Genomic DNA, 576716 nt, shown 5'->3' on the forward strand with positions numbered 1-576716 from the left:
TAAGTAGAGGTTAAGAAAGGTATATTCTGTTCACAGAGCAATTATGCTTCAGAACTTTACAATAATCTGTTAATAGTACAGCAACATTAGAATAACAGATATGAGGTATGGACAAAATAAAATAAAAAATGTGGAAATATGTGGTACCATTACTTGAATATTATTCTTTAAAAGTGTTTAGAAATGAGATAGTTTTTATTAAAATCCTGAGTTTAGTTCCTAAGCTCAACTGTTTTTTGAAATCAAGTTGCTTTCTAATACTTTTATGTCTTTTCTATTGTTACCAAAATAATCTAAATGCTGTATGGAGTTATCTACTTTCACATCTAAATGAGAAGCAATAGTAAGATTGCAGTAAAGCTGGATAATTTTGGTTTTGTCTTTAGCCTGTTCCTCGGTTTGTACAGAAATGTACAAAGCACAACCTGACAACCTGTTTTTTTTTTTTTTTTTTTTTTGTTTTTTTTGTTTTTTTTGTTTTTTCATGAAGTTTTTGGTATTTGGATGATTGCCTTTTCTGCAGAAAAAGCCCCTGGGGTCTAGTTTATTAGGTACCTGCAACATAGTATTTCATTGTGTTGGAAAGTTAGGTGCTTTGGAAGGGGATTACTCCAGATAACAAACAATGACATTAATCATTTCACTAAGATTGTAAAACCACAGAATTTAGCACTGCTCTAAAAGCAGGAGGGTTTTATATCAGATACTGAATGGAACCAGTAACAGCAACAGCTGCTACCTGTTACTAATAGGTCCACTATGTCAAGTGATTTGCGGTAGGCTCAAGTAAGGTTCATAAATTCTGGGAACAAATAGTCTCTGTCTTACTCAGGAAAAAAAAAAATAAATCATCTTTGTTTCTCCTTTGTATTGTGTTCTGATGGGACTGTCCTAGATGATCCAGTCACAACCACGTCTGATTTAGAAAGAACTAGGATCAGGTGGGAGTGCATGGTGTGGGGGCAAGAGGCAATATTTGCTTGCCTGTACAGGAGAGTGTTTGCTAGCCTTGTCTTTTCCTTTTAATTAATAGAATGTCAGCTCCTGATTTTTGCATTATTTTTGTATGTGTTTTTGTATGTGTTTTGATGTTGCTCTAATGTTGATAAACATTACTTTCTTGGTAGTTCTGGACTTAAAGTTCTTGAAAGCTAGCCCACCTTGCTATAGCTGCATTGATTTCCATGGGAAATGTCAGTTTTTGTGTAACAGTGCATTTGAAGGTCTAGAATGTATTTATTTTTTAAAATCCAAAATTTCAACCATTTTTCAAGGGTTTTCAATTGCCTATTGCAAAACTAACTTTTTTTTTTCTTTCTTTAAGATAAAAAAAGGAACAACACTGACATTAGATGCTGTATAGCTTCTGTGGAAAGCACAATGAGCAATAAGCTTCTGTGAAGGACATTGTAACTTCTAGAAGATTTTTCTTTAATATTTAAACATAACTTTTTCTTTCTGACATTTTTGTCAGTCAGTGGTCTTCCATTTTCCCTGAACTTTGCAAAATTCTTGGCCTTCGAAGAGTTTTGCTATCTAAACTTGCAGAAAAAGATTTTTTGTTTAGCAATTTTGAATGCTTTATTGGGAACTGTGTCATCTATTGTTTTTATCATGTAGAATGAGATAAAAACATGGAATCACATGGAATGAGATAAAACTCATAAGATAAACTCATGAGATAAACTCATCACATGGAGTGAGATAAAAACAGATGTCTTTCATTTAATAGAGCATATTAATAGAAAGCTTCTGGAAAGGCTCTAAAGATTAAAATTCCAGACTTTAGATTTCAGTAAGAACTATAACAGAAGTGGCAAGAGAAAAAAGTTGCTGTTATGGCCTGTCAGGTGCAGGAAGCTGAAAAGACTTGTATTACTAGGATTCTGCATTTTACTATTCCTTCCTGGGAAATTTCTAAGAATTAACATTGTAGAGCCTTATTCATTTAATAGCATGTGGTTTTGCTACTTTTGGTTTTCTTTTTAAATATATATTTATATGTACACCTGTATATAATATATGTGTATTTATGTGTATAAATATTATGTAACTTCCAGACTGATCCTGACTTACTTTGCTGTCATTATGTATTTATGTGTAGATATATATAAAACTTCAGGAAAGTTTACATAGATATCTATATATATATATATATGAATATGAGAATGTGTGTGCCTGTATGTGTATCTCCAAAGTTATGAGCACTAATTCTTTTTAATAACAATTCTGAGAGATGTTTTGGAGGTGTCTTACTATAAGAAGAATCTAAGTTAGAGTTTTGAAATTATAAAATAATTGTGCAGTGCATCTCTGCTTATTTGATTTCTCCTTTTTATGAAAAACAAAACAAAAAGAAGAAAATGAAACAAATACCTTTGCTAACTTTTTTTTTCTGTATTAAACTGAATATCAAATGTATGTTTTCAGTAGCCTATACAAACTCTAGCTAATTGCCCTGATAACTGTACTGAATTTTACATAAGTGCAAGTGAGTGTATGTGCTCAGAGAAGTATTTAATGAGTGCTTGACCCAGTTTGTGTACAGTTTATTCTTCTTCACTAGTGTAGTGATGTCTTTTAGTATACATATCATAATGATTTTTTTCCCCAAGCGAACTTGCTGCTCACATTGCTAGTAAGGGAGTGGTGTTGATATTGTTGCTGACATCCCATTAATTTTATTTACAAGAACCTGTGCCTAGTGACCAACGACTAAACCTACTGGAAATATGAAAGTAATGTTCCGTTTAATCTCTTATGCCTTTGCAGACTTTTCTCTGTCAACCATCACTTGTATTCTGCTGCTTGAAGAATCATTTGAGAGCCTTTGTTTTTTGCTAGGCTTGCTATAGGACTATCTTCTGGAACTTAACTCCTCTGTTTTTGTCTTTTTTTTTTTTTTTTTTTTTTTTTTTTTGCATTTTCTTTCTTGTCACATAATTTGAATTCTGTGGTGAGCAATTAGGAAGTTTCTTATAAGTACCTGGGATTCCAAGAGCATACATCTTCCTTCTTAGCACTGAAATTTTTCATATAGCTTGTTGGCATGTCCATTTTAGAATCACAAAAAGTACAAGAGGTGTCCTCCCTCCCTCCCTCTTTCCCTCTGGTATCATGGACTTTTGTAGTTTAGCAGGATTGTTTTGCCACTGCATCAGGAGCCATGTACTGCTTTTTAGATATCAGAGGCTTTTTTTTTTTTAACACATTTCTTGCTAATTGAAGTAACTTTGGATGTTGACAATATCCCTGGGCTTTCCTGTGGTCTTTTATTCTTATTATACTTGAGACTTTTGGCACTTTATTTGATCTGAAGATATTCTCATGTGTGCAGAAGTCAGGTAGGTGGAGCAGATGTAAAATAGGTATTTCACAGAGATTCCATAACTAACACTCAGTTGGATAGTTGCCTTTGACTGCCATGTTGTTATTGTTGTTTATTTTTCATCCCTCTATTCCTAAATAACTGAGGCATCTCTCAGACATAAACCAATGTTCAAAACACTGAAGTCATTTTCTGAGAGATGGGTCATATCAGAAACTCTGCTATTAGTGTGCCCACACATGGCTTATGGAGTTGATGAGGTAGGGTTGTGACCAAGGTGTGTGATACATCCCTAGTGGAAAGCTAGATCTGTGGTACTTCTACAACAGAAATCCTGTTTTGTCCCAGTGTAGAGCAGTAAGATCATTTTGCAAAATGGTTCCCTTTAGTTGCTCATTGAAAATAACTATAATACTGACAATGGAGGTTGTGGTTGGATTGCAACTTTTAATAGGGTTATAGCAACCTTCTCTCTCTTTTTTAAAATTAGTAATAAATTGATATTACTAGTAGAGGCTTATTTCTTATGTCAGCCAGTATAGCAGCTTAATATTTATCATTGCCATTTCTCATGAGTAAGAAAATCTCCAGTTATTAAATAGCATTGGGTAAGTGTGCATGTTCTGTTTAGCTGAATTAATGCTAATTTTGGGAAACATTGCTTATTGTAAAATTGTTCTGATTTTAGAAGCTGACTGTTGTATATCAGACAAGATACCTTAAAATTAAGTCTCCATTTCCAGAAGTAGTACATTCACCTACAAGATGTTTACTCACTAAATACTAGGATCTTGCACAATAACTTTCACATAATTACTTTAGATTGCCAGTCATTCCTTCAGCAATTTTATAAATGAGACCATTCATGGAAAGGAATCTGAATTTAATTAACCCAAATTATTTAAATTCTAAAATATTTAAATCCTCTAGCATAGGCTAAATTCTCAGTGACTTGTACAGACAGTGCAAGTGATTACAACTGTGCTGGAATCAAGTAAGCAATCATTTAGTAGTAAGAGAGAATTTGGTCTCCCTCTCTCTAATAATGTGCCAGGTTGAACATTAAAATGTTCATATCTGTCGTGGTTCCGCTCGAGTGGGCAGCCGAGCTCCACCACAGCCGCTCTCTCACTCCCCCTCCTCAAAGAGGAATGGGGAGAAAATATGTGAAAAGGGCTCAAGGATTGAGATAAGGACAAGAAAATCACGCAGTAATTATTGTAACGGGCAAAACAGACTCGGCATAAGGAGATAGTAAGATTTATTGCCTACAACTAACAAGCTAGAGAAGTGAGAAAACAAAGGAAAAAAAACCAAAAGCACCTTCCCCCCCCATCCACCCTCTTCCACCTCCTCCCCCCGAGCGGCGCAGGGGAACGGGGGAATGGGGGTTATGGTCAGTCTACAGCACTTCTCTGCCGCTCCTTCTCGGTCACTCTCGTCCCCTGTGCTGTGGGGTCCCACCCACGGGATGCAGTCCTTGATGAACTGATCCGGCGTGGGCTTCCCACAGGCAGCAGCTCTTCCAGAACTGCTCCAGATATGGGTCCGTACCACGGGGTCCATCCCTCAGGAGAAAACTGCTCCAACCTGGCTCCCCTACGGGCAGCAGCTCCTGCCAGGTCACCTGCTCCTGCGTGGGCTCCTCTCCACGGGCTACAGGTCCGGCCCAGAATCTGCTCCAGCAGGGGTCTTCCACAGGCGGCAGCCTCCATCGGTGCAGGGCCACCTGCTCCACTGTGGTCTCCTCCACGGGCTGCAGCATGGAATCCTGCTCCACCGTGGTACTCCATGGGCTGCAGGGGGATATCCTGCTTCACCATGGTCCTCACCACAGGCCGCAGGGGACTTCTGCTCCGGCGCCTGGAGCACCTCACCCCCTCCCTCATACACTGACCTTGGCACGTGCAAGGCTGTTCTCTCACTCCTGGCTGCTGTCTGGCGCAGCGTTTTTTTTCGCTGTCTTAAATATGCTCTCACAGAGGCGCAAACAACATCGCTTATTGGCTCAGATCTGGAAAACAATGGGGCCCTTCCCAAACATGGGGCACCTTCTAGATCTTTCTCACAGAAACCACCCCTATAGCCCCCTGCTACCAAAACCTTGCCACGTAAACCCACTACAATATCAAATATTAAATTGCCTTGAAATTACTACAAACATCTCAACTGTTATGCAATAACACATAAATTCTAGCAACATTTTATCAAGAGGTAGCTGTCACATTTTATTGAACCCCTAAAATTTTATTGAAAGAATATTCTTCAAAACCTTTTAGAAGTACACTTTAGTATTAGATTTTATTACCAACCTGATATTTAAGTGTCTAAGGCTTACTATAACTTACCTTTGCATAATAATGTATTTAATGGTCTCACTCTTTCAGTATGTATTTTTAAGATGTAGCAGTGGTAAAAGGCAGTTTGATGCAAGTTACTTTTGCCAGTAGAACAAATTACATAGATACTTATTACCTCATACATCACCTCTATGCACTCAAGCCATCATCCACCAGTGCTTTGTCATCATCTAACAACAATGGACACAGAAGGACTGCAAGTGCTGAGACAGGGGAAAGTTAGACATACAGAATCTATGAAACCTGCAGTTCCTTCCAAATCATTCCTGAGAGAATATGTATTTTTTCTTTGTTGAAATTTATCACAAGAGTTGAGAAATCTACTGTATGCTCGGTGGTGAGAAATTCTTACGTTGAATTTTCACTGAATCCAATGTACTTCTACTATCTAAGACAGTACTGTGTCTTCATCAATCCACTTACTATACATTGGAGATTTTTCACCCGTCAGTAGGTGGCTGCTGAAGTTCATACTTTCAATTAAGTAACCTTAGAACCAAGCTATCTGGATAAAAAATAACAAACAAGAAAAAAAAAAAAAAAAAAGATTTAGCAGGTGTTTTTGTGTTGACTTACAAACTATCAACTTTCTATAGAAAGCAAAAGAAGTCTTTGAGAATAAGACCTCCTGCTTGAAGCAGGGTCAGCTGTGAGAGCAAAGCAGGATACCCAGGACTTCATCCATTTTTTTCTTGAAAAGCTCCGAAGATAGACACTACACAGCCTCTCTAGGCAACCTCTTTCGCTACTTAATTGCCTTCAGAATAAAAAAGTGCTTCCTAATGCTCAGTCTAAACCTCTCATTTCAGCATAAGCTACCTGTACTTCCAACAGGCACCTGCATAAAGAGCCTGGATCTGTCTTCTTAATGATATCCTTGCAGGTGCAAACAGTCTGCTGTTAGGTCTCCTGTCCTTTTCCAGGAATAACAAACACTGGTCCTTCAGCTTTTCCTCACAGAACAAGTGTTCTGCCAGGCTGGGGGCCTTCTACTGTTCTTAATTCTTTCTTTTATTGCAGGACCCAAAATTTGATGCAGTATCTAGATGGGGTCTTAGAAATGCTGAATAGAAGTGAATGATCCTTTTATCCTTTAAACTACTGTCAATGCTTGTGTTGAAACACCACAAGGTGCTATTGGCATTCCTTGCTGCCAGGGCACTACTGGCTTACATTTAGCTGGTGTCTGCCACAGTCTGCAGGGTCCATAATGCAGAGCTGCTCCCAGCCAGGCAGGCCCTAGGCTCTACTTACACCAGTGCTTCCTGCCCAGCAGCAGCATTTGGCATTTGTCCTTGCTGAATTTCGGGAATTTCCTGTTTGCCCATTCTTTCAGCTTGACAAGGCCAAAGTGAAAGGTAGCCCTTCACTGAAGCATACTGTCTGGGTCCCCAGACTTGGTGTCATCTGTAAACTTGAAGAGAGTGAACTCTGTCACTTCCTCTACACCATTCATAAAGATGTTAAATTGGAGAGGTCCCTTATAAATGAAGATAAGCTGGGAAAATATACTCTGAGAACTGTGCATGTGAGGTCTCAATTCTAGCAAATCTGTAATGGTCAGCTCACAGTGGTAGTGTCACAATCTTAGACGGTTGCACCAACAGACTTTAATTGCCCTGACCAGCCTCACCTGGAGCCTGTGCTCAGATGCATTGTGTGTGTGTTTTGAGGGACTCTGGGTATCAAGACCTGACCTGAGCTGTGCTGTGGATGTCTCTGTGCCCAGTGTTTACTCCTGCTGTTCCTGAGTGAAATTCCTGGATTGGCCCCAGCCCTGACTCATCACAGCACTTTGCTTGGGACTGTTGATGGATTGCCATCCCCAGTCCAGCCATCTTGGGTCTTGCAGGTTGCTCCCCTGACAGGGTACAGTAAGATAAAGCTAGATGGAAAATTCAGTCATTAGGTCACAAACTGACTTGCTCTTGGGTAGACTATACATCTTTTATATAGTTATTGTAATTTTCTATTTCTTTTAGTGGCCTTACTGCTTCTTGTGGCACCTACTGATGAAAGTACAATTATTTTTCAGTTTGATAGAATATTCAAAAATGCAGAAATGTAGTTTAAAATTTTCATTGTATGCCTTTAGGTCTGTTTCATGTTCTTTCCTCCTTTGATCAACTCTGTACTGAGAAAAAGAAAACAAACAAACTTGGTTTTGCCCAGCTTTCTCTGTTCTGTCAACAACATAAATACTGAAAAAATGCAGACATGGAAATATTAAAAATACATGTTGTGAATGGGGTCAATGTATTCACTTTTTCACTTTTCCTTATAAATGTTTATTTACCATTTAATGTGACTGCAAGGTAGGAAGACACACTGTTAAAGCTCAAATCACACTAAATGAACCATGCCAAAGGGACCTAGGAGATCACTTTCTATTTTCAATAAACTAAATGTAAAAGGTACATGAGGGTCACAAATACTGGGTCTTTTTTATTGTCACTGACAGACATAGCTCAGCTTAGTAAACAAAGCACTTCCCTTCCAAAATTTTTCAGTGTGATTAAACCAATTTTCTTTCTTCTATTGGACAGAAATGATTATATTGGATGGTTTTGCTTCCTGCAGCAATGTAATTTTCTGCATGACCAGCAGTAACATAATGTGGGAGATTTTAATAAGGGACAATTATTTTTAAAATTAAACTTTAAACAGAATGCAGATTGTAATAATACAACAGAGAAGTGCACAAGATTATTGAGCTCCTTTAAAAACTGTTAACATTGCAATGCACTCTTCAGTGATTCAGAGTAGCACAGGACTGTCAGAACAACAAAGATTTTTTTTCACTTTTTCTTTACTCCTTATTCTACTCTTCATCCAAACCTTTCTGAAACTTGAATACAGAAGGAGTATATTCCCATATTCATTAAGAGAAATCTGAACAGTGTTGGAAGGTTTTGCAAAAGTATATAGTGTTAGAATACTATAAATGCTAAAAACAAAATAGATCAAGGTCTAGCCAAACTTTCTAATTTAAGTACATTGATGGCAATCTTTAAGTATATTATCAGAGCCTAGTTTTGCACCCAGAAGCCAGAAGCTATAAAGAACGCCTACAAGTACACTTTAGAAATCTCAGTCTGGCCATACACAGCTTCTCAATGGATGGAGCAAGTATTTAATGTTCTTGTTTGTTTGTTTTTACTATGGGGGAGTGGTTCAAATGCAGTATGATTAACATTAGGACTACAGGTTGATCTTTATAACATCTGAGACTTTAACCCACGCTGTCAAATTTTCTGTTAAATTTTTCAGTCAAATTTTCTGTTTCTGTAATTCTTTTTTCTGTCATTAATTTCTGAAATGTGTTTAAAATATGCCCAATTACGTTTAACTGGAAGTAGGAAAAGATAGGGATATCCTATCCCTGATGGGAAAAATGTCATCTTTTCCTATTCTGTGAGCTTGTTCCAAAGCATGAGTCTAATGCAGTGTAACCTTCAGTCTTTTGGTTATTTTTGCTTTTTTACCATGTAAAAGGGACACCACAAGCAGGATATATACAACTGAAGAATACAAACAATTATTATTGTACAAGCTAATACCCACAGAATAGATAGAACTAATAAGTTGTTGGACTTTAGCCTAGTTAACATGCTGCATAATATACTCAGTGGAATAACAACTCTTTGCTGGCCAGTCAGTCTTAGATTAGGAGTCACTGGCCTCCATCGAATGGGCCAATGCTCAAAGTTGTTCACTTTTTCTGTCAGTTTTGCTTTTTTTTTTTTTTCTATTCTTACCATTGCCTGCTCTCTCATAGCTGTAGTTTTCCTCTTGAATCCTTGAACTGTTACTATCCCAACTATCTCACATCTGTCTTCATTTTTGTTACCATGTGTGACTCTAGCTTATGTACTTTCTTTTCCCTTATTTTTTCAAAATGTAGCAGTTATATTGGAAAACCCAATCCAAGGTCATGTAGCTGTAATGTATCACATGTAGGTGTTGGATCACAAACAACTGAACTGGTGGGCTAATGGGTAGAGAGGGATTTAGAAATAAATTTATAGAAGTATGTAATATGTGCAACTAATTTATTTCTCTTGATTCTATTTTCAAAAAAAAAAAAAAAAAAAAAAAAAAAAAAGGAAAGCTAAAGTACAACAATTGCAAAACTTCAGCTTAATGCAAAAATTTGATAAAGAACAATAAGGATTAAATTCTAGAAACCTAATGTCTAATTACATCTCTTATCAGGCAGTCCTAATCAGTGGTGGTAGAATTCATTAAGACCTCCTTTATGGATTGTCTCTTGGCACGTTTTCATTTGATTCAGAACTGTGTGACAGCTGCTAGATGGGTCAGTACAGTACTAGTTTGGCTGTGAGTATTTACACACATGAGCTCCTACTGGTGTAGCTGAAGATTCAAGCTTCTGGGGCCAACAACTAGACCATTTCCTATGCAGATTTCATACTGGAAAGATAACACTAAAACCCACTCATATGGACACCCTATATTATCTTGAGCTTGTGAAGGTGGAATGGCTACTACTTCTGCTAATAGCTCTTATTGCTCATGATAACATGCAGATTAACTGAAAAAAATGAAGCATAATTTTGGATCCTTGAGCAGTTAATTTGGATGGAAAAGCATTTTAAAGGGCAGAGAGAATCCAAATCCTGAAAGATTCCCTTATAGTTCAAATCTAGTGTCATGAGGAGCTTCAGTTTAAATTTCAGGAGTTATACATTTAAAATAAAAGTTAACTAATCAGATTTGACAATAGGAAAGTCATGTTTCTCCAATTAACGCTCTATTAGATTCCTTCAATTCAATAGGATGGTTTTAATCTATTTCTGTTATTCTCTCTTGTTTTCCATGTGTGAATAAATGTTGGAGGTCAATAGATTATCAGAGCCATATTTCAAATTCTAAATCTCACTTGACAAAAAATATACTCAACTGGAATTTGTTGGAGAAACAGCCAAACAAAACGTCACAGTGACTTCATTGAGATTGATGTAATTTTGAGAAGAGAAACTATTCAGTGAGTAAGTTTTTATATACAGGAATCTCTGCAGAAGTGAGCAGATTGAGAGAACTGAGGTAATGTGCAGCATGCAGTTAGCCAACAGGGGGATGAGAATGCCTCTACCTTAAGACTGATGCAGTCTGACTCCATCAATCTTGTATGTGCTGCGTTGATTGACAGAGCAAAGCTTAGTCTGGAAAACTGGGTTTAATATTCAGAGCACTGTAACATTTGATATGCTTTGAGATCTTGATACTTCGGTTATCCCAATTGGGGACCCAACATTAGTCCACTCATGAGTCCCTCTCAGTCTTTCACCGCTCTTGCTTGCAGTGGCAGTGGTGGAGGCAGCAGTCCCTGTGTGCTAAGCAGAGTGCGTGGCTTGTGAGGTTCTGGGAGTGTCTGAGGGGGCTTCTGGGTCCCAACAGTCTTGTGCTGTTGTGCATGGAGGTGCCAGCCAGTGGGTGAGCAGTGTCATGAAGGCCCCACTGCAAGCTGGGCGCAGCCAGCTGTGCACGTGGCCTGTTCCCCCCACAGTCAGGGAGCTGCATGGTGCCCAGCCAGCCCCAGGGCCTTCAGCACAGGCAGGGTGAGCTCTGTCCCACTGCCAGCGGGCAGCCTGCTCTGCTGATCTGCTCGGCTCCCCATTGGGTGCGGGCTGCAGCCACCCACCTGTCTCCATGGAGGAAATATTTCTTGGCTCATAACCTGATGAGACTGATTGAGAGGGCTTTAAGAGAGGAATCAAGAATATCAGTCGGGGAGGAGGGTACCATTAGGAACACCAAGGTTATGCCAAGGGATGGTGCAGCTCCATCTGAAGGTGGCAAGACTATGGGAGCCTCTGTGCCCTTCCAGGGAATGCTGCATCTTGAGCACATCTGTAATGCCTGTATACTAACGCATGCTCTATGAGGAACTAATGGGATGAACTGATCCTCTTCTGGGAAGCTTTAGTCCCTTCCCAGAGCCATGACATCATCGGTACTAGTGAGACTTGGTGGGATAAGTCCCACAGCTGGCGTGCTGGGATGGAGGGCTGTCAGCTGTTCAGGAGGGACAGGCAGGGCAGGAAAGGTGGAGATTTTGTGCTGTATGTAAGGGAGAGATAAGACTGCATGGCCCTTGCTGTTAGGATGACATGATAGAGGGTCTCCGGGTGAGGATTAAGGGTGTGGGTAACAAAAACTTTGTCATATGTGTCTGTTCTCAATTGCCCACACAGCATGATGGCACGGGTGAGCTATTCTATAGGCAAGTGGGAGAATTCTCAGGATCATCTGTCCTTATCCTTATGGGGGACTTCAACTTCCCAGGCACAAACTGGGAATATCACACCGATGCAACAAGTAAGGCTGGGAAATACCTAAAGCATGCTGAAGATAACTTCCTGTCAAAAGTGCTGAGTGAGCTAACTAGGAGAGGATTCCTCCCAGACCTGTTGTTTGAGAATAAGGGAGGCCTTGGGGGAGAGGTGATGGTAGGAGGCTGTCTTGGTCACAGTGATCATGGATTAGTTGAGTTCCAAATTCTCGGAGTAAGGAGAAAAAGATGTGAGCAGAGTTGCCACCCTGGACTTTAAGAGAGCAGAGCTAGTTAGCAGTGTCACCTGGGAACTGGCAACATAGGGCTTCAGTGTCTGTGAGAGCTGGTCACTTTTCAAGAGTCACTTTTTAAAAGCCCAGAAGCAGGCAATATCACTGTGCTGCATATAAAGCAAGACTGGCCTGAATTCACAGGGAATGCCTCTTGGAACTATGGCAGAAAAAATAAAATACATGACCTTTGGAAGCAAGGTCTGGCTTCACAGAAAGAGAACAGAGCTGCAGTTAGCATCTGCAGATGGACTAGATGATCTTTGGAGATCAATTACAACCAAACTATTTTGTTCTGTTCTATTTGGGTCACATGTTCAGATTTATTCTCCAGAGAACTTTGTCTAGGGTCTGCGAGATGGAGATAACTAGCCAGGTCTCAGCCTCATACTAGGTTATGATGTGTCCAGGAATCCATCTGTATCAAATAGTTGGGGAATACTCTCTAGTTTCATGACCAAATAGCCTAAATGTAGTGCCACATCAATCAAGCTAGCAATTTTCAAAGAGAAATGGACACCTAACTCTTACTTGCATTTTCTATTTTCTTCATGTTTCTCATCTAGATTGGCATTCTTATGAGAAGATCAGTTTATATGCAGGCATAATGAATATTTAGAATGTCTAAAATGCAATTAATCCAGCAGATGAAGCTTTTAAAGGCTATGTATCGAGGTGCTGGCTATAGGTTTATCACTCTGTTTCAACGTAGCTCTTTAGCACATGTAATATTGGAATATGATTATTTCTTGTCAAAGAGTTGATGACTTATGCTTATTACTACAGATACCGTTCCTTCAGCATATTATAAAATTAATTGTTATGACTGGAGTCAGTTTTCAAGCAAGAGTACTTGCAAGTATTCACTTGCATTCTAAACCTTTTGAATCTAGAATCCATGTCATTTGTTCAACTATGGAACAAAATGAAAGCCTTCTATAAAAACTTTACTGTGGCGCTAATACTGGGTATAGTTCAGGTATAAGATTGGAGATCACTTGATTCTACTGTTAAGTGCGTGTTGAATTGATAGCAGTGTTATCTATTCTAGTGTTATCTAGAAGTGCATTGGAAATCTTAAAACACTACTTGCCACTATTGGACACCTTAATATTTTCACCTTGTACGAAGAAATAATAGTTCCAATTATTAGCTCAGATATCAGTGCGGAATTACAAGAGACTGTATATTTTATTAAGTGGGATTATAAGGAGGCAAGTAAAAATAGTTTAAACTTCAAGAACTATTTTAAAGATCTGTGGCTGTGGAATGACAGTAAGCAAATTTAATTGTGAATTACTCAGTAATCTGCATGCGAAAAAAAAAGTTCATTTACAAATCTCCTGGTAAAGTTCCTTGTTTTGACCAAACCAGAAATATCTGAAAAGAACATTACTTATAAGATTGATTATTATTTTTTTCCACACCAAATTAGTCAATTTGGTTGTTGTTATTAATATTTAATTATTTTGATTGGCAAATCAATTATTTTTTAATACTCACTTCTCTGAAAATATCTGAAGGAAATTTGAAATGAAATAAAATAGGTTTGGATAGATAGATAGATAAAATTTGAGGAAAAAAGTATCTGATCAGCTCTGTTTTAACAATTCTGGCCAGCTGTAAAAATGTAAAGTTATTTCAGTGCATGATGACATAGAAAAATAAATTTCATTATGGCCAGATGGTCTTATTCTTTCATTAACTTTCTGCATGATAAGTAATTTTAAAGTATTTTTTAATTCCATAAAAAGTGTTTGTGTTCTTTCAGCCTTTTTAAAAAGCCATGCAAAAGGTATTTTTTCTTGATCTTGCCTATTGAAGAGGTGAAATTCTGGGAAGTCTGAAGAGATAAATTTAAAAAAAAAAAGGATCATCCTTGCTTTTCCTCTTTTGTTGTTGTTTTTATTGTTTGTTTTGTGTTTTGTTTGTTTTGCTTGTCTTTTCTTTTTGAGGAAATAGTATTTCAGGAGAAATAAAAATATTGGGCATATAATTTATTGGTTTAAATATATTTATTTTGTTAATGGTGAGAAATAATAACAAACTTAGTTGGTGTGTACCTAAAGCAGGTAGTAAAGAAAACTAGCAAATGGCAGAACTGTGAATAAAGAAAGGTTATGCCTTTAAGTCTTAGGTGTAATTTTATGCAAACAGAGTTATTATAACTTTGTTTAAAAATACAAAAATAAAAAAAAAGAAGGAACTCATTTTTCTAATAAATGAAAATAAACTTTAGTCATAAACATTATAATGTAACTAGTATAGTACAGACAGCTAACATCAGATATAGTCTGTAAATATAGGAACTTTTATTGTCTAATAGTTTTGTAATATTAATTACAGAATCATTTGAAAGACTTAAATGCATTTGTAAAAGTTCTAGAAATTCTTAATTTGAACGGTATCATACTGTTTTCTTCAACCACAGATACTTCACAGAAGACTTTACAGAAGACAGGTTTTCCCATGCCAGGCCTCGTTTTTCATGAAAACAAGGAAAAAGAGTTTTTCAGAATTTTCCATTTGTCTTTATTATATGTTATTTGCATCTCTTTGTTGTTGTTTTGCAGTCATTCTTCTAGATACAGGTGACAGAAGCCAATGACCTGTTTGTTTTTGATGGGAGTGTTTTGATCAGGCTTAGGTAAAATGTCAGCATTTCACAATTATAAATAAATGTTATATTACTAATGAAATTTCCTGTCGTCTGTTATGCAACCTTTCTCTGATAAGTACAGACTTTTCTTGCTCTGCACATAGCTTCTCAGTCGTGATGACAATGTTTGGTGTGCTTTTATTTGCAAATTTCTCCCAGGAGTTTGAGTTCATACCGTGCTTTTATGTGGTTTTGTTTGTTTGTTTGTTTTTAATAGTGTTAGCAGGAGACTTTCATGCTGTGTTTTGATTTCCAGCTTCCAGTTATACAGGGAAAATAGATTATTATTATTATTAGATTATTATTATTGAATTTCTCACAGAGAATCAAAGGTATGCAGTGGAAATGTGAGAACTTTATGCCAGATTCTGTACTGCAATGAATACAAATTTGTGAATGCTTTGAGGCCTGGCAAATTGAAGTACAATAGTGGAAGCTTTTAGTAAAATATACTAAAAGAGCTTTTAATGGAAGCACTACAAAGAAGCCACTACAAAAAATGTTTGTGATATTTTACTGATGACTAATAAATAGCATCAGAATAATGGGTAGCATAACAGTCTATTACAGGATTATCTGTTCTCAACCTTTGTAGTGCAACAGAATAAGATGTTATCCCATCACTATAAAATATTCCAACAAACATTTCTCCAACCTATCTTTCAAAACTTTGTAGTGGAGGAACATTATACATTCCCTTATCAGGCTGCTGCAGAACTTCATGCCTTTAGTGGTCTCTTCATGTGAGCATAAGTCACTGCCAGACCCGTTTGTAGCTAGTCTGTGTCCTGTATCAGACACTGGCCAGCACCAGTTCAAAATAAACTGTGAATACTGCACAGCAGACAGGTGTGCAATAATAGCTTCCCGGGCACAGGACACGTTATTTTAGTATTTGCTAATCTGAGATGAAATGCAGTGCAAAGTCTAACAACCTTTCTAGCACTTTTGATACCAAGATCTCTTATAATTCTTGATATTATCCAGATAAATGTCTGTAAATACATACTTTTTTACTGTTTGCAGCAGTCCAATAAGCACGTTACTAAGGAGAACACAAGTGTGATGAAGTTCCTTCTTCCAAAATGTACAATACCAGTACAAAACAGGAGACAGCACTTAGATGCAACCAAACTGAACAAAGTAACAGATGATTTGCTTCACTTTTACAAGTTCTATAGGAGATAAAGTCTCTTTGAAAGTTTAATGGAAGTGTTAGTGCCTAAGTGATAACTTGCAGCAGAAGTACATAGAAGGAAAATGTGAAAATCACTTAGTGTCAAAATTGTAATTTGTTCCTTTCTCTTAATACATTGCACATGGGTTATCTACTACACTGCTCTTGTGTAGGATAGAGAACAACATTTCATAGCATAATAGATTAATGAGACATTTGTAGCAATATAAATGAGGAGGTTAGGAGATTTACATTACTGTATGCTACAAGATGGATTAATGTAATTTTGGTTTGTAGCCTCAGATTTAATTCATCAGCGTTTCCAGCAGAAAATGTATTATTGAGAATATGCTTCAAGAGAATTTTGGATTATGATTACATTAGGAGTGTATAACTAGAGACATTTATTATAAATACAGGGTTTGATTCCATATAACGTTGAACAGTTTTGTAACAGAATATAGCTTTTCTTTTATAACAAGTAATGTCAGTTATGTGTCTAGGTCTTGGAATATAGGTGAAACAAAAGTATGAAACTAACTGGTAAAAAATTGCAGAGCTCTGACACTACATTTTATTTCCTCCATCATACTTCTGTCGCTTCCTTGATGGCTATTCCAAAACTTTTGTCTGTTTTGTTTATTAATATTCTCAAATATTTAAATTAAAGTGAATTAACCCTCCCCCAAATGAAAGTACATTATTCATTATGAGATTCAATAAAATAGTCATTAAAAACACTGATGATGTTTTGGAAATGAACATAAATAGATACAGCAAAGAGTGTGGTACTTTCACATCTTCCTCTGACAGAGCCTTACAAAAAGTGAAAGAAAGGAATGGAAGGTAAGTGTGTGTGTGTTTGGGGGGGGGGGAGGGGCAGGAACAGCAGACATTTTGTGCCATTCTTGAATCGCACACAAGGCATGGATAGCTGAGCATCCTGGGACTGAAGTTTCAACACTGAAAAGGGAAAACAATGTGACTTTATTGCAAATAAAACTGATTTGCGTCACTGCTCTATTTTGCACATCAGTGTTCTAGTGCAGTCTGTTAAGTGAGGTGTGTGTGTTGGGGGGGTAATGTAGGCCAATCCTTCATTTTAATACCCAATTTTGAACAAACAGGAAGCGATGGAGCGATGATTCTGGCATAACTGGTGCACTCATTCTATAGGTGCGTTCCAGTGCAGAGAGACTTAGACCAATCATTCAACACATTTAAACCTATAAGGAAAAACTTAGCATAGTCAGCTTTAAAATCTGTCATCTGATTATAATTATCTGCATCTTAAAGATATGAATTCTAAAATGAGTTAGATTATTTGTCCTCTTTCCTAAGTCTCACCATGATCCTTCTTGGTCCTTAGCGAAGTTTTAACAAAAACAAACAAACAAACAAACAAACAAAAACAACACCAAGACTTTTAAATACTTCCAGATAAGTACATGAGTTTTTACTGGTTTCCTGTAAAGAGGTAACTTACATAGTTTTTTTTGTTGTTTTTGTTTGTTTTTGTTTGTTTGTTTGTTTGTTTGTTTGTTTGTTTTTTAATGTCCTCCATATCCTCTTTACTATTTCACTGCAGTGTTTCCATTCCAAACTTAAAAGATATGGGGCCAGCAGCCATGAAAGTAATTATACTCCTCCTTAAAACTCTGTTTACCATTCTTTGCCCTATAATTTCTGTTGATCTGCTCAAGAAATGGTGTCGAGACATTTACTTCCCCCCCGCCCCTAATTTCCAAGCTAATTTGTTGTCACATGGTATTAGTAACCCTTGTTTAGCACATCAGCATTACACGGGACAACAAAGTTTTTGTCAGCTGTTTTTGACCTTTATTCTTAAAGAAGAAATTATATTAATCTGTCTCTTTGTAGCATTATCCAGTTTTTTACTTTCTCCTAAGGTGCGTTTCTAGAATCTTTAAATGTTCTACAGAATAAAATTGTTCCTAATTAAGATTTTAATAATCTCATATAAGATTATTTAAACTCACTGACTTTAATAACTCCATAAAACTAAGGGGATCTGAGAGAGAAGTACAGCTAGTAGAAGGTTAGTTTCCCATTTTTAGTTATAAATTCCCAGCTTCCAGCAGTCACTGGTTGATGAGCTTTGTCTCATCAACCTGTGCTGCATTTTTGTATTAATTGCCAAATTTCTATGATAATAATTTTGTCATAACACCAGAAGTTGGCCATATTCAAGGCACCATTTAAAAAAAAGTTATTTCAGTGAGTGTGGTGCTTGTGTGGTACTTTTTCTTAACTTAGGGTAGGTCATGGAACATACAACTTCCCAACATGAGGTGGTATCACCAGGCTAACAAAGATTTTGGGATCAGTGGCCAGATGTCCCTCCAGTCATCTCTTTTCTTTATGCACAAGTATTCTACAAACAAAACAACCCTTCTTCTATCTTCTTTTGAGAGTTGCAGTATTCAAAATACAGGCACATCATAGATATGTATCTATGCATTTTCTAGTTTTGCTTTATTTTCATTTTCTAGTAATTCCTAATTGCTTTTCTTGACTACAGCTAAACTGTATTTGATGAATTTAATTCCTAATATATAAGAATACTGAAATACTGTCTCTAGAACTGGTTGTTTCTTGTCTTAGGTGTGTGAGAGAGAAAAGATTCAAGAAATTTTAGATGAATCCCTTTCTTTCTCCCCCTACCACTCTTCTCAGTCTTTAGTATCATCCTCTGGTGTTTTGGTCACCAACTGTCTGATGATCTTTTGATGTTACTTGCAGTGATTTACATCTCCACCTCTTCAGCAATGATAACTAGCAGAACTTAAACAAAATACAGATAGCTGTGTCCTGGAATGGTTGGTGGAAATAATCAAAATAAAATAGTGTCATTATATGTACTTGTGGGAGGAAGGAAAGAAGACTAAGAAGACCTTAATTTTAAGGGTCAATTTTAAATGTGTAAGGTGCATAACCTTATACATAATACAAGGTGAATAACAGTTTGTTTAAAATGCTCTGAAGATGCTAGATCTTGGTACAGAAACTTCCATTGCAGAGATTTTGTAAGAAGGAGTTACCCATTGGATTGATTGCAGTGTTGCTTATCTAAGTGCTTGCTGATTTCTCCAAATAATATTGGTAGATATCTCAGACAGACCATCTATTTCTAAAGGTTCCTCTGATTATTCTCCCTTATATTCCCATTATGCTTTATCTTCTTGCAACTTATTAGAAATGTAACTCATACTGCATAGAAATTCAGTCCTCTTTTTCTTTTGCTATTTGCATAACTGAACTGACTTATTTTTCTTCATGGATAACTAATGTTATAGGCTTGTCTACACAAGGAAAATAGGTCATATTTTGAAAATGTTAAATTATTAATGATTCAAATAGCATGAAAAGCAGAAGTAAAAATGGTAATGAAATCTTGATATGTTACTATACCAGAAGAAACTGAAGTGAACTCAGCTAAAAGGCATAATATTTTTGGACCTGAAATCATTAAAAAAACATGAGTAGAAATGAAAAAAAAATAATAATAATTTGAAAGGTCAAAAGATGAAGAAAAAATATTTCAATTGAAAGAACATTCTGTGAAGTAATAATGCAGAAAAAAATGCTAGTAATTTGAGCATTTGTGTTTGCATGATTTGTGCACCTCTCTCTTAAATATCACAGAATCACAGAATCACAGAATTTTCTAGGTTGGAAGAGACCTCAAGGTCATCGAGTCCAACCTCCAACCTAACGCTAACAGCCCTCCACTAAACCATATCCCTAAGCTCTACATCTAAACGTCTTTTGAAGACTTCCAAGGATGGTGACTCCACCACTTCCCTGGGCAGCCTGTTCCAATGCCTCACAACCCTTTCAGTGAAGAAGTTCTTCCTAACATCTAGCCTAAAACTCCCCTGGCTCAACTTAAACCCATTCCCCCTCGTCCTGTCACCAGGCACGTGGGAGAACAGGCCAACCCCCACCTCGCTACAGCCTCCCTTGAGGTACCTAAAAAGAGCGATAAGGTCGCCCCTGAGCCTCCTCTTCTCCAGGCTGAACAAGCCCAGCTCCCTCAGCCGCTCCTCGTAGGACTTGTTCTCCAGGCCCCTCACCAGCTTCGTCGCCCTTCTCTGCACCCGCTCAAGCACCTCGATGTCCTTCTTGTAGCGAGGGGCCCAAAACTGAACACAGTACTCGAGGTGCGGCCTCACCAGAGCTGAGTACAGGGGGACGATCACCTCCCTAGCCCTGCTGGTCACGCTGTTCCTAATACAAGCCAGGATGCCGTTGGCCTTCTTGGCCACCTGAGCACACTGCTGGCTCATATTCAGCCGACTGTCCACCATCACTCCCAGGTCCTTCTCTGCCTGGCAGCTCTCCAACCATTCCTCTCCCAGCCTGTAGCTCTGCTTGGGGTTATTGCGCCCCAGGTGCAGGACCCGGCACTTGGCCTTGTTAAACTTCATGCAGTTGACCTCAGCCCATCGGTGCAGCCTATCCAGATCCTCCTGCAGAGCTTTCCTACCCTCGAGCAGATCGACACACGCACCTAACTTGGTGTCATCTGCAAACTTACTGAGGGTGCACTCGATGCCCTCGTCCAGATCATCGATGAAGATATTAAAGAGGACCGGCCCCAGCACCGAGCCCTGGGGGACGCCACTAGTGACTGGCCTCCAACTGGACTTGGCTCCATTCACCACGACTCTTTGGGCCCGGCTATCCAGCCAGTTTCTAACCCAACGAAGCGTGCGCCAGTCCAAGCCAAGAGCAGCCAGTTTCTTGAGGAGAATGCTGTGGGAGACGGTGTCAAAAGCCTTGCTGAAGTCAAGGTAGACCACATCCACAGCCTTTCCCTCATCCACCCAGCGCGTCACTCTGTCATAGAAGGAGATCAGGTTCGTCAGGCATGACCTGCCTTTCATAAAGCCATGCTGACTGGGCCTGATCGCCTGCTTCCCCTTCAAGTGCTGCATGATGACTCTCAGGAGGATCTGCTCCATGAGCTTTCCTGGCACTGAGGTCAAACTGACAGGCCTGTAGTTTCCTGGGTCAGCCCTCCGGCCCTTCTTGTAGATGGGCGTCACGTTTGCTAGCCGCCAGTCGATTGGGACCTCCCCCGATAGCCAGGACTGTTGATAAATGATGGACAGTGGCTTGGCCAGCTCCTCTGCCAGTTCCCTCAGTACCCTTGGGTGGATCCCATCTGGCCCCATCGACTTGTGCACATCTAAGTGCCGTAGCAGGTCACCAACCAGTTCTTCATGGATAATGAGGGCCACATCCTGCTCCCCATCCCCTTCCACCAGCTCAGGGTACTGGGTATCCAGAGAACATCCGGTATTGCCGCTAAAGACTGAGGCAAAGAAGGCATTGAGCACCTCCGCCTTTTCCTCATCTCTTGTAACTAAGTTTCCCCCCGCATCCAGTAAAGGATGGAGATTCTCCTTAGTCCTCCTTTTTGTGTTGATGTATTTATAGAAACGTTTTTTGTTATCTTTAACGGCAGTAGCCAGATTGAGCTCCAGATGAGCTTTGGCCTTCCTAATTTTGTCCCTGCACAGCCTCGCTACTTCTTTAAAGTCCTCCTTAGTGGCCTGCCCACTTTTCCAAAGCTTATAAACCCTCTTTTTCCTCCTAAGATCAAGCCACAATTCTCTGTTGAGCCAGGCCGGTCTTCTTCCCCGCCAGCTCGTCTTTGGGCACGTGGGGACAGACCGTTCCTGCGCCATTAAGACTTCCCTCTTGAAGAGCGCCCAGCCTTCCTGGACCCCTCTGCCCTTCAGAACCGCCTCCCAAGGGACTCCACCAACCAGTGTCCTGAGCAGCTCAAAGTCAGCCCTCCGAAAGTCCAATACAGCGGTTTTACTGGTCCCCTTCCTGGCCTCGCCAAGAATAGTGAACTCCACCATTGCGTGGTCACTCTGCCCTAGACAGCTCCCGACGATCACGTCCTCCACCAGTCCTTCTCTGTTTGTGAAGAGAAGGTCTAGCGGGGCACCTCCCCTGTTATAGTTGCAGAGTAGCAAAAATCCCCAGATTTGTGGCTTCTCCTGAAGAAGGTATTATGTTACAGACTAATAGAAAAAGTACATCAAAATAAGCGGTAAAGATTTGACTAAGTTCATTGGTCTGTAGAGCGAACTCTGTAGTCATGTGTGTAGAATGCTTGGAAATGCTTGCCAAACTGTCGGGTGCATCTAACTGTTTGGTCATGAGCAGCCATTGCTTCATGGAACACCCAGTTAGGGAAAGCACAAGTATTTTTTAAAAAAGACAGGAACAAAGCAGTTAAACCGTGGTCTCTGGTACATGTAACCTCTCCCTTGAAAACAGTTCATTTCCAGAAGACTGGAATTTAGAAAAAGCAATGCCAGTTTTCACAGAGTTTAGTGAAACAGATAAATGCACTGAGGAAATTAACAGGAAAAGCTACCTTGTTAAGAACAAAGATACTAAGCAACCATGAAGCGTCTTTGAGTTTTGGGTGCTGATATGTAATTTCACTAAATGTGATGGCTTGACAACTTTATAATAGCCATTAATACATCAGAAGACTTTCTTTTCATACTTTGTCTCAATATGAATTCATATTAGCCTTTAAATGCTATTCTTCTGTGTTTGAGGGAGAGAGATAAAGTCACTAGATCTTTCATTCCATACTGTGGCTAAAACACATGGACACTCATATGTATTCAAGTCTTAAATAAAACAATAACTTGAGGTGTGTACTTTAGCAAGTACTAGGTCTATTCTATGCACATTTCTTAGCCTTACATTTACTATGTCTTTCTAATCTTCACTATTGCAATGCAGAAAACCTAATACTTCTGAAACATCACTCAGAACAAAAGAAAAAACTCCTAATGATCTTATTAGGAACTGTGATCACTCTTTAGCAGTATTCCACTGACCACGTACAGATACTTTGACAGATTTCAGGTCATCAGCACAGAGCATCCTGTGTCTTACCAAAACACTTTCCAGTCAGAGTGAATTGTTGCATTGACATATTTACATATAGGTACCAGTACACTGCCTTCTTTCTAATAGAGACAGCAAGTCAAAGATAAATATCTTGCATCTGCAACAACAGCTGGGTAGTTCTTTGTACATGGAAAAAAAATGAGTTCCATAAACTTAAATTCTCCCCATCCTTGGAAGTTATTTATCTATTTATTTATAATGCAGTGTTATAGCCCCTTCTAGCCTAGGAATTACTGTTGCCATTGCTTGTAATAGCCCACAGGCTCTGTGCTAGCAGTGCTAACCACACAGGCCTTGGGACCTATCATGCCTGCTTCCAAATACATTTCAGCTTGTTTAGCTGTAACAGCAATTGTTGGCCAGGTAATTATTAAGTACATTGTTTTAGTTTTTGTTTAGCTTCATCCAGTTGTGTGGAATAGCTGAATTTATTATTAAATACTTGTAACCAATAGACAATAACAAGTGGTGATTCTGTGTAAAATGAGCTTCATTGATAATAGCCTTAGCATAGGATGCAGAGCACAGGAAAACTGTTAAGCAATAGGATGACAGCAGACGCTGATAGGAGGTACAATCATGTACAGGTAAGGCTGACAGCCCCAGGGCTGTAAATACTTTATAATAGCCAAATATTGTTCAGAAGGGGAATGTAGCCTTGCAGGCTTGCCAAATCCAATTTTGGGGATAACGGAATGAAGAGCAGGCATCCAGCCTAAATGATACACACTTCAGTAGATTTGGATGCAACTTGGAGTTGTGGATTAATGAAAGGGGGGGAACACCAAGGTGGAGCACATTGGTGAACATTTAAAAGTGACCCCAAACCCACAAATAGATGCTAGGGTGTAGGGGATCCATCAGCATTACAGTCCTTCTTTATGGGGACTTGAGATGCAGAAGACTGTGCCACCTCTGTCTTTCCCCATATGAAACCTTCTGCCTTGAGATCCAGGCAGATAATGTTAGGATGAGCATACCATCACAGAGAAGATGATGAGAGGAGAGAAGAGTGGATGATGGGAGGCTGTGTGTATGCTGTTTTTACTATACATATATATGAATTGAAGACACTACTACTGTAGATGAACTGAAATTTCTTCTTTTGTTATACTCAATAATTTAATTAGATTAGCAATAAATTCTTGGCTTTGCATGTTAGATGGTAGTAACAAAGTTGTTCTATTTTTATTTTTATTTTTATATTGTTGTTTTGTTTAGTAGAGTTTTTGGGTATGAGTATAAATGTGGACTATTTGGAGGAAATAAATACAATGAGCCTGGAGAGGATAGGCGAAGCAATACAATGAGCCTTTTTGGATAATTCATTGCAAAAGCTGTTTCAATAGTGCTGTGAGCTCATGCATTATGTCCTAAGATGCTTGTGATTGCAGCAGAGATTAAATCCCATATGTGAAAATGATCAGTGAAGGAAGAAGAACGGCTTTGGTTTTCTGAAAGAAAGTTAAGGTACTGAACATAACATTTCAAGGGTATCCATTTCAGCTTCAGTTTATAAATTCTAGCTCTGTTGTGAACTTACTGTTGGATGTACCATTGAATACCCTATCCTCCTTCCTTCTCTCCACAGTACCTGATTAAATAAATAAATAAATAATAAAGAAAGTCACTTTTACTGAAAGGTGTCTTTTTGGGGTGTAAAAGTCACTGGCTCAGTGACCTAGTGGTTTCTCAAGGATTTGGGGAAGTTTGTCCCCTAATTTGTACCATGTAGGAACTAGAGGTTTGAGCATCCTTATAAGGACATATATCAAGTATTGCCTACTTAGTTGTGGAGCTAACTGATGCAGGAGACTGGATCCATCGCACAATTTGAATCTCAATACTGGTTGGAGAACTGCAGGACTAGTTGTATGAGTTCATTATTGGGAGGTCACAATGGCAATTGCTTTGTTAATCCAGTTTACTGCATCACAACCTGCTTTACCATCGCTGTATTGGAGAGGGACTGGAGAAGCATCAGGTTGGGAGTTCTTTTTCTGTCTGAGGAACACTGGATGTGTTAACAGGCTGTTCACTTGAGTGAGGTGGGAAATTGGAGGCCAGGAATCCATGCCCCTACTCTAAGGAAGTTTGAAAATTTAAAATAAAAAATTATTTAGAGTGAAATTTTGTTAGTGAAGGATCAAGAGTGAGCAGACACGGAGTCATCAACGACTAGGAGAGGTAAAGCTCTTCACAAGGGGTCCCACTGCATAGATTTCTAGGACTTCCTTGTGCTTATGTGTATATGTTAAGCTTTCTGGACTTTTCAAGGTGTTGTCTCTCTTCTTCCAGTATTATGACAACTGTAACTATTGAAAGCAGCATTAATGTTAGTTTCTTCTGAGGAACCATACTCAGCTTTCATGGCTTGGGCTATATGAACTCTGATGTTCCCATGAGTTCTGCTTTGCATTACTTAGACTGAAGCACTTTTATTCTCCTTTGAAGAGGCTGGGTATTTTCAGTGGGTCTGACCCTTTTTTATATATAATAAGAAGTAACAAGGAGCATCTTTATGAGCATCTTTAAAATTGCCTTGTTCCCATGTTACATCATTGTATTCGTGTATGTGGCTGCCTTGTGGCTGAGTTCCAGCTTGTGTGACAGAGGTATCCCTGTACAATGGGTCCCTATTTGATTTTTTCCCCATAATGCTTAGAAAAGTAGGATAACTATAATTATTACCTATAGTGATTACAGTCTTACTTTAAAAGTTGCTTTAAGTCTCATATTAGTTTTCCAGCTGACATTTTAAGAATCCTGTCTTATAATGTAGTATGTCCCAAAAAGGATTCAAGTTTGTTCCTTTCTTCTCCCTTTCAGAATATTCATCTGACACTTTTAGTGTCTTTCCACTGATCTATGTGACTGTAGAAATAAGTTCAATATTCTGAAAACATTCCAATTTGAAATAGTTCTGAGTTAGTTCATTATCTGTAATTACTATGATTCATGAGTCCTATCATTTTTCGCTCTGTCCTCCACATTTGTATTCACTAACAATGGTATTTCTGTAAAAGCAGAACAATAATTAAGAGCTAGTATGTAACTTTTTCCCCACATAGTTCTGTACTAATTTTACATTATTGATTTAGAATATCTTTGAGCATTTGCAGTCATAACACAAAACTGTTGTCCTTGTTCTACTGCTGCTTTATGTTTCAAGGAGTACTAATTTTATATTTTCCTTATGAAATTTCCCTACTCACAAAGGAAAAGACAAGCTTTTACTTGTTTATATATCTTCATCATTTTTTTTTTTTATTTCTTGTCACTTATCTTCTGTCTTAATAGACTTAAATTTAACACTAAAACTTTTTCAATTAAATTTATATCAAACTATGTATGTAACTAATTGTTCTTGTTATGTAATAGGCCAATTTTTCTTCACCAATTATGGAGTTTATGTTTTCCATTTACCTTTTTTTTATTTCCTGCTGCATATGATGTAGGCATAGCTGTGTTCATCATGACTGGATTTTTATCTCCATTCCTTTCATTGTATGTTCAGACATTATGCTAAGTTGTGCTTCAAAAGAAATAAGATGTTCTTTTACATTTATAAATTTATAATAGTGTTATAGTTAAAATGGTCCTCTGTAAAGCTGTAATACATATACTATTTTTCATATGGACCATTCTATTCTATTTCCTCACTGATACCTTTAGATCTTCAGGCTGTCTGAAGTTGTATTTCTTCCAAAAAAAAAAAAAAAAAGTTTTTGGTCAAAAAGTTAAGCATTGCACAGCTCTGGTTCATTGAAATTCATTCTGATTGCATTCTACAGGCGTTTCTTGGTTTCAAATTTTGTCTCGCCTCTTTGTTTCTGTGATTTTGTGAGTAGTCAGCTGATAAGTTGTCTTTCCTCTCCTTTTGTGTCATAAGTACTCATTGCAGTACCATGGATGGATATTTTTCCATGCCATGTGCAAATGGCATGGATGGAAGCAATGAGGATTCTTTATAAGGGACACTTAATGAAATGCTACCCATGTCTATTCCTGATGAGTGAAAACAATCTTCAAAACATACTTAAATCTGATTGGGCAAGATTGGAAAATATCTGGGAATAATTCTAGTTGTATGTGGTTCCTGCCTTCAATACTGCATTAAAGTAAACAACAATGGGTTGAATTAAATTAAAGGGTACTGGAAAGCTTAAGAAGAGCTTCAGGTAGAAATAGATAGGCCAGGAATTGGTTGGAGGAGTTACCTTTCTGTCTGGTTGCCAAAAAAAATTTAATGGGTCAGAAGTAAAAAAAGGGGGATGATATTTGGCTGAGTAAGGGAATGCTTCCACTTGGGGAGGGGGAGGGGGAAGAGGGGGGAACACTGACAGATTATGTAGATATATTTCAGAGGAATATATTACAAGTAGTACTTTCTTCCCCATCTCAGAAGCAGATAGGAAATATACATAGAAAACCCTAATCCTACTCTTGTAAATTCTATGTATCTTCTGGAGGTATAGTCTATATTTTGTCATGTGTTTTTTTGGAGGGAAACAAACCAACAAGAAAAACAAACAAACAAACAAAACATATCAGTAGTTCTTAAAGGTCTCATAACCTGTTCTCCACTTAGGTTGGTTTTGGACCTTCTCAGTTAGCTTGGACTGATATGCCGAAGGTCCTATCCTGATCCTTGGCTGAGACTAGGGGAAGTGTAGAATTTGTCTCCATAAGAAAGCAAAGCCTGAATACGATTTCTCCTGGAAAGAGTCCAGCAGAGGGACACAAAGATGATATGGGGCCTAGAGTATCTTCCCTATGAAGAAAGGCTGAGAGACCTGCGTCTGTTCAGCCTGGAGAAAAGAAGACTGGGAGGGGATCTCATAAATGTGTATAAGTACTTGAGGTGTGGGAGACAGAGGGATTTGGCCAAACTCTTTTCAGTGGTTTGCGGGGACAGGACAAGGGGTAATGGCCACAAAATGGAGCACAGGAAATTTTGCACCAACATGCAAAAGAACTTCACAGTGAGGGTGACAGAGCACAGGAACAGGCTGCCCAGGGAGGTTGTGGAATCTCCTTCTCTGGAGATATTCAAGGCCCATCTGGATGCCTACCTGGGCAGCCTGCTCTAAGGAACCTGCTTTGGCAGAGGGGTTGGACCCAAAGATTTCTTGAGATCCCTTCCAACCTCTACAATTCTGTGATTCTGTGATACAACAGTAATGGGTGTTCAGACACCTTGAAGAAGAACAGTGCTGTAAGTAGCCCAGTAGCTGTGGTTCTTTTATCCTATCATGGAGTTTTTGGTGGGTATTTTTAGTTTTTGTTGTTTAATAAGCTACGAAGGTTCTGTTTTGTGTAAATATATGTACCATTTCTGGCAAAGACTTTACATTTGAAAAAGCATTGTAACCTGCATGGATGAATCATTAATTGTGTTTTAAAATATTTCTGAATGGAAGTGTTAGAAAAAGAGCAAATTCACCCTGCTTACTTTGTTCCATTCAGTTCATTTTTACTGGCATAATGAATTTTAAGATCTGGCAAACTCTGCATAATATGACTTACCTTTGAATTAAATTGTAAATCATGCTTAGAGTTACCCCCAAGAGTGACAGAAGCAGCTTACAGCGTAATGACTGATAGCTTGTCTTTAGCATGTATCTTCAGTACTTTTTGTTCATGTTTTAACGACCTTACCAGATCTCTATTCACCACAAACCAATCCAGCCGTTTTTATTTCAGTGGAAACTACTCATACAGCAGCTTTGATCTGCCATTCTGTCACCCTGTGACATCCTGATGCTCAGGTATATCGTTGACTGTAGGCTGAATGCTTGGCAAGTGTGTGGCCTCCAAGAATAAATGACACTTAAAGGAGAGTTCAAGAAGGTAGAAGTTCAGTAGCAGATGTGTAACACAGTTTTGCAATAGGAAGTATTCTGCATTTTCTGACTCTGTATTTTTGCTTAAAACCATGAACCAGATAATCCTGAACTGCAGTATCAGGACAAGTTTATATAATCCTACAAAATATCAACATATGAAGCATTTGATTTCAGCCTCCCTCATAGTGTATCTTAGGGAAAAAAAAAAAAAAAAAAAAAAAAACAGTTGGTATTGCTAGAGAGCTAGGTGTCTACTGCACAGCACAGCATCGGTTTTATACATAGCAGCTGTATGTAGGTATTTAGGGTCCTCTTTGGCTGCCTTTGGATCAACAAGGAGGGCAGCCAAGAGCAGACCTGGTGCTGAGGGCTGGGTGTAATCATTGTGTATGTTTTGGAGCTTTGACTATCACACACAAGGACTGAACACCCCTTAACAGCAACAATGTGTCTTGTGTTTCAGTGTATTCTGGGAGTAGCCCAGCTTGTGCACTCTGAAGTTGGCTCTGTAATGCAGAGCAATGCAGGGGAAGTGATGATGATCTGAGGTTTGCATAAGAACACCCTGTATTTGAATAAAAATGCTAATGCAGGTGAGGCTGTCAGGGAAATGATTATAACACCTGAAATGCCATCCTTCTTATGGGCCATGGGTGCCTGCTCCTGACCACAGAGGAAGGCCCCTGCCCAGGCCTCTCCCACCTCCCTCAGGCCCAGTGCCTTCCAGTAGCTTCAGTGTGGGTCCGGCCACTGTACCTGGCTGGGCTGGGGCACAGGCCCCACACGTGGCCAATGACAGTTGTGGCCCACCCTTACAGTGGAAAGCATATTAAATGTCTGTTCTTCATCCTCTACATTTTTTGGTATGTTCAGTGCTATTAATAGCTCTCCAAAGAAAATGTTGTAGAAATCAGGAACCTCGTTTTCAGAGACTATTCAGGTCACCGAAAAGATGTTCGCTAACCTCAGTAGACATTAGGATGTGCCCGGCAGTTAGTTGCTTATGCCTTGTTTCTTATGCCTTTAATAATGCCAGATCTTTGCAAAGAAATAATTTGCCATTGAAGTTTTCAAAGTCTGCTAGTTTTTACTGTTGATGGTGTATTTGGGAGACAACAAATATGGTATCTGTGAAATGCCTGTAGTCTGGTAACAACATTCTCAGTATCAACTGGAGGCAGAAAAAGTTTTCACTTCAGAAATGTTTAAGATCAACAGAAAGCCTGGGTTATACAATGGCAGGTCAAAGGTAATGATGGCTTTTGTGTATCACACAAACAGCAAATAAAATACATCAAGGAACACTCCTCGACTAAGTTTGTTGCAGTGTTTCAATTACAGTGAACTAATAATGCAATATATTAGGAAATACAATTGTATGTGTTGCAGTGAATATGTTTTATTATTCCTCTTATGATATGCCCTTGGGCTTTTATATTCAGAAGTTAAAAACATTACTTAAATTTCAAGTCTTAAGCTATATCACTTACCTTTTGTCCAATAAATCTGAATTAATTGTGGGGTAAACTCTGCATCTCTCACCTGAATTACCAGTAATAACACTTCCTTAAAATGATGCTGGAGTGATTAAAAGTCTATGATGATTGTTTGAATTATTCGTCACATCAGCTGCTGGAAGAATGAAAGTTTCTGTTTTTCAAGCATTTACATTCTCAGATAATGAGATGGCTTCTTGAAGCCAGGGATTGCAAGGCACAGATGTGCCAGCAATCACTACCTGGAAGTAGGTTTATATTCTCCAACTAAAGAAGATCAAAACAGGCAACATCTCTCTTATTCGTCATTAAATTGACCTCTGGAGGTATATGGCATGGGTGGATCTTTTTGAAGTGTTCTTACAATACAACAAACTTGTTCTTCTGTATGTATTATTGGTATATGTCTCTGTCTCCTACGGTTTACGTTCCTATCCCTTTGATAGGAGAATATTTGCTGCAATGTAAATTGTAGTGGAGAGGAGACAAAGAAAAAAAGTTTGTTGAATAGAGTTCTGAACAAAATTAAGTCATTATCTTTACAAGTAATCCAGGTACAAGAAAATAACCAGAAAATAATTTAAATTATGATTTTTTTGAGGGGGGACCATTTTAAATACATTTCTGTTTGTATTAATCTTATCTTAATCTGTATTAATCATAGATGTAAGGACAGGCAGTAAGCTAATTCTGGAGAGAAGATAAAGCAAGAAGGAAATGAAATAGGTATATTTGAATGCCATAACTGAGAACTCAGTCCTCTTATTTCTTTCACTGGTTTAGGTACTTTTTTAGGGTAGGGAGTTCTAGTTAGGCACCCTAGTGAGATGGTGTTATCCATATTCACTTGCTAAATCTGTCCTCCTTATCTCATATTCTAACAGTGAAGGTGGCTGAATGCTGGCATAAGTTACCCAGAATTGTGGAATCTTCATCCTTGAAGGCATCAAAACCTGACTGGACATGGTGCTGTGCAACCTCCTCTAGCTGACCATGCTTGAACAAGACAGTTGGGCTAAGTGAGCTCAAGAGGTCCCTTCCAATCTCAACTATTCTGTAATTCTGTGACTTCAATAGCAGCAACAGCAGTCTATATAAAAGTGGTTAGGGGTTTCTGTTGCATGTGGGATGGGTTGCATGAAATTAAACAAATGTTAAATGAGCATTCTGGCTGATCTTATGTCTTTTTATGTTCCCCCCCCCCCCCCTCCCCCCCCAGCTATGAATGTGTTGGCTTGTTTTGTTTTGTTTTGTTTTTAAACTCTTATTTGGGAAAAGGCAGAAGTTTTCTTGTTTTCTGCAGTGTCCAACATACGTAGAACCCTTTGGAGAAAAGGGGAGATCTTGGGAGGCTCATTCAGTGCAAGGATCTTTCCATTAGCTTCCAGCACTGTCTTGGAAGGAAACAATAGGCAGGATGTGTTTCTACATCCTTTATTTGTAACCTGTCCCAATAGATTGGAGTTTTTCCTCTGAGAAAGTAATATTGTTCTAACATCATTTTAAGGCTGTGCTGCTCTAGCAGCTGGAAACCCTTCTGGTATGCCTACTTCAAGGAAAAGTTGTGGACAATTTCACCTTCAAAGTCTCATTGATGTAGGTGTCCTTCACAAACAGAGTGAGTACGGATGCCAAAAGAGATCCCAGACCACAAAATAAAGATAATATATTTTCCTTTGGTAGGTTACACTGGTGAGAGAAACTATGTTTTACTTCTCTGTGAAATATTTCACCACATGAACAGGAACAATATGCTGTTGTTCTCAACTAAGCTGGCCTTGTTAGGATTTTAATGAACAAAATCTGCTAGTGTTAAGCCCATAAGATTAATTTAGACTAAATCATAATGCTCAAGGAACTTTGATTCACTAAGTGATGCATAATTGACTTTTATGATGATTAGTTTTAAATGGATGCATTTATGCCAATTTTCTGTCTAACTTGGAGGTTGACTGAGTCATTGCAACATCTGGATTCTGTGATCAATGGAGGAAATTTTTGTTTGTTCTGATTATGTCCCATTATGTCAGGGAGCTCCCACATGGCATCTTTTGGGTGTGTTTTTCTTATATGTCTTTATTGCCATCCATATGTGATTTTCTCCCATCTTTCATGTACCTCTGACTAGCTTATCTTTGTCAAACATAAGTCTCAAGCTTTGTCTGTGTGTTCGTTAAAAACTGAGTCAAAGAGGTTTGAGGTTGGAATGGTCTTCTAGAGGTCATTGAGTCCTTCCCCACTGCTCAAGAAGGATCACCAGAGCCAGTTGCCCAGGACCATGGTAATGGTCTTCTAGAGGTCATTGAGTCCTTCCCCACTGCTCAAGAAGGATCACCAGAGCCAGTTGCCCAGGACCATGCCCAGGTAGTTTTTGAATATTGCCAACAATTGGAGAGTCTACAACCACTGTGGGAAACCTGTCCCAGTGCTCACAGTAAAAAAATGTTTCCTGATGTTCAGGTAGAACCTCCTGTGTTTCAGTTTGTGCCTGTTGCTTTGTGTCTTGTCACTAAGTGCTACTCAGAAGAGGTGGGCTCCATTATCTTTATTTCATCCTATTAGATATTTACACACATTGATAAACTCCACTCAAACTTTCTGTTCTCTAGACTAAACAATCCAGTCTGTCTCAGTCTTTTTTTATTAGGAAACATGCTCCAAAACTGCACACGAAGTTCCAGGTGTGGCCACAGCAGTGCTGAGCAGAGAGGATCACCTCTCTTGACCTGTAAGCAATGTTATTCCTAAGGAAGTGGAATTTGGGCCTTTTTTGCCATGGGAGTGCATTGCTGGTTTATGTTTGACTTGGTATCCACCAGGTCCTTTTTCTCAAAGCTGCTTTCCAATCAGTCAGATCCCAGCATGTACTGGTGCATGAGATTATTCATTCCCAGGTGCAGGACTTTCCACTTGATCTTGCTGAATTTCAAGAGGTTTCTGTCAGCCCATTCCTCCAGACTGCTGATGTCCCTCTAGATGGCAGGACAACTCTCTGGCATATCAGCCACTCCTCTCAGTTTTGCATCACCTGCAAACTTGCTGAGGGTACCCTGCCCCATCATCCATACCATTAATGATGTTGAACAGAACTGGATCGAGTATTGACTCCTAGTGTACACTTCTAGTTACTGGGAATTTAGAAATTAGTGATTCTTGCTGTCTATTGTACAAATGTAATACTATTTCAGGTCTATGCAGCCTGTTTGTGTGTGAATGAAAATTAACTATTGGGCATGTCCGTGTTCAGATGGACAAATTCTACCTAGATCCCCTGTGCCAAGTTTGCATGTCCCAAGATGTCCCAAGAACTATGTCTACTGCCACTTTGGTGCTAACAGAAGCTGGCTGGATTATGTGATACTACCTCAGATTAAATCTTGTAGTTTAATGAAAAGATTCCTTTTATTGTGTGTGGTTTTCATGTTGGTCACAACATGTTAAAGACTGTTGCAGCACACAAATTACACGTGCTGTGGAAACATTTCACTAAGTGTGTGTTTTCTGAAGATTACTCAACATACTAATAATTCAGAAAACATATTCAGTTACTTTTTTACACATCTCTAAATGATCTCTCTGTCTATATTCTGGCAACCCTTGGAAAGAAATTCTCCAAGAAGATCATCACCTGCATGTGGTATACTCCATCTGAGCTCCAGTTCTTTAATCTCTAAACTTGGTGTTAAGATGTCTGTCTGTTTGGATAAACACTGAAGTACACACACATGCAGTTAGAATATATACACTTCCTGCATAACTAGGTAAACTTAAATTGATTCAATTAGCAGACTTTCTTTCTTAAATGTCAACATTTGCTTACTCTGCTTATGTTACAGATTTGGTGAAAACTGTGCTGTAAAAGTGCCATTCTGACAAAAAGTCCTGTTCCCACTGAAGTGAAAACACTTGGAAAACATGTCAGTTTTGATTACATACTGTAATCAAATCATGTATTGCTAATTCTAAAGTACACTTTCAAAATGGAATGATTATTTTATTTTTAATGTGAATATAGTAACATTCAAAATTTATGAATGAATTTATTTAATCAGAGGGACTTTAAAAAATACATTTTTTAATTATATGTTAGAATAGTGTAGAACCTATGAAAACTCTTAAGCTGTTAGATATTCTTCACATCTACAATTGTATACCTCTAGTACTTTTTAAAAATTTGGAATTCTTTGTGCACACTAACATTGCCTTGTGATTAGGTTTATTGTCTTAGGGAAAATGTTTGAGTACTAGGTTCAGTAACTGAAATCAAATGTGTTCTCTGTGTTTATTTTTTTCATGTGATAATGTTGCTTAGTGTATGGGCCTAGAGAGAATAATTTCAGTCAGTATGCATTGTAACATTTCCTTCTTTTTCATTCCAACTCTCTTAAAAACTGCTGAGAAGTACTGCAACAGGAATTTCAAGTGCCAAAACAAGCAAACAAATAAACAAAAAACATTCTTTCCATAGAGACACTAGACTAGTAGCATGCTTATCAAACTGCAGGACATTGCTATTTATGCAAATGACATTGTACTAAATGGTAAGCTAAGAAAATACCATTTTTCCATGGCTTTTCTATAAAGAAAATCTATACTCCCCTACTTACCTTTCCCAAATTAGTGTGCAACTATTAACTCTTATAAAATACTGTGCCTTGTCTTAATCTAAGAGTAGAGTAAATAATGTAAATCTTAATGCAGAAGTGCCTGGCACTCTGCAGTAGATTTTGTCAAATTATATATGCTCTTGAGTAAAATCACAGTGATCACTCCAATAAAGATACGCTATGGTGTGTGTTTGTTTTATCAACCACATGTGAGGATGGAGTATAACCTTCCAAGTTGCTATGGAATTTGTTCAATAAACTATATTTCATGTAAGGAGGAACCCAATGAATCTATTGGATTATGCAGTTGTAAGGGATTTTCTTTTTAATCTAGATTAGTGCTAAAGTAGACTGCTTCAAAAATGTGGAGTACCTCCAAATTCAGGGTGTTTGGAAACACAACAGAAAAAAAAAAACTTGAAGAGGTACTTGGTGCTGTTGGGCTGCTTAAATTTATAATAATGGCCCAGGCTGCTGGAAGTGTACAAACTATGCATGTTTTATGCAGAAACAATTAGTGTTTATTTTTATTTTTATTGTGTGTGTGTGTGAATGAAAACAGCCCATTTACCTGATTTTACTTCTGCATTAACTGCTTTTGTATTACAATTTTCTTATTAATTCTAAGTTATTTCTGTTCATTCTGACTGTAAGAATTTGTAGCCTTAACCACTGAAGTTCTGGTCACAAAAAGAAAAGGAAGGTAATCTGCTGTTTATCTGGTCCTTACAGTCTCCACAGTCTCCAAAGGATTACAAATAGAAAAAACGTGACAGGGCAACTTAACTTACATGACTATATTAAAAGTATTAAAAGGAAAGGCAGTTCTGTATTGAACATGTTTCATTCACTAAGTTCAGTACACGTCTGTGCTCTTGGTCATGTCCTGCATTTTCTACTTCTCAATTTAAAGAATGGGAGGTTAATTAATTCAGGAAATCTCTTAGGTCCAACCAAATGCACTTGTTGTTAAGTACTTGCCTTTTCTGTAAAGTTAACAATATGTTCTCTTAAATTCTATTACAAGTCCCAGAACAAGCCCCTCTCTTTAAGTGCAAAAGCAATTGCTTTCTTTTTGTGAAGGGAGGAGTTCTCTTCAGTCTATACATTTCATAGGCATGAAAAGGAGACAAGTAAAGCAGAGACTGTTGGCTTTATGAATGCTTTTTTTCAGAAGTGATTCTACCAGATTGTTAGTAGAGTAGGGCATGATATTTTTCTCTGCAGCTCTTAAATTAATTTCCTAAATCCTAGATAAAATACAAGGAGCTTTTCTAATCTTCAGTATGAGATTCTTTGAGGTATAGTAATAGCTTAGTCACTTGAACATTCACAGCAGATATGAAAGGCCAACGTCATGTCCTTGGTTTTCTTAAATTGCATCAAAGTTTAGCTTAGTCTCCTTATACTCTTGGTGGTTAAATATGCGTTCTGTGTATTAGTTCTCCTGTACTCTGTTGTGCTTGGAGACCTTGATGGGTGTTTCTGAAGCTTATGCTGATGCATTTGTATGTATCCAGCTACATTAGAGTCCTTCCTCCATTTCTGTGTTTGTTACACTTATTAGTTGGTAAATAAATTCTGGCATACTTTTCCGCTGACCTTGAATAAAGGTGTTTCTTAGTCTGGTTGTATCTAATTTAAGTACGTGGCCTCCTAAATTGTGAATGTATATATCATGTCAGCATGGTAGAAGTGTTCCCTGCTATAGTTTCCTGTGCTATGTAATATGAATTGACAGATCTTTACCCTCATCATTCTCATGTGCTAAGCATCATGTAGAAGAAATAATGGATGTCATTTAGTTTTTTCAAAATTGCACATTTTTACTTATTCTGTGCTTTCTCTGATCTTAGAACAGCAGCTTAACAAACTGATTTATGTTTGTAGCTTAATGAAAATCTTTATTTAGGTGAGTTACTTCAAAAGACCTGGCAGAAGTCAGGAAGTCTAAGTCATTGATCATTATAAATATATAAATAATTAAATTTCATTTTATCCAGTAGAATTGCAGATTTGCATGTACAGAAGATCTTTGCTCGCATTATGTTTAATAATGTTCTTCTGTACACTTTCCTTCTCCTGCAGATTTTTTATTTAGACAACCATAAATCCTTAAAAGAAAATAAAAAAATTACATTTGCTATAGATGAGTCACTGGAAGATCAAAGAATTTAAATAATTTGCTCATAAATACAAAGTGTAATGAAGATCTATTTTTGAGTACTTCCTTGATTTATTCTCATTCTCTAATCACTGTGAATGCTTCCAGTGAAAATTAAAAGGCTTGGCTTTCATGTGGATTTTAAGAATTATTACAAGTGATGTCAGCAGAGGTTACTGACAGAATAGGTAACAGAAGAGGTTACAGACAGAATAAAAGAATAAACAGGACAAGGTAGTTTGGGGATATAGATCTTTACATAATTTAGAAGTATGCCAGAGCATAACATCTTTTAACAAAGTTAATCTTGATTCTATATTTCCATATAACTGTTCAACCTATGCCAAGTATTTTAATATTATTTTATAAGAAAAAAAAAAAAAGATGACTAGAAGGTTGGCTATGTAGTATGGGAGTCTATAATTCTTCAGGTGTTAATGACGATAGAAAGGAGTACCATGTAGAGAGTAAAAAGTACTTAACATTTCAATCACAGCACTTAGTCAGGATCACTTTGCCAGTCTTAGAGGGAATATATGAGCTATTAATTAACGTTGATGCATTCCAGTAAATAATAAGAAAAATAGATGTACATACTATAGAAATCACAGACTTTTCTCCATGGTTAATACTGATATACACTTAATTAAAACTTACAATCAGAAATAAAGGTGGAAGAAGGGCTGGATGAAGAAGATGGAGTACTGAAACTGAAAGCTAGAATTGAAGGAGAAATGCAATTTAGTGACAAAGTTGAGGTCAGAGTGCAGGTAAGGCAGAAGTATTTTAACATGTTACGAAGTATAGCATGCAAAGTGAAGTGACAGAGTCAAATGGTTTAGAGTACCTTAGATGTATCTGGAAGAAAATGGCTCTAAAAGAAGTAAGAAGGTTGCAGTTACACGACTACATGTAAATTCTTACATAAAAGGAAAGAACTTGGGTAGGCTATGCTGAGTACCTGAAATTTTGTGATGTGGCTACTGTATAAGACAGGTATGAAAGTGTAATGCGGTGTAAAATTTGAGAATTTTAGAAATACGGAGTTTCTGTCTTCAGTTTTCTCATTGAAGTGATACTGAAGTGATCCTTTGAGGTTCACTTTTTATAAATGTGGTGTAGCTGTTCTGTAGTCATGAAGCTGTGAGTAGTTGCATCAGCTGAGGATACAAAGAAAGAGACTGAGTTTTCAGAATTGGCTAATGTTAAGGTTCATTTCTGAAACATGTCAGAATGGACTCAGATGTTATTGTTCAACATCCTAAAAATGAATAAAGAGTGTAAAATTACAAGATACTATGAAAAAGATGCCTGCAGCTAGGTGAAAATATTACTGTTTAAAGACAAAAGGAAATACAAGTAAATAGCTGATAAAGCCAAGATATTTTCTAAAGTCTGCATTAAATGAATAGAAATTACCTCAGAGACGCAACAAAAACACCTAAGTAAATACAAGCGGAAATAATAAAAATAAATAAATAAGAAGATAGCTTGTCTGAAAGTTTCTAAGGTCAGGAGCTAATATTGTGGCTGTATGTGCCCAACTTTGCATACGAGTCTAATTAACACAAATAAACAAAAATATAGCACACGGAAAAAGTGCAACTTCTGTGGGCTTGAGTCTACTAGCTTGTGTGATGGTTGCTGTACCATCTAAGTGCAAATTACAAATAGTCAATGAAAGTTGAGGTTTCAGATTTTTCTTCTTTAGGCTTTTCTGTATGAGATATCATATCCTGATGCTTATGAGACAAGGAAAAAAAAAAAAAGTTCAGTAATAAAAAGTACATCTTTGTGTACTGATGCTGGAAGAGGCCAGTTGAGAATAATTAATGAATATATAAATACATTATTTCACAAAGAAAAGGTATGTTTACATTTGTGGATTTCCATGGAAAATGCCTTGGAAAATCATTTTTACTGTATTCAGAATCAGAATCTGAGCATTTAAAAACAAAACAAACACAGCACAACAACAACAAACAGAGGTTTTCAGAGTTATTAATGTAGTCCTGACCTTTCTATGTCAGGTTGATAACACCTCAATAGATTCAGTTCTGTGTGTTTAAGTCTGATGTTGGAATGCCTTTTGAGCATTGAAATGTCTTTGTGACATGCAGAATGCATCCAGCTGTGAGACAAGTGCCATAATATAGTGTCATTCAATGGACATAAACTCTTACCTCTATGTCGGGAGACCAAATTGCCATTGACAAAAGATAAAAAGATGCTAGTAAGCAGTTGTGGGTTTTGTTTGTTTTATTTTTTATTGTTAGTTTTTTATTTTCTTGCTTAGTAATAGTTTAGATATAGCGTTGCCCAGGGAATACAAAAAGAAATCGTTTCATCTTTCTAAAATCTATTCTATACAGGCTATAATGTAATACAGCTCAGTTACATTTCCCTGAATGATAAACTAAAAGCTCAGTGGAGTTCTAAGCATGCTGAATGCGCCCCCTGCTGTTGAAGAGTCATTAAGAGATGAGTCATCCCTTTGGATTTTGTATTTCAAAGAAAAGCCAAGATCAAGTGTAGTAAACGAACTAATTGTCAAAAAACACGTTTATTTCACAGATGCTACTTTCAGCTGATGAAAGAAAGAAGCTGATATGTTTGCATTAGGGTTAAATTGCCATAGGAATAATGACATAAGAGAAAATCCCTGGTAAGAAACTAGATAGTTCAGTTAAGCTAAATGAGGAAAAAAGCTAAGCATGAAATCATTCTTTAAGCTGCACCACTATTTTGCACAAGGAGAAATATCAAAAGCATTTAGCTGAGTCTTATATGATTAAAGTTATAGATTTACTCTGGTTGAAGTGAATTATCACCTTCTAAATGTTATCCTGTTGAGATTTTGGAGTAGTTTATTGTAGCAATGTTGTATTCTGCAAGTGCAATGAAGTGAGATGACGTACTTGAAATGATACTTGAACATAGCCTAAATGAAGGTAACTGTCTGTCTGTCTTGATTACCGTACTGAAGAAAAACATCTCTATACAAAATAGATATCTTTATACCATTCCACCTATGAAAAATGTGCTCCTGATATCCAGAGAGAGTATGAGTCACTTGATTGGAGTGATACATGCAACTAAATAACATACTTTATGGAATAGATATAGGGAGAATATCAACAAATATACTATGCAAAGGGCATACTATAGATCAGATTGTAAGTTACACTACTGCAGTAGGACATGAGTCAATGAAGTTACACAAAGAAGAACGAAAGGAAAGCATCTGAATAGCATCCATAAAGAAAAAGAATGTGGATCTTTAATTATGTTATTTTATTTTTCATTTTCTGTACAGGACCTCTGCTATTTTTTGACACATGGAGCAGCAGCATGGTTTTAAATTTTCCTGTTTTATTCTCTGTGGAGTGCTGGTCACCCATTACACTCTCTTGTTATATAGCAGTTAAGCATTTAACAATATTCAGGACTATTTTATTCTCAAATTTCATAATCTACAGGCATCTGTGTTTGTTGGGTTGATCTCAGCCAGCTGCCAGATCCATGGCAGGTTGCCTGAGGCCCACGCAGCTTCTCACTTGCTGCCCCTCTTCAACAAGATGGGGAAGAAAACAGGATGGAGAAGCTCATGGGTCAAGATAAAAAACAGGGAGATCATATACCATTTACCATCATGAGCTAAACAGGCTCAACCTGAGGAAAATTAATTTCACTTACTGACAATTAAATAGTTTCAGATAGCAAGAAACAACGTCAAAAGTAAAACAGCTTCCCTGCCACCCTGCCTTCTTCCCAAGCCCAACCTCACCCCTTCATTTCCCACCCCTCCACCCAATGCTGCTGAGCTGCACAGGGGGCTGGGGTCAGTCCCTCAGAGACCCTCTCTGCGACTCCTTCCTCCTCACACTGTGCCCTGAGCCAGCGTGTGGCCTCTCTGTGCCTTCCCCTATAGCTGCTGGGTTCAACTATGCCCTGCTGGGACTACTGGAGCAGTCTGGGAACTTCTGTGTCTGGCACAGGGCAGAGGACATCATATGGCACGGAAGATGCCTTTTGTCAGTTTGGATCAGCCATCCAGGTGATGTCCCCTCCTAGCTTCTTGTGCATCCCCAGCCTACTTGATTTGATTGTGTGGGGATGAAAGACAGCCTTGGTGCTGTATAAGCATTGCTCAGGAATACCCAAAACACCGGTGTTACTCTTGTAATTGGTTCCTGTTACAAGCTGAAGGGGCTGTTGGGTGCTTGCCTCCCCTAGTCTGGATTCTGAAAGTTCAGCATATCAGAGGTGGTGCTCAGTGTATTTTACAGAATTGAATAATAGTCTTACAGCATCTTACAAGTGTAAAAAATGTATAACTTTTAATTATAGCTTATGAGTCCTCATTCAGCACATTGCATTTGATTTAAATATCTTATTTAGTGACAGCTGCCACTTCAATACATCGATTTAAATTATGCAGAGTAAAATGTCTTACTAAAATTTTGCTGCTTTTCCAAAAGTATTCTCCATTGTTTTGAGAAGGTAAAATACTTTTTAAATGAGTCACCTTAGATATCAGCACTCATGTATTTTGCATGCAAGAAAATTTAATTGAGAACAGTTGACTTAGCTAATAAAACTGTTTTATTTCTTTGCTTGTCCAACAGTCTAAGCAAAATTCAGTGATTCAGTAGTCCAGTCCTTTGTCTTTCTGAGGCACAATCCTTTCTTGAGATTCTTTTGGTATGGTGGTTTTCTAGATTTCCTTTGTAGTCTGAAGTTAGAGCGAAAAATTATACAGAATTTCAAATTACTGTTTTTCCTTTGCTTTTTAAGGTCTCTGCCTAAGCTTCTTAACTGTATTTTGTGGTTTGTGTAGTACAGCAGGCCTAGACTAAGGGATTTTATTGCTGTGTGTGGTGGTTTTACCGTGCTGGGCAGCTAAACCCCACAACCGCTCTCTCACTCCCCCTCCTTTAGATGAGGAGGGGGAGAAGTAAAGCAAAGAACAACTCACGGGTTGAGATAAGGATAATTTAATTAAAGGGAAATAATTATAATAATTAAATAAAGACTACCATGAACTAAACAATTTAACTAAGGGGAAATAAAAGGGAAAGGGGAAAAAGGGAGGAAAACAAACAAACAAAATAAATGAAAGCTATACGGAAGTGCAGAGGAAAGAAATTACTCTCTACTTCCCACAAATGAGCGATGATTGACCACGTCCTTGAAGCAAGGCCTCAATGCACGCAGCCGGTGTTCGAGAGGAGGACCGACGTCTTCTCAACGAGAGCCCACCCCTCCCCTCTTCTTCCTGTTTCCACCTTTTATTGCTGAGTGTGACACCACATGGTATGGAATATCCCTTTGATTGGTTTAGGTCAGCTGCCCTAGTGATGTTTCTCTCCTCACTTTTTGCCCACCCCCTAGGAGGGTTAGAGAAAGGCCCAATGCTGTGCCACTGCTGCTCAGCAGTAGACACAACACTGGTGTGATAACACTGCTGTTCCAGCTACAAGTACAGAGTACGGCACTGTATGGGCTGCTGCCGGGAAAGTTAACATTCCAGCCAGACCCAGTACACTGTGGTATGTATAACAGCAGTGGCTGAAAGGTCTCGTCTACATGAGGATTCATGAAAATATGAATGGCTTGTACTCGCACATATGCATTATCCCAAATACAGGCTGTACAATCCATCCCCGTTACTTATGTATTAAAACTACCTTCGTCATCACTGCATCTGACCACTTCATGCTTATCATATGATTTTATGCTAACAAAAAAGTACAAAGAGGAAAGCCTATTACCATGAAATTACTACGGGGAGAAATGGAGTCAGGTTTCAGGGAGAAGTTTTCAAAGGAATGATTGAAAATACAGCATTTCACACAATGAATGGAGACAAGCACCTCATTATCATTTCAGAAGGTCAAGAGCAGATAACTTTTGTATTTAGCTCTGCTTCTAGAATAACAGGGGGTAGTGAGCTGTCCTTGCCTCTTTCTGTCTGAACAATTCCTATTTTCTTCAAGCAAAAATCAGCTGAAAACACTTAAAAAAAAATAATAAAAATAAAAAAATCTGAGTTACACCTGAAGGCTTTTACCTGGAGTAAGTTAGGAAGATTTCTTAAAAGCTAACTCTGTAATGGACCTGTGGATCAAGAGAGAGTCAAGTGATTTAACAAGAAAACTGTAATTTAGCCAATACTCAGACCTTCAGTCTGTGAGCTCAATATAAGGAAAGGTGAGGAAAGGTTACTACAGTTAAAATTCTAATTATGCAGATATACAACTGTTAGTTATTTTTATTTTTAAATGATTGCCATTAAAATATAAGCCCTATACAATTCTCATAGGAAAGGTTATAATATCTTCTTTTCAATAGAAGGACTTCTATGAGAGCTTAGCTGAACATAAAAATCTGTTCTGTATAGAGGAGAAGTGGAAATTATTTAAAGAACTTTATTTTTTATTAAAGAAATAGATGGAAAGAAGAATTAAACACTCCAGCTTCCATCTTAAACCAAGAGCAAGCGCAGCCCTTTTGCTCTTTGCAGAGCTTCCTTTTAGTTCCTCAGTCCTAATCTACAAAGATTAGAGGGAAGAGCGTGGCCACACATTTCAAAGGAGTATGCATATTCTTTAGCATCTGAATAAAAGATTCAGTATACATTTTTTGCCTTGCACAGTAACCTTTTGCACCTGAGTGACATAGAGTTGAATAACCCCCTTTATGTGACCAAGGCTGAAAAACATCTAGAAACACAGGTAAACTGTTTTAAATCAGTATTATGTGGAAATGGAATATATTGTGTAAAAAATTAGATCTCTTGGCATACCAGAGGCAAAATCAGAAAAAGAGGGATAAAAATTAGACATTATAAAGCCAAATAAAGCCACATTCAATGGCAAAGACATGACATGACAAATACTTTACAGAAAAGATATTTAAATATACTATTTAGAATTGCATGCATAGTAAGCCTGTCTTTGACTTGTTGATCAAAAGGGTGACATAAAACAAATCAATCCTATTACCATTAGTTTCAGAACTAGTTAGTACTTTACAGTCTTAAAGGTAAACAGGTTAAATACTAATTAGTAGACTTCTAATATACATCATTGAATGCATGTGGAGTTCACAAAATATATGAGGAAGTGACAAGCAAATGATGCAAATGTCTAAGATACAACTGATAAATATCAGCATTAGGTCTAACTGACCATATGAAATTATCTCAAGTTTCATTGTTTTAGAGGATGAGGACCTATTAGTGTGAGAACATAGTCACTGTCTAATCAGGGTTGCTCAGTGTAATTTCTGATCATCTAGTCTTTTTTTTTTTTTTTTAATGTCCCTCTTTCTTGGTTTGTATAGTTTAATATGTTTTAGACTTTGAGGGAAGGGCTGGGTTTGTAGTTCTGCATAGAAATGGAACATACACTGTGCAACGACACTGTTAGAGATGCAGCTTGGTCTGAAGTTGATAAGATAATGCAATGCTTGAGAACCTGTCTGCCACTGAGTTACTTTTGTTGATTTCTTTTTTTTTTTTTTTTTTCCAGAATGTATGGATAATGTCACCATGTCACTGTCTAATTGATACTGCATTAGAAAAGTAGCTGTTTCTTTTATTTTTTTGAATGTTAAACTGCTATGTACCATTTTGACACATAATGAGAAGCAGTGTGGTCCTACTGATAATGTGTTAGGTCAGGATTCAGGAGGCATAGGTTTTATTGCTGACTGTTGATGCTTCTACTGAATATTATTCAATATTCTGTTTTCTGGGGTGCTAAGAAACATTATAAATAATAAAAGAAAATATTACTATTATTTTGTTTCCATGAATTAAAACTGAGTTGTTTGTTCTGTCATTACTTTTCATATTCCACTTTGTCATGCTTATTGTGTGCCTGTGCAAGTCTTTGTACTAATTCCTAAAAGTATCCTTAAGTGGTACTAGAAACTCTACATAGTGTAGTATGTCACTGGAAAAACAAAATTTAACTGTTTTTCAGTGATTCTAGTGACCCTCATATTTTAGGATGTTTTATCCAGTCTTTTGTTGGATATAGTGGAGGATGGAGATAAACAAGCCAAGCACTCCTAGCTTGCAGATTTATTAGCTAGTGTCTAGATATGGACAGAAGAGTAGTGGGCTATGGCAGAAGTGATTATTAGAAATGATAGTGTTAATAAAAACAATAATTTCTCAGAGGAAAAGGTATAATTAACAACTGTATTTGTTAAATTTTTGTTTATTACTGATCCACTGAGTGTGGATCATTGATATAATACTTATACAGAAATTTTTACTATAATTCACTGATATGGAACTGGAGTACTTCCCAAAACACTAGGTGAGCTCCACATGAACTCAATGCATGCAAACATTTTTTTTGCTATCAAAAGTTTTTTATTCCTTTTTTTTTTTTCTCCTCTTCTGTTCCCTGTGGTATCATCCATCTCACATATATCGTTTAAGGTAGCATACTCTCCTCTAAGTAATATGATGGGTAATATCTATGCTTATTGAAGATTTTTAATATTCAGTATTAGGATTCTCCCACAGTCTACACACCTAGGTGAGTAAACTTAGCAGAAATTGTTTGTACCACTAATGAAGATTTAAAGAGAAAGTATTTTGTTATTATTCCTTCTTCACAAACCAAAGCTGCTCTTCCTAATCAGTCTTATTTAGGCTTTGGAAAGTGGAATTTTCTAGCTGTGAGTGAGTGTTTTACATTTCCTTTCCTACCCAAGGTCTTTGGATTACCATATTTATAGTATACATTAATTAACACATTCCTGTCTTCAAAATACTCAAAACAATTAGAGCTATCTGAAAATAAACTTGGAAATAAATACTCAATGCTGTCTCTTTTTCCTGTCTTAATAATTGGTCTTTTTTACATAAGGACTGCATGGATGGTGACTCTGGGAATAGATGCTTCATTTGAGCTGCAACATGGAGACCTTGAGGTTTTAAATACTTCCACTCTCCCAAATTTTTCTCAAGATCTACTATAGACATTTGTTTTCATCATCTTACCAGTGCAATCCTAGTGCAACAGAGATGTTTTGCTGAAAGAGCTATCTGATTATATGAGGTCTGTACTTTCAATTCTTATGAAATTATGTAGACAGTTTTTTATGCCAAATTTATATCAAAATATTGAGTAAAATCAACTTTCTAAAATTTTTCATCCAAATTGAAAACGCCTTTTTCTACTTTTATTTTTCAGTATTTTAAACATATTTTCTTCAGTGTGAAGTTCTGGCAAGAATCAAGTTGCTGTTTGCTCAGTCAGCACTTGGGAAACTTTCTTCTAAAACTGAGACATTCTCCACTGAGATTCCCATCTGCTAAAATTCTATGGAGAAACACATAACTGGGCAGCTCGAGAATTTCATCTGCACCGTGTGGAATTTGTTAATCTATTCCAGTGTAAGTTTGAGGCTGTGAAATATGTTGGCAATAGGATGTGATGGCTCTTTAAACTGAATGTTTTCATTTGATATAATAGTTTCTTCAGATAAACATGTTCTGTTCAGCTAACTGCATGATCTAATAGTAGTGATCATATACTTGGAGGTAGGGATGGGGAGCACATACACATTGGTAGAATGTGTGCAGGAAAAAAAAAAGCGGTCACTCAATCCCTGGAATTAAATGCAGCAGGTCATATTTTAGCAATAGTCAAGGATAGCTATTTTAATCACCGAAGTGTTTAGAACCTGAATCCTCTTATTCTTTTATTTACTTTCCTAGTCAGTGATCCTTGTTGTTCTTTAGGTTCTTCTCAGTTAGGTACTTTTTATTGCAGCCATATTTCAAAAGCATTCTTGGCTTTTAGCAAGCACTTTAGAAGAAGAAGAAGAAAAGAAGTTACTTTATTTGATAAAATACCTGTGGCAACTGGGAAAAAATACCTCATCACAACTGTAGCTGTGGAACTGCTGCACTTCTATAATACAGTACCTAATCTATTTTGTACATGGAGCTTTCAGGATAGTGTTTATGAGTTCTTGCACTAGTCACCTGAAACTTCATCAGCTGTGTCTTACAGGCAAAGGCTGTGCTGGAATATTTTTCTAAGTGTGCTAGCAGTAGCATTATGTTGTGTAGTACAGTAGCAACATTTTGCCTACAAATGTTGACATTATGCTTTCTGGCTTGTATGAGATTTTTAAATGTAACAGAGGGATTGTTGATGAGAACAAAATATGAACTTGTATATTTATTCTAGGAAAAGTTGAATATTTCTTAATGAAGTCACAAATAGTTGCTGGTACTTACATGATCTGAATTTGATTCTGCATGATATAAACGAATTTGTCTCTGCGACAGAATCTGTTTGATAGAAATTTGTAGCTAGAAATTCTGTAAACTAGGTCACTGTAATGAAAAGTCTTCTGTTCCAAAATACAGGATTTTAATTTTTGAACATGCCAGCAGCTCTGACTAAGCACAACCAAAATTAAAATATGCACAGCTTAGCTCATTGTTAAATTTTTAAATCCAATTCCTTTCCTCATAGCTTACCTGTTTACCTCTGATGCAATTTGTACATGTATAGATTTTTTTTTGTTACTGATTCCCATAACACTTTGCACAGTGTTGCAATACAAAGCTTCAGATTCAGTGATGAATTGAAAGAATATGATGTCAATAGCACAACAGAGAGAGAGAAAAAAAATCTGTAAGACATAAACAGCTAACTTGGTTTTGTGTAGTATAGTGAATACAGTATGTAGAATCAGATTGAAATGTCTGCTTGTCAATAGCAGTTGGGTCAGTGTGAATAAGGTATATAGCCACTGATAAATTTTGAAAAAAATGTATAAAAGTTTTCTTATACATGTAAGTTTAGCACCAAAATGCAATTTCCTGTATTACATTTTATTTGAATGTATTTTCTATGTATTTTTTTTCTATCTATCAGCTTGCAGGAAGCTTAGGGAGATTTAAATGCTGAATCTGGCTCAACTGTATTGTACTCAAAGACTCAGCCGTGCTTCTCAGAAGTGATCTCACTGAAAGGAAATCTGGGGGGCGAGCAAAACTGAATTTATGTTTCATCACTCAATTAAATGCAGCAAAATTAAAAAAGCTACCTTGAGCTTCATGTACAACTGGAAAAAGAGGAATAGATTCTTGAAAATATAATGACTTGAAAAATACATACTAACATTTGTAGGAAAAGTCTGTTGAAAATAAAAATTTTAAATGTTTATCTGAATTGTTTCCAAATGTTTTTCATATATAGAAGGGAAAGTAGATGCTGAACAGTTTACAGTGTCTAGATTGTAAACTGCTGTGCAGAGCAGTCCTACAGTTTCTATATATGTGATCCCACATTTGGGGGAAAAAAAAAAAAAAAAAAAAGCAAAGGGAGTATTTGTAACAGTAAACTCCTAAAATCACTCTTTTTATTAGTTAGCTGACATTGACACTGCATTGTGCATAAGTAAGTTCTGTACAAGAAAGAACCTTCTTGTAATCCACACAAAACCACACAAAACTGATAACATTAAATCTATGCAGAAACTTGTGTTGTCATTTTGATGAGCAGTTGGTGGCTTAACTGAAGACAAATATACTATGCATTTAGTTATATTTATTTCATAGCTGAGGCCATAAAGAAAAGAAAGCATTTTCTCCCCTTTTAAAGATAAATTGGGATACAAAGGTTGAATATTTCTGCATATTTAAATATAGACTGTTCTTTCTATTGTAATTATTCTATATTTTATACTTTATGATTGAATAGATGTATTTCTTATGGAATACAGAATCCCATTTATTTTCTATTAGTAGAATGAATTTCATAATAGGCAAGATACCAAATAAGCATTAAGACAATCAACAGAATCTGGACTTATGTATGCTTTTGTGAGATTTCTGTGTTGTTTTTCAAAAAATATATAACGATCCAATGACTGGTCTATATTCCATGCCAAAGTTTAAAAAAATAAAAAATAGTTCTAACTGTCATGAGCACTTACATAAAGAACTGCTATGCCAATGATTACTATTTTTTATTTTATTGTTTTACTTTAAGAAATCCTAAAGTTTTATGTGTATTTCTACTCTGTCTTTCTCTGCAGGCCTTCTTATTCATCTATGTGATTTGCAGGTGTGTTGTAAAACAGATTCTGTAGAACAATGTTAACCTTAATAATCTTGAGTTCTAGGAAAGGAAAATATTAAACATGATTTGAACCATCAATTTTATAAAAATAACAATAAATTGAAAGCTGCATTAATTTATACTCAAAAGATAATGAAAGCTGTAGATAAATAATTAACATTTATGTAGTTGGTAAAAATGTAGATAGTGATTACATTAACCTCTATAGCACTTAACATTCTTTGGAAATAATTTGAATGACCATTTTCTATATCAAAACATGAGGCAACATATGAATTTCTCAGTCTGAAGACCATTTCCTTGCAATAGCAGCTAAAACATATTACGTTAACTGTCTTTAATGATGGGGAACCTACAAATATTTCTGAGAAGTCACATGCTTTCAGATATGCAATATGATTCCGGGGAGAGACCCACTAAAAAGGGGAAGGATGTTTGACAGAATTATTTCTTCTCTTATTTTCCTAGGGATAATTTGTTATTGGGAATATTTGGTCTTTTTCATTTCTGCTTCTTCTTTCTTTTTTTTTTAGTTTCTTACAGAAATTGAAATTCAAGACATTAAACTAGAGGAGTTTTGCCAAAACAGCATTGGACCTCAAACATCTGTGACATAAATACTGATTTATACTTTAGCTGGAACAATCACAAGACATTGCAGACTTCTAAAGCTTCTGTAGATCAATGAAAAAGAAACAAACAAACAAAAAAAAAAAATAAAGCACAACAACATAAGTCTCTTACAGGAAATTTTAAAGTCTAATGTATCTTTGCAAATTTCAGCATTCTTTAGAAGTATTTTATCATTAGGCCAACAGGAAATACAGCTTATGGCTGTGCATAACGATGAGTTGAACATGAAATGCCATACTTCCTAAAGTCTTTGTGCTGTAAAAACTCAAAACATTATAATGGCTAAGTGAGCCAACATACATACCCTAAAGTCTTTATTGTGTTGAAATGAGATATTATTTTGTTGGTAAAGTTCTCATTGATACTTATTTCCAGTCCCAACGTGTTGTAGTGGGTTTACGTGGCAAGGTTTTGGTCGCAGGGGGCCATAGGGGTGGTTTCCGTGAGAAGGATCTAGAAGCTGCCCCATGTTAGGTAAGGGCCCCACTGCTGACCAGAGCCGAGCCAATAAGCAATGTTGTTTTGCGCCTCTGTGAGAGCATATTTAAGACAGGGAAAAAAAAAGCTGCGCCACACAGCAGCTGGGAGAGTGAGAGGACTGAGGAACAGCCTTGCAGGCACCAAGGTCAGTGAAGAAGGAGGGGGTGAGGTGCTCCAGGCGCCGGAGCAGAAGTCCCCTGCAGCCTGTGGTGAGGACCATGGTGAAGCAGGATGTCCCCCTGCAGCCCATGGAGTACCACGGTGGAGCAGGGTTCCACGCTGCATCCCGTGGAGGAGACCACAGTGGAGCAGGTGGCCCTGCACCGATGGAGGCTGCCGCCTGTGGAAGACTCCTGCAGGGGCAGATTCCGGGCCAGACCTGTAGCCCGTGGAGAGGAGCCCACGCAGGAGCAGGTGACCTGGCAGGAGCTGCTGCCCGTGGGGGAGCCAGGTTGGAGCAGTTTTCTCCTGAGGGATGGACCCCGTGGTACGGACCCATATCTGGAGCAGTTCTGGAAGAGCTGCTGCCTGTGGGAAGCCCATGCCAGATCAGTTCATCAAGGACTGCATCCCGTGGGTGGGACCCCACAGCACAGGGTATGAGAGTGACCGAGAAGGAGCGGCAGAGAAGAAGCGCTGTAGACTGACCATAACCCCCATTCCGCCGGGGGGAGGAGGTAGAAGAGGGTGGATGGGGGGGGGAGGTGCTTTTGGTTTCTTTCCTTTGTTTCTCACTTCTCTAGCTTGTTAGTAGTAAGCAATAAATCTTACTATCTCCCTATGCCAAGTCTGTTTTGCCCGTTACAATAATTACTGCATGATTTTCTCATCCTTATCTCAACCTTTGAGCCCTTTTCACATATTTTCTCCCCATTCCTCTTTGAGGAGGGGGAGTGAGAGAGCGGCTGTGGTGGAGCTCGGCTGCCCACTCGAGCAGAACCACGACACGTGTTCATCTTAAGAAGTTGCAAATGTAAATTCTGAGCTGAAAACTATTTAAATATTCATAAGTTTTGAAAACAATTGTCGTTTTACACTGAAGCTGTACATAGGATTTATATTTTTATTCAATAATTTTACTGAAAATATTTGTAAGTTTTGTTTCATGGATCTTTCACAACTACTTTTTCTTCTGTGTTTCACTTGGCACCTCATGTTATTTTTCTCTATGATCTGAGAAACTTCACTTGTGCTGGACCTCCTATATCACATTTATAGTATGGCAGTTAGTATATAGCTCCTATAGTTATAGTTATATATAATATATATATATATATTATATTTTATATATTATAGTATATATATTATATTATATATATATTATATAATATATATTATATATATTATAGTTAGTTATAGCTCCTGCATTACATCCTTTTGAAAGTGTGAAATTAAACTGCTTTGACTTTGATCACCCAAAAAAACATCCTCTTAATTTTAAGTATAGAAATGTTATCATGAAACCTCTTCAGGCATAAAGCGAACCCAGTGTTCTAATATATTCTGAGTCAAGATTCAGGAGATTACTTTGTGGGATTCAACTGGTGCTCTCTCGATATTTTAATTAAAAGGAAGGAAAGAAACAAAAATCAAGTCCTTGTTATTTTTAACTGTGCTGTGAACTCCATTCTTGAGTAAAGTTAGAAAACAAATGCAGTCAATTTAGTAAAGGCAGGTTTTTCACATGGTAGTACTGCTTTGAACAAAATGTAACCTGAAAAAGACTTCTGAAGATGATTAGAAAGAATTTGATCAGAACCACAAAAGACAAAAATCCCTTTTGTAGAATAGTCAGGGCATACCAAAGTCCTTAAGTTTTTACTTAAGGTACTTTACATTTGCATACTTTACAAGGACATATCCTTGTTCTCATATTCTATCATTACTATTATTTTCTACAGCCATCTCTGTCATCTCTGTTGGATTCAGTGAATAATTTTAGTATCAGGTGGAAACGTATTTGGGAAAGTCATTTAGAAATTCCAGTTGGACACTGAAGAAGGCAGAAGAGTTTATGATTTACATGTAAACCCTGGCTTTCTGTGCAACAGGTACGTAAGTTCAGAGACTCTTAGATGAACATTCTTAAAATTCAAATTTTGGAGGATGAGAAAGTATATAAATGGTAAATGATTTTTTTTTCCTCTTCTAGAAGTTGTAAAACCTTTGTCCAAGTGTACTTTTATAGGAGGTACAAGCTTTTTTTTTTTTTTTTTTTTTTTTTAATGGAACCTTAAAACATAAGTAAGAAAATCCTGGGAGGAGAAAACCCCTGAAATGCCAAAAAGTTCTAACCAATTTTGAGAGTGTAATTTTCTGCAAAGCTTCAGTTCTGCAGTTGGATCATCCTGAATGTTGATAAGATTCAACTATTTGTTTTTTTCACTCCTTTCAGGGCTTCCTCACAGCCTTTGACTTTTGTCATTGTCTTTCACATCTTTGACCAGTTCTTCCCTTTCGCGGAATAGTTGGTCCACAAGTCATATGGTCATATATGTCAAGAAAGTGTCTTCAGGACACTTCACATATCTCCTAGGTGTACGTGTCCAACCCTATTGTCCTTTCAGCCAATATCAGGAAGGTTGAAGCCTTGTCTGAACATTTCAGCTCTGGCTCAAGAATGACACAATCAGCTTCAAAAGGCTTTTAAAGAATCATTTAAGTTTCCCAAAATTATCTCCTTGCAGCTATTACATGTCTATTAGGCTATCAAAGCACATTTTTTCTGTTCTGTTTAATCTATACATAATCTAGTAGCTACACTCTAAATGATCTTCAACCAAAATTAATATTTTATGTAAAGGAAATAATGATAGCTGTTTAATTATTCATTCATTTCAGTTTATTATGAATCATTCTAAAGTCGTAGCAGGACATTAAAGATTTCAGCTGAATAAATGCTTACTTACTATAACTGTCATACCAGTGAGTTTAAACTATGAACATTGTAGAAGATAAATAGTATTTATTTGATATTTTTGATATAAGCTATTTTGATCCTGAGCAACTGAGTCCTTTTTCAGTATGTTTCCTTCTGCAAAATAAAATATATATATATAATTTTAAAAAGTGGTTCAAGTAACAAAGAAAAGTAAGATTATCTTTGATTTATGTCAGGTTATTTGATTGTTTGGGTTGTGTTGCCTATGACATTTCATTGCATAGTTTCTAAGATCAGAAGAAACAATATGTCTGTCTAATTTGGTAGTCCATAAGAGATAGCCACTATTAAAATATATTTGCATCACATCCATAACTTCTGAAAAGCATTGATTCACTTTGGCAATAATTTAAATTGATACAGAGACTATCAAAATATGTCAGTAATGGGGTGTTCTTGCCACAATTTCTAGATTGGAAAGTAGATACTTTACAGTTTTGTAGTGGGTTTTGTATTTAGCCTGTTTGTCTTTAAAATACTTATTATCTTTCTGAAGAGTCATCCTTGGCTAGGTATTTGCTCATTACTTAACTTTCACAAGGCTGAACTAAACTGATTGAGTTGTTCAGATTTTTGTCTGCAGTGTTGGTTAACCTGGTTGCAAATCACTATTGCGCCTGTTCTGTAACGAGATCGATATAGCAATATATCTCTACTTTATAAGTTCTATTCAAGTTTTTTATGTCATATTTTTAAAAGTCCTGAAAAGTCTGTTATCATCAATTATAGAAAGAATGAACAGTGTAAGTTATCAATATTCTGTAAAGTGTGTTCCATACTATAAGAGGTTATACCTACATGAATGTCAGCTGTTTGGGTGTCAATGACCTCTGTCATTCTTTTGCTGATAATCTGATTTATGTAGAAGATGAAGGCCTAGATAAAAATTAAGAAAATGAACCAACTCAAGACTTTTTCTCTTCTGCTTCCATAACATTATATATTAAAGTTCTGATGTATTTTTGTATTTACTGTCAGCTTTTCATATTTCACACTATATGCTCAACATACCCCAGTGCTTTCTGGAAAGAGTTAGGAGACAAGGTCTATTGTGAACGAAGACTCAGCATCTACCTTAAGGTTGCTTGTGATATTCCAATAACTCATAAGCAGTAGTAACATTTACTAATTTATGGCATCATGTGCAATCTGTTAAAAGCTCTTAAGATGAAATTACTTTCTATGCTCATACAACAGGTTTGATTTCGGGCTAATCATTTGTCATACAAGCACACCTGTTTGCCTGCCTTCTGCTTTGAGTGATGAAGATGCATGAGAAGATTCGGAGGAGAGAATTCATGCACTTAAGAACTAGGAAAAGGATAAGTTTTCCTTGTGTACATGTACACATACTTACACACACATATATACGTGTGTGTTTGTTATCCAGTAAATTTGATCAAATTTCTGACTGAAGTGATAAAAGTATTTTTGGTGTATTAAAAGTGAGTGGTAGCTGGGAATTTTCTCCTCTGATAGTTTTAAAATTTAGCTCTTAGCCATACCAGTTAAATAAACATACTGAAGTTGACTCCAAGTTACTCAGGGTATGCAGTGCAACAAGGGTAGTGGCTGCTTTATACCATAATACTAATTTGTGCTAAAGAATCTCTCAGAGGTTACAGGAGGTCTGTTTTAGCTTGTCACCATTGTAGTTTGGAAAACATAACAAACCAGATATTTATTTTCATCATGCTTTATTAATTTTTGAAAAGTTTACATAAGTTATATGGTAACTCCTTAAAAATAGCATTATATCTGTGTTGGTTGACAAATCTAAAGTCAAAATATTCCTAATATTTTTCAGTGTCTTGATAATTTTAATTTATTGATTGTGTTTTCTAAGTTAAAAGCTCTGTTTTCTGTTCTTCCAGCCAGTCTTTACATCATATTCACATTCATAATTACAGCCACTGTATAGGGGCAGTATAAGGGATAATTGAACCATAATATGATTTGAAGGGTGGTTAAAAAAAAAAAAAAGTGTCTCACCATTTTTGATCATCAAAAAAATTAATTATAGTTTTATTTTTGGTCCATTCTTCAGTAGATTAAAGGAGGAAGCATTCACACACAGGAAACTGTATTATTAAAACATGGCACGCGGCAAATCCTTGTCATATATTTATGACTTTTTTTTCAAAAAATTACAGTAAATATAATGTTACATACTGGTGTATTGAAATATTTTTGTTGTTCCTAGAACAAATCACAGAGTGACAGGGCGGGGGGGGGGAGAAATGCATTCTGATAGATGCTTATTTTGAAAGAGAATGCTTTGGCCTGTTGCCTGCCTTGAAATTCTAGAAACCAATATGTTATTTAACATGAGTAATGCTTAGTACTTTTCATGCAAATATAAGAGAGACATTGACATAACCATGTTAATTCTCATATACTGCACTTTATCAGGGAGCCAGTGAAAGTACATAATTTGCTGAGAATCATATGAGCAAGCCCATGGCAGATCTGGAAATTAAACTTAAATCTCTGTTTGCTGTACATGTACATTTCTATAAATCCACAGAAATTCTGCTATTGATTTCTGTAATTCCACAGTCAGAAGTCTTACCTCTAAAATCCCAGGCCTATATTTAGTAATAAGCAATGTACAAACATTTTATTTATATCAGAAACATATTTAAGAATTGAAGAGTAATTAGCATGCAGAAATCTTTCTATAATCCCCTACAGCAGACTGATGACTCTCAGAAAGATATGAAGACAGCACCAGTGCAGCAAGATGTGTGGCATACTGTTCTTCACATCTGTGCTTTCACTGTTTTTTTCCTGCATTATACTCTTCTGTGTCATCTGAGAAAATGCGCAAAGGTCTTTCCATAATTCTTGTGCTTCAATTTGGCCTCATATAGTAGTTCAAAATGGATGCTAGTTCAATATATTATGTATGTAAAACAGCCTTTCAATAAGTTGTTATTCTGAATAATAGTAGAATCTGATTCCATGAGCAATAGAAAGCACTCCAAAAGTAGTAATACTCAAAAAGGTCTTTTGCACCAATTCCGTTATTTTTCTGGCATATAAAGGCTTAGCCTTTGGCTCTCTCATGTGATGCAACGCAGAGAAGTTTATATGGGTTATCTGCTATATTAAAATACATTGTTTTTTATTGCTTTTTATAATAGGACTACAAATCCTTACAGTCAGTATTAACAAATCATTGACAATTTATTGAAATGCATTAGTAACCTAGTGCAGTCTGAACAGCAGATTTACTGTGTAATCACAGTCATGTAAAAACAGAGCTAAATCCAAATTAAAATGCATGCTATATTATAACAACACAAGAACTACCAGCCCTTAGAGGAAGTATATGCAAAGTGCTGGTATAACAGGAGTTTTATCTAGGTTGATGCTATAAGGCACGACTCTTAGAAATATATATATATATATAAATAAAATATATGTTATATAATATATAACATATATATTATATATCTTACATCATATTATATATATAATATACATATATATCTTATGTGTATTATATTATATTATATTATATTATATTATATTATATTATATTATATTATATTATATTATATTATATTATATTATATTATATTATATTATATTATATTATATTATATTATATTATATTATATTATATATTTTTTTCCAGACAACAAGATTGCTGCATCTACTTGTGTATTATTTGGGCCTAGAATTCTTGCTGGTCTTGTACTGTTATCTAAGGGCAGAAATAATTTCTTGCTTCAATTTATGCTACATTTGGAAGGGGAAAGGTTCCTTGGGTTAATTTCTCCCTCTTCTAGGCTATTAGGAGGAAGATGAATTGAACTACAGTCTTCCAGCAAGTAACATGTGGCCCACTGCAGTCAATAAAATAGAACATAATAGAAATTGCATTCTCCTCTTTGAAACAGATATGACTGAGGCGTGAAACTCGTTTCCTGCAATCCAGTAAAAAGAACATAATACTGTGAATTCATAAAAGGATGTTATCTTTTCATAGTGATGATAATGTAACGTTTTCATATTTCCTTTGTTTGGCAAAAGTAAAATTACTTTCTCTGTAACTGGTTCAAAGTGCTTTTACAGAGAGTTTTATCTGTATGTTGGCTGTTACCTATAAAAAGATGAGGGCAGGTTGTTTTTTCTGCCATCTTTTGTAGTGGAAGACATTAATGGAAGTTTACATCCATTGACTTTTCCTCACAACACAGAAGTGTGTGAGCTGAGAGGTCTTTCTGTGGCATATAAGTTTAACAATGAGTTTAACCCTGGAAAGGGTGCTGTTATATAGGTGTTACATAGGAGATTTCTTCCACCTCTGGGCTATAAAATGCAGACTGCTGCTCTTGTAGAAAGCAGTTATACGCCAGTTCACAAGTTTATCAAACTCCATCTTAAAATTCTCCTCCCAGTCTTCATCCCATATTCCATGAGGAGATTCTTCTGGAACCTCTCACTTTGGGTTTCTGACCTAAATACATTAACTGAGATTGTGTATCTTGTTGTGCCTGTGCCACTCCTACGTCCCTTTGTCTTCATTGTCTTTTCCCCTTGTTTATGTATTACCAAGAGATGTACAAAACTTCCAGATAGAAGGAATGCCTTTTACTAAACTAGTTGAGGAATTGAAACAAAACATAGGAAAAGTCTGTGTACACATTCATTCTTCAGGTTTTCAGAGGATTATTTTACTCTGTAGATAAGTACATGTCAGTTCTGTATATTTAGTCATCCATAGCCATGGCTCAAATATATTGTAGCACTCTTCTGACCATGTGCTTTCTTTCTTCCTCAAAAATCAGAGCAAAAAGAGACAGAGTGGTATGTGCCAAGGTATGATTTGCAGGTTGTGGCAGGTTGGAAGGATGAAGCAGGGAGGTTGTTGTTGTTCTGTAGGCAGTCATGCACCACACACCCACTTGCCCACTGTCCCTTCTTTCCCCACTGGGACAGTGGAGCAAAAGAAGAGCAAAAGCAAGAAAACTAGTGGGTGAAGATAACAATGGTTTAGTAAGTGAAGGAGAGGAACTAGAAAGAAACACATACATGCACACACACACAAACACACAAAATCCACCACCAACAGAAAGAGTGATGCACTACCTCCCACAAGTAGACCAATACCCAATCAGTCTCTGGGAAATGGTGACATTCCACAAAACCTCCTTCTTTCCATTTTTATTGCTGAGCACACCATTGTACAGCATGGAAAGTATCTTTGATCACTTTGGATCAGCTGCCAGGTTGCATTACCTCTGTTACTTGTACACCCCCAACCTAATCACTGGAGAGAAGAAGGTAAGATCTTGATGTTGTACAGGCACTGCTCAGCAGTCCTCAAACACTGGGTACTGTTTTAACAACACCGTTTTAGCAACAAATCCAAAAAACAGCACCACACAAACTGCAGTAAAGAAAATTAAGTCCATCCCAGCCAGGCCCAGTACAGAGTTATAGTGGACATAAAAACTGGTAACAGTCTAGGGCCTTTCAGTATTTCTTTCATCTGTAGTGAAGATTCATATCCCAAATGGCCTTCATTTTGCTTTTGTGCTGTTGTGTCAGTCAGGGCTCTGCACTTGGATTGTCTAAATGGCTCTTCACTCCACTCTTCCAGTTCAGATTATTTTATTCTGACCATGAGTGTCCAAGAATTTCAGATGAAGTCTTACTTATGCCTTTTAAAGGTAGTACTATCACCTATCTGTCTGTACTGTATTAGTATTGATTTACACATTTGAGGGATCTAGTTGTCTTTTTTTTTTTTTTTACCCCACAGGTCCACTTCACTGGCAATTATCTAACACCCAGTGTGCTTTCCCTCAGTATTTCTGACTACTCAAGATCCCAGTGAAAAGTCAGGATTCCCATTAGTTCTTAATGTACTTCTCTTAAACAAATCATTTCTGAGATATCCTACTCTACCAGTGGTTTTCAGTGTTCCATTCATTTTCTGCACTCGTGATGCTTCACAACTTTATGCAGTCTTATTCAGGCATCAGGATGTTTGGGCTTTTATTTTACTGGCAAAGTAAAGTAAGGCATTCTTTCATGTAAACCCTGTCTGCTAACAGATCATACCAGCTGTTGGTGTATGAACAGTTGTCTTTGGTCCTTCTGGTATCACAGTTACTTTCTCTGTGCTGAAAATAGAAAATCTAGTGTTTACACAGCATTACAAAAATACCGTGTCTCCACTGTGCTGAGTAAATTAATCTTGAGAGACAGACTTACTAGCAAAGGCTCTGCGCCAGGCTAGGCTGTTTTTTCTCAGTTTGGGGCTTGAAGTAGTGTCGTGCTCTTTTGTGTTATGGGAATATACTGAGCCTACTTGGAGGTAACTTAGGACTTCTTGCAGTATGCTTCAGTGATTATATAGACACAGGTCCATAGTCAGTCTTGAGGAGATGTGATTTGGAAATAAATAAGGAAATAATTGTGGTTATTAAACACTCTTCAAATATGTATTCTCTCTTACTTATTGTAAGAGAAGTGAAGCCATGTTCTCATATTTCTAGGAATGGTACATTTGTGAGTACTCTAAGATTTCCCCTGCCTCAGCTAAAATAAAAAAAAAAAAAAATTAGGCTGGACGTCAGGAGGGGGTTCTTCACAGAGAGGGTGGTTGCACACTGGAACAGGCTCCCCAGGGAAGTGGTCACTGCACCGAGCCTGTCTGAATTTAAGAAGAGATTGGACTGTGAACTTAGGCACATGGTCTGAACTTTTGGGTAGACCCGTGCGGTGTCGAGAGTTGGACTTGATGATCCTTAAGGGTCCCTTCCAACTCAGGATATTCTATGATTCTATGATTCTATGATTAAATTCAAGTAAAACAAAATAATGTGGTAAAATCAATGTTTTTGAGAGGTTTTCAGATTATTTTCCTCTCATGAAATATGCATCAATTTATGTTAGATCATGCTCCTTTATTGTCAGTTTTACAGGATAAATGTCGTGTCATTGATATCAGGTTGTCTGTATTTTATTTTTTTTCTGTAAAAAACGCATTTTGCTCAAGAGCCAAACCATATCAGAAAAGACAGAGAATAAACTATCAGTGGCAAAAAAAAAAATCACATTAAAAACACATATTTATTTATATTTTTGGTTTTCATTACCTAATCCTGTTCAAGCTCATGTTTTGATGGAGATTTTTTTTTTTCTTTTTGTATTCAACTGTTTTTTTTGAATTCCAAAATTATATATCAGGCAGATCTGTGGGGTAAGTTCATTGGCTTCTAGACTTATTCCACAGAGCAGTATTGGTAAGAAAATTTAGGTGGTTATTTCTAAGTAATTGCTTGTGCAGTAAATTGGAAAGTGGATTAATTACACTTTTCATCTTGGTAAATTTGTTTTTAATAGGTACATTTTATTATTGTTATTATTATTATTTCCTTGCAGACACACTCACACCACCCTGAAAGGAAAAATAAACAAACAAACAAAAAAAAAAACAAACAGATTTGGCAGATCTTGCATGTTTATTCTCTGAGCAGAGACAGCCTTAAGCAGCACAGCAATAGAAAATGTTCCTTGTTAATTTTTTCCTCATAAACCAAACATAATGAAAAAAAAAATGTTATCTTGGATTTATTCTGAAACACCAGAAATAAAATTTAAGTAAAGCTGATACTCTAGAAATGAAGTGGAATGTCAATCCATCCTATATTAGATAACCAGACAGATAATCAGTTCATCAGACATATGTCTTCTAATCAGTAAAGTACAATGTTCTAGTAAGTCTATAGCAGTCTAAATAGAATTTGTTGAATTATTTGAATAACTCTCCTAGCCTTGAATAACTGCTAAATTATTTACCTTATATTATCAGGAAAACAATGGAAACCAATCTAATTGTTTTCTTTATCATGGAGCAAATGAGAGCTCTAATACTGAGAGCTTTTTTTTTTTTTTCCTTTAAAAGATGCAATACTATTTAGTCTATTATCATGATTAGACTTCAATTTTTTCTTCTTTTTAGCATTAGAGAAGTTTTTGTGCAGGGTAGAAAAATAGGAGCACAGGGAAATTATAGTTTCATTACTTTCTCTTGAAAATATGGGGAGATTAGTGTGAAGAGAACAGCAAAAAGTGAAAATCCACAAGTTGATTTTGAAATGGCTCAGAACAGGAGATCAAAAAGATGACACTGAATTCTTATAACAGATTTTTTTTCCCCCATTTTTCTGCCAGCTTTCCTGGGTATAATCAATTTATTGTAATAAACACTGTTTTAATTCTGTTTTAGTGCTGTACATGCAAACTCAGAGGGAAAGATTAGGGACTTTTCTTAACTTTCTTGTTTAGTGAACACAAGTGATAGGATTAAGCCCCTTTCAGACTTTATGCAAGGATTTAAGGACAGAATTATTAGGAAGTTAGATCTTTTGTTTACCTTACTCTAAACTTTACTTTACCTTACAATAGAGAGTCTGAACAATTACTCTCTATTTGCATTACTTTGTCCTTCTGCATTGTAGTAGGAATCAATTCCTACTGTAGATGCATTGTAAAGAGAAAAGACTATAAAATGTGAGAAAAGTGAAATGCCAAAGATCTTAAAAGTAGGAAATGAACTTTGCAGAAATTAAAAACTTGATCTAAAAACTGTGAGCATAATTCTTCCTCTACGAAAGTCATATGACCATATGACCAATCTGTCATTAACTCATGGTCACAAAAGGAATTTGTTCCAGTACAAGGAACTAAGAGTTGATCTTTCATCCCTATCTAACAGTTACAATAACTAACTAACTAACTAAATAAATAAATAAATAAAAATAAAATCATCCTGGAGCCTAAATGAAGGCAATTACCAGATGCCAATGTATTCGTTACTTCAATAATGCTTATGGGAGACACAATGTTATGGTCATTTTCCTCAATTTTCCTCAATTTTCCTCCTTTTTCTGCAATTTATCAACTCTCCACTGCTTTTCAAAGCCATACTGAGCATTCCTCTCTTATTCCTCTTTCCATTATCCTATATTTTAAAAAGGAAGTTTCCACATTAAATTGAGATACTGGTGTAGTTAAGACAGAAATTACATTTAAGAGCTCTGATATGCTGGGTAGGATTGGGATTAGCGTAATTCTTTTTCTTCCAAGGTATTAGCTGTTGGCCTTTGCCAGCAATCCATTGCCCTAGACCTTTTTCCTGGCAGTTGTACTGTGTGGATGTTATTTGAAGAGACAGAAACAAATATATATATTATATATTTTAGCATCCAGCTATTATATATATATTAGCATCCATATTATATATATATTAGCATCCATATATTATATATATATTATATATATATACTATATATTTTAGCATCCAGCTATTACCAGGAGGCCCTTGTATAATACTTTGTAGTCTGTTTTTGTATCATAGAATCTAAGTTTATAAGTGTTACACAAGCTGAGCACTACTCAAAGAGGTAACAGTGCATAGGTGTTTGCCTGTTTTTGCATATGCAAGTTATCCATGCAAAGCAAAGTCTTTTACAGTTCATCACACCAAAGTATTCAAAAAATATATGTACAAACCAAAACACCCCACTGCCCGTTCAGTAGTTTTAAGTATGCTTTTCCATACATTTCAATCAAAAAGTCAAGAAGTCAAAAAAAAAAAAAAAGTGTCAAAGGGGAATGTCTTTTTCTTTAAATTGAAAAATTTTTTACATTGCTAAAAGCAAATCAGACGATAAGGATATATGGATAAATGCATTATTCTTAAAAAGAAAATATTGAGTCTAATAACCGGCTAAGACTTTGTTCTGTGTAAAACATTGTTAAGAGGTGCTGGAAAGGAAATAAAATATGGGCAAGGTCTAATGTCTGCTTTGATAAAGGTAGTTAAAAATAAGAAAATATTTCTATGGCATTGAAATGTCATATATTATATATATATAAATGTCAACTATTGCTAAAGCATAGGCATTTACAATAAAGTGATTCTTAAGGAGCACCCTCTCCCTCTTCTGAGTGATAATTTGGGATACAACAATAAAAACATTTTAGTTTCTCTAATACCTCTATTCCTTTAATTTGATTTGAAACTATTCAACTTTCTCTTTGAGTGTCATGGTTGCAGGATCATATTGTTGATTTCACTTCAACGGGCAAATAACTATAACCTGATGAAGTGTGAAGATTTCCAAGGGACTGAGAAGTAACTATTTAACTATTTAGCAATTCATTGCATCTCCTTACGGAGATGACATGCCTATAGCAATGTTGCTTTGTTGCTTTTTTTTTTTTTTAATGTTAAGGTTAAGATTTTCAGAATGAGATTAACCTTGCTCAGAGAAAAGAAGTTTCCAAAGGGATAATCAGTTCAGTCCTGTATAGCAGTTTTTCATTTTTTTTCTCTAAGTATGTTTTGTTTTGTTTTTTTCTGATTTTAATTACAATGATTTTGTTATTAAGGTCATTGCCCTAGAGATTACTCTAGCATGCTATTTAAATTATTAACAGTTAGATAATGCAGTCATGGGAAAGCTACAGTCTGACAGAATAAAAATCCCCAAGATTTGAAGACTTGGTGGGAAAAGGTTCACGGAGTAGTGGACAAAATAACTGAAAACACTTAAAGTCCAAAAGGAAAAATCCATGCTTCATTTTCTATGAATCTGAATTACTTGATTAACAGGTTTTATTTTGCGTTTTCTATTTTATGCTTTAAATTGGTGTGTATAGATTACCATGGCAATGCTATCTTCCATGACTTACAGATTTTCTGTATAAATTGCATCATTCTTTTCATTATCACTGCATGCACATTAACAGATTAATGCTGACAAGTAGCAGAAGTCTCTGATAGAATAGTCAAAATCAGTGTAGTTAGGGACATAAGATTTAAATGCTTTCTCAAATCCTTGGTGACGATTCATAGCTTGTTGAAAGATACATATCCAAATTCTTACCTATTTGTGTTATGTTAATGGACCAGGCACAGCCCTGACTAACTGATAGAAATTTGCAACTTCCTGTACTCAGCTCTGGTGAGGCTGTGCCTGGAGTACTGTGTTCAGTTTTGTGTCCAATCTGTGCTGTCATACAATTTGCAGCTTTGTGACAGGTCCAGTGAACTCAAGAGGTACTATTACATCTTTAGTCTACTGGGATTCTGGTGCCCAAAGTAACAGGTCTGCAAATAATTGTACTGCACTGCCTAGTGCACACGTAACAGTTTGTCTGATGCTAGGTTGTCTCTGGATGCACAGTACCTAGGCCTCAATTTCTGTACCAAGGATATCAGTTTATCAATTCTCTAGGATACACTTACCTAGATGCCAAAGGTATTCAAGCTCCTTATATAAAACCAAGTAGGTATCCCATAAAGGTATATATTTGAGCTGTGTTCAATTAGCTGCTTTTTTTTTTCTTTTTTTTTTTTTTAATCTTCATAACTTAGCCACAGTCATGACAAAAGTAATGTGAGCTCCTAATGGAATCAATTTAGACACATGTATTTCCTGAGCATTGCTGGCTCTGCAATAAAGAGTTATTAATTTGGAGGTCTGAATTTATCTCGGGACTTACTGGTTTCTAGACACTAATAATGCAGGACTGTAATTGACTTTTCTCTGCCACACAAAGCTGTAGGACCACTTCAAAGTACTTCAGCCAGATGATAAAGCTCCAGAATGAGCAAGCTGTGCCCATCAAATAACTTCTCAAAGGCTCATAAGGTTTATCTAAAGGTTACTAGAAAATACAGGTTCAATTTATGTGGAAAAAAAAATTCACTTGCATTTCCCAAGGTCAGTAAAACTCTCTCTTCAGAATGTGATTGCAGAGAATAAATGCAATACTTTGAGCAACTTTCCATTATGCTCATTTGTATTTCAAAATTTGCATTCCACATTCCCAGCAAAAGAAGTGACAGGAAATATCAGAGGTTAAGGGTGAAGTTAACTTCAAAATGGCAATTATGGTTATGAAAAGGAAGGTGTGAATCTGATTTGTAAGGGTCAAGTCATGATTTGTGTGGACATTTCAAGTGACAGCTAAGGCTCTACACTGCTCCCATTGGAACACACCATGTCACCTCATATTTAGGGCTTCTGGTAAGTCTGCAACCTAATATGAATTTCTTTCCTACATTTAAAGCTGCTGTCTCCAATTTAATTTTAAAGAATATTAATATTTACAAACTGATTTCAAAAATCTACAGAGGATGAAAATGTCAGCATTAATGAGCTTTCTTCAAACACCGAGTGGAACAACTCATTTAAAAATTCTAAGGATCACAAACTTTGATGAGAAAGCAAGTTTATTTTCCAAGTTATCACCTTATTAGCAGTTCATCGATACACAAGTTTGGCTTTTATTGTTTAATTCAAATAAGTTGTAATAAAGTTTATACATGGTTCAATAGCAGAACATGTTAAGCCCCAAACCAGCCTCAGCAAATTCCTCCCACCAGAGGCAAGAAAATTCACAAAATCACAGAATCATCAAGGCTGGAAGAGACCTCCAAGATCACCTGGTCCAACCTCTGACCAGTCCTCCACTAAACCATATCACTAAGCTCTACATCTAAATGTCTTTTAAAGACCTCCAGGGATGGTGACTCAACCGCTTCCCTGGAAAGCCTATTCCAATACCTAACAACCCTCTCAGTAAAGAAGTTCTTCCTAATATCCAACCTAAACCTCCCCTGGCGCAACTCTAGCCCATCCCCCCTCATCCTGTCACCAGGCACGTGGGAGAATAGACTGACCCCCACCTCGCTACAGCCAACTTCAAGGTACCTATAGAGTGTAATAAGGTCGCCCCTGAGCCTCCTTTTCTCCAGGCTGAACAACCCCAGCTCCCTCAGTCGCTCTTTGTAAGACTTGTTTTCTCCAGACCCCTCACCAGCTTTGTTGCCCTTGTCTGGACTCGCTCGAGTACCTCAATGTCCTTCTTGTAGCGAGGGGCCCAAAACTGAACACAGTACTCGAGGCACAGCCTCACCAGAGCCCAGTACAGGGGGACAATCAATTCCCTAGCCCTATTAGCCGCGCTGTTTCTTATACAAGCCAGGATGCTGTTGGCCTTCTTGGCCACCTGAGCACGCTGTTGGCTCTTATTCAGCCGACTATCCACCAGGTCCTATCTCTTATTCAGCCACTATCTCCCAGGTCCTCCTCTGCCAGGCAGCTTTCTAGCTTTCTACCCACTCATCTCCCAGCCTGTAGTTCTGCTTGGGGATGTTGTGCCCCAGGTGCAGGGCCCGGCATTTGGCCTTGTTGAACATCATACGGTTGGCCTCAGCCCATCAGTCCAGCCTATCCAGATCCTCCTGCAGAGCCTTCCTACCCTTGAGCAGATCAAGACACGCACCTAATTTGGTGTTTTCTGCAAGCTTACTGAGGGTGCACTTGATCCCCTCTTCCAGATCATCGATAAAGATATTAAAGAGAACTGGCCCCATTACTGAGCCCTGGGGGACTCCACTTGTGACCAGTCTCCAACTGGATTTAACTCTGTTCACCATGACTGTTGTTAACTACAAGCTAGATTGTTTTTATTTCTGTAATGGGGTACACAGTTGTGAGTTAGGCCCAGCTTTATTTTGCACTATCATGTGACCAGGAGCAACCCCTTAGTGGAGGGTGCTTCAACTTCCTTAGTCTTACTGTAAATTGACATAATCCGGTTAATGCATCTTTACTGGTTTGGAGGATTTAGGATCCCTGCTCTTTGTAAGAAGTTTTTTTTCTTAGCACGTTCTATCTTAGTGCTCTTGCTACTAAGAGAAAATTAATCATCTTGTGATCAATCATTATAACAAATGTTTCTTCTGAAAGTCACTCATGAGCCACATATTTAGCCAGAGTGAATTACGAAGACTTTATTCAAAGGAACTGCATCTCTACAAATTAAAATAGAGTAATACAGAAATAAGTGCTCAGGAAAGTACCAAATTACAGAATTTTATGATGTAGTTGCATTTGTATAAAGCTGTTCCACTTTCCTGAAAGCTTAAGCAATTTGAAATCGTTTGTGTGAAATTTTGTTTTGTAGTGGTATCTTGTAAATTAGGAATCATTCCATATATTTCTGTGAATTTCTCAAGGTTATAACTGGATCAAATAGGAAAAAAATATTGACCTTGATATTTTAAGCTGGACTCAAGAGTGCTGTATGCCTTCAAGTAATTTGTTCTTAATTTTAAAAGTACATGCTACGTATTTCTGTAAACTTAAAAAAAAAAAAATTACAGGGTACTTGAAAACTAGCTCCTGTTAGATATCCACAGGGAAAAAGATGGGCTCTGTTATGTGTTTCATCTGAGATTTATCCAGAATTTCTTTTTACAAGAAGGGAATTTCATTTTCAGAGATATACCTGTATCAAATAATGTGTTATCTCAATTCTTTGCTCACTTTCCTACAGATTTTATCCTTACAGTTCTTCCCATAAATGTAAAAGTTTTTAATCCTTAAATGGCAGTATGCATTTTGTGATAATATGGTGATGCCATTTCAAATGCTTTTTTTTTTTTTTTTTTTTTCATGAAATGCTTGAGCACATCCTCTCATGTGCTGGAGTATTTCACATGAACTATACACACAGTGAACTATACCGTCATCCATTTGTGGCACTAAGGGATGTGGTTTAGTGATGGGACTCAGTATGTCAGGTTGATGGTTGAACTTGATAATTTTGAAGGTCTTTTCCTGTCTAGATGATTCTATGATTATTATGATGCATTAATATTTAGAGAAATATTATTTTTGGCTGAATTAAAGACTGTTTTGTTGTTGTTTTTTTTTTAAGGTCTTTTGGATAGATGATATGAAGGGAGGCATGAGGGACTTCTGGCCCTTAAAAATACCATCCCACCTCCTTTTCCTCATTTATCCAGGGAGGTGCACAATGTTTTTCTCTTACAAAATTAATTCCTAAACACTTTCTTTTTTTTTTTTCTTTTTTTTTTTAATTAAAAAAAGAAACAAACAAACAAACAAACAAAAAAAAAAAAACAATAAAAAACCACCACACATCCCTGTAACGAGTCTGCAAGGCCTCTGTGTCCCTTTGCTTAACTGCACATATAGACCATATGCTTCTGCTTAACCAGTCAGCTATAATGCCACCTATTCTAGTTGACAGGCACAGTGTAAGTAAGCCTTTAAGGGCTCAAGTTCTCTTTCCAATGCTACCCTCAAAACCACTGGTGTCCTTGCCCCCAGTGTTTTTGTTCATGGGACATGACAGAAGAAAATTCAGAGATTCTATTCAGAGAAAAGTGGAAAACTGAAGGTTGGATTTTTTTTTTTTCCATTTCCCAACACAATAAAAAGTAGTTTTGGAAGACACTGAAGGATTATCAAGAGAATCTTTTTTTTCAGATGCTATGAAAACATGGAGAAAAAAAAAATCAAGTACATTGTATGAACAGAACAGTGTTTACTGGAGGGAAGCATATGTGTTTATGTGTATGTGTGTGTGTGTGTGTGTAGGAAGAATACTTTCCTTTTCATGCTGCATTTCTGTCTAGCAACATTTTACCTGTGTTTGCAGATGTGATTATACTTTGCGTCTGTCAGGAGTGGAAGCTTTGCAGTACACACATCTACCACATACAAGATAGTTCTTGCTTTTAGTCTTGGTGTCTTGGTGCTTCTGACACAAGAGGAAATGTGTTAATATTGTAGCTGTACAATAAAATCCTATTTGTTACAAATGCTGATATTCAAAAAACAAATAAACAAAAAAAAATACAATAGTTTTGTAAAGTCCACAGAAAGGTTTTCTAGCAGAACCTTCTCTGAGCTGTGGCCAGACTTTAAAATGTGGTTTTGCAAAACAATATCAATTTAAGACTGAATTTTAAAATTATAGTCTTCTGTAAATACCAAAAACCTGCTGTATTGACAATACCATGCTGCTTTCATCTGGAAACTCTCCTTTTTATCATTTAAAGGGTGAAGACAAATCCACCCTTTTGTTTTTGAAGGGTGCTCTTTTGTTTTTGAAGGCTCAAGGTACTAATTAGCGGTGCTCTGTGTGCTTTCATGTACAATAACTGAGACAAGCAATGACCTCCTCAGCCACAAGAGTATCTCTATTTTATATTCCTTCTTCATAGCACCTCTTTACACTTTATTTCATATTATTGAGCATGAAAGATTAATTACATTTTTTGAAATTTTCAAAGCAGTACCTTCCATTAGGATTTATTATCTTCCCAAGCAAATCAACATCAACAATAATTTCTATGTGCAGTCAGAAAGGGCAGCTTTGTGATAGTTAGGCAAATATTCTGCTTAACTTTGAGAAGTCAAGGCCAGTTCTAATTTAAATGCAGGATGAATGATATGAGTTAGCTCTTCACAGGTAGAAAAGTACAATGAGGTTTAACACAAGGAGAACCCAACTTTAGGGTTTATTACAGTACCAGATTCTTCTGGAATGAGAAGGTGTAAATATAGAACTCCAGCTAATTAAATAGGTAAATTCTGGATTTACTCTGCCAGTGCTGTCAGCTGGATCTGACTCTGGGTTCCTTTATTATTATGTGTCCTTGGTGATGTGATTTTCTAAAACACTTCTGATAAGAGCCTTTGGCTCAGCATGCTCTGTGCATATTTAAGGAACCTACAATTATATTTCTATAAATGGAATCCTCACAATTCAGTACTGTGAAGTTTGTTTCTTCAGTGAATTTCACCTGGTAGCTTTCTGGCAGAAATGAAAAAGAGAAAATAACAGCTGAGATATGACTGGAGATAACTGAATTCGGTATTGGATTAACATACATACTATACATAAATGTAGACTGTTTTAAAAATGATCAACATTGTCATAATCCTGGTGCTTAAATAGTTCAGTGAGAATTAACTAGTTCAAATCCTTTCTGCTCATGGTCTATCACAATTTCCAAGTGATATCCAGCTTGGATATCCAACTTGTCCTCACACTTCCTAGAATCCCCCTGAATCCCCTTGAAAATATACATATCTCATCCATCATAACCTCAGAATTTTTGCACTTTTTTTTTTTTTTTAAATATATTAACAATAGTAGCAACCTGCTAGTAAAATCTTAAAAATCTGTCTCTCTTTCCCTTTTCGACTCACACAACTATACTCATACAAAAATCTCAGCTAGAATCAGAGGCTTCAGACAAAAAAATAGTCAAAAGTCATCAGGGACACAGCATTCTTCTCACCAGTCTTCTTTCTAGACTTAGAAGAGAGAAAGCGTAAACCCAGAAACAAATTAAGGTGTATGGATGAGAGGACAAGTATGAGTTTAGTGCCATAGTTAAAAGCATTCAAGTGTTCTTGCTGTATTAGATATGACAAAATTGTGTGAAAAAATGGCTGGATATAAGAAAGCTTAGCTGTTAGAGTAAGGTTCTGCAACACTAGTACTTTTTTCTAAGTATCTCATCAAAAATTATATCCGTTACAGCAGTTTAAACCTTTGTTTCAAACTCTCAAATTACACAAGATAAGCATATTCTCTTGTGTTGAAAAAGACTATCTATATGAAAAAGAACATCACTGCAAGACATCCCTCTAATTATAAATTACTGAAAAATTTGCTTGCACCCCTTCCTCCTCCTGTGACATATAAAAGATGTATAAATATACTTTACAGTTTTTATAGTAAAATATATATGTAAAGGATATATAAATACCCTTTATAATATTTTTTATATATAAATATAAAATTCTTAATGACTTTTCTTTATACTGGAAGCATTGCCTCTTAATCTTGCTTTTGCTTTCTTCAGAAAGCAGAAAAGAATCATGAAACCTAGGTTGCATGTCAGCATATTGTCCAATTCCCTGTTTCTTTTCCTTTTTTCTTTCTTCCTTATGGAAGGTCGGCAAAGCTGTGTGATATTGTTTCCATTTACTCTTGTATTTTCAGTAGGCAAGAATTCTAATTTAAACAAAAGGAAGCACAGAGAGAATGAAAAATCACATATAGTACCTTGCTGAGAAACCACTGAGTGTCTTTATATCATGCTGATGGAACAGCAGCCATAATTTTCAGAATGAGTAGCTTAGACATCCGAAGCTTTTACAGTTGTTTAAAGATAACAATTACATATCCGTCTGTGCTACAGAATGCAACTTGTGTGTCAGCCTCTTTTGATTTCATTTTTCACTTCTGCCAGAGAATCTCCAGCAGTAATAAAAATGAATAATAATAAATCATAAGAAGTAAAAAAAAAAAAAAAAAAAAGTTCTCTTTAATGGGAGAAACAAAGAGTTGGAAGAGAATAAATACATTTTACAGAGAATTAAATAGAGAGGGAATTTGCCACTCAGGGATAGCTTTCACAAGCTTCATGCCTTCAGGAGTTCCTTCTCCTCAGGAAGTAAGTATGTGAGGAATTTCAGTGATAGACATAACTTCTTCTGACATACAAAAAAAAAAAAAAAGAAAAAAAAAAAAGAAAAAATAAATAAAGAAAAAAGGCATGAGTTATTTTTCCCATTATGTTACAATGATGCAGTAAGAAATACTTTAAAAATGCATTCATATAATTCAGCCTTTCTCTTTATGGTGTGGACAGATTCTTTCAAAGTGTAAGATTTTTTTTTAGCATATATTTTTATAGCATATATCAAACAATGTAGACTGCAATCCTGGCAATGATATTCATTAGTAATACAGGCATGATATTGCTAGTGGAACAAAGTTCAGTAAAGGTTGTTAGTTATGTTGAGTCTTGAAAGGCAAGAATGAAACCAGTTGTAAGTAGCTGGATATCAAAAATAAGTCAAAAAAAAATTAGAAAATTATTCCCAAACAGGAATAATTGAAAGATATTAGATCATTTGCCATAGGTGCCTGCAGCAAAAGTATTCAAAAAAAAAAAAAAAAAAGAAAAACAACAAAAAGCAAACATATATATCTTTTCCAGCTCTGTCTAGCAGTGTTTCACTACATTTTTATTATTAGAAATCTGTAACCATATAATCTTTCGTTGTCATTTGCTCAGCCTACTTCTGCGGAGCAAGGCCTTTCTGTGGTGCTACCAACCACTTTTGGCCACAGTCATTCATGATCTATAAGGCTGTGTTATTTTCCATCAGCAGTTCAGCTTCTACATTTTTTTCTGCAGCATTCTGTGCTCTGGTGTTACACAGTTTAGTTAACATTGACCTTTTTTCTCTTGATAGTCACTTGCTTACATCTTCATTGGATAGATGGACATGTTGCTAATGTCTACAAAAATGAAAAGTCAATTCACTACCACAATACCCGTAGTTTTCATTCAAAAACCTTGCTTTTTGTGACATTCTTGAGGACCCAATACATATTACTTAGTAAGAACCATTGTTGACAGTTATACCCTTGGAATGGAACGCTTTTTTTTTTTTTTTTTTTTTTTTTTTTTGTTCCCAGTACTTGTTCTACTACTAGAACAAATAAAGGGAAATGGGTACTGGGTACTCGGGAAAAATGAAGCCATAGATATTACTCAACACATTCTAACTCCACTACCAGAGAAAATAAGCTGAACCACAAACACAGTGTACATTGCTGAACAAGAACATATATCTTTTATACTGTAGCTTTATCATATTATACTTTGGAAACAGGAACCACTTTTTTCATTTTAAAAATGCATCATTATTAAGATAAATCTTTTAAAAGTCTCTGTTTGCACCAGCAAGCAGAACAATGCTGAGACATATCCTTTATATAGTTTGTATTTTCTTCCAGGCGAATACAAATACTAAATTTCTGGCAAAGAATAAATTCCAGGTGTAGTTGTATAAAGTTAATTTAAGGAAACTTCATTCTAGAACAAATTTTGGAGGCGTGGGTTGGGTACTCATAAGGTTATACTAATGTGATGACTGACAAGAGAAAGATGGGAATTGTATGTCTGTCAAGAAGGAAATGCAGGTTGCAAATGTTTAATAGGGCATCGTTTTCAATGATCATAGTGAAGAGGATGCATAGAAGTGAATTCTTGCCTATACAAATCCCGTATGGCACCAGGCAAAACAATGGTCCTCTTGGAAAGACTAAACTACAAGATTTATTACCATTATAATCAATAACTGCATATTATTTGAGGGGGAGCAGGGGGGGAAGAAAAGAAAAGGTAAAGATTGGAAGGGAAGTGTTGTTTGTAAACACAAATGCTAGTAAATGTAATCCTTTGCAAATAAGGAATGTATGGTTATTGTAAATAGAATTATATTTTTATTGTGATGGAATAATGTGGCTTTGCGGAGGAAAAGGAGGTAAGTATTTCACAGCCCCACTCCCCGGTCCCCCTTCACCACCACCCTCCCCCCCCGGCCAACAGTCCCCATCCATTCCTTTATTTGTATTTCTATTGGAGAGAGCTGTTTTTATAGGGAGTGAAATGATTATTGTCATGAAACAACATTGTACTTTTAATAACTGTCATTTAGACAGAGTCATACTTCTTGCTGTGCATAAATGGCTCAGCAGTGTCATTTCAGGACAGTGTGTACTAAGGGCTGTGTGGATTCACAACAACCCTTATGGAGCAGGAAAGATTTGATGGCTGCAAACATCTACTATACTGTAGAGATTCGCTCAGTGTCTAGCCAGTGTCATTAGTCAGTTCAGAGAGAAGATAGAGCCTGGGCCCAGTATCCTCCTGGTTACTAATTTTGAAGTTACTGAGCAACCTAAGAAAAAGATTATTTGTGCAATGGTGTCATCTGTTGAAAATAAGGCTGTGAGAGGTTATTTTCCAGCCTATTTTGGGGTTAAGCAAAATTTAGCCTACAGAAGGATTTTTTGATGACCTGAAGAAGGAAAAAATTACTCTGAACAGAAAAATGGTCCAGGTGATCAGGTCAATATTAAAGTGTGCTCTCAGAGTCTAACTAGCCATGCATTTCAGCCATCTCATTCTTGGAAGGGCTAAGCTAAGGACCCTGCCTATCCATTGAAATATGAGGATCAGATTAGATTGATTTGATCAAATTGGTTGTTTCAAATCCTGACACAATGGGAGGGGATGAAATTAGATTTCTCAATTATCAGTTGCAAAGAGAAAATGTCAGATGTCTTTAAAATATTTGCACGAGGAATGAGTATATTATTTGGCTAATGTGAGCTGTGGGTTTTGTTTTACTTTGTTTCTGTTTTGTTTTCCCCTGTGGTTCAGATGTTTTACAAAGGGGCATTGAATGAATAGCAGAAGTATTCACCTAAAATTCTTTGTGAAACTCACTATGTCCATTCTCTAAATCAGAAAGTACCATTGTTTTTCAAAACAGCTTGTGTAGAAAACATGGACGTTTTTAAAATTTTGGATCTGGGGGGCCTTTTTGGACTGCTTTCATGCTATGATAGGGAGAAAATACATGTGTAGATCCTCTAGTTCTGAAAAAAAAGGCTGACTGTAATTTTCACCTGATATATCAAACAGAGTACTGTGTTATGTGACAATGCTAAAACACCTTTACTTGGAGATACAGGGCAGTAAGCATAAGTAACATTAGATGATAGTATCGGCTATCGAGTAAGTTAGTAACAATTTTGAACATAAACAAAATGTATATCAGACAAAAGTCAACTATGTGGACTTTCTACTTTTGTCATTCTCAGAATTCCTTCACTTCTCTCTGGAAGAGATTATAATGAGTTAACATGTAAATTCATTTTAATGTCTTTATTTATTCATTTTTCTTCCTGAAGTAATTTGATCCTTTTATCAGATGCACTTTGTGAAAAGCTAATGAGGTAGGAAAGTTCATAGCAAAGCAAAATACGTTATTTTGGTTTTGCTCAAAATTTAGAAATTTAACTTGCAAAGAACCTATAAATGTCCTCAAAAATGTGAAATTCTCTTTTCAGTGATTTATGGAAAAGATTTGCAAAGCAATAACGTCTCACTGCAATTTTCAGTAGTGAGAAAAAGGAAAGATGACTGAAGACTTATTTGGTAACCTAAATGGAGAAAATAAATACGATGTGTGCACAGAAGTCACACAACAATAGAGAACACTGGAAAGGAAAGGGAAGAGAAGGAAAAAGGAAAGGGAAGGAAAAAGAAAAGTGAAGGAAAAGACCATAACCTTTAAGGATTCAAAGCTTTAATGGCACAGCTATAAAACATTAGGGTAACAACAAATGGACATATTGGGGAAGAAAAGTCTCTTTTGTTTTTCCCTTTGTATTGTTTGACCTTGATTTGCTTCACTTACCTTTGCAGCTTGAGAATTTGGTCTGGAACAAAGTGCACACATGCACAAAGTGAATTCTGGCCAGCTCCATTGAACAGTGTGTGATGAGGAGTTGGGGAGGAAGACATAGATCAGGAGGTGCATGTGTTGGGGGAAAAACCTGGAGTGTTTCATTTTGATGTTTCAACTTGCTGTTTCGAAGCAAACCCTCCCACCCAAACAAAAACCTTCAATTCATTTGCTCTGGTACAGAATGCTTACTCTGACTGATAATTATGTTTTAATGGAATAGGGAGAATGTCTTTTTTTGTAAGGTAACAGATTTTTTTTAATATAATTTTTGTATTTGCCCTATATGCTCTTTATGCTGTTTTTTGTTTGTTTGTTTGTTTGTTTGTTTTTTCAGTGTTTCTTAGTGCAGCAGCCAGCTCAATACAACCAGTTACTTGCACAGTTTTGCCTTCAGGAGTGATTTTACAGGCAGAACTATGCAAATCCTAATGCTAAATGAAATGTGTCTTCCTTATCTAAATGGCAGTTTAGTTATTCTTAGTAAATTGTACCATTTACTTTAGATGCAAATTAATGTAAATACATCACTAAATGTTGCAGAAGTTTACTGCAACTAAAGGTGTCATCTGGTGTACTGTGGCCTTCAGACGAGGTGCAAAATGTGAGGTATAAAAGTAGCATTTTATTACATTATCCTTACTTCTACTGAAAAATACAAAGCTGGCCTGGGCAGCAATGTTAAAAATAAAAGGTGGCACCTGGCACTTAGCTTGATCAAGGCCTTTATATGAATAAGGATATGGAGTATCCTTTTGCTCAGTTATAAAGTACAGCACAAAGCTAGCTAGCTAGATAGATTCATCATTATTCTGGCAAAAAAATAAAAATAAAAATAAAAATAAAAATAAAAATAAAAATAAAAATAAAAATAAAAATAAAAATAAAAATAAAAATAAAAATAAAAATAAATAAAAATAATGAATGTGTGCCATAAACTCTTTCCTGCGAAATTATCTATAAAACAATATTAAATGTGATTTTGTTTGTGGCACCAGAACAGTAGTTTTCAGAGCAAGTTATGTCTGCATGAATGAAATATTCAGCCTGAAGTTTGAGGCATGAGGGAAAGCCTTACTTGGCTTCAGGCTGTCATCTCTGTAATTGTTGAAACTACAGATTTCTATAAAACATCATAAATTCATACAGACAAAAACCTTAGGAATTTTAAGCTGGCAGTTTTGTGCACCAGAGAGAGGTTATTGAAGATTGGTGCTCTAAGAAAACTTCCACATAGAGTCACCTCAGCATGCTAACTCTGATTTAGTATGATTTAGGATGGGGATAAAAAAAAAAAATCAAAACAGAGTGAAACAAGAAGATGATTTATACTGTTGGTAGTCAGCGTGACTTCACAGTCAATCGGCTGGACCATTGCTAGGAGTCCAGCCTAGTCCTGAACTCAAAGCAGTGAGGAATCACTGGTTCTGTTTTTCCCCATCTGGCTGACTCTGGATGTATCCGTCTACCAAGAGGCAACCTGCCAGCTTCTACCTCCACTTTCATGTTGTCTATTACAGTGCCCTTTACAGTGATGCCCCAGCACTGCTGGCTAGTAGATGGAAGAAAAAGGAGTGAAGCAGTGACGCAGCCCTTCCTTTTATCCTGTAGTTGTGTCCTGAGAGAATAGGGAAGAACCAGGTTTCTTTCTTGCACTTTTCTCATTCTAAATACATCTTTCTAGGCAACATCTGTTTTCACATCAAAAAGATGATTGAAGTCCAGAGATAACACATGCTACACTGAAGTATTCTCAAAATTGAGATTTTCTTCGGTGTTTTTAATGTTATTAAAATAGGTATTGTGATTAGTTGTCTCTAGGTGCCTCATGAATATTGTTGTAAAGGACAAAATTTCCTCTAAAAGAAAATAGAAAATAGAATAGTTTTAGGATTTATACTTCATACATTTTTCATATGAACTTCTTTTTAGTGCTTTTAGCAATTTAAAAATAAATAAATAATAATAATAATTCTATGGTTCTTTGCCTTGCTCTATGAATCACAGTAAAAGAATATGATTGCAATTTTCCTGTTTGGTTTACACCTCCCATAGAAGTCAAAATGCCTTCCTGGGCCTGAACTAATTCTATAGTCAGAATGTAGGCCTAAGTAAATAATTTAAATATTTTATGAGAAAAAAAAAAAAATCAAAACCCACAAACATTTCCCATTTTACTCGAGTAAGAAGTGGAATTTAATTTTATTAACAAATTTCTAATAGCCTGTATACTTCAAGTGATATTCTTAATCATAAATGATAAATAAATAAATATATAAATTTGAACACAAATTAACACAAAGTCCATGTTGCATATTATCTAAATTCAATGTAAAAAAATGGAGATCAAAGATGGGGAGAAAATCAAGCCACATATTATATGAATTGATATAAATTAAACTAATAAAAATGCCATATCACAGACTCACAGAATCACAGAACAGTTAAGGCTGGAAGTTAAAGCTTACCGTTAAAGCTGACCTCTGGAGGTCATCTATTCCAATCCCCCCACTCAAGCAGGGATGCCTACAGCAGGCTGCAAAGGACCATGGCCTTTGAAGAACTCCACTGAGAATTCCACAACCTCTCAGGGCAACCTGTGCCAGTGCTCCGTTACCTTCACAGTAAAAAGTATTTCCTGATGTTCAGAGGGAACTGCCTGTGTTCCAGTTTGCACCCAGTGCCTCTTGTCCTGGCACCAGGCACCACTGAAAAGAGCCCAGCTCCATCTTCTTTGCACCCTTCCTTCAGGGGTTTACACTCATTGATGAGATTGCCCCTGAGCCTCCTCTTCTCCACACTGAACAGTCCCAGGTCTCTCAGTCTTTCTTCATAGGAGAGATGCTCTAATCTCTTGATGTTAGCCCTTTTTTGGACTCATTCCAGTATGTTCATGGGGGACCCAGACCTGGACGCTGTACTCCACCACTCCACCAATGTACTCCACTGCAGCTTCACCAATGCCGCTTCATATCTCATGAAAACAAAGTATGTCTGTTATGTGAATTTAAGATAATAAATAAATCAGTCAACCTGCTGAAAGATTTGATTTGACAAAGGCTGTAAAGTGGGGATAAGTCTGAAAATAACATTGGAAATGCACCAGATCAAGGCCTGTGAAATTTTACTAACTTGCTCGTGCTAGAAAGTCAAATCTTTGTTGTTATAAGAAAAAAAGATGAGTACGTATACCACTCTGTTCATAACATACAATATTTTAGCATGCTTAAAATCACCACCATTTTAATCCCAACTTTCTTTGAGAAGTGGATCTTCAAATGAACAGCAAAGATTACGATATGGTTAATAATAAACAGCCTCCCTTTTGTCCCACCCAAATTCAGAAGACTATTTCTATGCAACATGAAATTTGCTTTTCTCCTGAAAAGTAGGCCAGTTGCATTAAGATGATTCCTCGTTTCACATGTGGTGATGTATGCAATGTTTCGTCCTACTCGATGATTGCAGTCTTTTTTGTTTCCCTGGTTTACAAAAGGACATGGCTGCAGGGAGTCATTTCCCAGGGCAGCTGGTGTGAGTCTCAGTGCTCAGCATGGGTCTGCTGCCAGTATACTTTGTCTCATGCATGACTCCCACAATGTCTTGAGGAAATTTAGCTGTGCAGCGAAATTCCTGTTCCACAGCTGTTTAGATAGTTTTGGCACATTTATCTGTTTACTAACTCCCAGCGGGATCAATCTGAGATATTGTGGGAGTGTGTCCCTCCCTCATCCACCCACAGCATGTCAGTTACCTGTTTTTACTTTATTTGGAAATATACTTGCTGCATCCAAAATGTTGTGGAAGACTGCCAATTCCATTTTTATTGGAAACCAATGTTCTCATATGGTCATAAATGTTGCCTTTTGACGCTATAAATTTACATATTTTTGCAAAACAAGTTCATGTTTATAAAATGCAATTTATCTATAATAACTTGCTAAATCTCCAGAGCCAGTATCTAAAGAAGGCATAGGAAAATTTTCAGGTTTTATTTATTGAATTAATTAACGTTGATGTCAAGAAGTACTCCTACCAATTTAAGATGAGAATGATTTTTCAGAACTGTGACAGTATGGGGAAGTTTTCTTTCCTCTTTTCTTTTTATACTCAGTTCAAAATCAATGCCAAGCTCTATCTTTGGAATAAATCACATGAGTTGATGAAAAATAGAACAAGCAGTAAATGTTAACATTACTACATTGTAACACAAATTCTTCCATTTTTAAATTCATGTCTTAATGCACCAGTAAAAGTGTTAATTTTTTGTTTAGATAAGCATTCTGTAAATGTGAAAGTCATGTAGATTTTACTTTTTTTCATTTCCCAGTTTTGCTGAATGCCTTGCTGTGCTTTTATTCATTATTCAGCGTCATTTCAAGTGGAGTTGACCAGGTTATTGCTGGGACAAGGCTGATTAATCCTTGAAGCAACAGTGCATCTCAGCAGTCAAATCAATAACAACAGACTGAAGAATAGCTGTTAAATGGAATTAGGCCTTCTGTTATGGGGCTGTAGATCTACACACCTCTAAGATTCTCAGTATCTAAGTGTCCTCAGTATCTTTCACTTAGAAACCTTATTTGTTCTAGCAGAGGTGAATGAATCCTTTGTCTTCCATCAAGAATAGATGAGTGCTACATTCTTCACCTTAAGTGAAGACCCTGGGAATATTAGTTAAGCAAACAGTCAATTATCATAATCTAACGTGTTAATAATAAAATGAATAATGATTTTCTTAAATGTTGAACAGAACAGACTGCCAAACCAGGATGAGATGGATGAGGAATTCTACAGGCAGCTGGAAAAAGTTGCAAAATCAGCAGCTCTTGTCCTCTTGGGGGACTTCAACTTCCCAGACATATCCTGGAAATGCAATACAACTCAGAGGAAGCAGTCTAGGACATTTCTGGAGAACATGGCAGACGTTCACCAGCTGGTTAGCGAGCCAGCAGTGTGCTCAGGTGGCCAAGAAGGCCAACAGCATCCTGGCTTGTATAAGAAACAATGTGGCCAGCAGGGCTAGGGAAGTAATTGTCCCCCTGTACTCGGCTCTGGTGAGGCTGTGCCTCGAGTACTGTGTTCAGTTTTGGGCCCCTCACTACAAGAAGGATATCAAGGTGCTCGAGGGAGTCCAGAGAAGGGCAACGAAGCTAGTGAGGGGTTTGGAGAACAAGTCTTAGGAGGAGCTGCTAAGGGTTTGTTAAGCCTGGGGAAGAGGAGGCTCAGGGGCGACCTTATTACACTCTATAGGTACCTTGAAGGAGGCTGTAGCGAGATGGGGGTCAGTCTATTCTCCCACGTGCCTGGTGACAGGATGAGGGGGAATGGGCTAGAGTTGCGCCAGGGGAGGTTTAGGTTGGATATTAGGAAGAACTTCTTTACTGAGAGGGTTGTTAGGCATTGGAATGGGCTGTACAGGGAAGTGGTTCAGTCTACACATCTTCCATCTACACAGGGCGAATAACAGAATTTTCATCCAGTACTTTTTTATATAACTACAGTTCTTGCTTAAATGTCAAATTTTTGAAATAATGAAAGTTTACTTGGAACTATCACCTCTCATAGGTCTTTATTAAAATATAGTATAATACATTCTCTTGGGACCTTATACCCTTGTATGATATTATGATGCCCTTAATGCTATGTTTGAGGAACACTAATAGAAATGTGGGGTCAAAGGAGGGGAAAAAAAATAAAAAATAAAAAAAAATAAAATAATTCTTCAGGCTCTCCTTTAAGTGGCAAATTCCTATTTTAAGTTAGAAGAAACCCAAAGGTAAGCTTTATCAGCTGCAAGACATCTCCAAAAGCTATTCAAACAGATTGCTGAAATATGGGAGAGAATTACTAGATAGAATCTATTTATACTGTGGGTAAGAAGATTTTACTCTCAGAAGACTGCTACTACATCTGCAATGTGCATATAACAATAAATCTAAACGTGAAAGAAGGGGCCTAATAAATGTATGCATGACTTTACAAACTGGTAGGTACATTGATGGAATTTCCTGAATGAAATTAGTATTTACAGTTCTGCCTTATGATAATGCAGTGTTAAAAAGCTACAGCACATGATGCTTTATTTAAGACCTGCTGTCACTAAAATCAGAAAGTGAAATTCAGGATGGGATTTAGAAGCAGCCTATAGGAGGTTAGGGACCTGAAATGGCAATATTTTCTGAAAGCACAGTTCTCAAGGCCTACCTGTTGAGGCACACATGAATTGCGATGTTTGGAAGTAGTATTGCATTTTTGACAGGATTACTACAGTTCATAAGAATTGATTTAATTAACAGCACCCAGAATAGAACCATTCTTTTTCAGTTAGCAAAATAGGAAAGGAAATGAACCTCTGAAACCAATGAAAAGTCATAACTCCTTAAAAATTGATGTTCTAATGTTCTGAATGTTAATGCAGGTATGGAGTTAAGATAAAATAAATCCTGTCAAACTATTCTTTAAATGAACGTAATTCGTATGCATGTGCAAGAACAGAACACAACCCACAATTCTAAATGTGATAGCTTCCTCTAATTAAAAAAAAAAAAAAAAAAAAAAAAGAGTCATTGTTGTAATAGATATTTCTACACCTCTACACCTCTGGACATTTTTATAAATCCTTTTGCCTGAATATTCCTTTCGTGTCTGAAAGAACTCACTATGGTGATTGAGCTCCAATTCCACAGAACATGGCACCTTCTGAAGATTGTTGGAGTTAGTTTTGCTAAAAGTTTTTAAAAAGCAAAAAGTTGTTGATATTTACTAAACTGTCTGTCTAGTTTTATAAAAGTTTAATTGTGGAATTTCTTCTTAATATTCATAGTGACGATCAGGTCCATCTAAAGTTTTGCCAACATTCATACTCACTTTGTCTGCAAATAATAATAATTAAAACCACTATAAATATATTTGTCCATAAATACTATATGTCATGTCAGGAAGTTTTCAAGTACAAGGCTGGATGATGAAAATTGAGACAATACCTCTTGGAAAGTGTATGGCGGTTTCTTAGTAAAATTCTATTGGTATTGAACATAAACCAAAAAAGGACTATGGGACTATGTCTTTTGGCAGCATAGAACAGTAGCATGACAGTCAAAGAAAGAGAGTACAGGTGTGAGATTAAGGAAGAGGAAATAGTTGGTGTATAGGATCTGAATATTGTGGGAGTTAGCACAGAAACTAGACCAAGTCACCTAAAGAAGAGGTATAGAAGAAATGAGGTACTGTATCACTTTTATCACCTTTATCACTTTTATAGATAAGAGTATAATGTTAAGATAATATATTACATAGTATATAGCAATAATATACTACAATAAAATAATGAGAATGGAGAAGGAAGACTGGAACAAATATGAAGATAAAGAAAGATGTGAAAAGAGTACCATGAAAGCTTTGAGATACCAAAGATAACTGACCAATTTTGTCAGAGTTTGATTATTTTCCAGTGAATGAATCCTATCAACAAAGGAAAACTTTGTGATAAGAACGGGAAAATATTAAATATCCATCTCCCTTTTTTCTCATACTCACAGAGTTATTGTAGTTTATTTTGAGTGTCCCATCCTTTCTCCTTCTCCCCCCCAGTATAACCAAATAAATGGCTTTATATATAAAATACATGGAAAAAAATCCATATTTAACAAATAATCATTCAGCTCACTTGAAAGGACTGTTTACCTTGCACATAGGCATTATTTTTTTTCCTTTCAAACACTGTGGGACCTGCTTCCAAGATAAGGACCTACTGCTGAATGGTTTTTGAAATTTGAGACATTTTCACTTTATATTCTATGACTCCATTGGCCTTCACATCTAAATTCATAAACAATATTAAAAGCATGTTGAAGGTGATGACACTAATGCAGAGGCATGATTTTGCTATTTGTTTGTCTGTTGCTAATGTTTCTCTATTAAAGATTTAAACATTTAAGTGAGACAAACATGGCTCAGATAACACTTAGAGAAGACAAGATTGTCTAATTAAAGAGCTTAGAGAATTGAAATGCAAACCGTAAGCAGGGTCATACCCTCTTTTTCATTCTTGTAGAAGTAATAAAAGCTGAAGTGCTCCTTCTCAGAGTAACTGCAGTGTAAGAAGAACATTTTGTAGTTGTGGCCTTGAAATCTGAGACTGTGAAATTTGTTTTAGAACAATGTATTTTGGTATAGCTATATCACAGAATCACAGAATTTCTAGGTTGGAAGAGACCTCAAGATCATCGAGTCCAACCTCTGACCTAACGCTAACAGTCCCCACTAAACCATATCCCTAAGCTCTACATCTAAACGTCTTTTAAAGACTTCCAGGGATGGTGACTCCACCACTTCCCTGGGCAGCCTGTTCCAATGTCTAACAACCCTTTCGGTAAAGAAATTCTTCCTAACATCCAACCTAAAACTCCCCTGGTGCAACTTAAGCCCATTCCCCCTCATCTCGTCACCAGGCACGTGGGAGAACAGACCAACCCCCACCTCGCTACAGCCTCCTTTAAGGTATCTGTAAAGAGCAATAAGGACACCCCTGAGCCTCCTTTTCTCCAGGCTGAACAAGCCCAGCTCCCTCAGCCGCTCCTCGTAGGACTTGTTCTCCAGGCCCCTCACCAGCTTTGTCACCCTTCTCTGGACCCACTCAACCACCTCGATGTCCTTCTTGTAGCGAGGGGCCCAAAACTGAACACAGTACTCGTGGTGCGGCCTCACCAGAGCTGAGTACAGGGGGACAATCACTCCCCTAGCCCTGCTGGCCACACTGCTTCTTATGCAAGCCAGGATGCTGTTGGCCTTCTTGGCCACCTGAGCACACTGCTGACTCATATTCAGCCGACTATCAACCATCACTCCCAGGTCCTTCTCTGCCTGGCAGCTCTCCAACCACTCATCTCCCATCTGTAGCTCTGCTTGGGGTTATTGCGCCCCAGCTGCAGGACCCGGCACTTGGCCTTGTTGAACTTCATGCAATTGACCTCAGCCCATCGGTGCAGCCTATACAGATCCTCCTGAAGAACCTTCCTACCCTCAAGTAGATCGACACGCACATAGCTTGGTGTCATCTGCAAACTTACTGAGGGTGCACTCAATGCCCTCGTCCAGATCGTCAATGAAGATATTAAAGAGGACCGGCCCCAGCACCGAGCCCTAGGGAATGCCACTAGTGACCAGCCTCCAGCTGGACTTGGCTCCATTCACCACGACTCTTTGGGCCCGGCTATCCAGCCAGTTTCTAACCCAACGAAGTGTACGCCAGTCCAAGTCAAGAGCAGCCAGTTTCTTGAGGAGAATGCTGTGGGAGATGGTGTCAAAAGCCTTGCTGAAGTCAAGGTAGACCACATCCACAGCCTTTCCCTCATCCACCCAGTGCGTCACTTTGTCATAGAAGGAGATCAGGTTTGTCAAGCAGGACCTGCCTTTCATAAGCCTATGCTGACAGGGCCTGATCGCCTGCTTGCCCTGCAAGTGCTGCGTGATGACTCTCAAGAGGATCTGCTCCATGAGCTTCCCTGGTACTGAGGTCAAACTGACAGGCCTGTAGTTTCCCGGGTCTGCCCTCCAGCCCTTCTTGTAGATGGGCGTCACGTTTGCTAGCCGCCAGTCAACTGGGACCTCCTCCGATAGCCAGGACTGCTGATAAATGATGGATAGTGGTTTGGCCAGCTCCTCTGCCAGTTCTCTCAGTACCCTTGGGTGGATCCCATCCGTCCCCATCGACTTGTGCACATCCAAGTGCCATACCAGGTCACCAAACAGTTCTTCGTGGATAGTGAGGGTCGCATTCTGCTCCCCATGCCCTTCCGCCAGCTCAGGGTACTGGGTATCCAGAGAACAACCGGTATTGCCGCTAAAGACTGAGGCAAAGAAGGCATTGAGCACCTCCACCTTTTCCTCATCTCTTGTAACTAAGTTTCCCCCCGCATCCAGTAAAGGATGGAGATTCTCCTTAGTCCTCCTTTTTGTGTTGATGTATTTATAAAAATGTTTTTTGTTCTCTTTAACGGCAGTAGCCAGATTGAGCTCCAGATGAGCTTTGGCCTTTCTAATTTTGTCCCTGCACAGCCTCGCAACATCCTTATAGTCCTCCCTAGTGGCCTGCCCACTTTTCCAAAGGTTGTAAACCCTCTTTTTTCTCCTAAGCTCAAGCCACAATTCTCTGTTGAGCCAGGCTGGTCTTCTTCCCCGCCAGCTCGTCTTTGGGCACGTGGGGACAGACCGTTCCTGCGCCATTAAGATTTCCCTCTTCAAGAGCACCCAGCCTTCCTGGACCCCTCTGCCCTTCAGAACTGCCTCCCAAGGGACTCCACCAACCAGTGTCCTGAGCAGCTCAAAGTCAGCCCTCTGGAAGTCCAATACAGCGGTTTTACTGTTCCACTTCCTGGCCTCGCCAAGAATAGAGAACTCCAACATTTCGTGGTCACTCTGCCCAAGACAGCTCCCAACAATCACATCCTTCACCAGTCCTTCTCTGTTTGTGAAGAGAAGGTCTAGCGGGGCACCACCCCTGGTAGGTTCACTAACCAGCTGCGTCAGGAAGCTATCTTCCACGCTCTCCAGAAACCTCCTAGACTGCTTTCTCAGGGCTGTGTTGTGCTTCCAGGATATGTCAGGGAAGTTGAAGTCCCCCACGAGTACAAGAGCTGACGATTTTGCAACTTCTGTCAGCTGCCTGTAGAACTCCTCATCTGTCTCCTCATCCTGGTTCGGCGGTCTATAGCAGACCCCGACAAGGACACTAGCCTTGTTGTCCCTGCCGATCCTAACCCACAGGGACTCGACCTTGTCATTCCCAGCCTCGAGTTCTACAACATCGAAAGACTCTCTAATATAGATAGCCACACCACCACCCCTTCTGTGCTGCCTGTCCCTTCTGAAGAGCTTATAGCCAGGCATTGCAGCACTCCAGTCACGAGACTGGTCCCACCATGTCTCTGTGATGGCAACCAAGTCGTAGCCTGCCTGCTGCATGATGGCTTCCAGCTCCTCCTGTTTGTTACCCATGCTGTGTGCATTGGTGTAGATGCACTTCAGCTGGGCCATTGCCTTATCCCTCGGCCTTGCTATTGTTCCCCCTGGCACAGCTCCAACAATCCTTGCTTCAGCCCCATCCCCCTTCTTACCTAGTTTAAAGCCCTCTCAATGAGACCTGCCAGCTCCTGGCCCAGGATCCTTTTTCCCCTAAAAGATAGGGACCTGTCTGTGGCCATCAGGCTCGGTGCTGAGTAAAGTGCCCCATGGTAGAAAAACCCAAGATTTCTGTGCTGGCACAGAGCCACATGTTTAACAGGTGGGCTTTCCGTGTCCTCTCTGTACCCATCCCTGCCACCGTAGGGATGGATGAAAACACCACCTGTACTTCCGCCCCATCCACTAACCATCCCAGCCCCCTAAAGTCTCTTTTGATAGCCTTCAGGCTTCTCTCTTCAATGTTGTCACTGCCCACCTGGACTATCAAAAGAGGATAATAATCAGAGGGGCGTACCAGGTCGGGAAGCTTCCTGGCAACGTCCCTGACCCTGGCCCCAGGGAGGCAGCAGACTTCCCTACAGGTAGGGTCAGGCCAACAAATAGGGCCCTCTGTTCCCCTAAGAAGAGAGTCTCCCACAACAATAACTCTTCTGTCTTTCTTGGTGGAGGCAGTCCTGAGGCGTGGAGTCGACCTCCTCGCCCTAGGAATCCTCCCGGGAACACTTGCTACCTCATCCTCACCCACCAAGCTCCAGGGCCTCAAACCTGTTGCGTAAGGGCACCTGGGAAGGTGGGGCCGGAAGGGGAGGGCATCGTCTGCGATGTCGAGCAGGGACCTGTCTCCATTCCTCCTCAACTCCCAGATCCCCTCCCTCTGCCCGACGGCGACAGGGCAGGGGATCGACCCCCATTTGGGGTGTCTCACCTCGATACCTCTCCTTGAGGCCCTGCAGGGAGTTACTCCACAAGTCTATCTCCCGCTCACACTCCCTGATATCCCTCAGGGAGTCCATAAGATTTGTGTAATACTCTTTTCTTGATTCATCAAATCAAGTAGTGTGTGTCTTTTGTGTGTGTACATACATATGTGCATTCTCAGAGATGTATAGTCTGTGTATGTTGTAGGAAATGTACTTTTAAAAATAGCAGCATTACTGTGGCTTTAAAAGGAATTTATTTATTTATTTATTTATTTTTGTCTAAAAAAAATTGTCTGGAAGTTCTTTAGAAAAGCAGAGCTTGTTTATATGAATTATAGGAACAGGTGGTAAAAGCAGAGAAAAAGTAAATTTTTAATTAAACAATTCCTAACAAATAATTCAAACAGCCACAACATTCTTCTGAAACTGGGCAAGGCGTGTTCTCAGTTCAATTTAATTCTGTATTTGCAGAATTGAATCTACAGTTCACAGTGAAATATAGGGATTGGTGGTTCAGAAAAAATAAAGGAAAAATGTTTTAAAAGTATACTAGCACCGAGGAGTAGCACAGTTATCCCTGTGTTCATGTTCTTTTATATTCTCACTCACATCAAAAGTTTTGTTACCTAAAAATTGATACATTTTTCTTCTTCCTCTTAGGTAGGGAGGTATTATTTTCTCAGCTTGAAATGGGAAGCAGTCTCAGAGAGATCTGTGATATTGAACAACTATCAGAAAAATGCTTTTCATGGATACTGCTGTAGAACCAAGTCTGGCAGATCAGCACTTATGGTAGCGGGCAGTATGGACTCATAATAGGAAATAAAAAATAATTCAAACAGAATTGAGAAGCAAAATAATGGATTTATTTCTGTTATACTGGTGGGGGAACTAGACGGAGACTTTTAAGAGATGAAGGCACTTGGGCATTTCTTTTGGGTGGTGCATTTTTGTACTGGGTCTGGCTGGAATGTTAACTTTCCCGGCAGCAGCCCATTCAGTGCCGTACTCTGTACTTGTAGCTGGAACAGCAGTGTTATCACACCAGTGTTGTGTCTACTGCTGAGCAGCAGTGGCACAGCATTGGGCCTTTCTCTAACCCTCCTAGGGGGTGGGCAAAAAAGTGAGGAGAGAAACATCACTATGGCAGCTGACCTAAACCAATCAAAGGGATATTCCATACCATGTGGTGTCACACTCAGCAATAAAAGGTGGAAACAGGAAGAAGAGGGGAGGGGTGGGCTCTCGTTGAGAAGACGTCGGTCCTCCTCTCGAACACTGGCTGCGTGCGTTGAGGCCTTGCTTCAAGGACGTGGTCAATCATCGCTCATTTGTGGGAAGTAGAGAGTAATTTCTTTCCTCTGCACTTCCATATAGCTTTCATTTATTTTGTTTGTTTGTTTTCCTCCCTTTTTCCCCTTTCCCTTTTATTTCCCCTTAGTTAAATTGTTTAGTTCATGGTAGTCTTTATTTAATTATTATAATTATTTCCCTTTAATTAAATTATCCTTATCTCAACCCGTGAGTTGTTCTTTGCTTTACTTCTCCCCCTCCTTATCTAAAGGAGGGGGAGTGAGAGAGCGGTTGTGGGGTTTAGCTGCCCAGCACGGTAAAACCACCACAATTTTATCTCCTAACTGAAACTTCAAAGATAGCCCCAGAAACCTAGACTTATTCTGCTTAACTTTAAATGCTGAACTGTGATAACTAAGCCAGTTGCCAACTCACTCCAGATTCCATTGAGAGTTAATGAAGACAGCTGACCTGAGATGAGGCTGCATCTTGTTTCAGAGACACTGCCTTGTTTCAGAGAGTAGAGGAGACTAAGTCATCCTGAGAACACAGAGTCAAAAAGGAAGGTGATACATGTAATTAGGTGATGATTTTGTCTGTTGTTTTGTTTTTTATTTTATAAACTGGCTTCTCTTGTATGCTTTTAAGGTCTCCAAGTCCTTATTCTTTTAGAAACTCATTCTGGCATATGCTTGTTTTTCACTGAGAAACAGCTTTCTCAGGGATTCATTAATTTCTGAGGTAGGGAATAAAACTGTTCTTGTTAAAGAAGAGAGGAAAAAACAGAAATATGTACATGAATATAGTGTTATAACATATCCATAACAGTTCTATTATCACTTTTAAGTCTCTGCCATGTCACAGCAGATAAAATATTCTTTGTTCTTCATACACACTCATTTCTGATGTAGAAGATTTAGATTCATTTATAATTTAACTGCATGAAGTTTAACAAGGCCAAGTGCTGGGTCCTGCACCTGGGGCGCAATAACCCCAAGCAGAGCTACAGGCTGGGAGAGGAATGGTTGGAGAGCTGCCAGGCAGAGAAGGACCTGGGAGTGATGGTGGATAGTCGGCTGAATATGAGCCAGCAGTGTGCTCAGGTGGCCAAGAAGGCCAACGGCATCCTGGCTTGTATCAGAAACAGTGTGACCAGCAGGGCTAGGGAGGTGATCGTCCCCCTGTACTCGGCTCTGGTGAGGCTGCACCTCGAGTACTGTGTACAGTTTTGGGCCCCTCGCTACAAGAAGGACATCGAGGTGCTTGATCGGGTGAAGAGAAGGGTGACAAAGCTGGTGAGGGGCCTGGAGAACAAGTCCTACGAGGAGCGGCTGAGGGAGCTGGGCTTGTTCAGCCTGGAGAAGAGGAGGCTCAGGGGCGACCTTATCGCTCTTTATAGGTACCTCAAGGGAGGCTGTAGCGAGGTGGGGGTTGGCCTGTTCTCCCATGTGCCTGGTGACAGGACGAGGGGGAATGGGCTTAAGTTGAGCCAGGGGAGTTTTAGGTTAGATGTTAGGAAGAACTTCTTCACTGAAAGGGTTGTGAGGCATTGGAACAGGCTGCCCAGGGAAGTGGTGGAGTCACCATCCCTGGAAGTCTTCAAAAGACGTTTAGATGTAGAGCTTAGGGAAATGGTTTAGTGGGGACTGCTAGCGTTAGGTCAGAGGTTGGACTCGATGATCTTGAGGTCTCTTCCAACCTAGAAATTCTGTGATTCTGTGATTCTGTGATAATTGCATGTACACTGCTGATAGCTCCAGCTGGTTTACGTAACTTTCTGCCTTGAGAGCTCAAAAAAAAATATAAAAAATAAAAATAGAATCATAGAATCATAGAATATCCTGAGTTAGAAGGGACCCTTAAGGATCATCAAGTCCAACTCTTGACACCGCACAGGTCTACCTAAAAGTTCAGACCATGTGACTAAGTGCACAGTCCAATCTCTTCTTAAATTCAGACAGGCTCGGTGCAGTGACCACTTCCCTGGGGAGCCTGTTCCAGTGTGCAACCACCCTCTCTGTGAAGAACCCCCTCCTGATGTCAAGCCTAAATTTCACCTGCCTCAGCTTAACCCCGTTCCCGCGGGTCCTGTCACTGGTGTTAATGGAGGAAAGGTCTCCTGCCTCTCGACACCCCCTTATGAGGAAGTTGTAGACTGCGATGAGGTCTCCCCTCAGCCTCCTCTTCTCCAGGCTGAACAGGCCCAGTGACCTCAGCCGTTCTTCGTACGTCTTCCCCTCCAGGCCTTTCACCATCTTCGTAGCCCTCCTCTGGACACTTTCCAGCAGTTTCATGTCCTTTTTATACTGTGGTACCCAGAACTGCACACAGTACTCGAGGTGAGGCCGCACCAGCGCAGAGTAGAGCGGGACAATCACCTCCCTTGACCTACTAGTGATGCCGTGCTTGATGCACCCCAGGACACGGTTGGCCCTCCTGGCTGCCAGGGCACACTGCTGGCTCATATTCAACTTGCTGTCTACCACGACCCCCAGATCCCTCTCTTCTAGGCTGCTCTCCAGCGTCTCATCGCCCAGTCTGTACGTGCAGCCAGGGTTTCCCCGTCCCAGGTGCAGGACCCGGCACTTGCTCTTATTGAACTTCATGCGGTTGGTGATCACCCAGCTCTCCAACCTATCCAGATCCCTCTGCAAAGCCTTTTGACCCTCATTCGAGTCCACAACTCCTCCGAGTTTGGTGTCATCAGCAAACTTGCTCAAAATACCTTCTATTCCTATATCCAGATCGTTTATAAAAATATTGAAAAGTACCGGCCCTAAAATAAAATCTCTGTATTCAAATTCAGGCTGTTAATCTTTATAGTTCCCTGTCCTTCATGATGAAGCAGGCAGCAGAAGATATTCTCTAACGTGATAAAATGTGTCAAAAGCTGTCTTCCCTGTACATAACCAGTCAACGTCAGTTCATCGTATGTAGTCTTACAGCAGCCAGTGAGACTTCTAAAATGCAGTAGCACATGTTGCTTCATGGCCCAACATATTATCATAGGGGAAATGGAAAGCAGTTAAGTTTGGTGAGTGTGAGAAGGCTCATTTTGGTCTGGTGTTGGTCATCCATTCATAACAGGATGCAGTTCAGTATGGATGAATTCCTGCCTTTAACAACATGATTTTGGCTCAGAGAGTTGAACTGATTATTGATTTGCCCCAAATTCATATGTGAAAACACTTTATGAAATGAAGTAAAAATGAAAGTTTGGCAAAAGCTTTTTCTTCTTCATTGTTCTTACAAGTCATTATTTACAGATACTATTACCATACTGGGGACCAGGAACAGCCATCCCTGCCTTTGTCACTGCAGGCTATTGATACATACTATGAAAAACTACATAAGACAACCCAGCTGGAAATCAGAGCTGAAGAATAATAAACCAGCTTGGTAAGTTGAGTTCCTTTTAGAAAGCACATAAAACTTGTGCACTGTTACTTGTATTGATTTTCCATTGGTTTCCAGTTAAATTTTTAGACAGCATTTTTAAGCTTAAATCCATAAATGAGTCAAAACAAGTTCACATACATTTACAAAATCCCATATAGACAGCTGATGCTATCTCAGTGTGATTTGTTTACAACAACCATTTAATAACAATTGTGGATTTTTAGATGATTTTAAAATGCATAGAAACTTAGTTAGTCTAGATCCTTCTAAAATGCATAGAAACTTAATCTAGATCCTTCTTTCTTTCACAGCAGTAAAAACCCTAGGGCAAGTTACAGGAGTTATCACTTCAGTTTTCATAATCTACATATTTTACAGTTACTTTTGCCAAGTGAGGGATCCAGGCAATAAATTTTGTTTAAGTATCTAGTATAGAAATTGTGTAACACAGTAAGTAACCTTTAGGACTGTGTGATTGAACTCCACAAATGTGGAACAAGTGTGTTTGCACCTGGTAAGGTTTTTCAGGAACTTTTATGGAAATAGCTTATGTCTCATAGTGTGGTGTTTGTGTTCTATTGAGATGTTTTTGCAATTGTTTATTTACCTGTGTTCCTGGTGGATAGCACAGAACTGAAAAAGGAACACCCTAAAGAGACAGGAATGAACTAGTTAAGCCTTTTGCTTACTTGACAATTATATGATTTGAACGAGAATTAAGTAAATTAAGAAAACCACCCAAATAAGTAATTGAGATCAATGAAATACTGGACAAAAATGTATTATTAGTTATTAAATGTATTATTAGTTATTAAAATCAAGCAAACAAACAAGCAGTTATTTCTGAGTTAAAGATAATGAAGACAAAGTATAGTGCTAAGGATCTTTGGAAGACCATAGGTAAAATTTAAATTGAATCCCTAACATAATCATTGATGAAACTTTGTCACAAAATTTCTTTAGAAACTGATGGGTCTACAAAATCATCCTTTAAAGGCAAAAAATACATTTGCTCTGCTTTGACAGCACCTGTCATTGCTCATCAATATGAGAAAGGATTTATATTTTATTCCATAATTAATTGAACATTCACCTGCTAGCTGTGGTAAATCATCTCAAAATCCTGATTTTTGTAACTCCTCAGATAGGAACACAAAACATATATCTAAACATCCTCCTGACACTGGGATGCAAATACTGTGTACATTTTTCTGATTCATAAGATTCCAAGTAAAACCTCTGTATGCACCAAAACTACAGAAAGCCTCAGTCCCTCTCATTTCACCCATGCGTTTGTGGAAAAGATAAGTGAAATAGTTTCACTGTCTTTGTCATTAATCTAGAAAATTGTTGTCAGCATTATTAAAAGCAACTTCTTGCTTTTATTCAATATCACAGGACATATTTTCTTTGTTGCTTGTAAAGCAACAGTGATAAACTATTCTGCAGGGGCACATTGCTGTTTGAGATTAGTTTTTATAAAATACAAAGTTTAAGGTGCAAGCTAAATGATATAAATTTGCTTTTTATTAAAATATTATATATTAGCAATATTAATAATGGAAATATTCTGATTATTTCTCTTGTAATTTGTTAATTCCCACAGAAGAAATATGAGTATAACAATGGAATTCAGTTTCCATGCATAAGCATACTAAAAAACAAACAGATTTTCAAGAGTCTATATCCATTTTATAGCACTCAATAATGTAATTATTTCAGTATGTCAAAATAACGATGAAAGACATTTAAAATGTTTTCACATGTTGGTTTACTTAATTTTATAAAATATACTTGACAAATATGTGGCAAAAAAAAAAAAAAAAAAAATTTGGGTAGTTGGGTGCTGCCTTGGATTTGCAGATCTGCTATATAGAGGATCTCTCCTAGAAGTACTCTCTTTCTTCCTCTTTTTTTTTTTTTTTTTTTTTTTTTCTTTCCTATATAAGAAAATACTTTGCTCTTTTCCAAATGAGTAAAATTTTTCTCTTAGGACTCCTAACATGACTCTGGAAACCTAATTCTACTCAGATTGAAATATTACAGAGGAAATTCATCCATCACATTATGGTATATAACTGAAAGTCTGTGTTCTCTATGTCTGAAAAGAAAATCTGTTCTAACTCAAAGTGCTCTTGACATTAAAACTCTGTGTTTGATGAAAGGAAAGGAAAGGAAAGGAAAGGAAAGGAAAGGAAAGGAAAGGAAAGGAAAGGAAAGGAAAAAGAAATCAGATACATGAATCAAAATACAACATAAACAGTTGTATTTTCCATCATTAGGTAACAATAAATCATGTTTTGTGAAAACTTTATGAAACTAAAAATATGTCTGTGCATTGTTATTAGATTAAACTGATGTCAGAGGTGGTTCACTCAACATTTTGAAAAGCAGGTCTGGCATACAGAAGTGCTAGCTAAAGCTTAAAATTTCTGTTCTGTGACAAATATTTGAATGTGTAATTTCATTTTATGAAGAAAAAAAAAGGGGGGGGGGGGGGGGGGGAAGCAACTATTCTGAAACCCTTATAGTGTACAGTATTTCCAAAAATGAATATGTACCTAGCGATACCAGAAACTTCTGGATCCCTCGAGCTGCCTAATTCCTGCCCTATTGAGATCCAAGTACAGCAGGACTACTGTTGAAAGTTGATGTGCTTCTTGTCTGCTTCATTTTTGTGTGCAACTGCATAGGACTCTTAGAAGACTGATCCCACTGTAAGCAATAAGCTTTACCCTAACAAGAAATCAGAGCTACAGACAAGTTATGAAACCCCACAGTTCTGTATGTGTAACTCTGTTCTGTGATGTACAGCAGTCTTGCAGTACTCCCACTATGTTTCTGCAGTGGTAAAGGGAATTCTTTTGCTGTCATGAAGAAATTTCTTCCTTGTCAAGACCTCCCTGACAATCATACATTTAAATTCAGCTCATAAATAAGCAGTCATAACTCTTAACTGACTTGGAGCGATCAGCACTTTTGTCATAGTTGAATTCAGTCAATTGCTTTTAATATAGTCGTGAGCACTTAGCAAGAGAAGCATTATACTAAATACAGGAACTGTGGAGAGCCATTGTGAGGTACTTGCTAGTAATTTATGTTCGAGAAGCGCACAGAGCCCTCCACGGTGTTAATATGCATCATACGGTACTGCTTTGGTGGGATTCAAGTCTCACTTCACATTCTCTGATAATTCTGAAAAGGTTCAGAGCCTGTTGATTTCTCATTAGCTGGTATTTGATTGCCAGGCCATTATATTCTTGTTTCTGTTGAGTTTTGAGCAGGCTGAAGTGACTTCATTATAAAAAGCACCAGTATCTCTGATGCTAGTATATGACTATTGATTATACAACTAGAATAAACCCCAAAAAGCTTTTTAAAATATATGCATATTTTTTGAATAATTATCCTTTTTCATAACAGTATTTTAAAAGCTCAAGACAAGTAATTACATGACTGCCTACAGCAAGAACAAATGCTGGCAAACCTTTGATTTGTTGAGAGAAATGGAGGCAAGAGCTGGTGTGAGTCAGTGGATTGTTGTTGCAGATTATATAGCAAGTAATTAATGGGAAATATGAGTGGGTTGCAGAGTGAACAGTTTTAGAAATTATTCTTATATGGAGTTTAGCACTGGTTGTATTTCTGTCTTTTTTTTTTTTTTTTTTAATTTCAGTCTGAATTAAAATGACATCTTGACCCTTCTGGAGTTCATGGGAATTTCACTGTTGAAAGTAAGGTAACATGGATTTCAGCCTTTGTGTCTTCAATCTATTAAAAGATTTTTTAAAATATTTGCAGTTAAATTGCCATTTTTGGATCTATTTCTTAATATACGTAAGGAAATCTGCTAGTAGAAATTAAACTGCTACTTTAGGATTAACTGGCAACATCCAAGATTATCTTTTTGATGAAAATGCATGAAAAAATGAGCAGGCACGCATACTATGTCAGGTAAATATTCACCTTAGAAAATACAATGAACTAGTACGTCAAATAGCAATCCCTAATATTACCTGCTATTGTCTGCTCATTAAGGAGTACCTGTTGAAACTGAACCCCACGAGATACTGCAAATGTGAATGTACTGTCGCAAAAGTGTACTGGTTCGTTGCTTGAACAAACCAAGACCCTCTGCTCGAGAGGAATCCTGAATCTACCAGCCACGTGAGGGCAGCAAAGACCCAAGCTCTAAGAGGGCTGCATGAGCCATTGCAACAACTAAACAGGTCAGTGGTGGTTTGCTTTGTTTTGTTTTAATTGTTATTATTATTATAGTTATTCCACTTTGTTTCTTCCTTTCGCAGCTATGTTTTAGGAATGCCATGTCAGTATGGTGGAAGTCCTGCCACTGCAGTCTTTTAGAAATGACCAGACAAAGCAATGACAGTACATACTTGATTGCACTCTCACAATGAGGAAGGTTAATTGGCTTTCAACAGGTATTTCCAGCATTATCTTCTGATCCCCAAACAGACCGGTAGATCCTTTAGATCCGTACTTTCTTCACACTGTGGCTGAGAGGAATTGAATCATGGCATAAGAAAAAAAAAAAAAAAAAACAAAAAAAAAACAACCACAAACCAAACCAAAACAAACAAAAAAAACTTTTATCCTTTGGTCCTAAGGTGCAAAGCATGGAGAACTGCACTGCTGCTTAGTAGCATTTCTTCTTTTGAGTAGTATGCTATGCTGTTTACATTCTCACGTTTTTTCTGTTACAATGATTACAAAGCATCCAGACACTGCAGTCATCATTATTACGTTTCAATTCTCTGTACATTCTACAAATGGGATTTTTATGCAAAGTGACACCAGAGAACCCCCCACCCCCCAGCTGTACAATGCCTTTTCAGTACAAATTTGTCTTAAATGAAAAGAATATACATTTCAGGTTTCTATATACACAATAAATGTTTGTTCATTGTCTTTTGTATTATAAAAACAAGGAGTTCCGTTTGAGGAGCGGGAGTTGCGAAAGCTCCCTGCTGAAGTAAGGAGCTGTATAATACTTGGCTAGACACTATGAAAATTCTTTTGCTTAATGTAACAAAAAAAAAGAGAACCCCCTCCCCTTCTCTCCTTCTGCATCTCAGTTGCCTCTTTTGTTCAAAGACACTGCTGCAAAGTTCATGTAACCATCTCCTGATAAGTTGCTAAAGTAGTGTATCAACATCCTGCCTTCCTGTCTCATGCTGGGCCAACATGACCAAATAAAAAAAGAAGTTGAACCACAACGCCGAGGAAGACTACGGCCTTCATTTTCACGACCACCAAAGGGACAGAGACGTCCCCCTAGCAACAGTGTGCACAGTCGCAGAATATACCAGGATGTGCTGTGTAATCCCGGAATTACCAAGATATAAAAAGGGAGCCTGGCGGGGGTGAGGTGCACACCGTTGGCGGAGCTGAGACTCCCCGGCCGCCCAGCGCTGTTTTGCTTGCTGTTGCTTACTCAATAAATTCCTTTCTATTATTAATGCAATGCTCTGTGAAAATTAATTAAGGGGGCAACTTATAACAATCATTATTACGTTTCAATTCTCTGTACATTCTTGTGGTGGTTTTACTCAGGTGGGCAGCCGAGCTCCACCACATCTGCTCTCTCACTCCTCCTCTCCTCAAAGAGGAAGGGGGAGAAAATACAACACAAAGAACTCGAGGTTTGAGATGAGAAAGGTTTAATTAAAGGGAAAGGGAATGGGGAGGAAAAACAGAAACAAAAGAAACAATCAGTCCGTGCAGAAGCACAGAGAGAGAAAAAATTATTCTCTACTTCCCATCAGCGAGCGGTGTTCGGCCACGTCCTGGGAAGCAGGGCCTCAAACGCGTAGTGGTTGTTCAGGAGGAACAGTCCCCTCCCCCACGAGACCCCCCCCCCTTTTATTGCTGAGTGTGATGGTGTTATGGAATATCCCTTTGGTTGGTTTAGGTCAGCTGCCCCGGCAATGTCCCCTCCCCATCACTTGCTCACCCCCAGCCTGCTGGCTCTTGGGGGCTTGGAAGGAGTCCTGATGCTGTGCCAGCACTACGCAGCAATAGACACAACACTGGAGTGATATCAGTGCTGTTCCAGCTACGAGTGCAGAGTACAGCACTGTGCGGGCTGCTGCAGGGAAAAGGTGACTCCAGCTCAGACAGACACAACACAATTCTACAAATGGGATTTTTATGCAAAGTGACACCAGAGAACCCCCCACCCCCCAGCTGTACAATTTGTAATGTCTTTTCATTACAAATTTGTCTTAAATTAAAAGAATATACATTTCAGGTTTCTATATAATTACTTTGTAGTATTCACACTTGTCAGGGGATAAACTTAAAAAGAAATTTAAATTAATAAATTTAGAGAAAGAGATATGAATGACCAGCAGACCTCTTGTCTTTTACTATACTGGAAAATTTCACAACAAAACACAGTGAAGTGAGCCAAAAATTGCATCAAAGTTAAAGTTAAGTTCCTCTGAAACCTAAAGGTTTTGTTGTTTAAAAAAAATATATTTTTTTTGTTGTTTAAAATACTGGAATTTGGAAGCTGTATAGATTGATATGTCAATTGACATGCATTATGCAGTCATTCTGAGAAAGCTGATGAAATTCCCATGCTTCTTCGCTTGCATACTTCTTCACTTGGTAGTCATCAACCAGTATAATGCCATTTTCTGAAGCCAGATTGCTGACAAATATGAATATTGCCTGAGCCATGCAATATTTGTATCAGCAGAATGTGAGCTTTTCCAGGAATGTAATTTGGCCATACATGTATACCTCTTAAAGCAAGAAGCTGATCATGGTGGGCATCTTCTTAGTCTTATGTTGTTATCCTGGTAGAGATGAGAAGTTGTGCATCATTCCTTAGTATTAATTAGTATTCCTTAATTAGTATTCCTTAATTAGTATTATTAATTAGTATTCCTTAATTAGCATTAATAATTCTTATTAATACTAATATAAACTTTTTACCAAGTGACTGTAACACTGATGCTCAAATAGAATATGTAGACACAAATGGTAGACATCTCTCTTCCATAGTCTACTTGCCCTACCCATTAGCTCCCAACCCACATTAATCAGAATAATAATCAGAATTCTCAGTCTTTCAAGCAGTTATCAGTGGGTTTTTTTTTGTTTTTTTTTTTTGTCCTGTACTAGTTGGTGCTGTGCCAGCACTGCTGTTCTAGCTACCAGTGCAGAGCACAGCACTATACAGGCTGCAGTGAGGAAAGTTAACTCCATCCTAGCCAGACCCAGCACAATCATCAATTCAGTATCCTCTGCTACATAATATCTTGTACATTTCATCTTTAAAATGGATGTGACCTCTGTCAAAGACAAAAGATAGATTGCTGATCAGTAGATAGTGTTTTTGAGATGCATAGTCTGTGTGTATTTGTGTTCTGCTTGCCTTTCTTCCCTCTAACAAAGCCATCTTCATTTATTTCTCAGAACAAATGAAATAGCTGCAAATATTCTTCCCCTCATGTTGAGCCTCATTCAAGCAAGAGGGGAAGGTAAGGACTAGAGCATGCCTGATACATGTACAGCAAAAGAAAATCTCAGTGGCTGTGGGTGCTACCATGTGCATCCTACACTACAAAACTGTTATTATATATAATCATAAACCACGCATATTGAATGTGCATCAAGATTTGTAATGATTGCAGGTCTATTCTGGGTAATTTAACAGACTGTTGCAAAAATGTGAGTTAGAGGACAGACAAGAAATTAGTTGTTGTAGAGTCTATATCCAAGACAGATCCCTTAAGAGATCAAGAGTACCAGCACATGAGTAATCTCGTGCATGCTTCAGAACGGAATAATATAATAGCAATTCGGTATATTAGTGGACATTTCCTTTAGGAATGATGACATATCACTTCCCAAAAATTGAAAGAAACTTTGGTACCTAAGTTATCCAGTGGCAGTTTTTCTGTAAAAGTTCAAATTATTTTAGACCAGAGGTCCTGAGAGTGAAACTAGCTATAGTCTGACATTTGTGTTTATTTTCCAACCCATTCGCATGGCATTATTTCTCAGCTGTATGACCATTTTTCAGTCAGTTATGTTGGCTTAGCCAGCTGCATGTTGTAGGCCGTAAGAGGTGTTGTGCCTGGCCTGTGTGAAAATAAATGGTGATAGGTTTCTTTGTGGTGCTAACAGGGGCTTTAAACCAGCAAGGGCTTTGGAGCCTTGACAAATTCCTTCTTATTCCTTCTTTCACCACGTTTTCACAGAGCAGCATAGCTACACTTTGGACGTAGTCCGTCTCCACCACTGAATGGTTGATTTTGCACCCTCTTAGCAAACAAAGCAATCTCATTCCAAGTCTTTATACTGGAATGATTAATCCTAAGCAAAATAGTAGAGTAATGATGAAATAGTTTCCTTACATTCCTTGAGATGTTTAGAAATCAGTGTATTGAAAGATATTGCTCAGTAAAAAATAAAAAATCATTAAAAAAAATAAATACTTCAGCCAGTTTTCAGTATTAGCCCAAAATGCTCAACATTTGATTTTAAAACTTAACTTAGAATTAAAATGTTACAGAATTTGATTGAATACATTGTTGTTTTTTTTTTTTTTTTTTTTTTTTTTTAATAACTTTATGATGACTGTCTGGGGGAAAAATCAACAAAATAATATAAATACAAAAATTGTAAGGGAAATAAGACACCATCAGATCTAGATGAGTAAATTTATTTCCTAAATTTCCTATTCCTAAATGTACCAGTCTGACTGCAAAAAGAAGAAAAGCTAGGTTTTATTAAAGGAAACTGGCATTAGAAAAAGAGAATGTATTGTCTAGTTAGGCAGTATCTTAAAAAATTTCTTATCTTTTTCTGTTTATCATGGAATTTAACTTGAAATATGTTGACTGATTTAAAAAAAAAAAAAAGGTTTCATATGCTGTACTGCTGTGATTTCAGTGGCTTCTCTTCACTTTTGTTTGTCATGTGCATCATACTAAAACTTACTGAAATGCTTTAAAGCCATGTTTGAGTAGATTCATGTATTGTTGTTTTTTTTAAACATATTTCCTGTTGAAAGTGTATTTCCTGTTCCTGTGCACTTTATCATGTGGTAAAAGAGAGTTTTATCATGTGATAAAATGATATAATTGGAAAAAAAAATATTATGCTCTATTGTTCAAAAATATTTGTATCTTTGTAATATTAAGTAGTAAGCTAGCACATCCATATGTCCTGTCACATTTGCAGAATGTGTTCTGATACCTAAATCAAAAAAAGGCTCACTCTTTTGCCATGGATTTGTCTTAAAGTTTTTTGTTTGTTTGTTTGCTTTTCTGAAATTTCCTTCTCCATCTCTTAGTGTCTGATCATTGCAGGAGGGAACTGCTTACTTTGCGTATTTTTAAAAATGATTGTTCTTTTATACTTTTTTTTTTTTTTGGTATAACTTCAGCAGGTGGTGTGAAGAACACTTAAGTGGTCTTAATATCATCTTGGGAGAGACAAGGTCTTATTTGCTTTGCTTTAACTTTTGGAGGATAGCAAAGTGGGGCTCTTAAAATTTTTGTGCATGCTTTAACTGCTCTGCTATTGCATAGGAGTAAGAGAGTTTCCTGTCATTTAGTAAGGTTATTTTTTTCATTTGTTTTGGTTGATTCCAGCAAGTGACTTTAGCAGCCTGTGTGATACTGTAGGCCTATTAAACATGAGATTGCCATTGGCAATTTAGGAAAGGGATGATTTCTGTCTAACTTGTAGCAGGATGTGTGTTACTGAGCACTGCCCAGGCTGAGAAAGTTAGGCAAAGGTAAACTGGAAGAGGCATGGAGTGAATTTTCAGCATTACACTAAATCCTGCTTTGTTCTGCTGCTGCCTTTCTATTTTATCAGAAAATTTTACATAGAAAAAATCTCTTGGTTAAGTAAAGAAAACCTATGGACAATGTAGAGACCAAGAATCTGTCACACTGTCTTGGGAAGAAGAGTACTTCTCCGAGTGCAGCCTGAACTGTGCATAAATCAGCTGTAGCAACCTGTAGGTATCAGTGGGAAGGTTTGAGATTACTTCTTCGTTGCACCCTGGGGAGGGTATGTCGTGTCTGGCTGTGATGGTGCTGTGTTTTGGATCTGTGACCAAATCAGTGTTTATTATACAACAGTGTTCTGCATAATGCTAAACAGGGCTTGCACTGCATCAAAACTTTCTGTTTCCTGCTCTGCCCTTCCAGTGAGTAGTCTGGGAATGCCACCCAGCTGCCTCCAGATGACCAAAGAGATATTCCATACCGTATGACATTGTGCTCAGAAATAAAACTGGGTGGGGTGGGGGGGTGGGATGGTGGGGAAGGCTTTTTTGGGTAGCTAGCCATTACTTGGAGACTGGCTGGGCATTGGTCTACTTGTAGGAGGTGACGAATATATCATTTGGTGGTGGTGGTGTTTCTTTTTCTTATATATACTTTTATATATATATATTTTTTTATTTTCTTCCTTTTTCCTTCACTTATTAAACTGTCTTATCTTGACCCAGGACTTTTTTTGACTTTTGTTCTTCCTATTCTGTCCTCCATTACCATGTAGCTGGAGACTGAGTGAGTGGCTGTGTGATGCTTACCACTCACTGGGGACAACCCACCATGGAGGCTCTGTCATATGCAGAAAAGAAGGCAGATTTCTGAATTCCTGAATCCAAGGAAAGTAGTAAACATGGTAGAGACTGATTCAGCTCAGAAACTTTTAACAACACAGAGAAACAAGTCAGGGCTCCCAACTTATTTTTTTTCTTCTTTTTTTTTTTTTTTCCTATTTTTTTTTTTTTAGCTATGTGTTTCAATGTTATTCTGTTAAGGACTAGTGCAAATGCATGAACAGTCTCTGCATTACAGATCAGAAGTGGTGTGCTATTTCTAGTGAGACTATTCTGCACTACATTCATTTATAGACCATTTCAATGGGAAGAGCAGTCCCATTTAGCTTTTCGTGGATACTTAAGTTTCCTCTACTGTGTAGATTTCAAAATGGGGCTTTAATTCTGCTTATGACAATAGTTTTCTAAAGCAATTTCCTCAAGGAGATGTCAAATTAATGTGCTACTTCATCAAATCTGAACCTTGCCAGGACTTTCCTTTCTCCATAACCAGAGCTGTCTGAATACTCAGACAGCTCTGTCAGCTTGGGCTGCAAAGTGCTGTCTTCCAGGATAGGCAACAATTCAGACAAATCCCTGTCCTCAATATCTGTCATTGAAAACCCCTGGTCAGAAGATAGTTCCATTAAATCACTTTTTGTATTTACTTACCATGCTCTCTGGACTGCATAAGACGTTAGTTGCTTTCAGTCACATCATCTAGGCCAAGCATGACAACTAAAGTATGTGATCTGGAATAACTTAATTCAAGTAATTGTAATTACAATAATAAAAATCAGTCCTAGAAAGTAAAATAAAGCATTTACCAATTGTGGCACAGGATTACTAAGGATTACTAAGATCATTCATTGCTAAGGTGAATTCATTGAACTTGAAAAAAGACTAACTGAATTTCCATCCTCAAATTTCTACTTTTAAGAACTGAGACATGATATCTTGCTGTACTCCATCTGAAGTATTTCTATTTATTCCATTTGCCATTGCCAAATCTCCCCTATTTTCATGGAATATATTTGTCATATTTTAAGACTAAAAAATAAAATTAAGCTACAAAATATTACATTTTCTTTTGTTTGTTTGTTTGTTTGTTTTAATGTATGTGCAAAGGAATACACAAATAGGAAAATACAAATAGAAAAAAGAAAAAAAAAGAAAAAATAAAGAGGAGATAACAGCTCCATGGTCTCTCTCTCTCTCTGCATCTGCTTCCCTTAGCAGAAAGATGGTGTGTGTTACATACTGTAGAATTGTAGAAAATATGCTAAAGGTTTTAATATTTTGATTAGTACTTATAACTTAAATATGGAATTCACAGTATGATTTCTGCTGATATCAGTTTGCTGAACATTAAGCTGATGTTCATTCATTCTGAAAAATCTCTTATCAACCCAACCTAGAATTCTGTGCCTGTACAGTTGAGTCTTGTATTTCTTGGTCTGATGTTTCTACCATGAAAGTTCAGCTGTATTCAGATCAGATACGCAGCTAGACCAGAACTAGAAGAGTAATAAACACATGGGGGGATAAAGATCAAACTTCAAAGTAACCTGAAGCAGCTAAAGCAGCAGGTATTGAAGCCGGCAGGAGTATTGTGAATAATATTGAGTGTATTGCCCTGAGTTCATTAACTACTGAGAAAAAATAAGCTCCAAATACAAATAAAAACTTAATTATTTACTGCAGAAATGTTGCCAAATAATATAAGATATTCTGTTAAGGCATATTTATTTTTGTTCTCACCTACTATGATGCTATTTCCTCCCCACATCCTGATAGCTTCAAAGAAAGAAAGGGCTTAGTTTATGCTTCTTGAGCTATCCTTTCTGACAGAGGCATATAATAGAAAAGCATGCTTTTGACTGGTAAATGCACAGTATTCAACATATGAGAACAATAAATCATGTCTAAAAGCACAACACATGTCAGGAGAGTAGTAAATTGCACACCTGAATACTGGACTAACACAGTCACTCATCTAGCCAGGTAGTCATTACATTCCCCTTCTCCTTCATGTGTTTGCAGGACATAGGAAAGTAACCAGGACAGCTAAGGAAGTGAAAGGCATGCCAAATATGACATGTACTGTAGAGGGAATTTTACCCAGTAATAAAGTAATTTATGTATTTTTAATACAGACCAAGCCAAACTGAGTCATTGTCACTGTTAGTAATCAGTATAGTGTCCATGTTAAAGACAAAAGTGCATCACCACAATATAAAAGTAGACAGAACTGAAGTAAATAAAGCAATTACAACAGGTAAAATCTAATGGAAATCATAAAATTTGCATGTATAATATGTAATGAAAAAGGAACTGGCTTTGACCTCAGCCCATCTGCACCGAAGGGCTGAGGTCAACTGCATGAAGTTTAACAAGGTCAAGTGCCGGGTCCTGCACCTGGGGCGCAATAACCCCAAGCAGAGCTACAGGCTGGGAGAGGAATGGTTGGAGAGCTGCCAGGCAGAGAAGGACCTGGGAGTGATGGTGGATAGTCGGCTGAATATGAGCCAGCAGTGTGCTCAGGTGGCCAAGAAGGCCAACGGCATCCTGGCTTGTATCAGAAACAGTGTGACCAACAGGGCTAGGGAGGTGATCGTCCCCCTGTACTCAGCTCTGGTGAGGCCGCACCTCGAGTACTGTGTACAGTTTTGGGCCCCTCGCTACAAGAAGGACATCAAGGTGCTTGAGCGGGTGCAGAGAAGGCTGACGAAGCTGGTGAGGGGCCTGGAGAACAAGTCCTACGAGGAGCGGCTGAGGGAGCTGGGCTTGTTCAGCCTGGAGAAGAGGAGGCTCAGGGGCGACCTTATCGCTCTCTATAGGTACCTCAAGGGAGGCTGTAGCGAGGTGGGGGTTGGCCTGTTCTCCCACGTGCCTGGTGACAGGACGAGGGGGAATGGGCTTAAGTTGAGCCAGGGGAGTTTTAGGTTAGATGTTAGGAAGAACTTCTTCACTGAAAGGGTTGTGAGGCATTGGAACAGGCTGCCCAGGGAAGTGGTGGAGTCACCATCCCTGGAAGTCTTCAAAAGACGTTTAGATGTAGAGCTTAGGGATATGGTTTAGTGGGGACTGCTAGTGTTAGGTCAGAGGTTGGACTCGATGATCTTGAGGTCTCTTCCAACCTAGAAATTCTGTGATTCTGTGATTCTGTGATTATCTATGCAATTTAGTAAATTAGAACTGATGGAATGGTGATTTAAGGATCAACTAAATTTACAGTATTTTTTTGTAGTAGTAAGAAAGTAATATTGATCAAACTGGGTTAGTATCTTTAGCTAGCAGTGGCCATAAGCTGATATCCTAGCAAAATAAAAGTGTGTAGAAACAGACCAGGTTATATGACTCCCCCAAATGTTAATCAGGAATTTCCTGAGCTAAATGTGATTGCTCTGTATTAAGCAACATACAAATGATTTGTTTTTCGGGAATTTGTCCAGTCTCTTTTTCAACCTATGTAAATTCTGAGCATCCATGACTACCTTTCCTACTCATTGTGTAAAGAATCACCACAGTTTATTTTCATACTGACTTCTAGTTTCATGTGATGCCCCTTAGTTCTTCTACTGGAAAGGACAGTAAACAATTCATCCCTTTCCAGTCTGTCCAAATTTCAAGCAATTTAAAAAATTGCTACAGTATTCCCCTAATCCTATTTCAACGGTCTCTAAAACAAATCATAGTTACTATGCATACATAGTTAGGATCCCATTGACCTGACTGGAGGTTTAGAACCTACGTACGCAGGAGAGTTTTTAGCACAAGTCACAGAATCACGGAAAAGCTGAGGCTAGAACCTCTGGAAATTAACTAGTCCAACCTCCCTGCTTGGAGCAGGGCCATGTAAAGAAAGACTGTATTCAGCTGGGTTTTGAATATCTCCAAAGATGGACGCAACAGAACTTCTATGGGAAACACGATCCAGTGCTTGGCCATTGTGACCGTAAAAAAAAGACTTCTTTTACTTATGTTTTAATGGAATTTCCTGTATTTCAAGTTATACCGCATTGCCTCTTGTCCTGTCACTGGGCTACTGAGAAGACTCAGGCTCCCTCTTCTGTACTTCCATCCATCAGGTATTTATGTACATTGGTATAAGATCCCCTTGAGCCTTCTCTCACCAGGCTCTACAGTTGCAGCTCACAGTACCTCCTTGTATGTCAGTCAGATGCTTCAATCCCTTAGTCGTCTTTGTGGCCCTTTGCTGGATTTGCTCCAGAAAGTCCATGTCTGCTTTGTATGGAGAAACCCAGCACTCCAGATGTGGCCTCACCAGGGCTGCACAGACAGCAAGGATCACCTCCCTTGGCCTGCTGGCAACACTTCCTACTACAGCCCAGGCTGCTGCTAGCCTTCATTGCCACAGGGGCACATTTTTGACTCATAGTCAAAGTGCTGCCCACCGGAATTCCTGGGCACTAGTGTCATACAAAATGCCAGTAACCCAGAGTTTTAATATATTTTCTTTTTGTATTCACTTAATAAAGGTCTTTCATAGCAATGCAGTTTTACAAACTTTAATTTTCAGTACTCTGAAAGATCATCAGTTGTGTTTATCAGTATACGAACATATTGCAAAACATTTGCAACGTGGTGTCTAGAATAACATTTTCAGTAATCCGTTGAGTTGTTTATTGCCCTTTGCTCCATAATGAACTCTGCTTTCATAAGTCAATCTTCAGTAACTATGATTTTATTTCTGAACAGCAAAATTTAGAGCAAATTTATAAAATAAAAGTTAAAATCAGATAATTATAAATTATTCAAACAGATCTTTGTGCCACGCTGCTTTCCAAGTCTTTGCTATCTGATTCACTGACAATATTGCAAATCTGTGTTTCAAGAATAACAGCATCTTCAGATTTGAGATGTAGCACTCTTAAATCCAATTTTTGGAATTCTTTTATGTTCTGATCACACAGTGAAATTTTCTGAATTTTTCTAAGTAGCAGCATTTTCAGGTGTCTCTTGGGAGGGCACAGAAGGCATTTGCTTTCTTCCCTGAAATTCCTTTCAGAGGTTCAGTTATAAATTTGTCTTCAGTTCTGTGTGTCTGCACTGTAAGCTTATCAGCCAGATTTCTCTAATACTTTTATTCTTAGCTGAATGCTTTCCAATTAGATGTGTATTTCAGCAGTGCTAATCATACCATAATGGTTTAACTTAAATCATGGATTTGTCTCTGCCAGTGCAGCGTCTCAAAGCCTTCACAGGCTGAAGGCATTTTACAGAATGTTTTGTGTTTTGGTGGGGCACTGTTAAGACATTTAAGATGATGTCAGATGTTTGTGCACCATTATCTTAACTTTGGAAATTTAAATGAAAAGTACTTCTCTTGATTCTACCACTTTAGTGCCTTTTAAGCAGTATCATATGTAGCTTCCTGTCACTCATACAATGTGGAGGTTTATGGCTTTTTTCCACAGTCCAGACAGACAGACATCCACTGTAAGATCTAGATTGTGCAGATCTTTGTGGGGATTTTTCAAAAATATGTAGCTTATAAGCACAAGTACTTATTTGATAGAATTTACAAATGTACTGGGGTTCCTTAATCCCATTGACTTTGTGTCATCTCAGATGCCTTGATGTATTTTAAATCTTGTAAACTTCATATTTGTGCAATTCCTGTTTAAAAAAAAAAAAAAAAAAAAAAAAAAAAAAAAAAAGTTCTTAAAACCTGACAGGCATCTTTAGAAAGACAGTGACAGAAAGTGGAATTAAACACAAATTACTTGGATCCCAGATTATGTATAAATGTAAAGCACTCACTTTCCTTAGTTCTACAGAGCTGTTTACAAAAAATACCCCCATTAACTCAAAATTGTTTGATTACTCCTTAAAGAGAGGTCTTAGATTTTAATTAAGATTTTATAGGATAATTGTATTACATACTTATTTTTTTTAATCTTCCTGGAGGTTTATTAATTATGTGATAGGAACATCTCAATTACAAAGCTCATAAATGTCAAAAAAATATGCATTTAATATTCAAGTAATTATTTATTTAGCATATAACAACTCACTGTTGTATCTGAATCGTGTGTGATAGCACAATTAAGATCACGTTTTCTGTGTACTCATATTGTGTGTCAGGTTTCCATACAGACTGTCCTGCTCAGAGCAAATGCCAGCCTGTTTGAGAGTCTTAATATTCACCCAGTAGCTGCTAGAATTGCAACTTTCTCAGGAGCAAGCCTGCTATGTGATGTCAGAAAGCCAAACTCTGTTCTTGCTTATGTTGACTTTACTAGTGTAAATAATTGTTAAGGACCAATACAGATACAAAGAGCAGATGTTGACCCCAGGATTGCATGTCCGTAAATGAGCGGTGTCAGATCCTTGTTTTAGCTGTGGCAGCAGGGGAGGACATATTATAATGCATATGCCACATGAGGAAGCATTGCAAAGTACCTCCAAAAGAGTTAAGTTTTCATGAATCAAACCTGTGTTGTAACTAGTAGCAAATATATGTATATATATATATATATATATATATATATATATATATAATTTATTTATTTTTCTCAGAGCTCTACTCTACAGTATCAAGTTGCCCTTTCCATACCGTAAGAAGCACAACATTTAAAAACACCACCTTCAATGTCAAAATTGTTACGCAATGGCCCTTTCTAATCCATTTTCTTCCCTGTCATGTGAGAGAGAGCTTTTGTTGCCTTAATTTGTCTTTCAAGAAACATAAATACCTTTGCAAATAACGAAAACAAAACGAACAAACAAACAAACAAACAAACAAAAAGAAACACCAACAAAAAACATTTCTCATTACCACATACAGTGTGTCTTCCTCAGCACTCTGCTGGTATGAGCTATGTCAACTGATTTTAGTGGAGCCTTGTCCAATTGCACCAAATGATCCTAATCTTATTTAAGCTATATGTCTTTTAAATCTTATTGGGAGTGTCATTTACACACATTCAAAATACCCTTACATTTCCATGAGAGTAAAGGGAACTTTGGGTGTGTTAATCAGGCTTGTGAGCAAATGATATCTGGTAGCTATTAATGGTACAAAATGGTACAAAATTAATGGTACAGTGGTACAAAAAATAAGTTGCAGACCTGAGGTGAATGGAAGATGTCTTATTCATGAAAGACTTAGGTTGACCTTGCCAGTGCTGTTAATCAGAAATAGAGCTCAACAGATTGTATAGCACTGTGTAGATTTTAGAAGGAGAATTAAGTATATTCACAAGTCAGGGCCCATAAACCTTACAAAATGTGTATGCCTTAGATCATCAGAAAAGGCCACATGAAATAGTTTTATAATAGCTCTTCCATGGCATAGTGCCTTAATACAATGCCAAAATACGATGATATGGTGAACTGTAGCAAATGGTGAGTTACAAAATAACTACTTCTATAATATGTATAGAATATGTATGCCTACAGTACATACAGAACAATGTAATTGCAAAGAAAAGTGATGTGGAGTTCTTTACAAATGCTTCTTTAGTGATAATTACAAGGAAAAAAATGTCTTGGTACTAAAAATACAACAATACTCTTAAAGAAATAAAACTCCCCATTTTCTGTTCTAATAATAGTCTCATTTTAAAAGAAGAGGGAAAGCCAAGGGAAATTTCCTTCGCATAAAGGAGTAGCTGCTTTCATCTTTTATTATTCTGAAAAAAAAATGTAATATTTTCATGAACATTTAAATATTCATTGATGTATGCTAAGATCTTTTCCTTTTTAATTTTGGCTTTACAACTTCGGAGTGAGCACTAGCATTTTAAATTTAAATTCTCTGTGAAGTTTTGGAAGAAGAAATATGGTGCCTCAATGTTCTGTTTTCTTCAAAACAAAACAAAACAAAACCTATGAACCCCAAACACAATGAACACCCACCTTTCCCCCTCCCATCCCCACTCCTTAGTTTTAGTCTTTAGATATACTCTAGGAAGTTTTGTCCATTTTTGTTCTAAAAGAAGTCAGCGTGTTGCTATTGCTTCTTGTCTTAAAGTTCATGTCCAATTTACCATTCAGTTTTGTAACACCATAACATCAGACTCTTTACCACTTAAATGATAAAAGTTTCAATAGGCACTTTAGTGGAATTACGAAAAAGCTACCACTCTTCCACCATGATGCCAGAAAGCTATCTTCTTTCTACGTCAATCGGTAAACTGTACCTTGTAGGCCTGAGCTTGTCTCAGTGTAATTCCAGAGTAACAAAATAACAACAACAAAAAACTGTATATTACAGGATTTATCTCTCCATTGTAGATCAAACAAAAACTGACTGTATGATAAATGTAGTAAGTTGCTGGAAATATTTGCTGTCTTTTATAATCAAAGGAATTCTGTCCTATTATAAAGCTTAGGTTTATCTTTTTATTTTGTTGTTGGTTTACTTTTCTTTTTATTTCACCATTGTACTTGCTCTTAAGTGACTTTGTCGGGGTTATAACTTTCTTCTTCTCCAAACATGTCTGCCAAGATCTTAAAGCGAGGTCCCCAGTCACTCAGATAGTCATAATCCTGGTCTGCCTCTGTAGTAAGGGACTCTATGGAGCTGAGAGACTCTGCAACAGATCCATTTCCTTCATAAGCATAGGTTGCCAAGGAGTCATAAGGGGGTGCAGTTGGATCCACATCATTTTCCTGCAGCCTTTGATTAATGAAATCTCTTATGTCTGTGTTATCTTCCACTGGTGGTCTCTGACGTGGAAAACACAAGGTGTCTGGTTTTATGTCTCTGCGCATTTTATTATCTTCAATCACTTTGGGATTCCTCAGGGCACCAATGTCGAAAGCCTGGGTGTCCTCTTCTCCACCTCCTTCATCATCATAATGGATAACATTATCTCTGATGTCTTCTTTAGAGGTCATCAGGGTGTCCTTTTTCTTCTGCCTCCGTAGTGCTACATATAATACCACAATGACTGTAACGAGAAAAAACTGAAGTTAAGACATGCACAGAAATAATTTGGTACTCTGATGATATATCATTGTATCTTCCCTTGAAAGCTATGAGAAACCAAAAGGATTTTTTTTTTCCCTTAGAAATTAGGCTCCTATTATACTTATAAAAATAGCAGTGCTCTAGCCAATAAAAAGTGATTTGCAGTTTGATATATGAATCTAACTTTCCTTAGTGCTTGCTGTGCTGCTGAAGGAGGTAACAAATAATCTTCCTGCTGACTTGCTTTATGTAAAAAATAGGGTTGGACAGGACTTGTAGTTCAGAGAGACAGAGGATTTTTTTTTAAACGTCTTCCATAACATAATAGAGAAAAATCCCCAAATTTCCATGCTTCAAAGAGAGAACAGAAATGAAATAAAATAAATAAATAAATAAAAAGAACAACAACAAAACAGTATTAAAGGAAAACAAAAAATAAAGGAAAAGAAAAAATAAAGGAATCTTTCAAATGAAGAAAAAAAAAAAGTCCTACTTCAGCTTTTTGTTTGTTTATTTATTTTTAGGGCATTTTGGCCTCTGTGAGGATCTGCTTTGAAGAATCACGTGTGATATGGTTCTGGAGAGATAAGGGGTTCCAGAGAGCTGGTTGATTTTCCAGTATCACCTCTTTCAAGCTCAACAGCAATCCATCCCAATGAGCAGGACATCAAGCAAGGGCAGCAGGAGGCCTTCATGGATCATTAAGTACCTCCTGACTAAACTCAGAGACAAAAAGGAATCATATAAGAGGTGGAAGCGAAGACTGGTAAGCCAGGATAAATATACAGTAGCAGAAAATGTAGGAGTGGGATTAGGCAAGCCAAAGCCCATCTGGTGTTGAATCTCAAGGGGGACACAAAGGGCTTGTGCAAGTACTTGAGCAGCATGAGGAAGACCAAGGAAAATGTGGGCCCACTGATGAATGCAGCAGGTGCCAAAGGACTCAGAAAAGGCTACACTTATTTGCCTCTGTCCTTATTGGTGAGGTTGTTGTTCAGGAATCCCAGGTCCCTGAGACCAAAGAGAAACTTTGGAGCAGTGAAGTCTTATCCTTGGTCAAAGAAGATCATGTTAGGGAAAACTTAAACAAACTGGACATAGACAAGGACAGTGAACCTGATAGGATGTATGCTGTGGTAAGAGAAATGACTGATATAATTGCAAGGCCACTGTAGATAATCTTTGAGATGTCTTGGTGACAGAGAGAAATTTGAGCACTGGAGCAATTGTTACTACTATTTCAAAGAATACAAATGATTCAGGGAACTACAGGCCAGTCAGCCTTACCTCAGACCCTGATGAAAGTAATGGAGAAAATAATTCTGGAAACCCTCCTTTTAACAAACCTATTAAGAACAGGAAAGGTGATCAGAAGTAAACATGGCTTTCTGAAGGGAAAACTCACCTGATATCAACTCATCTGATAGCTTTCAACAGTGAGGTGTCTGGTGGATGAAAGGAGAGTAGTGGATGTATTTTATCCTATCTTTAGCAAAGTGTTTGATGCTATCTCTATAATAACCTTCACAGAAAAAACTGAGAAAGTGTTGACTAGATACTGGATGGTGAGGTGGATGGCAAAACTGGCCAAATGGCTAGGCTTTAAATGTTGTGATTGATAGCTAGATATTTGAGGCCACTCCCTAATGATAAACCACGGGTCAATACTGGGACCAGTTTTGTTTAACATATTCATTAATGACCTGGATAGAGTACACCATCTGCAAGTTTGCAGAGGATAGAAAACTTGGGTCTGTGACACCATTCAGAGGTAACTCAACAGGCTGGAGAAATGGGCCAATAGGAAACTCATGAAGTTCAACAAAGGGAAATGCCAAATCCAACAGGAGGAATGGAATAATCTCATGCACCAGTAGATGCTGTAGGCTAACTGGATGGAAAGCAGCTTGGTAGAGAAGGACCTAGAAATACCGGTGGGCAGCAAGTTGACCATGAGCCAAAAATGTGCCCCTGTGGCAATGAAGGCTAGCAGCAGCCTGGGCTGTAGTAGGAAGTGTTGCCAGCAGGCCAAGGGAGGTGATCCTTGCTGTCTGTGCAGCCCTGGTGAGGCCACATCTGGAGTGCTGGGTTTCTCCATACAAAGCAGACATGGACTTTCTGGAGCAAATCCAGCAAAGGGCCACAAAGACGACTAAGGGATTGAAGCATCTGACTGACATACAAGGAGGTACTGTGAGCTGCAACTGTAGAGCCTGGTGAGAGAAGGCTCAAGGGGATCTTATACCAATGTACATAAATACCTGATGGATGGAAGTACAGAAGAGGGAGCCTGAGTCTTCTCAGTAGCCCAGTGACAGGACAAGAGGCAATGCGGTATAACTTGAAATACAGGAAATTCCATTAAAACATAAGTAAAAGAAGTCTTTTTTTTACGGTCACAATGGCCAAGCACTGGATCGTGTTTCCCATAGAAGTTCTGTTGCGTCCATCTTTGGAGATATTCAAAACCCAGCTGAATACAGTCTTTCTTTACATGGCCCTGCTCCAAGCAGGGAGGTTGGACTAGTTAATTTCCATAATCGCCTTCCAACTGTGATTTTTTACTCAATAGAAGTTGGGTTATGGGTTGGGTTTTTTTGTTTTGGTTTGTTTGCTTTTTTGTTTGTTTGTTTTGTGTGTATGTTTTTTTTTCTTTTCTCTTTTTGTTTCTTTTTTTTTTTTTTTTTTTTCAGTAGTTCAGAGATACAGTTTATCAAATGCAAAATCTGCTAATAGTAAACTGGCATTTTCTTATATTTAATTCCTTAACTGTCTTTAGTAGAAATGAGAGTATCCTAACTGCTCTTAGTGAAGTAACACAATAATGAATACAGAGTTGCAATAATTACAAATTCATGGTCAGGTTTGTGTGGCATAAAATAACTCCCAGTACTAATATATTGACTGTATTTTATACAGAAATAAGTTCAATGAGAATGACTTCAAGTACAATTTTAGTGACTGTGGGAGGACAGGTTCACAGCAAGTAATGAAATTCCTGAAGGATTTTTTTTTTTTTTAATTTATCAGCGGAATAGTAAAGATAAAGTCTGGATATAAGATAAATGTCATTCTCCTATGATATACATGTCATTAGAGATCTCATAATTTATACATTATCTTTTCTAGGTAATATACCAGGCTGATTGTAATGAAGGGAGCTATTAAAAGATTAAAACCTCTTCTCCAAACACAATTTCAGTAATTTGGTCTGGAGTTCTGTGCAAACCATGCATTCAAATATTTTCATTAGTGTTATATATGCCAAAAGCATTCATCATCAGCAGAGTTGGGGAGTTCTTTGACATAACTATTTTTGGTTGAATATGCAGATTTTTAAAAATAAATACTTTATTTGTTTCATCAAACCATTGAGGAAACATAAACACAATTCTCTTGAAGAGAAAATCTTAGCAAATCTGGGAGAAATTTAGACTTTGAGTATTCCTGTTTGCCCAGAAACTAAAAAGCTAAAAACCTGGACTAAAAGTGCTAGGCTCTCTGATGTATAGTTCACACAGTCCAGATTACTGGACATAAGAATGGCAAAATAAAATGCTTTGCTACACCTGTGTTTAGGTCTTCTAGACACTTGAGTCTGTAACAGAGAGTTTAGATATCCTGAGAATCCTGCCTTAAGATAGAGTTATAACTGACTGAACTCTTCACTTTGAAATAAGCCAAAACTTCATAATGGCTTTTTTATTATTATTATGAAGCTCAATCTTAGCTGTTTTTATCCAGCAACCCCCTAGAAATAAAATTAAATTAATTTAAAAATTAAAAAAAAAAAAAAGTAATCCCAAGGACTTGTGGTAGACAAGATAGTTTCCTTTCTTCAGAAAAACTGACCTAAGGGCTTTTATCTTTTTTTTTTTTTTTTTTTTAATTCATCAGGATGGGTGTACTTGTTATTAATTTTCATTCCATAAAGTATGAACATTTGTCAATCTCATTCTGATTTCAAACAACATTTTTCTCACAATATAAATTTTTTACAGAACATAAATTCTGAATTTTACCCACTGTTACTTAGAAGCTGCTAATGTAACCTCCATCCTGTAGTACTTAAGTGGTAAATTACTATATCCAAATGGAAAGATGTATCCCTGCAGTGGGTTTACGTGGCAAGGTTTTGGTAGCAGGGGGCCATAGGGGTGGTTTCTGTGAGAAGGATCGAGAAGCTGCCCCATGTTTGGTAAGGGCCCCGTTGTTGACCCGAGCTGAGCCAATAAGCTATGTTGTTTTGCGCCTCTGTGAGAGCATATTTAAGACAGGGAAAAAAACGCTGCGCCACACAGCAGCTGGGAGAGTGAGAGGACTGAGGAACAGCCTTGCAGGCACCAAGATCAGTGAAGAAGGAGGGGGAGAGGTGCTCCAGGCGCCGGAGCAGAAGTCCCCTGCAGCCTGTGGTGAGGACCATGGTGAAGCAGGATGTCCCCCTGCAGCCCATGGAGTACCACGGTGGAGCAGGGTTCCATGCTGCAGCCCGTGAAGGAGACCACGGTGGAGCAGGTGGACCTGCACCAACGGAGGCTGCCGCCTATGGAAGACCCCTGCTGGAGCAGATTCCGGGCTGGACCTGAAGCCCGTGGAGAGGAGCCCACGCAGGAGCAGGTGACCCGGCAGGAGCTGCTGCCCGTGGGGGAGTCAGGTTGGAGCAGTTTTCTCCTGAGGGATGGACCCCATGGTACGGACCCATATCTGGAGCAGTTCTGGAAGAGCTGCTGCCTGTGGGAAGCCCACGCCTGTGGGTGGGACCCCACAGCACAGGGGACGAGAGTGACCGAGAAGGAGCGGCAGAGAAGAAGCACTGTAGACTGACCATAACCGCCATTCCCCCGTTCCCCTGCGCCGCTTGGGGGAGGAGGTGGAAGAGGGTAGATGGGGGGGGAAGGTGCTTTTGGTTTCTTTCCTTTGTTTCTCACTTCTCTTGCTTGTTAGTAATAAGCAATAAATCTTACTATCTCCCTATGCTAACTCTGTTTTGCCCGTTACAATAATTACTGTGTGATTTTCTCATCCTTATCACAACCTTTGAGCCCTTTTCACATATTTTCTCCCTATTTCTCTTTGAGGAGGGGGAGTGAGAGAGCGGCTGTGGTGGAGCTCGGCTACCCACTCGAGCAGAACCACAACAATCCCTACATTATATTCAGTGTCTGTGCTCTTTTTGCTTATCCAATAAACCTACACAAGGATTAGCATGAGATCTAGGAAGTCCATTAGTATCAAGAAGAGGACTCTGTAAGAATCAGTCTGCATTACGTAGCCCACAGTGAGCCTGTGTATATTACAAAGGTGTCTTGAATTTATTACCGGGTCATTAAAGCTATACTCTAGGTAGGATGCACACTAGTATGGATTGCCTTGGGCATACTGTAAATAAGATGAGATTTAAATATTATGTAGATCTAGATGATGATGCCATGTTATGGAAGGCAAGCTGAAATTAAAATGTTTGTGTCAAGTTTTACAGAGACCTAGCCAGTCACAGTCTTCATTACAATTCTTTTATTTTCTTTCATTTCATCACTTTTCTTTTTCTCAAGTTGGTATTAAGAATTAAATAAAGGACTTTACTAAGTCCTTTACTGCTGTTACTGTCAGTAAGACATTTCTACCTTTGTAATTTAAAAAATGTCAGCTTTTCAAGAAAAGTATTAAGTGAAACTGTTTCAGAGAAAAATTACAGTTCAGGTTCCACTGAAAGTTGGTTCATTTCATGTGATATGAAACATGTAGGGGTTAGCAGATTCACATTCATTGACAGTGTTTTGGGATGCTTTCCTAGAAAGGTAGAAGCACACAAGTTCTCCTAAACATCCATGCAATTTTCAGTGGCTTTTTTAAACACCAGATTACGTTAGTGACAACACTAGTGATTCACTAGTAATTCACAGGTGAGTCATAATAACACACCTCAAATTGTGTCATGAGAACTAACCTAGAAGTATAACAATACACAGCAGGATGGCAATCAGTGCTCCAGTGCTGAGGCCTACTGGCAAGAAGATTGCTTCCACATTGCAGGACAGGATGGTACCATCAGAATCACATCTGCAAACTCGGATAGTCATTGTGTTTGTGCTGCTCTGGACAGGGTAACTGCTATCTTCTATTACCACTGGAAGAAAGTACAGCTCTTGCTGCCTCCTGCTGTAGCCATTTTTCCTGGTTTCAATCCCAGCTGTGTTGTCTGTAAAACACGAGACAGACATTACAGGATTTTTATTGTGCACTGAATTCACCCTTGTAGTTTGTATCACCTTTAGTCAAAGGAAGCTGTTTTATTTCTGAAACTCAGTGAAAGACAAGATATTATGTAATTACCTGATTTTATCATTACAGATGGTACTGTATGCTGATCGGTGCAGAGCATCAACTAATATTTCATTTCTTGTAAACTTGTTAGCTTGACAGCTAACATTTGAAAGAAGACAAATAAATAAATAAAAAAACTACAGGTGTAGGAAGGCTTTTCAGTTTTTCTTTTCTCCTTATCTCCTTAAAGATCAGGACTGTGCTCAAAAGGACTCGGTTGCAAGTGTATTTAGATCCACTTGCTCTCTATTAAGCAATTCATTTCCCTTTAAAAATGAAAATAAGATACTTGAACAAAATACAAAACCCTTTCAACATTCTTGCCTCATTAAAAATAAGTACAGAAATGATCTGAGTAATTTATAATCAGCACATTTTCCATCACTTAGTCACAAATATGTTCAGAGCTCCTAGAAGTTAGGTTTTGTCATTTCTTCTCAGTAGCTATTCAGTTATCACTGCTTTTCTTGAATCAAACAGAGCAGCATGAAAATGATGTGCAGATCAAAATAATTATATTCAAAACAAAAAGAAAAGAAAATTAGCAAGGAATCAATAATCTGTCAGATCTGAATGAAGGTAGCCTGCAGCAGTAACTATTTTATCATCCGACCCCTGTGTTTTACTGTATCTTCAGAAAAGGTTATTTCTTGTCTATGCTATGACTCTCAGTCCTGCTTGTGGTTTTGTCACTAGAAAAATTAAGGCCGGTGAATTCATCAGGACAATAAGAAGGAATCCTAAATATCCAAGATCAGATGCATTATGATCAGACACCATTCAGAAAGCACTTGACTGACAGAATGATTATTTCAGAAGTCACCATTTTGTGAAACAAACATGGCACATGGACATGACATTTAATTTTGAAAGATAAAAATGTTTCAAAGTTGTTTGAAACAAACCAACTTCCATCTTCAGCTTGTTCTTTCTCTTTTTAATCATCTACACTATATAAAAACTACAAATACATGACACCAGGTGCACTACAAACACATTACACCGACTCTGATTTCATATCACCAATGATTGTAACACTATCAAATAGCACTGGATATTGAGCATCTTGATGTGTTTAAAAATGTTAAGACATCTTTACTTGTAAAAGTATTAACTATAATGCAACAAGCAAGATTGTTTCCCCAACTAAACCTCAAGTTCCTCTTACAAAGTACCTGCCTTGTTAGTACAAGGCATACAAGGTACACAAATACACAATCTCTAACTTAAAAATTATTGTATTTATTAAGAGGTGTCATACCTGTAGCAAAAATGAGGTTTTGTTATTACACTTCTAAACTGTGTACAGAGCAGACTTTCCACCTTTTTGGTAAAAAAAAAATGCCAAAAGTTACTGCATCATGTTGAGTTTTCCAAGAAAACACTATGGACAGCAAATCAGAGAATGGAAAACAACAGAAACTGCAGTATAGCATTAAGAGGAAGCAAACTTCCTCTTGACAAAGTGATGTGCTTGGTGGATGAGGGAAAGGCTGTGGGTGTGGTCTACCTTGACTTCAGTAAGGCCTTTGACACTGTTTCCCACAACATTCTCCTCAAGAAACTGGCTGCTCATGGCTTGGACTGGCATAAGCTCCATTGGGTTAAAAACTAGTTGGATAGCCGGGCCCAAAGAGTCGTGGTGATTGGAGTCAAGTCCAGTTGGAGGCTGGTCACTAGTGGCATTCCCCAGGGCTCGGTACTGGGACCAGTCCTCTTTAATATCTTTATCGATGATCTGGATGAGGGGATCGAGTGCACCCTCAGTAAGTTTGCAGATGACACCAAGTTAGGTGCGTGTGTTGATCTGCTTGAGGGTAGGAAGGCTCTACAGGAGGATCTGGATAGGCTGCACCGATGGGCTGAGTCTAACTGCATGAAGTTCAACAAGGCCAAGTGCTGGGCCCTGCAACTGGAGCGCAATAGCCCCAAGCAGAACTACAGGCTGGGAGATGAGTGGTTGGAAAACTGCCTGGCAGAGAAGGACCTGGGAGTATTGGTTGATAGTCAGCAGAATAGGAGCCAGCAGTGTGTTCAGGTGGCCAAGAAGGCCAACAGCATCCTGGCTTGCATAAGAAGCAGTGTGGCCAGCAGGGCTAGGGAACTGATTGTCCCCCTGTACTCAGCTCTGGTGAGGCCACACCACGAGTACTGTGTTCAGTTTTGGGCCCCTCGCTACAAGAAGGACATCAAGGTGCTCGAGTGAGTCCAGAGAAGGGTGACGAAGCTAGTGAGGGGTTTGGAGAACAAGTCTTAGGAGGAGCGGCTGAGGGAACTGAGCTTGTTCAGCCTGGAGAAAAGGAGGCTCTTAATCTTATCGCTCTTAATAAGTACCTTAAAGGAAGCTGTAGAGAGGTGGAGATTGGTCTATTATCCCATGAGCCTGGTGAGAGGATGAGGGGGGAAAAAAAGTTGCACCATGGGTGTTTTAGGTTGGATATTAGGAAGAACTTCTTTACTGAGAGGGTTGTTAGGCATTGGAATGGGCTGCCCAGGGAAGTGGTGGAGTCACCATCCCTGGAGGTGTTTAAAAGATGTTTAGATGTAGAGCTTCGTGATATGTTTTATTGGAGGACTTGTTAGTGTTAGGACAGAGGTTGGAGTAGGTGATCTCAAGGTCTCTTCCAACCTAGACAATTCTGTGATTCACCATTATCAAACAGGTAAGTCCAGTGCGACTCAATGATGAACAATATTTTAATCTTGCTTGGACTAAATAACATTAGATGTTGCAATACCACAGCATCTTGAGAAAGTAGTAGATGTTAAAACCAAACTCATTAGACTGAGCACTTCAGGAGAAGAATAATGACCTAATCTTACAAGGAAAAAAAAAAAAAAAAAAAAGTAAGAGGACTTAATTCCATTACAAGGCTTTATATCCATTGAACTGTCTCAAGAAAACGAGTTGATTGGTCTCTGAAAAAATGCTGATCTACATGTTTCTGGTTTGATAAGTTAATACTATTCATATCTCTGATGTTGTGTAGAGTTTGGCTTCATTACACACTGTATTTACAAATCATTAAGTGAAATTCTTTGATCATTAATAAACTATAAACATAGCTATCTGTGATACCCTTAGACTGTAGTCACTACTAAGATTGGAAAGAAAACAGTTTTGCCTTGTCATCCACACAGAGAAGCTATGGGGAAAAAAAAAAAAAAAAAGCAGAGTTATTTTTTTCTGCTGTTTTAAATTTATCTTTTTCCAGAACTTTCTTAATCATTAAGGTATTCATAATTAATATCTGTGCTTATTTTGTTGGCTTTCGTTTGATACTTCCTAACCTTGGTAAAAGTTAACATCTTCAGAGTCATATATTAAATGTAAGAAAAAAATGACTTAATAAGTAGCCTATGCATTTTTTTTTTTCATTTCTAGCTCTTCTTAGATGAGATAACAGTTCTCAAGAAAGGAATACTCGACAGCATACTTACCATCTTCTGAAATTAAAATTAAATAATAAGAATCAAATACTTTTTCTTAAAATAATAATTAGAACATATAGCTAAGCAAATAAGTAAAGGAACGTTACTGAATTTTATTTGAGGCCTTATGTATTCTTTCTTTGCAAAGTAAGGTAAAACTTTTTTAATGAAAAGCTTATATCACAGTTCTTCAAAAATCACTTAATTACTGATAGACTCAGTGTTAAAATTTCTTTCCAAATTTGTTTAAGTTAATTGGTAATGAAAATTTGCTGCTGTTTATTATGCTGTATTATAGATATTTATCTTCTCTGTAACAATAATAACATAAGCATTAAGAACACTACCAGTGTATAAAGTACTTACATGCTGAAAAAGGACTTAAGAGAATTAGCCACCTGTGCACCCTTTATGTAAATAAGTAAACACATAAATAAATTAATCTAGTTCAGCATCTGGTCAGACTTTGAATTTCTTAAACACTATAGCATCCTACATTCCTACCCTGAGCTTGAGCAGACCTGCCCCAATGCAGGCATAACCACAGTTTCCTACACCCCCTCCACCTGTGAAGTAAAACAAGGCACTTTATCACTTAAAGGACATTATTAGTCATTATGCTTTCATTGTAATTTTGACAGCTGTTACCATCAGTTGTTATATGATAAAGTACCACTTAGTCAAGAGACACAGTACAGCATGATTAATATGGCAATGTTGATGCTGGGTATTGGATTCTGTATAAAAAATATAGACTATCAATTGGAAAAAAAAAAAAAAAAAAAAAAAAAAAAAGATTTTTTTATACTAAAAGGAAAAACAGGAAAAAGTAAGTAATAGAGATATTCTGTGATTTTCTTTTGCTGTTTCTGTTCAGAAGAGTACATGCTTAAAGAATTCTATGGCAGTAAAGAAAGTAATCTTTGCCATTTATGGGAAGCATTCAATTGAAAAATAAAGAACAGATCATCAGTAATAAAAAAAACTGGGAGAAAAATCAGGTCAGTTAATCATATAAATCTATCAATTTTTGAGAGTGTTGTAGGATGTTATACTGCAGCAGCAGTGTCCATATTCAGAACTAATTCTCCTATAGGACTACATGTATGTGTTCTTCAGAAAGCATAATAGCTGCATCCTTTGAAATCAGTTAGAAAAGCAGTACTATTTAAACAATGCAGCATTAATGCCTTATTTAATGGTAGACCTGCACTGGCAGAAAGAGTAATGAAACATGTAGTAGTGTTTTTGCAGGCCTATAAGGAAATTCCAGACTTTGATGTTCAGACAATTTCTGGCTCCTACAGATGAGAAAAAAAATGTAAGACTTAAATTTATATCTCTGTATGTCCTAAATAGTTTAACAACTAGAAACATGTCATGTAAAAAAGTTAGTCTGTAGGCATGACTGTAATACAAAGTAATCATAATGGTCATTATAATCACAGCCTGCTGCTCTGAAAGAGAGAGATACAAGTAAGCAACTTACTTCTGTAGTCATGGACTGTGAAATTTGGTTTGTTGGAAGCTTCAGGTGACAGTCTGAAGGAAAACCTTTGCCCAGCTGGTGACAAATCTTTGTCTGCTGCAGTGACAGTCTGTATTACCTGAAACCAAATTAAGGTTAATTCTGAAGTCAGTTCACTCTTCTAAAAGAAACAGTTTTGTAGAAGTGGAAAGTGAACAGGTGAAACAATGAAAGGGAAATCCTTCTGGATTACTCTCATTCCTCTACTGGAAGTGAGGTGAGGAGTCTGAATGCTCTAACCTCTGGAAGTCTGGTGATGTCACAGAAGGTCTCCCTTTGGCATATATGAAGGAAATCAGAAGCATTTTCCCTATTATGATAGGGGAAGTATTTAATATTCATTCTTTGTATCAAAATATGACTGATTGTTTGCAGGTGAGTGATATATTAATTAAAGACAGCTCACTTTTTTACTACTACTACCATTATTAGTAACACCACATGGTGTAGTACTTCACAAAGCTGCACTTTTTTTTTTTTTTTTTTTTTTTTCAGCTTGGGAGGAAGTGGAGAGGGTTGAAAGATCTGTACTATCCAGGCATGAATGGAGTATTATGACAGGAACTTTTGAGTCTCAAGAGTAGATGAGGACCTATTAGATTTTAGTTGAGGACAGCACAGTTAGAATGTTTCATGGTAGGATTGCCACTGATCTAGATTTTTGTGACAAAAAGTTTTGGCAATTATTTATGTAACAAAATATTTATAATTTTTGTCAGTTCATTGTTTATTGCAGCCTTTCCTGTAAAAGACTGCCCTTCCCATTATCAGTGCCTGAATAAAAAACTAAAGGTTTTGATCTGATGAACTAGAATCTAATTTAAGTTTTCTGGGAGGTAGTTGTGAAGCATATAAAATAAAAAATCAAAAAAAAAAAAAAAAAAAAAAAGAAGATGAGAGGAATACTATATGATTACTATTATATCTGTAATAAAATCAATAAAAATCATGTGGGCTGAATAAATATTACATGCATATAAAGAGAAGTCACTGATGACACAGCAGGCTGTATATGTTCCTTCCACTGCTGGTAGTAACACCCATAGTTGAACAGTTAGAGGTCTTGGAAACCATCCTAGCTGTTAGTATGTGTGATGGTAACCTTCATGCCTTGCAGCAAGGTGCAAAGCCTTGGCATTTTGCAGCAAAACGTTGTTTAGTTGTGCAAATTTTGTGCAGGAAGTGCACTTGCCAACAACTGCTGTGCCAGCTCTATTGATGTAGGCACTGTTCATGGTATAAGGTGCTATTCTGAATCTGAAAAAGGGTTTGCATTCTATATATATGTTTGAAACTGCTTGTAAAAACAAGCTTTCAGAAGGGCTGTCTTTGGTATTGTGGGTTTCTTTCCTGAGGATAGGAAACAGAGATGTATGTAATCCATCCTGCTCTGTTTACTCACTTGACTGCAGTTAAAGACTGCAGTCTTTAAATATCTTACATGAAGGGCTTCTTTCTCCTGCCACCCCTTCACAGCAGAGGGTGGCTGTAGCCTGTATAACCAGGGTTCACAAAAGTAACTAGACCATAAAGGTCAACAAACAGAATTCCAAAAAGTGGATATTTACATCACAGGCATTTAATTTGTAAAAGAATCATGTAAACACAATGCTGTTTTTCAAACTGAGAATTTTGCATTGCTATAAATAATAAGAAAATATAAAGAAAAGTAGCAAGCATTACAAATTTGAAATACCTGTCCTGGTTTGGCATTTTCACATACAGATGTCTCATATGGAACTGAAATTTCAGGAGGAAACTCGTTGACATCCAGGACGTTTATTATAACGTCGACTTTGCTGGTTAATAATGGGTTACCTATAAATAATTTTTAGGAGAAAAGCATTAAGGAATGCTATTTATGTTTGTTGTCATCACCAGTGCCCATGAGCTGTCATAATATGTTTTGATCACAGTATGATGACTTCTAAAAATCCTTGACTTCCATTTATTTCTGATTTGTACTAAGCAGAAATCAGAAGCAAGCTTCTTATCATTTTTTACCAGACTCTGATCCATTAATGTTCATGAAGTAAGGAATCAATCAACATGATTATGTTTATCAGAGCATGATTTACAGAATTTGAAACTTCACGTGTAATTATAGGTGCAAACTTTTCTCAGATCACTTTTCATGGAGTCTTTGGAAAATACTTCCAATGATTAAAACTGAATTCTGTTTTCCACAATGGAATGCAGAAAATCAATATTATCTAGCCACTGTTTGCATCTCCAATATATTAAGGAGGTAAATGGAGCATACTCATTTATTAGATGGAGAAAAGTGAGAGAGAAAGATTACAAAGAAAAAGAAAAGGAAAAAAAAAAATCGCTGAAAACCAGTGGTAAATTTAGCAGTGAAACATATAGAACTAAGATTCAACTCAGATTATCAAGCTATGTCAAAACATATTTGTTTAGCTGCATAAATATTTGCAAGGACCAAATAGTCTTGTGCAAAATAAATGCTAAAAAATAGTATATATTCTGCTTCTGTTCATTGTCTTACTAACACAGGTAAGTATAATTTATTAAGCTGATATAATTTAGTCACTAAATGCATTTTATAAAAAAGATTACCTGCAAATTCAATGTCCAATGGAAAGGAGATACAAATTCAATACCAAGCAGATAAAATTCTCTTTTATTCTTGTTATGCCGAGATGCCTTGGATGATAGCAGATACATAGAAAAGGATAATATAATTATCCTTCTGAATTTAAAGGGTGGCAGTGACTACACAGACACAGTTAGTTATTCAAGAAATCTATGCCATGAAGCTAGGTGGTGTAGAAATGACAGCATGGGGTCATGGTTAAGAACAAGAACAGTTTTCTTGAATCTTCAGACATAACTGAACTATTTAAATTGCAGCAGCTGCTAACTTTGTAATTTGTATAAACCTGTGCAAATCTATTGTTTATTACTAACAAGGCAGGGGGCAAAGTCTCTTCTCAAGCCAACAATACCTTACAACTCAGCATGCAGAAATTCATTGTAGCACTTGTCAAAATCGTACGTGATTTCTTTCCTGTTCTTAGGAACTACTAAAGGAAATATTTTCAAGAGGCTTCTGCCAAAGCAAAAAGGCTTTTCAAAGTGATTTCCCAGTTAAGTAGCACTGGTTGCAAGTAAAAGCATGCTTTACTTGTTTACAAGTAGTGGACAAACTGACCATCTTACATATTCACTTGGAATCTTAAAAATACCACTACCAAAATCCTACAGTATTTGTAGTTTCTTCCTGTGATCCTGTCTAATTAGTATAGAAATCTGACCATTGTTTTCTGTGCTCTTTGAGCCCACAGTCATTTCCAAGTTACCACCACTCCTACATTCAGAAGGTCTCTGGAAAAAGGCTTTGTGCAGTATGACTGTGGACAGGACTTGTTCTGGGAACAGGGCAGGGATTGTTTAGGTGCCAGAAGAAATCTAGATCACTTGCCACAGTTGAACTGGTTCCTTTGAACTGACAGGAAACAAAAAAGTACTAAGACGCTATTTTTTGTCAGTAGAGGGCAGGACTCCAACTCTGAATATAAGTTGGAGTCCTGAGCAGGTCAAGTTCAAAAAGATATTGGCAGAAACCGAACCTAAAATCTTGAAACTTCCCTGCTTGCAGTGCCCCCTGCAGAACCCAGCAACTCCCACAGAGTAACGTGGGCTTTCCTTCAGGTTTTCCACATTCATTCTAAGGTATAAAGCTGAGCAGCCAGAGTTCAGTATATATCCTGAAGACACATGAGAGGTTAATGCATTGCTGTGAAAGTACAGGTGTAGATAGTTTTGTTTTTTTGTTTTGTTTTGTTTTGTTTTTCATTTCTTTATAGGAATACATTAAAAATGTCCTTCCAGTAGAAGCATGAATGTATTCAAAATTCATACGTGTACAAAATATACAAAGAATTATGATTTTGCCTTCTCTCATAATCACTGCAGCAAGCTTTGCAAATATACATGAATATCTGTATACATTTTGCATCTGTTTCACAGAAAATAAATTAGACCATCAGTGAGATTCTTTGAAAAGTTTATATATCTTTCTGCTAACTATTTTTACAAGATAGATGTTTTTCTTGCAAAAATCAAACATGGAAATAAACAGAGTTACTACAGCATAAGATGGAGCTAATTCTGGGTTTCACATTATGGTTTGCTTCATTTTCTTTCTGGTTTGCAGTGATATTAGTGTAACTAGTCATGTATACAAAGGAAGACTGCCAGAAGATTGTATACAGCTTTGAATTCACATATGATTACAAAGACTTGTAATACTTGATGTGAACAAGGACAGAGAATTACATTTCAAATACCACTTCACAGAGTTGACCTCATTTTTCTCTGTTTTTATTTTATTTGCTGTTTTATTCCAAAAATCAAATAATTCTGAGCCCAGTGAGCACAGTAGTGATATGCATGCTGGTGTCAGTGAGTGAGTCACTGAAAACATCTGCTTATGCCTTTTAAACCCATATTACACAGAAGAGAAGGCAAGTGGTTAAATCATTAGCATAGTAATTAAAAGGCAGATTTCAGGTTTCAATCCTGCTTATATGATACAGGCAAATTAATTAGCTTCTCTCTTCCTCATTTTTTCTATCTGTCCTATCCACTGACAACCTTGCTTCCTTCTTTTGCTTGACTACCCTAACATCTTTATAGCAATAGAAAATACTTTTACAAATAAGCTTGTTCAAATCTAAGATATCTGAGAAAACAGATGCTGATCATTGAGGAGAACTGGTGATTCCTTAGTCCCACCTATAGTATGAAGGAGAGGATAAACTCCATCTTGAGATTTAAGCTTATGTTTCTTAAGCACTCACAAAACTTGAACCTAGAGTTACAGGAGTTGGGAAGATGATTTGGACAGAAAGGATTATGCATACTTTATATTTATTTTCAACCCTAACCATAGCCTTGAGGATGGGAAAACAGAAGTAAGATCTTATGCAGCTAACCTCTTTTACCTCTTTTTTATCTCTTTTGTAAGATGCAAAAACTATTTCCTTCTTTGGTAATTAAGCAGGACACCACGGAACTTACTGAGCACTGGACTGTGATTATTTCTACTGGTAAGTTCTTACAGCAGCCCTTGGCACATTTTTGTCCTGGGGCAACTAGTGGTCTTGCAAGTGATTCACATTCACATACTGAGAGTTAGTTTGGGTGAGAGACTCACCCAAAGTGAGTCTCTCAGAGAATTGATTTAAGTGTGGACACCCTGTTTGGAAGGTAAGAGTATTTAATAGCATAGAAATAGGCTGCTCAGTGCCAGCTGGCCTTAGTGTGTGGAATAAATGTGAGGCACGTTTAATTCATTAGTTTGGACAGAGTTTATGGGATCAAAAATGTTCAGAAACAAGAAGCATGAAAGCTACTAGGGTATTGATTTACTCTAAGAAGAAAACAAAACCACAATGAAATACACTTTGGGAGAGAAAAGAATTTCAAGTATGGGAAATGAAATGGGGAAAAATAGGAGTCTGAAACATCCCTTTCCTTTTTAAGCACTTTTTTTTTTTTATATGAAGGCTGTTTGTTGTTGTTGTTCTTTTAATTTTTATTTCTATACATGGGTAAGGGACCTTCTGCTTTCAGCTGCCTTCACATCTGTGTCATCATCCATATGTTAGCAGAACAGTCATACACCTCCCAAGAAAGAAGATTTCCACTTTGGGATAAGCTTCTTAAAGAAGGGCAAGAATAAAGTTAAAGTGTTTTGTGTTGTACAGTAGGCATCCATCACTCTGTGCTGGAACCTCTGAGATGTTCTCAACAGTCCGTTGTGCTGCTATTTGGAGGCAGATTCACAGATCATGTTTAGATCAGGTGTTTCGTATCTTATCAGGGTTAGAAATAAAAATAGCAGTATAATGATACATGGTTGGAGCTGGTCATTGCATAACATGGCTAGAATAACTTTTCTTATCTGAGTTCCCCACATGGAACAAGCTGCTACTGTCCATAAACAAGATATATGGTGTCACGTCTGGGTAATCAGAACTTGCTTTGTCTCTGAGCATACAAGTTGACACAAGCAAGCCTAGAACAAGCAGATTTAATAATGAACTTGTTGCCTAAGTTTTGCCTCTGTTCAATCTACCAATCTACACCACATCTGGTGTACATATAACGAAGTGTCAAGACCTGGAGTTTAGAAAAGAGTACTTTCAGTATATCTTTGTCAAATAAAAATGCAGAATGAGGACAATGGACGTAAAACCATTTACAAATTCCCAAAGAACAATGATTTAAATATATATATATATATAAAAATAAATATATATTATTTTCTCCTAATAGGCAAGGTCATCAAAGGATACTCTAATATACATAAAGCAATTCTCCTCTGCCTCATTTTTGAGATAGTTTCCTTTTAAAAATACAGCGTCTGGTGCTTTTCTGCTAATAAAAGTCAGACTTATCAGCTTATAAGAGAAGTCCAAATGGTACATCCAATTCTACATTTATATTTACATGTTGTCTGCTGTTATGTTTAGTTATATGAACTGCATGTCATTTGTGCCATTGTTTGAAAGGTAATTTGATTGTTCAGAAATTGTAATATTACTTTGAGACTCTACTTGCTGTGAGAAGAAAAAAAAAATGTAACAAGCACCATCTGTAATTCTTAGAGGGTCTCATTCTGAAGCTACAGAAGCACATTGGGAACAATCACTAGAAAGCTCTGGTGCTAAGAGACAGACTGTGAGTCTACACAAGCCCACTCATGACCTTGGCATCATTTTCCATATACAGGGGAATGATGGCAAAGCCAATCTAATTTATTTTTTTCTCTAACTTGATGGAGACAAAGCTGGTGGGCTTTGTTTATAGTTGGCTTGGTCAAATATATATATATATATATATATATATAACAGTATACTGTTACTGTTATAAGAGATGGTAATTTCAGTGTTTCTGCATCAGCACTGAATAGGTAGCATCACCTTGCATCACCTTTTGTAGCAGAACAAATTCCATAATAATGTATTTTTTTCTTCTTTTAATTCAGGTGTTCCCTTTTCTTTTCTTATGCCTTCTCGGCTGTGTGCAGTGTGCCATTTCTCAACCACCCATGGTTATTTCTGTGCTAGTTCTAGTCAGACAACTGCATATAAAGTTTTGAGAGTTTATATACCTCAAATAATTTTCCAATATTTGTATTGGAAACAGGTACAGCAATTGTTTTTATTGCTATGTATAATGGTTGATGTATACATATTGGTGTACTGTGAAATGAGTCACAATTATGTCTCAATGTAGAGTTTTAACCAGGTAATTGTTAAAATTGGAAATTCTGCAGTACAGGCTACCTGCTTCAGCATTACATAAACATTTTATTACTGTATATGTGTTGAGAATGTGCTCATAGAGGTTTTAGTTGACTTTAATTACTTTAGATAATTAAATAAACTGATTCACACTAAGCTTATTAAATCTGCTGCCTTATTGCAGAAGAATTTTACACTTCTCAGATGTTCCTTATCCACCAATAAATAGTTAAGCTCTAATGAAATGCAGACCATTAAAAGACCTCCTTACTGTATCTACCTGCCTTTCAGTTTCTCTGGAAAGGAAGTGCAGTTCTGCTGGCCTTCCTGTCAGTATACACATGCACACATACCTCCATATACTCAATCACTTATGATAGTTTCCTCTGTCAGTGTATTCCTACTTCAAGCTAATAGAATTCAGGTGTTCATCTGACTGGTGTCCTTGTTATATTTTCAGACTCCAGGGAATGAACATGTAGTTCTCTGGGATACAATTACAACTGAGAATTTCTTTATTTTAAATAATATATGCCTTTTCTATTTCCAAAATCTCCCTCTTCCAGTTAGCAGAATGTATTACTTAAATCTCAGTGCCAAGCAATACATTGAGGAAAACATGTTCTTTGCTATAGAAACTTGCATTTCTGGACACACAAACAATACAGAATGAATAAGAAACACATCAGGGATCTTCTTCTACATCCTGTTGATGTCCAAAGAGATACTTTTGTGGCCTTTACGCAGCTTCTGGATGATCAAAAAACTTGTATTCAAAAGATGATATAAGCCTACAACTCTTTCAGTTTGACAGGATCATGAGGGAGGAATGCTACGCACAAGGATAGCAATGAAGAAAGGTGAAGTTACTCAATACAACAAAGGAAGGGAGTTCTTATCCAAAAATAAAAGCTTTGTGAGAGAAGACACAAAACAAACTAAACCACCACAGATCATACAGGAAAAGAAAACAAGTGGTTAAGCAGAAAGAGTCTTGGACAAAGAGAAAAATCAAAAGCAGAGAGCAAGCAGTCTGATTCATTTAGTGCCTTAATTTATTGGCATGCTATCTTGACTTAATTTTCTCTCACTACTTGTCTGAGAATTGAATGAGTGTTTACATTTTTACATCCTCAGAAAGCATATAGAGTGCCTGTTACTTGACTGACCATATTTCACATTATAAAAGCAGAAATGAGAACAGGAAGGTCCTTGTACAGTCTCCTCTGGTCTTGAACTCTTCATGCTGACAAAACTTTTTTCAGCTTCTGAAGAAACTGTCCCTGAATGAGGACTACTAGAAAACTCTAACTGTACAGACCTGCTTGAACATCACACAGCCTTACAGTGAGTCTGGGAAAATGGTATTTGTTGGGCCTTTCTAAATAATTTCTTCGTAATACATGCACTCTTCACAGCATATTTCTGTTTGAGCACTACATTCTGAAAAAAATGCCACATTAGGATATTAATTCAATTAGTGTCATACTTACTAACTTTACTTGCAATTATAGAGAAATTGTATTGTGCTGTGCTTTCTCTGTCCAGTAATTCATTAGTAGCAATGGTTCCTTCAGTAGCATCTATTGTAAAGTAGCTGTCCACATCATTCTTCCAATCGATGAAGTATCTGTATATGAAAAATGTTAAACAAAGTAGATGCAAATGTGCAATGATTACACTTTTATCATAACAGCAGTCTAGCTAGCTGAAGTTTTGTTATTTTTCTCTTCCCAGCTATTACCATTCTTGCAGGAAGAAGACAGTAAACAATTATTTGTTTATTTTATTATTTTTTTTTGCAGAGTTAGAATGCTCAAGGGAAAAATGGGATATAATAAAAGATTTAGTACTTCTTATGTTCAGATTATTTGAAAACAGACTCCTGAGAAGTTGACTTCATCACTTATGTCTGTCACTTTGGAAAATACTAGAGAGGTTTACAGGGAAAAAAAAAAGATGTAAAACAGTGCATGCTTAGTGATGAATAGTGAGTCAGATCTGATCTCTTTACATCCATTTGTTGCTGTGATAGCCTCGATGGGCTTGCAGAGAGGTGTCCTAGTGGATGTGTGCAGGCTGTTAGTACAGTCTACTCAGAGGTCCCTCACCTAAGGGATGTTGGAAGAATTACAGTATGGAAGGTAGAGAACACTATGCTTATTCCCCCCCACATATAAAGGTGCAAAGGCTCTTTGCCTTTTGGAAGAATAAACAGATCTTTCATTGGGGCTGTGAGGAACAGGGCAGTATTATTGCTTCCTTATTCTCCTTAGGACTTTTTGTCAAGTAAGTACAAACATAGAACAGGTTCAAAACTCAAAATTTACACAGATTTGTTATTTTTCCCTGGCAAGGACTTAATAGAAAGAAGAGATGTGCTTGTAAATGTAGCCACTTAAAAGCAATCTGATAATTATTCCAAAACCATTTCCATTAAATGCTAATTAATTTGAAAGTCTATTTTCACATTTGATGCCACTGTTTGTAGTCATAACAGAATAATTTTTCTGATGCAGTGCCGCCAGCAACTAATTTCCTTTTCATTGCTAGTCTCTTCATACCTAGATGATGTTTCATAAAAACTAGGCAGGATGAAAGAGACAAACACATTTTTGAGCAGTAGGCAACAAGAAAAAAATGACACTCAACAGTAGCTACATTTAGAAGATCATAAAGGCCAGAGGACCATGTCTATGACACCTTGTTGCATGTAGACCCATGAGAACAAGGGTAAAATACAGTATTTCCTTCTCTGATTAGTATGATTTACAGAAAGAATGTATAGGGAATGTAATGATAAATACAATGTTCACTGCTGTAGAAGGAAGCAACATTAGAAAGGTATATATGGCATATTCCCTTAGATTAGGACTCATAAATGCTAACAGTTCAAGAAGACTTAAATAGTAGAAAAAAATCGTAAAAAAAAAATTAAAAAATCACAAGTAAGGTACTATGGTCCTTTTGAGACATTTTGTTTAAAGAAAATCACAAGATGCTATCTATAGATAAAATAGTTTACTTCAGTTGACAGTCGTCATTACCAGTTCATTGCTTTATCCGAAAAAACTCAGAAATGTATCCTTTCACATAACTGAGAAGGCACATTTTCTTGAACATGATAATATTGCCTACCCATCTTTGTAATTTCAATTTCATTGTTCAATATTTAGTTGACATAAAAATTATTAAAATTAAATAAGCCATTTATTAGAATCATCATTAGACTGAGATACTTTTTCAGGAACAGTAAAATCACTATTTCATGCTTTTCATGTTTAATAGATTATAATTTCTTTTGAAATTAAATATGTAACCATGCACAAATAAGTGGGATCAAAGTATGAGAAAGTAACTTGGCTTATCTTCCCCCCATGGAACATGAGCTTTATCTAAATACTCTACACACAACAGTACGAGTTGAGTTCAAGCACAAAGATTTGTAGAATCGGAATCTCATAACCTACCTGCAAGCATTCACACAGGTGGTTAACTTCATGAATAAGTCTAACCTCCCAACACGCCTACTTCTAAATGCAGTATCAATGGGATCAAAGTCCAAAATAAGCATTGCAAGACTAGCACTACTCTAATGGTAGTGTACCTCTTGGCTTCAATTGAAGTGGGATTAGTGGGAATGGAACAGTGTAATAGAAAGACTTTTTGGGCTTTTCTTCTAAATTCATGTCTTCATGTGCATTCATACTGTGGATATTATTGTGCCAGAATTTTTTTTTTTTTCTTCTCTCCACTTTGGTGATATGTTTAAAGACATACCTACCTTCTTTCTTTTTATGGTAAAGAAGGCACATATTGTAAAAATAGGGGTGGAACAGCCAGCCATTTCAGACTCTCTAATCATAAGAAGATATATATATAAAATCAGACTAGGGAGGGAAGGAAGGAGATAGGAGGAAGTACTGGAGATATATTGCCTAAAATACATATTCTTTGAAGAAAAACTGAAAAAAAAAAAAAAAATCCCTTCTTCTTTTATTTATTGTTCATGTGAAGTACCCGTGAAAAAAAATCAGAGAAGATCCTCTCATAAACAGCTCTAACAGCTCTTCTGGACATAGAATTGCTCCCAAATACTTTAGTAAATCTGTAAGGCTTAACAAGAGTGAATGGAGCTTGACAGACTGCTTTTCAAATGGGAATTTGGGGATCCCAAAGGGAGGTCATTCTGAGGGAAAGCCTTAAAAGAAATGTAGTTTCCTTTTACAGCCCAAAAGCATTCTTTCATACAGTCTGACACTCAGTGTGAGATTTTTCTGTAAGGAACACAGCAACACTTCTTTTTCTTCCTCAGGAAGACAGAGTTTGGGCCTCCAAAAGAGACAAAGAAAACAAATCAAAACAAAAAAAAAAAAAAAAAAAAAAAAAAAAAAGAGAGAGAGAGAAAAGAGTCTCCAGTCAGAAAAATCTGTAACTTTCCAGAGACAGACACAGGTATCTGGGACATTAGGACATAAAGTCTGACATTTCTTGTTAGACTGACACAAAGAGTACCACTGTTGAAACACTGCTATTAGGACAGCTGTCTAGATCTTCTAGTCATAGTCTAGCAGTTTGAAGGAACTGAGGCTGGTTTGTTTGACTGCTCAGAGTCCTTGTGAGACAGGTCATGGTTACTGCACTAATCCCAAGAGGCAGCTCCCTCCTTGAAAAGTTAGGGAGATAATGGCACAGCCTCACATGTTGACATAGGACACAGCAGTAGTATCTTTCAGAAGCACCTGAATTGGCCTGCCTGGCAGATTTGAGTATGAGACATTGAAAGATAAGTTCAATTCATTGTAAGAGCAGAAACTTTGAACTTCACATCCCCCAGAATATACTTCTCAGCAGAGGACTGTGTTCAAGATTATATTATTGAATAGTGATTAATTGTGGAAGGACATGTCTTGGCTAACATTGTTTCAGCCTTCCCAACAATAGCTATATTTGTACATCAAATAGGAGAGATGAGACCGAATAGAAATATCTGCTTTATAAAGCAATAGGAGAAAAGTTTGGAGGACTCTCACCCAGAGTATTCACATAGACACACACTGCCCTCTGAGGAGGTCCAATAACAACTTGCATTCATCCTGGTTAAATGGTGAGGTGGTGTGTGCTTCGCAGGGTCTAAAGGAACACTCTCCAAAAAGAGGGCTTACCTCCTTTTAAAGGGGGGAGGACAATGGAGAAGGCTGTGTCTAAGCTAGCTGCAGCACATCAGAGTGCTTGATGAAAGTCTGTTGAACACAAGTGACAGCAGCTCACTCCTGTGAGGATAATAGGAACTCTGAGCCACCAAGCAGACAACCTCAGTTGCTTCAGACTGTTATACCATGAATAAAAGATCTGGACAGCTGTCCTGCTGCTGCTACAGAAATGCGCGACAACAGGTCACACCCAGGAGGGATGGGACGTGGCAGTATGCTAAGGAGTCTGTGGGGACCAGGACCTGGGGCATGTTCTCTGGTCCTAAAAATGAAGAAGGGAAGACTTTCCTGCTCAGCAGAGATGGCCTTGAGAACCATGGGGTCCAATTTCACCAGAATAGTGAATGTGAGAAGAGCTCTTGCAAAGATGCAGTCTACACCTTTTGTCACTGATTATATAGTAAGCAGGGAAGGGAAGCATGGGACATCTCAAGCATGACCTTTGAGGTGTCATTAAACTAAAGGCACTCAGACCAAACTTGCTTTTGCTGTGTATCACACATACAGAAAACATCTGAAGGAGTATTCAACTGGAACTGGCATGAAAAAGGAAAGGAATCATCCAACTCAGTGAACAATGACGCATTTAACATTTAATTATTGGTTTTTCCTTTTAGTTTACTGTTCAACAAATAAGGAACTGCAATTTCAACCAGCTTTCTAAAAGAAGAAAAGAAAAAAAAGAAAACAAAAAAAGGAGGGAGACATTCCAATAACTTTTATTTTTGTCTCTTGGTTATCCTATGTCATCCATGGTGTTCATCAGTATGAATTGTCTTGTCTGTATTTCCATTCCTGTTGTGAAACTGTAGCTTAAGCATACCCAAGATAGTGAATCTAAGAAAACCCAAACCATGAATTTTCTATGTATGAAAACATACATAGAAAACTCTGGGTGAGAGTTTTCAAACTCCGAATGGTTTGGATGCTAACTCCAGTTTCAAAAGCATCTTATTACTACAGCTACAGCATGCCAAACCCAGGCATTGGAATGAAGCATTTTAGATGTTAGAAAATTCCTGTGAAATGTGAAGTGTCATTTCTGTGTCATTTCTAAGAGAAATTATGTGTTCAACTATGCTTTTTCCAAACCATATTTTTTTTCCAACTTAAGTATGCACTTAATGCCTTTCCTTGTAACTGAATCATACTGGAAGGAGCAAAGATCTTTTCTTTCACTTTCTGACTGGTTGGGCTCTTTTTAATAATAATTTCCATGAGGTTGCTCTTCTCTTGGGTCACCAGTCCTTTCTGTTTCTCCTCCAGCTACTGCATCATTGCCCAGCCATGCTGGAAAGACCTTATTGCCAGTGGAAGAAAGAGGTGTTTGCAGATCTCAGATGGGCAACTCTGAGATTTCCTGTGGCTCCTTGCAGGCACCTGAGGCAGCAGGTCTTGATTTAGGGAAAACATCCAGGTAAGGGAAAGATGACTTTCTCATTAGCCTTAAACTGGTTTGTGTAGTATTGCCCACCTGAGAGGTTTTTGTTTTGACCACTTTGAGAAAATTGCTGTTGAAAGTTCTGTTGCTGTGGAGCAAATCAGCAATATGTATGAAATGTTAATATGAACAAATAAGCTACTCTGGACTTATTAAGGAATAAAGGACTGAAAGAATTTACAGAAACATGGGCCTTTTTTGTTTAGTGGAGAAAGATCATGGGAATAAACTGGAACAATCACAACAAAAAGACAAAGTTAATGCTGATTTTCAAAGGAGAGAAGGATAACTGTCCTGGTAATTTCTCTCCGGTAAATGAAGGCTACATTTTGTGTCATATACAATAACAGATCTGTAGGCCTAGATCCTCAGATGTAACTAATAATGTAGCTTCATACATAATGGGTATTTCCTGTAAAATTCCTGATTTATTTTGTTACAGACAAATAACCTAGGTGATAGAGATGCTTTATAACAATATCTTAACTTGTAACAGAGTTCATCTCACATTTTGCTGGTGTAAAGCACATTCCTTACTCTGATACCTAAAGAGTTAGAATACTGATTTTTGGGAGAGTAATGTTGCAAAGAAAGGTAAGGGATGACAATCTGCCGTAATGTGATAGGTCTCTATTTGTGCATGTGACCTTAGATTGTTTAAACAGAGCTATCTGTAATGTTAATTAAAATATTTAACTGTGGATAAATGAAATTCAGATTTCATGCCAACTTGGGACACTTAAATAACACCTATCATATTAGAAATACTATATGGGAACCTAAAAACATTAGAAAACTAAACAGAAGCTAGTAAGAATTGAGAGCAGTTAGGATTGATTATTTATTTATTTATTTATTTATTTATTTATTTATTTATTTATTTATTTTAAATCTTCAATTAAATAGATGAAAGGAGCATGTAAAAAAAAAAAAAAAGGCAAAAAGGAGTGAGGAACCAGAAGAATGCAAATGAGACTTGAGGTGTGATTTGATTACCTGAAAGTCCAAAGGAATTTTCATCCTTAGTAGATTCATGTACTGTGGCTGAAAATTAATAGATCTCTGCATATAACTAGCTGTCAGGGAAATGGCAGCTCTACAACAGATTTTGGGCATCACATCGCCAGATAGATAACAACAAATCAGAGGGAGCTTATAGAAGATGAAGAGAAACTGTCTTGGGTCTAGGCAACCTGAATTATAAGGAAAGATTAAAAGAACTAAAATATGTTTAGCTTGGATAAGAGATGACAAAAGGAAGAAATGATAATGGTCTACAGATAGCTGAAGGGCTTAAACACCAAGAAAGGAAAGGTATTATCCTGTTCAGCACAGAGGAGTGGAAGGTTGAAATTAAGAAAGGAAAAATGTATGTTATGCAGCAAAATCTTTCTGGCAGTGATGTATATTATGCTGTATGAAAGAGATATGGTATGCGTTCTGTCACTTGGCACCACAAAGCTAAGCTGGGTAAAGTAATGGAGACTGTATATTAAGGGAAATTTCTAGAAAGTTGTACTGTATAATCCCATTAGTCCCTGTAATAATGAAGTCTGTGACACATAACAAGGAAAACTATCTTCATGCTAAAAATACTCAGTTACAAATCCGCTCTAAGGTGCAGTTCCAAATATTTCAAATATAAACATAAAAGTTTTTTAAGATTGCAGCTATTAGAAAGTATAGAAACAGAAAATCACTACAACAGTGAGAAACAAGACATTCAGAGCTCAAGTCAAGCCTGAAAAAAATTAAAATGTTAAAGCATGTAATAAGTTGAAGTATACAAACAAGTTTGTGTCCTCCAAACTCCTGTCCTGTCACTGAAACTTCCTTGATGCAACTCCTAAATGAGTTATCATTGTATAAATATAAAAACATCACATCACCATATGTCCATACACATTTGAAACACTAAGTCAGTTCTTTATTGTCCTGCTGACCTTTGCTCTTCTCAAATGTAAATGCTGACCTCTTCAGCTCCTGACAGCTGATCACTGGAAGCATCTGTCTTTACAGTCATAACTGAGGAGTGATTGCTATAATTTTGCTAAAGGTACAATCCAGCATTTTTAAAGCTCTATACTATGCATACTTAGAGAAGCCATAAAGTTAAAAAATATTTAAAGGTAACAAAATATTTAATTCTCTTGTGCTAAATGATAGTCATCTGAGTTATCTGTTTTTAGGGCTGAATAGGAGAGTTAGATTTTCCAAGTGTTCAGGGCAGCAGCACTGAATCAATCAATACTAAGTTACTTTATATTCTTTTCATGCTGTCATTTGATTTAAAGCTTACCCTTGATTCTGAGCCTTGTGGTTTTCTATTAACTTAAAAATGCTGTCTCACGAAGTTTTACAAGTGCCGTAATGGTAAATATCCTCTTTTTCTCTTCTCTGCAACGTGAGAATATAAAATAAGATGTAATGCCACTACTTTCCTAACAGTAGTGGACAACAGTCTTTGCATATCATTCATGTTGTCCTGTGTTAATACAACCATAAGGTTGTTCTCATATATTTTCAAGTGTCCTTTACAAGGTACAATCCATCAACTGTGGTGCTTTATCCATACAAAGTACTATATATATATAAATTAGATATATTTAATAAAATAAAAATACATGTTATTAGCTTAAACTCTGTTAATATTAACAAGATTTAAAAAAAAAAAATTGCTTAATATAATGAAAATATATAGGACCTCTGGTGAAGAAACTGCAGTCTTAATAGTCTGGTTTTAATTTTGTTATTTTGTTTAGAGGAAGTAAATCCAGTCAAATTTATTACTGTGACAAAAACAAAACAAAACAAAACAAAACAAACAAACAAACAAACAAAAACTATCATCTAATATATTCATAGTCAGTAAGAGTTATTAGAAAAGCCTAATGTTAATAACAACAAAATAAATCTGAAATCCTGCTGTAAACTTTTCCTGTCATTAACCAAAAAAATGTAAAGGACATGATAATGTTCCAAAGTGGTAGATGCTGTTCTGCAAGGTTGCCTTTTTTGTTTATTTGTTTAAATAATTTATTAAGCCATCTCCATTAATGGGAGCAGAAGCTCTCTCTACCTCTGCTGAACAACGCTTCAGGCATTAGCATTCTTCAGAATTCTGCTAAGGCATTAGAGGTCAATCCAAAGGAAGCACTGACTGCTGTACTATCAGGTCTTACCCTTTGGGCAGTCTCCCAGGTACTGGCCAGATCCCAGAAGAAAGAACCACAGACATGCATAGATACCCCACATCAGACCATCAGGAATTTGTACAGCCTGGGAGAAGGAGCAAATCCTTCTTGTCAGATCGTCCCATTCCCATCATCTTTATGTCTTTTAATTTGCAGGAGATCTTCCACACAAAAAATAACAGTTTGAGTCTTCTGCATACTGCATGGTTGGGTTCACAGTCCTTCATATGTAGATGTATATATCTCTGTGTTTTTAAATCAGGATGAAGGATTAGTGATTTTAGCAGTCACGTTTTACCTTGTATGGAATGAGTAATACCTGTGCAAACAAAATTATATTTTGCTCCTTTGGAGAAAATGGACCATTGTGCAGAATTAATTGACAGGGAAGCAGTGGCTGCAGACACACATACTCTAATGATGGGCCAGAATCTAGCAAGAGAACCTCTTAAACTTTTCATGAGTCTTATAAATCTTGCATAAGGATTTTCGTAAAACACGCTAGACAATATAGGAAATAAAATGTGCTGCAGCAGAATTATCAGCCCTTCCAAACTGTCAGTTCTGCCTGTTGACAAATTCCAGGGCTTTCTCCCCCTTGTCTATTTAAAGATTTTGTTCACATGCTTATCAGACCGTGCAGTCAGCTCCATCTTCTGCTTTGCATTTCTCATTATGAGCTGAGTATCTTATCAAAAGCCATTGTCAGTTCAGGAAATGCATTGTTTTTATTCAGTTTTAACATCAATTTTGCTGCCTCATTGAGCAGGCAGAACTGCAGGATAGCCCAGCAGAGGGGGAGCTTTGTCCTGCAATTTACTTAAGCCTCAGCTGTTTGGAGGAGGAGGGACATGGCAGGAACATGGAGCAGCAGGAGGCACATTGGGTTTAACCTCTTCACTCCAGGCTGAATGGTTAATACTGCTGAAGTGGGAAAGCAGGACAGCACTTTCGCTACTGGCACCACAAATTATAGGTTCTGAGCACCATTTCACCCTGACTTTGAGAGGTGCAGGTTTGTTCCATGTGGTGCTGCCCCCCATCTGTGCTCTGCTGCTCTGCCACCCAGGGGCTGGAAGGGGCTTCTCACACCTGGTGCTGTGTGTGGTGGGGAAAGGGCATGCTGGGGCAGGCATCTGGATGCATCTCTGAACCTCTATCGACGGGCAGAGGGAATATAGAAAGATGGGGAGCAAACAAGGCTAAAAGGTCCCCCTTGCCCCAAAACCCTAAAAAAGCTTTTTTAGTTTTACTGCCTAAATTGATGCATTATAATAAATCTTTAGATTTAATATTTCCATAAATGATGACAGCATTTCTTTTCTGTTTGCCCATATTGAACTTCTGTATTGTATTTAAACTATATTTGCTCTTTTCACTTCCAGCTATCTGAAATGATCCTATGCCATTATTTGCCACACTGTCTTTTCCAGCTTAGAAAAGATGGAAGCATTTGAGATCTGTCTGCATCTACAGTCAGGATGTGACTGACTGAACACACATAGATCCCAAAATGTGCATCTCAGAAAGAAAACTGTGGTTTAAACTTAATGAGCCTGAAAGGAAATAAATGACCAAACACATAAGAAACTCATGCTCAAACGCAATACGTATTTAATCATAACAATAATCTTGAGCATTATAGGATGGGAAAATAGAGCTAATATTTACAAACAGAGCTAAAGGAGAAATTCAGATTGACAGGACTTGAACCTGCCTACATTTCAGTAGTTAAAATAGCTATTGTTTTGGAAAGAGGTGTCAGATCAGTAATTACAAATGCTGGCAATCTTCATTTTGTATTAGGAATAAGGTTTAAGGTTTGACTTTGTGTAAAACTGTTCAGGATAACCAGCCAACACTCTTCCCTGGAGCGTTTAAGTTTTTCTTAGGTCTTGGTGTGAGGCCTGACTCTTCATAATTTTGTCAGTGTCAAGCCATGAGAAGTTCATAGCTTCAGGTGACATGGCTGCAACCATTAAACCTCTGTTTTAATTTGACAATTGCTTTTTAGAATGCTTGATAAATCTATTGCTGGGGAAATTTGGAGTAAGAGCTGTGGATCAAAATTAGGAAGACTGTTATTTGAGCTGAAGTAGCTGGACAGTGTGTACTGCTGGGATGTGAACTAGCTTTGTAAAATCACATCACCAGGTGGTACAAGTGAAGAAAATCTGTGAAGAAAATCAGAGTTATTATGGTCATATTGTTCCTTTTCTCTCCCTCTGGCTTATTAGCTATTTTCAATTTAATAAAAAAGTTTTCCTGCCAAGTTACTTTTTTTCCTGCCTTGGAGATGAATGCACTTTTTTTTATTTTTGGCATTCAATTCCTTCTTAAACTGTTTAATCACTGAAAGCAGTAGTGGTTAAACATCTTGGAGCTACACATACTTTTAGTTCCAAACTCCTGACTGACATTCAGTAACTTAATGTAATTGCAACTGAAGATCACTTACTGTTCTTTGCAGGCATCAGTAAATTAGGAAATTACTAACTGGAGTTAGGAAATTACTAAAGGTTACTGGCCTTTCCCAGTTTTAAACCTTGTTTTCAGTTGCTTTTGACTTGCTGGACCTCAGAAATAAAATTTCAAGCTGCAACTACTTCCAGAAGTAGATCTAGGAAAAAATGTTTGTACATTATGATAAAGAGTTTAAGATTCAGGAAGAAACCTATTAATGTCTTTACTTGACAAAGTATTGTACTGGGAAATCAGACTCTAACCATAAAAATTTCTGGACCACAGTGACCTAGTTCAGAAAATAAATAAGGTTTTTCCTTTGGAAGCTCATGCTGGGAATATAGTCTTGTCCCCTTGATAAGATTGACCTGTGGCTAGTACACTATTTATTTATTTTTTAATATCACAGCTTCATGACTCTAGACTTGGACAGGATAATGCACAGTCCCCACAGCTTTTCTGCTTTCAGTGGTTCTTGTTGTTTATAAGGCAAAGCTCCTGAGTCAAGCAGAGATCTGAAGGGCAGTGTTGTGGCACAGAATGTGAAACTCACTGTAATTGGAGTCATATCTGGGGCTCACATAAGGGGCAAAAATGCTTTCATGCTTTATGCCAGAGGATCAGCTCCTAGGAAACCTGACAACTTCAAAGGTGTTGGTGCGAAGTTGCTGAACTTCACACACAATGTTAGACAAAGTTCACTATTCTAGACAACAGTGCATATAACTCCATTTTTGTCATCCATTTGTACTTGTTATTTAGATTGCTGTCTCTAACATTAGTAAAGTATAGGTGCATGTACAAGTGTTTTTTAGAAAGCCTTAAAATCCTTTGCACCAGAAGTAATGAATTTTAAAACATTTGTATATAAATATATATAATAAATGTATATAAATAACGTACATTGCCATGAGTACTTCAGCACTTCTTTCTTTCTTTCTTTCTTTCTTTCTTTCTTTCTTTCTTTCTTTCTTTCTTTCTTTCTTTCTTTCTCTCTCTCTCTCTCTCTCTCTCTCTCTCTCTTTCTCTCTTTCTTTCTCTTTCTCTCTTTCTCTCTTTCTCTTTCTCTCTTTCTCTCTTTCTTTCTCTTCCTCTCTTTCTCTCTTTCTTTCTCTTCCTCTCTTTCTTTTTCTTTCTTTCTTTCTTTCTTTCTTTCTTTCTTTCTTTCTTTCTTTCTTTCTTTCTTTCTTTCTTTCTTTCTTTCTTTCTTTCTTTCTTTCTTTCTCTCTTTCTTTCTCTCTTTCTTTCTCTCTTTCTTTCTCTCTTTCTCTCTTTCTTTCTCTCTTTCTCTCTTTCTCTCTTTCTCTCTTTCTCTCTTTCTTTCTTTCTCTCTTTCTCTCTTTCTCTCTTTCTTTCTCTCTCTCTCTCTTTCTCTCTCTCCCTCTCTCTCTCTCTTTCTTTCTTTCTTTCTTTTTTACTTCTAGACAGCTTGTAACCATCATAAACAAGAGGAGTCTGAGAGGAACATGAGATCGTTGTTCCTTTCAGAAGTATGTTGGGATTGTTGATGGCTACAAAGTGCATGGGAGTTCATCTTAACATTTGTGCAGAGCATTTCTTGCGGCACTATGGAAAAAATAGGAATGGACAACATATCTCTCCTGAGATACATAAACTCCAAATTTAACACCATTTGAAAATCACGTGCAGTGGGGTAATGTTCTGAAAGAGCTTCAAACCGTTACAAACAAGTGTTGAATACCTGCAGCCCCTTTTCTCCTCGTTTAATTTCCTGTTTTTTAATTACTGTACACTCTGTGCCCTTTCATTTCAACATCTCTAATAAATACCATTCCATGAAACAAATTTTAAATATTCCTGACCTCTCCTTATAGCTGTATTCCACTTACAGGAGGAAAGAGAAAAGGAATATAAACCTCAATGTTTTTAATGGCTTCCAGCTAAATACTTTCCTTTTACTAACAGCTGAATCCAGCCTTCACTCTTAGCTATTACCTCCCTCTTCCTCATATGTCTAAACCATATGTCCAAACAATTCTATAATTCTATATCTAGCATAACAGAGCTAAAGTTTTTGTCTGGTGACATGGATTAAGTTGCTGTGACTAATGCTTTCACCTGAGCTGTTCTAGCCTGCTTTGTTGCCCAGAATTTTGCCTTCTATTGCATACAGTGCAGATTGGTCTTTTATCCCAGTCCCTATTGTTTGGCAGGTTGTTGGTTTTGTTGTCCTTATTTTAATGGGCATTTTAATGGCAAAACTGCTGTGGGAAAACATTTCAGAGGAAATGAATTAATTAGTAGAGAAATTGTTCCACACAGAAAATGTGTGAGCTGTTGCCTCAGAGAACATTACTTGCTTTTTCATGTCTGCTGAGAGGGCATATTTACTTAGAAGATGTTCATACTCCTACTTTAAAACATGATAAAAATGATGGAGCCATTCTTTACATCTGTGAGGCAATCTACTTTTTAAACAGCTGAAAGCATAATTGCTCAAGATACATTTAAAAGTTGTAATCACATGCAAGGCTTTTGAACAAATTTATGCTTTTCTAACTTCTGGTCACTGACTTCAGTTAGAGGATATAAAGCTCGTGGAATATTGATCGCTAACACATCAGTAACTAATAATTGCATATAATTACTTTTATTTATTTTTTTTATTCAGCATTTAAATACAGGTAGGTTTTCAAAGGGCATAAGAGCATGATTTAATGTGTTAAATTAGCAAAAGGATTATCACTGAATTCAAACATCAGGAGATCAGGCTGACTATGGAGAATCAAATCTATGCTCAGATAAATGAGAGCTAAGGAAGAGATTTCATGAGTGAACTATGAAAATTTACAGAAATAAGTGATTTTACAAAGCTGCACTAGAGAGCTGCATTGAGAGGTTTGCAGATTAATCTTAGCAGCATGTCAGCTGGCTTACTGGAACAAATCCCTGTCCTTAAAGCATAGCACCTTCCTTCAAAGTCCATTGAATTCAATGTATGGCTAACATTTGGGTAGGAATAGGTACCTCTAAGAAGTCTGTAATATCTAACACAGTTAATGGTTTTCACTCATGAACCAGAAGAATCAATTCTTAAAAAGTAACCCTGGGAGCACTTCTGTAGTTTGTCAGTGCTCATGGTCATCAAGTAGAGCATTGAGCCTGAAATGCATGAGTGTTTTATAGTATTCCTGGTCTTATGATGAGAATTTGAATGATTTTAGGGTTAAAAAAGGTAGTCATGGACACCTCCAAATGGCTTAGGATTTGGTATTAATGAGATCTATGTATGGAGAAACCACCTTGTAGTTGCAGATGTATACTCAGTAGACAAAGTGCTCCTAGCAGGACTTGTAAGATAAAAAACTTCCACTGAGGAGTGGTTAAATTATTCTGCTGTTATATGAAAAAAATACAATATGATTAAAGGGCTTGCTATTTGATTGCAAAAGACAATATAGTTTTCATCAGAATAATGTCTTCAGGGGAGCTATTTTCATAGTTTAACACCAGGGAAAAAGGCTCCCACTGAAGTCTTTGTTGGTGAATGTTTTAATCCTTTGTCAAGGCAGGAATGTGTCACAGCTCCATGACCAAATACTCTTCTGTATTAGAAAATTATGAAGGATGTATTTTTTAAAAAAAGTGAAGCAAACAACATTAGTAAGATTTAGGCAACAATTAACTAGGAGCTAGACACTCACTCTCACTTGTTAAATTTTTGCACGACACAACATGTCAGTTAACATACTTATTGTACATTTTGAGAATGTAAATACTGAGTCAACATATGCATCGTTAATAAACATGGATTATGTTAAAAAGTCAAAATTACGTTTGTAATCAATTTATTTGGAATACATACTTTGAATGCTTATATGTATGAATGTACATGCGCTTGGTAGACATGAGTGACATTTCATTGTTTTATCATAGTCCCATTTGATAAACATTAACATTTAAAGATCGATTACTTCTATTATGTCTGTAATATTGCTCTTTTCAGTCTGGGACTAAAAATATTTCCTGAAGTCAGGTAAATTCAGCATGGATTGGTACTGGAAATATGTGTAATGACTTCCTACATAGTACACCATATTTGCACAGGAGCTTCTTTATTGGTACATAACTCCGGTTCACTTTACAGTTTCTAATGTGGCTGGAAATATGTCAGCAAAGTCAATATGTTACATATTCATAACAGCCTCTACCTTTTATTTCAGGAAAATAAGCTATATCAGTAAATGGGGACGGCAGGAGTTTACTTGTGCTGAAGTCTGCTGAACACAGCCATGTTCACCAGTAATCACCTCCTCAGCACCTTAGCCAAGAAAGATATAGTACTTATTTATTAAAACATTTGTTCTTTGCCAGAAGTGAAAACTGAGTGGTTCTTGTGAAAGGGGAAGCACTCACTGTCACCTGTCAAGGCAACATAGACATAGTACAGACAACCTCCTTTTTCACTACTGTATGTCAGAGCTGCTTTTTTGGAAGTCCCAGACATCAGACAAAATAATCTTTTACTTCCTTAGTCACAGGACACAATCTCTGAAGCCATGTTGCTGCATGGTAATGTGTATGATCTTCTGTATGATGACAAGCTGCCAGCATATAATGCATTTTTCCAGATAAACCACCTAAACTAGCATTTCTTTTCAATATTTTTCAGCAGCAGTTACCTCTTACAGCAACAGACTTGGAACAATTTGCATCTTCTTACTAAGCTCTTTGCCACATAGTCCATGTCAGCAGCAGTTTGGATTGCCTGAAAGTTATTGAAGGAGAAAAAGCTTTCTTACCTAACCGAACTGCTGCCAGCATCGAGGTCTTGTGCTGTCACTGCTCCGATAATGGTCCCCACAGGAGTATCCTCATAAACCTCCATCGTGTACATAGGCTTGCTGAAAACTGGAGGTTCATCCATGTCCAACACATTTATCTTCACAGTAGCGGTGTCTTTGAATGGACCCACTGAGTGAAATCGATGGTCAAGATGGAGATTGGAGGCCTCAACTTTGAAGGTGTATGCTTTTTTTGTTTCAAAGTCTAATGGCTGTGGAAAGAACAAAAGCTAAATATAAGATTCGACTAAAAATTAAACATTGCAAAATCACTTTGGTAGAATTAATCTGACATAGTTTAAGATGTCTTCAATTAAACTTCCGCTCCTGAGCTAATCATCTAACATGGTTTTGCAGTCACTGGAGAGGAATGGACAATTTTAATAAACCTCAAGCTAAGGTGGTTTCTGAAATAGGCCAGGTGAATCATGTCCAGGAAATAACTGTTTCTCTGCATTAAAAAATTCAGGATGATTGACATGGATGTGAACAGTTACACTGTAGATGTCTGAAACTGACTACCGTTCATCTCTTGCAAATTAGCTCTGTCACAACTCCCATGCACAGCCAATCAGCCATCTCCGGCTGGTCTAGGTCATTAAACAGAAGGTTTGCACTGCTTTTAGCAAGGTAAGCTTTCAGAGAAATATGACAATGATAGAAAGAAGCCCAAATGAAAACTCTGATATATACTGATGGGTCAAACGAAATTTAGGTATGGCTTGCAATGTGAATTCAAACCTGATCTGGTTTTCCTAATAAATAGTTATCTTGAGTGAACTGCTATCCACTAGATATATTTGAGCAGTACATATGTAGAAAACGCCGACTTTGACTTAGCCTTCTGATCCTAGGTGTAATTTGTAACATTTTGAAAGTATCATAACAGCATTTGTACCTTTCTGATTTCTGATGGAAATTTCTGCAATCAGATAATTTTCACGTGGGTTTGTGTCAATGTACATCAATTTAGTAACTTTGGTTTTAGAAAAGTAATAATCTCGAAACCATAATGAAGTCATATTTAGTTGAAAAGACACAGAAGCTTTATTTTCTGTCTAAAAAAAAGATTTTGCTGCGTTGTGGTTTTCACGGTTTTAATTTTAGTGAGGGATCCTTTCGTGATGTCTGGGCAATACTGCCACCTAGCGGCTCCTCTCTATAATTGTCGAGTTAGAAATTTTCAGGCGGGAAGGATATGCTATCTGGAAAAGAGAGCAGGATCACCAGTGTAGGAACAAGAATATGTTAATGTCTGTCATTTTTTTCTCCCCCAGCCATCATTACCACAGTGTTTCCAGTCATTTGTCACAGCTAGTACAGATTTAAGCTATGCTATTTTCTGTCCTTATCACAGCAGGACATAATTGGCCAGATGCCTGGCTAGTGTGAGTTGAAGCAGTTCCATTAAAATCAATGGAATTACCTTGATTTACATTAGCTGAGCAGCTAGCATAATGGTTTAAAATCCTTATGAAAAACATAATAATTTTAATAGACTACATGGCCAGTCTTTTCTGAGCTGGGGATTTAAAATTAGACAGCCAAGTCTATATGCCCTATAAATAAACAAGCTTGAAAGCCAAGTGCTACTAACCAATCCACTACCAAATAGAGCCATCCTTCTACAGACTAAATTCCCAGTAAAAGTCAGTATGAGTTGCAGCTTCATGACCAGACTGACAACAAGAAGATGCAGCTAAGGCTGAGAAGATACAGACAAAATAAAATGTGGAAGATCTTGTGCCCCAGTGATGAAACTAAGTCATTGCCTTTGCTACAAAAGGGCATGCTGTTTCACTATCCAAATTGTTGTCATACTGTCCTTTGAGTTTCTATACTACTCATGTTCATTGTTATGCTTTGCCAAAAAAATTCCCCTAGAGTGAGCAACCAAACCAAGCCAAACCCTTCTCCATCAGATTATATAAAGTGCTAACAACTTTTCAAGAAATACTTAAGGAAGGGGGAGAAATCCTGGAGCTTCAGTTTGGAGTGGAAAAAGTTTAAGTAATTATGAGGGCTAAGCTACAGATAAAGATTAACACAAAAAAAAAGCAAGAAATCTAAGCTCCCAATTAAGTATTAATTCTACCTGATGCCTTGTATGCTTTGTCCATATACTCCCAAATTGCATTAAGAAAATTACTTTTCTGATCTATGAGTGTATTTGCAGATAGATGTGCAAGCAGCAAGAGCCATAATACATGCAGTCCTTGCAGGCAGTTACTCTTAGAGGCAGAAATACTAGATCATGGTCCTTGCAAGTACCCAATACACAACTTCCATGATGTAAGGGGAACAGGGTCCTTGTCTGGGTACGGACAGAAAGGAGTAAGATTTCAGGCAAGTCTGGGCATCGGTGTGCTCAAGCTGGCATATTTTACAGCACAGAAACCCAGAAAACTGATGAAGTGTCTACGTTACTTCTCTCTCTCCAGCACTACGGGGCACTGCTATAGTATATTTTGGAAAAGCCAGATTGACCCTAAGAAGGGAAAATGTTTTCCACTGTAGCCTCAGAGCAACTAATTCTCTCTTCCTGTCCTTCTATGGACAGATAAATATAGCTAGAGCTTAAACAGTAAGCAAAGCACAGATGGCACTCAGAATAAGAAGAGACAGGATGAAAGTGCTGAGCTATCATCAGAGCAAGGAATCAGTGACACACTCACACAAAATAGCAGGATGTAGCCTTTTAACATACATTAGGCTAAACTGCAGCTCAAGTGTCTGTGGAAAGGTGGGAAGATTACAAACAGTAAACCTAGGATGTAATTTCAAAATGAAAATGTTTGTACAACGTATGTCATGCAGTAAAGCAGTATGGTTTACAAGGGTTGCATCTGTGGGGAGACCATATCCTGATCAGTTCTGTTCCCAGTTTTGCATTGTCAGCTACTGACAGTCTCAAATTTTGGCATTTGTATGATATGCTTGGAGTTTGCCTGAAAACAAAAAAATGGAAAGTCTGTCTAGCTCTCAGAAAACAGAACAAAACAAAATAAACAAACAATAAAACCCCACATTTATTTTTATTTTTTTATTTTTTTCTTTAGTTTTAAAGATGCTAGAATACCATTAATTTTATTTTTTTTATTTTTTTTTTATTTTTTTTTTTTTAATAGATACCACTGAGATCTGTGAAGGAAATGAGTGGTTGACACGACCTTTTATCTGATAGTGCCCAGTCGTATTTTAATTTAAAATCTGGAATGCTGTTAAGGGTACAAACCCAGCATAATGTTAGTAAGAATGTCCCATTCTTAAAAAAAAAAAATAAAATAATAATAACAGTAATAAAAAAAAAGTCTCCAAGGTTACTGAAACTTCTTTCAACCAATCAGATTTCAATGGAATAACCTCATATAAATATTTTGTTTGCTTGTTTTTAAATAAAAATTTAACACAAAACCCACAAAACAATAGAAATACTCATTTCTTCTATAAAAATGATTATATTCAGAAACTAAAATTTGATAAGGCTTTTATTTTAGAAAATGTATTATTTTTTCTGCAGTAAACAGCAGTATGGTTAAAAGTAAGGGAGCTTTTTATTAGCTATATACCATTCAACAATTATATGCGTCCTTCTAATTGATATTCTAAGTGCCAGTGTCAGAATAGATGTCATTGGCCCCTCTACTAGCTCTCATCTTCCTTTTCTATGCTGAGTTTATTAGCTACCCTATACAGTTGTACCGTAAAGTGCTATCAGTTTATACATAGCTGTGTGCAGCAAAGGAAATCCACAAATCCCCAAATCAAATAATACATAAAGACAAATCACTTTCTCCTGCAACTTAGGAAGTACCATGAACACGTGTATTTAGTATGAATAGGAAATCACATAGAGCTCTGGTTTAGAAATAAATTTATTTTGAAACATTACTGTTGTCCATACTCAAGACAAAAGTGAAGAAATGCTGATACATAGAAGTGTAACTGTATTTATTATTTGATTTGTGGGTTTTATATATTTTTTGTATTTTATATCCGTAGATTAGATTAGATTAGATAAAGAGAGATAGAGATAGAGATAGAGATAGAGATAGAGATAGAGATAGAGATAGAGATAGAGGATATAGATTTAATTAAAGAACTGAAACAGAAAAATGGGCTGAAAGATAAAGTAAATTCTGTTGGGAAGCACATTTAGGGCAAGAAAAGAACTATTCTGACAGTTTAGTCACAAAAAAACAAACAAACAACAACAACAACAAAAAAACATAAAAAGGCAGGAGTGGAAACTCCACAAATTTCTGTTTTTTTTTTTGTTGTTGTTGTTTGTTTGTTTGTTTGCTGTTGTTGTTGTTTTGTTTGTTTGTTTGTTTGTTTGTTTATCCACACATAAGAGACAACAATGCTGTTTGCGATACATACATTCATGACCCATACCTACACCAATGGAAAAGCCATAATTTGGGGTAAGACTGTAAGCCCCAGGACCTATGGATAGTTACGGGCAGCAGGACAGTGTTCTGTGCTGAGAGAAAATACATGTTGGCTTAGGTCTTCATACCAGCAACAACTCTGTCTCATGTTTGTCAAAAAATCTGGCAATGCTTTCCCCTTGAAGATGGGCTGAGCTCCTACATATTTGTGAAATGCAGGCAACCAGATTGCTCACTGTGCATTGATGCATTTCAGTAATTGTATTTCTGTAATGAGTTTTAGTATTAGCATTAAATAGTACATAGTTGGCACTATAGAGCATAGTCAACTAAAGGAGGCTCCAGATAAAACAGAAACATTCATTAATTTCAGAGTTGAGAATACAGAATGAAAAAATAAGTTCTGTAGACCAAATCTGATGTGCAGCAAGTGCTGCAGCTTTGATCAAGTCTGAAGTGAGTGCTTCAAGATTGGATGGGAAGTGGGGAAAATATATGTATATTATTTAACTGGAGATAGGAAGAAGTCGACCAATGTCAGGGTCTCTCCTGTTTTCTGCTTGAGGAGGATTTGAAGTGACATATTTAGAGTATAGCACATAGGCAAAAAAAATGCTTCCTGTTATTCATGACAATCTGGCAAACAATTTTTGCTGAAAATGAGTAGCATGGAGAGGGACAAAGGTGTTTTCATTGAGTAAGAATCTATAATGAATGTTCTCATTACATGTTTTTAAATTTGTGAGTAAAAGAAGCAAATTGTGAGTAGGAGGTACTTCTTATCATCAAGGTGAGAGGTGTGCACAGTTTGCCTTGGATATCTGTAGCTCAGACAATGACAGTGGAAAATAATTTTGATATTATGAATTGTTTCATTTGATATTTTTTTTTTCTTTACTGGAGAGATCTGAGGAAATATCTGTATTTCCAGATAAGAAAACACAGAGCCAAGGTCCTGTGTCTCTTTTTCAAGAGAGGGATCAGTTTGTTTTTCAAGTATGGAAGAGGATGGAGGAAGAGGAAGGTATGATAAAGCAAGAACATGATAATGTAAACTGTATACATTTTATAGTAGACAGTACGAAATTTACTGCAAAACTTGTAAATAGATTTTGTTGGAGAGCAGGGACAGCTTTTGAATCACAACAAGCAGATCATGGCCTACTGCACACAGCAGGCTGGGTCATGCTCTCCCTGCTTTCAGCATCAGTCTAGAAGCATTAAAGGGAGGGGAGGTCTGATTAATCTCTCAGTCTAGCTAATCCATCCATCCATGGATAATCAAGAGTCGACTGCAAGGTTAAAGAAAGAAAATAACACGTGGAGTACTTGAAGTGAACAAGTGGATACAAGTATCTGTCCAAAAGGTAAATTTCCCCATACATCACCATATCTTACCCATTTCTGTAGCTGCCTTTCACTTTCAAAGCCAAACCCATTCATTCTATCCGAAAACTACACAGGCTGAAGGGAAGGTACTCCCTTCTGTACTGGTTTTGTCATTCTTTTCTGTGGCTATTATGATCTTTATGACTGCGTCTGTACCCAATTAATGCCTTTCTACTTGTGCTGAGGAACATAGCCTGCTTTTCCTCCTCAAAATGTAAAACTATCTGCTACGTTCTTCATTCACACAAAGCTGTGAGTTATGATGATAGACAGACAGTTGCACAGAACTACAGGAGGTGTTCCATGTTTTCGGAGAATTAAGGGGTGGGTGAGCAAAGCAAGCAGCAGCAGCAATGACATTCTGGCACGTCAGGAGCCTGTCCTGTGCTCACCACTGCGCTGTGTAGGTGCTGTCAGACTGCCGTTATGTGATATTTCAGTACCACGTACATTTGCTGTCCCATGGGCAAGAAGACTCAGCTTACTCAGCAAACTTCTACTTGCTTTAAAATCTTTTTAAAAGTGAAAGAAGCCACTGAGAATATGAAAAAGTATATAGTCCAAATACCTCCATGCAGCTACTGGGTTAGTTTGTCAGCTCCCCCAATTTCTCTTATTTTCTCATCACTCAAGCTACTTTTCCTCATCATGAAGTACTTATGCCCTTCTTGACATACTGTGATTTCAGGGATACAGCTTTGTCACCTGGCCAGATAGCAGTGTTACACGGCTTACAAAAATGGGTCCAGAAGAGCATCCACTGACCCATACCAGGAACCCACCCAGCATGGTGCAGCGCTACAGGCTACACCAGATGAAGCCCCAAAACAGCTTTCTCCTAACTTTTTGAGACACTCTGCACAAGTTAGTGAAGTAATGTCTGAGCCATGCTCGGTGTTTGAACCCTACTCAATTTCTGGATTACCACATGCTGAGCCAAACAAGAGGCTTCTGCACACAGTGGGCTAATCCTGTAAACTCATCCTTGGTTTAATAAACCTAGTGCCAACTCTTTAGTGAAACTCGGATCCTGCTGTTTATTTATTTATTTATTTATTTTCCTGTTGGACGCAGTCATCAAAGATTTCTTATCAGTTTGGATAAAACCAGAAGCTTGTCTGGGACTGATGAGTTTTCCTCCCATACCTGGGAGTGCTACCCTGTGCCCACCACCCATCAGTCCAGAGGAAATGGTCTCTTCTGGCACCCCACTTCTTGCAGCTTACACTTGCTGTTGTTTTCTGGAGTACCCAGGTAGGATAACAGATAAGGATGACTATATAAGCATAAAATGTGACTAACATGGTATTGGACAGATCTGCACAAGGGAAGAGGCTGGTCATTCTATGCCTACTATTTCTTACTCTCACAGAGAACCATGTGCAGCCCTATATCAAAGCCAGACATTTCCCCTTCGTTCTGCTCAAAATATTTTCCCTTTTTATTGTGAGACGGAGAGAAAGCTATTACAGTACTAACCACACAGTGGTGCTAAATAGCATTTTGGATCATTTGTTCAGCAGAATATAATGAAATCTATTCCAATTTGAAAATATGTAAATAGCACAAGAGTAGTAGTAATCAGGCTTATATTGGATCATAGCATGAAAATAAATTAGCAACCCAAATGAATTACTTAAGATGTGTACCTTATATAGCATTGGCTGGTTGTGCCTGTTTAATGTCTGAGATACAGTAAACAAGCTTTTGCAACCCACAGTTCACTTAGAGTGTTGAAAAGAACAGTTTGTCTTTTGCAATTTTTGTCAGAAAATATTCCTTCTACCAAATCTAAACATAGTCCAAGGAGGATTCAGTTTTCTCAATTTTGATACAGAAACATCTCCATGTTTTCTTGCATAACAACAGAATAAAAAAACATCTATACAGTGACTGACAGTTTCTGGCTGCAAGAAAATTTTCAGGAGAAATAAAAGCAAACTTTATAAAGGACAAAGATGCACTTAAAATGGCTCAATGCTAAATAACTGTACTACGTACAATGTCAGAGTATGTGTGATACAGAAAGAAGCACAAATTTGCTTTTAAAGCATGTGGCACTTTTTATTAATGGTTTTGACTGAATATTACATACAATTTATAATTCATAGTGTTGGTCCTATTCATTCACTGACTCTGATTTAAAGAAGTACTTAAGTACATACCTAATGTAAATATTTACATAATCCCACAAAGTCAAATCAATGTTTTGAACACCTTGTAATGTGAAATCATTTCTGTGCAGGCAGATGAATAACTCTGTTGCAGGCTTGTACAGTATAGGTCACATGCACTTTAATAGGTTTCTACAGACTTGTGAATGTCCAGCACTTCTGAAAATCTGAGAACTGGAGAACAAGTCCTATGAGGAGCAGCTGAGGGAGCTGGGCTTGTTCAGCCTGGAGAAAAGGAGGCTCAGGGGCGACCTTATCACTCTTTATAGGTACCTCAAAGGAGGCTGTAGCGAGGTGGGGGTTGGTCTATTCTCCCACGTGCCTGGTGACAGGACGAGGGGGAATGGGCTTAAGTTGCGCCAGGGGAGTTTTAGGTTGGATCTTAGGAAGAACTTCTTTACCGAAAGGGTTATTAGACATTGGAACAGGCTGCCCAGGGAAGTGGTGGAGTCACCATCCCTGGAAGTCTTTAAAAGACGTTTAGATGTAGAGCTTAGGGATATGGTTTAGTAGGGCCTGCTAGTGTTAGGTCAGAGGTTGGACTCGATGATCTTGAGGTCTCTTCCAACCTAAAAATTCTGTGATTCTGTGATTCTGTAACTGCAACCCATAAAAATACATCTGTGCTATTATTACAAGTGTAGAGAATTATAAACTGAGTTAACAGTAGCTTTAAGAATCTGCACTGGTTTTGATTAATTTGCGATCTAGCATGGAACTCAGGTGGATGGATTTTGGATAATTCCAAAATTTCTTAAAACACTTAACCATTTAAAGATTAGTGAATGGGACTTTTTCCTTGGAAAAAAAAAAAAAAAAGGGGCAATATGCAGGGGCTGTATAAAGGTATTCTTTGCTGGAGGATCCATGTAATGGGTTTATCTTCTTTCCATGCTCCTGCATAGAACACAGCTGGAGTTCCCTGACCTGCACAGCCTGTCACTGGTCTCCAGGCTCATTGTGATGAAGAAGATTAAGGAGGGATTAGGATTTGATTTTTTTTTTTTTTTTTTTAATTTTTCCTCCTATTCAGTGACAAAGTTCTAGCATTTACATATGACAACATCAACTGACATTAATTACAGGATCCTTCTGCTATTGTAGAAGCACCCTAAGGTTTCCAAAATGTTGTATATTATTACTGAAGAGACTGAAAAAATTTAGCAAAATACAAGTAAAGTATCTGCATATAGCATTTGTCGTGTCATTTATCCCTTCCCCCTGCTCAAATTCTAGGTCAATTAGATTTATAGTTCCCCATTAAGCAGCCTCAAAAGTGACCAAACATTTTGCCTGTGCTGGCCCTTAGATAACTGTATGAGGGTAATTCATATGTGGATGCTCTTCACTGGTAACACATATTATATGCATGCTGTTTGAGTATGCATTGCTAATTTGAATATTTTTGCCTATACAGTCTGATATGTATATACATTAATCATAAGTATTGAAAACCTCCATTGCAGTGGATAAAAACAAAGAGCACAGCTGAGGCTTAGGACCAACCCAGGCAGAACTAAATCCTATCAAAAATCTACACTCGATGCTCAAATATTTCTCAATGGCTCCCACTAATTGCCATTTCCACCTGGCAGTGCATCCTGGGGGGCACGCAGCTGCTAAGCCTTACTGCTCCAAATGGAGCTATTTTTGAATCATCTTCGCAGAGGGGAAAAGGCTATTAGAATTATTTTTAAAAACAAAAGGGATTTTGCAATTTCAAAAAAGAAGAAGAAGAAGCAGTACATTTAAGCTTTTGGTCAAAATGGAAAGGTGGGAGGGGATGGGATGAAGAACATGTCTCATTGGTGAATAACTTCACATGGGTATCCCAGTTTCCATCTTGTGTTACTAAAAATAGCAAAACAGTAAGTGATATGACATCATCTGCTCTTTTAATGCACCCATGGATAATTTACTATTTCCCAGGTCAAGAGGCTGGGGCCAGGATTTCCACCATTAGAAAGAATATAAGGCAAATACAGCTCCATGCCCAGAGTTGGGGGAAATTTCAGCACCTAAATTCTAACTTTTCATTGCAACTAAAGCTTCTTATTTTCTAAACCTTATCTTAATATGAACATCCAGAGTCCTTACTCCCTTGTAAGTGTTGTTTCCCAGATGTGCTTATTTTACAAAAATCACACCCACAAACATGAGCTGTCTATAATGCATAGCCTGGCCTCTCAAAGTGAGCTGTTGGTTCAGTCTTGTTGATCATTGGTGTAGATGTGCATGCATGGGCTCAGAAGCTAGCCGTTGGTTAAAATGGGACTGCCCCTACTTTGGACCTCTCTTGCTGAGTACTTTAATCACCCCCTTCCAAATAATGTCTATTCTTTCCATCTTTAAAGTCAATAAACTCAGTAATCTTGATTTTTTTTTTAATTATTGTTATTTTTTTAGTACGCTAAAGCAGCTGAAATGCAGTGTGCATCTGAAAAGCATCCATATCAGACACTGGAAGTAGGATGTGAGTTTGCGATCATTTGGGACTCACCCACCCCAAGGAAGATCTCCATTCACTCAAATACTGAACAGCAATTTTATTATAAAATAATGACAACATTAAAACATTCAAAATAAAATGTTTAAAAATTAAAATGGAATATATGATCCCAAACATAAAATATTGTTCTTTGATAGCATGCACTGAGCTGGACAATTTCTCTCATGGTTTTAGGAGGAAAATTTCCCATAAAAGACAAATTATACTTTCTAGACAGAGATAAGAATTACTCTTCCACCATTAATACAGATATTATTTGTGAACAGTCATACTTGACTGCATATGAAATGAAGCACTAAATTCCAATTTCTTTTAAGACTAAGATCATAAACAAGGATTCCAATAAAGTTAAAAATTACTGTGTGTTACTCACTATGTACAATTGCACAATATTTAATTATCTTACCCAGTTTCTCGCTTAAGCCATATGTACATGCACCCCATCTGTGCCACATACCTTTTTCAGTTTGATGACTCCTTCCTGGGTGTTCTCATCTGTTGTGATGTCAAACAAGTTTCCTCCATCTCCTGGAACTATGTTGTACTCAATCTCTGCATTTTTCCCAAAATCAGGATCCACAGCTCTGATCCTTCCAATAGCAGAACCAACGTGAGAGGATTCGGGCACTTTCAAATGGAAGATACCTGTGAGGAAGAGGTAAATGTAATTCTTGAGATTTTTTGATAAGTAATGTAGCATGTCTGATTAAAAACATGGAGCCTGTGAAAAATGAACAGACTTAAATAATCCAATTAAATGATGAGATCAAAACAACAACAGATTAGAAGATATGCATGCTTTACCCACCTAACGTGTTAATTTCTTCTACATGCTAGATCCTGACCAATACAGCTGTAAGGGTCTTAGCAATTCTCTCTCTTGATATCTGTCTGTCTTTCTATATATTACGCATATGGTTGACTAGTTTAATTTAAATTCTACCTGTAGATAGAAAGTTTATATGCATTTTCTTTCTTCTATGTTTAACACAATTTAAGTATCTGAATTTTTATTTTGTTTGAGAAAACATGTCTATGCATCTCAAAGTAGTTGAAAGGAAAAAAAAAAAAAAAAAAAAAAAAGTAAAAAGAGTTTCCACCCATTACTGTAATACTCAGTATTGTAATTACATGTACAATTCCTTGTGGGGGGAGACATAAAGAGCGTTGTTTAGACATCAGCCACCAGAGGGTGCTCGTATTAAAATTTCATAGGCAAACAAATTTCCAGCTCTGCACACTTTTATTTTCAGCTTATTTACTAATAGTAGTGATAAAACTTAAAAACAGTCTGAAAAGCACACACTTTATTAAGAAGCATCACCACTAATGTGTGAGGCAAAGTGGTTTCATTCAGGAAAACTGCAACGTTGCAAAAGTGCTGGACATACTAATTGAAACATCTAGACGAAAAGGCCTTGAGTACTTTGAGCCAGCCTTGAGTTCAGTGCCATCCCTGAGTGTATTACATCCTGCCCTTCCTTGCCCCGCCAGCTGCATGTTTCCTTGTCCCGGGCTTCCTCCAGCTCTGTCTTGTCAGCAAAGTATCAGCAAAGGCTTTCTGTGCTCCCTACCATGAGTAGTCAGGAGGATATTGTCTCCTCTTTTTCAGTAGCCCAGCACCTGTGACTAGTGGGGACATGCTAGGGGGACGTCTCAGAGATTTCCCCTGGTAGCAATTCAGTCCTAGGTTCCAGGACACGGCTCTGAGAAGAGGTGTATCTCCTAACAGAGGATCAGATGACTGTCACGTCCCGCTGCTGAATTAAACAGCAGACACTGCTCCCTGTTGTTTCCTCCTTAAAATGCAAGCTGCATCAGCATTTTCAGCTTCCCAGTACTTCCGTGATGGAAAAAAATGACATCTGCTGGATTATGAGCAAACCGCTTTTTGTGAGCTGGTAGTTTGGACTGTGTTACCTGTTACCTGTTTCATTACCCTGAAAAAAAATGAACTTTATTTGCTTCCTCTCCATGCCCATCAGTGTGCAAAGCATATCTGAAGGCAAAACTTGCTTTATTTGTGTAAGAAGATCCCTGCAAGTAAAGTCTGCTTATGTCAGATCCTCATTTGGACATTATCATGTATGGCTTTGTAGCATTTATTGATTGAGTGACTAAAGATTGTGTAATTATCATTTTGCCATTTTATTCCAACATAATATAATACATGACCTTTTGCATCTTCTTCTTGTTTTAACCACTGGAAAGGAGCACCACAATGTACAATATTATCAAGACTGAGTATGCTCAGCTATTTCTTAGTAGTGCTTCAATGACTGAGGAAATAATATAATTTTAACAAGGTATGCAGGACACAATCACAAATACTTCTGATATATAACATCATTTGCAAATATGCTTATTACTGGATCTCTGCTATGTAGGTTTTTCCGAAGAGATGGAAGAAAAGGGATCCATGAGGGCTTTGCCTACACTTGAATCTCTTTACATTTCCACAACAGTTCCAGCCCTGGTGCCCATGTCTTCTACAGACACTTACGCAGGATCACAGAAATCATTGCTGCAGTGTTTACTCTTTACAGCTACAATTTTGGTGAACATAAAACGTAAGAGCATAAGATTTTTTTCTTCTTTGCCCAGCTGATATATTCCTAGTGATCTGAAGAGCACCCAGGCTCATTAAAACAAACATTTCTCTATAAACTATTGCACCTGGCTGTACAGCATATGGGACTTAGATGAAGTCAAAGAAACACTACATTACTTATTTCAGGTTGTTTAGGCCTGTATCAGTTATTTTCAATGGCTTGGTATTTCATCACTTCCAGAAATTCAACAGCAATAAAGATGGGGTCATTCAGATCAATTTGAAACTCTGAAGTAATCTTCAACTCTGCCAGAATCAGATCTCTGAAGATGTAGTATGTAATTACAGTGCCAGCCTCCTCCTGTAATAGCACCTTCACAGCATACGGGAACTGCTAATGGTGCTACTTTAACAACATACTTTTGGAATAAAATAAATGAGAACAAACAATGCATATTGTTGCCAGATCAGGGAAAAACTTCAATGGGATATAATGTATAGCATGAAAACTTTTTTCTTTTTTTTTCTTTTTTTTTTTTCTTTTTTTTCTTTTTTTTTTTTTTTTCAGAAAATAGTCTTTGTAAAGAAAAGAGGCTGTTGGAAGTGTTCAATACATGCTGTATATGAAACATACCAGAGAGACAGTTTTGTAGATATTTATTTTTCTGTCTTCAGAAGATGGTACTTATTGCTGTGCTAGTTTAACATTATTCAATTTTTAATGCCCATTTTGCCTATATAGACTACTAGGTCATTTTGCTTTTGAGGTGCATTGAAACAAACCTGAGTAACAGTCTTTTGTTCACAAAGGTCCTGAAAAACTTGTTATCTTCTAGGAATGATGGGACAAGAAGCGTGGACAAATGTGTGCAGCAACTGCTCAAACATTTCTGTCAAATTTTGCAGATTCTTCCACGTGATTTCTCTACTTACAAGATCTTTTCTTCTAGTTCCATAAATCTCTTTTTTATGTGTTTGTTAAGTTTGGTGCTGGCTTTCTAAAGGATGATTTATATGGGATGTACCAAAGGAGCAAGCCCTTACTTCGCTCAGACTGCACTAAGAAACCGGACTCTGCAAGTAGTTACACTTTCACAATTTCATCAAATTTCATTGCATGCATGTCTAAATATTTTTACATATAGGCAAAAAACTGGCAATGTGTATTACCTGGTCAAGATTTTTCACTTTGCTATCAAAGGAATCTTAAGAAAAAATAACAAATTTTAAATACTATTTTTAGGACCAAAGCTCACATGCCTGTTGACATGCTTAATTTAATAAGAAACATTTAAATTTCACCAATACACTACCAAGAATCCAAAACTAGAGAAACACAGTGATTACATAGCTTAAGACCAGCATTTAGACATTCCCTTACAAATCCCATGTAGTGCCCTACGTGACTCAAGCTGTGAGACTTGCATGGAGTTTTAGGTTGAGCAGTATCAATGAGGATGATAAAAATAAATGAGTGATGATGCTGTTGAAGCTTTTAGGCTGAAATGACTGATTGGGATTATTACTGAGCCCCAAAAGCATTCAGGAAGCTGAAGTGGAGGTGAACTAACAACTAATATACGCCACTGCACAGTTTCTAAAATTCAGACAGTTCCAAAGAGCTTAGTGGGAAGAAATCAAAGGTAAGTGACAGGTAATCAGTCATACTGACTGAAATTCAGCACACATTTACAGTTCTTTTGACATGACTAGATTAGTTCTAGTTCTTAAGGCTCAAAAGCTGTTCTGGGGCTTGATTTTCACTTACAAAGGTGTTTGTTTTTTTTTGTTTCTCCACACCTGCATTTTATGGGTATACCATCACTTACCAGAAAGGTTTTCAATTCTGATGAGAATAAGAAATAAAAACCATCATTACATCTCATCAGTAGAAGAACCATTAGGAAGTAACCCAGGTTATCATCTAAGGATGTCAGCTAAATGCATAATGGCCTTCAAGCAAACAGCTGTAAATCTTATCTGAGCTTTTTTCTAATCTGTCACTATATACATACTGAGTGCACATAAGATTATTCTCCCATTTCTTTGTCCATATTTTTTTAGTTCTTCTTTAAAATACTGCATTGCAATTAATCATGATAACACTTTATAGTTATAGCCTACAGCACTGAAATCCAATCATTTATTTCTCTTTGATCAAAACCCTTAATGTTTTCTCAGGAAAAAGAAAATCAATAATGTATATTATAACATTAAAAACTTTGCTAAGCTTAAGATCAAAATTAAGCCAAATAGGAAGAAAATTTTTCCTTTAGCAAGAAAACTCACATGAATACTAGAGCAATTGTTAGCTTAAATTACCAAGGCATTTCAGTTTTTATTCTGTGTAGGTCATAAAGGCACTGATTTCTGTCTGTTTTAGGAATAATCCCAAACCAGTAGTTCATGTTTACCTGCTGGTGTTTCAGCAGTAGTATAATAGCCAAAACAAAGGATACTCTACCTGCAGACAGTATACAGGCATACTCAGTATACTTAACCTGTTATACCAGCTACTGCTAATGTTGTGGCATCTGATGTGCATGCTCCTAACACAGGGAAGATGTGATAGTACAACAGTGAGATGTACCAGTGCCTTTCCTCACATGCCCTGCAGAAGGCTGGGGAGAGAAAGGACACCTTGTGCTCTGGTGCATGTCATACATGACCTGGCATAGGCAGATAGAGTATTGGTTAGGGCAAGGCTTCTCCCATTGCCGAAAATAGTGCTCTGAACTAGGCTTATGACTTCATTAGATATAGCATAGCCAGTCTTAAAAATACCTTGTTCTCTGCTCATAACTAGCATGATCTACATCTCTCTAGACTGTACACTTTTAAAACCTGCTGAGGTCCTGGATGTTTAAGGCTCCCCAGTACTTCAAGTTAAAATGAGTAGAAAAAACAGCCCTTTGGAGTCTGATCCTGCCCAAGATGTGGGTGATCTACATGATGGAGCTTCCCCACAGCTGGCAGCTCTTGAGCGAGGACCCTGCAAGCCCCTCAGGTGAGCTAGCAGATTGACTTCCTGAGGCTGTCCTCTTCCCTCCCTAAAGGAAAAGAAAAATCCACTGTACCTGGTATTGTTGTTTTGTGTACTGAAAAAAAAAAAAAAACAAAACAAAACAAAAACCAAAACAACAACAACAACAACAACAAACAGTTTAATCATTTGCTTTTTTTTTTTTTTTTTTTTTTTTTTTCCCCCACTGAAAATCTGTGGACAGAAAGGAATCTAAAAACAAACCTACACGCTTCATTATTCCACAGGGAATACATAATATCCGCCAACATGGAGCTAGCATTCAGGAAATAGGAAATGCCAGTTATTTTCTCAGCTGAGGATCTTCAGATCCACAGATTCTTCTTCAAAATAGTGCTGGATGCAGCAAAGACAAAAGAATACTCTGTTTAAAAGAAAAAGTTGGAAATAATTCTTGAAAAAGTTTTTCTGGAGCCAAAGAGCCTGTGGTATGACTGCCCTAACACCCAGGCATTAATAATACTTAGTTTTGTTTCACAAATCTTAAATTATCTTCTGCACGATGGCACAGTTTTAATGGGAGAAAAAGAAAATGTTCATTTCTAGAACTTCCTTATGGTTGTAATTAAGGGTTTCTCCTGAATAACATGGAAGTGAACTCTGACACACTGAAGAGACCAAATGAAGATCCTATTTTAATCATTTTGTAGTAACTATTTTAATCATTATGGAAGAAAGATACCACCATTATTACTACCCCTTCCCCTTTTGCTCTAAACAAGAGCAACAGCTTAATGTTTATTTGTGCAGGTCTGACTTTCTCAGTGCATTTATATGCTGGAAGATGTACTACCGGGATCTCATAGGGCATATGAGTAAAAGTACTTTTGGATGACCTGTTTCATTGTATATCACCACCAACAAAGAAATGTTCTGCTAATATGCAGTCTACTGTGATTGAGAAATTATTACCAAACAAGAAAAATCAGTAAAAAAGGTCAAAATAGAAGGAGAACTATCATTTATTTTTTCAGTATATTCTAGAGGCTTGAATCAAATGTTTTTTTAAGTTATACGGTGGTTATAAAGAACTACCAAGGTGTAGAATGATTTACAGATAGAAGAAGTTTTCAGGAGGAAATATTTTCCCTTTTCCAGAACCCCAGCCAGCATGTAATTGGCATTTATCATTTATGTCTATTGATAATATTCCAGTGATCACACTGTCACCACGAAATAAATCAATACACTTATTTCCCCTATAAAAATTTAAATTGCATGATATATGTGAAATGTTAACATGAGAAAAAGTATATTGCTGAAGATGGGACACAGAGTTTGTAATGCTCTGCTTAACATCTCTGCTTCTTTAACATCTTGCAGGAGCTTTTTGATACTACTCTGGCACAAAATATAATAACACAATTTTACTATAATTCATTCACTCTTAAGAATGTGGTCCAACCATTTACTTTAAAATCTAAGCCAAGTGCTCTAAATCATTGGTACTGGAAGAATCATTTTTCTCTCCATCAAGTAAGGAAATTAGGCCCCTATTTTTTGTCCTCTGAGTCACGCCTAAGTTACATGAATAAATTCATCTAAACAAAATATGTTCCACATCTGTATTACTCAGAAGACTGTTTGTGAAGCTTTTATTTGCACAAAATCATTGGGTGCATCTTCTTCAAATAGTTTTCCCTAAAAAATACATTATTTTTCTTCACCAAGTTGGCAGAGGCTAAAGCAGAAAATGTTTATTTTTAAAGATAAAAATGAGAAATCTTCACATACAAGTACAAAATAGATTGTTGTTCTTTGTTTTAGGTTTTGGTTTACTGTGTGCAGTTTCCTTGAAATATCTGTGATTTAATGTGTGACCAAAAGTAATAATACAATGGGATGGTAATTGGTATCATGCTTGATGTCTCTTATTCTTTATAATCACAGAATCACAGAATAGTTTGGATTGGAAGGGACCTTAAGGATCATCCAGTTCCAACCCCCTGCCATGGGCAGGGACACCTCCCACTAGTCCAGGTTGCCCAAAGCCCCATCCAGCCTGGCCTTGAACACCTCCAGGGATGGGGCACCCACAGCTTCTCTGGGCAGCCTGTGCCAGCGCCTTACCACCTTCAGAGTAAATAATTTCTTTCTTGTATCTAGTTTAAATCTACCCTCTTTGATTTTAAAACCATTCCCCCTTGTCCTCTCCCTACCCTCCCTGACAAACAGTCCCTCCCCAGCTTTCCTGTAGACCCACTTTAGGTACTGGAAAGCTGCTGTAAGGTCTCCCTGGAGCCTTCTCTTCTCCAGGCTGAAAAACCCCAACTCCCTCAGCCTGGAGGTGCTCCAGCCTTCTCACAATCCTTTTGGCCCTCCTGTGGACCTATTCCATGAAGTCCATGTCTTTCCTACAGCACATATGCTCAATTTAGTAAAATTGATATTTAAAGCTTTCAATTTAAGTGCCTGAAGGTGTGACCTCTGCATAAATACTGTTGCATTTACAAGGAACTCTGTGGATGATCAGTGTTAATTTACAGATAACACTCTTGGGAGTTTTCGAAATTATGTTCATAACATCAACAAATTTGCTGTGGAAACTACTGAGAAAAAATAATGGTCTTGAGTTTGAATGAAAACTTTTAGAAGGGTTTCTCTAGAGTATTTCTGTTATTTTGTTTTTATTTTTATAGATTTAGTTATGCAAAAATTAAACTAAATATGTATTTTGGTCTCATCGGCTTTCATTTTTATATAGAAAAGAGAGTTTCAAAACAGCTTGTTATCTACAGCTCCTGCTGCTGTCAATAGGAACCTCTGAACTGTTGCAAGCACTTTAGGGGCATCTCATTTCATGCTTTTACAAGGAGTAAACAGTCCTGAAAATCTGACGACAACTATGTTTGTTAGGTATTCCTGAAAATCATGAGCCTAAGCTACTGTGATGATAATTAGATAATTACATGTTTCACTTCACGTTGCACTGTAGCCTTTAAATTTTCAGGAAAAAAAAAAAAAAAAAAAAAAAAGCTCACCATAGTTAGAAGCAGAAAGGCGGTGTTGATTTCTTACTTGGACATTAGGCCTCAGGGAAACAGACAGATGCTGCTAGAAATGATAGTGACAGAGTAAGTGACACTGTCATCTGCAAGTCACTTTGCAACCAATTCTTCATGTATTGCAAGGTGACCCCACACTGTTATATCTGTAGCCCTGGCTACTCTTCAGTATCAAAGAGCAAGTGGAAATGCATAATGCTTTTGGGCAGTCCCAAGGTTACCTTAGATAATTTCATTCGTTGGATCTAAATACTCTCTGTGTTTTGAATGAATAATTTCTTCCCTACTCCCCACAGAAAACACACAGGGGTGCAACGAATATTGTGATTCCTGCCAAATGTTGTTGAATTTCTATGAACCTTATTTGTTTACACCTTCTATACAGAAAGCAGCAGATGTAAAATACAATTATTAATGATAATAATCTACTATGATCATAATGATGTGTTTAAAAATAATTGACCCATAAATCTTGCTGTTAATGATCAATTACCACTTAATCCTAATGATAAGGGGAAAATAAATTGAATAAGTGCAGACTAACAGGAGAATTTTATAAGCAGTATATTATATTTAACTTCTATCCACTGTTGTGCTCATCTGTTTTTCTTGGACTATTTCTTACTGTGCCATCAGAGCATTACATTTTACCCATTGATGAATTATATATATATATATATATATATATATACTTAATTGGTTATGGAATAGTACCAAGACATAGCTATATTTGTTTGCTTGCTCTGCTTTGCAGCTGAGGGTTCAATCATTCTCATTTAGAGCTTTGAAGAGGTTTTATTTAATTCAGTCAGTACTCCAAATAGTCCACTAGCCTTTACATTCTTCAGAAAGTTAAAAAAATCAGTGACAGTATAAGTGTAGCAGATATAATTGAGAATTTAATGTTTTGAGATTCTATGGTAACTCAATATTTAATTCTCAGTTTTGTGTTTTTTTTTTTTTGTTTTGTTTTGTTTTGTTTTTTTTTTTTTTTTTTAATATTATGCCTAAGTTGTTTTGTTTTGTTTGGATTTTTGTTTGGTTTGTTCGTTTTCTGTCATCATTCAGTCTCAAACAAATGCTTCTCTCATGAAGATGCTTTATGATCAAGATCATGCAACAGTGACAGCTACCAAAACAAAAGAGCTTTCTAGGGAGCTTTTACTAAGAGTGCATCCACTTTCTGGGGCAAATCTGCTCAGTGAAAGTGCTTGAAGAATTCTGATGTGGAAATGAATAAGAAAGAAAAATAAGAGAAAGCTGGCAAAAATATAAACAGAAATTAAACTTTGCGTTAACTCATTCTTTATGTTGCACACACACAAATAGCATCAGATGCCTGCAAACTGTCAGGTGCTATGTCTAAAGGGAAGCTGCATGGACTTGATTGCAAATCACAAGCTCAAAAAAGCTACAACTGCACAAAGAAATTTTATTTACCCAGCTATATTCTGCAGCCCAGAAGCTAGCTGGCTGTTTCCATGCTATTAAATTCTCTTACCCACACCAAAATAGGTCAGTTTTGTGGAAAGGGATTGCAGAGGAGAGTTCCTGATCTATGCTAATGCCTCCAAAAGCCCTGCAAAAGCTTTTCTGAGAAAGCTTTATGTGATGTTGGCCAAAACCGTGCCAGGGACTGTCCTAATGTTATCAGTATCAATGATTTACATGTTCAGGAGCCCTCCCTGACACCCTCACATCTCTTTAAGTATTCAGTGTGAAACAAAATGATCTGTTGTGTACCTTTTTCTCTTAGTCTAAGTAAAAATGTCTATTCGTACTGATTATGTGGTAGTGTAGTCATTTGTATGATTAGCAGGCAAGCATGGTTAACACAGGTGGGTCAAATAGAAAGAGGATGAAAGCATCACTGTGATAACAGTGCAGTGGACATACCAAGCACAATGGAGATATAAAGAGGGATGGTTATAACCCATGATCTCAGTACAGCAAAATGCAGAGAGACTCAAAGCTGGAAGTGGTAGCTTCTAGGATAAAAGAATTTATTCTTTAACAAAGGATAGTTATGTTAGCTGCATTATTAGGGAGTTAAAACAAAAACAAAAAGCACTTGGGGAGGAGAAGGAGATGGCCATGCTGTAGTTGTAAGATGAAAATGTGATGAAGTCTTAATTTGTGCCTGAGGATAAGGCAGACAAGAGTGCATGCTGAATATTAGGATAGATAAGGCAAGGAGGAAAGAGAAAGCCAGGGGAGGGGGAGATGGAGAAGCCAATAGTGCAGAGGTATGTGATGTGGAAGGAAGCTGGATCAAAGAGGAATTACCCTAAGTCCTCCTCTGATTCGTCTAAGAGCACTGTGCAAATACTGGTCTGCTGGCATTTATTCACGCACTCAATCATGCTATTTGACTATTGCTTTGCTGGTGTTAGGGCTGCAGTCAAGTGACTCGCTGGTATTACAATCCAAAATCACAATGACCACCGCATGCCTGCTGTTTTCATGATCAGTTTATGATTGCATAGGCCTGTTTCTGGACCCTTTGCATTGCTGCATTGCTGTCTTCCATCACACCTTGAAATGGTTGAGTAAAAGGTATGTTCATGCAGTTTTAGTTCATTCACAGGTAAATGCGAATCAGACTTGTTTAATATTTTCTGACCAGTAGACCAGGATTCAATTTTCACTCCCTTTCTGAGTCAAAATAAGGTCTCACTTGGTCTACTACCTAATCATTGCCTAGAGGCTAGTCTGCAATGAGTCTACCTGTAATGTGTAAATAGTTACCATTTGATATAAAATAAGTCATCAGTTGCCAGAACTGAATTAGAGCATGTTGTCTGCTTTGCAAATTCCTTAATCAATGTAAGATAGACTCATTTTAATTTTTAGAGCCAATGAAGGTACCAGTGTTGTATACCAAGCTCAGCTTTTAACAGGACTGTCAGAGAAAGCCATATTTACCTATCTAAAATGTCTATTTTATTACTGGGAGTGACCTGCATTGTATTGTTTTGAAATCTTTAAAAACATATCATCTGAACAACTTCCCTCTTGTACGCCACTCATCCAAAACAGTGGGTTATAAGATTTTTATTTTTTTTTTCTTCCTGTGACCTTTTACTTGCAGTCTGCATCTGAACCTGATTTTATAGCAAAATCTTAGGCAAGGCTGGTACAAAGCGACATGAATGCAATCAGCCACATTGAGTTTACTGAGAGAAAAAAAAATGACTTGCTTTTATATAGTAAAACCAGTGCTAAGTACTGTGTGTGCAATTTCTGAGGTGCACTAAGTTTCCTAGAGATAATTGAATATATATATATATAAATAACTGTAATAAAAGTTTTCAATCTATAGTGCATGCTTAGCAATGCATAGGCCTGGCTATTCCAAATTCAGCACTTGGATTTCTTCCCTTCCAGAATATCTCTATAGTGTTTAATACTTGGAAGTAAATGTATTAAAATATTCAACTTAAAAAAAAAAAAAAAAGAGAGAGAGAGAGAGAAAATAGAACAAGATAACATTTCATCTAGATTATAGAACATTCAAGTAGCACACAAAGGTTATATAACTAAGCAAAAAAAAAAAAAAAAAAAAAAAAAAGTTCATTTTTATAAAGATGTTTTTTCTTGCAGTGAAATTCCTGAAATTGTATCAATATAGTTTTTGTTTTTGTTTTTGTTTTTTCTTTCCTGATCCTGTCCTTTTTGCTGACTTTTGTATTTAAGATTTCTTTCCTTTGATGTCTCCATTCGATAATTTAATCAATTCTGTGAAATGCATTGTACTGGCCACTCTTGAAATCCAAATCCAACCTTGCCTTATGTAAGATGTCCTTATCAGAAAGATGAATAGCTGCATTTCTATTTTCAAGCATGTTAGCATTTCTGGAAATCAGCCATACTCTTTTATGCAAACTAGATGGATTTCTTCAGGATGCTTTTGGAAAGACCAAAGATAGCAACGAATGGCCCTTGTGATGCCTAGTCATTGCTCTGCAGCTTTTGAAACATTTTGAATAGGGTTTCCAAACAGCCCTGAGAAGTTGTCTTTTGAGAATCAGAGAGGTGCTTTTCTCGTTATCCTTCCCTTCCCTTCCCTTCCCTTCCCTTCCCTTCCCTTCCCTTCCCTTCCCTTCCCTTCCCTTCCCTTCCCTTCCCTTCCCTTCCCTTCCCTTTCCCTTTTCCCCTTTTCCCCTTTTCCCCTTTTCCCCTTTTCCTCTTCCCCTTTCAAAAAAATCCAAGACGTGCACAGGCAGACAAAATTCAAGCATCATGTCCAAACCTTAATTAATTTAACTTCCATTAAAAATACTTTTCAATCATTCCCCAACAGTACTGACTCCTACTGTGAGTGGGAAATGGTATGATAAAATATATCTTTAGCTAAACAGTTCTTCTAAACAACAACAAAAAAGTAAATTAAGGAAGTATCAACACCTTAAAAATAAAACCAACTTACCACTGACGTCATAAGACACTTGAGAATGATATTTTATTTGCCAATATCAGAATAAAAACTGTACACATTCTAAAACTTATTTGTATTTCTTTTATATGAGGGCCTTATCCTCTATAAGGATATTTATGCCATATTAAAATTTAAAACATACTATTCCTTTGACTAAGACCATTCCCATGTGTTTTTATTGCCTAGCATACAGAGGTTTATTTCTCTAAATTGCTTTCACAGTCACTCTGTCATCAGTAGTAAACAAAAGAGAGACAGGAAAACTGAAGCACAATAACCTTACAAAATATGAATCCACCACTTCACCTAATTGCTTTGATTCCGTAAAGTATAATTTTACCAACTAATTATACAGCTTTTGTACTTAAATGTTGAAGTAACTAAAAGCCATCCATCCTTTCTTGAAGCTTATTTTAAGAATTGGAAACATGCCACAACTGTCCTTTTGGCTAGCTCAAAATGGTCTAATACTTGATGCATTAAGGCTTAGCCCATCAAGGATGAATGTACAGAGTTGTCTTTTTACTTATCAAGTGTAGAGAAAGGCCGCCAGTTGCCTTCTGAACTACCAGTTCCGTTCTGAATCCAGATGCATGCCTACAGATAAGCAGCTTTTATCCACTCTTCTCTGTTCAAAGGCAATGTTTTGTTGTATCAAATTTTTATTTAATTACTTAAATATTGTTACTATGATACAAAAAGTACATTCTGCTTCATTCTTTGACTTATTTTTTCTGGCTTTGGCATGAATCAAGTTTTGCAATTAAACAGGTATTTCAATATGTACAAACAAGTTCTGTTAGTTCATCAGTACACCAGTACATCTGGGTGATGAACAGATTGAGAGCATCCCTGCAGAGGAGAACTTGGGGGTGTTGGTGGATGAAAAGCTCAACATGAGCCAACAATTGGCTCTTGCCAATTTGGCCAGAAAGCAAGCTATATCCTGGGCTGCATAGAAACACATGTAACTAGCATGTCAAGGAAGGATTTTCCCCCTCTACTCTGCCCAGGTGAGACCCCAGCACAAGAGAGAGACATGGACCTGTTGCAGCAGGTCCAGAGTGGGACCACAAAGATCATTAGAGTCCTGGAGCACCTCTTCTATGAAGAGTCATTGAGAGAGTTGGGATTGTTTAGCTGAGATAAGAGAAGGCTCTGGGAAGACCTTAATGCATCCTTCCAATACATAAAGGAGGCCTACAGGAAAGATGGGGAGAGACTCTTTAGCAGGGAGTGTCGTGACGGTTTTAAACTGAAAGAGGATAGGTTCAGATTTGATATAAGGTCAAAATTCTTCATTTTGAGGGTGGTGAGGAACTGGAACAAGTTGCCCAGAGAGACTGTGGATGTTCCATCCCTGGAAGTGTTCAAGGCCAGGTTGGGTAAGACCTTGAACTAGTGCCACAGGGGCTGGAACTAGTTGATCTTTAAGGCCCTTTCCAACTCAAACCATTCTGTGATTCTATGACTCTGTACTTCTATAACATGATTTTACCGTCAGCAATGAAACATGCACAGCAATGCAGAAAAGTCAGCATGCCTAATGAGGAGTCAGGCAAAACATATATAAAATAGTTTTTGAAACAAATTTATATGAATAAAATCATTGAAATACATTTTTTTTCTTCTAGTTACCAAGAAAATATCAATTTTTGAAGTCTCTCAGTTTTCTGAAATGTGGGCCAATAGATACCTGCAGGTCAAACAACTCTGACAGAAATATATAGTATGTAGAGGTTTCCCCTTTGTTACACAGGCATCTCATTACTGTGAGACATGCAAGGTGGGGGTTCCCCACTGAATATGTTCAAAAGCACAGGTTCAAAATAAAAAATTCCATGTTCAGCAGGATAGTTACTGAGAGGTGTTTTTCATCTCTGGAAACTGATATCCTATCCAAGCCTGCCTGTCTTCGTAAAGGACCCTCAATGAGATAAAGGTGTTCCATGATGTTTTTGTTTTTGTTTTTTTTTTCCAAGCTTGTAATATATTATTTATCAGTGCAGCTACTTCAAAGTATTAATAATATATGCTCTCCCACTTCTGCTGTGAAATCTTTTCAGCTTACCTGAGTTCAGAAAATAAATGCAAACTTCATTCTGTGACAATGAATGTCTTCTTATTCAATAAGGTATTCTATAGCATTACCTGTTTGGTATAAGCACTTTGTGAAACTGCAGTCCTGATGAGATGCAAAAAGATTTAGCCAGTAGCAATCAGTGTTAATAGACCTTCTGCCCCCTTTCTAAGCCTGCAATTGGACTTTCTGGCTTTGTTGACCAATGATGAAAAGCGTGATACTGGAGGTCTCAATTCCCATTGTGAACAGTGAGATCTATAGGTCTTGTTAGGCCTGAACTGTAAAGTCATATTTTTCACATAAATTAAAATTCTGCATCAGTATCCTTTTAGCTCAAGCAAATAACAAACTAAATTTCCTGGAAGGTAGTTACTTTGAATCACTGCAATGTTTTCAAAAAGCAAAACTAAAAATCACATTCACTATATTAGAAATAAAATTTATAGACAGCTTTTTTTTTTTTTCTTTTAATTATTTTTGTCTAGCTGTAATTAGCCATGAGTCTTTGCAAATTCCAGGCACACTATACACCATCTCATGTACCAAGTGAGATGGGCTAAGTAAATCACCGTTGATCAGGATTTTCGCTTTCACTGCTCTGATTAAGAAGCAGTCCTTAGTTTATGAGAATATAAATGTCAGTAACACGTCTGAAAAAAAAGGAAATGTTTCATGTAACTGTCTGCCTTAATCAAAGTTGTTCCAGTACAATGGAGTCCCCACGCTGACGTTTCAGCCTGTAAGCCATGCTAAACATTTATTACCTTTAATATCAACACGAACCTCCAATATTCTCTTCTGTTTTGTTGAGAGTCCCTGCTATAATTCAGCTTCTGTGATACTTGATATAATAGAAAGAAAAGATTTTAAACCTTATTAGTGTGCAAAGCAGAGGACAAGCTTGGTCTCCTGTGGTTTTTTTGCTCCTTCATAGCAACAATTGGACAAAGACATCACAGCTACAGTGCACGCATGAAATGAGATCTCAAGCCTACCTTCTTCAAAGAGGAAGATGTATTCCACAATTCCTGTTTCATGAAAACTGACATATGTGAGACTTGTGTGGTTCTTTGAAACATGGTACTAGATGAAGACACAATGAAACAGAAAATGACTAAAGCCCCTGACTGCAAAGGAAGTCAAATGTACAACTGAAAATCAGACACAGGAAAGAACATTGGGCCCAAGGAACTTGCCAATGTGCTGTTTTTTTTTTTTTTTTTTTTTCCATTTCCAGGAAGATGTATTATTTCCTCTTGTGCCTGTGACACCATTCCAACAGCAGGGGATTGAGCTGAAAGGAGGCAACAGATTGCAACAGTAGGTGGTCTACCAAACACTGAGGATGAGGACAGTGGGAACATTATTTCAGAGAAACCCTCTGATGGTGTATGCTTGTGGACCAGAGCTGGAGCACCTCACAAGTGTTATGACAGGATGTGAAAATACACAAGGAGTCAACAGTGGCTGTAGTCCATGTGAGTTATGGCAAAATAAGGTAAGTCTGGACAGAGGTTTGGGGGTGAAATTTAGCCTGGGAGGCAAAAAGCTAAAGTTAAGGGTATCCAGAGTAACATAGTGTGAAATTGTCTCATTATATACAGTCAGGGAAAGAAAGGTGGAAAGGCAAAGCTTTAATGCCTAGCTGAGACAAAGGTGTAAGGTGCAAGGATTCATATTATCAGAAAGTAAAGACACTTGCTAAAGAATGGATGTCTGTAAAGGTTGTAAGATCATTTCATCCACAGGAAAAACAGGCTTCATAAAGTTTAAAAACTTTCCTATGGTCATTGTGATTCTAGCTTAAGCATTTAAGAAATTTACAGGTGCAGAAAAACACACGGTTGAAGGAAAAAAAAAAAAAAAGCTAAAGCACGTTGTTCAGATAAAGTGTAAAGTCACCTGAATTCTGCATTCTGTACTAAAGAATGCTACAGAAGATGATAGTAGTCAAGCAGAAAATGCAGAAACAGTAAATCAAACAAAATCCAATTTAGGGTACAGTAAAGAGGAGAAAAAAACTACAATAAAGACATAGGCTTAGAATGGGAACTAGTATGTGTAGCTTTAATGCCTAATGCTAAACAAAAGTATCAGCATAATATGCGTGCTAGAAATCTGAAGGAAAGAGGGAGATCAGTCAGGCAGCGTAGTAGCAAGGAGCAAACTATGCATGAAAGGCAAAATAGACCTTATCAATGGAGGAAAGGTAGCTGTTAAAGGAAGTTCTACGTCAAATAAGACTTAAAGAAGTTAACATTATTACCACCAGCTAGTCAGGAGAATTTCTGTAGTTCATCTAAATTTTGCAGCAAACATAATGAGTTTAAATTTAATATCTGTGCAGGAACAATAAGAGAAAAAATTACATGACAGTTGTCCCCAGTTAAATAAAATAAAGGGGGATGATAAATAAAACTGAGGGATATTGCTGCAAAAAATCTGAATGGGAGAACCGAGAGAGTTAAATCACTGCAGGTGGTGTGGATGCTATTTAGGGACAACATTTTGAAGACCTACAGCAAATGCGCAACACCCATTAAAACACAAGTCAGTAAGGATAAATAACATAGCTAATAAAATGAAGAACACATCTTTCAAAGAAATGAAGTTGTGGCTCAGGAAGGACAATAGGAAGAGCCATAAAATCTTCTTTATCTATAAAAACAGAACAAAGAAGACCATAAACGAGTTTGAATAAATCTCTAGGAAACAAGCTAATAATTGTCTTTTAAAGACAACTGAAAGCAAAAGCCTGAGAGGAATTGCGTAAAGCCAGCCTAAAATCAAGATTCAGAAGAAGCACTCAGAGAAGAGAAGATCATGAGTGTAAAGCTTAATACACTTTGTGTGTGTGTGTGTGTGTGTGTGTGTTGTGTGTGTGTGTGTGTGTTCAGTGTAGAAAAGCTGGGGAATTTTTCTATCCTGGAAATCTTTAGGGGAGACTCATGAGAGAAGGTTAGATTAGCTACACAAGCATACAACAGACAAATCATTGGGATTCGCTGCTATATGCCCAAGAGCCTGAAGGATGGAATAAGTGAACTATTATGATGGGTAATATCTTACTTCAAACCACTGTGACACATGAAGACTTGGAGATGCTAACATAACACTGACTTTTCAGTGTTCAGAAGTCTTTTTTTTTTCAAAGATTTTCAGGGAGTGCTAAAGAATGAAAGACGGATATGCCTGACACGCGCAGGACAACACAGTAAGACCAGAATTAATGGACTCACAAATAATAACCCCTATTGAAGAAAACTCAACACAGCTATTCTAAATAAAGGTCATGTTTTGCAACATTTTCTGAATTATTTGAAGAGGTCAATATGCAGGTAGATGCAGGTGGGGATGCAGGTGGGGAAATTCAAAGGAAATTCAAAGGAAATGAGAGAAAGCTGGTTTTTGTGGAATATATGTTTAATCTGTGGAACTCACTAGCATAGAATGTTGTGGACTCTGAAATTTTACATGAGTTACAAAGCAACTGGGCAACTTAATGTAAAAAAAAATCCATTGAGGGTTGTTAAATATAGTAAATACCTTGAGCACTGTGTGCAGTTTGGGGCACCAAAAAGGACATAAAACTATTAGAGAGTGTCCACATGAGGACCACAAAGATGTTGAAGGGTCTGGAGGGAAAGACGTACGAAGAGCTGCAGAAATCCCTTAGTTTGTTCAGCCCAGAGTAGAGAAGGCTGACGGGAGGCCTCATGGCGGCCTGCAGCTTCCTCACAAGGGGAGCAGAGGGGCAGGCGCTGAGCTCTGCTCTCTGGGGACAGTGACAGCACCCGAGGAAATGGCATGGAGCTGGGACAGGGGAGGGTCAGGCTGGGGGTTAGGAAAAGGTTCTGCACCCAGAGGGTGGCTGGGCACTGGGACAGGCTCCCCAGGGCAGTGGTCACAGCACTGAGCCTGACAGAGTTCAAGAAGTGTTTGGACAATACTCTCAGACACAGGGTCTGATTTTTGGGTGGTCCTGCCTGAAGCCAGGGGTAAGACTCAATGATTTGTGTGGTCCCTTCCAACTTGCAACATTCTATGGTTTTGTGATTATAAGACATCATCTAAACTAAACCTGTTAGAAACTGAGGAAATTTTCTGGATTATTATTATGTGTTTGGTCTGTTCTTACATGTATCCTCCAGATATCATTGTAACAGACTGAAGACAGGGACACATGGACCTTAGTCTTTGCATGGTCATTCTCCCATTCCTGCAGAAATGCAGTATATTTTCATAATGAGGGTAGGAAGGATAAGAACTTTCTTTTATATGAAAGAAAACTGAAATTTTGGATATGGTCTGGTATCTAGGAAGCATCTGTAATACATGAAGTGGAAAAACAATTCACGTGCAAGAAAAGAGCTACAAATTAAAAAGCAGCCTTGATCTTACTGTAAATTCATGCTAATGTTCTAACATTATTGCAACAACTTTTTGCAGCTAATTGTTTTGGTATAGTTATCATAGTTTATGCTTGATTAGTGTCTGCATTTCAAAGATACAGAACATACAAAACTTCAGTGAATTGAAGGAGAACAGTAAGTGACAATCCTTTTGCTAATTACACACAGACTACGAAACTCTTTAAATTAGCATATTTCTGAAAAGCCTCATTTAAAGTAATTGATATGGAACGCTATAAATTGCCATGGAAGATTGCTATTTTGAGGGTGTAAGTATTTTCAAGGACAGACATAATCTTCTGGGCCAAGACATATGAAAAATCTGTGCTTGTTTATCTTAATGCTTGGCATGAGACAGTTCTCCTCTGTTTTTTGCACCTGGAGGTATCAGGTTATAACCTTTTGTCATTTGAAAAGGATCATCCAGTTTCCCTTTACAAAATATTACTTCCCAAATCTCTTTCAAAGTATAAAGGAAATGAACCCTCAGACTGAGTCTGATCCTACGGAATGATGATATATTTCCTTTTAAACGTTAAAAACTGATACTCTCAAGTGTAACTTTGTATTATTAAAAAAAAAAAAACAACAAACAAACAACAAAAAACAACAGTATATTCTGTTTTTTTTTCACCACATACTTTTCTTCTTCCTGGATCTCAGGTCCTTATCTAAAGGATTTTTGACATTAATACTTTCACTCATGCTTATTTTGAAAATTAATGCATTTGGAATACAACATACTCTTAGGAAATCGGGGTGGGTTGTCATTGACATCCGTGAGAGTTATGTTTACAGTGGTGGTTCCTGCTAGTCCTCCCAGCTGTCCTCCCATATCCTTGGCTTGGATGAGAACTTGATATTGTTCTTTCACTTCTCTGTCCATATTTGGCAAAGCTGTTCTTATTACACCTAAGAGACGGGAAAGAGAAAGAACAAGTAAACAAATGACTGTGATTGTAACCTATTACATTTTAATATCGGATCTGTTAGACCAGGAACGTCTCTTTTCATAAAGGGTTGATAGAAGAACAGTTCACAATGGAACACACAAATCACTTGGGCATTTCAAAGGTGTACTCCTAACCTATTCAAACCATTCAAAATGACTGGTATGCCATTTTGAGCAGGACATAAATGGCTGACAGAGCATAGTGCATTTTTGCTAGGGATGTGAATGGTGTGAGTTTAGGTTCACCACAACAGGACCAAAGAATGCTGTATCGTGCAGGGTAGTGTAGGAAGAGATGCCAACGCATTTCAGAGTCTGAATCTTCCATCGTTTCAAACCAGTCACCTGCCATCACAGTCAAGCTACTCTAGGCCAAGAAAATATTCCTTCTGTACAAAAAGACATCTTAATTAGAAGATTCTCCTTTTTCTTGAGAAGGTCTTCTTGATACAGCACATAGATGCAGTGAAAACTTTCAGATTTTCTTTAAAGAAATTTAATCAAAATATCACAGGAACGAACTACTTAGATGACTCTCAATCTTTCATGACTTTGGACATCTGGTGGCTCAATACATATGCCATAGTATCCCTCCTGATATGTTAAGAAGGTATAAAAGAAAAGGAAGAATTATAGAGAGAAAAAGGTAGTACTGATCATATGATTCGCTTATGAGATTGTGAAAAGTTTGAGGCACTTGTGTCTTTCTCTTAAAACCAAATGTGTAGCAGTATTTTATATTTTTTGTCAAAAATTTTTAAGTGCATATTACATTGCAAAATGCAGATTACATATTTTATTGTACATACTACATTGCAAAATTTAGCAATAGTCTTCAGAAAACCTCTAGGTTCAGATTGGTGCAGGTAGCATGTGCAATTAAAAACATATTAATTGGAAGCATTCTCCTCCTCTGAATTACTATTATTTTAGAAAACACTATTTTCTAGTATTATCCTGTTTCATTTTAAAAGCATTTCCTCTCCCATGGTGTTATAATGGATCTTGAATGCTAAGAAACAAACTTGACACCTCATTCTTATTTTTCTGTCAACTGACTGCTGCTATGTTAACAAGTAAGAATAGGAATTGCCAGCTTATAGTATTTGTTCAGAGCCTAAGAATAACTTTGACCCAAATTTGCTCTTTATGGAACTTGTTACAATCTCCTATTAAATTGAATTGTATAATGACAATTACAGGTTTGAGGCCCTAGAGATTGAGAGGCCGGTGTGTGAGGAAGAGGTAGCAAATGTTCCCAGGAGGATGCCTGGAGCGAGGAGGTCGACTCCGCGCCTCAGGACTGCCTCCACCAAAAAAGACAGGAGGGTTATTGTTGTTGGTGACTCGATTCTTAGGGGAACAGAGGGCCCTATTTGTCGGCCGGACCCTACCCGTAGGGAAGTCTGCTGTCTCCCTGGGGCCAGGGTCAGGGACGTTGCCAGGAAGCTTCCTAACCTGGTACGCCCCTCTGACTATTACCCCCTTTTGATAGTCCAGGCGGGCAGTGATAACATCGAAGAGAGAAGCCTCAAGGCTATCAAAAGGGACTTTAGGGGGCTGGGTCGGTTAGTGGATGGAGCGGGAGTGCAGGTGGTGTTTTCGTCCATCCCTATGGTGGCAGGGAGGAGTTCAGAGAGGACACGGAAAGCCCACCTGTTAAACACGTGGCTCCGGGGCTGGTGCCAACGCAGAAATCTTGGGTTTTTTGATCATGGGGCACTTTACTCAGCACCTGGCCTGATGGCCGCAGACGGGTCCCTATCTTTTAGGGGAAAAAGGATCCTGGGCCAGGAACTGGCAGGGCTCATTGAGAGGGCTTTAAACTAGGTAGGAAGGGGGATGGGGCTGAGGCTAGGATTGCTGGGGCTGTGCCAGGGGGAACAATGGCAAGGCCGGAGGATAAGGCAATGGCCCAGCTGAAGTGCATCTACACCAATGCACGCAGCATGGGTAACAAACAGGAGGAGCTGGAAGCCATCGTGCGGCAGGCAGGCTACGACTTGGTTGCCATCACGGAGACGTGGTGGGACCAGTCTCATGACTGGAGTGCTGCAATGCCTGGCTATAAGCTCTATAGAAGGGACAGGCAGCATAGAAGGGGTGGTGGTGTGGCTCTCTATATTAGAGAGTCTTTCGAGGTTGTAGAACTCGAGGTTGGGAATGACAAGGTCGAGTCCCTTTGGGTTAGGATCGGCAGGGACAACAAGGCTAGTGTCCTGGTCGGGGTCTGCTATAGACCGCCGAACCAGGATGAGGAGACGGATGAGGAATTCTACAGGCAGCTGACAGAGGTTGCAAAATCATCAGCTCTTGTACTCGTGGGGGACTTCAACTTCCCTGACATATCCTGGAAGCACAACACAGCCCTGAGAAAGCAGTCTAGGAGGTTTCTGGAGAGCGTGGAAGATAGCTTCCTGACGCAGCTGGTTAGTGAGCCTACAAGGGGAGGTGCCCCGCTAGACCTTCTCTTCACAAACAGAGAAGGACTGGTGGAGGACGTGATCGTCGGGAGCTGTCTAGGGCAGAGTGACCACGCAATGGTGGAGTTCACTATTCTTGGTGAGGCCAGGAAGGGGACCAGTAAAACCGCTGTATTGGACTTTCGGAGGGCTGACTTTGAGCTGCTCAGGACACTGGTTGGTGGAGTCCCTTGGGAGGCGGTTCTGAAGGGCAGAGGGGTCCAGGAAGGCTGGGCGCTCTTCAAGAGGGAAGTCTTAATGGCGCAGGAACGGTCTGTTCCCACGTGCCCAAAGACGAGCTGGCGGGGAAGAAGACCGGCCTGGCTCAACAGAGAATTGTGGCTTGATCTTAGGAGGAAAAAGAGGGTTTATAAGCTTTGGAAAAGTGGGCAGGCCACTAAGGAGGACTTTAAAGAAGTAGCGAGGCTGTGCAGGGACAAAATTAGGAAGGCCAAAGCTCATCTGGAGCTCAATCTGGCTACTGCCGTTAAAGATAACAAAAAACGTTTCTATAAATACATCAACACAAAAAGGAGGACTAAGGAGAATCTCCATCCTTTACTGGATGCGGGGGGAAACTTAGTTACAAGAGATGAGGAAAAGGCGGAGGTGCTCAATGCCTTCTTTGCCTCAGTCTTTATCATAGAATCATAGAATCATAGAATATCCTGAGTTGGAAGGGACCCTTAAGGATCATCAAGTCCAACTCTCGACACCGCACGGGTCTACCCAAAAGTTCAGACCATGTGCCTAAGTTCACAGTCCAATCTCTTCTTAAATTCAGACAGGCTCGGTGCAGTGACCACTTCCCTGGGGAGCCTGTTCCAGTGTGCAATACTGGATGTTCTCTGGATACCCAGTACCCTGAGCTGGTGGAAGGGGATGGGGAGCAGGATGTGGCCCTCATTATCCATGAAGAACTGGTTGGTGACCTACTACGGCACTTAGATGTGCACAAGTCGATGGGGCCAGATGGGATCCACCCAAGGGTACTGAGGGAACTGGCAGAGGAGCTGGCCAAGCCACTGTCCATCATTTATCAACAGTCCTGGCTATCGGGGGAGGTCCCAATCGACTGGCGGCTAGCAAACGTGACGCCCATCTACAAGAAGGGCCGGAGGGCTGACCCAGGAAACTACAGGCCTGTCAGTTTGACCTCAGTGCCAGGAAAGCTCATGGAGCAGATCCTCCTGAGAGTCATCATGCAGCACTTGCAGGGGAAGCAGGCGATCAGGCCCAGTCAGCATGGGCTTATGAAAGGCAGGTCATGCCTGACGAACCTGATCTCCTTCTATGACAGAGTGACGCGCTGGGTGGATGAGGGAAAGGCTGTGGATGTGGTCTACCTTGACTTCAGCAAGGCTTTTGACACCGTCTCCCACAGCATTCTCCTCAAGAAACTGGCTGCTCTTGGCTTGGACTGGCGCACGCTTCGTTGGGTTAGAAACTGGCTGGATAGCCGGGCCCAAAGAGTCGTGGTGAATGGAGCCAAGTCCAGTTGGAGGCCAGTCACTAGTGGCGTCCCCCAGGGCTCGGTGCTGGGGCCGGTCCTCTTTAATATCTTCATCGATGATCTGGACGAGGGCATCGAGTGCACCCTCAGTAAGTTCGCAGATGACACCAAGTTAGGTGCGTGTGTCGATCTGCTTGAGGGTAGGAAAGCTCTGCAGGAGGATCTGGATAGGCTGCACCGATGGGCTGAGGTCAACTGCATGAAGTTTAACAAGGCCAAGTGCTGGGTCCTGCACCTGGGGCGCAATAACCCCAAGCAGAGCTACAGGCTGGGAGAGGAATGGTTGGAAAGCTGCCAGGCAGAGAAGGACCTGGGAGTGATGGTGGACAGTCGGCTGAATATGAGCCAGCAGTGTGCTCAGGTGGCCAAGAAGGCCAGCGGCATCCTGGCTTGTATTAGGAACAGCGTGACCAGCAGGGCTAGGGAGGTGATCGTCCCCCTGTACTCAGCTCTGGTGAGGCCGCACCTTGAGTACTGTGTTCAGTTTTGGGCCCCTCGCTACAAGAAGGACATCGAGGTGCTTGAGCGGGTGCAGAGAAGGGCGACGAAGCTGGTGAGGGGCCTGGAGAACAAGTCCTACGAGGAGCGGCTGAGGGAGCTGGGCTTGTTCAGCCTGGAGAAGAGGAGGCTCAGGGGCGACCTTATCGCTCTTTTTAGGTACCTCAAGGGAGGCTGTAGCGAGGTGGGGGTTGGCCTGTTCTCCCACGTGCCTGGTGACAGGACGAGGGGGAATGGGTTTAAGTTGAGCCAGGGGAGTTTTAGGCTAGATGTTAGGAAGAACTTCTTCACTGAAAGGGTTGTGAGGCATTGGAACAGGCTGCCCAGGGAAGTGGTGGAGTCACCATCCTTGGAAGTCTTCAAAAGACGTTTAGATGTAGAGCTTAGGGATATGGTTTAGTGGAGGGCTGTTAGCGTTAGGTTGGAGGTTGGACTCGATGACCTTGAGGTCCCTTCCAACCTAGAAAATTCTGTGATTCTGTGATTCTGTGATATGATTTCCATTCTCTCCACTTTTAACTCTTATAACAACAGTTAATAATAACTACTATTTTCCACCTCAGCATGGCATTTATTGTACTGCATATATCTAGAATATGACTAGCAAATACTTAATAATTAGATAGAGTAACTCTATTCTTTTGAGAAAACAATCAGTAGTTTTCATTGTGTTGTTTGAGAAAGAAATCTTGAATTGTAAACTCCAAACTGTAAAAACTTGTTCATATACATATTTGTAAAATTTGAGTAGCATACTGAAAAACTTAGTGGTATCATAATAAGCATCATGAATATAGCAGAACCATTAAGAATTCATGTGGAAAGTGATATTAATAAAAAAACTTTTTGTAGATAAGATGAACATTACTATGTCTCTTCTTGAATCTCTTAATTAATATTTTTTGTATTGTGGAGAGTGTACATTCCACAGTATTTTACAACATCCCTGGTATGCTCTGCTAAGGAGCCTAGAACTGTGAGAATTAAAGATTTTCCTTGTTATACTAGCAAAACAGAATAACAGCAAATGAAAAACATTGAAAATGGGCAGATAGTGTGTTGTGAGCAGGTGATGAAGGTCGCCTGATTTTATACAAGTTTTAGATGCAGATGAGTGGCTTTCTCAGTTTGAAATATTCCTGATGATTTTCAGAAAATGAAGAATTGACTATCATTCTTGCAGTAAAGTTCCCAGTCACTCACTATTTATTCCTGTCTGGCAGTATAAAGGTATTCAATATTTTTTCTATAAGAAGTCTTTGTCTCCAGAAAAAAACAAGAAGAATAATTGCCATGTCTAACAGTTCATAGGCAATTTTCCCTTCTGTACCTACTCTATTAGGAAAGCATAGTTAAAAAAAAAAAAAAAGAAAGAAAGAAAGAAAAAAAAAAGTGAAAAAAGCTATTTCTACCAAAATCATCAGTTAATATCGATTGGATAAAGATGATTTAAAGTTATGTAACCACAACAAAAGAGAAGAATAAAATGGAGATGAAATCCATAAGAAAGAAAAGACTACAGATTTTGGTATTCCAACTTCAGCTTCACAAAGAATAACTAAACTTTAAACTAAAGGGTTATTCTAATATAGAACTGACACGTGAAGAACACATGACAGTGTTTTAAATGTTTTTAAATCCTTCCATCTTAAGATCTTGCAGTAAAGACCGTTCAGCTACAGAACTGACTTTTACTTTCTCTCTTTGAAAAATCATTATCAAATCCACAGAAAAACTGCTTCTCAATGTAGCAGCTGAACACTGAAAATAATAAACATGTTACCTCAGCCAGAAGATACACTCTGCAAAGTTACTGAGCCATAATTCAACAACAGATGATTCACTTATGTGGAAAAGAAAAAACAGGTTTTGTGAATAACCTCTTGAATAACTATTAATGATAATAGTCCTACTGAAACCAGTTTGGATTTCAGGAATGTAACTGAGGTCAGAATATGGACCAGGATGAACAAGCCTAAGACAGAACTTCAGACATCCATAAGAATACATGTATTGACCTTATAAACACATTGAAAAATTGCGTGGAAAGAAGGTTGGGAAAAAGATGTTTGAGTAACAGAACAGAAAGTACAGAAGAAAGATTGCCTGAAGAGAAGTGTTTCATGTTAAAGAAACCTCACAGTTTCTTTAAATATCAGGTGAGCAATCTCATAGCATAGGAAAGTAACCCCCACATATGAGATTTGAGGCCTCAAAATATGCCACTCCAACAGCTCCTCTCCAGCCGGGACTGTAATGCATTTAACCTTCCTGCAAGAGCAATAAAAACTAGCTCTCCTGCTTTCACATAGTTGTGCTTACCTTCAGCAGAGCACTGCAGAAAATGAGGTCAATAAAACAAATGAGTAAAAAGGCAGCTGTGACATTCAGTCACAGTTTAGAGACTATTTCTAGATTAATATCAGAATAAATTATCTATCAAGAATGACTTGAGACAGGACCACATGTAAAGTCATGTGCATGCCAAACACAATCATTAATTTCACATATAAAAACTCGGTCAGCATTTTGACCATTACCACTGCAATGAGATCTTGAAATAGTACAAATTTCTACAAATTTATCAGTTTTTGTGTGGTAGTAGCTAAAAAGTAAACAATGTTTGAAACTGTTTGGAAAGGAATAAAGAACAAAAGAGAAATCATTAAACCATTTTAGACATCGATATGAGCTGCCTTTTTGAACACTGTGTACACATTCTCGTCCTTTGATTTTGAAAAGGATAGAGAAGAACTGGGGAAAGCCCAGAGGAAGCAGAGAATCAATGTTATGGAATGGATTCTGTTTAAAGAATTCTTCATTCTGGAAAAGAGACATCTAGGGGAGAATACAGTATGGGTTATAGAGTCATGGGGAACTTCAAAATAATAAATAAGAATTAACCGTTCACTGTCTCTTGCAATGTAAGAAGTGCATTACAATATAAGGAGAATGTATGAAAACAGTTAAGAGGTGTCTGGTTTCAAAGAAGCATGAGGAGCTGTTTTTTTCATTCAAGAAAACGTTTTCTGTGGATTTTCTAGATGCTGGATGTGCAGATATGATGCACTTGGACAAGTGCAAGAAAGACCTGGCGGATGTCATCGCGGAACCTCTCTCAATTATTTTTCAACGATCCTGGGAATTTGGAGAGGTCCCGGTAGACTGGAAGCTGGCAAATGTTGTGCCGATTTTCAAGAAGGGTCAGAAAGAAGACCCTAGCAATTACAGGCCTGTCAGTCTCACGTCAGTGCCTGGTAAAATCATGGAGAAGTTGGTTCTCGAACTTATTGAGGCGCACCTGGGGGACAAAGCAGTCATTGGTCCCAGCCAGCATGGGTTTGTGAAGGGTAGGTCCTGCCTAACTAACCTGATTTCCTTTTATAAGATCACCTGTATGGTGGACCAAGGGAAACCAGCTGATGTGATTTTTTTGGACTTCAGCAAGGCTTTTGACACGGTTTCCCATAGGATCCTACTGGACAAAATGTCCACCATACAGCTAAATAAAAACATCATACGATGGGTGAGCAATTGGCTAACGGGCAGGGCCCAAAGGGTTATGGTAAATGGGGCTGCGTCAGGCTGGCGGGCGGTCACCAGTGGGGTCCCTCAAGGCTCCATTTTAGGGCCGGTACTTTTCAATATTTTTATAAACGATCTGGATGTAGGAATAGAAGGTATTTTGAGCAAGTTTGCTGATGACACCAAACTTGGAGGAGTTGTGGACTCGAATGAGGGTCGAAAGGCCTTGCAGAGGGATCTGGATAGGTTGGAGAGCTGGGCGATCACCAACCGCATGAAGTTCAATAAGAGCAAGTGCCGGGTCCTGCACCTGGGACGGGGAAACCCTGGCTGCACGTACAGACTGGGCGATGAGAAGCTGGAGAGCAGACTAGAAGAGAGGGATCTGGGGGTCGTGGTAGACAGCAAGTTGAATATGAGCCAGCAGTGTGCCCTGGCAGCCAGGAGGGCCAACCGTGTCCTGGGGCGCATCAAGCACGGCATCGCTAGTAGGTCAAGGGAGGTGATTGTCCCGCTCTACTCTGCGCTGGTGCGGCCTCGAGTACTGTGTGCAGTTCTGGGCACCACAGTACAAGAAGGACATGAAACTGTTGGAGAGTGTCCAGAGGAGGGCTACGAAGATGGTGAAAGGCCTGGAGGGGAAGACGTACGAAGAACGGCTGAGGTCACTGGGCCTGTTCAGCCTGGAGAAGAGGAGGCTGAGGGGAGACCTCATCACAGTCTACAACTTCCTCATAAGGGGGTGTTGAGAGGCAGGAGACCTTTTCTCCATTAACACCAGTGACAGGACCCGCGGGAACGGGGTTAAGCTGAGGCAGGGGAAATTTAGGCTTGACATCAGGAGGGGGTTCTTCACAGAGAGGGTGGTTGCACACTGGAACAGGCTCCCCAGGGAAGTGGGCACTGCACTGAGCCTGTCTGAATTTAAGAAGAGATTGGACTGTGCACTTAGTCTGAACTTTTGGGTAGACCTGTGCGGTGTCAAGAGTTGGACTTGATGATCCTTAAGGGTCCCTTCCAACTCAGGATATTCTATGATTCTATGATTCTATGAAGTTAACTCTACTGGAAAGTAAACAAGTTATGGAGGAAGATTTCTTTCAGAATTTTCAGTTACATGGACACTGCTAATCGCCCAGGATTTCTTGAAGGAGAAATTGATGGAGACTACAAATGTAGTCTCCATCTCAGTCTCTCAGTCTCAGTCATCTCAGTCTCTCAGTCCAGAGACTACAAGAGTAGTCAGAGGATACTCGTGTAGCAGTCAAAGGTAAATACTTTTCCCTCCCCCAAGACACTTGAACAAGTCACATTTCAGTTTTAAAAGTAAAGTTGCTGTCTGCAAATTGCAATACGATCTCCTGCTAAATGGAGCATGTGACAAAGGAGAGGCATGTGCCTGTTGAGATAGTGCACTAATGGCCTGATGTAGCTCTCACCTCCAAGCTATTGACTGATCAGGGAGGAAGGCTCTTTAACACACAATCTGACATTTGAGTACAACAGGAAGGAAAAACTGTATTTGCTGAAAGCGGCATATGGACAGCTACCCCTGTAACACATTCCGGATGACACAGGTGCAGCATTCACCATGTACGTTATTGGTTCCTTAATTGCTAAATGTAGAAACAAGAATGGAATTTAAAAATATAGGACAAGATATCTAATTAACAGGTCTACCAGCCTCTCAAATACTTTGGTCTATTAAAATGTATTATCCTTTTCTGCTCACACATCCAGTAACCCCAAACAAACATACTATGCCCCAGGAAAAAAGGCGAGCAGGAGATGATTTAGCTGTTCCACAACCTCAAATTAGCTCTATACAGTAAAACAATCATTTCTAGAGAATTCCTGGCTGTAACTTTAGCAAGTAAAAATGGTGATAAAAAAGAGGAATGAAGACCTGAGATATAAAAGTGAATCATCAGGAAAAAATAAATAAATTAGAACACATGCAGTAGATAAAGCTTTAGCTATAAAGAAATGTTAAAGGATCAGAAAAAAAAAAAAAAAAAAAAAAAAAAAAGAAGTTTGATGTATGCATATTTTAGATATTCCAGAATTAGTTGGAGGAGGGAGTTTCTTTTGATTCTACAACAGATTGCAGTCCATTCAAAAACAGTCAATAGCGAAAATGAAATTATGTGCAAAGTTACTCCACTGGCTTTTGGCCGTATCGGCAGTGAACATTTTATTCACTAATACTGCCCACATGAATTGAAATCCAAAGTTTAAATCTTCCATTGTTGCTGATAAGCTGCTTACCTGTCTTCGGATCAATGGAGAAGTAGGGTTGCCCCTGAAGAATGCTGTAGACCACTCTAGCACTGTTTCCATAGGTGGGATCATCAGCATCTGTAGCCTTGACTTGAAGCACATATGCACCTAAAAAGAAATATAGGTAATCAAGCTTTCAGTATAGTGCAGTGGGAGGGGATATTTCTGACACATTAGCCCTGTTGCTAACAGATTGTGTTCTAATTATTGCTCCACAGGAAACAAAGTAAGAATAAAACAGGAAGTTGTGTTTGGTTCCATGCTCATATCCGTCTAGTTAAAAAATGAGGCAAAATTGAAAGGAGAAGAAGACCAGTATCAGAAGATATTTATAATCAATTTCTGATGCATATATTATTCATAAAACATTTTTACCTAACACATGCAAGATGAGACCTGGGAAAACAGAATACAGGATTTTGAAAAGCAGTATGCCCCACAGTTTTTTGAAATGACAGACATACCTTCAGATGTCTGCACAGTCAGCTGTGCACATAAAATATGTCATTTGTCTTTGGCACAAATGTTTGTTCAAATGAATTTGCCAGTGAACCAATCTCTAAGTGCCTTAAAATAAATAAATAAATAAATGAAAAACCTGTGATGCAGTCTCCTAAAGGTTAACTCTGCAGTGGTAGAATGCACAGTCACATTGCAGAATGTAAACAGGTATTTGGTTCAGTCAGTTGTCTTTGAAATCTGGAGTTCAGTTTTCTTCTCTTTCCAATACAACTCAGTAAGAAGCAAAAGCACCACAAAGACAGAATCTCCCCTGCATTGCATTGATACATTATGTTCAGTCTCGGTTATAGACCATGCCTAGTGGAATAATTTGCTTTATACTCTGACTTAGAGGGGACTCATGCCATAGAGAAAAAGAATTGCACATGAAGACAGAAAACTCACTTCAAGTGGCAATTGTTGTACAGAAATGGACAATATCTGGAATATCTTGTTTGAATATCAGATATTACAATATCTGGAATATCTTGTCCCTCCTGCTGGTTGCTAAGCAATTTCCCTGGGTTTCCCCACTGCCCAATAATGAAAATAGTGTTCCAACTATATTCTTCAGCAAAATAAACAGCTATATATGTACGTATATATATGCTTTCCATTCTGCTTTGAAGAATGTTTTCCTGTGAACATCTGTGCAAATGAAAGTTGGAATTTTTTTGTGAGTGGGAGGTAGAATGGCCTACGTAAGAAACAAACCAGGGAGGAAGGTTCTCCATACTTTTGTGTTAAGAAAAATTCTACCTTTGGAGACCATCTGACATCATTTCAAGGATAACCATGGAATACTATATGGAATGCTGTTACTTCTCTCTAATGAAACTTGCATGTTTCAAAGGATGTTCATAATCTACAATTAATTCTAATGGACTTTTCCAGGTTTATTTCAGGGAGTGCTTTATTGAAAGATGCTCCATATGAAAGGTCCTATGACTTGGACAGAAAGGTAACTCCTAGCAAACGTAAATGTCTGGAGGATTTTTCTTTCTTTTTTCCCCCACATCTCTCCATATGAGGATCAACACTGGTGCTGAAGGGTTTGCAACCAACATTGCCATAAATACTTGCTGCATGATGGCTAGTCATACAAGAAAGCTCTTGTTATTTATTTATTTTTTAATTAAATAACAAAGAAACAAAAAGTATTCTGATAGGTACGCTTTCTATCTCCCAAGAAGACATAGAAATGTAAGTGTTCTTTGACTAACAATCATTTTCAAAGCCAACAGATTGACTGTGTTTTTAAGCTGAAGGCAAGATTCATTAAAGTCAAATTATAAAAGAGAGAAAGATTGACAATGAATAAATGAATGAAAAATGCCACTGAAATCAGTTGGATTCAGTTAACCAAGTACTGGAGGTTACTCTCTTGATTTTCTGGATCTGAAAGCTGAGGAATGATACAGGTTGGAGAAGACTGCAGTCTGGGTACCACATAACAGCTCTCGAAGCAGTGTCTACTCAAAACTCTTGTACCTAAATTTCTTTAGGTACATGACCATAATTGACTATGCACTAAATAGTTCCCAATGCACAAGCCCAGCCAGAGGCAGACTACATTCTTCCTACTGGGATGACAGGTAGCAGCTATTTAATATCTATTAGCATTCAGAATTAGAGTATCATAAAATGTCCTGAACTGGAAGGGACCCACAGGGATCGAGTCCAACTCCTTTTGATCTGATGGCTTCCAGCTGTTCTGTCCAGAAGGAGGACTCTATGTAATAGGATCCTCCTCTCTCAGCTCTGTCTTCTGACTCAGAAATCTGGGGAGTCACAGCAATAACTGACTTCTACTACAAAAAAACAAGGTGGACAAGGAAACGGTAGCTTTCATTTTTTTCCCCTTTTCCCCTCAAAAAACAGCAGTGTGTTGTATGTACCACCTGTGAAACCTACCTGTTGTAAAGGAAAAGCAAGGCCTGTGCCTTTTGGAGAGATTACACTGACCAAACATGTCCTGCAGAGTTCTCTCACTGCACATGATGACATCTCACCTGGGTACACATATAGTTGTCTTTCTTCATTGCTACAATATCTCACTACCTCTCCAACCTAAAAACCTCAGTCTAATTTTTCCTCCAAAAAGAAATGCTACTGTTTAACGTACCAGAAACCTTCTCCATTCCTAACAAATTGTTCATCCATTGACTGCATTCACACCTTAGGCTGGTGAGTTTTCCTCCCCTCGCAGGTGGTGGAGGAAGGTATCATATTCCCAGGTGCTGAGGTCTGAACTAGAGCTGGGTGATCAAGTGCCCTAGCTGGCAAGTGTGTTGCTTCGGGACAACAGCCTTCACTTTTGCCAAAAAAGGTGGCACTGTCACATATTCCTAAGTCTAGCCTTTGGCCAGAACTTGTGTTTCTGATGCCACATTGGTTGCTGCTTCAGGGAGCTGCTGATTTTGTCTTCTGAATGCAAATTGACAAAATTTTATCATAATGTAACTAAGATCTTTGCTTTGCACCTTAAAGAAGGCACCATTCTGCATAAGAGAACAAGACAGACAGACAACGAATAACAAAAGCAAGAGCAGAAAGTTAAGATTTGTTGTAAGTGCACTTATTTTCCAAAGTGCTGAGCATGGAGAAACCTACCAAATTCAGTCAGGATTTAAAAACCTAATGTTTCTGGAAGACTAGCCACAACTCCTTCCCTCTTGCAGGTTATCAACAGAGAACTCACTGTAACGAAGCTCTCTCAAACACTTGAAACTCTGATAGAAATAGCAGACCTGTAACACAGACTGCTGGCCACCACCTCATGCGGGCTAATCACTTGTTTTACCACAGACTGTTCATGTCGACTTGCTCTTGACAACTAATGTAGGCAGTTAAAAGGCTCCTAAAGTCAGGCAGTTAGGAAAATCTCATCTTAGATAACCAATACTTTTGCACTTTAGGATATGTCACCTTTATGAATTTTGCTTTATAACAGCTCACTTGCATATTGAAAACAACATCGAATATTAATCTATATGGAGATTTTTTTCTTTTTTAAAGAAGAATTTTTAAACCTAATATTGTACAGATTTTAAGATTGGAAAATAGTATTATCTGATATATCAAAGCTGCAGTGAGGCAGAGTTTATCGTAAATGTGATACTATTTTAAAGAAATTAAGAAGAAAGCACTGCCTCATAAGTACTTAAGCTTTTAGTTAAATAGTAATGCTTAATTTCTATTAATTTCAGTTACAAAAATTCACCTGTATTTATCAGTATAAGAACTCTGCTTTTAATCCTTATAAATTCAGTTCACGGAAGATAATTACAGTGTACTTTGAAGAGGACTGTCAGATATGTTAGTCTGCTAAGCTAGGTCATATTCAGAATGCAGATTTAGCTCTGGCAAAATTTGTGTGAAAATCGCTGCAGCCTATTTCTTATACAGAACTTATAAGAACTTTCTGCTTTCATATGAGCTGTGTGATTTATTGATTTATTTTCAGAATTAGAGAGAAAATACCGACTCATTTATTTACTATTTTTCTCCATTAAATCAATATTTAGAATAAATCTGATTTTGACTATATAGTTAAATTTCATTTCATTATTTTCATTATGACAGAAACCAAGGTTTTCCAACCAAGATCTCTATTTAACAGATATATATATATATATATAATCTTATTATGCCTATCTTATCAGGCACATGGTAGAGTATTTAAGTTCTATTCAGCTCTGTAATAAAAGATAACCCTCAACAAAATGTCATGTGTGATAAGATACATCGGTTTGACACTAGCTGCTAGCATAAATTGAATTCATAAATGTATTTCCTCCAGGTGAAATAAAAAAAAAACCTGTAACTGATTTAAGACTGAATGCATGTATCAAGAACACTTCAAAATAAGAAAAACTATTACAAAGTATACTAAATAAAAACACAACAAGAATGCCTCACTCAATAGGTTCATCTGTATGTCTTACATTCAAACTGTTTTAGGTAAGAAATGCTAAATAACATATTCAAGCAACATTTATTTTTCTTGTTATGATGGAAGAATTCACATATTAGTAAAGATTTTCACATATGAGGTCTTGAATGTGTTAGTGGGGAGATTTCTGATAGGCAAAGTTTGTAATTTTTCATAAATTTAATCCATATGGTGTCTGGAGACTGAAACAACAGATACAGCAGAAAACAAGCGTATCTGTTTTTGCCCATTCAAATCAAAGCCACAGTGGCTGGGAATGGATTTTGGAGCTCATCCTCTGTCCCAACATTTGTTTCTTAAGCCCTAGCAACAGCACCTGTTGATTGTATAATCAATAGTGTTTTTACAGAGCAGTGACCAGCTTCTCCTCTTTACAAAACCACCATGACAAACAAGTGACTTCATACTTCTGCAAAAAGATAAAAAATGATTGAAAGAATGTGAAAGCCAGAAGGAGCCAGGAGGTAAAAGCCACGGATGGTGGAGTTCATGCTCCCTATCACTTGACTTGTACAATGTAGGCAGTGACTTTCATTCCAGGCACCTTTGCAGCCAGGGGCTGGGCACATGGAGCCTGGTAGCGCAGGCCTGAATTTGGAGTAATGCAAAGGTAGGCATGTGAAACACCACAGCTGAATCTATATCTATTTTTATACAAAAAAAATTGTTGCAAGGTTAAGGAACTCAACAGCAGCCATCAGCCTGCCTGAAAATTCGGCAGGTGACTGATGGTCCCTGCAGAGACCAGTTTGTAGCTGTCTAAAAAATATTAGTTTAGATATTTTCACATATATGTTCCAGGTAACTCTACCTTACTATATAAAAGAAAGAAATGGAAATTTATAAACTAAGTTTTATTAAGGCAAACATTCCAAGTCATATTTCAGCTTGATACATATTTTAGCTTGATTCAGTATGCACTGAATATAAAAAATAAACTGTTTCACAGTGATACTTTCAACTGGATTTATTCCTCTATCAGATCTTCTACAACAAACAGATAACGTGTAAAGCTTATAGTTTTATGAGAGGTCAAGTATTTTTATTTATTTAAATCTGCTGACAGTCATTTACTAACTTAAATACATATCTAATTTTCTGAACAGGTTTTCTGAAATTGGTTTTTCATCCTTTCTGTATTATCAAGTGTTGCCCATTGTATCTAACAAGCCTTCTATTTTATTGCAAAGCATAAAACCAATATATTTTTAAAATTAGACTCTAAAATCTAATTAGTTTTCCCAGGCAATAATATAGGACACTACAGCTGTAAATCTTTAATGCACAAACATAGTGACAGAGGATTGCATTTATTATAGCTCATGACATTTTAATTAAAATATGTACCTATATTACTATATGGAGCAATCATATGAACAAAAAATATAGTATTTTATTGTTTTGAAATACCTTAGATGATAAAAATACTTATATTTCTAATATCTGATATGCAATCAACAAATACTTGATGTAATGGATTATAAAATGTAGAAGAATGGAACGATGTGCTTAAGCAATAATTTATTTATGTTTTAGAAAGAAAAGAAGAATAATGCTAAAGTGTTCACATGGCTCAAGGAAATGGTATGGAATGGTAATGAAGATTTTATTTTCTTTAAAATGATGTAGACAATATACAAGATTAAACCATATTTTTTGCAACAAGGACTTGACTTCTAAAACTGCTACTGAATTTTCTAATAGTCTTTTGTTACTAAAAATGCTACTTTGCCAAAATCAAAAGGATCTTTGAAAGAAAAACAGTATTGATTAAATCTCCTCCCATCAAAAAGCATTAAAAAATTTTAAAAAATCACAATTTCACATTTTCAAATTGCTTATGAATGACCAGTCAAAAATCACTTAAAACAAGTGCTCTATTCAGAAGATCAAACCATCTCCATTTTCAAAACAGAACATATAATTTATTGATGTTTTCCCAATTTCTTTTTTTTTTATAAAATAATAAAATATTGACCTTCTGTTCTCTTTCAGAAAGGAAAAATATTTTGCCATTACAAAAATGTAGTGGAACAGCTTGTTGGCTGTAGAGTTATTGTTGGCTTCCAAAAAAAAATAAAAAATAAATAATCCAAACACATCAGAAACATGAATTCTCCTATATTTAGTTTGTTGAGCATGACCAAGAATTCACAAAATTCAATTGGGAATAGATAAACTGGTCATTATATTTAGTGTTGGTGTGGCCTTATGTTGAATATTGCATGCAGACCTCCACAATACAAAAAGGATGTTACTTAAAAGCATCCAGAGGAGGGCAAGAAAGCTGATGAAAGGGCTGGAAGGCATTTCCTGTGAGGAGAGACTTGGGTTGTCTCCTCTGGAGAAGAGGAGGTTGAAAGGGCTCTCTGCAACTCCCTGAGGAGGGGAAGCACAGAGGAAGGTGCCAGTCTCTGCTCCTGGTCACTGATGGCAGGACAGCCAGGATCAGCACAAAGTTGTTCCAGGGTCAGACTGGACATGAGGAAAATGTCTTTACCATAAGGGTGGTCAAACACTAGAACAGGCAAGGTGGTTGATGCCCTGTGTCTGTCAGTGTTCAATAGGAGTTTGAATAATGCCCTCAGTAATATATGCTTTAACTTTTGTCTAGCACTGAAGAGTTCAGGCAGTTAGAGTAGGTGATCTTTGAAGGTCCCTTCCAACTGTCCTGTCCTATCCTGTTCTATCCACTGCAGGGAAGTGAGAGGATTCAATGTTAGAAGAAGCCAACAGACTGCTATTTAGACAGGATTCTTGCAAATATATGTATATATATACACATATATACTATAAAGGCGATAGAATTGCAAAGACAAAGAAAAAAAGAGCTGGTGATATGTGTCGTGGTTCTGCTCGAGTGGGCAGCCGAGCTCCACCACAGCCGCTCTCTCACTCCCCCTCCTCAAAGAGGAATGGGGAGAAAATATGTGAAAAGGGCTCAAGGGTTGAAATAAGGACGAGAAAATCATGCAATAATTATTGTAACGGGCAAAACAGACTCAGCATAAGAAGATAGTAAGATTTATTGCTCATTACTAACAAGCAAGAGAAGTGAGAAACAAAGGAAAAAAAAAATCAAAAGCACCTTCCCCCCCATCCACCCTCTTCCACCTCCTCCCCCCGAGCGGCGCAGGGGAACGGGGGAATGGGGGTTATGGTCAGTCTACAGCGCTTCTTCTCTGACGCTCCTTCTTGGTCACTCTCATCCCCTGTGCTGTGGGGTCCCACCCATGGGATGCAGTCCTTGATGAACTGATCCGGCGTGGGCTTCCCACAGGCAGCAGCTCTTCCAGAGCTGCTCCAGATATGGGTCCGTACCACGGGGTCCATCCCTCAGGAGCAAACTGCTCCAACCTGGCTCCCCCACGGGAAGCAGCTCCTGCCAGGTCACCTGCTCCTGCGTGGGCTCCTCTCCACGGGCTACAGGTCTGGCCCGGAACCTGCTCGGGCAGGGGTCTTCCACAGGCGGCAGCCTCCATTGGTGCAGGTCCACCTGCTCCACCATGGTCTCCTCCACGGGCTGTAGCGTGGAACCCTGCTCCACCGTGGTACTCCATGGGCTGCAGGGGGACATCCTGCTTCACCATGGTCCTCACCACAGACCGCAGGGGACTTCTGCTCCGGCGCCTGGAGCACCTCTCCCCCTCCTTCTTCACTGACCTTGGCACCTGCAAGGCTGTTTCTCACTCCCTTGACTCTCCCGGCTGCTGTGTGGCGCAGTGTTTTTTTTCCCTGTCTTAAATATGCTCTCACAGAGGCGCAAAACAGCATCGCTTATTGGCTCTGCTCTGGAAAGCAATGGGGCCCTTTCCAAACATGGGGCAGCTTCTAGATCTTTCTCACAGAAACCACCCCTATGGCCCCCTGCTACCAAAAGCTTGCCACGTAAACCCACTACAATATGCCAAGTCTTTTCTCATTATAATCAACTGTAACTGGGCCTGCAAATTCCATAAATGTTGGTAATAAATGCTAAAAATTAATTATGAGTAGCAGTGAATTAGTTTCAACATAAAGTGAAGGGAGGATGTGTTGAGGCTTTGAAAAGGCGAGGGGTCTGGATATGAGCAGTAAAGTTTAGGAGTAACTGAGAGGGTAAGGAATAGTGCAAACTAGAGTAGGACTTAGATCAGCTCCACTTTACCCATCCTGGCATGAAGGTGGAAAGGGACCCCTGCAGGTCACCCAGAATAAACTCCTGCCTAGAGTAGGTGAAGTCAGAGCCAGATGCTCAGGGTCTTGTCAAGACAAATTTTGAATGTCTCCAACAACAGAGGTCCCACAACTTTGTTGGGTGCTCCTGTGGGATCATGTCAAGCAGATTCCTGAATGAGATAGTCTTCTTTTTGAAGTACGGGTTTCACTATTCAATTTTCACAATTTGTCTCAATCACTGTTTTTACTGTTAGGAAGAAGCGAGTATGAGACTTCTTAAGTGAAAAGACTCAATTTCATACAATTTACTTGTTCTAATGAACATTTCTTATTACAAGTGATGGTTTCAATTTTCTTGGATCTAGCTCCTTTTCAATCTCATTTTCTTGTAGAGTTAGAAGACCCATCATAATATTGCTATACAGTCTCTTCCCTAACACATGTATGATTCTGTGGTTTTGTCACTCTGATGGGAGCTGTTGGTGTTTAGTACTTTTGAACAAAATCAGAAGATTGTGCAAATATTTTATATATGGGCAGGAAGAATGAGGAGCATTCCTGACAGCATAGGAACTCGCTACTTTGCACAATATTCTTCCTAAACAATTCCCTGAATAGCACCTTGGTAACCTGAACAATTCCCATGCACTTTTGACAATTCAAGTAAAAACCTAAGCAGCATCTATCTTATGTTTCCTTCTTACCAGTAAAACAAAACAAAACAAAAAACTTAAAAGTGAATTTATAACTCACTACTGCAATTCAGATCAGCAGATCTCCCATCTCAATAAATGTTTCGCTGACCTGCCATTGTCAATGTTAACAAAGCTCCAGCACAGGGAGAACATGTAAAGAGAGATGCTGACATTGTCATTTTGGGGCTTATCTTTTATAGAAAAAAATTACCAATAATATGTTTTGAAGATAAACTCCTGAAGCTGACATCCACAAAAGTAACGTGAGGGAGACTTATTTTACTTGGAAAGGCCACTTCCTAGTTTATGTATTCATGGCTGTGCAACCCCAATAATAACATAAGCTTGCTGGCACCATCAATATCATGAATACCAGACACAATCAGGAAAGCACACTTTTCTCCTGTTTTGTACTCCAAACACCACTATGAACAAGTGTATTTTTTCTCTCAGCTGCCTGAAGTAGCCATGTCCACAAAAGTAATACTATCATTCCCTGTTGTAACTGATGAATAGAAGAAGCTTTTTGCTAATACATTTGCTGTGCTGACAGCCAGAAGCTGTTGCAAGTCAGCATAATCAAACCTATTTCTAGTATCTCTAGAATACCATTATTTTATTCACAGTGCCAACAGTCCAGGTAGTATGGAAGATGGTTTTCAGGATAGTCTTTGTTAGGCTTACATACATACTCTGATTTCATCTGGAAAAGTGTTTTAAGTGTCGAGTTGTTTTTGTTTGTTTCTGGCAAATTGGAAGACATGGTCTTGTGAAGCAAGATTTTTTGTTTCTTCTTCCTTATGCAATAAATGCTTTAAAAAGTAAAAATAAGGATTTAGAAAGAGATGTCACATTTTATTTCTCACAATTGTTTTGTCTCTCAAGTCTTTATTGCAAATTAATTAAAAGGTCCCTTTCTCCAGGCCAACCCTGTCTCCCTCATGGATGATGGAGGGAAACTTACAGCTGTTTGTTGTTGTTGTTGTTTTGTTGTTTTCCCTCCAGATAATTATTTAATAATTATTTGGCTTGGAAATCAGCAAAGCAATTATTTTCTTTTCCCCTTCTTTTCCTAACCTCATCTGTTGGGGTCAGCTAGAGTAAGCCACGAAGGGCAGACAATCTGGCTAAGCTAAAAATGGCGCTGTTATCATTGCATATTTATTTAATTAATTTCTTTTTATTAATTTAGGCTATTTATTTATTTATAAAGACATCCAGCTGCTTACAGAGTCCCAGGGCTGTGATAATGTTTACAGAGGTTGCACTGCTGAAGCAAATGAGGAGCTTGAAATAGCAGCTAATAGGCTATACCCAATATGCACATAAAGGAGTAGCCTGGTAAAGCATCTTCTGGAAAAAATGCAGAAGGAGAGAAGCACAAGACCCAATTAACAAATAGCAAGCTTAATATACATCCATTTGAGAAATACATCTCTTGAGAGTGATTTTTTCTTTCCACTTTCAAGTGTGTGAATTGCTTTTCTCTTACCAGCATGACTGAAGTTCCTTTCATATGAAATCCAGCAAATAGAAAACTTACTTTTGACTTTTGCTTTTATCATTTTGACTACTTGGTAACTTTCTAGGCCATGACTTAAGAGGGACTTCAATGTAGGAGATAAAAATAACTAGTACACCCTCTGATAATGATAGCTATTCTGGGAGAATCCCTACAGTAGATGACTCTTCACTGGAAAAAAAAGATACTTTAGTTGGATTAGCTTATGTTTTGCAGGGAGGTGGTGTTAGCTCTATTAGAGAAAGAACCTTTCTGATATCAGAATACTATGTCTGATCCAGAAAACTTCACCAACACTGTGTGAGTCTAGGTGTGTGCCCTTGGAAGTAAATATTTTCTTTAATATAATTATGAAACAAGAGATGTTAGACATATCTGGTGCACTGAAATCTTAAGGGCTTGAAGAAAAAGAGTCAACCCCAGAATAACAGTACAAAGAGTTGTTATTCATTCATTAATCTGTTAAGTGGTTTCAGCGTGATCAAAATATTTTTCAGATACAAATATTCAAAGAAAAGGCTAATTATTATGCTCACTTTGAATGAGGACAGTGATATACTGGAATTGATTCCTAGCTTTTTAATGCTAATGAAACTTGATGGTTTTCATGATGTTTAGCTGTAAAGCATTCATTATTATTATCGGCTGTGTGCCTTTCAAAAGCATACTATCATTCCAGTGCCAGTTGAAAGAGTACCAGGAAAAGAAGCATTTTTAAGCAGTCCAGAAAATGGCATTCATTTTTCTCATTTAAGAGCTCCTTGGAGATTCTTAAGGTGTGGCAAGGATCTTGAAATGGCCCCAACAAATCTATGTAAAAAATGGTGGACATCACATAAAGAATTCAGGAGAAAGTCTGTCATAACATACTTCCATTATTTTACTGTTTGAAATTTTTCACGAGCTGGAATTTCACACATCAATTCTTCAAATGTCAAATGATTTATTCAGAATGTAGTAATAGGGTAATTACAGCTTTATACAAGACAGAGGAAAAATTAGTGTGAAATAAATGTCATTCATATTGCATATCAGTTAAAAGAACTTCAGTTTGATTCTCAGTAAATGTTCAGGTGGTTACTGAGGCTGGTTTGTTTCATTTATTTTTACGAGATGTTGGACATGGTTAGAAATAATTTAATTCAGCGTTCACCCAGGCATCCTTACATGAATAAAGTTCAGTTGTATTCTAGAATTGCATGAAAAATCTTTTAGGTTTTGAATGACAGAAATAAATTTGTCAGGATCTATCTTAATAGTTATGCACTTAGAAACAATTCTTCATAACCAAATTCATGCTAATGTGGTGACATTTCAAGGAAAAAAAATTTGGAGATGATGATGATAGCACTTTTAAAATTTGTTTTGCCTATATCACATCTCTTCCTACCTACTTATAGTGTTGTGGCTAAATCACTCAAGAAGGATGCAGGGCAGTCCTTCATAAACTGTCAAATATGTTGACTTGTACCTTCAGATTTTTATGAATTTACCTTTAGATTTTTTTTTTCCTAATTAAAATCTACAAATCTCCTAAAGGCAAACTTGTATTAGAGACATGCTAATATATAAAAATAACCCCAGAATACAACACTGACTTGTACACAATCTAGTATACAGTGTGATATTATGTGAAAGGTACTGATTTTTCCTTAATTTAATCTGAACAATGCTTTGAAGGCTTTCTTGCTACTACAAGATCAAAGGATCCATAGAATTTTACTCTACACGTTTACTAGCATTAAAATTTAAAACGTCATCTGATCCATTTGGTAATTTAACTTATAATTTCTACAGTATTCTACATGGCATCCGACATCAACATTCAACTACCGTCAACAATGGCAACTAACCTTCAGCAGTGATGGGGAAAGTAACCCACAAACCAATGGTACTGAAGGACATTGGTCTGCCTATAGGGGTTTCAGACCTTGGAATGGCATGGATGTTGTTGGGCCCCACCAAGGGTTCTCCTCATGTAAACTCATTTGTAAGAAAAAAATAAATGAGGAATTGCTAATCTAAGTGACAGCATGGTCAGCTTGCAGCACAAACAGTTTTTCAGAGAAAAGGTGAAAGAAATCCATTATTTGAAAACACTCAGGATAACACGCCCCCATGTAACATCCTGATCTGATTCGTAGCAGGGATTGGTTTAAATCCTGAAATACAATTAGACCCCTTCCAAATATATCTTTCAGTATAATAGCTTACTATAATATAATAGGTCTTCCTAAAACACAGGTATTGGACTAATTTCCCTTTCTACAGGGGATAGGGTAAAGAGTAATAAACTGAACATACAGCAAGGTACACAGAGATTTTTGGTGGATGAGCAGAGACAGCTTGCATAGGGCTGCCTGTGGTGACCCTTAGCTGGGCTTTCCATTACCTCTGAGAAATCCCATCCCTGTTGTAGGAATGACCCATCCACACATAACAATACAAAGTGATGTTAACCTCAGATTTCCTTGGTAATTTGCAGCAGTTTAGTGGCCTTTGCACAGACAGCTGAATCACCACCGCAGCAGAAATTCCTGAGAGATGTGGAACAAACAGCTGGCAGCAGAACGCAGTGCAGGCATTCAGGTTAAGCATTCAATCTTCATACTGAGCCCTAATGCTAATAGTAAGCAAGTTGTTGTTATTATTATTATTATTGTTATGACTAGAGGGACTTAGACTCACCATCTTTGGAAGCCCTTGAGAAAGGTTTAGACACCTGCTTATTAGGAATGACATAAATGTGGCAGGCTGCTCCTAGTGCAAACGCATTAAGTAACTGAAATTCCTTCCAACCCTCACTTTATGTTTCTATACAGCATATAAACAGACATTGTCTCCTTGAAATATTGCTATACACTTGTCTTTGTAGGTAAGATAGAAGTGCCTCTGTGTTAGCATTTTAATTTGGCTCAGGAGTGCATTTCTGAAGAAAATCTTTCAACTGTTCCCCCTTACTATGCTCTGGTTAATGTGAATCATTCTTTGAGTGTGCAAGCTGGATTTTTCTGGGGTGAAGCTAAGCTGGATGGTTTGCTTTAGGTATGTACTTGATGCAACACAGCTGTTAATAGGAAGGTGTTCAGTCCAAGGGACCAGATCAGAGTTTATTTGAAACTATGACTAGATGCAGTCTGGATGCCAAGTTCTCAGCACTCACATTACAGGAGTAATGGATCTCTAATCCTCTTCAGAGCATTTAGACACTTTCATAACACATACATACCTTCATTATTTCACATAAGGAACAACTGAAAATTAATTAGCAAAAATCCATAAAGTCTTAACCGAAGATAGAAGATTTTATGGTAATACTAGCATACATATTAAGTCAATTTCATAGCACTGAAAATAGAATATTTATTGATTAGGTGAGAGAAGAAACTCAAACCACAAGATTATATTAAACATATGGAAGTTTTAAATACACCCACTAAAATTTGGCCGTGTGCCTGACATTCCTGTCTCAAGTATTTTCTGTTAGTATGACAATTCCCTTTTTTTCATGACTGCGTTCTGTTTTGTTTTTTCCTAAACTCATATTAGAACTCTCCAGTGTAGGAGTCTGATTTGTTACTGATCTAACAGTAAATCCAATTTTGTATTTACTTTCTAATTTGGATCAGTATCATGCTATGACAATACAATATTATTAAACAAAACCTCAAGCATCTTTCACAACAGCTAAATTTCTGGACTGTGTGCTGCCAGGCTAGGGATTGGCAAGCAGTTTTCCTAAGAAAAGCCCAGTGAGACAAAGAAAATGTCAGTGTTTCACTGGAGAAATGCACTTGCCAGGCATAACTAGAACGACATTCTTCACCAAAAGGTCACAGAAACATGCTTTTCACTCTTTTCTACTTTACTATGCATGTCTCTGTTTCAGGATTCTGCAGGCAGAGGTTTTCTCAGCATCAGGAAAGATGCTGAAGACAGGACTGAAGCAGAAGGCTGGAACAGGGAAGTCTGCTCCTGTTCTGACTTGTGTACCATACAGTGTGGTCAACAAAGAATTCCTCTGCTGCTTAGATTTGCCATTATAAAAAGGAAATATGAGCCTTCACATGAAGTGGTATATGCTGTTCTAAGACAGGTCAACGTGCATTGATTTTTGGTGCTCTGTATGATGGTGATGACAGGAAGTCTTCTACTATATCACTGCCAGAGAAATATACATAACTCAGAAATGTAGCATTGGGCAGAATACCGAACTATACCAATCTAAGTAATATAAAGCTGTGTATCACATTCTTTAAAATCCTTAAAGGCACACCTCTGAGACAATTATGGACTACAGTCAAGAAGCAGTTGAATGCCAATCACAAGAGGTGACAGAACTACAAAATACTGCATATTCTGGGTAACATTTTAAAAGGCAGGTTGTAACTTACAGTTATGCAAGCACATGATTTTGTTTGTTTGCCTTATTGAAAACTGAAAGATAAAGTGTGGCTCTTAAAATAAAACAAAATAAAAACATGATGCTAAATTAACCTCAAGCATTCTAATCCACTAAAACCATTCTAAGCATTTGTAAAGAAGCCAGAATAAGAAAGCCTCTATTTCCAGAACTGCATGAAGAAGTGGAAGAGACATTCACAGAGTTTTTTTGTTGTTGTTGTTTGTTTTTGTTTGCTTGTTTGTTTTTTGTTTGTTTGTTTTATTTAGGGATATTCAATTGTAGTGTCCACCTTCTTTTAGGAAAATTTCGTAAGTCAGACTGTTTATAAACTTTCACTTTTCATATATTTAATAATTCGCAGGAGCAGGGGTTATATGTTTTTCAAAGAAAGCTGCGTGACTCATGGGATGTCACTCATTCATTTTTTCCTTCTCAGCTTCTTTTGTATGAATACTCCTTATCAGTCAAGCACTATGTGTTTCCAGCAACACAAGTGAGACTGAAAGACAGCCATATACCCTAAATAGTTAGAATACAACCATTTCTTAGGTAAACAGACAGAAGGTGGCTCTTATAATTTGGACTATTGCATTAAAACCTGTCCTAAGACATTTCTACATGTATAATCAGATAGCTGACAAATAGTTTCAAGATTCTGGAATTGAATTTTTAAGTGAATAAACTCTTTAAAAAACCCCACTGTAGTAACATTACAGTCCCTTGTGATGCAGTTATAAACTCTGAAGAGACTCAAGACAGTTCTGTTATTCCAGCATAAACTACTACTGCAGCAAGTAGGAGATGTGATGAAGGATATGGATGAGATTAGGATTTCAAGTACTGGGCATAAAAAACAAACACAAAAACAAACAAACAAACAAAAACCATATTGCTCTGCTTGATAAAGACTATAACTCTAAGAGCTCTGTTTTAAAGAGAGTATTGTTTTCATCAGTGTGTCTTAATTGTAGGTGCTGAAATTTTATGATTTAACTTCAGGCACTCAAGATTTCAATCTCAGCACTCTAAAAGTTAATGTACCTACCCACCCCAAAATGCAGGCAATGATCATTTATCAATTAAATCTTTATTCATCCTGCATCTAAAAATAAATGCTGGAATGCTCAAGGGATACTGTGTTATTGACTAAGTGGGTTGTGGTTGAAAAACTTCAGAACAGAATCACAGCAGATCTGGTGATGAGTTAGCCAGCAGTCTCTGAGTTATTCTAGGTAATGCTAAAAGCTGCAATCACATAGGGGTCACTCTTTCTAATGTGTTAGAAGCAAACCAAGATCCCAGAACTCCTTATTTTAGATAAGACTGGCAAACAAAACTATATTCATAACTAGTATAATAGTGTGGATCTTCTAGCAAAATGTATTTATGTTCCTTATCTTTTTCACAATTGAGAATATTCTGTACTTCCCATTGTAAAGCCCCATTTGGGAAAGGTGTTAATCCTAAAATTAACAACAGAGCTCTCATTACATTGGATAGTGAAGATACATGTTTAGATAATCCAAACCCATCTAGAACTATTACTCCAGATAAAACCAGATGTTTCTTGTTATGTTAATGCTTATCCAGAGACATGGGATTAAGCCTTAAATTTTCAAACTTGATGCTTTGAGTTATAATTTTGCACAGCCTTTCTGGTAGAGAAACTTTGCTTGGATGATTCACCAAACATTATTTTCTTCAAATCATTAACTACATACACAATGCATTGTGTATCCAAAATGGCCAAATGAACTCTTTTGGAACTCTTCAAATACTCCTCTTCAAGAACTCCTGGTACCTGTCACAGATGCATCTCATTATGGATGTATACAAGAAATTATCTCGTTCCAATACATTTTGGTTCCTTTTGCAAAGTGGTATGCCTGTGTGAAGTAGCACCACTCAAAAAAAATCTATTTTGATTCAAAGCATTAAGAAAATTTTAAGTGTGTTCTTTTTACGGGAATCATTCATCTAACTGACTAGGCCAGCCTGATGATTTTAGCACTTTCAAAAACATGGTACTTAGGGCTACTTTTATGAAATTGTTGAACCTGACTGACTCAGACAATAGTGAAAAGTTTTTAGAAATGTTCCCCAACCTGTTTATCACAGGCGTAAGAGGCAGAAAGTAACCTCTTTAATAAATTATTTTTGAATACCCTAATTCTAAATATTTTTAACATCAATTTCTTTTCCATGAGCCACAATCACATTTGTCAACTAAACTGATCCCTGAAATGAGATCCAAATTATTCAACAACGTGATAAAATTAGTAACATGCCTCAGGCAGAAGACAGGTATTGTTTTCAACATTCATTTTCATTTTATTAACTATTGGAGGCTTATAGCAAATGGTATAATTCCAAATACTGCATAGGATGTGCAGATTACTGTAGTTCAGCTGAACAATCCTAACTGTTCTTTTGTTTTTGCAGCTCTGGAATCCGTTAGATGACATAAAACACATGCATTTGCAAGTTTACATAGTAGCTGCAGAAAGAGGTGCTAAAACCTCTGCCATCTGAGTGCAGTAAGTTCTCAGTTTCCCTCTCAGACCTATTAAGGCTTCTAGACATGGGAACAGTTACTAAGAGCAAAACCAAAAGAATAAAAGTGCCAAGTCTCCCATCTAGCTGCTAGAAGTATTCTCTCCTCTTATGAGAACAGTGATACTTTACCTAGAGTGATTGCAGGTCTCCTCCTTGGCTGCAGAACTATGTTTGTACCTTTTGCTATTTCCAGAGGCCTAAATGTTACAGTGACCTATTCCCATTCCCATTGACTCCAACTGGAGAGCCACAGAAAGTGATTTTCTAATTCAGCCAGTCTAATCTTCCATACTTAGGTACCACATTTGATCACCCTGTTTGCTTATCCTGCCCTATGGCCTACTGTGTCTGTTCTGCAACCATCCCTCCTGTCCACTTGACTCTTTCCCCTCTGGGACTTCCACTCTCAATCCTTACGCAAGCCCTGCTTGATAAAATGTCCCAGAAGCAGCTGTTGCTGTCCCTACCTGTCCCTACAGTAATAAATAAATAAATAAATAAGCACATCCTCTATTATAGACTGACTCCTTCCTGGAGAGCAATGTTGACATGAAGTGCTCATCTATTTGTCATCCTTCAACTCTAACTCTCTTGTTTTCAGCTTCGTTTTATTTTGTGGTGTGTAGTGGGTTTACGTGGCAAGGTTTTTGTAGCAGGGGACTATGGGGGTGGTTTCTGTGAGAAGGATCGAGAAGCTGCCCCATGTTTGGTAAGGGCCCCACTGCTGACCAGAGCTGAGCCAATAAGCGATGTTGTTTTGCGCCTCTGTGAGAGCATATTTAAGACAGGGAAAAAAAACACTGCGCCACACAGCAGCTGGGAGAGTGAGGAGTGAGGAACAGCCTTGCAGGTGCCAAGGTCAGTGAAGAAGGAGGGAGAGAGGTGCTCCAGGCGCCGGAGCAGAAGTCCCCTGCAGCCTGTGGTGAGGACCATGGTGAAGCAGGATGTCCCCCTGCAGCCCATGGAGCACCACGGTGGAGCAGGGTTCCACGCTGCAGCCCATGGAGGAGACCACGGTGGAGCAGGTGGACCTGCACTGATGGAGGCTGCCGCCTGTGGAAGACCCCTGCTGGAGCAGATCCCAGGCCGGACCTGTAGCTCATGGAGAGGAGCCCACGCAGGAGCAGGTGACCTGGCAGGAGCTGCTGCCCGTGGGGGAGCCAGGTTGGAGCAGTTTGCTCCTGAGGGATGGACCCCGTGGTACGGACCCATATCTGGAGCAGCTCTGGAAGAGCTGCTGCCTGTGGGAAGCCCACGCCGGATCAGTTCATCAAGGACTGCATCCCGTGGGTGGGACCCCACAGCACAGGGGACGAGAGTGACCGAGAAGGAGCAGCAGAGAAGAAGCGCTGTAGACTGACCATAACCCCCATTCCTCTGCACCACTCAGGGGGAGGAGGTGGAGGAGGGTAGATGAGGGGGAAGGTGCTTTTGTTTTTTTTTTTTTCCTTTGTTTCTCACTTCTCTAGCTTGTTAGTAATAAGCAATAAATCTTACTATCTCCCTATGCTGAGTCTGTTTTGCCCGTTACAATAATTACTGCGTGATCTTCTTGTCCTTATTTCAACCTTTGAGCCCTTTTCATCGTATTTTCTCCCCATTCCTCTTTGAGGAGGGGGAGTGAGAGAGTGGCTGTGGTGGAGCTCGGCTGCCCACTCAAGCGGAACCACAACATGGTGATATTTGAAATAGCTCTTTTGACACACTTCAACCATTTAATCAATTACGGGATAAATAAGAGACTGTGTTTTCTTGAAACGCACTACATATCAAATGATAGCTCCAGTTGGCTTTTCTATGGCCCTTTCACACCCAGCGCCAACTTTATGTCAAGAGGCTGGCAAAAATGAGTGTATGTCACAATTATCTAAAAAAAATATAGAATTTTAATGAGAAATCTAAGCAGTGTCAGGCCATTTCTCGTTGTCTAGTTTTAATTTATTCATTTGAATTTCTCTATGGGTGTGCTTTTCTATAATCAAAAGAAAAATAATAATAATAATTCATGAATGGGGGATAGCTTAGGAGAAATTTATAGGAAGACAGCGGAGAAAACAGGTTCTTTCATTTCTTTGTTATGGTAGCTTAATATAGTGCAGAATACAATCTGGTTTCCTTTAAATTCAGTAGGCCTGTGAAGGTTTCATTGAATGAAGGAGTGCACTCTTTGACCATTATGTAAAAATGTCTAATTAATTTTTCTTTGTTGGTTTCAATATGTTTCTATTACATACCTGGCACTATTGGGGTTCCCAACAGTGACTGAATTTTGAAGCTGTAAATTACTGTCCTTAAGTAATTCTAAGTATTTTCTTACTGAATTCTCCAAAGCACACTTCAGTTCCTGACTGCGGTCAGGCTAATAAAAATTCAGCTTGACTATACTAATTTTCTACGCTGCTTAGAATCATATTTATTTATATAGGACAAGCAAAATTTTTGGAAAAGGCCTCTGGAATATTTTCCTCTACAGTATAATGCAGATGCTGTGGATGAAAAATTTCATTAAGTACTGGTTCCCAAGCTTTTCTTTTCATGGATGAGGGCATCATATGGAGTGCATGTAGTTTAGACAAATGAGCTCTGGTAGTATATCCGGTTCATCCAGTTACTGGATAACCTGCATTAATGCCATGTAGCAGGGCAGATAAGAAGTTGGGCAGAAGATGACAGAACCTGCTGTCTTCAAAGACCCCTGTGTATGTTGTGACTTCTGTAATTTGTAGGAGAGCTATTGACTGATTACCCAAGACTTGCACATCACTGGTATACTACTGAATGCATTTAGCAAAGACTGTCATTCTGTTTGAAAGCCAAAAATGAGTACTACAGAAGTCCCCAAATCAAATATTTGGTCTATAATGAAGCAATAATTAAGGACACATGTATCCAATTCCACCCCCCACCCCCAAAAAAAACAACAAAACACAACCAACCAAACAAAAACCTATATATTATTTTGGTCTACTGAAGTCTATTATTGTATTCAGAACACATTATTTCTGTACTAGTTACTCATTGCTTTGAACAGATAGTACTAGTAAACATGTAATAAGCATTTTAGTTTTTGAGTAATTTTAAATATTCACATGGCAAGAAATAACCATAGGATTCCACAACTGACAATTGAGACAATTACATTGTCAGTCGCCATTACCATTTTTGTCCTCCTAATTGTTAGCACTTCTCACAAAATATTCAGTTTTATAATGGACAAACAGCCTCTAAATCGTAACAATTTCTATTAGAAATTTTCCGGAGAGAAGATCCACCAGATGGTGCCATTCTCCTGACAGCATACAGAATTTTGTTCATGAAAGTTTTCAAATTATTATTCACAGATTTTGTTTAGTAACCAATATCTGCTTCTTCACCATTTTATTTATGTCCTATGCATTTATGAATGCTATGTTTACTTTTATTTAAAAACCTTAACCTATCAGAGCATATGTTTCTCAAGAAAGGAAAGACGTAAAGAGATGACCCAGCATGTAGCTCAGTAGTACAGTTGTCTACTGCCATCACTTATGCATAACTTCCTATCGCTTATTTGTTGAGGAAAAATCAACACATTCTGATGTAAAAACCTGTGTGCAGCCAAATAAGAAAAATGGGAAAAAGGAAAGCAAAACCATACACCTGTCCTCTAGGTTTTTCCCTCTGTATCACTGTTCAAATTTGTAATTTTTACAAAATTACTAGGCATGTATATGTATACACACACACATATACCCTTAATTTTGACAAAAGCTCAAGCTGAATCTATCCATTAAATAAAAAAAAAAACCTCACATGCACATTACATGTATTTATTTTAAATGACCACTTTAGATTAGTTGTAATTCTCAGAGAAGTATCATTTTGCACATATCAGTTCATTGTCCGTCCTTTAAGACTGAAATAGTGATCATAAGACCAGAGTCTAATTTTTGAACCATATTTTCTTTTTTATATTCATACCATAACTTAATGTGAGAGATTATGTAGTATCCAGAAGTTTCAGTAGACCAAACACACCAAGCTAGCTGACAGCATTTTGTTGGAGGTGCTGAAGAATGAGGCACGTATGCAGGCATAAACACCGCACTTACAGAGAAAACACAGATAAAACAGTTTGGTGCTAATTCTGGATGCTCTCCTGTATGGCTACAAGCCAATGCAGGGCTAAAAGCCACAGGCATAATATTACTAATCTATCCACCTGATACACGGGACAGATTATTCTCTGCATAAACGAGTGCTAATGAGGATGAACAGCCTTGGTAACAAAGCTGTCTCCCACACTGGCTGTGCAGGAGGGAGATGGTGACATTGTTCAACTACATAGTGCTTGGTTGCTTGTGTATTTACTTAACGCAATTTATAGATTGAGACAAGAAACTAAACACCTTTATATAATGCCTGGTTTCAGTTTCTTCACAGCTCTGGAAAGCCCTTTAAGCATAGTCCTCTGAGGAAACCAAGGGCCTCCTTTCTCAAAATGACTTTCCCATTTAAACTTGCAGTCTCTCACACTTTACTCAGGACAACACTAATGGGTTTTGGCAGCATTTGCATCTTTATAGACATCTCCTCTTCCTGCTGTGTTCTCGGAACACCTCAACTTTTACCTTCTTACAACTAGTTCTCAGTTTATTTGTTATTCTACAGAACTTTCCTTAAACTAAATATATTTCCAGCTGTCAAATGTAGTCCAACTTGTTTCCAGACTTACACATCCTACTACTGCATGTACGTATATAAAAATAATTTTTGTGGCATGAATACAGTATATATGTATGCTTTGTATTACTGACCTGAGAAAGTTAAATCTTGTCACATTTACACTTTGCAGGACATTATACTTGTAAGTAGGGTATAAAACAAACAAACAAAAAAACTACTTACAGTGATAGTAACAGGATTTCACATGTAAACTACACTGACAAGATTGTATACGGTGAATTATATAACTAACAGAAAAGCACTTATTAACAGTTTCTCAGTTGTTTTTTAGGCTAGTGATTCCTTAGTAAGAAAAAGATTGATAATAATTTCAAAGTTAAATCTTAAACAAGCAAAACTAGTAAGAATGATCAGTCACGCTAGTTCCTAGAGGGATGAAGAAAATTCTAGACCTTCAGGAATAAAGGTGTGACAAGAACAAAGGAGCAAGAGCTTACCAGAAATTGTACTAATATCCTTACCTCTCCAGTAATTGCTTTTGCAACATTTCACATGCCAGCATTTGGCTGCATCCATTGACAAATTGAGTAAAACTTAGTTCCCCAAGCACAGACCTACCAGAGGGCAAGGACTTTTCCTCTGGGTGTGTCTGGAGGGGGGACAGGAAGAGCCACCTACAGCTGCAGCTGGGCAGATCTCATCAGAAGGGCTGGTAACAATCAGAAGCACATTTTTGCAAGGAGTAATTTCAATTGGCCAAATCTGCAGATTTATTTATTTATTTATTTGTTTATTTAAAATCAGGTCAGAGCTAGTTTCTACAATGGTTTCTATTAATATATTTCTAAGACAACTCTTGCCTCCTGCAATCAAACTAAAATGACAGTAGCCAAAACAGTGTCGAAAAACTGATATTATGTCATTAATCCAAAATTTGGAAGAATCTGAATGCTGACTACAGCATGTTTGTTCTTACTGACTGTGGTTCTTTTCCATATGTGAGATCAAGGGAAGTACATATGCATTCAAAGAATAAAATATTTGCTTAAATGGGCCTTTGATGTAGTTAGTTGCTGCTCATAGACTGTAAAACAAGGGCTAACAAGCTGAAATTCTTCCTTTTCAGTGAAGAAATGCATTTAATTAAATAACAGTGCCAGTGCAAGAAAGGCTAAACAAGATCATGCTTGAAGTAAGTCATTTGTCAACACAGGAAGAATGAAAGATGTCAGGTACCTTGGCAGTTATCTAGAAACTGTGGCCTTTATAATATACTGAAACAAACTTTATAACTGTGGGAAATCCTTTGTTTTATGTATACCAATGCCCTTGTGTCCTGATAATCAGTTCTTTGCAGAGTTCCTTAAATAAGAAAAAGAAAATCCTGTGTTTTAGACTAAAATAAAGCTATTCAAGTTACCTATTTTTTATTTTTATTTTTTTCAACTGTGTGACTGTTATTGGCTATGACCAATGTGTGATGTTTATAGGGAATGTGGTATGAACCACCAAAGAATTCTTCTGACAGCATGCCACATACAAGAGTCCATACAGAAGTAGTAATGATTTAGGGCAGGACTCACTTAAAGGGTGTCCTGGTTTCAGTTAGAACAGAATTAATTTTCTTCCTAGTAGCTGGTGGAATGCTGTGTTTTGGCTTAGGATGAGAAGAGTGCTGATAACACCCCGATGTTTTAATTGTTGCAGAGCAGTGCTTACACCAAGCCAAGGACATCTCAGCCTTTCGCTCTGTCCTGCCAAAAGGCAGGCTGGGGGTGCAGTAAGAGCTGGGAGGGGACAGACCCAGGACAGGTGACCCGAACTAGCCAAAGGGGTATTCCATACCATCTGACGTCATGCTAAACAATGTATAGGGGTGGCTAGCCGGGGGAGGGGGCCGGACTGCTCGGGGTTAGGCTGGGCATCGGTCAGCGGGTGGTGAGCAATTGCATTGTGCATCACTTGTTTGTACATATTATTAGTAGTAGTACTATTATCATCATTGTATTATTATTATTATTATTATTATTATTATTATTATTATTATTATTATTATTATTATTATTATTATTATTATTATTATTATTATTATTATTTTCCTGTCTTATTAAACTGTCTTTATCTCAACTCACGGGCTTCACTTTCCATTTCTCTCCCCCATCCCAGAGAGGGAGGGGGGAGGGTGAGCGAACGGCTGCGTGGTGTTTAGCTGCCAGCCGGGTTAAACCACGACAAAGGGATACATACTTCAACAGTATTATAAGTAGATATCTGATTACATGATTATTTAATCTCTCTCTCTTGCCCCCCCCCCCCAACACACACACACACATTTGTATACTTGTTTTTTTTCTTTGTATTTGTATACTATGTTCTTACTTGGCTTCAACAATGTGTGGCCATAAGAAAAACATAATTCTAATGATCTCATTTTTCATCCCTTTCACTTTCTCATAAGACACTAAAAGAAGCATTTGTATTCCCATCACTAACAAGGAAATACTGAAACAAGCACAAAATAATTTCTCCAATTTCTCTTTTTTGTCCTCTCATCCCCTTATAATAAGAAATGTATAACCTCCTGCATGAGAATCTGTGGAACAGATTCAATTATCCCTTTTTGCTACAGCAAGCAAGAATCTACATAACACTAGGACAGACTTCCTTATGTGCAAGCTAACAAAAGGAAAGAAATTAAAATTACAGGTGTGTTCTCATTATTACTCTTTAAGCCATATGCTATCTGGAAAAACACTTCTAATCAGAACTGAGCCTTATTTTGAGAAGAGAAGCATGAAATAATGAGATTTCAACCCCCCTGGCTTCTTAAATAGGAAATACATGTATTTAACACACTGTATTGTTATTTCTTAAACCACAAAGGGATGATCACAATTATTTTTTTATTCAAGATTAGAAATTACAAATAGCAGCACTGAGAGGTAGCAGCACTAAGGAAACAAGTCCTTGCTCTGACATAAATCCTGTAAAGCCCACTGTTACAGTGCATTCCACGCTAATTTAGTTGCATGTAAGTAAAACAAGCAACATCAAGATATCTTCCTTCAAGATATCTTCCTTTTGATACGTTTTTGCCTCCCCCCCCCCCCCCCGCCCCCGAAGCAACCCTTTTTCACTGGACATGAAGTCAGATGTTTTGTTCTAGATAATTTAATGTGGTTTCTTGGGACACAGGGTTTGGTAAAGCCAAAACTCATGGAGTTATCTCTATGATCAACTGCTGGCACAGTTGCTTTATTTTGCATGGTGCATGGGAGAGAAAAATACTGTTTTCTCTTTGACAAGCTAGTGGTATGTTACACGTGGCACATACTAACTCTTTGGATATGACAAAGGGTTACCAAATCACACTTTCGTATATTTAGAAACACACTTCCATCTTTTTCTACTATGAGAGGGGAAAAAAAAAAAAAAAAAAAAAAAAAAAGCTCCTGGGAAGTCGGGAAGTCTTTCATCCCGCATTTTTAATATGTCCCTAGCTCTAATTCCCAATTACTCCCATTCACTTCCAGGCTTTGGGATAGCTGATAGGTAGCTATTAGAATGTTATTACAGAGCCCCTTCAGGGACACAAAAGTAAGAAGCTGCTCAGAGGCACAACAGATAACAAGGAGTGACAAACAGTCATGGCCTGCAACCTCCTGCACCTGCTACACATTTGGTCTGCAGTACCCATCCTGCCCTCAGCCTGTGTGTGCTTTAGAGAGTGACACCTGCACTGGCAACCCAGGAAACCCAGGAATTCAACTGGAAGGACGTATAAGCAGCTGTCCATCTACAAAACAGCTTAAAAAATACAGCATCCTCAAATTTTATCCAGAAACTAAGCAGGAAGGCCTTCACTTCCTTCCAGGACATTGCATTCGCTAACCAATAAAATAAGTACTGTACAACTTAAAGAGTATATTAGAATGGTTATATGATGCATGTATTTTAAGGTTTCATTTAAAAATAACACAATAATTATAGGAGTGTGAGTACAATTTTATATTAGATTTGAAGGTACTTCACTCCTGCACTTGACTTAATTTTTTAGTTTCTCTATAGTTCTAGTTATCTATATGTGGATTTTATCAAATTAAAAGTAATTAGAGAAATAAATCTACCAAATATGATGTGTTGTGCCCCATTTTTCTGTTTTCTTCCTGTTCTAAGAAAGGTTTTTGTTCCAGAAAGCTTGTTGTCCATTCCTTGGAATTTTTAGGTCAGTATATTAAAATCCATATGCCACTTCAGTTTCCTTTTATTATTGCACATTTGATTTTTAAAATTCTTTAAGCAAAATCCAATTTACAGTTACACAAATGTGGCCCCACTAAAGTTAGTAATTATCATTTAATCAGATAAATAACACGTTCATAGGGAACGAAGATAAGAATGAGAGCAAGAGCAGGAATAGATTCAGAGCACTAAATAATAGGCGGACTAACAGATAATTAATAAAGACATAACTGAGGCTGAATGTGAATATTCTCATCTTCTTCCTCTGATTTTGTGAGTTAACATCCATTTAATATCAGTGACACATACATACAAGTATTTCATTGGTTTCATTTAAAAGACAAAGGGAAATTTGAGTTTAATTGTAATTACACTTATGAAAACAATGCTGCCTTTCACGTTTTCACAATTCTTAATTGCAGAAGATACAAAATAATCTCAGAGCAGGATGAAAAGTCAGTAAAAACTCTAAACAGGCCAAACCCCCAAACCCCAGAAATATGATCACCACCAATGGTAGTAGTAGAAGTAGCAATGCAGTCTTCTTAAAGCACTTCTGTTAGGATCTCTCTACCTGAACTAAGCCATCTACAATGAACTTGTTAGGTCCATGCAGCTTAATATCATGCTGCATTGAGATGAAAGAGAGCATGGTTGGGTTGGTAAAGCCAAAAAGCCACAATGCCAAGACAATCTATCTCAGGCAGAGGGCATGTAGCTTTGGTTAAACTACCTTTAATGTACATTCTTCATGTTGTCTTGTACTGTGGCCAGGCAGAACGTACACGATGCTTCCCTCACTCCCCTGCAGCCCCTTGGTAGCAGATCAACAGCAGATACAGCACAAATAGGGCAGGTGGCACTACTGTGTTGCACCCTGTAATCAGGAAATGCAGCACCTTTAGCTGTTCCCACTCATGTACTGCCATACCTCTGTGTATCTCTAGGTCAAATCTTGCACAGCTGAGTTGCCAAAATACTGGATGTGAGCTTTTCTGCACCTGAACCTAGCATGATATACTCTGGCCTGGCTTGAACAACCTTTAGTAGTAGCTTAGGCCAAGACAGACAGAACACTTGCCCCTAAAACAGATGAGAGGTGTTTGTTTGTGTGATTCTTTCTGCTTGCTCAGACACTGGGATGGCACTCCTGAGAGATAGTAACATTTTAAATAACCATTATTATTTTTGCAGCAATTGCCTGATTATGGCTTTAAAACAAACATTCAAAAAATGCTTTGTGAAGCAAAACTACATTGGCTGACCAGTATATATTAAACCACTGCCAATTTATACAAAGTTTAATAAGCTGTTATTATCAGTAGTTAGCATCATGTGCCTGGCTTCGATGTACATTATGTTTACAAACTTTAGAAGCTTTTTGCCATACACATTGGAACTGTGTACAATAATACATTTGTCCCCAGGCATAGGTGGATTTCAAGGATTTCAGAGTTCCAATTTTGATCAAATAAAGACTTGAGAGTCTGAAAGCTCATTATTTCTACTTTTTTTTTTTGTTTGTTTGTTTGTTTTTGGTCTAAACCTGCTGAGTCTGTAAAATTAAATTTGAAGACCCATGAGAAGCTACTCCTTCAAGTAGGTTTCTAATACTCTGCCTGCAATTGGCCAGGAAAAACTGCAAAGCACTTTTGCCTATGATTTTGCAAAATTTTTTATGCCACTCTCCATTAGAAAATCATAGGTGAAGATAAGTATGAAAAGGATGAAATAACTGGAAATAAAGATGAATTACAGAGTATCTCAAAATTTTCAAAGTTGAATTGATTCTGTAAGTGTTTTAAAACTTATTCTTCACTGAATAGGTTTGTCTTTACCTTATTTTAAGATATGTCTAAATACACCATAGTTACTGATAAAAATAAGCCACTTTAAAAGTGGCTGCATGTATCTTGTCAGATGGTCTCAGCAACTCTGTAATGGTCAAATGATGAAAATGTGGAAAAGATTCTAGCTGGTAACCTTCTGTAATCTAGTACTTACAAATGACTGTATTTTGTTTTGTTCTTTTTTAAAGCATGAGATACAATAGCATTCCCCTGCTACAGAACTCCATTATTTCCTTGCTTTTCAGCCGGCTGCAGCATGACTAAGCAGCAGCTTTGTGGGCATCCTACATATTCACCAATTAACAATTAATATAATTCTCTCTCATACCAGATATTTAATGGGAACATAGTCTGAAAGACTTCCTTCCAAAGAATGCCAAAATGGAGAGAAATGTACAGGAAGGAAGACACTAAGCCTTTCACATTGATTGTGAAAGTCTATTATCATTCAAGCTGACAAAAAATAATGACTTAATCATGTTTTAGTTACATTTCTTGATGTTTAGGTAGCAAAGGTGATCAAAACATGCTCCGGGAATAGCAATCTAGGACACAAAGGTTGCCTTAAATGTTTCAAATATCTCTTCAATTCTTAAGTTACATATTTTAAAAATTCTTACATCATACATTACTTAGTCTGGTGCATAGCTATTTTCTGAGCTTTGCTTTTAAATAAATTAAATCTTTGTATTCAAAAAATGACAATACAGTAGGAAAATGATACCTGAATATCACATTTATTTGTTAAAACATTTGAAACATGAGTGATTACAGGATGCTGTACTGCAAAACTTGAATTATTTTTCTTTATTCTGTGTGAGATGAGGCTTAGAAAGGTGGAGGAAATACTATGGGAACTTTTAAATTAAAGCTGTCATTGTGTAGAATGCTGTGAAAAATGCAGCAGCATATATGGGACACGAAGCATAGAACACAGCACTGAAAATATGATGGTTGACTTATTGGATAAGTAGTCTGTCTTTAAGGATTTTCAATGTCAGATGTAGCTAGACATGTAAAGTATGGTTTTATGGTGGAACGAATCCGTCAGAAAATAAGTGTTTCTCACTCTAGATATCTGCTTCTTGTGTTTACTCATGTGACTGAAAACATCAACCTGTATTCCAGCTAGTTACATTAATTTGATCTGCAAGGCTGGCTACATAGACATGATTGAGTGTGCTTACTTAGAACTCTGGCAGCATGAACACAATTGTTAATTAGTTTCCAAGAACAAAATCTTAATTGTTGATAAAGATTCTGCATCAAAGCACAAGTGAGCAGTTTTGTTCATGGCAGCATTTGGGTAACAGGCGTTCAATATATCTAGGTTTCAGAGTACACTGAGCACAGTGAATGTTTAGCACCACAGATTAGAGCTGCAATAAAAATTAGAGTGCCTGAGCTTGTTCCATAATTCAGAAATTGTGAACAAACATTTCATATGTTCACTATGAACAAAAATCAAGAAAAAACATTAGAAAGACAAACGATGGGGAGCCAAAAGAAAACTTTCTTCCACAGATACCCCAAGCTGGCAGTACATCTGCTCAGTGCCCACCATCTGGGTGTGCCTAATTAGAGACTACCTGCAATAGGCTCTCAGAGAGCTGTTATACAAGCAGATGCAGCTTCTGTCCCTAAGGGCTGAAAGATAAGGCTGCAAGGACAAGGGGGGCACTGAGCAATGGGAGTATCGTATCACCTTCTGGTCTGGTTCAGTATGGCATGAAACCCAACAGGGAGTCTGCATGATTGCAGACTAGCTAGTAAAAAGCCAGTGTAACAACACACTGAGATGCAGTAAACACATGTCCCATACTGATACTTCTGATGCATGACAGTTTAGACTGATGAGTGTTAAGATTTCTTCCCTTCCCTTCCCTTCCCTTCCCTTCCCTTCCCTTCCCTTCCCTTCCCTTCCCTTCCCTTCCCTTCCCTTCCCTTCCCTTCCCTTCCCTTCCCTTCCCTTCCCTTCCCTTCCCTTCCCTTCCCTTCCCTTCCCTTCCCTTCCCTTCCCTTCCCTTCCCTTCCCTTCCCTTCCCTTCCCTTTTGAAAACTGTATATGTAGTACTTGTCATTTGCTCATTATTCAAAATCCTTAATTCTTAAATAAGAGAAATATAATTTATCATTTAACCTCTCCTCCAGGAAAAGAAGAACCCTCAGTTACATGAATTGTGGGGAGAGCTGAAGTCTTGCTTTTACATGGGAAAAACTGCCACTATATATGATGAAATTTTCTTCTTACTCCCTTTTCACCTGCTTGGTGACTATTTAACTATTTCTGATGTGGCTGTCCCTAATCTGAAATTTTACTGTGTCCTCTTTAGCTGTAACATTAATCTGGCGCTGCTCAGCAGAAGTTTTTCTTTTTTCAAATTGTTCCCCTTTTTCAACCTCTGAACAACACTTTCTCTCACAAAGCAGTAGTGTATTACAGTGTTTCAATCTTTTTCCAGATAGACTTTTATTTACTCATTCTTCTCCTCCCCTCCCCTCCCCTCTCCTCTTTTTTCTTGTTATTTCTTTTCCTTCCTTCCTTGCTTTCCTTGCTTCTTTACTTTTCTTATATATCTATCTATATAAAATATCTATCTATCTATCTATCTAAATATATAAATATATAAATATCTATAAAAATATCTAAATATCTATATATTTAGATAGATAGATTATATATATAATATGCATATATGTATATATATATTATGTATATATATAATATATACATAAATCTATCTATCTATCTATCTATCTATCTATCTATCTATCTATCTATCTATATTTTCAAGAGGGCTTTTCCTCCCTCCTCCATTTTAAACTATTATTTTCAGTTTTGAGTATCATCTCCATTTCAAATCATATTGAGCTGAAACTTAACACAGAACTTACCTGTTTAGTTTCCCACACTCTTACAAAAAAAAATAAATAATAATAATAATAAAAAATCCTCCTTTCAGAGGTTAAACAAGTTATAATACAGCATCAGGGGAAAGGATGTTATTTTTCCTGTTTGCTAGCTTTTCTTTCACCCACAAGTATTATGCTTACATAGTATGATACTAGCATAACTTCGTGCTTTCCACGGACAGAAACACAACACTCAGCATCTTTAGGCAACTCATGCTAGTGAAAGCCAGAAGCAACTTCAGTTTTATTGGAGAAGCAATGATGCAAAATCACTGTAGTCAGAGAGCTAGAATAATTTTTATTTTTTTTTTTTTACTTATTGATATGAACACTGACCCTAAAACTCCTTCACTTTGTAGAGTTTGCAATAACAAAGGAAGAGCTGGAGTCTGGTGAATCCCCAGTTGGGCCAGCCTCGTACATGGCACGGACTGGCTCATAGCTCATGCATATGGTCATCTCCGTGGCTGCTCTCTGAACAGCCACAACCCAACCTGCCATTGTGTTAAAACACAAACCTTTCAAAACACAAACCACAGCAGGCATAACATTTGTCACAAAGTTTTTATCTGCTCTCTGAGCTATTTCAGTTATGTTTTGCTAGTGAAGTACCTGCCCTCGCCTGGGTCTTTCAGACTGTGTTTTGTGTCTCAGGTTTCTCACTCTGGCTTGTTTCCACCTTGCGCAACAGAGGAAACAAGGCCCAAAGGGACCTGACTGTGTGAGGTGCTTCACAGCCTGTATCCGAACACTTGTGCTACATTGTCAGACTTGTTAGCATCATTGATAAGCACCAGACTTGGGCAAAGGGGAATTGAGCAGCTTGCTCTTTTTTATCTCTTACAAAAACATTGTAGGTGGAGGTCCAAAAACTTGGTATGAGAGGTTTCTGCAGGAGGGAGTCTTGTGTTGGCAGGATAGCCCAATTTTGGTGGCAGAACATAATCTTGAGGGCCATGGTGCCTGAGTAAAACCTTTGGCTTCATTATGTGTAAATTGAATATTAAAGGTCACACCCCTGAATATGATAATGAGCCTAATGAAGTACCTGCTACATATATGTATATATATATTTACATATATACATATATCTGTAGACATATTCATATATATATATGTATATACATGACTACAGTACTCAACTCTTCACCCAAATCTTGCTAAATATCACCCCAGGGAGGGAACAGATAAGGTTAGGATATAAAAGAGTGTTAGGAGTTTGTGTAAAAGAAAAAAAAAAAAAAAGAGGAAAAAGGAAAAAATAGTTAAAGTGAGGAAAAATGAAGAGCGGGAACAGAAGAAAGAAAGAAGAAATTGGAGACCTAGAAGGGGCAGTCAATGGGCTGTGCTTCTTTTTCCTCCACCAAGACAGGGATGCCTTTGTGGTGAGCTCTGCGCCTTCACCTTCTGACGAGGAATACCCACGACAGTATATTGCTGAAACTATTATCATATATTATCCCTAGTGCAGGAAGTGTATAAATCAATGGCAATTCTGAATATGTTATATCTGCTGCCTTATTAAATATGTTCAACTTATTGAAATTGTCTCAGTGAAAGGCCTTTGCAGGGCTCTAAGACTGGCAAACCTTGGATTGCAAATACTTTTAAATTTGTGAAACTGTTTCAGTGAAAGCCCTTAGCAAGGCTCTGAAATAGGCAAGTGTTTGATAAGTTCCCCTTTAACACGATATGTACAGCCTGTCTCCATACAGCCAGTCCAGTGTGTGGAGTTGGCTCTAAACAGACACATCCAGATACTCAACTTCTGGGCTGACACCAGAAGTGGACAGCTGAACAGGTCCTCTGTAAACACCTTGAGGAGCTGTGGCTAGTTGCATTCCCCTTAGCTAAAAAATCTCCCACTTCATATTACTTCAATCCTTTGCATTCAAGCATTACAAATTTCAAGTGTAAGAGGTCATCTGAGCACAGTGTACTATAATTTATTTTGAAAATGTAAATGATGATGTTTTTACGTACAACAATAGCAATATTAACTATATTATTAGGAAGAAAAATACATTCCTCCTCCAGTTTAGGCTAATTTCAATTTGAATTCGATGTGGCTTCTCAGTATTATCACCTGCCTTTCACAGGCTCAGTGAGGTTTTCAGGCATGGAAAGGTGATTTGTCAGGTTCTTACTGGTAGCTTAATAAAACTGTGAATTAGTGAAAACCACTGTAGGGAGTAAATCTTCAGATGGCTGGAGATCAGTATCTTGAGGTTTAACTGTACGGTGCATTCATCCAACATCAGGAGGGTGATCAGAGCTCAGCAGTCTGATGACAAGCATAGGAATACATTACATCGTCTGGGATTTGAGGCACATAGATGTAAGAGAGAGGGGCTTGCAAACCACTTTGTTGTACCTTCAAAACACTCAAGGTGATTGGGAAAAGAGACGTAATTCTGTAGTTCTTATAAGAAACCCCACTTTCTCTGATGATATTTGTCATGTCAGGGGCTAAAAATACTGGGGAATGTCTATGCAAAAAATACATATTCCTAGAAATATTTAAAATTTATGAACATTTTAATTATGTTTACACATCTTCAATGACTTCACCTGTGTACATTAGTAAATATGCACACTGCACACTCTTGCACACTGACACCTGGGATAAACAGCTGTTTACACTTCTGCTGGGAACTCTACTGTTAAAAACATCTTGATACACATACCACGTATCATACAGTCTCCAAGTCATTCTCATGTCTAGTTCTCAGAGCACTACTGAGTCTGCACAGAGTTGGCAATTCTCTTTTGGTTACAAAAGAGAATTAATCTTCAGCTAAGATTGCCATTATAAACATTTCAAATGTTAAAAAGTCTGAAAAAGACTTTTGGACCTTGTGAACTATCCTAAATAACATCTGAATTTTGAAGGGTAGATAACTTACTGAAAAACTGAGGTTCTGATTTATTACATATATTTTCAAATTTGTGTTGAATATCTTCAATGCAAAATTCTCATAAAAAGTAATCAGAAATGCAAAAGGATTTTGTTCTGAAATTTTCATGCTTTGATTCCAAAATGAGTAATTTTTTTTAGGTCACCCTATTCTTCCAGGTCAGAGAACTAAGAAAAAACAGTTACTTGTACAGACCTACCTGTATGTCATAACTCTTTTTATTTGCATGCCAAATTAAAAGAAATACTAACAGAAGGGGAAATATTTTTTACATAGATCTCTGACTCCCCAGTAAGATTAGATTAGTATGACCCTCTAGGGGTCATATGTATTTTACAATGTGAGCATAGATCTTGTGAAACAATAAAATTCAATATCAGAGTGTGGTCCCCAGATGAAAACTGGACAAGAAAGAAAAATAAAAGTTCTATTACCAAGTTAAAGATTTGATTTAGGAAAGGGACTAATGGCAAAACAGAATATATTGTACATTATTGTACAAATGTTAAAGAAAGGCATAGTTACTGTTTTCTTTAAAAAAAAAAAAAAAAGTTTTTAAAAAAAGCATCTTTGAAGGTCATTAGCCTTTCACATGGCCTGCAAGCAAAAACAGAACAACATTGAATATTGTATGTCACTATAATGTGTAATTTAAAATTACATTATATTAAATACAGGTGAGAAAATATCCCTCCACACAAAAAGTTCTGACAGCAAATGTCTTACATCCTTATATTATTTCCCTCTTATTTGAAACACTACCAGCAGAATTCACTTTAGCATTCCAAGTTTAATAAGCATATAATCAGTATGGGTAATCTGCTATTCTACATGTAGGAAGGATAACTTAGACAAACGGTAGTTTAAAATTAAAAGATGCATACTTTAAAGATGTATTTCAATATGCTTGAAATTTATGCTATGATTAAATGCTAACATACTTTGTAGAATTGCTATATAAGATTTGTAGGAATACTTGGGAATTGGCTGAAACATACAACTAATTTACTAAGACAGTTGGAAAAAGTCCAGGATTGATGTGAACATCTGTAACAATAAAAGTTCATGGGAACTCATGAACCTAGTGAAATATATGCTTTTGGTAATTTTTCCACTTGTACTTCCACAAAGTTCTATGACACAAAGTACTCATCTTGATTTTACAACAGCTAGACTCACAAAACTCTCATGAGTGGAAGAATCCCATTCCTCCTGAAAATATGTAGAGCTTTTTATAAAATAGCATTTTTCTTTTTGTTTCCTATGGATAGACAAAAAAGGGAGCATATTTACTAATGTACACAGGTGAAGTCATATTTCTCATGGATTTGGGGAAACAAAATACAAAACAACAAGCAAAATAAATAAAATTAATATGGGCCTGGAAGTTCTGGCTTGTCTCCATCTCTCCTATTGCAGTACTACTTCATTGTCAAAAGAGAGTCCCTAAATGTGCACGAGAGATTAGGGAGAAAAACAGCCATTGAGAACAATGAGGTTTTGAGTTGCCTGGATTCATAAATCTGTCCAAGAGCTCGAGTTTATCTATTTCTACATGTGGGAATACATCTGCAGTTCTGTAACTCTGATGTTGTTTTACCTGAAAACTGAAATCTTGTCAGGTTCTGTTTAGAATGAAAAAAAAATACTAAAATTGCCATGTGAAAATATTAATTCACCACAGCAGACTTTCAGTAGATAGTATTTGGTGTTCTGCAAACTTGGAACACAGTGTCAGACCCTTCACCTGCTGAGCTGTAAAAACAGAGTGTAGATCAGGTATCTATGAAAAACACAAATCAAATTACCTGGAACCGCATTTTTTTCAAATGCTAGAAAGCAAATGCTTATTGAGGTATCAAACAGTTAAGATTAAACAATGGTACCAACAGTAATAATTCAATACAATGTTTTATGTTTCTAGCTTGGATGATACAGAACACAATACAGATGAGCATACAGTGCAGATCAGATTTTAGAAGCATGCCAGCATTTTATCTTCTTGATGAAGAAAATGAAAGTATCTCTAACAATGAAAATAGCATTTTTTGTTCTCTATTAGATAAACTTTATGACAGGGATTAGTTTCTTGCTAGCATAATGTATGAAGGGCAATTATGGAGTGTGAGTGACCTGTGAAACTTGGTGCCAGTCACACTTGGCTGTCATGCTCTTGTACTTAGTCTGCCACCTGGGGGAGATGATCTGTGCTGAGACACTTGTAGCTGCACTATCAGAAACCTAGGGGCACACAGCTGAAAGCACTGAAAAGGTAACATTCAAACACACCTCTCAGAAAGCCTGCATGATATTCTCACTTCACAAGTACATGGTCATTGTGAGTGCAGGATTCCAACAATTCTGGTAAAGAGACTGTAAATACCCTAAACCCTCACTCCCCGAGATGCTTTATCGGGGGACTTCTGGCCAGTTTCAGCAGGAGCTCTGAATTCAGTCTTGCCTGCATGAGGGCTTCAGGACAGCTCTTTCTGGAACCTCCTTCCATCTTCCTCCTCTCTGTCCTTAATTCCTCATGCACTCCAGATGGGGCTCGCCCTGCACTTCTAGCGGTGTAAAAAGCTTACGCTGACCTAAAAGTGGCAGTAGAAATAATTTTCTCTTTGCAGACGGATATCTATAGGTAAAATGATGAATAACAGTCCAGGTCAGCATTTCCTCTCATGTTATAATATTACATTGCTCCATCCCCCAAATATTTTGGGTAAACACAGCCCTGGTGCCATCCAAACTGACCGAACATCTTGTTTCAGGCAAAAGCTTTAAGAATATGACAATTCAGCAAATCACTTAGGCGTATAGATAATTTAAAGAATCCCTTTAACATTACTAAAGCCAATGAGACTGAATGAATAAACATACATTAAAAAAAAAAAAAAGTTATTAAGATTTATGATTGTAATGACTGAAGGATACATGGTAATACAGTAGGTAGTTTCATTTCCTTTATACACAGTCATTTATTTGTCTTGTTCTTCTGCTCCATATGTGTAGCCAAAAATTTAGGGCCAGAACTGGCAACCAGCAAGTTCTGAGGAAAAAATCTAAACGTTAACAGTATTTTTTTTCCTATCTGCTGATTTCCCCTGGTGTAAAATGTAAGCAGAAAATATGTGCCTTCCCCTGGTATCACTGCAGTATGGACAGGAAAATTTTTTATACAACATTTAAAACAATTCTTCCCTGAGAAGACTTTTTCCTATTTGAGAACTCTGGGGCATCACTCCACTTACTAAGTTAACACTGACACCAATGACTACAACATAGCCTTTTCTTTGTGTCAGTTAAGGCATACATGGCTCCATATATACTTTCCAAATATTTCATGTGTAATTTGTTTTTAGAATGAAACACATTGAAGAGTAAAATAAGACACTGAGACCAAATTCAGTTGTTTTCAAACTCTGAAGTATTTCTACTGCCTCATCATGCTCTTTTGCTCTGTAGCAAGGCTGCAACATTCTTTCTCGTGGTAATTCTGAGCTTTTATAGCTTATTTTGGGTAGAGCTTAGGGAAATGGTTTAGTGGGGACTGTTAGCGTTAGGTCAGAGGTTGGACTCGATGATCTTGAGGTCTCTTCCAACCTAGAAAATTCTGTGATTCTGTGATTCTTTAATACCTCTATTTTATTACAGTGCATTATGTTTTGTTTAAAGATGAAACAAAACAAAACAAACAAACAAAATCAGAAGACCAAAAAAAAAAAAAAAAGACCAGCATAACATGCAAATGAATTGTGACCACACATACATCATACATGCAAAAATAAAAATACAGGTATTTCAATATTGGTATGGCACAGCTATGACGCAGAAAACTCTAGCTAAGAATGATATAAAATGCTTAGCTCTGTACTTCATGCTGTTGAAATGTTTAATCAATGTAGAAACTCCTCATTCTTAACAGTGAGAAATTTGAATCATTTACTTGTTATTCTGAGACTGCTCGGGAATTTTTCCCCCTCATTTGCATTTCTTTCTCTATTTTGAAGATCAAAATCACTCTTTTCTTATCACACAAGATAAAAAGCAATGCTATAGTTCACACCACTGGCCAAACAAATAAGTAAATAAATAAATAAAAAGAATAAAAAACATAATAAGGAAAAAATAAAATGTAAGTGGTAAAGAGAGGCCATATGTTACTTATGATATTTGTCTGCTGTCCAGTCTGAAGTGCATTTCCACCTGTCTTCAACTGCAGTGAGAATTCTGTTCTAGAAATTTGCGCTTATATGCCAGTCCCTCCTTCCCGTATTTGTTTATTCATAAATTCTAAAATTCATAAGATAAGCAAGCCTTGATATGCATGATATACTGAACTTGTAAAATACTGAATCTAAAATTAAATGTCTAAACATGACTGAGATATCTTGCAAGTTATTGTTTAATTCAAAAAAAAAGCAGTTTTTGATTTTTTAGAAAAATACTTGCTTAGCATTTGTTGTTATTTTCCAGATGAATCTACGTCTATCAAAATTCAAAATCCAGAACTACATATCAACTTTATGAAATGTGAAAGTATTCAGTATTCAAGGACTACTGTTTTCTCCCTGACTTTCTAAAGAGTTTCACAATCCAAGATGTTGATTTGTCCCAAAGATCCAGATTGGCAAAATGTACAAAATAAAATTTCATCTTAATCCTAAGTAAAATAATACTAATAAAAAATAACTGTAGCAACAACAATGTTGTCTGGAAATTTATTATCAGAGAGCTGGGCATTGATTTTAATAACTGAAATGAACAGGCATCTTTTTATAGCTGGACATGGAATCCGGCCGTTCTGTTCAGGTGCATGTGGAATATCTGTACAAATACTACCTCTAGAATTTTACCTTCAGTTGCGCAAAGTATTCTGTTTTCAGACCTGTTCTAAAATAAAAATAAAACAAAATACTGGAACACTTTATGTTGCTGACTTTCTATGTCATTTGTTCAGAACAAAGCTACACAAAATAGGTATGCCATTTTGTTCTTACAAAATGTCAGTAAGAAAATAATAATTAAAAATATGATAATAATGAAACCCCGGACATCTGTCACTTCTCTTAACATATATATTTAAGAGTAAGAGGTGATTCTCCAACTCTCTCAGACTACCAGTCTTTCAGGGGGAGGCTGGATACAGATCACTTTATTTACATGAAAGAAAGTGAAAATATCAAACTTTTCAGCTGTTGTAATTTAGATCTAGACACAACTAAAAAAGATCGTTAAAAATGTTTTTAATATTTAAATAAAAATGATTTTAATAATCCATATAATAATCCTTCCCATAAGAAAGATCTCATCTTCCCAAAGAAAGCCAACACGGTTAATGTCTTAACTCGCTGAACTAATCACACTTGGGTTTTATAATGACCATTAAATCCTTGTCCTGTTTTCAGCTGCGAGCTGCTTCACAGTTTTTTTTTATTATATATTTTTCTATTCTTTAAATGTAATTGGTTCCCGAAGCCTTCCCCAAAACACAAAAGAATAGTTTTTTCCAAGGTGAACTCACTTCAGATCCTTGCACATGTCCTCTCACCTGCATTGCATCAGTTCTGGACACAGGTGCATTAAGAAGTAAGCTTTACAATGAATATTCCCTCCATACATTAAATTCTGTAATCACCTATGCTGCAGCATTTAAGACCCTTCTCAGTTTTAATCATTTTAAAGAATAAACCTATAAAACAGAGAAGTAACAATAGATGATACACAGAAGCTACAGCACAGGGATACGGAGAACATGAACTGCAAAAAGAGATATAGCAAAACAAAAAAAAAATATATAGGAAGTCCAGATGTAGTTTTCTACCTGTTGTTTTTTAGATGCCTAGCAATTTGATCCATATAAATGAGCTTATTTGTGAAAAGTTGCTGTAGCCTGTAAAAAACACCAATGAGAAAAGTTCTGTCCTAGTTACCTTCTTTCTCAGAAGTTATTTACTGGGGAAAAAAACAACTTTGACCTTTATTCTGTGTTAATGACTTAAAACAACCTTATTCTGACAAAACGCAGAAGCAGGTGATGTTCTGTCCTGAATGCCCAGAGGAAGCATGAGATGCAGATTATTTTAAGCTACTCTTGTGTTATACGGTGGCTGAATGCTTAACTCCTTAAGTGAATGCTCAGACCATCACTCTTGAAGGAAGAAGCTGATCTATTTTATATAGAAACATTAAATATTCATCAGGCCAAAAAAGGGAGAAGTGAGAAAGATTAAGAAAGGCTCACTGTGGCTAAAACATTAGGAGGTGGCATTCAAATCTTCCTGTAAAATTAAAAAAAAAAAAAAAAAAAAAAAAAGGATTAAAGCTCTATCTCTAGCATCCTCTGTCAGATTTCTCCCTACCTCACTGCAGTCAAAAGCAGGTAACCTCTCCTCTAGCCACATTTTGCACTGAATGTAACTCTGAACTCTGAAAATGTCACTGACTGGCTTCCAAACAAGAATTAGGTATACCTACTTTATGAATTCTGACAGCACTTAGGCATTAATTGGCATCTAGCTGCTCAGTGGAGTAAAGTTCAGATAGTTCTCTGCGCAAGCAGATGGTGGAAAGGCTGAGGTGACATTTTAAGAATGCATGGAACTATTTCATAGACTTATTTATTTAGTTAGTTATTTCCCCACCCAGGTTCAGGCAGGTGCTAGAAAACTGTTTGTAATGAGACAAATAAATACACGTGGACATGCCCTGCATTGCATACCCCAGGTCACCTACTGGAGTAATGAAGAATTTGATCTGTGTCTGATCTGGCTGGGCTCCAGAGACATTGCTTCAACCACCTGGCCAAATTTCCAAAACATTTTCATTCACATCTTGAATGTATGCCAAGAAATTTTAGGTGCCTACATGTAAGGGGTGCAAAGCATTGCTTTAGGCTTAAGTTTCTAATTGCTATTTGAGAGTCTGACTAGGGTTTTCAAAATTACTTACATGGCCAGCACTTACTGAAATCAAGAAAAAGAATATAAGATATCCAAAAACCTCTTTCAATGCCAAATCACCTTTACAAATCTTGCTTGAGAAAAACATTCATTACTGAGATCTTACTAGCAAGTCCAAGAACTGTACTACTGATGAAAGCAGTACAGACATGATGCGCACTGTATTCATAAGTCAGTAAACACTCAAACCATAAAACACATTTGCAATATGTGCATGGAGCTTCTTGTTGGCTTTAATGTAGCCAGTCTGGGTAACAGTAACAATGGAAATGAACCATTAGGACATCCCATGCAAGGCAGCAGTTGAGTTAGTATCCTGAAGTCCCTTGCACTATTCTACCATAAAACCTACCCTGTCATCACTGTTACTGTCCCCTTGTGCTGCCCAAAGTAAATTGATAAAGGCAGCTAAAATATAAAGTGTCCAGACTGCAGCATAGGTATTATTGAACTGCCACAACTTCAGCCCTGTAGTAAATCAGTAGGATGTGCTGGTGTGGATATCCTGTATCTTTCCTTTAAATCAGCAGTTCAGAGATCTATTATTGCTGTGCAGTGGCCCAGAGGAAGGACTCCTTTTTTACAACTTGCCAGTTCAATTACAAGCTTCATATGGATTTAGGAATTTAAGGAGCTGGTGCCTCACTGCTGTCTTTTGATTCAGACTGGTAGTCCAACATCTTGGCACCTCTTAGGTCATTTATGAAAAACTTTCTTCAGAAGAAAAGCGTAGAATTTGTTTTTTTTATTTGTTATAATGAAAAGCTATATAAAAACTCATTTTGTCTTACTTTATGCTGCAGCAATTCCAACACACCAGTGTCTGAATCTGGTTTGTATAAAATAAAAGCATTAATTTACATATGTTTACGTACTTCCCCCTCCTTCATAAATGTAAATATTCCCCTCCTTATTCGCCTACCAGTATTGCAAATAAAACTATCAAACACAATTCTTTAATATATCATGCTAAAACTATTTCTTTCTACTCAATTAGGAGAAGATTTTTTTTTTCTGCTGTGTTTGCAACTGGATGAACTTTTGAAGGCATACAGGATTATCCCCTGTTTGAACTCTGAGCTGCAGTGTCTCACTGGATTATGCTCAATGATTAATATTGGGTTAGGACTTAAAACCTGAGAAGAGAAGAATCATAGAATCATTCAGAATCACATGCAAGAGCCATGAAAGAACCCCAGGACTATCAAACATCTGCTGAAAACTGTCTGACAGGGTTTGGTTTTGTGTTCAGGCGTGAGATGATATGGAGTGGAAGCATCAAGAAAAAGTGGATGAATTTGGAGTTACTGAACCAGAGAAGTACCAAGTGGGGCTGATAATTTGAGCATCTGTGTCTCTATCGTCTCTTGCAAAACTATAAATTGCAATCTTGAGCATCTGAACCTGTCCTTCAGGCATCTTTCTCATCTGAATTCTATCAAAACTGTTGAAAATATTGATTACTTTTGTCCTATCACTAAAATGTCAGCTGAAATAAAGGGGGCTCAGAGGCAAGCAGTGGAATTGAGATTTTTCACATAGAATTTTAAAGATTTCATCTTTTTTATTTAGAAGTGAAAAAAAAAAAAAAAAGTGTGATAGAGATGTATAGAGTAGTCAAGGCTATACCAAAAGTAAATAAACTATTCTGATTCATCATTTGTCTTCCAAACTGAAAGACTGAAAGTCAGGAATGTTAAAAATAGGAAAAGGAAATGCTTTGTAGAATGACATGATCAATTTATAGAGTGTTCAATCACCAGGCCTAACAAAATGGGGATTAGATAAGTATCTTAAATGCATGGAATCCCTAACAACCCTTTTTGAACAGAATTTAAAAAAATAAGTAAGGTGTGTTTGGATAAAACCTGCCCCCATATAAACTGTGGCATGATAATCTGTTGAAATGTGTGTTTAACTTTCTCCTTTTAATTCTTGTCATTTTAAATCTTGTCATTTTAAATCTTGTCCTTTTAATTCTTGTCATTTACAGAAATAGGATGGTAGTGGGCTTCTAATCTGATGGTCCTAAGGTCCTACAGTATAGAAAACCTAGCTACATAATCATCTTACATTTCAAATAAAATAAGCTACTTCTTTACAGCAGAACAAATGGTAAAATTGCTGTTTGCTTTACTAAAAGGAATAAACACAGGTGGAAGATGTACAGTACAATAGAGGAGGTAACTCTTCAGCTGTAGATTTCCTGACCTGGTTATTATTTGACTGACTTTTGGGATTCATATTATCCTTTTCAGTTAGAAGCCCTGTCCCAAATGCTGGCCTCAATGGGATGACAATCAGTCAATGAACTACTTCCAGGAAAAATAATCTGTTGCCAACAACTGTGTGCTAAGATGAAAATGGTCAGTTAAAATTACATGTCTGAGGGTATCTGCAACAGCATTCTCACTCAATGATGGGTGCAGATTGGTGTGTCCGTCAGTCCTTGCTGGAGGTCCTTTTGTCTGCTTCATGCTGCTTCCCTGATCCCTCAGGACTGCTCCATAGCAACATTCATACTGTGACTGTCATTTATTTATGAATTATATCCTTTAAGTTTCTTATAAAAATAACTGGATAGTCCTGAGGATTGTTAGCAGAACCCATGGTAGTCTCTTTAGGTGTGCCATTCTGAATCAAGTCCAAGACAGTATTAAATGTGTTACGGTGAAATGAAATGTGTACAGCCTGTAAAGTTTTTCTTCTTCCTCAGCTATCATTTCTTATATTCACACCTGTCTGAAATCAGAACCTCCTCTGTATTCAGACTTTTCCTCTCTAGACATCAATGATTTCACTTTTACTGCTGGCTTCTGCACAAAAGGTCCCCAGACATAACTGGCAAGTAAGGCTGTCTAGACAGTGTAATATTGCTTTATTGGGATTTTTCAGATAGTTTCTCTGTTTCATTACAGAAAAAAAAAATAAAATCTGGCACATATCAGAAAATAATATTGACAGTGCTGAGCTTTTCATGAGGACAGTTTGTTTTATTTCCATTGGTCTTTTTCCTACTTAATCAGGACCTGTTTAGCTTGCAAGCTGACTAGCTTGTCTGGGAAGCATAGCAACCTGCCTTGTCATCAACTATGTGGCACAGAAATCAAGGAACTGACAAACAAGCCAGGTTCCCAGCTTCAGAGAAGACTGTTTGGTCTAAAGGTTGCTTGCCAGCCAGTTTAGGTGTAAGGGTCTACTCCATGCTTGGCTTCTCAAGTTGGTATAAAGAATGCTTCTCTACTAATTTGGGAGCCACCTGTTTTGGGATCCACCAGCTAACCTGAGCGATGACTCACCAGCCAGCCATCTGTTTTTTGAGAAAGCGTTTTGACAGAACTGCAGTTCTGTGTCTTTTGATTCTGTAAAAGCTTAGCAAAATTGGCTCCTCCAGAAGGGTTCCAACCAGGTCTGTTGAGACCCATGTTGATCAGAGGCTGAAGGAACATTAAGCTCATGCTCCTGTAAGATCTTTAATGGTTCTTTTATCATGAAAAACCTAAGGTGTATGGGGTAGACATTGTGGACATTGTGTTGGATTGTCCACCTATGAACCTATGCTGTTCTTTACTACAACTGAGAGGAAATGGTAGGTGTCTAGGATTCACTGAATTTTAAGTTCGACAGATAGATATATTTACTTAAATGTCTGACATGTCAGATAGAGATACTTCAGTATGTACTGTTCCTCATTCTGCAGATATGTTTATACCCTTGTTTTATATAGACACTTTTTTCTAAGGTATCTGCAGCATCTTTGCTGTAGACTTTAAACCTTACGGAGTTCTCTAAACAGAGGATAATTTGTCCCTAACAGAATATTTGTGATCAGCGATTTTTTCTCTTTGCTCTTGTAAAGCCAGATTCTCATGAACACTTTTCTTATCACTCCAGGACTTTCTAGGATTAGATCTAATTTGCCACATGGAGTTATTTCTGCACACAGAATTAAAGCCCTTGATCTTATTTGGTTTAGTGACTCCCATTTGCTTAGCAATCTTGAGACTATTTTGCCTTCTGTTTTGTACTCCTCTAGGGCTGATGATGACTTGATTGATTCACACAATACATCAGTGACTGATTTCTTAGACCGGTTATCTTAGTATAAAATATCATTCATGTCTGATTTTATTATTTTGTTTTACTGTAGTTTTATATACTGAAATGCAGGAGAAGAACATTGGATATGCACATGCTGTTAATGCAAAATATTTTAAAAATCCATTTAAATTTTGGCTCATTATTGTTACCTGAAGTGTCTTCCTAAGATGACGGCTAGGACATGATTGCTTGTCATACATGAAGAGCTACCTTGTGCCAGTGAAGTTTTACACTTGTTTCTTCTGTGAAAAAATTACAAATAGAACCGAGCTGCTAACAAAAAAAAATAGCTCAGTGTCTGGAAAGCAACTTTAAAGAAAAATGATGCTTGTAGCTGTGCAGGCAGTAACTTGAAAAGCAGCTTTTATAAAACATATTTAAGGTTTACGGGCACTCAGAGGTTGAGAAAAGTATTACTTTTAAAATATCTTTAATGTTTAAAACCACTTGGTGGCCAAAAGAACAGCTCTTACTGAAAAGATATTTAATGTTTAGAGTCATTTTGTGGTAAGGAAAAAGCAACTAATTGTTAATTTTTAACATTTACAGCTGATCAGTGGCTACTAAAGCAACTATCGATACATGTTTTATGTTGAGACTTGCTGTGTGACTGTCTACAAACAATTCCTACGTCTCTCAATACTACACTAAAACACCTTTCCCTCAGCAATAGCATCATTGACAAAAATTAACTCTTAACCCTGACAACTCTAATGCAATACATACTGAACCTGGAGAGGATTATGCAAACTACAATGCAGTACCAATAAGCTTCTCAGTATATACTAAAGGAACTAATACTCAGCATCATAAAAATAACCAACATACACATTCAGAGTAAAACCAAATATCTGAATCTCAATAAAATTATAATATTAATAATAAAGTATTGTCTTGTTAACTTGGTAAAGGGGGTCTATATACAGTTTGACTTGTCTGTGTAAGACAGTAAGACTTGTCTGTGATCAAATGTTACTTACTTATGCTACTGGACTGGAGTAAAGTCATTGTGGATAGCAATGTAGTGGTTTTATCTGCTGGGAGATGAATTTTTAACTTTGCCCACATCCAGTTAAACACAGTAAAGTATATCTGGATATACAAGAAGTAAGACTTAAATGCTTTGCATGAATTCAGCACTGACACTGACATTTAGTGACTATGAAACCAGCTTGCAGAAAACATTTATTTAGTGTCTCAACCTTTTAGTAGCAAAAGCTTCTTGGACATTATGCTGTGTGCATGTTTGTAGGGTTACATCCATCATTACTTTCATTTTACAAAGATTCTCCTGGCTAAAAATATTTGGCAAATTTCCTTGTTTTGCTGATTATTTCTAACAGCCAAAGTTTGTGAAATAAAACTCACAGCCAGTATGACAATAGCCCCAGTCCTTTAACCATGCAAGCCTTGATTCTCTGCATTGTTTTCTTTCTCCCTTTTGATCTAAAATGATGTTTTTTTCTGTAAGTTTTTCATAGTAGTTGAAGCTGCCTAGGTTGCCTAGTGATCTATCATAATGTCAAGAAAAACTTTTGTTTCAAAAGCTTTTACTGCCTACTTGTAATTTTCTCCCAACATCTCAGTGAGGGTTTTTTTGATATATTTTTTTTATTGTTGTTTTGTGTGTGTGTGCAATACTCCTTCTACATTGGAAAAACTCTTTGACAAGAGGGCAAGCAGCCATAACCTGCTGTTCCTTATGATCCTCTCTTAAAACTCACCTTTTTCTACAAAGGCTACAAAACCTAGTCTGATGGTCAGTGCAGTAGCTGTTTTTAACTACAACTGAAAAAAAAAAAAAAAAAAAAAAGAAAGAAAGAATCAAAAAGACAGGATCTGCAATTAACAAATCAGTTCTGAACAAGACACTGAGACATTCTTGAAACATCAACTGTGGTGTGTAAACTGCCATCTGATGTTGTCCCAGAATGGAGAACTGAAACACAGTTATATGACATGAATTTCTTACGAAAAGTGGTCATCACAATGAGGTCACCAGGCCTGACCTAGGTGCTGGACATATTGGTAGGCACTATAGTAAAGTATGGCATCAGAGAACGTATGTATACAACACCAGAAGAGAGGGGTCTGTACAGTGTTGTAAAGGGAAGCCATTCTTTGCAATATCTACTGTTGTGTGAATTGCCAGCTATATCGCTCTAGATTATCTACATGGATAAACAGTATTTAAATTTCCAGAAAGCTTTAAGCAAGGTTCCTAACCAAAGCCTCGTTAAAAAATACATGTAAATGATTGAAAAAAAAAATTATAAGAGAGAACAGCCTTGTAACACCCAAATGGTAGGAATAAATGGACAATTTTTATACTACAGGGAGGTTGCCATCAGCATCTCTCTTGAACTTGAACTCATAAATTGCCAGTAGAAGAGAATATATAAGCAGGTGACAGCATGACAAAATGAAACACTTGACTGTAAGATGTTGCAGGAGAATCATAACTACTAAATAACTAGGAACAGGAGATTTCGCACTAAGAAATACAAATTAATATGGCTAGGAAAAAATACTTGATCAGCATATTCACAGAGATGGGTACCTCAGTTACCTATCAACTCTTGATCATGGAATCACTGTGGAAAATCCTCCAGAGGTATCATCTCAGTTATCATCCATGGACAAAGGAGAGAAAATGATTGATGGGAAGTATTAGATATGGAAAAGAGAATAAACAAGAGCCATTATAATCCTACCATACAAATACAGTACATTTCTATCCTGAATATTACATTCAATTCCCACCACTGTCCTTGAGGTTTTGATAACACCAGAAAAAAACATGAGATCAGGGTGTAGATGGAAGGACTGTAGACTGAGGCTGCACAGAATATACCACCAGGCATCTATGCCTATGGAAGTGTGCCAGCTCCTGGCTATACATGGGCAGGCGGCACTAGGTGATGCTCAGCCTGTGTGCAGGTTCCTGAATTTCTGCATGCACACCAACTCCTCAGGTTAGCTTTCTACAAAATGTTACCCTTTTACATGAAACTACTGGATACATTAACATATGTACAATTTGCTAATGTTTAAATATAAGCCTTTGTCAATGGTAAAAGCAAGCCATAATGAAGTATTTCCTTCACTTCAGAAGGAAAACTTCCAGAAAAATTAGACAGACAGTACCTCAGGGTGGTTGGGTACTGGAACAGGCTCACCGGGGAAGTGGTCATGGCACTGCTGGAGTTCAAGAGTTTAGACAACACTCCCATATACATGTTCTGATTTTTGGGTGGTCCTTTGGGGACCCAGGAGTTGGACTCGATGATCCTTGTGGATCTCTTACAACTTGGGATATTATATGATTCTGTGGTTCTATGATATCCATAACACACTTGTAGTAGCTGACTTGCACCCAGTAAAAATAACCTGATACCAACTTGCTAGTATCATAGAGCAATTTAGTGCTACAGTGTAGTATTACAATTGAGGCTGTTTTGAATAGAATTCAACCATAATCATTAATACTATTTAATGTGAGTATATTCCATTACTATTTCATTAATAACTAAAAAGGCAGAATAATTGCCATGGTGAACTGTAGTTTCTAGAGCCCCCCAAAGCAATAAAGAGCTAATCTAGTGGAAAGGTAATGAAATTGTCTAGGAAAGAACATACGATATCTATATATAAGGGAACTGATGGGTTTAATACAGTCCTAGCTGGCCTGCATATAAACATAGAGGCATATAGCAACACCTTAGAAATCAACTAGCAAATTGTGGCAATAGAAGTTATAAATTTGTCACATGCAATACATTGTTAACAATATGTTCAATTAAAACCAGCATTTTCAATGAAAGAAATGCATGAGAAATGCAGATGTAATTCTGTACACATTTTTATGTGTAAATATATATCAAATATATATATCAATATATATCAAATAATGAGATCTTTCCTTGATTGTATGTTTAATGCTGGTATGCCCCAACTCTCAGTCATCTGGACTGATACTTCCAGCAAGGGGATAACCTTGGTTTAAACTCACAATGTATTTGCATGCTTACATGAGCTCTGTTGAAAGAAAAGCTGGCACAGCCACCAGAAGCAACAACATAGTTGATTAAACTATACTGAAGGACAACATATTTTGCTAATACTAACTTAAAAACGGGGAAATTACACCCCCTTCTCAGTCCTCATACATTGAGATTTCTATTTCTGGTTTGTGCTACATTCTGGAATTCATATTAAATCAAGACAATATTTTCAGATAAAGATATTGGTTAAACCAATCCTATACCAGAAAAAAAAAATAAAAAAAAAATTTAGAAATCCAGTCCTTAAGCTTTTATAAATCTCTTATTGGGCACATGGTAACAGCATAGCAATTTGTGTTCTTAGAATATTAGTTCCACTTTGTAATCTGACTCCATCTGCTGAGTTTCTCCGTAGGGAATTTCACATAATTGTTCCTTCCAAAACAAATTCTTCACCATATAGTATTCTGTAGTCCCTACCCCAACGGTTATGTGAGGAATACACTGCCAGCTTCAGAGGTACCAATATCCTTCCACTATAATATGCACACTAAGAAAGTATCCAAGATGATGGAAGTGATGCATGGGTACAAGAGCCTGCATGTTACACCAGGCTGTAACAAATGGACTTTTCAAGACAATATCTTTTTTGTTTGTATCTGTGATAGGTCTGCATATATCTCCTCTATATATGAGCAGATTAGAGTGCACATGTGAAAGGAGTGAGGCTAATAAGCCATTCAAGCCTTTGACATAAAATAGGTAGGCATCCTGGTCTTAAATTAAGAGTTTTAGAGCATAGCAAATATCCCGATAATGTTATTATTTATTTTTTTTTTTCTGAGTAAAAAGCATGTGAAGAAATTTGGCTTTCAGTAAGAAATGCACCATTGAGTAAAAATGGCAGTCCTCAAATTATCTTCAGAAAAAGCTAAAAAAATTACCATAATCTTTTTTTAAGGAGTAGTATTGATTAGAGGGAAAACCAACCACAAACAAACAAACAAAAAATCCAACCACCCAACAAAACAAACAAAACCCCCAGTCTACTGAAACTACAGGGGAAACTTTAACAGAACCTCAAAACAAATTTGAAGGGAAAAAAAAAAATAATTCACCTAAGACATGCATGGACAATAGCACAATGATCTTGGAAAATATTTAGTATGAGAAATGTGGATACTACAGATATCTCTAAACCTTGTATTTGTTGAGAAAACCTGATATTGAGGATCCTAAGAATTTATATCTTTTGCTATCACCAGGGTCCAGGATAATGTTGACACACAACTTTATTACAGCCCTGGGACTAGAGCTCCAAATCTGGGAATGAACGTTAAGGTGTATTTTCAGCCAGCAAGGCTTCAGGAACAGCAATTAGTAGGAAGACCAGAGATGCTACAAAACTGAGAATGGTTGGCCATAAAAATTTCTAAACTGTGTGTAAGGGGTCTAAAGAACACCTTGCTTCCCAAGGTTTCCCAGCTCCGCACAGTCTTCTCCCACAACTGCAGAGTGTGGTGCTTCAGAGGTATTCTGTAGAATTCACTTAATTGTGGTGTCCGAATGGAACGTATACTGTGTATTTACATTGGGTGTTCTCTTGGGGATAATTACTTGCTTCTTCTCTTCCCTCTATTCCCCTTTCAATATGAATTCTGATGTCTATATTTTGCTCATCATTACCAATCAACTTATGATAAGCTTCTACAAAACTCCGTTTATTGTTGCATGTAGGTGTCATGCAACAATAAAAGACAACTGGTCACAAGAGCCTGTCAGGCTCATAGGAAAGACTTGTAAAGGGTAAAAAAAATCATTCTGTAGTGCTTTTCCTGCAAAAGTGAAACAATGCACATGAGTGCAGTTCATAACTACTGTTGCAAAAATATAGCAAGTGAAGAAGGATATTTGGGAATTTAAAACTAAAAAATGAAAGTTAAAAAAAATAGATGAGAGTAAGAGTTTATTAACGTTTTTGCCTAATCCAAGGCAACTATACACTGCAGCAGCTAAAAAATCAAAGGGATTTTCTATGTTATCCTTAGGTAATGGTAGGTGTAGGCATCGCTATAGGTGCAATTAAACCATACTAATGATAAGGAGCAGTAGTATTAGATCCTTGCATAAGGTAGCAAGAACAGGGATAAGACCAAGCAAGGATGTGGTGAGACCTATACCTGAGAAGACACCATCTCCTGGCACATCACAAATGGCAGAAGTCATTTTTGGGATATTTTTGCTGCAACCCAACAGCAAAATTTCTTACCTGCTTTAGTTACCACTAATTGGAGTTTAGGCCTCTATTTAGAGTACTGTTTCCTTGCCTTGACTTTTCTGATCACTTTTTACCCATCTTTCATTTTTGCTCTAGAGGAAAATAAGAAGTGTTATGAATACTTCTTTTGGAAGTGATGAATATGCCTGAATAATGTGAAGATCAAAAAGATGCATTTTTGCCATGGCATTTGCTGTTGCTTTTACAAGGGAGAATACATCTAAAAGTATTTATTTTAAACAGCTGTATGCATGATGCATAATAGTTTGTTGAATCTCAGTCATGCAACCCAGTTAATGTTAAGTTAAATCCCAGTCAAAAACTACGGTGAACAGCACAACTTGAAAAGAATTTCCCAATGAAATTAAACCACTGTTGGCATTTTGCTTGATATTACATACACTTTTTTTTTTTTTAAATTAATTTTTTAAAAATTTTAATTAAAAAAAAAAAAAGGATGACAAACTGGGTTTCATTGTGTAAAGAGAATCACTCATTATTATTTTGCTTGTTTCTCTCTGATCAAGTCTTAAAACAATTTAACAACCAAACATACACCCACTATTGAGAAAATTCTATTTTAAACTTTCCACAGAAATAGACTTGAAAATATATCAAATGTTTTCCATCTGAAAATAACACAACGGTATTATCATCGGGCATTTCTTATTGGGACAACAACAATAGTGCACCTATAATGTGAATCTACAGATGCATCTCTGTAGGTGACTATACTGAACTCGTCTTTACACACGTATAAGATTAATGTGAACATCTCTCCATGTCTACTCATATCACATTTTATCACATCCTACAACTCTTCATCACAAAATTTAAAATATCCCCTTAATTCCTTATAGCAACTTGTGTAGCTACCTAGTTGCCTCCAGGATTATCGTTCAAAACATCACCACCTGAGCAGTATAGCTGAATCCCTCTGCACATTTCATGGTCAGAAAACTGCTGAATCAGATAGCTACTACAGGGAGCATTAAATGACTCATAATGGCTTCTGAAGTACTGAGACAAGACTTTAGGAGAGGAAATGGCAATAGTCTAAATAAACTAGCACTTGTTTTCCCAGCCCAGCATGGAATTAGCTTCCCAGCCCAGCATGGAATTAGTTTCTGCCTCCCACAAGGAAGCCCAAAGTGCCATCTGGTAGCCAGACACAATTTGTGTTGCAAATGAACTGCTCAGAACCAATGCAGAATCAGCCAGAAGGCAGAGACCCCAAAGAACCATTTACTCTATTCTCCAGCAGGGTCAATGCTGTTTATGTCTGTCCTGATAACTATCTATCATGTGTGAAAATTCCCCAAACAAAAACCTATTCTAGTGCTTGTGCTTCAGTATCTTTAGTATCCTTACTACAGCCTACCTTTCTCTGGAGAATAGAAGATTCTCTCCTCCACCTCCTCCATAAGTAAGTAACCTTTATGGACTTGGAAACTTATTATGTTTCCAGTCAATCTCCCTTTTTTTTTTTTTTTTTTTTTTTTCCCTGACTAAGGAATTCAGTGCACTCAATGTTTTCTTGAACAATAGGTTTTTGAGACCTTGGACAAGTCTTGCTGAGCCTGTTCTTGCATTGTGGCATTGATGGCAATCATTACATTCAGCACCCACAATGTAGCAGGACAAAGAATTCTCCTCCAGATCATAACTATGGAATCATGCAAATGCTGTAAATTTAACAGCAACATAGTCAAGAGCAATAAATGGCAAGATGTTGTACTGTCTGATTTGCTATAGCAAACAAAGAACATGATCTAGGAAGAGATGGGAATGTTCTTCCTCATGTGAATACAAGGTTTTGGAGCACACAGAATCCCTGTCTTGAGTATCTTTTTTTTTTTTTTTTTCCTTCTCACATCCACGGTGATTAAAAGTTAAAGGCTCTCATTTATACAAGGCAATGAGTTTCTAAGTAAGAAAATAAAGCTAAAATAAAACTGTAATATATATATTTTAAGTATGGAGTGAGACATTTCTAATAATAACTTATATTTTCATATCAGCCTTCTCTGTCCTTCCTCAGCAGGAAATGCATATTGAGACAATTAAGTAATATGCAATTAGTTATCAAGTGTTTAAAGCTTCTTACTCACCCACTGGAGACATTTCTGGGACACTGGCAACGTAAGGCCCATCCAGGAATTTTGGCTCATTATCATTAATGTCCTGCACTTTGATGATGAACTCTGATTCAGGCTCTAGTGGTTTCTTGGTGTCAACATCCACAGCCTGAGCCCGAAGTGTGTAGAAAGGTTTTTCTTCTCGATCTAGGCTCCTTATGGCATGAATGTCTCCTGTGGTCTCATCAATGGTAAAAACAGTGCCGGCACCATCTCCTGAAAGGGTATATTTAACAGTGCCAACTCCCTTGTCCAAGTCAGAATGTAGCTTGAGAACAAAAAGACAAAAAGGTAGGAAAGGAACATTAATGGCTTTCTCTAGGCTGGAAAGCAATTATTATTTTTTTTTTCTCTGATGTAAAATAGAAGGAGTTGGAGGAATCAATTTCCTAAGACCTTAACTGCCTCTAAGTGCACACAAAAATAAGGGTAGAATGTTAATGTTTTTATTTCCACCTCGTATTTCGGACAGACAGCATTTCAAAATTCTACCTGCTTTCTCCCATGAACACTGCTCACTACTTACACTGCAGTGAAACAGAGCTTCATTTCATTAGAAACTGAAATTAAAGACCAAATAATGGAAAAACACCAATAACCACATCAAACAAATGTGAGACGACATGAGAGGGTGTCAAAAACCTTCATAGGCATTTGCCTTTCACAGAAGTAGAAGAGAATCAGCTAATTTTCATTTCACACATAAGAGCTTGTTGAAATCCTAAACTCAAAGTCAAAAGTGGTTTAAAAAGGACAATATACTCCTCCTCAATCATAGTTTATGCTAAACAGAAGTTAAAAATACTGCTTCCTATCCACAAATATTTGGTAATTTGTTTCTGTCTTAAGCTACTCAGAGGATGGTGTGAAGCTAGGCATTCTTCTCCTCTTTGGAAAAATATAGAAAAAAAATCAGTTCTAACTCGATCATTTCCACCTTCAATACCAATAAAAATATTTTCCAGCCTATTTGAATGTTAAATCTCTACTTCTTTTAGAAAATACTTGTGTTCAAGTTATTGGAGATTTTTATCCTTTTAATCATTCTTTAATGTAGCATTTAATAGTACTTAAATGTAGAAATTTTTGAAATAGAAATACAGTCTGATGAACTTCTTTCTCATATGCCTTTATCTGTTTTATGCTCATCCTTCAAATACAACTAGAAGTTCTGAATATATATTCAAGGTTACATCACCAATGCTGAAACAGCTTTTTAAATACTTACTTGCTTTTCCCATCTAATGAGAACTAAAGAGATCTGCTATAATGGACGCAGGTTGGAATGGAGTTTTCAAAAGTGAATTCCCTTAAGCAGTATAGTAAAGAGATTATGGATATACATGTAAGCTTTATTTACATGATGTACTGCCCAAGGTGAAACACAATAGAGGAAACATGGGACATGAAATTAGATTATGTAGAAAATGAATTACTGAGAAACTAAATGGTTTTGGTAATGGGGCAAGAAGCTAAGCTGCAGAGAAAGAGGTAAAGGTAATTATTAACATTTATTGCTATTGCCTTGAAATTGAAAATAGGTCCTTGTGACTGTGGAGGAGGTCATGGTTTGTGGGATAGAGCGAACATGAACGTAGTCTCTTCTTTGCCTACTTTTCATCTCATCATTCTTGCTCAGTGAATATACTGGATTCTGATTTTTCATCTGGTTGCCACCTACACAGGTTTTCAAATTATCTTTTGAGTCAGAAGTAAAGCATTTTGCTTCTTGAGCACTGGTTCACTGTGGAAAAATTCAAAGGAAGTTAATTCTTTTCCTCCTAGGGAGTTAAATATTCCTTCCTTGTGAAATGAAAAGATAATGCAGCCTGAGATAATTAACGTCTATTTCTTCCTCATCATTTTAATTTAAGTGGCTCACAAGCGTCCTGCTGTTCCATTATACCTTGCTCAGTTAAAACTTGGTATTTTCCTTCCATTATCAGATAGAGGCTTACAGACACACACATAGTGAAACAAAATAAAAATATGCTGAGAAAGATCAAATAAATATGTAATTTTATAAAGATAATTTTACCTTTTTTTGTTGTTGTTTGTGTCACTGTATTTAAAAAAGACAAGAAAAGAAAAGAAAAAAGTCTGGGCTTTATTGTGAAGTCCACCTTGTTCCATACTCCTGGAAGTAGGAATATCACAGAGCAAAAGAATGTATCTAAGCAGGGATTTGTCAATAGGGAAGCATGCCAAGAATATTATCTCTACTCCCATCTCCTCATCAGACTTGGCACTAAAGCTGAGATGGTTGAGTGTCTTTCTGATTGCCAGGGTTTACATTCAACTAGTAACAAATCAGGCTGCATTGCATGTGTTATCTGAATGCTTGGATTATACTACAGAGAAATAATTCTAGCCGTTTCCCCTAGTTGGGGAAAAATGTAAAAAATATAGAATGAAGAAAGCAAAACAAGGACTCCTAAGAGGGAGGAAGAAGGAAATAAGAAGAGAAGCACAAGCGTATCTTTTTCAAATGTACTGGAGTAAAAAAAAATGTAATTGGCAGCATTAGCAATTCTACAGTTATAGATGTGTTTACTGTGCTTACTTCAGAAACATCACTCAGCTGGTATAACCTAGGAACCATTTCATTGATTTAACCAGATCTGTATTGTTTTGCATTAGCTGGAATCTGTCACATTGTGTTTATTTCATCAAACCACGCTAATCTGCTCACTTTGTTACAGGCTTCTCAGATGCCATTGCTGGACAATGGGCAAATGAATACTTATTTGTAATCCACATTGAGATATGCAATTTGTGGGGCAATTCAACATTACAAAGTGTCTAATTAGTGTAGTTAAATCGCTGATTGCTTTAATTTAAATTGAACGAAATTCTCCAGAAATAAAAAGGCATGCAATATTGACATTCAGATGAATGGACAGACAAAGAAGAACTAGCATTGGTTGGACTTGCACAGCGCTAGAAAGTAGTCTTAATTTTGAATGCTTTAAACTTTCAAGAATACAGTTTAGGCTAAAGAATAAGTGCCTGCTAGTGTGTCTTGGATTTATGTGCTACAAGCTGCTCTGGAAGAAAAGATATTTTTGTGTGTGTGTGTTGAAAATCAGACAGAAGAGTTGCAAGAGACTACTTTTTCTGACACTGTGCAGCAGTAGTTTTGTTCTGGTATCCCATTTTTCCTTGTTGCTTGTACTTCTGCATATTGCATGTATTTCCTAATTCCTATTCTTTGCTTAAAACTACAGGACAAGAGAACAAGTACTCAAATCTTATTTGCGCCCCCCACCCTCCCACCCCCATTTACTTTTCAGAATTACTTGAATTTACTGTAACATTGAGGTACAAATGATTGCATTTTTTTTTTTCTGTAAATCCTAGATGTTAAAAATGCCACAAAGGTTTGAAAATGCAAAGCATTCATTTCCAGCATTGCTCAAATCTGTTCTGTTATTTTCTCTACCTAAGTAACGCAGAGACAATTTTTAGTGTCAGATTTTTGGGCAAATCTGCACCAAGTGTAAAATTTGTGATTTTTTGCAGCAAACTGTTAATGCAGAAAATCATGGATATTCTTCTGTGATGGCAGATAAAGATACGTGATCTATACTTCTTGCTAATGTGTGCAAACAGTAGCACATTTGGCAAAGGAATGACTGATAAAAAAATCAAGTATGAATAAGATGGGGACTATTGTGAAAAACATTGTGTAAATCTATGCAGAAACTATGGCAATGCTCTTGAATCACATCCAATACCAGATGCCAGACTGAGTCAGTCTGAGTCTAGTCCATGTGATCTAGCAATCTGCTCCAGGCTGTAAGTAGCTGAAAGCTAGTTTGCTTTATGGAGAAGAAAAAAGTTGGTAACACATCATCATCCCAGAATGGCTCAGGTTGGAAGAGACCTTAATGATCATCTCATTCCAACCCCCTGCCATGGGCAGGGGCACCACCCACAGGTTGTCCTAAACATCTCTAGGGGTGGGGCATCCACAACCTCTCTGGGCAACTTGTTCAAGTGCCTTACCACCCGCTGAGTGAAGAATTTCCTCCTAACCTGTAATCTAAATTTCCCTTCTATTAGTTTATAACCATTCCCCCTGTCCTGTCGTAATGTGACTGAGCAAAGAGTTGCTATCCATCTTTTTATAAGTTCCATTTAAGTATTAAAAAGCTGTAATGAGGTCTCCCCAGAGTCTTCTCTTCTTCAGGCTGAACATCCCCAGCTGTCTCAGCCTTTCTTCATAGGAGAAGTGCTCCAGCCCTGTGACCATCTTTGTGGCCCTCCTCTGGACCTGTTCTAACATGCTTCTTGTGCTGGGGGCCCCAGACCTGGACACAGTGTTCCAGGTGGTGCCTGGAGTACTCACTACAAGCACACCAGGTAGAAATAATGTATTCAGTTCTTCAGGCAGTTATGTCTAATTCCTAGAAAGCAGTATGATTATTTACAATTTAGCAATAAATGTTATGGCAGGCCATAGCACTTCCTCTCCTTCCTTACTTCCACTTTTGAAACCAAAACCCATTTATTTGATTTGGTAACCTCTTACAAATGTTTACAATGTACCTCTGGAATTAATTCTGCAGGAAGTCAAATTCTTCGAAAATTCTTAGAAAAAAAAAAAGTAGGATTAAAAAAAAAAAAATCTCACAATATTTTATTAGGATATTTTCAGAATCAAACCATTGAAGGCATTAAAGAAAGCAGAAGAAAAACAAAAATAACACAACAACCAACCAACCCAACCAAATATTTAAATTGTAAAATACTCTAGACTTAAAATGAAATAACCACTGTATCAGTACATGATATATAAGAACAAAGGCTATGACATTCAATTGGATTGCTGTGATATTAATTTGACAGCAATACAGATATTTAAAAGTTGTTTCACAAATGGTCTCATTCACTTTCTGAATTTCCACTCTGTAAACAACCAATAAAATAAAATAAAAGGTAGAGAATGAAAAGAGGAGGAAATAAAAAGGTTTTAAAAGTCAAGATATGTTGAACATCCCGAAATTGATACATTCACATAGTGATATACTCTGAGATTCAAAGTTTTATTCTATTGCCAATTTCACAGGTTTACAAAAATCATTCTTCACTTTATTCATTGCTAGTAGATCAATTTAAATGCTATATTGCATTCCATATCTGGACTACAAAACATTGCTGAATTGTTCCATGATATTAACCCTTCTCTTCATACACAATTGTACTAGTGAAAAATCCTATACCTATACAGCATTTTTCATTATGCAGCATGTTTTATGACCTTATTTCATTATTTACTCTGCCTGTATCTACTTCTAAGTATTTCCATTTGCTCTGTAGCTAACAGCTCTCCCCCTCCTGTTATTGTATACCATGTTCAATGAAAGCTATTCAAGAAGTAAAAACAAAACAAAACAAACAACAACAACAACAACAACAAACAGTCTCAACCTCAGTATTGCCTAAGACTGCAAACAAGGAATGACAGCCTGAACTGAGAAAAGGAAAAACCATCACTGATGTATGGAAAAAGCAGATGCAAGCAGAGATACTATGGCAATACCTTACTGCAAGTCTGTGTGGTGAAACAGGGATGGCCTCTACAGGAAGGAAGGTTGTAAATGAGCCTAGAGGAACCTTTGATACCAACTGTCTAAGAAGATTCTATTTCAAACATTCCTCTTTTCAAAGATGCCTATTTATAAAGATACGTAATATATAACATGTATTTTCTATTGGTAAGCATTCTATGGTCCACACAGTTTCATTTAAAACTGGTCATTAGATTCTCATTTATGGCTTTTATACAAATGCAATTTTTAGTTCCCACTAAAAAAAAAATAAAAAATCCCAAGATACAGGTTGGTGGGGTCATAAACTTTAATTCAGGAAATCAACTAACAAAAACAACAGTAATGCAATTGCTGCTAATCAAATCAGATATTTTTTCTTTCCTCCTGTCTCCACTACATGCACACACAGATACACCTTCCAGAGAACATTTAGAGACAAGGCAAAATCTACTCATGAAATACTTCATGTAAGTGTTTCTTGACGCAAAAAATTTGCATGACTTAAGGCACCTTCTGAATACTCGGTTAATGTGCATTAAGGCAAGAGCGCAGACTAAAGCTCGTGTCAAGAGGAGTTACGACACTACTACAAAATAGGTATATGGAAAGAAATAGCAGCTAAAATTATGGGGTTAAAGGAAGACGAATAAAAAAGGAAAATAATAATGGTTTATAGAAGTCACTTGGAAAAGATAGTTTTATTCCCTTATAAGACTGAATACTATCTTCAGTAAGAAGGGTATCTCTGTACTAGTTTTGTATAGGACTTTTAGAAGAGATGTCCATTCTTAGTCCTATGACAATATAAAACAATAATTAAATACTTTAATTAAAGGATATATATACAGATACATAATAAACCAAAACTAAATATATATTTGAGCTAGCAAGCTGTACATAGCTTCTTTTCTACTTATAGCTTCTTATCTACTTCCAAGAATTGGCATTCTTTTCTTTCTAACTTTTTGTAGAAATGACAATAAACAGCATAGTTCTACGTTTGGAAGTACCTTCAGTATACTGTTCAATTTAGATCAGAATACTTTCTTATTCAAGAAGAAATAAATAAGAAGGTTTTCTATTTTTTTTTCCTTAATGATTTGTTTGGCAAATAAAGCTGAGTTTTATTTAAATTAAATCACTGATTATCCAATTAAATAAAAACATTATCTCCTTCTGTCACAGGGATTTAGTTTAAGCATACTAAGTCAGACCAAACTTTTCCAATAATGAGAGTGGTTGCCAGTTAGTAATATTGATGGCAAATAAGTCATTAGTGAGGAATAAAAACAGTATCTGACCTGGTCAGTTCAATGAATACTCATCTGAGCATAACTGACTTGAGGGTCTATGTATTTTTATTCTCCTATTCTCCTCCAGGAGAATATTTTTGTTGCATTACTCTGAATTAAAAAATAACACTTGCAAAAGCACATTCCAAAATAATTATTTTTTTTTTTCTTTCCAGATAAATTCCTAAACAATTGCACATAGGAAAAAAAAAAGTTCCTAAATGTAAAAATAAACTTCCACTAGTAGAATATTAAAAGAATAAGAATCTATCAACAATATTTCCTTATAACTTTCCTTATAACAAGTAATTATACAGGTAAGTTACAAGTTGCATGTATTTTTGATGAATTCTGATTTTTGCATTATCATTTCAGCCAGAGTTGATGCACACAGAAATATTCTGTCCTGATCTCTCTTAAACTTCAGAAGTTTAGTAGTATTTATTTAATAGTATTTTCTAAAGTATGTGAAAATACTTTTTGAACTATTCAGTACTGCTGGACTGATCAGTAGGTGTTCTTTTACAAAGTCTATTAAGAGCAGCATTGTACTTTACTCTCTGTGCAGATGCAATTCATAAGCAAGAGTTGTGCTTCCCACTCTCCTTTAAACTTCATTTTCTGAGACTTCACTTGGACCAGTACAGACTGCTAATAGAGACACAGTATACACTAGAGTAAAATTTTTTTTGTTTGTTTGTTTGCTTGCTTGCTTTATTTTCCTGCCAGAATCACTTCACTTATTCACTTAATTATGTAAACTAACTCAACAGAATATTATTTTATGAATTAGACATGTCTTCAGTGGAGATCTTGCCATAAGAACTGTGTTAGGTATCAGATACAATATTTTTTTTCTAAATTTTTAGCAACTGTTCTCCTCAGAAATTTCCATATTGTCACACCTGCCTTGTGAATTTCAGACTGCCAGCTTTTGGGTGCAGGTACAGTCAAGTTGAGATGAGGACCAAGAGGCTTTCTGCAGCACTGTGCTGTGGTGCTCACCTGATTTTGCTTCTGCTTGGGAATGTGGGATATTTTCCAAAGCCCTGCTGTTTTGCTGGATATGGGAACAGCTGATGAGACGATGAATCCATTGAAGCCTCTATATATTACCACAGCACAGTAGCCACACAATCACAATTTCAAATAACAGTATTGGCCATTAGACAATAACAAAAGACAACACTTGAGGAAATATAACAATTTTCAATTTCTCATTTCTTAAATGCACTTTTATACATTTTGCTGAAATAATATACTGTATGCAGCTTACTGGTGGCAGCTCAGTGGAAAATGCTTTCTACATCTCATTACATTCTTATAATTTCAGAATTTTTTAAAATAACAGAAAAAGAGAAGGGGATTGTTTCTGAAACCCTGAGGTCAAAAGACCTCAATGCATCTGGTTGGAAAGGCAAGGCTGTGCCATGTACCCCCATGTACAGATGTGGCCTTTTCCTTACTTTTTACTATCATGTGTTTAAAATGTATTTAAACTATCTTCTGGTTCAAAGGAATCTGTGCAAGACACTGCTTTTCATAAATGAATGCATTTCAGCAGACACCAGTGGAGCTGGTTTGATCTTATACCTGTGAAAGCACTGGTGCCCCCTCTGTACCAGTGCCTGGCTGGAATCCTGGTGGCTATGTGGGAGAATAATGCTGATGGCTGAAACTGAGAAATGAGAAAATGAAAGCTGCCATAACAAAAGGACTAAGGAAAAATCATCACAGATTTAGCAGCACATACTAGTATTCCTTTACAAGGCAATACTTTTTAATTCTGAAAACTGAATGAAGGAAAGAAAATATTACAATCTAATTCCACATTCTTGCTATTTAATTGTACAGTATCTGGAAAACACCTAATTGCTGTAATTAGTTTATTAAAACAGCAAGTACAAAGGTGTGTTGCTCTTTTTAGGTAGAATATATGATAGTAGCCTTTCCCTTTTGAAATACAAATCATTGTAAGAATAGCAAGATTTGCATCTCTCTGGATACCACATACTGACCAGAATATATTATTTTGCATTATGTTCCCTGCTGTATCCCTTCCATAACATATATAAAAGATCAGTGCAGGAAAATATGAATTATGCTGTAAGAATAATTATAATAAAAAAGATCCTAGTGACTTATGATGACAGTATATAAAACATGCTACATCTGTAATATAATTTCAAAGACATCTATTAGCAGAGAGTTTATAATTTCTGCGGACTGCCTGATTGTATTTATCAGGACTGTTTCTGTGAAGACCTCCAGATAACCACTGCTGAAGTTAAGAACAAATAGGAATGTTCTATTGCAAAGCACCACTGAAATTAAGCTGTTGGCAAGGTTAGATATTTTCGGTGTAAAATAAGGTGTTTTTGCTTGTGAAGTGAAATGACAAGATCTATTTTCTTTCAAGGTTGTTTGAAGGTAATCCATTTTCTGTAGAATTGTACTGTATGATGTCTTAAGCTACAGGGTACAAAATAACATGGTTTATTTTCCTTATTTCTTATACGTTAACTACTTAGGCTTTACACTGAAAATACCATTAACCACAAGGGACACATGCTTGATTACCAAATCCAACATGATCGATCTATGAGATTTCTCCTATCATCTAATAATGGGTCATGGCATTATGGACAATGATTTTCTTGAGATTTAATTTCCCATGGAAGCTATAGCTACAGCTGCTCAATTCCAGGGCCATTTTTTCCCTCACAGGAACTGCCCTACTGATGCCAGTGGGAATACCTTTGTGTAGGCTGTAGGATTAGCTATGGATATGTCACAGGGAAGATAGTGTGTCATGTGCCACTCTGCTTCTGAAGTGACAGACAGGATGACATTTGCCTGTTGACAGCCAACACCACAAGAGGTGGGCTGGGAATGACACCCGCTGGAGGGGATCACGGCTCTGAGCACCCTCCAGTTCCTTCCTGAGGTAGCGTTAACTTCACTGCCCCAAATGGCTGGAGGCAACTCAATTCCTTTGAACTTCTCTCCAACGTAATGTCCCATCTAGATAAAGCAGTTGAATAGCTGGCCTTTGTTAGCCTGGCTCTTCTGAAATTAATTACAAAAAACAAATTTCCTGCTGGAATTGCTCTTGAGAAGGCAGTGACCTGTGCTAGGGACAGTGAGGAGGAGCTGGAGGGTAATATTCACTTCCATACCACAACTGGACCTTGGAGGACAAATCTGTCTTCAACCAAGTACCCATAAACATAAACATAACCATATATTATAACCATAGTAGTCATGAAGCCAATTATCTCCTACTGTTAAGCAGTCCCCATAACAGAAAACTGAGGTTACAGGTTAGCTGACTTACATAGCCATGGCTGTTCCAAAGAAATTGTGCTCCTGGCCATGAACAAAGAGAATACCTAACCAGACTCTGTCTCTCTGACTCAGCGAAATGTCCAGAGGCCACTCCTCCTGAAAGTCAAAGATATAATTTAGTGCCCAGAAGCACATCATCCATAAGACTCCCTGAATTTGGTTTACCCTAATTTAGGCAGCCACAGTTTTATGACATGGAGACATGGAAGGACACTACATTGCAAATGAATATAGAAACTCTCTTCCTCATGTATTTAAATTTAATGCTATGTTAAACACAAAAAACGTGTTCTGTAAATTACACGTGTTGTAACGCACTGTCAGTTAAGGTGTCTCTTTTTGTTTGATAATGACACTTTAGAGCAGGCAGGGAATGACAGAGTAGAAAGAATCTGCCTCAGCCTGTCTATCACTGTGACAAGGCCTACTATCATAAGCTATGTGACCACTTCTTTTTTCTGAATTAAAAAAAAAATAAATCATCTTAGATCTTATAATAGAGGTAAAAATATACATATATTAGAGGGATAATTTTCAGACATTTAAAGGCATAGACTTTTATGAGTGGAACAGAATATCTTCTGAATTTTTAATCCCCTTGTCTTAATTTACCTTTGCCCAAAAAATGCAGACAAGCAAACACACTACAACATAAAATAAAGTGCAAAATAATCTAGCTGTCATGAATCAACAATACTAAATGTGTATGAGATACAGCAATGGATGGTACAGCAGAGAAGCCGTAAGACTTCTCTGTACCTAGTGCACAGATGTCTCATTTCTAATAATGCACAACCAAGTTCTAGCTGCAAAATTTCCTCAGGAAAAAAAAAAAAAATAATAATAAAATATATATATATTTAAAAAACGTATTAATGAAATCACATTTTCACACAGTAACTGTTGAATTTCATTAGGTTTCAGAAGCATAAGAGTTGTACTTTTTCAACATGTTCTTTTATGTTGCTGAAACATTCAAAATGGTTTTAGGTTGAATGTTATTTGGCCATGAAGCTGTATCATGGTGTGCATTTGCGACAGTGTTTGAATCAAACTTCCTGCAACTCTGAGATCTAGGTATAATTCAAATAATGGTCCAATAAACAGCTAACCTACTTTATTATTATTATTATTATTATTATTATTATTATTATTATTATTATTATTGTTGTTGTTGTTGTTGTTGTTGTTGTTGTTGTTGTTGTTGTTTTAATTACTGGCTAAAGCTGGTTTTTAGTCTAATCAACCTGCATTCTTGTCTCTGGGACCAACAAAAAAATCTAGTAAATACAGTATTGGAAAAGATTAATGAAAAGCAGATTAGCAATTTATGAAATTTTGTGGCCTGAATGCAGCAAGTATGTTCAATGAAGATAAAAAGAGAATGAAATTAATGAAGAGATGCTACAGAAAGAGGAACAGAAGCACATTTTTGAGGTAGCTGATTTAATGTAGTGATTCTGGAGGAAGGAATGAAAGTGCTTAAGGAGTACATGCTTTGCTGGCCTATTTGCACGCCATCTCTTGCACCATGGTCTCAGCACTTTAACCTAACACCATTTCCTATGCAGAACAATGCCTAAAATCAGTGGTGGAAATAGAGGTGTTCTGGAAGAGGGAGAAGGCCTCCTTTGGAAAAAAAAAAAAATAACTTCAAGCTTCCTTAGAATGAGAAAAATTTTATGGCTATAGCTGTCAGAGATATGAGTTTTATTTCCATTTTTGGAGTATTAGAAATAATAAGAATGGGGTCAAATCTGCAATTCTTTACCTAACTATACTTATAGGATATAATTTAGGCCTCCAAGAACCAGTCATTTCAATAGATGTATATGAGGTGGTATTGATGATATTAAAGCACAGTAAGTTAGAGAGCATAATAAATAAAACAAGTAAATCAGTATATTACAGATAAGTGACATACTGCATAGTTTGCATTTTCATCTAGCTTGACTGAAAAATTGTTTAGCCATTTTGCAAACATAATAAAATTTCTCTCTTAGTAAAGTATTTTCATTAATCAATCTCTGGATGGGATAAAAGTAGGTTCTTAAGGCATAGGTAAAGTATCAGACAGAATTTGTTCTTCAAGCTTGGATTATTTAAAACAAGCAGCATTTATACAGCTCTGTGCAGAATTAAACAAACCACAGAAATCCTGTATGTGTCGTAAGCTACTGATACATTTGTATTTCACATATCATTAACTGCACTGCATAAGAATATTGTAATATTGCTATGCCTTCTTTTTAATAAAAAATTCAGACCTCTGTACCAACAAGCAAAATAAAAATATCTTCTACAGCTCAAGCCTAAATCATTTCTGCTCAAATGGAGCAGTTTAATCATAAATCTGAATGTTGACTGTTTTCTGGATTGTCCTAATGCAATTAGTTAAAAAATGTATTGAGTTTACAAGTGGTTGTCTTCTTGATATAGCATTTACTTGCAAGATTTACTAATTTTTTTAATGGATAAAGAAAAATGTTCAGAAGAATCAATTAGTGGAGACTACAGTCCAATACCTAAAGAAATTAAAGAGCTGTGTAATATGGAACAGAAATGATTGCATGGCCATGGTAAAATATCAGTTATCTGTAACTGTGGCCCTACTTATGTTTTATACTGATGAGGTGAAATCACAGCCACTTCTGCTGCTGCTACCTGGAATGGAGAAGGAGGTGAAGCACACAGAGAGTCATTTTACCCCAGAGAGAGAGGGCAACGAGATTATTGCTACAGAGACTTTGAAGAGGGAAAAAGGAAGAAGCAGATTAGAGAAGCTGTGTCTGGATGGGTTTCTATTCCATCTCTTTTCTGATAGAGCTGCTCAGTGAAATAACAAAGGTGTTAATTTGTTTCTAATCCTTCCACACATGGTTCTTACAGAAGTCCTGGGGAAAATAATTTACAAGAGCAAAATCTCTCCAGGCTCCAGAGAAACCTAAATGTGTCTATAAAGGTTAAATCTGGGCCTTGAGGAAATCAATGGCAAAACTCCCATTGTCTCCAATATAATTCAATAACAATTAGGGCCTTGTGAGTACTAGCAGAGTACTCTCCCACACAGTACTAGCAGGGTACTCTCCTGCAGAGTGACAGTAAACATTTCTTTCGTTTCAATTCGCATACTTAGGTTAAGTTTTCTTTTCACTTTTAAGTTTTAACAAAGCAAAGATGTCAAAATGTAAACAACAAAAGTTTTTTCTTGCATGGAAATCATTTACCACATACATATACATATATACATATATGTGTACATATAGGTATATACGTATATATACAAACAAACACACACACATATATATGATATTCCAGAATGTCAGATAATACTCTTTGATTACTTCAAGATTCAAGAGTTGGACTAAACAACCAAATAATGCTTTTTGCAGTTTTAAAAATAAGCCTTCAATTAGACAAATTATTGTGAAATCCTTCTACTGGTGCAGGCATTACTAATTATGTGACTGGGGTTTTATCTATTTATTAATGCTCACAGAAGTAAGGCTCCTTTCACTGATAAATGTTGCAGCTATTGACAGTTAAATTCAGCTGGATTTGCAGTAGCTGATGATTACAATCAAGGAAGTAATTTTCAAAAAAGGAAGTATTTTTTAGCAATTTCCATAAAACGTATTCTTTTGGCATAACAGATAACTTGCACATGCACTTTTTGAATGTAAGAACAGACTTGAATTTTAAATAATAATAAATTAATTGTCTGTAGACCTCCTAGGCATCAAACATAATCTATTTCCTTTGCAGTCTGCCTTTATGTTTTCATGGATTTCACAGAATCAAAGAATCACAGAATTCTCTAGGTTGGAAGAGACCTCCAAGATCATCAAGTCCAACCTCTGACCTAACACTAACAAGTCCTCCAATAAAACATATCACTAAGCTCTACATCTAAACATCTTTTAAACACCTCCAGGGATGGTGACTCCACCACTTCCCTGGGCAGCCTGTTCCAATGCCTAACAACCCTCTCAGTAAAGAAGTTCTTCCTAAGATCCAACCTAAAACTCCCCTGGCACAACTTTAGCCCATTCCCCCTCATCCTGTCACCATGCATGTGGGAGAACAGACCAATCCCCACCTCTCTACAGCCTCCTTTAAGGTACTTATCAAGAGCGATAAGGTCGCCCCTGAGCCTCCTCTTCTCCAGGCTGAACAAGCCCAGCTCCCTCAGCCGCTCCTCCTAAGACTTGTTCTTCAGACCCCTCACCTGCTTGATCACCTTTCTCTGCACTCGCTTGAGCACCTCGATGTCCTTCTTGTAGCGAGGGGCCCAAAACTGAACACAGTACTCGACGTGCGGCCTCACCAGAGCCGAGTACAGGGGGACGATCACTTCCCTAGCCCTGCTGGTCACACTGTTCCTGATACAAGCCAGGATGCTGTTGGCCTTTTTGGCCACCTGAGCAAACTGCTGGCTCATATTCAGCTGACTACCAACCAATACTCCCAGGTCCTTCTCTGCCTGGCAGCTTTCCAACCACTCATCTCCCAGTCTGTAGCTCTGCTTGGGGTTATTGTGCCCCAGCTGCAGGACCCGGCACTTGGCCTTGTTGAACTTCATGCAGTTGGCCTCAGCCCATCGGTGCAGCCTATACAGATCCTCCTGCAGAGCCTTCCTACCCTTGAGCAGATCGACACACGCCCCTAATTTGGTGTCATCTGCAAACTTACTGAGGGTGCACTTGATCCCCTCATCCAGATCATCGATAAAGGTATTAAAGAGGACCGGCACCGGTACCGAGCCCTGGGGAATGCCACTAGTGACTGGCCTCCAACTGGATTTGACTCCATTCAACACGTCTCTTTGGGCCCAGCTATCCAGCCAGTTTCTAACCCAACGAAGCGTACGCCAGTCCAAGCCAAGAGCAGTCAGTTTCTCGAGGAGAATGCCGTGGGAAACGGTGTCAAAAGCCTTGCTGAAGTCAAGGTAGGCAACATCCACAGCCTTTCCCTCATCCGCCAAGCACATCACTTTGTCATAGAAGGAGATCAGGTTTGTCAAGCAGGACCTGCCTTTCATAAGCCCATGCTGACTGGGCTTGATCGCCTGCTTGCCCTGCAAGTGCCGCGTGATGACACTCCAGATAATCTGCTCCATGAGCTTCCCTGGCACTGAGGTCAAACTGACAGGCCTGTAGTTCCCCGGGTCTGCCCGCCAGCCCTTCTTGTAGATGGGCGTCACGTTTGCTAGCCGCCAGTCAACTGGGACCTCCCCCGATAGCCAGGACTGCTGATAAATGATGGGAAGTGGCTTGGCCAGCTCCTCCGCCAGTTCTCTCAGTACCCTCGGGTGGATCCCATCTGGCCCCATCGACTTGTGCACATCCAAGTGCCGTAGCAGGTCGCCAACCATTTCCTCGTGGATAGTGAGGGCCACATTCTGCTCCCCATCCCCTTCCACCAGTTCAGAGTACTGGGTAACCAGGGAACAACTGGTTTTGCTGCTAAAGACTGAGGCAAAGAAGGCATTAAACACCTCTGCCTTTTCCTCATCTTCTGTAACTCAGTTCCCCCCTGCAACCAGTAAAGGATGGAGATTCTCCTTAGTCCATTTTGCATTGCTGTATTTGTAAAAACATTTTTTGTTGTCTTTAACAGCAGTAGCCAGATTGAGCTCCAGATGAGCTTTGGCCTTTCTAATTTTGTCCCTGCACTGCCTCGCTACATCCTTATAGTCCTCCCGCATGGCCTGCCCACTTTTCCAAAGATTATAAACCCTCTTTTTTCTCCTAAGCTCAAGCCACAATTCTCTGTTCAGACAGGCCGGTTTTCTTCCATGACAGCTCGTCTTTGGGCACGTGGGGACAGACTGCTCCTGCACCATTAAGATTTCCTTCTTGAAAAGCGCCCAGCCTTCCTGGATTTGCAACATAATCGTCAAGTTCATCATCTTATGACACTTGATCCAAATTTAGGAACCAGGATTGAGAAACATGTTTGTCCCTCTCTAAAAATACAGTGTAAACACTTATGACTGATGATAAAGACTGCATTTCTACTTTGTTATGACAAAAAATATTTTCATTCACTGAATAACACAGAATCTCTGCTGTGAATAAGTCACTTTAAGAAAACATAATTCAGTGGAAGTCGATGAATTTTAACTATACATGAAAGGCATACTTATGGAAACTACAAGTTCATTAGTAAGATCACAGAACAATGCTATCTATCCAGAATTAGATCAGTTAATGCTAAACTAATTAGCATCTGTTTGTTAATGAAGCTCCTATTCTAGCAATATTTGCACCATAAATTGAACTGGATTTAACAATAAAGGATAATGTAGTCTAATTTACATAGGACAATAAGTCTATTACTTCAAGAATCCAATTCATTCAGGAACATAATGTATAAACAGAGTGCTTTTGCTTAAACCTAATCAAAGAATGAACAGGTAATTACACTTACTGACTAATGAATTTGCCAAAAATGAGCAAGCCAGAAAACAGGAATTATTTTTGTTAATCATCTTTTCAAAGAGAGTACTTTACTTTAGATATAAAAACTACTGTATCTGTAGAAAGGCAGTGTTTCTAATTCTAGCAAAATACTAATTATTATTAAAATACTTATTTTTAGTGTAAAATGAGTTGTTACAAAATCTCATTTCATTCAAGGATGTCTGAAGGTGATTTATCTTCCGCAGACATGTATAGATTCAGTGCAGTGAAAACTGCCTTACAAGAGTGTTCTCACTATGCAAATATTGCGTTATACAAACAGTGCACTAGGACAAGGTATATTTTGCAGTCTCACTCAGGAGACAAGTTCTACTTTCTGGACAATGATCATAGCACATGAATATATGAACACAGCATGTGAATATATGAGCATAGCATATACAGCCTCTGCAAACACAGTGTGCAAGCCACCTGTGGGAAGACATGTAAGGCTGTGCTCTGTATTCCTTCACTTTATTTATGTATAGGGGATAACAAGTAACTGCCAAAACCCATATCCACAGTAGGGTATGTCTATTTGTACTAGCCACCTGCCCCACAGAGCTTGTTCAATTAAAAGAACAATGGGGAGTTTGACTCAATAAGAACAGGAAAAGAAATAGGCTTTGTGCAGAGCTTGCCATTCCTACTCTCACCTTCCACACTTGCACAGGGAAACAGCTATCCTTGTTGAGCTGCTAAAAGATCCAATTTAGAGCTATATCTTTTACTCTAAAACTAGTTTTTTTTGAGAGGCTGGCTTAGGGGTATGAAAAGAATAAGGCATTCACTTATAGTGGACCTTTTTAAGCTTTCAGAATAGATTCATCCCTCGCTGGCATCCAGCTGGCCTTGTTCTGAGTGCTGCAAAATATGCTTGAAAAATCATCCAGAACAGACAAAGGAAAATATTTAGGCAAAAACAAGCTTTTGATTTACTATATGTGTGCCTTAAAAGTGCATATTTTTCATTTTAATGATATATTTACACAAAGCATGAATTGGTGTTGTGGGATGCCAAACACCTGTCACAGAATGAAATTTCTTGCAATGAAATCATGAATAAAATGTTTCCCAGCACACTTACAATCTTTTCAGGATGATTTTTTTTTTTTTTTTTTTTTAAGAATTCAATGGAATACTAAATTTGCTATAAATATATATATATTTTTTTAAAAGGCCAGAAACAGTGACACACCCCTGCTAAAGATTTTGAAATTCATAAATGCATCAAGATTTCTTTGCTAATTTGTTCATTAACTTAATGACCCACTTAGACTGTTCTTAGCCATCATAATTAACAAGGCATTATGACACCAATCACCCATAAGATACAAATAAGATTAGTTTGTTTTAACGAATACTTAGATGCATTGGGGGTTTCATTACCGGAATAGATGGTACCTGGAGAAATGGTAATTTACTTTCTTTTAAATTTGATACACCAGCTGCAGCTAGTAGTGGTGTAGCCCTTCTGACTCCTTATAGTGTCTACTTTGTAGTCAACTGTGCTAATACTCTGCACCTCAGGTGAAAATGTTAGGGCTGGTGTGACTCGATTATTAATGGCCCTGTGGATCTGACTGTGGAATATGGCATTCCTTGGGATTTTTCTTTTTTAGAAAAAACTCTGACCTGGTAAAGCAGAGATAGTAAACTAAAGATAAATGTTGATCAACAGATGAGTATGTGCTCCAGCCAGGCTGGGCTGTACAAAGCACAAGTAAGAAAAAGGCACATGCCTATCTACAGACAGGTTACAAAGACGTGGTTACCCATCTCAGCTGGAGGATACTTCTCCCCGTCCAATGCAATGCTCTAACACGTACCCCTCCTCAGCAAAACCACACAGACACACCAGAACCACTGAGGGAAGGTTGTAAGGTGCTGCCAGATGACTTCCCAAAAGTGCAAATAAACCTTTGTACTCCCAGCATTACTAAGTTTTGTGGACTGACACTTCTGCTACAGCTACTTTTCTCCCGCAGGAGAAGGAAACGTGCCATGCCACACCAGAGCAGAAGATACCAGCCCTTTCTCTACTTTGTCCATGAGAACTCCTACATTCCCTTGCTGAGCAGTACTGTCTGCTGTGTAAAGAATAAAAAGTACTTTCCCTGTGGACAAGCAAAGCAATAATCTAGTCATGGCAACAGCAAATTAGCAACATATACCAGCACTGTGGAAAGTTAATGATACTCCAATTCTACAAAACCATGTTCGCAGAAGAACTGCAGATGATAACTCTACATCAATATACTCAGGGCATTATCATACCTACTTCGAGGAAAGGAGACCCAGACAAAGAAATAAAAGGGTAGAAAGTAACTCAACAGTACAATTTGTAAACAGTATTCAGTCAATGTAGTGACTTTAATGGCAACACTCTATCTTTCTGCTGTTTTACCGCACAACAGCAGCTGTAGATGAGCATTACATTTTTCATTTAAGCCACAGAACCTCAAACACAGATCGTGGAAGTGAATCAGAATCATCTCACTTTATAAGCTGGGAACACCTAAGAAATGATTGATCCCAGTAACTCCAGCTGATCCTGAAGAAGAGCAGCTGATGATCTCGACAGAGAACACCACTAAGGCAAAACCAACCTCCTTCCATATGAAACTGGGTCAGTTCAATGAAGGTTTAAGGATGAAAACACTAAAAGTCAAGACATAGGAATCAGAGCGCATATGAGAAGAAAATCTGGATCATTTATCAGTGCAAAAGTAAATAATCAAATGAAGCTCCCCCAGCTGCTGGTTTTAAACATAAGCATACACCCACTTGTTTTCCATATGCCTGTTTCAGAGTCATTCTTTTCTTGGTGAGACAGGAAGGATTAAAAAAAAAAAGAAAAAAAAAAAAAAAGGTTAAACATGTAAATCATATTCATTACTAATGGATGTTGCAAAACAGCTAGCAAATGTTTCCAAAAGAAAGGGCAAATTAATTTTACATAGCCAAGTATTTTAAAAAAATATGCATTTTATGAGAATCTTGAAGGAAAAAAAAAAACAGATGGAATTTCAGGTGGCATTCTACATACAAGATTTATCTATCACAGATAGTGAATAATGTACGCAGACTTTCTCATCTCTTTCATATATAAAATGTTTTGAAATATTAATATTTTGTTTAGTTTAGACAAAATTATAGTGACTATTTTCATGATCATGTATTCAGGAGAAAGTACTGGCCTTTACAGGAATAAATACACTGTTAAGAGTTTAAACCAATATTTAGAAAATTACTTCTTGTTCACTCCTTTAACCCTTCTTTCACACCAAATTTTATCTCTTGAACAATTCATTATTGAGTTACAATTTTCTCAATTTCTTTCCTCTTTAAAAAAAAATAAATTGCTAGTGAAAAATCTATTTAAATAAACCATATTTCATAAACCAAATGCATTAACAAATAATTTTTAATTTCTATCATGATTCTTTTAACTTTATATTGTCTATTTCATGCCTTGCCTTATCAATCACTTAGGATAGGATCACCTCAAAATCTATTAATGTAAATGCAAATCTCTCAGTAAATTTAACTGAAATTCAATTTGTCATCATTTTGTTTGTTCTTTATAAGTTGTTGTGTTTTTTGTTTGTTTGTTTGTTTTTTTCATGCTGCAGCAAGTGATGGCTGAATGTGGTTCAATGAAGACACAGTTAAAAACAACAACAAAAAAAGTTGTGTGGGAGCATGCAGTTTTTATTCAGGCATTCTTTTGTAATTGTAACGCTCCTGTAGGCCTCACATGTTTTTTTGTGTGTATACATATATATATATATAGTGATATGCTACACTCTATGAATATAATTTGGAGATTATTTGTTTAAAAAATGATTAACAACACAGCAGGACATACACATGTGCATGCAATTGAAATTTTTGCTCAGACACTTCTCTCTTTTGCTCCCACTCCTTGGTAGCTCATTTCTTCTATTTCCATAGTCACTGTGTCCTGCTTTTGTGCTAACTATGTAAAGACTTATTTCCTAGTACCTAGACTTTTCATTGGTTGTAGACTATTAGAGGACAATAACAAGCATAAGAATGTGGCATATTTATGCCATGTAAGTAGTAAAAATATAAATCTTGATATAAGTATCACAAAGAGCTACTCCGAAAGTGAGATCATCCTCTCATACTTTATACTACCATTCTGCATAATTTCTTCCTTGCTTTTGGACACCTGACTGCATAAATAACTTCTGCTCTTCCTATAAGGACTGGAAAAATTAATTAAAGTTTAGGGAAAGAAGGCTGGCTAAACATGGCAGCACTTACTTAGTCTTGGGTAGTTTTTCCATATCTTATATTGATTATTTTGGGGACATGAGTTAAATCTAAGTTATCAAGTAAATTGAGTCTGTAAGAGTGGATCTGTAGAATGCATCAGCTGATGCTGAGGACCCAGAGCCCACACAAAATGTATCTCCAAGATTTTTGCTTCACACAAGATCTTGTCTGGTTGCATGGACTAAGTGACAATTCATGTAGTTCATCCTCAGCTTATTTTTATCCAGAAGTTATCTAGTTTGTGCTAAGATGTGTCTTAATTTGAACAAAAGTGCAGTAAGTCTGAATGATCAAGAGATTTGTTTCAAAAGTTTACTTTAGATTGGAGTGAAAATGCTCATGGAAATTCACCATCCATCAGCTAATGTGCAAATGCCAGGATTCTGAAACATAGTCACCTACTTTCAGTAGGTAAGAAAGGTAATATTCATCTTTTTATTTTGAGAGATTCAAAAGTATTTTTTTTTAAAGAAAGGTCCTATTTATTTTTGGACACGGCTCAAAACGAAAGTGGGCTTTAGTTTATGTTTGTATTGTAAACTAATAAAATTCTCTTTGTGTAGAGATTTACAATTTTTCCCATCTGGTTATAAAGTTAGTAGTGGCATAACATGAAGTAAGGTGGAGTTTAACATGAAAAAATGAAATTTTACTTTTAAACCCTGACTCTGAAGATCATTTTTCTGGTAAGCTTTTACATTCATAAAGTCAAAATGTGTAGGATATTAGCAACATTTAGACAAATGCCATTGTTATCTCTCTTTGTAGACAGTCTTAGGCCCTTGTTCAACCTGTCCTTTAGTTTATAACACCCTTGAATATTAAGACTGTAAGTGACCTGCAGCTATTTAAACACATGACCATGTTATAACCTGAACGCCTTTGCAAAGTCCTTCTGTAATTTTACATATATTTATCCACTTTTTTTTTCCTGAAGTTTGAGCTATGTTGCTAGGCAGTAACACTGGAGATAAATTACTGAAGCAAGTAACTTCTGCATATTCATCTAACCCATAGCACGCCAGCTATCCATCAGTAAAAAGCATAACAATAGAGACCATGCAAATGCACAGAATGAAAGAATCCTTGCATTCTGTCTTGTGAATATTGGGCAGAGTGCTAGCAGGATTTTTTTTTCCCTTTAGTGTAAAAAAATTTGATCTCTGAAATACTCCAAATGTGTTCAGATTCAGTACATATTTCTTGTTATCTTGTTTGGTCTATAGGAAAAGTAATGCCTATTTACTTAGTCAAAAGTAATGGCTATTTACTTACACCATTATTTTTTACAAATTTTTAACTACCGATACTTGGAGATAATTAAGAAAATGAGCAGCGTGTCAGAATTATTTAATACACTGAGGAAATCATTACTTCTGAATCATTTTCTGGAGCTGGGCTCCCCAAAGAAACAAGTTAAAAATCTATTCCAAGAACAGAAGTAAAGAAGCATAAAGCAGAAAAGCAAATGGAGTATTACGAGTTTAACAGCACAATACTTTTCATTGCCTGTTTTCTCTGCTATTCAAGTAATTTTGTCATCTATTCTGATGATCCATGAATGTGGTAAGCTAGGAAGAAATTGACAGCATTGCCCTTTTCTCCCCTTCCCCTTTTCCCTTGAGCTTACTTCACCTTGCAGTTACAAATTTGACATTATTAATGTCAAGACTAGGAATGGACTTGGAAGCTAAGTATTTAATCTAAAGAGCACTACGGTGGCTGGATGTAGAGAAATTTAATCAGTAATCCTTTATTTCATTTCCAGGTAGGCAGATCTGCCCAGCGCTCAGTTACTGTGTTGTGCAGTGTAGACAGAGCTCCATACTTATCAATTCAGACAGTATCAGACTATAGACTATTTATTAAAAAAAAAAAAAAAAAAAAAAGGAAAAATAAAATAAAATCAGAAGGATTTTACCTTTATTGTGTCTAAGGTTTCAATATTATTTTGATAACTACTCTGGTAGTTCAGTCTTTACTTTGCTTCAATCCCCTACTTATGGAAGGGAACTAATACTTTCTTGCCTCACAGAGCTGCTGTAAGGATAATCATTGCAATGTTCAGATGCCTGTTCAGTGTTGAGGCCCATAAAAACACCCCCTCTGAATTACAGTATTTTTTAGAGATGGGAGTAAGTATAGAGGACAGAACAACCCATTTTGAATAGGATCAATTACAAATTCTTTAAAAAAAAAAAAAAGTTCCTCCAAAACAAAAGAATAAGTTACACATTTACTTATTTTCTAGTTGATTATATATCTAATCTTTCTACATTGGCTAACAGAAGTATGCTATAGTTGCTACCAGGCTCATGAAAATTTTGCAGTCAGCATGCCAAAGGAGGTGTGATGTTGTAAGGGCAATTCAGACCCAGGCATAGGCCTACATAACTTCCAGACATAGCAAATGAAGTGTTGCATTGAACATGTCAAAAGGGTAAATAAAGTAAGCCAATCTTCTTTGTATCTTATATAAAAGAACAACTTACTTTTGGTTCTGTGTTTTGCTATACAGAAAAGCCAGAATTATTGCTTTTAACATAGGTAACAACTGTGTCATTGCCCTTTAACTTTCAGATCATACAAAATTACTCTATCGGCATAGAAATTACTCAAAAGAAGTAAATCCTGTACTTTTTTTTTTAAAACGCCACAGTATGTGGTAAAGATACCTTCAGTAAAGGTATTTGTATACCTTTACTGAAAAGACGTTCTCCTCAAAATTGGTCTGTGTTTCAAGGTTTCAGCATCTTTATTACAGTTCTTAAAGTGCACAAATGACATCTGCCACAATTCATTAGGCTTATGTGTGAATCTCCTGATTCTGCAAACACTCATTGATTTTCTTCTTGGACTCTACTACTGGCATCAATTAGGGTTAAACTAGAAGCAGTTACCTGCTGGTGGGCTGATACAGCTGGATTTGACAAGCAGGAGCTATTAAATGGCTTATATTATAGTGCTGAAGAAGTACTTTAAGATTGTAGGAGATAAACATTGCACTAATAACTTAAATGAGATTTTTTTCTTGGCTTGCATTTTGCCAGTTTACGCTTCAGTTCTCACAACAAGAAAAACATAGTTAGAGCAATTAGAATGCTCTGTACCACATTTTTTTACAGTAATCCTTAATTCAAATACGTCATAATGGCTAAATATCTATAGGATTTATTTTTTTTGTCAACAAAATAACTCTAGTTAACTCTCCAAATCTGTATTTGAGACCCCAAAGAAAATGATATTGATTTTTGTATTACAAAATACTGAAATACTATACTGTCTTCAACAGAGTAATTCTACATCAACACCAAGAAACAAAGTAAGGAAATACAAACAGCTCAGTGATCAACAGTTTACTTGGACAGCACTGCTGAAATGCGAAGACACCAGAAAAACAGGAACATAGCAACCTCTACTGAACAGCACAGTGCCATCCCCAGGGAATATTGTTTACTCACATGGTCACAGGGAGAAAAGGTTTTGCTAATTGCAACACATTTATTGACATTATCTTCTGAAATACTGGAACAGAAAATTCTCTCTCATCTTGACTCACCTTAAGCTTCTTTAAAGGACAAGTGGAACTGAGGACTAGAAAAACACTTCTGAAGATTCTGAGTACAGAAAAACCAAAAGGCTTGTGTGCACTTTCCTAACAGGCCTAAATTCCTATTCAACCTGTACATAAATATATGCTCTGCTTAAACTTATGTGGTTATTCCTTCTGTATATAAAGACTGTATGCAAACATACACAGAACTCTGAAGGTTTTTAAATTTGTGAGGTAAACAAGGACATCTTCCACAGAAGAGAAGTAAAAGGTATAACAAAAGCTCACTTTCATTTACTTTTGGCTTTTCAGCATTTCAGGCTGCCAGATTAACATAAAATGATTTCATTTCTTATCTACTTTAGAAGGTCATTTCAGTTTCATGAAACAGATGGAAAATATTTTAAATGACCTACTTCATTTTCTAAAAATAGCATAAGATTTGTGTAAAAAGGTAAAACCATCACAACGAGAAGACGTGGGAACATTTGTGCTTTGCATCTCTCTGTCTTCTGCAGCTATGTTTGAGTTTGGGCTTGAGGGCAGTTACCTCTGCAGTTCAAGTTCATTGGTCGGGTGCCCTCCCAGGCCTAAGCTGGCCTGACCACAGATTGAGCTGGTCCCCTCTCACCTAGAGATAGAGAAAGAATCATAGAGGCAACGTGGAAAACGGGGCGTTCAGATGCAGCACAAGCTCAGTCCCTGAGCTAACGGTAAGTACGGCTGCAGTCATGCATAGTATCAGTGTCCAGCCCACAGACCAAGTTTATCACTAATAAGTGATAAACTTATAAACTCTGAGGGGCTTGCAGGATGCCTTCAGGAGGCTGAGCAAACTTCTTAAGGAAGATCCTCACCCAGCTTCATGGACCAGAAAACTACAGAAATAGTTAGATTGAAACAGTAGGTAGAATGAGAGCTACTACCTACAGATATTCACGCCGAGAATGAGTATTTGCAACAGTTTCACAAAACACTTGCTAGTTGGACATTTTTCTCAATATCCCATTAGATGTTGACCTGCACTACCATTTTAAACCTCCCAATCTAATATTATTGCTAATAGATCCACATTTACAAAGCAGCCAGTACATTACCATGTGAAGTACTGCAGATGTTTGGTTTATATATATGTAGTTTATATTTTTCACTAAAAATTAATAATGAGTAAATATTTTTTTCTGTTTAGAACTTAGTCATTCCTTGATCATATCCCTGTTCAACAAACCATCCAAAGGACTTTCAACGAAGCTAAAGGAGTCACTTTTGTGGACAAGATCAATATAACTGAGTCCTCTCCCAGGTGATGGAGAGCTTCTGTCGTGATCAGTTATCACACCAGTATTTTCTGCAATGCTCCACTTTGTGCCTTCAACACAGAATTGTGTCTCTGGAAAAGGTGAAAAGTGTACCTGGAGAACAGTACAAGGCTGCAGCAAGAACAGTTCACAACAATACTTTCAACTCGCTGATTGTTTGTGGAGACACTGCTGGTGACTCTGTAGTTACTAGCCTTCAGCAGGCTGTTCGTGAACTTCTTTACTCGCCTTACAGACATGAATGATTCTTATGGGCACAACACCCTTTGGCAAGAAGCTCCCAGTTTTGTATTTACACATTGTGTGAAGAATGACTGCCTTTTCATTGCTGTTAATGTGCTTCATCTGATGGCCCCCATCTCGCACTGGTGAAGGGGGGATTCCTCCCTGTTAGCCTCACTGCTTTGTTCTAGATATTATGGAGACCTATTGTATCTCCTCTCTGTCTCTTCTTCCAGGCAAAGGTATCACATCTTAGTCATTCCTCGCTAAGGATTCAGTCCAAATGTACTGATCCTCTTTGTATCCTTCTAACTTTCCCATTTCTTTGGGACACATGTTCTCTTTGAGACCACAGATAAACAATTTGCCCAAGTTAAGGGTTCACCAGAAATCCAGATGCAAAGCTGTTTAATGACATTTATTTTCTTCTGCAGCTGCTAAGAATTCTTAAAATCCTGTTTGCTTTTTGGCAGTCACTGCACACTGAGCAAACAAGCATACAAGTATTATAAAACAAAATCTCATTTGAGAGAGATTATTGTTGCCTCAGAGCACAACATTTTATTAATTAAGTTAGAATTATTCCCTTCCCCAGGTATGTATCACTTTATATCAGATTTCATCTATTATTTTAATCCTCAGCTTAATAAGGTCTTTTTTCCCATTCTTACTATTCAGCCTTTGTCATTTCTGTCTCAAACAATTTAGCATCACCAGCAAACATTGTCACCTGGATACTTACACCTTTTACCATTTACCAAAATGTTAAACAACCAGCTTTGTCACAGCTTAGATCCTTCCTGATAATTAATATAACCCTAATACTGCCCAAGATGAAAAGCAGTTATATTTTTTTTTCAATGACCAGTTAAATATTTTCATGACACTAAGGATAAATAATACATCTGTCACTGAAAATCTTTTTTTTTTTATTATTTTATTATTATTTTTTTTAATTTAATTTAATTTTATTATTTTTTTTTTTCAGTAAGCAGTAACCAGGTCATAATGGCACTAGTTCAGCTGTATCAACAATAACTCCAGCTTGCATGTTCAGGGACTGACAGCTAAAAAAGCGCAATGTACTGGCACAGGAACCTAGAATGAACCCAGAGGAAGAAAAATTGTATGTTTTTACAAGCTGAAGGAAGATATTAGTGCAGCAAGAAACTACCATGCACACTGCAGTGTTATGCACTGGGTGTCCTTTGCAAACCTGCTTTCCTGCCATAGGGGCAGGAGTCCCACCAGTTCTAAAAGGACCAAGATCTTCATGGCCTCCATTACTGTCTATCTACTGTCTATCTAAGCTTTATGGTTACGATTTCTGATTTTGTATAAATTCTTTTTTGCCATCTTACTTCATTAATATTTCTTTACATTTTATTCCACCTATTACACCTGGTTTTCTCCTGTTAAAATTTTGTCATACAGAAAGAATCAAGAGGTTTGTTTTTTTCTTTCATGCACTTTTGAAATGATATCTTCTCTAGAAGAAAATGAATTTTAAACTGGTGACTAATAAATAAAACCATATTATGTTTACTTTCATCCTGTGTCAATGCTGGTAGACATTTTCTTCACTTAGTATTATGTTTTAATATGCTTATGTCCCAGCATCAGGAGCTGGGAGGGGACAGACACAGGACAGCTGACCCAAACTAGCCAAAGGGCCCATTCCAACCCATCTGATGTCATGCTGAACAATTAATATGGGGAAGCTGGCCAGTGTGGAGGGGGGGATGACTGTTTGAGGATGGGGGTGGGAATCAATCAGTGAATGGTGAGCAATTGCATTCTGCATTACTTGTTTTGTACATATTATTATCATTATTATTATTATTATTATTATGTCCTAATATACTGTCTTTATCTCAACCCACAAGCTTTTATTTTTTACCTTTTTTTTTTTTCCAAATCTCTGCCCAGTCCTACCTGGAGAGAGTAGAATGGCTGTGTGGTGCTTAGCTGACAGCCGGATTAAACCACAACAATCTTGTACCCCTAGAAACAGCATAATACCCATTTTGCAAATTACTCTAGAACATTATTGGGTTATTTGGTGCTTTATATTCTATATTTAGAATAAGTATATGTTCAGAAACAAGGGGTATTAGAGAGAGACCTATGCAATGGTGTTCCTATAAAAATATTTTCTACTACTAGGACACACAAACAATATTTTTATATATTAGTCTTTCTCCAGTTTTTGTCTCGTCATGTTCCTTTATTTTTTTTTTAAGACCTTTTTTGACTTTTCATTCATATTGGTTATTTGCAGTTGATTTTCGAGGTGGAAGAAATGTAATCTGAACTTATAAATTAATGTAGAACAAAGACAAGGATCATTTATGGAAGTAGTCCCTTTTGTTAGACTTCTGCCAACGTATATGGAAAAGGTAAGCAAGCTTTTGGGTACACAAGGATTACTTAAAATCAGAACAGAAGCTGCAGAGTTCACAGTTACCTAAAAGTTGAGCTCCTACTCAGAGTTTAATTGGATATGTAACAGACCCTCTGTAAGGCACAAAGCAATTGTGTATTTTGCAGCAGAGTGGATGTCAGGCTCAGGGAGACAACAAGAAGGTTTAGGGGGTGTATTGTCTGTAGAGGGAGAAGAGAGTCAGGTTATTTACAGCTTCTGCAACATGCAGGTGGGTGAGGGAGAGGGAAATTGTACATGCCATAAGACCTGTTCCCAGTCCACTGATTTTTATAACAGATAGTTACAAATTGTAGTTTGGTACTTCAGAAGCACAGGAGATTTTGCACCTTAGGACTTCTGCTGTGAAAATAATTTTGGGGCCCTGACTCACAAACTGTGTTAGACATGACTGCAGCACCTGACAAGACTGTCAATCCCAGTAATTTTAATTTCCATTTATAACTTGTACATATTGATATTAACTTTTGTGGATGAAAAATATGTAATCTTGTTCATTTGCTTCTCCTGTAGGCTGGTGCTGGACACCTCTTTAGAAAAATTTTCTTTCTTTTTCTTTAAAAGAACGCCTAGTTAATATTTAATTGAAAATATTTGCTGGGAAATATTTTGGTTTCAGCATTTTATTAGAAAAAAATGAATTTAGGTTTGAATTGTGTTAATAAAATATATTTCATACTCATACATTATTTTTGAATTTCAGTGGTGATTTTTTATGGTGTTTTCATGAATTGTTAATTATTCTGTGTATTGTATTAAAGCAAAGAATTTTAATTATGGAAATATTCACTTTCACATTTTAACACCTATTTTTATATCTTGAGTGGAATTACAAAATAAATTTTATAAATTTATATTTCTGAAACTTGTTCATGTTTTCTTTTAAAATATTGTTTCTACACCAAAATGGCACCCCCTCACAAAACAAGCAAAAGAAGCAAACGTCTACACTTTGAAAAATGAACCTCTTGTTATGAAATCATGGCCTTCAAACTAGACCCCTATCATCTAGCACTTCTTTCATTAGTATTTCTTCAATTCAATTTTCCTATGAAGAATTTACATTTTTGTCATATGTTTGAATAAAGTATTATGCTATCCCCTTGTCATTTAACCCCTCACATCTTGCAGTGATCGTAAACTGTATTCCATTTGTGAACCTCCTAATCACTTTGGTTTACATATTGTTCTACAGATACAGGAATGACTACAGGTATTTAATATTTTTCCACATTTTGCTGTCTGGCTAATTCTATTTAATGTCCTAACTGGCATTCTGATGCTCTTCCAGAAAGGAGATCTTGTGATCTCAGCCGGTTTCTCCTTCAGTTCAATTGCTATTGATATTATAATGTTTCATTAGTTATAAATTCAAGTTTTGAGTTACTGATGTATATAACATGTCTGTCTGTGTCTGAGCTGCATATTGGAAACACTGTCTGGCTGCCACATGAGTCAGCAGTTCTTAGACAAACTCCAGATTTAGGTTAAGCAAATTTCAAATCTTAAATCCAAATGAATTTGAAAGAGCAGACTATATTTTGGATTGTCTATGTGCCAGGACCTCCAAATATACTTATAAATCCTTTTTTTTTTTTTTTTCTAAAATTGTCCTTTCATATATTTCCTGATTCCAATGAGCTTTCTGTCCAGTTGAAGCCATTTGTACAATAACACTCAAAAAAAAAGAGCTACCATAGATAAAAGGCTTTTCCTTAGCAGTTTAATTCTAACAACCTCACTTGTATTTCTCCATCTGTGTTGACACTATAAACTTCAGACACATGCTGGCACCATCCACTCAGTTGTGTTCAGAAGTCTTTGAGAGCTGGTGACGGAAAATCTCTGCAGGCTTTCAGTCTCCTATGCTGATCGCTAAATTCAAGGCCAATACAGTATGCTGGGTTTTACAGTTTTACGTGTTTCTATTTGTGACTTCCTTAGCAGTTCCAAACAATCATCACAGTCTTTTAGAACTCCTAAATGTGGGTTACAACTCAAGAAGTAGAACATTCCTTTTTATTTTGATCTCTCTTCAACCCAAATTCACTCATTCTCTCATGCAATCAATGAGGACATAGTTTTCATCTGTTTGATCTCCAAATGCCTCATATAATTTTCATGAATGCAAGAACCACAGGCAGAAGGTGTTGCCATTATCAGTATTTTGCTCCTAATTTTCCCTCTATAAGCTGCCTAAGTAAATCAATATGTGAAGTCACTAGATCAATAAAGAAACATTCTGCTGTATGCAAGTTGCTCATATCTAACACGTGACAGTAAAACTGACTCTTTATATACCTTATAAAAAAGATGAGCTTGCAAAAGTAAACATAAAATGATAGTCTGACTTGCTCATGGGAGCTTTGCATTTCTACTTCTACATCTCACAGTTTCATGTGCAGCTGTCAAAACTGCTTTGTGCCTCACATACTTTATGCAATATACAGTTTGCAAAGCTTTCAAAATCACCACTTTTTTCACCAGGCAGCAATAAGTAAGGGAGACAAAGGTCTCAGCTCGAATCAGTGAGATGAAAAGTCCAGAGCTCTGGTCCCAGTTCTGATTTCTCTTACACCTTCTTGCTATTTCATATTTCTCCATCTCTTTAATTACCTGTGAGAAATTGTGACAATGCTTTTACTTGAAAAAGTGCATGGTATAAATTCAGTCAGTTCATTTAGTAGGCCAAGCTAATCCAATCATGTGTGTCAAATCACCTCAAATCATCTAAGGACAAGAATTTCCCCATGATGTTTGCAGACATGGGAGGGTAAACGAATTCCTGTGGGTTAAAGATGTTGGGAACAAAACTGCTCCCATAACTACTATTCCAAAGATCTTTGAAATTATAATCATCCAGAAATTAGCAACTGGAGGGAATTAACACGTTACTAGTAGCAGATCCTGCAACAACAACTCTCACCTCCTTGAAGATGATACCGACCAAACGTCTATTGAAGATGATATACAGCTCTCTCTCTAGTTCTGTTACTTGTTGCTGTTTTTTCTGGGCATAGAATCTGATAAGCTAGGAAAAACTCTGTTGACAGCTTTAAATTAAATATTATCATGACCATCTTAACAGGAATCTAGCAGAAATACATACATGCATAAATCAAACTAACTAGCATACAACCATCAACTGAGATTTAGTCTTTTCTTTTTTTCTACTTCAAAGTGCAGTAGCTTTCAAATTCAGTGCATGAATTTATTTTCCTTTATTTCTATTTTTCTTCCATGTTAACTCAGTGCTTGTGGATAACACCTAAATGATAGCCACAGTACTCTTTGTCTGAGAACAGATTCTGCACAAACAGTGTAAAATTTCCTTCACAGCCTGCCATACCATCCAGACACCAGAGAGGGAAAATAACTGTAAAATTTGAGTGCATATCCAGAAAGAGGTGTTGATTTATGCCTGATGGAAGATGGCCAACATTAATTTTATTAAATTAAAACCAGTCCACTATAAAATGCATAAATGAGCTCTGTGTTCATATTTCAGATGCAGAGGATAAATTATTATACATCAGAAAAGCATTCTCTTCTGGTCACAGATATAGAGCTCTGCTTCCACCCAATCAGCACAGTGTCTGCCTTGATATATGGGGTAACCTCTGAAGATGATGAACATTTCTCAGGACTGAGTCAGATAAAAACTGCCATACTGCTATATGCACCCCACACAGCCATAAAGCAGTTGTAACTACAACTTTTTCCAAGTGGTGGGGATCACAACAAAGTCTGAAGCGGTTTGTACATGAGCGTGTATAACATAGCAAAGATTTACAAGAAAAAAATGATGCAAAACATACAGGTTTTTCATTAGCAAGATAATATTTGGCAAGCTGAGAATATTCAGTTGTTGCACGTTTGAAAACAGAAAAAAAATGGCTATTATCTTGAAAAAGATTTCACAGTGCACCCAGGCTGTACTCAGTACAAGTTGCCACATGCCTGTCTCTGCAACATTGAGGACAGCCAGGAAAAGCCCTTGCCAAGAGCTACTGTGCAGGCACGCAACATGTGAGAAGGATGAGATATGATAACACACTGGCAATGCTTATTTATGTAAATGCAAGCATGCTACATGCTTAATGAATAAAATTGATGTTTTGTTGGTATTATCTTGATAACAAAGAACCTATACTGCTCTCACCTATTTTGTTCTATTGAACCTTCATTTTATTATGCTGCCCCTGCATATCACAGAAAAATGAAGAAAGATTTCAGTGAGATTTATAATGTTCCAGTGCGGTTAGACCCCCTTAAGTTACCCTTGCATAAGGGCAATTAAAACTGCTACCTTATTAGTGGTTTAGAACTGTCCTGGGACAGGGCTGTGCTTGAGGATCAGATATTCTCATGTTAACTATCACCCTTCAGTGAGGACTAAGCATCATCACAAGGAAAGAATCAAGAACTTTTTTTTTATCTTACTCCACGCATTCTATTTTGTGTGGCCTTCTGGAGCTTCACAGTACAAGAAAACATAAAGTACACGTAGATTTATTTTAGAGCAAGACTTCCAACATCCCTTTAATTTGGATGGGTCACTTGGCACCACAATATTCCAATTTCCCGTTTTAGACAAGGTCTGCTAGATGGATCTCCAGTAAAGGGGGGTTCTCTTTTGCTTGGCAACCTGTTGGATCTTTATGGCACTTCTGTACTATGCAAGCATAGGATTTCCAGACCTTTGATTTAATATTCAGGTTAAATAACAAAGTATATTAAAACTTTTTTTTTTTTTTTTTTTACTGTTAGCTTTCAATGTGTCAACATGAAGCACTATTTCAAAATCTCTAGCAGTGAGCTAGACTAATCCCCATCAGTTTCTAAATCATATTTTGATTTGCAACATGACACTTCTTGAGATAGTCTTCTAAAAACAGACATAAAATGAATTGAGTGTGTTGGATGAATTGAGTGTGTTGGCTGATAACAGCTGGCATTACTGTTGTAAATCTGTGCTCTTCCAGGTGCCTTCCAAAATTAACTAGTCACCCCTAACTGTTTAGTGAAATTCTCAGCTCATTTAATAGACACATTAAACTACTATTTATAAATTACTGTGACAATATTAGTGCAGCAGTTCCATAATAAGTAATATGGACACCTATGCATCTGCCACTATATTGTGCCTAGCTATCATGGCTGGAAGAAGAAGATAAAAAAAAAAAAAACAAAAAAAAAAACACACAGCAATTCCAGGTCATATGAAATATCCCAAATACTTAATATTACTTTAAAGTAAAACAAAAAAGTACTACAAAAATAATTACTTTTGGAAAAATATATGGTTGTGGAATAATGCTAAATTATAATAAACATCAAACATTTATTTCTGCAATCAAAAACTCAATGTCATTTCATATCTTTTTTTTCCCATGATTTTAAAAAAAATGAAGTATGATATAAAGATATTGATTAACTGCTGCTGAATGTATTTCAGTAGGTTGAGAACAGCTTATATTTGTATTATGCATGACTTTCACTATCTGGATTTAACAGCACAACTTCTCTAAATAACTTTTCCCATTCAGTGTTCTGCCTCTTTGAGAGCTTTGTGGAAAAGAAGAGGAAAATAGTAACACCTCTGTTGTCTCATTTTTTTTTTTTTCTTTTTTAACTCAAAGAGTTTAGGTGAAGAAGATGCAAGTTATTTTTTGAGACACAGAGTATACCAGAATAAACATCAAATTGATGCTTGGCAGATAATAAACATTATTTCAAAAAATAACCATTCAGAATGGATTGCATATAAAAACAGATTTTCTGACAATCGTGCTGATGTATTAAATTAAACATCTTAATGTATTTTGTGTTTCACCACCAAGATCCTCCTGAATTTTATTAGGTAACAGCATAACATTTACTTCTGGCATACGAAGCATCACTATTATGTACACTACACTACAATTCTATTTTTCATCATGTTTAAGAAGCATCTTTTCAGCAACTTGATACAGTGCACAAAGTTTTAAGAGTTGAAAACATGCCAATTATATCTGTGACGTCATAAGTGTTACTTTTAATAGAAAAATCCACTAATTCTAAAGCTGCTTATGAGCTCACATTCAAATGTATTGGTAATAGTAAATTTTATGAATAAATAATATGATTTTGGCAGCTTAGAACTGACCCTAAATGACTATTGAGACTATCTTATATAAAGGCATAAAAACTAATGTATTCCAGCAGTGCATCGATAGCATCTCTGTCTTTGAAGATAAAAAGCTCAGCAATCCTTTTGCCTGTGCTACAACACTGAACGCAATTAGAGTCCTTGTTTGCATCTTTAGCTAGTGGCTAGAACAACGATATGTGTTAAAGAAAGGATAATTAGTAGCAACCGGACATCATAAAGATGCAGTTTTTCATTATGAGATTGCCCTGACTTCAGCCTGTAAATGAAACTCATCATATTATCTTTGTGATATAAGCATACTGTTTTGCAAATATTATTGGCTCATATATTTTAGTGTTTAACACTAATGTTTATATCTGTAATATTAAAGTACACTTTTGTCCGGTTTGTCCAAACACCTAGTGAACCACATGTAGTCTTATGCTGTTCTATTTATACATGCTCTACTTGTAACAAATTTGTGGAAGGGTAGGAAGGAAAAATAACTTTTTGTGAATTTTATTTATATTAAAAACAAACAAACAAACCAGCCATTCACAGCCTTTACATTCTAATAAATAAATAAATAAGAGAGAGAGAGCGAGAAAGAGAGAGAGAGAAAGAATAAAATAAATACAAAGTATTAAAGTAAAAACTAAAACATGACACATCATGTTTTTTTTGGAAGGTGAATCTGAACCTCAATATCTAAGGAAATGGCATTTAGGGACCTAAGAAACTCATCTTATTTTCATTGAGTAAGGGCCTTTACTTATATTGAAAATTATAGATAGCATGCAATTATATGCTGTGCTACTATTTTTTCAGCTCACTATTTCAGCCATCCTTCCTGAAAACTCTATTTTCTAAATTCACGCTGACACCCCACAAAGAACAGGCTATCAAATTACTTATACTCTATTATAGAAACAGTGGTCACGTAATGAGAGAGTGAATTGCATAAATTCTCTGCATGTGTGAGCTTGCATGCCTGTGCAAAGTATAAAAGCTATAATGCAAGACTTTGAATTATGAAGCAATATATCACATTAGAAATATATGAAAATGATCAGAACAAGCAGAAAGAAATGCAGCAAAGGATACTGAGTCACAAGACAGCACAGCAAAAGCTCTGTTGTCTGAAAACAGATTTGCAGTAAACATGCTGACGAGAAAAAAAAACTGTGTGCATTCTAGGCTAGAGACTTCTGGGTTTAAACCTTATCCCTGATATCAGTCTGACTTTCATTGCTAAAAATCAAGTATGCTGTTATAGTAGACTGTTAATGTTACTTGTGGTGCACCACAAAGTTATCTCAGAACTTCCCAATTTTTTTGTTCTATGCCAAAACCAAGGATAAGGAAATAAGACAGACATACAAAGGCAGGAAGTAAATGTTCTAAACCTGAACACCAAAAATAAAAATCAAGTCTATAGCAGCTATATAAGAGGCTGAATGGTGAAGGGGATGGACAGGGGGAACTACTACCAGCTGAATATTTGCCCCATCAGAAACGGGTACATATTTATAGCACATTGCATTATTTGTCCTTGTTTGAACTTTTAAAGAAAGAGTAAAAACTTACCTTTCCCACATACTGAGGTTCAGAGCCCATGTACTCCTCCAGCACAAAAAACTGGTTCCACACCCAGCCTCGTTTGACTCGCTGGACTGATGACCTCCTCCCTGGCACTGGCACAACATTGTCTCTTGACTCTGCTTCTAAAGTCTGTTGCGGCTCTGGATGCAGTGGTGTTAGGAGACCTCCATCAAACAGGACCCAGAGAAGCAGGGATAAACAGTTCCTTGTAAGCATTGGCAATGGCTTCCCTACAGCAAGTAATAAAAACTCCAGCACTTAATGCAGAGCAGAGGAATCCAGGTTTGAGGTGTCTGTGGCCTCCACCACTTAGCTTCTGATTTTATTGCGGAAATGCTAATGCAGGCATTAATCCTTCTGATGACAAGGTTTTTGCTGCATTAAATTCCATCTAAAGGGACCTATAAAAGAGATTTACATGGCAACATCAAATTACATAAAATTACATTGAAACATTCATCAAAATTCTCACACCTAGTTAGTTTCTAGAGACAGAAAGAAAAGATTAGGAATCACAGTATTAAAAGCAATTACCATTTTGATTGTAGCACTGAGCTGCTCTAGAATATAGTGCTGTTAACATAGGAATAGCTCATTCTTGGCCTGCTTACCATCATCTGTGTCTCTGGTTTAGGGCAGGCCCACACCCTCTGCTTTATGACCCTGTTAACCAACAAAGCCATTGCCCATCAGTGATGTCAAAAGTATTTACTCTGGATTCACAAATAAAATGTCAGGAAGGAGAGGACCCACCCTTTCATCCATCTGCCAAGAGACAGGACACTTCACTTTTTGTCTCTGCCAGAAAAGTGCTTTGTATGCATCCTCTTTCTGTTACTACAGATGGACATGGACAAGGCTTATACTGAACCTTGGACTCTGGAGGACAAAATTTGTATGGATTCCATGGGAATTAATAAACGAGAAAGAGTGCATATACAGCTAAATCCCACAGTGCCGCCAACACACAATATACCATCCAGGACTGGCATTCTCTTCTCATGACAAGCCTTGTATCAAAACAGTAGTTGTGTTGCTCTTCAGCACTACTGTAAAATACATAAAAACAAAACAAAACAAAACAAACAAACAAACAAAAAAACAACAGTCCTGATCTGTGGAGAAAATGATAGAACTGCAGTCAGTGTAGAAAATGAAGCAACACAGAAGCCAGTAAAGTAAGACAGTGATACTCATTTATACAGACAAATGCCAGGTACACAGATTAAAAATAAATCAGTGCTAACTAACTACAGGGCTGAGACAGGACTATCACATCAAGGTGACAATTAAAACAGTGGTGATCCTTGTATCAGCCAAATGCTATCAGCAAAGAAGAAAAAAAAACCTGAAGGAATTGTTATATTATCACATTGCTCTGTTTATACCAGCACAGAACATTTGAACAAAAAGGCAGATAAGAAAGAATGCTGTGTTTTTCTAGCCACAGTGTAAATAACAGAGGTGCTTTCTTTTAGTATTTATGAAAATCTGATTCATTGTCTGCAATTAGTAAAATGACAGTGCTAAAGGATGTAAATATTTAAATATGATGAATGTAAATATTTAAATATTATGGAGTGTGAAATTAGTTCAATAAAAAGTGCCTGTAGCTGTCATTTCCAACTCTGCACTAAGTTCAGCACCAACAAAAAAATGGTGAAAATGAGCACTCACACCATCTAACAATGCTGTGATGCAGCCCATAATAAAGTCACTGTGAAGACTGATAAATCGATGGAGTTCATGCTGAAACAGAAGAAGCTATTCTAGAATTTAGAACTAGACAATAAACAATAGCAAAACATCTATACATTTCTATTAAGGTGGGCCTCAGTAAGTATTGAGAGAACAGGGAGTAAAGAAAAAGAAAAAAAAAAAGTAAAGAAAAAGAAAAAAGAAAAGCAAATATTGTGTTTACTTTTCCCACTTTTCCAAGCTACTGATGCTTCCTTTAATAGACAAAATGGCTTTTATGAAGCTATCCATGACTATGCTGGCCCCAGTGCAGGTGTTAATTCTGAACTATCACATTTTCATAATGCTCAGGACAACTGTTTGACGAATCCTTTCCCTTCCATGGCTCTTATTCATTAAAGGTGGATGACTGGCAGCCTGTATGTTGTACTCATTTGAACAAGCGGGGATTGAAGTTGTTTTCTGACAAATAAAATTTTTATAATCCACTGTTCTTTACTAATTTTAAATCCCAATGTGTACTGAAGACTTTAAAACGATTGTACTGAAGACTTTTAAAATGATGGTTTAGTGGGGACTGCTAGCGTTAGGTCAGAGGTTGGACTCGATGATCTTGAGGTCTCTTCCAACCTAGAAATTCTGTGATTCTGTGATTCTGTGATTTAATAATCCTGTCTCATTAAGACCTGCAACCTAGGGATGAAATACCAGCCTACTCCATAGGTCTGCTGTTTGTCAGGTACAAGAAATTCTACTTTTAGGATTTAAGATGGATGCATTTTGCATTATAATAACAAAAATACGATTTATATCAATATGGAATTCACCACTTGGTTAGGGCCATATTGTGCCATTGATTTTTAAGTAGAAGTTTCTCCCAAATCAATAAAGAGTTCTGCTTAAAAATCAATGGCATGATATGGACCTCAGAACAGAAGACATGGTAAAGTACCTAACCATATATATTTTCTCATTTTCAAGCACTGCTATAGCTTATATTTTCCTTATAAATAATACCATTACTATCCATAGCAATAAATAACGTTTAAATTCTTATTTGTTAGCTACGTGGTAAAGTATCTAAATAGAAAGGATTTATAATTGGAACACCAAATAATGAGTTTTGAAGAAAAATTAACAAATAAAACCTTAGAAGAATAACTGCAGTCCCTACTCTAAATACAGAAAAAGATTCCTGTTCTAATGACAAAGGTTATATTTTGGGTGTTTGAATTCCTTCAGAAAGGATTAAAAGTGAGAGAACTCTTATTTGCTCATGATCCTTTTCTAACACCAAAAAAACCCACATTTTTTCTAAATTGTGCTCAAGACATTTCAATTATTTTTTTTTTATCTACAAAAAAATATTTCCAGGTACCATGCATATGTCAAAATTCTCATTTGTGTTACTGTTTCTATTCTACGAATTTTATTCCATCAATAAACATTTAAGACAGGACCATACCATACTAGAGGGTGGGGTGTCCAAATGAATATTTGGAATCTATTTCTATTATCATACTTATTTACCAATTCACATTATTTTTTGTGCTTCTCTCTCTTCAGTGCACTCAACAGCATAGAACATCAGGTTCAGATTGTGTTCAACCATAATTCAGTTAAAAAAAAAATCCAAACTCCTGTATCTCTCTTGATCCACAACTGCAGGATACATGCCTAGTATTTGTGGCAAAATCAGAGTAACTACGCAACACATAAATAAATAAATAAATAAAAAGAACTTAAAGTATCCTTTTGAATTGCTCAGGCGTGGATGGGAGATGGAAATAAACAACATAAAAAAGTGTTGGGGTAGTCTGCACTGCTTCACAAAGCCCGAAATCATGCTGTATTCAATTTAACTGCTGTACCACAGCTCTTTGCTGAGGAGGCTACGTGCATTGCGGTTCTCCCAGCAGAGCTCTGCCTCTGGCCATGTCTGTCAGTCAGGGAGCTTTTAAAATGTTATACAGCACCAAAAGTAATGCAAAGAGATTGAAGGATTTCAGTGAAAGAACAATTCCCCCTTGGCTGGAAGGTTAGTAACACGCAAAACACAGGGCACTTTAACCCCTTCTCTGTCGGTTGCTTGGACTGCCTTCAAGAGAGAATGCTGCAGAGCAAGCAAAGTGCAATGCCAGCACTCACCTCATTCCCGGCAGCTTCAAAACATGGGTGAACATAAGGGTCAAAGAAAAAAATGGGAGGCTAATAGGTGTTGCTGTATAGGATTGCAGCACAGACACCCTCATCATCTGCAAAAGAGTTCACCACGAATAATTTTCACTTTTAAAGCTCAGCAGTTACAAGAGAATCCAGCACTTCACTCAAGAAAACCATGCCAGTTTGCCACTGCAAACACCTGAGCAGCAGCAGACTGAGGCAGACAGTCTCTCCCTGCCTCCTCTCCTTCCCCAACACTTCACTGCTGGCTTTGGAGGAAGCCTGGTGGAAGCAGCTTGACAGAATATATTTAATAACACAGTTGGCATTTGTGCAGTGATTCAAAGGCTAAGACTAGTGTTTCTTTTAGTCTGTGTTTTCTGGTTTGCTTTGTTCTTTTATTTTTTATTTATTTATTTTTATTTAAGCTAGCTGTTAGTCTTCCAGCCATGATGCCTAAACCTGTTTTGGTGCTTTTACGTTGTCATACACTCATTAAATGTTTAAATCAGAAAGCCCTTTTATACATTTACCTAGAAAACTGTTATGAGAACTAGGAGGTAACTGTACAGAAATCCAGTACGAATATTCAATATTCCAATATTCCAATAAGAATAAGAAAGGTACGGTACTACATCTCCTAAATTTCCTAAAGAATTATTTCCTCTGATGCTTAGAAAGGAGGAGATCTAGTAAGAGTTGTGCACAGACTTGCATTTGCAATGCATCTCTTTTCCATTCAATATGGAAGTACAGAATGCCAGATTTTTTTCCTGCATCTCGCTTTTTTCAAGATTAGCCTTTGCTAGTCATTTCTGTAGATTATGTTATATGCATTTAAGTACCAGTGTGTGACTAACTTAATTCAGAAACAGAGTTACAAAGGCAAAATCCCCCAAATGAATTTACCTACACACATGATTTTATACACTGAGATTTCATTTTTTTTTCACTTTCACAGTTTGAAAAAGTGAAGTGATGCAATAACAAACATGGACAATCTGTTAAAACATGGTACCTAAGTAATCTTGATCCTATTTACTCTGTCCCCAAACCTGCAAGGCTAAGGAGCTCATGAAATGCAAATGATGAATTAAATATCATTACCAAGAGCATTTATTGAGAATAACAAAATACAGTACAAATGGTGCTCCTGCAAGAATTTTGATACTGACCTGGATTGTACGGTCATTAATCTAAACAGCCTGAGCAAAGGAACACTATAGGAATAGCAAAACTGATGTATGCCATTGTTACTGCAATAATCTTCAATCAAAGAGAGTCACAGCACACCCAACACAAGTCACCTCACCAAGCTCAGTAAAGGTTATCCCTTCTAGAGAGGACAGCCATATATCCTCTACAGTCACTACTATACACACAAGGCTTGATTTAGAGAAGTCTCTGAAAGGAAATTATAAATGATCTTTGATCTATATGAGGTATCTTCTTGGATCAGACAGTGGATTAGCTACTGTCGTATGCAGACAAGCTAGAAACACTAAAGCTCCGTGAAGCACTCAAAACTGTCCTCAGTCCAGCAAAGACGATAATTGCACCTCTGTGAATGGAGGCAAATTGCTTACTGACAAAGTATCCATTATGCACTGATGGTGGGAACATTTCTGCAGCCACCTTAATCATAAATCCATCAGCCTAGAGAATGCTTTTGCTTATGTGAAACAACAGCTAATGTAGAACAACCATCTTCCTACCCATAAAGAGGTTTGAAAAAAAAATGGCAGTACTGTAAAATGGTTGATCCGTGCCAGATGAAAAGCCAACTAAGATCTATAAAAGTGGATATGCTGTAACAGCTGACCATCTAACTTCACTTCTCTGCCATATCTTGAAATAAGAAAATGCAACAACAGGAAAAGAAAATATCTATACTGTTATCTATACCGTCAGTATCTATTAAAATTAACTGCAAAAGCATCTGAAATGATATATCCTGTGGCTAAATGAATGGTAACAGGATATGGAAAATCCTGTTCATCTCTCACCTTGATAGATTTTCTTTCACTGACCTTAGGAAAATTAGTTCCACGGATAATCTCAAAGGTACTTAGTTAAACAATTCCCATTTGATTTGACTCTAGATGTCTATATGTATTTGTGAATTTGACCTTCTTGCCCTTCAAAATCTATCTAGACACCTTGGAAATAACTGTAATTCTTCCTTTTTTACGCCTTTTTTTTTTTTTTTTTTTTTTTTTTTTTGCGCGTAAGTAGGAACTACTTCGAAACATCAAAATGGGGGTTAGGAAGGAGATTACAAGCGAACAGATTAACAGACTAGAAACCTTGAACTGCTAAGGAGAGTAATTTTCATTCTATCTGTCCTCCAAATTGGAAAAGTTTCAACAGGATGATTGCGCAAGTCCCACCTCTGTGGCCACAAAACCCATTTGGCAAGTGTGTCATCTGGAATCCATGCCAGGCGACTCTCACAAGGTAAAAAAAAAAAAAAAAAAAAAAAAAAAAGCATACTTCATCTCACTAGATCCCAGATGCTAAGAAAGCATCTGACTTTCTGGAGTCTTAACATGGTCCATAACACAAAATAGTTACTCTTGTATCTCCCCTTGGATGGGACACAGTAAGTCAAAGAAAGCTAGAATGGATTTCCAGCTATATATTTTGAGTACTCATAAAGCTGAATACCTGAATCTCAGTCTGAATTTCAGTTTATATGAAGTTGATGATGAACAGGAGGAACCGAGAACCAATAAAATTACCAACCCTGAATACTTTGGAGCTTAGTGATGAGAGCACTATCATAAAATATGAGAAATATGGGTACATACATGTATCTCACAGATCTTGGTAATTCTGGGAGATAGCTGTCATGTACTGTAGGAGAACAAGCAGATGCTGGTCTTCCTCCTGCAATAAGGTGACTTTAGCTCTTCTTTTTTAAAATTTAATTAGAAAGACCCCCAAATCCTAATAATAAGGCCCAACATTTTGTTTGATATGAAGTTACTAAAGTTACTAAATATTCCACTTGGCAAGAAAAAGATGGATTTTGTTAAGGCTCTGGTTTTTGGATATGACTGCCAAAACCAACCTCTGTTCAATTGTTATTTGCATAGTTGCATCTTCTATACTGAGTTAACAGTTCAATTCTAATGTCAGTTTTTCCTATAGACATCAGGAGTAATACTAACACGAATATGGAATACTCTGCTGAATTTCTTACTGGCATAAAGCCAAAGTGAGATAAGGTACCTGGTCTTTGAGTGTGACTGTTGTTGTAGCACATTCATAGGAAGGCAGACACACAAAGACATATTACAGTACAAAAATTGTGTGATATACTGTATGGGTATCCAACAGACATATTTATGAAGTGCCTAAGAGTGGAGAGGAGTCTAATTATGTCTGGCATTTCTGAGGACTACACTAATAAAGTATTATAGATGCACATGCATGCTTTAACAATGGGCTTGCTAGCATACAAAGAAAGTGATTAACTTAAGATTAATTGGTACCATATCAAAAATAAATAAAACATACTTCCAAAAAAAATGTAACTGTGTTATGTTGAGAGTTATAGAAAAATTAAAAGATGAAAAAAATATATAAGAATGTTCTTTGCGAATAGGAAACAATAAACTAGTTCTGTATACAAACAGTTATACTTAACATGTCACTTTTGTCATCACTAGCAATACTTACAGCATATCATTTATGACTTAAATGTAAGCCACTGAGCCATCATCCTCTGTGGGAATGTCACCATGGATGACACCATGTCCAACTCATAGCCATGCATAAGAATATCAGAGACAGGAATGTCAAAAAAAAAAAAAAAAAAAGAAAAAAAAAATGAAACTTTCATTATAAAAATGAAAATACATCAGCCGATGCACAAGACTCCATGGTTCATTGAACCCTTGAATATCCACTCAGGTAAAATGAAATTTTCACTACAGGTTAAACATGAATGCTCCTTTCAGTGGGATTAAAACCTAGGCCAGTATTACCCAGTAAATATATAATGCAATTGTGAAGTCATCAGTAAAAATTGTTCAATCATCAGTAAAAATTAAGAAACAAAATGCCTCAGAATAGGACAAAATTTCCTTTCCTCTAAGATGATGATCAGATGATGAACTAACATCATCTATTTTATTTTTGCTTTGTCTTGTATCATGCTACATGTATATTGGTCTTGTCTCAGAAAAGTACTATGGTGAATCTACACTTAGTTTACCAATGATCTAGAATCTTTATTTTTGATAAATTACAAACATTTTCATTTCTGGTAGAAATCTGTCAATGTCAGTGCTAAAGCATGGACAATAAGGAAACCATCCTTCATTCTGCTGCCCTTCTCTGTTTTGTTTTTGAATGAATACATGAGATGTGGGAAATGAGAGAAAGGCAAACAAAACAAAGCCTTTCAATGCATAGACAATATAATTAAGGAAATATTTTATATATCTCAGGCAACTCAGATGTATTTATAATTTTGTAAGTAATATGGGAGACTGAAATTAAAGTGAGCACATTTTTATGTGCTCTGTAATGTGCAGTTTTCTTATTCCCTAGGGTCTTTCTTTTTTTTTGGGAAAAAAAAAAAAAAAAAAAAAAAGAAAAAGTCAAGAATTCCAGCAATTACTTGAAACTGCAAACATACTTTCGGTTAGATTCCATTATTAAAATACTTTCTATTATTGGTCAGACTCTGATTATAATAGATTTGATACTACCCATTATAGATCTTATGTTATGGGATTACATGTATATACTAAATTACATAACCTGTTTGTTGATAAATATTTTAAAGTAAGAGTTCTTGCAGGCATTTGTTTTTTCAACTTTGTGCGTTGTGTATACAATGGCATAATTATTACATAATAATATATTATTATAATTTATAATAACAAAGTTACTCCATATAATATTAATATAAACTTGGTGCATAACCGCAGACACTTACAGTTGAAAATAAGGGTCTTAGAATGCCAATTATTGCAACTAGGATAAAATAAATTTAAATGTCTCTGTATCCTATAACAATATTAGTAAGAATTTAATTTTTAATATGGCTTTCCATAATATACTATGGAAATCTATAGCTTAGCTTGTGCATGTATTTTCAACCACAATCTTACATTTTTGGTCTTCTGAAGAGTTAATCGGTTTGCTGTATCAGTACTGACTTTCATAATTTCAGAGGATGTCAGCCTTCTCAGAGAAAAATAACAGACAGTAGGTTTGCCCAACAGGTTTCAAGCTGTTAATCTTGTGAATATTAACAGGTAGACCCAGAGACAATAGGACCAACAGAACCTATCTGATGTCTGAACCTATCAGACATCACCTATCTTAACCATGTGAATGTTCAGCTCAGGTCTCTCAATATTCTGGAATTACCTATCTTACACTCGGCATATACCAATGCTCAATAGCATGTTTAATAATATATAGCTCTTATACCTAGTAATGTATCTCTTTTCACAACTGTTTTTGACTTGTTGACCTATACATGTTATGTTAGGAGATGCAGTTGTAATGAGCCTATGACTCTTTTCTGGTGACTGATGAACTACGAAAAAAAGAAAAAAAAAATCCTTCATGAGTTATAAAACATGAGCAAGAGTTATTTTAGGGCTTTTTTTTTTTTTTTTGCTTTTTTTTTTTTCTTTCTGTTCTTTAAAACTGACAGGTTTCTTTGTTTCTTTGTTAATATGTTCCCATTGCAGCATAGGAATACAAGGATCAGATATGTGATAAACAGGTCATCACAACTACCAAAGCAGGTTATGGTTAGACTGACAAAAACTCTAAGTAGAGAGCTCAGTCATCTACAATTAACCTCAGCCAAAGTAATCCTCAAATGTTTTTTGATGTTCAGAAACAGATGTGTTTCATTAAAGCTTACTTATCAGAGCTGTCTTTGATAAGTATCAGAGCTAATTTCTCCTCAAGAAACCTTTCACTCTTGCAAAACCTTCCACCCTCCAGTCTACGTGGAAGTGTTCCCAACCACAAGACATTTTACAGTCTCAAGGAAGATAACAGTATTCTTGCCTGACTTTCATCATTATAAATTTTCATGTCTCTCATGTGTGACTGTTCAGTTCCCAAACACCAGACTAATGAATTGAGTAATTTCATAACACATACTTGCTGTGAATTTCAGCAATTATGGTCCAATGTAGACAACAGATGTGGTCATGCAGATTACTACAACAGCCTTAATCTATTCCTTGACCACAGAAATAAATGTGATTTTTACCTATGAAAATGTTTTTCCTTTCAGTTTCTTTCCTGCCCTTCTAAATTTTAAATTAAAAGGAGAAGAAAACAATTTATTAGAAGAAAGACAGGTTTTGCCACCTGTATAGTACTCACAGTTAGAAATTGAAATTATTGGAGCTTTCTCTCACTGACCCTTTTATTTCCCCATATAGCAGACAAGTGAACCTCTATTAGGTTGTGTTAATATATTTCCATAATTTCAGTCATGCAAATATATGTTTAAGTTATTCAATTAAGGGTAAGTATTCCTTTTCCTTTGTTTTGTTGTTCGTGCCCAATCTCCCAGCATTACAAAAAAGTACAAGGAACAGGCAACTTAAAATGTGAAATACAAAATTTCAAAAATATTTGAAATATTTCAGAATACTTTTTCCAGAAAGAAAAATGTCCATAAAGAGTCATAGGACATTTTCAGTTAGCACTGATTTAACTTAGATTAGAAATTATATCATCATATTATGCTTTTCCATTAAGATACTACTTTGCATTGTTTTAATAGTCAGATACAGCAGCATTAATTAAAATAAAGCACATATTTTCAAAAACTATCACAGCCAATATCCTCAGTTTTAATAAAAGGCAGTTTTGTTTTTCTTTTGTGCTTGCAATTTAAGTAAAGTTTTCCACTTACTTTTGTCTGAGATCCCTCCATGCCACAGTAAAAATGCAAGTGTAGAGTGGACAGGTTTCTTGTGATTTATATAACTTAGTTCGATACATGTAATAAGCAGCTTGTTTATTGCATATATTTCTTTTATTTTTATAATTAGCATACATTTGTCTAGTTATTGCAGTTTGTAAAATTGTGGTTTAGATAGGAAATCAATAATGCCTTTTTAAGGTTAAGCTCGGTGAAACAAAGTGTTGAAATAGTCCCTGATGAAATTGCACCTCAGCTGAACTCAGAAAGAACAGCATTATGAAGAGAGGATAATGTCATACCTGCAGTATTATAGATTGCAGTCAATCAATCAGATATACTGTAATCGCTAAGGGCACAGTCCTTCTATTGTACTAAAAAAATATACCTTCAGGCCCAAAGGTAGAAGGATTGACACCTTTAGTTTGGAGTTACCTAAGTCAAATTCTTTCCTAAAATAAGTGAAAGGCTCGTGGGTCTTACTAGAAGACTCACATGCGTTCCTACAGGTAGTAATGGAGTACTGCGCAAAAGAGTAAGCCAGGAGGAGGGCTAACACTCTGCACTAAACAAGCACAGAGGGAGCTATTACTTTGGTGGAAATAAACACATACTTTTCTCTACATATATTCTGGGGTGTGGTCAAGTGTAATCCACTGTGTGGTTCTCCACAGAATCACAGAAACAGAATGATTGAGATTGGTAAGTACCATCTAGTCCAGCTCTCTTGCTAAAAAAAAAAAAAAAAAAAAAAAAAAACAACAAAAGGTCAACTATGACAGGTTACCCAGGACCATGTTTTCAATTCCTCCACAGATGGAGACTCCACCACATCTCTGAGCAACCTGTTCTAGTGTTTGACCCTTGCACAGGGAAAAAGCATCTTCTTGTGTTGAAATGGGATTCCATGTGCTCTAATTTGTTCTCATTTTCTTTTTGTCTCATTACTGGGCACCATTGAGAAGACCCTGGACCTTCTCCCTCCCATTAGGTATTTATACTCACTGATGAGATCCCCTGAACCTTCTCTTCTCCAGCCAGAACAGTTCCAGTTCTCTCAGCCTTGCCTCATATGAAAGACAATCCAGTTTCTTATATAACACTGTGGCCCTGCACTAGATTCACTCCAATAAGTCTGGATCTTGCAAAGGAGAGCCCAGAACTGGACTGGTTCTTCACATGAAGGTAGCACATGAGCCAAAACAAACTCTCATTTGTCAAACCCCATCTCTCCATGGAACCTTTCCATTCTCTTCCTCCAAGTCAGAGGGAATTCTAGAAATGGTTATAGTTCACTTTTCAATTATTTTCCTAATTTCTTTTTTATAAATACACTAGGCTACATTTATTATTAATAACAATTGCATTTGTTGACATGGGAGACCAAAATATAGGTGTACACTGTGAACTTCTAAATGCAAGTTGTTTGATTTTTCTGAACAACTGCCTAATAAACTTCTTAGAATGCTTTGAAGGGTAAAATATCTCTATCTGTATCATTGATCTGTATCTCTAAACAGATACAGATCAATGACAATAAAAAGTCAGGCACTTTAATTAATATTAAATATACCAAATAAACGTTACTTGGAAAATATTTTTTTTTAATCTAGTGAACATAAAAATTAGCTCACTTTTCACACCTATAATAATTGTATGAAAAAATAATTTTCTGCTGTAAATTGTAGTGCTTTGGGATCATATTTATTTTGTCAAAAATGTAATAATCAAAAGATGGTTGATGACATATTTTATCTGGATATTTATTTCATCCATATAAAATAATGACATATTTTATATGGATGACATATCTTTATCTGGAAGTAAAGAAAGTTCAGTTTGCACAGACAGCTTTCCAAAACGTATATGTAAATTAATTCATTTATATCTCTAACATTCTTTAAAAAGTTACTCAGCTTCCTACCTTTCTCTAACAGAGGTCATAAAATTGTTTCTCATTACATTTTTGACAGATTATTCAGAAACACAAAGTGAACAATTAATTTACCATAAAATTGAGTATTTGCCTTACTTAGTGGTTAGGGTGTTAGTAAGGTGTTAAAAGCAATTGATGATATGAAAGACAGTAAAAGCTTATCACTTAGAGAAATTTCAGCTGAACTGCTTTTATTACTTTGCCTCACTTTAGCTCAAAATTTCTGTGATGTTAGAGCTTTTGAAATTCCTGGGAGGGTTTTATCCCCAGGAAGAGCCTTACTTTCCATTTCAAAAAGAACTAAACCAATTCTTTGTTTTTACCCCTTTTGATGCATATACACATTTTTGTATGGTTTGTGACATTAAAGAGCATTAAAAGCCAAATTTTGCAACTCAGAAACTGAATAAAATTGCACTTTTGAGACTACATCGACCATTATTGGTTTTACTATTCCTTTGGTTTTGCAAACAAAACACAGTGCAACAAACTTACATGATCAATGAGAATTTTTCATTGATTCACAACTTGCATCTACTCAACTATCAGATGTAATATGATATTTACTAGCTTTATTAAGACACATGGGCAGAAAGTAATTTCTGGTAAGGACCAAAGCAAGAGAGACCAGACAAGAGCCTGGCAAACACACTTCTCACCTACCATATGAAAACCAGAATCCTTCTTGAGCAGTGGCATTAAGTCACACATTATGGAGCTATAACCATCCTCTGATAATACTAGGGAAGACGTCTATTCCTGTATTTTTCCCCTCTGTTTTGCCAAGCATTTGGAATGTCCTTCTTTCCACTTCAGAATGAAACAATAGCCAAAATCTCAAATGTTTATTTATAAACTAGCTGTTATGATGTCTCTGCTATATATGTTTACCTAATGATGGACAGCCAAGAAAAGAAATCTATTTTCTCAAAAGGAAACAAAGAGAAAAAAATATCCTTGTTTCAGCTGGGATAGAGTTAATTTTCATCCTAGTAGCTGGTAAGGTGCTGTGTTTGGCATTTAGGATGAGAATGATGTAAATAACACAATAATGTTATAGTTGCTGCAGAGCAGTGCTTACAGCTTCTCGTGCTGCCCTGCCAGGAGCTGTGAGGGGACACAGCCAGAACAGCTGGCCCGAGGGATGTCCCACACCATGTGGCACCATGCTGAAAAATAAAACTGTGGGGAATTGGCCGGGGGGCCATCAGTCAGCAGGTGGTAAGCAAGTGTGCATCACTTTCTTTGTATATCTTTTTATCATCATCATTAGTAGTAGTATTTTCCCTTCACTGTCTGTCCTAATTAAACTGTCTTTATCTCAAACCATGGGCTTTCACTTTTTTTTTTCTTTTTTTTTTTTTTTTTCTTCCTATTCCTGATTCTCTCTCCCATCCCCCTTTGGGGGTGGTGGGAGGGAGCAAACAGCTATGTGGTGCTTAGCGGCCTGTTGGGTTAAACCACAACAAAAAGCAAAGTTCCAAGATTTAGGTTTTCTGTTAGCACTGAATAAGAAATTCATCTTCTTGGATACATACCCCCAAACACAGAAAGGATTATAACCTTCTGAAGGCCCTTCCCAGCTCAATAAGAGAGGCTTTGCTTCTCTTTGTTACCCATGTTATCCATCGTCATGGTATTCAGGCATCACTAATGATAATTAAATATTTAACTAGTTAGCATCTGGGGCAATAGTTGGCAGTCTGGTTGGACAATAGCTCCTGTGAGTAGCAGACAATCAGAGCAGAAAGAATTATTGTGATTATTTCTTAATAAGGTAGTTAAAATGGCTCTCAGCTAATCAATGAAAAAGACCTACTTACTAGCCCCTTGTTCAGAAACGACTTAATAACAGTTATGCAAGCAAGAGCTTTCAGACAAATTACTGAGACTTTCATATTTTACTATTAGTGAGAAATAACCATGTCACAATTAAGTAAGTGAACCTGCAGAGAAAGGTGCAGGGAATTGCTAATTGCCCCATAAATACACAGATGAGTGTCAGCAGCTGTGCAGCATCCCAGTTGTCTAGCTGGCTCAAGTTACTGAACTTAATAATAAAATACTGTGCCAGAGTTCCAGCTTGTCAACACACTGATCAACTCATCCCTTTATTGTTGGCTTGCTAATTGCCTTCCCTATCTATGTCTCTTATCTTTTGCAGCAAGTTTTAGGACTTGTTTTTCAAGAAGGGCGAAGAGAAGGAAAGAACCTTTCTTCCTCATTAAAATGCAATAGCTATTGCAGTATATTAGGTTTATAGGTAGACACCTGAATTAAACAGTTCTGCTTCTCAAAGATGCTTTTAGTCAGAAGTTGTGTATGCAAAAGACTTTGGAAAATCAGGACAAGTTTTTAGATGCATATTAGCACAGGGCACGCACATCCTTTCATTATCAGTATGAATAGGAGGCTGGACCATGTTAAAATTTAGGGTTGTTTACTTGTGCAAGTACTGAAAAAAAATTACAGCATATTCAGCAATGCTTTAAGTTCAGATCCTTGCTGTCTGAAGTGACATTAAAAGTAGAGAGAACAAACAGTGGCCAATCTGATTTTGAAGAACACTGCAGAGTCTTTTAAAGTATTCACAACAAAACTACAAAACCAAGTTGTTTTTATTTATTTATTTATTTTCTTTCTTTCTCTATTCTTTTAGAGTTGATGTCCCTTTCAGCTTAAGGGAGGTAGCAAGTTTAACCTCTCAGTTTTATTCTTCAAAGATTAAGCACTCCATCCCACAAAGTAAAGGTTATTTTTCTCAAAGCAATGCCAAAGCCAATTATTACAAAGTCTCCTATCAAGCTCTTTCAGATTTTATTTTTTTTTATACTCATAGGAAATCAAAGCAAAACCCTCAGGTCTCTAATTTTCTTCAACTTATTTCAAAAATCAAATAATTCTCAGTCGTTCATATGATACCATATGTCTATTAAGTGGGACAAAGCTTTTGTTACAACTTATTTGCTTTGGTCTGTAGGCCAAAAATCTCAGGACAGTAGATTTTCATTTATTTTTTGTCATTTCATTGTGTGTGTGTGTATACATATACATGTATTTGTATGTATGCCTTATAAGAAAAATTAAAGTGTGTTCCTTAGAGGCGTGTCTAAGAGTGGTGCATTGGCAGAAAGAACATGAAAAATATTGACTGTTAAGTCTAACATAAATGAACCTATGCAATACAGTGTAAAAATCCTTTTCTATTCCAAATTTATATCAAGATTAACCATTTCTGAAGAACAGGACTAGAGATACAGTTTCTTCAGGTTTACTTCCCTGAACAGGTTTCCCTTCCTGTACTAGATTCACTTCAAAAAAGACTCTTAACAATAGAGTTGCTATTCTACAGTGAAGAAAAAAATAAAAATGAAGTACTCACTTGGAGTATCTTCCATGCTCTAGAAACAGCAGTGGTCTAGTGCTTAGATATGGAAACAAGATAATGAAGATTTTTATTCCACTGAAAAAAACAATCAAATATAAAGCATTGTCCCCCAAAGTATAATACCCCCATATAAAACTCACACTCACTTTCTATTATTTAGACTCTGTGCCACTATCATTTATTCTGAAATGTAAAAGCACTGCCTGTAGCACTTCCCTGTTCCATGTTTCATTTCTAAATTTTCCCTTGTCAAAAATGGAACTATAGACTTAATTTGGGCTTGGAGAAAAATAAATTAATCCTAAGGTGGCCCAAAATCTTCTTAAGGTTATAGAGGGTAGCACATGAGGGTGGCACAAGGGGAGCAATATGATGAAGATTTAAGATTGGATACATTTTAAATGCAGTTGATGCTAATACAGATTTTGCACTCCTTCCTCCAAAGGAAGGTATCAGTGGAAGAAATATATGTAGTCTCTGCTTACTGAACACTTACACAGTACTCAAAAAGTGCAGAACAACTAAGAAGGCCAGACAACTTTAAATCTCTTTGCTTCACCAGTAAAGGAAGGTTACTTCCTTTATCTCAGCCCATGAATTTTCTCACTTTTCCCCTTCCGATTCTGTCCTCTCTCTTGCTGCAGGGGAATGAGTGAGTGGCTGTGTGGTGCTTAGCTGCCTACCAGGGTCAACCCACAAAATGGTTAGACGAGGAGACTGAAAGTATTAAAGATGAAAATGAAATTAGCAAGAATATTTATTTTATTCATACTCCAAAGACCTTATGATCCACAATAATGTATCTGATTAATTTATACTTCACATATCAGTTGTAACTGCTGGAAAAATGGCTTAGGTTCAGCTGGTTATTCTCAACTTTTTTTTGGAGGGTAGAAAATATTGTAATACAACCAGACCTGAACTTAGTGATGCGAATGAAAACAACTTAGAGATATTTCAAGCAGCATGATCAAAGACCATTTTCAAAAAGTAAATCTATAAGTCAGCCTGGGGAACCATGCACAGCTCCCTCTAGTCACAAATCCCAAGAGCTACTTATCACTCTTCTTACATTAAATACTGTAATAGTTTGACAACCTGGCATTATATTATGCATAACAGCATCAAATGCAGCAGTCTTCTGCTTCAGGACACATAATTCGTATCTCTTCCACATACATTAGACTTTTCTTCATCTTATCAACTAAATCTAAAGATTTGATTCTCCCTGGAATTAATTTTCATTCTGAAAACTCAAGTTGAATTTCTATATATCCCAGAAGAACCCAGGTAACTGAAAAAAGTCATAGCTATAAACAAAATTATACTGAACCCTAGTGTTGGTAATGTTTATTATATTTTCCTGGAAACTATTATTTTTTTCTAAACAATTGGCATTATTTAAAGCTTATATATTACTCTAACTAGACACAGGTAGACCAGAAAACAAACAAACAAACAAACAAACAAAAACAAACATGCAGCAACAATGGAGAAAATGGTCATTTAACTTCTAAGAATGAGCAATTAATCCAAGCTTTATAATGCATATATGGAACTACATAACCTATCTTTCTTCTCCGTAGTCTAACAAAAGAAATTATTTCCTTTTAGTTTGTAGATAATAGAAGCAAAGAAAAGAGGCAAAATATTGGAACTGCATTTTATGTAAAATTAGGATTATCAAATTAAGAAGCATCATAAGGTGGAAAACTCTCTCTTTTTGACTTGCTATATCTGAAATATCAAACATTTATTTTTTGTTTTGTTGTTGTTGAGAAGTAAGTAAGACTGACAATTTATATGAAACGTTTCCTACCAGAAATAGTTTTTTTTTTTTTTTTTTTTTTTTTTTGTTAAACCAAGACAAACCACATAAAATTAATGAAAAATAATTTCAGAAATGAGATTAGGAACTATTTTAAAAACACTCTTCCACTTCTTAATTTTCCAAATAAAAGTTGTTTTTCAAACTTAAAATACCTTATAAAACCTTTAAATTTTCAAAGGGGATTATTCCCCTTTCAGGACTATCAGCTTTTTAGAGGTACTTTAAGTTGTTATCAGGAACTTGTATAGAGCAAGATTTGTTTCCAAAGGGATTTTTAAAGAGAGATGAGGAAAAAAAAAAAAAAAAAAGTGTACTGCAATAAAGCCTTATGGGGTAAGGTGCAAAAACAGTATAATGCTCTGTTATGCAAGAATTTTCTTCCATTCTCTTTTAGTAGTAGAAACTTAATAGCAAACTTTTATGAACAAAGTACCACCAAAACTAACAACACATCATGACTTTTGTAAAACATAATAAAACAAAATGCACCAGCAGCCTTGTATCCTGGAGTCACTGCTATCATTAATTAAATTGAGTACAGTCCAATTGTAGTTACCATTTTTCTGAGATAAAAGCAAAAGAGGAAGAGAGAAGATGGCAAGGTGCTATCTAACAAAATGAATACAGAAAGTAGATTAAAGTTGATTTCAATATAGAACATAAAGCAGAAGTTTGCCCAGATGGTTTAACATGTCATATCAGCAGAGAGGTAAAATCTGTGTCCCCATGGTGGGCAACAGACTTAAGAGTTGGAGATGCCAGGATTTCAGCCCCTACACGCATAAAAGATTCAGCACCAAAAAGAGTTATGTGAGAGTTATGCAGGCTACAGCATTGCTGGAAGGCAGCAGGCAGAGTAAGGAATCAGAGGGGAAGATTCTGGAGTCTGCCCATACTTATGTTCACATGATTGAATACTGTAACACAGCAACTCTAAATATTTTCTCTCCATAAAATGACAGTTTAATTTTACAAAATCAGCATAATTTCCATGTACCAAATGCTGAGTTGTGACACGAAACACTTATTTGCATGAATTTCCATCATGCTGTCAACACAAAGTTTCTTGGCAAAGACATATACTTGCACCTGCTGTAGCTATGGAGGCTGGCCGACCAACCTTACCAGGCTTGTAAGCTTAGCTTTGCTTTCTCTATCTGCTTTTGTAACGTGTCCTCTTCTCATGTTTACCCATTACATACAGTAATAGAAAATCCTTGCTTTGAGTCAAAGGCTGCTAAGTCAATGAAAAATTCTGTCTAACAGCATCACTGCCACCCAAAACTTCCGATTTAATTTGAAGAAAAAAAAATGTATTTGAATGACCTACTCAAATTGCAGACACTTTAAAGGCCAGTATGCCTACTATTATAATTTTGTAGTTGTTCCTTACAATGAGGTGATGCAGTCAAGTTTCAAACATTAACTGAGTTAACAGACTGACTGCCACTTCTGTCAAAAGAAAACTTACAGTTTAGCAGATCCCATTATAGCTCTTAACTTTATTCAGTTAACCATAATCTATTTGTAGAGATGGTGTCTCTTAAAATAATGATATGGCTTCTGGTTTTAGATTCATATATTTTGCATGGCAATGGATAAAACAGACTATTGTGGAACAGACTAGTCAGCATAGCATAGGGATGATTTTGATCCTAAAGTGTTTTTTTAATTATTATTATTATTTATTTTTTTTTTAATTTATGGACCCAAATAGATGACCAAATAATTGTGGTGGTTGAGTCTTGCTTTTATTTTTAAAATGAAAAATAAATAAACCACATAAATAATAACATCCCTGTGAGAAGGTTTAGCAGTTCAGGGTTGTATAAATCAGAGATCCCTTAGCAAGTTCTGCTCTTGGCTGCTTTCAGATTCCAGGAACTGGAGGTTGGCAGGATACTTGCATGTTGTCGTAGTTCAACAAAGAAAGACAGGATTCCTCGGCACTGTCTGGGATGAAAAGCATGCTCGCTTACACTGCAGTTGCTTACCGTCCACTTTTCTCATTGGAACAATAGAGCAGATTTAACTTGTTGAAACCACTTAAATATGTTCTTCCCCTACTTCAGTTTCTCTTATCCAATTGTCTCTAAACTTAAAACTGTAATTTGACATTATTATATTGAGATGACTCCTTTTTTTGCTGCCTACATAGACATGCATGAGTACTTACTCATATCTTCAAGTACTCATATATAAACATTTTACCAATTTAATATAAAATAATTATTGGTTTGTAATACTGTTGATACTCAAGATCATTTAAGTCAGTCAGAAAAGCATTAAAAAGTATTTTTTTCACAATGTGTCATCCATGTTTTATCTCATTCTAAGCACATCCTCTGGCATCTGTATGCCTACTGGGATTCAGAAATCTTCTGTAAGATCACTTAGCTACAAAAAAAAAGACTCACTCAGATATAAACAGCCTGCCACTGAGCTGACAGCAGACTTTTCATCAGTCACAATTCTCTCTACCTCTATCTCCAGCTTTCTTAGAAGTGAAAATTCAACTATTTAATGGGTTGTGCAAGAACAAGCTGTGTATTAATGTTTTGAGACTCTAAGAAATTGCTAGTTCTTTCCCTTATGACGAGGGGTGCCTGCAGTTACCATATTTCACTCCAGAGAGTGAAAGGTCTGAGAAGGCCTCCTTCTGATTCCAGGAGTTGAAGCCTGACAGGACACTTGCCCCTTAATAACCATAAAAAGATGGGTTGTTGGAGCACTGACTTGGATGAAGAACAAGATTAGAGATGGTTACAGAGTTCCATATGAATTATTAGCAGTTAGCCTAATGTAAACACAACTAATGGATAATGGAATTAGTTTTGCCGAGCAGAAAACACTCAGTAGAGCCTAAGACTTCTCTACCATCCTGAAATACTTCACAGAGGAGGGCAAAGGGTAGGGAAAGTCTTGTATGTCACTCTGAGAGCTTAGGTGGGTTATGGCACTGCTTGAAACAGAATCCTTGTAAGGAGGCAGATGTGCTTTTTATCTTTCCGCAGGCATTCTGGAGATCAGAAAACAAACAAGCAAACAAACAAACAAAAACAACATTGGGAATGTGAAAAACTAATAGATAATGTTTCTGAGCTCAGATCACTTTCACAGTGTCCCACTTTGTTCAGTAAACTTGTTTCAGTAAACTACTGTGTACGTGTATTACAGATTTTTTTTTTTCTCCGAGATTTTGCAGTTATTATTAAACTTGTAGCCACTTAAAAGGCAATGATGTAGGTCTTTTTGTTTTGTTTTGTAACAGTATTTAACTCAATAAACAGCAAACAAATACAACATGATTGTTAAGTGGACACTAAGCAGAGTGCCTTTAGGATCTGCCAAACTTGCCCACAGAAGTCCAAAAGGGATTTCTCCTGAGCAATCACTGATCAGATGTTAAAAGATTAAAGATCCTGGATTTCAGGTGCACAGATAGACATTCAAATAAGTTTCATGGAAAAAGAAGGTGTTTTTACAGATTTTTATTAATGTAACTGACAAAAAAAAAATATCTGTATAGGCCTGTTAAAGTAGCTAAAAATATGCTGTTGTAAAGTGTAGCATGCACACAGCAACAACAGAAACAACAACAGAAAGAAAGAAGAGTCGTGGTCTGAACTGCAACCCTATCTTTCCCCCTCATTTTTTCTCATGTGGAACAGAGAAGAAGGATGGACAAATATCAGGAAAAAAAAAAAAAAAAAGTATAGGAAGGACTGGGTAGGAGTAAAAAATCTTAATTTCTTTTGCATCCACATAAATCATTAAGTCAGTTTTTTCTAATTCATCTCTCTGAGTTTATTAGCTCCCCTCTATGTTGCTGAAGTCAATCAGGAAAAAGAAAAAGGAGAAGAGAGAGGATAAAATGTCAAAATGACACTCAAAAGAGCCTAACAGATAATTTCCCACTTTTCTTTCTGCTTTTGTCAAACACATTTTATAGCAATGATATGAATGACAAAACAAATCTTTGTGATCATAGGATCTGGAGACATTTTAAAATTGCATTTCAGAAGAAGAAAAAGTAGCATGGAAAAAAAAAAAAAGTAACAGTATGTAACAATTTCACCTGAAGTGAACTCTTCAACTAAGTGTCTGAAAAATGAAAAAATTGAGATTCTTATTCACCAGAAAGACTGAAGAATATTATACACACCCACCACTGTAAATTTCTACCATTTAATCAAGAGTTCAGGACAAATTTGTTTCAAGGATGTGCATTATCTGTGCATTATCTGATGTGCAAGTGCATTATCTATGAAGTTTAAAAATCTCCTACAGCTCTTTCTTCTGTATATGGTCACTGCCAATAACATATTCTAGGACATCCAGTACATCTTCTACCCAGAACAGCTGTAAAACATGATGGGATTGGATTATACAGTGCCCTGGATAAACAGAATTAAGTTCCTTCAGTGGTTAAAGACCATTTTTCCTGATGGTGCTTTTCTTTCTGACCATTTCTCTGCTCATTCATTTACAAAACTACAGAATCACAGAATGATTGAATATCCCATGTTGGAAGAGAACCACAAGGATCATCAAGTCCACCTCGTGGCACCACACAGGTCACCCACAAACTAAAACCTGTATCTGAGAGTGATGTCCTAATGCTTCTGAACTCCAGCAATCTTGCTGCCATGACCACTTCCCACTGGAGCCTGTTCCAGTGCCCGACCACCCTCTCAGTGAAGAACCTTTCCCTAACACCTAGCTTGAACCTCCTCTATTGCAGCTTCATGTCATTCCCTCAGGTCCCATTGCTGTCACCAGAGAGCAGAGATCAGCACCTGCCTCTCCATTCCCATGAATAAACCAAGTGGCTTCAGCCACTCCTCATACATCTTGTCCTCTAGACCATCTTTGTAGCCCCCCTCTGGACACTCTCTCATAATTTTATCCTTCTTATATTGTGGTGCCCCAAACTGCACCTCACCTCGAGGTGAGGCCGCACCAGGCAGAGCAGAGCGGGACAATCACTTCCCTTGACTGGCTATCTACTCTGTGCTTGACACACTACAGGACATGGCTGGCCCTTGGGGCTGCCAGGGCACACTGCTGTTTCTCATTCAACTTGCAGTCAACCAAAACCCCCAGATCCCTTACTGCAAGGCTGCTCTCCAGCCTCTCATCCCCCAGTCTGTCCTGTCAGCGTTGACCGTTCCCAGGTGCAGAAGCCAGTACTTGATCTTGTTAAACTTCATATGGTTGCTGATTGCCCAGCTCTCTAATTTGTCAAGATCTCTCTGCAAAGCTTTTCTATCCTTGAGCTCCTCCCAATTTAGAGTCATTTATAAACATACTTAGCATACCTTCAAGTCTTGCATCCAAGCAGTCTATGAAAACATCAAAGAGAACTGGCCCTAAAACGGAGCCCTGAGGAAGCCCACCAGTGACCGGCTGCCAGCCCAATGTAACCCCATTTGCTATAACCCTTTGAGCCTGACACATCAGCCAATAGTTCACCCATTGTATTATGTATTTGGCTGTATGCTGGACATTTTGTGAGAAACAGAATCAAAAGCTTTGCTGAAATGCAAAAAGATTACATCAACTGACTTCCCTTGGTCAACTAGATGGGTAACCTTGTCATAAATGGAAATTAAGTTCGTTAAACAGGACTTGTGAGTCCTTGTTGGCCATGACCAATTGCAGTGACTGCATTGTCTTTTGTATGTTTTTGAATAACTCAGAGAATAATCTTCTCCAAAATTTTGCCAAGCACTGAATTGAGACTGACAGGCCTGTAATTACTGGGGTCATTTTCCTTGCCCTTCTTGAAATTTGGGATGTTTACCAGCTTGCAGTCCTCTGGGACCTCTCCAGATTCCTAAACAGTTGAAAAATAATTGAGAGAGTTCTCACCATGATGTGAGCCAGCTCTCTGAGTATCCTGGGATGAATCCCATCAGGGCCCATAGACCTATATGCATCCAGCTGGAGCAGCAAATCCCTCACAAGTTCAAGGTTGGCTAGGAAGTTATCATTCCTTCACTCATGGTCCTCCAACTCAGGGCTCCAGAAGTCCCAAGACCCATCATTGGTATTGAAGACAAAAGTGCAGAAGGCATTAAATGCTCTGCTTTGTCTATGTCCCTTCTTGTGAGATGACCATCCTCATCAAGTAGCAGGCCAATGTTATCTCTGGTCCTCCTTTTGCTGATAATATGCTTTAAAATGCCCATTTAATTGTCCCACAAAACACTGACCAGCTTCAACTCTGAGCTTTAGCTGCAAGAATTTTCTCCCTACAGTGGTGAACAACATTTCTGTAATCTTTCCATGTCACCCAACCTCATTTCCAGTGGCCATACACTTTCTGCCTAAGCTCTAGAAGATTTGGTAGATGAAGCTCTAGAAGATTCCACCAAATCATTTTTCAGTTCAGATGCTGAAACACTGGAAACCATCTTTTCCAAGCACTAGGGTCAACTAGGGTAAAGAAAAGTATAAATGGGAGGAGAGAAAAAATAGTAAATTATTCATTTTTCAAAATCTGTAAATCAGAAGGCAACTAAAAATTCATTTGTTCATGCTACCATCTTTTGGGTGTATGACAAATAATAATACATAACATTTTTCTGCTAGCTTTTCAATCGAAGAAAGAAGAATGGTTGAGACTTCATTCTGTTTTTCATTGGTAGATTATGTAGGTAGCATTTTTTCATGTTCCACGTACGTAAGTAATCAAACTTTCCCTTTTTTTTGTGGTATAATGCCCTTTTATGGCTTTCCTCAAAAGCAGGTTCACAATATTACTGTTTTTTTAATATTACTGTACAACGTTTTTGGCAGGGTTTCCATTATAAGGGACACAGAGAGTCTGTATCTACCACACAACACAATTACTACGCACCTTCTGAAAACACTGAAAGTAGTTAAATTCTACAGTAAGCTTTACAGCTACAATGTTGATAGGTACCTTAATACCGTTTTCATCAGGGAACTTCACAGGAAAAAGAATCTGGCACAACAGATAATGCAGGCAAATCAAGAAAATATACAAGAAAACAAAAATTGTTTCAAAGTCAATTTTTTTTCCCTGTTTGTAAAAACACAAAACAAAACAAAAAAATTGTTGTTGTTTTTGAACAAATGACTAATATAAAGAAAAGACATATGGAAGAGGTTTAATGACCATACTGGTATGATCATTTACAGACTAGATTGATAGTGGTTATACTCTGAAGGACTGTTCATTTATACATCTATAAATATATCACATTAATAAATGTGATATAGTGATTAATAAATGTGATTCAGAGAGTAAAATATATCACAAATGAATAAAATATCTTGACAGATCCTCGAAGAATGTGAGTAACAGCAGGTATGCTTCATAACGAGAGAATTTAAGACAGAGAGAAGTGATCTGAAAAGATCTATCAGTGCAAGCAACAGAATATACCAGAGCCAGGATCAGACCTAAGGCCAACCCTATATCTTCAACATTTACTTGTTTTTTCTCAGTTTTAAATGATAGATTAAATAATAATAATAATAATAATAACAACATTTTAAAAAGTTTATATCTAAAAGGTTAGCATTTTTAGTGTTGTTTAAAACTGGATCCTGAGAATACAAAATGAGATTCACAGTTGACAGTGCTACTTAAAAACTACGTGACCTGGAGCAGTAAGTGTTTTCCTCAGCCTCCGAGATTTCACTTCTAAGATCATCTTTTTAATGCCTTCATGTAGCAGCAAGTCAAACACACAGAGCATACAGTGTGTGATTTGTTTTATGATCTACCATGCATGTAACCTTGAAATATCCACACTTTATCAAAAAGACACCATCCAAAACACTGCCAGTATATTTAATAGCTCAGTGCACAAACCAATGAAATTAAGATTTTGGCAAAGAAAATCCATTCAGAGGGAAAAGAAGAGGAAAAAAAAGCTACTCTTTCTTTCAGTTTTTCAGACTTACTGGAATCAGTGGAAAATATACAGACTTGTTTGTAGAATTGTAGAATTTGAGAACTGTAGAATTTATAGATTTGTAAATAGTGGCTATACTAAATTATGTATCATGTTCAAAGACAGATTACTCTGCTTAGAGAAGAGTAAGCTACTTGATTATTCAGTTGCAGTATGTTATGAATACTATTGAACTTTTCTCCCACATACAGCAAGTGGATGACTATCCTCTATAAAACATCTGTTTGCAACAACTACAATTTAATAGCATTGTGTGTAATTCTCCTATATCACTGCTTTTGTTTAATGTATGCTACGCCTTTTTATCCTAGAAAACCTTGCTGAAATGCACTGCTAATTTCAAGATGAATAGGTTATATTTGTTTAGAAGTACTTAATCATGATTATATGCAATTATTATGAGCTAGATTTCTATCCTTGGTTCAAAAACTGGTTTTCTTATTCAAATCACAAACTACCTACACATTGAAGGTGTGTAAGGTGATCTGTCTATTTTAACTACTGATAAAATGAATTACTAGCAAGAGTATACAGGTGAAAGAAAAAATGAATGGTTTATAGGCATCAATGTAAACTTCTCATACCAGAAGTTCATAACTGATAAAAACCTCAGAAAGACAAAAAAAAAAAAAAAAAAAAAAACTGGCTTAAGGTGAAAGATGATCTAGCTTGTTCCATGGTTCTGTTACACAATAATCTCTCCTTATTGAACAGACCATAATGGACATTTTTAACCCTGATGAATGTTCCTTTCCAATTTCTGTTTGTTCTCACCCCAGCTTCCTGCTTAGGAAACTCAGATTATGTCTGACCCTTCATTACTTCCCACCTTCCCTCCCAGTCCATGGAGCAAAATATCTCTTTCTCCTTTAATAAAATAATCCAAACAAAACTGTTTTTCCAATGACCAATGTTGCTTATGTCACACTACTGCAGAAGGACTGAAACCAGTGGTTCCCTAAAATATAGGCGATTTATTTTTCTGATCTGTAGATGATAAGTGATAATAAGTGTAGATAATAAGATAATAACCTCTATTTTCTCACAGAGGTAGTAACACACATTACAAAAGACCACAGTGGGACTCTGAGTAACTTAGATGGAAATTTTTATCTTTTTCAAGTCCAAAATTCCACTAAACTTTAAAAGCATCACATATCTTCATCAATTATTTTACTACATTTATTTTCTTCAAACATGTTTGAAGAAAAACAAATTGATTGAGAGAATCTCAGTTTCCCTAAGGCACATGAATAGACAGTAACATCACATAGGAACCAAAGCTCACTGATGAGCAGGAATGTATTGAGTCTTTCTCATTCCGAACCATATGATATTTCTGTTTTTCCTCCTCTGTAGTTACAGGTTCTTCTTTTATATGATCAAAGATCACTTAAGAAGCGATCACAGAAACACGTTTTAAAATTTAGTCCACCTGCACCTTTCTCTACCCTCCCAGTTTTCAACTGTCCATATACCCAAAGAGTAGATTGTATTAATCTTAGCAGAGTAACTCTTATGCTCACATCTGAGATCAAAGGCTTAGATGGGATGGGAACAAACGGTCAGAATTTGATTTCAACTCTCCTGACCTATAACTTAAGCCACTGCATGAATTACCTTCTGGAACTCTGAAAAAGAAAACCAATTCTTTAGATATTTCTCATTCTTAAAACCCACACTGGGTTTGTAGAAGATCAGAAAACTCTCACATGTTCAGATAAAATCTAGTCATCCACACCAACACCCACAAAAATTATGTGTTAATGATTTCACTTCAGAAGATAAATGTATATTTGTCAAGTTTTCTGCTTTCAAGTATTTTAGCATGATGTAGTTGTTTAATTTATAAAATATAAATATGTAAAATACTACATTATACTTCACAATTCAAATCACAACTAATGCATTTAAAGCCTGTTTTATCCTAGAGGAATCACAAGTGGTCTTCAACAAGATACAAATGTCTGCTTTTGACAGCTGATCAAGAAGAAACAAAAGTGTGTTAATGAAGCTTTCTGTATGGCACTTGTTAGAGGACTGAAAAATTGAAACTGTCATGAAACTGATTTCAACCAATGTATTATAAAATATTTGCCTCTTTCCTGTAAGACATTAATTTCTACAAGCACTACTGACACATTTATTAAATTAACTCACTGATTGTTTTTGGTAACCAGATTATAATATTATAGCAGTTTAAAGAATTGCTATTTTGTAAGAACTGCACTGTTACTAAAATAAGGATTTATTTTTTTCATAATACATGTAATGTTCACAATTCAGAGAAGGACCTCCACTGACTACAAATGTCTATCTGCGCCATCAATCACTTAAACTTAGTTGCATCTAACTTCATGGGGACCACTGCAGCTCATGTACTTACTCTAAAGCATAGGTGCTTACCAGGGAGACTCTCCATTACTTCCAGACAATTCCGCCTCTTTTTACCCAGGTGATATCAACTCTCTAATAATCACTTCTGCTTTAATACTTGTATTTTCACATTCTTTAACTTAAATTTTAGAACAAACAGAACAAACCCCAAAACGGTGTGTAACTGGTGTGATGGATAAACTATGTAGTTTGTAGAACAGACACAAACCCTATTCACCTTGCAAAAAGGACATGGTTCCTGAGAACCCTCAGCATTCACACATACTTCCCAATAGTGCATTACATGACAGTGTGTTACAAGCTACCATGAGTAACTGGAAAACCTTTCTGGCTCTTCTGATCTTTATTGTGTCAGTTAATTACCCGATCTATGCAAATGAGAATGGGATTTGCTGTATTATCTTCTGGATTCTCCAAACATTGTGTTGCAGAGAGGTTTAGGTTCATCCTGTCCTTTGTTCATAATTTCTTAGTGATAAGAAAACACATTTCAAATATACCTTAACTGAATCCAAATAAAATGCAACTGACAGCCCACTGCCCCCCCAGCTTTCAAAACAATCTTGTTTTTAGTTTGTTTGTTTGTTTTTCTTTCTCTTTTTATCTGTGCAAAAGACAGACAATCTATTCAGCTAAGGTTAAATTGGAATGTTCTTCCTCTCCCTCTCAAATGCAGATAGAGCTGCTATGCTCTTGCAGGGAAGATGGCAGTAAGAGATTCATAATGTTTTCCTTACTTTATACCCAAACAGCTCTCTCAGAGAGAACCACTGCTTTACTGCCTCCATCAAAAATCATCATTCTTGGTGAAATGTTACATTTCTATAGCTACGTTCCCCCCTCAAGACTCCCAAAGCATCCAGGCAGATTCCGTCTCTCTCTGGCAAAATTGCTATATATCCTACCTATGCAGGAAATCAGCTGACTGTGCTTTTTGAATAAAATAAGTATTTTTCTGCTTCCTTGGATATGCATGTCTTACATCCTATGCTTGACTGACCAGTTAACAACTTATTCAATTAGAGAGAAATTTTATCCTCTCTCTTCCTTTGGCAGACCACTGATATATTTCACTGTGATATACAATCAATAAACACTACTAATTTTATATCTTCTCTATTCTGTATTAACAAACATATCTGAAAAAAGTTTTAAGTTATATAGCTATGCATAACTTTGTCATTAATATTCATTTTTAAGATAAAGAATGGTAGTAATTCTTAGGTGACTGATCTTCAACTTCTTTTTCTAAGCCACTGTCAACTTCTCACAACTCAACCTAGCTTTTACCTGTGTGATAATAAGCAGAGCTGGATCTTTCACCTTCATTAGTGCACACTGAAGATCACTGTCACTTCATTTCTTGTGTGAGTTATGTGGATTACTGACTCCCATGTAAGCCTACTGTCATTTTTTTTTTTTTTCACAAGACCTTCAGAACTTTGCTATATAAAATCTTGAAGTGTCAAAATCATCTAGTCATTCCTGTATTATTAAATAGTAACATAGACCATTGCAACACATAGGAGTGATAGAAAGTGTTTTTTGTTTGTTTGTTTTTGTTTTGTTTTGTTTTGTTTTCCAGATGGTGGTGATTAAAATCCTACATTTTGAGCATTATTTTTCTTGTCTGCCTTTCAAAGGCAGATTTGTTTAATGTATTCTTAGCTAACTGGGCATGCCCAACACAGACAATAAACTAAGATCACATTATCATAAAATGTAAATAACTAGCCTTTTTTATTATTATTTTCATTTTTTATATTAGGAGTCAGCTAGCTATACTCTTTCAATTTCCAACAGGAGACACAGCCCAACAAATGGATTACATCTTGCCTCTTATTGCTCATGCTGTCCTAGAATGTGATTATTTCAGTTTTATTGGCAATCTGTCATCTTTGTTAATTCTGTATCTGACAGTACAGGACAGTAGCTGAAAAATATGCATGACTCCTTCCTTGCAGGTTGCTGATTTTCTTTTTAAACCTCTGCTAGTCTGCTTATGAACAGGATAAAGAAAAAAAATACATATCTTTTTTATAATATCATTATGAATGATTCTTTCATATTCTGAATGTAAGTGAAAAGGTCACCAAAATGTTGTCAGGAAGTGGGCTTGTTGTTGGTGGTGGTAGTTGCTTGTTTGTTTACAAATTTAAGATACTGTTCCTTTGGAAGCAAGGAATGTTACAATTGCTGAGTAAGAGGTATTGTTCAGTTTACTAACCACCAGTTCAGGCTCTGTATTCTATAGCTTTGTCAGTGCCTATGCAAAAATTTTTCACAGTTTATTCAATTTCCTTATACATTTGAGGTTGATATAAATTGGTCAAATATTTTTTTCCTAATTCAAATCCTAATTTTCCTAATCCTTATGTACTTCTGTGATAACGTTTTTCTGCGGCAACAGTCAGACGTCTGCTATCTTTGTACAAAACAATATAATAGTAACGGCAATGTATAGGGTATGAATATAAAGTCTCAGTCTTTGACTATATTCTGCAGTGTCTCATGTCAATTGCTGCTGGACTGCACTGTGCTGAAAAACAGGTCTGTAATCAAGCTCCTGTTTTTGCTCCAAAAGCACCTAAAATGTTATTAAGAGTGGTCTCTAGGATTTATGCAAAATCTCACATCTTCCCTTCCCTTCCCTTCCCTTCCCTTCCCTTCCCTTCCCTTCCCTTCCCTTCCCTTCCCTTCCCTTCCCTTCCCTTCCCATCAAAAAGTGTATATATAGTATTTGCTCATTATACAAAATCCTTAATTCTTAAGTAAGAGAAATATAATTTATCTTTTCAACCTCTCCTTCAGGGAAAGAAGAACCCTCAATTACATGAATTGTGCGGAGGGTTGGAGTTTTGCTTTTATCTCTGAAGTCTTAAGAATTTTGTGTCCCCTAATGTTGTAAAAACAGTCTCGACAAATCCAGGTGTTTTGCCAAGACACTATTACAAGCTATCAGTCTTTCTCCAGTTTATTAACTTACACATGTAGTTCAGATACTTTGTTAACATGGGTAAAACTGCCACTATGTATGATGAATTTTTTTTCTTACTCCATTTTCATCTGCTTGATGACTACTAAACTGTTTCTGATGTGGAAATCCCTAACCTGAAATTAGTAAGTGTCCTCTTTAGCTGTAATATTGATCTGGTGCAGCTGACCAGAAGTTTTTCTTTTTTCCAATTGTTCCCCTTTTTCAACCTCTGAACAACACTTCCTCTCACAAAGCAGTAGTCTATTACAGTGCTTCCATTTTTTTTTTTTTTTTTTTCCAGATAGGCTTTTATTTACTCATGTCTGTAGACTTAACACTAGTTTTTATATTTCCAATTTTGAACTGTGCATGCACTTCTGCTTCAGGCATTTGGTCTGGGATTGTTGTTGGTGTTTTGAGTTCTGCTGCTGGTTTTGTAGCCAGCATCTTCACCTTCTGAGAAATATATAATAAATCCCATGGCTAGGTGTATATAACATGATTATGCACAAAATAGATACCCTGTTGTCTCTAAAATTTAAATCTACAGCTTCATATCCCAAGTGCATGATAGTCAAATGAAGACTAAATAAACACTCAATGTTATTTGAGGCCAAATTACTATATGTGAGATTTCTATACTCAGAATGTAAAAGCAACTTGCTGATCAGTGTTATGCATTCCCCACAACAGGAAGGAAGTACCTCTGCTACTCCGTTCTGTTTGTTCATTAGCCCAAGTAGCAATCCTGAGGTTTTATTTTGGTGCAGGGTGTTTCCAATGTGAGCAAACATGGTGCCATCACATAAATAACACCATTGTGACCTGGAGCAAGGAACAAGAGGTAGGAAATTTTGAAATCCAAGCTGGCCACTCTGGTCATATATTTAATATGTCTAGGTAGTGTCTCAAAGTGTCTTGCTTATTCTTTATATCTCTTCCATATATTTATTGATTTATTTTAATTGGCTACAGTCCTTCTCAATCCCCTCAGCTTTGTGTCTCATTTATCTCAGGATGCAACTAAACATGACATTTGTCAGGTTATTCGGTAGTACATCATGTAGTACATCAGACTGATGCATGGACACTAAAAGAAACTTCAGTTGAGATTGCTTTTCTACCTCAGAAGACTGTAGCAAGATAGCCTAGGCTGCTAATGCATATATATATATATGTATATATATATATATATATATATATATAATATATGTATATATATATTATATACATTATATATTATGTATATATATAATATATGTATATATGTAATATACAGTATATATATAATATACTGTGATGCATTAGTTACAAAAATTCAAATAATTTATTGTTAGTAGATTGTAATTTTCATTCTGCTTTAAATTTCTAGTGAAGACTACTAGTCTCAAGTCAGGTACAGATGGAAGAGAACACAGATTTCCACGACTCCTTTTTTTATCTCATGTCCCTGTGGTAAGAATTTACTTTGTGTTTTTTGAGCAGTATCATAACACAGCATCTCTCTAAAACTGTTTTTTCAGTTTTGCACACAGTGCTATACATATTGAAAAGTGACCTAGTTTTTTATCAGTCCGTAAAGTTACAGATCATAAATCAGATGATTTATAACCAGCTAGACTACACTTGAAAATGTTTATGAGTGTACATTAGTACAAAGGTAGCATTGGAAAAAAAAAAAAAAAAGGAGCTCTGGATTTAACTATACGTAGGTAAGATAAGGACAGTCAAATTTCAATTGAAGGTGTATGATTTACTTGATGTACACTACTTAACTATTCAGTCCCTGGATGGTTTATTTTTTCAGACTTTTTTTTCATGTCTTGTGGTATTTCCCCATCATTGATATTAGATTCATGTGCAAAATTCTACGCAGACTTTCATATGGCTAAGGAAGTCACACTGCCTTTTATGCTAATACTCAAGAACATATTTCCTGATCTTTTACTTGACCAGTAGACTAACATCGTAAGACCAAAACTAAGTTGCCCTGTTCCTCACATGATGTAGCTAGAGCATACTACAGATGACTTATATACTTACATGTTTGAATGCAAAAAAAAGGCACAATATGAAATGATGTAATTACACACATGGGATGCCATCACAGAACTGAATGTGAACCATCCATATGTCAGACATACTTTTAGTCATGTGAGAGGCAAGATGATGAAAGAAGACATAGGAGGAAAGGCCATAAGGAGCAGACTAATTGTGACTACTCTTTCTGGTGATATACAGCTCACTCATAAAAACAACAGATAACTGTCTAGCTACTCTTAAAACCTAAAGTCAACCATCATTCATTCTTCCCCGAGCCATGGATCTCTGTACCTGACACATATTTCTGTATCACTGTTGTCATTACTGATAAGAAAAGTGCTCGTAACTAGTGAAGTTCTTTCATCAGAAAATGCTGCCCTGGTGGAACATTTACTCTTCAATGTATCCTGAAAGAACTTTCTGAGAAAGAGATAAAACTTCATTAATGCACAGCAAAAGACTCAACACACAAAACAATTCAGACAGCACTAACCAATTGAGAAATGTGGAAATCAGTATTAAGAATTCAAATTTATCACCTTAGCATCACTAAAAATTGGTTTAAACTCATGAGACTGCCTACACGCCTTCAAATAATATATAATGTTACAATAGTCTCTCCCTGAAAAAGTTAAGCACAAAAACATTTTGATAGTTTTGTTATTTTTTCCTGCTCTATGTTTTTTCTCCTTTATAACAGATTTGCTTCGTACATCACTGTCAAACAAATCTTCTATAATTATGCTTCATAACTATTTTTAACTTGGCATTTCCATAGTATCTAACTCTTTTGATGAATTATACTGTGTACATTGGAGTAGTCCAGCAATATTATCTAAAGCTAATTAATTACCAGTGCTTATTTTACAAAGTTTCAGCAAACCAGCATTTATTTTTTCTGTAACAGAATGTATCATTCAAATAATTTACCTCCTCTCAGTACCAAGCTTTGTTTGTACTTGAAAGCCTGCTGGAGTATTTGGAGCTGAAAATAGAGCTATAAGTCATTCAAAATTTAATTTCCCCTAGATTTGCAGTGAAACCTCAGCTTTGATCTATGGCATCTATGTCACAACAAACTGGCCCTTCTTACTGTAACTGTGCTTCAGACACATGCTTCCTTCACTGAAAAATAAATTACAAGGGATCACTGGTACAGGCTTGCAATAATGAATTAATAAACTGAAAGTGACAGAGTGCTTTGAAGAATGCAGGTATGACAAACAGGTATCAATCAATGTGCTACACCTCTGGTTCAGCCAAGTGCTCATGTCCCAGGCGCAGCCTCAAGCAGGTGAGCAGCCCCATGGATGTGCACCAACCTGTTGCAGCAGGCTGGTGTAGCGGGGCGCAGTGGGGCAGCAGGGTGCTGCTCTGAAAGCACAGGCTTGCCACAGCTTTGTTCCCATTAGGGACAAGCCAAGACCTGTATAGTGGCAGCAGCTGCAGATGATCAGGGCACAGCGGGCCTGGAGAGCAGGATGGAGGGCTGACACCAGTCACCCTGCATTTTTTTGGCCAAGAGTCCTGTCTTTGCGAACATCCTGCCAGGCAGAAGGGCTGCTCTCTCTCACCACTCTTCCCTGTCCAAATCTCTGTTTGTTTATTGCTGTTCCTGTAAAAGGTGGCTTTAGAAATGAACAAGTAGACAGATGAGTCTATCACATGCACAGCCAAGAGATCCGATGCTCTGCACATAGGTGCTCACATATTAAAATCTATGAAGACTCTGAAGTCTCTCTGCCTAGGCACTAAGGTAGCTGCAGTTAAAGCAAAGAAACAAAAGTTTAATGTGGAAATATTCAATTCTGTAGCACTGAAAACAAGGTTTCTGTATCTTAGGTATACAAAAACTAGTAAAGGTAAAGCAAATTAAGCCCCAGTATACATATAAAGGAGTGAGGACCTGGGGATCATGTAAAAAAAAAATATAAAAAAAAATTGGGGGGGGGGGGGAAATGGGGAGGGGGGGGGGGTGCCAGAGGGAGAAAGCAAGTAGGGAGCAAAAGAAAGGAGGGAAGGAGAGAGCCCCCTCCTGGAGCACCAGAGTGTGAAGCCCCCAGCAGAACAGGAAAGGCCATTCTGCCTCATGCCTGGGGAGAGAGGGCCTCCAAGGAAGACAGGACCCCAAGTTTCCAGTGCCCTGACTACAGGCCTGGTTTTGGAGCCAGTGCGGTGACAACACAGGGCTTGTGCTGACTCCAAGCCCAGGGGTGGAAGTCCAATGAAATCAGTTCAAGCAAATGCCTACTGTCAGCCTCAAATAAGGCCTGCAGCCAGACTGTGAGCGAGCTTCAAACATTCCTAGACCTTCAAAATAAATAAATAAATAAATAAATAAATAAATAAATAAATTTATCTTCACCAAAATGACTAGATTTCCACCAGTTCCACCACAATACTATTCTGGAATTGAGCATCCTGCTCTACTTTTCAAATGCTTGGTCTCCATTCCTGTCTGATATATGTGAGACCACAACTCACCATACTGCTGGTGGACTCCTGACTTGTCATACAGTTTTGCTTAGCCCATAAAGAATGGTTAAAAATATCCTTCAGACATCACAGTACTTCAAATTAGTCAGAAAATGTATCATATCAGAACAATCCCAACAAATTAAAAAGCTACAGTAGAAGTTATTGCACTTTCTTAGGAATGAAAACAATCCAACAGTTAGTAAGAACTAAAACACATTTTCTGCTCTCTATCTTTCTGAAAGAAGGGAAAACACTCAAGAAAATTCCTATGTAGGTAGAAATTTTCAGACGTGCAGCAATTGCTCCTTTTTACTGATCACCCTTCTAAGCAGGTGAAATCAGTGCAAGAATTTAGCCATCTGAACCATAGAGTCAATTACAAACCTAATTTCAAGTTAAGTAATGACCCATAATATTATTGTGAAGGTTTTGTGTTACCTCTTTCCTTAATTCTTGTTCATCATACCATAATATAGCTTTGAACTTCATCTGAGGACCTCACATTTCCTTTCAAACTTTGTACGGTATACAGAAGTTGTCTTGTCCACCTTTTTCGTATGAGATACTAAAGAATAAAAAGATCAACTATGTAACTTGTAAATGTTTAAGTATCTAAGTGTAGGCAGTCCAAATTATATCTCTTTCAGAAAACTGGGTGTTAAAAATGACATTCTCACAATGAAGTCCCTTTTAGACTGATGAAAAGAGAGATACCTTGGCTCCTACACCATATGCCAATCAGAAGCTAAATTATCCTGTTCAGTGCTATTTTTGTGGTATTTCTTTTTAATAAAAAGTGCAAAAGGAGTAATGTCCAAAGAAGAATAACCATATCATTTTAAAAGCCTTATGAAGTAGCAGGAAATTCAGCTGCTAATGAACACCTATAACCTTAACTGTATCTACGAAAAAATATTGCTTTACCTGACCAAATATTAGTTTGAGGAAAAATGCAGACTAACAGTAAAAGAAGATGACATCTTCAAAAATATTGCAACCAAAAGATATAATTCCACAAATGAAGTTTATAATTCTGCAACTCATCTTGTTAGCAGCATGTTCTTCTTGTACCTGCACAAATGCTTAGATGAGCCTGCACTGAACAACAATGCAACACTCCTGTTCTATCTCAAAAAAATCAATTTACAATCTCCCACATGAACCTCTCTTATTCTCCTTTTGTTTGTCCTTGTTTTCTCCTTATTAAAGGAAAATTGCAAAAGCCAAATTTTTGTCACTGATTTCTTTTGGTCAATTAATGAAGCATGCATAGTTTTTTTTATTTCTTTCAGATATAAGATTAAGGGATGTCATTTCAATAAATTATATAAGTAATTGGATGTGAATCATATTTTTTCAGAACCTACAGCACATTCACAGTTTTGCCTGACTTAAATTCCTAATAGAAGACAGGTTTCTATGTTATACATAGTCAATTGTTCATGAACAGAATTAGAATACAAGAAAGAGACTATATAATAGAAAAGAAAAAAAACGTTATCCTTCAAAAACATGGAGAGTAGTATTTATTTTCCTTTTTTCTTTTTCTTTCTTTTTTATTTTTTTTTATTTTTTTTTATTTATTTTTTTTCCAATCAAGGTAGCAGAGAAAGGACTCGTATGTGTCTTTATAGTTTAACTTAGCTTTAACTCTCATCTGCCTTCTAATTCACAGGCAAAGCTAGCTCCACCATACACGTAGACTTTCTATAAGCATAAATGGAAATCTGCAGAAGCTGGCAGCCTTCAGAAATACATTATCACAGACTGGGAACTAGCTAAAACCATCCCTAAAGTAGGAAGTGTAGGAAGATGCTGACACCCCATCAGCCCAGCACATGCGTTTTATCAGAAGAAATGCTCCTGAGATGTCCCCAGGGCAGGAGGAGCCATGTCCCATGCCTGGGGGTTCTGCAGCACAGACAATCATTTACTCACAAAGCAAATTGAACCATCTCAAGCGTCTTCTTTGTCTTAAATAATTCCTCTTCTTTTTAATTCTTATGTTTTAATTACTTTGTCAGTCTATTTCCTCTGCCTCAAAACCCAGTGACTGGCTGAGCTTGAGACACATACAACAATACCCTGTCACTTCTTGTTCTCTGTCTCATTCTAGCTCCTGGTAAACTTGAACTGCTTTGAAGATATGTGCTCTGACCCACAACTATGACACGTGCAGTGAATACGTACTACAAAAAAATGCAATTTTAATTGGTGCTCATCTGAGCACTTTCCACAACACTGAAATATTTAAAGAGCTCCACTTCTCTTATGTTTGCGCATATGGAGTTGTCTTCTAATACACTTCTAAGAGTAACTGGCTAAAAGTTTCTTTATTCATTTTAGTTAGCAAGAAAAATACTTTCTATTGGGTGTGTGTTTAAATAAAAAATTACCCAAATGCAAAGGAATTTTTATATTGGACTTTTTTGTCAATATATACTGTTGTGTGTAATTTTCATAGTGTTATACCATGTTAACATTTGTCATGCTTTACTAAACAGGCTTGATTTTTTTAATAAATAAGCACCTGTTTATGCCACACATCTGTTCTGCTTGTACTTTCACAGACAATAAGCAAAAAAATAGTCTTTTCTTATTTAAGGCTATTTCATATATGAATTCATTTTTTGTCCTTTTGTTGGCAGAAAACATTCTAAACTGCTGTAGAAAAGTAACTGCTATTCCTTTTTGGCTCATGTACTATCAAGGCAATTACTGACTATGCTTCAAGTCCATAATCTTCACTTGTTACTATACAAAGGAGTTAACTTCATGTTTTTTAAGTGATCAAGGTTGACAGTGACCTCCTCCTGTGACCATAATGTATGATACAGAACAAAACTATGTTTTAAAGGCTCTGTTTTTATGCAAACACAATGTTATTACTTTTGTTAATTCATTGGAGTTTGTTCCATTTGTATAGTAATACAAGGCAAACAAAATAACTGTTCTTAAGCTTAATTCTATTGAAGAACTCAAGATCTCAAACCTTTCAAAAATTGTCTGGATGACTTGGTGAAGCTGTATAACAAATTATATCTTTTCATTTTATAAGCTAGGCTAAGTTAAAGGAAGCAGGGAAGTGAAGAGGTATCACTTTATCATACATATTTTCTAATCAGAGACTCATGAAAGGCCTTATTCCCTCATTGTTGAGTTCAGAGTTATGTTTCCAGGGTATGGTAATTGCCAAACAATAAAGCCTACCTGAAGGCACCACTAAAGGAAATGAGACTTGACTATACCTGCCCAGCCTGAACTCATTATGGGACTGTGCTATGTGCTATAAAAACAAACCAAATGCTGATAATTGTAATGGAGGGGCTTACCCCAAAGCTCTGGTCTACACTACTGTGCCCTGCTCTCTGCCCTGCTCTAATGATTAGGTAGACACAGAAGAGAAGCAGAGAAGCGCAGACAAATTCTTGACAACTTAGTGCTGAGTTAACACACGGGCAACAGAAATCAGAAATTAATAGCAACACAGGTAATAAAAGCCGGATGCCTTCCACAGAGAAAGTAAAAGAAACTGGCCTTGCATGATGTGACCAAAGCAGCCATTGGTGACTTACACCAACCAGGTTGGAAAGTAATAAAACAGTGGAAACAACAATCCCTCATGGATTGTTGTTCATGGATTGTTGTCCATCCATGCACCAAGATCCTATTTTACTTAATAAACACATTAATAGCATTTTACATTATATGCCACTGAGTGGTTTAGTTCTGTCCTTGCAAGAACCTCACCCATGACAGCTAACCTAAAATATCTAGTTCTTTGATTCCCCATAATGGTTTGGTTTTCCTCTGGGATATTAGGCTTAGGCAGTCAGTAGCTTACCTAGAGTCTCTTGACCTTATGCTACAGAGAACAGATAGGCATGTAGTCAATTTTTGCAGCCTTCCACCAAGGAGTGTCTAACGCAGAACAAATCCCAAGATTTCTAAGATTTCCACAGTACCTAACACAGCCATTCAGGTACTAGCATCACCAAACATCTGCTGCTGGTGTGCTTCATTACTCATGAATCAATCCTTGCTTATCAGCTTCTACAATTCAGACAGTCCAGACCAGTCTCTCCCAGTGGTCCTCTTTGTAAAGATCCCAGACCTGGAGAACAAACTCACTCGAGGCACCAGCCTTTGCAGTGTGCACCTCCTTCCCTATCCCAGTGTACCTCAGGCTGTTAGGAATGCTAATTAAGCTCCTACTGTCGGATAACATATGCACGACACTATTTTTACAGTATTATACAAATATTTAAAATGTTTTGACAGACTGTGTTCTGAGAACACTTAACTGAATATCAAATGACTAAATCACAGGAGTTCTTTTGATGACAGTACAGCTGATATACTGTAGCAGAGGCACATGCTCAGATACAGTAAATGGATATTTATACTTCGCAAAATTATGAACATGACATTAAGCAATTCAGTATAAACCAATATTTCAATGTTCCAGGAGGGTGAAACTTCACAAAATTACAGAATCACAGAATCATCGAGGTTGGAAGAGACCTCCAAGATCACCTAGTCCAACCTCTGACCTAACACTAACAAGTCTTCCACTAAACCATATCACTAAGCTCTACATCTAAATGTCTTTTAAAGACCTCCAGGGATGGTGACTCCACCACTTCCCTGGGCAGCCCGTTCCAATGCCTAACAACCCTCTCGGAAAAGAAGTTCTTCCTAATATCCAACCTAAGGTTCCCCTGGCACAACTTTAGCCCAGTCGCCCTCATCCTGTCACCAGGCACATGGGAGAACAGACCAACCCCCACCTCGCTACAGCCTCCTTTAAGGTACCTGTAGAGAGCAACAAGGTCACCCCTGAGCCTTCTCTTCTCCAGTCTGAACAAGCCCCGTTCCCTCAGCTGCTCCTCATAAGACTTGTTCTCCAGACCCCTCACCAGCTTTGTCGCCCTTCTCTGGACTCACTCGAGCACCTTGATGCCCTTCTTGTAGCGAGGGGCCCAAAACTGAACACAGTACTCGAGGTGCAGCCTCACCACAGCTGAGTACAGGGGGACAATCACTCCGCTAGCCCTGCTGGCCGCGCTGTTTCTTATACAAACCAGGATGCTGTAGGCCTTCTTGGCCACCTGAGCACACTGCTGGCTCATATTCAGCTAACTATCAGCCAATAATCCCAGGTCCTTCTCTGCCTGGCAGCTCTCCAACCATTCATCTCCCAGCCTGTAGCTCTGCTTGGGGTTGTTGTGCCCCAGGTGCAGGACCCAGCACTTGGCCTTGTTAAATTTCATATGGTTGACCTCAGCCCACTGGTCCAGCCTATCCAGATCCTCCTGCAGAGCCTTCCTACCCTTGAGCAGATCAAGACATGCACCTCACTTGCTGTCTTCTGCAAACTTACTGAGGGTGCATTCGATCCCCACATCCAGAGCATCGATAAAGATATTAAAGAGAACTGGCCCCGATACTGAGCCCTGGGGGACTCCACTAGTGACTGTCCTCCAACTGGATTTGACTCCATTCACCACGACTCTTTGGGCCTGACTACCCAGCCAGTTTCTAACACAATGAAGCGTACGCCAGTCTGAGACAAGAGCAGCCAGTTTCTCAAGGAGAATGCTGTGGGAAACGGTGCCAAAAGCCTTACTGGAGTCAAGGTAGACCACATCCACAGTCTTTGCCTCATCCACCAAGCAGGTCACTTTGTCATAGAAGGAGATCAGGTTTGTCAAGCAGGACCTGCCTTTCATAAGCCCATGCTGACTGGGCCTAGATGGGTGGCATGTTTGCTAGCCACCAGTCAACTGGGACCTCCCCTGATAGCCAGGACTAACTGCTGATAAATGATGGAAAGTGGCTTGGCCAGTTTTTCTGCCAGTTCGCTCAGCACCCTTGGGTCGATCCCATCTGGCCCCATCAGCTTGCGTGCATCCAAGTGCCGTAGCAGGTCGCCAACCATTTCCTCGTGGATTGTGAGGGTTACATCCTGCTCCCCATCCCCTTCCACTAGCTTAGGGTACTGGGTATCCAGAGAACAACTGGTCTTGCCACTAAAGACTGAGGCAAAGAAGGCATCAAGCACCTCAGCCTTTTCCTCATCTCTCGTCACTAAGTTTCTCTTCGCATCCCTTTGTAGTGGGTTTACGTGGCAAGGTTTTGGTAGCAGGGGCCCATAGGTGTGGGCAGGATCTAGAAAGTGCCCCATGTTTTGTAAGGGCCCCACTGCTGACCAGAGCCAAGCCAATAAGAGATGTTGTTTTGTGCCTCTGTGAGAGCATATTTAAGACAGGGGAAAAAATATGCTGCCATACACAGCAGATGGGAGATTGAGAGGAGTGAGGAACAGCCTTGCAGGTACCAAGGTCAGTGAAGAAGGAGGGGGAGAGGTGCTCCAGGCGCTGGAGCAGAAGTCCCCTGCATCCTGTGGTGAGGACCATGGTGAAGCAGGATGTCCCCCTGCAGCCCATGGAGTACCACGGTGGAGCAGGGCTCCACGCTGCAGCCCATGGAGGAAACCATGGTGAAGCAGGTGGCCCTGCACCAACGGAGGCTGCCGCCTGTGGAAGACCCCTGCCAGAGCAGATTCCGGGCCGGACCTGTAGCCTGTGGAGAGGAGACCACACAGGAGCAGGTGACCTGGCAGGAGCTGCTGCCCATGGGGGAGCCAGGTTGGAGCAGTTTTCTCCTGAGGGATGGACCCCGTGGTACGGACCCATATCTGGAGCAGCTCTGGAAGAGCTGCTGCCTGTGGGAAGCCCATGCCGGATCAGTTCATCAAGGACTGCATCACATGGGATGGACCTCACAGCACAGGGGATGAGTGACCGAGAAGGAGCGGCAGAGAAGAAGTACTATAGACTGACCATAACCCCCATTCCCCCGTTCCCCTGCGCTGCTCGGGGGGAGGAGGTGGAAGAGGGTGGATGGGGGGGAAGGTGCTTTTGGTTTCTCACTTCTCTAGCTTGTTAGTAATAAGCAATAAATCTTACTGTCTCCCTATGCCGAGTCTGTTTTGCCCGTCGCAATAATTACTGCGTGATCTCCTTATCCTTATCTCAACCTTTGAGCCCTTTTCATCGTATTTTCTCCCCATTCCTCTTTGAGGAGGGGGAGTGAGAGAGCGGTTGTGGTGGAGCTTGGCTGCCCACTTGAGTGGAACCACCACATCAGTAAAGGATGGAGATTCTCCTTAGTCCTCCTTTTCGTGTTAAGTATTTATAAAAACATTTTCCATTATCTTTATCAGCAGTAGCCAGATTGAGCTCCAGATAAGCTTTGGCCTTTCTATTTTTGTCCTTACACATCCTTACAACATCCTTATAATCTTTCTGAGTGGCCTGCCCTCTTTTCCAATGATCATAAACCCTCTTTTTTTCCTAAGCTCTAGCCACAACTCTCTGTTCAGCCAGACCGATCTTCTTCCATGATGGCTCATCTTTGGGCACGTGAGGACAGACCGCTCCTGCGCCATTAAGATTTCCTTCTTGAGGAGTACCCAGCCTTCTTGAATTCTTCTGCCTGTTTTTGGTGTTTTCCTTACTTCTCAAATGCCTTCTTATGCCTCAAAACACAGGCTTATAAATCTGAATTTGTACATAGATACAGTAAAAAGCCAAGAGCAGCCAAAAAATACTACATGCCTCCCAGCTTACAAGAAAGAGGATATACTGTTTTATCTATTTACCACTGTAAGGTACAAGAAAAACTACATTATTGACCTTTTTCCCCTTTGGACTTTCTCTAATTTATTGGAACACTTAACACAATGTTTTGTTGCTATTGCAGAAAACAAACCAAACTGAACCTGAGCATTTAGCTTTAGAGGTCTGTTCTCCCATCCATGTATGTACATACCCTTTATTAGCATTAATGAGAATTACCCACGCATATGGATGAGAGATCAGACCCCTTAATTTGTTTAGATGAGACCAATTTTAATCAGTGTGAGCTAATGCATAATTTTGTAACATGCTTGTGTGGCTGGTGAACAACATGTTAGAGGTTTTCATTTTACATTCCAGGAGCTCCTGTGTAGGCTAAGAATTTTGAAACAGAAGAACGTCAAAATATTAGTCAAGAATATTATTCTCAGGATTCTTGACATGAAGAAGACGTGTCATTCCCTGACATGAAGAAGAGGAACCAAAGTGACATTGAATGACCTTGCAAAAGCAAACCAGGGCAGAAAGTGAGTGTTAAATGCCAGAAGCATGATTTCACATTGAATCCCTATCATTAAAAAATAAAAAAATATGAAGACCTACAGCCATAACTGGGTTTTGTTGTAATAAAAGACATTGCTCTTGTCTATTAAACACAGGTCAGTAAACTTCTATTTCTAGTGAAGCTTCAAAATTTGCATTACCTCCTAACCTCACAGCAACCTTATACTAAACTCAGTAAACATGTTTATTCAAACAGAACAGGCATCAAGAAAAAAATATTTAAATGCATTACACAAATAACACCAAAACACACCACGCAAGGTGAGATCAAAGACGTGCTCAGGGAGAATCTTACAATACTCTGACCTCTGTTTGAAAATCAGCTTCAATCTAAAAACAAAAACAAAAACAAACAAACAAACAAAAACACCTCAATTTTTCATGTCAGATGCACTATCTTACCACTCATTCATTTTTTTACTGGTAATTACTTTTTCTAACTCATTTCCATCGATCCTGTTCAATAGAGATCAGACTTTTTGGGGGGATGCGTAACTATGAAGGCATACCTGGTTTCTGTACATAAAAAGAATGTGCAGAAAGACAGATACAGAAATATTTTTGGAAGTGATATTCACATGATCACAAATTGAAAGCATATTTCTGTGGGTAAAGGACAATAATTTGCACCTCTAAAAATGTATCCATGAAAGAGACCAGCAGTTTAGACCCATTTTGTAGATGATGATCTGCAGACATGATTAGGCCTTTTTCTTAATCTTCCCTTCAACATTTCACATTACTGGATGTTCAGATGAGCTCTTTGACAAATGTCATTTGTAATTTTAAAAATAGTTTTTTAAGTATTCACTTGTGCTTTCCGAGGTTCTGGTTGAAGCCAAGACTAACTTGCGCAGATCACCTTAACTAAAGGACAGAGTATCACATCCCACAATTAGCCAGTCTGAAAAGTACACAGATGACTTAAAAGTGTATAAGAAGTTAAAAAAATTCTGAAAATATCTTTGTGTTAGGGTTTTTCTTTCCAGCTCCCACAAGGAACTAAGAGCTTTTGCTACTGAATGCTGTACAAGGCCAGCAGGAACAACCCAGTAACTGACAGAGCCACACAATGCTTCAGTTTCAAGAGGTGGTATTTTTAGCACATCAAGTGACAGAAAAGTGAGCAATCCACCTGGAAAGATGGATTATTCCACCGCACTATGTTGCAGCACTCACAGTATTTCAGCAGGAAAGGGGAAGAGTGCAAAATGTAGTAAGCACATGGGTAAGTACACTGTGCTTTGCATGTATAAAATTCCCTGTACTTGAAGATTTGAAACTTAAGTTGCAGGCTTAGGAGAATTTAAGAAAGGAATCATGAGCATGTGGCAAAAAGCATGTTATAAATAAGTTTATAAATGAGTTACCACATGAGTCTTAAAGAAGGGTACGTTTTCTTATATACACACCTTTAAAAAAAAAAAAATGTCCTTTTCTGAAAAACTTGGTTTCAGTTGTGCTCTGTTGCTTCAAACAAAGTATTTTTCATTTTTATACCTTTGGAAAGTTAAAAAGGTCTTCAGCTGATTAGTACATTATTTTTTTGTAAATCTTTAAGAACCTGTACAGAGTGCATTCACTTTTGTGTGAAATTTTAAAAATGTATTTTTACAAAAATATACAGGGTTAATAATCCATGGAATTTTACTTAAAGCTTAGTTTTCATCTGTTTTATTCACACTACTCTAAATTATTTAGGGCTGGGCCCATTGATCTGTCTCTTAGTTTAACCATAATTGCAAAGAACTTATTAAGATAATAAAGGTAGTACAGTTCCCCAATGAAAATAAGAAAGGAAGAAAGGAAGAAAGGAAGAAAGGAAGAAAGTAAGTTAAAAAAAAAAAAAAAAAGCTCAAAAGGTTTTAAAAAGTTATTTTGCTTACAATCAAAGTGTATAGATGTATCTTATAATTCATAAGCAATCCATTGAGCAGAAACACCAAAAAAAAATTATAAGCATTGCCGCCTCTCCACAGAGATATCACAAACAGGGCAAAACTAGTGATTATATTTTTGTAAGTTCTGAGAAGAGTCTTACTCCTTTCCCATCAATTACTATAAATGCCTTAATCACCAGGCTTAGGTAAATCAATTAAATATTCTCACTCATGGAAAGAATTGATTGAACAGATCTCATATTTGATGCAAAGGAAATATGTCACACACAGCCAATGTTTCCTTCCTTCCTTCCTTCCTTCCTTCCTTCCTTCCTTCCTTCCTTCCTTCCTTCCTTCCTTCCTTCCTTCCTTCCTTCCTTCCTTCCTTCCTTCCATCTAACCATCAGCATTTGAAAATTTGGTATGTATTTGTAAACTAAGTTAAATTTTATATGTATTTGTAAGCTAAAATTAAGGACTTAACTTTCCAGAAGCTGGAAGCACTTCTATAAAATCAGTTTTGTGAAGTTTAAAGGAGGGAATGAGGGCCTAGGAAGAACTTTGCTGCAGAACTGCTGTCAACTGGCAGAGAACTATAAGAGCACCAGGATTTTTCTCCACGCTCTCCAGAAACCTCTTACTGATTAGCTAATATCCCAAAACAAAAGTCAAAAAATATGAATGCACATATAGTGAAAATCATAGCAGCTCACACAGTCTAGAAATACAATTCCATAAATGTATTTACAATGGTCTTAAGCAAATTGAATTAAATTCAATTAGATTGATAAAAAATAACTGTCTAAATTCTTAGCCAAAATTTGTGTTGATGTTCTGCATATTCATTGCCTTTTCAAGCTTCTCCTTTCTACAGCAAGTATTGTAAGATATCAAAATTAATTTTATGGCTTTGACCATTTTTGTCTTGAATTTTACAAATATTTCACATGGGTTAATTTTATTAATAATTTTGTGAAGAAAAAGACTAAAACACCAAAGGAAAAAAAAAACACAACACACTGATGAAAAGAAGTATTTAGTGCTCACAATTGTAAACTTACTTCAGATAAAGGTGCAGCTGTTCACCACCCACTGGATTCATGCTGTGATGGCACAAGACAGAAAAGGAAATCTGTTAAAACCCTTTCTTTCTCTTTCAACAGAGAACCTGTTTTTTTGAGAACTGCTCCAATTCAGAATGGTGAACTGAAAAACTAGCCAGTTCCATGCCTGCCTGTGACTTCTTACAAGCAAATCAATTTGTGTGTCTTTCAATTAAGCATGTCAGTAGTCTTACTGTACTCAATACCATTAGTCACATGCTTAAATAGGTTTGGAAACTTTTTTAGATAAGAAGCTTTGAGTATTACAACTCTTCTTGTATTTCTTCACCTGTGAATTACTTAACATTCTCATGCCATACATACAACAGCATAAATATTAGTTTATGAACAATTATATAGCTATGAATCATGATAACAGAAAACTTTAATTTTTATATGAAGGAATCAGAACCAATTTTATTTAAGTCAATTATGAATAAAATATGGAAATAAAGTTATTTCTGATGCTAGCAACTTTCTAAATTTGCATATGAACACAGTTTCATGTCTGTGGGATCTACAAGTTCTCAATTCTCACGTATTACTACTTTCAAAACTATATACCACTAGCTCTTCTGAATTGCATTTGCTATTCAAGCATAGTTTCACACACACAAGCACCCCACACAAATACAAAGTTCTGTTGATACTAACTGAAAATTTTCAGAATCTTCCATCAGAATATAATAAGGATAGGTGGTGAACTGTAACTTAAATGCTAACTATAGCTTTCATACCTCTGACAGAACCTGCTGCTTTCCAGGTAACTGCTTTCCATGTCTCTTATTTAATTGTGCATGAATGCATAGAATTAATTTCTAGAGTTATGTTATTTCCAGTGGCTTTAGTTCCTGTGGCCTAGAAGATGCATGATGATAGGAGTTCTTCTACCTATTTTCAGCAGAGTTTTGAAAAAAAAAATTAAAAAATTTAGGAATCTCAAATCTACTGAAAAAAAATGACTAGAGCAAGTTTTAAACTCTATCATCTATGGCTTTCACCATGATAGTTCAATGTCTTTTAAAGCCTGAAATGCAAATGAAATACAAGACGAAACTCAAGAGGAAACATTTCTGGTAACCAGAAATCAAATAATTGTTTTTTGTTGTTGTTTTCTTGTCGTCGTTGAAAATGTTTTTTAAATGATAGAATAACTTCAATCAATATTTATCTACCTGACTGCATTTTGTCCCTTGACATAAGTTCGTGTTTGGACACAATAGCTTGGACAAATCACAATTTTTGAATTCTATTATAGATTTGACAATCTCCAGGCAATCTGTAGATATTCAAATATGTGCAAAACTAATTATAGTATCAGCAATCTTTTTATCAGTTAGCTGTGTTGATTTATTACTACTTTGCTAGGTCTCTGATTTAGACAAAAACAACAATAATAAAACTAAATCCAAATTCAAAAATCAGAAAAATCAAACAGGAAACTCTGAGACATTTGGTTAGCTAGCCTGAAAATGTGTCCTCTATTCAGGGTTGGTTTCAGAGACCCTGCTTGGACTCCAAATGTTCAACATTATCTTCAGAGAAAGGAAGCAGTGCAGTCCATACTTCTCACAGAAGTACTTCCTCTCTTGACATTTCTCTTAAGTATCTAGCCTTTCCCATTTTGTGACACCTCTAACAAAGACTCCCTGTTACACTCTGGAAATACTGATAGGTCCTGAATTCTCAGTCCAAAAGGCAGCTGGAAGCAATGATACGGCTTTTCTCACATAGGGAAAACTTATTTTTTTCTTTCTCTTTTTTAGGTGAAGTATTCCAAAACTACATGGGCAACTGGAATGATTTTAACTTCAGAAGGAGAAAGTCCTAATTCAGTCTCTTATCTTTTGCTTATGAAATCCTACAATTCTCTGAACGAATTTTTTGATGTGGGTCTGATCTTCCTCATGCTCCATTGAGATCATGTGGGAAGCTGATGAAGCGTAAGCCATTAAGCTGGCTTAGCATAAAGCTTAGCTGGTGAATAAAATAAAAAGAATGTATTTTGGTATTCTTTCTGTATTCCTTTAAGATGGAAGATATGGGAATACAGAATATGACTTGAATAACGTCGAAGAGGCATTGAGGGTGATTTCATAGAACTTTTCTGCTTGTCTTTCTAACTCTGAACTTAACTGTCACCACTTTCATAGGATAAGCTTCAGCTTTTGGTATTCTCTTTTTTGGTAGTGGTATTGCAAATGTTATTACAATGTAAGTAGTGATTTTTATTATCAGATTAAGAGATTCAGGCTTCCCCTGAAAATATCGTCATACTGTACTTAAAATACAGCTCTCCAAGGTATACAAAGAGCGCTTCAGCTCCATTGATATTGTCTGAAACAGGCAGCAACTGAAACAGTTGTTTCATACAGTCTTTTATTTTATATTCCTTAAGGAAGGAATATAAAATCCAAGGTGATGACAATGTTTGACTTGAATTTTGAAAGTTAGAATATGCTAAGGCAATTCACATCAACTTAATGCTAGTAACATAAAAACCAGCATATTACCCTACATTTCCCATTGTTTTTATTTTCAACTATGTACATCTCACAGAATTCTGCTCTTGTGGTTAATTGGGAATCATTTTCTGGCTATTTGCAAGACTGAGTTTGTCCAGTATGCATAGAAATGACATACACAGTCATTTTATTAAGAACCTTAGTCATCTCTTTCTTTCTCAGTGTAGTCAGAACAAAGAAAATTATCATTGACAAGAAATACCAGGATGAGAGAGAGCTTCTGTTGCATCAAAATAAGGGAACATTATGGAATTTCAAGTTTAGCATGTCTAAAATGGAGGAAAAAAAAAAAAAAAAGATAGAGACTTAAGGGTGTGTAGCATAAAGGAGTATGGACATAAGTCAGTATGGATTTGTAACTTAATTACTTCAGTTTAATTAATTATTCTGATGATTGCTTAATTCATTTACAGAATTTCATATAAAATTAATGGAGGAATAATGCTAGACTATTTTCTGGTTTCATTCATACAGAATTTGTTTATTTTTTATTATGAAGAGGGGAGCCATGAGCTATAATTACTATATTCTCCCTCTTCAATGGTACATTTGCATTTACTCCCACACTGTATTGTTAAAGCAGTTAATAACTGAGATATGCTTTAGTTCTTCCCACTTGCTGCATTAGTTATTAGAAAACCCGAGTTGGAAGGACTGCCTAAGGGCTTAATCCATCTCACAGGGAAGTCGATAAGAAAACTCTGTTCACATCACTGGGACTTGAATTAGTCCTAAACACACAGCACAGAATCCAGCTGGTAGTAGAGTTCTCATGTTCAGTTTATAATTCAAACAGAATTCTTATGAATATGGGACAAGTTAGCAACTGCAATAGGAATACTCTAAGAATATTCTAATTTATTTTGAAGTGAAAGTTACTCAAATCAAGAAGGAGAAGCTAGAAACTAAAGAGACACTATGAATAATGAGGAGTTTTATTAGTAACTACTGAGAGGAAGTTATGTCCAGATATTTAATAAATAAATAAATAAATGTATATATAGAAAACATTTGATTACAATATCAGCAAGTTATTTCTTTAAATTAAATAATAAAAATGAAGGTTTTAAAAAAGTGTGGGATAAACAGATTTGTGTCTGGTATGCTACTTTTATGATAAGACTCCTTGAAAAAAAGGTAAGAAGAAGGTTTTGTGCAATAACTTCACATAACGAAATCAAACCAAGTTATTAAAGTTCCTGCAGGTATAGGAAGTCGGTAGGAGAGATGGTCTTGACTTCATGTATAGAAAGTTGCAGGGGTATAAAAAGAACCATCAGTGTCCTTCATTTAGTATTCAGAACAACTGTTCTTGACTTTTTAACAGGCAAGAATAGTGCCTGTTTCCTCATGTCTTCTGAAGTATAATATGTATTAGAGAAAATAAGCACTGTTATTTTCCTCTTCTTTGAAACTTAATTGATGCCATCTCATGTCTGATTTGTTCCTGTCCAGACAGAAAACTGGAGAAAAAATTCAACACACCAAAACAAATTTCCAAAAAGAATTTTTGCTGGGGTTTAGCAGGGTGACTGGTCTGTATTGCCTTCATAGCCTACTGGACAAATCACTTCATGACCCCTGATCTGTTTTATGTTCACATTCTGTATTTGAATACAAGGGGAAAACAGACACTACTGCAGAAGCTGGTGTGGCTCACTAAGAGGGCTTTAAACTAGGTAGGAAGGGGAACAGGGAGGGAATAAGGCTCATTAGAGGTGTGCCAATGCAAGGGCCGAGGGAGCAGGCAATGGCCCTGCTGAAGTGCATCTACACTAATGCACACAGCATGGGTAACAAACAGGAGGAGCTGGAAGCCATCGTGCAGCAGGCAGGCGATGACTTGGTTGCCATCACTGAAACATGGTGGGACCATTCCCATGACTGGAGTGCTGCAATGACTGGCTATAGGCTCTTCAGAAGGGACAGACAGCACAGAAGGGCGGTGTGGCTCTCTATATTAGAGAGTGTTTTGATGTTGTGGAACTCGAGACTGAGTCTGGGAATGGTAAGGTTGAATCCCTATGGGTTAGGATCAGTGGGAAGGTCAAAAAGGCAAGCATCCTGGTGGGGGTCTGTTACAGAACGCCAAACCAGGATGAGGAGACAGATGAGGAGTTCTACAGGCAGCTGGCAAAAGTTGTGAAATAGTCAGCTCTTGTCCTTGTGGGGGACTTCAACTTCCCAGACATATCCTGGAAATGCAATACAGCTCAAAGGAAGCAGACTAGGAGGTTTCTGGAGAGCGTGGAAGACAGCTTCCTGATGCAGCTGGTTAGTGAGCCTACCAGGGAAGGTGCCCTGCTGGACCATCTATTCAAAAACAGAGAAGGAATGGTGGGAGATGTGGTGGTTGGGAACTGTCTTGGGCAGAATAACAATGAAATGATAAGAGTTCTGTATTCTTGGTGAAGTCAGGAGGGGGGCAGGTAAAACTGCTGTCTTAGACTTCGAGAGGGCAGACTTTGAGTTGTTCAGGACACTGGGTGGCAGAGTCCCTTGGAGGCAGTTCTGAAGGGCAAAGGAGTTCAGGAACGCTGGGCGCTCTTCAAGAAGGAAATCTTAATGGCGCAGGAGCGGTCTGTCCTCACGTGCCCAAAGATGAGCCATCATGGAAGAAGATGGAAGAACTCTCTGTTCAGCCTGGCTGAACAGAGAGTTGTGGCTAGAGCTTAGAAAAAAAGAGGGCTTATGATCTTTGGAAAAGAGGGCAGGCCACTCAGAAAGATTATAAGGATGTTGTAAGGATGTGTAAGGACAAAAGTAGAAAGGCCAAAGCTCATCTGGAGCTCAATCTGGCTACTGCTGTTAAAGATAATGGAAAATGTTTTTATAAATACTTAACATGAAAAGGAGGACTAAGGAGAATCTCCATCCTTTACTGGATGTGGGGAGAAACTTAGTGAAGAGAGATGAGGAAAAGGCTGAGGTGCTTGATGCCTTCTTTGCCTCAGTCTTTAGTGGCAAGACCAGTTGTTCTCTAGATACCCTGTACCCTAAACTGGTGGAAGGGGATGGGGAGCGAGATGGGCCCTTAGAATCCACGAGGAAATGGTTGGTGTCCTGCTACAGCACTTACATGTACACAAGTCAATGGGGCCGGATGGGATCCACCCAAGGGTGCTGAGCGAACTGGCAGAAAAACTGGCCAAGCCACTTTCCATCATTTATCAGCAGTCAGTCCTGGCTATCAGGGGAGGTCCCAGTTGACTGGTGGCTAGCAAACATGCCACCCATCTAGGCCCAATCAGCATGGGCTTATGAAAGGCAGGTCCTGCTTGACAAACCTGATCTCCTTCTATGACAAAGTGACCTGCTTGGTGGATGAGGCAAAGACTGTGGATGTGGTCTACCTTGACTCCAGTAAGGCTTTTGGCACCGTTTCCCACAGCATTCTCCTTGAGAAACTGGCTACTCATGGCTTGGACTGGCGTACGCTTCATTGTGTTAGAAACTGGCTGGGTAGTCAGGCCCAAAGAGTCGTGGTGAATGGAGTCAAATCCAGTTGGAGGACGGTCACTAGTGGAGTCCCCCAGGGCTCAGTATCGGGGCCAGTTCTCTTTAATATCTTTATCGATGCTCTGGATGTGGGGATCGAATGCACCCTCAGTAAGTTTGCAGAAGACAGCAAGTGAGGTGCATGTCTTGATCTGCTCAAGGGTAGGAAGGCTCTGCAGGAGGATCTGGATAGGCTGGACCAGTGGGCTGAGGCCAACCGTATGAAATTTAACAAGGCCAAGTGCCGGGTCCTGCACCTGGGGCACAACAACCTCAAGCAGAGCTACAGGCTGGGAGATGAGTGGTTGGAGAGCTGCCAGGCAGAGAAGGACCTGGGATTATTGGCTGATAGTTAGCTGAATATGAGCCAGCAGTGTGCTCAGGTGGCCAAGAAGGCCTACAGAATCCTGGCTTGTATAAGAATCAGTGTGGCCAGCAGGGCTAGCGGAGTGATTGTCCCCCTGTACTCAGCTGTGGTGAGGCTGCACCTCGAGTACTGTGTTCAGTTTTGGGCCCCTCGCTACAAGAAGGACATGGAGGTGCTTGAGCGAGTCCACTGAAGGGTGACAAAGCTGGTGAGGGGTCTGGAGAACAAGTCTTATGAGGAGCAGCTGAGGGAACAGGGATTTTTCAGTCTGGAAAAGAGGAGGCTGAGGGGTGACCTTATTGACCTTATCACACTCTACAGGTACCTTAAAGGAGGCTGTAGCGAGGTGGGGGTTGGTCTGTTCTCCCATGTGCCTGGTGACAGGATGAGGGGGAATGGGCAAAAGTTGCTGAGAATTAGGCATTGGAATGGGCTGCCCAGGGAAGTGGTTGAGTCCCCATCCCTGGAGGTGTGTAAAAGACATTTAGATGTAGAGCTTAGTGATATGGTTTAGTGGAAGACTCGTTAGTGTTAGGTCAGATGTTAGACTCGGTAATCTTGGAGGTCTCTTCGAAGCTAGATGATTCTGTGATTCTGTGAATGTACATAAGAATTACTACTATCATAAGAATCACTACTAGAGTTTAGTACAGGACACTATATAAACAGTTCTCTTAGTGATCACATGCCGTAGAACTGCAAGTTAATTGACATAAATGAATCTACAATGATTAACAAAGGAACATAGTGCTCTGCCATGGTTAGCATCATTTTATTTTTCCCTGGAAATTGATATTTTAGATAAAAAGCTTCATGTTGTCTTTAATACACTATGCTTTCTGCACCGGTGTGCTGATGACTCAAGGTTATTATTGGAAAAATTCAGCTACAGAGCAATACAGGAAGACAAATAATTGTCATAAAGAACGCACATAGAATCCAGATACCATTACACCAGGAATCCATAGTTGTACGTAATTTTTCTCCTGTGTTTTAAAGACTTGGTTCTATTTTCTTTCCCTGTTGAAAAACAGAATCTTGATCCAGTAACACTAAAATTAATACAAAAGATGTTCCGTTGGATCAAGATCCAATATTATTTTTTTCCCAGTATAATGTAAAAATGAACAGCTGCTCTGAAGTCAGTACAGTTGATAAAACTCAGTTGAGGAATTGGCAAAGCAAATGTGTTGTTGACCTCAGTGTGAATTATTTTTAGTGATGAGATATACACAACATCTTACTATCTAGGCATATGACCTTTTATAATTTCTTTTATTTACATATAAGAAATTTACATATAATTCTTTTAATATAAGCACTCACTCTGACATAGAGGGAAATGCAGATGTGATTCTATCAGAGAGACACTGCCAATATCAGGTCTTAAGAAAACTAATAATACTCTGGAATAATCTCACTGAAGTCACTTGACAATATGTTTGAGACATGATATACTGTATTTAATTGAGAGAAGTGTTTACATGCTGTATGCAGTTTCAAGGTGTACTTTGAAACTTCAACTGCTATTGTGACCTAGGTGGTCTTCATAAAGAATGTCTTGGAAGCAAATGATAACTTGACCATATAAAAAAAAAAATGACGAGACAACAATCCTTCAAGTTTGGAACAAATGATTTAAAGAAATGCCATCTTATTTACACGAGTAGTCAAATTAAACGTTCTGTCTACACTATTTTCCCTCGGTAGTTTTAGGTGAACCACAGTCTTTCCTTAATTGCAAAAGAAAATTTAAAAAGGTTGATAAGCATTGAATATAAGGTGTTTAATTTTGAGGCAAGGTCTAACTGCACAGTTTTTACTCACAAATGTGGTAGTGATATTTATGTATATGTATATATTACAGGAAATTGTACAAGGATAGGGATTAGGTAAAAAACAGAGCTATTCTAGCCTGGTTTACATGCAGCTGAGTCTTTACTATTGTTCTAGCATATAGGATGGAACAACAAAAAAGGAAACATTATCTTCCTTTGTGGTCAGAGGAGCACAAGTTTGCTGCTTACAGGCCCCAGAGAGAGCTTCACAAAAGATGAGCTAGTCATACAGATACTCCGCAACAAGTCATCTCTGTGACTATGGAATAGGTATTTTAAAAATATGTTCTTCTTATCACACTCAAATGTCAAGTCATCTTCAAAAAATCATTGCTACTCAGCTTAATCATGTTTCCTGCCTTAGCAATGGATAGGTTGGGAATTGACAGAAAAATGTATTATTTCTAGTGCTAATTGCCTGAATACTTCTGCAATTTTAAAGGTGTCTACAAATCCGATAGATGAGAATCAGTTCCCAGACATAACTTACTATCATTATTCTAACATCACAGTGACAGCTTCCACTCTAATTCCATGTAGTCAAGAGAATTAAACAAAAGAAAGGGGAAATAGCTTCTTTAGCTACTGACAGACTGAGGTATTTACTTTCAAAATAATTCATAATGAGCCCCTAGTAAAGGCTTGTAGTCTCATCATCTGGCATTCAGTCACTGTTTGCCTTTATAGGGTGACTAGCAATACTTTCTCAGGTACCACTTGCCTGCATTCTGGAGTCCATTCTGACACCACAAGCATTAACCCAGTCACCTTGCATTTCTTTCTGTCATATCATGTAAGATGTACTCTACAGAAAAAAAAAAGGGACATTGACCTTGAAAGGGAAGGAAAAAAATAAAAAATAAATCCTGCAACCAAGCCCATTCAACAGCCCAGACCAAGATCTAGGCTCTGTCAGAATGATTTCTTATTCCATTTTACTGAAGCAGTGCCATGCTTTATCACGTCTGAGTTCATGTCTTACAGCTGAGGCAGCCCACTTGAATTGGTAAGTTGTTTAGTTAAAGTATACACGTGCTATTCGCATTGTCAGTATGATTTAAAAGGAAAGGTCATTTTGCAGGTGAAATACAGCCTCAACCGTGACAAGAAGATGAAATCCAAAACACTAAAGCACATATAACTAATTACCACGTGTCTCACTCCACTCCTTCTATTCCCCATTTACAGAAATACTACGGTCAGACTCATGACACTGGTGGCTCAGTGGTGGAGGTGTCAGCTTTAGATCTTCCACGAGTTTGTAACACCCTTGGTACAACTGGTCAAGTAATATTAGTTAAACCTAAAAAGCTACTGTCTCTATCATTACACCACTACATATACATTTATACACAAAGTGCAATACAATTTGGAGTAATTCTGAATTTTCCTTGTGAGTATGAAATGGGCAGATATTGAACATAAACATAGTTTGTGACTATAAAAAACGTGCTTCCTAATTTCAAAGTCCTCCTTTTTCAAACACAAAGTTTACGCTTCATTACACCTGCTCAGAAGCAGCTGTATTTATTTATACTTTCTTAATAGAGATGAGCTGAGTTGCTTAGCTTCTCTTGTCCAGTCAGGGTGCTGCTTTAATAATAGAGCTCAAGTATTGCCATACTGGCATAGACATATTTTTAAAGCAAAAGGTTTTGTATTAAAGTACAAACCATATCTAAAAAGAGCTATTTGCTCCAACAGCAGGGAAATCAAAGGCTTTCTTGTTGTAATTTACAAAAAGAAAAGCCCAATCCAGAATGCTAGAACTGCCCTGTAACTCTGTTTTATTTTATTTCAATGTAATTGAAAAATCTTGTGAAGGCAATGTTGAAAGTTGAACTCATTTTCCATCACACTGGAGTGTAGTACCAAACACTCTATGCATTTCATGTAAATTAACAACATTATCAGTCTACAATGAATCTAAACACTACTCCATCTGTACTTTCTGATATGTGAATAAATAAAAACTTGAAAGTAATGCAAATTAAGTCACAGACAAAAGATCCGTAAAATTTAGAACTAGGTCAAAAGTGAATGCATTAGTGTTCGATATAATTCTATCCAATGCTTTAATGTTCACCTTCTTCTTTTGTTCTTGAACAATTGATTATCTTTCAGTAAAGTTTACACGTTGCCATTAAATGTTAATAACACATAAATATTAAACACACCATTGTAACACCATTAGTGAGACTATTCATATCCTCAATCTCTGCAGGCAATATTAGAAATTACTAAGATCTGTAGTCAGAATCATAAAAATCCTGTCTTTCTGGAATTGATAGCAATAAACAGTGGGCAAGGTACAACTGACTGTCAATACAACTGTCTCTCCTTACAGAACTATAGGGAATGGGGAAAATGGTGTTAGGAAAGAAAAGCCAATGCTCTTAATATTTCCTCTTAATATTTCAGTATTTTGTTCTCTAGCTTGATCAAGTTAAAAACAAACAACAAATTCAACCCTGAAGCACTGATGGGCAGAAGTGTCAATGCCAGATTCCCCACCGCAAACAAATCCTTGTTAGGCAGGGCATTGCTGAAGACTTAAAAATGCACAGTTGCTCTAGATTTCAGTCCCACTAGGTGACAACAGCTAGCTAAGTATACACGTGTGATAAGCTTTACATTCCCCCAAGTGTGCTAAATCATTGTGTTGGCTCAAACTTGTTTTTTAAGAGCTTTGTTGACTTCACAGCTGGTGAGTTGACACTTTCCATCACTCCACCACTTGGCAACAGATGCCTCTTACTTATGCACAGATGCTGAGTATGCACCCAACCCTAACATTAGCCTTGTGTTTTGAACTAATTGGGCCAACACAGTTGTAATTAAGATTTGAATAATTAGAAAACAAACATGATTACTTTCACATTTAATCCTTATACTGTACCATTACATTCTCTTTTGGACTGTCCCATGTAGCTCACATTTGTTTGGGTCCTGCAAACGCATCACCATTCCAAGTAGCAGAATAAAAACATAGTTTGGAGATTTAAATTAATAACATTTTAAAATTTTTTTTAAAATTCAGTGTGTGAATATATGTGGATCTGGTGTAATGTAAAAGCTCTTTAACATGAGCTGATCTGACACATTCTGTTTTATTCCTTTGACTTTGAATGGTGGATGCTGGGTTATCAAGCAAAGAATCCAGGTGAGGGGAAACGGAGAATTTCTTCTAAGTGGGGAGTCTGTCTTGGTGAAATGGCAATTGTAGTACTTACAAAGAATAGCAGATAGTCTGATTTTAGAATGAAGATAATTAAGAAAAATAAATAGTAGTAAATAAACAATTGCAAAATGGAATGTGTTTAGGAAATTTCCACTCAAATCATGAGAGTATATCACCTTCCTCATTCAAAGTAGGTAAGGTCTGAATGACTACATAAATCTTATGCCTCGGGTAATAAAACTTTACACGATGCTAAGATTTATCTGCTCATTATATTCAAAATTAACATGTTCATGTATGTCTATGCTCAGAGAAATACATTTTTATTTTTCTAATACATTTACTAACATATTCACAGAAAGAATTCATCTGCCAGTAAAAATCACCATTAGTTAAATTTTAATTATTTGGCACTAGAAAGAAGGAGGACGAGAAAAGAAACATAGCTATACAGGAATACTAATAAGAAGCACAATTTAGAAAATCTATATTCTGTTTATAGAAAGTAAAAGGTAGCCCCCCCCCACCCCCTTTTTTTTTTTTTTTTTTTTTTTTTTTCCCCTTTGGTACTCCAGATAATCTACACAGTTCTTGACACAGTGCATGAAGCCTTGTATGTTTGCATCAAAGAGATCACTCATAGAGGCAAGAATATTGTTTCACATGATACAGTTAAGAAATAAACAGACATAATCTCAATTGTGTGTTAGAAAAAACAAGGAGAAGTAAATACTTATTATCTGCAATCTTAAGAAAGTACATTCAACTACTGGGAGGAGGGGGAGTTTGTTGCAGGTAAAGACTCCCTGGAACTCAAGATTTATGGTTGCTAGCCTCCACCAGGTGTTTAAACCATATTATTTGCACATATCTAAACTTACTTTAAAGGGCATTTCAGGAACATATTTATCAGGGAAAGCAAAGAAGAAGGAATAGGTAAGGAGAAGTGGCTCACAGACAGGTTCAAAGGAGAATAGGAAGTATTAAATGGCAGCAGCCAGTAGCAGCTCAGCCTCCACTGAGACAGCAGCAGTTCAGTTCCCCTGAGGCAGGAGAATGAGAAAAGGCTGTAATTACTTGCTGCTATTGTTAGTGAAAATAAATAAACTGCTTCCACATTCAGGAAGAAATATAGCCTCAGTCCCTCTTCCCCCACCAATTTCTTAATCCGAACGACAAGTGCTTCTGTTTATGGCTACGATAATCCCCAAATTAATATCTGACATTAGAACAATTTGTGATCACAAGCCAATCTCATGTAAAAGTTTGAATTAGGTGTTGCCAAGCCAGTGCCTCATTATTTCTGTAGGCACAGAAAAGGGAACATAATGATAAGAAGCTGCAGAGGGTAACCCTTGGTCTCCTAAAATAAAGTTAGAAGGAAACAATCTCTTAAATTTATGTGGGGTGGATGTCGCACTTTCCAAATGTTGGAAAGTGAAGCCTTTCTGTAGGCAATGTGAGAGGAGAGGAAACAAGCCAAATTTAGTATTAAATTGCAAAAGAATATTAGAAGATGATAAAAATAATTTCAGTACTTATACTTTTATTACACTTTATTTACACTTTTATTACACTTTTATTTGTCCAAGAGAAAAAACTCAGCAAGCGCTGATGGCCTCACACAAGTAATCACAGCCTCACCTAGGCTCAAATGGTCAGAGCTACTGTACAGTCCAGGATGTGGCACTGTTTGTGGCTTAACAACCACTCAAAGAAGGAGCCTGTCCATTATGCATGGCCACAGAACAATGCCTCACCCTGGACACAGAGAAGAAATCAGGATGACAGTAGCTTTTGTTCACTTCTTGTAGACTTTGTTTACATGGTCTGTGAAACTTCAAAGCCATGGCAGGGAGTTGAGGGGAGTTTTCAATCCTACCTGCTCAGCTGGATTTTCTAATGTTATCATTCATATTCAGTGTACCTCACAGCTATACCTTGATCCAGCTGCTGTTCATGTCAGAAAAGTTAAATCTTCACCCAGGTTCTGTTGTTGCTGGCTATTTAACTTGGAGGCAATATACTGAGCAGACTGTAACTTCTTTCCATTCTGTGGTTGGTAAATTTAAATCAATTTTAATGAAATTAAGGCTAGGTTATAGCTTTGTACACCAACCTTACTACAGAAAGTCTGTTTTCATGATACCATCCATAAAACAAAGTATATTGTCTCAAAGATGAATAAGATTATCTGATTATAAATCTCTTTACAGTGTTGATAGAATTTGATAAAATAACATTTGGTTTCATGGAGAGCTTGAGAATTTTAACAGTTTTGGAATTTCAAATTCCAACATACATGTGGTTATATTCTTATACAGAATTATAAAGTCATACTTCAAATGGTTCCTAGAAAGAGAATTAATTTCCCTTTCTGTGTCCAGGTTTCAGTTCAGCATTGGAGCTATGGACTGTTGCCAAATAAAGAGAAATAGTACAATTTTTATTTGTATTCCTAACTATTTGTCAGAATAAAAAATAAGATTTAACAATGTTTTAAAAGTAGTTACGGGAAAAAAAAAAAAAAAAAAAAAGTCTTGATGTTGATAAAGGCCAGTGCCTCACTGAATAGTTGAAAAGAAACTGAAAACTAGAACCATAATTTTGATTACTACTTCTTTGTTTTCTGACAGGACATATTTCTCTACTTCCTTGTATTATGTTTTTCCTTATATGCTAGTCACAACATTTATCTTGGTGTTATGACTCTCTCTGTCTTTTCAAATGCCTGCCTTCAGGGGTACTGATGCTACTAAGGACATTATATTTGGTAGATCTGCATTAAAAATCACTTCTTTTTCCTTTCAAGCTATTTAAAACATCACATTTATGCCTCAAGAATTACACTTAAAAAATGTATCTATACATCCCATGAAACCTAGACCCATATGACCCAAGTTTGTTTCTTTGCAGGAAGAGAAATTTCCAGCTGGGGACATTATTGCTGAAGGGCTCTGAAGGAGAAATTTTCCAATACACGCACTATTGCTTATTTTTATTGGGAAAATATCCTATCAGAAAATTCAGAAGAATGACACAAAAAATGGACAGTTTTACTATGGACATCAATAATACCAGACCATTATTTGTCAAAAGTGCAATTTAAAAGCAAGAAAGGCAGAAAAACCATGCAGCACCAAACAGATGCAACCTTCAGTACTTGCATGATTTATAGTTTTAGATAAGATAGTTCTAGTTCTGTTCCATTAATTAACCATTTTTGCACAAGACATACAGACACATAGACACAAAGTCAGAGGGAGAGTGTCAGAGAATGACATATGCTAAAGGATGCTTTAAGTTGTAATGAACTATTTCTCTACCATGGTATCTGTCCAAAGGAAACCTAAAGAACAGCCGGTAGAAGCGGAATGCCTGGTGCACCTAAACGCTGCATTCAGAAATGTTTGGAAGATCAGTGTGTTTTGCCTGGTACAACCTGCACTGATCAAACCTGAGGTAAGCTGCATGGTAACCAGTTCCACCTGTTCTTCATCAGTAAGGAAGATTTATATCAAGTACATTCAAAAGAAAATTAAAATGTAGCATCCTGTCATTTTTTCCTGAAAAAGCAACCCTAGGCACCTAATAACAGAAAGGGCTGTAAGCAGTGTGAGAAGAATGGTAATTCTGGATGTTCAGCATTGTCCTCCTGACCCTCCCTCCCCCCTGCTCAAACCATAACAGCAACATTTAGAAGATATAGTTAAGTGTGTGTGTTTTCCATTTAAAATATTCATGCTCATTGATCACAAATAGGGCAAAAAATGTCATACAGTTATTACAGAAAAAGTGAGTTGATTAAAAAAAAGGTGACCTTTAGAAAGCATTTGCAAAAAATGCCCATTGTTTGTTGGAAGATAATGCCCAAGGGAGTTCCAGGCAGAGTCAAAAAAAGCTAGCCAAACAAACAACCCCCCCCCCACCCAGTGTAAATAATAAGCTTAGAGAAAAATACTTCTACAGGAAAAGCCATAATTTCTAATATTTGTTGTATTTTTTTTTTAAACTCTACCTGTTAAAACAATCCAGAAACTTGTCCTCATGGCTATGCTGTGTTCTGCCCTACAGAGTATCTCATCTACACCCAGTTTAGATTTACTCCCCTTCTTGGCTACTGGAACTCAAAATGTCCTTGACTGATACATTTCGGCTCTCAGGGTGAGAAAGAATGACAGGTAATTGCTATGTGCTACATCTGATGGGTAATTCAGAGTGGCATTCAAGTCCATTGACGGACTTGAATTTAGCTGCTTACACATTCTGTGCATTGGACTAAGGACATTACCATCCCAAATAATAATAAAAGGGGGGTTGGGAGAAGGGGGAAGGGGATGATGAGACATAAGGACAAAGGCAGGAGAAAACAGCAGTGCCTGAAAATTTTAATCTAGATTTATGTGCAGTGAGGACCCCCCTACCCCATCAAAAAAAAAAAAGGGGGGGGAGGGGATTGGGGGGGGAGGCATAGGTATTTACATAGAATCTGTAAGAAGGTTTGAAAGCTGAAAAAACTCATAGGATTCATATGCTACGGTCAGAAAGGCTGGGTGACATGTGAGAGATATTACTTATACAGCATTTTAATTAGCAAGTTCATTTCAATGTTTTCCTTATCACCACTTTCTCAATATCACCTCTTATCTCTGTATTTATTCTGACATATGTACTCTTTCAGGAAGAAGCTAGACTATCATATTTTATCTCTTATTTAAATGCCTGTGCTTCCTCAGGTAACCAGCCCAAAGGTAGAAGGGCCAAATTACTGAATGAGTGGTAGCTGTTTGTTTGTCTTTTCTTTTTAATAAAAAAACGTTTTTGAGTCTTGTTGTCCAGGTCAGATTAAGAAAGGTATGTGAAGATGAGAACATGAGCTAAGAATTGCATTGCATATTGCACAGTGATATAAAAAGGGTTCTCTTTATCAAAAGGCACGGGGCTTGCTTCCTTTTTTTCTTTTTTTTTTTCTTTTTTCTTTTTTTTTTTTTTCTTTTTTTTTTCTCTTTTTTTAAATTACCAGCATAAATCAGGATTTCTTTCATTTAGAGTTACAGTGATGCAGATCTATACTAAATGGGTTTACTCCATCCCCTAAATTGCTACTATTTTATCCAGAAAAAGAATAGGAAGTGTCAGTTGTAACAGAGAATGCAATGTATTTATATTCCATTTACCAATTTAAAGAGAGAGAGTTAAATATTTAAAATTATGGCAACCAAATACCAAGATTCATATTAATATTTTAGGGATAAATGAAAGACTGTTAACAAGCAAAGATACATGCTTCCTAAATGGAAACGAAATGGCTTTTCATTTTGTTGTATAATTAATATTCCAGTTTAATGACAGAAATATTACTTGAACTTGAAAAATTTTTACAGAAAGCTTTTTGCAACTAAATCTGAATGAAGTCAGATTCTGCAGAATCACTTACTCATAAAATATCAAAAATTTTGAGTAAATCTCTACTCAAACTATTCATGACAATGGAAATCTTGTCAAGAAGTGTTATTTTCAGCTGTTTTTCAAGATACAAGTATTCTTAAAAAAATGTTATTTAAATTGTACTCTCCGATATACTTCTACCATTTACCAATATTGCGTTTAGTTGCTGTATTTTCTTAAAAAGGAAAAATGAACTATGGGATATAGATATTTATTATTATGTTATTAAATTAAATATTTGATTATAGGTATAGAACTGTGTATAAAACATATATATGAAAGTTTACAACATACACACACAGAACGCATATACCTGAAGACAGAATGCCGAAGTTATTCTTGGTAAATGTACTCTGTGATCTTCATACAGGCTTTTAAGAGAGTTACTTAAAGTGCTATCTCAGCTACATATACATAAACACTGTACTGTGTACATACAAACAGTTGAAGGGGACTGAAGAACATAAAGGAATGGTTAGGGAGCTTAGAGCCTGGTCATCAGTTCAAACCAAGTCCTGTGGGTAGTGGTTCAAGTGCATAAACAAACCAAAATCTTTGTGGAATGAGTAAGCGGCCACAGACAACTGTTTGGCAAACGTGTGTCTGCATTTACAATTACATTTAGCACTTGCTGGCAGCCTTAAGAGAACAGCAGCCAAGAAACTAATGCTTATAGACTCTAAGTGACCCAGGTCAAAAAGCTGGGTTTGGGGATCAGTGCTGAAGCACACACTGTTGATCAAGAAAGGTCAAATGTCTTGTCTGTTTTCTGGAAAATGAGTGGGTTTGCATTCTTCTTTACTTTCACTGGGGAAAAAAGAATTTCAAACATTTCTCTAAGCAAGTCAGCTATAATGGTATTTTGTAAGTATAGTTGATGTGCCGGACATAGTATTAATGTGCTCAGTGAGTAAATAAATGCATGAAAAGAATAATAAATCTGATCTAAATTTGGAAACTAAAACTCCTTACCAAAGACATTTAAGTACTTCTCATCATCTGCTTTGGAGACTGGTCTGAAAATACTGTACTCTGAAAGTTGAAGGACAAAATAATTCCAGTACCCAGACATGCAACTTTTAAATTTAAGTGTGAGACAGCATTTTATTGTGAGTTAAGGTGCCTAGATACTTCCTTGTTTTGAATCTCAGCTCTGTGTTTCTTATACATTTCTCCAAAAAACATTCCAATCTGATCTCAGCGTCTAGGTCGGGGCCATTCAGCACAGAGACTCCATCTTCAACAAACCCCAAATCACAAACTGGTGGGCCACAGGACAGTAAACATAGCTAGTGTTATACATAGGTCAAAAATAATGCAGTCATTGCCTTAAAAAATACTGACAGATAAGACACCTATAGGAGAAAGATGCCCTTCTAGCAACAGAACAGTCTGGTGCACATTAATGAGTCTGATCCCTACAGGAAGATTCTCTTCACCTCCAAAAAGAGGAGATGATACGTTTGACAGAAATTGAAGCACAGGTGTGCCTGTAACCTGACCTACTCTCATGATACAGTATCTTCTTAGCTCTCATATGTTTAGAAGAAAAGAAGCTTCTTTAAACAATTCATTTCAGTATTGGCACTGTAAAACATACGTCTTTGACTTTTGCTAAATACCAAGTCTGGTAATAAATATGGCAGTGTAGGTTTGTATTTTACTTTGATATAGAAATCATCTGCATGAAAGATTTTTTTTTCAGAATTTTTTTCCCCCAAACTGCCAGGATTGAAGGTTCAACAAAAAAGCAGACTGAAGCTTTCTCCCTCTGAAAATGCCACTGAAGCTTCAAACTTTTGCTGGCTTACTACAAAATTATTGTCTCAGCAAATATTCTTCCAGTGACACATGCCAAACCCAATGCCTTCAATGAGCTACATCTCTGCAAAACAAGTGGACCCTAGTGAAAGCATTAATACCAAAGAAGACAGATGTTTGAAACTCATTTTTTAATATGATGCATATATGACAGAGTCTTATAAAGAGAAGAAAAAGTAGTAACAAACACTTCATTTCCTCTAAATCAACTAATTATGAGTCTAAGAAGTCATTCAGAAGGTGAAAGTCTCACAATGCCTTGAAAATAACAACCCCTATAATCTTAAGTATTTGCAAGCATCTATGTGTATACTCTGCAATGTTTGTTTCTTATTAACTCCAATGTATGCTTGTGCAAGAACAGTGACATCCTAAGAAATAAGAGTTAAACCTTGCAGAGCTTTGTCTTCATGAACCAGTTAAGAGCACTCAATTTCTAGTATCAACGTACACATAGACCCCAAAGCTGGAAATAGAACTGGCTCTTCTTGTGTTCGCTACTGACTTGACACTGAGATAATAGCCTCTGACATGAAGAGTGTAAAACTAGAACAATGAAAAACACAGAAAAAAAAGGGATGGCTGAGATGGTAGAGTGTTTGAATGCGTATATGTCATTCATTTGAGTACTAGAGTGTTTTCAGTTTTTTGTTTGTTTGTTTCAATAAAAGAGAAGAATTTACACACACGGATCAAGTGAAAAACAATGATGTCCTAACAGCACCAAAGGAAAGAAGAGAATGCAGACAAAAGTGATGAAGCATAACCTTGTGGTAGATAAAGAAAAGGAAAAGAAAGAGGAAGAATGCTATGAAGAACAGAATGAAAAAAAAAAAAAAAAACACAAAAAACATAAGGAAGAAACAGAAGCTGTACTATAAGAGGTGCAAGAAAAAGTGCTTGAGAACCAAACTATGAAAGTGACAAGAGTTGCAGAGATAAGAAGAGTCTGGTGGGACACAAAGGTCTTGCTGGGAAAGCAGACTGCAAAGGTTGCAAAGGCATGTTAATAACACAGAGCTTGAAAATCCTCCCTTTCTGGGAGCTTTTCATAGAGCTGTGAGAAAGGAAACTGGGGGAACTCAGTAGCCCCTGAAGTTTATTCTACCCTGCCTTCACCCATTTCTCTTGAAATGACAAAATATATCTCTTTACCTTAAATTTTCTGGATTATTAGCTGTAGTAATTAACATGCTTTCTTTTTCATGTATCACTATCACAGTTTTAGTAGAACTGTTGCTTGCTTCTCTGTGGTTGCTCCCTTTGCTTTAACCCATTCTGAACCTCAATTTATATCCTTCCTTACAAAAAAAAAAAAAAAAAAAAAAAAAAAAAAGAAGGAAAACTCTTAAAATACTCTTAAAATATTAAAGCATTAGTATGAAACACTAATTTTTAATAGTGTTGGGCCAGATAGCAGTCTTACTCTTCTGTTGATAATAAGACTCAGCTTGAGGCACAGAATTAACTCTGGCCTCATTCAGAGAAGTAGAAATATCTGAAATAAAGCTGAACTCTGCATACAGATGTATATTTAATACTATTTGATATGGCAAAAAGAGTCTGAGAGAGGGAAACTAGGCTATATAGATGTCTCTGCCACTGCTTTCTTGTGTAACCTGTATTCCTATGCTTACCATGTCAGAAAAGCTTCAGTGAGTTGGATGCTCCCAATTACAGTGAATGAGGAATTAAATTCCCCGTATTGCTGAGGTCATTTTGGATGGTCAATCCATACGAAGAAGTCCACAGTCCACTAATGGAAGAGACCAGAAAATAACTGTAACATTACGGTCTGTTTTATCAAAACACAAGGAAAAGCAGTATTTCCCAGTGTTTGGTGAATTGTCATCTCATACAATCTCTGAGGCTAGTATACTGGAATGTAAGTGCTCTTCACTTAGAAGCAGATAGAACATCTGATCTTTTAAAATAATAATGGGGATGTAAGTGCATTTGTAAGACTTGTTTAGAAACCCACAGACACAATACCACAAAAACGTGATTTATTTTTTTTTTACTTACAGCAACAGCTTTGTGAGACAAAAGGGGAACAAAGCCATCATGTCAAACAGTGTTTATAGTCAGTGCCTGTGAGAGACTGGAATGGAAGTTGCTGCTATTTGTACATTACCTGGAAGTCTGCAACTGCATAGGAATTGTTTACATGAGATTTTCTTCCCTTGCAATGCATTAAGTTATTGCCTTTTGATTTTTTTAATGAATATTCTGATGTGTAGTAATGAATACTAATTATGCTAGGAAACCATTGATTATTCATGAAAGAAAAATCATTGAAGACAGGTATAATGGCAGCTGATTTATGCATTCAAGTATTTCTAGCCTGGTCAAGGCTTGCATCTCAAGCAGCACAAAACTTAGTAAATGCCATATTAATTTAACATAGAAAAAGAAGTGAGCCACAGGCTACACCAGGATGAGAACCAGTGCCTGTAACTACTTCCCAAATGAACTTCCTTTCCAAGAAAACTGTGGACATACTGATTTACCATTATAGAGTACAGAACTTAGAGAAAATACTGATACATTGTTAAAACCATCAGCATTCTAAGTACATTTCCCCAAAAACTCAGGTCATTTTCCAATATGCTTATATTTGTGTAAGAAAGACAGCTTGGTATTTCTCACTGAAAAAGCTAATGGAATAAATAACAAACCTGCAGGTAACCAACATTTCCCTGAATTTTTCTTTTTCAGGGGGATGGGGGGGGGGTGGGAAGAGACAGGGTGGAGCAGGTGCTTGAGAGGTGTTTTTTTTTTTTTTTAATTTTAAATGTATTGAGTAGCTGAGCTTTTGATGCAAGATATAGTGATATGAATTATATTACCAACACTGGATGATAATCAAAGATACAGATATTTAATATCAGTAAACAGCATTGGCTGAAAAAGCACTGCAATTAATTCATACTTTTGTAAACTGCCTAGGAGTTAAACATCTGTTTAAGACAGCAAGATTTGGAATCAATTAACTTTCCATTGATCTTTTCTCGCTATTACGACAAGTTTTTAAAGACAAAGTGTAATTTTTTGTGGGTGACAGGAAGAACACTGACATGATTAATACAACAGATCTTTAATTTGGTCCCTTACAACATTGAAAAGTTTGGGCTGTTTACCAGTTCCTCAGTTATCCCTGACAACATAGATATTAAATGTACACTTGACTCAGACTATCAAATTCAATTCACTTTAGACATGCTGGTATGGATTTGCCATAGATACACCGGGTTGCTTAACTAACTCTGGGCTGCATAAGCATCCTTGACTTTTTCTTATTAATCATTTTATCTTTCAAGACAGCCTCTTCACATCTACTCTTTTTTTGTCGTTGTTGTTTTGTTTTGTTTTTTAAGTAAAGATCTTCAATCATCAGTATATTTCTTTTGATATGCCACACTCTATCACCCCATGAAAAATGCATCCTGTTCCTCTTCAATCAAACACTACTTTCCCCCCCCCCCCCCCAGCAACTACCAATTTCATTTTCTGACCACTCCTATTGAAGCAGCACCCCCACTCACACTTCTCCCCTCACAGAACTGCTATTTCTGCTAAAGGAACTGTTCAAAAACCCATCAACTGCTGAGTATAACAGTCCACACACGAGTCACAGCCCTCAGTCTGGCTGTAACATGGAAAGCTGCATGCATATTCTCAACTCTCATTTCAAAAATCCCTTTCTGTCTCATTTAAATGCCACTGAACTTTGAAGCCTTTTGTCTACGAGTTTCTGCTTGCGAATGAACAAAGCTCCTTGCTCAGAAGCAAGTTTTACTATAATGTACTTTTGCTTTCCAGTTGTAGTGCTTCCCAAAATAAATGTAGTAAGCACAAAGGGGGAAAGTGCGCTTGCCTTTCCTCCTCCCCTCTCACACCCCTGCACATTTCTAACATTTTTTTCAAGCTTCAGAGTGCCACCGAATCAGAAATAACTGCAGCCATTCACGAGCGGCTGCTTAAAATCTGCATCTCTCCAGACACGGGTTCCATGCTGGGACACTTGCCTCTGCCCTGAGCCCTTTCCTGACACACGGCACAGACTCCCTTGCTGCAGTGCAGACTGTCAGTTTACTCAGTTTGAACTTTCAATGCAGAAATTCAGCATGATGCAGTCAGCCAGATAAAGCCGCACTTACCTTAATTGAAATCTTTTCTCTGGTAAAGCTGGCGCATCAGTCAAATCAACAGTGATTTGGGGGTAATCTAAGTTTCAATCAACACACTCCGGGTTGCTGCATACTGCTATGCCTGTTTTTCATTTATGTTGAACTCTTCACTGTCTAAAGGAAAGAGAGAGAAAGATGAGCTGAAATCCTCAGAGGTTCCTAGGGAGTGAGAGAAGAAGCACCAAAGCTATGTTTCTTAACATGAGATTCTCAGCAAGCGTGCTCAGGTCTGGAAGATCGTGTAACTGCTGTGATAGGCTCCTGTCATGTCCCCTGAGCCGTGAGATGATCATTGACCTGATTAGCTCTGAACACTCCCTACATGCAGAGAAAGCACTGAGAGGATTGGTGGGTCGCAAGGGAATTGGGAAAGGCACCAGGGCCACTTGGGAATCTTCATTCTTCCAGACTAATGGATGTGCTGCAGCTGAGGCTGTAATTTGTGAGGAGGTTATGCACGCTGTTAACCATCTGAGGACTTAAACAAATGTGCTTTTGCATGCTGTTTCTCAAGGTGCACCAGCATTCAACACAGGGTAGAGCTAAGTAATTAGAGGCTGATGTAGCCGTTTCATAATACAAGGTTCACTGTATGAGATGTTCTGTAAGCTGAGTGATAAAGTGGCTTCATACGTTTGCCTCTGACCCTGGGGACAATAGCAGTTAATGGGCAGAGTAAGTGAAATTAGCATGATGGGCTCATGTTAGCCCCCAGATGGCAATAAATCACCATGGAAAGGAAAATAAAGGAACAACAAAACCCAAACAGGATAGGATTATTTAACAAGTGTATGTGGCAATTTAAATAAAATGAAGAGAAAGAATGCCAAATTATTACAGAAAGGACTCTTAAAGACAGAGATAAAATCAGTAGCAAAGCACAAAAATACACGTTCTCTTCTACACTTGCAGAAGAAGAACAAAAAAACCCACAGGGAATGCATTTAAAGGACCTAATTTGCCTTTCACTTATACTGATACAAATAAATCTGTTAAAGATGACAGCTTAAATTTAGATGAAAAAAAAAAAAAAAAAAGTGAGAGAAGAATGAAGTGTATTTGTTACCTATTTTTGCTTCTATGATATTACAGAAACTAGACTTTTGTAATACTAAGTTTTCAGGACAATGTGCTCAAATTAGTCTAGCCAACGTACGTCAGCTTTTATGACCATCTTCATCTGCGTTTTCTCACTTCTTGAATGACAATTACAGTGTTAGCCAGTTGACTCAATTTTCCATTCAGGTTTATCCATGGAAATACCAGTTAGTGGCTAAGAGAGGAGCTCACAGGCTATCATATTTAGTAATGGTGGTCTGACACACTAGTGGAGATGGATAACATTTTAAGATTTGGAACCTACATTTGCAATGCCAGCTCTACTGTATGTTATTCTATAAATTCTGAAACAACGATAATCATAAACATCTACTGAGATTCTTAACCAAATTTACTTAGGATCTGTTTTTATTCATTCTTTGAGTAAATTAGTGTAATTTTATTTTAGTAGAATGAGTGGTCAAGAAAGCAATTTTAAAGTTGTTAACCCAATGACAGAGGAACTAGATTACGTACATTCTGCAGGCATTCACATCAGAAATCTAATTATTACAGAGAAAACACTATCACGTGACTTAGATCACTCAAAAGTAATCATAAAAGTTTGAATCTCAAATATATTTAGCATAACACAGACAAGACAGAAGACATTTATTTGTCACCCTAACTATAATGCCTGAGAAATGAGCCATAAATCTAAGCTAAGTGTTCCCCCTATGGTCAGTAGGAAGAGACTGACTTTTCTGCCCTAACAGTGGTAGCTAACGATTTTAGAGATCCTCCTCTAGAAATGCCTCTCTATTTCCACTGAACAAAAACTTCTCATTTGCAAAATCTGGGTAATAAGACTGTATTTGGCAATATTTCTTATTCAGACAGTATTTTTTTAGAACACAGAATATCTTTTAATAAGACTTACAGAATGCCTATCATACAGACTGCCATTTCACCTGGGACTAATAAAAAATAAGTATTATTCAACTGAGAAGGTTTTTACACATATTAATAAGAAATGTAAACATATTCTTGAGCTTGACTAAACGAGTTTCATGTGTCAAGACTACGATGATTTGCTGCTACAAGCCCTCACAGAAAAAGAGGTTGCTTTACCCATAAATCTGTACTGCAGAATGGACAGCAAGTCATCCCAACATTTACAATCTTACTTGTTACGACACAGCATCCTTTATGAAATAATTAGGCCACAGACACACACTGTGTTATTTATTTCAAATACAATCAAAGAAATTGAATATGAAAATGGCATTAAGATCATCTAGACAACTTCTTTGTCATTCGTGAAAGCTTCCATTTACAGGTTTCTTACCATTATGTCTAGTTGAGTCCCTATTCTCACCAGCCCTGGAATCTTCCATACTTTTCTTAAACAACCTAGTAGATCTCAGTGTCAGTAATACTTTTCCTTTTATTAACCACTTCTCAAAACTCCTTTGGTAGCTTTATACTAAAAATTCCAGTCTTATAATACTGTTTTATTTCTAACCTACTATTCTGATTGTCCTTTTAAGGTTTAGAAGTCAGCATTCATTAGAAGTTCATAGGACATAAACGAATTATCTTAATTTTTCACTACTTTAAGTAAAGGTCTGAAAGAGAAAACAGTGTCCAGAAAAGGGACTGAAGTATGAAGTGACAAAATTTGAAGAGACAACATGATTTAAGTTTGCACAGAAACTACTGGGTCTTACTGTTGACTTGGACAACTAGACAAGAAATGAGCATTTTAAATTCAGTGTTGACAAAAGGAAACAATATTTGAATCACTTCTAAGTCTTGCTGCAGTCTAAACAACAAAATGGAAGTCAGTTGTCCTGGGTATTATTCCCCATCCTAAATGTAACTCAAGATTTTGAATTCCGTTCTTATAAATCATCTACATAAATGGACCAAGATTGTTAAGAGCAGGGAGCGAAAATGATCAGAATAGAAGTATGTCTTTAAAAAGGGCTAATATAATCACATAGTAAAAATTAGACATCTCTCTTGACTCATCATTCTCATACAGAGGGGACAGTACATTAAACCAGTGGCCAAAAAAATGGGGGTGGGATTAATTTTCTATGCAATCTGTAATTAACCTTTTGAATTTATTACCACAAGCCATGATTGTGGTAATCATGCAAAAGCAAAGAACTAATATATATATATATTTATATATGAGAAAATTTTAAAGTCACAACAGGTTTTAGAATGTATACAAAACAAAAATCTAATTTTTAAAGACTGTTCCTCATTAACAACTCATTAACAACTATTACCTCACAGACAAGAGAAGATACTAATCATGGCAAAAAAAATATTCTACCAAATAATATAATTTAGTAGCAAAATTTATAAGACCTTTACAGTACCGTTGCATAAGCCATGACATTTTTACCGTCAAGGTCATTAGATACTTGTGTTTCATTAAAAGAATAACTTAGATGTTTGGGATTTTATTTTAACAGATGAATAGCTTTTTTTTTTTTTTTTTTTTTTTTCTTAAAGCTGTATTTCCCAAATTCATCATTTGAATAAACTGAATGCCAAAACAAATAAATACAGAAGTAGTAAAGTATTCCAGCATAATTTTCTTACTATCATGTAAACATCTTGAGTTCAGAAACACAAACCAGTGCAGCGTGATACATCACCATGCATCAATTGTAAACTCAATAATTCTTCTGTGGCCTTTTACTCTGTGTGGACAGTGAAGGAATCAACAATAACCCACTACATTTATAAATTTTCAGCTGGACCAAACCACACAGTAGTTGCCTTAGCTCTGTTATGCTCAGGAACTGAATAAACTAGAAGTCAATCATGTACCGATAGCTTCAACATGCAGAATTATTATTATTTATTCTACAATGGAAAAGATTCTTTGGTATAAAAAAGATAACATACTCCACTAAATGTCCTAAGAAATTCAATTTACTAAGTAATTTCTTCCTTTTTAATAAGTAATTAACAAAAAGATGTGTTGTCTGCTTCATTTTGGCTGGAAAGAGAGTAACCAGAAATCAGCTGTGGGAATACTCTAGGATAACAGCAAAAGCTGCAGAATAAAAGACTTTATAATAAGAGAGAGAGTGAAATCACCCTTATTCTTCTCCCCTCCAGAGATATGCATATCAATAATAAACCACCTAAACACATTACAAATGCTTTGAAGTGAACCATTTGAACTTTTACAACCAACATATTTTCCACATTTTGGCAATTTCCACATTTTTTCTCCATAGTGGCCAGACTAGATAACTCTCAATAGTATCTGACCAGACTAGATAACTCTCAATACTATTTGACAATTCCCTTGCATTTTAGCACTGGAATTTTACTCTCACCCTCATTAATTTCAAAAGCAGATGCTGAGCAGACTCAACTCCAAATTCTCACCTGGCTTACATCAGCGTAGTTGCATTTATTTAAGTGGAACTGTACAGCAAATTTATGAATTAGTGAGATCTCACGCAAAAGCAATACATCTTGTCATCAATTAATATTATACTAGATTCCAAAGATTCCTGCAATTTTATCCAACTTTTATATATATATAACTCATTTTCTTTTCCAGACTTTCTGGCCATAGTGAGTACAGACAACACAATGAAGTTGATTGCATCTAGCAAAGAGTATAATCTTGAATATTCAGCACTTTAGTTCACTGCCTTGTTAAACAGGGTGTGGATGTTAAGCTAAAGATGTTATCTTGTTATCTGGACAGAAGGAACTGGCTAAATCCTAGCCATACTCACTGGAAAACTGTTAACTTCATCAGGCTTTTTCTTCTGGTAGTTCTAGGGACTCAGACAACTCCAAAGCACTCTTGTCCTTATCTGACCACTATTCTCAATCCCAGTTTAGCAATAGTAATCAGTACCATTCTTTTTGCTTAGGCCAAACTTCCAAAGATAAGAAAAGTAGTACAACATATTGCTGTAAGACATTTCCAATTATGTTATGCAATGTGCGCTTTGAGCTTCATTGTACACTTTTATTAAGTGAGGGTGGTAGACTGACACATTTCAACATTGGCGCTATTTCCTTGGAGGCATCCCCACAATGTTGGAGACATTTAGGAGGCAAAAGTATGCCTCCTAAAAAATGTATAAAGAAATAAATGCAAGTTTTAGAGGTTTCTAAAACAACAGAAATGTTCCAAAAGTGTAATGACTGTATAAAAACTGACCCTTATCTAACGAGGCATCTTCCAGACTCTTCTCCCAGAGGCCACCCCTGCAGCCCCCTGGCTACCAAAACTTGCCACATAAACCCAGAAGAACTATAAAGGCTGTTTTGTTAAAACACAGAATCCCAATTTTGTACTGTATTATCTTTCTCTATGTACTGAGATCCTCAGGAATACTAAAATGTACTCTACTGGACAGGGGAAATTTTATAGCTGAAGTTAGTTTACCTCTGCTGTCAGCAGTACACCTATATGGTTCAACTGAACACAAGTTATACAGCAGTAGCCAAGGGTGCGGTTTTGTAGCAAAGCGTGACATGTAATTTCTGGTCTGGGTCTTCCTTGTGCTGGTGGCTATATAGCTCCTTTTGGCATAAAAGCGAAAACAGGAGTGTCCTGCAAGTTGCACCACTAGGAGTGTGGGAGACAGAATGAGTCAGGGACATCCTTTCTAAGGTACAATTCCTCCCTCACATCCTTCTTGTTTAGGTGAAGGGAACAATGATTTGTGGTATGACCTGTCTCAGCAGCAATTTACAACAACTTCCCAGTAAAATCTCTGTCTGCTGACTGCCTTTTGCTATCCACTTACGTTAGCATGTGAGGACAGGGGAGAGAGGATAGTACAGGAAGTGTGCAGGGATGCAATATACTGCCTGTAATCACATAAATATCTTACACCTAACCGTTAGCCTCCATGTTCCCATCTGTCTGAATAAGGAGGGTTTGCTTGTCCCCTTGAAGGGGACAAAACTGAACTGCAATTTAGTCTTGGGATTCTCCCTGGCATTTTTATGGCTGAAGCCTGCTCTGCTACTTACTCAGACTAATACTATAAATCTAACACACGTTAAGGACCACATTTTCAGAGTCATAAAGCATCATATCAGTCCATTTTTTCAGGGGATCCACAGATCTTTTAGAAAACCTACAGAAAATCAGATCATCAGAGGTGGCAGCAACACCTCTGCCTACGGTTGTTCAGACATGGTTGATTTCTGGAAAAGCACAGAAATGTTTAGAAATTTAATTAAAGAAAACTTTAATTAAATCAAAATTTCCAGCAAACCTAACTTGGATGACTCTAAGTAGTTTTAGTCTTCTAACTTTAAGGTTTTATTTTCTTTCTTCTTCTCATTATTATGTTTTGTTGTTTACTTTTAACTTTATCATTGACAATTTTTCCTTCTGTGATGCTCCTCTTCTCTCTTTCAGTCTGTCCATGTCAGAGTCATAGTATGTTATCTTTTAATATTTATGTTTTCGTTTCTTTGTTTCTTTGTTTCTTTGTTTTTTGGTTGATTGGTTGTGGTTTTTTGTTGTTGTTTTGTTTTGTTTAAATTCTTCAGAAATCTGTGTCTTCTCTCCAAGTTATTTTAATTTACTTATTTGCTAGTTATATGAAACATTGTTTCTTACTTTAATATGCTCTCTTTCCACTTATTCATTCCTTATTAATGCTTCTCCTTATACAATTCCAGTACTATAAGCTCCATCTACATTTTTCTCCAAGAATTATTTTTCTCATCTCTCTTAGCATTCCTCCTTCTATGTCTCTTTTCTGGCAGTGTTAGAAGGAGAAGTTGCATTTTTCCATATCCCTGTAAAAACTTCTTAGGTAGGAAAGGGAATGAAGTTCTGACATAATTGCTGTTAGAATCAAATTCCCTCAACTACTGTTCAGGAGGAGCAAGAAACACTCCAAAGGAACCTGACTCAGAAGTGTTATTTATTCCTGGTTCTCTCTTGTTTTTAATGCTCTGAAGAAAGTCTTCTCTTAAATAACAGACATCAGCTTCTTCCTGTGAAGATCAACTCCCTTCTGTGTAGCAAACTGGGAATCAGGCTGGGCTAGGCTATAGGGATAATACCTGCAATATCATTTTAATGCCAAACCCTAAAATAGTAGGCTGATGGGAACAGTGGCCAGCAAGACAAGCTCTCACCTGGGGTCAGCACTCTCCCTTCACATGTGACAATGCTAGTTAACATTTAGGCTGCACTCTGCTGAGAGAATACCCAAGCTACACCATGCCAAGTTGGTGTAATGGTTAAGAAGTCCCCCATCCCAATCTTCTTGGAAGAACAGAACTTTTAGAGCCTTTCACGAAATGTAAGCATGATGCAAGTAACGTAGTCCCTTCAACAGGCCTAATGGCAAAGCCATTACCCTGAAAGCATTTCACCACATCAAAGCGAGTAATAAACGTTTTTTTGTAACGTAAAGAAACTGAAACATGTAATATATATCGATCTTATTTTTTGGATACCAAGGAATACAAAGATTTCAATCCCGTACACAGACACTGACACTGATTAGCAGGGCCTAACTATACCTAATTTGCTTCTTGTTTGTACCACTCACATCACAAACCTTTCTTATCCCTTCTCATTACATACAGCACATGCCAGGACCCCATGAAGTCTGATTATCTATAGTCTGAAAGAGTTCTGAACAAAATCATCACTTCCTTCTGCAGCTGCATGTTAATCCTCATCAGCTTGTTTTTTGATCCTATCCCACACTTCAATAATATTGGTCTCTTGGGCCTTGATGATTGTTAAGTTTCCTAAATTTTCCCTTAGATGCTCAGCAGAGATGTAAGAATGAAAAGGCAATAATAAAAAGTGTCTTCGTAATTGTTTCATCCTGTAATCATTACTTCCAATGGAATCTATCAATACGAGCATCTTAAAAGCTCAGAAGACACAGAAACAGATTATGACATGAAATGTGAAACTGACTTCTAGGCATCAGGAAACTGAAGGGGGCAGGAGAACTGAGAAAACAAGGAGCTTCATTTCCTCAGGCAGCCCAAGCATGTCTCAGCTGCAGCCCCTTCACTCAGGAAACAGAGGCAATGGTTTGGCAACGTAACCTTGGGTACCATTTCCTATAGAAGGAATAAAGAAGTAAGGACATACCATCTTAAACTCTACTTCACTCTAGCTTGCTGCCAAAAGCTGGTACAGAGCATGCTGGAACAGAGTTTCTTTATTATGGGCTTGGATGAAAACATTATGTTGGATGAGAACATGCTTCCACAAAGCACAACCACCCTTTATCTCTTTTTAAGATGACATGGTTTAAGACAGTTGGTTAAGTAATACAACTTGGCCTCTAGTGGTTAGACTTAATAGAATTCTCTAGCCACAGAAGACATGATTTATAAAAAATACATTAAAAAAAATGTTCAGGTTAATAATTATTATCTTCTCTGGACAGGAATTATCATTATGTGATCATGCTCATTTGGGGCCATTAGCTTCTCTTTCCCCTTTTTTTTGAATAGTGAGGAATGAAAGATGGTTTAATTATAGTACAAGGAAATTACCTCCCTTTTCGTGGGAGAAGAGGGGAGAAGATGGTGTTATAATCACAATACAATGCTGAGACTGTAGGATATTACCTTAAAATATTTATTCTCAGTTACTTTCTCAGTTCCATTTGCATTTGTAATAAGTACTATGTTTAAAAGGCATTCACATATACAAAATCACAATAAAAGGATTTGGAAGCTAGAAGGTACAGGCTTCACATCTAAAGTTCAGAGTTGCGTTTTCTCTAATCACTGCAATTTGTGATTCATGATCAATGTGAACATGTGTAGTATTAACAGTCTGTTAAAAATGGCAGATTAAAAATGTAAACTCTTAAGTGTATAGTTACCTAAATAAACGATATGTATTCATTCATGTTTAATTTGTCTCTTTACAAGCATAGCCAACTAGCCCATGGTCAGCTATCTCCAGAACCATCTATACTGATTATTAATCAGCTTGCAGAAACCCTGTATCTTTTTTTTTCCTATTCATGAGGGCACTTCTGAGAATAATAATTACACTACTTAGCCTTTATCTAGTGCTTCTCATCTTTCAAGTGCTTCACAAATATTAATTCACTAATTAATCTTTCCAACAACTCTGATTACTCCCATTTTACAGATGGAGAAACATTAGCAGAGAGGGCAAGAGACCTGCCTGAGGACATGGCGAGTAGAGAAAGGGGAGAAGACTGAGGGGAATGAGACTTATAACTAGAAAGAAATGAAGGCAGATGGAACAAATAAGGTTATGGTTCAGCAAATAATCGTAAGACCCCAATAAAGAATTTAACATTCCAAAGGAGGGCAGCCCTATGGTGCATTATGCAGTCATTCAATATTCCAAAAGATCCATGAATCATACAATGGAACAGACAAATAAAACATAATGTGCACTTTCACATTTATTTTTTTTTTAACAACTTGCTGTCTTTTCTCAGATACTGGCAAAATCATAAAAGTAATCATGAGCCCAAAACAAAGGTCAGGAAACTAGAAAATCTGCATTTATTGGGCATCTTGTTTGTTGCAGGGCTATCCATACTAAAAATTGGATCAACTAAATGCAAAGGCTGCCCAATGCTAGTGGCATAAATTCAGTTAGGATTTTTATGCCTGGTTAATTTTGCATCCTGGAAGGCTCATTGAAAGCATGCTATCTGTAAGACTAGATCTCAGATGAAACTATACAGAACAAAACAGATTTACTTCTTAAACCTTGCTTTTCTGCTTTCAAAATAACCTCTCCTTAATCCTGTAAGTAACCCACTTTTTTTTTTTTTTTTTTTTTTTTTTTTTTTTCCCAAGTTTTACAATAAAAAAAAATCCTTTTAACCAAATCTCCCATGATTGCAGAAAGACATTTCTGCATTAGAAGTACAGGGAAGCATGAGTTAATATTGTTGTACAGCAATGCCTGGAGGAAGACTTTTTTATTAAGATTGTAAGAGATGCATCAACGCCTGGAATTTAGGACAGTGACTGGGGATGTGAGCTGTCCAGGCTAAGGCCATGAACTGAGTTAGTGATCTGAGTGCAATAACTGTGCTCTGTGATGCAGCTGACAAGAACTTGAGGATTGGTTCTGGATTAGAGCAGAATCCCAACAAGTATACTACACATGTCTACCCAACTTAAAAAGCTCTAAATAATGAAAAAAAAATATATATATGCAAAGTACTTTATGTTCCTTGAAGCCTGAAAACAAGCTTAAAAAGTACTAAGACATGAATTTTATCATACATGCAAACAATTGGTTCAAATAGGGACCACTTTGCACCTCTTCAAGAAGTTTTGCTTTCTGCTCCACAAATAGCTCCATTGCAAAAACTGGTAAGGTAAATATTTGTTCCAGTTTTGCTCTATGATACTATTATGACTGACATTATTTACATAATACTGCATGGTGTTGATGAGTGACAACAGAATCAAAATGGTGAACAGTCTCAAATATACTCATATATTCTAAACTTCCACACTACACTGATATTCAAGAGTACAGAAATGTCTGGTAAGAATAAAGAGAGATTAATAATGCAAAAAAAAAACAACCTGTTAAATTTCAACCATGAAAGAAACATACGTGCTATAAGGTCCACAGCTTGCAAGAGTGGGGTGCTGCCATACTTGTACCCTTTTCTTGCCTCCCTCAAGTTTCTCCCTTGTCTGGACATGGCCTAAGAAGAATGAATGAGTATGAAGAATATTTATCTACAGAATAGATACACCTATTCTGTATCTTGGAAAATTATCTGCTTCCCAAGCCCTAAAACCATGAAAGCAAGCAATTTTTCAGAAAAATAATATATATCTTTTTTCACTCCTAAAAGATTTTGAAAGATCATAGTTCCCTTAGTTCTATACCCTCTTAAAATCAGAGAGCGTGTCCCCTTCTCGTTTGTCTTAACAGCATCTTAAAAAGAGTACAATGTTTTCAGACTCCCACCCATGTTAGTGAATATTATGTACATACTTTCCAAAGCTGACCTTTCAGAAAACCCGGAATCACCAAGAACACGGGGTGTCCCTGGATGGGGCCAGGCAGGGCTCATCCCAGCACCCCACCAGGAGCAGGGAACTAGGGCAGCCCCAGCCCCAGGCACTGGGGGCCAGGACGGGCTGAGGCTGGGCTGGGCTGTGGGCAGGCCTGGTTGGGCAGGGGCCATGTTTGGGCCAGGCAGGGCTGTGGGGAGCTGGAGCCCAGCCTTTCTGCAGCCTCCATAGAGCAGGGGCTGGTGGCCTCAGGGCTGCCGTGGGGCCTGGGCCTGGGCCGGGACATGGACAGCAGATGGTGGGGAGGGGGGGGGAGGGGGTGGAGAGCTGGAAGCACCCTTTGGGGCCATGATACAAAGTCAAAATGGAGCAGGTTAGCAGGTTGAGCAGGCTGGGCCCAGGGCCTTGTCGACATGAAAACATATTCCGCTATTTGCTTATCTTCCCTGTGAATATATCTTTCCTAATATATAGTCAGTTTTTTTTTTCTTGTTCTGCTTTGTGTCCATTGTCTCTTGTCTCTTCATGGCCCAGTTTTGAGATGTGTCTGGCTCATCTCTATGCCCAACCTTTTGGTGGGCAACAAGATTATCTTCCGCTTAGCTTTCTCTCCTTAGAATCATAGAATCGTTAATGTTGGAAAAGACCTTGAAGATCGTCTCATCCAACTGTCCCACTACCACCAATATCACCCACTAAACTATGTCCCTAAATACCACATCCAACCTTTTCTTAAACACCCCCAGGGATGGTGACTCCACCACCTCCCTGGGCAACCCATTCCAATCAACCCTAATTCTCTCAGCCTTCCGTCCTACACTATGTTCTCCCACTCTCTTACTACTTGGTGGCCCTTCACTGGACTCCACCGAGTATATTCACATCTACCTTGTAGTGGGAGCCCAGAAATGGACACAGCACCCCAGATGGGGTCCCACGAGTGCGAAACAGAGGGGAAGGATCAATTCCCTTCAACTGCTGGTATTGCTTTTCCTAATGCAGACTGAGGATGACAGTTGCCCCCTGGGCACATCGCTGGCTAGGTTCAGTTTGTTGCAGAAAAGGACACTTAGCTGCTTTTCTGCAACACTGCTTTCCAGCTGTTCAGCCCTCAGTACATACTGGTGCATGGGGTTACTACTACCCAGGTGCAGGACCTTGCACTTGCCTAAAGCATGGTCTCATTTTGTTCCTTGAGTCTCATGGCTTTGAAAGAAGCTTCATGCCTCAAGGCTCAGGCTGGGGCACTGTGGCCATTTGGACATTGGGGAACTTCCAGTCCCCAATTTCAGCTCTAAAAGGAAGAGACAGATTTTATTTACATGTGTCCAGAGTTATATTTGAAGGTTTCTGAGCAAGGAAGGAGCTCAGAACTGATTATAGAAACTTAATTACTGTTTTAGGAACTCAATTATTTTAAAAGGTGATGACTATTTATTTATTTCATTTAAAAACTAGACAGTGCTATGCAATACAGTGCTGTAAGTTAAACTGTAAGATAAAAATGGTTATCAAGGTATGGCACATACTGGTTCTTAAATATTGAGACCTAGTAAAATAGCTTTAAATATCAGCTTATCTTTAATTAAAATTTGTTAATATAATCTGAATGCTGCTGATGCTAATATTTTCAAGTATTAAAGGTTATTCTAGGCTAGGCAGGAAAGTGTCAGTTTTATTTTTCTAGCCTTCTTTATGTTAGCATAGGCTTTGGCTTTGTATTCTTCAAGAAGGAAATGGTATGTAATTATTTTGGATGTCGTCTTTTATTGCTTAATTAAAGCTATACACAATGGAATAAAGTAAACTCTCTCTGTCACACTGACATTTGCACAGCAGCACATTGGAATCAACTAAAAGCATATTTTTCCGATGTCATTAATGATATAAAAGATACAAATTATATATTCATGAGGAATATTAATAATGAAATATTAATTTTTGAAGAAAACACAGTATTAATAATAAATAATCCCAATCTCCATGACCATGATACTAGGATGATATTGCTTTACTTTGGTTTCAAAAATAATTAAATAGACTTACAGAAAAACTCTGCTGCCTTGTAAACAGTGGTAAAACACACATCTCAGAACAACCTCTATGTAAGCAGAATCACAGAATCATCTAGGTTGGAGGAGACCTCCAAGATCACCTAGTCCAACCTCTGACCTAACACTAACAAGTCCTCCACTAAACCAGATCACTAAGCTCTACATCTAAATGTCTTTTAAAGACCTCCAGGGATGGTGACTCAACCACTTCCCTGGGCAGCCTATTCCAATGCCTAACAATCCTTTCAGTAAAGTTCTTCCTAATATCCAACCTAAACCTCTCCTGGCGCAACTTTAGCCCATTCACTAGGCATATGGGAGAACAGGCCAACCCCCACCTCCCTACAGCCTCCTTTAAGGTACCTGTAGAGTGCAATAAGGTCTCCCCTGAGCCTCCTCTTTTCCAGGCTGAACAATCCCAGCTCCCTCAGCCGCTCCTCATAAGACTTGTTCTCCAGACCCCTCACCAGCTTTGTTGCCCTTCTCTGGACTCGCTACAGCACCTCGATGCCCTTCTTGTAGCGAGGGGCCCAAAACTGAACACAATACTTGAGGTGCGGCTTCACCAGAGCCGACTACAGGGGGACAATCACTTTCCTAGCCCTGCTGGCCACAATGTGTGTTATGCAAGCCAGGATGCACCTGCAGAAGAAATGTGTTGTAACAACAAATTAATTTACTGTGCTATATCGTTGAACTGAGGTGAATTCTGAAAGTGCTACTTCTTCAGAGAGAAAGTTCTATTTTAATAACATAGATGTGAATGTAGACGTCCAAACCAAAACCTGAAAACAAAAAATAGAAGAAAGTGTCTCTATTTGTGTCATTTATTTTCTAATTTAAGCAAAAATATGTGTGAGATTAATAATAAGTCCACACTCATTACTGTAAGACTTTTCTTCAAAACAGAGAAACAAAGAATAATGAAATAATGGCTAGGATGGGTCAGAAAAAATCCTGTATCTGAGTATAACTATGGAGCTCTCGTATCAGAGATTCACAGGAAATGTCATCAGCAACTGACAGTCTCTATTGTTCTTACACCAGTTTTTTACAGTCTTTTCAGTGAGTCTACAAATAAGTGAAACACTTATACAAGTGACCCTTCTAAATACTTGTGTAGCTTTTCAATGTTTTGGCTTTCCCATTGTTTATGCCTACATTCACCTCAACTTTTCATTTTTTAAACTTGCTCAGATGGTAAGTTATCTCTGTTTCTGTGTGCACAAAAAATCCCCCATCTTTTTCTAAACTACTTTTTGAAGTGATAATGCTATCTCTTTCTATGCCTCATTCTCAACACTAATGACATATTTCCAGTCACTTCCACTTGGCATTATATATGTTAGTAATCTTTTAATGCTGATCCCAGACCACAAAGTTCAAGAGTATAATGTTTTGTAAAACATCAGATGCAAATATTCACGCTCCAGAGCTTGTGAACTGTTTTATCCTCAATAGCAAGCAGACTGGGAATGACTGCAACTCACAGAGACATATCTGAGTCAGTCCTAATTAGCTCAAATACTGGTAACAGCATAGCAGGGCACAACTCCAAGCTAGCTACCCAAATACATCCTTTACTATTGTATTTACTATAGCACATCCAGCAAACAATAGCTCTGAGACCAAAGGAATGGTGCAAGACATGCCCTTTGTGGTATGATTCATTTCACTACAGTCACAAATAAAGTTGTTCCAGTGAAGATTACAGGGGAGATTATTTACATGAAATTTGTAGGACAACAGATTGAGAGCCAGACCTTGCATATATTTATTCAAGAGAATATTTTTATTTGTTCAGATTAGAGCCCCAAAAAATTCACTGAACTCATTAAATCTCATCTTAACATTTCCAAGACTGAATTCTAAAGTCATAGTCATGTTTATAACCATAGTTAACTGAAATTACGTATGAATCAAAACTCTTGAAAAAGTGAAACATACATGGATAATATATACATGTAATTAAAATGAGAAACTTATAAATAACTCCTTGCTAATATTTATGTGATATATATACATACGTATATATACATGGATTTATTTATAAGAAAAGGTACAATATCGTAAAGAAAACCAAAGTATTCAGAAGTTTTCAGAAGATCTGTTTTGATGCAAGTCTATAGATTTTCACAACTGAAGAGTACCCTAGTAAAGAATGTTGCAATACTCCTGGATACCCTAAAATACCATTAAACTGCACAAGACTCTCATGAGTGATTTATTTCATTGAGTTTGCACTGTTGTAATTAACCACCAATTATAAGTAATTAAGCTAGTCATTTAGGCTACTAATGAATCATTATTAATTAAGAATATCAGGAAGGTTTTGTCCACCTGAACACAGACACCTTTCTGAAAATTAGATTTATCATTCTTGGCTGGTGTGACTTTCTGCCTCCCTTTGAATATGAAAAGGTCATAGAACATTTGCTAAGATCAGATGCCAAACTTTTAGGCAGTTATTATTAGAAGAGCAAAATCCCACCATTGCTTGCTACAAGCTTCCTCTAGTGTCAGTGTACAGAAAAAAATAAAAAAAAAAAAACACTTATTTTCTGAAAAGAGACATTCTGGTCAAGAGTTTTGTTTTTGCCTGTCAAACTTTTACAGCTAGATTTCCTAGTTCATTGTACAGACATTTCTGTAGAGTTTTTTGAGCTAATGTTATGCCATGTCACTTTACTACAGTAATGAGGCAGTATATCTGCAGTACAAATTGATTTCAACTAACCAAAAACTACCTGGTAAATAAATTTAAAAGAGCAAGCATAGGTATTCTCTTTTAAGATCCCAAACACATCTTATAAAATACTGAAATACTGAAAATGTGTCATTTAGTTATGTAGATATGTCTTTTACAGATAGGAACTTCAACATTGAGTTTCTTAACTTAGTTAATGATATTTCTGTAAGTTTGTAGTAAAACTTTTACATAAATGGTCTCCTTCTATTACTTATTCTTTTAAAAATTTGTTTGCTTTTATCAAAACAGTCTTATCCAGATTTGATCTGTTTGTAAATGTTTTTCTCTGACACAGGCTGGGGTAAGTAATAGAACATGAGGAATGTATCTACATATATTTACTTTCATATCTAATATCTGTTATTTACTAGTCATTACGTCTTTTCTCCCAGGTATGCTTCCATTACAGGGTGCATTTTGAATATAAGGAATCAGCCACTCTGCCCCTACCATTTCCACCTCTAACAAGCCATGAAGTCCTGCTACCTCTAAGGCAAACTGAAAGAGAGGTTCCATGGGAAAAGAACACAGCCTGTGTGAGTTGCTGTGCTCCTTTACAAAAGGAGGCTTATGCTACAATACCACCACAGGATAAATCTGTTCATTTCATAAATGGCAGAAGGGAGGGAAAAGCTGGGAGAGATAGCTATTGTAATTTTACAGCAAAAAGTTAATGTCGGTCAGATGTAGATGTATGATAGCTGTTCCTGTAAACAATATGGATATTCCACACTCATTTTTGAAATCACACTGTAAATGCCTTATTCTCAATTTGGTATACAGTGCAACTCCCGTAATTTTTCATACAGCAACAAGCAATGCAACAAGCAATTTCCTTCCACTATCACAGTGGTCACATACTCCACTTTCAAAGGAACAATAGCTGAGTGTTGTCAGATACATATTTTCTTACCAACAAAACAAAGAAACCTGACCTTTCCACTGAATGCAGTATCTTTCCTGCTGAAAATTTTGAGATCTCCTTATCACTATTACAGATATCAGAGGCTGACTAGAAAGCAAATACTTCATTAACTACACCACCCTTGCACCTGGGACTCAGAAATGTTCCAAATACCAGTGATTCAATCAATTAAAAAATTAAAGATATCTTCACTACACTGAATACAGACACACATACATTCATATAGCAGATACTTTCCATACAACTAGCATTGACTTTATGCCATGCTTACCAATCAATGCAAAATATCTCTTCTTAAAGATATTACGGAGGAATCTGTGACAGGAACAATTCCCTCTGAGAACAATGAAGGAAGCCATGCAGTATGATATGAACCTTTGATATTGCACCTTGCATGAAAAGGTATAATTCTGCTGAAAACTAAAATTGTAAGTAGTTGAAATGTAATGATTTTTATCTTCAGACAAAACTGAAGCAGTACCCTGAAAATTTTGAAATAAACTGTTTTAAAACTTTTTTCCCTGATACATCACAAACTCATGCAAAGACCTTTTCTGGTTCAAACAGAAACTGATTTTGAAATAAAACTCAATTTGTCTTGTATGCCAATGTACAGCCAGTTTAAATAAATAAATAGCCCTACCAACAATTCAAAATTGTTATTTTGTTAATAATACAGGGTATTTAAACAGAGGAAAGAAATACCACAGTTTTGATATTGATTTTGTTTTTTAAATGCAGGTAATTTCTCTTGAATATTTCAATTTCAACACCCAGCAAAGAAACAATGCAGAGCCTCTCTGTGAAATAACTGAGGCACAAGTCATGCTTCTTCATTAATCAACAGTTGAGAAAGATGGGCAAGGCAAGGTAGCAAAGATGGGAAGAGATGTTAAAACAATATCTTGTCAATATCTTATTTTCTGAGCAAACTATCCATGCCAGCTGTGTGACAAAGCAGCAACAGAAAATAAGTGGTATACCTGGCTTGTCATTATGACAGCTGTTACCTTTACTGAAACTAACATCATTTTATTTTTATGCCATTTCATAAAGTAAATACTGTCATCCCAGGGAATTCAGGCTTGCATGCAAACTTTTAATAAATACATTAATAAGAGTTCTTCTGTCAAAAATATACTTCTAAATTAAAATACTTGGAAAAATGATTTTCTCATATTTTCTTCTGACAAGTTAAGAGTATCTGAATCTCCAATGTTCACATTTTCCCATGTTAATGTGTATTTTTATATTAGATTTTCTTTTCTGTATTGCATTTTTTGTCGCAATTATAAACGATTTAAAAAATGGTAATTGAAATACAGTGGGCTTAGCTTTAGTTAGTTTAGTTTCTTTACAAAAAAAAAAAAAGACAAAATTTGGCTGATTTCAGTTAAGATTTTTCTTAAGTGATTGTCTTGAAATAACAGAAGCAATTTGGACTACAAGACACTCATGGCTGAATTTCCATTTACTTAAATAAAGTCAGATTTTGATGCTTATGCTATTTTATCTTTGTATGTCCTTCTCTGTAAGCACTAGGTACAGAGCAAATGAAGTCAGTGGAATTAAACATAGATGAAATTAGCATTAACATGGTTTGCTGTTGTTTACACCAACAATACAGTATGGTTATCTGGAAATATATATGTGGTTATATTGAGAGCAGACTATGGAACAACATGAGTTCATTCTCATAATAGTGATTGTAATAATGTTAATGGGTCACTTTGCAAATACAACCCATCCTATTGCAATTTAAGGAATTTAATAGTATGTCCATTCCCACATTCAATTTACTTTTCTTCTTTCTGTATTAATTCATGCATTATATGCAAATTTAAAAAGAAGACAACACATCTCATACTGATCACAATTTCTGATCTCCCCATCTGTCACTGTGTAATGTATGAACTAGTAGATACATAATATAACCTCTGTATATAAACTCATATCTGTACTGGTATTCCATTTCCAGTTCCTGATGTTGTTTTGCCAGGCACATGAAGGAGAAGAAAACCATCAGAAATAGTCAGCACGGATTCATCAATGGGAAGTATGCTTGACCAACGTGATAAACTTCTACAATGGAAGGACTGGCTTGGCAGATGAGAAAAGTGCAGTGGATTTTCTCTTCCTTTACTTCACTTCACTTAAGGATCTATGGGATCTTCATGGAGAAACTGATGAAGTGTGGCTGGATGAGTGAGGTGAATTCAACACTGGCTGAATGGTTAGACCCCCAAGTTGATTATCAGGGGCGTGCAGTCTAGTTGGTAGGCAGTAACGAGCATTGTACCCCAGAGGTCAATACTGGATCCAAACCTGCTCACCATCTTCAATCATGAGCTGGATAATGGGGCAGAATTTGACAGAGTTTGAAGAGGGCTTCATTTGACAGAGTATTGCCAGAGTATTTGACCCACTGCCAGATAAACTGTCAAAGATAGTAATCCCTTTCCTTCTTCAGCCCTGGTGAGGCCAAATCTGGAATACTGTGTCTAGTTCTGGGCTCCCCAGTACAAGAGGGAAACAGTGCTACTGGACAGAGTCCAATGAAGACAGTTAAGGAATTGGAGCCAATCTGCTGTAAGGAAAGGCTGAGAGGGTTGGGACCATTTAGCCCAGAGAAGAGACAGTTCAGGGCAGAATCTCATCAGTGTAAATAACTGAAAGGAGTGTATAAAGAAAACAGGGACAGGCTCTTTTCAGTGGTACCCAGTGACAGGACAAGAGGAACAAACTGGAACATAAGAGGTTCCCTCTGAACATCAGGAAGTACTTTGCATTGCGGGTGACCCAATTCTGGCACATGTTGCCCACAGAGATTGTGGAGTCACCCTTTCTGGAAATCTTCAAAAGCTGCTTGGACTTGGTCCTGGGCAACCTGTTCTAGGTGTCCTTGCTATAGCAGGGGGTTAGACCAGATGACCTTCAGAGCTCCCTTCTAACATACACCATCCTATGATTGTTTGAATTTTATGTATTGATGAAAATCTCTCCATAAATGTGACTCAAGAAAACAGAGGATCACAGTGTTAAAATGCTTCCATTTTCACACAAAAATATCACATTGTTTGCTTCATTTAACATTGACTTTGGCAGAGGGAAGGACCTCGGTTCCTATAAAGATTGAGATTTAACAAGAGCTTTTCGTACCTAGATAGTCAGTTTCAACAAAGAGATAAAGCAATTACCCAAAATAACACAAGGAAGACTAACAAAAGCACACAGAAATTGTACGCTACCGTGTGTAATTTTTATAGGACCAAAGAATTTGGTATTTATATATCCATAAAGCAGGAATATCTTACAGGGTTAAAAAAATGCAGGGTTAAAATACTAGGAGCTGGATGAAGAAGATTAATTTAAATTTGAAGATCCTTTCGCTGTGTCCCAGGAACAGGACCTGAATTACATCATTCAGTACTGTAGCTTTCTGCAGCAGCAAGAGATGACAACATGACATTTTTAATAACACTGCAGAAGTGGCAAGCATGAGGCTTTCAAATACACAAAGGTTTTAGGTCTTGAGGCAGCAGCATAAGTAAAGCAAGGACAAAACATTGTTTGAACAAGTTCAATGTACTCCAAAACTATTATTCCTTAAAGTAAATAGGATGTCTGTGCCAGTCTCCTGCAGTTTTGCTGTGTATTTTTTTGTTGCTATTTGATGTTTCAAAAGTTGTTGGGCAGTGACTGAAGCCTAAATAATGTTTATTCACCCTACAAACTCTATCCATGTATAACACAAATATATTTGATTTGGTGGTTTTCATTTGCTACAATACTCAATAATCTGTGAAGTAAGCAATATTAAGCCATTCTTTTGCTTTTTTGACTTAAGAGAAATTCACAGAACAGGCACAGGGAGGATGTAGCCAAACTGAGTAGTTCTGCTTGGCTCTGTAGTTCTGCACTTACATCACTAGTAGTGGCCCAGCCAGCAAGGTCAAAGCTAGCTTTGGTTTATTTATAAAGCTAGCTTTGGCTTATTTGACAAGAGGCGTGTTTGCATTTTAAGCTGCAAATGTACTACTGCTCAGATTTTGCATATGAAGACATGCATCACTTTATATATTCCATCTAGGTGGCCTCAGGAGCAAGCAGAAGCTTTTCTCTACTAGGCATCATTTTAATTGTCTTACATTTCAACTTCATTGGATTCAGCTGACTTGATGCTGCTCCTAAAATTAGTATTGCAGTTGGTTTTAATCTGGCATCTTTAAGCTACTTCTGTATGAAGGGACAGCTGAACACCCTATCATCTTACACCTTAAATTGGGGTCCACTGATGATCCAGACAGAGAAGTGTTCTGACACTTCCAACCCCTGTGCTAAATGTAATCCTATAATCTAAAAATATAGTAAGCACTTGAAATTAACTTAAGTGGGTCAGCAGCCTCAAAGGCTGCTGGTACTATACATGGAGTACTAAATTAAGCAGTGTCCAGTGAACACTATGCTCATACATTCATACTCTTAGATCATTAGAACAGTTTCTGGCATGCTTGTGGCCTCAGTGTCTTCTTGTGAGCATTTCCATGCATGGTTTAGGAGGTGGCAAAGACCAACAGGCAGTTTGCAGACCATCTTTTTTTTTTGGAAGCTAAGAGCTTTACTTTCATTACTTGCATTGATGTAAGCTGTTCTCTGCTGATTAGCCTCAGTGCCAAAGAATGATCCTGCTGTGTTTCATTTCTTGATATGAACATGGCTAAAATGAGTAAGAACTGTAAGGAAGACTTCTAATGATGTCCCATCAAGCTATTATGTAGCTTATCCATGTTATATAAACATTGGAGAACATAAAAAAACTTCTGTCCTACATGATTGTTGTTAGGCACATACCTAAAGCCCCAATATCACTTATGAAGATAGGCACATGGAAAATTCTTAGGAGTCCCAAACAAGTGAGCAATCACCACTAGACACAGATGCTGTGACACCATGATTGGAAATTACCTTGTAGTAAGTAGCAAATTTGCATGATGTTCAGTATAAGAAATCCACCAAACTATGGAAGACTGACGTTTACAACACAAAGGAGAAGCAAATAGTTTGTACTGTTCACACCATATGTCTTGCATGTATTCTCAGCCTGCTGAAAAGCTCTTTATACTGTGCAAGGCACTTTTTGCATTAATGATCTCCAGCTCTGACTGGTCTTTCTGGAAGTAGGCTACCTCAAAATATGATGGTTTGGGGCTGCCAAATCTTGCATTTGTCCTCCATATAGACAAGTGCAGATACGCCATTTAGTCTTATATTCAGTTCCCAGAATAACTCATTTCCACAATGGAATGAGGCTTGGGTGTTTTTTTTTCCCCCACATTGTCCAAAAATCTATTTTATAGATGGCAAATGCCGTGTCTGTTAGTCATTAAGGGGAAAATGACTAAAAAGATCAATTCTCTTTTTGTTTGTTGTTTGTTTTGTTACTGTTGTTTGTTTTGAAATCTTCAAAGAATGTTTCTTTCTTGCTAACTGCTATTATTACTGATTTCCATCCCATTAGTCAAGGGAGATGCCACGTCTCACGAAATAGAAAAAGCACAAACCCTTGCAACTGTTTGGTATTTTAGTGTGGCAGACAATATTATGGAAAATGTTAAAACAGTTTCAGATGACTAAATGCCAGATCCAAGTCTTCTTAACATACATCAGAAAACTCCCATTGATATCAATTGATTTTGGATCAGACCCAAAACAAGTTAAGACTATAGAGGAGTGTCAACAGCCAAGCTGTATTCACTGTTATTTTGTAACTAATTTAAGGTGGAAAATAACTAGGTGAATCCTTGAAATGCTACCTACCACAGAACATTAGATTAACATATGGGTTTGAACTAAGAGTTCCAGTGCTATTTGCACATCTTTACATCACTTTCTGTAAATTTAAATAAAAAATAATAATAATAATTTCAGTTTCTTGATTACATCTTGTTCTTGACATCAGTAAGGAATTAACTAAGTATTAAATTAATGCTAGACAATTCTGCTGGTAGAACTAGCATTTTCCACTGTATGGTGAAAACATTTCAATGCCAAACAATTCCACATTTCATGATGAAAGTGTTATTTAATATACATTTTTGCCTCACTCTGGAAATTATTTGGGCTTTCAAGGTGGGATAAATTTTGATTTCTTTCACAAGAGACTTTTTAACTGTTAGGGTACTAGAAACCCTAAAATTAATGCTATGCAAAACTCAATTTCTGTTGCTTAGGAAATATGGCATTTCAACACTTACCTTTTTGCTCAAGGCAGAGAAAGAAATTGAATGTTCAACTTTGTGAAACATTTTAGGAACATCAATATTTAACAAAATACAATATTCTGAAGTACCTCAAAATTCATTTTGATTCAAACCCAAAATACTTCATTTTGAATCTCTTCATTAGTGAAACTAGTCTCTTTTTGTACCCCTTCCTCCCACCCCCACCTCTTCCTCCACCCCACTCCCCCCGCAGGAAATAAAGTTTGGGAGTTAACACCTTTATCTTTTTAAAATGTAACCAAGATCAAATGCCCATAAGCACACCTAGAGAAAGAACAGATTTATATGATCTTAAATTGCTTAGAATTAAATACCTTTTAATTTTGGTCTGGAGAAAGTGAAAATTATTTGCAATTGTTATCTGTAATTGTAATTGTTATTGTTATCTGTTGTAATTGTAATTGTTATCTGTTAGATTTGTGTGTGTGTGTGTGTGAAATAGATTTCTAGAATGAGACACTGGAAATTCAGATTGTATTCCTGGACACTCCACTGGCTTCTCAGGTATTCTAGATGATCTGTTTTTCTTTTTGACTAAGTTTCTTCATTGCAGTTAAATACTTTTTATAATTACCTACAATTTTTTGTGTTTAAGTGTTTAAGTGTTGTTATCTAGGTAGGCCTAGCTCTATGTGACATATACATATTGATTTCTATGATGGGCTTCATTAATTTTAAAATCTTATTAATAATAGAGTGTTGCTACTGAGAACATTAAAAATATGCATTTGCTTCAAGTGATTTTGCTTAACATTTGACAAGACTCTTCCAGCTAACTAAAAAGACTTAGAAAAAATGAATACTAGTATGAATGACTGCTATCACCCTTTGGATTTTATAGTCACAATAGAATCCTCCCTATCATTCTACAAGTAGCATCTCTAACTGCAATCTACTTCTTTGGAGTCAGACTGTGCTTTGAACAGCTGATTCCCTTTTCAGGGTCACTGCCTACCAAAGTAGCCTGTCTTGTGTTGGAAACACTATCAACAGCCTGTTGATTATTTTCTGGAAATTCATGAGGGCATCACCCTAACAGTTTACAGAAAAAACAAAAAAAAAGAAAAAAAAAAAAAAAAAAAGAAAAACACCACCAACAAAAACCTCCTTGTATGCTCTTGGGAATACTCTACAGTGTAATAGTTTCACAACAGTTTTATTTCAAACCAAAACACCACCATAATGCCAGGCAAATTAGTTCACTAAACTTTATGAAATTCCTTTCTTTGATGACATTCCCCTGCCAACTGATACTATAATAATATAATATAACATATTTGTCAGAGAAAAAGAAACATTTCCAGTGTAATTACATAAAACATGAACTTTAAAAATGTGTTCCTCTCAGACTGCAACTTTATTCTACTTTATGCTAGCTAAATGTCAAAGGCCAATGTCAGAAATTTTCTTGCAACATCATTTTCAACTGTGCAATTCTACAGAATCAATTATTACACAGAACAGAAAATAATACAATTAAAAAAAAATACATATAAATGTAAAAATATTTATCTGTGTATTTCTTGAATTAACTTGTCAATCTAGGAAAAAGCTAAATGAAGTATGTTTCCAGTCTAAACAGAGGGATACAATATTCAGGGAAATACTCCTAACCAAAAAGTGTTCCAGAAGTCTCATAAATTCATGTATAAAGTGTCTGACTTGAAGCAAGGCATGGAGAGTTCTAGAACTGATGTGGAGCCATAAGCACTCGAATAATTCTGAATGCTGCCTGCTATGGATTCCTCAAACACTTTCTGCTCTGACAGGAAAGGTAAAAACAAAGTTTAGAAACTAAACAAGGAACATAAAAGGAACATAAAAGGAAAATTGAAGATTTTTTTCTTATGGATGTTTCCTATCCTCCTGCTCTTGGCAAAACTCAGTTTTGGAATACATGAAAAATCCTGACAATTGCTCATAATTTGCACATTCAGTACTCCAGATAGAAAGAAGACATTTCTGTTCTGTCTCAATCTTACAGACCTCATTCAGGGAAGAACTGAGTAACATGCTTATGTCTTCTTTTCTTCTGGGTGCACTGAGCCATAAAGCATTTTTGAATGAAATATTTGACAATCAAAATTGAATATTTGCCTCTAAAAAAATCTTAATAAAAACCCATACATATTAATACCCTGAAAGTAATATTTACAAATAAAAATAGACCTAGAAGCATCATAAAATGGTAGTGAGTAATGACTTTGGGTGAACAACCAGAGGCTTTACAGTGATCAGAATTTCCCTTAAGGGACAGAATTCTGATCTGGAATTTAGTGCTCCTCAAAGCACAAAAAATTAGAAGAAGTAGAAAACCATAAACATTAAAGACTTAAAAATGTCCATCTAAATCAACACTTTCCCTTTAAAACGTGACTATGAGTCCAGGTGTCACACTGAAAACAAAACTTATCCAATAAAAGGAAGTGGCTTATTACGTTTTACCCCAGATGTCAGTCAGTTTGAATATTAGTATTATAAAAATTATGGGATCACATTAACCTCAGTGAAGTAGTGTTTTATTTTAACTGCTTTTGTAAACTCTTAAAAATTTCAGAGTAATCATTCAAAATCTTACCTATCATGCCTTTGAAACAAACCTAGTACAGAGCAAAGAAAGCATTACAAGAACAATCGGTGACCAAGTAGATTTGACAAAAAACAGGATGTAGGATTATCTTTGATAGTTCAGAACATCTTAAAAGGATTCAATAGAAAAGACATACTAGGCTAACAGAGCTATGGAAAAGCAGAGGATAAAATCAAACCCCTAAATAAATAGAGCAGATCTTTTTGCTTTTACAGGCTTTTATCCTAAAGGTATTTGCAAAGTTTGGAGCATGAAGTGCATGGTCAATGTACTCAAGCACTGCCGAGAATATAATGTTTAAGTCTGAAGTGTGAGTGCTAAGGATAACAGCCCCTAAGTAATATCAGCTTTAAATAAGGTTAAGGGTGTGAAGTCCTGAGAAGGATCCAGTCTTGGATACTTGCTCTAAAAATTAAATAAAAATAAATAAAACTACTCCCCCCCCCCCCCCCAACACACACACCAAAGACAAATAGGCGTATATATATATATGTATATATATATAAACAATTTAAGTCTGAATAGTGAGCTGTGATATTTAAAGACAAATCTTACCATGCAGATAAGGTGTGTTCAGCTGTGTTTTGTACAAGTATCTGTTTCTCTTTCTGGTCTTTCAGCATGTACGATGACTATTTTAACCTGTTTTTGTGTTTTAAAAACCTCTACCCACCCGTGGGAAAGTTCACTCTTAAAGAAGATGGTAGGAGGTCTAGTTGGGAAATATGGGGTATGGAGAATCTAACAAAGAAAACTCATTATAAGCAAAGCTTATGGAATTGAATATATTATAATATATATCCAGATCAAAGGAGAATATAACTGTATTTAATGCAGGACAATGATTGATGGGATGATTCATCTGTGATAAGAAAACAAAAATTCAGAGATCTGTAGAAATTTAAATAGATATCACATTCCCATAAATTACTTGCTTGGCTTTCTCCCAGCTCACCGACTATGTCAAATTAACAGAGCCTTAACTAAGACAATATTATAAAGACAAAGATCACACTGATAATACAACACATGATGTATGCCAATCCTCACTGTGCTAGCAGGCTACGTAATGCTACATTAGCTCTCCAGTAAATCCATCCAATATGTGGTTTAGAGTTAATCCATGCCTGTGCATCATAAGTCTGTGCATTCCTCTAGGAAGTTGTATGAAAAACAACTAACTGAAAGATACAAAGGATTATCATAAATTATTGTGTTTCATGTATTTTATTGCATTCAATTTTACCTCCTTAGTTTATATGAACCAATATTGACACCAAAACTTCTGGTAGACAGTCAGTTCTGAAAATCTCAGTGAGACTGAGTGAGTCTAACTGACTGTAAGAGAACAATTTTCAGTGCATACATCTCAGAGTTCTGTAGGTAATGTGCTATATTAAACATGTGTTTAGTAGTTAAAGAGTCTTCTTTGCAGCACTAAAATTTCTTTGAACTCAGAGGTATAGTTTCAAATGAGAACAGAGAGATTATTTTCTGATTTTAACAACCCAACCCTGAGTCTTAAAAAGAGTTATACTCACTTCTGATTCTACTTTTGCTTCAGGATACCTCCGATAAATCTGAGAATGGCCTAAGTTCTTCATTGCAATGGATGCCCATTACTTGACTTGCTAAGTACATGACTTGTAGAGCTAACACCATCTGCAGAATCACATCAGGATTATTGAAAGGCTAAATACAGGAGCAGGACTTAGTTCCAATTTCTGGACTTGCACAAGATCACATTCTCCTTTTAAAGGAAGTGTGTGAATAAAAGCACAAAAAGCACATATTTCAGCAGGGATTAGGAATCAGCTTAGGCATTTGTTATCAGACAGGCTATGATTCTGAGTGTGGGCACAAGTACAAACATAGCCATATCCCAAAGAGATCACTGCACAGCAGCTGGAAACAAAGGAACAAGCTCACAATCAGATCTAGTCCCGTTTTGATTGACGTGATTGTTCAAAGTTTGAAAATGAGTACTTCACACAGATAAGCCATGTCTGATTGCATTGATCTGCAGTTATACACAAGTGTGGAGCTGAAGTTAGGACATTGATATCTCCCTTGCTAATGTGCCCATAGTTTCCAACCTCTCCAAGTTTCTATTCTAAAATTTCTAAATATATCCCTAATAAAATACTTGGCAAAAGTGCTTTCTTTTCTATCCCAGTGTGGGAGAGCTTGCCTTATGGGATGTAATCATTCAAATGACAGCTTACCTCAAAAATACTCTTCTACTTCATTTAATTCATTTTTACTGTCTCTTAGAGTACTCAAAATACCATATGATATTTAACATACCAAGTGTCATTTCTAGATACATGCACATTTTTATGTTCTAAGTATGTTTAGTGGAGACTTAGTAAAGCAGTCATGATCATGATTAAGAAGAGTCCTATCCCTCCTTACCCTAGGTAAAGACTGTCTGGACTTGTCTGGACTGGCAGACAATAACCTGGGCCCCATGTTCTCTCCCTATCTAAGTGCATATTTTTCTTATATTTTTATCTTCAGCCATGGCAATTGATCTCAAGAAACAAGTATCCTAGCTTTGTTTGTCACATACTGAGATATGGTAGTGAAAAACAAGCGAACTCAAAATCCATCCAGAGCAAAGTTATGCATTACACAGCTAACCACATCCATGGGACTGAAATAGTTTGTTCATCCTCCTGTTCTACCTATAGAAAAAAAAAAAAAAATCACAACAAGGACTGAAAAAAACACAAGGACTGCTATGAATAGCTATCTTTGTTACCCCAACCAAAACATTTCCTTCCAAAGGAGCTTCTAGTGATATTCTGCCTAAATAGCAGCACCATTGCTTTTACAGTACATTTTATGGTATCTTTCATGTATAGCTCTTAAACTACTTAAGAATACTGTACTCAGTATGCTTAAGAACTATTCAGTGATCCAATAGCTCTATTTCTTATCCTTGGGTTTCACCTCTTGTTTAGAACACATAAACTTGATATTTTAACTGGAAAAATAATAATCAGACTTTTGCACCTAAACTTTTACTTCTCTCTGTTTCTTCTTTCCTTTCAAAACAAATGATTATTTAAATGCATCAATTACAATAATCTCATATAGGGTTGCATTCTGATTTATGCAGTTAGCTCTAACCCACTTCACAGAATCACAGAATTTCTAGGTTGGAAGAGACCTCAAGATCATTGAGTCCAACCTCTGACCTAACACTAACAGTCCTCCACTAAACCTAAGCTCCACATCTAAACGTCTTTTAAAGACCTCCAGGGATGGTGACTCCACCACTTCCCTGGGCAGCCTGTTCCAATATCTAACAACCCTTTTGGTAAAGAAGTTCTTCCTAACATCCAACCTAAAACTCCCGTGGTGCAACTTTAGCCCATTTCCCCTCGTCTTGTCACCAGGCACATGGGAGAACAGACCATCCCCCACCTCGCTTCACTGAGAACTATTTAAGGACAGAGAGTGCTGAGTCAATGATCCTCTGTTTTCAAGCTTTTTTCCTCCTTCCATTTTTGTTCCCCTGTTTAACTGTGCCACACTCCTCTCCCTTCTGTATGTCACTTTTCCCAGAGAAATCTCTGTAGCGTTACACTACAGGGAATCCTGTGTCAGAAGCCAAGCCCCAAGGTTTTGGTTCCCTGCATACAGCCTGTTTACTCAGCTCAGCCCTGAGAGTTCATGTAGCAACAGAGCAGACATCTAGTGTGGGGTCATAAATAGCAGGAACACCTGCTATCTCCTTTCTTGTCTCTCCTATAGGTGTGTCTGGCTTTCTGTCCTTTCCTTCCATTCAAGCCTGCCAAAAAGGGCAAACGGCTGAGCTAAATCATGTCATAAGAGAAAACCATGGAGACCTCTGATCTCCTCAGACTGTGACCAGAGACTGAAACTGAATCTCAGCAACCCTGGGCTTCATACCCAAGCCCCACCTCTTCTCAGCTTTCTTCAAGGTCTGCCAGAAGCTCAACAAGAGGATCAGAATCCATTTTTAGTTTAAGAACAGGCCAATATATGTGTATTCATATTCTTCTGTTGCTGTTAGATAACTGTACTGGTTTTGGTTGGGATAATTTTCTTCATATCATGCTATGTTTTGGATTTCTGACCACAACAGTGTTGCTAACATGTCAAAGTGTCAATGATTGCTGAGCAGTGCTTACACAACCAAGGTCTTTTCTGCTTCTAACACCAGTGAGTAAGCTGGGGGCGCACATGAGGTAGGGAGGGGAAACAGCCAGTACAGCTGACCCTAACTGACCAAAGGGATATCCCATACCATTGACCTTGTGCTCAGCAATAAAAGCTGTGGGAAAGAAGGAGAAAGGGGGGCATTCAGAGTGATGGACTTTGTCTTCCCAAGTAACCATTATGCATTAGGAACCCTGCTTTCCTGGAAATGGCTGAACACCTGCCTGATGATGGGAAGTATTGAATGAATTCCTTGTTTTGCATTGGCCGCCTACCGGGGTTAAACCACAGTAACAGCTCAGATTTGATTAATGAATTCTGAATATTTTGATAGGCTATGTAACAGCAGTCTAAATTTTCTCAGTTAATAAAGTCAGAACTACTTCAGACATATCACAGAAGTATAATTTCACACATACAAAACCAGTTTAACAGATTAATGAAAGAAACTGAGCTGAAAATCTACCTTTGTACTGAAGCCTTGTTCTTTAAATGGAGATTAAGGCTCATCAAAGCTCTTTAAAGAAGAAAAACCTATCAGTAGCAAATAGGAAGGAAAAGCTTCAATAGAGGATTTAAAGCTTTTGTTAAACTGAACCCAAGTTTAAAAAAAACAACCCAAAATGTTTGTTTGTTTTTTGTTTGTTTGTTTGTTTTTTAAAGGATAAACTAAGCTAACCTTACTCAAATGTATATAAAAATACAATCTCTTTCTTATGAGATTAAATAGACCTGCTTAAACCGGACCAGTTTAGACCAGTTTAAAGCAGAAAGGCTACTACTTGTATAGCAAATTATATTATTACATGGTACTGTATGTTTTCTATTTTAGATTTTTTTTTTGAGTTAACTTTTTTTGTTTGTCTGTTTCTGGACTTAGGCAAGAGGAGATGTTCAAATACTTCAAGTTAATGTAAGTCTTTCTTAAACATATAGGAAATTTATTTCAAATCAGAAAATCAATTGTCCCTGTCTCAGGTTCCTAAAACCTTAGAATGACAGTATATCCCAAGTTGGAAGGGACCCAAAAGGATCATCAAATCCAACTCCTGGTTCCACACAGCACCAACAAAAACCAGACCCTGTGTCTGAGAGCATTGTCTAAATGCTTCTTCAACTTTGTTGGGATTGGTGCTGTGATCACTGCTCTGGGGAGCCTGTCTCATTGCCCGACCATCCTCTGGGTGAAGAACGTTTTCCTAACACTCAGTCCGACCCTCCCCTGTCCCAGCTCCATGCCATCCCCTCGGGTCCTGTCACTGTCCCCAGAGAGCAGAGCTCAGCGTGTGCCCTTCTGCTCCCCTCGTGAGGAAGCTGCAGGCCACCACGAGGCCTCCCTTCAGCCTCCTCTGCTCTGGGCGGAACAGTCCAAGGGACCTCAACCGCTCCTCATACATCTTCCTCTTCAGACTCTTCACCATCTTCATAGCCCTCCTTTGGACGCTCTCGAACAGTTTTATGTCTGTCTTATACTGTGGTGCTCAAAACTGCACACAGTGCTTCAGGTCAGGCCTCACCAGTGCAAAGCAGAGCAGGATAATCCCTTCCCTTGCTCAATCAGCTAGCAATGCCATGCCTGATGCACACCAGGACACGGCTGGCCCTTCTGGCTGCCAGGGCACTCTGTTGACTCACGTTCAACTTGTCAAACAGATCCTCCAGATCCCTTTGCACAGGGCTGCTCTCCAGCCTCTCTCATGTCCCTGTCAATAGGTATATCAAAAGTTGCTGTGTCTCAGCTGCAGAATCTGGCACTTGCTTTTCACAGAATCGAACTTCATGTGGTTCGTGATTGCTCAGCCCTCTAATTTGTCAAGATTTCTCTTCAAGGTTTCTATACCCTCAAGGGTCATAAAATAGGACATGAAACATCATTGATTTAGTTTATTTTTTATAGAAAATAGTATTGCCACTAATTTCAGCAGTCTGCTGTAGTGCTTTGTGAAGCCTCAGTGATTGGCACATGGAGAACGCATTGTACAAGAACATGATCAGACAAAGTCAGATGCTGATGGTCCTGGTTAGTGTTTGTGACCTCAGTGCTTTCTAATACTGTTTCACTTATGCTGGTTCTTTTACCTGACTACTCTCCATCTTGCTTCATGAAATGATAGTGACTGAGGGAACTGGGGTTGTTTTGACTGGAGGAGGCTGAGGGGAGACTTCATCACTGTCTATAGCTACCTTAAATGAGATTACATTGAAGATGGAGTCAGTCTGTGTTCTCAGCTGACAAGTGACAAGATGCAAGGAAACGGTCTCAACTTGCATGAGGATTGTATATTTAGATTGTATATTAGGAAGAATTTCTTCATGGAAGAGGTGGTCAAGCATTGAATGGGATGCCCAGGAAAGGGGTGGAGTCCCAATACCTGGAGTTATTTAAGAGACAAGTGGACAGAGCACTAAAGGTCATGCTTTACTGATGGGACTCAATAGGTCAGACTGATGGTTGGATTTGCTGTTTATATTTCTACGAACATATACTATAAACATATGCACTTATTCATATTGCATTTAGCACATATGATTCTAGAAATATAAAAAATAAAGCAAAAACTGAAGCACCCTTTGTGCTAAATACAAAGTGCAAATAATAGTTCAAATCCATAGTTGCTAAAAAAGAAAACAGTCTATTCAAAACTACCATTTTAAATAAAAAAAAAAAAAACCTTTTACAGTCAATCACTTTTCTATACGTAACTGTCCCTTAGGGTCCAAAGAGAGTTTGAAAGGTTTTGGTGGTGTTGTTTTTTTTGTTTATTTATTTATTTATTGTTTTGGTTAATCAATAAAGATATATTATTATTGAGACAACTGCATTTTTGAGATGTTTGCACATGGCTTCTAGCTCAAATGGAAATATATATGAAAAAAAATAAACCAATTTAAACAGGAAATTTAAGCTTATACATTAATATAGCTAATGTATTTTTACTTATGAATGTCTAATCTGTGCTTCAAGATTAAATCAAATTCACTATTTTATAATTTCATACATGCTGCTGACTATAATATATTCTTCTCTGTACCTTTCTAAATAGGAATATAGCCTGAGGAGCTAATCGTCCTCTAAGCCTTTCAAATAAGGCTGTTTGTGTGGATGACTTGCTTTGAAGGGAATTTTTTCTGCACATTGATGTGGATTGGTTAACATGAGATGGTGAAAGGGTAGAAAAAAAGCTGAGTTGCAGAGCACAACAGCATGATATGTAAGTGAAATTCATTTCACCAGGGAAATGGGTAGCTGCAATTATTCACATGTCAGTCTTTCAAGATAAATTACATTATTTGTACACTTCAAACAAGATTTATCTCCTTACTACTATATTTTAAAAGCCTAGTTTAATTGTTCATTTATTTATTTTTTTTTAATTCTTCATGTTTCATTTCAGCTCCATACACCAACCAGATGGATATAAAATGTATTTCATTCTATAGCCAGTCAGGCTTCTTCAACCAGAAATATCAGATTTAAAGTACTTATGAACCATGAATTCTTTTGTAATAACATGTAAACATCCTATCATCTACTGTGGCAACTGACAGAAAATGTTTCATATGAAGCTGCTTCTAAACCAGGCTTTTTTAGAAATATGTTAAGACAAAGGCTTTGACTGATGTAGCAAAATCAGCTTCTTTTATTTTTTTTTTTCTGATATATATATATATATTATTAAATCACATTATCATATTCAGTTCATTTCCTCATTTCAGACAGGCTTAATTTTAATAACTTTCTACTAACTACTAGAATCTTTACCAGCATTTTACCTGTGCTATTTTCATACTATTGTTTGCCTGTAGGTGTGACTTTTGCTTTCTCTGTTCTCTGAGAATTGTATTTGCATAAGGTCTGTATTTCTGGTCAGCACAGTCAAAAAGTAAGGAATTATCCATGCATTCACAAACAAAACCAAACTATATTCCTCACAGAACCTCAGATCACCCTGATTTCCACAAAATCCTGGTATCTTTTCCACATGGTTTTCACTGGAGGCTGTTACCAAGACATTCAGCACAGGCATCTACACACTGTATCAGATCAAGCAAGACTAAATTACCAGTGGGAGATTAGGTTGGATAATTATTAGGACCAGATACACATGAAACCAAATTATCAGATGCTTTAATTTTGAGTATTTCTAATCAAAGGCTGGTTCTAAGAAACTTCAAGAATCAATAGAAGGGCTGAATTGTTTTCTGTCTTTACATACAGATCAAATCATGTCCATAAAACTTTACTCATAAAAATCCTTCAAATTTTAACCTATCCTGGCAACTGAAGAGCCACTTGAAACCTAGGAGCACTAATCAGATAGTATAAGCAGAAGCTGTAGACAATATTATTCTTACATCTCTTTTCCATTGCTTGTAAAATTGGACCCATCTCCTTGCTTCCTTAAGCTAAAACAAAATCTGTAAATTATGGCAAGCAGTTCACTAAAATTGAACTTTTCAACGAAAAGTGACAAGGGTGAATTGTAAAAGCACTCAGAACAATTTGTACCATCCACAGTCTTCTCTCAGATCACCTGAACTGAGATTAGAAGGTAGATTCATGTTCTTTACATGCTTTAAGTATTCTCCAAAATATCTTTAAACATAATTTATATGTGAACAAACAAAATGACACCTCAACTCATAATGATCTAGCTAAGCTGTGTCATGCAGCAGAGAAACAAAATCAGCCTGTTACAGATCATCTTGGTATTCTATATAAATATGATCTGCCATGAATTACTACCCATTAAGTGAAGAACTACAGTGTAATTCAGACAACTGTTCAATTTCCTTTCCCATGAAATTTTAGTCTCTGTCTTTGATTTAGCAGCAGCTTCCTTTGCAAGAAGTTAGACCAGAATTCAGTTCCACATATTTGCATATAACTTTGTAAATTGAACAGATAAGAAAAGAAAGATGTACCCTATTTCCAAATGCCAATTTCCAAACAATTAATTTATTATCAGCTAATATTAATACTTCACATTACATCGAAAAGTGATGCTTCATTTTAAAATGCCTGAAACCTTCCTTTGCACCACAACTCTTCTTGAAGTACCAAGAACAGGAAATATTTGCTCAAATGAAACTGAAGCCTTTTAGATGCCTTTCTGGAAACTAAAAGACAAAGACGAGAGAGGGAGAAGAATGAAACAGAGGGACAGAGAGATTTGCCCCTCAGACAAGGGAAGAATACCAGGAGATATTTACCAAATGTTAAATGTCAGCTTCGGGTCCCTTAATCTATCGGTCTTCCTCATTCTAAGTGAGAGCTCCCCTACAATCCCTCTGGAATATTTTAGTTTCACTATCTTTCATTTGCTCTCACTGAAGCTGTTCAGTTCATTATATTATTTTTTGTGTCATTTAAAATTTAATGAATAATTATGTATCACACCGAATCACAGAATCACAGAATTTCTAGGTTGGAAGAGACCTCAAGATCATCGAGTCCAACCTCTAACCTAACGCTAACAGTCCCCACTAAACCATATCCCTAAGCTCTACATCTAAACATCTTTTGAAGACTTCCAGGGATGGTGACTCCACCACTTCCCTGGGCAGCCCGTTCCAATGCCTAACAACCCTTTCAGTAAAGAAGTTCTTCCTAACATCTAACCTAAAACTCCCCTGGTGCAACTTTAGCCCATTCCCCCTCGTCCTGTCACCAGGCACGTGGGAGAACAGACCAACCCCCACCTCGCTACAGCCTCCCTTGAGGTACCTATAGAGAGCGATAAGGTCGCCCCTAAGCCTCCTTTTCTCCAGGCTGAACAATCCCAGCTCCCTCAGCCGCTCCTCGTAGGACTTGTTCTCCAGGCCCCTCACCAGCTTCGTCGCCCTTCTCTGCACCCGCTCAAGCACCTCCATGTCCTTCTTGTAGCGAGGGGCCCAAAACTGAACACAGTACTCGAGGTGTGGCCTCACCAGAGCCGAGTACAGGGGGACGATCACCTCCCTAGCCCTGCTGGCCACACTGCTTCTTATACAAGCCAGGATGCCGTTGGCCTTCTTGGCCACCTGAGCACACTGCTGGCTCATATTCAGCTGACTATCCACCATCACTCCCAGGTCCTTCTCTGCCTGGCAGCTCTCCAACCATTCCTCTCCCAGCCTGTAGCTCTGCTTGGGGTTATTGCGCCCCAGCTGCAGGACCCAGCACTTGGCCTTGTTGAACTTCATGCAGTTGACCTCAGCCCATCGGTGCAGCCTATCCAGATCCTCCTGCAGAGCCTTCCTACCCTCAAGCAGATCGACACACGCACCTAACTTGGTGTCATCTGCAAACTTACTGAGGGTGCACTCGATGCCCTCGTCCAGATCATCGATGAAGATATTAAAGAGGACCGGCCCCAGCACCGAGCCCTGGGGGACGCCACTAGTGACTGGCCTCCAACTGGACTTGGCTCCATTCACCACGACTCTTTGGGCCCGGCTATCCAGCCAGTTTCTAACCCAACGAAGCGTGCGCCAGTCCAAGCCAAGAGCAGCCAGTTTCTTGAGGAGAATGCTGTGGGAGACGGTGTCAAAAGCCTTGCTGAAGTCAAGGTAGACCACATCCACAGCCTTTCTCTCGTCCACCCAGCGCGTCACTTTGTCATAGAAGGAGTCAAGTTCGTCAAGCAGGATCTGCCTTTCATAAACCCATGCTGACTGGGCCTGATCGCCTGCTTGCCCTGCAAGTGCTGTGTGATGACTCTCAAGAGGATCTGCTCCATGAGCTTTCCTGGCACTGAGGTCAAACTGACAGGCCTGTAGTTTCCCGGGTCTGCCCTCCGGCCCTTCTTGTAGATGGGCGTCACATTTGCTAGCCGCCAGTCAACTGGGACCTCCCCCGATCGCCAGGACTGCTGATAAATGATGGACAGTGGCTTGGCCAGCTCCTCTGCCAGTTCTCTCAGTACCCTTGGGTGGATCCCATCTGGCCCCATCGACTTGTGCACATCCAAGTGCCATAGCAGGTCACCAACCAGTTCTTCATGGATAGTGAGGGCCACATCCTGCTCCCCATCCCCTTCCACCAGCTCAGGGTACTGAGTTTCCAGAGAATTTAGCGGTATTGCCACTAAAGACTGAGGCAAAGAAGGCATTAAGCACCTCCGCCTTTTCCTCATCTCTTGTAACTAAGTTTCCCCCCGCATCCAGTAAAGGATTGAGATTCTCCTTAATTCTCCTTTTTGTGTTGATGTATTTATAGAAACGTTTTTTGTTATCTTTAATGGCAGTAGCCAGATTGAGCTCCAGATGAGCTTTGGCCTTCCTAATTTTGTCCTTGCACAGCCTCACTACATCCTTAAAGTCCTCCCTAGTGACCTGCCCACTTTTCCAAAGATTATAAACCCTCTTTTTTTCTCCTAAGCTCAAGCCACAATTCTCTGTTGAGCCAGGCTGGTCTTCTTCCCCGCCAGCTCGTCTTTGGGCACGTGGGGACAGACCGTTCCTGCGCCATTAAGATTTCCCTCTTGAAGAGCGCCCAGCCTTCCTGGACCCCTCTGCCCTTCAGAACCACCTCCCAAGGGACTCCACCAACTAGTGTCCTGAGCAGCTCAAAGTCAGCCCTCCGAAAGTCCAATACAGCGGTTTTACTGGTCCCCTTCCTGGCCTCGCCAAGAATAGTGAACTCCACCATTGCGTGGTCACTCTGCCCGAGACAGCTCCCGACAATCACATCCTCCACCAGTCCTTCTCTGTTTGTGAAGAGAAGGTCTAGCGGGGCACCACCCCTGGTAGGTTCACTAACCAGCTGCGTCAGGAAGCTATCTTCCACGCTCTCCAGAAACCTCCTAGACTGCTTTCTCAGGGCTGTGTTGTGCTTCCAGGATATGTCAGGGAAGTTGAAGTCCCCCACGAGTACAAGAGCTGACGATTTCGCAACTTCTGTCAGCTGCCTGTGGAATTCCTCATCCGTCTCCTCATCCTGGTTCGGTGGTCTATAGCAGACCCCGACAAGGACACTAACCTTGTTGTCCCTGCTGATCCTAACCCAAAGGGACTCGACCTTGTCGTTCCCAGCCTCGAGTTCTACAACCTCGAAAGACTCTCTAATATAGAGAGCCACACCACCACCCCTTCTATGCTGCCTGTCCCTTCTATAGAGCTTATAGCCAGGCATTGCAGCACTCCAGTCATGAGACTGGTCCCACCACGTCTCCGTGATGGCAACCAAGTCGTAGCCTGCCTGCCGCACGATGGCTTCCAGCTCCTCCTGTTTGTTACCCATGCTGCGTGCATTGGTGTAGATGCACTTCAGCTGGGCCATTGCCTTATCCTCCGGCCTTGCCATTGTTCCCCCTGGCACAGCCCCAACAATCCTAGCTTCAGCCCCATCCCCCTTCCTACCTAGTTTAAAGCCCTCCCAATGAGCCCTGCCAGCTCCTGGCCCAGGATCCTTTCTCCCCTAAAAGATAGGGACCCGTCTGCGGCCATCAGGCCAGGTGCTGAGTAAAGAGCCCCATGGTCAAAAAACCCAAGATTTCTACGTTGGCACCAGCCCCGGAGCCACGTGTTTAACAGGTGGGCTTTCTGTGTCCTCTCTGAACCCCTCCCTGCCACTGTAGGGATGGACGAAAACACCACCTGCACTCCCGCTCCATCCACTAACCGACCCAGCCCCCTAAAGTCTCGTTTGATAGCCTTCAGGCTTCTGTCTTCAATGTTGTCACTGCCCGCCTGGACTATCAAAAGAGGATAATAATCAGAGGGGCGTACCAGGTTGGGAAGCTAAGTTTATTATCTTAGCTAAGCTAAGATAATAATCAGAGGGGTGTACCAGGTTGGGAAGAGTCATGTAAATGACTCTTAAAACAAAACAAAACAAAACAAAAAAACAACAACAACAACAACTAGTAATTATATTTAATAACAATTGACAAGACAATCTTATCTTGCATCTCCCACATAATAGGGGAATAAAACTGTTCATTTTTGATCAAAACACTACCACCTAGATTTCAGAAAAATCTCACAAGAGGTATGTTTCCAAGAAAAAGGATTTTGCTTTGCTGAAAAGCACATTTTCCAAGAAGAAAAAGAATGCAAAGCTCACAAACGTGCATGGGGGGGGGGGGGGAGGGGGGGAAATAACTGTTTAATTGATTCAATGAATATTTATAAACTGCTGTAGTATTTTTCAGCATATCAATTGGGAATCTGGACCTCAGAAACAGAATTATAGTGTTTGATAACGTCTTAAAAATTGGCAATACTTTAGATCAAATGTGATGGATAAACAGAGAGTAGTATTCCAACGTAACTTGGCTAAAAAGTATCAGCTCTGAACCAATGTGTGTATATTCATCTCCTTCTTCATGATTCCCAGACTAGACACTTTTAAAATAATTTATCATATGTATTATAAAAAGAAATACTTCTAATTTCTTCATAAAATAAAGCCCACTTGAGCAAGCATTAAACTAGATAAAATACACAGATATGTGTATTGCATTGAAAAAAAAAAATGACTTTCAACAGGTTTCTCATATCATACAACATATTATGATCTCTGGAGAAGTTTTGTGGATAATTTCTGAAATATCAGAGAGAAAAAAGAACACACATTAATTAAAATTCTCTAACTGAGAAGTAGTACCATACTAAATGTCTACATTAGAATTATTGTCTCGCAGTGAAAGAAGTGATTGCAATCCAATCTATTTTACCAATGCAATGTTTGTATCAGATAAGAATTAACTTTTAGAGAAGGTTGGCTCTGTCCTACTTAAACATTTAAACCTTGTTTTATTAAAATACATAAAAATATTCAGCTATCACACTCAGATACACAATGGAGTATTTTAGATACTGTGTTTTGGGCCATTTCAATTACTTTTGGGAGATTCTTCTGCACCAACACAATTAGCACAGAGCATCTACACAAATCTGTGAAGTAGTGACAATGGAACTTGAGGGTTAAAACATAATTCTGTATTTTTAAGTTAAAGATATATATACATTGAAGAAGGAAGAAAAGGAGGAGAACACTGTTCTGGGATGTAGCATTTGCTGTCCACTTGGGGTACTGAGATAAAAATAAGTAATCTGGAAGTACATTCCTTTTAAGACATATGGTAATGAAAGAAGGCACCTTGATACATTCCAAATTGGAAGAATAAGATTTTATTTTGACTCAAATGGAAACAAAATGTCTTTAATTCATTTTTTCCCAATGAAATTGTAAATCAGGCCATTTTTCAGTCATACCTATTTCTTGACTTTATACTCCTATGACTTTGGTAAGAAATAAAACTCCCAAGTTTTCTAACTGTAAATGTACGCATAGAACTTGCAGACCCACAGAAAAGAGGGATAGTCTTCTAAGTGGAATGAACAATTGCACTGTGATATCACAGGGACAAAACTGTGACAGAATTTCTAAGTGCACTGGGTATTAGAAAGACTTTAAAAGTATCTTCATGCCTAGCAAGCCCTTTCATATTAGGTTCAATAAAGCAACAACTTCTTAGTGAACTGACTGAGACTTATGACAAACCTAAGCTGGAGTGCTTACCTTGGCCTTCCAGGGAGTTGCCCCAAGTCCAAGTAGGGTTGAACAAGCCCCTGAGTGCTCTTAAGTTTGCTGCCATTAATCCCCATTAGATTTGAACTGAAGAGCAAGTCAAACAACGTGCTGCTGAGCTCACACTACATATCAAACTGCCTCAAGCAGAGAATTCAGTGGAGCTTATGATACTATAAGATTGTACTTAAATGTTGTAGGATGCTCACTTCCCAGACCAATAGAACTTTAAAGCTGTGATTTAAAAGATTTGTTAGCTTGCTGCGTTATCGACATGGGGTGCTAAGAAGTAAGAACAGTTCTCTTTTTAACATTTAGTGGTTACTAAGGACAGGAAAAGCTCAAGAATTCCCCTGGTGTTCTGCTGTACAAAGTCAATAGCATGGACAGTAGACCATGGAAACAAAAGAAAATATAGGAAACGATTAAAGAGAAAAAAAGAAGGCTGAAGAAAGGTGTCATGGAGACTATGAAAACAATTTTGCTGAGTTGCTGTAAGACATCACAAAAAGAAGGGAAAGATGTAAAGAGCAGAATTTGATATGGTCTAAAGGCTAGATGTGCTGGAATTTGCTGAAGCACATACGGGAATACAAACACAGACAGAACATCACGTTGAGAAACCCTCTCATTCTTTCATATTTCACTTCAAGCATAGTCCCACTGAAGTAAGATATAACTTAAGGTGTTTTTTTTTTTTTTTTTTTTTTTTTTTATGCCAACATAACATCTTACTGGCATCAGCTCTTAGGAATACTTGTGGAGAATTTATCTGATTATCAAAAAGGTACATCTCTATTAAATAATTATGTGCACTTGCTGGGAAATTAGTTTTTAATTATGCAAGGTTTTTTAATTAACTAAGGTTAAAAGAGAAGAAAGTTATTGAATGAAAACATGAATGGAAAACATGTTGAAGCTGTACTCAGTCTTGTTTAAATCTGAACTGAATGACATCTAATAAAAACCATGAATCTTACAAGAATGTTCTATAGGTGAAAGTATTTGGCCTAAAAATGGATCAGATATTTTTGAATCTTTCTGCTACATGGGATAACCAGAACTTCCTATGCTTCATCCATTAAACAAACAAACAAACAAACAAACAAACAAAAAAACTTTTTCAAGTGCAGATACAGTGTAGTAAATAATTACATTTCACTTAAATTTTGTTTTACATCATGTGGTAGTTAGCCACAATAATTGCTTCTATTGCCTTCTATAAAAGTGTAATCTTGTGTTATGTATCACTAGTGTTGTATTCTCTTAATAAAACTGAGTCTTGAAATACACAGTAAACACAACATATACCCCATAAATGTCCATGTATGATTATCTGCACATACACACTCAACAATATCAGCTGACCAAATATTTTTCATCCTGCATCACTCCTATAGCAGCATTTTGCCGTTTTATTATTTCTTCACTTCAATTACTGATTTTTTGTAACAGTAGTTTTTCTCTTCAGCTTCTCCGTTCAACATTTACTGTTTGAGAAATATTACTTACCAGTTGGCAATAGATTAACCTACTATTTAACAAAATTATAGCCACACCATTACAGTTAAGGCTATGTCAGTACTTCTGTAATAAAAACTGCTTTTTAGAGATTTATAATGCAAACATAAAACAAATATTCTGGGACGAAGCCTGGCATATAAGGTCAGAGCCCACAGCAAATTTGTTTTACCAATTTTCAGACAAATTGATTCTGCCATTTTGAGTGGTGCAAGTGTAAATCAAAACTGAGATTTACCAGTTTAAATCTAAACACTGTTGACCATATACTTCTCTGCTGCAGTGTCATAGATATCTGTGGCCTCTTATTAGCAACTAACTTACCCTTCAATCTAAACTGCAGATTACTGATTTTACAGAAAAATAATAATATAAATAAATATAAATAAAAACATAAATTCACATGCATAAGAGATCCATACAGCTGGAAAAAAAAAAAAAAAAGCTTTTTGAGCATGAGTTACAGACATGACCCATATTTTATTTCTGTCCTGCCACGAAGGAGCAGTTTCCAAAGGAAGCTTAAGCACAAAATGCTCCATCACCTTTGTTCCAATCTCACAGCAGTGGCCAGCCTGCCCCAAGTGTCCATGTACTCCCAGGCCAGAAATCCCTGAGTTTGCTGTATGCTCTGGAAAATACATAAGGACTCATACTTCAGACTGCACTTGCAGGCTCTGAGTGCACAGCAGGCCCATTAGGATCTCCATGAGGACTTCTACTTATCTTGAACACATTTAAAAATCTAAAAGCACTATAATTAGTCTAGTTTATTTCTGTAAACATAAAGCATTATGTTGTAAAGACATAAATGCCAAATAAAAGCTTGTTCCATGTATATTTTTCTCATTTTCTAAACTGATCTATATTAACATGCCATAAGTGCTGGGAAAATGAGCCCTTGTACTACTGCCATGGGTTTAATAATATCCTTGACCTAATTCAGCAATTGCCACTGACAACAAGGATAACTCTGTTTCTTGTCCTTATTTCAACTGGGCAATTCTTTTCTTGAAAGTACTTTCAAGTTGACCAGTGTTATTAATTTCTAGTATTGAAGGAAGACTTGTCAAGAGTGTTTCAAGAAGTCGTATTTCCTTCAAATGGAGATTTGCAGAGGATGGTTTACCAGTAACTATACACCCTCACAGGAGTTTATACGCCGGACTGAGAATGAATTGGGATCTTAAGTTATTTAAGGCAGTGCAGCCTTTTTGGACAATACTATTTAAGAAGTAAAAATCACCTCAGTGTTACCTCAGAGATGAAAGTGGTGTCATGTCATCATACACAAGCTGCACCAGTCCAGCCGAAAATGCAACATGTACTAAGTAGTGATCTGAAAACAGTCCTTTTTCGAGCCACGTTGTCTTGAAACCAAGAGGTTTTACTTCCTCCCTTTTTCTATGTTTTTAAACTTATTTTCATTTCCTAGCTTTAAACTTGCTTGGAAATAAATATTTCTGGGAGACCTAATCAAAAAAAAAAACAAAAACCAGCATGTTTCCTCTTACCACAACTTAAAAAAAAAACAAACAAGCGATACTGGTTGATAAGAGGGCTGAATTATCACTTCTCTTGGCATCTGTTTCTTTGGCAAATTGTTAGGCTACTATACTGTGATGAAAACCATGACCAAGAGAGGTAAAAGAATACACAAACCTTTACACTATATTACAGATTACCTTGATTCTGGCTGTTAGCTTCTAGGTCTTTCTGATCGACACTACCTTAACAATATTTTCCTCTTGTTCTCCTCATTTAATCTTTCTCCTGCTCCTCAGACAGTTCTTTGTATTTTCTTTTCTCTTATGCAGCAGAGTGTTAAAGCATTTCAACAACTACTGAAGAAATTTAGCAGCACTGCTGATTTCATGATATTCTGGAAGACTGTCAGAACAACCAATGAAAAGTCATCAGTGGAAAGATCTGTGTGTGATGGTCTTGAATGACAAGTTGAGATGTGCATGAATGCATTTGTGCTCACAGGAATTTACTGATTTTCAGCTTTAGACTCTTTACATTCATTCATCATCTGTCTTTTCATTTGTACAAGCTTCCCTCTCTAAGTAATCATTCTTTACCCAAAGAAATGGCTGCACTTTGCTTTCTGTATACATTTATGTAGCATTTGCTACCACTCTAAGTACTGATAAGAGCAGTATTTAAGTTTGGTGCCCAGAGAGCCAAAGGAAGTTTTAAATCTAGATCAGAACACTTTCTAATGTCCTGATCTTTCCTCTTCTTCTCTGATATAGAGATATTAATTTTATTCCTATAATCTGCAACTGGCTTGCTGAACAACCTGTTTATGTATCTTTAAATATCAACACTTGGTAATTATTTACAAAATCTTACATACTATTTTTTATTAAAAAAAAAAAAAAAAAAAAAAAAAAAGTAAGACTAAAGAGAATTATCCCAGAAACTTCCCCTTGAATTCAAAAATATATATATATATATATATTTTTTTTATAAAAAAAAAACTTCTGGTTTTAATTTCTAAAATTCTATTTTCTCAAAAGTATTCCTGAGAACATTTCTTATTTTCCTATGGGGAAAATTCCACATTCCTATCCTATTTTTACACACCAGATCTTATTCATTTCTCTTAATTTTGAACTTCTCTAAAGCAAATACTTTTAATAGAAACTTCTGAGAAGTTTAATAAGTGTTTTGTTTTCACCAATATTAATTCCTCCTGTAACCAAACATATAAAGGAAAGGTGTTATTCCTTTGATAAGAATATATTTGAAAGGAATTCTAATATTTGTTTCTCAAACCTCACAGAGGTCAGGTAAGTGGTCATTGTAAGAACAACTTCTCCTTAATCTCTTCTCTTCAGTAAACAGATTGTATATCACATAAATGCAACAGAGTACTCACTGGCAGAACACTAGTCATATTATTCTTGAGAGTATACTCCAATAAAGCTTTTATTGTTGTGAATGCAGATCATCTACCCAACATCCCATAGTTTGTTACATGGGCCTCACTACCATCACATATATTAATATTACTTTTTTTTCCTTAGGTTATTGATAAGCATTATGACCTTACAAATGGGTACCGAGATACTCAGAGGTAAATGCATATGATCAGTAACTTCAGGTGTAAACTGTCTGCCTTGAAGAAGGCTATCAAATACAGGTTCCCTGTATCCAATCACGACTATTACACATTCATATTTAACACATTTTAACTCATTTTAGATGTCATGAGGTACAAACTGTTATAGCATAAAGGAAGAAATGCCTTCTACAGAAGACCTAATACAGCATGGATTCTGCTTTGGCTTGTGAAGTATACAGCTATTCAAGTATAAATTTTATATATATAAAAATCATATATATCTCATGATATATAACTCATTATGGACACATTAGATAACCTTACAGATGTTTTTTCATTGTTTCCCTAATTATTTATACAATCTGCAATAAAATATAAAATTCAGACTGTTTCTTTAAATATATTTTCCTGTGTGCACCTCTACTTGGGACTATAGCAAAATTTTAAACCTGTCAAAATCCTACCTGCAAGTGCTCCATGTACACAGGAAGTATTTTTAAATAACTTTTATCCCCCAGAAGTTACTCATAGAATATTGGGAGATTAATGACTTCTGAGACAGATACTTTTTCTGTTCTTATTAGTAAAGATTGGTCATGAAGACACACTGCATTTCATCTCAGTGAGACAGCTCTACAAAGTAACAGAATGTATTTGTCCTCTGCAATGTTATAATCATCTGGAAGTTGTTACACAACTGCATCTCAGTCATTCTTATAGAGCTTTCATATACAGTAATGCAACTTTTTTTTTTTTTTTTTTTTCCCTCACAAAGACATTTGCCTTCTATTTCTCCTGCAAAGAAGTGGCTATTACCAGGCACATTTAGTAGGGTGCCCAGCGTAAGCTTGTCTGTGTAGGAAAGGGCTCTTTTGTTTTGGTTTCACTCAATTTAGCCTCTACTTCTCTACTTATGTAATTCTTCATAATACTCCTCTTAAACTGGAAACAAATGAGTGACACACAAATGAGTGACTATATTTCATGTAGTGTTTTCTACACTAATTGTAATTACACATATCATACATCATCACACAGTATCACACACACTGTGATACTGACCATCTTTTTATTTGGCACTAGTTCCAGAGTAGATCAAAAATTAAAATTAATTGAAACCTATTTAGAGAAATATTTGATGATTCCAGAGTCATAGAGGGCATAGAGCACCGCTTAGAATGATATTAAGGGTATAGACATTTGCATAAATTTCAGAGTAATCCCATAATCATTCAACAAGTCATTCATAACATTAAGAATTAGTTATAACTGAAAAGGAAATGCAAATATTTGCATGTTTAATTATCACATTCGGTTCTACAGTTGCATTAACTGGGAGTAAGGACACTTTGGTGTCATTAAATTGATTTGATGTTAATATTTTGAAATTATCCTTCTGCAACCCTAAATAAATAAACAGACAGAAAGAAAGAAAGATAGACTGATAGTTAAATAAATTGTGGTATAGGGCATTGCAAATGACAGGTCAACAAGGATTTAGCATTGCCTTAGTAGAATTTGCCTTCTAACCTGGTACATCTGCTTTAACATAAGAATCTCAAATGTTACAGCAATTGCACATTAATTGTTCATCAGGCTGTTTTATTCCAAAGCCCTGAGCTGTAGTATGGTCCTCAGTAAGAGGCAACATACTCTACTAATGGGGATACAGTTCTGCAAATTTGTCATCACACATCCACAAATAATAAACCCATGTGATCTCTCTGTTACTACTGTATTCTATGCAGAAAGTATAGACCCATTGTGCAATTTTATTGAATATTGAGAGGCCTGAAAAATTAATGAATTTTACAATTATATAAGAATACATATATAAATGAAAAAAAAAGACATTTAGCAAACTGAAATCTTGTGGACTCTCCCTCCTTTGCAAGAGGAGAGAAAAAATAAATAAATAAATGACCTCTTTCTTTCTGGAAATGCACCTTTAATTATTTCAGAAAAATGTGTGTCATTTGTGAAACTCTTTAAACAGTCCCATTCAGGTGTAAGCTGTTAAATACTTTAGAGATAAAGAAGATGGCAAATATATCAGAAAGCAATGAATGTGGTTCTAATCCAGGTTGGCAGAATGTTTGTTTCTACTTCCTGTTAAAATGGAAAAACTATCTTTTTAACATTAACACACCATTAATAAAGTTTACTTAACAGAAAGACTGGAGACTTTTCCAGTCACAACAGGGCCTAAATAAATGAAATGAAAGAGTAGAAGACTATGTCAAATATATGTGTGTGTATATATACGTGTATATATATATACACATATGTATATATGTATACTATATATATACACATATATACATATATACGTATATATACACACATGAGAGATTAGTGTTACTGGAGTAGGCAAATAATTTGAGTTATGTACTTCATCTAAAATAAATTCTGACAGACTCAGTCTTGTACTTAAAACCAGAATGGAATTACTTCAACACTATGACACTTGGGTTCAGGAGGGTCTCAGGGACATAGGAGAGCTGAAAGAAATTTGATTTGTTCGAATAACTATGCTTAGAGGACAATTTTCCAGATAAATGTAAAGATTTCAAGATACCCTTAATATTAGATATTTCAGGAAAATATCCAATCTGAGATAGATCTAACAGTTGTCATTTTACTTTGTTAAAATAAATGCTGGAGAAGATGGTTGCTTGACACTACATTTTATGTAGGAATTGATGAATTTGCAAAGTTTTAAGAAACAATATAGAAGAGCATATATACTTGCTTATAAGGAGCAGATGATGTTCTGCTTTTTTTTTTTTTTTTTTTTTTTTTTTTTTTTCTCCACAGAATAAGACCTATCGTGGAAGGTGCAGGAAAGACCCAGAAAAGCCACAAGTCCACACATACAGATAATTAAAAAACAAATAGAAAGAATTATCTGCTGGTGAAACCAGAGTAACCACAGCAATGAACACTACTTTTCTTTCCATAAATTGGAGTAAATGTGTTAAAACCATACAAAGCCATACAAAGAAATATTTCTGGAAAAAAAAAAAAAGGCTACAAATACAAAATTGTAATTTAAAAATTCAGAATTGTATGGACAGTCTTATGGTGTTAATGCACTTAAGAATCCTATTCTCTTCCCTTACTTGACCTAGTTTAGTGCTTTGATCCATACAAAATTACTTAAAGCCGTTTGGGCAAGTAGGAGAAAAATTCAGTCCACTATGGGTAAGGGTGGTAAAACGTTAAGGTATTATCAAATGTTTACCAGATGTTTCAACAAAGTGTCTGCACAGAATATAGCCCCAGTCAGGAAGCAAATCAAATGTCAAACTCTAATAACTGTAGTGAGAAGCTAATGTGAAAAGAGAACAGATTGAAAACTTTTCCCACCTCTCCAGGGAAAGAAAGGGCTGCTGTCCCCAGCAAGTGGAAAGGGAGGGAGAGCAAGTGCAGATGGTTTACATTATCCCATCCAGCATTAAGCAGGGTGATTAATTGAATAACCTTCTGCTGGCAGAAGGATGTTGCTCTGAAGTGAGGGATCCCACCCTTTTGCCCTTACAGCAGGTGGCCTGCAGTCAGATGGACAAATACAAACATCAATGTAAAGAGCAGGACAGATACCAGCTGTAACTTCCTTCTATCCAGACACCTGGGGAGGGAATTTTGACAATGCTGCTTGAGGGAACAGAAAATTAGATGTATTTTAATGGGGTTAATAACTGAATTTGGATTTTAACATTTAGCTCCTATGAGCAGAGACATTCCAGATTTTCCAATTACAGGAAATCTGACAAAGAATGTCAAAGACAGGTCTCTTCTTTCTAAAAATGACTTCAATCTTTTTGCTGACTGTTAATTGAAGGAAAAGGAGCACACGTTTTTAGGGACATGATAGCATTTCATGAAAATGAATGGATGGTTGGGGGCTGGAGACTGTGGGTCATTTCTCTTGCTATGCATGCTTTCTCTGTGATTTTTATAGGTTGCTAACATAATGTGAATGGCAGTTTCCCAATAATGCAGTACAGATATTACTATTTTCCCTCTTGCTTTTTATTTGTCCTATCTAATAAAGATGCCCAAAGTGGGGCAGAAACCAGAAACTCTTTTTTTTTTTTTTTTTTTTTTTTTGTGAGTTAGTCCAAACAAAACACAATCTCTGAGTTTTCAAAATATTATACTATTATTATTAATAACTGAAAATCACTACCAAAAGCCAAGCTGTACTTTATAAATGGAAATGTTAATTCACTAAAGCACTTGAACAAATTCTTAACCGTAAAACATTCTTTAATGAATTAATTTAAGCATCCGCTTAAAGGTTTGGCTGAGTGATGGGACAGCTCAAACACTGAAAAATCACAGCAAAAGCCTCACAGAATAATCCCATAATGAAAAACATAATGATTCATTTCCTTACAGACATCCATCCAATTCATAACACAGGTCCTAACGGAAACAAATAAATAAATACATAAAGAAAAATACTTTAATTACAAATGCCATGTGTAATTGGTATCATAATGTAGTGTAGGCAGAGACTCATTTCAGATGAACAAGGGCAATAAGCAAGAATCTTTAAAGTGTTAACTACTGTGCCTGCTTCCTCAAGTCCAAGGCCAAAACATTTAATCACCAGGTCCCAACTCTTCCGTCATGGGCTGATAGTTTTACATGAGTTTGCAACTATAGTAAATGGCTCTGACATGGAATGATTTGAGGTGAAATATAAGCACTGTGCTGAAAGATAAGTCCAGAGTGAATATCCAGACCGAATTCTGAAAGTCATGAAGAGGGTATTCCCAAAGATATACTTCAGATGCCAAATGACATAATTCATAAAGCTTTTCCCGGGAGGGAAACAATTCATAGCAATCTACTCCTGCAGGCCAAATGCTAGCTTTACTCCTGGGAATTTTGCTCAGGGAGTAGACATCCACTGGCAGCATATCCCCGAGGGCAGGCCAGTCTGCACAAGGCAAAATTAATACATGAAAAGGCTGCTGAAAATGGGCACTTATTAAACTTTTTTTTTTTTTTTTTTTTTTTTAAAAAAAAAAAAGAACATGTGTCTGGAAACAAAGGGTGTTGCATCTTCAAAGATAATAACTGGTGAACGGGTGTTTCATTACGTCCCTGTGGATTTACAGTGATGAACATGAGCTGAACTGATGTTATAGCTATACCACTTTCTAGCTCTTCCACTCTCCTCTTACTTTTTAGGTCCCTTTGCAAGTAAAATAGATTAAAAATAATAATAGTAAAAAAAATCTTCAAACAGTATCTCCCAGAAGGGAACTCATAGCAAGATTCTTGATCTAGAGTCCCTGACACAATAAAAAGATTTTAAAGTACTTGAATTAGAGAGCAAAGAGCAGCAGAGGGACTCCTTAGCAGGCAGTGAGGAACTCCTGCCCCCTGAATTGGCAGACCCCAAGGGAAGGGATACACAAATAAACAGAGCCTTCCTGCAAAAGTGATCAGGAGTTCATAACACTGTTTCTTTTTGGGAGCAACTTCTTGTTTGTTTTAAGACAGCCCAAACCATAGTGATGCCTGCACTGACTTGTTCTTGATCTTCAAGAAAAATTTACATACAAAGGAAAACAAAACATTTGAAAGAGTCAGCCAACATACAGATCTGAAGACGTCACTGTTTTTCCAATAGATACTTAAAAAAAAACTAATTTGTTCAGCCTCTTAACACCAAATTATGCTGGGGAAATCCACATTTTGTCATAGCTGCTTTTTGTCATTGCAGTAACTTTGTGCATAAATTGAAGGCTTTAGAATTCTTTAGAATTCTTTGCAGTATGTTCATAACTGAACAATTATACAAAATTAAAAAATAAATAAATAAATCAGAAGAAAGCATGCATTTATTAAAACCGGGGGTTAATCTTTGGAAACACTCTAACTCTGAAGTACTTTCAGCATGTTTCAATACAACTAACTGAGTATCAACCCTCCCCTCCATCCCCATTACATCAAATCCTACAGCAACACTTAACTTTACCTTACAAGTAACAGTCTCAATTTTTGGTCTAGATTCTTAAATCAGATTTACAAGGATGTTCCAAAAAAAGCCCACCTCAATCTGTCTGAATCAGTTAAAATAAATGTGTTATTTTATAACTGAAATTGCACTGCCACTGCAGCATGCCAGTTTTTATGAATAGCTTATAGGGAGTGATAATTTCTCACTAATCATTGAGTTAGTTATACTTGGGGAGAATGTGTTTGTTACAGAGAAGATGCCTAATTTTATGGCAGTATCGGGACAGACAATCTCACCACTCGTTTTTCTTTTTAGATAACAAAGCTGCACCGAATTGCCCAGACTAGTCCATGGCTAGCACAGTGACTGCTCTTTTGCAGTTTACCCCTCTCCTCTCTTAGAAGACATACCTAGGAATCCTTTCTGACCACAAGTGTTTAAGACCTAATTTTACATCTCACAGTGGAACTAGGAAAAAAAAACAACCACCCAAACAAACAAACAAACAAAAAAACTCATCAAGGCTGAAGCATATTGTTATGCAGATCATAGACAGTATAATCATTGAAAGGAGAAATGAATTCTGAAGAATACAGGATAATCATTCTTGAAAATAAGCAAGCTGTGTGTGAAAATAAAATCATCTGATGTACTAGATTATTTATACTGATACTTCCCTTCATTAATTCGTCCTTAGAGTTTAGTGCCTGCAAGATTTATCCCTATTTATAACACTATATGGGCAACAGTACCTGAATCATACACTGTAGCTGCTCGGTCTGTGACTGGGGAAACATCAATACAATAAATCTACAAGTCAAGACATAGGATTATTCCAATATTTTTCTTGTGCTTTTCCATAGGAAGAGGAGGAAGTGTTCTTAGTTTCACATGAACTCTCAGTTTACTTAATCTCTCATCTCCTGAGTCTTTGTTTGCTCTACTTATCCTCTAGATTCTTGCAACTCTGCAATATGACAATAAATGTCATTAAAGAAACAGCCCTTTTCACACTCCAGAGAATATTGTTCAGCAGTTCTATCCACGACATCAGTATTATTTGCATATGTTTATGTTTAAAGCTGTGCTTGAAATAATAATATGAAATTTAACTCTGAATGCATATTATATATTTATTATATATAACCTACACTATAATAATCTGTTCATTCTTAGGACATTTTCAGTGAGGAATAGGTGGTAGTGTACTATATGATGTAAAGGTTAAAAGGAAGCTAATATCTAAAATATCATGCCGTGAAACTTTGAGCTTCTTAACCAGGAAAAAAAAATCACTGATGAGAGGACAACATCTTGCATGACAACAGTCAATTTGATGTGGTATGCAATAATCTATTCAAAATCAGCTTCTATGGTGTAGCAATTTAAGCTGTTCAGTTGTGGTGACATGATTTGTCCGGAGCAAACTGCATACTATAGTAATATTTTAAATAAGTTTAAATATTTTAAAATATTGTAAATATTTTTTAAAATTCCTGAATCAGTTGGTTAATAAGCTACAGTTAAGGGTGAAAATATATGACTGTTCAATATAACTAGGTTATGAATAATCCTGCATATTACAGAAAAAGCCTTCTTTGAGATTCAAAGCAGAGATGTCAATGGAGCAGAGGGAGCTGCATTATTAGCCCTCCCATGTTCAAGTGTGTCATCAGCTGAGGTCAGTACATATACCACCGCATTATGCAAATGCATTCATTATTAAGACTTTATATTACTTCTTGAACTCTTAATATTAGTCAGAATGTTAAACACAATAAACTACTGATATATCTTAAGAAATATATCAGAATGAAGTCGTCTTAAAACTTCGAAGAATTTTAAAAATAAAAATCCCTCTGATTGCTTTGTATCTGGATTAAAGACCAACATCAGGAAGGTATAGAAGTGGATCTTGAAAATAAGAAGGTGGCACTAATGACATTATTTCTTGGGAAGCCATGTTTGATTAACACCCCTCCTCCCCCCTTCTCCCCCCCCCCCCCTCTCCCCCCAGCTACCTATGGAGTTATATAACAGGTTTGAGATGAAAAAAGGTCAAAAAGTCTCTTGTGAGATTCTGTTCCTTGTTTGCTTCCCTGACTACCTAAGGTTTCAAACTGCTGATACTCACAATTGTTGTGAAGCACTAATGAAATGAATCATATGATTGCTTCGTTTCCAGCTTTTACTCAGTCTTACTACACTTAAGAGTGCAAGAGTGCTCTGGTACAATGGATCATCATGGCAATGACAGGTATTTGAAGTCTTTGAAGTGAACATTTTCACATCAAAAGGTGTAAAGTAATACAGTTTTTCTTTTGAAAAGCCTGTAGGTCTTGGACAGGTACTTGTTTATGTATTAAAAAAAAAAAAGAAGAAGAAGAAGAGGTGTAGGCTTTAAAACAATTACTGACTAGAGAAAATAAGCTATAATAGATAGCTTATATGTTCATCAGGTCTTCTCACTGGTATTCATTTTAAATAAACCTACAAGTTTTAGGAACCACTCAGATGTTTTAGTACCCAAATTCCAACCAGTGAAGACTATCCACAACTAAGCAAACAGTTTTGGTGCATTCTTTGACACAAGCAAAGTGACCAAACTGTGTGTGTGACCAGAAATATTACCAGAGACAGAACTGCAAGGGTCTAACCATTTGCAAAGAGACAACACTGTAGGTTTCAGACAACATTGTGGTTGTAGGTACTTGGAACATAAATTCAGGAAGCAGAGCTAATGTCACCAACCAGGTGAAACACAAATAATTGCCTCTCCAAATTACAATGATATGTACTAAAATTAAGTACAGTTAAAGCAATAGCATATTATTCACCTAAAACATGTACTAAAGCTACAAATGCTATGCCTACACAAAGCAACAAAAACATCATTCTTCATGCCTTTGACATATGGTATGAAATAACAGTCCTGGAATTATAAGTCCTGAGTTAACAGAGCACTGCATGAGCTCTTACAGCTTACTATTTCCATACCTGTTCTGCCTCAGAACCAAACAGCTCAGAAGCTTGCTCAGGATTGTCAAAATCTATCTGAGTAGACATGCCAGAATATACCAGTGTAGAAGCACTGTGCTAAGCTGTTGGAAAAAGATTTCATTTAAATAGCAAGTTTAATGTATTCTCCTACATATTTATCTCTTTTTCAGCCTAGCTCAACAGTCTCAATTGTGTACAGCAAAGCAGCCAGTGACCTCCGTGCAGTTCTTTGGCAAGTCCAAATATGGGCAGTGTTCAGGACATCATAAAACAGTACGATAACTTGGAGATGACTTGCCAAGTAACTTCATCAGTTAAAAGATAGAGTAGAATTGCAGTTTTTCAAACAGGTGGCACAGATCTGTATTACAAACTGTACTTTCTAGAACCAGTAATAAGGCACTTGGCTAAACCCATATTCTGCAAGAAAACAGTGGGTAGTGCCTAACTCCCACAATTATGACTGCAGTAGTCCCTTCTAAACAGTTCCATAATAAATAATGTGTTCACTTCATTTTACCCTAAAATACCACTGCATGTAAATATTTAACATCGTTTTCATTCTGTATGCTGCATTTGGCATTATTATTCTTCAAAAGCAAAACAAAACAAACAAAAACATGCAGATTCAGCAATACCAAACTTTGTCACCACTTTTAGTGTTTCTAAGTGTATTTTCCCCAGAAAAAAAGTCAACTCAGATAGTAATAAAAATCTTTTTCTAAATAAGATCATGTTTTGGGAAGAAAAAAAAAACCTTATATGTTCTAAAACAAATAGTTGTACTCAGTACAAAATATCTGGATTTGAGTAAAAAGATATTCTGTGTGACATATAATTGTTTGACATTTCAATTTTTGAAACATCTTGACTTCTATATGCTACCTACCTTTCTTTATATTTTCCTAGTGTTGTGAAAACAATAAAAATCTTAATGTTGGTTATTTGTATTGCTATCACTGGTGGTATTTAGCTAAGCATCCAGAATATAATATATTTTGCATATCTTCTTTATGAATGTTTCTTATGACATACCACTTCTGTTGATATAAAATACCATGTCTGGCAGATCTTGTTAGGCTTTACTTTTTAACTTTGCTTATCTGTTCATAACCAAAACCAAACTGTAATTCAGCAAACATGCAATCATGTTCCTTCAGTATTACGTTACCAACATATCTCTTAAGGCTAAACATGAACTGGTGGAGAGGTAATGTTTGTCCTCAGATTTAGATTTTTGATGCATTCATGTTTAGAAATAGAGTTACCTGCATACGTAAGACAACACATAAAATAGCTATTGTTTATGATGTATATAAATTAATGTGTAGAGCTTTTATTTTTTATTTATTTTCAAAACTGCCAAATTTCTGAAGACATATAGAGCCTTCTTGCTTGCTGTGCTGGGGATATCCTCTTATAATGTAAATGATAATACTAATAATCTTTCTCCCATACTACAGTGATGATGAACTTAATTCACAGAACAGAGATGAAAAGACTGAAAATCATACATGATGTGCTTTTATTTTGGACAAAATAAGACGACAGATATTCAGCCTCTTAACCTATGTAATAAAATGACTAAGCTAACCTTCCACAGACTGGCAAATGGCTGAAAATAGCTGTATAACCATGCTTTGGTGTTACATTTTCAATTCTGCAGTGTTTATTACATCCCCACTTCTATTTTGGTAAAGTATTTAGTGTGTATTTTTACTGCACATATTACCAACAGTGAATAACTTTTCCAAAAGAATACTTTATCCACATACCAGAAACTTTCCATTATAGATTTTTTTTCCAGTAAACTTTACTAGGGAAAATCTACTTATTTGGCTAAAGGACAGAATGACTCTTTCTGAACATTGTACCTCTATAATATTTCATGCTGTACCAACTGCTTTCCAGGCCTGAGAAGCAGCCCCCCCATGCGGCTGAGCAGTGTCTCTCTCCATACTATGCCTGAAGCTACCCCTAGACACTAGGAGATTTTCTTGATACACGTTATGGTATAAGTATCTGCTTTTCTAAAACATAATCAAACCCAGTTTCTAGATAAGGTGACTTAAATCCTCAAAATCGTGTTACTACAGAATTATATTCTTTTCAATTCTCTTCCTCCTTAGCTCTCAAACACAATGCATTATTGGTGAAGTTCCTCCTTTCTTCCCTTATGTGAACAGTGAATAAAGGAGATCAAAAGCAATTATATCAATTGTCTGTAGAGCAGTGACTGAAAAGGTGCAAAAATCAATTACAATGAATTTACAGCAGCCTAAAGGTTTGCACATTTGACTGTTTTCACTCACGCTACATTAGAATGTGATGTTTATATTTTAGTCAGAATCTTCTCATCACTGTATCACAGAGTTACAGAACCACAGAAGGGCTGAGGTCGGCAGGGTCCTCTGGAGGTCATCTGGTCCAAGCCCCCTGCTCAGTCAAAGTCACATACAGTCTCTTCCCTGAACCAGACATACCTCCAATGAGGGAGACCCCACAACCTCTCTGGGCAGCCTATGCCCAGGTTCTGACATCCTCACAGTAAAAAAAAAAAAAAAAAAAAAAGAAAAAAAAAGTGTTTCTTGTTTCTTGGTGCTCAAATGGAACCTCCTCTGCTTCAGCTTGTGCCTGTTGAGTCCTGTCACTGTGTCCCCTGCCATAAACCATCACAACAAATTTACCATTTATATGTATAACAATATATTTTGTTATAGCTGTATAACAAAAACTTTCCATAGTGACAGCGTAGCTTTGCAGTAGAGACAAGGCAGCTAAAACGGGCTTGAGAAGGAATTGGAGAATACCTCAAACCTGTACATGCACACTTTAAATGTGATAAAAAATACAAAGATGGCAGAAATGGAACAGAGGAAAATACTTTGATAAACATATTTGGACACTTATCTCATACCCTGGTACATTGGTAGTGACATATCTATAGCATAATATGACCGATCACAGTGGTCTAAACACATTATATCAGATATGAAAGAAAACTTTGACATTACAGCTTCATAATCATATAACTGCAAAGTCATTTTCATTAAAAGGTTATCTATGAAGGGAAATGCACTGAGTGGCAAAGAAGGCTTACTGTTCTTCAGTATAGGCATGAGCCTTTTTGTGCCTGAAGTGGCACAAGAAGTCATATGCTGTCATAATTTCACGTAAGATTTGAGAAATTTATAAGGGTTTCTTTGTGTAGTTGCAGGTGTTCTACATTCTTATTCAAGATATAAACAGAACTTTCAAGGAACTTCTGACCTTACACTTATGGAAAAGGATCATAATCAAAGACTAGGCTACCCTTGGTTACTACCTATGATAGAACAACGTATCTAAGCATTAAATTAGCTAGCCAAAATACTCTAAGCCAGGTAGGCAACAGAAGACAAAATGGAGAACCAGATCTGACTGAAACAATAAATAAATATTATTTTGTTTATCCCACTGTCTGCCTGTGCAGCTAGTACACAAGCTAATTATTGAAAATATACCTACTCAATCTAATTTTATACAATAGCATAGCCACAACAGTGACTGCAGGACACGAATGCATACTATTGTGCTTGCAGGTACAGGAAAATTGAATAGTATCTTTTAATGCTTTTCTCTATAATAGTTAACACTTAACCATTAAAAAAGCAACACTATGTACACTTAAGAACAGAAACAATTCAGTCTTTCAACATAATAATAAAACAGAAAATACAAGACCTGCCTAGCACTTGAACAGAAAGCAACCTGAAACTAAATTGCACACTTGATCCCAACTTTGGATTGTATTTTAGTAGCATTCCTTACAAAATTTAGTCATGCAAACAATACAAATTATTTATTTCAACTTCACATATGAAATCAGTTTCAGACCTCTTTACTGGTGGGGTTTTGATAGAGTTTCATTAATTGACACAGTTAGGAGATTATAGATTCTTTATATAGATTATAGATTATATATATATCTATATAGATTGATAAATCTTTACAAAATGGCCATTAATCTGATTTTGGATGAACAGGTGATCTTGTTCTAATCTCTGCCCAAACCCATCAAAGAGGAACAATATATAAAACATCAGAAAACATTAAAAGAGTAGATTTCTTTAGAACACTTTTTCTGTCATGGATTCTAAATTTCAGAACCTTGAAAATTACACACACTAAATACATGAACAAGAATTATGAATGTACTGACAAACTAATTTTAAAAGGGATTTTATGCTCTAGTGAAACAACACTTTTTATTGGGTTGGGTGTTGTTTGTTCATTACACAGTTAATAAACACACAAAACTGATCCATGATATATTTTAAATGTTACAAGACCAAGGAAATACATTTTATCAGAACATTATTTTCTAATAATGCTTCATTTGCTCCACCTGTTTTTTGAAAGTCAAGCCCTTGCCATAGTAGAGAGTAAAACAACCACAGAGTCAATGCAGACAGGAAGGTAACATTTAACCAACAATTATGTGCCTTAGCTAAACATACTGTAATAGCAGATTTTTCTAAACTTTAATTCTATTTGGTTTAAAGTCTGATACACAAACATAGAACTAGAAAATATTGTTTGGAAATAAACCAAGGACATTACCACTCTTGGCTTTGCATTTTTTCTTTTGTTACAAAGGCAACATGGAAAAAAATAGGTGCTTTCAGACCTCATTTAAGAATTTTCAACAGTTTAATCAAAATTGGTTTTTACTGCATCTACTGAAAAAAAAAAAAAAAAAGAAAAAAAAGTGAGCAGAAGAGTCACATTAAAGGAGATGCTACTTGGCCCCAAAAGTAATCTGAATGTAGTTTCTCATTCTTCTAGTCTGCTAGTGATAGACAATAAATTCCATTAATCTTCCTACACTGATTCTGTTTTGCCCATGATAGTAATTGGTGAGTTGATCTTCCTGTCCTTATCTCAACCCCCAAGCCTTTTCATTGTATTTTCTCGCCCTCTTCCTTTGAGGAGTGTGAGTGAGAGAACACCATGGTGAAGTTCAGCTGGATTAGTACAGATGCATAACATTAGAAGAGGGCCAAAAAATACACCCTTCTTCACTTTAAATAAATTTAAATTATTATTTAAACAGAAGTAGAATCTCTTTCCACTCCCTACTTAGTCTCAGGTAGGTAGAATGAAGAATGGATGGGGAATTAAATGTAAGTGTGAAATCTGGCCCTTGTCAGAATATGGCAAAGGCAATCTCTGTTCTTCTAGTCATATAAGGACTGAAGAACCACTTTAAATTGTGTCCTAGCACTCCTTTGTACTCAATATGATCTGTTTTTTTTTGTTTGTTTGTTTGTTTGTTTGTTTGTTTCCTTTTTCTTTCATTCTTCTACTACTACCTCTATAAAATGGTAATAAGAGTACTCCAAGACAGAGGTGCACTGTGTCCATCTCTTCCTTTAAAGAATTTTGCCTGATACTGTACCATTGATTTTTTTTAAAGTTTCAGTAAGAGATGTGAAGCCCATTTCCTTACAATCTTTATGCTGTAAAGAACTCACACATTCTTCCCCATTTTGTGTCCTTCAAATGTTTCTCCTCATAGTTTGGTTACATAGCTGAAGGTGCGCAAAGAGAAAACAAAGACAGGATATCAGAATAAAGCCTATTAAATCAAAACATATTCCCTGAAAATCTATCTCTGTTAATATGTCACAGCAAATGCTGTTTGTCTCTGAAAAGATAAATGAGGATAATCTGTGACAGGATAATCTGACTTTCTAGACTGTGGCCTTTTCCCTAGGACCCCAAGGCCCACTCCTGATGTCCTTTGTATATGAAAACTCCAAAGTATACAGAGTAATAGCCTCTCCTTCCTCTCTCAGCCACATAAAAGTTTTTGTTAGGAACACAGAAGGAAAGATTACTATTCCTGCACTTAATATGTTCTGCTGCTGACAGCGAATTCAGAAAAGCTGGTGAAGAATATCATAGTAACACTTGTCATCATACAACCTTTGTTATTTCTTCTGTCAATACAATATTGTTATAGCTCTGGTCATGGTTCTAAATTTTCTGTTATATTTAATCTTTTGGAAAGGTAAGGACTGTTATAATGACCACAGAACTACTTAGATAACATTTTTCATTTTGAAAAGATGGGACAGGCATCAGCTAATTAATTCTCATAGCCCTTTAAATTTGTTTTGAGGGCTATGAATGGACGAATTTGAACCTGACTGCAAATGAGCTGAACAGTCCCAGCCTTATCCCTAGAGTCAAAGAAGGCTAGGCTAGTTAGCATGTTACTTGTTCAATGCCAGAAAGATGATTTTTGCTGACATCAATAGCAAGTTGATTTTGTAACATCACATCTGAATAACAAGGGATGGTTAAATCTTGCAGAGCAATGAACCCTTGGTTCTCACTCAAGTAAATCTTAAAAGCAGTCTAATTTTTCAAGCCTAAGAGTGATCCTACTGACTTCAGCTTAGAAATTTAAACACAACCACAGGTCTTTAAACACACCCTTTACAGGTCTGGGAATGCAATAACAAGCACTTTCAGATGAGGTCAATTGTGAATACACAGCTAAGGATGAAGAAGATTATTCTGGCATCTACTTCTAAACTTGTTCATTTAAATTGTGCTCTCTGCTAGCTACCCAAAAGACAGCTTGCCAGTTCATTACCTTCCCTTTATACTTTCTGTTTTACTGTGCATAAAAGGCAGGAGCCATGTATTGAGATGTACACAGAACCATAGCCATATACTTTATTTTACACACTACATGCACCAGCAGCTATTAAAACCTGATGGTGCTGAAAGGCTGTGACTATTACATAACTAGCAATGCATTCATCACTGCAGCGCTAACTGCTTGGCAACTGCATACTCACTGGGTCCAGAAGAAACATAGACGAGTCCTGCTTCAAACCTGCTGTTTTTATATGTGAATGGGAGCAATGAATCAGCCCAGTGAATCAATATGCAAGCCAATCTTTTCCTAGAGTGCTTCTTAGAAAGCTTCTTTGAATGAGATTGGAAAAAATTATATACTGATATACAATGACCTTCACAGATCCATATAAGTAAATATTTTATCTGGGGGGAGATAGAGGTTTCACGTAAACTTCACAGCTCTTAGGAAATTAAATGACTGTGTATCCATCCTCTCATCCAAAACACCCTCCTTTCACCAGCAAGCACCACATCATCCTCTTCCCCTTTTCTCTTATTCCTCCCCTTTAACTGGCACCAACTTCCTTACGATGTTTAGAATTTTGTGGTCTGAGCTACCTGCCAGGTGGCATGAAAAGCCTGGGTGAAAGAAAAAACACACAGATATCTTTTCACCCAGCATCAAACCATTCATTTAAGCAAGTATATAAACAGGACATTCTCAGGAAGACATCATTGTAAGTCTGCTACTTGCTTCATCTTAATCAACATACAAGTGTGATAGGTATCTATCTCTTCTCCATATCCTACATTTCATTGGCCACTGTCTTTTTTTCCCATGTTATGTCCCCTTATTTTAAAATTCCTCCCTGATGTTGATGGCTTTTCCGACTGATGTACCTTTCTTCCAAAATAGGGTATGATGGCTAGGAGCTTTACCTTAGCTTAGCACAAGCTCATTTTTTTGCCTAATTCCCCTGCCTTTCTCTTCCTGCTCCACTACAGCTGCATGAATACACATAAGCCAGTCTGGCAGCTGAGCATAAAAAAGGGCAGATTCGCTTACCTCCACTGAAGTGGAGTTGGGTTGGAAGGATAATGTAATGATGGTAGACTATTTCATATAGATAGATAGATAGATAGATACATAGATACATATATACATACATATATAGTATGTGGTTCATTTCCTTAATTTCCTCAGATGTTTATCACAGCCTTTTGTTAGAAGCCCTACCTGGACACTCCTGTTGCTAAATATTCTCCAGGTAGCATATCTAGCAGCCCTCGAGCTGCTGCCATAGACTGCAGCTAGGAGCTATAGCACACAAATGCTGAACCCTCTAGCCTTCCTAAAAACCCAGGTATACCCAGATCTCCAACCAGAGGATAATCTCATTTAGAGTGTAACCTGCTGCTAAATATGAGAAAAATGTGAATCATGAAGACTGAAGCATGTAAATCAAAAGATATGCAGGTTATACCTTATATTCATTCTTTATAGATTTAACAAATTACACTGTAACACAGAATTACAATATAAAGAAGCTTTATGGAAAAGCTAGAGTGCTTATTAAATCAAAATAAAACTAACAATGATAATTTAGAATTTTATACATGAGGAAGCACTAGAAGTGAGAAATTTGGTAGGGAGAATTCCTTGAATAAACAAATAATATATTTTTTTCTCTGGGTCTGATACATCCCTGGTACAGATTCAGCTTCCCAAATTTCAGTGCAGTTTTTGGTCCCTAATACATTGTTGGTCTAGTTAAGGAGTCTACTATGCCTGAAATAACACTAGTTATTTTAAAACAATCAATGCAGTAGACAGATGGAGCAACCACAGCATATTGGGCCTTTAAGAAGGAGGTTAGCCTAATGTTCTAGAGCCCAAGGGAAGGACAGATGATATTTATATTACCCATGAGTATGAATAATAACATTAAAGGTTATAGGGTTATTCCATTAACCGGATCCATCACCGGACAGCATGAAAATTGAATTATGTTTCCCAACAAGGTCTTGGGAGAATTTGTAACAGGACCATCAATGTTATTTTTGATCCTGTCTAAATTAAGTGAAGGCTTTACATTTAGAAATTTTTATTTGGCCATAGATCAATATTCAATTGCAAGTTCCAATTTACTCTGTCCTGCTGTAAAAAAAAATCTTGCTGCGATTTATAGGAATATTTAATTAGTAAATGCTATATAAGTAACTGTTTGCCTTACAAATGTTTGTCTTACAAAAAAAAAAAGCTGCAAGTCATGTCGTAATAAGTACATGTTCCTAATAGTACAAGTTCCTAATAGTACAAGTTCCTAATAAGAATTCAGACTTAAAATTTTAATTTTAATATACATCAGTTTTGGAAGTTACACTCTGAAAGACAAGGACACTTGCACTCTGTGTCCTTCAGTGACCTCCCATCCAAAACAAATGTGTCATTCTGACAGCTATATGACTCATGGAAAAGAATTAGGAAGAGGGTGGTGATATAGTGGTGCTACAGCCTGACTTGGGTTCCTGGAGATTCATCTCTCCATGGGAAACTTGACTGTTGAACCACCAGCAGCAAGAATAAAAAAGGGCTTCACCCCGAGTCTCTAACACATTAGATGACAAAGTCAGTCCATGAAGATGATACAGTAAGGTTTTCTGGAGACCAAAGTAGAGGTTGGTATCTCCTTCTCTAACTGTTTACTCACTGAGGTGTTCTTTTCTGAAGCTAGCTCTCATTCTCCCACACAATCTACACTTGTGCACAGACAAGGGAGGGTCCAAAGCCACTCTTCTCACAAGGATGGAAAGGATAAAGCTGTCCTGGAAGGTCTGTGATGGAAAGCTAGGCAGGAGGGAGTATGCTGCTTCTAGGTGATGAAAGCAGTAACTGCTGCTGATCTTTAGCAAAATGGTAGCGAAAAACGTTACTCCTCCTCCTTTTTCCCTCAGCAGTAACTGCCCTCCACCTTTTCCATTCCCAATCCATCCTCCAGCAGCAACAATTGCCAGATCACGTGAAAAGCACATTCATTTAGGGAACAGATGGCCAGAGTTGGTATCATGACCACCGCCACTGCTACTAGGCCAGTTGCCACAGGTAGTCCACTCACCCAGGAAACCACATATTTACATATTTCAGAAAAGGCATAATCTAATCCATAAAAACAGAACTAAAATTAAAAAAAAAAAAAAAAGAAAAAGAAAAAGAAAAAGAAAAAGTATGATCTGCAATGAGTAACTATTTGACTGTATGAGTTGAATAGTTACTGGAAGTCTTTTAATTCTTTAGAGTATTTGAAAGATCCTCAATTCTAACAATAACCACACACCCACAAGTTAAGAACTATTCATAGATTCACACCTACTATCCATGAGGAAATTAAGTTACACTGAAAAGTAAGACATATAACACCTGTATGCTTTGTGGAGCAGGCAAGGTCACTGAAATAATCACAAAATACCAATACAGAGGAGGAGGGATATGCAGCACTCCTTTTTAGTGGCCTTATCTCCCCTCTAAGCAGAAAAGGTGTTGCATGCTTGGCAAATAACCTAAGCAAAATGATGTGAAGACAAGGCAGCTTTGTAGTGTGTGTGTGAGTTAGGAATTCTTTTCTTACTTCAACAAATAAAATTGGCAAATAGTGTTACTTAGTCTGAATGACAGATGTACTGTAGTCTGATACTTATAACTATCTAAAAAAAAATCAAGAAGCCATAAATAACATTTATGAGTAATTTATGGATGACCTATGATACCAACTGAGAATTTGAGAATTTCCTAGAGAAGTGTAACCTTAAGATGACACAGCCATTTCTGCATCCTCTGACCCCTTCCCTAACCCCAGCTCTGTAGCACTTGTTTGAACAACAAAAATGAGCAGCTGTTGTCTTCTTGGATAATACTGAATTCTGAATTATTTTTTTTCCAAGAATCAAACTGACACAGAAAATGAAAAGACAAAAAAATGCCCAAATCATGCTTTCTTTACTCTTTGATATGAATGAATCTGATCATGCCATTTTTAAATTGTTCACCACTTTATCAATGTGTCTGTCCATGTCACATACTGACTCCTATTTCTCCCTTGCAACCCAGCTGCTTAATCTCACCATACACCTTCACCACTTTTCAAAATATCATTGTTCCAGTTTTCTTAGATTTAGAGAACTATGTCATACTTGTAAATATCATAATCTGTTGCCACTGAATATCAAATTCTTAGGGTACTGGAATACAAATTACACTTAATAAGCATGGCAATTTAAAAAAAAAAAAAAAGTTTTCCCCTACCAAATAAATCAGACTTTAAATGGGGCAGAAATGAATATGTATTTTCCTAGGCAAGCCATCCATTTAGTTTGGTGTCAAGATAAATATATTTAGATGAAACACATTTAGAATGACAAAAAGGTACACAGTGAAACCTTATGACCTAGAATGATGGTAAATATAAAAATAAACAAAGATCCTAGGTACAATCTGCAGAATCCTGTGAATTTGAACTGTGGCATTTTAATATATTAATTGTGATTTAAGAAGGAGTTTGTAAGTTCTAAGTTACTATGTAAGGATGGCCATGCCAAGTCCTTTAGAGCATAGGGGTGAAATTCATATCTTGTCATTTCTTCAACTTCAGCAACATCTGAAATACATACAGTTTTGTACAGTGTCACCTGCTTTTCTAAATCAAAGTAAGACATACAAGTCTGGAAAATTACTTTAGTTACAGACAGGGTAAACACTGTATATCACTCGTAAGAGAAAGCTTATCTCTGGGGATTTGTCACTCCAGTGTGGCAGGAAAATTTCGGAGCTGTCTTATGTGTAGTTGTACTTTAACAGATAGAAATAGGAATTTAGAAGGCCTAAATATAGGTTTATTTTACATGTAACAGTAGCAAAAAGTCTACCATAGTATATTATATTTCAATCATCTTTATTTTATAGATGGGTCACTGAGCAGTAGTATTTTATCTAAGATTATCATCTCACAATATAGATAGCACCAGATTATCTAAAAGCATGGTTGATAGCAGATTAGTAGTAGCCTCATCGTCTGTTGTCAAAACACTACTGAAGCAGAAGGTTACTGAATTGTGTAGGGTTATACTGTCTCAAATCATATTTGTGTAATCATAAGAATGGAGAACACAGAATAATACAGTACATTACTAGAATTATCACTTAAACACCAAGAATGTAGGGCATCTGATGTATTATAAATATTTTAGGTATTTTATGGTCTCCTTTCACACTGGTTGCAGAGAAACATAATTACCTTCATTTCAAAATAAGACACTCCATGACAATAAGTTTTGTGTTATATAGAGACAGAACAAGTCAATACCTTCTTTGAGAACACTACCTTCCTACCAACGACCATTTGTGAATGTCATCTTCTTTCATGCAAGGAGAAATAACAGTAAGATTATTTTGAATACCAAAGAGTATTACTGTTTTGTTTCCGTTTTTTTTTTTTTTTTTTTTTTTTTTTCTTGTGTGTTCTCTAGCACTGACTGCTGTCATCTTAGGCTGAAGGTTTAAAGTCACTGTAGCATTTACATAATCTGGAAAGAAAGTACTTAATGCTTTAACTCAGTTGGCTTCATAAATTTCATATCCCCACACAAAATAACAAATGTAGTTGAAGGGCAGTTATTATAACTAATGGGACATTTGAATCTCTAATATCCTATGCCTTTTTTTTTTTTTTTTTTTTTTTTTTGTGCCACTTCAAGCAGTTCTGCAGGCTGCATATCACAATATGTTTGATAAAATATTCCATAAGATCAGTGGTTAACTAAAGCTTCTTATAGGTACCAGTCATACTCACTTTACAGTGTTGACAGATTGGAGAACGGTCTGTTTCTTCTTAGTATACTAACTACACTACCCTTGTTCTCTTTTTGGGAAAGTTCTCAGGTCCCACTAAACTAAACAAGTACCTGTGTTTTAATGACTTGCAAAAAAGAGCTAATATTATGCTGATGGATCCACTCAGCTTTACTTTGCTATGGGTTTTTACAATTGGTTTCATAAACCTTTTTAAATAAGAGATTGTTTAGTGTCTGTGTAAACTCATTGTGTGTTCCTTGAGTTAATAAGTGTAACAATACAAATAATATTTTGGTCTCTTTGGCTAGAAACAGAATCTGTTTTAAGGATTTCAACAGACTATACTATTAAAGATCTGCTTGAAGCATATTTATCTCTGCTAAGTTAGCTCTTTACAAGTTAGCAACATAACATTTAGCCTCTAAAGGTTCTTTGCTTAATTATCATCATCATAATGATTTTTCTGTGCTACTTTTACTTTAATTTTCTGTTCCAAGCAATGAAAGAAAACATTTAAGGTCATGCTTAGTCCTTCTGAGATCAACTCAAAATATACTACTGGATTTAGAAGCATCTTATATCCATGCTTGAAGTCAAACTACTGTGTTCATTTTTAATGTGTAGAGGAAAGACTTACATAAACATATTTCACTATATTTCTCAATTATGGACTATGGCTTAAAAAAAAAAAAAAAAAGTCATGAAAATCAGGTTAAAACCAAATTCATGGAAATCGCTTAGGTTTCTTCTGAACAATGGTCCTTTTGCTTTCCAGTCATTTACACATTCCTACCTATTTGAGAGGTTAGAGGAAGTTTGGTGTTTGTCTAAAAGAGATTCACTGAAAACAACATCCAATGAATGAGTTCACTTTGAAACAAAGTGTGATGTCAAAAGGGACAGCAATGTTACTGAAGTTACAGTGAACTTGTGAATCCATTAGATTCACGAAGGACTCGTCTTCTCTTCCATGACTGGAACAGAACTTCTCCCATTAAAACGCTTTGAAATACACACAAAGGGAAAGAACACAGAAGTTAGAAATGCATGTAAACCCCTTAGTCTATAAACCCCTTAGAGTAAACCTCTTAGTCTATAAGATTCAACCACATGCAGATGAATCAAATCCTAGAGAAGGAAAAAAAAAATAAAATTATTTCTACAAAATGGGAAGTCTAGAGTTAGCTTTCCTATCATATATGTATATACATACATGTATATAGATATATAGATGCTAAGTATAAGACTTATCAGGCAAACCTAGGAAGATGAATAAAGCCAAAGGAAAAGGAACAAAAAGCAGAGGCAGAAGACCTCCTGTCTGCTTAAGGATACAAGTGTATCTAGATCCTGGGTGGTAGCCTAAGCTAAGCTTAACAGGTGTTTTTTGTTGAATAAAAACAACCTAATCTACAGTCAACTGTCTAAGATAGGAACATTATGATTTTAGTTCAATTTTTGTTTTACTGATCTAGCAAGATGATCTTTTACTGTATTAAAGAGTGAGTCCTTTACTGGCTACACTGGAAAAGCTTCCTTAAAAAGAACAACTTGTTGTTTGGTTTTGCCATAATTTTGTCAGTTGTACAATTAGCTCACATTCTGAAAAAGAACATTGATCTGACAAAGGGAAACCTAACTCATCGATGTTGTTTCAAGAATTTTAAATTGTTTTACTCTTGGATGAAATTATACATATACCTACCAAATACATTCTAGTCTCATCTTCTTCCATGTTCTTTGCAGTCAGCAAAAGTACTTGCACAACCATTAACAACTATTTTAATGACAATTTTACTGTTGAAAATTCAACCTAACTTGAATGTATTGACGAAGGTCTTTAACAAATCCAAACAACCCTAAACCCCAGCAAAATTAATTGAAATGTGGCAGTCTCTAAACAAGATTAAATGCTTGCTTGTGTTTTTTTTTTTTTTTTTTTTTTTACTTACACATTTTTGCTATCAAATGACTTCTCTGTCATAGGGGCAGGCTTCCCTTTTTCATTTTGTATGAGCCTGATGAGAATGAGATCTTTAAAATAGAGAAATTACAATTATTTCACTAAAATTATAATTTTTTCTTTAAAATGAAGGAATTGTAATACATTTCATGCATTTTTTCATTTTTTGTATAGACCTGGTTCCTCTCCAGAGGGATTTGAAATTCCCCAGGAGAATTTATATCCTAACAAAGCCACAAATACATATACACATGCATACATGCAAAGTCATTTGTTTGATTTGGGGCTCATCTTTGGTATATCAAGGCTAGTTTTCTTCAACGCCTCCTACAACCCAGGACATGTAGCAGAATCTCCTAGATGGTAATTCAGATCAGTAAAACAGGATCCACTCTGAATTTCTGTCTTTATGAGAAATTGTGCCTGCATCAGCTCACAAACCTAATGAGAGTTCTCTGAAACATACAGGTAGCCCAGAAAATGCACACTGCCTGGATTTCACCATGCCATTGTATATCTATATCTTCATATATCTATATCTATATCTATATCTATATCTTGTCCATCTATATCTTCAATACTGTGTGCAGTTTTGGTCCTCTCCTTCTACATCTCAAAATGGAAAGTGCTTGGAGATGTGCAAAAAGATGGAGCATCTTTCCTATTCTGAATGCCTGAGTGAGTTGAAACTCTGCAGCCTGGAGAACAAAAGGCTGGATAATAAAAGGGGTGGATAGGGATTGATTAACTACTCTCTTTCAAAACAAGACCTGGGAATAATAAACCACCCTAGGAGAAGCCAGGCTCAGAACAGAAAGTTGAAATGGGAATTTCTTGCCAAAGGATATTTGAATGCCAACATTTTATAGGGAGTGTAGGGGAGACTTAAGAAGCTCATGGAAAAGGAATCCACAGATTATTTCTAAATACACAGACAAAATTGTTCAGACCAGGAGTCCTTGACCTGAAAACAGCTGAATGCTGGAAAGGCGTAGTATAAGAATATCCCGTATGTTCCTATACTCCTTCCTAAATCTTCACAGTCTGAGACAAGACTATGATATAGGGATGTGAAACCTGGCTCAATACAGCCATCCCTATGCTTTGATGAAAAGTGTTCATAAAACCTAAGCTAGCAATTCACTACTGTTAGTCTATTCCAAGTATCACACAGCAAGAAGAAAAAGTGCTAAGTTTCACTATATTTAATCAATTGTTTTTAGTTTTTGTTATGAGGTAATTTCAAAGCTACCTGAAAAAGTATTACACTAACTGCCTCATTTTCATGCTAGACTTCAAGTAGAACAAAAAGATTAAATCTACAGCACACTACTGCTCACAACTTTTAATACAGCTCTGTTTTTTATTCTTGCATTCATAAATAGTTATATAAGAAAAAGACCTGGGAGGCATTTCTTCCCCTCATGTCTTTCTAAACAAGTCTACAGCCACACGGTTGTGTAAAATGTCAATAATGCATGTCTGCAATTGTTCCATCTTTCATGGGTTAGTTGTGGAATAGAATGAAGCTCCGATGTAGATCAGTGCTGTACCTCTTTCATTTTGTTCTGTCTTATTCTGGAGTGAATTAAAAAAAATCCCACTGGTCTACATTTCCATTTATTCATTTAATCGTAATGTTTTTCGAGGCTGTTGCTAAGAGATAATCCAAGGGGTAGGGGTGGGGGGGTGGGGGAGAAACAGCTACATATATAAACTAAGTCAAAGTCCTTACTTTGGAGAAAAAAATAAGAAAAAAAAATAAAAAATTCCAGAGTGCCTAGCAATATTTCCAGCTGGCATGAGACATAATGTACAGTATACAGCAACCCAGCTCTGTCCTTTCTACCAAAGAAAGATTAGTTGCTCCACACAGACTATAAATTACAACTGGCAACCTTAGACAACAAGAAAAGGCAGCCACAATCCACTGAACCTGATTCTGTGCCAAATGTTTCCAACCATCCTTATGGCCAAGGGATCAAACCATAATTCTTCAGGTAAATACATTCCATTAAATGAACCTTTCATTTCAGGCAAGTCAGAAGGGGAGCAAATGAGAACACAAGAGACAGAAAGTGGAACATAGCAGCAGCAGAGCCATAGCAGCCCACATCCAATGTAATTAGCAGTTCTTCTGGAAAATGCTAAGAAATTCAGACCGAGCACTTGCATTTGGAATTAATACCTATGGCTACGTCATGGCAGGGGTCCAGAAGAACCAATTGAGTAGTCTGAAAGGTGGAAAGCACAGGCTGTGTGAATATTGCTTTCTATCCAGACAGTTGGTTGCATTCTAGGAAGAGCTGCCTAAAAAACTGTGTTCAGTCTGGCTTCCCAGACAACAGTGAATACTTCTCAGATAGCAGGACAACTGGTAGTTATCTGTTGCTAGCCCTCTTTTTGAGGCATGCTTATTGCTCTGTGCTTTAACATGTGTAGCAATCGGAAAATTTTAGCATGAGTGGCATCAGCCAAATATAATTTATTGGCCAAATGTCATCAGTCAAATGCCATTTAGAAATCACAGAGACCAGTGTTTCCTATCTGAATAAATAAGTAGCAACATAAAGTAAGGCACTAAGCAGAATGACCAACCAACTTGAAAAACATTCAGCTTATGACCCTTTCTCTATACATTTGTGTCAAAATACCTCTGTAAACCTGTTTCTGAGCACTTCTGGCCTTTGATTTCAGAAGGTATAGAGAGTGGTGTCTTCTTAATTTGGTCATGGAGAGCAACAGTCCTCATTTCCTTTTAACAGCCCAAGCCTGGGCAGAAGGAGGAGGGGTGCTGCTGCATCCTGGTGCCTTGGGAGGAAGGAGGAAGGGGAGAGTACCGCTTCCCGGAAGCAGCAAGGGTACCAGGGGCCAGAGAAGTACTTGGCTGTGCAAGTGAACAAGGGAGTCATAGGACAGTAGAGGTGCAGGCTCAAAAGTAGAGACTGGGGAAAAGGGGACTGCCAAACATTTGGGCCTCCAAAATGGGAGTTAATTTCTTCCCAGGGATCAACAAGATATGCTTGCAGCATTCCAGTCTCAAGCTGGGACTAATAGCAAGCCTTGAATACAGGAGAACTCTCCAGACTAAAAGAAGAAAAGAGAAATCTTTCTTTGCAAACACTCTTAGTCTTCTGTCTTGTTCTGATGCCTCTGTTTTAAAAAGTTAATGACTATATTCTCAGTTGTAATAAAACCAGCATTAGACATTCAAAATGCATTCAGTGCTTAGGGGATGGTAATTTCCAGACTGACTACAGTCTGGGAATCCCATGAGCAATGGGACCCTGTGAGAGTCAGTTAGGGCTGAGACAGGCACTGCAATGGGAACCTCATAAATAGGACATTTTTGCAGAAGATATTGCTGAGACCTGTTTGGATTTGCTTTGTTGAAAGAAAAAATATTAGTTTAAGTTGTATTTTTTCACTTTTGAGTCCTTCAGGTAATATCGAATCTGCCTTCACCTCACCCTCCCCCCCCCCCCCCCCCCCAAAAAAAAAAAAAAGAAAAGAAAAGAAAAAAGAAAAAAGGAAAAAGGAAAGATGTGAGTCTTTAAAAGGAGGGACCACCCATTAAACACACGCACATATACACACGCACGAATGCATCCACAGACAATCCACCCTGCAGCTTGTTTTCCACCTGCTAGGAAACAGTTTTCCTGCTCTCTGTACATTTTATCAGTTAGCTCCATCAGAGGCACAAAAGGATAACAAAAATCTGGGCCAAAATGAATCCTCTGGAAAGATGAGAAACTCCTTATCTGCCTGGAACCAACCAATATCCTGTTATGTTTCAGTGGTACACTTTCCCAGCCTGCCTGTCATAGAGTTCAGCATTGAGCATGGATGATAAATTAAATAGAAATAGGACTTTAAAAGTAAGTAGAAATAGGAACAGATGAAACTTGGAAAGGTTTCGTATTTTTGTTTTCCTTAAAAAGCAGAGGTGTATATTTTTGCCTCAAATGCTACCCCAAAATCATCAGGATATGAATCTATATTTTCTAAATTTTCTGCTATAAGTTTATGTCTGCTAGGACTCCCATAATAAGAGAACTAAAGGTAATGTAATATTTTAGACATTTGGGATTTGACTCTCTGAACATTTACTTGAAAAATCGGAACTTTACAGAGGCATGCTAATAACATTTTTATATATATATATATATATATATATATATATAAATACCACTGTAAACATCAGGGAATAAAGGGGTAGATGATAGTGTGAGGAAAGATATCTGAATGATTTTTTTTTTTTCATTTATAGCTACTGCTACATTAACTATATTAAGTATGTGTTGTACATTTTCTCCAATAATAGTGTCCTAAGAACTATCTAAGATAATTAAGATTCTATGGTGTTAATTTAATTTGATGTAAAATTCATTTATTGTGAATGCTAGAAAAGGTATTATTCACTCATATAGCTATCATAACATATATATTTATGTATAAAAGTTATAAATATTCCTCTTACAAATGTTCTCTTATTCACAAATGGAGAACCTGTTGTCCAAGCAACACTGAGAACCAGATTTTCATCTGCCCAAACACATGTATATGCCATGTTTGACTATACAGTTTCCTATGCCAAATATGTATGTGGAATTTTTCTATTATTACTGGAACTGATGAGTGGAAGGCTGACTCCACAATAATAAGTACCTTGAATGACTACAAACAAATTTAAGTAGAAAACCCACATCTTTAGTTCGCAAACTAGAAAAAACAAGTTCATTGCGTTGTAGTGAGATTCATTAATACTCATCTAAAATGCATAAATTATATAAAAAAAACAACAAACAAACAAACAAAAAACAAATATAGAGAACCCATGTAATAATTCATGAAGTTATTTAATATAATGAGGAAAAATATTAAATCTGCAAAATCATTCCTATACTGTTAGCCTGCGATAAGAAAAATCCATAAGAAAATAAACTTTTTCTAGCTGATAGAAGACCAGAAGTAAATCTTTAGCCAAACTACATTAAAAGGCCAGCACAACATATCCCAGTCTGCTGAACGTTACCTTACCCTTCAATACAAAAGAAAGATGTGAATGAATACAAGTTTCCTTTCCGTGCCTGTTTTACTCCAAAGGTAACAATGTTTAATTAAGCTTGACTATGAACTGCCATTCTCTCCTGAAAAGTGAATTTATCTCTTGTAGTAAAATATGGAATATGGAAAATATGGAATACTGTATGATCAACACTTGTGATCAACAAAGTTTGGCTCTAAATTTCCCAAGTTTACAGGAGATGAGCTAATGAATTGATTACGAAATAACAAATGACACAGTGCTATTTGTATACTCACTTTTCTTTAAAATATACCTTTTATTTAAACATTGATAACTCCAGACAGTATATTCCACTGACAAAAATCATGTATATTTTGCAATATTTTGTGATACATTGGAATCATTCCAAGAAGGCTGTTCATTTTCTTTTATGAAGCATATACTATTCAACATTTTATGTTTAGTAAAATAACTTGCCTACAGTTACTTTGGCCAACAGGGTATGTACTCAATTAAAAATGTATTTATACCATAGGCTAAACTACCAAAGACATGAAGATTCAGCAGACTCATGAACTTACTGTGGATTTTTGAAACAAAATACTAGAGAAATTTCAGAAAACGAGAGGAAAGTTAAACTTTAAAATAATCTATGCCAGTTAGGGGCTGCCTATTTTCCATTTTTCCAGAGGAAGTCAGGAATAAATGTCATTAGAGGGCCGTTAACTTATCTATTGACAATATGCAAAGAAAGGAATGTTCTTAAAACTAGGGATGGCCAACCACAATAGTCAAGCTAAACCCAGGCAAAGTATTATGCAAGTTGGAGCTACAAGCTCTATCGGTGAGAACATGATGTACTATTTATTTTTAGCAAGTTAAAGTAAATAATATGCAGGTTGCCTAGACTAGCTGATATAAACTGCCTTTGCTCTTGTCTTTTCTTCTAGTTAGTTATGATTTGTAGTGCTTGAGAGGATAAACAGAATCACAATGTCTATAAATTAATGCTATATTTCAGTGCTATCAAAGCCAAGAAACAGCTGGAAGGATTCTATATAGCAAGGCCCCAAACACAGTAACTTTTTTTTTTTTTTTTTCCATGTCACCATTCCAGCATGAGTAATACCATTAAGAGAAGTTTCCTGCATACCTTCTTGAAAGACTAAGTGCCTGATTATAAAACTAGTTATTATGAAGGGATATATTGTGTGTTCTCAAGCAACCAAATCTACCAGCACTGGAAACTCAATTATACCATGGATTAATATTTCATAGATTAAATTTCATAAGATATAGTTGGGTGAGCAGAGTAACTGAATTAAAATTTGATTTATAATTAAAAACTTATCAATCATTTCAAGGGTATGAGCACAACCCACGTTACATATTCGTTACTCTACACTCTCCAAAAATTGTAACACAACTTGTCAGCCTCTGTAAACCATGAGGTCTGTGCAGCAGACAATGTTTGTGGCAATGCAGTGTGCATTTTGAATAGATCGGCAACAGCATAATGATTCATTACATTCCTGATATGCTTACCACACTAGAAAGCTATGAATATATGGAAAAGGATTAAATTTCAAAATTATAGAGATCTCAAATTGTAAATAGCTCTATATTTTGGCAAGCCATGCATGATTATCTCAGAGAGAGTCTGGGCAAAAAATGGGAAGAAAGAGACCTTCAGAGAAAGAGATAAGAACCATTTTATAACATTGTCTGTATGATTACTTATCCATTAGGTCAGAATAGGACTGGAAGTGCCACGAAGTCATTAGGAGTCTTTCCACAGAGTTAAGAAGTGGAAAGCTGGGGAGATTTTGAAATATGAGTCATTACTTCTTTTATAATTATAATTTTGACAATACCAATGCATTAGGCTGATATATTTATAGATTCCTCGTTTGGCGTGGTTGTATTGTTAAAGTTCAGGTCATACTGAGGCCTTTGTGAACACATTATCTACAGAGGAGAATGGCTTTTGTTTTCTGTCAATACTGTTTTAGGAGTCAGTCCTTTATAGAAAGAGTATTGTCTGTTTGATTAAGCAAAAGTTCTAGTAAATTTGAGGATTCACAAAATTTTCTCCAAAGTTGAAAAGCTAGTCATTTGTAAAACTGACTTCCTGGATCAAAGTCAAAGTTCTCAATATCTTGTCCATACAGTTTTATGTAAATAAATATACTCAGCTTTATCAAGAAGTATTAGAGTATGCTGTTAGGTCAAGCATTTTGCCAACTAGATCGCTAAATAGAAAACACTTCTGTAAGACACACTACATTACATGGCGCTTCTGGTAGAAAGATTAGTAATATTAATACCCAACCTAATTGAAACTCTGGCCTTTTCAAAAAACAAAAATAAAAAATGAACAATTTTGATTAGCATTAATAACTTAAGTATTTTTCAAAAATATGCATAAATTTGTGAGTTAAACAGACTGCTAATAAACCAAATAAAAAAAGTCATGAAGACAGAAGTCCCAAGATTTTTTTTTTTTCTTGTTTATTTCTTGTTTTGACCTCACTGAAAGAAAGAAATCAAATATACTCTCTTTTCAAAAACATTTAACATCAGCAACGTCTTAACCCAGAATTCAGAGTTCTACCTATTAGTCCTCTGAAAACTTGAGTGATGCCTGTTGAGCAGTGTTACTCAGCAGTTTCTTCCCAGTTCCTTGCACACAATGTCTCTTAGCAACTACTCTGTTGCTCATCCATAATCAGCCCATGTTCTCTATGGCATAATTAGAAAGCTGTGGGCTGTAGCGGCAGTAGAGGACCTGAGGCCTTCAAGAGTATGACAAAGGTGCAAGTCCCATATGCTCTTTTATATAAAGGCACTGAAGTCAGCTAAGCAAGTTATTTTCTGGTATTGCAGACAGGGGCAGAAATAAACCAACCACTGATTTTCAAGGTCTGCATTACTACTTCAGCAAATCAATGTAGATGCTGAAGTTGCTGTATGTGTGGTTTAAGTGCAGAAGGACAGTAGAAAAATAGCAGCACTGTTTGGTAGGTGTATTTGTTTGTCTCCTTACACAATGCCTTTTCAATGCATTCCTCTTCACATCAACCATTTATGGCACTTTACATATTCCATTGTTTCTTAACATTGCTGTTCCTCCACTACATTACAGTAGAGCATGAGACTAAAGCTTTAGATATCCTCTTAAACAGAAATGTGTTATTTCATTGTCTTGGTGCATTTCAGAATCATAGGCTTATCATCTAATGCTAGTAACAGGTATTTATTCATCTGTGCATTCCTCCTTTTCTCAAAGCATTCAAAAACCTTGTGTAATCTGTAAGGAATTCACGATCTCGGTGTCTTTGTGAAGCAACAAATAAGATTCCCCTTTTACAAACTGGATACAGAATAACTATGTTTCTGGCAGATTGGAAAGTTGAACCAACACACTTTTAATCTCAGACTAAACCTTGTCTCTGGTTAAATAAATACTGAAATAGTTGCAAAGTGGATAGGTGCTTTCACCTGAACTCAGGACAGTAACCAAATAATAATTTCATGAAAACCTATCCTGCAGGACTTCAGGACTTAAAAAAAAAAAAAAAAAAAAGTGAAAATTTAAACAGAAAAAACATGCTTCTGATTGCGATGTGAATAATATGCAAATAAACATACCCTGGTATTTGTGTTGGGATTAATTCATATTGGTTGGCAAAAGACAAAAGAATAAAATGATAAAGCATGAGCTTTAAAATAAAGAGAAACATAAAATTCATCTGCTTGGGAGCAGAAATTTATGGCTGAGCCTCATAGTCAGAACTGGAGTTTGGACATGGACAGCAATTAAATATGACTAGAGCTAACACTTTCATATGGCTTTATCATGGTTTAGAGATGGCAAAATTCAGGCTCCAGCTGAAAAAGGGTATTAAAGAATTCTAAACAGAAAACAAAAAGGGAAAGGAATAAGGGAAATTCTTGAGTAAAGGATAATGCTCTTCAATGAATAAACATTAATTAGTATGGTGTTGTAAGAAATTAAACATTTTTGACCTTGGAGATTAGGAAAAACACAAGGAAAAGTGGGTATTTACATTAATATTATTCTGTAGTGATAGAAACCAATAAAAATGTATACCAAATGCATACCAAAATGGCAAGTTTTATGAATATAGGTAGGATCCTTTTTGTCTTTCAATCAGAGTTTAGCAAATAGTTAACTCCTTTAAAAATTTTACTTCTAGAGTTTTTGTTATAGTTAGTTCTCTAACAGTGAAATTAAAAACAATCCACCTACTATTGTTTTAATATTTGTAAGAGTTTGTTCACATTAAGAAATAGTGGTTTTATTTATTATTTTTTTCTACGTGTGGGAGCTTAATCTAGACTTTGGAATCAAACTGGCTTTTTACCATTCATATATTCACAGGTAGAAGATTCTGCAAGTCATGTCAGCACCTCAAATAGATATGTCCAAACCACTACCAACAGCTAGTGCATTCAAAGAAACAGTTTAAAATAAAACAATGGTGACAGTTCTTTCCTTTAAAAATGCATCATATTTAATTCTACCTATGTATTTCAAAGGAATGCCACCAATTTCTATCCCCCCCCAACATCTCTAGAACAAGCTAAAATGAATCTATTTGTCCAATGTTTTCATTTTCTTTTAGCCTCTTCTACCACTATCCTTTAAGCAGTTCTAATATGTTACAGAAGCTTAAGTTTTAAATACTATATATTTTAAGCCCAACACATTTGAGGGATGTTTTTATATCAATGTCAATTCACAAGCTAAGTAAAATGAACCAGAAATTACTCCAATATTGCAATATTTGACCACAGCTCATTTTAATTCCAGTTACCTCAGATATCCAGGTAAAAAGATGGTAAAAAACAATTTCAGAAATAAATTATCATTATTGAAACACTCTGAATAAAACCAAAGAAACATACTTTGGACATACGTGGCTTGCATTTATTTATTTATTTATTTTTCTTTTTTTCAGAATCTATTTGGACAAGCAATACTCCAAGATACTTTTAAAACTATTTTTATTATTATTCCCAGTATATTTAGTGTGCTAACCTAGGACTGAAACAGTATCACAAAACAAAAAGGAAAAACACACCAGAACACACCAGTCAGTAATATTGAAGCAAGACTTAGAAAAGAGGTACGGTTCTTAAACTAAAAGGTTGAAATAAAGATATTTTAAATAAGCCGATGTTCAAAATTGTTGCATTTTAAAGTCTCTATGTCATACACAGTAACTATATGTCTGCTAAATCTTGAGGGAATGAGGGTATCTTAAAAAAAAAGTTGCTTGACAAAGAATTTACTACCTGGAAAATTTGTGGAACATGAAGAATGTGTTACACCCAGTCACATTGTTTTGTTACTACATATACATTGGAGATGGAAGTGGTAAGGCTGGTGTAATATTTCATGAAATCTGACATGCTAATGAGTGCCATATCAACATAATACAACAGGAATAGATGTCTCCTCTGCCCAATTAAAACAGAAGTTGTATTGCTTTGAGCCTGACATATTATTTTCTTTTAAAAGACAATCTTCCTTCTCAAACTCTTAATTTACAGTAGACTACCAGACTAAATTAGATCTATTTCTCCTGCTCATCTTGCCTATGGAATACAGGAGATACATTTAGCTGTATTTGAACAGAGTGAGCTTAACAATAATATTTTGTCCATTCTTAGGCATACACATGTGACCATCTGCAAATTTTAAGCCATTATGAAGGAAAAGAGAGGGACACTAATTGCCTCTGGAGATCATGCCCATTCTTAAGGATATCAGCTGCTAAAATTTTCAAGCCAAGACTTACAATAGGTGGGACATTCTCCTTGGGGGACTAAACAGTTCATCTTAATTGTATATTTTCTCCACCGCACTTGATAGAAGGTCTTCCATCTGGCATAAGACTATTGTAAATTACACAGCAGGGTGCCAAGTATTTCCAGTTGTTAGCAAATGTGTTGACTGGATTCCAGTGGTTGCCCAAGAAATCCTGAATAATACACTTTTTACACCTGGTGCATTAAAAAAAGATCTCATTATAACCCATTATTGTAATGGGCAAGCGAATGCCAAGAACATACTAATTACTGTACCAATAATGAATATAATGCATAATGTAGTGAGTAGTTTGCATTTCAACTGCTTCACAAAATTCTTGTAAGACTAACCAGAAAGAATCTGGCTGGACTTTTGAAAAAATATTCAACTTTTCTTTTTTTTTTTTTCCCTGTAAAATTTTGCAATTCCAATTAATTCCTGATTTTTTTTTTTTTTTTTTTTTTTTTTTTTTTAATGACATAATGTTATAGGTTTTTAAAAAGTAGTAATTTTTGGAGTGACATTAAAGACTTTACCTACAACTAGCATGGGACTTCTTTAAAAATATTACAGGTTATGAGTTCAAGAATATAAAATGACCAGCACTGTTGTACAACTTCAAATGACAGCATTTGAAAGAAAGTAGAAACAAAATATTGCCCTGTACAAAGTACACCCATTAATGACTCTAAACAATTTCAAGTATTTATATTTTAAAATCAAAATAATACAACTGTAAGAAAGAATACATTCTTTCCAAAATTATACCTTTTTTCATATTTATGCAACAAGTTTGAAATGGGCTAATCTTGTTGGAATGTTTGGGTTTGCTTTCAGCTGGAGAAACAAAATTAGGGAAGCAGCAAAATCAAAGGATGTACACATTGATAATGTGTGTAGAGACATGCAAGAGAACTCAGAACTCTTTTTTGAATAGTGACAATCTTGTATGGAAAAGTGAAAACAAAAATAAAATTCAATATCCAGATATACTCAGTGGTTGGAATAGCACCACAGCTATCAAATAAATGATGTTATAAATAGCATTGAATAAACTAATAGTGGTAAATATAAGACTCTACTTGACTGGCTCTGCACTGTTAATCAAGATTCAAATAGAATCATAGAATCATAGAATATCTTGAGTTGGAAGGGACCCATCAAGGACCATCAAGTCCAACTCCTGGCACCACACAGGTCTGCCCAAAAGTTTAGAGCATAAATGCTTTGTCAAGCAAATGCTTGGATCCCCTCTCATTCAAATTTTGAAGAGATGGTAATAAAACCCACAGAGTTTAGAAGAGCAGAGTTTAGAAGCCAAAACTCCCAGAAGGGTCCTGTATGAAAAATAAGAGTACTAACTGTTCCTGAAGAGAAATGTGAATCTATTTCAATATTTTTCCTAATTATGTACAGCAAGTAAATGTTTTGAAAACTATGTCAAATGGGAGGTAATTGTTGCCAGAAGATGAAAAGGGGTCATTGTTAAAGTGGTACCATGTTAAAATGGTTTTATGTTGCCAACACTGACTTGAGTGCTCCAGAGACTAAAACAGTCATACCCAATACACAAACGTAAATTCTACTAGTGGAATGAAGTCATTGTGACTCTTTTTGCACAGATGCAAGAGCTGTCTATCATAAAAATCTGTATTCAGCTATCTTAACAGTGGATTTTTATTTTAATGATCTGTAACAAAGGGATGATTTTGTTCATTTTGCAAATTTATCTTACTCTACACACTATTGATTTCAGTCAGCTGAGCTGCCAAACATGGATAGTGAAGTCTGTGCACTGAAAATAATCCTTTTTAAGGAATTAAAAGAATACTATATATCTGCACTATAGGAATCTGATTTATAATGTAGAAACTCAACTCTAGTTTTGGTGTTGTGAAAAAATAGAAGTAAGCAGATTAGGTCATATAACATTGATATTTATTAGATGTCAAATGCTAACAAATTTTTGCTTGATGAGAGGAGTCAGTCATTTGAAAGAGAATACCTTTCAAATGTCTTTGTTCATCTGTGTAACTTTAAAATGGCTGCCTTTCATATTTCAGTTAAAGATGACTTTTTCACAGGTTAATGCAGCCCTCTAAACAACATTTACTCATGAACAGCCAGTAGCTATATGGACAGAAGTGTATTTTGTAATGTAGACCTTACTACATATTCAAGAGGAAGAAGCTCCATACACATTTACTTTTCGAAGATATGAATTTGGAATACTTTAAATTTGAAGTATTTATCAGATTCAGTCTGTCAGCTTCAATACACTAGTTTACTCTGTTACAGAAATATAAAAGAACACTTCGTGTCTCAGTGCAAAGTACCACATTCTCATCTGGTACTGATCAAGATAATTGAAGGAATCTCAGTTGATGCCAACAGATAAACCAGCTACAAGTTTTCTTCTTCCTAGTATATCAGTAAAGAGGAAAGTACTGGGTTCTGGACTTTCCTTCTTTCTCCTTTTCTCCACCAAAACTACATAATGTTTGCAGTGATATGGCAGGTAATAACACTATTTATATTGTTTTAAAAATTAAACACTTTAAAGATTTCTATTTCTTTCTTATGTTCTAAAATAATCCCATTTTCTTTTCATGCTTTACTTTATGATTCAGATCTTCCCCTATATTTCTTTTTTTTCCTTGACTAGTTGTAGTTTCATTTTCCTACTGTCATTGCTACAATGAGATGAACTTCACAAAGAGTCACACACATTTATTTCCTAATTGTTTTGCAGCTGCATTTCTCTTTATAGGTACAATGCAATATGTCTTTCAAACCTCTTTCTTCACAAGTTTGAAATTTCTAGCATGCTTTGTTTCCTTATTTTGAAGTATGAGTCATTTTAAATTAGGGCAAGAAGAGTCATGTCAGTACTGAGCTCTGCTGTATCGCAATGCTGCATTTATACTTGACAGCATACAGTAGGTTGTAGGAACTAAAATGTGTTTCTCTTTTCTAATGTGCTTTCATTCCTGGTTCTTACTCTTCACAATTTATTTTACTCCCCACAGTTCACATTAATCTAGAATTTATCTAGTCTCAGCTTGACTTTGAACTGCCTGTTGTCTGAATATCCTAACTCCATGGGCTCAGCTTTTCACTTTTTCAGCTTGTCTCTTTACTCCCCACTGGTTTATCATATAGATAAATGCACATAATGCATTATTATGGCTGCCTGGTGCAGCGGTGCTAACTTCCCCTACCTCCTAAGGCTAGGATATTCAGTATGTTCAAAAGTGATGCTTTTCCATATTATCATTCCATGACTATGATGAACAGGGAAGGAAAGAGCTGCTTAATGGCACTGAGAGCAGTGCCATTTACTGAGGAAAACAAACACTTGCATAGAAATAGATGGATATAACAGTCCTCTATTTTATTTTTATATGCAAAGTTCCTTTCCCAAGTTGTAACAAGCTTCTCCCCAAACTGTGCTATATTCTTCCCACAAGTGGCTTCTGTAAGATGTTCTACAGAGTTTTGGACCAAGAAGTCTAGAATCTCCTCTTCAACTTAGGCAAGATAACAAATACTTAGTAAAGAATAGGAAATAGATCAACAATGTAGATCAACAATGTAGATCTATTTCAATAGATCATACCATTTTCAATAGTATTCCTTTTCACCTTTCAATAGTACAGGCATTGTCAGACTTGGAGGCTCTATCCAAAATCTTGCATTTAATGGACATCATGGGAACAATTCTCCATGAATTTACCTTTTTCTTCCTAAATCCCTCAATGCTTTTGATTTTATCCTTTGCCTGGTAATCTCATAAGGGGGCCTCTTATATTTTTGTGTAATTAAAAGTATCAAACAATCAGTTTAGTTGCCTTCTCTATTTAGCTTAAATAGCTCATAAAGCAGAAAAAAACTAGCTTTTAGCATGAGCTGGACACAACATGTATTTGAAAATGTTAGGACATGAATTATCTGTGCTCACATAAAGTGCAACCAGAAATTAAAAAAAATAAATAAAAATACTACTCAATAAAGATATTTATATTCTCAACTATTTGACCAAAGTTATTATGCTTTCTGAGCTAAATGTTATAATCAGATGTCATATCCAATTCTTAACCAGTTACTGCACACAAATAAAAATGTAAACTAAAATCCTTATAAACTGAGTACCATTTGTGGAAAACAAACAAAAAAAACAACACACATTACACACATTATGGTTTCACAAGCTAATTTTGTATCATAGTCTTCTGAGTGGAGTTTTGCAAGTTATCTACTTTAAGCTCAGCAGTTTCCCCCTTGTTTCCCTTATTTGCTAAGAGAAGAAAATTACTGGCATGCTAATACATCAGTATTTCAAATGTAGATTTTCAGAATCCAAATAAGCAAATAGTTAACAGCTATTTTCTATTTATGGTAAAAATGCCAAGAACTTGAAGAAAATGACATAAAAGGAAAAACCATAATTCTTGATCAAGAAAACAAACCTGCTCAGTGATAGCCAAAGTATAGACAAATAGCCAAAACATTAGTGAGGAAAATGAAGAAGAGAAGGGAAATAACTAAGCCAGAATAATTTTTTAGATAAATTCTACCTAACTACACCGACAGTGCAGCAGCACATAGAAAAAAACAGATCACACTTAAAGGAATATTACTGCTTCATATAAAACCACTTTTTTTTTTTTTTTTTCCCCATACCAAATCCCCCCCATCTCCAATCAAAAGCCTCTTAAAGTTTGGCTCATAAAGTCAACATAGGACTTGTTCCTTCATCACTGCAAGGATGTTTATTGAACTCTCGAGTCCTAATCTTGCATGCTATCAGGTTGCTAGTCACTCGGCAACCAATCTGTCATCTTTACTCTAGTTATAAAAAGTTTTATAACCTTTCTGTCTTTAACTAAGGATTTCTATCCTTTCACTCTGCTTCTGTGTTGGGAAATAAACCAGGAGATGCAGGAAACCTCTACACAACCCTCCAGCTTAAAACACTTAGAACTTGTATAGCAAGTACTTTATGCCCAGTACAGCTGCTGGCAGAGAAATTGGCTCCGATCTTACCTCCCACGTCTCCTGTAGCTCAACCGCTTCCACTGTGTAGTTGTTTATTTCTCTTTTCCTTTCATATCCCTGACCTTTTTTCTAATGTGTTGAGCAGAGTTTGGAGTCAGATTGATGAATGAGATGTGATGATGAGAATTATAGTAAGGGTGCAGCGTGCAGGGTTCTTTCTCGGGCAGCATAGTAGCAGACGGAGGAGGGGGGAAGTGGAAATCTGACAGGTTTAGCTTGCTGACAGCCCATGTTTATAGGCTCTGTAAAGAATACAGATGAGACAGAGGAAAGGCAGAGACGACAATGACATAATAAATCTTTGCTACTGTGTTTTCAACCCAAAAACATGAAGAAATAAAATCAAGTTTGGGATGCTGTTAATGGTTTGGCTGTCACTGAACAAAACCTCTTCACTGTTTCTTTAGATTAGATTAATAAATACACTACACTGCTTTGTACATACTTCTGCCATCTGCACAGAAAATTGCAGCCCTCTCTCCCCTTTGACGGCCAAATACTTTAGGTAATGAGTTAGCCATTCCAGTTCTGATACACGGTTTGATGTATCTGCATACTTCTCCTAGCATAGAGGAGAATCTTTAATTAACGTTTCAAAATGCTTTGAAAACTAAAAAATAAAAATAAAGAGAAAGGGTAAGAATAACAACCAGCCTTCATTATGAAAGCAAGAATCATCTCCTCAGCTGCTTCAAACACTGTATGTTTGACATTAGTAGCGCTATGCCAGTTTATACCAGGTGAATTTCTGGCCTCTAGCTTTAATTTGGAAAAATTCCAAGTAAACTTTCAGTAAATTCCAAGTTGCTAAACAAAGGCTTCAGCATTAAAGCTAATACCATTTTTTTTAAATGTTCTGTTGTCCTTCCTCCCTCCCTCCCTCCCTCCCTTCCTTCCTTCCTTCCTTCCTTCCTTCCTTCCTTCCTTCCTTCCTTCCTTCCTTCCTTCCTCTTCCTTCCTTCTTTCTTCCAAAGCTTAACTACCAGATACAATAAAACTTGCATTCATTGTTGTGAATACATGCAACATGAGGATAGCTCATCTGATGTAACCTGACCATCCACCTTAACTCCAAAAGGCTACATCCTGTAGACAGATTTTTGCAGTTCCATTTATTCCTGCAAGATCTACAGCTTTTCACAATTCCCACAAGAGGAGAGGAGAGGAGAGGGGAGGGGAAGGGAAGGGAGGGGAGGGGAGGGGAGGGGAGGGGAGGGGAGGGGAGGAGCGTGTAAACTATCACTGTAAATATTTTCATTATTTTTTAGCAGTTATTATCATCACATAACAATGAAAGACAGTGATGGTAAGAGCAGCCTTGTACCTAATTACCAGCAAAAACAGAGCAAAAGTTCCTTCCTTGTCAGAACCTGTAAAATCTATGTCTCTTTTCATTCGAGTCCAGTGCTAGGAATGGGAATTACAATACTCTCCTTCCCACACTTTACAGATTACCTTATTGTTGAATGTAATAAAGAAAATAAAGTGGCCATTACACCTAACTGAACTAACAGAAGAGGTCAAAGAGTACTTCATGAATTACAATTTAGCAAAAGAAACACACTGCAATATACATGTGTTTTCACTGCTGTCTTCCAACAAAGACATTTACTTTCAGGACAGCTTTCATGCTTTTAATAGCTGATTTGTTATGGCAAAGATAGTTTGGTCTCCAAAATTGTGACTGCCAACCTACAGGCCTAATCCAAACCAGGGCAGCTGACCCATCCATTAGCATGCAAACAGAGTACCGTTAGTTTTACACTGTGGGAAAGGAAGAAGCATAGAGGACAAAAAGTGTTGTAGCTGCCCATTAGACCAATGTACCCTCATTGAGCCAGGGCTGAATGCTGAACTCATACAAAGTTAGACTTGTAGAAAGGGTAAATTTTAATGATAACTGGACTTCTTTAAGGCACAGAAGAAACAGCACAATAATCATTAACCATTTCTGTGAGCAGGAATGATGCTCTTCCTGAACTTGGAGGAAGGAGGGGGGGGTGGGGGCAGGGAGAGGGGAGACAGGGAAAGACTTTTCATGTTAAGATCTCAAATAATGATTTTGAGCTCGCAGTAGTCAGCAATCTACCATGTATCACCTTGATAACATACATTAACAGAGTTTGTAAACTTTCTTAAATCTGCAGGTTAAAGAGATTTGTCTAGTATCTCTTAGAAAGACAAGAATCAGAACCTGGAAACTGCTTTCCAATCTCCTGACCTAATTTTGACATGATGTTGCAATACACGTGCCTGTTGCTTTTTAGCTGCTTGTCCTGAACCACGAAGTGCTACATTAAATGGTGTATATTTATTAGCTTCTTTATATTTATGTGGAATAATGTTATTTCATCTAGTCTCTCCAGATAAACAGTAATAATAAAACAAAAAGAAAAATATTTATAATTACATTTCTTGTAATTATTTGTTTTGATACATTAAAATGCTACCAGCTCTTCTCCCATAAAAATAAAGATGATATAGAAAAGAAAACATTGAAAAAATAATAGATTTATAAACAGAAAGAATAATGCAAATATATGAAGTAAAAAGAAAAACACCACAGGATTAATCAAAGTAAATATCTAGTACACACCAGAGAACCAACCTTGTATATGTTCTCTGGAAACTGCTGACAATTAATACAGATTTTTCATGGTAGTTACAGTTCAATTCTTCCTGTATATTCACAATAGAAAATTGACAAATTGACAAGCTAAGCTCCAAGCTTTTACTGCCTGTGCCAATCCATAGAAACACAGTGGAATAAGCAAGACTGATTCTTAATTTTGGAATAGGGAGTTATTTTTTTACAGTCAATGTGGTATGGTATTAATTTTAGCTCTTCTGATCTGCTAACTTGTGACAAATGTGGCCTTTAATGTCCATGCTTGACCTTGCCCTACTCTTCATAAGTGTCATGTTTCTTTGAGATACAGAGCACCTCAAAAAAAAAAAAAAAAAAAGGCAGTACACAAACTGATCACAGAATCACAGAATTGAAGGGGTTGGAAGGGACCTCGAAAGATCATCAGGTCCAACCCCCCTGCCAAAGCAGGTTCCTTACATGAGAAAAATATGTTTTCTACCAATCAATAATTATTTTTGCAAGCATAGGCATCTTTCTTGAGAATGAACACAAAACAAAACAAACAAACAAACAAAAAAATACAACACCAACCTAACCCCTACAGTCAAAAAATCCTTTTGTATTGTTTCTTGCTTCTCAAATATTTCTCTCTGGGGGTGTAGCTTAATAGTGAGAAAAATTTTGTGGTAGAAATATAAAATGTCTACCCACTGAAAGTCAAGCTGTCATCTCAGCTGGGGATGCTGACACTCAATGTAGTATTCAGCTAAATATAGAATGAGCGAGTTGCTGCCTAATAGGAGTATTGTCAGTGTAACTATTTCTTCCAGACCTGGATGCTACCTTTATTCTTCTTCTCAAAATAGGATTTTCACTCTTTCCAGACTTTTGCCTAAATAAGAAGTGACTTTCTTAGTCACTTCTTGATCTTTATTACATTTACGTATTATATCTTGGTTATTTGCAGCTGCTTCTTCATTTTGTCTGCATTAATTCCCACCTTACTAAGTGGAATTTTAAATCCTAAACTTGCAAGACTATTTAGATAATTAGGGATTAGGATGGCTCTGTTCAAGGTTTAGAGCAACTGGTGGTTCAACTTTAAAAAGGAGGATAGCAAAGAATTCTACCTGAGTGAAGTTTAGCTAATATTTTCTTAACATGAGGTTAGGCCTACCACAAGCTAAGTTCCTCCTGCAGTGCAAAGTCTAACAAGCTGGAACATCTAACAAAACTCAGTAGCTAATTAAAAAGTAAAAATTGTACCTTTTCTTGGCAGTATGATGTAGGGCCACCTTCTACATCAAAGACGGCCACCTTCTTCCATCAATGGAAATTATATCTGTGACATAATTCCAGTACTTCACATAAATCAAAGGGTTGGTTTGTCCCTGTATTGGCTTATTTACACTACTCATTTGACATGGAGGGAGTAGCAATCGAATTTGGGAACCTAATTGTTCTGCGATATGTTATACATCTAGCAAATTCAGCTCCTGCCCTACCTCTTGTACTTTCATAGCATCACTAGAATTCTTCTCTTGTGAAGACCGCATGATCTCCCTCATGGGTAGCCCAGGAAGGATCTCTTGCTAGTTGGTGGTATGACTGGATATCGATCCCTTTCTCCAGCTTTCTTTTGCTGGATCTGCAGGCAATTTCTGATTTGTAGCAGGGAATTAGGCTGGATGCAATTAAAAGAGCTCCAAGGGGAACTTCTCAAGGCTCCCTGAGGTCTTCCTGTTTTCACTATCAAACAGCACAGGGTAAATTAGGTTCCAAGAGGGAACATAATTATCTAAGCAGAGAGGCTTTGTGTCAAAAATCATAGTTTTAGAACATCACTTTGACCCTGTGTTCAAATATGTCAAACATACAGCATGTTTTTTTCTGCCTATATTACCATGCAGTTTAATTGATAAGCAGCACAACTGTTTCCACACCATGCATGGTTCTATAGCCATATCTGGTCTCCAAACAGTGAGTCAAAAAAGGCATTTCAGCTAACTGAACAGAGTCTAACCAGTTTAGTGTGATCTTAGGATAAAGCCAAAACCATCAGACACAATAAATCATGCTCTTATTGCACTGATCTCCTAATCTTTGAAAACACTTAAGAGCTAATGCAGCCAGTTTTCTTGTGAAAAGATTTAGCATTGTCAAGGAACAGAATGATGTAGCCCCTTTCTGCTAAAAGACATACTGTGAGAGGAATAGAGCAGAAGGGCTCAGGATATGTATATGAGGTTTGCAAATGAACAAAGACAACCTCAGAAGGGTTCAGAATTAAATAGTGAATTAAACGGTTGTGCAGTAAGGATCTCCTTATCCTACCAGGTCTAGAAGGTCAGGGGTAGAACAGAAGTGCATGTGAGAACATGCATAGATTTCCTGAGGCGTTTCACAGCCTGAAGATAGGAGTCCTCAATGCTTCCTTATAAATCCCATATGACATATGGTTCATCCAAGGAATAAGATTTAGTTATGGAGGAAGAAATGCTAGAAGGCATCACAACACATAAAGGTTGGACTAGATGATCTTAGTGGTCTTTTCCAACCTAAATGATCCTATGGTTCTATGGTAAGTTTTATCTGCATTAAATTGTAATAATTATATATATATATGTTATACATATGTATTATATATAATATAAGATATATATTATAAGATATATATTATAAGATATATATTATATTATATTATATTATATTATATTATATTATATTCAATATATATATATTATATGCCTTATATATTATATGATATAACATGATGTACATATATTATATATATTATATATATGAATATAAATAAATAAATATTTACATATATACATACATATTTGATTTATGGAATATAAGCATATGAAAACTGAAAGAAATCCAGCAGCTTTTGAAAGGTCATGAAAAGGAAAGCTAGTTGGTTTTGGTTTGTATTTCACCCATGCTGCTAAGACTTGACCTTGCATTCCTCTCAGTGCCATATTTGATATCGTTATCAACAAAAAGAAAGGCAGGGGTATGAAATTTATTTACAGTGCTTTATTTCTTATGCAAATTGCCAACTCTCAAAGATAAAACAGAATCTGAACTCAAGTCTTGGCAAGAAACATAGTGTTGCAGCTCATTAAATCAACTTGAATAATATTGCAGAATAACTGTTGAAAAAAATCTGAATTTGGTGTCATCATCTTTCTCAAAATAAAGTGTTAATGATTCCTCTTATGAACTTCTAGCATATGAAACTAACTTAGACAATCTGTTTTCTCTAGGACTAAAGACAGTAATTTCAAATATATAAAAAGGAATAAAACTTGGACAGCAACTTAGCATTTGTCTCATTCCATCACTGGGTCACTGGCTCTTTAATTTTTTAAAGAAATGAAAGAAAGTACTGTAACAATCATCTAAATACATATGACAATCTTCAGAATAAAGGCTCAGTAAGTCAGATCTCACTCAGTAAAACTTTGCCTGAGTGAGGAAATTTTGATTTGTCCCACTTAAGAATAACAATGCATCTCCATGCTAATGAAAAATAGGTATTATCTATGTATATTGTATATTTGTATATATATGAAAAACATGCTGTGTATGTATATATATATATATGCGCATAGACAGACATATATAAGTTCTAAGAAGAATCAAATACCTAGTTAATACCAAGTTAATACATTAATATATTAATAGAAGATCCTGGCTAAGTTAGTAATATGCATGCATAACCCCATGACCAACCCAAATCTGTGTTATTGTGGAAAATGCCTTACATAAGCTTTAAATACAGTATATAATAGTACAGAACAGATATATGAAAAAATTGTGTAGCACATCCAGCCTCCATGTTATTTTAGAGTCTGAAGCAACAAGTAAGTTTAAAGGTAAAGAAGAATTTACCAGAAACTGTGGTAAAAACTGTAGTAAAAACTATAGTACCTCAGTTTCCAGTTATGAGCCATCTCCACTTTACGAAGATACAACTCAACCCTGAGCAACTTGCTGGAAGACAAGGGCTGCTGAAATTGGTCTTGTTCTAAGCCCTTCTCTGGCATATCATGAGGATCACTCCTGTGCTACATGTATGTGTATTTTAGCACACTATGTTTAAATCAGCATGCTCACACTCAGTATTCTGCTGTTGAACACAAAAATTTAAGACAAAATACACGAAAGGAAGAATATGAGGGACTTGATCTGGTATTTAAATGCATATATTTCAACTTGCAGAGAAGTATCAAACTTCTTATTGCAGCTTGCTTATTCTGTTTTCTATAGTTGTGCTTTCTTTTTCCATTCCATTAATGATAAATGTCTTGAATGCCAACATCAACATACTAAGCAGAGTGATTAACATGAGAAATACTTAATACAGAAATACAGAAATACTTAAACCTATTTTGCTAAGTAAAGCAATGTTTTTATGTAGCTGGAAAAAAATTTGCATATCACCATTCTAACCCTTTTTTACTTAACAATTTTAGAATGCTCAGCATAACTTATTGATCTTTACACATATCCTATCCTTTGAATATCTTATGAATATCTGGAATATCATAAAAAGATTGCACTGTTTTTTAGAAAGTGGCTATGAAAAACTTTAACATTTATTTATTTATTTATTTATTTATTTATTTATTTTGAATCTGTCTCTTCTACCAATTTCTAGCTTCTACTCTATATGGATACAAAGCAAAAGTGAAACTATTTCTTCATGCTTCCATTATCTAGTTTATTCTTTGCAACTCAGTCTCCTGACAGCTCAGATAAAAGAAATGACAGTCTACATATAGTCCCATAATTTATTGGCCAAATGACCATACTGATTTTGTCCTGTCTGGTTAATCTCTGAGGTGTCTCGCAGGGAAAAAGTTCTAGAAATCTCCAGAAAACCCATTACAAATGACTCCTATCAAAATAGACAATTCTTCAGTAAATGCCTTTTCCAATCATAAGTGATGGCATACAAGGAAACTGTTGAAATTTTACCTAAAAGTCAGTAATTAATTTTGTACATTTTTTCATCCTTCATTGATGGTGTTAAAGAAACTACAACATTTTTGACTGATTGCACCCAAACATGAAACAAGCTGACTTTTTTGCTCACACTGTTTGTTACCTGGAAGTTGTTGTCACTACAATGCTTCCCATTGGTAACAAAGCACAGAGCAGCTTTTACTCTCTCTCTTTTTTTTTTTTTTTTTTTTTTCTTGAAATGAAGGAAAAGGAAGGAATGTTTATGTGTCCTGAAGATAATACAAGATAAAACCCAGGGAGCTGATAAAATAAAATATCTGGGGGACTTTTGTATGTTAAAAAAGAACATAACCAGAAAACTTTGAAGAGAAGAATCAGAAACAAAACCTCTTGGTGCAGGTTTGCAGTGACCCCTTCACAAACTCCTGAACTAGGGCTATAAAGTATGAGTGGAAAATGGCAGCACTGCTCAGACAGTCGGTCAAAATCCTGACAATAATTAGACAGCCAGGCTGCCTTAGATCGACCAGGCTCCTGAGTCTATAATCTCATCCTTATTCTGCAGCTGTTTAGGTGTAAAACCTATGCTCCCAACCCATGTAATCAAGCCTTGAGAAGAGTTACTTCTTTTTATTCAAGTCCTTTACTACCTATTAATATTTACACTTCATGTATGTCACATGCAGCTAAAAACTGTACTCTTGGATCATGTGTCTCTTTCTCATGTCAGAGAATGATTTTACATGCTTAAGCAGGATGTACGTTTCTGGGGTACCTGTAGGACATTAGAGAATCAAATAGTTGACAGGACATATATCTGTTTGGATAGATAACTAAAAGAAGATAAAAACACACTGTGTACTGGCATTTACTTTGAGGTCAGTGAATCAGTGAACCTCAAATCAATTAAAATTTGGTGAGCTGTAATGTTCAAACCATCAGCACTTAAACATTCAGGAAACCGTCTGCCTTACAGGAAAGTTATTATTCAGCCACCACTTGTCAAGACTGATAAATGACCATCCATTTTAGCTTACTAAAATGTGTGACCACAGACTACAGCTAATATTATCAGACTAAAACTGGTAAGAGCTATGACCTACATGGAAGGAAAAAGTGACATGAATTTCTCTGTATAAAGTAAGCAAGAAAGAAGTAGCAACCATTTACATACTTCACACATCATGTATGGAGGCAAACATAACTATATTTCTTAACTATAGAAATAAATAAGCAAATGAACATTATTTTTAGAACTCTATGTATACTGTTGTAACAGTTCATTATGACTTCACTGTCTCACACATCCAGTTTTATGATATGTGAAAAATGATATAGCTGCATCTTATTAAATTAAATTAGACACCACATGCAGCTTAAGCAATTGCTGTAATTACTCTGTAATTTCTAAAATACGTATAATAGGAATACACAAATGACATAAACCTCATTTTTATGTAAACAGAGTAATTAATACAAAAATCTCAAACTCTCCTGACTGTCAAAAACAATATGCTTGAGAACTTTAGGAAGGGCTGGCACAGTGCCTTGAAAGACTTTAGAAGAAATTGGGTAATCAGCTTTCAGCATAATAAATATATGCATAAAGCATGCAAATGAAATTCAATAGGTATTATATAACAAACACTCTAGGATATGAAGCTATGATTCACCATTTGTTTTTTCTCTGGATAATAAAGACTAATTGTGACTGTGCTCATTTAAATTGGAAAAAAGCCATCAATCTCATTATTAGAATGCAAAATGTGGGAGGTGGCTCCTACTACATCTATCCTTGCTGTACATCGGTGGACTGTTCTTCATTTACACTCCTACCACACACAGTTCAAGCTAGAGAAAAGTTTGGAGTAAAACTGCTAAAACTAGGAATCTGAGTTACTGCTGAGTTCTTCCACTCTCTCAGAGGCAATAACACCATTGGTTTCACCAGTGTTACAGCTACATAAAACTGACTAATGCAATATGAAGTCAAAACTTTAGTGCATATAAGATAACACATTACAGTCATTGAAAGGAAAAGTATTAGGGTCAAAGAAACTGTGAATATGATGAAGGACACAAACAGAACAATATATAAATCTCTTGTACTAAATATAGGGTGCATTCCAAACATTGAGTATGCTCATTTGTATAAACTTTGTGTTAGCTATTGCTAGTGAAATCTCACTAGTCATTACTTAAGTCAATCACATTTTTGAGTTAATGGGGACATATGGAGATTATCCTGCCTTTATATCTTTTCTTTGTTGTTAATTTTCTGTACATCTTTCCAAGGACTGCAGCACATAGGGTGAATGATTCTGCTTTTTCTAGCCATTAGAGTGCTTTGAGGGAAAGGACAACTGATGGGATGAATTTCATATTGATTTTCTGTATCATGGCCTAGAAAATACTCATAGTGTTCTTTTATACTGATCTTTTAAGACTACATTATGGCCAGCAGCAAAATTCAGGGACAATTGTTTTTGAAACTTTTTTAATTATAGCCTCAAGGACATTCAAAACGGGAAATGTTTATACTTGTTCTATAAACAATTCTTGTTCTTCCATATAATTTGTTCATGAATTCATGATTATGGAGAAAATTTCCTTGAGCAGAATGCACTGAAACCTGCAATTAGGAATAGGGCCACATCATTTTCTACATTTCTAAGACATTTCAATTAATGATAGATAAATTGTATAGATGAAATAAAGTACATTAAATTTTCCACAAAAATCTTTCTAAACAGGAAAAGCTTTATGAAACACATGAACTATATTTTATATAACTTATTGCTAGTATGAGTGCTGTTTTCAGAGACAATTCCTTTAAAATCACCCTAACCTTGTAATCTGGTGGTAACCAGATTCCTGAAACCTCATAATTATTTTATTTGCATTATTGTAGTTCAGAAGAGTGCCCTTCACAGGCATGTCCATTCTTTCCAAGCACTTCATGCTGCACTAAAAGGCTTGTAACCCAAATAGAAAAAGATAATCATCTTTATAATGATTTTACAGACATATAAGATGTAATGCAGGTAAAGATTAACCAATTTATCAAAACTCATACAGAAAGTCTCTGGTAGAGCCAAAACCATGCCAACAAAATTACAAACCAGCCTTAAATATAATATGAAAAAGAAATTTCAAAATTCTTATTGCCAGTGTTCCAGCCATAATGCTGTATAAAGACTGATCATCATTGCTTTCTTACTTGATTTCCAAATTCAACTATAGTTTGTCAGGGAAAAGAAAGACAGAAAAAATCAAAACAAAAATTTGCTTACATTTTCAATTATTCTATCTACCCACCTTATTAAAACACTTGATAAAATGATATGACAGTTTAAAAAAAAAAAAAAAAAGAAACAAAATTTGCAATGCAGTGCATCCAACATGACATTATTTTCAAGGAAGTTTAAGATTAAAATCTACAAATAACACTAAACAATTACATCATACTTTCTATTTCCTGATTGCAAAAAATGAACAAACAAACAAACAGAAAGTATTATTGTATCTGTAATTTACAATAACTGACTTGTCCAAAGCTCAGGAGAGCCAACGGAAGAGTGTCCAACTCCAATGCCCTATGAACAAACGTACCTCTCTGTAAAAACAGGAGAAGATTTGTTCTGATGCACAAGTGATAATTATCTGAATGGGAACAATTTACTTCTACCTGAAACCTCTAATGCTTTTGCTCCCTTTTTCACTCATATGCCATCAGCCTTACTGTCAGTTGAAATCACTTCTGATTTGTTTCTGGCAGAGGACACATACACAGAAGTTGTCAGAAAAGAAAGGAAGCAAGCATGTGAAAGAACCAGCTTCAAAAAGGCTGCTTTCTCTTTGGATGGTCCTCATTAATTCCATTCTACCTGACTAGTAAGCAATGGTTGAATCTTAAGGAGAAACCTTATCAACATTTGCAGGCTACTTGAGAGCTATATTAATCTGTGTACGCAAGGCAAACCCCTCATTGTTCTTTCTACAGTACATGTTTCCTGTTTTCCATAAGTGACTACGATGTTGGACTGCTGTTTGAGATTCCTTGCATTCAGCAATATAGACATGCAGTTAAAATATTTCAAGCTTATTGTTCACATCCAAGTTACTTCAGAAGCCTGTCTCAGATTGTGAAGGACAGACTGGCAGAAATTCATGTTAGGGAAAGATACCAGCATTTCAAGTTTTGTTACTTTTGGCAACAGCTTTGCATAGTTAGTTACTAGGCTCCTTTTAAATACAATGCACCAGTAACTCTTTCATGTAAATTCGTCAATACCGAGCAATACAGAAGTACAGGGGAGGTGCTGTGATGTCTGGGGAGCCTAAGTTCATCCTGCATTCCATAACCAAAAACAGTACAAAAACAGTATGTACACAGAACATGGAAGAACAGCAGGATTTTAAACAAATGGTAATCTATTAGGGCACTTTTTTTTTTTTTTTTTTTTTTTTTTTTCCAAAGCACGACAAACTTCTCTTCTCATAGATTTCAGACAGCCTGAGGGCAAACAAGGTTGCTTGTTAATTTATAGCCGAGTTTATATCTGTAAAGGCCCCATGAGGCTCTAAGACTCAAACGAATGTCCATTTCCTTTATGTTGCACTTGGGCTTTTGGGACCTGTGTCCTCCAAGTGCATTAATGTTGTCTGAAACTCATTCACATGGCAAGACAGAAATTATAAGTGATGGGCTGTGAGATGTTACTCTCATTTTGAGATTCTAAGAGGTAAATAGTTTCACTAAAAGGTCTCTGTGCCATTAATTCTGTGGTATTCTTAATAGAAAACAATATACTACAGGCAAACGAATGTTGAGCAGTGAGGACAATTCCAAGTACAGTACTAAAGAAGAAGAATCTAACTAAGGCATGAACAAGTTTAGTGTTAACATTTATAGATGGCTTACCAGCTATTCACATTCATTCAGTACTTTTATTCTCTGTATCCTACAGTTACATTTTAAATGCTTCTTCTCTCTTTTCTTTCTTTTTTTTTTTTTTTTTTTTTTTTTTTTCAAAATATAGTTCATTTCCCTTCTCCGAAATACAAGCAATTTTGACTGTCATTTCTCAGCACATTTCTAACCTTGTTGCAATACGTCTCTCATTGCCATATAGTCATTTAGAGATGATTCGTTTGTGGAACAGAGACAATTAGTCAACTGAACAGGTACTGTTTCAGGAAAATGAGGACCGTCCACAAGACTCCAGGCTTCCTCTTCCTTTCTAACCAGTTGAAAAGAGCAAAAGCAGTATGACCATAAGATCTTGAATTAATTTATACAGAAGTAGACAACATATTAAAACTCCAGCAAAATATTTACAGACTGAAAAGACCAAAGTATCTGACTCCCACAAACATTAATGGATTTTAAATGTGGTCTCTAATAGTCTCTTACTTTAAAAAAAGTCAGGAATCCAAGCATGACTTACATGGTCACTCACCTATACCTTCAGAAGTCTTGTAGATTTAGGTCTCAGAAGAGAATAATCGCTTGAGGGCTCTGAGAGCTAGATCTCTCTCTACCCATTATGGAATTTACTGTAGGGAATTTATTAGTAGTGATTAAGGACAGAACATATAAAGGAAAAGGCAGATGTAGGAAGATTTTTTTTTCTGATGGTATAAACCATCATAATTATACAAATATGACCCCTCTAAATTTATTTAGGCTTTTCCATAGAAAAATATAAGTTGGAAGGGAAACAATAAGTCCAACCTCCCACTAAACCATAGCTAATTTCAAAAGACAAATCAGATTGGTTGCTCAGGCTATTGTACATTCTACCAATTTTCTTAATAAACGTCTCTGTAGTTGGACAGTCATTATAACTCAGGTTATAACTCATATGTTTTATATGTGTTATAATTTTATATATTTTTATATATTTTATATTTAATTATATGAGTTTATAATTTTATATTTTTTATATTTTATTCATATATTATAACTCATTATAACTCATACATTTTTTTTCACCTCAGATGAAATTCTTTAATAATGTAGTCCATGGTCTTGGTGTATTCTTTTTGTGAGCTATGAAAACCATTTTTTGTAAAAACAAAATACAAAGAAGACCCTAGGCACAATAAAATCAATGCTAATGTAGGAGAGAGAGAGAGAGTGGAAGTGGACGCAATGTATCTTTTAACGCTGAAAATTCAAAAGAAGGAAGAAAAAAACAGGAGATATATATGTTAAAAAAGTTGTATTTAGCTTTCCATCTATTGTGCTCCTCTTCCATTCTCTGGCCTAATGACTTCTATGCACTAAATAAATAAATAAATGAATTATGTGGATATTTCTATAATGATTTTGATCTTATTCATGACATCTTTCACTGTCTACGAATAACCAGAACACACAGAGTTTTATTCACATGTTAAGTCTCATTCCTTGTTCAGTCTTCTCATAGCTACTTTCTCCTAAGAGAATACAGGCAGTATGTGAGCCATGGATACACTGACTCATTAACTACTCATAATTTCCCCCTTGGCAACAGTCTCTCAGCTACTGAGATTGTAACCAATGCCTATGGTCACATACAGAATCACATCCTTTGTCTCATACAGAAGATGCAGAAGGGGTGCCAAGGATCAGAAAGGTCTTTTTACTTAACAACAGATCATTCACAAAACTGTCTTTGAAGGAGGATGAGTTTATTCTCACAGTAAGAGAAGTTTAAATATGTCAGATTTAGCAAGACAGTTTACAGGCCAAAGACTCTCTCTTGTGTTGACTCAGGGGTCTCAGGGTGTTTGTTCTCCACCCATCCCATGTCTGGAAATTGTACTGCCTTCAGCCCAGAGTTCTGTCCCTACTCAGAGCACAAAAGGTATGTGCAAGTGAAGTGCAATCCAGAGGAAAAAAAATACATCCGCTGAAAAGATGTTCTTCTGGTCATTTTCTTAGGAAAACTAATTACATTTTTGTTCAACTGACTATCATGCACTGCACGTTTGAAGAGGCTGCTCAAGAACACAGACAAATTGCCACAGGGTAACATTACTGTATTAAAAAAAGAACTTTTATGTTCTCATTTAAAATCTGCTCTCGATTCACACTGCTGTAGCAACCACACCATTCACAACCAGCAAAATGAATCTCATGCATCAAGGTAATGACCAGGCCCTTGGGATGATATATAATATGCTACAGTATCTTGAGAAATGAGTAACACATTGTGCAAAAAAATGCACATGTAGCAGGCAGAGGCTTACATGCTTAAAACACAAGAAACTGACTTTTAAAGCTGTACATGTGGAAATTTTTCTCCAGAAAACAATGTTGACAAATTTTTGTTAATAACTAGCTATTTCACCCTTTTTAAAAAAAAAAAAAAAAAAAAAGAAAAGAAAAAAGAAAAAAGTACAGTGATCAGACTTTTTTTCCTATTTCTTCTATAATTTACTATATCATTTTGCCAAGACTTGTGCATGACAGAAACATTCATATATTATCAAAGGCAGCCATATTTCTAACAAAATTATAAATTCTTCTAAATAAGGATAATTTATTTTTTATTTTAGTATTACCTATAAGAGAATGTTCTTTGTTTGGAGTTTCTAATTATCATGATGAAACGGGAAGCTTGAAGCCCTGGTAGTCAGTGACAATAAGGCAGCAAGTATATGGGACTAGCCAAGTTAGGGGTACAGTCAACATTTTTAAAATAAATTTTCTTTCTTTTTTGTTGTTGCATAAATATTCTATTTGAGAAGCCAGAAATCAGAAACTTAGAAACTCAAGTTACTTTAAAGAGATGATTAAGGTTGCTTTAAAAAATGATGTACTTAAATAACAGATAAGCATAATATAAACAAATAACTTTACCCTTAGAGGGCATGCTCAGAAATCAGAAACGTTCCTTGGATTCTCTTCTGATCTCTATAATGTAGTTCCCTTATGAAGGAAACTTAACAGCTTGTTTTTTTTTTTTTTGGGAGAAGTGAAAGCAAAGAAATCTCTGAGATTGAAATCTCTGAGATTGTTCCTATAAATTGGCATCTGGCACCAAATATTTGGCCAAGAAAACACACACACAAAAGAAATGTTTAATGTTGACACATTTTTTAGGGATAAATCTGACTACTTTGTTCACTGGAAAGTCTTTATATAGCTGAGGTATAAACATTATTGTGCCTTAATCAATAAACATTAACACAGTACTTTTCTGCCTCTTATGCAATCATCTTGGCTGGAGTAGCTGCCGTTCAGAACTTTCTCCCTTTCCTTTCATTTCTGGTTTACACTAATTTCTCCTTTCATTTCTTGTTGGAATGTTTGCATTCAATTAAAGATTTTCCCTTACATTTATCAGCAGCGTTTGATCTAAATTACAAGAAGAACCAGCCATTAGGCTTAGGTCATTCAGAAAGTCTCATTAGTTTGTGGATTATCCTCAGTGTTTTTGAGAAAAGGTTTCATTACCATGCAAATAGAAATAGCTTTCTTATCCAGACAGACTAATATTTAGTGTTCTATGAATTGTGCCATGCAACAATTAAACTCATCAGAAAGTACAAAGCAAATGAAATTCACGTTGAACAGACTAGTTCTTGTTGCCATGAAGAGAAAAATGAAAAAGTATGTTTGCTGTCATCTTTTGTCATCACAATTTTTAGTGAAAGAGCAAAAAGCCCAACTTCAGACCACACGACAAAATGATGACACAAAACTATTCATTTGGAATCACTTGTCTGCATGTTTTCTTTCTCTGGAAGAATTCATTTTACAGTAACAGAAATACATAAGGCATTAACTACTGATTTTTCCAAAAGACCAGACCATAGCTCATTTTGGCCCTTGAGGAATAAAGGTCAAGCCTAAGCTAGAAAAACAGAGAAAGGAATCATCAATCTACTGAGAATGTACCAGAGCAGAGGAAATATCAGCTGACAAGTTGACATAGTCAACGCTTAGACTGCTATGATATTTACACAACCTACTTCATATGGACTTTAATTGGACTTTTCTTTTATGTGCTCTGAAATGCTGTCTTAACTCCCATATTTTCCCTGAGCATTTAGGGAGCACAATCTTATAAGTCATGTGCTCATATAGTAAACCCTAACTTTAAGGCAGAGAAAACTCAGACTGACTAGAAGGACAGAAGAGAAATAAAAGGGAAACCTTTCCCTGTGCCATAGCTGGGTAAGCTGTTGCCCCCATCTCACCTTCATTTCTGCAACTCGGTGTTATTTCTGGGCTGTGTGGGCTGTGGACATCTCTGTACAGTCTATGTTCCTAAGGAAATTTTCTCATTTTGTCACACTAGAAATGTGGCTCCATGTTTTTTTTTTGTTTTTTTTTTTTTTTTTTGTCAGCCTCCCAGTGCCTCCTGTGCAGTGTGCTTGCTACCAGTGCTCTCCACAGCTGCTGCCTGCATCCCCACAACACCTGCCCTGTCCTTCCTTCAAGCATGCTCCCTGGGCTACCTCCACCTCCCCATCCATTTATCCAGCCTTGTCATTCCCTTTAGCATGAATAGCACACAGAAATGTACAGTACCATATAATCTTATATAAATCATTCTGTTCACAGGAAAAAAGACCCGGGGGTGACACCTTCTTTAAAATACAATACTCAATAATGGTTTACTGCTTAAAAGTGAAAAAGTAAGGAAATGTCAATTTTCTTCTTGTAGAGTAGAGTGAATAGATGACAATTGCCAGTCAACATAGAGCTGTGACAGTTTAGGCATAAAGTCTTTTTTGGGTCCTGGATTACTTTAAACAATCAATGCCGATATCCCATATTGAGTAAAATGGACAGCTAGCCAAGCACTTTATTCAGTCATTCAATTCTGTGCTTATTTGATTACCAGAAGGATGCAGAGTGATCTCCCAGACACACAACATTAACCTTCAATCAATAACCACTTTAATGGTAGATGGACTCCTTTCTTCAGGCCTCTTCCAGCTGCATTACTGTGGAATTGCTATTTGGATAGTGATTAACATGCTCAATACATCAAAGATTAATTCCTGTTTACACTGGAAGATGCTGCATTACATATTTCCATACCACAGTCTCTGTCCTCTAGTCATGGACCTTGACAATGACAGGGTTTCGATTACTTTCAGAATAGTCTCCATGATGAACAGAGATTTGGTACTTGTGGTAATCAGTAAGGCAGAAAATGCCTTTAAAATGTCGTAATTTGAAGGAAATTACATATTCTCATAACTGTGAGTTGCTGGAAAGCAAAAGTGTCGGGGCCTAAGCAGATGGATAAACAAAATGCTGACACCAAAACTTTTCCCCGATATTTTATTTATTTATTTTTTTCAGTTTCTAATGCCACCAGGATTTACAACATAATTTAGAAGGCTGATGAGCTGGTAGAAACATAACTTTGTTCTTAGCTTATCTTTGTTAAAATACAGTGGAAATGCATAGTCAGGTACCAAATATTTGAATAATTTAGTAAATAAGTGTTAAGTTCTTAGAAATATACCAGACTTAGAAATGCCAATTATGAGGTGTGTGCATTATAATGACATTAAAATATGAATAATGTATTATTAAAAGTTATGTTAGCAAACTTTAAATATCACAGAGACCAGTGGAACCCCTTCCCTCTAAGGGGAGAATTAAGATCTGCTTGACATTCTCTTTAAAATTTAACCCCATTTACAAGCCAGGGCTAGCAGCATTTTTTCCTATGTTTAACTAAAATGGATACATGATCTTGCTGATTAGGCAAATAATAAAATACTATAAGTATTAGAGAAGGTAGTTAGAAGACAATAACATTTAGAGCTTTTTTTTTTTTTTTTTTTTGTTAGTAAATCAGCAGATAACTCATTTGAAAATCAATTCTACTTCTTTACAAAACAAAACAAAACAAAACCTTCCTTGTTGAAATATGTTTTCTGTTTATACACTAGCTATTTGTTCCACAGCCAAGAACCACCCTCCAAAAAGTGTAGCTTTCCTCTCTTGCCAAAACAAGAGGTTTCAACAACAGTGACAGCTTCTCAATCAAGGCGCTCCACTCAGCGAGATGAACAGAATGGAGTTGTGGCTGTAAATAACATGGGACCAGGCTGATGGGAAGATGCCTACAGTCCATGCTGAGCTCAGCTCTAAATCTGCCCACAGGCCCATATCTCCAAGGTCACAAAAAGAGATGACTTCTGCTCAGTGCTCAAGTATAGCCAGACAGGCTGTCTTTAAGTTATTTATATATATGTGTGTATATATATACACACACACATGTATATATATATATATATATATATGTACATATATAATATAGTCACTCATTCCAGGGATGAGCCTTTCAGAGATACAAGCAGGCAACAGCTTCACCAAGTCCTCCTCCTTTTTCCTCCTTCCTGAATCAGATATCATAATACTTCTGCATGTTATTTTTACTGTGCTTATTATAACAGTTTAGATGTACCACTCAATGTTTAAGTGGTGGAGAAAACATTCACTTAGGATTTTAAAACAGGAGTACAAGAAAGGTCAGACCAAGAGAATAAAAATAGTACTGCTGGCAGCAAATTAGTTTTGCATTTTGCCACGAGACATACGACACTATGCAGATGATTGGACTATATAGCATTATTCAATGTGGAAACAAACAAAAAAAAAAAGTGTATTTCTGTTACTTGACATGTATCAGACATAGACAACACTTCCCATTTTTATAGAGGCAATGTTTCAACATATTTATTGACATGTATCATACTTATCTGAAGTTCTTTATATATGCCTAACCTTTAATGTAATGAATGTCTTATTTGCATAATAATAGTAAAAGTGAATTCCATATGTAAAGCAGTGAAACAAAATGGGCAGTCTGGTTTGAATAATAAACCTGCAGTCTGGAAGTATGTGATGGCCAGGCAGTAATACAGCAGTACTCCAAAAGTCTCTAATTTGCTAATCCATGCATTCAAGACACTTTGTTAGGAAATGACTGCTATATTTTACATTCAACACTTTGCCTTAATTGCACAATTGTATGCCTCAGAAGTCTTACAAAGGAATAAAAAGCTGCATTTTGTAATAGATTTGTGGGCAAAAGGCAAAAATTTGTGAAACTCTGAATGACGATTAAGTATTAATTGAAAAGTCTTTCTTGGTCTAGACATTACTTGTGAAGAAATATCTGACTTATTTTAAACCATCTACTTCTAAATAATTGTCTATTCCAATAATATAAAAATTGTCTTTGACATTAAATATATTTTCAAGTAATAGTTGCTGCAAACAGAAGATGGCTAAGTGTAACTTGCTTTCATCAGTTGAACTTGCCATATTCACAGTCTATTTTGATTCTTTCTGTGATCCATTTACCTCCTTCAGGGAAGGTTCACTGCTAATATCAGAACATGATAGTCCAACAAGCGCGCACTATCAAAAAGCTACTGATGCTGCTTGTAAAGGAATCAAACTGCAGTGCAGCATTCTTCCCCCACCCCAAGTTTGCAGACAGTACCTTAATGAAATGAGCTGACAGAGACAGACGAGAACTCAGTGTGACAACTGCTTTTAGAGACAGGCTGAGCCAAAACAATTTGATTCCATTATGTTTTGGTGACTCTAAGTTTTTCTTTTCTTCTTCTTCATTTTTATTTTTATTTTTTTAAACTAAATATGTTGCAGATTAGCAATGATACTACATCCATTTTTGGAAGGAAACTGCCAGTACCACCCTAATGTGTCTTTTGTGCATGTTCTGTAAACTTAATAGTAAATGAAGCCATTTAAGGTGTTCTCATTTGCAATGTTAGCTAGTCCAGCTCACTGAAGTATAATGAAAAAGATGGTATCTCCTCAAGACCTCTGTGAAACAATAGGTAGAGTAAAATTATTAAAATTAAAGTTTTGTGTAACAGTTTCAGGCTAAGCAAAGTCACTGTATCAAACTGCAGCTCAGGTAAACTGAATTACTTAAATCAGCATCTAGCAAGGTAAGTGGAAAGTGTTATGCAATGTCACATTGCAAAACACAAACTCGTACCTATCCCGGCGACCCTCTCCACAGAATGCATTTCTTTTCAACATTGTTGTTTTAGCACAGCACGTTTGTTATCAACTGTCAGCTTAAACATTGTGCTGCTTACTACATTTTGGGTACGCCAGAAGTTTTATCAAGTAAAAACAATTCAGGAAAACACTATAATTCTGGAAAAGCAAGGGGTGGAGCAGGATGGCATGACATTTATTTCTGGATGGAGCCAACAGTTTACCACATTGGAATATGTAATTTTTAAGTTCATATTCGATAGAATATAAATATAAAGACATTTCAATTGAAAATGAGTATTTTCTTATTTAGGAAAATGGTCAAATGTTTACATTTTCCCTACATTTCCCTATGTCCCCTGGAAAAAACATCTTGCTGACAGTGAGATACATTTGACAAACATTTTGGTGTTTTAACATCTACACAGTTGACCAAGAAACCTCATGCCACAGAAAGATCAACTTACAGAATCTGTACTTCATTTCTATTTCATTTTTCTTTACATGAGTTGGGAATTCTTTCCTCATGTAATCAACCATGGTTGATTAGAAACCCTGGTAAATAAAACAGCTTTTTGTTCTGCCATAAATTCATTCAGTTTTGTACTAATTTTTCTCTCAGTACATTAATAATAGAATAGCTCTATTCTTTCTTACTATGCAGCCCAGTTATTGGATCAGATAGGCAAAAAACCTTGCAGAGATTAGTCAATTTTATAATCTATTTTAGATGTAGATATGTAACGGAAAGTACTCATGGAGATCAATAATTAACCAGTTTGCTTTACCTGCATCTATCAACAGATAAAGGTATAGCAAACCAAAACAGTCTTTTACAGTTCTAGTACCAGAAGAGAGGAGCAAAATTGCATAAATATATTACAGATATTTTTATTCTGGTTTTATGAGTCTTCTTAAGGACAAAAGAAATTATTTTATTTCATTTTATTTCCTTTTATTTTATTATTTTATTTTTTAATCTTAAAACTGCATTTTAAATGGAACCAACAATCAATGAAATTGCTCAGACTGACTCTATGCCAGCCTAGAATCTTGCACACTGATGCAGATTACAAGATCTTTAAAACAGAGACATTGTCATACCTCTAGTCTGAAAATAAATTCCGTAACAGCTGACCTATAGATCTGAATCAATTAAAATCTCTCTATCCACTTTTCTTTGCTGATCTTCATAATTTTATCTTTAAAATAAAAAGTCTTGATGACTCTTCTTTTAATTCCCTGATGGGAAAAGGTAGGCTTACTTACTTTATTTTAATTATTGAGAGATAGTTCTCATGAATATTAGCACAATTATGGTAAAAGCAACAACAGCCTGTCTGTAGCATCTTTGTCTCTTAGATTTCCTGGTTGCAGGATATGTAGATTGCTGATGTCTTCATTCTTTAATGGGCAGGAAAATATAAGCCAATTTTTCCTCTTTTCACCTTCTCTGAAGTATCCAGCATAATTTTCCTGGTAGCTATATACCCAAATCAGAATATTATCATTGCTGTGTTTACTGTCTGCACTGTTTTAACGTCTGACAAGATTAATATGTTTTCAACGACAGACCTCAAAATGTATTTGTAAAGGAAGAGTAATTGACTTGAATTATTTCTAATATGGTTCTGCAGAAAAAAATCAACCCCCTAAATAATACTTTGTGAGTGTGCGTGTGCGTGTGTATGTAAAAGACAGATAGAAGAAAAAGAATAATTTGTAACTGCAGATAACACAAAGTCGGTGGTATGTTAATTCCAAAAGAAGGACAATTTACAAAGAAATTGAGATTGTTTGGTAAACTGGGTACATTTTATCCATATACCCATTTGGTATATCCCATAAGTATAGATCAGTAGTACATGCCACAGTGGCTGTTGAAAACTGACTCTGGGAAGGATTTAAGGGTGAATAACCAGCTGCTTACAGTTCAATGCAGCAATTGAAAAACTAACTTGATCTGAGGTGTATCTGTATAAATGGAAAAATCTACAAAAATTTCAGAGGGAATATGACCTGTACAAATCTACTCACAAGATCACTGGTTCATCATGATGGTCATTTCTGGAGTGAGGTGTTGAAGCACTTGAAATAACCCAGCGAAGGGATAGGGATGATCTGAGGTGTGGGAAATATGTTACACGGTGAAAGACTTAGAAAACTCCTCCTATTTCTTCAGAGTCTGAGAGATGTTGCTCTACAAGTACATGATTTGGGACAAATATTACTAAGAAAATAAGATCCTTTGAATCAGGTGGTAAGTTCATAAAGAAAAATGGGAACAAGCTGAAACCAGAAAAACTGGAGCTACAAATGAGGCAACTCTTATCTTATCATAGGTAATTACAGCCTCATTTGACTTAACCATCAGTGCTGAAGCTTTGAGCTCCATTTGATTGATTTCTTCCTAAGTCTCTGAAAAGTGTTAACAAGTTTCTCCTCTCCTTTTTCTCCTATTCATTATCTGTAACTACTTAGTTAAAAATAATAATAATATATGATGACTTACAGTAATCCATTGAATGAAATACTATACTGGATTGTTTCTGTCACAGAATGTAATTTAGATTTTAATAGTTAATATTTTTCTCATCTAGCATACTTGGGATGAGTTAGGCATCATTAGATTGCAATTTCTGCGATTATCCACCCCTCTCTTATTTTTTCCTTAATTGACTGATAGCACATTTATCACCTAGGTTATACAGAGCAGCTGGAGCTGCAGAAAATGCCAGGCCCTTCAAGAAAGAGACACAAATGTCAGACATGAAATTTGGATCTCAGTATGAACTTTTCTGCAGCTCGGAAATGTTTGGAAGAAGTCACTGGATTCATCATTAAGAAAAAATAACACTGTGGAGCTAGCAACTTATCAGCAGAGATGAAGGAAGATGGCTGTAGTACGGGAGATTCTGAAAGGGGCAAAATGCTATTTACATAAAACAATACAAATTTTGGAAAGGGTCTGGGCTCAAAACAAGGATGAACATGGTTTAGTACAGTTCCTCCATTTCCCACCAAAGTGACCAGACCAAGATCATAACTGGTATAAGTATATAACTGGTATATATATATATAACTGGTAACCTCTTTCTACAATAGACAGGTTGGAGAGCACAGCAGCCAACATCCTACCACAGTCAGCTCAGGTTTTCACTGACTACAAACAGTTATCTGGAGAATTTACAGCTCTTAATTCCCAGCAGACAGAAAGCTGAGTGAGTAAATGGCAAAGAAATAAAAGCATATTTCTCCCAGGAGTCATCGTGAAGTCTAACCCTAATGGATCATTTATGAAACAGTTGATACTAAATACTCTCCAGTGGTGTCTGTCAAGCATGTAACATATACCTAAACATTGATTTCTAACAAGTAAGACTTTGAAAATTTTAAATATCTGTTCATTTTGTGGGACTTCATAGATTGGTAACAATCACAAACAGTGTTAATCCCACCCAAACAACAATAGAGAATATTTTATGGTGTCTAAATGGAACTACTTATGACAAAAAAAGTGATGGCCAGGCTTGACTTTCTTCCTTGATGATCAGAATTGGCTTTTTATGTGATCTTGATATTGAACAAAATGACGTCTCACCATATGCTAATGACAGCAGGATGTGCTTTACTATTATATTTTTAATATGAACAGCACAACATGAACAGTTTACTGTGCAGTATTTTAACAAGAAAATTTGACTGGATTTCCTAGTAAGATTTTCTGTGTGATCCATAAGAATTACAAGCAGAGAATGCAATGTTTAACGATATTTAAGTCAGCAAAAAAGCACTCTTCATGAATATTTTTTGCTAAGTGATTTCCCCATGCAAAACAAACAAAAAACGACCAAATAAAACAATGCAGGGGAAATGGGGAAAGTAAGGTAGTTCCTTTTCCATATCTCTGTCATATCACAGACAAAACAACAAAAACAACTCCTACAACAAATAATATTCTAAATATTATTTTTCCATGTAAGAGATTGTAACAGTTTCCATAGAAACACTGTGGATCTACAAAGACAAAAAGGTTTGTCGTATGAATCGATCTCATGTTACACAGCATGCAGAAAACCTGAAGACCCAGTAGATAAGTTGTACATGGTGCTTGAAGAATTTATCTTTAAAGAAAGACAATATGAATACATAAACTGTTCGACTGGGTTGGTTGACATTTTGGTTAGGTTTCATTCTCCTTTGAATTTCAAACAGAAGAACAAAAACAGCTCACTAACTGGGAACGCAGCTAGAAACAAATTACAGGATGATATCACTGATCATGAAAAATAACCACTTGATCTTTTGTGAAAACAACACAACACTGATAGCTGGAATTAATAAAACAGATAAAGGAAACAGATGTGATACACTGGTGAGAACAATAAAAAGTCCAATCACATTTATTTTTTAAAAAGAAACAAATGTTAATTTCTCTGCCTTGTGTTGAAATAGCTGTAGCACATGAGATTTTGCTACTCACGTGCTAGTCAAACAAGAACATCAACTGTCTGAAGAGAGTCATCTGTTTCTAGGAACAAAGTGACATTTTTTTGTAAACCTCTAATGACATATCTTTCACACTAATTTGGCAAAGGCTCTAGCTTATTTGTGTTTGTATGGGGAAAGTATTACATCTGGATTGTAGCTACTCCCACATAATTCTCCAGACTAATTGTTTAATTTTTGTGCTATGGTACTACTTCTGAGACAAACCTTTTCATCTGAGATAAAGTGCTGCTTTGATGACTGTTTTCCCAAGATTGCCTTTTAATTAATTCACTGTTGCCTCCTTCATCTCCTCCTTGCACCCCTGCTTAGGTCTGCTGTTTCATGATGACTCCCCACTTCCTTCCTAGGTCTGGGGAGGGAAAAAACCTCATCCTGCCAACTCAAGCATGCTGCTTACTAACAGTTTGCTGTCCTAAACCTAGCTAACAAGACATTGCTAGCAAGACTTACCTCTGTCACTGACTCCCAAGTCAGTGGTCTGCCTTCAAGTCTAATGCTGAGGTACCTAGTCTGTTCATAAACAAACAAACCAGCCAACTCAGAAAGCACTGCGTTTCAGTTTCCTTTGAGGTGTTTGGTGGACAGACCATAATGTTTTGTGTTTTTTTTTTTTTTTTTATATAGTTGAGTTGGACAAATAGATACAGACTATATGTTGGCAGTGTTTGTTGTGTTCTTTTCTTCAAAGACTTGGAATTTGCTAATTTGTTTACACAGCTTGGGCTACCATAAACAGTCAGATTATGCACACAGCATTATTTCTGACCCTTAACTTCTTTTTAATCCCCAAATCCAATTTGTTTTCTGAGTGCCCTAGTAGATGGAGGACCAGGAATGGAACACTTCAGAAGGAACAAGGGGTACCTGGATAATTTAAATACATCTGTTCTCTTGTGCATGCAAAAATAACCTCATAGCTTTGAAGATAAATACAGCACATAGAGGCATAAAAGTTCACAGAATCACAGAAACACAGAATTTCTAGGTTGGAAGAGACCTCAAGATCATCAAGTCCAACCTCTGACCTAACGCTAACAGTCCCCACTAAACCATATCCCTAAGCTCTACATCTAAACGTCTTTTAAAGACTTCCAGGGATGGTGACTCCACCACTTCCCTGGGCAGCCTGTTCCAATGTCTAACAACCCTTTCGGTAAAGAAGTTCTTCCTAACATCCAACCTAAAACTCCCCTGGCGCAACTTAAGCCCATTCCCCCTCATCCTGTCACCAGGCAGATTAATATTTTGTCTCCCTTTTCTGAATCATCTGTTTAAAATACTTCATATTGATCTTTATCACACTTACACAAATTAGAGAATATTTCAGAATATTCAGTATGAATGGTCAGCTATATTTGTCTTTCTCTTCATCAGCTGCCAAGCACAAGAGAACTTTGTTTTCTTGTCTTTTCTTTATGTATAAAACTCTGGGCTAGACTTTTAGCAAATGTAGATAGGCACAAATGCCCTAAATTAAAATCCAGAGGTACCTATAGAAAGCATTTCAGAATTTAGAGCACTGCTACTGTAACAATCCTCCCCATGACCTGATCCTCAAAACTTAATTTTACATAAAGTTTTGGCAAGTCCAAAGCACTGTAGTGGACCTTGATTATCTATTTTATTCTTTCATAATAATGTAATAAAGTAATACTTAGCCAAATTTAAGATTTTTCCTTGTGAAAATTATGAACAAAAAAAAATATTTTTTTCCTGTAACTAAACAATGATAAACATATAAAACTATAAACTATTATGCTGAAAATACAGCTAAAGGTACAAATACTCTCTTTTGAATGTTTATAAATGTATTTGAAATTTAAATCATTTTATTGTACAAAATCTTTTCCAAAGAATAAACAATATCAGTCTCAAGTATAGTTACAGGAAAATAGTAAGTTCACACCTTAAAAAGTTGATCAAGAAGGATATCTATGGTGTTAATGCTATTTCTCAATATTGATCTTCTAGTCAAATTTTATTGTGTTTGGCACTTTACAAATATGGAGAAAATGACAGCTTGCAACACAAAAATTTAATAGGCAAAAATACAGTATTATAGAATAAGGTTTTTACATTATTCAGTATTCTTACTAGATTTTAAAATATGTTCCCAGTCTTCAAATTGCTATGGAACATGGTTAACTTGGTTAGCTTTACCTATTTTTTTTTATTAGAAATATAAGCAAGTCTTGAAAGTGGTGACATGTTCATGTAGTAAAGGTTAGTAAACTCATTCTGTTTACAGCTCATTTACAACTGCTGTGCATTTACATTACAAACACTAAAATAAAGAAGCATAAACATACTTCTTTAGATATGATGCACAACTGGTATAAATACAGAAGCATATAAATATGTACTTAATAGAATGTGAACAAGATTAAGTAATGTCTGTATATTTTTTTTCCTACTTGCCAAGCTTATTCTTTAACTTTGGATTCAATACATGTATCCAATTTTATAAATCCAAGCGTGTATATACAGGGTAAAACTCATAGTAGTTTTTTGCTGCGAATGGGTTTCTCATAAAAAAAAAAAAAAAGAAAAAAAAAAAAGAAAAAAAAGGCATTACTTCAAAGGATCTACAACTCTAATTTTACCTTTATGTTAGTTACACCCAGTATGCTGTTTCTTTCAGAGCTGCCACCTGCAATGCTTTTATATCAATTGTTACACAATTAATGTGTCAAAGTTGCTCTCCAGGACTACTGAGATTTACCTATTCATTCTCTACTTTTTTTACAAAATGCAGTACTTTGAACCTGAAATCAGCTACCAGATCTAAATATTCTGAACTTAATGAGCAAAAGCCTACCTCTGAATTGAACCCTAACAGAATAATTCTAAAAGTTATGGAATATAATCACAAAGCTGTAATTCAGAACAAATACATGTGATCATAAATCATCCAGTATTTTATATTAATTATGTAGATTTCCATACAGGGCTTTTAGAAAAACCTGACGGGTAAGAAAATTCATTTTCTAACACGCTCATGAGGAAGAGTAGCAAGCTTGTTGTTGGCTACCCAATTTTGAAAATGTTCTTCCCCTCCATTCCCCCCCCCCCCCACATTATTTCTATACACAAAACCAGTATGAAACACAAATCAAGGTTTTAGTGAAATACTAAGTTAACTGGACTTTTACACACATGCACTTTTTTTTTTTTTTTTTTTCTTTGTGACCTGGATTACACTAGAAACTTCCCATGTTTTGTTGCTGAAATTACAAGTAAATAAAATGTGAATTCATCTTCATGAGACTGTGTAATGAGATACAGAAATTTCATTTCCCTTTAACATTAAAATACATATTGTGCTACATCCAATACTACCTTTTCACTTAATTCTTTACTTCTCATCCCTTTATCTAAAAATAATGTATATTTCTTTCACTGTGTGCTCATGTGTGGGTGTGTTTATAAAGAAATATGTTCACTGCCTAAACTATACCTGAAGGCAGAAAATGACACCAGAATACACTAAATGACTCCATCAAAGAAAGGACTAATGCACAGAAAGTTAGTGAACTTCTACCCACATAAGCTCTCTTAGATATTGCTAGACCCTTAAACTTTTTTACTGTACCAAATTGTATGTCACTAAAAATAACTAACAGTATCTAGTGCACATATTAAAGTGCTGGGAGAATTGTATTAATAAGTAGCATCATATAACATTGCACCATATTTTTTCTTTCTCTAGGTTTTGGGAATTGGGGAGTGTTTAACTGTTTTTTGTTGTTGTTTGTTTGTTTGTTTTCACGCCATTCTCCACTTCTCTGCAAGGGTGTAACTTAGCCCTGGAATCCCCTACACTGTAATATAAATTAAGATGGATCTATGTTCTTGGCCCACAGCATAGACGTAACATATACGTGCTGGTCTTCTAAAGAAATACTATACTAACTTAACCAAACTGGCAGAACCAGATGATGTTCACATAAGAGTTTGACAAGAACTCAGGGATGGAGTAAATGAATGCTAATGATGATATATAACCTCTCAATAAAAATTGTTTGATACCAGTGGACTGAGGATAGGGAAATGGGCATGTTAGACACATAAAAGCATTCCAAGAGGATTTAAGGAACTTCAGACTGGTTGACAGCTACTATAAGGTATAAATAAATAAATAAGAATTATTCTTGGGCATCTAAGTATTGTCTACTTGAAAAGGGACAACAGTCCTTCCTTTCATAGAAGCTAGCATTGCAAGACTTTCATACTCATCCGAGCTTTCAGCACTTCTGTTATTCAGATTGTTATTCAGCACATCTTGTTATTCAGAGTGACCAGGTTCTTACATCTTCCTTAGATTATGAAAAGGCTTTTGATAGTTCCTTACCTCAGGCTTTTAAGATAACTAAGATAACCTAAATATATGAATTAAGAGTGTAGGAGAAAGTAGCTATTTCTCACAATGGGGTGAGGTCACCAATGGAATTCCTCCAGAGATTGTGCTAGAACCAGTTCTGGACCTGGCTGTTTGATATATTCATAAATAATCTGTCCAAGAGGCATACAGTGAGGTGAGCTGGTTTGCTGAAGAAGTTATTTAATATAGTAAGGATAACTGCAAAGAACTGTTGAAGGATCTTACGGGCACAAATGACACATGAAATTCATTATAGATTCATACAAAGCTGTGCATGGAGAAAAATAAACTTACTTCCACAAATAAAGTAATAAACTCTGAGTTGACCAAGAGGCAGGACAGGAGGAAAAAAAAAAAAAAAAAAAAAAAAAAAAGTCAGTACTAGAAACATAATAATTGAGAGGAAATGACTATCAACATGCTAGGGCATAAATTTAAGTTCTCCCAAATATTCTGGATGTTTTGAAGACAATAAGAACAATTGAAGTGCAGCATGGCTGTCATATTGAGTATGACGCTCATAGCAACTGAGTAGATTTGGACTCTTGAGCCTGTAAGGATTTAAGAGTCTACATATGATGAGGTCTATTTAAACATGGGTGAAATGGAGAGAATGGATTGGGATCAAGCATTCACTGTTCCTCACAAGAAGTAGCCTTCATCAGTAAAGGTGGTGGGAGCCAGACTCAAAACAAATAATAAAAAGTCATTTTTCCAGTGGCACTCCTCACTCAAGGTAATTGTGAATAGATAAAGGTATATGTACAAGAGTTACTAATCAGACATTTCCTGGTGTCCAAAAATATTTGGAGACTTGAAAAGTACCCTCTTTCCTTGTTCTCAGTGTTATCTCACTATGCCCCTTGTTTAAGACATAGTACTGAGTTAGACATACCTTTGACTAAGGCACTATGGCTTATACAAACTGCATCATTTTAGCACCACTACTCTATATACCCTCTGACTTCTTCCCGTTTGTTGAGATTGTGGTCTCTGCAATTTAGGACACAGACATAGGAGAGTAAAAATTACATTAACATTGCAAATGCTGTATGAGGCATGAGAAGAAACGGGTGAAGTTTGTCTCTAAAAAACATTTATGTTATTTTTGTTTGTTTGTTTGTTTTAAATTACAGCATGGGAGATTTGTTGTGTGCCAGATTATTTAAACTCTTTTTACTATAACGTGATATAAACAACCAGCATGATACACAATTTATGATGTATCTTCTTCCCATTAAAAAAAAAAAAAAAAAAAAAGCAAATAAGTTATAAAACAATTTAATAACCTTATTTGATGCACCAAGAAGAAACTTTTAGGATCTAATGTGGCATTATAATTTGACTTAGAAGACAGTCTTTCACATATTTCAATGTTTCCAGAAATTTTAATAGTCAGAAAACTCTGTGTAGAGCATATATGTAGAGCATGCAATAACCATGAACGATTTGCAGTAAAAGTAGTTCTGAATTCCATTTTTTCCTTTCTGAAACAAACAAACAAACAAAACACATACCTAAAAGCAAAATAAATAGCATTTGAAATCTGAATGCAAATCACAGGTAAAGTGAAACATAGGTCTCTGGACAAAGAGCACTTAAAAACACTGGAATCCAGAACAAGTGAATAAAAGAAAGCAAGGCTTTGAAGTTACTGAGTTACAATCATTATTGATTGAGCTCTATACTTCTCTGAATTAACTTTCAATGGATTTTACTGAAGAGTAGTTGCAGGATATTCTGAGTTTGTTTCTTGCTTTTGCATCATCCACACAGCTAGCCAACAAATTATAGATAAGGTTGCTATACTGAATACTTAGTGCCCCACCAGTCTGTTAATTTTCTGAAAACTACTGCTGTCAATGAAAGTAATCAGGAAATGTGATATGTCAGGCATATGATAATGCCTGATTTATACAAACATATTTTAAACACATGCTCTCCCCCTTTGCCTTTGCTATTCTAGTTTGGCATGCTGATTCAGACAAGAGCAGGTGAAATATTTTTAATGAAGATTTCATCCTATTATTTTTCCATTTTTTTTATTTAGATTTTATGTGTGTTTAGGAAAGAAAAATAGCTACTTTGATGCATTCTTTTAAAAATAAGACATTAACAGGTCTCCTTTCATTTTCAACAAAAATGAAAAATAATCAGGCTTTGGAAAAATTCAAATGTCTGTAGTTGTGGAAGAGAAACTGGGTAAGAAAAACCTAGCAGAGAAAAATGAAAGCAGGAATAGAAGATAAGGGGAGACAGAAAAATGAGCTTTTCTGTGAGAAGTAAACAGATTGATGTCACCAGCACACAAGGAGATCACTGTTACATCAGTCTTAGAAAATGGAAGATTTTGCTTTTTACTGACTATTTAGCACCCATAAAAGTTCATGGCTGTAAGTGATCATGTTCCATGGTAAGGGTGTTATCTGTCCATGCCCCCATGTCCTCCTACTTACTATACAAGTAAGAAAGGAAATAGTACTTTGGTAGGTTTTTTTTTGTTTGTTTGAATATATGTAAGCAGGTACTGAATTTTAAAGTAGAGAGAATAAACAATGAGAACAAAACATAGCTTCTGGGAGAAAATACGACTCCATGAAATGGTTCGCAGATAAAGAAATTAGTGGAATAACTCTGAGACTACTAACTTAATCTATTTTGGGTGTATGGAATTGTGGAATGGGCAGTTAGGATGAGAAAACACTGGTGAATGAGCATGCCTTTGTAAATAATAGCAACTGCAGAAACAAGCCAGATTATTTCCCAGAGTGCTAGACATAAAATCCCTGAGTGAATTCAGAGCTCATTTGGAGTTAGAGGGAAGACAGAGGCCACAGATACTTTTTTCCATCATCTTTCTCCTCTGTCAAGCAATGCCATACAAACAGCCCCATCATACACTGCTGCTGTTGCTGTTTAGAGGCTGGGCTCTTTCTGATCTGATGAACTATCATCAACTGATATGGCAACATAATGGCTTCTTAAAACCACCAGGTGGTGCATAAGCTTTAATATAATGCACAGACAATATTTTCTCCTGTCTGGGGTCTTTATTCTAATGTCAGGACTCTTCAAACAAAAGAAAGCATGCATTTGACATTTAGTGCACTGCAGTTAATTAGTTCTGAAGATTTTAACACACTGGGAAGGAAAAAAAAAAAAACACCCCAACAGCAAGCATATATTTAGTATTCATATGATATCACTAAAATACATACTGAATAATCCCCTTTTTTCCTCTATATCTGGTATTGTATTGATTATACTTCCAACCTTGGCTACAAACTGTTTCAAAACATGAATGTCTTTGCATCACTGTATTGCAAATACTGTAACAATATCACCTGCTATAAAAGTACACTGCCAGAATTTGTGCTAGAGTTATGGCAGGAAATTGTAATTCTTTAAAACACAGAACAACAACCTTTTATTTTTTACCTTAATATATTGCAGAGTTGTGAATGCCAAACATTACCTCTGCATGTTAATAAGATATTCAATTGCTTTGCTCAATTCATTCTGATTTAGAGACTATGTAAGTTACCTTCTACCTTGTATCTAGTGTTTGCTAAAACGTTTCTGTTAAATGGTTTCTGGGTGGAGTTTTATCCCCACAGAGCTCTTAGAACAGCAGTGTATGTGGGATATTTCTTGGTTTTCTTTAGAATCAAATAAAATAATTTATTTTTTTTTTCAACAAAGATATTATTTTTTTTGGTGTGTGCATAAAAACATTTCCTGATTACTTTTGTTGACATCAGTAGTTTTCAGAATGAACAGACTGGTGGGGCAGTACTTGGTAAGCCAAACTAAGTATTCAGTATATTCAGTATATCTATAAAAAAAAATAAAATATGTGCATGATACAAAGTATAGCACTGTGCTAAGAGTCTGCAAGTGAAAAATGAATGTGATGTATGTGTCTATGAAGATTCTTGTTTTTTTGTTTGTTTGTTTTTTTAAATGAAAATATTGAATTACTTTTTCCTCCATACAAATTTTGTAGTATGTTATGTACTCACAAATTTACTGTTTATGATGTTCTTTCATTTGGTATGCTGGCCACCACCATTATTATTATTTCTGTATCACTTAAGTGGGATAGTTATGTATCAGCATCATTGTGTTAATTAGATGCTGAACAAACACGGAAAACCATTTTATCATCATTTAACATGCCCTCCTTCTGAGCATTGAATGTGCTCTTTGTTCTGGTTGCAAGTCACTGCTGGCGAGACAGAGCTACAAGCATACTGTATTTTCAGTAACTATTTCTAGGTATGAGGCTTTATCCAAGAGCAACAGTGGGCTTTGGATGTCTACTGGCAGGTATACCCATAAATTAAAATGACAAAATAAAAAATAAAAAAAAATTGTCCTGTCTGTAATGTGAAGGTTTAAAGAGTAGGCTCTTGATTTGTACAAATGAGATGTTTCATAAACATTACTTTTCAAGAGATCAGCAGGTCAAGGAAGCTACCGAAGTTTTGGCTTTACTCCCAGAGACTTTTTATTATTATTATTATTATTATTATTAAAATGCATGTGCGCTTAACTATCATTCTATTCAGTATTAAGTATAACAAAAATACCATATAATCAATGAAGAATTTTTTTTTAAGAAGGTCATTTTTAATGTCCTTCTTAATAATCGTAAAAAGCATATAATATTTCACTGAATAATGTACTGGTTATCCTGTAAATATTTGAGAAGCTCAGTCTTCTTCAGAAAGAGAACAGTTATGGGCTCATACAGACGCATAACATTTAAATGTTTTAAGCACATCAATAACCTTGAAGATTCTTAGCTGAGCTTTTGGTGCTACACTATAAGAACCAGCATAAAGGTACCAAACCTGAACAAGTGTATACTGGATTTATCTGTTCTATTTGTAATTTTGCAGTTTATATTCCACCATCATTGCGGTTTATATTCCACATACAGCCTATATTGAAAGCTATACTGTATATGCAACCTTCCAACTGCTTATTCAATCAACAATATATTCAACAACAGAACTGGTGAAAGACAAAATGACTATTTAACTTGAAGGTGCCTCAAGTACAACAGAGCTTTTCTCCACACGATTTCCCTCAGCTGCCAAGTAATTACAGCATCACCATGAAAATGCACCATCCAAAGTTATAGGTCTGTATAATAACCACTCTAGATGGGCCTTAATTCTGCTGTGACATCTCTAGCTTTCTTCAAAAGGGGAAGTTCTGTTCTACTTCCTTGCACAGAGAAACAACTAGAAGGTACTAGTGCATTGTATACAGTAATTTTATTAATTCAGTTTCACTCTGTTTACTCTGTATTTTAAATTTCATAACACAGCACACCTATATGCTGTGAATTACTTTACATACCAGTTTCAGGGTTTAAACAGAAGATCCAGGACAGCAAACAGATCACAGATCACAGAATGGTTTGGCTTGAAAGGGACCTTAAACATCACCTAGTTCCAACCCCCTGTGTGGAGGGACACCTCCCACCAAACCAGGTCGCTCAAAGCCCCATCCAGCCTGGCCTTTGAACACCTCCAGGGATGGGGCAGCCGCAGCTTCTCTGGGCAACCTGATCCAGTGCCTCAACACTCTCTCAGCAAAGAATGTCTTTCAAATGTCTAATATAAATCTATTCTTTTTAGTTTAAAGCCGTTACTCCTTGTCCTATCCCTCCCAGGGGCTGGAGCCAGTCCCTGAGATCCCCTCTCTGCCGCCCCTTCCTCCTCACACCGTGCCCTCCTCCAGCGGGTGGGCCTGCCAAGGGAGGGAAATCCCTGCTCCAGCGCCGCCTCCTGCCCAGGGGCCGCAGGAGGATCTCTGCTCCGGCGCCTGGCGCCCCGCCTGCCCTCGTCGTCCACCTCCTCCTCCCCCCCACCAGGTGCCTGCAGGGCTGTTTTTCCCCCTTTCTTCTTTTCTTTCTGCCGGCTGCCGGCAGCGCTGTGCCCTCCTTTCTTCCCCAGGCTGTCCCTGAGGCGAGGCGCCGCCATCTTGGCTGCTGGGCCCAGCCGTGCCCTGCCGTCAAACTGAATCGTTGGTAAATAAATCTGTTGAATACTTTGTTAAATCTACATCTGTAGCGAGAGCAACTTGTCTTTAACAAGAGAAGCAAGAAGGTCCATTGCACTTTGCTTGCTAGGCTGGCACTGTCTAGGAAAGACATTTCCAGTAAGAAAGTCACCTGAAATTATCATGCTTGTGCTACAATAATTTTTCAGACAATTTAACCACTTAGCACCATGTATGCCTGTATGTGCACTTACGGTCATAGTGTTAATTCTTGTCTTAATATAGCGGAGAACATAATAAAAATAAACGTTAAGGAAAAAATAAACTTTCAAGAGAAATCTAGAATTTTTTCATCAATTCCTTAAGCAAAATGTCTTCCCTTCCTTTCTTTTTTTTTCCTTCTCCCATTGTGTTACTTTCAGATAAGATGCTGATTTGCTCCTTGTTCTTTCCCTTTAGTGGGAGTAGGCAAATGGTTCAAAACACAGAACACAGAATAAAATCTCAAAATTGGGGGGGGGGGGGGGGGGGGAAGGGGGAGGGCGGTTGGTCCCCTTCTACCTAGCATTTTGCCCTTGACCAGATTATTTCAACTTTCTGCTTCTCCTCCTCATGCCTGTTGCCTCTTTTTATGTAGGGTCAATTCAGAAGAGCAGTTGAAGAGACAGGGTGAATGATTATTTTAGAAAAAAATTATAAAGAATGATGTTAGTTTACCAACACAAAGATGCTTTACTGAACGGAGAGTTTACACCATAAACTTATATACCAGCAAATTTCTTAGTAAACATAACATGAATGTGTGAGGTAGCAATGGAAATTCCTTAGTTTTATTTTCAATCTCTTGAAATATTTTTTCTAATCACTACAATTAAATTGTTGCATAAGAATATCACTGGAAAAAGAGCATTAAGATATATTTGATGTAAATTTCCAACAAACAGTTATGTTTTTTTGAGCAGTCTCTGAACCATTACTGCGAAAAAGAAAAAAAAAAAAAAAGTTTACAAATCTACATTTTATTTCCAAACCTGAAGGCTAACTGTAGCAATTTCTAAAATGTATTTTACAGTGTGTGAAAAGTTTAATAATGTATACCTCTAAAATAAGCATACATACGCAATGTCTACTGCAATTACTTTTATTTTCTCTCTTGTGATTTTTAATTCAATCCCATGTATTTTTAAACCAGATTAACAGTTCTGAGAATTTGATTTTGGCAGTAGCATATTTAGCAATACATGGTTCTGATCTTGTTTATACATTTAGAAACTGCAGTAGTCCATATTACTTTAAAAGATTCTTTAAAAGAATCAGAGGTTTTAGTGCTTGTTAGGAGAGACATTTCTCATGGACCTCAAAATCCATCTTTCAATATTAAAGACAACTGAACAGTGCATTATTTCACATGCTTATCAGCATTGATAAGCCTTTAACATAGCTGTTTAATGAAAGGTTGCATGTGGTACTTAAGGACATGTTTTAAGTGGTAGGGGGATGGTTGGACCTGATGAACTTGGAGGTCTTTTCCAACCTTAATGATTTTATGATAGCTTGAGAACCTCTGGGAGTTCTCTGAGGGGTGGAAAATAAATAACGCAATAAATGAAACAGGATGAATATGGCCAGAACTACCCTCCATTTCTGGATAAACCACAGTTTTTAACAGATAGCAAGTTCAAAATTGAAGATAGTCAAATGAAGAAATTATTTTTGAAAAACTGCCATAATTCATCTCAACTTCTAATATACATATATATATATAGTTGTTATTATTTTCCCAAATAGGAACAAGACAGGTATTTGTGAAGATGATTAGTCTGAAATGATAGATATAAAGAAAAGACTTTATTATGCATGACTTCGATTTTATGGTCAAAATACAATTCTTGTACTGAAAATCTAAGTTTATTTTCAATGTTTCCTCTTTCTCTCTACCAGAGACAAGCATAAGGAAATTCCATTACTGAGTATCTGATGTATCCAGGTAACAGTCAGCAGCATTTTACAATATCTAGGCCTGCACAAAATGAGATCATTAACTTCACTGCTGTAATTATTACCTGTATTATTAACTGCACCCTTAGCAATAGAATTAAATTCTTATCTGTTCCAGGTACTGTATCTTAGAATGTTGAAGGTCCCCAATGGAAAATAGTTCTGTCACTAAAGGCTGAAGTGTTCCCTGTAATTTACTTCCTTTTGTTGCCTTATCTTCTCAATAGTATAAAATAGCTTTTTAGCGATGAAACTATGCCACACTGCAAAGGCAGTGGAAACTGTACACATTATCTAAGACTGCCCTAGACAGAATTTTACCAGGTAACTCTAAGTGAATGTCCCTTGGTATCATACAGAAGTTATTCCGTAAAATTTCAGAAGGCTGGAACACCTCTCCTATGAAGAAAGGCTGAGGGAGAGAGAGCTGGGGATGTTCAGCCTGGAGAAGAGAAAGTGGCTCTTGGGAGACCTTCTTGCAGACCATAAGCCCCCTTATAAGTGGGCTTATAAGAAAGGCAGAGAAACTTTTTACAAGGGCATTTAGTGACAGGGCAAGAGGTAATGGTTTTAAACTGAAAGAGTATAGAGTCAGATTAGATTTTAGGAAGAAATTTGTCACTTAAAGGGTGGCAAGTCACTGGAACTGGTTGCTCAGAGAAGTCATTGGTACCCCAGCCCTAGAAATCTTCAAGGCCAGCCCAAAGGATTTGGGGCAGCCTGATCTATGAGAGATGCCCTTGCCCACAGCAGAGGGGTTAGACTAGCTCATGTTTAAAGGTCCCTTTCAACCCAAACCATTCTATGATTCTATAAAAATTTGAGATGGGAGACTGAAACAAGAGATAATACCATGATGACCCTTGCTGTATTTAGGTTTCCTTGAAGATTTGCTACTCATAAAACAAAGAAATGGCTAACAGTCTGGTGGCTCGACTTGGCCAAGGTTTCTCCTAGCAGTATCCAGAAGCCACTGATGGTGCAATTGTTTCAAAGCTTCAATCTCTTCCCTTTACTCCATTTATCATTCTGCTCTTTACTTAATCTTTGACCATCTTTGTCTATTGAAAAGTTTTATTTCTCTTTCAAACTGTTGATGAATATTGGCTCTGTAAATTTGTCTCTAAACTAATAAAAAGCCCATTTAACACAATTCTTTTCCTCTATATGCAGGAGGTAGAAGTAAGATGATGAAAGGACTGGAGCATCTTCCATAGGAGAGGCTGAGGGAACTGGGATTGTTCAGCCTGGAAAACAGGCAAAAAATAAATAAAAATGCTCAGGGGGATCTCATCAATGTGTACAAATACCTGAAGGGAAGGTGTAAAGAAGATGGAGCCACGTTCTTTTCTGTGATGTCTAGCCACAAACACAGAAGGTTCTGCGTGAACATAAGGAAAAACAACTTTACTGTGAGGGTGACTGAGCACTGAAAGAGGCTGCACAAAGTGGTGGTGGAGACTCAACACTTGGAGAAATTGAAAAGCCATCTGGACTGTGCAGCCTGCTGTACATAATACTGGTTGAGCAGCAGGGATTTTGGACAAAATGACCTCCAGAGAGGTCCCTTCCAACCTCAAACATTCTCCTCTCTTCCCCACTCCCCCCCCCCCCCCCCCTTTTTTTTTTCAGAAAAGACATGTCAAGACTGATACAAAGAAATAAAAGGAAGGGTAGAAAAAAAAAAAAAAAAGAAAAAAAAAAGAAAAAAAAACATTTTATAATTATTATCTTTTTTTAAAAAAAAATAAAACATAAAGCAAAAACAAAAAACAACCTCTACTCAACTTGCTGTTATATCCCTGGGAGTATTACATTCAGAGTATCCTGCTACTAAGAACACCGAATCTTTCTGAGTCAGAACCATTTTTCTCATATAACAGAACTCATCCCTTTGTTGAGGACAAGCCTGTTTTTTGTTTTGTTTTGTTTTGTTTTCCACAGAAGGCAATTTGGATGCAAAACTCAAATCATGGGCAGTGTATATGTTAAGTCAGAAGAGCTATGCTAGTTGAAAGTGGTTAATGGACCACCGTTCCAAAAAGCTCTTTTGTTATTTCCAATTTTTTACAGAGCAGGGAGACATTGATTATAATATATACTTCAATAGGTGAACCTACAGTAAATAACATTTATGTAAGTTATGCAGAAATCATGAAATATATCTATAGACAATTCAGTGAAAAAAAATAATAGTGCTGCTGGATTTATACATAATTTCTTAGAGCAGGTAGGAAAAATGACATTTTGTCCTAGAAGAAAATACACTAGCCACAAAAAAAGGTAGTTCTGACTTCACTCCTGATTTGTTTACTAAGCACAGACAAAATTCCAAAGTACAATACAGCCACAAATATCTTTGTTTTGAAGCCTTCAAATATACATAGCTTTGACCAGCAAAAGAAGGTATACTATAATTCAAAGATGGTGTATAAGGAAATCTGATTTTTATTATCCAATTTTGATTACCTTCAGAGATAAGATGCCAGATTCATTTATATTAAATGCCTTATCCACTAACTAAAAAAATAAAAAAGGAATTTCCCCCAAATAACAAGTTAAAGCTAGTTATGAAGCACAGAATAACAAATTTCTCTGATCAGGGTTCTTACATCATTAGGGTATTAGGTATGAAATACTTAGGGATGTTTTAATCTTACAAAGCCTACACAGTAAGAGAACTCTTCGAAGATACCTATCTTCTCTCCTTCCCAAAATATTTAAGTTTAGCACTGCTTATTAAGCTATCTAGCTTCCATCTTTTGATGTATTATCAAAAGCCAATGCATTTTCCTTTACTTTTCAAAAAAAAATCTGTTACTTATGTTATGACCATGGACTTATTCATATAGATACTACTTCAGCTGCATTGAAAATTAGGCTCTCAGCATTTTTTTAAAGATTGGTTCTGAGGTATAGACTATTCAAAAAAGTGCTACTCAACTTCTATGTTAGGCCATATACTTGGGTTGCATGAGGATGACATCCCAAATCTTTTTCTAGTACATCAGTGTTCATTATAAAGTACCTGCAGTGGACTGAAAAAGTTCACAACTAGGTAATCAACATTTATGTTTTAATATAGGGAGCACATTCAATTTCCTGTAACATTTTATAACCCTTCATTCAGGATACAGTAATAGCAAAGGTATGTAGGAGAACTGATGTTCGCTATCCTATTTGTTGCAGAAGACTCCCCTCAAGAGTATTCTTACCTGCAGTATGACAAGCAGTCATATAAAAGTTGTCTAGTGTTACCAAACAGGATTTCAGCTACTCAGGTATAAGGCTCACAAGGTTAGCACACTTCACAAATGAGTCTGCCTGAAAGTAGTCTGCGAGTCTGTTTGCAAATCCCATATTGATGGTGAATTGAACAGTTTGATTTGAACAGTTTGATTAACAGAATAAAGACATAGCAATAGGATAATTTGAGTGCTTCATGATGGTGTGCACATCATGGTGGGGCCTGGTGTGGCACATCAGGACCTCATATGGCTCTTCTGGACACTACTTATCCTGAGAAATATTGATATAGGTAAAAACACACATAATTAAAACTTTCCAGAAATACATGCTTGTTTCTGTTCATGTGTGAAAATACATGACCTTCAAGGCTCCTTCTGCCTCTATATCCATGAATCAAACTGCTGCAGGAAGACTTGAATAATTTCATGAGTTTTTTGATATGTGACTGGAAAAAGGTCTATACAACTCTGCACTCTTAGAGGTCATGCCTTACACATTCATTCAATACAAAAATACCTGGCATGTGTATAAGCTCATTTCCATTTGCAGAACAATTTCTGGTATAGAAAACACCACTTAGTATTCTCTCTAACATTCAACATAGTGAAGTAAGCATTTATTGAAATGTCAGTATGGGCATTCAAACTATGGAAACAACTAACCATTTTACCAGAGCACAAACTTAAAGGTGAGAATTTTGAATGTAAGCCCAAACTGTGACATTAAAGCACACTGAAATATCCTAGGGAGAATCTGAGATGGAATCAATTTCCAAACAACAGAATCTTTCATCACATGGTACTTTGTATAAAGATAACATCCTGTGTTCACTACATTATCATTACAAGTGTCATACATTGTTTTCACAACTACGACTGCTCAGCTATGTGTTGTTCAAACTAAAAATTGAGTAAGACAACTGTCTTTGCTATGCTTCCCTTTTTACAGGTTCCATATGAATAAGAAGGAACAAAACCAGCTTGGTCAGCTGTAACTTGTATTATTATGTGCTTCTCTTATTTATGATTACTTTGATTATGACCCAGGAAGCTGATGTGTTTGCTTGCATTAGCATATTTTTTTTCAGAACAATAAACCATTAAACCCACGCAGAAATACCATTATAAAACATCTGATTTGTTGTAAATCCACGTGACCACTTATATTACTAGACAGTATTTTAACTCATTTAGGTCATACAATTGATTGTAAAGAATGTATACACTTTTCCTGTGACAGATATAAACTTTGTTTCCAGCGTCATCCAAAACTACTAAAAGACAAAGAAAAAAAAAAAGTTTCTTCATAGAATTTAAGCTTTTGGCTCTGCCAAAAAAGCAGCTTTCCATTTCTGAAAGAAATGGAAAGCTGTTTTCAAAATTAAAGGGCTATCAGAGCTCATCAACCAGGAATAACGAGTTTTTCTTACTCATATACCAGTGCACTGAAAACTGTAAATCTGGCATCTTTAAAGCTATTGAATTACTAAAGAATGCACTATTTTAATTGGGATTCAGTGCTTTTCTTCCTCACCATTCTTTTCTTAATTTATTCCTCCTTAGGTATAATTAGATGCATCAAACTTCAGCTTCTGAATAAGGTCAAATAATTCTCCTACCTAGATGTCATAACGAGTCCTTACTGTGAGTTTTCAGATAGATTATTTCTTATTCATCCCTGCAAGGGAGCCCATGTATTTTGAATTGGAATTCTGAACCATTCCTCAAAGTGACATAACCGACATGAGAAAGCTGAGCTAGGCTGAGAAAAACCTGAGATGAGCAGAGAAACTGCCAAGGATCGTGCTTCAGTCAGCAGGAATATACAACATTCTTACTAATAATGCCTAACACAATACCTCTGGTAGAGGCAGTTTGGTCACCAGATTGTTTAAAGGACGTTAGAGATCACAGCTGCTTCCTTTTGCCAATTACATTACACTTGAAACAAAGCTACTTTGCTAAGTAAGTTTCTGCATATGTGGATTGAAGTAAATTGAAACTTCTGGCTTTTACAGTTATAATTCTATTTGTCTTCAAGCAAAAGGCAAGTTACTAAGGAAATATCTATTACTGAGCTGTGCCCAAAGTTACTATTAATTAAAAAACAAACGCTTCCCCAAACATTACAATTCTCTCCTCTAACAATATGTAAATTTCTGCATGATTTGAGTCTTTTGACCATTCTTACTTATCTCTCATGAACTTCTTTTCTCCAGTGCCTCAAGAAAAAGGGAATTGTTGTATGAGGCTGGAAGAGCTTTATTTTCTGGTCTCTTTTGCCTAACCTCATCTCCCAAAAGACAGTTAGCCATCCCCTCCTTCGATTCTTCTTTATAGCATCAGACATTCCTTATAACAACAGCAGACCTTCCTCCTGAAGGTCTTCTTTCTGTCTGTCCTTCTCATGTTTGCTTTCTTTCTTTTCTATTATCTGTTCTGAAAGGACAGCTGGAATCTGACATCTAGAGCAAAAGAAATGTTAGGCTGGAAGAGGAAAACAATTTAAGACACGCTAAAGGGAATACTCCTATTCTGTAGAAACCTGAACTTTGTCTTTGAGAATGTGAACCCTTCCTCCCTTTATTCTGCTGTTGCTCAATCTCTGAGACAGCATTATCATGAGATATAATATACCTAAAAATAACCAGGTACCTAAGGGGTAGTGGAAAATTCAGCCACTGCCTTATAGCTTTAAATTTTGTTCATAACTTATTCACAGTATAGACCCTCGGAGCTCAAAAACAGTTTTCATTTTCCTAGTGTTTTCATCTTCATATTATTTTACCATTATAGATTTTTCTTCTCATGTTTCTTATGGAGAAAGTCAACAAGACTTCACTTCACTTCAGTTCTTATTATTCCTTCAAGGTCACTAAATACATATAGTTAATTTATATGATTTACCAACAGACCAACAATATCTTGTGGACTTTACATATATTTAAAATTTTATGCAGCAAAAATTCCACATACACATATGTAGATAGATTACATATTTATGTGTATTAACATATACTAAGAAAGAAAAAATATCAGAACAGACAGAAATAGACAATCAGCTTATGACTGATTTGTTCTTCAACTGCTTTTTCAGTTCACCTAAAAATATATTTCATCAGTAAGTTTCTGGGACTCACTACAAATGCAAACAAGCAAAGCTACTCCAAAAGATCCATTTCAACTACAAAGATCTATTTTAAGCAGAATTGGCAGTATTAGGACTACATTATTACATATTACAGAGTAAAATTACAGAGTAAAAACTGGCTAGATAGCCAGGCCCAAACAGTCGTGGTGAATGGAGTTAAATCCAGTTGGAGACCTGTCACTAGTGGAGTCCTCCAGGGCTGGGGCCAGTTCTCTTTAATATCTTTATTGATGATCTAATTGATGAGGGGATTGAGTGCACCCTCAGTAAGTTTGCAGATGACACCAAGTTAGGTGCGTGTGTCAATCTGCTTGAGGGTAGGAAGGCTCTGCAGGATGATCTAGATAGGCTGGACTGATGGGCTGAGGTCAACTGCATGAGTTCAACAACGCCAAGTGCCGGGTGCTGCACCTGGGGCGCAATAACCCCAAGCAGAGCTCCAGACTGGGAGATGAATGGCTGGAAAGCTGCCAGGCAGAGAAGGACCTGGGAGTGATGGTTGATAGTCGGCTGAATATGAGCCAGCAGTGTGATCAGGTGGCCAAGAAGGCCTACAGAATCCTGGCTTGTGTAAGAAACAGAGTGGCCAGCAGGGCTAGGGAAGTGATTGTCCCCCTGTACTCAGCTCTGGTGAGGCCACACCTCGAGCACTGTGTTCAGTTTTGGGCCCCTCGCTACAAGAAGGACATTGAGGTGCTCAAGCGAGTCCAGAGAAGGGCAATGAAGCTGGTGAGGGGCCTGGAGAACAAGTCCTACGAGGAGCGGCTGAGGGAGCTGGGATTGTTCAGCCTGGAAAAGAGGAGGCTCAGGGGTGACCTTATTGCTCTCTACAGATACCTTAAAGGAGGCTGTAGCGAGGTGGGGGTTGGTCTATTCTCCCATGTGCCTGGTGACAGGATGAGGGGGAATGGGCTAAAGTTGCTCCAGGGGAGTTTTATGTTGGATATTAGGAAGAACTTCTTTACTGAGAGGGTTGTTAGGCATTGGAATGGGCTGCCCAGGGAAGTGGTTGAGTCCCCATCCCTGGAGGTCTTTAAAAGACATTTAGATGTAGAGCTTAGGGATATGGCTTAGTGGAGGACTTGTTAGTGTTAGGTCAGAGGTTGGACTCAATGATCTTGGAGATCTCTTCCAATGCAGATGATTCTGTCAAAATGAAATCATATTTTATACATATTTTATAATTTTCAGCCCTGTTCCCCCAATATGAGCATATTATTTTCCAGCTGCATGGGTAGGTTTTTGGTTTCTTAAAGGCAATATGAAGTGTACATTTAACTGAGCTCTGGAAAGTAGAATCCATAATGGTATCATGGGCATTTATATTAATCACTTTTAACAGCAAGTTTCAACAAAATGATTCTGAATTTAGTAAAGAATCCTGCTAATGATTCAACTTACTTTCCCAAAGTTGTGTGTTGTCACTTCAGTGCTAGGAGGCAAGCCATAAAAATTACAAAAAGTTCAGTCAGCAAAGTAATCAAACTGGTTCTCCGTATACATAAATATATTGAGTAAGACAAAGCCATTTTTACATTGGTCCTTTTCAGAACAGTATTGCACAACATAGGCAGCCTCTAGGGAGCTACTTCTGTTTCAGTGAACAATTTCATTTTCAGCATAATTTGTCAGATAATTGTGTCTTTAAATTTAGTCCATGCATTCATTTGTTCACTTAATTAATTCTGTTTTATTTTAAAGCTCTCTCCTTGAAGTTCTATTGTTTTTCATTTTGGATTTTAACTTGCTGAAGATTACAATAGATTTTGAGATCCTTTGCAAATTGTATGGATACTAGACATGGAACACTGCAAAAGTGTAAAGTTCTTTTCTTTTGCTGAACCAATGAGCTACATACAGTTTTCAATTCAGGCTGCGGTAAGAGCAATTTTGTAAAGGAATACCAGGTTGTAACTTGCCATGTAAGCAGCCTAATCTCTTTCGTGACCATGTATTTATTGGATGTACATCTTAGGAAAAGGCAAGGAAAAATACAAATCCCATATTCCATAAATAAAACTGTACTTTTTAGATTTGTATGAAATAAAGAAGCACTAGACAGAAGAGCCCTACAAAGAGTTTAATATCTATGTGCTACATCATTTGTAGTTCAGCTGGACACACATGAACTGCTCTTGTTATTCTTCATTTTAGACTGCTGCTCACGACAAAATCTTTACACTAACAGTACTAGAGAGGTATAACCATTTCATTGATTTGTTCTTAAGTACAGGACTGATTGAAGTTTTAGCAGGGTTTCTGTGGCAACAACACTACAGTCCATAAATAGGGTTATTCACAGCTCAGCTTTCCCCCTTTCTACAATGTATAGGTGGAACAATAGCTACATATTTTATTGTAGTAATAAAGCATCAATTTATTCTACTAATAAAAGAAGAAACATAGATTATGGTGCTTCTTCTTGTCAACAACTTTCAGTCTTGTACTGTATCAGAACAGTTCTTACCATGTGCTACAACCACACAACACAGAACTCTCTTTTGGTTCAAACTGAAATAATAAGGGTCAGATGGGGAAGCACCTGGATGCATAGCAGAGATTTTCTATACCTCTTCTGTGGCTCTATGTCTGTTTTTATAGAATCAGAAAATCTTTTAGGTTGGAAGGGACCACTGGAGGTCATCTTGTCCAACGTCACTGCCTAAGCAGGGTCAGCTACAGCAGGTTGCCTAGGACCATGTCCAGACAGCTTTCCATCGCCTTCAAAAATAGGGACTGTGCAACCTCTCTGGGCAAATTCTTCCAGTGTTTGACCACTTGCACAGTAAAAAGGAAGGATTTGTATTGAGATGGATTTTCATGTTTTTCAGATTCTTGTCCTGTTATTTGGTACCACTGAGGCTCTAACTCTGGCTCAGTCTTCTTCATTCACTCCCATCAGGTATTTCCACACATTAATAAGATCTCCCCTGAGCCTCTGTGCTTTGGCCTGAACAGCCCCTTCTCTCAGCCTCTCCTTGTATACCAGATGCTCTGTCCCTTATACATCTTTTTGGCCCTTCAATGGACTTGTTCCAGTGAGTCTGTATCTTTCTTGCACTTGAGAGCCCAGAACTGGACCCATCACTCCCAATGTAGTCCAACCAGTGGTAAGCATAGAGGAAGGATTACTTCCCTCAACCTGCTGGCAACAATCTTCCACATGCAGTCTGTGATGCTGTTGCCTTCTTTTCCAAAAAGACTCATAGTCAACTTTTCTAACACATTCCCCAGGTTCTTCTCTGCAGACCTGCTTTCCAGCTGGACAGTCCTAGTGTGTACTGGTGCTTGGGGTTATTCCTCCCCTGATGTAGGACCTGCTATTTCCATCTGCTGAGGGAACCTAATGAGTTTTTTATCTGACAATTTCTCCAGTCTGTTGAGGTCCCTCTGAATGACAGCATAACTATCTGGTATATCAGACACTCCTCCCACTTTTTTTTTAACACCCGTGAACTTGCCAGGCATGTAGTCTGCCCCATCATCCAGATCATTAATGAAAACATTTACCGATATTAGCCCCATTGTTGAACTGTGGATTTCTCTACTAGCAATTTTCCTTCAGTGGGACTCTGTGCCACTGATCATCACCCTCTGGACCTAGCCGTTCTGCAAGTTTTTGATCCACCTTGATGTCCACTTATCTAACCAGTCAGTCAGTTTGTCTGTGATGATGTTATGGAAGGAAGTGTCAAAAGCTTTACCAAAGCTGAAGTAAACAACACTCACTACCCTTTGTCCACTAAACTAATCATCTCAGACCTTTGAGACCATCAAGTACAACTATCCACATAACATTCTAAGTCCACCACCAAACCCTGTCTCTAAACACCACATTAACATGTCTCTGAAGCATCTCTAGGGGTGGCAACTCCACCACCTCCCTGGGCAGTCTGTTCCAATGCCTCTCCACCCTTTCCATGAAGAAATTCTTCCTAATATCCAATATAAACCTCCTCTGGCACAACTTGAGGCCACTGCCTCACATCCCAATCATTTGTCACCTGAGAAAAGAGATCAACACCATTCTGGCTGCAACCTCCTTTCAGGTGGTTGTAGAGAGCAATAAAATCTCCGCTCAGCCTCCTTTTCTCCAGACTAAACAAAGGTTGATTAATCATTGTTACTGTTTCATAAGCCAATGTTGACTACTCCTGATCACCTGCTTGTCTTTCATATATTTATATGTGGTTTCCACAATTAATTGCTGCATTACTCTCCCATGGACTGAGATAAGGCTGACTGGACCATAGTTGCCCAGATCTTCCTTCATGGCCTTTCAGAATATAGCAATGAAAGCTACTTTCTTCCAGTCTTCAGAGATCTCTCCTGATTGCCATGACCTTCCAAAGAGAAGGTCTAATTGAGAGTGGCCTTGCAATGACATCCAGTTCCCTCAGCATTCTTTGGTGCAACCATCAGCCCCCCTTGACTGTGTCCAGTTTGTTTATACGCTCCCTAGCCTGGACCTCTTCCACCTCGATTGTCTGCCTTGCTCCAGAATTTTCCCTCTGATTTCTGTAGCCTGGGGTTCCTGAATCTTATCAACAAAGACTGAGGCAAAGAAGTGTTAAATATTTTAGCCTTATCCATGTCTGTTGTCACCAGCAGTCTTTTACGCTCAGCAGGGTCCATATTTTCTCTAGTCTTCCTTTTGTAGCTTAAGTACTTGTAGAATCTGTTCTTGTTTCATTGTTTCCCAGATTCAGCTCCAGGTAGTCTTTGCCTTTTCCATATTACTAGCTAAAAATGGCATCTGGTAGGACACCTGGATCTCTACATTAGCTACAATGACAGACATAAGAAAACTTTTATGTTTACTAGAAAAACAGTATGGGTGTATGCTCATAAATAGTGAAATAATGAGAGACAAGAGAAAATTTGTTTCTTTATGGACCAGAAAAAGTGGAATGACGAGACCATTCAATGTCTGGTATGCAGTTTTAGTGTATATGTTTATCAGTTGTTATTGAACAGATTTGTTTCCTGCTCTGATGTTTTAATATGGGCATTGTGACGTGACAACTGTTTTCGCAGCAAATTGCAATAATATGAAGTTTAACATTTTCTAGGAGAGGGCAGGGGGCTGGGAAGCAAACAGAGCTTCAATAATTGCAAAAGCAGCAGAAAAATATCTGAACACATATACTAAATTTAACTGTTTTAATGTTTGTTTGGTTTTTTTTTTTGTTTTTTTTGTTGTTGTTGTTGTTGTTGTTTTGTTTTGTTTTTCCAGTTTTAAAACTAAAAACACCATCATCAGCAATTGCAGGTCAGTTAATCTTTTTAACACTTTCACTCTGTTATCTTTTCTGAAATAAAGCATTTACTACATTAAAATAGAGCCCTGACATAGAAATCTTAAAAATCCTACTTGCTTTTGAAGGCATGCATATATATGGAACACCCTTATCGTTTCCTTCATATTGCCAACCACAGAGAAAGGATTGCATCATTCAAGCACCTATAAATAAAGGAAAGAGACTGAAAACATCTGTTTACTTCTCCTATAATGTTTAGGGTGTTTCATGGTATCAAGTCAAAGAGAAAAGAAAATTCTCTTTACCAATAATTAAAAGAGTCCCTGTGAGTCACAGATTGCAACAGGATGATGATTACAGCCTGGAAATACCATTTACAGCATTCCTTGAGCTGTGATTTCATGCTTGAGATTACTCGAACAGAACATTTCCAAGTATAAAAGACAAAACTAACGCTCTGTTAAGTGTTGGGTGTGCCTTCCTTCTTCTGTGATGTGCCTTCTCACCCATCAAAATCTGGTGTTTTTATGGTTCATCCAATCCTTCACTTTCCCTTTTGCTCCTGGCACTTCTCTTGCTTCTCTTTTACCTTGCCTTCTCTTTTCTTCTTTGTCTAACACATCTTAAGTGTAACTTCCTTTGAGGCAATAATAAAAATCAGATACAACAGGCAGAACAGATAGGTGTCATATGAATACATGTCCTTACAGCATGACAGAAAGTGGGCTCCAAGAACAGCTAAAAATTATACTTGACTGAGTACAGCGTACAAGCCAAATGAGCAGCTGAGAACAAGTACTGCAATAAGAAACTTGAAATTCTGAGTAAGAAAAAATATGTAAATCACAGGATGTCAGTAGCAATTGCTAAACTAAACTTTACATGAAGTGACTGACAAAGTTAATAAGGGTGCTTAGAATCATAGCTTCTTGCAACTACGTACTCAGTTTTGATTTCCCTTCACAAACATCACTCCTATGAACCTTAACTGCATAGACTGGTGACATTGAGGTGAATAACTCTACCATCTCCCTTTTAGAAACAGAGAACTGGATATCAAGAAGATTAGCCAAAAAAAAAAAAAAACAAAAAAAAAACAACCAACCAACCAAACAAAAAAACACCACCACCACCAACAACAAAAAAGCAAGACAGCATTTAGAAAGAATTCTCAAGGTGAACAGTCTTATCCTCAAATCCAACCATAAGCCCATAAATACACAAAGTGAGAAAGCATGTGTATTTTTAACGGTAAAGTCTCCCAAGTTCCTCTGCACTCACAGAATTTCCTCCATTGCTCTAGGCCACTTAGTGTCTATCTTCATCCAAAAACTCCTTGAGAAGACTAGATTTACTCACACTTGAGCTCTCCAGTATATGTGCATTTAGAATTTAAGAAGTCTTTAATCTTTAAGTCGGATGACTTCTACTTCATTCCAGAACACCTATTCAGGTGATACTTGTTGAGGGATTTTTTGAAACAGCAAAGATCCCATGGCTTGCTGTAGCTGAGCAAACCAAGCTACCAGGGCAACTATGAGAAGTTCCCATGACAGTGTTCCCACATCACCCAATTGAGGAATTTAGAAAAATATTGTTACCAGTAGCTGACTTCAAGGACAAGGTCTACGTGACTGCTAATCACAAGGGGGTTGTTTTCTTGCAGGTGGGGTTGTTTTCGTTTAGTTGTTTGTCTGAGTGCTTTTGACCAATAATCTTGTGTGAAACACTATCTACCCCTGTTAAGTTCACTATAGAAGTTAGGCTATTCGGGCAATAAAATGGAGCATGATCTGACCATACTGGTGTCTGTCATGCTTTCGGCCGTGCTTCCTGCAACAGATACTGAACTAAAAAATACTATGATAACAACACATAGTTCTTCCAGTTTGGAAGCAGTATACATGGACTTAGTTCTCCTCCCTCCAAAACATCCTCCAGCACTCTTTCTCTCTATGCCCACATTACAATCAATGAAAAAATAAACCCCCTCTCCCCAGAAGGATGAAAGATACTTATACTGCAATGGTGACTTAATGAAATGATTGTCAAATTATGGCTTGAGAAACTCATTTTTTAAATCTATTCCTCTCTTCCTTCTGCATATAACAATCAGCTTCATCAGAAAAGAGTGTTGTGGGAGGATGCCAAAACTCTTCAGCTGAGAAAAAAAAAATCTCAATTCTTTTACACAGAAGTATGGAAAAAAGTCACCTATTGCTGAACACCACAAAGCAGTATTACTACTAGTTGAACTTTTATTTGCTACAGAGCATATGAAAAAATGTAGCCATTAAAAAAGAAATAAACAGAAAGGTGGAGAACAGGTTTATCCAAGTCTTCCCTAAATAGAACACATAAAAAATATGAAATAATATTTATGATTTGATTCTTCCTGTGCACTCTGGCTGTCTGATTTATAATTGTAACCCACATACAGAAAGTGACATAAGAAAAACAATTTTTAACTAGTTCCATCATCAATTACATGGACAGAAAATGCATGTAGAATATGCAACAGCTTATTCTAATGAAAGGGTTCTAGGAGCATTAAGTGGAGATCATGTCTTTAAAATATGTATCAGTACAGTTTGTTCTGATATAACCTAGAAGTTAATGCATGGAAGCCTTACCAGACCTACCTTGAAAATTTCATCCAGGCTCAGTGAATAAAACAGGATTTCAGCTCTTGCTTTCCATGTTGTGTTGATGTTTCTTAAGCTACTGAGGAAACTAGAGGGTATTTTCAGTCAGGTAATGGAAGAGGAGAAAAAAGGCCTTCTTTAGAACTTGTTATAGAATGAGGGTTTCAGAGAAAACCCTCATTTTTTTTTTCATTTATCTCAGCCACCTCTAGTATCAGAGTTTACACCCTGTACACATACAACCTGGGTAGAACGGGACATATTCTACAGATCAATGCTTGGCTGAATGGCCAATGCTGCTGTTACATTTTCAACTTAGACAAAAACAGAATCTTCACGACAGAGCACAGACTTCTAGGAAGAAATGAAAGCCACATATTGGAAGGAGGCAACAGCATCTTTGCCAGCAAGCTACCAGCAATCACGAAGTCTTCAACCTACATTGATCAGGGGATGCAGACCAAAGCCCTCAGGTAAATGTAGGCATGGAGGTAAAAGCGTATGTGGCAGTGAAGGTAGCTCTTACATTACCCATGTAAACATAGGAACTAAAAGTAGTTGCAGAATTATGCCCTTACCAAAGTTACACATCACATTGTGGGACAGCCCACACAACTGCAAAGCTACATACGTGTAAATGGAGAAAAACTCTTAGCAAAGACAGGCAGGATGGAAGAGGAAGGGGCTGCTCTCTCTCTGCTTGGGAATGTGTCTGCATGTAGAGGGAGGCAGCTGAAAAAAAATGCACAGAGACCAGCTATGGGGGAGGTGGCAGGCCCAGGGAGACCTAGTGTGACAGGATTAGAAGAATGGGCCAACAAAGATGACATCATGGTTGGCAAATGCTGCAGACTGCATGATTAATAGGAGCAGGTAGCCAAAGGCTTCTTCAGACAACTGGAAGAAACTTCACAATTGCAGATGCTAAGGGATTTTGATTATTGATACCTGCTGAGCTCAATGCAAGAGGAAGGCCCCACATAGTCAGATTTCTGGAGACAGTAGAAGACTTTGATTGACTGTTTTTAATAGAGCTGCTGGATGGGACAGTCAGAAGAGCTGGAGGATACCCAGGATTATCAGAGGACCTGATACTCACAAATAAAGAACTTCTCATGGATATGAAAGTCACAGAAGACTTGACAGCAGCAACCATGAGATGATGGAGTTTAAGGTTCTGAGAAAAGTGTGTAATGTAAACACAGAAATACAGCCCTGGACTTCACAAGAGAAAACTTCAGCCTGATTAGGAAACTGATAATCAAGTTCACAAACAGAGACCATCATGAGGGTTGGAGGAAAACAGGAGAGATGACTGTTTTTTGGGGATATCCTTCTAAAAGCATGAGAACATACAAAAATAGGAGCAGGCATGACAAAAAGTCAGCTTTCCTGAATTTCTGACTAAGCTTAAACACAAAAGGAAGAATATATAAATTTGAAGCAGAGAAAGAGAACTGAGTAGGAATACCAAAACACTGCCTGGTCATATACAGTGCATATTAGGAGAGTTAAAACTTGCTGGAGTTTAAATTGACAAGGAATAGAAAAAACAAAGAGATAGACTTCTACAAGTATGTCAGCAGAAAAAGAAAAGGAAATTGAAGACATTCTGCTAAATAGGCCAGATGACCCTGTAAGAAAGAACTTGGAAAAAGGTGAGGTATTCAATGCCTTCTTCACCTCAAACTTCACTGGCAAATCTTGTGTCTTGTAGACCCCTGCATCCAATGGTTGAGTCTTGGAGGAGAGAATTATGGTCCTCAGCAGAGAAGGACCAAATTAGAGACCACTTAGATAACATGATAAATGACCACTTAGATAAACATAGGTAAATTCCTGGGACTGGGTTTTCAAGAGTGTTGAGGGAGGAAGCCTACATCACAGAAAGGCTGCACTCTATCATCTTTGAAATTAATGGAAGGTGCTTCCCAATGACTGAAAAGGGTTATGACCAACTTATGCAGAAAAGGAATAAGGAATATTCAGGATATTCAGGCTTCACGGGCTTTTTTCAGTCTTGGAAAATTAAGGAGCAAATACTCAAGAAAACTACTTCCAGAAATATGAATCTATGCTGGCTTGTCTCCAAGTGAACTGTGCTTTACGAAGGTGACTGACTTTTGCAATGAAATGACTGGCTTTGTGGAGGAACAGGAAAACCGTGATATCATTTTCCTCAACTTTAACAAGGGTTTCAACAAAGACTGCCATAGCATCCTTTGAAGTTATCTCTGGTTTCGAGCAGGAGATTGGTCTAAGTGACTTCCACAAGCCCCTTCAGCTGCTACTAAAATAGAAAAGTGTATCTGAACTGTACTTACAAGATTCCTTATTAAAGGCATTTTCTACAGTCAGCGTTATGGTATTTAATTCCATCTACATGTCAAGATGACTTTATCTTATTTTAGCTGGTGCTAAATACTGACCACAACCTGTCTATTCTGGAACTTAATGTCATCATGCACTAAGAAAAAAAATAATACAGCGATCATAATCTAAGTATTACTTATGCAAATTTAATATATCAGTTTCTTTCTTTAAATGGATCATGACAATGACAGTAACAAAGCCACTGAAAAGAAAAATAGCTTGGCACTCTGCAGGTTTTTTAGAGAAATGATTTTGCATTATGTAGCATTAATTGCAACAAAACATATATTTTGTGTAGCAGTAGCTCTTCAGCTTCTCACAGTAAACTGACAGGTATAAAAAATCATATTAACAAAAGAGACACAAAAACTTCCAACAGCTTTAAGAAATGTTTGAAAAATATTATTTTAAAAGTGCAACTACAGAAAACAAGCTTGCTACTGCAAAAACAGTGAAAGTGAAGCATAATAATATCCACAGTTAACCATATAGACAATTAATTATCAACAAAAAATGCTTCACTGTTGGCCAAAAGCTCCCATACATAGCCAGTATATTGCTACCCTTCAATCAAGACAAAAATTAAAACCTTGGTTGGAAGAGCCATTTTTTTTACTGTAGCCTCTGCTTCTGTAAAGCATGGGGAAACTGAATAGTTTCTGGTGGTTGCTCACTACTCTACAGATAAAAGACAATTTGTTATTGTCTACATGATTTTCAAGATGACGCTGGAATTGTATTTTAAAATGAGTACTACATGCATGTTGCTTGAATTTTGACAACATATAATCATTTACAACTGTTAATGCAAGTGTTAATTTGTAGAGACATCACTTTGCCTGACAAATTAAAAAATAAGAATAAATACCTGCTTCTAGCCAATTCTCCAGTTCACTTACTAGGTAAGATAGCAAAGAACAACACAGGTAAGTCACTATGTGATCTTGAAACTTGTACAAGACAACTGTTTAACCCCTTTCATGACAAATTGACAAAAGATACCTCTCTCTTATTTAGAGGAAATATTTCTATTTGTCAGTCCTGAATATATATTAAAACATCGGCTTATTGTTATCTCTGTAGCCTGTTACTGAAAGGAGTTGTTCATATAAGACTAGCTACAGATTGCCCTGCTGCAGCATTTAAGCCCTTTTAAAGATACCAAAGAAGTGACAGGGATAGTACAGCATAGAGCCAGACCAGGCCCTGCCTCACTGGGGCCACAGCAAGGCTGGGCTCCAGCTCCCCACAGCCCTGCCCTGCCCGGTCATGGCCCCTGCCCAACTGGGCCCATCTGCAGGCTCATGACCCTGCCCAGCCTTGGCCTGGTCCTGGCCCCATGGAGGTGCTCCTGGTGCCCCACTCCTGGTGCTTCGTTGGGATGTGCCTTGCCTGCCGGGCCCTGCCTGGCCCACCTGGGGACAACTTGTGCTCCAGGACCGGGGTAGCTGCCAGATCCCACAGAACCCCAACAAGCATCAACGATTTATCTATCACAGTCTTAAATGCAAAACACTGTAAAATATGTGGGAAAATTTGTCACAAAATGTTCTATGGAGGACCAATTATAACAATGTATTGATAAACTGATCAGAAATGTGGCTTGTCTAAAATACATTGTATCAAAAACTTAAGGGAAACATTTCAAATGTAGCAAAACTGTATCTCATGTTTTGATTTCAAGGAACAAGTTTACCTTAATTTCATTACTAAGTCTCTTAAAAAATAAAAATAATCAAGTTTTCAAATACAACTGGCTTAAAAATTCACACAAAGCTTTCAGAGATCATTTGTAAAAGTGTTCAGAGATTCAGCAAGATGCACATGCATGCTCTGGAAGCCCAGGATAATCTAGACCTTTGATACCTATCTTAAAATCCATTTCAATTTCTACAAACTTGTTCAAAATTACTATCTCCATTACTACCACAAAGAGATCTGCAACAAAAATCACAGAATCCTAGAATCATTAGGGTTGGAAAAGACCTAAAAGATCATCTGGTCCAACCATAAACATAGAATCATAGAATCATAGAATATCCTGCATTGGAAGGGACCTATAAGGATCGTTGAGTCCAGCTTCTGGCACCGCACAGGTCTACCCAAAATTTTAGACCATATCACTAAGTGCACAGCCCAAATGCTTCTTAAATTCAGACAGGCTTGGTGCAGTGACTACTTCCCTGGGGAGCCTGTTCCAGCGTGCAATAACCCCCTCGGTGAAGAACCTCTTCCTGATATCTAGCCTAAACCTCCTTTGCCTCAGCTTGACACCATTCCCATGGGTCCTATCACTGGTGATTAAGGAGAATAGGTCGGCGCCTGCCCCTCCACTCCCCCTCGCAAGGAAGCTGTAGACTGCAATGAGGTCTCTTCTATCAGCCTCCTCTTCTTACAGTCTTAACAGGCTAAGTGACTTCAGCTGCTCCTCATATGTCTTCCTCTCTAGTCCCTTCACCATCTTTGTTGCCCTCCTCTGGGCACTCTCCAATAGTTTAATGTCCTTGTTGTACTGTGGTGCCCAGAACTGCACACAGTACTCGAGGTGAGGCTGCACCAGCGCAGAGTAGAGTGGGACAATCACTTCCCTTGACTGACTAGCGATGCCATGCTTGATACACCCCAGGTTGGCCCTCCTGGCTGCTAGGGCACAGTGCTGGCTCATATTCAATTTGCTGTCAACCACAACCCCCAGATGCCTCTCTGCATGGCTGCTCTCCAGCGTCGCTTCACCCAGTCTGTACGTATTGCCAAGGTTTCCCCGTCCCAGGTACAGGACCTGGAACTTGCTCTTGTTAAAATTCATGTGGTTGGTGATTGCCCAGCTCTCCAATCTGTCCAGATCTCTCTTCAAGGCCTTTCCACCCTCAGCCGTGTCTACAACTCCTCGAAGTTTGGTGTTGGCAAATTTGCTCAGAACACTTTCTAGTCCTACATCCAAATCATTTATAAAAACATTGAAGAGGACTGGCCCTAAAATGGAGCCTTGAGGGACCCACTAGTTACCATCCGCCAGCCAGATGTGGCCCCATTAACCACAACCCTTTGAGCTCTGCCCATCAGCCAATTGCTCACCCATGCAATGATGTTTTGGTTTAACTGTATGCTGGACATTTTGTCCAGTAGGATCCTATGGGAAACTGTCAAAAGCCTTGCTGAAGTCCAAAAAGATCACATCAGCTGGTTTCCCTTGGTCAACTGTATGGGTGATCTTATCATAAAAGGAAATCAAATATGTTAGGCAGGATCTGCCCCTCAAGAACCCAGGTTGGCTGGGACCAATGACTGCATTGTCCCCAGGTATGCTTCAATAACTTCAAGGATTATCTTCTCCATAATTTTACTAGGCACTGATGTGAGACTGACAGGCCTGTAATTGCTAGGGTCTTCTTTCTTGTCCTTCTTGAAAATTGGCACAACATTTACCAGCTTCCAGTCTACTGGGACCTCTCCAGATTCTCAAGACCATTGAAAAGTAACTGAGAGAGGTCCTGTGATGAAGTCAGCCAGTTCTTTAAGCACCCTGGGATGACTCCCATCTGGACCCATGGACTTGTATGGATCCAGGTGGAGTAGCAAATCCCTCACACTTTCAGGGTCGGTTGGGAGTTCATCATTCCCATCATCATGGTCCTCCAGCTCAGGGCACCCGAAGTCTCGAAGCCCATCAGCGCTGAAGACGGAGGCAAAGAAGGCATTAAATGTCTCTGCTTTGCCTATGTCCTTGTCTGTGAGGTGACCTTCCCCATCAAGTAGTGAACCTATGTTTTCTTTGGTCCTCTTTTTTCTGTTCACATATCTAAAAAAAACACAACTTTTTATTGTCTGCCACAAACTTAACCAGCTTCAACACTAGTTGGGCTTTGGCCACATGAATTTTCTCCCTGCAAGCGTGAACAGTGTTCCTGTATTCCTTCCATGTTGCCTGACCCTCCTTCCAGCAGCCATATTTATTTATTTATTTTTTTTCGCTTAAGCTCCAGTAGAAGATCCCTGGTCAGCGAGGCTGGCCTTCTGCTCTACCTGCCTGACTTCTAATATTTTGGAATTGCCTGATCCTGTGCTTTTAGGAGGCAGTGCTTAAAGACTGACCAGCACTGATGGACACCAATGCCTTCAAAAGCAGCTTCCCAGGGGACCTTGCTGACTAGTTCTCTGAGCAGCCTGAAGTCTGCTTTCCCCATATCCAGGGCTGCAGTTTTGGTGGCAGTTTTCCTCCTGTTGCCATAAATTCTAAACTCAACCACTTCATGGTCACTATGGCCAAGATGGCCACCAAGTGCCACATCCCCCACAAGACCCTCTCTGTTCTCCAGCAATGGATCTAGGAGGGCACCTTTCCTAGTTGGCTCCCTTAGCCCCTTAGCACCTGTACCAAGAATTTATCATCTAGGTGCTTTATGAACCTCCTGGACTTGCTCGTGTCAGCCGTGTGGTGATCCCAGTTGACGTCTGGCAAGTTGAAGTCCCCCATAAGGACAAGGGGAGTTGATCTCGAAGCATTTCTTAGTTCTGCAAAAAATAATTCATCGGCGTTGTTGTCCTGGATGGGTGGTCTGTAATAGACTCCCACAATGACATCCCCTTTATTTGTTTGTCCCTTAATCCTTACCCAGAGGCTCTCAACTTTGCTGTCACCAACTTGAAGTTCCACACAGTCCAGCCCCTGCTTTGCGTACATTGCCACCTTCCCCCCCCCCCAACTCCACCTTGCCTGCCCTTCCTGTCCCTCCTGAGGAGCCTACAACCATCTATTGTGACACACCAGTCACAAGACTCATCCCACCAGGTTTTGCTTATGCCGATGATGTAGCTGTGGGACTAAGCCAAGACGTTTAGCTCATCCATTTTATTCCTCATACTGTGTGTGTTTGTGTAGAAGCACTTCAAATGTGCTTCCCTTCATGCAGCACCTTATGGAGCAGACCAAAGGATCTTACTAGCACACAGTCCCTCTGATTCTAGCGCACCATCCCTTAGCTCATCACCGGCATGCCTCGTTTTATCCCTTTCCCCCTTCGACTCTAATTTAAAGCCCTATCAGCCCTGCCAACTTCTGAGCAAAAATCCTTTTTCCCCTCTGAGAGAGGTGCCAGCAGGCGTGGTGTCATGTAGACCTTCCCATGATCAACAAACCCAAAGTTCTGCTGGTTGCACCAGTCCTAAAGCCACGTATTAATGTGACGAATCTGCTTGTTAACATTTATCCCCCCTACTGGAAGGACAGAGGCAAACACAGCCTGTGCCCCTGAACCTTTAAGTAGTCACCCTAAAGCCCCTTTTCATTGCTCTCGGACTTCTCATTGCTACTTTGTCATTATAAGCCTGAAAAAACAGTACCGGGTAGTAGTCGGTGGGCCGTACCAGGCGAGTGACTTTCTTAGCGAAGTCTCTCACCCGAGCCCCAGGGAGACAACAGATTTCCCTGTGGGTTGGGTCCGGTTGGCATATTGGGCCCTCTGTCCCTTTCAGAAGGGAGTCCCCCATGATGATAATCCTTCTTTCTTTCTTGACAGAAGATGTAGCGATGCAGGGGGTAACTGGGACAGGCTTTCATCTACATCATTGTTTTGACTGTCACGTTCTAGATCTTCATGTCTGTTACATAAGGGTAGATGGGAAGGTGAGTTGGTCAGGGACAGGGCTTGCCTACCACCCCAAACAGGACCCTGCCTCCATTCCCCCCAGTGGCCTAGGTCTCCTCCTACTGCCTGGCGGGATGAGGGAACTTTTGTCTTCTGTGTAGCAGGAGGCACCTGTGCAGGCTTCTGAGTCCGTCTCAAAGAGGGTAGACTACACTTCCACTGGTCAGTTTCCCTGACTCCCTGATGCTCCTGAGCCTGCTCACCTCCTCCCGAAGCTCAGCTACCTGGCTGAACAGCTCTTCAACCTGGGCACACCTCCCACAGGCGTACCCACTGCTGCTGCTGTCAGATACCGACAGAAGACTTGGGCACACCCTACAGCCCAAGACCTGGATGTCTGCGTGTTTCCCTGAGCCCTCTGTCTGAGTAGCCACATCAGTGACTGTGGCTGGAGAGGCTACAAGAGACGCAGAGACTATGGTTTTCTGCCTGGTGGATATCATGGTCGGGTCCTCGCAAGCATGTTACAAACACCGTTGGGAAAAGACTGCTGCACAAGAGAGGTGAGGGGCCCTCCCTGCTCATCCTGCCTGAGCAAACTGCCATGCCTCACCTTGTTTGCCTGTCCTGGTCACCTTGCTCCCCAGGGGCTGCCTTTGAACTTCGGGGGGGAGGGTGCTGCTGGCTCCACCCATGCCTCATCAGCCTCCCTCGCGAGGGCTGCTGGGTCCCAGCGGCTTCCTCGGCTGCTTTGAGTGGCCTTGATGCTGAAAAAAAAGCCCTGCCCACCTCGATTCCCTGCTCCACTGCAGAACACGTCTGCCCTGGAGCTGATCACCTGCAACATGCAACATAAACAGCTGACACCCTACAAACAAAATATGAAATGTAATAAATTAACTAAAAATTACATTTAAATACATCAAAAGCTCAACTGTAAGCTTGGAGCTTCTTATAATTGATCATTATAGGTTAGGGGGAGGACAGCAGAAATGTACATTTGAGAGAAAAATACATAATACTGTAAGAGGAGTGTTGCTTCCCTAAAACAGAGAATAAAGCACTGCTATTGCAGGCTATCATATGGCCTAATTTTCATGTGTGTGATATCCCATTTCTATCCAAAGAGTTTTATTATTCTTCTCATACTGGCAGTTGAACTAAAAATAGGCATAACTTTTCCTAAAGCTTAAGAACATGTTTCTTCCCAAAACTTTTTAATCTTCTTACTGATCCACTTGGTAGGACCCAGAAATAGATTCAGAACTGGCATTTATCATATTGCTTATGTAATGTTATTTCCCCCCCATTCAGATTTCCACATAGTGCTTCCACCTCAGATTATTAGTGACTTCACATAGTTCTGTATTTACCTTTTTTAGCCCACTCCTTGCCTTAGTCAACAGAGAACTTTAATGCCTCATCAAAAACTCTGTGGCAGGAAGATACATTATATCTTATTGCTTGTTCATAGTGCCTCACCACTATATTCCTTGTCACCAGCTAAGGGAAACCACTGGGTTAACAGAACACTATTATATCATTTAGCACTTCTACATTCTACTGTCCAATTTAATAATCTTTCAGTTTATTTTGGTATCAGTCATTACATTATTGTCTGAGTGCCACTGAAAAATGACGACACCATGGAGGTATATAAGACTTAACACAGACTCCATAAAGATGAATTTTCCTACTGTGACAATTTTGATTTATTCAAGATTTTCCCCTCCCAGTCTGATCTGCAATCCTGAAATTGTATACGACCTCTGAATCTAAGTAACATTTTACTCCTCCCCCAGATTCAAAGCACTTTATATGATTCTACACTGACATTTTGTACAAGATATTGCCAACTAAGGTCTTTCAGAGTTTTTATTATTTATTTTTGAGGAAGGTATAAAAAGCTTTAGGAGAGGCAGAGCCATGGGAAAGCATCAGATAATTCTTCTCACTAGGAATACCCAAAACCTCGCTGAGACACTATTCTTCAATTCTTGCAAAGACCTGTAGCAGTTGCAAGCACATGCTTTGCTCAGCATGGCACAGATATTTCAGCTTTCAGAAAGAAACAACAAATTTCATTAACAGGAAAACCAGCAAACAATATGATGAAACATTTACTACAGAAGTGCCCAGTTCAGCATAGAAGAACTTACACAAATTACTCTATGTCAGGATAAGTTATGCGAGCTTCAGTTAGTATTTCATCATACTCCACTTGTATAGCTCAAAGTCAACAGGCCCATATGATCTTAATATGGTAAATTATGAAATACAAAATGAGTTGCAGATTTCAAAGTTCTTGCTAGGTGGGATTATGACCAGAATTCATGGAAACTAGCATCATCTTTTCTGGCTAGTTAATATTATCAATTCTTTGAAACATATTTTTTACCTTACTATCAGTGATCTTAGTTGCAAAACTTACAAATTGCATAATATGATAGTGTTTTATATAATGATATATAATATAATTAAATTTATAAAGCCATTTATTCATGAATGGAAGTAAACCAATGTAAAACACCACTTAAATCAAACAAGTGATAAATCTAAATGATTAATGGCTCAAGCCCTGTGTCCAACAATACATGTTGGAAGAGAGAATTAATACAAGAGACTTCAATAAAATGGAAAAGCCCATGATAGATAAAACATGTTTTTCAAAGGTGCTAAAAGAACATTCTTCATGGCAATTAGAATAGAAAGGTTCTAGCAGGTGAAAACTGGTTGTTTTTTTTAATGGTTGAGTTTTGAAGTGTGAAGCTCCCTGATGACTGGATGCGCATAATACTGTCAGTACCTCAGCTAGCAGGAAAACTCATATAGTAGGATCTCATATGAGTACAATTTAAGTACAATTACTGACACTTTGGATAAAAACAAGTCAATCAAAACAATTCTCTTCTGATGTCACCAGACATTAAGCACAAGGAGCCACCCCATGGGCTGCATTCCCATGCCTAGTTGTGAGAGAAGTGGCAGCTGTCTGGTGGCATAGAAATATTCAGGTCTTTTCCCAGAACAGACTTGTATTTTCACAGAAAAATCATCTTAGAGGGATCAGGTTTCAGACACACTTCCATTATGTTTGATGACAGTTATCTAATAGAAGATTAAAACAAAATAAAATTGTATTTTTTTTTTTCCTCTTATTCTTTTGCCTCCTGACCAAATGAAATGTCACTGTAACTTGCATAGTCTATACTTAAAGAGAGTTTCTGTTGCTTGCAATAGGGTCTGTGAAGCACAACTGCAAGCAAAAGATACCACAGGACTAAGGTATAAAACAGCTCACTGAAAAAGAGTATAGAGGGATGTTTAGATGTAGAGCTTAGGGATATGGTTTAGTGAGGACTGTTAGTGTTAGGTCAGAGATTGGACTCAATGATCTTGAGGTCTCTTCCAACCTAGAAATTCTGATTCTGTGATTCTGTGATAATGTGACAAAATTCAGTTTCTTTACTTTGTTCCCTGCTCCAAAATTACTTGGTTCAAATAATTCAGTTCATGCTTTATATGATATATCAAGATCCATTCTGACTAAAACTGAGGCTTGACCTGTAGAGTAGTTGAGTAGTTATCGTCCTTGACAAGATAAGAGATAGATTATTCCCTTTATAATTCCGTTTATTTAAAGCCTTTAACCTTGCAAGAATCAGACTTCTACCTCATCTCCATATAGGCTGACTTGCAGTCTGCCCTAAATCTCATCTCTAACTTGTCTGCATTCCAGGAAACAAACAAGCAAACAAAAAGAGAGTCAAAAGGTCCTGAAAAGCAAGAATCAGAAACCCCCAGTTCAGGCAATGCTGCACGGTGGAAAAGAGCAGTTTGAGTGAAACAAGCAAAATTAGAAGGACCACTTATTCCTGGGCCGGCGATGAGTTCTGCATTAAGTTCTCAGTATAAAACACACCTTGTCATGAAAACAAACAAACAAACAAACAAAAACAACAACAATTAATAGCAAAGTACTGCCTTTCCTAAAGTACAAATAAACTGCAAGGTATGATCTTGTCTTAAACGACTTCGCTCTCAATGTACCAGCCAATGCAGCAGAGGAGACAAGGGAGCATACTGTATCAGAGCAATGTCTGGAGCTTCTTGTGCCCAAAAGAGAAGGAGGAGAGATTAAACCACATTCCTGCAAATCCATATGCATCAGAGAAAAACATTGTCGCCACCTTCACACAAAGGTAACAGAAATATTTGCTCTTTGTGAAAGAAAGCAGAGGATGAACTCCCTTACAAGTACACCTTTTTTTTTTTTCTTTTTTCTTTTTTTTTTTTCTTTTTCTTTTTTTTTCTTTTTTTTTTTCTTTTTTTCTTTTTCAGATAACAGAACTGAGAAAATTGATAAAGGCTTGCTTTTTGCTCTCTTAATGAACTGCTGAAAATAATGGCATCATATCACTGCTTTCTTGGAAGTATCTAAAAGGTATACACTGAATGTTAGAATTTGGGTTGATGTAATTCAAAAAAGACTGTGTTTTGTACGAAGACATGTGTAAAAATGTATTGTTAAATTTTAACATGCTTTGACATAAATCTTACAGAAAAAAAAGTAGTGAAACCGACAGCTAAGACTGTCTTTGAACAAATCCTGACACACTCACTGTCTGAAGGTTTTTTTAAAAAAAATTACCTCCCAGTTATACTGCAAACAATAGGGGCTTGAAGTCAGAAAAGCTTTAAATCATTTTCACATAGTCTAAGCATGCACAACATGAAATATATTCAAATGTTCTTTTTCTGCTCTCAGAAATCACTTTGTCAAATGCTTCTGTTCTTAAATGTCTCTAATCATGAAGACTTCACGCTTCTCTATACAGACTATTTCATTGGTATCTATGCCATTATAAGTTTTTTAATAATATGTAACCCAACTTTTTCTCGCTATAAAGAAAGCACTTAATTCTTGCCCTGCTTGTCCTGGATATGGACAATATGTTATTCTCCCCCACTTGCAGGAACTTTAACTTCAAAGGAAGATTCCTCAGTCTTCATATGAGTCTCCTCATTTTCTCTTCTTTTGAATTTAAAGCCACTCAAAGGTTCTCTTGTAAGATGTGTTTTTTGTTTATTTTTGTTGTTGTTGTTTTTTGGCTGGTTGGTTGTTTTTTTAACCAATTAGAAATGTTATTCTTCTAGGGAAACTCCTCCTGTTTTTCTTGCAGTGTAATTTCCAAAAAGATTAACGAAGCTGAACAGCGATAAAAGATTGTCTCACTAGCCCTATATAGACTCACAGAATAATTGAGGCTGAAAATACACCATCAAGTGTCTTCTTCAACATCCTGCTCACAGCAGGGTAAGCTGTGAGGTCGGGCCAGGCTGCTCAGGGCTTTTGCCAGTTCTGCCTCTCTGGGAGTGAGGGGAAATCTCTTCCAGTCATTGCTTTTCCCTTGTTCACCTATTCATTCATTTCATCACAGAAAGCAATCGGGTTGGTCAGACATTTATTCCTCTCGATAAATCTACGCTGGTTGTTCCCCATCACTACCATTTCCTTCACGTGCCCAGAACTGGCCTCCATGACTTTATGATTTTCCCCAGAAGCTAAAGAGCCACATCCATACCGTAGTTCCCCGTATCATCTTTTTGACATTTTTGACAATGTGTGAAAGCTTTGCTTTTCTCCATTCTTCAAATCGTAACCCAAACTGTACACCTTTCTATCCCAATGTGATTTTACAGTCATAAGCAGTTTGCAATCCCACCTTCTCTTCCCCCATTCCTCCTTGAGTAGTTACCTAGCCAGGTGTTCCCCGGTCTGCTTAGTGCTCAGTGATTTCTGTGCAAAGTGATTTCATTTGTCTCAGTTTTATCACACCATTTAGTGATTATTTTTCTGATTTTCATTGTTATTTTGAATACTGATGCTAGTCTCTTAAACACTCTTAATTCTCATCTGTTATGTAGATAGCAAATTTATCTATAAACCCCATGAACACTATGTATTTCTATTTGATCGCCCTTAGGGTTAATGATAATACTGAGTAGAGCTGGGTCTATGGCCAGAGCAAAGTCCTTATGACACACACTTCCACTCCAAATGTGAGCCATTTTGTCATTATGCAGAACAGTTCTGCATTCAGTTCTGTGCTCACTCTTTGTTGATCCATCTAGATCAAATGCAGATTAAAATAACATATGAAAGAGTATCCAAATCCTTATTTAATCAGTATTTATGACACTTACTATTTCTTCTCTATCTGTAAGACTACTGATTATTAGAGAGCTTTTACATAATTTATTCATGATCTGTGTATTTCTACCATAATTTATTTTTTAGCTCTCATTTTTAATTTTTAGAACTGAAAATGCTACAAGTTACTCATCAACAAGCTGGAGCCACTGTCTATTGTTATTGCAACACGTAACAGATCACATTGATTCCATCCATCTCTTTTACAACAGCAGCCTTAAAACACAGATTTTGGGTCCGCTTAGGTGATTGCCTAGAATATACAAGAAAGCAATTGAGGGATTTTGTTGTTGTTATTACTGCTTTTACACATCAGTGAATTTAGATTGCCTGGATTTTTAAATGCTCATTGTGAAACATGTTCAATAGGCCTATATTGCAATAAGAGGTAACTGAACTATCTTTCTGAAAGAGGGTGCATGTAACCTGTCCATAGCACTTCAATTTTTCATTGTTATTTTTTTTAGTGTTTTCAACAAATATATATTATATATTCATAAGTATAACATTTTGAGTCACTGCATTATACGATTACATGTTTTGATCTAAAAACTACCAAACTAATGCAACTCAACTATATTTTCATTGGACTTTCACATTCAAATGACTTATCCTGTCTTACTTCACCTAAAACTCACATAGACATCAGAAAAATATCTGTTTCCTCCAGGTGTAGTGAAAGTGAAAAATCCTAAACTGTTGCCATTGATTTTTAATCTACATTGATTAAAATTCCTTTATTTTAGGAATACAAGTCATGCACATTGTATGAAACGGGCTCTGTGGGCTTATTTCTTCTTCTAGTGAAATATTTTTTTGATAGATTTTACTTAGAAATATATTTCAGGAGACATATATACCTGATTTTGTACAATATGCATTTTATTTTACAGCATTTTTTACACATCTATTTTTTCCTCCATGAAGCTTGACTGAAATTTTTATACCACGTTTTATGGACCCAATAGTCTGTAACAATCTGAATTTCTTTAATAGCCCATCCTGGAAATGCATATTTAAGTAATTCTTAAAAGGATATAACGTGTTATAATTGAAAACCTCAGCTCTGTTCCCTCCAAAGCTCATACTTTTGTGAGTAATACCACTAAGCACTGTGAGATCGATGTCAGGCTTACCAACACAAATAAAGCTTCATAGAACCCATGTGTGTATTACTGACGTCCATATCAGATAAATAAACACAGCCTTGGCCTACATGATCAAGCATACTCCCTAGGTAAGAAATATTCTGCAGTAAAAATAATAATAATAATAATAATAGTGATCTGGAAACACCTTTAAAGCAACCTTTATAGATTCTCACATACACAAAATAACAGGGTATTGACATACTCATACTACCCTTATAAGCCCTGCAAGGGTTATCCAGAAATATAGAACACATTGTGGCCCTCCATGGTCACAGAAGATCTGAACCTAAGAGCTGACAGCACAGAAGAGTAGGCAGAGATACATAAACTGATCTTGTCTTATTTTTGTGATTTACTATCCACTCTGAACAAGTTCCTTGTTTGCAGCATATGCAAACAGCATAGCAAAGTAATTTTACCAGACACATTATTCCTTTGCCACCTGGCAAACGAGGACATTTCAATAGCAAGGATGAAGAAAACTGCATCAGTACAGCTCCTGATTAACGACAGTCCTCTTGGAGAGGCAAAAATTGTGTGTGTGAAACATATACAGAAATACCATTTTATTCCTGATTGCATTTGTCTACATTTAGGAATAAGACTGGGAAGAACCTGTGCTAATTTTGACTGCACCAAGTGTTGAGTAAAGCAAGTGTTACAAATTGAAAAATTTCTAAGTCAATTCCACTAGCTCTTTTAACACGTTTGCAAGATGCTGGGCTTGATATTTTGGCTCTTATGATGGATCCCATATTTTTATCCTCTAAATCTCACTGGTTTGTAGGTTCCTCTTCTCCATTTCCTTATTCTTAAAGTATGCTTGCTGCAATGAGCAGGATGAAAGGCGATACTCACCTAATGCAGTACAGTACCATGAGAAGGACACTAAGTAAGAATTTGAAGAGGAATTGTTGTGACAGCCCAGTTGCCCCATTGCAAATAAATCATCTCATCAAAACTAATTAGTTTTGCACAGTACTCTATTGGTAAGATAGCATAAATTGCTTCCAAGTGCAACGGCTCATGACTCTCCGTAAACCACTTTCTGAAATAGTTACATCCTTACAAAGATTTTACTTTTCTAGTCCTATTTTTATCTGATAGATTTTTCTGCTTTGCCCTACCCACTCATCCTGGTATTTAAAGACACAAGCATGTTTCAAACACACTCAAAATATCAAGAATCATTAGTAGCATGAACACATTTAAGCAATTATTTATTACTAATAACAAACAAAAATAAAACTTTTTTTTTGTGTCTTCAGCCTTCCTTCTGAAAAAAAAAAAACACCAACCAAACCAAACCAAACCAAAACAAACAAACAAAAAAACAGCTCCAGAACATACTATTTTCCTTGCAAATTTTTATAAGCAATTTCTTTAAGAAGCTATTCCATTTAAGGTGGTATTGCACCATCAATTTGCCATTTTCTACTATTATTTGTTTGAGTTGAATAAATATGTTTCATGGCTATAGTTTAATTTAGTTCTTTAAATAAAAAATTAAACTCATTAAAAAGAATTTTAATTTCCAGTAAAGCAAAGTTGGAACTTTTTTTAAGAACTTGATTTTCTTGGATTAGTTTTAGAGTTGACAGCAGTCATAATTCAATCAAATGCAGGCTTTGAAACTTGAATTGTTGTTCAATCAGCTTGTTAGAAAGGGTAAAAACTGACCCTCAGATTATTATTGTCTTTTAAAGCTATCTCAAATTGGCACTAAAATCTGAAGAATCCCAAATTAGTGCCTAGTTTTGAAAGGTGTATGTGTGTGTGCATGAGCTAATTACAAAAATCTCACTTAGCTGTGCAGCTGTAACCAGCACCTGATCACCTTGTTTACTTAATTAAAATAGCACGTAAAAATTTAATCCGTGACATATGTACATCATACCTCTTACAATTTATAGAAGACTATATTAAAAATATTGAAAAGACATTCACATTAGCAAAAATAACATTCCTAAATAAATTAAACACTTTTTGCCCATTCACTGAATAACCAGCTGTTTTCTTCACTTTTACTTTAATGGTTTTCATGAATAATGAGTCTTTAGCCAGTAATTCATTCCAGAATTCACAAATGCAGTAACGTGTTTTATGAGGATGAAAAACTGTGTATTTGGCTCACATTTATGGTATGAAAAAAGAACACTGAAGTGAAAGAAATCATCTTCAAGTTTACTTGAAATTATAAGAAGAAAAAGGTCTGTGTACAAATAGTATCCAAGCCCAGTATTTAGTTTTGTAGCATCTGAATCATAGCAGGTGTACAAGCACATTTTCTCCTTGCGTCCTCTGTTGTATTGGCTAGATTTCTATAGAGACCAACATCCCAATGGGCTACTAAAAATTAAATGAACTTTCATATATTCAAAATAAGCAGAGACAGCAAAATGGTCAAATTAGAAGTGAAATCACCACAGAAAAAGCAAGACATTTCAATAATATCCAGCAAGACATTTCAAGTAAAATCATCATGAGATAATCAGAGGATACAGCTATCCTGAAAAGATAACAGAAAGTCTTGCCTGAGGCCTGTAAAACTTTACAGTATTGTTTTAAGCAGATATCAAATGGTCTGGCCTCGAGCAGCTGAAAAAAAATATATATATATATTTTCACGATTATGATCTCCTGTCAGTACTTAGGAAGGCCTCTCTGTAAAAGACTCCCTATAAAGAATGACTGAATATAAATATTACAACATCATGACCATCATGTCTGTTTGAATCTGTAGACAATCCCAAGATATGAATTACCTTTTATTTGTAGTGTCACACCATTTATTAAAAAATAATAATAATCTAGGAGAAAAGTATGGTGATCACAATATAGATCAACTCTTTCATTTAAAGATGCTGTATGACAGTGGTAATGACACGCCTAAAGAACAAAGTGAAAATATATGTTTTTGAAGGACACGTCTCTGGAATACCATTCCTCAACATTAGAGCAGTTCTATAGAAATATCCATTCAACTTTAAAGCTGATTAATAAATATTAAATTATTTCATGAGTGGGTATTTAACAGTAAATAGAAGGCTGGAAGAGTAGTGTCTCCCACCTCATCATAACAGAATAGCTGCTTCAGCAACACAGTCCTTCTCAGGATAGTGGCCTTTTCATCTGCTTGCCTGATGTCATTAGAAATATTTTGCTGAATTACAAAGGGACAGGCAACAAAGCAAATGAGTGAAATAAGTAAAGCATTAAATTCGCACAAAGTTCACGTATAATTAATCATGCTAGCTACCAAAGTAAAGTCAGTGTTTATATTGCATCTCTCAGTAGTCTTCAGACCTGCCTGTTCTGACATAGATATCTATTGTTGCTTGTTTAAAAAGTTGATGAATTCTACTGATGTTCAAAAATTAGATTACTCTTAAGGGCCAAAGTCACATGTTCAAAGCACTGAACCATGAGAACAGCACTGGAAAATATAAAGTTAAACCAAGGATTAATTTGGTTTACAGTGCAGACCTATACAATGGACTCAAATATTTGGAGGTTTCAAAGTTATCTTTCTAAGACAGAAAAAAATAGACAAAAGGTTTTCCATAACTATTCTCAAAGACTTAGCATGCCTTCTTTTAGCATCTCTTTCTTTAAAGCTATAATTCATAGGTCCCAAAGCAGTGATGCTTAGGCTGCTTAGACACCCCTTTCCAATTCCATCATTAAAAAATAGATTCCTAGAGTCTGTAGTGTGACTGCACGATCTGAAATCTGAAAGGTAAGGTCTTTAAGCAGTTGTATTTTGGAGTAATAATGGGATAGACTTGAAAATAAAAGAAACAGTTTTCTAAATCATTTATACCTCATACAATACATGCCTGACCTTCCCTAAAAACATGTAAGAGCCTGAAATAAATGACAGACTAAATATTTGTAGTCAAGGGAATGCAAGGAACTCCAAAAAACACAGGCTTATTATTATTATTATATTAGGCTTTCTGAAAAAAAACTGCAAAAGAGAACAAGAAACAACAATGGTTCCAAAATATATCAATTAGTTGGAACTGAGAAGACAGTTCCATTGAGGATAACAACAGCATGATTTGGGCTGAGGTATGTAAATATACCAGCAGATAATGTTACACTGCCTACTAGCCAAATGTCATATACAAGTCATTCAACTCACAAGCAAGTTAATAAAAATTGGTGTCCCCCAAATCCTTTCAGACTGCTCAGAATTGATAACTTCTCTCCATGCATTATTCTTCCACCATCTTTGCATATACACTGTATAGTTTTGTCTAGGCTACATTATGTGATAACTTATGAGAAAACTTACTAACTGTATGGTAGATTATATCTACTCTTTTACTAACCAACAGTGCAATTACCCTGTTGTAAAAGAATACATTTTGTTATAGACAAATCCATATTTAATATTGCTCTTTCTTTGATGCCTCCTAGATTGTTTATTTTTTCCCTAGAATTACTGTTAAGGTGATTAATTTATAATTCTTCATTTCTTTACTTTTTGCACTCTGTTCTTGCTATATTTGCTGTTCTAAAATTTCTGGTACTTCATCCATCTTGCTCATGTTCTATGAAACAGCCCTGAGATATATTTGAGATATTATGTTTGAGAAAGATTCAGTTGGTTTGGTAAGTAACCTGGGATAAGTTTCATCACATTCTAACTACATGAAAATAAATTGTTTAGATAAGTGAGCTATATAATCTGAGATCTCATACCATTGTCACTGGTATTAACTGATGTTCACCTAATTACAGATGAAGAAAAAAGCTGAAAGAAACAAAAACCATAAACACTTCTGATGACAGGTTTTCTTCTCCTCAGTACTTTCTTCTTACTATTAAAATACTTATCAAAAGCACTACTGATTCTTCTGACTCCTTACATTTGTCTTCCTTAGGATCTTATCAATGATCTGAGCTCAGTGAAATCTGCTTCCACAGAGTAGATTGTTTTACCATTGCTGTTTTCCTTCTCCTGAATCCTATGGCTTCATAAACAGCCTCACCCAAATTGCCCTCCATTCGCATGCATCTCAGATCCTCTCCATTAGTTTGGATCAAACCTACAAGAAACTTACCTTTTGCTTTGCCATCTGTATCAAAAGCTGAGCATTATCATTGTCACTTATGCAGTACACTACCCTACTGAACAGTGTTTTCCTGTATTGCATTCCCCAGAAATATATAGTAGTCATATATCACAAAAAGAATAGTTTAGATAATACTTTAGATAATACCATGAGTTGCTTGCAGAAAGTCCTGATTCTCTGATTTTCCTGGTTTGCTGGTCTATGAAGGAAGCTCCACATCATGATATTGCCCAGACTCTTCTCCCTTTCAAAGATTTTTAGATTCCTTCAGGCCCTCTAAAATCAGGGATTCTGAATGTGGAAGTATTCAGTATTTAAGCTATTTTGAATACCTTAGTGGGTAAGTTGGAAGTTATTAGAAGTTAGAATTTACAGAATAAAAAGGACATAAAACTACTAGAGAGTGTCCAAACGAAGGCTGTTATGTATGAGGAACAAATGAGGTCCCTTGGTTTGTTCAGCCCAGAGCAGAGCAGACAGAAGGGAAGCCTCATGGTGGCCTTCAGCTCCCTCATGAGGGGAGCAGAGAGGCAGGTGCTGAGCTCTGCTCTCTGGGGACAGTGACAGGACCCGAGGGAATGGCATGGAGCTGGGACAGGGGAGGGTCAGGCTGGGTGTTAGGAAAAGGTTCTGCACCCAGAGGGTGGTTGGGCATTGGGACAGGCTCCCCAGGGAAGTGGTCAGAGCACCAAGCCTGACAGAGTTCAGGAAGCATTTGGAAAACGCTCTCAGACACGTGGTCTGAATTTTGGGTGGTCCTGGACCAGAAGTTGAACCAGATGATCCTTGGGGGTCCTTTCCAACTAAAGATTCTATTCACAGGGAAACTGCCAATTTACACGTCATAATTTAGATTACAAAGATTCTATGTTTTCTTCTTGTGTAAAAGGGAAAAATTACACTCTTGAGACAAATATTTCCAAAGCATGTAGATAAATTCAAGTTTTACAGTGCTTATTTAACAGACTGAATGCACAGTCTTTTTTTTTCATAATCACAGAATAACAGAAAAGTTTGGGTTGAAAGGGACCTTAAAGACCACTGAATTCCAACCCCCCTGCAGGGCAGGGACACCTCCCGCCAGACCAGGCTGCCCAAAGCCCCATCCAACCTGGACTTGAACATTTCCAGGGATTGGGAATTCACAGCTTCTCTGGGCAGCCTGTGCCAGTGCCTCACCACCCCCTGAGTCAAGAACTTCTTCCAAATATTTAATCTAAACCTACCTTTTTCTAGTTTAAAGCCAATCCCTCTTGTCCTATGTCTACCCTTCCTGAAAAAGAATCCCTCCCAAGCTTTCCTGTAGGCCCCCTTTAGGTACTGGCAGGCCAATATAAGGTCTCCCTGGAGCCTTCTCTTCTCCAGCCCTATCTCCCTCAGCCTTTCCACATAAGAGTGGTGCTCCAGCCCTGTCATCTTTGCATCTCTCCTCTGGACTTGCTCCAACAGGTCCATGGTCATGACAATATTCTTTAATGGCAATGAACAATTGATTCAAAAACTCATCGTATTTTAAAAAGAAGATGAAGTAAAACAAGACAAAGTTCAAGACTCCACATATTTATAATGGGAAAAGGAAAGGGTTTTTTCTGAGTTGTGTCTATTAAGCAAAGTTTTGAAATACAATCGTTAATATTAATGTTAATACCAAATCAGGGCTTAGAAGCAAACTATCACCTTTCTTAGAAATGAACAAAAGCTCATCCAAGAATTTTTCTTTCCTTCTTTTGTGGGAAATGTCAAGTATTAATTTAATAGAAGGAATTCTTTCAAAGTCAGTTTTAAGATTGGCTTTTCTCCCTCCCCAAAAGGTAGGTGCCACTGTTAATTGAGAGAAGTTTTTTAAGAAGTTGACACCCTTTATCCCTGAGCAAAGATTACATGCACAGTAAGTTGTAATCCTTGGCTTTGCAGTATCAGTTTATGAGGTTAAAAAGATGAATGTTCATTGCTTTTAATCCTTACAATGATTCACGAGGCTCTGTGTATCATTTCCCCAGAGCATCTACAACTGAACGGTTGTTCTGCCTGCTGCTTAAATTACAGAGACATCTGCAAAGTAAATTATGGATTGTTGTCCCACAACTAAGCTGCCTCTTCATCTCTCTGTAGCATTTCTTTGAAAACAAGAAAAGGTATTTCTTTTTCCTTGTTTATCACTTTTGTTTTGCCAGACTGGGTGATACTATGATGACCTGGATTACTGCCTGCCATGCATGCTTTCAAACAACATGTTCAGCTGCAAAAACCCACAGTGAAAAGGAAGGGAGAGTATAGACTTGTGAGGGATGGAACAGACAGCTGAATAATGCTAATTTTGTGTGCTGAGCTCTTCAGGGTTCACAGATCTAGGGCTGATTTTCCTCATCTTAACAGAAATCTATGTAGCTAAAAAAATACTTGAACACTTAAACTCATTGTGAATGGGGTGAGTATATAACTTTCTATTTCTCTAATACTGTCTTATTACAAGTTCATTAATATACTGATTTCTGCATCTCTACTTATATGCGTATATATTGATATAAACATATCAAATCCATATAAGCTTACCTAACCCATAAGAGAAGCTGAGCTCTTGTGTGGTATAGAAGTACATTTCAGCATCTAAAATAGCAGTGGAATTTTTGGAGTTTACATCATAACAGTGAGAATTAGATCCCTTAACCTGCTCAGAATTTTAAGCCAAATTTTTAACTATGCACCTAATTTTACAATCTTGTATTTTAAAAACAAAGCATGCCAAGCTCCCCTTCTGTCTGCACACTGGTGTTCTTAGAAGGTGTTCTACAAGTGTTGATCTTATCAAGTTTCAGATTAAACTTAATGGAATTATTGCTCTCTAATTGAAATACTTGTTCTCTAATACCTGTCTCATTACCTGTTTACTTGAATGCCTGGAAAAAATATACAGTTTTGACTAAATCTATGTGTCAATAAATAAATAAATAAAGGTAAAGTGCATGGCAAGGTATCATTCAAAAAACATTTAAGAAAGCAGAAGTTGTATGTTTTTGTGATATTAGCATCCAATACTCCTTTGGCTAAATTCCAGTGAGCCTAGTCAAGATAACAAGTGCTGATAGTGTTGACATCCCAGAAGCTCTTTTTACACATTTGGAAGAGATAAAATCTCAGTTTCCTAACTCCTTTCAACTATGTCATATGCACACAGCTTGGAAAGAGGAGATACATAACTGAAAATTATATTATTTATCCTAAATACAACCAGTAAAGACAGGCCTGCCTGACTCAAAAACTAGGAGCCAAACACTTCCAACATTGTATGTATAGTTTTCATTAGAATTTCATGGCAGAATACATCTCTAACTTTTAAGTATTTACATAAGATACATCACTCAATTACCCAAATGAAGCCATGCATAAAAGTGAATCTGTCTTCAGCATCAGCAACACAACATCATTGGGCAGGTTAAATGTGCGCTATACATTGAAATTAAGGATTACATAAAATGGAATTCAGGCAGGACAATTTCTTACTATAAGAAAATATAAATACATTTTTTTAACAAGCACAATATATTCAAAATTTTATTTTAAATTCCACTGAAATTAAACATTGGTGAGCCCCAAACTACTCTCTATAGCCGTTTGCCTTTTCTGTATAACTTCATAACAGGACAATCAACATTCAGATCTTCCTCCCTCTACGTCTGCCTGCACATGAGTGTTCATAAGCAAGCATTCAACAAAGTCGTAATATAGAAGCTTTTACTGAATTTAATCATTCCATGTCACCATGTCAATTGTCTTCTCCAGCATACAATGCTTTACAGACCAAAACTGTGTCCTGGTTTCAGTTAGAACAGAGTTAATTTGCTTCCTAGTAGCTGGTAGAATGCTATGTTTTGGCTGATAACACCCTGATGTTTTAATTATTGCAGAGCAGTGCTTACACCAAGCCAAGGATGTCTCAACTTCTTGCTCTGTCCTGCCAATGGGCAGGCTGGGGATGCAGCAAGAGCTGGGAGGGGACAGACCCAGGACAGGTGACCCAAACTAGCCAAAGGGGTATTCCATACCATCTGACATCATGCTAAACAATATATAGGGGTGGCTAGCCAGGGAAGGGGGGCTGGACTGCTCGGGGTTAGGCTGGGCATCGGTCAGCGGGTGGTGAGCAATTGCTTTGTGCATCACTTGTTTGTACACATTATTATTAGTAGTACTATTATCATCATTGTATTATTATTATTATTGTTATTATTATTTTCCTGTCTTATTAAACTGTCTTTATCTCAACTCACGGGCTTCACTTTCCATTTCTCTCCCCCGTCCCAGAGAGGGAGGGGGGAGAGTGAGCGAACGGCTGTGCGGTATTTAGCTGCCGGACGGGTTAAACCACGACAAACTGTTAAATTAAAATAAAAAACCTGTCATCTTCTGAAGGATGTTTCAAACTTATTTAGGCTCTTAGCTCAAAATACAACACAATTAACTTCACAAAATTAGAAATTTAGTATCTGCCTCTTTTATTATTATTATTAATTTATTTTTAATATGGACAAAATACAACCAGTGTTTCATCATCCCCATCATTGGATTCTTGTCAAGAGTATAGTAAAACCAGTTTATAGTAGATTCCATAAGCAACAACTGAAGTAGACAATGGCACATTAATAAACATGAGGAAGCCTATGACATTGTCTTTTTTCCCCTGGGTAAGAGGTTCTGTTAAGGTATGCCTTTGAAATGAGACAAATACCATTTGACAAAAATAGCACCCTGCAATTACAAGAAGAAAGCATTGTAAAAATAAAGCTCAAAGAGAAAATGGATTTCCGTCCTTTAAGAGGTGCAATATAGACTGTAAAGGTACTTTTATTTTCTCCAATCTGCATGTAAATTGAAATAGCCTGAAAAAGGTATCATACAGAACAGGCATTTGTAAATAGTTGGTCAATATTACTGCAAGCCCTGGATTGCATCAAGTATTTTTGTTGAGATATTCAATGAAGACACTAGATTCCTGGATTTCTCCATCCCAGTTTCTTGGTCCTAAAACTAATTTATGTTTATTACATAAGTAGCAAAATAAAAAATAAATAAATAATAATAATAATAAAACAACTAAAAAGTGAGAACTGAATCCATTATATCTTACAGGATGAGTTGACTGCAATTATGACAAGTTTCTTGAAGATAATGAAGAAAAACAGAGTGCTTAAAAAGTCTACCTGTGAATAAGATGCCACATCTTCCAAGATCTTACAGAAGTGAGGGGTTCAGACCTTCACTGGCCTCCTTCACTACAATTCTCAACTTACTGGGTCACTACAGTCTGCAAAACATATAAAAATAAATTGTCATTGTCAACAGCTGTTTCTCAAGAGCATCCAAACCAAACCAAACCAACCAACCAAAAAACAAAACAAGACAAACAAACAACAACAACAAAAAACAACAGAGAATGCATTATTAAGGAACCCAGTCTAGCATAAAAAAATGAGCAAGTCACCAAACATCACTTTTTCTGTGCCTTTTAAGTGAACATGGCAAGGCAAGGAGCAGGACAGACACCCCTTGAATGGATGGCTCCTGTTGACCAAACATTGAGCAGAACGAAACTGCTCACATTCCTTATAGCTGCCTAAAACCTGTGAGATTTTTACTGACAGTAGGCATTACTGCAGAGCATCCTATTATGGGTGTGATTTGTATGCATTGCCATGACTGGGTTCCCTTTGTGTCAGCTATCATTCAACACAGTGGGAAAATAAACACGCAATGATTTCATTGAAAAGGATGGAGGAGTGATAACATGAGATAGTGGCATTGCATATAATGTTTTGCTCTTTTCACAGTGGTTTTGCAGCCAATTTTGTCACTACCCTAATGGCTCAAATCAGTTTCATATATGGTGGGATGGTTACTTTTCTTTTCAGTGCCAGGGCTGTAACACACAGGAGCAACTTCCACAACAACTCCTTCCTGAGTTGGCTCCTATTCCAACTCCATGATACATTTTTGTTTAAACCTTGATCTAATGTTAGCGTTGCACTTACGGGGGAAAAAAAAAAAAAAAGCCAAAAAAGGCCAGAAATGTTTTCTATTACTTCAATAGAACTAAAACTAGGGGGCTTCTTTGTTTTACTTTTAAATCAGCAGTTTGTATATTGGAATTTCTCAATACAGATGAACATCTAGAGAAATGAATAGGACAAAGGAGAAAAAGGAAATTAAAAAAACAAGCGAGTCCAAACCAGAGGCTGAAAGAATACTGAAGTAGAGACGGCATCCAGATATAGTAAAAACTAAAAAAGCAGAAAAACCCAAAGGAAGACCAACAGCAGAACTGGAAAATAACCGTTTGAATATATATATAAATATTTTACATATGATACCACTATGCACCAAAACATCAGATTATATTAAATGCAGGCTTTTAGAAATTAAAAAACACAAAAATTACAGATGAATTGTGTGTGCAAAGAGGAGTAAGCCATTTATACAGATATTAAGAAACCAGGCTTCCATGCTTGCCATGCTTGAAGTAGGCACTGGCATAAAAGCTAAAAGCATCATGCAATGTGAGCAGTATGTTTGTAACAATGTAACTTGTTTTGCAGCACCTCTGCTCCCCCCACACCGGCTTAACACGCAGTCACTTTCAGCAACTTAGAAATCTACATCTATTTAAAAAAAAAATTCATGAAATTTCCTTTAACTTCAATAGAAGTAGTATTTCTTAAAAATATTTGTATTTAATTTTGAGATTATTACTAGCATTCAACATAATTTGTTATCCTAAATAATTTCCTTCACTGAGAATGAGTTTATTGCAGGAAAAACTGACTACAGTGCCAAAGCTGGTAATAATCAAATAGATCAGATGTACGTTGCACCCTCACCTTTTAAATTTCTCATATTCTAGAGGAAGACAGCACCAGAACTAAACCTATCCATGAAGAAGGACAGTCTTTCTGACTTTTTGGTAAGACGATGGATTTGAATCACCCACATTACTCCAAGTTTAGCAAAGCAACTGTCTTTGATTTTCTTTTCAAGATTTTCCTTGTAGCTTTTACATTAAAATATAAATGTCCCTACAGGAAGGAGAAAGAAAAGAAAAAAAGAACAAAGAGCTAAGGAGAGAAGAATTCCAACCCTGCACAAGCTTTCTGAGTCTCAGAAACAGCTTTCTAATAGCAAACAAAAAACTGTTCTTCCTTCAGTATTGATTCTTAATGTCACTGAACTGGATTTGTTAGCAAAATATTAACTTCAATAACACTTGATATCTGTTAAAAACAGCAACTGAAGCATGCATCTAGAACTAAACACATTGCAGGAGTCTGGAGTTCACTGATGTAAAAAACAAACAAACAAAAAACCAACTAGATGTTTTAAGTGAAATTTAAAATTAAGAAATGAGGAAAAGCAATGAAAAAAAAAAATCAAGCTGCTTTGGTGTTAATAGTTTGAATTCCCATTTCCTTAAAAATCATCTTAACCTGCAGCATACAGCTTGAGTTGCTTTCTGCTTGGAACTCTCACAGAAAGCATCAGCAACAAGAAAGACATTACAATGAGTCTTAATGCAAATAAGGACTGGAGTGGTTCTGTAAACCTGATTGATTTTTTCTTTGTTACATTGATTACGTTTGAAAAATCTTTTTTGCAAATACCCAGCTTACTTAGCTGGAGGAAAACTACAGCACAAGAGCTATAATATATGGTTAGGATTAATCATGTAGCCTGGGGAGACTGCTGGGAACTATTGGGTCATTCAGGTGCACTAGTGTTCACAAAAGTTTTTCAACACATTCACAAACCAAAGTTCAAGCTGTCAGATTTGCTCTCAGCCATGTAGCTGTAGGAAGCAACAAATGATACAGAACCTGACTACTTGATAAAATATCATTCAGTTTGACATACAGATATTTTTCAAAGTGGAACAATTAAATGGAAGTCATCTAACCTTTACTGCATGAAATTACGGTTCCTTGTTCCTTTCTGTTTTTGTGTCTGGACTGAGTGTCACAGCCCTTTTCTGTTGGTACCCCCTTGCACGTGCTTGCAACTTTCCTTGCAAGCTGTCAGTGGTGTATCAAGGGGGCAAAGGGTGCATTTGCAGAAGGATGAGGCACTGAGTGGCCTCCAAACATGTCCCACTCTGCCGTTACTGCCAGCCCTGTGGGCGCTGAGTGTGTCTCACCAGCTCAAAGCCCATTACTTCTGGCAGGCAGCAAGCCGAGGACAGGCGCCGTCCCTGCACACCCCATCAGGCAAAGTACTTTCCTGCAAGATTTACAAACTTCCATACAGCTTGCTCACAGCCACTTTCATTTGGGAACATGATCTCAACCTCCTTGTGTTTCTCTCCTTAAATAAGGAACAACAACAAACAACTATTTACAACCTTGCTAAGCTGAAAGGGAAAGCCAAAAAGTACAACTAGCAAGCACGATCTTGCAATCTACTATGGAAGCAGAAAATAAATAGGACCACTGTAGGAAAAAAAATCAAGTGGAATGCATAAAAGTATTATTTGCTCAAAATATAAACCACACAGCTTAGAAGGACCTCACATTGTTATTATAGATACATATAAATATTTGACATTCTGTTTGGGGTAGCTATTTATTGAGAAATTCACTTCTCTTTCTTTGTAGATGCACTCAGTCATAGTGTGCCATTTGAAAATCTGTCATGCAGGCCTGCCTTTCTTTTCACATTCCCTTCCCACCAGCATCTCTTCTTCATAAATGAAAGGTTTTCATGCAAAATACAAATTTGTGCCTGTCACGTGCAAGGTCATTTAGAAAGAGCTTGAGCACAGATTGAAGGGTTTTTTTATCCCTCGCTTCTCGTCTTACTTTCCTCTCTTATCATTCTGACATTTTACTACAACAGAGTGTTCACAGACATTTGGCAGTCAAACATGCACTGGAAAAACAGGAACGCCTTGTAATTTTTAACCTTTCTTTAAAACCGTAATAGCCAATTTTGCAAAGAAGAACATTTCCATCAGGGCTTATTTTATAAATATGCTCTCGAACACAAATATGCAACAAGCTACAGCTAATAATTCTGTCATGTTTACTCATTCACAAATCAATATTAAAACAACCAGTACTAACTCCTTTGCTGCAGCTCGAGATTCCTGTGATTGAATTCAGAAAAAACACTTCCATGGACTGCAGGGACACGTGTTAAGTCTCTGCGTGCACTGCTCACAGGCTCCATCCCTGTATTTTCCCGTTTCTTCTCTCTGCAGTAGATGGAGGCTGTTTCCTGTCATTGCCAGAAGTCTAAGGGAGATGCATCAGTTGCACTGAAATGGCACATATCATAAAATACCCATATTTGTTCACCATTTTAGCACTTGATGAGCACAAACATAACTGAAAAGATACATGTGTATCAAGAAAGACCCAATACAAATCCAGTAGGTATCTAAAGCAGGTTTCTCCTCATGGAGAAAACAATGCAGCAACCTCTAAATCTGCATCTATTTAGAATGCGAAAAAAAAATAATAATATGAACATAGCCTGAGTTTTAAATAGTCCAATGTTGTTTTTATTCTCTCCTGTTTTGTCTGGTCTTCAACCAAAAAGTACACTTAAGCAACTCTACTAGCAAACAGCTGGACTAGCTACATAGTTCAATGACACAGAGGTTATACTTTAAATACTTTTTATTTATTTATTTATCTAAAGACAAGGAACCTAATCTTTTACAGTGACAACACATGGAAGATGATCAAAATCATAACTTAAAATGATTTAAGAAAATAAAGATAGTAAAATAGGCAAAAGTAAAGTAAGCACCACTTATTTAACCACACACCATATAAAAGACATGACAATGAGTGTGCTGAACCTTCCCCTGGTTTGCAGAAATCTTAGGTAACAGATTGAAGAAAGAGGAAAACTTTTTTCTCTCTCTATTTATTTTTTTTTTTTTTAAGTCAGGATATGTGTGTGTGTGAGTAATGTTGCTGTATTCTTCATGGGTATAAGTGAAAAGAATGAAAGGAAACCGATGGTGAAGGAGATGGTAACCAAATTGTATTCAAAAGAGAAAGAGGACAAATGTAATGCTCAATCATTTTAATAAGAGTCTTTGTGGTTCTGAGATTGCTAGCAGGTCTTTTTTTTTTCTTTTTTTTTTTCTTTTTTCTTTTTTTCCTTATAGGATTAAATTATATTGGTTCAGGCCACATTAATTATTAAGTTCAGGTCATCCAATTAAGGAGGGAAAAACACAATGTGACACAGACAGGCAGTTGTAAATCTTCAGTTACTCATCCCAGGTATGAATCATCCATTGACAACACAGGTCACACACAATTCCAAGGTCAAATAGATTCATACAAAGCACTATGCTGAACAGCTTTCAATGAATTGCAAAATGATTAAAAATAAAGAAATCACTATTTTATTTTTTTTTTCCAGCTGAAAAAAGTGAAAACAATCCAATTTATTATAAATGAGAAAGGTCATTATGAAGACATTTGGAGTGGCATTGCACATAACACTTCCACTTTTATTAGTATCAATAGAAGTCTTAGTGTCTTAACAGAAGCCTGATGGTAGCTGTGATGCTCCCCATGCACTGGCAGAAAAAGAACTGCAGCATGTCTTCTCTCCCACCTCCCAAAATGCTTCTGAGGGTGAGAAAGTAAAGACGTTCCCTTCTGCTCTCCTTCCTTAAACTCTGCCTTAAACACGACCGCTGGGAGTAGTAATTTTTGCAATGAGCCTCCCAGTTCAGTAGAAACTGGAGTGAAACCAATCACCCATTGCACATGGCAATTGCACTGCTATCAGAGAGTAATGATTTTCAGTCACTACTGACTTGGCTTGAATCTGAACTACTGGCCCAAAGGTCAAAAGCTTTCTTACCAATTATCAATCTCCTGGTCCATCCAGCCCCCTCTATTATTTTGATTTCCTTTGCAAGATTAATGTTGTTACCATAGTTTAATCAAATAAGCCTCTAGATCTGACATTTACTTCCATCCTACAGATGCTTCTTCACAGAGATGAGGCAAGAAAACCATAATAAAATAACTTCTATAAATATCTCTTGCAATTAAATATTGACTGTCCAAGATTTATTTAGGAATTAAGACATAGAACTTTGTCACTACACTGAGTACTTTCAGAGGTCTCTTAAACATCTGAACCACTTAAATCTGAATTTTTAGAAAGGAATTCATGTGGTTTCAAAAATCCAGAGCCCCAAATGGCATGTAACAAGTGTTGTCTTAACGTGCAGGTATTCAATATTTCCAAAGAATCACTGGCATATGTGTACAGGATTCATAGCTGGCCTTCTGTGTATCATAGTCTGGACTCCAGGCTGTCTGTCCTTCATTTCTCTCCCCCATAAAGATGATACTAATAGAACAGTAAGGATGGTTAAACTTAACTAGCTGGTTCTGGACCAGTTGCAAAGCTAGCCAGCAGTTTCTTGCTATCTCCAGATCCAGAATATCAAGGTTTACTTGGATGGTTTTTGCTCTTCCTCACCCACCTTCATATCACATGCATGTGAGTTAATTTAAGCATTCTACTCAAGTGAAAAAAAAAAAGAAAAAAAAAAAAAAAAGAAAAAAGGAGAAATTCAAGATGACTTCTAAATATATCTAGCTTATTTCTCAAAATAAACCATCATGGCATCAAAATATTTTTCAGTATATTACTTTTGGAATAGCTCACAGAACACTTGTCCTGAAAACATTTTTCAGGAACAACAGGGAACTGATGATGAAGAATTTACTATACATAAATTCCTCTGTGAAATGATGCCATATGTCTACTTGGTTAATGGCTTTAAGAACATAATTTGTCTAAGTGGAAAAACAAATGGGTATTTCCGTAGTCTCTTCCCTCTGTATACACCTACTCATACGCACTTTTAAATGTGCACTTTTTTTTCCTACAAAAGAACAGATTTTTATTAAATATTTATTTCAAATTTAGCACATTTATCATTGCTATTTTCTTTTATTGACTTTTAGTAATAATAATTTATATATTTTATTTATATATAATATATATATATCAATATATATATATTGATATCAATACATATATAGCCTGAAACAAAATAAAAAAGGAAAATTGTCTCTGCTTTCCCTCTAACGGTATTTCCACTGAGTACATGGGCTATATAAAGATTGAATAGTATTAAAGAAATGTAATATACCGGAGCCATCTGTTCTTATTCAGTATTAGACATTACTGCACTTTTGACAGTCCTATTATTGTAATATAATGTATTCCAGATGAATTTGTAAGATAGCCATTATCTAACACAAATACTTTCCACCCCCAAAATTAATTTTTCACTAAGAGTAGCAAACACCATTTTGAAAACAAGATGACAATGCAATTCTGTACCTTCCTCAGAACTATCCAGCAGAAGTTGAAACAATCAAGCAAACAGCCAGGGTCGGCTTCAGCAGGGTGGTTGAAGCTGTAATACCACTGCTGGTCATGCAGAGGAACAAGCTCTCACAACAGAAGTTAAACACCACCTATTCAACAGCAACTTCGTGTTGTATTTTATGAACTCCCTGGGATCCGAGATAATTTTTATCACCACAATGAAGTCTGAAAGAACCAAAATTACTACCTTCTGAGAAGATTTGCAAAACATGAGTAGGTTTTTTACAGTGCATTACATTTCACTTTCATATCTTGCTAGCAATGGGATTTCTCTGACATCAGTAGCCCAGGGGTTTCCCCCAGCAAAGCACCTGAATCCTTCCAGGAGGTCCAAAACAGATGAATGACCTGTCGACTTGCAGGGTGCTGAGTTGCCTGCACTGCTGGTAACTTAGCCAGCTGTGGAATACACTGCAGAGCTGGAGCCATGAGTAGGAGGAGTACCAAAGAACAACCCAGAACTGTGAAGAACATGTTTTTCACGAAGCCTTTGGGTATTGATCATAGCTACAGTAAGTCAATCTTGCTAAGGTGCTAAAAGACACTTGAGACAAGATATGTGGCTAGTAAGTTAAATAATGCAAATACAATCCCTTGCCCTGAATCAGATATCAACTGTTGAGTATGGCTATATGGTATGTCCAGTGATGGAATGAGGTGGAGTGTATCATTCAATGCTCACAAAGTGCTTATCCGTGAAAAACCATCGCTCACTGATGACCTGTTCTAAAAAACAAAACAAAACAAAAACTCATCTAACAGCATTATGATTCCTATGTAATGACTTTGTGCAACTGTAAATAACAACAGATGCTTTAATTTGTATATAACATTATGTATTAATTTACTTTTCAAGCTTCACAACTTCATTTCTCAATGACACACACACACAAAATAATTTAGTGTTATTGGGACACAAACTCACTACAAAGTTCATTTTAAAATTGAAAAAATAAAAACACAAAATATTCAGTTATTAGTTATATCTTGCAACTAGGTTAAAATTTCTGTCATCTCTGGGGTAAGAACTGTTCTAGCACTTCTATGTAAAGCTAGTGACAGTGTTAATAGTGCTTTACTCTGCAATTATACACACAGCTTCTTTGGCTACAACTGGTCCTGGAGGTGCTAGGCCTCATTTTTGTTTTGTATGCCTTTTCCCAATAGGCAGTCCAGCTTAATTTTTTTTATGTGGTTGCTGTGGGCGAGTAGAATTTCACACACGGTAGCAGAGCAGAGACCAGTGGGTGACTTTCTGGTGTTATTATCTGGATATTGATTGTGGTGGCCCTTAGTAATAATACTGTCCTGTTGCTTCTGGTTGAAAGATGATTAGTACACGATTGTGACAATTTCTGGACTATATGTGATTTTTCAAAACGATGGTCTAGTTAAAACTCAGATTTTGCAATAAACAAGCTATAGATTCTCAAAGGAATCAGCTTACTGCTTCGTTGGAGTAGCTCAGAAACAGCAGGGTTTTTTAACATCATAAAAGTTAAATATGAAGAAACCACTGTGCTCACCAAGCAGAGCAGGAAGCTAACTGCAGACATTATAAGTAGCTAGCAATTGTGATTTTTGAGTTTTAAAATAACAACTTTGCTGCTAAGGAATTATGAAATCATAAATATAAAAAAAAGACTATCTCAAATTAACAAGATATATTGGCAGTTCAATAGTCTTAAAATTACATCATTTAAAAGACAAAAAAAAGTGTCACTGACTTTCAGAGTTTGAAATCCCATGTTCACAAACAATTTCACTTTATTGAGCATCAGTGATTCACAACATTGTCTATGAGATTCAGCTCTTATATGGTTGTGGTACTGGTTGCTCTAACAGATAAGTTTTGTAGTAATTTAAGTAAAAAATTTATGATCTCAAAATAAAAGCTAAATCCAAGATATACATGCAATACACATTTTAATATTAAAAATCACTAGTATACAGTAACATTTACAATATGAGAAGACTTTTTTTTTTTTTTTTGGAAAAGGTTGTGCACAGAAGTCTCGTGGTGAAGTCTAAATGTTTCAAGAAGCTAGTGGACATAAGGAAGGAACCAAAATTAGGCAGACTCAGTAGCTAAACATGGTCTCACAAATGAAGGCTTTTAACATAAAGGACAGGAATGGCAACTACAGGAAGGACACTAGTTTACTAATTAACACCACATTTCCACTCTCAACTCTTGACAGACTGTAGATGAATATGTACACATGAAGGAAAAAAAAAAAAAAAAAAAAAAGAAGAGAAAAACGATTTTTTTCTCATTAGAAAATGTTAACATCGCTAGAAAGTGCCTTTTCACCTCAAGATGTCTATATTGAAAACCAATAAATCTTTTAGGATTAATTTTCTTTAAAAAATTGAAAACAAAATAACAACAAAGATCCCACAGGATTTGTACAACTCTACTGTGGATACAGAAAAAAAAAAAAAACACATTCAATCTGTACAATTAAAAAACAGTTTCACTGTATTGTTTGCAATATGAGTGGACAATATGAAGAAAAACTATCAAACCTTCCAAAAACATCCAGCACCTAAGCAGACTAACAGGAATCAGGCAAAAAGATACACTCCAAAATACGATATTTTTTTTTTTTCAAATTAATTTATTTTTTTTTCTATTTTAGAGTTTATTAGATATAACATCCCGTAAATAACCACCTGTGAAGATAAAAATCCTATGTAGCTATTCCTACAAAATGGTTGGATTTGGAAGCCACTGAGCAATGGAATGAAGTAGAATAGCCCAAATATTCTCTGGAGGACCTCAAAAAGTGGCAGCAGGAGTCCATACAACTGTGATGCCAAAAGCAACAACTCCACAGATGTAGCAAAGAAGGAATAGCTACAGTCCTAAACACAACACAAGATTCATTTTGCCTGCCTTCCTCCTCCAACTATATTAAAAACAGAGTGGCAATAAAGGGCTTTCTACTCATCTTCTGTATAAGGTGAAATTCACTGTTGATGACTATTTTCCACTGAAATACATTAACTAAGATAATGGAATTGCATGTTTTTTGTTGTTGTTGTGTTTGTTTGTTTGTTTGTGTGTTTGTTTGTTTTGTTTTGTTTGTTTTTTCCCAGTTAAAAATATCCAAGTTTTCCATAAGGCAGAAAAGTTATGACATTTTCCACTCTTCTCCTTCTTGAAGTGTTCTAATTACAGGCTATTATTATTTATACTAACATAGACATAACTAAGCAGCCAGAAACTCAGTTCAGTGATATAAAAGCTTTGCTTAGAATTTTATAGAATAGTATTATTAATCTGAACTATAAAAGATCTTATTACTTGCCTGTAAATTTACCATTTTAATCCATAAAGTTAGCAGAGCTTTATCTGTATTCCTATACTTTAATCTGTATTTAATTTAATTTAATTAATTAATTTAATTCCTATAATTTAATCTGTATTCCTATACTTTATACCTTTTCACATCAAACTCCTAACATGTAAAACCACATAAATTTTACAAAAGGTACAAACAATTATCTATATTAATTCCTACCTATAAAATAATTTTCCCAGATAGTGAGATTAGAAAATACAGTAAAAAGACATAACAATAGCACATCACCTTGTTATTGTCAACTCAAGGGTGCACCTGGAGATTCAGATGGCTGGGATAAAGTCCACAGCTGTGGTAAATGCTGTGTCCTATTACAATTTCACGACAAGCATAGTAGTAGTTATACTTATGAATATACCCACTGCAGAGCATGAAAACTTTATGATGCACTTAACTACCAAACATTGGAGGAACACGCTATGCATAGGAGAAAAAAAGTGAGAGCCTGGAGCAGAGGTAATGTTCTTGTTTCTCACTGGAGTAAGAACCACAGTTCTTTTATGTCTGTAGCAAGTCACTGAAATGAGAATAATTTAACTTAATCCAGCTGGAGTAGAAGAACAAACAAACAAAGCAAATCACGCTCATCTCTGTATTTTCCTAGTTCACTGAAGCAAGCATCACTGCTTGTAATAGCACAGTCTGAGGCTAGGAAGTCAAACAGAAGTGTTTAATGAGACACTAGGCAAGTCTTGCAGTTCTGTTAAAAACGTAGCTACCAACCCAAGTTTCCTCTCGGCTCCCATTAGTAATTACCCATTAGTAATGCTCACAGCATCCTTGATAGGGGGAGAGGGTGATGGGCCTTTAATGTTTTATCTTCTGCAGAATGGATCTGAGACAGAACAAAGAACAAGAGAACAACTGTGTTTCGGATTGCCCTGTCTTCTCCCAGCTCCACAATGCTATATTTTGTTCTGCCAAACCAAGCCTCCCACCCAGAGAGCAACAGCACTGCCCCTTTGCCACTCAGACTGGTAACCAAGTCCACTGTTCCCTGATGATGGAAAACACATCATGATCCAGGAACTGGTGCATTTTGGCCAACTCTGGGCAGGCAATTGTTAATTATCTGGGAACACAATTAAGGTTTCTAGCTGCTACTTCCAGTTTGGAGCTAAATGTGACCTTCACTTTCACATTAGAAAGATGTATAGGAGGCATGCATGATGCTTACATGAGTTATAGGTAACCACATGACTGCCCAGCAGGGCACTAGCAGTTGCTCTGTCTTTGGTAACAGGGAATCCTAAGCCACCTTCCCTCTGCCCCTTGATGCATCCAGGTAATTTCAAAGACAGCAGCTTGTATTGCTCGCTAACAGCTTTTACTGCAGTGAGTACAAGCTCTATTTTTCTTTGGTTAGCTACTTATCAGTATGGTAATCTTGTTCCCAGTACAGGAATAGGCAAATTTTGGCGTAATCTAACCACAGAACACAAACACACACACACACACACACAACTTTAACATGCTAACACAAAAAGGAAAAACCTACGCGTTTTATTAACATGTGATTCACTACAAACCTTAGCATCAGAGATTCAAAAACAGGATAAAACCATTGGTATGACTGAGGTTTGGTCCTGTGTAACCAAGCTGACATACTCATGTCATCCTGTAGCAGTTGCCCATCAAGGCTGCTTATTCTACAAAGCACCCTGTTAAAGTAAATAGAAGTTTTAAATATCTGTTAAATGGAAATTGCATCCCTTCACAACAAGAAAGGTTAGTGCATTGGATTTCAACCTGAACACAGTAATTTTGTCTCCATATTTTTATTTTATCATCATTTCCTGTTGGGAGTGATCCTATTAGGAGTGATGAGTGAAGACAGGTGTTGATATCTATGATACATGTCATATTAAATGAGCTTTGGGAATAAAAAACTATCTTTACTTTGTTAGCACTTGAACAAAAGTCTACTCAAAACTGACAAAACTGGAAGTGTTCAAGGCCAGGCTGGATGGAGCTTTGAGCAACCTGGCCTGGTGGGATATGTCCCTGCCCATGGCAGAGGGGTTGGAATGAGATGGTGTTTAATGTCTCTTCCAACTCAAACCATTCTGTAATTCTGTGAAATCACCTGGATCTTTTTGTATCGTGTCACTTCTAGACAGGATTTTACAATTGCATTACAGCATTTCTATATCAAACATGGATTTTTTTCTTTGAATTTTATAAAGTTCACATTCAAGAAGAACGTTTCACTGTTTCATCTGCTAAAAGATAAATTTACATTAGCAAGGATTTAATTTGGCCACAACCATAAATCTTTTCCATTTAGCTTTTGTATTTTTAAAAATTTCATAGAATCATAGAATCATAGAATATCCTGAGTTGGAAGGGACCCTTAAGGATCATCAAGTCCAACTCTTGACACCGCACAGGTCTACCCAAAAGTTCAGACCATGTGCCTAAGTTCACAGTCCAATCTCTTCTTAAATTCAGACAGGCTCGGTGCAGTGACCACTTCCCTGGGGAGCCTGTTCCAGTGTGCAACCACCCTCTCTGTGAAGAACCCCCTCCTGACATCCAGCCTAAATTTCCCCTGCCTCAGCTTAACCCCATTCCCGCGGGTCCTGTCACTAGTGTTAATGGAGAAAAGGTCTCCTGCCTCTCGACACCCCCTTACGAGGAAGTTGTAGACTGTGATGAGGTCTCCCCTCAGCCTCCTCTTCTCCAGGCTGAACAGGCCCAGTGACCTCAGCCGTTCCTCGTACGTCTTCCCCTCCAGGCCTTTCACCATCTTCGTAGCCCTCCTCTGGACACTTTCCAACAGTTTCATGTCCTTTTTATACTGTGGTGCCCAGAACTGCACACAGTACTCGAGGTGAGGCCGCACCAGCGCAGAGTAGAGCGGGACAATCACCTCCCTTGACCTACTAGCAATGCCGTGCTTGATGCACCCCAGGACACGATTGGCCCTCCTGGCTGCCAGGGCACACTGCTGGCTCATATTCAACTTGCTGTCTACCACGACCCCCAGATCCCTCTCTTCTAGGCTGCTCTCCAGCGTCTCATCGCCCAGTCTGTACATGCAGCCAGGGTTTCCCCGTCCCAGGTGCAGGACCCGGCACTTGCTCTTGTTGAACTTCATGCCGTTGGTGATCGCCCAGCTCTCCAACCTGTCCAGATCCCTCTGTAAGGCCTTTACGCCCTCATTCGAGTCCACAACTCCTCCAAGTTTGGTGTCATCAGCAAACTTGCTCAAAATACCCTCTATTCCTACATCCAGATCGTTTATAAAAATATTGAAAAGTACCGGCCCTAAAATGGAGCCTTGAGGGACCCCACTGGTGACCGCCCGCCAGCCTGACGCAGCCCCATTTACCATAACCCTTTGGGCCCTGCCCGTTAGCCAATTGCTCACCCATCGTATGATGTTTTTATTTAGCTGTATGGTGGACATTTTGTCCAGTAGGATCCTATGGGAAACCGTGTCAAAAGCCTTGCTGAAGTCCAAAAAAATCACATCAGCTGGTTTCCCTTGGTCCACCATACGGGTGATCTTATCATAAAAGGAAATCAGGTTAGTTAGGCAGGACCTACCCTTCACAAACCCATGCTGGCTGGGACCAATGACCGCTTTGTCCCCCAGGTGCGCCTCAATAAGTCCGAGAACCAACTTCTCCATGATTTTACCAGGCACTGACGTGAGACTGACAGGCCTGTAATTGCTAGGGCCTTCTTTCTGACCCTTGAAAATTGGCACAACATTTGCCAGCTTCCAGTCTACCGGGACCTCTCCAAATTCCCAGGATCGTTGAAAAATAATTGAAAGAGGTTCCGCAATGACATCCGCCAGCTCTTTCAGCACCCGGGGATGAATCCCATCCGGACCCATGGACTTGTAGGGATCCAGGTGGAGTAGCAAATCCTGCACACGTTCAGGGTCAGTTGGGAGTTTGTCATCCCCACCGTCCCGGCCCTCCAGCTCAGGGCACCCTGGGTCCCGAAGCCCATCATCGGCATTGAAGACAGAGGCAAAGAAGGCGTTAAGCATCTCTGCTTTGCCTACGTCATCGTCTGTGAGGAGACCTTCTCTATCAAGGAGCGGCCCTATGTATTCTTTAGTTCTCCTTTTTCCATTTACATATCTAAAAAAACCCTTTTTATTTTCTCTCACAGACACAGCCAGCTTCAACTCTAGCTGTGCTTTGGCCACTCGAACTTTCTCCCTACAAACACGAACAGCATCCCTGTATTCTTTCCATGACGCCTGGCCCTCCTTCCAGTAGCGAAACACTCTCTGTTTCCGCCTAATCTCCATTAGAACATTCCTGGTCAGCCACGCTGGCCTCCTGCCCCGCCTGCCTGACTTGCGATATTTTGGAATTGCCTTATCTTGTGCTTCTAGGAGGCATCGCTTAAAGTTTCCTTCTCTTAGTTTAGCACCAGAACACCAATAAAAACCTGACTCTGCTTGAAGTCTCTGCCACTGACCTGAAGGGAAGCAATACACCAGAATAGATAGTGAGAGCCACAGCTGGTGCGAAAGGATGGTGCTGCCACCACACCTGGGTTATGCCTGGCCAGCAGCATTCAGGCACTACAGGAGGGCTCTCCTGTAGTAGTAACCAGCTCAGCAGTTCCTGAGGCAATTCCTATGGCTGAACACAAGCAAAAGGAAAGAGCAAAGACTACCTACACCCAGCTCTCCTGGGCTAACACTCATCTTAGCTATTTTGTGTGGTGACAAGGACACTGTAAATTAATACACACTGAAACATTAACATTGTCTTTTTCAGCACACTGGTAGGGCATTTCTGGAGAGCACTCGTTTTATCTATATTGCATTAAGATGGCAGTAGAGAAAACTCAGTTAAAAGCACATTTATTACAAAATAACCTATTTGACAGACATTTTCTGTAATACAAATGAAGCTAGTAATTCAGAACTCCTTATTGACATTTCAACTTCAGAATCCTCTGTTTATGCACAACATACATCTCAGCTACACATTAGATTAAGGTCTACTATCTCTAAGAGGTTTAATTAACATGTCTTAGTATTTACATCTTACCATCGGAATTGGATTTGGCCCATATATCTAAGATGGCATGCAACAGACCCTAAAAAGAATGATTTCCCTAGGACTGCCTTGATACTTTCAGACAGACACTATCCACAACAGCAATGTGTTACAGTACTAAAAACATGAATGCACCCAGGAGAAGAATGGCTGAACAAGGAATTTTTGAAATGTTCTTATCCACAGCATAGATAAATACATAAGAAAATAAGAGGGAAAAGGAGGAAAAAAAAAAAAAAAAAAAAAGGTGTGTAAAGTGGCTGCAAATGCAATTTCTTGGAAAACTGCCAAAGCTTTTTACCAGGTGCACTGCCAGGTGGGACATTATGTTGCATGACAAAGAAAACTGTCAGCCTAATGCCTTACACCATTGTTTGTGCACCACACGATGTGTAATTTTGGAAGGGTTAGTAGGTAAGTTAGCAGTAATTAATCCTTGTGTCAGGAAAAGATTTATCTTGAAGCTTTGTTAGTGACTGCTGAAAACCCTTTCTTAGAATCTGTAAAAAAACAGCAGCTACCTAATTCCTGGAGGATTGATGAAGATGGATAATGGACATGTTTTTCTTTCACATACTCTTGGCAAACATTGTGTAATTTTGGGAGCAGCTGCAACAAGTGCATGAAAAAAGGGGGTTAAAAACATATTTAAGTAATGACCTTGCAATTTTACACATACTTGATATGAAAGTGATCGATATAACAAGGCTGAGTTCACTGAACTTCTGTTCTAGTTGCGTTTTTATCTTTGAGTATAGGATACATTGAAAGTACAAAATTGCCATTTTAAACACAGCTTTAGATTAAAGTTCTTCATAGTAGTAAGAAATCTTCCCATATTACAAGCTTTTCATACAGAAGATATATCAAGGAACACTTAATATCCTAATATTAAATTGAAATATTGTGTTGTTCTGTAGCTAAGGTTCAGATAATTTTTTGTCTTTAAGTATTTTAGACCAAAAACTACACAAAGAACCTTGTTTCTTATTATAAAAGTGCTTCATTTTTGATATTATTTGAGTAGACAAGCTATGATCTAACTTCATTAGCCTTGCAAGTACTATGAAAGAAATTAAAGTGATTAGATGCTGTTGTATTATTTTGTTTTGCTGAAACTTCAATGTTTATTATTCCTAAGGCGCAGATCACCTGCCTCTTTTTGTTTTTATTTTACTTGTGGTTTTGTTACAAGTTTAAGGAAAACACAAATTATACAGAAAACCTATTGTAATCAATTGTGTAACTTTCCTTATTTAAAAGAAAAAGTAGGAAGAAACCAAAGTTGAAGGTAAAAATCTGTTAACGTGATTCCTTGATCACCTGGATAAACTTTATAATTACTAAAGGAGCTATATTACAAAAAAAAAAAAAAAAAAAACACTGCATTCACTTGCATTTATTTATACAATGCCTCATTTTCACAAACAAAACATGTTGCTTAATTGTTAATGGCAGAGCATTTACGTAATAACGTAAATTAAAACATAGGTAGGATTTTAGCTGCATTTGTCCAAGGAACCATCACTTGACATCAAGATGTATGTTAAAGAAAAGAAAGGAAAAATGCTGCAGCAGACATCGTGGTATCTCACACTGGTATTCTGAAGGAAAGCATTTCTGACATGATGCTACAGCAACTATCATAGTTACAGGCCAAGGGAGTAAATTAAAAACAGTATGATAGCTGTCTGCACATTTTTACAAGCCAAGCAACATGATACTTGAGATTGGGGTCTGTTTTGGCAACACATTTTTACAAGCCTGATACTACCCAAGGAGGCAGTGCAAATCACATCTATGGCTTAGTTTCTGAAGGTTTGTCTGTGAAGTTTAGCCATAGCATAAGTTTTTACAGAGAGGTTTAAAGGTTAGTTTCATGATAGCTCCTCAGTGACCTCCCATTTATTCTCTCCTAATGACTGGCTTCCTTAAAATTATATTAACTATCTTTCCTTATGTAAAAGAAGGAAATATGGCTACCGTATTTCATATTTCACATGCCACATGTCTTGACATGAAGAATGTTAATACAGTGAAATAAATAAATTTTTTTAAGCAAGTAGGCCTGGATAAGAATAGCGTAAATAAAATGCAACTACAATGCAGCTAAATTAGAGACACTCTAATTTAAAAGTACAGTTTTGGGGTTTTTGTTTTTGTTTTCAGTTTATTTTCAGTGCATTTTGTTATAGACTTTCAAACATTATCAGCTGAATTCCAGTAAGAGAACTATTTTTTTCATATTTTGGTAATCAGAAAAGGTATAAACAATTATACAAATAGCATAACTATGAAATCAGTAGACAGCTAACGTGCCATTAGCGTATATTAGCAATAAGTCCTGACGGATATTTCTCTGTTACTCATAATTAAGAAATGTCTCTGTGCTCAGCTCCATGGAAAGTAAATTATGATCCAAAGGCTCTTTTTATACTCCCAGTATTTTAGTTTTCTCAGGAAAGCTAACAAGGAATACAGTAAAAAAAGTATGTATTTGATACATGGACATTCCACTTCTAAAGATCAGATGACAGTAAAAGTGGAAGAGGAAGCCTCCCACCATTCTTAAATCTCAGATTAGTCTCACCTGTGCTTTAAATCTGGATGAGATTTCTAGGGTTCTGCTGTGACTAAGGACAACTCTTTGTTGTGCATTAAAAAAGAATAACTTCCTGCTGTTACAAAATAGAAACTGTGACCTGAAAATTATAGTGGTATGTTTCATAGCAAAGTGAAGAAAGTGAGAAGGTAAACCTTTTTAATATAAACAACCAAGTGATCTACAAAAAAGACACAGAATAGAGAGTTAAAATAAAATTTGTTTCCCCATGAAAGACAATTATCTCTTTAGACAGAAAACATTTGTTTACTTTATGATCCTAGTATAAGGCAATGTGTGAGAGGATTACCTGCCACTGTTCCTCAGGGATGCACCGACAAACCTCTTATGAACGCAGACAGAGAAAACATTTTGTTTCTCTCTCAACAGTCTGTCACAGAATCCAACTGGTATACAAGCAATACCAGAAGAGCATAAAAAGAAAACTAACACACACATACCTATTACAGATACAATTTAGAGACAGACACATATAAAGAAGTGAGAACACTTTAACAATCTGGACTAAATTTGAATTACGATCCTTGGGATTAATCAAACATAAAAGAACTCCGATAAGAAAAGAATTCTACAAATTTCTTCTACACTTGTGCCACCTACTGGCTATTGCTGAAAGTCAGAAACATGCGCATTCAATTTGCTGGCAGAATTCCAGCAATCTTTTTTTTTCATAACTCTAATAAATTCAAAACTGAGATGTAATAATATGGTCGGGTGTTAAGTCCTCAGAAACTGCAAAATCCAAAATGGCAGCTTCTGAGAGCTGCTCCTCTGCTTCATGACTTGCAAGAAGATTTATCAAGTTCTCTTGAACAATTTTGCCATTCCACCCAGGTCACACTTCTTGTGAAAAGTTTTACTGAAAATGGTGAACAGAAGAATCAAGCTTGTACTGGGTAAACAGTAAGAATGCCAGCAGTAGTAAGATTTCATTTAAGAGGCCAAGTGTCTCTTTCTGTGGTGAAAAATACATGAAAGGAAGTTCATCATCAAGTCCTCCATATAGAAAAATGCCCGGAGTGCCTGGATGTGTGGTGTTTTCTTTTTCTTTTGTTTGTTTGTTTTTGTTTGTTTGTTTTTTTTTTTTTTTTTTCTTTTTAAATGTTACAAAAACTTACTGTGATCAAAGCCCATTGCAAAAAAAACTTTAATTTGAAAAAAAAAAAAAAAAGATTTTAAAATAATTAAATGAATTTTGGGGTTTATCAGAGGGATCTAGAAGAAGCACACAAACAAGTGTGCTGTGTCACATGCCAAGGCAGAGGACGTGGCTGCATGCATTCTCAGTCACTTTATTCAGCCCTGAAACCTACACAGAACTCTATTAACTGCTTAAAAAAAAAAATAAAATATCTTTCTTCACAGAATTCTTCCTTTCACAAGATTAAGCGAATAATTGCAATACCCAGAAGGAATCACAAAGCATATGTAGTTAAATGGGCAAAGATAAGCACTGTAAATGATCACCTGATCTGTCTCCAGATTCAAAAGAACACACCAGAATTAAATCCAAGCTAAATGTATTTGCCTGCCATCGAGATCTTTAAGTAAGTTTAGCAAATTTAGTAGGATCCACTTTGCTGGTTAACACTGGAAGATCTACCAGACCTGGCCCTAACCAAACAGCCCCTACATCTTGTGGAAGAAGATAAGGTCCTGATAGTGTACATATGGATCTGACTGGGACAGTCAGCATGGGTTGCTCCTGCCCCAGGAAAATGCAGACCCATTCATGGGATTGCCTTCACTCACGGAAAGCACATGGGTGAAGTCAGTAAGTAGTGCAGAAGGATGGGGAAATCCAGTGTGCACCTCAAGGAGATTTAACCTGTAGTTTGAGTTGTATGTTACAGAACCTTGCACGAACCACGCAAAACAAGGGAAGATGTCTCACTGGAACCAGGACACGTGCCATAGTGACCTAGTCTGAGCTGGTTTTAGCACCCAATAACTCAATAAAACAACACACCACTTCTGTCTTGAGCCACCACCATAACAGATTGAAGTTCAGCTGACCTAATTTTTCTGAAAGGATATTCCATACCATATGGTGCTGTGCTCAGCAATAAAATACTTCATCCAGTTACAGCTGAAAACATTTTACAATTCATAACCATGAAGAGGAGAAACTTTTTGGGAGTAGATCCAAGAGAGATCAACGCTAACATTAGAGACAAAAATCAGAAACAAACTCTTCTATGCAAAACCATGAAAGTAAAAAAGGCAGGAATGCTGAGAACTCCATATGTTTTATTGCCTGTGACAATGACAAACATGTACGTAATCCAGATGACACAGAATTTCAGGTCCAACAAACACCGAGAAACGTTCCAGTACACTTAAATGTAAAACTGTGTTATTTTGCCATAGTCTTTATGATTCTGTTCTAATGTCACAGAATTAGAAGTTCTAGAAAGATTACAATAATAAGGTAGCTCAATGTATATTTATGCTACCATTACAGGAATTCTTTCTCCTTAGAAATGAATTTATCCCAAAACAAAATGTGGATTTTTTTTTTTTTATTTTTTTATTTTTATTTTTTTTTTAAGCCTGGAAAATAGCAGGGTACTATAATGTTTTCAGGAAGCAAAGGAAATGTTTTTGAGGTTCTTTTATGCATTTGAATGACATTTTTATAAAATTAGCTCCTTGTTAAACTGAAGTACATCTGTTACCAAAACATGGGGCTGTATATGAGCTGTACAGTGCTTTAAATAAAGACATAATCTTAAGTACTTTTAGTGTTAATTTAAAATAAATGCTGTGTTAATTATATTGAGTAACCCAAAGTTATGATGATGAGAAAGGAAACATTTAACATAAAAAATAATTGTTTTTCTATCACCAAACCGTAAAATAAGGAGTGATTCATGGCTGGATTCCCCAAGAGTGGACAGCTGTATAACATATACCACACATTGACAGCCAGAGGCTTGCAGAGTGCAGTTTATATTTCATGCATTAGTACACTTTCTTGTTAGAGTAGTGTACAATATTAGAGATTAATATTGTCTTGGAATATTTCTGCTTTCCTAAACTGTATTTGACATTTCAAATTAAGATTGAAAAATTGGACAGAGTGGAAAATGATAACATCTCAAAATTTGTTAAGAACACCAAACTTTTATCTTTTTATTCTTCAAGATCTTACTGCTCACATGTTCACCCAAGTGCTGGTACTAATTTAATGCCATTCTCCTGTGCTGATTCAATTCTGCTGTTGAGTACTTATCAGCAATTCTTTATGTAAATGGTTTAGGAGCATCTAGGGTGGGATTTCCATGTTAGTGAGACAGTTCACTTTCCAGTTACCATTATATATTCATAAAGAAAAAATAATTGCTTGCAAGAGAAGTACTTTACCTAGCAAAGAAATTTAGTTTAAAGTCTTTGAAACTCAAGAAACTCCCATTCTATCATGGCCTAAGGTCTTAATAATCTCTCTATAGCTTGAGAGTTAAACTTCTATAGAACTAATTTACTTATATGATCTCCATACAGTAATTGCAGAATTAGGACATGTGAGCATGGAGTACTTCAGTATAACCCTAAATAGCCATCTAGAATGTAGAAATAAAACATTACTGCATAATACAAATTTGAAAATTAAATCTGTAATTATTCGCTCATTATTTTTTTTCCTCATGCAATCACATGCCTGATTGGATTTCAAGTTCTTATCTTCTCTGCATGCATATTTGCAAATATCTCTAAAAGTAACAAGCAATATGCAGCAGCAACAGAATTTTAAATTTTATTTAAAACAATCACATTTCACTAAAGTTTTATTCATTCTACTGGATGAATAATGCTTAGCTGAACTAAGCATTAAGAAACTACATCTGAAACTCTAATTAACCTAAGAACATAAAACAGAATTATTATTTTTAGCATTCCAGTAAATATTAAATATTTTTTCTCTTGTTTTGCTTTCAGGTAGAAACTCTTCCATTATAACAAGAGCAAAGCATACCTGTTCTTGCTTTGGACCTCTGACCACATCAGACCTCTGCATTTAATCAGCAGTTAGGATGGTGAGCATAGGGATTGGAAACCTATTAGAAATAGTTTGGCTTTAGTGGCTGTCACAGGAGAGTCGTCAGTTTGCATATGGTACCTGGGACTTTGTCTCATTGTCTGAGTCAGCCTTTTTGTACAAACATCTCATTTTTGCTTTGCTAATGTTGTAACTGGCAGTAGCAAAATCAGAGTGTTCATGTAGTTCACAGCAGTACTTATGTTATTTGACCACATTAACAAGCTTTGCTGCTTTGCTTAAGGCCCCTAGATAAGAAATAGGTTGAATCTCCTATTGCTTGGCAGTGTTGCAACTAGGGCAGCTGGTGGTACCTTGTGGCACAACTTGGTCCTTGCTGCCTTTCCAACCTGACTATCATCCAAACTAACTAGGAAAAGCCTAAAACTACACTAATGCAATGACATAAGCTGTCACAGGGTCCGTGTCTGTCTCAAATACATAGCAGATACACAGCATCTAATGCACCTCACGCTGAAGGCCTAACTTCTAAAGATACTGTCCCCTTCCAACATGCAAGCAGAAAATGTAGAATAGTTGCAGTGAGGAGGGTCCCACAAAGTTGAGTCCAACTGTCAGACTGCTTAAGGGCTGACCCAAATTTAAAGCATATTAAGAATGTTATCCCAATGCCCCCGAACACTGACATGAACAGGGCATCAACTACCTCACCAGGAAGCCTGTTCCAGTGTTTGACGACCCTCAAGGAAAGATATTTTTCCTATGTCTAGCCTGACCCTCCCCTGGCACAGCTTTTTGCCATTCCCATCCTACCATCAGTGACCAGCAGCAGAGATTGGTACCTCCCTCTGCGCTTCCCCTTCTCAGGGAGTTGCAGAGAGCCATGGGGTCACCTCTCAGCCTCCTCTTCTCCAGACGAGTCAACCCAAGTGTCTTCAGCCTCTCCTCACAGGACATTCCAGCCCTTTTACCAGCTTTGTTGCCCTCCTCTGGAGATTTTCTAGGTCCTTAACATCCTTTTTTACATTGTGGCTTCCCAGTCACACATCTTCCAAGCTGTACCTGTGTCTGTCATTACTCTGTCCCAGCTGCAGAATCCAGCATTTGTTCTTGTTAAATGTCATGCTGTTGCTGATTGCCCAATGTTCCAACTATCTAAATACTTCTGCAAAGCCTCTTGTCCCTCAAGAGGGTCCAGAGCACCTCCCACTTTCATATAATTAGCATATTTACTAAGCATGCATTCAACCCTTGCATCCAGATCGTTGATAAAAGCATTGAGTGGAACTGGCCCCAGCACTGAGCCCTTGCAAATGCTGCAAATGACTGGTCACCAGCCAGATGAACCACGTTCACTACCACCCTTTGAGCTCTACCACTCACAGACAGGTCATCACCCAGTGTAACATGTACCTGTTCATGTCACAATTGGACAACTTGTCCAGAGGGATACTGTGACTGCATTTTGCCGAGGTGGTCGGCTCCGGGGCAGATGCGTTCTGCAGCGGAGCGGGGGATTGGGCCAGGCAGGGCTGATTTTTCCAGCATCGAGTCTACTTGAGGGAGCTGCCAGGACTCAGCAGCCCTCGTGACGGAGGCTGACAAGGCGTAGGCAGAGCCAGCAGCACCCCCTCCCCGGCCGTTCAAAAGCTGCCCCTAGGGAGTGTGGATGACCAGGAGCGTGGGCGACCAGCGTGGGCAAACAGGGCGTGGTGCGTCAGAAGGGAGTGGTGCAGCAGGGCGAGCAGGCAGGGCAGAGCACTCTCTCCCACCCATAAGAACATCTGTAACGACAGCCTCCCGTTAGCTAGGCTGCAATGGTCTGCACCAGGCACGGTGCGCTCTCCAGGAAGATGGTACACACGCAGACAGACTGCCTGTTCAAAAATACAGCAGTCACTGGACGCGGGGAGTGTCTGAGCCTGTTGCTGCCATCAGTGGGAGGCAGAGAAACTGCGTGTGTGAGGTGTGAGCAGGTGGATGACCTGGTCCGCATGGTGGCGGAGCTCAAGGACGAGGTGGAGAGGTTGAGGGATATCAGGGAGTGTGAGCGGGAGATAAACTGGTGGAGCAACTCCCTGCAGGGCCTCAAGAAGAGGTACCGAGGTGAGACACCCCAAATGGGGGTGGACCCCCTGCCCTGCTGCCGTCGGGCAGAGGGAGGGGACCAGGGAGTTGAGGTGGAATGCAGACAGGTCCCTGATTGACATCGCAGGCGATGTCCTCCCCTTCCAGCCTCACTTTCCCAGGTGCCCTTACGCAACAGGTTTGAGGCCCTGGAGACTGAGAGACCGGTAGCTGAGGAAGAGGTAGAAAGTCTACCCAGGAGGATGCCTAGGGTGAGGAAGTCAACTCCACGCCTCAGAATTGCCTCCATGAAGACAGAAAGAAGGGTGATTGTTGTGGGAGAATCTCTTCTCAGGGGAACAGAGGGCCCTATTTGTCGGCCTGATCCTACCTGTAGGGAAGTCTGCTGCCTCCCTGGGGCCGGGGTCAGGGACGTTGCCAGGAAGCTTCCCAACCTGGTTCGCCCCTCTGCCTATTATCCTCTTTTGATAGTCCAGGCGGGCAGTGATGACACTGAAGAGAGAAGCCTGAAGGCTATCAAACGGGACTTTAGGGGGCTGGAGCGATTAGTGGAGGGAGCAGGAGTACAGGTGGTGTTTTTGTCCATCCCTACGGTGGCAGGGAGGGGTACTGACAGGACATGAAAAGCCCACCTGATGAACACGTGGCTCAGGGGCTGGTGCCAGCACAGAAACCTTGTTTTTTTTTGACCATGGGGCTCTTTACTCAGCACCCAGCCTGATGGCCGCAGACGGGTCCCTGTCTCTAAGGGGCAAATGGATCCTGGGCCAGGAGCTGGCAGGGCTCATTGAGAGAGCTTTAAACTAGGTATGAAGGGGGATGGGGCTGAAATAAGGCTTTTTGGAGCTGTGCCAGGGGGAACAATGGCAAGGCCGGGGGATAAGGCAATGGCCCAGCTGAAGTACATCTACACCAATGTACACAGCATGGGTAACAAACAGGAGGAGCTGGAAGCCATTGTGCAGCAGGCAGGCTACGACTTGGTTGCCATCATGGAGACGTGGTAGGACCACTCTCATGACTGGAGTGCTGCAATGCCTGGCTATAAGCTCTTCAGAAGGGACAGGCAGCACAGAAGGGGTGGTGGTGTGGCTCTCTATATTAGAGAATCTTTCGATGTTATGGAACTTGAGGCTGGGAATGACAAGGTTGAGTCCCTTTGGGTTAGGATCAGAGGGAAGGCCAACAAGGCTAGCGTCCTGGTTGGGGTCTATTATAGACCGCCGAACCAGGATGAGGAGATGGATGAAGAGTTCTACAGGCAGCTGACAGAAGTTGTGAAATCATCGGCACTTGTTCTTGTGGGGGACTTCAACTTCCCTGACATATCCTGGAAGCACAACACAGCCCAGAGAAAGCAGTCTAGGAGGTTTCTGGAGAGCGTGGAAGATAGCTTCCTGACACAGCTGGTTAGTGAACCTACCAGGGGTGGTGTCCCGCTAGACCTTCTCTTCACAAACAGAGAAGGACTGGTGGAGGATGTGATTGTTGGGAGCTGTCTCGGGCAGAGTGACCACGAAATGGTGGAGTTCTCTATTCTTGGTGAGGCCACGAAGGGGACCAGTAAAACCGCTGTATTGGACTTTCGGAGGGCTGACTTTGAGCTGCTCGGGATACTAGTTGGTGGAGTCCCTTGGGAGGTGGTTCTGAAGGGCAGAACAATGCAGGAAGGCTGGGCGCTCTTCAAGAAGGAAATCTTAATGGCGCAGGAGCAGTCCGTCCCCACGTGCCCAAAGACAAGCCGGTGGGGAAGAAGACCGGTCTGGCTCAACAGAGAGTTGCAGCTTGAGCTTAGGAGAAAAAAGAGGGTTTATAATCTTTGGAAAAAAGGGCAGGCTACTGAGGAGGACTATAAGGATGTTGCGAGGCTGTGCAGGGACAAAATTAGAAAGGCCAAAGCTCATCTGGAGCTCAATCTGGCTACTGCCATTAAAGACAACAAAAAAATCTTTTTTACAAATACATCAACGCAAAACAGAGGACTAAGGAGAATCTCCATCCTTTACTGGATGCGGGGGGAAACCTTGTTACAAAAGATGAGGAAAAGGCAGAGTTGCTTAATGCCTTCTTTGCCTCAGTCTTTAGCGGCAATACCGGATGTTCTCTGGATACCCAGTACCCTGAGCTGGTGGAAGGGGATGGGGAGCAGGATGCGGCTCTCACTATCCACGAAGAAATGGTTGGTGACCTGGTACAGCACTTGGATATGCGCATGTTGATGGGGTCAGATGGGATCCACCCAAGGGTACTGAGAGAACTGGCGGAGGAGCTGGCCAAGCCGCTTTCCATCATTTATCAACAGTCCTGGCTATCGGGGAAGGTCCCAGTTGAGTGGCGGCTAGCAAACGTGACACCCATCTACAAGAACGGCCAGAGGGCAGACCCGGGGAACTACAGGCCTGTCAGTTTGACCCCAGTGCCAGGGAAGCTCATGGAGCAGATCCTCTTGAGAGTCATCACGCAGCACTTGCAGGGCAAGCAGGCTATCAGGCCCAGTCAGCATGGGTTTATGAAAGGCAGGTCCTGCTTGACGAACCTGATCTCCTTCTATGACAAAGTGACACACTGGGTGGATGAGGGAAAGGCTGTGGATGTGGTCTACCTTGACTTCAGCAAGGTTTTTGACACCGTTTCCCACAGCATTCTCCTCAAGAAACTGGCTGCTCTTGGCTTGGACTGGCATACGCTTTGTTGGGTTAGAAACTGGCTGGATAGCCGGGCCCAAAGAGTCGTGGTGAATGGAGTCAAATCCAGCTGGAGGCCGGTCACTAGTGGCGTTCCTCAGGGCTCGGTGCTGGGGCTGGTCCTCTTTAATATCTTCATTGATGATCTGGATGAGGGGATCAAGTGCACCCTCAGTAAGTTCGCAGATGACACCAAGTTAGGTGCGTGTGTCAATCTGCTTGAGGGTAGGAAGGCTCTGCAGGGGGATCTGGATAGGCTGCACTGATGGACTGAGGTCAACTGCATGAAGTTTAACAACGCCAAGTGCCGGGTCCTCCTCCTGGGGTGAAATAACCCCAAGCAGAGCTACAGGCTGGGAGAGGAGTGGTTGGAAAGTTGTCTGGTGGAGAAGGACCTGGGAGTGACGGTTGATAGTCAGCTGAATATGAGCCAGCAGTGTGCTCAGGTGGCCAAGAAGGCCAACAGCATCCTGGCTTGCATAAGAATCAATGTGGCCAGCAGGGCTAGGGAAGTGATTGTCCCCCTGTACTCAGCTCTGGTGAGGCCGCACCTCGAGTACTGTGTTCAGTTTTGGGCCCCTCGCTACAAGAAGGACATGGAGGTGCTTGAGAGAGTCCAGAGAAGGGCGACGAAGCTGGTGAGGGGTCTGGAGAACAAGTCTTACGAGGAGCGGCTGAGGGAGTTGGGATTGTTTAGCCTGGAGAAAAGGAGGCTCAGGGGCGACCTTATCACTCTCTATAGGTACCTTAAAGGAGGCTGTAGCGAGGTGGGGGTTGGTCTGTTCTCCCACGTGCCTGGTGACAGGATGAGGGGGGAATGGGCTAAAGTTGCACCCGGGGAGTTTTAGGTTAGATGTTAGGAAGAACTTCTTTACTGAAAGGGTTGTTAGACATTGGAACAGGCTGCCCAGGGAAGTGGTTGAGTCACCATCCCTGGAGGTCTTTAAAAGATGTTTAGATGTTGAGCTTAGGGATATGGTTTAGTGGAGGACTTGTTAGTGTTAGGTCAGAGGTTGGACTTGATGATCTTAGGTCTCTTCCAACCTAGAAATTCTGTGATTCTGTGACTATCCTGACTGAGGGACAGTAACATATGGAACCAGAAAAACAGATAAGAAACTTCAGTGCAGACAGACTGGAAAATCTTGCCTGTTGCCATGTTCTTTTCTGAAGGAAAACACTGAACTCTAATCATAGCCTAAGATCATAACCTTATTTTCAAGGGACTTGCAGTGTTGAAACATTCTGCCTTGAATATTTACATTCTGTGTAGCACAGCTTTAGTGAATTATGACAAGGACACAATATGTGGTCAAAGGATACTGTTAGGCCATAAAACAGCAGAAGATAGTCTCTACCTACCTTTAAAATTGAGCACAACACAAGAATGTGCACACATTTTCACACATTTGCCAGGCATTTGTCAATGCTTGCCAGCAGGCATAGTTAGACTACATTTCTAAGTAAACTGGATATATATAGTTAAAATGGAGAGTATACTTACAACAATAAAAAGAATTTTTAGAACAAAATGCATAGCCATATGAGGCCAAAGCACTTGTCTTCACAAGTGTAAAAAAAAAAAAAAAGTTCTAAGAAAGGTGGTAAGCTCAATAAACATTTATGAAAAACCTAATTTAAACACATTTTTTTTTCCTGTAACAGATAGTATTGTGAGATGTTTCTCCTCTCAGCATTTCTTTTTGTCCAAACAGATATTAAAATGCAGGATGCAACTCCACATTTCAACACAAGAGACTTTGCCAGATAGGGTAAGCTATGCCAAATGATATAAAGGTTTAGAAAAAAAAAAAAAAAAAAAAAAACAAACAAATGAACCAACACTTGAGAAAACTTGGGAAGTGACAGTGAACAATGAATCTTTAGACATAGTTGTCTGTTGTCCATTTCAGATGTTGTGAAGAATAGTATCCTTTTTCTGGTTGTTCATAATGTAACGCACAGTCAAATTTTGTTTTGAAAGGGTGTGTGTACTCTTCAAGTACTGCCATGTTTTTGCAGTATGTCAGGAGGGACCCCCAGGCTGGGCAGAGATTGCTCTGACAATAGGTGAAGGTGCTCAGCTGGGGAGCTTTCTGGAGTGCAAGACAAGGTAGGCAGAAACAGCAACATAGCACAGAAGGAATTTGCAGAAGTGGTGCAGGCTGGGAGACTCCTGAGAAGATGCAGGGAGCAGATGTACAGCCAAGTTTTCAGAGGTGGCAGACAAATTGATTCTCCTAAGGATCTAGAGCTGGATGTGTGAAGTTTGCTGCATCTGAGGATGTCACTTGAAATCATTGGGTGAGCAAGGCCACGGGATAAAAACAAAACAAAACAAACAAACAAACAAACCCAAACTGTTCTACAAGGGCAGAATGAGCAAGGAAAGGAACTGATGCCAGTTCTTTCATTTCCAGCTGTCACAAGTTGAATTTTAATTTGTTTGAAAAGCTACACCTTCCTCTAGTTGGTGTTTTATTAAGCCTCAGTTGGAAGCTCTTTAGTATTCCCTGTGCATTTACTTTAACTAAAAGGTGCAGGCAGACATACTCCAAGATTCTGACTGACTTGGACCTTGTCACCAATATATATGTAGAGTAGCAATTAACATATGAAAAAAGTCATGGGCATGGAAAAGTGAACTTTCCATTCGTCTCGCAAAACCAGCACAGCACAAGCCAACTCCATGGATACTGCTATGAATACAGGCCTTGCAAGGGCCTTTACCAAGGATCTTTACCAATATTAAAACCGACTTTTAAAAGGTGCCATAGAATTGCTTATAAACAGGAATATATAAAGCAGTTTTATACATGTGTATTTCAAAAGACAGGTATTTTGAAAAGCAGGGTAGTTTTCAATATTTTAGTACAATCACAGTCCTAAGAAAAAAGAAAATACATGAAATAGAAAGCTAATCACTTTCAAGTACAAAACAAGTTTCACCCACTAATTATATGAAAAGGATAGCAACAGTCAAACACAAATACCACAGTAAGGTACAGATATCACAGTAAAGAATTTCCAAAACAGGCATGTTGTAGGGCCTGTGTGTTAAGAGACAGTATTTTCAAAAGACTGGAAGAGTGAAGACTTTCTTCTCACACTGTCTTTGCAGTTCTCCAGTACAGAGAATGTTTAAAAACTTTTGTCCTCAACCAGAGACATCAGAAGAATGCTCTTTTTTAATGAAACCTAAGATCCTTTTGCTCTTTTATTTCAGGAGCCAGGGTTTCAGAAAAAGTTTACAGTATATAGCGAAACTTACAATTAAAATCATCAGATGTGATGACCTTTGCAATACCAAAGTCCCAAAGAAGCTGCTTTTAAGAATAAAAGTATGAAAAACTTTCTTTGTGCAATACTTTAAACTTTTCAATATTGTGACAAACTGTAACAAATTTTCAGTAGTGTGAAAATTTTGATGAAGTCACAAAAAAATGTTGATTTCCATTGTTAGAGAAATAGATTTTTTTTTTTTTTTTTTTTTTTTTACTAAAATGCAGTCTGGATCCAACAGGCTACCACCAACAGTGCAAAGGGAAATTAAAAAGAAAAGTTTTAATTTGAAGAATAATCATGAGAAAAAGAAGTGACAGTCACTTCTTTCTTTGAATCCCCTTTCAGAGTTCTTATAACTCAAGACTAGCTAAAACTTCACAGAAGATACACAGAAGGAGCTGGTTCAAGCAAGAAGTCCTGAAGACTGCAACTATGAAGACTCTCTTCAAACTCCTAATTAAGATTCTAATAATGATTTGTGAGTTCATTTTCACTTTGCTACCAGCGGTAAAACATATAAAGTTCATCTCACATAGAAGAGACAACAATGGTCCTAAATACAAAGGTTTGAGCTGTGAAGATAACCCTGGATAAAAAGTTTCACTACCATATTCCCTCTCGACAAGTAAAACAGAAACAAGAAACAAGTGCCTGATAAGAACCTGAGCTTTTAAATCTCACTGTTCTTCCAGATCTCCTTTAACACTTCTCCTTTCACATGGATGTGGGGATGCGGACATGCAGAAACATCAAAAGGGATGTTTCAGCTCCCTGTCCAGGAGAAGCAAATGCCATTCCTCCATTACCAGAATAGCCCCTCAAGATTAAGGAGAAGGTGACCCTCACTACCAGCACCAAAAGCCTGCTTGGTGCTGAGGACATGCTCTGCCATCCCACCACCACACTGCTGCAGGCAGCCACCTTGTTAAGGCACGGTAGCACAGGAAGGGCAAGCATGACACCAAGAACGGGGAAGGTCCCAGTAAGTTCTCAAGCAGCCTTTCCAGAGGTAGTATTAATGAGACATTCCTGTCTCACTTTGGATTACAAGTATTATTATTGCAAATAGATTAAGAAGCTGGTTTTGTATTTAGATTAAGATAAATAGACTAATACTAAATTCATAGCTATATGCGTCTATACGTGTATCTATGGTGTATTCCTTTTGTGCATAAAATAATTTGAATGTAATTGAAGCACTTAGTATTTGCGTTGTCCTGTGAGCTTTTAAGCAAGTCAAAAACACAAATTCCATTACTGCACTTCCAAGGACTGAAGTAGAACTGTGAAATACCTTTTACCTCTCATGTTTTGATGCCTAATCTTCCTACTCTTCTGCCTACACAGACTGTCAATAGCCAACTTGCTTCAGTATTTTATTTGCTAACGTAATCTGTAGCTCCTAACATTAGGCACTAACACTAGTTAAACTCAGTCTGTGTATTGACTGATTTTAACAATCCTATTTCCTTTCCACTGTCATTCATTGCCAGTATTACCAAAATTTTAAGTTTTACCAAAAGATTAAGTTCTCAAAATAAATAAATAAATAAATAAGAAGAGGGCAACTGTCACTCCTCTCGGGGGATTCCTGGCTGGTGGATCATGGCTGAGGTTAATGATGAACTAAGCAAATTGTTAGCTTCAATGCTAATGAAAATCACACTGTTAAATACTATTATCTTTCATGAGTTGTGTTAAATACTGTTATCATTCATGGGTTGATAATTCTAAGAATGAACTTTGCAAGAAGTTTTGCATGTCATGGTTCTGTTGCTTTGTGAACTCTGTATCACTGATTTTCTACCAGCTACAAGTGCACAAAATACTCTAAATTAGTAGTTTATTGTATTGTCACTCAAATTCTTCAGCTACCATATAACTCTTATTTTTATTTATTTAGTGGTAAATTATATCACAGACTGAATAAAACACAAGCACAAGAAAAAAACAGTAAAATATGTAACAGTGCAAATTAGAATAAAACATTCAGAAAACATCTGAGACCCCATGAGAAGCATCTAGGGAAAGAACTGTTCCCTTCTTTCAATTGTTAGATTAATTTAGAAATGAATCAGGGCTGCACCTTCTGAGGAAGAATGGCTGCAGAGCTGAATAAGAACACATGGGAGAGTAGAAGTTGTGAGGAACAAGGGGAAAAAAATGTTACCTAAAAGCATAAAATCAAGTGCAGCCTAAGTAAGTGGCAACTGACAATCATTACCCGAGAGGATTAGCTGGGTGTTGTGTGAAAGAGTTCGTCACTCTCGTTTTAGTTTTCAGTCACTTCTGCCAGTATGACAGCACTATTTATCATATACCAGAAAGGCCGGGTACTGCCTTGATATAGAAAGAGCTCTTCCATCTGGATTATACTGGTGACACTCTTTTGTGATACAGCAAAGGAGTTCAAGTCTTCCCTAAGAATGTCACACTATCTGGCAGGAACTGAATGATGTAAAAGTCACAGAGGCTGGTCTTGAATATTTCTTCAGAAATTCTGCAGTTCTGGGTGATGGTTCAAGAAAAGAATAGGGATAATCTGTTACATCTTTCTAGATACTCAGTTTTTCCTCTGTTTATTGATAATGTACGATAAAGCTGCTGAATGGCTACAGGAGTAGCTATTTCTTAAACATTTTATTTAAATTTATCAAAATTAAGAAGCAGGCAAGCAAAGTCAACCAACATTTTTTTCCATGCAAAATTAGAATTCCAGAAATATCTAGAACACTTAGTGGTATTGCTGGTCTCCACTAACATTAATAGATTTCCTGTTATTTCTGAGGAATTCATGAGAGCTGACAAGAATAATGACTTACAGGGGAAGTTCATCATGTTCACACCTGTGAACAAAAAGTGATCTGTCTCCCAAGCACTCACAGAAACCACTACCTGCATCTGTTTCCTTCCTGCACAGGCAGACATCCTATCACACCTCACCTTATCACCAGCTCACCTGCACTCACATTCAGCAGCTGAGAAGAACAGCAAAGTCTCACTTCGTATGAAGACACTTGATGTGACCTTATTGCTCTCTATAGGTACATTAAAGGAGGCTGTACTGAGATGGGGGTTGGTCTATTCTCCCACGTGCCTGGCAACAGGATGAGGGGGAATGGGCTAAAGTTGCTCCAGGGGAGCCTTAGGTTAGATATTAGGAAGAACTTCTTTACCGAGAGGGTTGTTAGGCATTGGAACGGGCTGCCCAGGGAAGTGGTTGAGTCACCATCCCTGGAGGTCTTTAAAAGATGTTTAGATGTAGAGCTTAGGGATATGGTTTAGTGGAGGACTTGTTAGTGTTAGGCCAGAGGTTGGACTAGGTGATCTTGGAGGTCTCTTCCAACGTAGACGATTCTGTGATTCTATGATACTATGACCACTTAATATAAAATTTTGAGGAAATAAAAACATCACCACTGAATAAGAGACTGATTGTCTCCGTGTGCCTAAGGACAGGTCAACACAGCTCATTTAAGTGCTTTCAATTCAAAAGTGAAACTGAGCCCAAGGAGGCTTAATGATATGGTCTATAGTGATAGTGATCTTAGTGATATGGTTTAGTGTAGGACTTGTTAGTGTTAGGTCAGAGGACTTGTTAGTGTTAGGTCAGAGGTTGGACTTGATGATCTTGAGGTCTCTTCCAACCTAGAAATTCTGTGTGATTCTGTGAGGCTACAGCTCACCTTTTCTGGAATTAAAGAGAAGCAATACAACACTGATGCATGCAGGCAGGTAACTGGAGCCTGGCATGTGTTTAAGCTACCTGGGCAGAGCAAGAGGAAGTCCTTCCTGTCACGTGAGAAACTGCTGAATATGACACCACAGCACAGACTTAAACACAGTTACAAACATTGCCAGAAAGAAGGTCTGGATTTCACAGTGTGAAGCAGAGTTATAGGAAAAACAACCATGCTTCACAAATAGCTGAAGGGCAAGCACTGGAAACCTTTCTGGAAACAAGGTCTCACCTCTGCTGGGAGGGGAGGTCCCCTGGCTCCAGCAGAGGAGGAAGGAGAACTCCCAGTAGTGCCAAAGTCCTCTGGTCAGCCCTTGGCATGCATAGGCAGTGAAATGCAGTTCTGAGCTCTTGGTGGTGTCATCTTCTGCTGGAAATTCATGTGCATTTTGTGATCTACAGTATTTAGCTTAACTTAAAGACATTTCGCATTTGGATGTTTCATGGATGTATAACTTACCCTGTTCAACATTTAGTATTTATCAAATGGACAGTAAACACACCAAAGAGAGCAGTTATCAAGACTTAATAAAAACGAGGATTTTTTTTTTCTTTAAACTGATTATCCAACTCTTAAAGTCATTACAATAAATTTGCCTTATATAGATTATTAACTTGGTTTACTTCCATTTCATTGATAAACCATTACCATACATCACACTAAAACAGCTGCTGATCACACACACCTCTCAGCAAGCACTACAGACTCTCGCCTGCAGGTAAACAAATGGATGAGGAGTGCCTTGGGACTGCACAGCACTTGGCAGTTATGGCTGCTCAGAAATGTGGTACGTTCAAAGACCAAGTTACTGACCTGGCTGACATACAGCGCTCCCAAGAGCACCTGCACAAACACTCCAACGTCAGGTACCTTCAAGAAGCCTGTTTTATCCTGCTGCAGCACCAACTGAGCATGTGTATGACAAGTTTTAACACCTGGAATTTGGAGTTTCAGCCATTAAACTAATGACTTGCACTATATGCTATAATGACTTGACCTACTATAATCTTGGCAGCTTCAGAACAAAGTACATCTATTCTGTTTCAAACAGGTCTTCTCCAAAGAATGTCCACAATATATCTACTAAAGGAAAGCTAATGTTTCAGGAGTCCAGTAATGAAACAGCTCATTCCATGTTTAAAAATATTGCTTCCCCCTGCCTCAGGTGATAGTGTTTTTTTTTTTTATTATTTTTATTTTTATTTATTTATTTATTTATTTCCCCTTAGAAGTTATTTTAGGATTTCCCACAGAATTTTTTGATCATCATCTTAGTTCTGCCTTCAAGAATTATACACAGACTTTTATATCTCTGTTCATTTCCTTCACTAATCCAGCAACAAAAACATGAATAGGCAAATTAAGTTATTTTATTTTTCCCTAAGAACAGAAATATATACCATGTAATTGTTTTAATTAAAAAATAATAACAAAAAAAGTTGGACTGTTTTCTAATAACCATTATTTTTACAAGACATCCAAGCAAACAAAGTAAAAGAATTGGTCTTGCATTTCATGTGTGGAAAATGCATTTGTTAGAGCATAATGGAGATGGGCATTAAAGGCATTTTATTACTGAACAATACTGTTGCATGATCCATTTCTGGCTGTACATGCATTTTGTTTTGGAGTAGTCCCAGGGGAGACTTAACAGGCTACATATTGGTTAAAAAAAAAAAAAAAAAAAAAATCTGCCTTAATGATCAAGAGTTGTAAAAACAAAAACAAACAGGAAAACACAACAATATTGAGGTAAAAAAAAAAAAAAAAATAGCAAGCATACCTAAGAATAGCTTTTGACATTTACAAACTTACAGTATACTTCCTTAATATTCTCCATACCACATTTACTCAACACATGTCAGAAAAGAACAAATAAAACTGTAGAGATGGCTGTGAACATCTCACATGTTGGTCTGAATTAGCCTCATTCTTATACTACAAGTCTCGCTACCAGCAACCACATAACAGCTGGAGTAATATTCTGCAACCTCCCCGTTTTGTCTTTGGTGAACTGCACTATGCTGTGTAGAAAAGTGACAGGGTGCTTTACATCTCCATTACACAAATTTAGGAGTAAATTGAAAGCCTCTTACACACACTACATCAATTTACTTCTCCAGTCCAAAGTTATAATTTCTAGTATTTATTTTTGCAGTTTCTTTTATAAGGGAATAATATTAATTTTATTCTCATCTTATGCACCTTATTTATTTATTTATTTATTTATTTATTTATTAAGTTAAAACATCCAGCATGTATCTGCCACTTAGAAAGTGAAAAGCAGACTCACTGCTGAAAAGCAAAAGCTACCTGCTGCATATGGAAATTCACCAGGACAAAACCTATTGCTGAAGCAATCTTCCTAAAGTATTATAAACATGAGTTACTTACTATTTAATAATATTCATGCATCATAATATTTTAAAAAGTTAATATCACAGAATGATTCAGTTGATACATCACATCTGTAAAAGTCAAGATATAGAAAGCATTGATCAGTGTTTAATAGTGGAAATTACAACAGATGGTGCTCTTGTTTACAAGTGTTTCTTTACTTATTTTTTTTTCCTTATGAGAAAACCATAAGACAGTTTATTATTTAAAAATATATTTTGATAAAGTAGATGAGAATTTTACATGATATTTACTTCTAATCCTAAGAGAAATCCCTTCTAGAGAATCCAAACTTTTTAATTCATCATTCTGATCCATGAATGCTGCTGGGAGGGGGAAGGAAGACTACAGCATATGACCAAAAATTTTCTAAAGTGGTCAAGAAAGTTTTAATGTCTAGCTTGAGATATCTTAAAGACATCCAGCACAGAGATAACTGATGCTCAGAATCATTTAATTTTAGTTAAATTAAATCTTCTTAAACTGTATTTCTAACTGTTCTCCTGGGTGTGGGACCCACCGTGCTTACACATGCACGCGTGAGGGGCTGAAAGCAGCCACTGGGGTGACATCTAGGGTCAAAGACCCAAGCACCCATGGAGCCAGCAAACAGACACTCTATTTTTGGTGTGCACATATATTTGTGCACATTTCCTCTCCTTCTTTCAGAAGAGGCAGCCGGGAAGGAGCCGGGAACCACGACCATATGGTGGATATGTGTACTAGGTCCCCGTACAAGGATGTGTATTGGCAGGTACAAGGGGACCACATGTGACACTGGTACAAGGGCTACAGCCTCGGGGGCTTGTCCATGCTGGTGACAGAAACTGGGGAGGCAGGGACCCAGGGGCAGCTGCTGCAGGGGTTCACACTGTACATCAGCACATGCACTACGATCACGGACCTCTGTCCATCCCACTCAGTCTCAGTACCAGTGGCATGTGTGGTCCCCTTGTACCCACCAACACACTCTTTGAGCCAGTGTGAGTGTGCTTGTGTTATATATGTTCATCTGATTTGTGTCAGTATGGAACATTTCTTCCCTTTCCTCCCAGTGTGTCCCAGTCTCCCCCTCATTATAGTCAAATTATCAAATCTTCAGAAATATTCCTCAAATCCATGAGCCTATTTGCTTTTGTTATTCTGAACTCTTATTCCTAACAGTTACAGCCTTTTTGCCTTATTTGTGGTTGATTTAGCACTGCTATAGATGTGACTAGAGTGTCCCTGTGAATGGCCTGTGAGGAATGTTTTAACTACTCGTGAAGTGCCAATAAGAGAGCTATTTGTGTTTATATGTTCTTTCTTTGAAGTCTAGGGGTTTCAGAACAACTGCTAACAACTAGTGACTGTTATGGCTTCTGAATGGGACACTATGCAAGCCCCTGATATCTGGCCAGGTGGCCAGGAGATTAAGAAGAAGAAAAAAAAGAAGCTGAAGGATGTCTAGGAGACAAGACCTGCAGGGGATGCTGTGTAAACTTGACACTCTGCCAAGGAGTACAAAGGGGAAGGACAAGAAAAAAACTTGGAGAGGAAGACTAGGAGCCTTCAGCATGAAAGGCCCCTAGAGACCCCCAGGGGGACCACCGGAGACTGATGCGCATGCTCCAGTGGGAGGGACTGGATCCTGGAAGCTAATTATAATAACCTATTTTTTTAGAAGTAGTAATGAATATGTATTAGTCCAGAAGCATAAAAATCAGCTACTTGATGTAACTGGTGTGCATCCTGGTGGAGTGGAGACTCCCGGTGCACCCAGCGCTGTTTGCTTACCTCTATTCTTTTAATAAATTGTAAACTTTGATTATAATCCTATTTCGAAGACTGAGCCATTTATAACACTTGTGATGACCTACATGGCCAAACGCCTATGTGCATGCACACGGTCTGCATGCACATGTGTCCACACACCCGTACTCACTGTTGTTTGGACTGTGTTCAGTTTTGGGCCCCTCACTACAAGAAGGACATGGAGGTGCTTGAGAGAGTCCAGAGAAGGGCGACGAAGCTGGTGAGGGGCCTGGAGAACAAGTCCTACGAGGAGCAGTTGAGGGAGCTGGGATTGTTCAGCCTGGAGAAGAGGAGGCTTAGGGGTGACCTTATCACTCTCTACAGGTGCCTTAAAGGAGGCTGTAGAGAGGTGGGGGTTGGTCTGTTCTCCCATGTGCCTGGTGACAGGACGAGGGGGAATGGGCTAAAATTGCACCAGAGGAGTTTTAGGTTGGATGTTAGGAAGAACTTCTTTACTGAAAGGGTTGTTAGGCATTGGAACAGGCTGCCCAGGGAAGTGGTGGAGTCACCATCCCTGGAGGTCTTTAAAAGATATTTAGATGTACAGCTTAGGGATATGGTTTAGTGGGGACTGCTAGTGTTAGGTCAGAGGTTGGACTTGATGATCTTAGGTCTCTTCCAACCTGGAAATTCTGTGATTCTGAGCTGCACCAGCCTTACTACCACTGTCAGGCTGCTGAGCCCAGGCCTTCAGCACCTGGGTTTCCATGAAAAAGGAGAATTACACAGGCTTACAAATGACATGCAGACTATGCATGGGGTGTAAGCTGCAGGATTTTTTACTTCATTGGTTTGTGACTCTGGTAACAGGTGTTTTGCCTTTGCATCTGATTCACAAGCCTCAGGGACTGCAGTAAAAAAATGTAATTTCCAAGCTTCAGCTAAATACACCTCAAACTGGAAGATGTTACAGTTGACCTATAGCAAGAGTGCTATCTCCCCTCACTCCCCAGTCCCAGCACAAATATTAATGCAGAGAATGGAACAGGAAATGTCTCCATCTGGAGATGGAAAAGTTTCCATCTTGCATTTCACTAAACATTCATTCAGCACTGCTGATACCTGCACACAAATCAGGTAAAAGTTTAAATCTGTACACAGTTTAGAAACAGACAATTTAGGACAATGAAAGGCAAAAAGACAATTCTCAACTTGGAAAAAATACATAAATACATGCCTAAACAGGCTCTCTTTGAAACCTGAGTAAATCCAACAAGCTTCAAACCCCACATGCAAACAAACAAACGAAAAAAACACAGACATTCAAGTCCACAAACAAAACCAAGACCCCAAAGCATTTTACCGGAATTTACCAACAGGTTCTCCCTGGAAATAGGGCACCATAGAACAGCCTAATCTAACATCTTGGTTCTAGTAGTAACAAAGTATTTTGACCAACCTGTATAAGTGAATAGTATAGCAGGTGTCAGCTAAAATGGGACTTCCATTTGCTAACATTAAGGATTTTCAAAACCTTTTCTGTTTCCAGCATCTGGAAGCCGGGACAGCCTCAAACAATGAACCAAACTGAACTCTGTGGAAGAGGACAGTATGAAAAGCATATACTTTTGTAAGCACAGGAGGAAGAGAGAGACCAGCACAAGCTCACTGGGCTTCCATTTTAAAAGCAGTTCATTAATAGGTCATTACATTGGAGGTAGTTCATGAATGCACTTGTGTGCTTGAGGATGGACCCACCCGAAGCCAGGGCCTTGCAGCAGGTGCAGGGCCATGACTAGCTGCCTTCTAACTGCAGTGACGATCCAGCCTGTTTTCTCCAAATGTCAGCAAGCACTGTTGAGAGCAATAAGCTTCAAAGCTGGAGATGAATTAAAGGTGTTTAACACAGATGTTGCCAATAACAACACAGTAATTCTGGCATTGTAACCTCTACTGCCAGGGTGACTAGTACCATCTTTCAAAAACATGGCATATTATCTTTTCCTTGAATATAAAAATTAGCCTTGAATACACAAGTCATATAGAGATTTCATATGTGTTATGCAATCACGAAGCAGAAATAAACTTCCTGGAAGCAGTTATTTTTCTATGTGTTCTTTTTTTTTTCTTTTAAATTATTATTTTTTATTATTTTTTATTTTTATTTTTTTCCTTTGGGCATTAGTTTTATGGGAAGTAAACAGGTTTAAAATCTTGAATGAGTTACATTAAGCAGTACTTAATAAAACTGAATTTGTAACAGGACTGAGATTAACATATTGTTAACACTGCTTTTCATTCTCTCCAGTGGTGCCAGTGTTTCAATATACATGGATACTTTTTCAGATTGCCTCCAGCACCTGCACAGTTCACATTTCACATATACTTCCTAGAGCTGCTGAGAGGCAGGACAGACAGAGACAGATACTTTTTACCCTGTAGGATATTCAAACAAGTTGGTGAAGAGGTCGGAAGTAGGCCAGGTCTAAACGCCATACCCATTTATCTCCTAAAGCTACCACAGGTAAAAACAACATTTGTGTGTATCACACTCTCAGCAGTTATCCATCTTCTGTAAACAACTCTCCCTCAGGCAACCAATGCGAATTGTCACAAATGAACACTGGAAATACATTCTTCTGCATGAGTTTGCCCCAGATAGGGGGGATGTCTGATGCACACAGCTCCAGACCAGGCATGAGGGCTTACAATCAGGCAAATCTCAGTACACAATCCATCCTGCGAATTCCCAGGCAGCTGCACTCATCTGCCTGCCCCAGCAATGCTGCACCCATGGCCTGCTATGGAGAGAGCTTCATGGGGGTGCAGAAACATCTCCATTACCTTCTGGCTTCCGCTGCCTGGCAAACTTGGGAGAAATTGGCTGGCAGATGAAAAAAATGTTGCAGGCAACTGTCAGAGACTGACAGTGGACTGTAGCAGGAAGCCAGTACATCATATAAAATTACACCAAAACAGAATTTCCTTACGTACACATACAACCAAATTCACTCAAATGGAATTTCTGTTACTCACAGAAGTGGCAAGATTGTTCATTCCTGTGTTTCTGTCAACTTCAAATATTCACAGCCCACAAAGGACGTTCACCTCAGCCAGGATATTTTGCCCAAGCCACATGCATCACTGATTATAGCCTAATTTATGTACTAGCAAGTTCCATTAGTTCATGCTGTAATTAAGGTTATGTGGATCAATTACTAAATTAATTCCAGAGTCAGAATGCTATCATGAAAGCAAGAGACTGATTCAGGGAATATAGATATAACAAGAATATAAAGATATACAGGGAAGGTAACAATCACAGAATCACAGAACTGAAGGAGTTGGAAGGGACCTCGAAAGATCATCAGGTCCAACTTCCTTGCCAAAGCAGGTTCCTTAGAGCAGGCTGCCCAGGTAGGTGTCCAGATGGGCCTTGAATATCTCCAGAGGAGACTCCCCAGCCTCTCCGGGCAGCCTGTTCCAGTGCTCCATCACCCTCACTGTGAAGTTCTTTGGCATGTTGGTGCAGAACTTCCTGTGTTCCATCTTGTGGCCATTACCCTTTGTCCTGTCCCTGCAAACCACTGAAAAGAGGTTGGCCAAATCCCTCTGTCTCCCACACCTCAGGTATTTATACACGTTGATGAGATCCTCTCTCAGTCTTCTTTTCTCCAAGGTGAACAGACCCAGTTCTCTCAGCCTTTCCTCATAACGAAGATGCTCCAGGCCCCATATCATCTTTGTGGCCCTCCGCTGGACTCTTTCCAGGAGATTCCTGTCTTTTTTGTACTAGGGAGTCCAGAACTGGACACAGTACTCCAAGTGAGGCCTGACCAGGGCAGAGTAGAGGGGAAGGATCACCTCCCTTGACCTGCTGGCCACACTTGTCTTAATGCACTCCAGAATCCCATTGGCCTTCTTGGCCATGAGGGCACACTGCTGCCTCATGGTCAACCTGTCATCCACCAGGACCCCCAGGTCCTTCTCCCCAGAGCTCCTCTCCAGCAGGTGGTCCCCCAGCCTGTACTGATACATGTGGTTGTTCCTTCCCAGGGGCAGGACTCCACACTTGCTTTTGTTAAGCATCATCTGGTTTCTTCCTGCCCATCTCTTCAGCTGGTCCAGGTCTCACTGAATGGCAGCACAGCTTTCTGGCGTGTCAGCCATTCCTCCCAGCATTGTGTCATCCACATACTTGCTGAGGGTGGACACTACTCCCTCATCAAGGTCATCAATGAAGATGTTGAACAGGACTGGACCCAGCACTGACCCCTGGGGAACACTGCTGGTCACAGGTCACCAGCTGGACTCTGCGCCACCACTCACCACCCTCTGAGCTCAGCCAGTCAGCCAGTTCTCCACCCACCTTACTGTCCACTCCTCTATCCCACACTTTCTCAGCTTTGCCAACATGATGTCATGGGAGACAGTATCAAAAGCTACCTTGCTAAAGTCAAGGTAGATGACATCTACTGCTCTCCCCTCATCTACCAAGCCGGTGATGCCATCATAGAAGGCAATGAGGTTGGTAACACCTGAGCCAAGACTGCCTCAGCTGCTTTTCTCTCAACCTCAGTGCAGTGAGCACACCCCAAGGTTTCTTAGAACTATTTTAATAAAGTCAGTGGCGTCAGAAATAGTTGTCTCACTTTGGCTTCATGTTTTACCTAAGCAACCACTAAAATATATGTTCATTATTGTTATACTGTTCAAGTCTATCTACTGTGTTCCAACTGCTGTTCAGGCCACAATGCAGTGACAGGTCATTTCACTGGACGGCAATGCATCTTTGAAATACACATTAAGATATGCTGATGTAATTATGACCAAAAAAATAAAAAATAAAAACCAACAAAAAACAACAAGTGCTAGCTTTATTTTATCTTTTGCCGATCTCTTCAGAATTGGAATTTCTTCTCAATGAGTAGACATAGGTTTACTAGTAGAAGACACAGAACAAGACAATTGCCAAAAACAATAATCTCACAACACTCACATAAGTACAATTTAAAAATGAAGCTAGCAGCCTTAGTTAATGTAATATTAATTTGAGAAATATTTTAAACATGGTATTAAAATGTAGACAGACAAAACGAAGGAGAACAAACCTTCAGAAAGACTAGGATGAACTAATTTCAAATGAGATAGTTCCTATTTGATGCTCTACTATGCTAACATTTTTCTTTTTTCTTGCTTAGAAGTACACGGAGTATTGCTCTGACTTCTTTTTATAGCATTACAGTTGACATAGAGATGACTCATGCAGATTAAGGAGACTTTATATTTTAACATTGAGCTCCCCAACTTGCATCTGTTCTACTTACAAGACTCTGTAGTGTAAAAGCTTACTACATAATCTGAAGAAACCTCCAAACTTCATAATTTCTCAAAATACAATTGTTTCACAACATGTTTGTGTTTGAAAAACATTTTCTACATTGTTTTAATTCTATCTCTAGAGCCAATTACATGAATCTAATGATAGGCTTGGAAAGGTGTCCAGTGAAATCACCAATGCTAATATTACTGTAAGTTTTCAGTAAGATAGCAACTATCATTTCTTGGCTCAAAGAAACTCTATGTACTGCATTGCATTATGCAACACACAACATTTCCATTTTGTGATTGGGTTATTACAGGTTCAGCTGTTTTAATTAGTCTTATTTAGCTAATTTTTGATTACTTGGATTACTATTGATTTTCTATGTTGAAAGGCTGTATATACATAAAATTTCAGCAGCAATACCTCAAAATTAAAACCACTTAATCATTTCTTTTTTTTTTTTTTTTTTTTTTAATGAATTTCTTTTGTCAGAGACTGTATTAATTTCATGAAGCTAGGTGGAATATTAGGAAAAAAATCTTGACTGAAAGGGTTATTAAGTATTAAGACAGGCTACCCAGAGAAATAGTTGTCACCATCCTTGGATGTATTCAAAAGAATTGTACATGTGGTACTTAGGGATGTGGTTTAATGGTGGACTTGGCAGTGTTAGGTCAAAGGTTGGACCAGATGACCTTGCAGGTCATTTCCAACCTAAACGATTCTACAATTCTCTGAAATTTTATCACTCATTAGAAACTCCTGGCTTACAGCTAAGCAGGGTCAATAACCAATTGCAGCAGGAGAAATCAAAGAAACACAACGGACAGAGTCTCCACTTTGGCTTGGGCTGAGACAGCACAAGTTAAAAGAAACAGAAGTCAGGAAAGATCATGCCAATGATCGTTAATTCTTTGCTAGTTCTGTCTCTAACACCATAAGGCACAGACAATAACAGCCTCAGAAGAAACCTCTGGTGCTAATGGAAGCGGTTTGTGGAGTGCAAGAGCAATAGCCCCACTTGAGGATTTTTGCTTTCAGCCTTCTCCCCTTGGACCCCAGTCTCACCAGCTGTTCCACACAAAGTTCCACACAAACAGATCACAGCACCCCTGGGTAAGTGCACACCCTCATGAACCCTCATGAAGTGTGCAATCTGGATATCCTAACGCAGTAGCTTGTATCTTTAGGCCTAACAGCAGGTGGTAAAGCAGGTAATTACATTTTTAAAAGAAAAAGGTTAAAAAGCTACAGCTTTAAAAGTGCTACTTGCATTTTATGCCTACGCAGTGTCTGCTGGCAGAATTTTGTTCTATTGCATTGGCAGAAGGTGCTACAAGCAAAGGAAGCAAGAGTCCAGCAAGGTGCTCTCCCTGGTTTGGTGGGAGAATTACAGTGGGTTAACTCACAAGTTTCTCCTCGCAGCAGTTAACTCTGGTATCTGACACAACCCCCCATCCAGCTGATGGGGTTGCATCCAGGCCCTACCCGCAAAACAAGCTGAAGTCAGCAGGGCAGCGAGAGCTGGGTTGTGTACCTAACAGACCCCAGGTTGGTCATTTACACCTGGAGAAAGAGAAACATCTCCAAAAAGGCAAGTTCCTACTGTAAGGCAGGTGGGCTTCTGACAGTCCTTATCACAGCACATTCAACTTAAGGGAAAGCTTAGATATAGAATTTATATTAGACATGAACCTTTAGGCTACCAGCGTCAAGTGAGAGGGAAATACAGTGTATAACAATGAAGAGAGCAAGACGAGTCTTTTTCCATTAGGAAGTCTAGGGTTTTCTCATCAGCTTCTCCCTATGTGGCCAGCAGCCAGACAGCTGTATGTCAAGCTGATTAAACAGGAGCAAGGTGAAGGGAAGGAAGTGGTACTTAGCTGGATATGGTATTTTGATACTGTCTCCCATGACATCATGTTGGCAAAGCTGAGAAAGTGTGGGATAGAGGAGTGGACAGTAAGGTGGGTGGAGAACTGGCTGACTGGCTGAGCTCAGAGGGTGGTGAGTGGTGGCGCAGAGTCCAGCTGGTGACCTGTGACCAGCAGTGTTCCCCAGGGGTTGGTGCTGGGTCCGGTCTTGTTCAACATCTTCATTGATGACCTTGATGAGGGAGTAGTGTCCACCCTCAGCAAGTATGTGGATGACACAATGCTGGGAGGAATGGCTGACATGCCAGAAAGCTGTGCTGCCATTCAGCGAGACCTGGACCAGCTGAAGAGATGGGCAGGAAGAAACCAGATGATGTTTAACAAAAGCAAGTGTGGAGTCCTGCCCCTGGGAAGGAACAACCACATGTATCAGTACATGCTGGCAGATCTCAAGGTCCATTCCAACTCCTACAAGTCTCTGATTTTGTGATTTAGGGACATGGTTTAGTGGGTGATTGGTGGTAGGAGGATGGTTGGACCAGCTGACCTTGGAGGTCTTTTCTAACCTTAAAGAGCCTTCAAATCTGGGTACTTTTTGTGGGTATAGGTCATTCATCCTTATCCCTGGGAACTTTAACACAGCACTCTAAATCCACGACAGATCTCTGAACAACTTTCTAAAGTTGTCAGTCAGATCAGAGAGACAACAATACTATCTACTACACAGAGATTTCATGTCCTGAAAGGCCACAGATGCAAAAGTCAGGGGGCGCAGCTTGAATTACACCTTTTAAACTTAATTAATCCTAATGATACTCCAAACTATGTATTGTATTGTCTCCTATTTTTAATAATATCATATAATATGGAGTAAAAATATAACGTTAAGTCAAATCATTGATTCTTCTCTTTGAGATATCACACCTAAAACTGGAAGAGTTTTAACCTGTTTTTTATCTGAACAACAAAAGGACACACATCATCATCATATGAGAGATAGGGAGAGTGTATGCATGTGTACATGACAATTGCTAGCATGTTCTTCTGTCAGACACCTGCTTTATGGCTGTGGCATAGTACAAGACAACAACCTGACATGCCACAGCCAAATAAGAATGCAGTCTCTGCCATGCTTTTGTGAGGACGTGGAGAACCAGCAGCTATAATGTCATGCTGTTAGATTCAGAGATCTGCACCATCACATTGCTCAGCCACATGAGCTCAGCTTCAGAAAGATTAGATTTATGTGACACTGAAGACATTGTCAGAGCCTACTGAACCAGTGTATACACTGTGGCCAAGAGGGAGGGGGAACACAATCACACTGAACTACTTGAGAAAGTGATGAGGGTACTTATGAAGGAAAGCCAAGCAAGAGCAACCAATCATTGATTCAGTACTCAGTCCTTCCACTTTGTCATGTACTTTCCTGCAGAGGTTTTTTTTTCCTTTTGCTCAGAGCTCTTCCACAGCCTTCAACAAATCTTCCCTTACAAATGGCCAAATATACAGTCTTATGAGCTACCAGCATAGATGCATTGTCTAGGGATACGATATTGCCTTCCTCATCAGCTTGCAAATTCAAAAAAAAAAAAAAAAGGAAAAAAAAGTTAGTCTTTTCTAGAAATTAGGTGTCTGCAACACCAACTAGCACAATAATGCCTGGTGTTTTACGTACAACATATGAGAAGAGTTTTATATATATATATATATATGTAAAACATATATATATGTACGATACATACTCTCACATAAAAATGTATGCACAATTAAGTATATACACACAGGTATAATTCTGGCTGGGAATCCTGACAGGCAACAAATCCTTTTTGCATCAGTTATTCAGCATAAAAATGCCAATGATACTATTAGAAATGAAGCTACATGGGTATTGTGGTAAGCATAGTTCTGAGTTATCCTAAGGTAAACACACCTTTCTTATCTTTTTAACACCACCAAACACAAGAACAACAGAGCAGGTTACAATCACCCACACTACATAATAGCTTGTTCAAATGGCATGATTCTGTGCTATAAGCACAGTATAACCATCCCCTCTGAACAACTACCAGCTGTGTATTATGCACGTTTCATATATTTCATAATATTCCCATGCTAAAACCAGTCTTTGATAAATCAGGGAAGCAGTGGGACGGATCCTATACAAAATCACATGTCTTGTAGGGAAGATTTTTCAAAAAAGGTGATCTTTCAAGTATTATCACTGAAAAGCATGAGACAACATGCAGAAGTACTTATAGGAAATCCAAGCATAATAAATGAATGATGAAGGCTGTCATCCTGAGCAACATGCACACAAAAGTGATAGGCATACACCTTAATACATACCCTACTAGTATTAAGATATCTTAGGTATATTTGGTGTACACGTTAATATTAAGGTATGTCATAGGCAGGTTTTGGATAGGCCTTGATACATTTCATGTGAGTGAAAGTGATGTAATCACTTATATATATATATATATATATATATATATATATATATATATATATATACACACACATATATATATATATTACAAGTCTGCCTATGAACTGTAGGAAAGGTTCGGGACACAGAAGCAAGCATCAAGGAGCTATTTCTCCTGTGAGGTGCACATAGCTACTCAGCCACAGCATCTTTCACTACAATCATCCACTACGTCTTTCTTAAGAACTATTCCAAGGTTATTCAAAAAAATTACTTTCCCTTCTGGTTTCTGCACAGTAGAGAATGACTTACCAAAGCTAATTCCTACTGTAAGTTTAAGGGAAATAAAGGAATCTGAAGTGATGTTTTTAAGTTGGTGTTCAGTGGCAGTGTTGAGGATAAATGCACATATGTTCATAGGAAGCCATCCACAGGAGAAAGCTGATATTTTCACTAAATGTATCTTAAGGGTCTGCTCTCCATAGCATTAAAAAAAAAAAAAAAAAAAAAAAAAAAAAAAAAAAAAAACAACACCTACGTGTATTGGCTGAACACTGATCACATGATCTTGAAGATCAGCAGTTATTTCTACCTTAATTTCTGCCAAATCTGCAAACACATTTACACAATTTAGAATCTGAATAATTTTTTCTTTGCTAATAGGTCTGAAAAATTCCACCCACTCTAAAGCAATCTTTTTAAGTGATAAAACAGGGCAGTTTGTTTTCTTCATATTTGTACCCCTGGTAGAGAGCTGATGATAAATTTTTTTTCTTGGGCTGTATATTTCACAAGGTTGTCATGAAGCACGTAGGCACACACTGAAAATATCACAGGATGTGATTTTTCCTTCTGAAATGAAACATATGGCATTTAATTTTTACGTACTGCACATCTTGAAACAAGTATCTATATTCTTTGATATATGTGCATTTTATAATACGAGTATAAGGACATGTTTTTAAGAATGTTTATGCTCTTATGTATATTAGCATATACATAGCACCTGTAGGTGGATAATCCAGGCATGGCGACGACCATGCAAATTAACAGAATTTCCTTTCTACAAGGAGATTAATCTTAACTCCTATTATTAGGCAGGAACAGGAATATTTAAACTCTGTCTACAGAAATATTCATTTTCCAGTTATTTGTGTTCATTCCAGCAGCTATCAGTGTACCCCGTGTTTACTGCGAGTCAATTACTTCATAAACAGGAAATTCAACACATTTATATCAATTATTATGGTGACAAAGTATTACTTATTCTTCCTGTTAAACTTCGTGAGGCAACGCTTTTGGCTCTGTATAATTAGTAGCGGTTTGACAATAATTATATAAGTCCAATGAAAAGTAAAGAAGTGAGTTTAACCCTTTTTCCTCTAGCTTTTTTTTGTGTGTGTAGAGAACAGAGTTCTGTATTTTGAACTATGACCTACACAGTTCGATATATAATATTGAATCTATACATACAACCAAGTATGCTGATACTTAAGCCTATAGCATAAAGCTTCCTTAATCAGACATCTATTAATTAGCGCATAGACTATGAGAATAAATGAGCAATTTTTTAACAACAACAAAAAAATATTCATCTGGTTTGTCAACTAAACTTTTCTTTTTTACTTCACAGAGCAAATCACTGCCTCCCACTGAGATGGGTAGCAGAGTGGCATTTACTCTTCTCAGTCATATTAGTCATCTGTCAGTGACATTTGACCACCACCAGGAGGAACACAAAGCAGCTTGTAACAAAGAAACACAGAAGAAAACCCTCTACAGCCTAGGATTATGAGCAGAAAACATATGCTACTGCAGAAAAAGTGAGAAGACAGTTATACGAAAACTAAGTGTTAAAACTCTAAGACTAGGAACACCCAGTTTAGCATTGGCCCAATACTTTTGGATGAGATGCCATCCAGAAACACTAGTACCTGGAGATAAGGGAACTTTCTGAATCAGAATCTGTCTCTATTCAAGCCACCATGGGCTGTCGTTTGGAATCACACTGCAACACATGCTTTGCCAACACGTTCTCTCAGTCAAGTTATTTTTTATCCATTTTATTAGGCATTGCAAAGAATATAAATTGCGCTTGAACAGTTAAGCTCAGACGCTAACCTTAAGAGTTAAATATAATTTAGCTTTTTGCAAAGAAAATTGATTCGGTACTAATGCCATTGGTAAAATCATCTCAAAAAAAAAAAAAAAAAATAAGCTCACTATTTTCCAAATCTCCCATTGAGGGATAAAAAGAAAAAAAATCCTCACATAGTTACTGTAAACATAAAACCTAGAAAGTAGTCTAAATTGCTGTATTACCCATTTCAATTTCAATATTCCTAAACTAATAAACTATTTTATTTTTATATTTTTTTTTTTTTTTGCAAGTTGAAGAGTATTTCAATACTGTTCTATGTTAACAACAAGCAAAGGAAAGAGAAAATGATACAACAAACTAAGCTCCTTTTATATAGGAGCATGATTATATTCTATGATACACACCGAAATTTTACTATTTATTTTAATGTTTAATGAAGAAGTTATTAATGTGATCTATTTGCCTCTTCAAAACAGGAAGGTGGCCAGATCAGGCTTGCTTTCCTCCAGCATAAGTCTTGACAGAATGAGTCAGAAAGAAATGCAAGCAGATCACAAGGCTAAAAATACTCAAAATAAAATGCTGCATAGATACAGTAAAACGCGTGTATAGACAATATTGCTACTTCTCTTCCTTCTGTTTGAAACCTAATTTTAGGTCACCTACATTCAAAGTTTTAGACAAACTACAGTAAAATTACAGCAGGATCTTAAAATTAATTTCTACAAAAGGCGAAGTATTACAGGAGATCATTTGAGATTGTTTTATTTACTTCTCTTGCTCTAATTATAAGAGCATCCTCCCATTTAGCACAAAACAAAGGAAATCCAAAAATTACAGATTCAAGAATCAGAATCAGTTGTGAACGTTTTTAATTCCTTTCAAAAGGCCAAGGTTTACAAGCTGCTATTTAACCATGGTTTTATAAAACCAGTTAGCTCCCTGATAAAGAATAGCAGTTTTTCAAGTAGGTTTTCCTCTACTTTATTACTAGTAGGAAGAAGAACCATCAGAAGTTGAATATGGAATAAATGAACAGGGAGAATGAGGTACACTAGCATTAACGCAACTGTCAAAAGAAAGACAAGTAAATGTGGATATATGGATTTATGAAGAGAAATTAAAAGCAAAGTGAAAACAGTTTTTTACAAATAGATTTAGGGAATCATGATTTTTATCACTGATTAAAACATCATACCTGGCTCAACAACCACTAGAAAAATGCTTGCCAGATTGAACAGCTGGTTTACATATACAATTTTATACTTTAGTGAATAGATAAGAGTAATAAACTTTTAAATTTCTCTAACTAATTCCTTCTAATTTCCATATCATTATAATTGCACTGGTTGTTTTGGGCTCAAGAAGTTTCTGACAAAAATTCTGTTGACAGAACATTTATTGATTGAGCTGACAAGACACCGTAAAACCCTATTTATAAGTATTCTCCCTGAATATGTACAGTAACAGATGAAACAATTATTTTATTAGATTTATTATTATTATTATTTTAACAGATGAAACATATTTAAAGTAAAACCTGGAAGAGGCTAAGCAACCTCAACAGTAGCAAAAAAATCTTACTGGTGGATTCTTTTCTGTTCTGAACATGGTCTATGGAAACAAAGTCTTTAAATAACACTTTGTTTTTAGCATGTTTTACAGATTGTCACTGCACAGTATTGTTCTCTATTCTTTACCAAAGTAATTAAAAAATCTTCAGGAATAATCTCATTTTCTGTTAGATTCCTAAAGCAAAGAACTTCAAATTTACCTCTGATTCAATCTACAAGGACTTTTCCACAAGCATGAAGCAACTTCAAATAAATATTTCCAAGTATGAATATAACTTCAAAAGGAGATGTGTCATCTCCCTAAAGATATCACTTAACCTAAAAAGATAGATACTTGTCCAGTGTTTTTTTTTGTTGTTGTTGTTTTGTTAAAGGAAAAAAAGAATTCAGGACATATGCTTATTGTATTTAACATTTGAGGTAAAAAGTGCAATATTGTTGTTGTGATGAAAAAAATTAAAGATTCAGTTTATGCAAACCAGAATCATTTTGTCCTTCATAAAGTAGCTTTGAAGGTCAATGATAACATAACCAAAAAGGGCTTTTCTCTTTAAAGAAAAATGTACAGAGTACCCAGAACACCCATGCATCAGGCAGCAAGCTGATCAAAGAACTTATTGTACTCTAATTTAGAGCACTGGTTTTTGTTTTTTGTTTTTCCTTCCCCACTTTCGTCTGAAATACTTCAAGCTGATTAATTCCAAAGAAAGGATTCTTACCCAGCATGGCAAACTTTTTATTCCCAAAAGGCTACCAAGGAAGTGTGATTAAACTCTGGTCCTAGCTAGCAGCATGACCAGGCAGCAAACACCACCAAAAGCAGCAAAGGCTGTGTTTGTGAGAGCAGAGCCAGAAAGCTGAGCCCCGGTGGGACAACTTCTACAACACCATGTCCATTTTTGGACCCTCAGTACAAGACCGATGCTCAACAACTGGGTCAGGCTCAGTTGGGGAAGATTAAGCTGACCTCTTGCCCTGTGGGAGGGAGCTCTCTGCTTCTGTACACAGCTGGAAGCTGAGAGACAATAAGCTTGAACTAAAAAAAAAAATACTGGGATTTGATATAAGGAAAAAAAAATCACTATATGGATAACTAAGAGATAGAACCAGTTTCCCAGAGAAGCTGAACAGTTTCCATTCATGGAGCTTTTCAACACCTGGTCTGAATTCTCTGTTGACCCTGCTTTGAGCAAGAAGTTCAACGAGGCAACCTCCCAAGGCCCTTCTAACCTAAATTATTCTACAATTGTAACAGAATTATAGGCATGTACTTTGACAGAAATAGTGCCTTCTGTATTTCGGTGGTTATCTTAACTATTCTGAACATTCACTTTAACAGACGAAGTGCATGTACACTCTCTACTCCGGAAGTATAGAGAACAGAATAACTTCTTCAGGGCAAGCAGCATGTGTGACAGGAATCTCCACCAACTCCCTGTGCAGTACTACTAAACTACAGTGGCTTTTGTGGGTTTCTCAGTTTGGCCATTTCCTTTATATTTGTGCACATGGACACTATTGCATGTGTTCAAGTTTATTATCACCCACAATAGGGATAGAGCAGTGTAGCCGTGCTACTTCTCCCTCACTAACAGGAATGAATATATTGATGAACCTGGCACTTCATCAGTCTGTTTGCAGTACTGTCATTAATATGAGCTTAATCCATCAGCTTGCTTTAAAGAGATGATGTTCAGCCCTAAAGCTGAGACCTGAGATACTTTTGATACAATCTGTTCCAGTCTCAAATTCCAGATTATGCTGCAAACACGAGACTCACAAAAACACACTTTTCTACATGAGATATAGTTTTCATACCATAGAAAAGAAAAAATACTAGTTTAGGTGTTCTTTCATCTCTGGATTCATGAGAAGTTATAGGAAATTCTGTAGTTAAACAGGACATTTATGTAGAATGGAGTTCATAGGAGGCATACCGTAGTACAAGTACAAGCTTATTTAACTCCCTTTGAAGTCCTGGTAAATACAACATTTCATCCTCCACAGAAATGGGTCATTAGCAGACAGTAGCAGCAAGGATGCTACTATGTGTGAGAACGCTAACTTGCATTGAGTTTTGATTTAATTGGTAAGCATCCTCACCAACATCAAGGATGGACACTCAGCAGAAAAACTGGACCGTTTGCCATCCTGATTGTGAAACTGTAAGATACATGCTACAAGAGCTCTGTGAAGTTCAGTAAGCCAGTTCAGAAGAAGTCCTTGTTATAGGACAATTGTATACAGAAGACACCGAATAAAGTAGTCCAATCAAGCCTACTTAAGTAATAACAAACTATTACTGGCAGATGAAAGACATGAACAGTGCATTGTTTTCTTTTATACCATAAGATTTCTCTGCTGTATGATGAGGGATCATTGCCAGGTTTATCTAAGTCTAGAAATATAAGAAACCCCAAATCTTATTTCTTCCATTTTCTATTGTGTGAATTGAAATTGAGGAGCTACCTTATTCTCATTTACAGTCAGAATAAAGTATTGTGAGCAAGTCAAGAAAGCAGCTGACAGTAAATCTCCCTAAAGCTGTTGCTAGCACCTCATTCTGACACTAACTAGACAGAGATGTCACAGATTTCAGCAAAGAAACAACAAAACAGATTTGTGAGAAGCAGCACTGATTTGTCAGGAAGTCAAACCCATCTATCTTGCCTCACTAGTCACTACAGCAAAAAAAGTCCAAAATAATATCTGAAAAGAAAATAAAGAAAACTCAATATTACCTCAGGCACAAATTGAGCACTAGAAAATTGCTAATTTCTTTTAAAGAGGTTCTCTCTAATTTAGCATAAAGTCATCTTTGTACCATCTTAAATTTATTTCTGTACTTTTCTGGGTACACGTCCATTTATAGTCCTCACTCATTTCCATGGAACTCCCATTCTTTCTTTACATAATTTATCATATATGCTTGGCATAGGCTCTTCATTATCATATGGTTATCTTTTTACACAAGAGTTTTCTCTTAGGTGCATACAGCTGCTCTTCCAGATCTTTCCTCAGCTTGGAAACTTATGGATGTTTTCTTACTGCACAGATATGACCATGCTAATGGAAAACAGAGTTAAAAAAAATATTGATCCGTAACATATTTTAGTTTGTACTTTTCATCTTGCCAGCTAGGGCTATTTCAGAGTCCATCACATATTAGTTTCCTTTGCTTGCCATTCATTATGTTTACAGACCATGGACTGTTGCATGGCAACAAAGAAAGGAAGTGAGAGGCAAAAATAAAAATTCCACATTCTCCAGAAAAGCGTTTCTTTTTATGTTTAATATCTAGCTTTAAGAAAACAGACATAATATCAGCAAAGCAGAAAAGCTATTCTTACATGAATTATTTCTAATGAAAGTGTCATAAGAACTTGCAAAACAAAAGCAATCCCAAAAGCAAAGCAATTGAAAAATCATGGTTTGTTGCTGCCCCCTGTATCAACTGGTTTGTTGGAAGAATTGGTTGACAAAGTATTTGTTTGCAAGAGTTTGGTATCAGTTTTCTAGACTACTCCACTATTTTAAAAATTATAAGTGCAATAGAGAGTAACCAGCCCATTACAATGTACTGACATGTTAACAATACATTTGGAAAACTACCCATGTGAGCTGATTTATACAATTTATAAGCTGCCTGAGCTTTGCTTTGGAAGATATCCTAGCAGCCCATTACAAGAATCACTGTTTCTTTTTGGTACTTCTGGATGCCATTAGTCAAGTAGTAACTTATGACCTAAGTGATGAAGAGTAACAATGCGCTTCCCAAAAGCTAGCCTTTCACTGGAAATTCTATAAAGCATTAGAGGAAAACTAGGTACACAACAGGTAGCTGCTCAAGTCTCCGGTAAGGCTGAGAACACAAAAGATAAAAACTCTTTTCGTTGACGAGTTCTTAGGAAAATAATTGTTGCATGAACTGCAGTAGAAAGACCTTCCAATTTTTAGACCAATACTTTAAGAAAGCATATTATTTTTTTTGTCTGGCATCCTCCACAACCTTGAGATGGATTAGTGTTGCTAAAGAAATTGTGCATAAGAAATCCACATTTTAACTACTTGTGCGTTATGTTAATACCCTTGCCTTGTTTCTAAATTCAAGCCAACATCATAGGAACTTATATATATATATATATATTTGTATTTTGTACCACTTTGACACCAGCCTTCTCAGCAGATGAGTTTCTGTTGCTAATGACAAAGGGGAAATTTTGTATAACTACAGATATGAAAGGCTGGACAAGTCCTAAGAGATCATCCTGCCCATTTCCGTACGTTCCCCAGCACTGAAACAGATAAGTATACTTCAGTTTTGCCAGTATAGTAACTAAATGTTAATACAAGAGCTTTTCATGGGCTGATAATGTGAATCTTATTGTGTGCAGAGGATTGCCTCACATGACTACTTTGCATCAAAACACAACAATGTTTCACCAGCCAGTTTACCTCTGGGAAGGAAGGAAAAATGCTTTTTCCCCAGCACCCACTGTAAGCAACAAACACTGGCACATGCAGCTATCCCTCAGAGCCAGAGCATGGCTTATTTCTGAAAACAATGCTAGTGCTGGATAGACGAGCTATTCACAACACATAACATGCACAGGAAAACAGTTAATAGCCACAACTGTTTGTTCTCAGCATGTCAGGCATAAATTTTTACAGGAGTAAAGCTCATAGCAAAAGGACAGCAAATATTGGGAGAATTAAAAAATCCCATACTGGGTATGAGGTGTGGTCCCATAGCGAAGAGAGGCCATTTAATTCATTAGGACCCCCATACAAAAGTCAAAGCGGAAAACAACATAAAGCACATACATGTTTTTGCCCTGTCACTAAAAAGTACAGTTTGTACTACACACTTGCCCATACTCTAACCTTTCAAATATTAGTAGTTATCATTGGAGTTTGAATGCTATAACACATAGCTAATCCAAGGTTTTAACTGCAAAACAGTTATGCTGCAAGCAGCTGTTTGAAAATCTAAGTGTAATATGCCTCAGAGTTGAATGATTGAGCAAAGATTAATAGTATGGCCTTCTGAGATCTCTTCAAGGCATCTTTCAACAACCCTTACTTTCTCTTTTTATTATTAAAATGTGTATCTTCTTAAAATAATTTTTGGAAAACATTTTCAAAGTATTAATGAAGTGCAAGAAGCAAAAAAGAAGGTATTTTTAGGGGGTACAGTACTAAATTGTGTAATGTGTTCTGATTTAACCATAATTTCCAGAAAATTCTAACAAATCTTTTAAACATTATAATAACATCCACTGCAAAATTAAGTGCCATGTCTTACAGCTCCTGATTTCAATAAAACCTCTGGTGGCTAGAATATATTCTGAGGGTAAGTTTTTAGCCTTACTCAACCCCATTCTTGAATGATGGAGTTTCTTACTCATTTAAGCCTTGAAAGTGGCAGCACTGTCTTCCTATATGCTATGTTCCTAAAAATCCAGCATTGGCACACAAAACCACTATTAGCAGTTATAACCATAGATACAGTGTAACTTGTGTAATAGATATAACAGATGTACCTGTATAAATGGTTCTGGATATATCTATCTATTATAGAATGAATTATTTCTCAGGTCAGTTTAAAGTTCATTAACACTTGAATATGGAAGCATGTTCTATTGAGTGAATTATTTCCTCTAGTCATACAGAAACAGCTTTCAACCCAACTCTGAAAGACATTTTGGTGCAGCTGAACATAGTTAATTAAAACCAACTTTAAAAGACAGTTTGTTAACTTTTTAAGAAGACAACAGACATCAAGTTGAGGAAAAATAATGACCTGTATACTGCGTGGTAGACACTGATTGTCTATTTATGAGCTAAAACAATATGAAGACAAACTATAAAGATGCTGGAATAATGGCTAATTTGTTGTCAGTTAAGCCTGAAAGACATACATTTTGCTTCCATAACATTGTAGAAAAAGCACGGCCATAAAAATCCTTTGAATTGAATATCATGCTCTTTGCCCATATCCCCATTGTGCAACACTCAGCACTTCATCCCCACTTGTTGACAAACTGGTAAAGGACAGCTAAGAAGTAGCCCCTTATTAAGCTGGAGACTTCATATGTTCTGGTTGCTGCCCAGTTAAAACTAACACCAAGACTCCAGTTTTGTTGTTTTCATGAGACTTCATAACACCACGACAGTATGCACTTTTATCATCTGGGAGGATTTAAATAGGATAAACAGGAGCTAGTCTAAAAACTTTCTTCCTCCCTCTGTAAAAACTCCGGAATGCCTCCTAGCAGACCTCCTTGGAGACCTCAGCCAAACTCAGGAAATACAATTATAAAGGGATTTCATTCACATGCAGGCTGTTTTTCCTCAGCACTCTCACCAATGGTGCAGTGTGGATGCCGCTCAAACAAAGGCAGCAGCACTGGCACCAGAGCTACCAAAACGTACATCCCAGAGAGCCAGCACCCACTGGAAAAACTTCACAAGAAAAACCTCTGCTTCTCTCCAGAAGCTAAATCCCATTACTCAATCTCAACACATAAAGGGTTTCCAGTGAGTACTTCTTAAGGGTTTACTTTGGCTTACACTTATAAATTATGTGCTACCTCATGGGGGTCAGCATGTTCATCAACCACCAGGTAAATTCTTAAGCCCATCCCCAAAAAGATGAGAGAAGATAAAAAGATAGGTAAACAATTACAGTTAAAACAATGTGTTAGCACAACAGCTATTTGAACTCTCCTGAATTTGCACTCACCATTAAAAAAAAATAAAATAAAATTGCAATCGCCGGAAGGGTATTTGGCTAATGAGCTCCTTTTCCAGTGACTATTGGCCTGTCCCTGACCTCAGAGGCCACACACAACAAAGCGAGAAGAGCCCCACCACCTCCAGGGCAGATGGCTTCCTGCCAGGTTCCCTCAGCTGGCTGACACCTTCCTGAAAGGTCTAAATTCCCTGGTAAAGAACATCTATCCATCCCTCCCTCACAGCCTGTTCAGCTTCATCCTACTCAGACAGTGACAGGCAGTTTTGTGCACTGGAGACTGATCCCTTGCAAGCTCTGAATCACAGGACTGTCTAAATGCATTCTCCTGCTGACATTATCCCAGGCAAAACTTCTCTATAAAACAATACCGCCATGTCGGAATAACTCAACAACTCAGGAAACGCTGCACGACCTTGTAAATAATCAACATGACAGATAGTGAGAGAGGAATAAAGAGGTTTAACAAAGTAAATTTAAATTCCTCTCTTCCATGCTTGTCTATGAAAGACATGAACACGCTGTCAGCTGTTTCACACGAGCCTGCTGCAGTCTGAGCCTTCTGAAGAATGATTCATTGAAAACAGGAGTCAGAAAGATCAGTTATGAAGAGTATTTTAAGGACAAAGAAAAGGTGAACATGATATACCTGCAATATTCTCAACAATGCAATCCAAAAGCAACTCTTCCAATTATTTCAAGTCAGGTCACCTTCTCTCTGGAGACTTGTACACATTATAATTGGGAATTAGTATTTTCAGTTTCAACTAAGAATCAGTGAATGCAGCCTGTGAATACATGAGACAGAATACTGCATTCATTACTGCCAGGTTATGTGACAAAGCCCATCCACACACCCACAAAAGAACTCAGAGAGACAATGGCAGCAGGGGGAGCCCAAATAATCCCCATCCTGGCTGCTCCCAGCTCCACCACAGGGAGCATCAGCATCCCATCTCCACCAGTCCAGAGGAGCACAGGACCCACTGGGGCTCATGGGAAGCCCCATTGCAGAGCTCCTGAGGAGCAGCCCCTCTGCCTGGGCATGGGTGCATGAGTGAGGGCATGATCCCCAGCCAAGGCCAAGCAGGAGCAGCTGGTGGTTGGGTGAGGGCCTGGGGGCCACGGGGCAAGAAGGTCCCTGGGGCAGCTCCCTCTGTGAGAGCAAAGGGGGCAGATGTGGGACCAGGGGGCTCCTGTCCAGCTGATTGTGTCTAAGCCATGGCCTGACCAACAGCTGCAGCAGGGCTGCTGCCTTGGGGGCTTGGATGTCCACGGTCCAGAAGACAGGGAGACTGGGATCCAGGGGCAGCTACTAGGCAGCCTGAGTACCTCAGCCTAGCTGCTGGAGGGATCCACCTTGTACGTGTGCCTACAGATCTTCTCACCAGTGGACTTCCATCCTGCTTGGCCAGAAAGGGGAGTGGGATGAGGCCCTTTGCACTGTCTCTTTGTGCGGGTGCTCTGAGTACCCCCCCACATGCCCAGCTGTACCAGTGCACAGATGTGCATGCCTGCTGGGAATACAGCTCTAGCCTTGCCCTTGTGGGGCAGCAGCAGCAGCCTTACTTTGTGCAGGCAGTTGAATGTGGTATATGTCTTCCTTTAACAGTTCTCTCTCAGATGCTTCCTTTGGAATTACTAAGCACCTCATGAAGTTCATGATAAAGATAGGGGTGCTTTGCCAAACTGTCACATCTAGAAATTGGAAGAAAATTACTATACTAATACTGGTGTTAAACACCACTGTAGAGCACTTGAGTTAATGTCCAAGATTGGTTAAGTGACACGATCTCCAGGAAGAACACATTGTAATCAGAATCACAGAATCACAGAATTTCTAGGTTGGAAGAGACCTCAAGATCATCGAGTCCAACCTCTGACCTAACGCTAGCAGTCCCCACTAAACCATATCCCTAAGCTTAATGTCCTAGGAGAACAACTCCTCCCTGAAAAAGCAGCACTGTTCAGTACATGCCTTACTGAAGGTGTAGGTTTGGCTGGTAACATGCAAAGCTTCTGTTTCACTCAGTGCTTTCCGCTACTGTAGATCATGGATGTCATTCCTTAACCACAAAAGGACTCACCCACACACTAATACTGGCAATATTAGAGCACACTAACACCTATCTGAAGATCTCCTGAAGTTCCATTTAAAAGTAATAGTTTTTAGTAAAATAAAGCTTACACATATATTATAGATGTATTAAATAACAACACAAATCTCGGTTATTTTTGGGTGGTCCTGTATAGACCCAGGAGTTGGACTTGATGATCCTTGTGGATCTCTTCAAACTCGGGATATTCTGTGGTCCTATATAAATATAAATAAGAGTTTTCATCAGCTGAAAAATATGGAAGCACAAGCCACTTGGGGAAGTCTTTACATTATCTAACATCCTAGAGTACAGGAATATTTACAACAGGAAGTCTATCCTAATGTGACCGATGAGGAGCAAGAAGGAAACTATCCCCAAGTCTTAGGATTTATTCTAACATTTGCCCAGAGTGAAAAGGCAATGCACTTTTACTTTGAAGAGCCATTTAGCTTTATGAACATCTAGATGCTGTGCTTCACAAGAATACATAACACCCTTAGTAAGATGATACACAACACCAACTTGATTCCCTGGGTTTTGCATGTGCTCTCATTTGAGAAAGCATAACACAGTGGGTAGTTCAGCAAAAAAGTGCTTAGAAGAGCAAGCCTCTAACTTTATTTTTTTTTATTTTTTGCCAATTAAAACCAAAGGTTCTACATAACAGAAGCTACCTTTTACTGTGTTCATGTACAACACCATCCAGCATGATGGAAGCAAGATGCTGGTATGGCTTGAAGACTTCTTTCTAAAGACATTAAGCCTCAAAATATGAAATTTCAGCTGCCAATTTTTATTTCCAAATGTTCCAATTCAAATTCTGAAGTTATTTCATCCCAGCTGAAAGGAGTTCAATTTTTTTCAAGGACCACTCTGCTACTTTCAAATTAAGTTGGTACTTAATTAACTAAAGTAAATATAACTTTAGTTATCATGAATCGAGGACAAATCTATACTGTGTTAAGGTTTGCTATGCATCATCATGTAGACAGTTGTGAGCAGATACTTTATTAGCTATTGAATAACGTACTACAGTCATAAGAATACTTTATTATTATTATTGATATATAGGCTTATGTCATCAGAAATAGAAGAGTTCTGTTGGAAGGAATGTTCAAATAACATCTAATCTGACTGCCTGACCTCTTCAGGGTTAATCAAAAGTAAAGGAAATTATTGATGACACTGTCCAAATTTCTTATGAACACTGACAGGCATGGGGCATCAACCACCTTGCTAGGAAGCTTGTTCCAGTGTTTGACCACCCTCACAGTAAAGACATTTTCTATGTCCAGTCTGACCCTCCCTTAGCACAGCTTTCTGCAGATCCTGCCTGTCCTGCCATTGGTGACCAGGAGCAGAGACTGGCACCTCCCTTTGTGCTTCCCCTCCTCAGGGAGTTGCAGAGAGCCACGGGGTCACCTCTCAGCCTCCTCTTCTCCAGAGCAGTGAGAACAGGCTTCAAACTTAGCAGTCTCCCTGGCCTCCCTTCTCTCAATTCAGCAGTGAAGGTAGCTTTCAAGGTAACTTTCTTTGAGAAGTTAGAAAATTTCTGAGACGTCTTAGAGTTCAGCTAAACAGCAACTAACAGGCAATTCAAGCAGTCTTTAACTGATTTCTTGGCTGCAGCAACAGCAGGTACTTCTTCAGGATGACTCTTAAGACAAAAGATGCGCGTCTTCAGGATAGAGAGGCTACATTGAAAAAAGCTGTGGCTTCTACCCAGCTCAGGGGATTACCAGCTAAAACACAGGTGGGTGCTGGGGATTCAACACCCTGGAAGATGGTGATTACTGTCCCTATCCCTCACTCTTCCACCAGGATTCACAGCACCCAACAGGGGACAGATGCACAGACTGACAGATGAAGGTGCCCTGGAAATGAAATAAGATACAAAATGTCTACCCTAACATTAGCCTCAACAAATCTAGCAATATGACAAAAAAAAAAAAAAGACAAAATTTAGATGTGCAGAAGACATTCGTCACCCAGAAAGCCTTCTAATAGTCAATGATAACTATCTACACAGAAGTACCAATGTATTTCCTTGCTCCTAGTGGCCTATTTTAGAACGAGGGCCTGCCCTTCAACAAGGCTACATGCTGTGTTATCAGAGAGGAGCAGCAGCAGAGGCTGCCTATACACAAGCCTGATTCTCTGCTGCATTCAGGGGACAAATTCCTGCTGATGCTGCTTCCAGTGTTACTAAGGCATGACGATTTCCTATTTTTACAGTAGGTAATTACAGTCCAGCCCAGTGATTCTGAAATGTTGTTAACTGAATCTTGGCATTTGCTGTAGTTCAGGCATAACCTCTGCTGCCAGCATGCACCACTGGAATGGGATTCAGCCAATAAACATTTATCTTAAAAGGTTTCAGATATGCCCATAATGTTTTCTATAAAATAGGGTTTTTCTATGCATAGCTCTTCAGAGACATGGCTTGAAGCATGGGGGCTTCTTACCAGTCCTTTTATCCCTAGTTTTCTCTCAATGAAATTGCTTGAGCCTCTTTGTATATTTCGATAGATAAGCATTTGCTCTTTGTAGATTTTTCAAACAAATTTATCTACATATTGGCAGGAATGTACCTTGAGGAAAGTATGAGAAGGAAAAATCCTGTTGTCTGGTAAACAGTCATTTACTTTTCCTTTAATAAACCACGCAATAATTGTCCCTTGTCCACATTAAAAAACCAAACACATTTCCAGTAGAACACATCATGACGACTTGCAATATAGTGATGAGTTCAGCACAGCTTCCCATTATTTAATTTCCATAATCTTAAGGAACTTTGTTTGCCCTCTACTCCAAAGCACATATACATGTCCAGAACACTCCAGGACCAGGCTGTTAGGTTATTTCTGTTTATTTCCACACTGTTTTATTACACTGGGGAATAACTACTACTTTCCACATCCATTTTAAGTATATAGATTCTTCTCACACTACATGAGATTTCAAAATCCATTATGAATTTATTTCCACAGTCATGGTGAGTATTCTCTCACTATTCTCACAGTTGGAGGACTAATATTCACTCTATTAAGTAGATTACAAATCAAGATACAGGAAAGCTAGATGGATGACTTACCCATGGCCACCTGGGAAGTTTGTGGCAAAGCCAGGAACGGAGTTTAAGTTTTCAAGCTGGATCACCAGCTAGTAAAGTACATACTGAAAAAAAATTAAGTACTCAAGACCCTCAAAAGTATAAGCTTAAATGAATGAACTGTTTTTGAAAATTTGGGTGTTTCAGCACTTTCAATAGTCATAGCAAATATTTAAGTAGGATTAGGCCAGAAAGTTAATATGAATACTATATATACAAAAGCTAGCTACTGTATCTTGAAACTCTGATTTTTTCACAATAGGCAAGGATGCTAGAAATAGGCCCTTAATTCTGGTAGCCCAGTAAGACAGCCTTAGGATAGACTTCAGACTTCAAATGTACTTATTCTTGTTAAATTTTAAGTTAGTGACAATATGAAAATAAAGTCAAACACTTACATGCTTTTATCTCAATTGAATTTTCCACAAGTTTAGAACACTGTCAAGTTTAATTTTGGAGTCAGTATCCCACTTTTATCACACCACAGAATATGAACGGACTTTCAGCAAATAGTAGAAGAATTAATAGCTTGAAAAGAAAGCCATGATTTATGACACAGCCAACATTATTCCATTAAGAGATAAGAAAATATTACTACAGGTTAAATATCTGATTTCAAGAACAGGTTTGTTATTTCTGTGAGGAAAAAAATACGATGATTATGGCTTAAGAATGTTTTTGCCTCCACAAAGACAATTACATTCCAGATGCATTATTGACAACACATGCAGACTGTGTGCTTCTAAACTGGTTTAAATGTGGTTCACCTTTGTGCAAGATTTAAAACCAAAGCTTTATATAGGGTGGTTCAAATTTCGTTATATGTATTCAGCAAGAGAGTATTGGAAAAAACATTCTTCCACTAATAGCATACTGCCTGGAGCCCTGAAAGGTAACAAACACAAGCTCATACAAGCACTTTTGAGCCAGAATTATGGCCACTGCAATCTCAGCCTCTCTCACAACAGTGTCTGGAAGAAGTAACAGCCATAGGAGAAGGACTCATTGCTCAACAGCAACGGGAGCCTTTGCAAGTTACAAACTAATCAAAATAATTCCCAGACAGCATGCTGTGATATTTGCATTGTCAGCTGGTTATTATGAATTTCTGGAGAAGAGGGACATGGACATAGCAGTACAATGGAATCACACTGTGATGCTGCAGTAATCACATTCCACAGCTTTTGCTTTTTCAACCCAAACTCTGCATGGCCAATGTTTTCCTTTTCCTTAAAGCGCATGAGGCAAAATGAAAAAAATCCCAGGTGTTTGCATCCATAGCTTTGTGCATTCCCGTTTTTACAATATAAAAATAGAAAAAAAGAGTGCTGCAACAAATCCACCATCTAAATCCTGCACTAACAGTTAATAGTAAACCTTAATAGAGTATTTGATTCTGTTGTTTTTGTTTTTTTCCCCCCATTGCACCTTCCATGCTTTCTCTGACCACAGTTAATGCATCAAATTACTTCTTTTGACTTGACATATACAGTAACTGCTCATGTATTACCACCTACTTCCGCTTTCATTACAGAAAAAGTGATCCAGCTCTGAAAGGCCAAGTCTTACTTGACTTGATCTAATCACTACAAAATAATGTTATCCTTCACAGGTATTAAGAATGTATCAGGCTGTCTGAAAGGTGAAGGATTTTTCTACTATGATTACAAGGATTCTACAATAAAACTTAGCATCTGTGAGTATTTAGTATTATAGACACTAAATAGTTTATATAGCAGTAGTACCTGTACATACTCATTTATGATCAGTGTTTTTCTGATACAAGTTACTAAACAATCAAAAAAAAAGGTTTTATACTATCAGAACTTAAAAATAAGAGTTGATGAAAATATTTTACTTCATAGATTAATGTGAAGTTTATTGATTTGATGTTCCTAACTCACTGCCGTAATACCCATTACATCCCAAAAATGTAAATAAGTGTTCTTAGGGATGTAAATGCCAGAGTACAGAAGTGGTCCCAGACAAGTTTGGGAAGTAAACTTCAGCAGCAGTCTGCTCTTAGGTTCAGTCCCGGAAGCTGCTTCTGCCCAAGCCCTGTAGAACAGAATCTGCAAGTAATAACAAAGGAGAAATTTCTTTTTCCTTCTCTCCATAAGGAAAGTGTTGAGCACATTTAGACTTGTGCTTTGCCTGTCCTCGTGAGGTCAGTATGCCTCTGGATATCAACAAAGACCATCAAAAATATGTGCTATCAGTGGGTGACACTTGTCCCTTTTCACTGGAAGAATGTAGCCCTTTAAGGCAAGCACTCAGGCAACACCAAAACTGAATCCTGCAAAAAGAACAGCTCCAAAAAATGAACCCAGGAAAAACTTTGAAGTACCTGTAAGTCAACTGAAAGCATTTGAATTTCTGTGCAACTTTTGACAACAGTGTTTTGTTACTAAGTTACAGGTACATAACCTAGATGAGGAAGGGACAGCTTACAAACTTTACAATCCAGCAGCATTCCTCATAAGATACTTCAAGGCATGTTCATGCACTTATGCAGCAGATAAGCAGCTTTTTCTTTTTGTTTGTGTGTGTGTGAGACAACCAGTTGCAGCTTTTATATAGCTCCTTAGAAAAAGCAGTTTTCAGATATGATTATAAAGATTCTCTGAAAAGTGCTTACAAAACTTACCTCGCAAGTAATCCTTTCCCTAACTACATCCACATCTCCTCATGCATTTCTGTGTGTCAGCAGTAGAAAGCACACTCTCTGTTCAATTCAACTCTCAGTTTGGTCTGAACACTTAAAAACCTAGTGCATACAGCAAACTCCAGATGTTGCAGATTGCTGCGTGGGCACAGAGTGAGGCTATTCAGTTCCAGAGTAAGAAGATAAAATACAGTAAATTACCTTGCCAGGACACCAAAGTGGCACAGATTACTGCTCTTCTTCCATAATCACCAGATGATTAAAGAGCATTTTCCTCATTAAAACCCCTTACAAGGGATCACCATTATCCAACTCTTCATTAACTCATTAGGCTACATCTAGTTTTTT

The 576716-nt window shown here is 37.3% G+C and overlaps 1 protein-coding gene across 3 annotated transcripts; it reads right to left on the bottom strand.

The window, feature by feature from the left end:
* Positions 1-110318: 110318 nt before the first annotated feature.
* LOC309875484 (cadherin-12) lies at positions 110319-348699 on the bottom strand. 3 transcript variants are annotated; one of them, XM_082754986.1, is made up of 13 exons: positions 348514-348554; positions 325634-325675; positions 278692-279107; positions 242444-242738; positions 188596-188715; positions 178122-178289; positions 158303-158490; positions 147338-147591; positions 131757-131893; positions 124683-124804; positions 122948-123065; positions 117650-117901; positions 110319-111682 (listed from the first exon to the last, which is right to left on the bottom strand). In XM_082754986.1, the coding sequence occupies exons 3-13, from the start codon at positions 278920-278922 to the stop codon at positions 111183-111185; spliced, it is 2385 nt and encodes a 794-aa protein (XP_082611112.1). In that variant the 5' UTR covers positions 278923-279107; positions 325634-325675; positions 348514-348554; the 3' UTR covers positions 110319-111182. The 3 variants fall into 3 exon arrangements, with proteins under 3 accessions (XP_082611112.1, XP_082611113.1, XP_082611114.1); XM_082754987.1 differs by lacking the exon at positions 325634-325675 and having other exon boundaries at positions 348514-348699; XM_082754988.1 differs by lacking the exons at positions 242444-242738; positions 278692-279107; positions 325634-325675; positions 348514-348554 and adding an exon at positions 211586-211625.
* Between the last annotated feature and the right edge of the window lie 228017 nt (positions 348700-576716).

This window comes from Aythya marila (genome assembly GCF_965140915.1).
Source record: "Aythya marila genome assembly, chromosome: 2".
Lineage (NCBI taxonomy): Eukaryota > Metazoa > Chordata > Aves > Anseriformes > Anatidae > Aythya > Aythya marila.

Bases quoted from the DNA above. Each gene is read 5' to 3' on its own strand.
- LOC309875484 (XM_082754987.1), bottom strand. From the start codon at position 278,922: ATGCTTACAAGGAACTGTTTATCCCTGCTTCTCTGGGTCCTGTTTGAT. The intron at 188,716-242,443 runs GTGAGTAAGAAG...ATTTCTTTTTAG, and splicing joins CCCAGAAATGTCTCCAGTGG to GTGCATATGTGCTTCAAGTC. The intron at 178,290-188,595 runs GTAAGCAGCTTA...CCCGTCTCTTAG, and splicing joins CTCCATTGATCCGAAGACAG to GTGTAATAAGAACAGCTTTG.